This window comes from Pseudophryne corroboree, chromosome 6 (assembly GCF_028390025.1).
Source record: "Pseudophryne corroboree isolate aPseCor3 chromosome 6, aPseCor3.hap2, whole genome shotgun sequence".
Taxonomy (NCBI): Eukaryota; Metazoa; Chordata; class Amphibia; order Anura; family Myobatrachidae; genus Pseudophryne; species Pseudophryne corroboree.
In genome coordinates, this window is record NC_086449.1 from 340,479,238 (window position 1) to 341,055,953 (window position 576,716).

Here is a 576,716-nt window from a genome sequence, read left to right on the forward strand (position 1 = left end):
ATAATCATAATGTTTGATCCGTCTCTTTGTAGATTTAATGAGACATATCCTTCTCCTTAGATTTTGTAACACCTCGGGACTAAAACTGTCTACCCGTGGGAACTTTTCCCCGTCATGCACAGTCATTCTTTCCCATTCATTGAATAAAACCTCTGTGTGTGATCCATCTCGGACCTCCTGGTCTGTATCGCACGTTATAGACCTTGCCGACCTTATGGGCCGGTTTACTAAATCAACCTGAACCAGGGTTGATCGCCCCCTACCTGAACAACTGGCCCCCATCTTTGCAGGTGTTGCTTTCACTACCTCTGACCTTCAAATCAGGGTCTTCAGCGAACCCTTACAAAAACCAAGATGTCCGGGGTAGGCTGACGGTGAAAGTTCAACCGAGTGCTTTTACCCACTTCTCGCCCACGTTGGCCAGTACTGCAATCACTGACTCAGAGCTGCTGTACCCAACCTAGGGCCCCTATAAACCTTTATTTACTGGGGCGTGTGGGAGTAGGTTACCCGTCCCCAGCAAGTATCGGTTGTTAGAGAATTCCCGAGTGACCAGCGAACCTCCCTTAAAATAAAAAAAGTTACACAAATCACGTTAGAATGTACAAATAGCGTTTATGACCCCTCTAGCGTACGCAAATGGTACTGGGTCAAGTTACAAACTAATGCACACAATTACATGCGGTACAATCGTACTGCACATAAGCAACTAATCTTATGTGCGGAACGACCAGCGGAATCGAAAATTGTGGCTGCGAATTCCTTCAGCCGGAGCTTAATGACCTATATGGGTACCGCACCAACCCGCCTGGGGTTGTGCTTCTTGACTCTATCTATAGCGGACTTCCTAGTCTGCTGTACCTAGACCTCCTGGTCTGTCTCTCTGGACCTCCTGGTCCGTGACCTCCTGGTCTGTGTCTACAGTGGACCTCCTAATCTGCTATACTCTAATGCTCTTATTTCAATATTTAACAAGGGATGCCTCCCAAGCCACCACGCGCCGTCACTTTCACGGGTGTACCTCACGAGAACTCGATGATTTCCTGTGGTTCAACCCAAAAATTAGAAACTTATATATATGTATACACACACTTTCACCTCATATACTCTTTACTTTCGTTTCTGCGCAGAAATCCCTTTCATTCAGTATCGCAGGCTAATCCTGAGGAGTTGCAACTAGAGAAGGATCTATTAGCTTAAAATTTTGGACACTGAGATTGATTTGCGCTATTATCGCGTTGCCTCCATATCGCCTACTTAAACAATACTATCGTGTGATTTGTATTATGTGGGCGTACCCAGACGCTCCATTGCGTAATATACGCTCCGTGCGTCGGCCCTTGCGTCGCGTACACTAGTCCCGCCCTTTGTTAGAGACACGTGTACGCAAGCCAGGTATATCCACAGAAATACAACCAACACGTTTATATCAATGTAAATGACCTTTAACTGTAATTATCTACCAAGCACCACACAGATCTTTCCTTGTATCTTTAGGCAAAGCCATGTGCGTGTTTTACAAATTACTCCTTAACGTATTATTTTTACTTTTAACTACCAATAGCAACAAATCTTTCTCAGCACGTTATCAATTATAAATGGCAAACAGGAAAGTGAGATATGTGAAAATACACAAATGAAAATGCAATTCAAAATTAATCTAATAACATACATTGATGTAAGCACGCACATATAGATATTACATATATGTACTAAGCACTATTACATATACGAGACCCTATTCAGTGCTTCTAATTTGCATATGAATGTGCGATTTCTTTCACTGCTGGGAGAGGGGGGAAAAAACAAAACCCAGTTATACAGGTTAATTTGCACTTCAATGGCTATCCTACACCAAGCAGAGAATCCTAGAATAGGGAGGTAAAGAAACAAAAAAAAAAAAAAAAAAACTTTGTTTTATCTGTGTATCGTTCTTAAATCAAATACTCATTCCACTATTAACTTATATCAAACTCTATCTGAACCACTCATGATTGACCATGACATGGACTAAACAAATGCATTAAAAACTCATTAAATAATTTCTTTTTGACAATGGGTGGCTGATTATTTCCTGAGTCAACTGAAAGTCAGCCGCTTAGAAATAAAAAAATTAAAAAAATTGACCTTCCCAAAATGGCCGCTGCTCCCCCCCCTTCCACATCCATGAGGGTTACACAAAATGGAGGACAGACCATGCGGCTCCTTTTGTCACAAAGAAAATCATCATGCCAGCCCCTGAAGTTATTTTTAAGCCTGGGTAAAAACTATCACGCTATGCAGAGCGATTAAAAATACTTTTAAACCTATTTAAACAGACAAGCCATCCAATCTGCGTGTGCAGTTGGCACCAAATAGAAATAAAAACCAGATTTACAAAGACTATAGCTTAATGTTCCTACCTTCTTCGGATTCCACCAGCATCCCTACAAGCCAAAAGAATCAGACGCAGACTCTCATCTGATCAGCACTACAAGATACTACCTTTCCTCCCTTTGCTGATCGATAAAGTCTGCGCATTTTCGCCTGACTGCGGATATGAGATGGACCGGACTTGCCCCCAATTGATAGAGTCAAATATCTACCTTTTAACATTAGCTATATACGAATACCGTGTAGCCGTAGTGGCCGCTAAACCTCGTGCACGTGCTACGCACTTCATACGCTATTTGCGTATGAAGGCCTCACACGTGGTACGCAAGTAACGTACACACACTGCGCTGGGTGTATGGAATACACACTGCGAGCGCACACACAGACAGTACTTTTATAAACTTTAAACACAGAATATGCTTACACTGTAAACCTTAGAATTGTAACACTGTAATGATATACAACTGGTTAACCTGGATATATAAGCAAGCTGTTTGAGTGATTTGAACTACACAGAAACCCTTTGTACTAGCTAGAAACACACAGACACCCTGCTGAGGTTCCAACACCTTTACTAACAATGTCTAGCTGATGTAAAAAGGGGAAAACAGTTAACAGTTCATACACTACAGTCTAACATCAATATCTAAGCAGAATAACTACACATAAATATACAATAGCGTCACAATCTTATACAATAACAGAGAGAGAGAGAGAATATGGCAAATACAAACAGGGAACAAGTTGGTTACAGAGAATAACTTACACACACTGGGGAATATATTACAAAAAGGGAGAGAAGAATAACTTGCGCCTTAGTTGCAGCCCTGGACTAAACTCACAAGAGCACCACTCCTTGATAATCATACATGTACACAAGAAAAATTAGAGTAGTCCACAGGCGCTACTAAATATAGGACAATCCAGATATACAATCTTCCCAAGTATAAACTCTGGTTTGGGGATTGCTCAGCCAATCAAGATTCCTCCTTTATAGATGGGTTCGCACCTCAAAACTGACCTCCACACCATACGGGATGTACATCAAAAGGTTTCTTTATATCACCATTTGCCTCACTTCTTATAATTTCAACTGGTCATCGTCCTAACCCATATAGGAGACACCTCCAATCTGGGCCCTATGTTCCTTGAAAGGTTTCTTTTATTCTGCGTCACCACTTCAAGCTCTGTCGTAATTTCTTATGTCATCCACCATCGACACTAGACAGGATGGGCGCAGACGGGCCAACCCCGAATATATAGTGTGAAAAGGAATTATACGTATATCCAAAAAAAAGGAATTTATTCCAAGCAGCAGTATAAAACGCATAAAAACAGTAGAATACAATAAAAAAAGAGTGAATTAATCCTCTGGTCTACAGTTTGTTCCAGCACATGCCCCTCAAAACATGGAAAAGGAGTAACTTCATCAATTTCCAAATAGGGGAAAAATACAGCAAAAGGAGCAACTTACAGACCTGGGTCTATATCACAAAAAGCAGGTACCAACGCGTTTCGGATCTATCATCCTTCCTCAGGGTATATCCCAGAACAGAACCTATCCAGCCTTTTATACCCACTATCCATTTCCTGGGACAGTAGCAGCCAATCAGGTTCTTTCGGTGTCTAATCCACCTCTATATTATATTTATAACTTTTCCTCTCCACTCACATTATTCTTGATATTAATGTATCACTAAAATAGCCATTATTCATCCCTAAAAACATTTTAAACTTTACAAATCGCATAAATAAAACATAATTGGTAAACACAAATTCCAGCACTGGATTCCTGGAATCTCATAATGTCCATAGAATAGTATTGTATGGTGATGACCCCCAACCGGACCATTTTGCCGTTTATTGTGGAGTTTCACTGTAACATTAGAGTCCATACTTTCCATTTCCCCCGGAAGTGACATCTTCTGGTGTAGCTGGCCAACGTGTCCTATACGGCACATTTCCCCCATTCTTTAGTTCCTAATGTGAAGAAGCCGCGTCGTTGGTCCGTCCGCCCGCGACCGGAAGTGTTTGAGCCGAACTTCCGGTTGATGGAACGCAGGTCTCGGAGGATGTTGAAACGCACGGCCATCTTCAGTATACAGATGCACATTCCGGGGAGATAAACAATAAATACAAAAGATTATTCTCTGCATCGCATCCACTAAACTTGGCCTTATTAAATCCACATTCTTCTAATTTCTGTTATAATCCTAAAACATATACATGTATAAATATAAAAATACATATTCCTAAATATAAAAATTGCTTCTTCACTAGTTCCATTTATTCCCGTCTATTAGCACCACATATTGACCGGATCAGTTTCATGCCATGAAAAAATAAAAAAATGTAAAAAATATATAAAAAAGGTAAAGGATTTACCCTCTATCCCAAGTACTTCTTTCAAATTATAAAAACCACTTCATTTCGAAATCGACATTAAGGCCCTTGGGATCGAGGGTCCGAAGTTCATAAATTGTTCTCATTTCTAGCTTTGCAAGCCGTGTCTCCTCATCACTATTTCTCCAATTAGGGGTAATGGTTTTTATTCCACAAAAGTTTACCAAGTGGTCTATATTACACTTGTGTGTTTTACTGAAATGAAGGGACACGTTGTGGGTCTCCAAACCCTTTCTTTTTTTCCCAAGAATGCTGACTAGAAATAAATCTAGAGGCTTCTACAGGTGTGGGTCTTGCATTATGTGCCGGGCATGTAGGAGTAAAGAAAACAAAATTACCCAGTACAGGTCCACACAAACCAATAAAATTTATAAAATAAGGGACTTCATCACATGCAACACTAAAAACTGTGTTTATTTGCTTGAATGTTCCTGCGGTTCCCAATACGTAGGACGGACAACTCGCATGTTGAAGACCCGTATGGCCGAACACACTCGTAATATAAAAAAGGGTTTGGAGACCCACAACGTGTCCCTTCATTTCAGTAAAACACACAAGTGTAATATAGACCACTTGGTAAACTTTTGTGGAATAAAAACCATTACCCCTAATTGGAGAAATAGTGATGAGGAGACACGGCTTGCAAAGCTAGAAATGAGAACAATTTATGAACTTCGGACCCTCGATCCCAAGGGCCTTAATGTCGATTTCGAAATGAAGTGGTTTTTATAATTTGAAATGAAGTACTTGGGATAGAGGGTAAATCCTTTACCTTTTTTATATATTTTTTACATTTTTTTATTTTTTCATGGCATGAAACTGATCCGGTCAATATGTGGTGCTAATAGACGGGAATAAATGGAACTAGTGAAGAAGCAATTTTTATATTTAGGAATATGTATTTTTATATTTATACATGTATATGTTTTATGATTATAACAGAAATTAGAAGAATGTGGATTTAATAAGGCCAAGTTTAGTGGATGCGATGCAGAGAATAATCTTTTGTATTTATTGTTTATCTCCCCGGAATGTGCATCTGTATACTGAAGATGGCCGTGCGTTTCAACATCCTCCGAGACCTGCGTTCCATCAACCGGAAGTTTGGCTCAAACACTTCCGGTCGCGGGCGGACGGACCAACGACGCGGCTTCTTCACATTAGGAACTAAAGAATGGGGGAAATGTGCCGTATAGGACACGTTGGCCAGCTACACCAGAAGATGTCACTTCCGGGGGAAATGGAAAGGATGGACTCTAATGTTACAGTGAAACTCCACAATAAACGGCAAAATGGTCCGGTCGGGGGTCATCACCATACAATACTATTCTATGGACATTATGAGATTCCAGGAATCCAGTGCTGGAATTTGTGTTTACCAATTATGTTTTATTTATGCGATTTGTAAAGTTTAAAATGTTTTTAGGGATGAATAATGGCTATTTTAGTGATACATTAATATCAAGAATAATGTGAGTGGAGAGGAAAAGTTATAAATATAATATAGAGGTGGATTAGACACCGAAAGAACCTGATTGGCTGCTACTGTCCCAGGAAATGGATAGTGGGTATAAAAGGCTGGATAGGTTCTGTTCTGGGATATACCCTGAGGAAGGATGATAGATCCGAAACGCGTTGGTACCTGCTTTTTGTGATATAGACCCAGGTCTGTAAGTTGTTCCTTTTGCTGTATTTTTCCCCATTTGGAAATTGATGAAGTTACTCCTTTTCCATGTTTTGAGGGGCATGTGCTGGAACAAACTGTAGACCAGAGGATTAATTCCCTCTTTTTTTTATTGTATTCTACTGTTTTTATGTGTTTTATACTGCTGCTTGGAATAAATTCCTTTTTTTTGGATATACGTATAATTCCTTTTCACACTATAAATTACGACAGAGCTTGAAGTGGTGACGCAGAATAAAAGAAACCTTTCAAGGAACATAGGGCCCAGATTGGAGGTGAGTGTCTCCTATATGGGTTAGGACGATGACCAGTTGAAATTATAAGAAGTGAGGCAAATGGTGATATAAAGAAACCTTTTGATGTACATCCCGTATGGTGTGGAGGTCAGTTTTGAGGTGCGAACCCATCTATAAAGGAGGAATCTTGATTGGCTGAGGAATCCCCAAACCAGAGTTTATACTTGGGAAGATTGTATATCTGGATTGTCCTATATTTAGTAGCGCCTGAGGACTACTCTAATTTTTCTTGTGTACACACTGGGGAATGATCGCTGCGTAGCTCTGGTACCAGCTCCGAGTTAGTCAAGATGAAAACCAGGCTGGCTGTCCTTATATACACTGCATACAGTACACTACAAAGGGACCTATAATCTCATTGTTCATTGGACACAGGAATCTGTCTTCATATTACAACAAAAGGTCATAGGTTTGTTTGAACAGGTGGGCTGTGACTATTTCAGACTGCTCAGGTGGGAGGGAAACTCAGGATTTCCAACACATGGACAATGAATAAATGTCCAGAATCTACTAATAGACATAACTATACGCAGGAGCGATTAATCTTTACCTAACCAGCACCGGATTGTTTCTAATAAAATGTTCTTTAGTTAGGTACCAAACACCACTGCTCAAATCCTATCTGACCCTTCGTATCATGCAAAGAGGAATTTCTCTGTCCAGGGACCAGTCACAATAAACAAACTTTCAGTTATTATTAAGGGGAACATTATCTATAAAACATACTATTTGGATTTACTATGTAACAATTGAGTCGCCCGCTAGACGCACACAAACTCTACCGTAAATGCACATACCATGCGCTCGAGCGCATGGCCGAGGAGGCGCCGTCACACATTTGCGAATATGCGCACGCACGGGAGAGAATGTGCACGTGCAGCGGGCAAGCGCATGGGGAATATATGGCAACGTGTAGCATGATATTTTTCCGACTTTGACAAGGCGAGATCCAAAGAGCAACTGCTGAAAAACGTTGCGCTCTTTCTGACAATTCTGCAACAACATGGTTGGCTCCTAAACTTGCCAAAATCACAATTGGTTCCGACTACACGGCTGTCGTTCCTGGGTATGATTCTGGATACAGAATTGCAGAGAGTCTTTCTTCCAGTGGAAAAGGCTCTGGAAATACAGAACATGGTAAAACAGATTCTGAAACCGGCAAGCGTGTCGATTCTTCAATGCACTCGGTTGCTGGGGAAGATGGTGGCGGCCTACAAGGCCATTCATTATGGCAGGTTCCATGCCAGGGTGTTTCAGTGGGACCTGTTGGACAAGTGGTCCGGGTCTCACCTGGATATGCACCGGAAAATAATCCTATCTTCCAGGACCAGGATCTCCCTTCTGTGGTGGCTGCACAGTTCTCACCTTCTGGAGAGACGCAGGTTCGGGATTCAGGATTGGATCCTGGTGACCACGGATGCAAGTCTCTGAGGCTGGGGAGCTGTCACACAGGGAAAAATTTCCAGGGAAAATGGTCAAGCCAGGAAGCTTGTCTGCACATAAACATTCTGGAATAAAAGACCATTTACTACGGCCTTCTGCAAGCGGAACATCATCTTCGCGGTCTGCCCGTCTTGATTCAGTCAGACAACATAACAGCAGTGGCGTACATAAACCGCCAGGGCGGAACAAAGAGCAGAGCGGCGATGGCGGAGGCCACGAAAGTTCTTAGCTGGGCGCTGTCAGCAGTCTTCATTCCAGGAGTGAACAACTGGGAAGCAGACTTCCTCAGCAGACACAATCTCCATCCAGGAGAGTGGGGTCTTCATCAAGAAGTCTTTGCAGAAGTGACAAGTCGTTGGGTAATTCCTCAAATAGACATGATGGCATCTCGCCTCAACAAGAAACTTCAGAGATATTGTTCCAGGTCGAGGGACCCTCAAGCAATAGCGGTGGACGCCCTAGTGACACCGTGGGTGTTTCCGTCGGTCCATGTGTTCCCTCCACTTCCACTCATTCCAAAGGTGATGAGGATCATAAGAAGAACAAGGGTTCAGGCGATACTCATTGTTCCAGACTGGCCAAGGAGGGCCTGGTATCCAGATCTTCAGGAGTTGCTCATAGAAGATCCCTGGTCTCTTCCTCTACGAGAGGACCTGTTACAACAAGGACCGTGCATGTATCAAGACTTACCGCGGCTGCGTATGACGGCATGGCGGTTGAGCGCCAAATCCTAGTCCGAAAGGGTATTCCCAGTGAAGTCATTCCCACACTTCTTCAGGCTAGAAAAGAAGTGACGGCAAAGCATTACCACCGTATTTGGAGAAAATATGTATCTTGGTGTGAATCCAAGAAGGCTCCTACGGAAGATTTTCAGCTGGGGCGTTTGCTCCATTTTTTGCAAGCTGGTGTGGATGCGGGCCTAACGTTAGGCTCCATTAAAGTACAAATTTCGGCCTTATCAATTTTCTTTCAGAAAGAATTGGCCTCCCTTCCAGAAGTTCAGACCTTTGTGAAAGGCGTACTGCACATCCAACCTCCTTTTGTGCCCCCAAGTGGCACCATGGGATCTTAATGTGGTGTTGCAGTTCCTGCAATCTCATTGGTTTACGTAAGGTTGAGTTAAAATTCCTTACTTGGAAAGTAGTCATGTTGTTGGCCTTGGCATCCGCAAGGCGGGTATCTGAATTGGCGGCTTTGTCTCACAAAAGCCCCTATTTAATCTTCCATGCTGATAGAGCGGAGTTGAGGACTCGTCAGCAATTTCTGCCAAAAGTGTTTCATCGTTTCACGTAAACCAGCCTATTGTGGTGCCAGTGGCTACTGGCGCCTTGGCGGAATTGAAGTCTCTTGATGTGGTCAGAGCTTTGAAAATCTATGTCGCCAGAACGGCTCAAATTAGGAAAAGAGAGGCTCTGTGTGTCCTATGGGCTCCCAACAAGATTGGGGCTCCTGCTTCCAAGCAGACTATTGCACACTGGATCTGTAATACGATTCAGCAGGCTCATTCTACGGCAGGATTGCCGTTACTGAAATCGGTGAAGGCCCATTCTACCAGAAAGGTGGGCTCATCCTGGGCGGTTGCTCGAGGGGTCTCGGCATTACAGCTTTGCTGAGCTGCTACTTGGTCGGGATCAAACACCTTTGGGAAGTTTTACAAGTTTGATACCCTGGCTGAGGAGGACCTCTTGTTTGGTCAATCAGTGCTGCAGAGTCATCCGCACTCTCCCGCTCGTTCTAGAGCTTTTGGTATTAACCCCATGGTTCTTGAAGCATCCCCAGCATCCTCTAGGACGTATGAGAAAATAGGATTTTAATACCTACCGGTAAATCCTTTTCTCTTAGTCCGTAGAGGATGCTGGGCGCCCGTACCTGTGCGGACACTATCTGCAGTACTCAGTGTCGGACTGGGGCATGTAGGGCCCACCGGGGAAATGCAGTGGTAGGGGCCTGTGGTAGGCGTGTGGCCAGTCTGCTGAGGGTGTGTGGCCTGCCACTTCATTGGTTTGACTAACTAATGCACTGTAGAAAATACATCATAGTCCAGTATAATGTACCATATGTATAATCCAAGTGCACAGTCTAGAACCTGATCCTTAGAGCAGGAGGTGGGCCCCCAGCCAGTGGGGCCCACCGGTGGTTTCCCCTGTACCCCTGTGGGCCAGTCCAAGCCTGGCAGTACTTGTTTAATAGTTATTGCTTGTGTTACACAAAGGTTGTGTTTCAGTTATGGTCAGCCTGTTGCTGATTTTGTTCATGCCGTTGACTGGAATTCTGTTTAATGCCATGTTGTACGGTGTGTTTGTGGTGTGAGCTGGTATGTATCTCACCTTAGTTTAACAATAAATCCTTTTCCTCGAAATGTCCGTCTCCCTGGGCACAGTTCCTATAACTGGAGTCTGGAGGAGGGGCATAGAGGGATGAGCCAGTTCACACCCATTTAAAGTCTTAAAGTGCCCATGTCTCCTGCGGATTCCGTCTATACCCCATGGTTCTTGAAGCATCCCCAGCATCCTCTACGGACTAAGAGAAAAGGATTTACCGGTAGGTATTACAATCCTATTTACGTCACTACAGGGTCTCTACTCAGGCCTGCCGTTGCTTCGGCATGGGTGAGTAGCGCTATTGAAAAGTGGGCAGATAACTTGTCAACTGAGATAGATACCCTAGACAGGGATAGCGTGCTTTTTACTCTGGGTCATATCAGGGACGCTGCAGCATATTTAAAAGAAGATGTAAGAGATATTGGCCTTTTGGGATCAAGGGCCAATGCCATTGCAGTCTCAGCAAGGAGAGCATTGTGGATTCTTCAGTGGAATGCTGATGCTGACTCTAAGAAGGTGATGGAGTCGTTACCGTTTAACGGTAGTATCCCGTTTGGTGACGGCCTCACTGACCTGGTATCTACGGCTACCGCGGGTAAGTCGTCATTTTTACCTTATGTTCCTGCACAACAGAAGAAAACGCCTCACTATCAGATGCAGTCCTTTCGGCCCAATAAATTCAAAAAAGGACGAGGGTCCTCCTTCCTTGCTGCGAGAGGAAGGGGAAAAAGGTCACAGGCTGTGGCAAGTTCCCAAGGGCAGAAGTCCTCTCCGGCTTCTACCAAATCCACCGCATGACGCTGGGGCTCCTCTGTGGGAGTCCGCACCGGTGGGGGCACGTCTCAGACTTTTCAGTCAGGTCTGGGTGCACTCGGACCTGGATCCTTGGATAGTAGAAATAGTAACCCAAGGATACAGATTAGAGTTTCAAGACGTGTTCCCTCACCGATTTTTCAAATCGGCCTTGCCAGCTTCTCTTATAGGAAGGGAGGTAGTATGCGCTGCGATACTAAAGTTGTGTCAAAATCAAGTAATTGACACGGTACCCCCGTCACAACAGGGGGAAGGCTTTTATTCGAGCCTGTTTGTGGTCCCAAAGCCGGATGGCTCAGTCAGACCAATTCTGAACCTAAAATCCCTCAATTTCTTTCTAAAAAAATTCAAATTCAAGATGGAATCTCTCTGAGCAGTGATCTCCAGTCTGGAGGAGGGGGATTTTATGGTGTCGGTCGACATAAAGGATGCCTACTTACACGTCCCCATATATCCTCCACATCAGGCTTACCTGAGGTTTGCTGTTCAGGATTGTCATTACCAATTTCAGACGTTGCAGTTTGGTCTGTCCACGGCTCCGAGGATTTTCACCAAAGTAATGGCGGAAATGATTGTTCTCCTGCGCAAGCAGGGAATCACAATTATCCCGTACTTGGACAATCTCCTCATAAAGGCGAGATCCAAGGAGCAATTGCTGAAAAATGTTGCCCTTTCACTGACAATTCTGCTACAACATGGTTGGCTCCTAAATTTTCCAAAATCACAGTTGGTTCCGACGACATGGCTGTCGTTCCTGGGTATGATTCTGGATACAGAATTGCAGAGAGTTTTTCTTCCAGTGGTAAAGGCTCTGGAAATACAGAACATGGTAAAACAGATTCTGAAACCAGCAAAGGTGTCAGTTCTTCAATGCACTCGGTTGCTGGGGAAGATGGTGGCGGCTTACGAGGCATACCGTATGGCAGGTTCCATGCCAGGGTGTTTCAGTGGGACCTATTGGACAAGTGGTCCGGGTCTCACCTGGACATGCACCGGAAAATAATCCTATCTTCCAGGACCAGAATCTCCCTTCTGTGGTGGCTGCACAGTTCTCACCTTCTGGAGGGGCGCAGGTTCGGGATTCAGGATTGGATCCTGGTGACCACAGATGCAAGCCTCCGAGGCTGGGGAGCTGTCACACAGGGAAGCCATTTTCAGGGAAAGTGGTCAAGCCAGGAAGCTTGTCTGCACGTAAACATTCTGGAATTAAGGGCCATTTACAACGGCTTTCTGCAAGCAGAACATCTTCAAGGTCTGCCTGTCTTGATTCAGTCAGACAACATAACAACAGTGGCGTACATAAACCGCCAGGGCGGTTCAAGAAGCAGAGCGGCAATGGCAGAGGCCACGAGAATTCTTCGCTGGGCGGAGAAACATGCAAGCACTCAGTCAGCGGTCTTCATTCCAGGAGTGGACAACTGGGAAGCAGACTTCCTCAGCAGACACGATCTCCATCCAGGAGAGTGGGGTCTTCATCAAGAGGTCTTTGCAGAAGTGACAAGTCGTTGGGGAATTCCTCAAAGAGACATGATGGCGTCCCGCCTCAACAAGAAACTTCAGAGATATTGTTCCAGGTCAGGGGACCCTCAAGCGATGGCGGTGGACGCCCTAGTGACACCGTGGGTGTTTCCGTCGGTATATGTGTTCCCTCCACTTCCACTCATTCCAAAGGTGATAAAGATGATAAGAAGAACAAGGGTTCAGGCGATACTCATTGTTCCAGACTGACCAAGGAGGGCCTGGTATCCCGATCTTCAGGAATTACTCATAGAAGATCCCTGGCCTCTTCCTCTACAAGAGTACCTGTTACAACAAGGACCGTGCGTGTATCAAGACTTACCGCGGCTGCGTTTGACGGCATGGTGGTTGAGCGCCAAATCCTAGCCTGGAAGGGTATTCCCAGTGAAGTGATTCCCACACTTCTTCAGGCTAGAAAAGAAGTAACGGCAAAGCATTACCACCGTATTTGGAGGAAATATGTGTCTTGGTGTGAATCCAAGAAGGCTCCTACGGAGGAATTTCAGCTTGGCGTTTGCTCCATTTTTTGCAAGCTGGTGTGGATGCGGGCCTAAAGGTGGTCTCAATTAAAGTACAAATTTCGGCCTTATCAATTTTCTTTCAGAAAGAATTGGCCTCCCTTACAGAAGTTCAGACCTTCGTGAAAGGCGTACTGCACATCCAACCTCCCTTTGTGCACCCAGTGGCGCCATGGGATCTGAATGTGGTGTTGCAGCTCCTGCAATCTCATTGGTTTGAACCTTTGCGTAAGGTTGAGTTAAAATTCCTTACTTGGAAAGTAGTCATGTTGTTGGCCTTGGCTTCCGCAAGGCGGGTATCTGAATTGGCGGCTTTGTCTCACAAAAGCCCCTATTTAATCTTCCATGCTGATAGAGCGGAGTTGAGAACTCGTCAGCAATTTCTGCCAAAAGTGGTTTCATCGTTTCACGTAAACCAGCCTATTGTGGTGCCAGTGGCTACTGACGCTTTGGCGGAATCGAAGTCTCTCGATGTGGTCAGACCTTTGAAAATCTATGTCGCCAGAACGGCTCAAATTAGGAAAACAGAGGCTCTGTTTGTCCTATGGGCTCCCAACAAGATTGGGGCTCCTGCTTCCAAGCAGACTATTGCACGTTGGATCTGTAATACGATTCAGCAGGCTCACTCTACGGCAGGATTGCCGTTACCGAAATCTGTGAAGGCCCATTCTACCAGAAAGGTGGGCTCATCCTGGGCGGCTGCCCGAGGGGTCTCAGCGTTACAACTTTGCCGAGCTGCTACTTGGTCGGGATCAAACACCTTTACGAAGTTTTACAAGTTTGATACCCTGGCTGAGGAGGACCTCTTGTTTGGTCAATCGGTGCTGCAGAGTCATCCGCACTCTCCCGCCCGTTCTAGAGCTTTGGTATAAACCCCATGGTTCTTGAAGCATCCTCTAGGACGTATGAGAAAATAGGATTTTAATACCTACCGGTAAATACTTTTCTCTTAGTCCGCAGAGGATGCTGGGTGCCCGTCCCAGTGCGGGCTGTATCTGCAGTTTGCTTGGTGTTACGCTCATGTTGAGTTAAGTTCAGTCAGTCTGTGACTGATGTTGGTCATGCCGTTGTTTGCGTTGTTGTTGGATGCCATGTTGTACGGCGTGTTTGAGGTGTGAGCTGGTATGTGTCTCACCTTAGTTCAAAAACATTAAATAAATCTTTTTCCTCTAAATGTCTGTCTCCCTGGGCACAGTTCCTATAACTGGAATCTGGAGGAGGGGCATAGAGGGAGGAGCCAGTTCACACCCATTCAAAGTCTTATAGTGTGCCCATGTCTCCTGCGGATCCCGTCTATACCCCATGGTTCTTGAAGCATACCCAGCATCCTCTACGGACTATGAGAAAAGGATTTACCAGTAGGTATTAAAATCCTATTATTTATAAGGCCTCACAAGTGTTTCACAGCGCCGTACGAAGGACAGTACAGGGAGACAAAATTCAGCATTACAGTAAATAAATAACAAAAATAGAGTACAGTTAACAAAGAGCACACAATTCTCAAAACATACAGCTAAGATGTAAGTAGCGAGGGAGTAATCATCGTACTACTTGGGGCTGGATAGATAGAGTTGAGCTTTTACCAGCAGGGCAAAAAGCAGGTAGAGATGGTCACTGAGTAGGAGAGAGCTACGAGTGAAATAGGGAGTATATAGGGAGAGGAGGTTGGAGATGTAGGGAGCAGTGGAATTAGAGATGGCCTTGTATGTGAGGGTGAGGAGTTTGAAGAGGATTCTGTGGGGGAATGGTAGCCAGTGTAGATTTTGTCGAAGGGGAGTGTTAGATATGGAGCGGCGGGAGAGGAAGATAAGCCTAGCTGCAGAGTTGAGGACAGATTGGAGGGGAGCAAGTGAGGAGAACATTGCAGTAGTCGAGTCTTGAGATGACCAGTGTGTGGATGATAAGTTTAGTTGCACTCTGGGAGAGAAATGGTCTGTTGCGAGCAATGTTGCGTAGTTGGAACCAACAGGATTGCGCCAGAGCTTGGATGTGGAATGCAAAGGAGAGGGAGGAGTCGAGAGTGACGCCCAGGCAGAGTAGTTGGAAACGGGGGAGATGATGGTGTTGTCAACAGCGATAGAGATATTGGTAGGGGGTGTTGATCTGGCTGGGGGAAAGATAATGAGTTCAGTTTTGTCCGTGTTGAGCTTCAGAGAGCGCTCAGACATCCAGGAGGAGATGGCGGAGAGGCAGCTGAAAACCTGAGAGAGGACAGATCAGGAGAGAAGAGGTAGAGTTATGTGTCATCAGCATAGAGGTGGTATTGAAGGCCAAAGGAGTTAATGAGCGCACCCAGGGAAGAGGTGTACAGGGAGAACAGAAGGGGGCCTAGGATAGAACCCTGAGGGACACCAACAGGAAGGATGGAAGGGCGTGAGGTAGTGCCGGAGGCAGACACAGAGAAAGAGCGGTTAGTGAGGTAAGAGGTAAACCAGTCAAGGACAGTTCTAGAGAGGCCAACATTTCGGAGTGTGCGGAGTAGGAGAGGATGGTTCACGGTGTCAAAGGTTGCAGAGAGGTCCAGAAGGATGAGCAGAGAAAAGTGGCCCCTGGATTTGGCCAAAAGCAGGTCATTGGGCACCAGGGCAGTCTCGTGGAGTGGAGTGGGCGAAAGCCAGATTGTAGCGGATCAAGGATATGACACTTGTACTGTATTTCTGTGTGCGAATGAGTCTCTGAATCTGTACACGAAGTGCTACAATGTAGCAGCTGCAGCTTTTTTTCAATATTAGTTCTGTTCTGCTACATATACAGACTCATTTACACGCAATATATCATATTGATCAGCACAATCTCCTTGTGTGTCATAGTCGCATTGCATTGTGATTAAAACTCATTTTTGGCAACAACAAAAAAAAAATAGAGAAATGCCCAATGCTAGCAGAGTTGCACGGGACCTGGTGCCAGGCATCTCCCACTGTGTGGCTTTTGAGGACAGGGGTGGATTTGCCATATGGCTTTCCAGGAAGATTCTTGGTAGGCTGGTGTGTCTGAGGTCTGTTTTGTGTGTTGTCATGTGGCCCAACCCCCCACATGATAGGCAGCCCACTGCACTCAGTACACTTCATTGTCTTCATTCATACTGTTTTTCTATCTCTACAGTACAGAAACTCTGCCATACAGTGATGCTGCCATGACTACATGGTATGTTAAATCTCTTGTGCTACCAATGTCCGGCCACTTCTCCAAAATTTTACAGGGCCATTTTTAGTTCCCAATCCGATCCTGGGATGCAGCAAAAGACGCAAGGAAGGCTGCAATTGCATACAATCAGGCCGTATGAGGAGGAATCCCGCCCCCTTCAACAGACCACACCCCCATTAGGGCTGCTTTCATACATTTCCCAAGCTGATTGAGGATGTATGTATGATGGCACATCTGTATGGGCAATTTGTCCACTCTTTAGAAGGTTTGATACTGTACATCTCCTCCCCCATTAGCTTCTGTGATGTCCTCTGCTGATGCTCACTTTTTGGAAGAAAATCCTTGAAGCAATTATTCAACAAATAAATGAGCATTTTCTTTCTGCTGTCAGTATATTTCTGATTGGAGCCACACTCTTTTATTTCTTGTTTGGGTATATCCTACTAATTATGTCTGCCACGGAGTTGAAGAGGAAATTGGAGAATTATTACTGTTCATTTAATTTCCTTTAAATACTCTTTGGCAGACCAATATAATTAGCCATATAGACTATGTTATTTAGGAGCAGCTTAGATGTTTCTCAAAGACACCAGAAGAAGGGGGAGTTCAACTACAGTATTTACCTTCCAGAGTGGTTTCCTTTTCTTAATTCAACTGACTAGGTTGCCCTGGAGAATTTCAAGGAATTGAAGGCTACAGTAGTAATTCTTTCATTCCTGACCCCACAAATGGCAATTACAGTAATCAGTCGCTTATCCAATGTACTCTGTTAACAGCTACAGATACCATTTCTGTAAGAAAGTCAGTTAATAATTTTTCACATCCAAAGGTAAATAATTCTACAGCATGACCAGTGACGGTGACCATTCTTTATATTCAAGAACTATTTCCTGTGCTTATGGTATTCTTTATGCCATTTGCAAGCAATGTCCCTACACAGACCAGGGTATGAAATGTTTTTTAAACTTTGGATATATTGATTAGGTCACCCCTAAGATGCCTTTTCCAAGACAAACAAGCATAATTTTTCTAATGTCATTATAACTTTACTTTTCTTTTTTTAATGAAATTGCCTGTTTCCATACACCCTATGGGGGTCATTCTGAGTTGATCGCTCGCTAGCTTTTTTTTGCAGCGCTGCGGATAGTCGCCGCCTATAGGGGAGTGTATTTTAGCCTTGCAAGTGTGCGATCACACGTGCAGCCAAGCTGTACAAAAAGATTTTGTGCAGTTTCTGAGTAGCTCAGAACTCCGTTCTCAGCCCTTGCGATCTCTTCAGCCTGTCCGCGGCCGGAATTGACGTCAGATACCCGCCCTGCAAACGCTTCAACGCCTGCGTTTTTCAAAACACTCCCAGAAAACGGTCAGTTGACACCCACAAGCGCCCTCTTCCTGTCAATCTCCTTGCGATCGGCTGTGCGAATGGATTCTTCGTAAAATCCATCGCTCAGCAACGATCCGCTTTGTACCCGTACGACGCGCCTGCGCATTGCGGTGCATGCGCAGTTCTGACCTGATCGCAGCGCAGTGAAAAATCCTAGTGTGCGATCGGGTCGGAATGACCCCCTATGTCTCCTATGTCACAAAGGGGATAATTCAGAGTTGATCGCAGCAGCAAATTTGTAAGCAGTTGGGCAAAACCATGTGCACCGCTGGAGGGGGGGGGGGTATAACATGTGCAGAGAGAGTCAGATTTGGGTGGGTTATTTTGTTTCTGTGCAGGGTAAATACTGGCTGCTTTATTTTTACACTGCAATTTAGATTTCAGTTTGAACACACCCCACCCAAATCTAACTCTCTCCGCACATGTTACATCTGTCCCATTTGCACTCCCCCCATACCCAGTGTTTGCTGTGCTGCCGATCACTGCTGAACGGTCAGTACGGTGGGACCCTCCACCCAGCGACTGCAGACAATAGCAGCCACTGGGAAGTGTAAAAATTAACCCCCCCAAAGGCCCCCCCCCCTGTTTACCTGATGGCTGTCCCAGCTTTCAAAATGAAGGGCACGATGGTCGTGATGTTCCTATGTCGGCAACCGATTTTCCGACATTTGAAAGAAACTGATTTTTTCTTCTTCTTTTTTTTTCAAATACAGTATAACATTTTTTTTTAACTAAGATCATTTGAATAGGTTAAATGCACATTCTACAACTAATTCACTCATTAAAAAAAAACATTTTCTGAGCTGTTTTTCAGAAAATAATTTGTCAGTTAAGTGGTTCATAGCAGTTTGGACCAGTATTCCCCACCGTCTCCATGTTCGGGTCAATTTATGTATTTGCATTTTGTTACTTGTGATGTATCTTATGTATATCCATCTCATATTGCGCAGTTTATTTTTTGTTTGTAAATCTTAAATATATATATATATATATATATATATATATATATATATAGAGAGAGATAGATATATATATATATATATATATATATATATATATATATATATAGAAATAGAGGAAAAAAGGCGCCCCAGGGGTTTACAAATACCCTTGTACAAAGACTATTGCTTAACAGGATTTGCAATCAATATTTATACAGGTTTTTAAAACACATCACGGACTGTTCTTTTCATAAACATTTATTAAAACAATTATACAAAAACATGAAGTATATCCATCATTTTACATGTACATTATGATGTAGTTTCTCCTACAGAAATCCATCAATGGGATATGGAGGAAAGAAGGCAACCTTTCTGTTGTATCCTTATTCTTCCTCATTAAATATTCAGAGATAACATCAACAAGAAATACAGTAACCCAACGCGTTTCGTCTAGGAACTAGACTTCATCAGGGTGCGTCTACAAATTATAGAACAACCATTCAATAAAATATATAAATACATGAAAATACATAAAAATACATAAGAAAATATACAAACAATCCGAAAGAACAGTCCGAAAAAACAAAGATGGGCAAGACAAGGAAAAAAACGAAAACATGGACTGAGCAGTTGATAATCTCACATAATTATAAGAGACTTTAAGATGTTATTCATAAATATGGTCCACCGAAAAATATTTTATGTTAGACATACCTTAGATAATAATGTCTATCCAAGAGAGTGATAGGACTAGATCATAAGCCGAATAGGTTCATACGTGGGCTTCCAAACATCAATGAGGCGTGAAATAAGGGCATAAATTCAGCCTAATTGGGAATATAACAAGTTCTTAAAGGGATCTATTATCTAGATTCAATTAAACCGTAGAGGTTGAATAATGTACCACATACCTCGTGAATCTGGTAACTCAGATTACGAAGAGCTCAAAAGGGAAGCATTCATATGAAAAAAGAGGAATCAGCAACTTCATGCACACATGGAGGACCTAATGAGTTAATTATCATTCGTTAGTGTCTCACCTTATCATGGTGAAAGGTATGCATAAAGGGAGGGCCTAGACTCAGATACCACTCATTTCAAGAATCACTGGTATATGAACGCCTTCACATCTGAAATGTGAGGACTAGTCAGTCCATAAAGATATGTTCTAGGAGATTACTATTAATCTTTCCATATGTCATAAACCTTAACCTTAATTTAAAATAAAAATGGGCGTATATTACCTCTAGTCTAATTTTTCTGTCTTTTTAGACTAGAAGTATAAAATTAATTACTTCTATATGAAGCTCATATGCTTATGAATCTGCACCTTATCAATGAAGACTCTATTTTCTATTGTAATTAATCTATTAACATTAAGATTCCACAAGCACAAAATACATTAATCATAACATACCTCAGAAGTCACAATACAGGTGAAAAATGCAGAAATCTATACAGAGTCCTTATGGTATCCTATGGATATGATACCTAGAGGATTTAATTGTATAACAGCAGTAAGGACCTATGTTAACTAAGTCCCAATCTGAGAACACGTGTATAATCACACTAATTAAAACCAATTGACCCAGGGATATATGGAAACAGACAGCAAAAACTCTAAAGAATCCACTACTTAATTACCAACAGGTGGACAATGAAAGGAGGCTGTGCTAGGAGTATAAAATTGCACAGCCCAGCATGAAGGCTTTTTTTTTTTAATAAAGTGTTTTTATTCAGTAAAATGAAGAGTAAGGTACAGACATTGCAGACCAATAGCATATCACATACATCAGTCATATCAGAACTTCATTTATGGTACAATTTAACATCAGTGGATTAACTGCTATGTCTATGAGGGAGTGAGCATACATTTCGATTTTTCGGTCTTTTATGATCCGCAAGATCCGCAACCATTATGTACATCTCCATTCATTTTTTATTAATTTTTGCCCTTAAGCTAACCAAGAAAAGAAACAAATAAACAGAACAAACAGAACTAAAACAAAGAATAGTAAGCACCTAGATAGAAGCGTATGAAGGAGCGATCATCTGATTCAGGAGCACAATAGTCATGTATATGCTTAGGCGAGCACGCAGGGCTCCACTGCCAACCATCTTAAACGAATATCCTTAAGCTGTAAGTCATTTATGTGGTATCACTTCAGTTCACACTGTGATTAAGGGACCAGTTGGGAATGGGGGGAGTTCAGCCATGGAGACCAGACTCTTTCAAATTTGGCTGAAGCGTTTTGCTTCATATATATATATCTTTCTTTGAATATTGTATCGTTAACCAGGGACTTGAGCGCAGATATTAAAGGGCCACCAGGGGCCATCCAGAGCCTCGCAATGCAAACCTTAGCCAAGGCACATACATTGCGAGCATAAAGACCCACCGAAACAGGCATAGAAGTAGAGCCCTCCATCCCCAAAATACAAAATTGCGGGGTAAGCAGTCCGCCAGTCACTCCCGTATTCTCCAGGATTGACCTAACCCCCGACCAGAACATCCGCAACCTCGGGCAGTCCCACACTAGGTGCCAGAATGTACCCACATCCACCCCACACTTAGGGCAGAGGCCAGTCCCACCAGTCCCAAAAGTAGCCAGCCTAGTTGGAGTTATATAAATTCTATGTAGAATGAAAAATTTAATTTGCTGATATCTGAGAGACTTGGTAACTGTAGCAGGATATTCCAGAGCAAGGGTCCAGTCCTCCTCAGTTATTGGACCTATATCCTCCTCCCACTTTCCACGGAGACGTGTCAGAGGGTCCGCATGGAGTTTAGTTAGGAGATATCCATACGCAAGGGAGACCATCTTAGCCCAACCCAATGTAGCCACAAAGGTCTTGATGGGAAATGGGAGGATTCGTGGGGGGGACTCAGCAAATTGGGACTGGAGGGCATGACGAAGTTGAAGGTATCTGAAAAAGTAGGAGTTGGGTAAATCAAACTCATCTTTCAGCTGCTGAAAGGATTTGAATACACTAGGTAGAGTTGGGATATAGAAACCACCGATCTAGGGGCCCATACCTCCCGTCCCTCAAGTGCATGTAGTTCAGGGAGCCAGTCAGAGTACCAAAGGGGGGTATCTGGGTCCAGGTCGTCGTACCCCAAGAGAACTCAGGGCCCGCCATATCTTTAAGGCCGGAAAATAATAGGGGGGAGAAACCGAGCCATGTTCCCACTTAGCAGCACCTGCATAGGAGATAGGTGGGGGAAGTAGCAGCGAATAAACTCACAATGTAAAGAATCAGCGCTAGAATCCTGCGCCCATACACTGATATGAGTCAGCTGAGCAGCGTAGTAATATATCTGAAAATTAGGCAGAGCCAGGCCGCCGTCTGAACGCTGCCTGGTAAGGGTATTTAACTGTATTCTAGGTCCTTTGTTGGTCCATATCAGTGAGGATAAAACGCTATTCAATTTCCTAAAGAATATTGGGAAGATATATACCGGGGACTGGAGAATAATATATAAAAGTTTGGGCAGTATGATCATTTTAATGAGATTGACCCTACCAGAGACCGTCAGTGGAAGCCTACACCAAGTTTTGGATTTGCTGATGACCCACTGCATGGTTGGGTCCAGATTCAGAGGGATATAATCAGAAGGGTCATTAGTTATTTGGATTCCAAGGTATTTAAATTGTGTTGTCCAACATAATGGCAGGGAGATTTTGGGAACAGTAGGAGGGGAGCCTATGACTGGCATAATGTATGATTTAGACCAGTTAATTCTAAGACCCGAATGAGCTCCAAAGCTCTCTATCACACGCAGCAGAATGGGCATTGACTTGGTGTAGTCCTGCAAAAACAACAACATGTCGTCGGCGTAGAGAGCTATTCTATCCTCACGTGAGCCCGTACAGATTCCTGTAATATCTGGGTGCGATCTTACCAAACATGCCAAGGGCTCGATGGCCAAGGCGAACAGCGTGGGGGATAGGGGGCAGCCCTGTCCAGTACCACGGGATAATTGAAAGGATGGGGATACATAGCCATTCACCAAGATCCTGGCACTCGGATGTTGGTACAGTAATTTAGTCCATCTGATAAAGTTGGGCCCGAAGCCCATACGTGCCATCACCTCCCATAAATAAGCCCATTCAATGCTGTCAAAGGCCTTGGCCGCGTCCAGCGAGACCACAGCCGAGTCAGAAGGGGAGTCATGTGGGAGTTGCAAAATGGTATATAGTCTACGTAGGTTAATAGATGTGGACTTCCCTGGCATGAAGCCAGTCTGGTCCGAGTGAACGAGGGAGGTGATTACTGTGTTAAGCCGTACTGCCAATATCTTTGCCAGGACCTTAGCGTCGTTGGGAATCAGGGAGATCGGCCTATAGGAGTCTGGAGACCTAGGGTCCTTACCGGGCTTTGGAATCACTATTATAATTGCCTCTGACATAGAGAGGGGAAGCTAGTTATTGGCAAATATATCTAAGTATAGGGCATGGAGTCTGGGCCCAAAAAAATCAATATGATTCTTGTAGACCTAGGAGGGAATCCCGTCAGACCCCGGAGCCTTGCCACTAGGGGACATGCTAATGGCCGCAGTCACCTCCTCGAGCGTCAAGGGCGCCTCCAGCTGCTCACAGGCCGCAGAGGAAAGTGCGGGCAGCGCAATACCCCCCAGGTAATATGAGAGATCTAGAGTAGAGCACGTCAATTGTGAGCTATATATCTCAGAGTAATAGGATCTGAATAATTGCGCAATGTCTGGCGTGGTGTCAACAAAGGAGCCATCCCCATTAGACATCTGGGTGATCGTAGACCCAGGACGATCATAGTGTATCAGACGAGCCAGGAGTCCCCACGTCCTATCAGCCTGCATATAAATATTAGTAGCTTTAAAAAGGAGGGAGCGTGAGTTTTTATCGGACAGGTGGGCCATCCAAGCCGACTGAGCCACTAGCCAGCGTACCTTCATCGCTGGGGCACCATCCAGCAAATATTGGGACTCTAGTTCCCTGGCGTCGCTTTCAAGGGCCTGTTCTCTCTCCCTTAAGGACATTTTATGAGCCGCTATGCGTCTAATATAGGAACCTCTCAAAAACGCCTTAAATGAATCCCAAACTATCGTACCCGGGGCTGACCCTACATTATCGTTAAAGTACCCCCCCCCACTGAGTCTCCAGGTCACTGCAGTCACCCAGTTGGGTCAGCCAAGAGGGGTGCAGCTTCCAATAAGAGTGCCCCCTCTGACCCCCCACAGCAATGGTCATCAACAGAGGGGAGTGATCAGAGACCCCTCGAGCCTCATAGTGGATGTCAATGATCCCAGGGACAAGGGCAGGGGACACCAGCATCAGGTCAATCCTGGAGAAGGAGCCATGAGTACTGGAAAAACAGGAGAACTGACGGGCCGCAGGGTGACGGAGTCTCCACGGATCCACCCACTGCAAATTATCCAAGAAATCAGCAAACTTGGTAGGGCCACCACCCGCCAGCGCAACATTCGGGGAGTGCCATCGGTCCAAGGATAAATCTAGGATATTATTAAAATCGCCCAGGCATATCACAGGGGTGGTAGGAGATGGAGCAACAAAAGAGGCAGCCTGCTGCAGCACAGCATATGAAAAAGGAGGGGGGACATACACCGCTAAAATATAATAGGGCTGGGAACTCAGTTTACATTCCATAAATACAAATCTTCCATGCGGGTCAGTTTTGATCGATAACAATTCAAATTGCACTGATTTTTTAATCAGAACCGAGACACCCCTAGAAAAGGAAGAATGAGAGGCATGGTAATCCCATCCCACCCAGGCCCGTCGTAAAGACAATAACCTATTTCCCTCCAAGTGGGTCTCACTGAGGCATGCAATATCCGGGTCATATTTTTTAATCATATTTAGAACCAAAGAGCGTTTGATTTTGTTATTCAGACCTCGGACATTCCATGCCAAAAATTTCAGGTTAATCATGACCCCATACAGACTCTATGTGTCTCCCGGATAGACATTTCCCTAAAATATAACTGAGAATCAACATTATTAATACCAGCATCACATGACGTATGTAAGCCCTGCGTTATAAGCCACGGCGTCTGACTCATTAAACATCCTTGCTTCAGAAAAAACTTAGGTAAGAAAAATAACAAACTAAAGAAAGAAAACCAAAACCAGCAACAAAGGGAGCCGCAACCGGCAGCTTCCCAATTATCCCTCCCCTCCCCGTACACCCCCCCGAACACCGGCATACTTTAATCCCAAACCGGCAACCCAAATTTCCAAGTGCTAAGAAGGCCTAGATTCCCAACTAAACCTCTAACCCTTCTCTAATCAACACCACTTGGACGTAAAAGTCTTGAGCCACCAATGCAAAGGAGGGGGGCTCCCCGATCTATGATCGTTCCCTCCGGTAAATCAGGCCCCAGCTTCTGCATCTCAGGAGATCAGTCCGGAGCTAGCTGCCGAGCACCCGGTGCAAATCTGTCCAGCCATTGTGCCGCTTCCCTGGGGGAATTAAAAAACTTGGTCTCCCCATCCGCCACAACTCGGAGCCTTGAAGGGATCAGCATGGAATATGAGATGTTAAGGTCTCGCAGACACCGTTTTATGGGCATAAACTGGGTTCTGTCCTTCTGGACGTCTGCGGCAAAATCCGGGAAGGCCGACACCTAGACTCCATTACGGACCAGCGGGCCCTTCGTACGACCTAGGCGGAGAACTGAGTCCCGGTCCTTATAATGTAGAAATTTGGCGATGAAGGTGCGAGGAGGGGCACCAGGAGGTAGCGGCCGAGATGGTATCCTATGTGCACGCTCCACCGTGAATTGGGCCGTAAAGGACTCAGCGCCATACATCTCCTTAAGCCAAGATTCGAGGAAGTCCTCCGGCTGCGAGCCCTCTTCTCTTTCAGGCAGGCCTACAAATCTTACATTGTTCCTGCGCAGCCGTCCCTCCATATCTAAGAGCTTGGTCTGAAGGGAGGAAACCTGCTGGGTCACCGTGGATACGGATTGCTTCAGGGGGCCACACATATCTTCCAGGTTGGAGACCCGTGTCTCCGCCTCACCCACTCTCTCACGGATACGCTGAACATCTTGTCGGAGTAAGGAGAGGTCGCACTGCACCTTTTCCATCTTATCGGAGAGACGCTGTTCACTGCCAGCTATAGCCTCCAGCACCTGTTGAATAGACGGCGCCTCTGCCACCTCCGGGGAACCGGCCGCAGACACAGAGGGGGAGTTCGAGTGGGTCGGAGAGGCTCCCTGAGAAGGAGCCGATGACACCCTGGGATTGGGTTGCCTGGCATATCTTTCTAGTTTGGCCACGGCCGCACTCTGGCCGCCCTTAACCATATTGTACAGGAGCAGTCACACCTACCCCAGGGCAGGGTTTTCAGAATAGGAGTGTAGTTAGAAGGCGGTAGCAGCAAGGACGTATACAATCAGTGGCGGGAAGCAACCGTGCCCGGTCTTTATGTCAAAATATCAATGGGTAGAAAATACAGACTTGTGTAGAAGCAACAATACGGACAGGAATATTGAAGAGGGAATATCCTGCAGCAGCTCCAGGAGGTAGGGGTAGGATATTGGTGTGTAGTACACTGTAGGATATTAGTGCAGTACAGCAGCGTAGCCAGATCCAATCTATATGCAGCCTCTATGTGGTAGAATGGGAGAGCTGCGCAGCGGGAACATCTGACTGTGCCTCCAACAGTATGTTGAGTTAATATAGGTAATATAGATATTGAGAGGCTGATAATGGGTGAGAGCAACTTACAGTAAGGTCTCAGAGATCAAAAAACAGTTTGCAAGTCACAGGAGAATCCTATCAGGCAGCCCTTCAGATGTGCAGGCATGGGCAGCAGCCTTTATAATCCACTCCTAAAATGGCCGCAGTGTCTCTTCCCCTTCCCCAGGAGTACCTGCTTATCGACCTATCTTCAGGGTCCCAGGTCACAGCCCGAGAGGCAGAGGAGAGGCTCTCTCCCCCCCACAGTCTTCCCGCGGCGTTTGGCATCAGCAGCAGCCCGCCGCTCGAGCTCCGGGTGTCCCGCGGCCGAGGCCACCAAAATCGAGGCCGGGGATCCGGAGGAGTTGTAGGCCGCAGGGCCGGACGGCGGTGATTGCCGCTTCTACGGGACCCGGAGACCACGGAGAGGGACGCCCGTCGATGCCCAGCAGCACAGGGTGGGTGTTTCGGCCGGGCAAAAGCACCAGAGGGAGTCAGGATTGATGTCAGGAGTTTGGTAGCCGGGGAGCTCCCGAGACCTGCTGCCTACTCCTCAGCCGTCGTGGCCACGCCCCCCAGCATGAAGGCTTAAAAATATATATCAGCAATTTAGCAAAGTATGAATACATATTTGTGTAAAAAGAAATCCAGCATCAACTTAAGCTAAATAGAGCCTGGTGTAGAATGTCATAAAGACAAGTTTTCCTTACCTTCCAAATAGTGATCAGCAGTGAGCCAGTGATCATGCAATGAAGCATGGAGGCTAAGTGCATGTTTATATAGGAGGAACTTTGATGACCTCACTTCCTTCAGTGATACTAATTAGTGTTTAAATGACTGTGAATAACTAGTATTATGAAGTAAAAAAGGGATCTTTATAAATCCCCAATAACAATGTTAGTATATAAATATTTTACAGCTAGTGAAAATTACCATAAACCTAAAGTTAAGCCACATATAGTTTGATTAATTGGCTTTCCCATAATGCCCTGTTGTGGCTAGTGTCTATGTGAATTAAATGTGGTTCTGATTGACAGCTAACGGAGCCTATAGAGAAGTGAATGGGAGTGGAGGTGGGACATAAACTTTCCACACTTATTCTAATTGGTGTCCGTCAGGACAGGCCTCCCCAGCAAGGCATCTTCGGTTGCCCATAGCAGCTCCAAACGCGCTGCTCTCAGTCGCGCCGACGCTGGAGCTGAAAGCCCCGTCATCCGGCTCCGCGGGTTGTTAGTCAGACCGGGAAGTCAGGGAGACTGACTGCGTCATGTGACTGTGTCACGTGAACGGAAGACGTTGGGACGGGACGGCTTGCGTTCCGTCTCCATGGTGACCCTTACGTCCTCAGTTCCTTAATAGGAGTTACATTCTGTGAGACACCCACAGATTGTATCAATCGGCAACAGTGATTTATAAGTATATCATACATCCATAAATGCGCTGTTTAGATAGATTCATCAGGAACTATGAGTATTTAACTCATAAAATATAGTTGTACTGTTAGTCTTATTAGATATATATTTATATATAGTTATACAATAAAAAAAAATTCTGATATTTTGAATGATTGTAGTCATAATGGCGTGGTAGAATTTTGTTGAAGCATCATGGACACTGGCGCCGAGAGAGGGAGGGAGAGGGTACAAATTACCTGAGCCCAGGTCTGATGGAGGGGCCCAGTGTTGGCCCAGGTCCTCCTGCCCTTACCTGAAAGCAGCAGCTGCAGCTTTACTTCTCAGCCCAGCACATGCTGCTGTGTGCTGGGCTGCAGTGTGGCCAGGAAAGTGCTTAAAATAAAAAATTTCTGTATTTTTTTTCTAGGGGTGCATGACCATGCCCCCTGTGATTAGGCCATGCCACCTGCAAAGTATCTGGGCATGCCATGCTCCTGTGAACAGGTGCTTCTCATGTGCTATACACGCCCCCAAAGAGGTGTGGCCATGCCCCCTGCATGCTGTGGTCACACCCCCAGGGAGGGCAGGGGCAGGAAGTTGTTGTACCAGGGCCTAGGATTTCTTTTGGCAGCCCTGGTCATGGAATCAAATTGTATCAAAACCTCTTATACTGTACAATGGTTCAGATATAGTAAATTAAATTTTTATGGTTGGGGTTCCATATGAAGCAAGGCCTTTAGGCAAATTCCATTAGGAGCAGTTAAGTGCATGCGGTGTCATGTCTTTTCATTTGAAGAACATTCTACCCAGTCACTGCTGAAATGACCAGCTGTTATTCTATTGCCATTCGGAGTGATTCCTAGAATTGTCCATTCAGTAATATACTGGCTGACAAAGACCGGTGATAGTCTCCCAAGTATGACATGAGGTCTGCATTAAGAACCTGTGTGTTCACTGAACCTGTGTGTTTTCAAAAGGAAATCTGTTTTTTTACGGTCGATCCTACTTGGATAGCATGTAAAAAAAACATTGGTGAAACATCAGAAAAAAAGTACAAAAAATGTTTATCTCCTCTAACAGGATACCGCCCTATGTGTTTTTGGACAAAAACAAGTAATATTTTGGGCACTAAACACAGGCTCTAATTGTATTGCCGAAAGAAAAAAAATCACAATAAAGTCCTGTTTTTAGCAACCAAAAAATTATCAGAGCTAATTGGATTCCATCCTTAGTTGAGATTTGGACTTATGTTTATGGTTTTCATACTGCATGCTAGTCAGCTCCTTTATTGCCCTACTTTTATTAGGGATGATATACCTTAACATTTTCTGTATTTTTATGAATGTATACTCCAGCAATTAGAAGAGTGTGGGGTCTGCCACATACTGAGTTGTATATATATCAGTGAAGCCTTGCACCTATTATAAAATAAGCCTGTCTGCTAAGGTGTATGACACCCTTCAGATGTGGATCCTTTAGAGCTACAACTGTTGAGGGTCTCTACAAGGTCATTATATATTGATATAGCAAAACCTACATACTGTACATCAAAATAGACTGTTGCATAATCTGTATTTTACATCTCCGTGACAATCTATAATCAATAAATCTAAACCCATGAAATTGGTCATGCTCAAATTCCTACACTGTTAACAGAAATTTGGTTTGGTTCCGCACAGGAAAAATGTGGTAATGATGAACATAGATTAATACACAGATTGTAGAAAACTGTTCAGGGAATGACCAACGATACTAAGTTTAAATTTAAAGATTCTTAATGAAGACATCTAAATAATTATTTGAGTTGGTGGTGCTCCCAGAGTCAGTAATGGTTAAGCAAAGAGAAGAAAAAAGAAAGACTCTGTGCTGGGGCACGCTTAGAAATTTGAAATAAGTTTATTAAAACTTAACATTTAATTAATAACGAATAAAAGTAATGAGGAGTTTGATACAAAAAAATTGTTCAAGAACACAAAGTAAACATATATATTGACAGAAATCAGGATAAGCCTGATACAAAATTATGGGCACCTGTGGTGAAAAATATACTGAAAAACATAAAAAATTACAAAAAATTAATATTATTAAGGTGCCTGAGTTAATCAAAATTCAAAATTGGAGTAGAGGTAAATGATATGTACATATAATCACCGCAGTGATAATTGTAGGTAAGCACCTAGTCTAAAACCTCATGAGAATAGATGAGAGGCACAAAGGTTCATAATTGAAATGTCAAATGACTGAGGGTAATCACCTGGTAGAGATTCTGTTTGCTAAAAGGCTAGATCCTTATAGATAACAAAGCATTTAAGATAAAAGTATGATTATTAAAGATACAAAAGAGCATTGATAAATAAGCCTAAAGGCAAAGCCAATTGTAGATAAATAGAAGGTTTGCGGGAAAGTTGGATAAGGAATAGGTAAGTTTCAGAAGTTGCTCTAACACTTCTGCTGTTTGTGATCAGAGGTCACAATCTTACTGCACCTGATATTCCCAAGAGGTCACCCTACTAGGTACTGATCAGGCTTATCAGCGCTTAGCTTCCAAGGTCGGATGAGATTGGGCGTTGCTGCTGAAATATGGCAGTAATAAACACTAGGACACAAATGAGAGAGTGTAATGAGTAGTGAGCAACAAGGTACTTCTGCTGTCCAGTTTCTAGCGCAGATTCTCTGTTGCTGTGAGCATTGCAGAGAGTGGTCTCGCATCTGGATGAGAGGGTACTAAAAATAGAAGTGAGATATGCTCAGAATAGGGAGGAAACCCTGCCTTCTGCTGTCCACTGTCTTATATAGATATATAGCGGACAGTGGATGAGAGAGGTGGGTTAGGCTTACCTATTGAAAAAAAGGGTGGTGGGAAAATTAGAAGAAGGAGAAGAAATGGTAATGTGGTGAGATCACAAATTAACAAAAAATTAAGTAAATTATGAAATAAAACAATCATGAAATCAACGATTAATTGGAAAAAGGAAAGTAAACACAGGCTGCATGGTAAAGGCTTACCAAAATGGGTATAGGACCCTGTTTATGCAGAAAGGATTCTGCAAAAAAATATTACATTTAAAAGGAAATACCAGAAAATGGTTTAGAACAATAATTAAGGATCAAAAATAGCAAACATGGGAAAAAAAAAAAAAAACAATATTGATTATATATCAGTATCAGTTAAATAACTGGAGTCCAAATGGGCACATACAATACCAGGGAGTCCCAAAAGTGATCTGAGCTAGAAAGAGTTCAGCATCACTGAGCACAGACGGACCGTTTCACCAGGGTGGCTTGTTCACTGTGTCAGGGCATAAGGAAAAAGCTGCTGTATTTAAGGCAGAGGAGGGAGGGAACTGGGAGGGCTTAACATCACTAGGGATTCCGATTGGTGGAAGTCCATAGTGACATCACCCTCATTTTAAATAGGGAATTGTGCTGATGAAAAAAAGGGAAACATCAAAGACATCAAAAACAGCAGAAGGCTGGCGAATGTTCTTACACCTGAAAGTGTAAATATAAAGTCATGAGGAGGTGGCTGCCGTATGAATAGTTCATTGAGATGTTCTGTATATCGGGATCCCGCGATCGCGTCAGACCGGAAGTGTCGTTCTTGGCCGGAAGTCATGTGGTCGCGTGCGTTCCGGAGTTTGCGTTTCAACTGGACGTCAGGCCGGAAGTAAAGTCATCCGTTTATGCTATGAGGCTGGAGTTGCTAGGTAACCGTTGTTAGATGGCCGGATATACGGAAAAAAGGTTTTATCACGGCTGGAAGTGTTGCAATGCATTCGTGCACTGTTAGTAGCTCATCTTATTGCCATAGTATGCATTAGTGTGGTGGATCTTCATGGCTTGGGTCACATGGGAAACACTGAAAAAATATAAAAATAATAATAATAATAATAATAATAATAATAATGATAAATAAATAAATAAATGGAAATATTGGATCTCCTAAAAACCGGGAGAGGGGAGAGAGACAAAGTGGTTAGTTAGAGTATTGGTTGCGGATGACACACTTATCGAGTACCACAGTCGATTTGTAAACTCCCCTATGGTATATAACCCATTTCCATAATAGCAAGGAGAGTGGGCTTCCCTGGGTGCGACTTCTAACCATCAGATGACAAAAACTCCAAAAGCTTCCATATGCAGTTCATATATATACATCATATCATGGATGCAGGTAAGTAAAGAGAAATCTGTATGTTTACGATCCCAATAGCCTATGCATAGGACTTAGGTCTCCATTATGAGGGACCCAGCTCCAACAGGATGATACGCACTTTGTTGTTTGTGTAGAATTACCACGTGCCTCACAACATCATTCACAGAGTCAAAAGATTCAATAAGTTTAAAAATTCCTATGCATAATATAATCAATTAAAGATATGGGATTGAAAAATATCATAAATCATTGATTTCAAAACAAATTTCATACCAATCAATATCCCTTATATGAAAGCAGGAAGATGATACAACACATTGATCATGCTTGAATTTTATAACCGTGTGAAGTTTATACATGCTTTGCAACACATCAAAAAGGACTGATTGTCATCCCAGTGTGGAGTTTGTATGTGCTTCAAATCACAAAACTTGTTCAAATGTATCCAGAAGTGAAAGTGTCATCCCAGTGTGGAGTTTGTATATGCTTCAAACCACAAAAATTGAATATGCAGTCACTTACTCTCAAGAGATGATAATAACCCCCTATGGGAGTTAATGCACAATTTTGAATATCCTATATCAATATTATATGTACAGCATAAAAAATAATAATAATTGTCCTCAAATCACAGCTGGAAATAAATGACCTGTATCTTTCTCCATAAAGAATACCCTTTAATTGAAAAAGTGCATCAATAGAGACCACTTCATAGATGAATTTCCTTGATTGGAAATGGAAAGATACCGAGGTATAGGAAGGTGCAGACCTTCTGCTGTCTCAAACATCTGCATATAGCATCGAATGTCAGGATGAGAGGGGTCTGCCTCCTTCACCGCGGTATTGAAATAGGAGAAATAGAGGTACCTACTTCTGCTTTTCCAATGTTGCTGCTCAGAACCCTTTGTTACTACAGCATTGCAGAGTAGCCCGGCTGCTGGAATGAGAGAGTGTGTACATGGAAAGGAAATCACACAGTTATCCAATGGAGATAAAGGAGAGGCTAGTACCAAAGTACTTGAAGGGTTGAACCCTCTGCTTTCCCCATATCTGCTATCAGCATCGAATATTGGGATGAGAGGGGTCCATTCCCTTCACCTTGGTATGAAACAAGACAAGTAGAGGTCTCAATTCTGCTTTTCCAAAATTGCTGCTCTGTTATTATAATAAGTCATGAAGAAAAAACAAAAAAACCCTTGTCGTGTTTGATTTGTGAGATTAGATGTGCGGAGTCCCCAATAGGGAGAGCGGGAGAGGGTTTGTGGTAGGACTGAATAACCTGATGATATAAAAAGTGATTTGTTACATAAATGAATTAAAGTGTGGGAGTGGAAGTGAGAATAATGCTTAAGGTTTGGGAACTGTGTGTAAAGAGAAGAAAGGGTAATATGTGGGTGTGTGTAAGGCCGAGATTTTAAGGAAGTTGAAGGATAATGGTGATACTAGCAGGGTGTGACACATAGGGAAAAGAGGGAGGGAGGTGAGGGAGAGGGATGCAAAGGAAGAGAGAAAGTGATTAAATGTTATGAGAAGGGAAAAGGTGGTGATATGTGTGTTATGCAGTGAGGAGGTGTGTTGAGAATTGGAAAATTATTTAAAGAAAAGCCGTGTAATTTATGTATTCATTCATGCCCTTGGGTGCTAGGCAATCCAATTTGAAAGTCCATTCGGATTCATGTCTCAAAAGCTCTTTCATGAGGTCGCCACCACGAATTCCCAAGCTGATTTTCTCTATTCCAAAAGCTTTCAAATCATTCGGGTTACCCCCATGGTGGTGATGGAAGTGGCATGCGACTGAGGTCAATTTTTTGTGTTTTGAGATATCAGTTGAGGCATTCCTCACAGATCCAACATGTTCTAAAATACGTTGTTTTAGGGCCCTTGTAGTGATGCCCACGTATTTCATGTTGCAACTGCAGTAAATGCAGTACACGACTCCAATGGCATTACAGTTGATAAATTGTTCGATGGTTAGTAGGTTGTTATAACGGTCCCGTATAGTGGACATTTTGGTCATATGGGAACATGCTTTACAATTTCCGCAAGGAAAAGAGCCTTTGAGAGTGGTGATTTTCTTTGGATTCTTGGTATAGTGGCTACTCGTTAGTCTGTCCTTGAGATTTCTGGAACGTCTCCAGCTCATGGATACCTTCTGTCCAATAGTCTTAGAAAGATCCTCATCCAAGTGTAGAATTGACCAATGTTTGTCAATAGATTCTTTAATCAATTTCCACTCCTTACAGAAAGTGCCCACAAATCTTAGAGTATTGTTTTGTGTGGATGAATTCGTACTTTCCTTGTTAGGGAAAATCAAGGTATCCCTCGGTATTTGATTGCAGTGCCATCTAGCTCTTTTGATAGAGCGATGGCTGTAGCCTCGTTCCAGTAGTCTTGAGGTGAGTTCATTGCTCTTCAATCTGAAGGTATTGGGATCTGAGCAGTTCCTTTTAAGGCGCAAAAACTCCCCTTTGGGGATATTGGTGATGGTAGGTGGAAAATGAGAACTGGTTTGATGGAGAAGGCTATTGGTGGCTGTGGTCTTTCGATACAGTTCGGTTTGTATGAGGCCATCCGGAGTTTTGTATATATTGAGATCCAGAAAGGATACTTGATTGGTGCTAATGTGGTATGTAAGCTTGAGATTGATATTGTTGCAGTTTAATGCTGCAATAAAGGATAGTAGTAATTTCTCATCACCTTCCCAGATCAGGATAATGTCGTCTATGTAACGCCACCAAGCTAAGATATGTTGAGTGAATTTGTCATTATCAGGGTGCATGACAATTTCTCTTTCCCACCAGCCTAAATAAAGGTGATGTCACTATGGACTTCCACCAATCGGAATCCCTAGTGATGTTAAGCCCTCCCAGTTCCCTCCCTCCTCTGCCTTAAATACAGCAGCTTTTTCCTTATGCCCTGACACAGTGAACAAGCCACCCTGGTGAAACGGTCCGTCTGTGCTCAGTGATGCTGAACTCTTTCTAGCTCAGATCACTTTTGGGACTCCCTGGTATTGTATGTGCCCATTTGGACTCCAGTTATTTAACTGATACTGATATATAATCAATATTGTTTTTTTCCATGTTTGCTATTTTTGATCCTTAATTATTGTTCTAAACCATTTTCTGGTATTTCCTTTTAAATGTAATATTTTTTTGCAGAATCCTTTCTGCATAAACAGGGTCCTATACCCATTTTGGTAAGCCTTTACCATGCAGCCTGTGTTTACTTTCCTTTTTCCAATTAATCGTTGATTTCATGATTGTTTTATTTCATAATTTACTTAATTTTTTGTTAATTTGTGATCTCACCACATTACCATTTCTTCTCCTTCTTCTAATTTTCCCACCACCCTTTTTTTCAATAGGTAAGCCTAACCCACCTCTCTCATCCACTGTCCGCTATATATCTATATAAGACAGTGGACAGCAGAAGGCAGGGTTTCCTCCCTATTCTGAGCATATCTCACTTCTATTTTTAGTACCCTCTCATCCAGATGCGAGACCACTCTCTGCAATGCTCACAGCAACAGAGAATCTGCGCTAGAAACTGGACAGCAGAAGTACCTTGTTGCTCACTACTCATTACACTCTCTCATTTGTGTCCTAGTGTTTATTACTGCCATATTTCAGCAGCAACGCCCAATCTCATCCGACCTTGGAAGCTAAGCGCTGATAAGCCTGATCAGTACCTAGTAGGGTGACCTCTTGGGAATATCAGGTGCAGTAAGATTGTGACCTCTGATCACAAACAGCAGAAGTGTTAGAGCAACTTCTGAAAATTACCTATTCCTTATCCAACTTTCCCGCAAACCTTCTATTTATCTACAATTGGCTTTGCCTTTAGGCTTATTTATCAATGCTCTTTTGTATCTTTAATAATCATACTTTTATCTTAAATGCTTTGTTATCTATAAGGATCTAGCCTTTTAGCAAACAGAATCTCTACCAGGTGATTACCCTCAGTCATTTGACATTTCAATTATGAACCTTTGTGCCTCTCATCTATTCTCATGAGGTTTTAGACTAGGTGCTTACCTACAATTATCACTGCGGTGATTATATGTACATATCATTTACCTCTACTCCAATTTTGAATTTTGATTAACTCAGGCACCTTAATAATATTAATTTTTTGTAATTTTTTATGTTTTTCAGTATATTTTTCACCACAGGTGCCCATAATTTTGTATCAGGCTTATCCTGATTTCTGTCAATATATATGTTTACTTTGTGTTCTTGAACAATTTTTTTGTATCAAACTCCTCATTACTTTTATTCGTTATTAATTAAATGTTAAGTTTTAATAAACTTATTTCAAATTTCTAAGCGTGCCCCAACACAGAGTCTTTCTTTTTTCTTCTCTTTGCTTAACCATTACTGACTCTGGGAGCACCACCAACTCAAATAATTATTTAGATGTCTTCATTAAGAATCTTTAAATTTAAACTTAGTATCGTTGGTCATTCCCTGAACAGTTTTCTACAATCTGTGTATTAATCTATGTTCATCATTACCACATTTTTCCTGTGCGGAACCAAACCAAATTTCTGTTAACTCTGTAACCCCTGCTGATTAAATCTTCAGTTTCAGGCTCCAGCACGGTTTATATACCAATACTGTTTTCTAATAATTAATGCTATTCTGCTAATAGATTTTTTCTTTTTGATACTTCTGAATGTTCATTAAGCACATTTTTTATTTAACATACACTAACTTTATACGTGATTCATAATTCAGGACACTAGGAACTAGCTGCCAACACTTATCCTAAAATGGCAACATTTAGCTTGAGAAATGAACTGACGAGTAGACATACCATACCTGAAAATCTTGACGATATATTTGACAATATCTCAGAAGCACCATCCGGTAACAAAGGATGGGAATCTGATTTGTACAAATTAAGATCCTGTCTACAAAAAAGACTACGATCATCTTGGGACATAAAAACGATGGAAAGTTATAATAAAAATAAAATTACCCCACGGGGTTTGAGACCCAACATATTTCCCACTTTCCAGTTAATTACTGAAAGTCTGACAGCAGAATGGGAAGGTATACTCCTGAAATGCTCACAAGACCTTATGGCTGTGTTACTGATCAGTACCTAGTAGGGTGACCTCTTGGGAATATCAGGTGCAGTAAGATTGTGACCTCTGATCACAAACAGCAGAAGTGTTAGAGCAACTTCTGAAAATTACCTATTCCTTATCCAACTTTCCCGCAAACCTTCTATTTATCTACAATTGGCTTTGCCTTTAGGCTTATTTATCAATGCTCTTTTGTATCTTTAATAATCATACTTTTATCTTAAATGCTTTGTTATCTATAACAAGATCCTACAATTCAACAGTCCAGACCTAAATGCAAGAATAAGTCGACCTTTTTTCCTCCCGAACACCTCTCAGCTGAAATAAAGATTTTTCAAGAACTTGTCTCCAGAGATCTAGACAAAATATATCTACAATCTAGGAAAAACCCCAATTATGGAGACAATCTTAATACTACAGAACGCAAAACCTTACGGGATATACAATCCTGGACCGACATAATAATCAAACCTTCTGATAAAGGAGGAAATGTAGTACTCTGGCCGAAAGTAATGTATACTACTGAGGCCATGAGACAACTAGGAGATTCACAATGCTATAAACGCATACTTTTTGACCCTACGGACAACTTCAGGATTGCCCTTAACAGGATTTTGGACCGGGCTCACTCTATGGGCACTCTTACCAAAGAAGAGAAGATCTACCTTACTACTGACAAACCTAAAACTCCCACCCTCTACCTATTGCCGAAAATACATAAAAATATCAATGTCCCTCCGGGGCGCCCTATTGTATCTGGGCAAGGGGGCTTACTCGAAAAACCTAGTGTTTTTTTGGATCTACACCTGCGACAACATGTGCTCAATCTTCCCTCATACATAAGGGATACCACCGATGTACTTCAAAAACTACATGACATCAAACTGGACACCCACCACCTTTTGGTTACCCTCGATGTTGAATCTTTATACACTAGCATCAATCACCAGGTGGGCATACAAGCTGTGCAGTACTTCCTCGGTATGGCCGATAACAGCGATTTTCACAATTTTCTGATTGAACTTCTGGAATTTGTACTCACTCGCAACTATTTCACCTTCAATGACCACTTTTTCCTTCAGATCCGGGGCACTGCTATGGGTGCCGCTTGTGCCCCTACTTACGCCAACCTTTATTTAGGCTGGTGGGAAAGAGAAATTGTCATGCACCCTGATAATGACAAATTCACTCAACATATCTTAGCTTGGTGGCGTTACATAGACGACATTATCCTGATCTGGGAAGGTGATGAGAAATTACTACTATCCTTTATTGCAGCATTAAACTGCAACAATATCAATCTCAAGCTTACATACCACATTAGCACCAATCAAGTATCCTTTCTGGATCTCAATATATACAAAACTCCGGATGGCCTCATACAAACCGAACTGTATCGAAAGACCACAGCCACCAATAGCCTTCTCCATCAAACCAGTTCTCATTTTCCACCTACCATCACCAATATCCCCAAAGGGGAGTTTTTGCGCCTTAAAAGGAACTGCTCAGATCCCAATACCTTCAGATTGAAGAGCAATGAACTTACCTCAAGACTACTGGAACGAGGCTACAGCCATCGCTCTATCAAAAGAGCTAGATGGCACTGCAATCAAATACCGAGGGATACCTTGATTTTCCCTAACAAGGAAAGTACGAATTCATCCACACAAAACAATACTCTAAGATTTGTGGGCACTTTCTGTAAGGAGTGGAAATTGATTAAAGAATCTATTGACAAACATTGGTCAATTCTACACTTGGATGAGGATCTTTCTAAGACTATTGGACAGAAGGTATCCATGAGCTGGAGACGTTCCAGAAATCTCAAGGACAGACTAACGAGTAGCCACTATACCAAGAATCCAAAGAAAATCACCACTCTCAAAGGCTCTTTTCCTTGCGGAAATTGTAAAGCATGTTCCCATATGACCAAAATGTCCACTATACGGGACCGTTATAACAACCTACTAACCATCGAACAATTTATCAACTGTAATGCCATTGGAGTCGTGTACTGCATTTACTGCAGTTGCAACATGAAATACGTGGGCATCACTACAAGGGCCCTAAAACAACGTATTTTAGAACATGTTGGATCTGTGAGGAATGCCTCAACTGATATCTCAAAACACAAAAAATTGACCTCAGTCGCACGCCACTTCCATCACCACCATGGGGGTAACCCGAATGATTTGAAAGCTTTTGGACTAGAGAAAATCAGCTTGGGAATTCGTGGTGGCGACCTCATGAAAGAGCTTTTGAGACATGAATCCGAATGGACTTTCAAATTGGATTGCCTAGCACCCAAGGGCATGAATGAATACATAAATTACACGGCTTTTCTTTAAATAATTTTCCAATTCTCAACACACCTCCTCACTGCATAACACACATATCACCACCTTTTCCCTTCTCATAACATTTAATCACTTTCTCTCTTCCTTTGCATCCCTCTCCCTCACCTCCCTCCCTCTTTTCCCTATGTGTCACACCCTGCTAGTATCACCATTATCCTTCAACTTCCTTAAAATCTCGGCCTTACACACACCCACATATTACCCTTTCTTCTCTTTACACACAGTTCCCAAACCTTAAGCATTATTCTCACTTCCACTCCCACACTTTAATTCATTTATGTAACAAATCACTTTTTATATCATCAGGTTATTCAGTCCTACCACAAACCCTCTCCCGCTCTCCCTATTGGGGACTCCGCACATCTAATCTCACAAATCAAACACGACAAGGGTTTTTTTGTTTTTTCTTCATGACTTATTATAATAACAGAGCAGCAATTTTGGAAAAGCAGAATTGAGACCTCTACTTGTCTTGTTTCATACCAAGGTGAAGGGAATGGACCCCTCTCATCCCAATATTCGATGCTGATAGCAGATATGGGGAAAGCAGAGGGTTCAACCCTTCAAGTACTTTGGTACTAGCCTCTCCTTTATCTCCATTGGATAACTGTGTGATTTCCTTTCCATGTACACACTCTCTCATTCCAGCAGCCGGGCTACTCTGCAATGCTGTAGTAACAGAGGGTTCTGAGCAGCAACATTGGAAAAGCAGAAGTAGGTACCTCTATTTCTCCTATTTCAATACCGCGGTGAAGGAGGCAGACCCCTCTCATCCTGACATTCGATGCTATATGCAGATGTTTGAGACAGCAGAAGGTCTGCACCTTCCTATACCTCGGTATCTTTCCATTTCCAATCAAGGAAATTCATCTATGAAGTGGTCTCTATTGATGCACTTTTTCAATTAAAGGGTATTCTTTATGGAGAAAGATACAGGTCATTTATTTCCAGCTGTGATTTGAGGACAATTATTATTATTTTTTATGCTGTACATATAATATTGATATAGGATATTCAAAATCGTGCATTAACTCCCATAGGGGGTTATTATCATCTCTTGAGAGTAAGTGACTGCATATTCAATTTTTGTGGTTTGAAGCATATACAAACTCCACACTGGGATGACACTTTCACTTCTGGATACATTTGAACAAGTTTTGAGATTTGAAGCACATACAAACTCCACACTGGGATGACAATCAGTCCTTTTTGATGTGTTGCAAAGCATGTATAAACTTCACACGGTTATAAAATTCAAGCATGATCAATGTGTTGTATCATCTTCCTGCTTTCATATAAGGGATATTAATTGGTATGAAATTTGTTTTGAAATCAATGATTTATGATATTTTTCAATCCCATATCTTTAATTGATTATATTATGCATAGGAATTTTTAAACTTATTGAATCTTTTGACTCTGTGAATGATGTTGTGAGGCACGTGGTAATTCTACACAAACAACAAAGTGCGTATCATCCTGTTGGAGCTGGGTCCCTCATAATGGAGACCTAAGTCCTATGCATAGGCTATTGGGATCGTAAACATACAGATTTCTCTTTACTTACCTGCATCCATGATATGATGTATATATATGAACTGCATATGGAAGCGTTTGGAGTTTTTGTCATCTGATGGTTAGAAGTCGCACCCAGGGAAGCCCACTCTCCTTGCTATTATGGAAATGGGTTATATACCATAGGGGAGTTTACAAATCGACTGTGGTACTCGATAAGTGTGTCATCCGCAACCAATACTCTAACTAACCACTTTGTCTCTCTCCCCTCTCCCGGTTTTTAGGAGATCCAATATTTCCATTTATTTATTTATTTATCATTATTATTATTATTATTATTATTATTATTATTATTTTTATATTTTTTCAGTGTTTCCTATGTGACCCAAGCCATGAAGATCCACCACACTAATGCATACTATGGCAATAAGATGAGCTACTAACAGTGCACGAATGCATTGCAACACTTCCAGCCGTGATAAAACCTTTTTTCCGTATATCCGGCCATCTAACAACGGTTACCTAGCAACTCCAGCCTCATAGCATAAACGGATGACTTTACTTCCGGCCTGACGTCCAGTTGAAATGCAAACTCCGGAACGCACGCGACCACATGACTTCCGGCCAAGAACGACACTTCCGGTCTGACGCGATCGCGGGATCCCGATATACAGAACATCTCAATGAACTATTCATACGGCAGCCACCTCCTCATGACTTTATATTTACACTTTCAGGTGTAAGAACATTCGCCAGCCTTCTGCTGTTTTTGATGTCTTTGATGTTTCCCTTTTTTTCATCAGCACAATTCCCTATTTAAAATGAGGGTGATGTCACTATGGACTTCCACCAATCGGAATCCCTAGTGATGTTAAGCCCTCCCAGTTCCCTCCCTCCTCTGCCTTAAATACAGCAGCTTTTTCCTTATGTCCTGACACAGTGAACAAGCCACCCTGGTGAAACGGTCCGTCTGTGCTCAGTGATGCTGAACTCTTTCTAGCTCAGATCACTTTTGGGACTCCCTGGTATTGTATGTGCCCATTTGGACTCCAGTTATTTAACTGATACTGATATATAATCAATATTGTTTTTTTCCATGTTTGCTATTTTTGATCCTTAATTATTGTTCTAAACCATTTTCTGGTATTTCCTTTTAAATGTAATATTTTTTTGCAGAATCCTTTCTGCATAAACAGGGTCCTATACCCATTTTGGTAAGCCTTTACCATGCAGCCTGTGTTTACTTTCCTTTTTCCAATTAATCGTTGATTTCATGATTGTTTTATTTCATAATTTACTTAATTTTTTGTTAATTTGTGATCTCACCACATTACCATTTCTTCTCCTTCTTCTAATTTTCCCACCACCCTTTTTTTCAATAGGTAAGCCTAACCCACCTCTCTCATCCACTGTCCGCTATATATCTATATAAGACAGTGGACAGCAGAAGGCAGGGTTTCCTCCCTATTCTGAGCAAATCTCACTTCTATTTTTAGTACCCTCTCATCCAGATGCGAGACCACTCTCTGCAATGCTCACAGCAACAGAGAATCTGCGCTAGAAACTGGACAGCAGAAGTACCTTGTTGCTCACTACTCATTACACTCTCTCATTTGTGTCCTAGTGTTTATTACTGCCATATTTCAGCAGCAACGCCCAATCTCATCCGACCTTGGAAGCTAAGCGCTGATAAGCCTGATCAGTACCTAGTAGGGTGACCTCTTGGGAATATCAGGTGCAGTAAGATTGTGACCTCTGATCACAAACAGCAGAAGTGTTAGAGCAACTTCTGAAACTTACCTATTCCTTATCCAACTTTCCCACAAGCCTTCTATTTATCTACAATTGGCTTTGCCTTTAGGCTTATTTATCAATGCTCTTTTGTATCTTTAATAATCATACTTTTATCTTAAATGCTTTGTTATCTATAAGGATCTAGCCTTTTAGCAAACAGAATCTCTACCAGGTAATTACCCTCAGTCATTTGACATTTCAATTATGAACCTTTGTGCCTCTCATCTATTCTCATGAGGTTTTAGACTAGGTGCTTACCTACAATTATCACTGCGGTGATTATATGTACATATCATTTACCTCTACTCCAATTTTGAATTTTGATTAACTCAGGCACCTTAATAATATAAATTTTTTGTAATTTTTTATGTTTTTCAGTATATTTTTCACCACAGGTGCCCATAATTTTGTATCAGGCTTATCCTGATTTCTGTCAATATATATGTTTACTTTGTGTTCTTGAACAATTTTTTTGTATCAAACTCCTCATTACTTTTATTCGTTATTAATTAAATGTTAAGTTTTAATAAACTTATTTCAAATTTCTAAGCGTGCCCCAACACAGAGTCTTTCTTTTTTCTTCTCTTTGCTCAAATTCCTACACTGTCAAGAAGCCATAGAAATATAGTATTGTTCCAAATAATGTACCTAATATATCATGTCTCAAAAGATAAATATAATTTTTATAGGAATTCCTCAATAGCAGTTGTTTGAAACACGGGGCCATAAAAGCTGCTTTAAAGCTCATTAGAAGATAAACATTCTTTTGTAAAGACTTCACAAGGAAAGGGGGGGGGGTAGGAGCATGGGCAGAAATAGACAGATCAGATGGTTGTGGTTTTTTATCCTTTTTACACCCACAATTCACTTACTGCTTTGTGTGCCCAGTACTAACTGCAGAAATCACTGGGAAAATATTTGCCGCTGCCATATTGCCGTGATTTGCACATGGGTAGTAGAGATGTCCCCAGGAACAAGGTGCAGGTGCCATATTTCCGGAGAGCTGCATATACGCAATAGACTCAAGCAAAACCAAGAATTTACTGCACTGCCGGTTAGGAGGAGGCCTGCACATGGGCCCCTTCCTCTCTTTTACCACCCCTGGACTCAGATGAGTCTTTCTGTAGGTCAATAGAAGTTAGAAACTTGAAGGTTAATGCCACATATAGTAGATTAGTTCAGCCAGATTGCAAAGGTAAGATGTGCTTTGAAGGGCTAAATCAGGGCCGCAACTAGGGGGGAGCTAAGGTGGCATGCACCCCGGGTGCAGGATTTGAGGGGGTGCTGAGGAGTTACAGAGGAGCAGGGTTTAAAAAAAAAAACAGCAGGGCTGTGCTGCTTCAGTGAGACAGTAGGTGGCTCCCGTGCAGTGTCCCTGACCCACCTGTCTGCCCGCAACTGGCTCCGACGCTGGGATCTCTCCAATGCCGGCTACTGTCTTAAACTCTCTTCTTTGCCTTGCAGTGCTGTGACTAGCGTGCGGTGCACCGTGCAAGCTATAGAAGTGAGCTGTTGCTGCTGTGTTTGTCAGCAGGCTATGTTCCCGGCTGCCTGCCCAGCACCAACTGATAACAAGCTGCTGACTACACACCATTGAGAGGACACACTGCCTCAGGCTTTTGCTTGTTAACAGATGCAGTCACCGATGAGTGTGGTATGTGGAAGGTCGACAGTGTATAGCTCGACCACTATTGGTCGACAGTAAGTAGGTCGACAGGGACTCTAGGTCGACAGGTCAAAAGGTTGACAAGTTTTTTTATGTGTTTTTTGTGTAGTTTTCTCTGTACAGTGACCGGGAACCCCAATTAGTGCACCGTATCCCCCCAACTTCGGGCAAGGTTACTATTCCCAATTGTAGTCCGCGTGGATCGTTAAGTATGAAAAAGTAAAAAAAAAAGAAAAAAATTGTGAAAAACTTATGTCGACCTTTTGACCTATCGACCTAGAGACCCTGTTGACCTAGTTACTGTCGACCAATAGTGGTCGAACTAGTTACTGTTGACCTAGAGACCGGATCCCGCCACCGATGTTACAGAAATCAAAGGTTTACTTTGCTAGCTATCCACTTGATAGTGGAAACTAAGGGGTATATTTACTAAAATTTGTATTTGTGTCGATTTGGAGGGAGATTAAAAACAAATGACATCAAATGTGTGAATTTGCAACTTTTTGAATTTTTTACGCCACATTTACTATGCTGTCGTATTCTGCATTTTTGTTTTTTCCGATGTCAATGTCATTCGTAATTTTGGCCAGTGTTTTACGGGAGTGATTAGTAAAACACTGCCGAACTTAACACAATGAATCCCAGCCAGATCTGTGAGATCCGTGCAGGGCTTCATTGTGTACCTTAAAAAAGTGTTTAAAGAGTTAAAATTCACACAAAACAATGTGTGGGGTCCCCCCTCCTAAGCATAAACAGCCTCTGGCTCTTTGAGCCGGTCCTGGTTGTAAAAATATGGGGGGGAAATGATTGGGGATCCCCCATATTTTAACAACCAGCACCGGGCTCTGCGCCTGGTCCTGGTGCAAAAAATATGGGGGACAAAAAGCGTAGGGGTCCCCCGTATTTTTTGAACCAGCACCGGGCTCTACTAGTCAAAGAGATAATGCCACAGCCGGGGGACACTTTTATCTTGGTCCCTGCAGCCCTGGCATTAAATCACTAACTAGTCACCCCTGGCCGGGGTACCCTGGAGGAGTGGGAACTCCTTAAATCAAGGGGTCCCCCCCCCTCCAGCCACCCAAGGGCCAGGGGTGAAGCCCGAGGCTGTCCCCCCCATCCAAGGGCGGCGGATGGGGGGCTGATAGCCATAATGTATAAATAAGAATATTGTTTTTTGTAGCAGTACTACAAGTCCCAGCAAGCCTCTCCCGCAAGCTGGTACTTGGAGAACCACAAGTACCAGCATGCGGTGGAAAAATGGACCCACTGGTACCTGTAGTTCTACTACAAAAAAAATACCCAACAAAAAACAGAACACACACACCATGACAGTAAAACTTTATTACTTACATGCACACCTACATACACACATACCTATGTTCACACGAGGCTCGGTCCACTTCTCCACGTAGAATCCCGGGGTACCTGTAAATAAAATTATACTCACACAATCCAGTGTAGCTCCGTCCTCTTTGTAATCCACGTACTTGGCAAAAAAACAAATCGAAAAATCTGAACCACGCACTGAAAGGGGTCCCATGTTTACACATGGGACCCCTTTCCCCGACTGCCGGGACCCCCCGTGACTCCTGTCAAAGAGGGTCCCTTCAGCCAATTAGGGAGCGCCACGTCATGGCACTCTCCTGATTGGCTGTGCTCTCCTGAGCTGTCAGTCAGGCTGCGCACTGAAGATACAATGTAGCGCATAGGCGCTCCATTGTATCCAATGGTGGGAACTTTGCGGTCAGCGGTTGACCGCGAGTAACCTCAACCACTGACCGCAAAGTTCCCACCATTGGATACAATGTAGCGCCTATGCGCTACTGTGTATCTCTGCCGTGCGCTGCCTGACTGACAGCTCAGGAGCGCACAGCCAATCAGAAGAGTGCCATGACGTGGCGCTCCCTGATTGGCTGAAGGGACCCTCTTTGACAGGAGTCACGGGGGGTCCCGGCAGTCGGGGAAAGGGGTCCCATGTGTAAACATGGGACCCCTTTCAGTGCGTGGTTCGGGTTTTTCGGTTTGTTTTTTTTGCCAAGTACGTGGATTACAAAGAGGACGGAGCTACAGTGGATTGTGTGAGTATAATTTTATTTACAGGTACCCCGGGATTCTACGTGGAGAAGTGGACCGAGCCTCGTGTGAACATAGGTAAGTATGTGTGTATGTAGGTGTGCATGTATGTAATAAAGTTTTACTGTCACGGTGTGTGTGATCTGTTTTTTGTTGGGTATTTTTTTTAGTAGAACTACAGGTACCAGCGGGCTCGTTTTTCCACCGCATGCTGGTACTTGTGGTTCTCCAAGTACCAGCTTGCGGGGGAGGCTTGATGGGACTTGTAGTACTGCTACAAAAACCAATATTCTTTTTTTTACACTATGGCTATCAGCCCCCCATCCGCCGCCCTTGGATGGGGGGGACAGCCTCGGTCTTCACCCCTGGCCCTTGGGTGGCTGGAGGGGGGGACCCCTTGATTTAAGGGGTTCCCACTCCTTCAGGGTACCCCGGCCAGGGGTGACTAGTTAGTGATGTAATACCAGGGCCGCAGGGACCAAGATAAAAGTGTCCCCCGGCTGTGGCATTATCTCTCTGACAAGTGGAGCCCGGTGTTGGTTCAAAAAATACGGGGGACCCCTACGCTTTTTGTCCCCCGTATTTTTTGCACCAGGACCAGGCGCAGAGCCCAGTGCTGGTTGTTAAAATATGGGGGATCCCCAGTGAATTTTTTCCCCGTATTTTTACAACCAGGACCGGCTCAAAGAGCCCGAGACTGGTTATGCTTAGGAGGGGGGGACCCCACACTATTTTTTTCCCTGATTTTTAACTATTTCACACCCCTTCCCACTGATAAACATTCACGGATCTCACTGATCCGTGCATGCCTATCAGAACACGGTAAAAAAAAACAGGTCTATTTTAAAACTGCTTTTTTTTACGATTTGTATTTTTTCACGGCAGTGTTTGGCTATTGCTGGCAGTGTTTCTGAGTTCGAATTTTTAGTAAATTACCGAGTTGTATCAAATAACAGGCGTATTTGACCGATGGTGTATTCATTCGTATTTTTTTTCTTTGCCTTCCAAAAAAATACGAATGCCCTCATCACTGCCGAGATTTGAGTTTAGTAAATTCCCGAGATGACACTTTGAAGAAAAAACACCAAATCGGTCAAAATCGGGAGCTTAGTAAATATACCCCATTGAGCCTGGACAGCCTCCAAATCTCACTGAGTATCACTACAGCAGCTTTGTGATGAATTTAAAGACAGACTTTATTATCGGCACTGTGCTCCCAGTTAGCTGTATCAAATAGAGATGAGCGCCTGAAATTTTTCGGGTTTTGTGTTTTGGTTTTGGGTTCGGTTCCGCGGCCGTGTTTTGGGTTCGAACGCGTTTTGGCAAAACCTCACCGAATTTTTTTTGTCGGATTCGGGTGTGTTTTGGATTCGGGTGTTTTTTTCAAAAAACACTAAAAAACAGCTTAAATCATAGAATTTGGGGGTCATTTTGATCCCAAAGTATTATTAACCTCAAAAACCATAATTTACACTCATTTTCAGTCTATTCTGAATACCTCACACCTCACAATATTATTTTTAGTCCTAAAATTTGCACCGAGGTCGCTGTGTGAGTAAGATAAGCGACCCTAGTGGCCGACACAAACACCGGGCCCATCTAGGAGTGGCACTGCAGTGTCACGCAGGATGTCCCTTCCAAAAAACCCTCCCCAAACAGCACATGACGCAAAGAAAAAAAGAGGCGCAATGAGGTAGCTGTGTGAGTAAGATTAGCGACCCTAGTGGCCGACACAAACACCGGGCCCATCTAGGAGTGGCACTGCAGTGTCACGCAGGATGTCCCTTCCAAAAAACCCTCCCCAATCAGCACATGATGCAAAGAAAAAGAAAAGAAAAAAGAGGTGCAAGATGGAATTGTCCTTGGGCCCTCCCTCCCACCCTTATGTTGTATAAACAAAACAGGACATGCACACTTTAACCAACCCATCATTTCAGTGACAGGGTCTGCCACACGACTGTGACTGATATGACGGGTTGGTTTGGACCCCCCCCAAAAAAGAAGCAATTAATCTCTCCTTGCACAAACTGGCTCTACAGAGGCAAGATGTCCACCTCATCTTCACCCTCCGATATATCACCGTGTACATCCCCCTCCTCACAGATTATCAATTCGTCCCCACTGGAATCCACCATCTCAGCTCCCTGTGTACTTTGTGGAGGCAATTGCTGCTGGTCAATGTCTCCGCGGAGGAATTGATTATAATTCATTTTAATGAACATCATCTTCTCCACATTTTCTGGATGTAACCTCGTACGCCGATTGCTGACAAGGTGAGCGGCGGCACTAAACACTCTTTCGGAGTACACACTTGTGGGAGGGCAACTTAGGTAGAATAAAGCCAGTTTGTGCAAGGGCCTCCAAATTGCCTCTTTTTCCTGCCAGTATAAGTACGGACTGTGTGACGTGCCTACTTGGATGCGGTCACTCATATAATCCTCCACCATTCTATCAATGTTGAGAGAATCATATGCAGTGACAGTAGACGACATGTCCGTAATCGTTGTCAGGTCCTTCAGTCCGGACCAGATGTCAGCATCAGCAGTCGCTCCAGACTGCCCTGCATCACCGCCAGCGGGTGGGCTCGGAATTCTGAGCCTTTTCCTCGCACCCCCAGTTGCGGGAGAATGTGACGGAGGAGATGTTGACAGGTCGCGTTCCGCTTGACTTGACAATTTTGTCACCAGCAGGTCTTTCAACCCCAGCAGACCTGTGTCTGCCGGAAAGAGAGATCCAAGGTAGGCTTTAAATCTAGGATCGAGCACGGTGGCCAAAATGTAGTGCTCTGATTTCAACAGATTGACCACCCGTGAATCCTTGTTAAGCGAATTAAGGGCTGCATCCACAAGTCCCACATGCCTAGCGGAATCGCTCCCTTTTAGCTCCTTCTTCAATGCCTCCAGCTTCTTCTGCAAAAGCCTGATGAGGGGAATGACCTGACTCAGGCTGGCAGTGTCTGAACTGACTTCACGTGTGGCAAGTTCAAAGGGCATCAGAACCTTGCACAACGTTGAAATCATTCTCCACTGCACTTGAGACAGGTGCATTCCACCTACTATATCGTGCTCAATTGTATAGGCTTGAATGGCCTTTTGCTGCTCCTCCAACCTCTGAAGCATATAGAGGGTTGAATTCCACCTCGTTACCACTTCTTGCTTCAGATGATGGCAGGGCAGGTTCAGTAGTTTTTGGTGGTGCTCCAGTCTTCTGTACGTGGTGCCTGTACGCCGAAAGTGTCCCGCAATTTTTCTGGCCACCGACAGCATCTCTTGCACGCCCCTGTCGTTTTTTAAAAAATTCTGCACCACCAAATTCAAGGTATGTGCAAAACATGGGACGTGCTGGAATTTGCCCATATTTAATGCACACACAATATTGCTGGCGTTGTCCGATGCCACAAATCCACAGGAGAGTCCAATTGGGGTAAGCCATTCCGCGATGATCTTCCTCAGTTGCCGTAAGAGGTTTTCAGCTGTGTGCGTATTCTGGAAAGCGGTGATACAAAGCGTAGCCTGCCTAGGAAAGAGTTGGCGTTTGCGAGATGCTGCTACTGGTGCCGCCGCTGCTGTTCTTGCGGCGGGAGTCCATACATCTACCCAGTGGGCTGTCACAGTCATATAGTCCTGACCCTGCCCTGCTCCACTTGTCCACATGTCCGTGGTTAAGTGGACATTGGGTACAACTGCATTTTTTAGGACACTGGTGAGTCTTTTTCTGACGTCCGTGTACATTCTCGGTATCGCCTGCCTAGAGAAGTGGAACCTAGATGGTATTTGGTAACGGGGGCACACTGCCTCAATAAATTGTCTAGTTCCCTGTGAACTAACGGCGGATACCGGACGCACGTCTAACACCAACATAGTTGTCAAGGACTCAGTTATCCGCTTTGCAGTAGGATGACTGCTGTGATATTTCATCTTCCTCGCAAAGGACTGTTGAACAGTCAATTGCTTACTGGAAGTAGTACAAGTGGGCTTACGACTTCCCCTCTGGGATGACCATCGACTCCCAGCGGCAACAACAGCAGCGCCAGCAGCAGTAAGCGTTACACGCAAGGATGCATCGGAGGAATCCCAGGCAGGAGAGGACTCGTCAGAATTGCCAGTGACATGGCCTGCAGGACTATTGGCATTCCTGGGGAAGGAGGAAATTGACACTGAGGGAGTTGGTGGGGTGGTTTGCGTGAGCTTGGTTACAAGAGGAAGGGATTTACTGGTCAGTGGACTGCTTCCGCTGTCACCCAAAGTTTTTGAACTTGTCACTGACTTATTATGAATGCGCTGCAGGTGACGTATAAGGGAGGATGTTCCGAGGTGGTTAACGTCCTTACCCCTACTTATTACAGCTTGACAAAGGGAACACACGGCTTGACACCTGTTGTCCGCATTTCTGGTGAAATACCTCCACACCGAAGAGCTGATTTTTTTTGGTATTTTCACCTGGCATGTCAACGGCCATATTCCTCCCACGGACAACAGGTGTCTCCCCGGGTGCCTGACTTAAACAAACCACCTCACCATCAGAATCCTCCTGGTCAATTTCCTCCCCAGCGCCAGCAACACCCATATCCTCCTCATCCTGGTGTACTTCAACACTGACATCTTCAATCTGACTATCAGGAACTGGACTGCGGGTGCTCCTTCCAGCACTTGCAGGGGGCGTGCAAATGGTGGAAGGCGCATGCTCTTCACGTCCAGTGTTGGGAAGGTCAGGCATCGCAACCGACACAATTGGACTCTCCTTGTGGATTTGGGATTTCGAAGAATGCACAGTTCTTTGCTGTGCTGCTTTTGCCAGCTTGAGTCTTTTCATTTTTCTAGCGAGAGGCTGAGTGCTTCCATCCTCATGTGAAGCTGAACCACTAGCCATGAACATAGGCCAGGGCCTCAGCCGTTCCTTGCCACTCCGTGTGGTAAATGGCATATTGGCAAGTTTACGCTTCTCCTCCGACAATTTTATTTTAGGTTTTGGAGTCCTTTTTTTACTGATATTTGGTGTTTTGGATTTGACATGCTCTGTACTATGACATTGGGCATCGGCCTTGGCAGACGACGTTGCTGGCATTTCATCGTCTCGGCCATGACTAGTGGCAGCAGCTTCAGCACGAGGTGGAAGTGGATCTTGATCTTTCCCTAATTTTGGAACCTCAACATTTTTGTTCTCCATATTTTAATAGGCACAACTAAAAGGCACCTCAGGTAAACAATGGAGATGGATGGATTGGATACTAGTATACAATTATGGACGGGCTGCCGAGTGCCGACACAGAGGTAGCCACAGCCGTGAACTACCGCACTGTACTGTGTCTGCTGCTAATATATAGACTGGTTGATAAAGAGATAGTATACTCGTAACTAGTATGTATGTATAAAGAAAGAAAAAAAAACCACGGTTAGGTGGTATATACAATTATGGACGGGCTGCCGAGTGCCGACACAGAGGTAGCCACAGCCGTGAACTACCGCACTGTACTGTGTCTGCTGCTAATATATAGACTGGTTGATAAAGAGATAGTATACTCGTAACTAGTATGTATGTATAAAGAAAGAAAAAAAAAACCACGGTTAGGTGGTATATACAATTATGGACGGGCTGCCGAGTGCCGACACAGAGGTAGCCACAGCCGTGAACTACCGCACTGTACTGTGTCTGCTGCTAATATATAGACTGGTTGATAAAGAGATAGTATACTCGTAACTAGTATGTATGTATAAAGAAAGAAAAAAAAACCACGGTTAGGTGGTATATACAATTATGGACGGGCTGCCGAGTGCCGACACAGAGGTAGCCACAGCCGTGAACTACCGCACTGTACTGTGTCTGCTGCTAATATATAGACTGGTTGATAAAGAGATAGTATACTAGTAACTAGTATGTATGTATAAAGAAAGAAAAAAAAAACACGGTTAGGTGGTATATACAATTATGGACGGGCTGCCGAGTGCCGACACAGAGGTAGCCACAGCCGTGAACTACCGCACTGTACTGTGTCTGCTGCTAATATAGACTGGTTGATAAAGAGATAGTATACTCGTAACTAGTATGTATGTATAAAGAAAGAAAAAAAAACCACGGTTAGGTGGTATATACAATTATGGACGGGCTGCCGAGTGCCGACACAGAGGTAGCCACAGCCGTGAACTACCGCACTGTACTGTGTCTGCTGCTAATATAGACTGGTTGATAAAGAGATAGTATACTACTAATATTATATATACTGGTGGTCAGGTCACTGGTCACTAGTCACACTGGCAGTGGCACTCCTGCAGCAAAAGTGTGCACTGTTTAATTTTAATATAATATTATGTACTCCTGGCTCCTGCTATAACCTATAACTGGCACTGCAGTAGTGCTCCCCAGTCTCCCCCACAATTATAAGCTGTGTGAGCTGAGCAGTCAGACAGATATATAATATATATAGATGATGCAGCACACTGGCCTGAGCCTGAGCAGTGCACACAGATATGGTATGTGACTGACTGAGTCACTGTGTGTATCGCTTTTTTCAGGCAGAGAACGGATATATTAAATAAACTGCACTGTGTGTCTGGTGGTCACTCACTATATAATATATTATGTACTCCTGGCTCCTGCTATAACCTATAACTGGCACTGCAGTAGTGCTCCCCAGTCTCCCCCACAATTATAAGCTGTGTGAGCTGAGCAGTCAGACAGATATATATAATATTATATATAGATAATAGATGATGCAGCACACTGGCCTGAGCCTGAGCAGTGCACACAGATATGGTATGTGACTGAGTCACTGTGTGCTGTGTATCGCTTTTTTCAGGCAGAGAACGGATTATAAATAAAACTGGTGGTCACTATCAGCAAAACTCTGCACTGTACTGAGTACTCCTAATGCTCCCCAAAATTAGTAAATCAAGTGTCTCTCTAATCTATTCTAAACGGAGAGGACGCCAGCCACGTCCTCTCCCTATCAATCTCAATGCACGTGTGAAAATGGCGGCGACGCGCGGCTCCTTATATAGAATCCGAGTCTCGCGATAGAATCCGAGCCTCGCGAGAATCCGACAGCGTCATGATGACGTTCGGGCGCGCTCGGGTTAACCGAGCAAGGCGGGAAGATCCGAGTCGCTCGGACCCGTGAAAAAAAACATGAAGTTCTGGCGGGTTCGGATTCAGAGAAACCGAACCCGCTCATCTCTAGTATCAAACTCTGCTTTGCCTCCCAGATGGGGGGATTTGGTGTAGCTTCTAGGGGGATGTAGTGTAGTGATGTAGTATACCATTTAGGGTATGTAGTGTAGTAACGTATTGCAGTAAATAGGGGCATGTAGTGCACTGATGTGGTGTAGCATACAAAGGGGATGTAGTATAGTGATGTAGTGCAGTGTATAGGGGCATGTAGTATAGTGATGTAGCTCAGCGTGTAGGGGATATAGTATAGTGATGTAGTGTAGTGGATAGGGGAATGTAGTGCAGTGATGAAGTGTTATGATATAGGGCCTAATTCAGACCTGATTGCAACAGCAAATTTGTTAGCAAATGGGCAAAACCATGGGGGTCATTCCGAGTTGTTCGCTCGTTGCCGATTTTCGCTATATTGCGATTAGTCACTTACTGCGCATGCGCAAGGTTCGCAGAGCGCATGCGCTTAGTTATTTTACACAAAAGTTAGGTATTTTACTCACGGCATAACAAGGGTTTTTCATCGTTCTGGTGATCGTACTGTGATTGACAGGAAGTGGGTGTTTCTGGGCGGAAACTTGCCGTTTTCTGGGCGTGTGCGAAAAAACGCTGGCGTTTCTGGGAAAAACGCGGGAGTGTCTGAAGAAATGGGGGAGTGTCAGGGCGAACGCTGGGTGTGTTTGTGACGTCAAACCAGGAACGAAACTGACTGAACTGATCGCAATGGCTGAGTAAGTCTGGAGCTACTCAGAAACTGCTAAGAAATTTCTATTCGCAATTCTGCGAATCTTTCGTTCGCAATTCTGCTAAGCTAAGATACACTCCCAGAGGGCGGCGGCTTAGCGTGTGCAATGCTGCTAAAAGCAGCTAGCGAGCGAACAACTCGGAATGAGGGCCCATGTGCACTGCAGGTGGACAGATATAACATGTGCAGAGAGACTTAGATTTGGGTGGGTTATTTTGTTTTGTGCAGGGAAAACACTGGCTGCTTTATTTTTACACTACAATTTAGATTTCAGTTTGAACACCCCCCAACCAAATCTAAGTTACTGCCTTGCCCCGGGTGACGAAAATCCTAGTTTCGGCCCTGGCTAAATGATCCCGTCACATATCAATACTGATGTGGAATCCGTGTTATTTTACATAGGAAAAGAAAACGTAAAAACTTTGAATCGTGAAACTTTGTAGAGGCATGGTAATAAGATGACGGAATTGATTCAACCTGCACCTGCCAGTAAGTGCGGCTCTAAGCCGAGAGTTATTGAATTTGGTAAATTACAGGCAACAGATGTAGGGACTGACAGAGCAAGATGTAGCGAGCATGTCAAGATTGAGAATGTTGACACTACAACGTCGATAGTCACAGTGTTGACACCGACGTCCAAAAATTTTACGTTAAAAATGTGGACAGTCAGAATATTGATACAAAAAAATAAGGGTTAGGCAGCACTTAGGGCTAGGCTAAGATAGGAGTGTAAATATTCTGACTGACAACATTCATGTTGACATGTTCACTGACATAATATTGACATTTTGGACATGTCGACATTATGTCAGGGTTGACACTGTGACTGTCAAATGTAAACATTCTGATCATATCGGGCTATGCAAATTATTTCATTTGTGATAGTGAAGAAATCAGTATAACATTAGTGGGCCATGAGGACTAGAGTTGGGAAATAATGACTTACCTACCTAATTTGGAGAGCTTGACTTCTGTGAGTAATATAGACCCAGTACTCCATAATATAAGAGACATATCGTACAATTTAGCATAATCCTGAGATCAAGATACCATAGGCCATTTGTAGAATTGGATACATTTTGAATCAAAATGCACATGACAAATAGGTGCATTCAGGGGCCTAGCCAGAACACTGTGGGCCCTATAGCAACATTTTGAAAGTGCCCCTGCCCCAGTGCTTCTAGAGAGACACCTCTCTGCAGCATTTGTTAATTATATGCCCCATAAAAGTGCCCTACAGTAGTTTATTTTCTGAATCATAGTAGTGCCTTAGATAATGTTATGCCCCATAGTAGTGCCCTTGTTTATTTTATGAACTATAGTAGTGCCCTAGTTCCTTTAATGTTACTAGGTAGGGCTGTCAGTACAAATTATGCCACACAGTACCCCCAATTTACATTATGACATACAGTGAACCCAGTTCATATTATACCATACTATAGTGTCTCCATTTCATAGTATACCATATTACAGAGCCCTCAGTTCATATTATGCAGCATTATAATGTCCTCCAGTTCATTGTATACCATATTACAATGAGCAGGTCCAGGGGCCTATAGATATATTCTAAGCCCCAAGGCAAATGTGTGTAAGGTCCCCTAAGTATCACCCAATGGTGAAAATAGTATATAACACATGTAACTTTGGCAGGGAAGGTGGGCCCCTCTCAGCTCTGGGCCCCATAGCAGCTGCACTCCCTGCACCTATGGTAACTACGCCCTTAGGTGCATTTTGTGCAGCTTTCAGAGCTTTCATAATAGGTGTATAGCTCTGCAAGGTTTGCAACACATCCAACTGTACATAGGGGTCATTCCAAGTTGATCGTTCGCTAGCAGTTTTTAGCAGCCGTGAAAACGCATTGTCACCGCCCACCGGGGAGTGTATTTTCGCTTTGCAGAAGTGCTAACGCCTGTGCAGCAGAGCGGCTCCAAACACATTTTGTGCAAAACAAGACCAGCTCTGGACTTACTGGAGGGTTGTCTTTTGACGTAACACACCTGCCCAGCGTTCACCCAGCCACGCCTGCATTTTCCCCGGCACTCCTGTCTTTTTCCAAACACTCCGTGAAAATGGTCAGTTGACACCCAGAAACGCCCCCTTCCCGTCAATCTTCTTGCGTTGTGCTGTGCGACTTAAAGCTTCGCTAGAACCTGTGCAAAACCACAAAGGTCTTTGTACCCATACGTCGCGTGTGCGCATTGCGGTGCATGCGCAGAAATGCCGATTTTTAGCCTGATCGCTGCGCTGCGAACGACGGCAGCTAGCGATCAACTCGGAATGACCCCCTTAAGCCTATATGTGCCCCATTGTCGTGTGACTAGTGCCATTACATTCATTTGATTATAGGGCCTGATTCAGTGATGGATACAGTGAGCATTGCGCAGCAGCGATGCTCAAAAATTCTAATGCACCAGGAGGCACCTGTAGGAAAAAGACACCTCCTGCATGCAGCGCTTAACCCGAGTGCTGCGAAGATAGACACAGCACTCTGCCTTCTGAGTAAGCCTCAGCTTACTCAGAATGACCAGCAAAACTGTTCAGCTGAGCCAAGGAAGTCTGTGTCCAGTGACTCACAACTACGAGATAGCGGCGGCATGTACCCATTTTGTAGAATGGTCCACGTCGCTGCCCCCAATCTGTGGCTAAGGGGGGACTGCAAGCAATCTCACAAAAGGAAACCAGCACATGCGCCAATCTTTAACAATTGGAGATGCACACAATCCTTCAGGTTTGTGTGCATTTGAATGAGGCCCTTATATCAGATTAATCTACAGTGTTTCCCATAACGAGAGGTTTTCCAAATTCATTCCTTTATCTGTAAAATTTATTTTTATAGTGCTCAAATACCCTCTTACCTCGTTTTATTAATGCAGTCTTTTTATTACTTCATTTATTTCCCATTGTAAAGTGCTATGCAGTATGCTGATATATATAATTAAATGCTAGTAACTACATGTGGGCTTGAGATAGAAGAAAGCTCTAAAAAAGGTGATGAAACTGAATAAATACAAAGAGTGGTCATTCTCTGAGCTCACTAGATAGGTATTGTATAAAGGATACATAGTGGTAAATTTACTAATGTGGGAGTTTTTTTATAGCAACAAATCAGAATCTACTTAACACTTATCTAGCCGATTCTAGACGATAATAGATATAGGGCCATATGCAATTGCGGTCGAATTGCCGCAAATGTCGAAAAACGGGGCATTTTCGACAAAAAAAACCTGTTGAATTGGTTTCGACAATGCAGTACTTTTCGACAAAAAACCTGCCGTTTCAGATTCGACTTTTTGCAATTCGACATTTGCCAAATTCGACATGTCTGCAATGGTAAAAATGCGGCTTTTCGACAAAAGTATATTTAAATGAAGAATGTCGATTCGACAACAGTGCTTTTCGACAGTTATTTCGTCAATTTCATTCCGCCTCATTTTGCTGTCGTGATCTAATAAATTTTTTAAAAAACATGTTTTTTTTTGTGTTTCTTTGATTGCTAATAGCATATCTATTTATATTAGAAGGGATTATCTACTTGGTTTGTCTATTTATGAGCCACAAGTATTATTTAATAGATTTTTTAAAAGAATATTTTTTTGTTTTACTGACTAAAATAATATAGAGAGATCAGTGCATGTATTTCAGTGGGAAGGGGTGGGAATGGGTTAAAATTTCAGAAAAAAACTGCGTGGGGTCCCCCCTCCTAAGCATAACCAGCCTCGGGCTCTTTGAGCCGGTCCTGGTTGTAAAAATACGGGGGGGGGGGGGGGGGGGAAATGACAGGGGATCCCCTGTATTTTAACAACCAGCACCGGGCTCTGCGCCTGGTCCTGGTGCCAAAAATACGGGGGACAAAACACATAGGGGTCCCCCGTATTTTTCACACCAGCACCGGGCTCCACTAGTCAGAGAGATAATGCCACAGCCGGGGGACACTTTTATATAGGTCCCTGCGGCCCTGGCATTAAATCACTAACTAGTCACCCCTGGCCGGGGTACCCTGGAGGAGTGGGAACCCCTTAAATCAAGGGGTCCCCCCCTCCAGCTACCCAAGGGCCAGGGGTGAAGCCCGAAGCTGCCCCCCCCCCATCCAAGGGCGGCGGGTGGGGGGCTGATAGCCATGTGTCAAAAAAAATATTGTTTTTTGTAGCAGAACTACAAGTCCCAGCAAGCCTCCCCTGCAAGCTGGTACTTGGAGAACCACAAGTACCAGCATACGGAGGGAAAACGGGCCCGCTGGTACCTGTAGTCCTACTACAAAAAAAATACCCAAATAAAAACAGTACACACACACCGTGACAGTACAACTTTATTACATACATGCACACTAACATACACACATACTTACCTATGTTGACACGAAGTGTCGGTCCCCTTGTCCACGTAGAATCCACGGGGTACCTGTAAATAAAATGATACTCACAACAATCTGGGGTAGATCGGTCCCCTTCTTTGTTTGTAATCCACGTACTTGGCAAAATAAAAAAACGACAAACACGATCCACGCACTGAAAGGGGTCCCATGTTTACACATGGGACCCCTTTCCCCGACTGCCGGGACCCCCCATGACTGCTGTCAAAGAGGGTCCCTTCAGCCAATCAGGGAGCGCCACGTCGTGGTACTCTCCTGATTGGCTGTGCGCGTCTGAGCTGTCAGGCGGCGCACTCGAGATACAATGTAGCGCATAGGCGCTCTATTGTATCCAATGGTGGGAACTTTGCGGTCAGCGGTTGACCGCGAGGTTATGTGGGATCACCCTCGATTGTTGTGAGCATAATTTTATTTACAGGTACCCCGTGGATTCTACTTGGAGAAGGGGACCAACACTTTGTGTCAACATAGGTAAGTATGTGTGTATGTCGGTGTGCATGTATGTAATAAAGTTGTACTGTCACGGTGTGTACTGTTTTTATTTGGGTATTTTTTGTAGTAGAACTACAGGTACCAGCGGGCCCGTTTCCCCCCCGCATGCTGGTACTTGTGGTTCTCCAAGTACCAGCTTGCGGGAGAGGCTTGCTGGGACTTGTAGTACTGCTACAAAAAAAACATTCTATTTTTTGACACATGGCTATCAGCCCCCCATCCGCCGCCCTTGGATGGGGGGGACAGCCTCGGGCTTCACCCCTGGCACTTGGGTGGCTGGAGGGGGGGGGCTTGATTTAAGGGGTCCCCACTCCTCCAGGGGTGACTAGTTAGTGATTTAATGCCAGGGCCGCAGCGACCTATATAAAAGTGTCCCCCGTCTGTGGCATTATCTCTATGACTAGTGGAGCACGGTGCTGGTGTGAAAAATACGGGGGACCCCCACGTGTTTTGTCCCCCGTATTTTTTGGCACCAGGACCAGGCGCAGAGCCCGGTGCTGGTTGTTAAAATACGGGGGATCCCCTGTCATTTCCCCCCCCCCCCGTATTTTTACAACCAGGACCGGCTCAAAGAGCCCGAGGCTGGTTATGCTTAGGAGGGGGTACCCCACGCATTTTTTTTCAAGATTGTTGAACACTTTTGTGCCGTCCATGAAGTCGAATCCAGGACGCACACTATCGTCAATTGGTCCGTTTTTCGACAGCGGGACTGTCGAATCCGTTTTTTATTGAATATGTCGAATTCGGGTCCCGGCGGGAGGGTTTGTGACTGTCGAATTGTGTTGAATTAAAAAACGGTCGAATTCCAGCCGGAATTCGACCGCAATTGCATTTACCCCATAATCTGATTGGTTGCTATGGGCAACATCACCAGTCCTAATACAAAAAAAAACCCTGAAAGGTTTGTTGGCGCTGTGTATATGTCACACACCAGAGGCGGCGTTCGCCGCGCTTACCCCTGCGTGTCTGCTGGTCGGTGTTGCGGCCTCTGCCTTCGGTGGGCCACGGGCTCCGGCGTCTGGTTGGCGCGGCTACCGGCGGTTCTCCGGGGCATGGGCACTGCCATGACACCCGGCATCACGTGGACGGGGGGCAGGTGACGTCATCAGACTGCTCTGCCAATCCAGCGCTGGCGGGAGATTCAAAGTCAGACGCCAGACAGAGCTTCAGTGCCTGAGTATCGTCTTTCCCTGACGTAGATGCCAGTGCTCCTGTTTCCGCCAAGGATTCCTGCAGTCGTACCCCAGTGCCCTCGGCATTTCCAGCTGCCAGTTCACTGCTCCAGCTTCGGTGTATTCAGCGGTCGGTAACCTTCCTGTGTTCCAGTCATCCGTGCTCCTAGGAATCAGCGTCTCAAGTCTCCGTTCACAAGTTCCATAGTCCAGCAGCGTCTCAAACCCCTGCACTTCAATTCTTCACTTCATCAGCGTCTCAGTCTCCGTTCTCAAGTTCTACAGATCCACAGCGTCAGAAACCCCTGTACTTCAATTCCTCACTTCATCAGCGTCTCAGTCTCCGTTGTCAAGTTCTACAGATCCACAGCGTCAGAAACCCCTGCACTTCAATTCCTCACTTCATCAGCGTCTCAGTCTCCGTTCACAAGTTCTACAGATCCATAGCGTCAAAAACCCCTTGATTTTCAAATCCTCACATCATCAGCGTCTCAGTCTCCGTTCACAAGTTCTACAGATCCACAGCGTCTAAAACCCCTGCACTCCAATCCTTCACATCCTCAGCGTCTCAGTCTCCATTCACAAGTTCTACAAATTCAAAGCGTCTGAAACCCCTGCACTTCAGTTTCTCACATCATCAGCGTCTCTGTCACCATTTACAAGTTCTTCAACCATCTATGTTAATAATCATCATTCATAAGGTCCACAGGTTGTCAGTGACTTTCAACATCACCCACAGTTTCTTCAATTACCAGCATCCCCATTACTGCTCACTTAACCCTCCAGTGGGTCTGGACTTTCCCTTCATTTATTCCGTTGGCATTTGACTTTAAGTTGTTTTCTTTTGCAATAAAGCTCTTTCTTATTTCATCGAACTCCACTGTCAGCGTCCTGTATGAGGAGATCCTATATCAGGCCCTCCCTACTCCAACTCAGTTGTGGTTCCTCTTCCCAACCATCGGAAGAATCCCCGAGTTCACAACACCCCCAGTCTAGGCCAGTGATAGTATATCAGTGTAAGTTGACACCTGTGGACCAGCAGCCACCTAGTGAGGGGGCAGCCAACCTCCTCAAAAAAGCAACCACTAGTATATTAATAATACCAGGCAGGCGCTAAGAACCACAGAGGTAATCTTAATAAAAAACAATAACAACAATAAAAATTAATAAAACAATTAGATCTCAAATGGTGAGCTGAATCGTACAGAGCTACAATAGGTAGGCATAGATACATATATTGCATAAATAAAGGGAATCCCTGGAAGTCCCAAAATACTATAGATGATCAAATCATATAAGCAATCATAGTTACCGCTGGTGATAGTGTAAGGTGGAGACTCTCAGAAATGTTCATTCAGTCTCTAACACCTTAATCCAAGTGAGTAGCCTATAATGAAAGGTGTATAAATCCTTAGGCTAGGCAATCCGGATAATTTCAGTTTGCAGTATGCGCTGTGGGCTGTGCAGGCTGATGTTGTAGAGTTCGTCCTTTTTTTGTAGCCGCTAGTGGAGCGGTATGAGTAGTCACTGAGTGCGGCTTCTGCGAGTCGGGATCTGGCTTCAGGGAATCACTGCACAGAGCCGCTGTTGGCTGTGCGGTGGGCACGTCGGTGCAGGATACCGTTGTGTGTCACAGTTGGCTAGGATGCAATGATATCGCTGGCACAGTGGAAGTGAGAAATGCCGGATGTAAAGGCCGTCAGACTGAATGCAGTAGTAACAACGGCACAGTAATAATAAAGTAAGCTTAATAGAGGCCCTCTTGGAAAAGGGCAGTGGGCCTCTCCTATGCACAATGGTGGTCCCAGGGTTACCTTTCTCCGTGTCCTCAATGCGTTTCTCCGCACACAGGGCGGCTTTGTCAAGAGGCAGAGTATGAGGGTTGAAACACACGCCGGCTTTTGCCGGCCGGGAAAAAGCCATCCGGTATTGTAATTAACAGTGTGATGGGTAGGGTCCTTTGACACTGCACGGCCCTTGCCGGCTGCCGGGTTGCAGCCGGAAATATCCACTGGAAGGTCCGGCTGCCGGGCCATGGCCGTGCCGCTTTTGAAGACAGTGGACCGTGTGTGTGAAGGGGAGCTTTCACACACGTTTTTTTCCCAAGCCGTGTCTGTTGCTGCGCGTGTGCACAGCATCAAACGCGGCTCTAAGCCATTGTGTTTGAAAGACTCTACCGGATGGCAAAAAGCCATCCAGGAGAAACCGGCGCGTGTTTTACAGCCCTGAGTGCTGAGCCTCTCTCATGACCCTTTTACCCTGTTTTTTCAGCAATCATCACAAACAGGTGTGTAGAATGGAATTAGGGCTCAGGGTTGGAGGAATCATTCCTCTTGTGCTCACTCTTATAAAAGCAGTATAAAGAACCCACTATGTAGGCTCATTATTTTCAAGAAATATACATTTGAGAAATATACATTTTAATACACAGTTAAAAATAAAAGTAATTAAGAATCATAATAAAACATGTAATGCGGACAGAACTACCTAAATAGAGGCAAACAGTAACAATGTACTAAATTAGAGAAGTATATCCATTCTCAAAGCACAGGGACAAATGTTAAAGGGGCAATAGAACTAGTGTGGAAAGGATAATTAATTATCATTCCACAAAGGTTCAGATAACATTTCCATAGAAGGGTTCTAATCATATAATAATCTTAAAATATACTACTTTGACATATATATTCCTCATGGAATTTATTTATTTATTTAATGTTTAAGAGAAAATATTTATACATATATATATATATATATATATATATAGTTTGATAGTCAAACAGTGAGGAGTATGGGTTAAAGAGAAATCAACGTAGAAGTACATATAAAAATATGTGACATCCTGCAGACTATCTGTATCTTGAACAACAGCAACACTGTTTATTTTTTCTCTTCAGCAGTCGATACAATTGTTGCAACTTGTGTTTCAATCTATCTATTCTACTCAATTGTTAAGCAACCAAACAAATCCTAATCAATATGACCCAGCATTCTGGGATCCACTTGTGTGAACAGAACACTAGAATGGCATATCCCTAGCAGTATAGGGGTCATGCCATGTTCAATCACATTTGTGAACCCAGAACTATGCTGGTGCTCGAAAGGGTCAGGTTCACAAATGTGAACATGTTAACTTCCCAGGATAGGAGAAATAGGGAAAAAAGGTTTTGTGTAATTGGACCAAATAGAAATAGTATTGAATATGTACCAAAAAACTAACCTAAAGTCAGATAAACTTGAAGGAAGGGTTGGATATATAGGTGGGATGGGAACCATAGTATAGGGCAAACACAGACAAGTAAGGAGCACAGATAAACAAGTATATATAGAGAAACACTAAGCGAATGATAATAATCTTAAATGAAATTTAAATATATTGTCTCATTAAGCCTTTGTGGCTGCAGAGATTGTAGATTTTAGAATCCATGCAGCTTCTGGTCAGCATAATGTTCTAAAACGGTCTCCTCCTCTAGGGGTAACGGCTATACAGTATGTTCCAAACCCGCCAATTCAAGGCAAGATGGATTACCAGCATGAGCTTCCACAAAGTTGCGTGAAACACTATGGTTCATACAGTTGCAAGAAAAATTTCCTGGATTTGTGCATAAATTGGTCATAAAATGTGTTCTGATCCTCATCTAAGTCACAACAATAGAGAAACACAGTCTGCTGAAACTAATACAACACAAACAATTATATGTTTCATGTTTTTTATTGAACACACCATGTAAACATTCACAGTGCAGGGTAGACAAAGTATGTAAACCCTTGGATTTAATAACTGATTGACCCTCCTTTGGCAACAATAACCTCAACCAAACGTTTCCTATAGTTGCATATCAGACCTGCACAACGATCAGGGGGAATTTTGGACCATAAACTGTTTCAGTTCAGCAATATTCTTGGGTTGTCTGGTGTGAATCGCTTTCTTGAGGTCATGCCACAGCATCTCAATCGGGTTGAGGCCACTCCAGAAGGCATATTTTCTTCTGTTGAAGCCATTCTGTTGTTGATCTACTTTTGTGCTTTGGGTCGTTGTCCTGTTGCATCACCCATCTGCTGTTGAGCTTCGGTTGGTGGACAGATGGCCTTAAGTTCTCCTGCAAAATGTCTTGATAAACTTGGGAATTCATTGTTCCGTCGATGATGGCAATCTGTCCAGGCCCTGAGGCAGCAAAGCAGCCCCAAACCATGATGCCTCCTCCACCATACTTCACAGTTGGGATGAGGTTTTGATGTTGGTGTGCTGTGCCTTTTTTTTCTCCACACATAGTGTTGTGTGTTCCTTCCAAACAACTCAACTTTGGTTTCATCTGTCCACAGAATATTTTGCCAGTAGTGCTGTGGAACATTCAGGTGCTCTTTTGCAAACTTCAAATGTGCAGCAATGTTTTTTTGGACAGCAGTGGCTTCCTCCGTGGTATCCTCCCATGAACTCCATTCTTGTTCAGTGTTTTACATATGGTAGATTCGTCAACAGAGATGTTAGCATGGGCCAGAGATTTCTGTAAGTCTTTAGCTGACACTCTAGGATTCTTCTTCACCTCATTGAGCATTCTGCGCTGTGCTCTTGCAGTCATCTTTACAGGACACCCACTCCTGGGGAGGAGTAGCAACAGTGCTGAACTGTCTCCATTTATAGACAATTTGTCTTACCGTGGACTGATGAACATCAAGGCTTTTAGAGATCCTTTTGTAACCCTTTCCAGCTTTATGCAAGTCAATAATTCTTAATCGTAGGTCTTCTGAGAGCTCTTTTCTGCGAGGCATGGTTCACATCAGGCAATGCTTCTTGAGAATTGCAAACTCAAAACTGGTGTGTGTTTTAATAGGGCAGGGCAGCTTTAACCAACAATTCCAATCTCGTCTCATTGATTTGACTCTAGGTTGGCTGACTCCTGACTCAAATTAGCTCTTGGAGAAGTCATTAGCCTAGGGGTTCACATACTTTGTCCACCCTGCACTGTGAATGTTTACATGGTGTGTTCAATAAAAACATGAGAACATATAATTGTTGGGGCGTGGCTTAGCTGGAGAAGAGAGCAGACGTGTTTCTGCAGGCCTCCTCTCTCCAGAGTTCATAATCCTTCCATTTGGGGTGTTCACACCCTGTGTGCACTCTCTGGGGCTCCCCTCCCCCCCCCCCCCCTGTAGGCCTCCTGTTAAGGTCTCCTGCTCTGTGCTGCCACGTCGTCATGGCAACCGGGAGACAAGTGCTAGTGGAGTAACTTGAGCGTAGCTGATACTCCGGTTCGGGTCTTTTGCTGTGCAGTGGTTACAGGCTCGGTGCACGGCAGGGGATCCGGTGCTGGTTTTTGTGCTCACAGTCTGTGAGGTCTGAGTGGGGCGTGGACAGCACCTGCTATATAAACCCTCTTCTCAGGTTAGGCAGATGCTGCTGAATCTTTGTTGGTTAGTCAGTTCCTGAAAGCTAGCTAGTACTGTGTAAACTTTGTATTTGTTTGTTGCTTACTGCAAATAGGCCTTGGGATTTGGTATTACACTCTGCCAATCCAGACCTAGCAGTAAGACTGGAGTCAGTCGTTTAACCTGCTGGGGTTCTTTTGCTACTCTGTGAACCTAGCAGGTTCGCGGCTGTATTCTCAGACTTGCCTGCCAAAATCCTTTCTCACTGTGCAAGATGTTCAGGTGTCAGTTTAGTGGCAGTAAGCTGAACCAGTGCACTGCAAGTGAGGACTAGGATTGTGGAGACTCTCCTTGTGTCTATTATTCCATCTCTGACCAAGGAGTTTACTGCCACACCCGTTGGCAACCCTTTAGGGTTTTGCTGTTGCCCTTAGCAACAGCATTTGCGGGTTCTCTACGTATTAAATCACAACATCTCGCTTCTTTCCATCTGAGCATTCCTAATACTAGGGAGACACCCAGTTTCTTAGCCTTTGGGCTTCTCTGTTCACTTTGTGTTTATTTTGTTACCCTATCACCTTCTATGTATGTAATGTCATATTCCCCAGTCTGTCTGTGAGTTCATTTGTTTTGCATCCCTCTCCGTTCAGACACCAGTACATTCCTGCTGGCACTGGTGTGCATAACATATTCAGCAGCCTAATACTCCTGTTGAAATTTTGTGGGAATATGGAGCATACCCCTCAAAATACTTTGCAACAGGTGGTTGATCAGGTGCAGGTCCTGACTCGACAATTTAATGATTTGTCCATTAAAATGCACACCTCGCAGGCCGCTGGCGGAGCTCCCGCAGCAGCAGTGCCTTCAGGGGTTAAGGAGCCGAAAGTAAATCTCCCGGATCGTTTTTCTGGAGATCGCTCGCAGTTCTTTTGTTTCAAGGAGAGCTGCAAGCTATATTTCCAGCTTAGGCCTCAGTCTTCTGGGTCGGAGATTCAGCGGGTGGGCATAGTGATTTCCTTGCTACAAGGAGACCCACAGGTCTGGGCATATGGGTTGCAGCCTGACTGTCCGTCGCTTAAAAGTGTTGATGCTTTTTTTACGGCACTGGGCATATTGTATGATGACCCTGACAAGACGGCCTCAGCCGAGGCTCAGATTTCGATCCTTAAGCAAGGGCGAAGGCCAGTTGAGGTTTATTGTACGGAGTTTCGGAGGTTGGCCCATGATACCCAGTGGAATGACCCAGCCCTGAGACACCAGTACCGAAGAGGTCTTTCTAACCAGTTAAAAGACCAACTGGTACAATATCCCTTGCCTGATAGCTTGGATCAGCTCATGCAGTTATCCATTCGGGTGGATAGACGGCTGAGAGAGCGCAGGCTTGAAAGGGAGACCGAGGTTTCCTTCTTTCCCAAGGGAACCTCAGACTCTGAGGAATTTTCCGAGGAGCCTATGCAGATTGGGGCTACCCGCCTCTCCTCGCGTGAGAAGACGCGGAGGAGACAGCCGGGGTTATGTTTGTACTGTGGTAATAAAGGTCATGTGGTAGTATCATGCCCAGAAAAGCCGGAAAACTTCAGGGCCTGAGGGTGATGGGAAATATCTTGTCAGGCCAGAAGTCAGAATTTCCCAAGAAGACTTTTATCATTCCGGTGACCTTGAAGATCCTCGGTCAAACTGTCAAGACTGAGGCCTTTGTGGACAGTGGGGCCGACGGGGTTTTTATGGACCGCCAATTCGCCCTGAAACACTCTGTTCCCTTAGTACCCTTGGCATCGGAGATTGAGATTTGTGGGTTAAACGGGGAACCATTATCCCAGGGTAAAATTACCTCTTGCACTAGCCAGATTTCTTTGTTTATTGGAGCCACACACTCTGAAAAATTGTCCTTTTATGTGACTGTCTGTACTTTTGCCCCATTGGTGTTGGGGTTACCCTGGTTAAGGGTCCACAATCCTCAATTTGACTGGGTCTCTGGGGAGATTCTTAGTTGGGGTACTGATTGTTTCAGGAGTTGCTTGAGCCTTCCAGTCAGGCTTTCGCAGCTAAGTTTGCCAGGATTGCCAGGATGTTATGCAGATTTTGCGGACGTGTTCTCCAAAAGAGTTGCAGAGGTACTACCTCCCCATCGCCCCTATGACTGTGCCATTGATTAGTTGCCGAATGCTAAGCTTCCCAAGAGCAGGTTGTACTCCCTGTCACGTCCTGAGACTCAGGCTATGGCAGAGTACATTCAGGAGAACTTGGCTAAGGGATTTATCAGACCTTCACAGTCTCCAGTTGGGTCGGGGTTCTTCTTCGTGGGTAAAAAGGACGGTTCGTTGCGACCCTGCATCGACTTCAGGGAATTGAACCGTATCACGATTAAAAACTCATACCCACTGCCTCTCATTTCGGTCTTGTTTGACCAGCTTCGTACTGCCACCATTTTTTCTAAGATTGACCTACGCGGTGCGTACAATCTAATCCGAATAAGAGAGGGGGATGAATGGAAGACTGCCTTTAATACCCACTCAGGGCATTATGAATATTTGGTGATGCCTTTTGGGCTCTGTAATGCCCCCGGCAGTCTTCCAGGACTTCATAAACGATGTGCTCAGGGAATATTTGGATAGATTCTTAGTTGTATACTTAGATGACATCCTAATCTTCTCCCATTCCCTGGAGGAACATCGGAAGCATGTACGCTTAGTCCTCCAGAAACTCAGAGACCACCGGCTTGGGGCGAAGCTGGAGAAGTGCGAATTTGAAGTTCAGCAAATCGCATGTCTAGGATATATTATCTCCCCAGAAGGTTTCCAAATGGAGGGTTCCAAGGTACAGGCAGTCCTGGATTGGGTGCAGCCCACTAGTTTGATGGCGCTTCAGCGTTTTCTGGGCTTTGCGAATTTTTATAGACGATTTATCGCTGGATTTTCGTCTATAGTGGCGCCCTTGGTGGCACTCACTAAGAAAGGGGTGGATGTTGCTCACTGGTCTTGTGAGGCCAAAGCGGCTTTTGCCCGTCTCAAAAGGGCATTTGTCTCGGCCAAGGTGCTGCGACACCCAGATCCAGAGCGTCCTTTTGTGGTGGAGGTGGATGCCTCTGAGATGGGTATTGGGGCAGTGCTCTCTCAGATGGGGGAGTCTGATAATCGCCTTCATCCCTGTGCTTACTTTTCCCGTAAATTTTCGCCTGCCGAGATGAATTATGACGTGGGTAACCGGGAATTGTTGGCTATTAAGGATGCACTCGAGGAGTGGAGACACTGGCTTGAGGGGGCTAAGTTTGTGGTCTCAATTCTCACCGACCATAAGAATTTGGCATATTTAGAGTCAGCGAAGCGCCTCAATGCCAGGCAGGCACGATGGGCTTTGTTTTTTGCTCGCTTTAATTTTTTGATAACATATCGCCCTGGGTCAAAAAACATCAAGGCTGATGCGCTCTCGCGGAGTTTTGCTCCAATCCAGGAGACCACCGAGGAGCCATTGCCCATTGTGTCCCCATCATGTATTAAAGTGGGCATTACCCAGGACCTCTTGTCATTAGTCCTTAGAGCACAGGAGCAGGCTCCTCCAGACCTTCCGGTAGGTCTTTTGTTTGTGCCTCCTAGGTTAAGACAGCGAGTGTTCCTGGAATTCCATGCCAAGAAGTCGGCAGGTCACCCGGGTATTGCCAGAACTCGGGAGTTGCTATCTAGGGCGGTGTGGTGGCCCTCGGTGGCTAGGGATGTGGATCAGTGGGTTCGGGCATGTAACATCTGTGCCCGAAATAAGACTCCTAGAGGGGTTCCTGTTGGCCCATTACATCCACTCTCTATTTCATCTAAGCCATGGACCCACATTTCAATGGATTTTGTGGTGGACTTGCCCAAATCCTCGGGGATGACAGCCATCTGGGTTGTCGTTGACAGGTTTTCGAAGATGGCGCACTTCGTTCCATTGGTTGGGCTGCCATCGGCCAGACGCCTGTCTGAATTATTTATGCTGCATGTTGTGCGCCTCCACGGGTTGCCACTTGATGTGGTCTCTGACCGCGGATCCTAGTTTGTGGCCAAATTCTGGAGGGCATTTTGTTCCGATCTCCAGATTTCTGTCAGCTTGTCGTCAGGCTACCATCCGCAGTCTAATGGGCAGACTGAAAGGGTGAACCAGTCCTTGGAGCAGTTCCTCAGGTGTTATGTCTCCAAGTGTCAGACTGACTGGGTTGCTCATCTGTCCATGGCGGAGTTTGCCTATAACAACGCGGCTCACTCTGCTACAGGGATCTCTCCCTTCCTTTGTGTGTATGGGCATCATCCTAAGGCCAATTCTTTTGACCCCCAGGACTCCACGCCTGGTGGTTCCTCTGTGGTTTCGGTCCTTAGAGGTATTTGGAGGAAAGTGAAGAAAGCCCTTGTGTCTGTGTCATTAGTGACCAAAAGGGTTTTTGATAAGCGGAAAAGACCCTGCAGCTTCAAATTAGGAGACTTCGTCTGGTTGTCTACCAAAAATTTGAAGTTGAGACAGCCATCTCATAAATTAGGCCCCCGGTTCATCGGTCCTTATAAGATCACTAGGGTTATCAATCCGGTGGCATTTCAGTTAGATCTACCCCGTTCTTTGGGTATCAATAAAACATTTCATTGTTCCCTTTTAAAACGGGTGATTTGTAATCCTTCTTCCAGTGGAAGACCTTCCCCTCTTCTGATACGTGGCCAGAGGGAGTTTGTTGTTGAAAGGATTCTTGACTCCAAGATGGTTCGGGGTCGGCTGTCATTTTTGGTGCACTGGAAGGGGTATGGCCCGGAGGAGCGGTCGTGGGTGCGCAGTTGTGATCTTCATGCCCCCAGGCTGTTACGCTCTTTCTTCTCGCAGTTCCCCGATAAACCCGGTGGTAGGGGTTCTTTGACCCCTCGTCAGAGGGGGGGTACTGTTAGGGTCTCCTGCTCTGTGCTGCCACGTCGTCATGGCAACCGGGAGACAAGTGCTAGCGGAGTAACCTGAGCGTAGCTGATACTCCGGTTCGGGTCTTTTGCTGTGCAGTGGTTACAGGCTCGGTGCACGGCAGGGGATCCGGTGCTGGTTTTTGTGCTCACAGTCTGTGAGGTCTGAGTGGGGCGTGGACAGCACCTGCTATATAAACCCTCTTCTCAGGTTAGGCAGATGCTGCTGAATCTTTGTTGGTTAGTCAGTTCCTGAAAGCTAGCTAGTACTGTGTAAACTTTGTATTTGTTTGTTGCTTACTGCAAATAGGCCTTGGGATTTGGTATTACACTCTACCTATCCAGACCTAGCAGTAAGACTGGAGTCAGTCGTTTAACCTGCTGGGGTTCTTTTGCTACTCTGTGAACCTAGCAGGTTTGCGGCTGTATTCTCAGACTTGCCTGCCAAAATCCTTTCTCACTGTGCAAGATGTTCAGGTGTCAGTTTAGTGGCAGTAAGCTGAACCAGTGCACTGCAAGTGAGGACTAGGATTGTGGAGACTCTCCTTGTGTCTATTATTCCATCTCTGACCAAGGAGTTTACTGCCACACCCGTTGGTAACCCTTTAGGGTTTTGCTGTTGCCCTTAGCAACAGCATTTCGGGTTCTCTACGTATTAAATCACAACATCTCACTTCTTTCCATCTGAGCATTCCTAATACTAGGGAGACACCCAGTTTCTTAGCCTTTGGGCTTCTCTGTTCACTTTGTGTTTATTTTGTTACCCTATCACCTTCTATGTATGTAATGTCATATTCCCCAGTCTGTCTGTGAGTTTATTTGTTTTGCATCCCTCTCCGTTCAGACACCAGTACATTCCTGCTGGCACTGGTGTGCATAACACCTCCTCAGCCCTGCTGTGCCTGCTGCAGAGCCGGGGAGCAGTTTTCACTGCTCTCGCAGGTTGCGGCCTACACTCTCCCGGAAGCCGGGGACTCGCGTACTCCCGGCGCCCGCGATTTGAGCTCCGTGGCGAGGACCCCTCACACGCTGCCCGGACCCTTCATAAGCCTTCCCCTGACCCCCAGGGTGGACTCCCACTGAAGCAGCTGGTCGGGGAGACGCCTGGCAGTGGGGGACAACGATAGACCTGAAGCCCATCTTTGTCCATATCGGAAGTGCTGGATTTGAGGTAGCAGTGTGCCTATACAGTGTGGGGGTCCCTGGACTGGGGCTTCACTGGGACTGGTGGCCCTCTGGTACTGTTCTCCCCCTGTTCTCCCTCTGGGGCCCCGGTAGAGAGATCTGTGCATTTTCTGTTGAGGGGAGAAATAGCATTTTTCTCGGCACTATTATCTTCTACTATAACTGTCCCACCTAGTGGTCCCTGAGTGTGATAGCATACATTTTTTCACACAGTGTGCTGGTTATATAATACATATTGCCCTGCAGACTTCATAGGACCGCAGATATCCCGGCACCTACCGAGACGATCGGCCGCGATGTCCCCATGGTTGAATAACCAAGATATTATGAAGTGACCGCTCTGAGATAACTCTGCCTACACCCGAATGCTCCTATGACATGATATGACAACTTGACTTTTGCGTGGATCCCTCCTCGATTGATATTTCAGAAGCCATTGTGCCTCCCGTTCCTCTACCTTTGTCGTTCAGCGCTGTCATGCCTCCCAAGAAATATAAGGCTGCTAAAACTGTCTCCCAGGTGGCGTTCTTTAAACCTTCTCCTCAGGCCGCTAAAGCAAAGGATGCACGGGGTGGTGCCTCTAAACCTGCTGTCCCGGTGCCCTCGCCATCTAGAGATACGTCCGCCCCTGCCACTGCACACCCCAGCTCCATCGATGACGGTGACTCGCTTACGGTGGGCGCTATGAAACATCTCCTAACACAATTTAAGGATGAAGTTGCGGCAGAATTTAGAGCGACTATGAAGGAATGTCAGAGATCTATTGACGAGATTGGTGGCCGCACCGATCACCTAGAAACGAAAATGGGTGAAGTGGTGTCGTCGCACAACAACCTGATCTCTTCTCATGACCTGCTCCAAAATTAGGTCACGGCGCTCAGGGACAAACTCTCGGATATTGAGGACAGATCGAGACGTAACAACATAAAGCTACGTGGTGTCCCGGAAGCTGTCGCTAATAGCGCTTTAAACGATTTTGCAGTTGACCTCTTCAGCAAACTCCTTCCTTCGTTCCGCTCAGTGGACTTCCTACTTGATCGTATCCATAGGCTCCCTAAAGAAAGGAACGCTCCTGATGGTGTCCCCCGGGATGTCCTTATGAGGTTACACTATTCCACGTGAAGGAGGCGATCTTGAAAGCTGCTAGACCCTCTGATACTGCATCGGAGGCTTTGGGCTCACTTCAGATCTTCGGAGACCTGTCCCCTGCTACTTTAGCGAAACGGCGCTCTCTTTACCCCATCACATCAGTGCTACGTAAAGAGAACAATCTATACAGATGGGGATTTCCTACTAAGTTGCTTATTTCTCGAGAAGGTTCTACTGTTGTCATAACGAACGTCGAGGAGGGTAAAAAGATCCTAGCATCATGGAACTCTGCAAGCTCTTCTACACACACCTCTCCCGAGCGGGGCCTTCAGCGGGACTGGGCCTCTTCGGCTGCAGAACTTTGAGTATTGTTTGATTTACTACACTTGCATTGATTTCATGTTTTTCTGATCGGTTTGTAGTGTCGTATTTCCTACGTTGCACTAGTTCCTTGGCGATTGTTTGATGAGGGTGTCTAGGTGATATCTGAGTGCTATTAGAGTGTTTTTCAGTGATGCCTCCTCTCTGCCGGTTAACTGTTTGCTGCCTGTCTCTGCTGCCCCGACTGCCGCCCGCATTTCTTTGTCGGCTGGGAATTCTACCCGAGTTTCCTTTAATCCCGGTGGCTGTCGGGGGACCAGAGATGGATGGCCGAGGAACTACATTTTGTTTAATTTTGGTTCGGGTGCGGGCAGATTGACCACTACCCCCCCACAGTTTAACTCTGAGTCGCCATGGTTAGGCGTCCAAATGTGCCCCCGCGAGGGGTTATTGTTCTGTTTCTTCTTCCTGTTATCCTTCATCTTTTTTGTCCTTTCTTTCCCTTTTCCTCTCTATTAGTCCGGAAATGTTACACACACTTTCTACTTGCCAGTTGGTTGTCGATAGTTATGCAATCCCCGACAGTTTTACAATATGGTTAACATTGTTTCTATAAATGCAAAGGGTCTTAATTCCCCACATAAGAGGAGATTAGCACTTAATTATTTCCATAAACTTAAAGCTCAAATCATAGCCGTCCAAGAGACTCATTTTTTTATTAAATCAGCCCCTCCAAGGTTTACTAATGGGAGATTCCCCCATTGCTATCTGGCTAACGGGCCAGCAAAGAAGGCGGGGGTGGCAATCTTGATATCTCAGCACTGCGCGTTTTCCCTCACTTCGCAATATTGCGACCCTGAGGGGAGAATTCTAATTCTGGTTGGTACTCTTGAAAATAAAGAGGTGACAATAGTTTCTTGCTATGCTCCTAACACCAAGCAACTAGCATTTTGCAGGAAACTTTGCGCTAAGGTACAACAATTGGCTAAGGGCGCTTTACTCTTAATTGGGGGACTTTAACTTGACCCTGGACCCTTTAGTTGATAACTCTAGCAAGCGGCCCTCGCTCTCCAGTCAGCTCCATAGGAATGCAAAGGGCTTTAGCCAGCTACTGGCGGAATATGATCTTTTAGACCTCTGGCGTGTTAAACATCCAATGGACAGGGATTACACATTCTTCTCCCCGGTGCATGCATCCTATTCTAGAATAGATCTAGCATTAGCAGATAAGTGGACTCTACAGTCCATCCGTTCTCCCCATGTACTGGTCGGATCACTCCCCACTATACATCGAATGGGATATAAATAGTAGAAAGGTTACCCCGGCCCCCTGGCGCTTAGGTAAACTCAGTCTTCTTCAGTAGGAGACCACGCAGGCGATCCAAACCACCTTGGATTATTATCTTTCTGAGAACTCTCCTCAGGAGACATCTATCTTCACATTTTGGTGCGCCCTCAAAGCAGTAACACGAGGGACGGCGATTCAAACAGCGGCTAAGCTTAAAAGGGCATATCGTAAAAAATTTGAACAAGCTGAGCTCACAGTCGCTTCCCTGGAGAGTTCTCACAAGGCACATCCACACGATAAAGCCCTTCTTAAGTCATTGAAAGAAGCAAGGGAGGCGGTAAATGTTTTCTATCTAGCGGAGGTCCAACGCAACCTACATAGACTGAACCAAAAATTTTATGTTTATGGCAACAGGGCTGGTAGACTACTGGCGAGGAAGCTGAGGGGTAAGAAGGCGAAAGAAAAAATCCATATTGTCCACTCAGATAGGTGTAAGAGAGTCTACGATCCTGACGAAATTGCAAATGTCTTTGCATCCTATTACTCTAAATTATACAACTTGAAGGGGGATTCTTCTACTTTTCAACCTACAGGCATAGATGTTCAGAATTTTCTGAGTAATTTTCCTCTCCCCTCGCTGTCGTCGGAGTCTTGTAGCTCGCTCAGTGTGCCTTGGACTTTAGCCGAAGTCGAAAAGGCTATTGACTCCCTTCCAGCGGATAGGGCCCCGGGACCCGATGGTTATCCTTCTGGTTTCTATAAATCCTTTAAGGAGAATTTGACCCCGGTGCTCTTGTCGGTGTTTAATGAAGCCTCAGAGGCTGGCCACTTCCCCAAAGAGATGCTGGAAGCTCAAATCATCACCATTCCCAAACCGGGAAAAAGCCCTACCTCAGTCCAAAATTTTAGACCAATTGCTTTATTAAATACGGATCTAAAAATTTATGCCAAATTAATTGCTAACCGTATCAGTCCCCTTCTCCCTTCCCTTATCAACCCCGATCAAGTGGGATTCGTCTTAAACCGACAGGCCCCGGATAATACGTGTAGGGTGATTAATGTTATTGAACATTCTGCTTGTAGAAGAGAACCCCTCCTAGTTTTGTCTCTGGACGCCGAAAAGGCGTTCGATAGATTAAACTGGGATTTTATGATATTAACTCTGGACAAATTTGGCTTCTCTGGAAGGATCTTAGACTCTATCCTGGCTCTCTATTCCACACCCAGTGCACGGGTCTTTGTTAACGGATGTCTTTCTTCACCCTTCAATATCTCTAATGGCACGCGACAGGGATGTCCGCTATCTCCTCTTATTTTCTCTGACGTCCTAAGTGGATGCTGGGGACTCCGTCAGGACCATGGGGAATAGCGGCTCCGCAGGAGACAGGGCACAAAACTAAAGCTTTAGGATCAGGTGGTGTGTACTGGCTCCTCCCCCTATGACCCTCCTCCAAGCCTCAGTTAGGTTTTTGTGCCCGTCCGAGCAGGGTGCAATCTAGGTGGCTCTCTTAAGGAGCTGCTTAGAAAAAGTTTTTAGGTTTTTTATTTTCAGTGAGTCCTGCTGGCAACAGGCTCACTGCATCGAGGGACTTAGGGGAGAGAAGTTCAACTCACCTGCGTGCAGGATGGATTGGCTTCTTAGGCTACTGGACACCATTAGCTCCAGAGGGAGTCGGAACACAGGTCTCACCCTGGGGTTCGTCCCGGAGCCGCGCCGCCGACCCCCCTTGCAGATGCTGAAGATTGAAGGTCCAGAAACCGGCGGCAGAAGGCTCTTCAGTCTTCTTGAAGGTAGCGCACAGCACTGCAGCTGTGCGCCATTGTTTGTCACACACTTCTCACCAACGGTCACGGAGGGTGCAGGGCGCTGCTGGGGGCGCCCTGGGCAGCAATGTAAATACCTTTTATGGCTAAAAAATACATCACATATAGCCCTTGAGGCTATATGGATGTATTTAACCCCTGACAGATATTACAAACTACGGGAGAAAAGCCCGCCGGAATAGGGGGCGGGGCTTATTCTCCTCAGCACACAGCGCCATTTTCCTGCTCAGCTCCGCTGTGAGGAAGGCTCCCAGGACTCTCCCCTGCACTGCACTACAGAAACAGGGTAAAACAGAGAGGGGGGGCACTTTTTTGGCGATATTTTATATATTTAAGCTGCTATAAGGATACAACACTTATATAAGGTTGTTCCCATATATATTATAGCGCTTGGGTGTGTGCTGGCAAACTCTCCCTCTGTCTCCCCAAAGGGCTAGTGGGGTCCTGTCTTCGATAAGAGCATTCCCTGTGTGTCTGCTGTGTGTCGGTACGTGTGTGTCGACATGTATGAGGACGATGTTGGTGTGGAGGCAGAGCAATTGCCGGTAATGGTGATGTCACCCCCCAGGGAGTCGACACCGGAATGGATGGCTTTGTTTATGGAATTACGTGATAATGTCAGCACATTACAAAAATCAGTTGACGACATGAGACGGCCGGAAAACCAGTTGGTACCTGCCCAGGCGTCTCAGACACCGTCAGGGGCTGTAAAACGCCCTTTACCTCAGTCGGTCGACACAGACCCAGACACGGACACTGAATCTAGTGTCGACGGTGAAGAAACAAACGTATTTTCAAGTAGAGCCACACGTTATATGATCACGGCAATGAAGGAGGCTTTGCATATCTCTGATACTGCAAGTACCACAAAAAGGGGTATTATGTGGGGGGTGAAAAAACTACCTGTAGTTTTTCCTGAATCAGAGGAATTGAATGATGTATGTGATGAAGCGTGGGTTAACCCAGATAGAAAAGTGCTAATTTCAAAAAAGTTATTGGCATTATACCCTTTCCCGCCAGAGGTTAGGGCGCGCTGGGAAACACCCCCTAGGGTGGATAAGGCGCTCACACGCTTATCAAAACAAGTGGCGTTACCGTCTCCTGATACGGCCGCCCTCAAGGATCCAGCTGATAGGAGGCTGGAAACTACCCTAAAGAGTATATACACACATTCTGGTGTTATACTGCGACCAGCCATCGCCTCAGCCTGGATGTGCAGTGCTGGGGTGGTCTGGTCGGATTCCCTGACTGAAAATATTGATACCCTGGATAGGGACAGTATTTTATTGACTATAGAGCAATTAAAGGATGCTTTTCTTTATATGCGAGATGCTCAGAGGGATATTTGCACTCTGGCATCGAGAGTAAGTGCGATGTCCATATCTGCCAGAAGAAGTTTATGGACGCGACAGTGGTCAGGTGATGCGGATTCCAAACGACATATGGAAGTATTGCCGTATAAAGGGGAGGAATTATTTGGCGTAGGTCTATCGGATCTGGTGGCCACGGCAACTGCCGGAAAATCCACCTTTTTACCTCAGACCCCCTCCCAACAGAAAAAGACACCGTCTTTTCAGCCGCAGTCCTTTCGGTCCTATAAGAACAAGAGGGCAAAAGGACAGTCATATCTGCCCCGGGGCAGAGGAAGGGGTAAGAGAGGGCAGCAAGCAGCCCCTGCCCAGGAACAGAAGCCCTCCCAGGGTTCTGCAAAGCCCTCAGCATGACGCTGGGGCTGTACAAGCGGACTCAGGAGCGGTGGGGGGTCGACTCAGGAATTTCAGCGCACAGTGGGCTTGCTCACAGGTGGACCCTTGGATCCTGCAGGTAGTATCTCAGGGTTACAGGTTGGAATTCGAGAAGTCTCCCCCTCGCCGGTTCCTAAAGTCTGCTTTGCCAACGTCTCCCTCAGACAGGGCGACGGTATTGGAAGCCATTCACAAGTAGTTTTCTCAGCAGGTGATAGTCAAGGTACCCCTCCTACAACAGGGAAAGGGGTATTACTCCACGCTATTTGTGGTACCGAAGCCGGACGGCTCGGTAAGACCTATTCTAAATCTGAAATCTTTGAACCTGTACATACAAAAATTCAAGTTCAAGATGGAATCACTCAGAGCAGTGATAGCGAATCTGGAAGAAGGGGACTTTATGGTGTCCCTGGACATAAAGGATGCTTACCTGCATGTCCCAATTTGCCCTTCACATCAAGGGTACCTCAGGTTCGTGGTGCAAAACTGTCATTATCAGTTTCAGACGCTGCCGTTTGGATTGTCCACGGCACCTCGGGTCTTTACCAAGGTAATGGCCGAAATGATGATTCTTCTGCGAAGAAGAGGCGTATTAATTATCCCTTACTTGGACGATCTCCTGATAAGGGCAAGGTCCAGAGAACAGCTGGAGGACGGAGTAGCACTAACCCAAGTAGTGTTGCAACAACACGGGTGGATTCTGAATTTTTCAAAATCTCAGTTGACCCCGACAACACGTCTGCTGTTCCTGGGAATGATTCTGGACACGGTTCAGAAAAAGGTGTTTCTTCCGGAGGAGAAAGCCAAGGAGTTATCCGAACTTGTCAGGAACCTCCTAAAACCAGGAAAAGTGTCTGTGCATCAATGCACAAGAGTCCTGGGAAAGATGGTGGCTTCTTACGAAGCAATTCCATTCGGCAGATTCCACGCACGAACTTTTCAGTGGGATCTGCTGGACAAATGGTCCGGATCGCATCTGCAGATGCATCAGCGGATAACCTTATCGCCACGGACAAGGGTGTCTCTTCTGTGGTGGTTGCAGAGTGCTCATCTGTTAGAGGGCCGCAGATTCGGCATACAGGACTGGGTCCTGGTGACCACGGATGCCAGTCTGAGAGGCTAGGGAGCGGTCACACAGGGAAGAAACTTCCAGGGAGTATGGTCAAGCCTGGAGATGTCTCTTCATATAAATATACTGGAGCTAAGAGCAATTTACAATGCTCTAAGCCTGGCAAAACCCCTGCTTCAGGGTCAGCCGGTGTTGATCCAGTCGGACAACATCACGGCAGTCGCCCACGTAAACAGACAGGGCGGCACAAGAAGCAGGAGAGCAATGGCAGAAGCTGCAAGGATTCTTCGCTGGGCGGAAGATCATGTGATAGCACTGTCAGCAGTGTTCATTCCGGGAGTAGACAACTGGGAAGCAGACTTCCTCAGCAGACACGATCTACACCCGGGAGAGTGCGGACTTCATCCAGAAGTCTTCCACATGATTGTGAACCGTTGGGAAAAACCAAAGGTGGATATGATGGCGTCTCGCCTCAACAAAAAACTGGACAGGTATTGCGCCAGGTCAAGAGACCCTCAGGCAATAGCTGTGGACGCTCTGGTAACACCGTGGGTGTACCAGTCAGTGTATGTGTTTCCTCCTCTGCCTCTCATACCCAAAGTACTGAGAATTATACGGCAAAGGGGAGTAAGAACGATACTCGTGGCTCCGGATTGGCCAAGAAGAACTTGGTACCCGGAACTTCAGGAGATGCTCACGGAAAATCCGTGGCCTCTACCTCTAAGACGGGACCTGATTCAGCAGGGACCGTGTCTATTCCAAGACTTACCGCGGCTGCGTTTGACGGCATGGCGGTTGAACGCCGAATTCTAAAGGAAAAAGGCATTCCAGAAGAGGTCATTCCTACACTGGTTAAAGCCAGGAAGGAGGTGACTGCACAACATTATCACCGCATTTGGAGAAAATATGTTGCGTGGTGTGAGGCCAGGAAGGCCCCCACGGAGGAATTTCAACTGGGTCGATTCCTACATTTCCTGCAAACAGGATTGTCTATGGGCCTCAAATTGGGGTCCATTAAGGTTCAAATTTCGGCCCTGTCGATTTTCTTCCAGAAAGAATTGGCTTCAGTTCCTGAAGTCCAGACTTTTGTAAAAGGAGTACTACATATACAGCCCCCGGTTGTGCCCCCAGTGGCTCCGTGGGACCTGAATGTAGTTTTGGATTTTCTCAAATCCCATTGGTTTGAGCCACTCAAATCGGTGGATTTGAAATATCTTACATGGAAAGTAACCATGCTACTGGCCCTGGCTTCAGCCAGGAGAGTATCAGAATTGGCGGCTTTATCGTATAAGAGCCCATATCTGATTTTCCATTCGGACAGGGCAGAACTGCGGACGCGTCCTCAGTTTCTGCCTAAGGTGGTGTCAGCGTTTCACCTGAACCAGCCTATTGTGGTGCCTGCGGCTACTAGCGATTTGGAAGATTCCAAGTTGCTGGACGTTGTCAGGGCATTGAAAATATACATTTCAAGGACGGCTGGAGTCAGAAAATCTGACTCGCTGTTTATACTGTATGCACCCAACAAGCTGGGTACTCCTGCTTCTAAGCAGACGATTGCTCGTTGGATTTGTAGCACAATTCAACTTGCACATTCTGTGGCAGGCCTGCCACAGCCTAAATCTGTCAAGGCCCATTCCACAAGGAAGGTGGGCTCATCCTGGGCGGCTGCCCGAGGGGTCTCGGCATTACAACTCTGCCGAGCAGCTACGTGGTCGGGGGAGAACACGTTTGTAAAATTCTACAAATTTGATACCCTGGCTAAAGAGGACCTGGAGTTCTCTCATTCGGTGCTGCAGAGTCATCCGCACTCTCCCGCCCGTTTGGGAGCTTTGGTATAATCCCCATGGTCCTGACGGAGTCCCCAGCATCCACTTATGACGTCAGAGAAAATAAGATTTTACTTACCGATAAATCTATTTCTCGTAGTCCGTAGTGGATGCTGGGCGCCCATCCCAAGTGCGGATTGTCTGCAATACTTGTACATAGTTATTGTTACAAAAAAATCGGGTTGTTATTTGTTGTGAGCCGTCTGTTCAGAGGCTCCTACGTTTGTCATACTGTTAACTGGGTTTAGATCACAAGTTATACGGTGTGATTGGTGTGGCTGGTATGAGTCTTACCCGGGATTCAATATCCTTCCTTATTGTGTACGCTCGTCCGGGCACAGTATCCTAACTGAGGCTTGGAGGAGGGTCATAGGGGGAGGAGCCAGTACACACCACCTGATCCTAAAGCTTTAGTTTTGTGCCCTGTCTCCTGCGGAGCCGCTATTCCCCATGGTCCTGACGGAGTCCCCAGCATCCACTACGGACTACGAGAAATAGATTTATCGGTAAGTAAAATCTTATTTTTGCGTTGGCGATAGAACCCTTGGCTGCTTGCATTAGATCCCGGGACTCAATTAGTGGCCCTGTTATAGGGGGCATTTCTCACAAAAAACGCTTGTTTGCGGACAATATTCTGCTATGTCTTTCTGACCCTGAGGCTTCCTTGCCAGTTCTTCATGACGTCCTTCAAAGTTATTCGAATGTTTCTTTTTATAAATTAAATACAAATAAAACTGAAGCCCTCCCACTCAATATATCTCCGACTGTGGTCTCTAGGTTGAAGGATTCGTACAAATATGCCTGGAAGTCCTACTCTTTGAGATATCTAGGGATTAACTTAACCAGAGAAGATAATTTGATTGAGTGTAATTATGCCCCGTTATTAAAAGCGTTTACGGAGCTGACTGCGGAGTGGATGCTACAGGAAGTGTCTTGGTTGGGTAGGATTGCTGCTGCCAAGATGGTCCTATTGCCGAAAATAATGTACCTGTTTCGCGCCATACCAAGGCCCCTTCCCAAACTCTTCTATAATAAATGTAATCAGGTCCTGATCAGATATGTGTGGGGAGGCTCTAGACCGAAAATTGCAAAAAAAATTCTTATTCTGCCCAAACTGTCTGGTGGGGTAGCTTTCCCAGATATAGAAAAGTACCATGCTGCATGTCTGATGAGTCAGTCTAGTGACTGGTTCGACACCTCGAGTCTGAAACCTTGGGTTATCCTGGAAGCTTCTTGCTTGGACGCTGTTTCTCTCCCTGATTTGTTTTGGTTACCACTGTCTGTTGCTCGGAGTAGGGCCGGATCCTGCAAGTCGATTAAAACGACCCTAGATTCATGGCATAAACTAGTGCTCTCTTCGGTAGAGATTAATTTACCTGCCCCCTGCCTGTCGTTATCTGCTCTTATGTCATCGATTCCTAATGTCTCCCTAGAGGAGTGGATTCGGAAGGGGCTTTCCACTGTGGGCGATTTATTTGTAGGAGACGTCTTGATGTCCTTTTCTCAATTACAAGAGAGATTTTGGATTCGGACTCAAGATTTTTTAAAATACCTGCAGGTGAGAAGTTGGTTACACTCATTTACTCACTCACATCTCTACAAACCTTCTCTTCTGGCTCATATTATAAGCCGATTGGAGTCGTCCTCGCATAAATATGGGATTACGTGGTGGTGCCAATTTCAATTGACAAATGGCCCACAGACAAAATTAAAAGCTCAGACTTTATGGGAAAGAGATTTGAATAGGTCCTTTGTTGATGCAGATTGGGACAGTATATTTAGATCTTGTTTTAAAGTCTCCAAATGTGTTAACCACTCCGAAATATTCTACAAGCTTATACAGAGGGCCTACTTCACCCCTGAAAGACAACACAGGATCTGGCCTTCACAATCTAAATCATGTTGGAGGAAATGCGGCTCTACGGGGGATATCTTTCATATCTTCTGGGCATGCCCTCATATACAACCACTATGGAGAGAAGTTTTAAATATGGCTAGCATAGTGTTAGGGCTCAACATCCCCCTGGACCGAGCTCTAGCGCTATTCCATTTATACGTTGATCGCCTCTCCGCAGGTGATCGCTACGTCTTGGGGCATATCTTGATAGCCACTAAAGCTGCTATAGCACAATTGTGGAAATCTGAGAATATTCCTACCTTAGCGTTTATTCAAAATAAGATTCACAAACATTTCATTTTCGAAACAGCGGAGGCTAAATATTCCTCCTCGGCTAACTCTATCCACCTGAAATGGTTAGGATGGTCCGACTATAGGAGTAGAGAAGGTAGGCTAACCGTTTATAGCTCTCCAATTGATGTGTCTGTGCTTTACCCTACCTAGATTGACCTTTACAAGAATGTTGTGTTATCCGGTATTTTCTAAGTTTATTGTATTTTAGTCCTTATTGTTTTTTCTTCTTCCATGTCTTTTCTCAGTGCTTTCTCCTTTTCTTGTATCTGAACGCCTAATGTAGCCAATTGTATATTCATCCGACTGTGCGTTGTTTGTATTTTTATTTTTTTTTGTAAATTCTGTTTATTAGATTTTCAATAAAGAAAAGGTACATACAATCCAGTGAAAGATATCAATATCATAAATGACCAGAGGTGATACCTCAGAAGGTCCCACACAATGAGATAGATCAATCAGACTTTAAACTGTTACATACATTGTGCCATCAGTGTGGTCATTAGAAATGTATACCTTCACATAATTGATATCCAAAATATATCTTGAACCTATAAACAGGGAGGTGGAGGGAAAACAAAACACAGACACAGGTAAGATAGGGAGGGAAGAAATAGGAAGGTACGAGAGAGAGAGAGTAAGCATCCTTAATTGTCAACAAACATAAATGTTATAGCAATCGCTGGGGGGTGGTTTGCGTGGGGGTGAGGGAGATACTTTTATGGAGAGAGTATTCGGTACGGTCAAATAGTGTAAATATGGAGTTTTGGGTTTCTGGGTTAAGAGAGAGTATGAATAAGACCCATTTCTTGTGGAATGTGACCACTCCAGTGATGACATTAGACAAAGCAGATCTCCTGTCGAAATACATGAGTTGCAACATCTTTTGGTGCACTTCAGAGAGCGATGGGGAGGTGCGTTTTATCCAATGTGTCAGAACTATTTTCTTTGCAACTGTAACAATAACTGTCAATAACGGGGTGAAGGCATATCTATTCAGGCCAAGATTCCAGCTCGTAAAGTCCGCCAGTAAGCAGGCTAGGGGGTCAAGATTTGGTACAAATTTGAAAATGCGTTTAATATAGTTAGGGAGTTTGTACCAGAAGCGGCGTGTGCGCGGGCAATCCCACATACAGTGGAGAAAGGAGGCGGTAGCACAGTGGCATTTAATACATTAAGCAGAATTAGTCGGGTTAAAATTAGCATATTGTGCTGGTGAGATGTAAGCCCTGTGGAGTGTTCTAATATGAACCTCCTGTAAATACGATGATTGGAGCGTCTTCAAGGCCTGAATAAAGTGATTGGTCATCTGATCTGGTTGCATGGGATAAATCAGATCTATATCCCAAGACTTTCTGACACCCTCCCATCGCTTCTCTGAGCCATTTGTAGTAAGGAGAGAGTACAATAAACTGATGCGGTATCCTTTCCGTGCGCTATGCATCATCACCGGCCTCAATGGGTCAGTTAGCGGAGAGGAGGTTCGCGAGGAGGTAGACCAGCTAAGAGAAGAAAGGTAATGTCTCATTTGGAGGTACATATAAAAATGGGTGTGTGGAAGCTCATAGGAGACTACTAGATCAGCAAACTGAACAAAATTACCACCCGGGTCAAAGACTTTGGTAGAGTTGGACAGTCCCCTATCCCTCCAGAGCCGGAACAGGGCGTTGGAAATAGAAGGTGGGAAAGCTGGGTTACCCCATAATGGAATAGAAGCGGCATGCAACGGGTTCCTCTTCAACCTTTTGTTTACCCCTCACCATGACAGAAATATGTCTTTAAATAAAATATGTGTCTTTACCTGAGGAGGAAGAAGAGCAGGTGGTGTTAGGAGTAAAGCGGCTGGTGAAAAGGGGTAGAAAAGGGCTTCATCGACACTTATGTCAGTAAATGTAGATTTGTCTGTTAACCAGTCAGTAACATATCGAAACATGATTGAGTGAGAGTAAGAGGGGAGGTCCGGCAACCCCACGCCCCCCGCTTTGCGAGGACCTATAAGTTTAGAAAGGGCAATTTTAGGTTTCTTCCCCGTCCACACAAAAGAACTCATCATCTTCCGCAAAGCCCCCAAGTCATATGTGTTCAATGATACTGGTAGTTTTTGCATCACATAAAAGATTTTAGGGAATATTATACTTTGTATAACAGCAATTCGGCCTAGAAGGGATATCGGGAGGAGTTTCCATCCTAGGAGTAGGGCTGAGATCCTAGCAATGACAGGTGAAAAGTTTAGGGAATAGAGTCGTGGAAGAGTAGATGGTATGTGAATCCCCAGATATTTAATGGAGGTGTTAGACGAGCGAAATGGGAGGGAGGAGAGGAAAGGGGCTAAAGCAGTGTGCGTGGTGCCTAAACAAAGCAGCTCCGATTTAGAAATATTAATGCGGTAACCCGCGATGTTGCCAAAAGAGTGGATCAACTCCAAAACAGCAGGGATAGAGCGTTGGGGGTCAGATATGAATAATAGCATGTCGTCAGCGAATAGTGATACCTTTAATTCCTTGATACCTATTTTTATTCCAGTGAAAGTGGGGGAGGCTCTGAGGGCAATGGCTAGGGGTTCTAGGGCTAGGGCAAATAAGAGAGGTGACAAGGGGCATCCCTGCCTGGTGCCTTTTTTAATTTCGAAAGGGGCTGATAAAAGACCGCTGCAGGAAATTTGGGATTTAGCATTATAATAAAGGCATTTGATCATGGAAATGAAATGAGGGGGGAACCCAAATCCATCCAAGGTAAGGAATAGATGTTGCCAGTCTACATGATCAAATGCCTTCTCGGCATCTAGTGAAAGGAACAAGTTAGAAGTTAGGGGAGAAGCATCAGAAACAGAAACGGCTGAGAGGACCCGACGAATGTTGATTTCGGAGTAGCGCCCAGATATAAAACCCGATTGATCCGGGTGGACCAAAAGGGGCATAAGAGGTTTCAATCTATCTGCTAGTATTTTTGTGAGTAATTTGTAGTCTAAATTTAATAGAGATATAGGGCGGTAAGATTCTGGTAGTGACAGATCCCTGTCTGGCTTAGGCAATAATTTGAGAGTGGCAGAATTAAAATGGGGTGGGGTTCTGAGTGAGGACATCATAGAATTAAGGGCCTTGACGAGAACCGGACCTACATGGGGAAGTAGGACCTTATAAAAGTCCCCACTAAAGCCATCGGGGCCCGGGGCCTTATCAGGCTTAGTATGGCGTATGGCCTTTTCCACTTCAGAGAGAGATATGGGTGCCATGAGCAATTCCGCATCACTAGGGGGGAGTCGGGGAGGGTGGATGGACTCCCAAAATGAAGCATCAGTGTGAGAGCCAGGCGTGGAAGGTGAGGGTGAAGGGAGCGGGTCAGAGTACAGCCGACTATAAAATGCACTAAGGACATCAGCGATCTCTAGATCGGAGGTAGTGAACACGTCAGGGGTCTTGCGGAGAGGATGAATCACAGCGGGTGAACGGGTGCCCTTGAGGAGGTTGGTGAGTAATTTCCCGGTTTTGTTGCCGAACCTATGGAATCGGTAGTTGACCGAGAACATGTGACGGTCACCCATAGATCCCACATATTCTTCAAAGTGCGTTTTGGATTGTAGATAAGATTGTCTATTGTTAGGGGTTGGACAACTTTTATATTGTTGGAAATTAAGGGTAAGAGCTGACTGAAGTGATAAATATTTGGAGGTGTATTGCCGTTTGGAATGTGCCACGAAGGAGATGATGTCACCCCTAAGAACCGTCTTTGCGGTCATCCAAAATAATATCGGATCTGATTCTAAGTGAGATCCATTGAGTTGGACAAAATCCTTCCAGGCCGACTCCAAACGTAAGCAGAAATCAGGAGATTTAGCTAAGTGTGAGGGAAATTTCCATAATCTAGGTGTAGGGGTAGATGAGTCCAAAGTTAAGGTAGCTGACACAACAGCGTGATCCGAGATGACAATTGGTGCGATGGAGGAGTCCATTACAGAGGAGAATAGGGATCGGGAGATGAGGAAGTAATCTATACGTGAGAGGGTAGAGTGTGCGGCCGACATGCATGTATAGTCCCTGTCAGTAGGATGGTGAGCCCGCCAAATGTCAACTAATTGGAGATGGTCTGAGAGTAAGGGAATTCCCAGTTTGGGTAAATGGTGAGTGGAAGTGGGGGTGTTCGATTTATCTAGGAGCAGAGATGATACCAGATTAAAATCCCCACCGATGATAATGGGTATATCTAAGTAAGGGGTAAACAAACCAACCAATTTTTGGAAGAAAGATTTTGAGTATGATGTAGGGGCGTATATGTTCCCAAGAATCAATGGTTTACCTTTCAAAGTCAGGGATACGATAACATAACGGCCGTCCGGGTCTTGGACAGTGCAGGACACGGCATGGGGAATATGCCGCTTGATCAAAATCACTTCCCCCCGGGCTCTGGAGGAATACGGGCTGGAGGCCATCACTGACCAACCCAACATAGCTAGTTTGGTTACTTCCGCGGGAATCAGATGAGTTTCCTGTAAGAAAGCAATGTCTACATTCTGCTTATTAAGATAAAGAAGTACCTTTCTCCTCTTAGCCGTTGAATAGAATCCTCCCACGTTCCACGTCCCTATTTTTACGTCAGACATAGTGTAGTAAGTGAAACAAAAATGCCACTCATCTCTCTGGAAGTACTCGATGTGACGGAAACAAAAAGGGAGAGGAGGGAGAGGAGAGGAGACAAACGCACATAAAACATAAAAACAGTCCTAAGACACCACAGATATGTAGGGGCTATTAGGAGTCATTCTAAGAACGTATAACGTGTAAGGAAAATGCAGAAGACATAATAGACCCTGTGCTTCCGGGGTAAAGAGAACAATATCCTAAAGGGAGAGATAAGTATTAACGATATTCTACAGGCGCATGGGAGAGGGAGGAGCTACTCCTACCCCGCGAACTAGAGAACAATTAACATGAAGTGAATACTACCACCAGCTCGGTAATGCCAAGATATAGTGGGTGCAGCAGCTGCCGGAGCAATAATCATGGTGATAGAAAAACATAAATTGAGCAGTTCAGCAATGAGGTCCATACGGACAATACATTACGGTAACATATAGTGAGAACCAACCAGGATAACATATATGTTAATATGGCAACGTAACATAGCCAGCAAAAAATAACATAGAATAACTGTATGCAAATAAGTGGAGCCATAAACTCTGCAAGAGAGTGACTAGAGAACACTCATCTGTGTTAAGGGCAGTAGAGAGGTTTATGGGAAATAATCAGGGAGGTAGGGACACGGGGTCACTGATGTCAGTTACATTGTCCCGAAGGAGTTCACGTAGATATTCCTCAGCATCTCTAGGAGAGAGGAAATCTTTGTGGGTGGAGCCATCGTAAATCCGTAAACGGGCTGGGTAAAGCAAGCTGAATTTGCGGCCCTCAGTGACTAGCTTCGAACATATCGGAGAGAAAGCCTTACGGGCCCTAGTCAGTTCCACGGAGTAGTCCTGGAAAATGAACAATTTATTTCCCTCCCACTGTAGATCTTTGACACGTCGGGATGCCGACCAAAACGCCATCTTGTGTAGGTAGTTTAGAGATCTAAATAGCGTGACACGCAGCCTCGGTTTCGAAGGAGTCGGGGCAGGGCCCACTCTGTGTGCCCGTTCAATCACTAAGTCACGGCATTCTTGAGTAATTCCCAACAAATCAGGTAGCGTGTTTCTGACAAAATGAGCAATCGCCGGCCCTTTAATGGATTCAGGTAAACCGACGAGACGGATATTATTACGTCTCGAACGATTTTCGATATCGTCTAACTTATTCCATATCTGGTAGTTATCAGATGTTAATTCTTTAACAATGTGACGCATGTCAGCAACTTCATGCAAAGTAGCCCCCAGTTGATTCTCGGCCTGGATCACCCTATGTGTAAGGGCTTTCAATTGGGAGGAGATGTCTGTGACTGCCTGAGAAAGGAGCGGTGCCATGGTGGACCGTATTGCTTCCACCACATCCCCATAGGTAACGGGGGAGTCAGGAGAGCGGCATACCTTATGAGGTGAGTCTGACAGCTCAGCAGCGGTCTTTTTAGAAGCAGGGGCTGCAGAGTCCGTGCCTCGCTCCAGCGCCATATTCCCCTCAGAGTGGCGTTTCTCCTGACGCGGTACGGGCTGTCCCGGCTGAGCTGCAGAGGTCACAAAGCGATCCATCGGGGAGCACCCGGATCGCAGTACTATGCTGGTGGTGTTGGAGGCTGTGAACAGCCGTTAAAAGGTGTTGTTCGCGGGCGGGAAGCAGAGCTCCGGTGTTAGCCTGCTAGCCCATGCGAACCCGGAACCGGAAGCCCTCGTTGTTTGTATTTTGCATATGGTAACCATTCCGGACTTCCCCTGTGTTTCCCTTACCTCTTTTTTCTGTTCCCCATTTCTGTGTGTAAACTCTTCAATAAAAATGTAATGTTTCAAAAAAAAAGAACATATAATTGTTTGTGTGGTGTTAGTTTCAGCAAACTGTGTTTGTCTTTTGTTGTGACTTAGATGAAGATCAGAACACATTTTATGACCAATTTATGCACAAATCCAGGAAATTTCAAATGGTTCACATATTTTTTACTGCAACTGTATAACCATTCAAAATGTTTCTCCTGTGTTCCATGAAGTGCAGCTTCAGAGACCTAGTGGTGCGCCCCACATAATATAATTGACAAGAACAGCGTAACAGATAGATTACAAAATGTGTGCTACAGTTGATAAATGTTTCAATTTTATATTCTACTTTGGAACAAGAAGAAAAAACTTGTTTGGTTTTATTAGCTACATAGGTGCAAGTAGTGCACCTTGTATGATTATGTTTAAAAAATCCCACAACTTTAGGGCCTGTCTGTGATTGTTGGCCTGTCGAATCCCATATTCTCATGTGGTTTCGCAAAGAGGCTAGGTGCCAGAATAGTCTTCAAATTCCTAGCTTAAAAACAATGGTGGGGTTCCTAGGTAAAATAGTACCTAGTACTGTATCAGTGAATAACAGTTTACAATTTTGTTTGATGATATATTACATTTTATTGGCTCTTACATTATATTTGGACTTAAAAGCCAGATTGTAGTCCTTAGTTTTATTGGTCTGTTTATTGTTAGATTTCTTAATTTGTCTGCTTCCTGTTACAGAGAGATCTTGTATCTGTGTAGATTCTAAAATTTGGTTATTGCTTTGTAGTTGCATTATGTCCTAGAAGGTCGTCCTCCTTGGGACGAATATTCAACATGATTTCCCTATCGAGATCTCTAGAATATGAGATTGCTTGGTCTAATACTTTGGCAGGATACTCTCGTTCCCTAAATGAACTAACAAGTTCCTCAGCATGCTCCTCAAATTTGGAATCTAACATGCAATTTGTCTAATACTAAACAGTTGGCTTTTTGGTACTATAGAAATCGACAGATTTTTTTGTATGATGAGATGGTCAGATTCTTCCCCACCACCTCCACCGTGACACACAAAAAATGAATGCGTGAAGGGTTGTGCGTGCAAGTGAAGGACACCCCATAAGTGTTGGTGTTTAAGTATTCAATAAAATCAATGATAGAGGTGTCATCCCCATCCCAAATGAAAAACAGGTCGTCGATATAGCGACCATAGAGGACCAGGTTCACAGAGTATGGGCCGTCCCAGATGAGGGACTGTTCCAAATCGCCCATATAGATATTAGCAGAGCTCGTTACGAACCTGGTCCCCATCACTGTACCGAGGACCTGTAGTGTAGTGACAGTGATAGAACAAAAAGTGATTGTTTGTCAAAATAAATTGAATGGCTGAAGTGATAAAGTTGCACTTCACCTCTGAAGTCATTCCTGCCTTTTTTAATGATGAGTCCACAGCTCTAACACCTTTATCATGCGGAATGTTTGTATAGAGAGTTTGTACACCGCATGTCACAAACCTGTATCCAGGGGTCCATTTGTGGCCATCCACAAGTTTGTTGAACTCAGTAGTATCACGGATATGAGACCTCAGGGATGTAGCGCAAGGTTGTAAAAAGTGATAATCAAAATAGGACAAATTAGATGTAAGGCCCCCTATCCCGGAAATAATAGGTCACCCCTGGGGATCGTTAAGTGTTTTGTGGATTTTAGGAAAGTGATAATATACCGGGGTGATAGGGTGGAGGGGGTAGAGTAAATCAAACTCGTCATGGATAATGGCTCCTTTAGCCTGAGCTGATTCTAGAGGAGCTTTCAATTCTAGTTGATACTTGCAAGATGGATTAACTCCTAATGTTTGGTAGAATGTTTTATCTGATAATTGGCGCTTAGCCTCTTTCACATAATCAGAGGTATCCTGTATCACTACCCCTTCCCACCCTTATCCGCTGGCTTGATGGTAAGGGAGGGGTCATTGGCTAGTTGTTTAAGTGCATTTCATTCTTCAATATTTAAACTGTATAAACAAGGATGTATTTTAGTATCACAAAGCAGCCGAAAATCCTCCAAAGATTTATTATAACATTTTTCAGTAGCACTCGTTTTGTGCTGTAATGGATAAAATTGAGACCTGTTTTTAAACAGAAACTGTGAGACAATGTTAACATCAAAAAGAGGAATTTCTGGCATCGGCTGATTATCTAGATCCGCACTTTCTAGAAGCACTTAATTCAAAATGTTTAGGCCAGACAGATCGTCCTGATCCAATACTGTCTGCATCTCCAATCCCGAAACATTTTTGGTACAGGCAAAGAACCTTTTTCTACATAAATTCCTCACAAACCTATTGAGTTGTACAAATAATTCGGAAAAATTAGGAGCGAAATTCATGCTCTTAGACAAAACTTTAATTTCTAACTGAGTTAAAGGCTTGGAGGATAAATAAAAAATGCTGTTTCTACTGGAAGCGCTGGTTCTTTCTTTCTCTTTCTCTGTCCACCTTGTCTCCTTCTTCTATTTCCCTTGCTCTTTTTGGGGTCCCTGCTAGGAATTCATATCTGTTGTGGTGATGAAAGTGGAGGGATGAACTCGGTGGATCCCCCAATCTCCTGCTCCTGTCTAAAAAAGGTTCCTGATGGGATCTAGATCCTTGAGTGGGATATACATTATTAGTGGAATAATTATTTCCCCGCTGTGTATAGGGGACTTCTTTCCAATTAGGTGATGATGATGATGATGATGATGATGGATTGGTGCTACGGGTCCTTTTATTAATTCTTGCACGATTGGGATACCGTTCAGAAGATCTAGGGGAAGCATAATGATCTCTCTCTGGTCACTTGTCTGGTACTACAGGTATTTTTCTCAACACCCTGTTTGTATCTCAGAGGTGGTTTAGAGATATCACGTTTCTGAGTTCTAGAGTGAAAGTTCCTGACACAATCAGATTGATAGTCACAAAGATCCCTTGCAAATTTATTTTCCTTCCTCTCAATTGTCTCCATCTCATAATCCTCTATCCTGTTAACCGTTAATTCTCTCTCCTTATAATAGGGCTCTTCCTTGTGTTTGCCCAATTTTTCTTGTATAGTCTTAATATCCCTTTCAATTTCTGTAAGTTTAGATTCTCTATACTTAATAAGCAGTTGCATTAATGCAAATGAACATTTATCTAAAACATTCTCCCATTGTGTTTTAAGTTCAGGATTATCCTGAAATTATACGTTTTTAAAGATTCGCGGGCAGCGAGGAATTTTTTGATGTTCTATATATTTGGTGAGAGATTATTTATCCCACCAATGCCTACATTCGGCTTTTAACAATTCCTCCAGTTTGTTAGAATCATAGAAAAAATCATCATGAGGTACAGTACATTACTCTTTAGTTTTAGTTACATTTTCAGGTGCATAGTTTTTCAATACATCATGTCTACGCTGCATTCTATCCACATAACATGTAACATTAATTTTAAAATACACTGCTATACACTGCTGCCCAAACCTATGGCAAAAGGATACAAATACAAAAAAACCTGAAATGTTTGTTGGCGCTGTGTATATCAGTGTAAGTTGACACCTGTGGACCAGCAGCCACCCCGTGAGGGGGCATCCAACCACCTCAGAAAAGCAACCACTAGTATATTAATAATACCAGGCAGGCGCTCAGAACTACAGAGGCAACCTTAATAAAAACACACTTTTAATGTCAGAAAATAACAATAAAAATTAATAAAACAAGTAGATCTCAAATGGTGAGCTGAATCGTATAGCTCTACAATAGTCCCACCTTAGTAAATTTACCCCATAGACTCCTGCAAGGTGTTTAGCTTTTTTTCTGTATTTACAATGTGCCTTTGCATGACTGTTTTTGATGAACACCACAAAAGGGTTATATTTTACTGTTCATACAAGGGGTGTGCAATATGTTTGCAGTGTATAGGCAGAGTAGACACAATCTGATTTTCTGTTTGTGAACTGTAATTTCTGACTAAAGTTCTTGTGAAAAGTCAAGGCTCAGAACCGTATATAAGCAGCACTGCTCACCAAAGAAGTCCGCATGTTCACTTCCTTCAAAAATTTGTTATTGAGTTCAATAACTATTTAAACTAGCGCGGTGGGGTGAACCAAATAGGAATAAAGAAATCTGCTCCTCCAACTCAGAGGTATTGTTTCTTTTTGCAAAGGGAATAGGAAGCATATTCACAGCAACAGAAGATAATTCAGATCAAAAACAAATAAACATAGGCAGAGAGATGAACATAGCTAGGAACAGGAAAAGCACAAACAAAACTTTAAGAGCTATTTGTATAAATGCTAGGAGCTTAGGAAATAAAATCCCAGAACTAATTGCAATTTTGACAAGGGATGATGTAGGTATTGTGGCTATTACAGAGTCATGGTGCAATGGAAATCATGACTGGAACATAGCTGTACCAGGATATACTTTATTTAGGAAGTGTCACAACCTGGTGCCTGATGGTCTCAGCTGCTGTGCTGAGAGGGAAGGCAACAGCAGATGAGGTGGGCATTTGTAGGTCTTCTTCATACACTAACTAACCCCGGATGTTGGCAAAACCTGACCAGAGGTGCGGGGTCTCACCAGTGACCCCTTCCCCAGGAAATATCGGCTTTGCGGCGCCTAGCAAGCAGGTTGCAGCCCCCTGGTCAGGTATCCAGTAGTTAGTAGAAATACAAGAGATGATAATTGATACTGTAGGTACTAGAGAATGCTTAAAGACAATCGATGTTAATTGATGCTGGAGATTACTGATGGCAGTCGGTATTGATGAATACTTGAAGGCAATCAATGTTAATCTATGTTGGAGAGCACTGAAGATAACCGATGGCAGTCGGAACTGAAAAATATTTATAGACAATCGATGTTAATTGATGTTGGAGATCACTGAAGATAACCAATGGCAATCGGCACTGGAGAATACTTGAAGACAATCGCTGGTTTATCAATGCTGAGAAGCACTGGAGATCCTAGTGGGAACACAGTATGGAGCCTGGGAACAGCAATCAGGAGCTTGCAGTCACTAGAGGAAGAAGTTGTTCAGACAACTTCCTGTTCCCAGATTCCTGCTTATATACCCTAAGGTAAATTGCCAGTGGTGGACACAGTCAGCTGGGAGACATCAGGACTCTCACTGGTGGAGAGTCCGGTCAGCTGACAGATCAACATGGCCACCCCCATGCCCGCATACACATGGAACCTGCCACAGAGCACTCCGCAGAAGTCCCACTAAACTCCGGTGGGAGCAGCCAGTGGTGCCACGCGCTGCCACACCTGCCGTATGACCGCACAACTGATCATAGAAAGCCGATACCGGGGTGAGTAATGGCCGATTCCAGGTGGGATCCTGACAGGAAAGAAGGAATGGTAAGAATTAGAGGAGGGATAGCAATGTATATATAAAAAAAAGCATAAATACTACCTTAATACAAAGTAGCATTATACCGACAAAAGCTCCTCCATATAATTTAGTATTTGCCATTTATGGAGGAGATCTCTGCATATTTCTATAATGATGATTTGATGCTTAGGTGTGACCTGCTTCTCCATAGTATCAGAATGCCACAGCATTCCTGAGGCAAATCTATTTTGTGTCAGTGTGTCAGTAGTAAGGTTATGTGCAGAAATCTCCTGAAAAAAATGACCTAAGATATCTGCATATTTAATAACAATTCTGCACTTCAGCTAGACATACACTATACAATTATCTGGCAGATCATCTGCTAGATCTGACTGGTTGGAATGAAAATCTAGTAATGGATGAGAGCAAATGACAATCAACCATTTGCTTCCAAACACTGAAAAACATGAGCAACAATTTTTGTCAGTTTTCCAGTGTTTGGGAGAAAATGGTCGATTGTCATTTGCTCTCATCCATTACCATATATTCATTCCAACTAGCCAGATCTGGCAGTTGATCTGCCAGATAATTGTAGAGTGCATGCCCAGTTTTATATCCAAGTCTGCTTTACCCATACTTGCCAACCTGACCCTCTCCATGAGGTAGAAAATGCTCTGTTCCTGGACTTTCCTGGTAATGTATGATTGCCATCACCTGTGGTGAAACACCTTTCTTATCAATTAACTAGCTCACCACAGGTGATGGCAATCATACATGTCAAAGTCAAAAATATTACATAAAAAGAACATACAAACTACACACATTATAAGTCGCTATAATTGCAAATACGCGCAGCGAGCACAGCAAAATATATGGTAACACACGCATTTACACGGACATGCCACAGAGATGGATTCGACACTTATTTCATGCAGTACATAATTATAATAATATCAAGCGCCAGACATCATGATGATTTAAAATGTTCTATAATGAAGTAATGTCATGTATGTGTATTATTTGAACGAAACCAGATACACCTGTCGTGTTTGGTGTTAAAGTGGGCAGATTAATGTGTAGATTCATTTGGTGCTTGTTATTGAGTTGTAGGACATTGCAACAAATAGTTATGATTAACTGTATAAAAGCTAAAATCACTTTTATTAGAACAATAGATATTCCAAACAGGTAGTGGACAGGAAGCTCAGGCCAGCCCCTTTGGATGTCCCAAAGGCTGAACCTGTTTAAAATATACACAGACTAGTGACTCATCATGAATGAGAGAGTTCCCTCCCCCAGACTAGATAACACAGGAAGCCAGTTGCTGTTTTGTATCAGACGATGATGGAGTGCCTGCATGATTTTACAGACAGAGAGAGAGTGGTATGGAGAGACTTTTATACGAGAAAGATATGGTGATGTATTTGCTGGCCTGTAGCTGTATGTAGCTGTAACTGTATGTAACTGTATGTATTAACTGCTTACTGTAGAAATTGTAATCATGTAATTATGTGTATACTGTACATTGTAATATATTGAATCCATATCCTTTTAATAACAAATATATACATCAATGAGCTTTGGAACTCAGATAATGTGTGGGTGTATTGTTTTCTCTTATGGGATGCAGTGTTTTGCTATGTATAGTGCACATTCATGGCACACGGTAATAAGAGGTGCAGGCATTTACAATATATATTAGAGCGTGCATTTTAAATATTTGTGAGAAAGCAATTTGGCATTCACAGATGGGGGCTCGTCCGGGATATCAGGGTCTTAATGATGCACTGTACATTACAAACGCGTCTGTGATCGACTGACTCCGATGGACGCATCGCGACGCTGATTAATAACATCCACGTGTATTGTTGTGTTATCAGTAAGCCAATGATATGAAAAAATTCAAGGGACAATGCGTTTCTCATAATATTTAAAATGCTAAAATGTATTTTTATTGTTGCAAAACAAAGTTCAAATAAGTCATATTGTGTTTGATTCAGATTGGATTGTTTATCTGTTAAGTAGGTTTAAAGGTACATTTAAAGTTGCTGCATAGCCTTGATAGAGTTTTTTTTTAACTCAGGCCTAAAATAACTTCTGGTGCTTGTATAATGTGTGATTTCTTTGTGACAAAGGAAGCCACATGGTCTGTCATCCATTTTGGACTAACCACATGGCCTGTCCAGCATTTTGTGTAAACCTCATGGATGTGGAAGGGGGAGGAGCAGTGGCCATTTTAGGAAGGTCACTTTCTAAATAGCTGATTTTCAGTCTGCTCAGAGCAATCAGTTTCCTTGGTCACATCAAATACTTTTTTCTTCTTCTCTCCTTCTTTCCCAGGATTTAGTTAACTCTCTGTTTGCTATAAGATAGGCATTGAAATGCTAATTAACTGGTTCAACCACTTTTACAGGCAGGCAAAAGCACATAGCTTTGATATGCAAATAAGAGGTAAGGTGTCTCATAGAAGGCTAGTGAATGATACATATATATAATATTATTATAATTATGTGTATATTTATATCAGTGTATGTTCTGCAAGATAGTTATCCAATCTGAATCATATCATTTAAATGATAGATTATTGCAGTCATTATAGATCTGTGTGAAATAGGATACATTTGTTGCTATATAGGTAAATTTGAAATAACAGTATTTTAAGGAAGTAAGTGTAAAGACACAAACGCAGGTCTGCATAAAAGTTTATACAGAACAAGTTGTGTCTAGTGGGCAATAGTAATTAGTATTGTTCACATTTATAGAGCTGTGTGATATGTTTTATGGCGGACGCAGGGTTTTGTACACGTGTCTCGGACAAAGTACAGGACTGCGCATGCAGCGTAAGAGACACGCACGGTCGCGTGTTTACGCACAGTGCGTAAGAGTGCGGGCGTTAAGTACAAATTACACAATAGTGTCGTTTAGTTCAAAGGTGGGACAGTAGCTATGCTACAATAGCACAAAACTACTCGGTTTCTAAAGCAGATTAGTATAAAACTTTTGTTTAAACTGTATTGCCTCTGGGGATAAAGCTGCCTATCTGAATGAATTAAAATTTTCTGTACAGAAAAACCAAAGTATATATGAGTGAGCGAAAGCGGAGTGAGTGGATTTGAACCCCAGAAATCGGGTCCCATGGTACACCAAGTAAGTGGAGGCTTGGTGGCGTGAGGCGGCTGACTCACGTTAATATAGATTGAAATACGCAAATCGTGAGGAGATTTGCAGAGGAGCGTAATAGGGAATAGTGCATTGTGTAGTATTGAAGTAAAAAGGTTTTTTTGTTATGCTCCGGCTGAAGGGTCGCAGTTTGTACATCGACCCGTGGTTGTACGGCAGATAGGTAACAAATACCTATACGCTGTGCGATTGGACCGCGCGTTTGTGGGTGCGATATATAGCACAACGTGATACCCTTTTTATGAGCTTTTTGCGTAGAATCGCTGTATCATTAGCGCTGTATAGAGCATACGCAAGCGTGATTTGTGTATAAGTGCATAGGGAGTTTTCACTGGTCTCTCTCAGGAAAATCTCCAGCGGCGGATATTTACTGGAAAAGGTAAGTCACTTCTAACACTTCCAGTAAATAGAAACCAATAGGGCCTCACTGGGTACGCGGTGTTCACTATTGGAGTGAGTCGTAGTACTCAGCGGAGAAGGAGCGAGTGAAAGCGCTAGGTGTCTTTCACCGTCTATCTGCGGTGTGCATTGGGGATTGCGTTTATTGGCAAAAAGTCCGTGATGGGATCCAATTGCACAAGCAGTGGGCGTTTGGTAGCTAGGGTTCAGGCTGAAGAAGTGGGATCGAGAAGGTCAGAATTGCGATCGAGAGGGTCAGCAAGGTTTATTATGTGTGAAAAATATGGTTCACACACGGAGGCTTTTTGCAATGAATGGTTACATATGACTGACAAAGATAGGGTACCATTCCCTAAGGTGGGCAGCTTTGAACTAGAGGTACTGCAGAACTTAAGGATAAGAATATGTCTTCTTAAATCCAGAAAACAAAGGGTCAGACATACAAAGTGTTTAAACCTGTGGCAGCAAGAGGGGTTGGTGAGTTTGATCCTAAGGTATTGCAGGTGGTATGTCTAACCAAAGTCATATAAGACAAGAATGGAAATATAAGAACTGTTTGAACTTGTAGCAACAATAAACAAGTAGGAAGGAAAAAAAGAGAATGCAAGTACACCGCCATATGTAAATGTGGAAGCAGTTACGGCCAGCATACAAACTATAGAAAATAATAAAAATATGAAAGATATGACTGTAACCTATATATGTACTAATGAATGTTGAAGTTTTATTTAGGAGGAGAAGGTGACCTGATTGTTTTCAGCCATTTCTCATGCACCCAGAGGAGTATCCAACCGGTAAAAGAAGAGCAGTAGCCTGTGGGGGAAGTGGCTGAGACCAGTGGAACAGGTAAGTATGGTATCATTCGTGTACATATATAGTAAAACAAAAAATAAATAAAAAAAAGAAAGAAAGAAAGTAACGTCAGAAATGGAGAAAAACTTGTCCGCACATTGGCCCTCATTCCGAGTCGTTCGCTCGGTAAATTTCATCGCATCGCAGCGATTTTCCGCTTAGTGCGCATGCGCAATGTCCGCACTGCGACTGCGCCAAGTAAATTTGCTATGAAGATAGGATTTTTACTCACGGCTTTTTCCTCGCTCCGGCGATCGTAGTGTGATTGACAGGAAATGGGTGTTACTGGGCGGAAACACGGCGTTTTATGGGCGTGTGGGAAAAAACGCTACCGTTTCCGGAAAAAACACGGGAGTGGCTGGAGAAACGGAGGAGTGTCTGGGCGAACGCTGGGTGTGTTTGTGACGTCAAACCAGGAACGACAAGCACTGAACTGATCGCAGATGCCGAGTAAGTCTGAAGCTACTCTGAAACTGCTACGAGGTGTGTAATCGCAATATTGCGAATACATCGTTCGCAATTTTAAGAAGCTAAGATTCACTCCCAGTAGGCGGCGGCTTAGCGTGTGCAATACTGCTAAAATCGCCTTGCGAGCGAACAACTCGGAATGAGGGCCATTAGTATTTGCCGGTAGGAAAGCGGACAGAGACAAGGTAACCCCCGGGTATTTCTTTCAGTTACCATATAAGAAGTATTCATTCCTAGTAATGCCCCTAGTCAAGATGAGCTCGGAAATGTTTGTTGGACCATGTACAGACCCTTAATACGGGATGAGAAGGATTGAATTAATACTTTGCATGACCTAGAAGCTTGTTAAACTTTTTTTTTTTTTTTTTTGTCTCTTGCAGTAATAGAAAACTCTCCATCTGGATAAGATCACTGGTAAACACTAATTCGGCAAATGGGAGGTGGCTGTCTCTGTGCAAATGGATGGGCTCAATAAGGCATTGAGTGTCAGGGTGCAGACTTCTTTGCAAAATTGGAAAGGGGTCACAGTAGCTAATCTTAGATAGTGTGCTATTGAACATCACAAGAATAGTGCTAGGCGCAGAGAACAACAGGTGGAGAGGTTGAGGATGGTAAGTATACTGGCACATACAGGAAAGACCCATCAGTCCAAACCACAGATCCCTAATGGTCAATAATATGTTACACTTGTAGGAAGGAAGGGCATTTTGCCAGAGATTGTAGGAGTAGTAGGACACATAGTCAATATAGATCCTCTAGACAGAAAACACAAGACACATTATTAAACACATAGATGGGACCAAAGGACATATAGTAAGGAATCATAAGCCATATAGAAAACACAGATTCGGCTAATGGGAAGAACAAAATAAATGCAACATTACCCTTTGACAAAACTTGCTGGGGTTAAGATGGGGCCTCTAAACTTTTGCTTCCTTTTCCTAGCAGAAATGGCCCCTGATTAACTTAATTTTGTTAGATATGATATACATATTCTGTGCTCCTGCTCAGAAAGTACAAAGTATGTTAGACACCCACGAAGACTAATGTCGCATTCTACTGTTCTAGATGCATGTCCATCACAGGTAGAGGAAATTATCTCACAGATACCGGGTTCCCTATAAACTTAGGATGGACAGGACACTGGATTGATGGCTGGGATAGTCCCAATAACGATATAACAAACACAGAATTTTTTTTAAGGGGAGTAGACCAAGTAGAGAATCACTTCCCCGTAGTGCCCAATCCAGTTGTCAAATTTTTATAAAATCTTCACTTCTACAAACTCATCTGTCACCAACCTCTATTCTTTTTCTCTACAGTTTCCTCTTCATCTTTTGCGTTCACACAGGGTGGTACAATACATGGACCCAAGTACAGTTCAAACTCCACATGCCTAGGTCCTTCAGAGTTCTGCCCAAACCCAGTATATCTCAACAGCACGATAACACCAGTATTACTGCAGTGTGCCTTGTCATGCACAAAGGGTGGAGAATGGGAATACTGGTGAAGGGAAATTTTGTATAGACACTGATATGCCTGTTGGTGAATGGCAAACCTGACATTTTCTTTTTCATTTTCTTCTTTCTCTCCTCTAGAGATGTTTCTTTTTTCTTTTTCTTTTTGAGTTATGCTCATGGTACTCTACATTGCAAACACACGATATTAAATTAAAATGAAAAAATTGTGTTCCCTACAGGAAAAGGCAGTCTGGAGGACAAAGGGGTATGGCCAGGAGTCCTCAGGACTGTGGACAGGTGGACACGGTAAGCCAGTAGCCCCCAGAGCATACCTTCCAAGTCTAGCTGAGGTGGCACACGGTCTGACTCATCTAGGCAAAGAGGGTATGTGCAGGCTGATGAGAGCCTACTGGTGTGCGCCAGGATTCTATTCTCATGCAGGTAAGAGAGCAATGACCTATCTTGCTTGCTTGAGGAAGAATATTGGTAAAGCAATACCAACAGAGCCATCCCATATCCCTCCTGCAGATGGATCTTTTCAGGAAATACAAATCGACTTCGTACAGTTAACACCCTTTAGGAATTATTGTTATGTATTGGTGTGCACTGATGTTTTCTCAAACTGGGTAGAGGCATTTCCTGCCGCCACGGATGCTGCTGTGGTTACCGCAAAGAAAAATTGTGCAGAAATTTGTGTGTAGATAATGGTACCCCTAGAAGTAGGAGCAAAGCTTGAAATTGTACCATTGTGATCATAGATACTGCCACTAGTATTATGTAGCATCGGAACCACTCCCAGATCTTCACTCAACGAATCACCCTCTTCGAAATTTGTTTTGGTTTTGGTATTTGTGTCTTTTTGGGTTGTTTTTGGAAGACAACCTCATGTCATGATTGATCCGCACAATGATCAGAGATGCACCAATCAGGTGACAGTACAGTACTTTATCGACATGAGCCAGCATTTGAGAACTTGACAAAAGAACTTGAAACTGTTGATTGCTGGTATGCCAAATACTAACTATCTTGATTGTGAATCAAGAGACTGCGTGATTGTTCTTACGCTCAGGTTGCCTAATAGACAGGTGGGAAGGACCATACCAAGTTTTGTTGACAGCACTATCCCAGTGAAAGTAGCCGAGAGAGAGACTTGGGTCCACGATTGCAGGAAAGTCAGTAGCCCGGAAGGAACTCGTAAATGGAGTGAGATTGCAAAAGTATCACCAGAGACTCTGTTCCGTGAAGACTGAGAGGCGGCACTGTTGAACACTACCTGAGCGTACTAAAGGATTGCAGAAAGACCAGTCATTGTAATTGATTTGTTATGAACAAGAGTGGTTTTGTTCTATTTCTCTTTTCTCTCTTTCCCGCTGACAAACATTTTTTTTCAGGATATTCTATTTTTGCGAGGTTTTTTTTATGAGGAGTCGAGTGTGGGACTGGAACTGGTTCTGGAGGAAGGAGTGATTTCTTTATAGGATCCCAGGATTAGCCGATCAGTTAGTTAAAGCAAGAGAAAAAAAATCAAAGGTCTAGTAGTTATGGAGTTTGGAGGTAATCAGGAACAATCAGACAATGGCTATTCACACATTGCAGATAAAGAGCTCATTAATATATATGGAAGAAAGGTTTATGAGTGGCTCTCCCCGAACTCCGAAGGTTTATGTTATTTAGGAAGGACACTACTTATAACCCTTGTTCAATTATTAAACAGACCTAGCATACGTTCCAGAAATGGAAACAATGTTCAGAAAATGATAGGAATATGTAGATCATGAAAATTTTATGTCACTTTCACGATTTGTTTGTGTCTTCTTCATCTACCCAGCAGAACCTCAATCGAATACAAACATCAGTGTACAAAGACGTAGGTACATGTATGTGTGAAATGTTCATCGCAAATCAGACATTATAGGCCAAAGCACTGTCCCAGCATACTCTATAGGTTGAATGTTGTACCACACCCAACCAGTGGTCCCGTGACCGCCGAGTGCATATAGAGGATGTCTCGTCCTCCTCCCCGTCTACCCCAAATATAGTCAAATGTCTGATTTGTGAAATGCATACATACTTGTGTCTAGGTCACCGATTATTGTATGAAATATTTTTTTTTCTTATGTTAATAATTGATGGCAGTTATTGTTTACTGCCAAAGGGTGGACTGTCGAAGTAAAAAATATTACATAAAAAGAACATACAAACTACACACATTATGAGTCGCTATACTTGCAAATACGCGCAGCGAGCACAGCAAAATATATGGTAACACACGCATTTACACGGACATGCCACAGAGATGGATTCGACACTTATTTCATGCAGTACATAATTATAATAATATCAAGCGCCAGACATCATGATGATTTAAAATGTTCTATAATGAAGTAATGTCATGTATGTGTATTATTTGAACGAAACCAGATACACCTGTCGTGTTTGGTGTTAAAGCGGGCATATTAATGTGTAGATTCATTTGGTGCTTGTTATTGAGTTGTAGGACATTGCAACAAATAGTTATGATTAAATGTATAAAAGCTAAAATCACTTTATTAGAACAATAGATATTCCAAACAGGTAGTGGACAGAAAGGTCAGGCCAGCCCCTTTGGACGTCCCCAAGGCTGAACCTGTTTAGCATATACACAGACTAGTGACTCATCATGAATGAGAGAGTTCCCTCCCCCAGACTAGATAACACATTGCTGATCACACAGGAAGCCAGTTGCTGTTTTGTATCAGACGATGATGGAGTGCCTGCATGATTTTACAGAGAGAGAGAGAGAGTGATATGGAGAGACTTTTATACGAGAAAGATATGGTGATGTATTTGCTGGCCTGTAACTGTATGTAGCTGTAACTGTATGTATTAACTGCTTACTGTAGAATTGTAATCATGTAATTGTGTGTATACTGTACATTGTAATATATTGAATCCATATCCTTTTAATAACAAATATATACATCAATGAGCTTTGGAACTCAGATAATGTGTGGGTGTATTGTTTTCTCTTATGGGATGCAGTGTTTTGCTATGTATAGTGCACAATCATGGCACATAGTAATAAGAGGTGCAGGCGTTTACAATATATATTAGAGCATGCATTTTAAATATTTGTGAGAAAGCAATTTGGCATTCACATACATTACCAGGAAAGTCCAGGAGCAGAGCATTTTCTCCCTCATGGAGAGGGTCAGGTAGGCAAGTATGGCTTTACCATAACAGCCAAACGCCTCAGAGTCCTGTCCCCGGACCTTTAACTGACGGTGTCCCTCATTTTGGCTATATATTATATGCAAGTGTTCTACTACGCTTGCCACAAATTTGTGGGGGTCCTGACTTTAGCCTCAGTTAATTTATGAATTAATCCTATTTTAGAAACCAATCTGACATATACCTGTGAAGAGCATACCACATCTTATTTTCATCTATCTCTGTCTTTTTATTCTGCCATATGAAGACATTGCGGGCCAAATGTAAAAGTGTGAGAGTTTCAAAAAGTGAGAGATTTGGTAAGGTTTTGCAGTTCTTTTTAAAGTGGCAATCATTTACACAACAAGATCAACCTGGTTTTGCAGTGTAAATGATTGCCACTTAAAAAAAGCTGAAAAACCTTTGCAAATCTCTCACTTTCTGAAACTCTCACTCTATAACATTTGGCACCATGGGGGTCATTCCGAGTAGATCGCACGTAGCAACTTTTTGCTGCTTGTGCGATCAACCTGACGCCACCTATGGGGAAGTGTATTTTAGCATAGCAGGGCTGCGAATGCTTGTGCAGCCCTGCTATGCTAAAAAAGTTTCAAGTAAAACAAGACCAGGGCTGCAGTTACTCACCCAGTGCGACGGATCCAGCGATGAAGGTCCCGATTCTGACGTCAGACATCCGCCCTCCAAACGGCTGGATCGGCCTGCGTTGTTCTCACCAAGCCTGGAAAACGGTGAGTATCCGCCCCAGAACACCTCCCGCAGGTCCGTCTTCTTGCGATCGCCGCTGCAATCACATTTCTCGCTGGTGCATGCGCATTTCCGACCCATTCGCACTGCAGCGAAGAACCGCTGCATGCAAATGGGTCGGAATGACCCCCCATGAGTCTAATTTGGCTTTGTCATAAGCATCAACCGTGAATAGGCAGATCGGGGGCATTTAAATTGAGTAGGACAGTTTTAAAAAAGTAATTATCTTGGGAATCATGTTTCTCCTTAGTAATGATATGTTTAAATGTCTACACTAATACTGAAGAACAGTATAGCTAAATGTGTGCATTTTTTTAAATTAGACAGGTTACTCATACAGTAAACAAACTTGGCTATTACCTTCAGAAATCAGTGCTATGCTCTAAGCCTGTGGCATCCATTCCAACTTGCTAAGATGTATTTTATAGCCAGCTAAGGAATGAAAAACATTTTTGTCAAAGAACTGCAGGCATCAATGTTTCATGGCATTGAAAACAATGATAGGATGTTCTTGGCGAATAGGGCCAGTTTGTGTTCCATACTTGAATAATCGGTTCCAAACCTCTGGATAATAGAAGCAAGGATAATGGGCTGCAGTCCTCTCTGTAATACAAAGACAATGTGTGCATTTGCTAACATCTGGCTGTATGTCAGGACTATTATATAAAGCAGTTATACCTGAGCACACGCATGTAACTGAAATGTGCAAAGTGTCTCAAATAGCTCGTCCCGAGAAACAAGGTCAAATGCCTTTTGGGCATTGAGCAATAAGCCAGGTTGGGGTGAGATTGTCCACATGGGATACGGTCAGGATCCCGACGGTCGGGATCCTGGCAGTTGAAATACCAATGCTGGAATCCTGACACTGCTCTGAATACCGGCGCCGGCATCCTGACTGGGATCACAATCCTAGCGCCAGCATCCCAACACCCGGGATCCGGAACTCGGACTCCATTACATCCCTCCGTAAGACTTGAACTTAATCTACATGATGCAGATGATTCAGAATATTTACATTGTCTGGGATTTGTCATAATTGAACTGAAAACAAAATGTTAAGGTATTACTTATGTAATTTAGTATAATTTTAGAAAATTATTTTATAAAATTTGCCCCTTAGTCTATTAGATCCTTTAAACGGGTTTAGTGTGAAATACCTACAATCAAAATCCCGATGGTCAAAATACCAACAACAATTGACCGACCGTCAAAATTCCAACAAGTTCAAAATACCGACAAGGTCAAAATATCGACATTTAAAATGTTGACAGGTCAAAACGTTGACAAAAGTTTTTCATATATTTGGGGGGGGGGTATGTCGACATGGACACCATATAAGTGTACCGCCTGCACTCGCCATGCTTCGGGCACAGTGCCTCGCTGCGCTCGTCACACTATTATATTCCCCCTCCAGGTCCATGAAGTATGAACAGGTCAGTTTCAATGAAAAAATTCTGAAAAACTCAGGTCAACTTTTTGACTTGTCAACATTTTAAATGGCTGTATCTTGACCTTGTCTGTATTTTAAATGTCAGGATTTTTACCTTGTCGAGATTTTGACCGTCGGTCAATGGTTGTTGCTATTTTGACCATCAGGATTTTGATTGTAGGTAAATTGACCACATCCCCTTTAAACAACTTAACTGACTTAGTATACCATAAGAATAGCAATTGTTATGGTATACTGTACTTGCACTTTAAATACTTTTAAATTATTCTGAACTATTTTGGATATAAATTAGCCCACCCCTAATGGCTGCCCAATGTCAATACGGGATTGCCATTACAAAAAGAAAAAAAACAAAAACATGAAATTAGTTTAATTATTGACATCAATATTTTCTGTATTGCTTGTTTCCGGCACTATTCAGGACACACTGGGGGGCAGGTGCTCTGCAGTGCTTAAATATACCATCGAGGAGCAGCCGTCAGGTATACATTATGACTGGGGGCAGGCTGCATCTACATTTCCCCGGTGTCTGCTCCCCTTTACAGCCACAGGCAGGGCCGGTGCAAGGTTTCTCAGCACACTAGGCAAATAGTCAGCCCCCCGCCCCACCAAATACAGAGCCCTCAGGTAAAATTTAGGGATAGGATATTAGGGTTGTTTTAGCAGTTTGGGTTAAGGCACAGGTTCCCGAACGTGGTCTTCAAGGAACCCCAGCGGTCCAGGTTTTAGGTCTATCCATGGCTCAGCACAGATGGGTAAATCAAATTGACTAGGGTGCTAATTAAGTCACCTGTGGCCAAGTATGGATACATTTAAAACGTGTGTGTGTGTGTGTGTGTGTGTGTGTGTGTATATATTTTATATATATATATATATATATATATATATACACACACAGTGGTCGAAGTGGAAATTTTAAAATGGGGGTATGGAAAAGTGAAGGTTGTAATTATGTGCGCGCTGCTCCGAAAAAGGGTGCGTGGCCACTCCATATGGGGCATGCCTTCAGTCTAGTTTACCACCCCTTATACACATTTTGCACCACAACAGTAGGACCCCTTATAGGACCCCTTATACTTTCTAGTACTGGTGCCCCTTTCACATTATACCACACAGTTTGAGCCAAAAATCACATTATAGCACACGGTATGAGGCGAAATTCACATTATAGCACATGGTATGAGCCAAAATTGACATTATAGCACACGGTATGAGCCGAAATTCACGTTATAGCACGCGGTATGAGCCGAAAATCAAGTTATAGCACACAGAATGAGCCGAAATTCACGTTATACCACATGGAATGAGGCGAAATTCACATTATAGCACACAGTATGAGCCGAAATTCACATTATAGCACACGGTATGAGCCGAAATTCACATTATAGCACACAGAATGAGCCGAAATTCGCGTTATACCACATGGAATGAGGCAAAATTCACATTATAGCACACGGTATGAGCCGAAATTCACATTATAGCACACAGAATGAGCCGAAAATCACACTATAGCACATGGTATGAGCCGAAATTCACACTATAGCACACGGTATGAGCCGAAATTCACATTATAGCACACAGAATGAGCCGAAAATCACACTATAGCACATGGTATGAGCCGAAATTCACACTATAGCACACGGTATGAGCCAAAATTCACATTATACCACACAGCATGAGCCGAAAATCACATTATAGCACATGGTATGAGCCAAAATTAACATTAGAGCACACGGTATGAGCCAAAATTCACATTAGAGCACACGGAATAAGCTGAAATTCACATTATGCCACATGGAATGAGCCAAAATTCACATTATGCCACACACATAGCCACATATCTACACACTCACAGCCACATACAGAATACACACATGCATATATATATTTACACACACAGCCATATTTACACACAAACACACACTGTCCCCACCATGACACTCTCCTCCATCAGTTTCCCTCTGCTCACCAGTTGCCGGGTAGCTGGGGGTATCAGCATACGGGAGCTGAAACCGGGCCTCTGTGTTATGGAGCAGGAGCCGGCCACCCGAGTTGTTATCAGGAGAAAGCCAGAGCTGGGCAGCAGAGCTGTCAGGGGGGCAGGAGTCGGAGCCTTGGCGTAATCATGCTGCATGTGGGAGCCGAACCTTGCAGCCGCACTTGTCAGGGCTCAGGGACAGGTGCCGGGCACTGTACTATTTAAAATCTGTCGCGGACCGGCAGCCAATCAGGAGCTGCTGCTACTGATTGGCTGCCAGTCTGCGGCAGATTTTAAATAGTAGCGCCGATGTCAGCTTGTTGCGGTGGCGGACCATCGGGGGATAGTGCTCGAAGAAGTGCCGGTATACCATACCGTTGTATACCGGTCCACTTCAGGCACTGTAATATATTATATATATATATATATATATATATATGTCTGTAACTATGTCTGCACCTGTTATTTGAATGCTTTGAATACATGTTTATATGCTTTCTAAATTCTGTGGAGGGGGGACAATTAGGGTCAGGCTGCAGGAAAGGTGTGTTAGGGTTTGGGGGGGTGGGGGTTAGGGATCAGGGTTAGCTTACTTAATTAGTAAGTGTCAGGATTTTACAATCAGCCTGGCACTCCGTTTTGGATGTTGATTGGCCCCGGTGCCCTGAGGCGCTCCGGTCTCATCAGGCACACATCACCGCTGCTGCTCTCCTGGATCGCGTGGCCGCACTTACAGGGAGGAGGTAGGGGGTACCCCAGGTGGGTCCCGCCGAAATCGCAATCCGGACGCGGTCCCAGAAGACAGACCGCGTCGCTGGCGTGGACACAGTGGCCGTGCAGGGACCCCACTATATCCACCAGGGCAAGGAGCACAGGTTAGATTTGCTAAAATCCGTTTCTCTCACGTCCTAGAGGATGCTGGGGTCCAATTTAGTACCATGGGGTATAGATGGGTCCTTTCGGAGCCACTGGCACTTTAAGAGTTTAATAGTGTTGGCTGGCCCCTCCCTCTATGCCCCTCCTACCAGACTCAGTTTAGAAAATGTTCCCGGAGGAGCCGGTCACAGCTAGGGAAGCTCCTAGAAGTTTTCTTAGTTTTGTATTTTTTAGAGTTAGGTTACAGGGAGGCTGCTGGCAACATGATGGTCGTGGGACTTAGGGGGGGAGTCGGAACCAACTTCCTAAAGAGGTAATGATTCTCTACTCCGCTGACAGGACACTGAGCTCCTGAGGGTGATGATTTCAAGCCCACAAGGCGACCGCTCACTCCCGCAGCACGGCCGCCATCCCCTAACAGAGCCAGAAAAAAGAAGAGTGGTGAGTACTGCACCGGCGTCCCAGTTAGCGGGTCGCCGGCGGGTATGGAGGCACAAGGGTGGGAGCGCAGCACTGACAGGCTGCGCACCAGGAAGGCTCAGCAACACTCTGTGTAGGCGCTGTGAGGGGCATCCTGAGCCAGCGCAAATCACCCTACACTGGTCACACTGCTAACAGGGTCAAATCCCGCTGTTAGCTCCAGGAAACATTTAGTGTGGGAAGCCATGCGCCATGTCGGGGGGCAGGGCTTCCTCTCAGAGTGGATCCAGCACTCACCAACGCCATTTTCTCCCTGCAAGGATGCTGACAGGGAGCGCTGCCCTCCACATAACTCCATTGCCTCACGGTACCAGGGTGTTATAGACGGGGGGGGGGGGGGGGGGGGGTGATATCAATACTAACTACTCTATTAAGGGTAGTTGGTCAGTGCCAGGCTTCTATCATAATAATTGCCTACAGGGCGCTGTGTGGCTGGTTCCCTATACTCTGTGTCTCTCTGAAGGTACTCTGGGGGAAACTGTGTCTGACATTTTACTGTGTGTGTGTAAGTGTGTATATCCCACATTACCATGTCTAAGGACTCTGTGTCCTGTGCTGCAGTGTGTTTATCTTCTGCTGAGGAGTCTATTCCATGTACTCAGGACTGTAATATACTGTCTCAGCCTTCTGAATCTGAACCCCCATGGGTGGATTCTTTAAGGGGAATGATATCCCAGATTTCTACTAGGATGTCCCATACTGAAAGGGAGATGCAGGTTTTGAAAAAATCTGTGGAGGGCTTAAAGTATTCAGCCCCTACTACTGTGGACCCACCTACATACCCTCAAAAAACGTACACTTGCCCAAATAATGCAAGTTGACACTGTGATACCGACTCTGATACTGGTGATGGGGATATGCAGGGAGGAGATGCATCCCTTGCTAAAGGGGTGCAATTGATGATTGAAACAATTTGGGATGTATTGCAAATTTCTGAGAAAGTGCCTGAGCAAGAAGAAGAATCTTATTTTACAGTAAATAAGAAATCCTCGCTTACCTTCCCTTAATCTCCTTGTTTGAAAAGTCCTGGGAAAACCCAGAGAAAAAATTCCAGATTCCTAAAAGAATTCTCATAGCTTTCCCTTTCCCTGAAGAGGACAGAAAAAAGTGGGAAAACTCCCCTATAGTTGACACTTCTGTATCTAGATTGTCAAAAAAGGTGGTTTTACCAGTCCCCGGTTCAACCGCCTTAAAGGAGCCATCTGACCGCAAGATTAAAACTACGCTCAAATCACTATACACTGCTACAGGCGTGGTATTAAGGCCCACTATTGCTTGTACGTGGATTTCTAAAGCTATAGTAAAGTGGACAGGCAAATTACTTGAGGATTTAGATACTATGGATAGGTGTGACTTTGACTTGTTTTTACGTCACATACAGGATTCTGTAGGTTTCATGGTGGAGGCCATGAAGGACATTGGCCTACTTAATGCAAGGGCTACTTCCATGGCAGTCTCGGCACGCAGAGGACTCTGGCTACGCCAATGGACTGCGGATGTGGAATTCAAGAAAAGTGTGGAGAACCTACCCTTCACAGGTCAGGCCCTGTTTGGGGAAGCTCTGGATGCGTTGTTATCCACGGCAACTGCGGGTAAGTCGGCCTTTCTTCCCTCTGCAGCTGCATCGGTTCGGATGTCTTATCCTACCACCTGCACTGCAGTCCTTTCGGACCGCTAAATTTTAAAAATCTAACCCCCTTCCCACACCACCTTCTTTAGAGGAGGTCGGGGAAAGTCCAGAAAACCTGTCCAACAGGTTCACAGGAACAGAAGCCAGGTTCTGCTTCCTCAAAATCTTCAGTATGATGGTGGACCTCCCAGCCTGGAGATCGGACAGGTGGGAGCGAGACTAAAAGATTTCAGTCACGTCTGGGCGTCATCTTGCCTGGATCACTGGGTGACAGATATTGTTGCCCAGGGGTACAGACTGGAGTTTCAGGAACTCCCACCTCACAGATTCTTCAAATCAGACTTACCAGTTTCGCTGTTAGAAAGTGCTATCCTACAGGAAGCCATTCAAAAATTGGTACGAACAAATGTCATTGTTCCAGTTCCACCTCACCTAATAACCAAGGGTTATTACTCAAACCTGTTTGTGGTAGCGAAACCGGACGGTTCGGTAAGGACTATTTTGAACCTGAAGTCATTGAACCCTTACTTAGTTTTCCAATTCAAGATGGAGTCTCAGAGCGGTGATCTCAGGTCTGGAGGCGGGGGGATTCCTAGTATCCTTGGATATCAAGGATGCATACCTTCACATTCCGATCTGGCCGCCTCATCAGGCCTATTTACGGTTTGTACTACAGGACTGTCACTATCAGTTCCAGACATTACCATTCGGCCTCTCCATAGCACCGAGGGTGTTCACCAAGTCCATGGCAGAGATGATGCTCCTCCTCCGCAAACAGGGAGTGAACATAATTACATATCTGGACCATCTGCATAAAAGCATCTTCCAAGGAAAAGCTGTTGCAGAGTATTGCACTCTCAACTCATCTACTCCGGGATCATGGGTGGATCCTGAACCTTCCAAAGTCACATTTGAAACCGACAAGGAGACTGCCCTTCCTGGTGATAATACGCGACACGGAAGTGCAGAGGGTGTTTTTACCACTGGAGAAAGTGATGGTGATCCAATCAATGGTCCAGGATGTCTTGCAACCAGCCCGGGTATCTGTTCATCAGTGCATTTGCCTTCTGGAGAAGATGTTAGCCTCCTATGAGGCTTTACAGTACGGAAGATTCCATGCAAGGTTCTTCCAGCTGGATCTCCTGGACAAGTGGTTGGGATCACATGTTCACATGCACCAGCGGATACGCCTGTCGCCGAAAGCCAGAATTTCACTCCTCTGGTGGCTGCAAACTTCTCACCGGCTCGGGGGCCGCAGGTTCGGAATTCAGAATTGGATTCTTCTAACCACGGATGCAAGCCTCAGAGGTTGGGAAGCAGTCACCCAGTGGCAAAACTTCCAAAGAAGGTTGTCAAGTCAGGAATATGTCCTTCCAATAAACATTCTGGAACTAAGGGCCATGTACAACGGCCTTCTCCAAGCGGCACATCTTCTGCAAGATCGAGCCATTCAGGTTCAGTCTGACAACGTCACAGCAGTGTCCTACATAAACAGACAGGGCTGCAATGTCAGAGGTAACAAAAATCCTCCTCTGGGTAGAAAGGCACGCGCTGGCGCTGGCGCTGTCGGCGATCTTCATTCCGGGAGTGGACAACTGGGAAGCGGACTTCCTCAGCAGACACGATCTCCATCCAGGAGAATGGGGCCTCCACCCGGAGGTGTTCGCAGAGGTAACAAGCCGATGGGGTGTACCTCAAATAGACATGATGGCCTCTCGCCTCAACAAGAAGCTTCCGAGGTACTGTTCCAGGTCACGAGACCCACAAGCAGTGGCGGTGGACGCCCTGGTGACTCCGTGTGTGTTCCAGTCAGTGTATGTGTTACCTCCACTTCCACTCATCCCAAGGGTTCTCAAACTACTAAAAAGATCAGGAATTCCGGCGATCCTCATTGCTCCAGACTGGCCAAGAAGGGCTTGGTACGCAGATCCGAGACCTCTTCCTCTTCGCGAGGACCTTCTACAACAGGGGCCGTTCGCCTATCAAGACTTACCATGGCTATGTTTGACGGCATGGAGGTTGAAAGCCAGATCTTAGCTCGGAAGGGCATTCCGAACAAGATAATTCCAATTCTGATCCAAGCTAGGAAGCGGGTAACGTCTAAACATTACCATCGGATTTGGAAAAAGTATGTCTCTTGGTGTGAATCCAAGAAGTTTCCTACGGTGGGGTTTTAACTGGGACGTTTTCTCCTCTTTCTGCAAGCAGGTGTGGATGTGTGCCTACGCTTGGGCTCAATCAAAGTCCAGATTTTGGCCTTGTCCATTTTCTTGCAGAAACAATTGGCTGCTATCCCTGAGGTTCAGACTTTCTTGAAAGGAGTTCTGCACATCCAACCACCCTTTGTGCCTCCTACGGCGCCTTGGGATCCTAATGTGGTGCTGCAGTTCCTGCAGTCGGATTTGTTCGAACCTTTACAGGAAGTGGACGTAAAGTTTCTTACTTGGAAGGCGGTCACACTGTTGGCATTGGCATCTGCAAGACGTGTCGGAATTGGAGGCATTGTCGCACAAGAGCCCCTACTTGATTTTCCATGAGGATAGAGCTGAGCTCAGAACGCGTCAGCAATTTCTTCCAAAGGTTGTGTCGGCTTTTCATATCAACCAACCTATTGTGGTGCCAGTGGTTAATGACACCTCAATTAGCTCAAAGTCCTTGGATTTTGTGCGGGCTTTGAAGATATATGTGAAGAGAACTTCTCGTCACAAGAAATCGGACGCTCTATTTGTCCTTTATGAGCCCAACAAGATTGGGTGTCCTGCTTCTAAGCAGACGATTTTTCGCTGGATCAGGCTTACTATTCAGCATGCTTATTCGACGGCAGGATTGCAGAGTCCAAATTCTGTTCAGGTCCACTCTACTCGTAAGGTGGGTTCTTCCTGGGCGGCTGCCTGGGGTGTCTCGGCTTTAAAGCTTTGCCGAGCAGCTACTTGGTCAAGGTCGTACACGTTTTGCTAAGTTCTACATGTTCAATACTTTGGCCTCTGGGGACCTAAAGTTTGGTCAATCTGTTCTGCAGGAACCTCAGCACTCTCCCTCCCGTACTGGGAGCTTTGGTACATCCCCATGGTAATAAATTGGACCCCAGCATCCTCTAGGACATAAGAGAAAATAGGATTTTAATTACCTACCGGTAAATCCTTTTCTCATAGTCCGTAGAGGATGCTGGGCGCCCGCCCAGTGCTTCATATTCCTGCATAGTTACTTGGTTCAGTATTGTTGTTTCAGCCATTGCTGAATTGTTCCAAGTTGGTTAGCTTGGCTTTCCTTTTTGTTCTGTGTGAGCTGGTGTGAATCTCACCACTATCTGTGTATTTCCAGCCCCCCCTCCATGGATGGACATGTTTCTGCTGCAGGGTACACTGGGCTCCACAAGGAATAACATTGGGGTGTAGAGTAGGATCTTGATCCGAGGCACCAACAGGCTCAAATCTTTAGACTGTTCCCAAGATGCACAGCGCGGCCTCCTCTATAACCCCGCCTCCATGCCAGTGAGCTCAGTTTGTAGTTGGTGCCTGCATTAGCAGGTCACTTAACAGGAGGCTGCTTCAGGCAGCCTATTCTTAGCTTAAACTTTAAAGACAGAAGAGGACTATACAAAGGGCTGCAGCAGGCTGTGTCTGATTGACGTCCCTGCTGCAGCTCCATCACCCCCAGCGGTGCTGTATACTCCCGTGCCGCGATTGCCGGGTCACTACAGCGGAGGCGTCGGTTTCTTCCTCTGTCCTCACGTGAGTCACACACACGCCGCCATCTCCCGGATCGCGGGGCTGCTGACAAGGGGGAGGTAAGGGGCTTCTGTGCCGCACTTTGCACCACGATCCCGCTTGGCCGTAGGAGGTGGACCGCGCGCGCGCTGGCGTGGACACAGAGTACTGGGCTGCTTGCTCCACTAGCCACCAGGGTGATTATATATGGGCACAGGTCAGAGGGGACGTTGTACCATTACCCCCCCTCCCGTTTTCTTTACTGCCAGCACGCCCGGTGGGGATGCCAGCATGGGGAGCAGGCTGGACCTTAAGCACCTCCCCCCAGCCCCAGGGCGCCATTTCTACAATGTTCCCGCCCTGGAGCTGCATATCTCTCCCTCACTTCTGACCAGCGGCCATCATAGATTGAGCTGAGCTGTTTCTAGGACTGCTGGGGCAAATCCTCCTCTGTGAAACCGCCTGACTGCCAGTGCTGTGCTTCCTACAGGACACTTGAGTATTCTACCTGTCACTGCGACTGAGTTAGTTAAGAAAGAGTGCATACTGTCAGGGTTGTGTGGTACAAACACCCTGTGATATACATCCAGTGTTTACTGCGTTTGTTATATCTGTTGTTATCACATATAGCCATACTGAGTATTTCTTTGTATTGCTAGTCCAGTGCAGTTTATGGTACATAATTTCTGCATGGTACGTGTGTGACTATATACGTGTGTGTGCATGTAGCTGCTGCGTGGTTGCCTTATTGCAGGGTATTTCACTCAGCGTGCTATTCCTTTATTACTATACCTGTGGGGGCCAAGTGTTTCAGGTTTTCTCTGATAATATAGGTTTGTTTCACAAGATATGCTACTGGAGTATTTTTTACTTGTGAATTATAGTCAACATATGTTCTATTCCTATTCAACCCTCGGTCTGTGCCAGCTTCGGCTGTTTCTCTGAGAGTTCTTATTAGGTATAGTGCTGCTACAAAATAATAAAAATCTTTTTGTACCAGGTTGCCCATTATTGTGCGCATTGTTATGTCTGCTACATGTGGCAACAACGTTGGGCCCTCTCCCACACTGCGTGGTAGTGAGGCCACTGATGGCATGGAGGATAATTTAGCATCTGAGAGTTCAGGTTCAGGGGCTTCCTTGCCCCCCAGTAGGTCGGTAGCTCTCGGGGCAACACAAGATCCACCTTGGGCTACATTTTCCACATTGTTAAACACGCTTGTAACTAAATTGACGCCCCCTGTGGGACCACCTGTGCTGCTATCACAGATTATGGTCCCTGCTGTGAACCCGCCATGGGCGGATCAGCTTTCCACTCAGTTACAGCATTTGAACCGATCCATGTCCAAATCTAAGGATCACTCTCGCCCGCATAAGACTAAGTCATGTTCTAAAAGGGTCATTACCTCCTCCCGATCCGCGGCCTTAACTGACACGGTGCTTATACTGACCCCTCAGACACTGACGCTGATGTTTCAGATGGGGAGGGGAAATCGTCCGTGGATGTCTCGGATTTGATTGAGGCGATACGGCTCATTCTTCAGGTGGCTGATGATTCTGAGCCTGAAACTGTCTCCAAGAAACCTGATAGGTTTAAGCGTAAGAAGGTGGTTAAGCAGGTTCTACCCTACTCTAAACACCTGATTGACATACGTCAGGAATCCTGGGAAAATCCGGGGACAAAGTTTACACTGAATAAGAGACTGTTGGCTCGCTATACTCTCTCTGCGGAGGTGTGTAAAAATTGGGAAACCCCTCCGCCTGTATATTCTCTTGTGGCGCGTATGGTTGTTTCCTCTGCCCTGCCAATAACTACTGTCACCTCTCTGAAGGAACCGACGGATCGTCGGGTGGTGGGCTGTTTAAAAGCGATTTATACCCTGTCTGGGGCTGTTCAAAGGCCAACTTTTGCAGCGACTTGGACTGCTGAAGCTGTTGAGGCATGGGCTCAGGAACTCGAGGCTGAACTGCCTTCTGATGTTTCTGAGCATGCTCGACAATGTCTCTCGTATATTGCCACGGATTCTCTGTACCTTAAGGAGGCGGCCAAAGCTGCTACTGCGTCCATTTTGGCCAGACGTATCCTTTGGTTGAGATCCTTGTCGGTGGATTGGGATTCCAGAAAAACCCTGGATGTACTTCCTTTCAAGGGAGACATTCTCTTTGGAGAAGACCTCAATAAGATTGTGGCTGACCTGGCTACTGCTAAAACAGAATAAATGGAAAGAATGGGAGCGCTGAATGAGTCTATATAGTAAATTTATTGTTATAATGAATAAAACAGTGTTTCAATAAACACATAAACAAAAATGTTCATATATAAAATGACCCTTTAATCAATAGATAAAAAAATCATATAAATATATGATGGTGAATCTGACTGCAATACAACCCCTGAAAAAACATACATATATTAAGTCTTAGTGAACCTGTTTAAAAGGTGCAAAAATGCTTACTGATTTTTCAACCGTGCGTCCACGGAAAAACATGAAATATGAGTGGGAGACTTATAGGAGGTACCTCTAGTGTAAATCACTGTTTGCAAATGAAGACTCACTCTTCTTGAAGCACATATAAGCCGCATGAAGTATTGAAAACGACTCTGTATGGCCAGGCGAACAGTGTCCCAAAGATGGAGATGCAAACACCGGTAATTTGCTGATACCTTAATTTTGAATGGAAAAGGTGTAGAAAACCCAATTGCTCCTATGGTGTGTCATCCGACGGAAGATAACTTCTTCGTTCTGAGAGCTGTACTGAGCCGGGTGTGCAGCGGCTCGATGCAGTATGTGTACAGAGTGTCACGCCGCTGGAAGAATGTCCGTATATTGCGGCTGAGCTCTGATCAATCCACACAACTCAGGAGTGTCGGGGAGAAGTGCCGCAGTCAAATTGGGTCCTTCACTGGGGTGCCTTAATGCGTTTCTCGGCCTGTAGCACTGGCCGTTTCATCAGAAGGAGACATTCTCTTTGGAGAAGACCTCAATAAGATTGTGGCTGACCTGGCTACTGCTAAAACAGCCTGCCTACCTAGTATGGCTCCTTCCGCGCAGAAGGCTAAAAGTACTTTCCCTCGGCCCTTTCGTACTCCAGGTAAAGCAAAAGGTCAGGCGTACCGGAAGCAAGCCCGTACTTCCAGGCCTGTCAAGCCCTGACTAAAGCGGGCTTGGGCCACCCATCAGCCAGCTTCAAAAACTGATAAGCCGGCCGCATCACGGGGCGGGCCTCCCTCTGGGGGATCCCAGGGTGGGGGGCCAACTTCTAGGGTTTACCCTGGAATAGTTGAAGACCACTTCGGATACATGGGTGAGGGAAGTCGTTGCTCGAGGTTACGCCATACCCTTCAGGAATCGCCCCCCTCGTCGATTTTGCCTAACAGATGTGCCTCTGGATATGGCAAAAGCAAACACGTTGCACTCGGTAGTACGTTCCTTCCTGTCCACAGGAGAGGTGGTACAGGTGCCTCTGACGGGCGAGGGGTTCTATTCACCGCTGTTTCTAGTCCCGAAACCGAATGGGTCCTTGCGGCCCATTCTCAATCTGAAATCCTTGAACAAGCATGTGCAAATTTCCAAGTTCCGTATGGAAACGCTGCGCTCTATTGTTCTGGCCATGGAGCCTGGAGACTATATGGTCTCCCTGGACATACAGGATGCCTACCTACATATTCCTATTGTGGTATCTCATCAGCAGTACCTGCTGTTTGCAGTGGGCAACCTTCATTACCAATTTCAGGCGTTACCTTTTGGCTTGACTACGGCTCCGCGAGTCTTCCCCAAGATGATGACGGTCATGACGGCCACGCTACATCATCAAGGGGTCAGGATACTACCATACCTAGATGATTTGTTGATCCTGGCGAGTTCCCCAGAACTTCTCCTGTGTCATCTCAATTTGACAATCCAGTGCATGAAAGCCCACGGATGGCTGATCAACTGGAAGAAATCCTCCCTGGTTCCGGCTCAGTGCATGGTGCACCTGGGAGCATTATTGGACACCCACAACCAGCGGTTGTTCCTGTCTCAGGAGAAAGTCCTGAAGCTTCAGGACAAGATCCGATGCTTATTATCCCGTCCGCAAGTGTCGATTCATTCGGCGATGCAAGTGCTAGGTCTCATGATGTCGGCTTTCGACAAGGTGGAGTATGATCAATTCCATTCTCGCCCTCTGCAGAAGTTGATTCTGTCCAAATGGGACGGCCTGCCTCACCAGATCAGATCTCACATGATCTCCCTATCTCCGGAGGTCCGTCTGTCACTGAGCTGGGGGCTTCAGGACCAACGATTGGGCAGGGGCCGTTCCTTCTGGATATCCAACTGGGTCCTGCTAACGACGGATGCCAGTCTGAGAGGTTGGGGCACAGTGTTGGAACAACACTCTCTCCTGGGTCGGTGGACCGAGGAGGAGTCTCTGCTCCCGATAAACATTCTGGAACTGCGGGCAGTGTTCAATGTGTTGACAATGGCCCAGCATCTGATACAGAACAGACCTGTTCAAGTACAATCGGACAATGCCACCACGGTGGCATACATCAATCATCACGGCGGCACTCGAAGCCGCATGGCAATGAGGGAAGTATCAAGGATTTTTCAGTGGGCAGAAAGCCATCTGCCGGCTATATCAGCAGTGTTCATTCCGACCGTTCTGAACTGGGAAGCGGACTATCTCAGTCGTCAGGACGTGCACACCGGAGAATGGAGCCTTCATCCAGAGGTGTTTCAAATTCTCGTGGACAAGTGGGGCCTCCCAGATGTGGACCTGATGGCGTCTCGACACAATCACAAGGTTTCGGTCTTCCGAGCAAGGATGAGGGATCCTCAAGCAGCGTTCGTGGATGCTCTGTCAATCCCATGGAACTTTCGGCTGCCATATGTGTTCCCTCCGGTGTCGCTACTGCCCAGAGTAATACGGAAGTTCAAGCAAGAAGAAGGAAACCTACTTCTAGTCGCTCCAGCGTGGCCCAGGCGGCACTGGTTCTCCGATCTACAGTACCTCTCGTTGGATCGTTCCCTTCTACTTCCACAATGACCAGACCTCCTTGTTCAAGGCCCTTGTGTTTACCGGGATTTGGCCCGTCTGGCTTTGACGGCATGGCTCTTGAAGCTTCCGTCTTGAGGGCAAAGGGTTTTTCTGAGGCGGTCGTTCAAACTATGTTGAAGGCCCGTAAGCCGGCTTCTGCTCGGATATACCATAGGGTCTGGAATGCTTACTTTACTTGGTGTGCATCTCACAATCATGACATTTTGAAGTTTAGTACGGCCAAACTATTGGCCTTTCTACAACAAGGCCTGGATTTAGGCCTCCGTCTGGCCTCCCTCAAGGTTCACATCTCGGCCTTGTCGGTTTAGTTTCAGAGAAAAATCACTACCCTGCCAGATGTCCACATTCACTCAGGGTGTGCTGAGGATTCAGCCTCCTTAGGTGCCACCTGTGGCCCCTTGGGATCTGTCGGTGGTTTTGGCGGCTTTACAGGAGTCTCCATTTGAGCCTCTTACCTCTGCTGACCTTAAGTGGCTTTCCAATAAGGATGGGGGAGACAGCCTCGGGCTTCATCCTTGGGTGCCTGGAGGGGGGGACCACTTGATTTAAGGGGTCCCCACTCCCTCAGGGAACTCTGGCCAGGGTTGACTAGTTGTGGTGTGTAATGCCACGGCCGCAGGGAGCAGTATAAATGTGTCTCCCTGGCTAGTGGAGCCCGGTGCTGGTTTAAAAAATACGGGGAACCCCTACGTGTTTTGTCCCCCGTATTTTTGGAACCAGGACCAGCCCAAGAGCCTGCTGCTGATTGTTAAAATATGGGGAACCCCTGTGCAATTTTTCACCATTTTTTTTAACAACCAGGACCGGCTCAAAGAGCCCGAGGCTGGTTATGCTTAGGAGGGGAACCCCACTAAAAAATGTTTTAATTTTTAACTATTTCAATAATGTACACAATGAAGCCCTGCGTGGATCCCATTGATCTGGCCGGGCTTCATTGTTTATGTCCGGCAGTGTTTTATTATTCTCTTCCGTAAAACACTGCCGGCAATATGAATTGTCATCGGCATCGGTGAACTCGAATTGAAAAAACACGGTAGTTTAGTAAATTACCTTGGTTTTTTTTCCAGAAAGTTGCAATCTCAAACGGCCGATGTTAGCCGAGATTGATCTCGGCTGACATTGGCAAAAACACGAATCTTAGTAAATATACCCCCCCTACATCAAAGTTCTGGCCAGCGTACACCAACAGGAGGTTCGACCGGGAAGTTTTCTTCCAAATCCATCTAGTGGCAGGCCAAGAACAGGTTCCCTGGGTCAAAGTTCTGCCCAGCTTACACCAACGAGGGGTCTGACTTGGACCTCAACTCCTAGTATGTGAAGTTTTCTTCCATATCCATCCAGTGGAAGGTCCAGATCAGGCTCCCTGGTGCCGTCTTGTGAAGTCCATGCTTCAACGGGTCAGAGCTGTTTTGGTGGCGCGAAGGGGGACCTACACAATATCTAGAAGGTGGTTTAATGTTATGTCTGATGGGTGTCTTCCCTCTACACTGTTCTACCACATTGATATCTTACTGTTCTTTTCTCCACCCTCCAATCTAACAACTGCTATCCCAATACCTACTGAATATTGGGCAGCCGCCAGCTAATGGATGCTGGTCTGTCTCAGTATCAATCAGGCTGTCCTTTATTCAATGGGTTATCCTGAGCGCTTAATGTACTCACAGTTGTTTGGCTGTCCTATCATCTATAACTTGATATACTCTTCTATCTTTTCTTCTAGAGATCAGTGACATAGTTTATGATACTTTAAATCCTGTTTTTTTTTTGTTTGTTTTTAAACAGATGTTTATTTGTTTTTTTCAGTATTTTCAAATACATAACATCAGTCAAAAACAAAAGACATACCAAAAGACATTGTAGACCAAGAAAAATATGATAATCATCCATGTGGTAATGCCGACCATCGGTAAAACAGATCCTTATAATTCAGAACAATAAGTATGATCATCAACATTATACGGCTGTATAGAACACAAACTTGGACATTCCAGATCGAACGTGTCAAAAGCAATACAATCAAAGCATAGCAAGGGGGAGGCAAGCTACAACCCCGACTTTAGAAATTTAGACAAGTTCGCTTGAGACACGCAGAGAAGATAAAGGTACATGTAAAGTTTGCAAGGCCTAATGTGAAGTGTTATGTTAACCAAAAATTTACATTACCTCGCCTTCTCAAACCAACTTCTTAAGTGAGGTCTATCAAGAGGAGGTCAAGAGACAAAAGACAAAACAATGAGAGTAAAAGGGGGGGGGGAGAGAGAGAGAGAGATAGAGCAGGGGAAGGAAGGGGGAAACGGGGGGAGAGGAGATGGGCATCGGAGCCAAGCCAAACAACGCCTAAAACAATCTATATATAAATATAGTGGAGCTAAATTGGATAACTATTAATCAAAGAGTGCAATGATCAAATATCTTCAATATTTGAGAGCGTTCCTCTATTGGACGGGTATTAATGTATGGGTTCCATTTCTTAGTAAAGCATTTAGCCCTCAACTGGACATTGGGGTATAAGGAGTACCTATCGTAATACATCAATTTATTCAGTAGGGAATGTACTTCTGCCATTGAGGGGGCTGACCTAGAGATCCAGGAGTTTAAAATCACTTTTTTAGCAACAGTTACCAAAACTGTAAAGAAGGGGATAAGGTGCCTGTCCCAAACCGCCAGGATCCATGAATCAAAATTGGCAAACAACATTGGGATTGGGTCAAAGGGTATATTTAAGCCAAAATCGTTTTACATGGCCGCAATCCCAAAAGTTGTGAAACAAAGAGGCTGAGGAAGAGTGGCACTTAGGACAAGACCCATTCTCCTCCCGAACAAAGTGGCTTCGCTGCTGCTGAGATATGTATGCCCTGTATAGTGATTTTATGTGTATTTCTTGTAAAGAGGCTGTGTGTAGAATTTTCAATGTTTTGTGGTAGTATTTGAATAATAAGGTTTCTGGTAAACAGGTTGACAAATCTCTTCCCCACACCCGAGCCACCGACCCCCACACCGCCTGTTTAACAGGTGATATCAATTTCTGATATATTAATCTCGTTTTATACTTGTCCTTCAAGAACAAAGTCGCCATCTGGGCAATAAGGTCTGGGGTATCTGGCCGCAACATGATAGGGGGAAGAGATCTGATGTAATGTTGGAGTTGGAGATAAGGAAAGTGATAAATATCCGAAACCCCATACGTTTCTTTCATGTGAGAAAAGGAGATAAGTTTCCCGCCTGGATCAAAAACTTGAGAGGTGCTACGTAACCCCTTCAGTTTAAGTCTGTAAAAAAGTGTTTCTTGCATCCCCGGTAAAAACAAAGGATTGCCCCACAGAGGTACCCATTTTGAATTTTGAGGGGATTCTCCTAATTTTTTGTTAACAGCCCACCAAGCATTGTAAGTGTCTCTGAAAAGTATATTCGAATAAACCGCTGCAGGCAAGTTTGCTTTATTAGTGTGTAAGAGTGCCCCTGGGGCATAAGGAAAAAACAAAGCACAATCTAGGTCATAGGAAGTATATTTGCTTGTTTCAAGTAACCAGTCATAGATATAGCGGAACATTAAGGCCTGGGAGTATTGAAGAATGTCAGGGAAGCCCCAGCCCCCATCCGATTTAGATAATTGGAGTTTTTGTCTAGAAATGCGTGGTTTTTTCTGTCTCCAAATAAAAGACTGGAAAATCGAATACAACTCCCCAATGTCGTGTAGAGTAAGTCTAATAGGCAACATTTGCATAGAGTATGTGAGTTTTGGCAGCAAGATTGTTTTCACTACTTCCAATCTGCCGAGTAGCGATAAAGGGAGGTTGCACCAATTCTCCAGAGTTTTAGCGAAATATGTGATGGTTGGGGAGTAATTGAGTTTATAGAGGAGCGCCAGATCCCTCGGGATTAAGACGCCTAAATATTTGATGTGGGATTGCATAATTTTAATAGAGAATAAAGAGGTACTATTAGAGAATGAGGGAGGGGGGCCTTTAAGCATAAGAAGTTCAGATTTTTCTATGTTAATTTTGTACCCCGAGAAAGAGCTAAATTTCTGAATGATTTTAAAAACTTGGGGGATGGAGGTTTCGGGGTCGGAAAGAAAAAGAAGCATGTCGTCTGCAAAAAGAGATAAACGTAAGTCAAGTGAACCAATAGAAATACCGGAAAACAAAGGAGATTGTCTCAAGGCTATTGCCAGTAGTTCCAGTGCCAAAACAAATAGTAGAGGGGATAAGGGGCATCCCTGTCTGGTGCCTCTCCTGATCGGAAAATGGGATGATAAATTGCCATTACAGATCAACTGGGAAGAAGAACCAGAGTATAAAGTCTGCAGGACAGTTATAAACCGACGTGGGAAGCCAAAGCGAATTAGGGAATCATAAAGATGGTCCCAGTGCACCATGTCAAAAGCCTTTTCGGCATCAAGCGATAAAATGGCTTTCAATACCTCAGACCTGGGGCACTGGGAATCACTCACCACCGCCAGAACCCGTCGAATATTCACTACCGGGTTCCGAGCACGTACAAATCCAGTCTGGTCAGAGTGTATCACACTGGGTAAAATCACCTTAAGTCTGTTGGCCAAAATTTTAGTCAGTATCTTGTAGTCAATATTAAGAAGAGAGATTGGCCTGTAAGAGCCGGGGTTAGAAAGGTCGCGCCCAGTTTTTGGGAGAAGTCTCAGAACAGCTGAATTAAAGTACGTCGGAAGCGAGCCCGACTCCATGATAGTGTTGAAAACAGAGGCCAGAATCGGGGCCACTAGAGGGCTAAGGAGTTTGTAATAATCAGGAGTAAGGCCATCTGGGCCTGGTGCTTTACCCGATGTCAGTCCCGCTATAGCCTCAACCACCTCGATCTCAGATATTGGAGCAATCAAGGAAGCCCCTTGAGAAACATCAATTTGTGGGACAGGGAGCGCCTCCCAAAAGGAGGAAGCATCAACCAGGGGAGGGGGTGGGGATGAATATAGGGAAGTATAAAAGTCTTGCAGTACCTGAGTGGTCTGGTCATTATTGGTAGACAAAGATCCATCTAACGTCCTCAGAGGGTGAATAGAAGACGAGGGGCGTTGACCCTTAAGAAGGTTTGACAGTGTCTTACTGGGCTTATTCCCAAACTTGTAAAACCGATAACCAGTCCGGAAAGAATAATTTGTTTCTAATTCAGTGAGAAGAGCATCAAATATGGTTTTTGCTGATAAATAATCTAATTTTGTAACAGGGGAGGGAGAGGATTTAAAGCTATTGAAAGCGTTTGTTAAAGCAAGTTGTGCAGAGACATAGTCCCGTAGCAAAGCTTTCCTCGATGAGGATGAAAGAGCAATCATAGTACCCCTCACCACTGCTTTTGAGGCCTGCCAAAACAAAGGCGGATTAGTGGATCGCATATCAGCGTTGTGTAAAACATATTCATCCCAGCTATCCCTGACCTTTTGTCTAAAATCAGATGAAGTAGCAAGAGCAGGGGGGCAACGCAAAGAGATAAAATTTCTCTGAAGGGGCTTCAATTGCAGCTCCACCCAAATCACAGCATGGTCTGATAGGGATATAGGTTCAATTTCAGATCGGACTATTTTAGACAGTAAAAAATCCGACAGTAAAATGTAATCTATACGCGACAAAGTGCCTCTCGCAGCCGACAGGCAGGTAAAGTCGCGGTCGGTCGGGTGCATAACCCTCCAAATGTCGAGCAGTTGGAGTTTCTTGGCTAGGGAAGGGACACCAAACTTAGGTGGATTGCCGCCATGCTCTTTCGGAAATTGTTTATCTAAAAATTTTGAGGAAATAACATTCCAATCCCCACAGAGAATAATAGGGGAGCCCGCAAAAGGTGTCAATTTAGTCAGTATTAACCAGAAGACATGTTTGCTGTATACATTAGGGGCGTAGATATTACATAGGGTATAAGGTTGGTCATTATACTTAACGTGACATAGTACCCATCTGCCCTCCACATCTGCAGAGAGAGAAACAACTTCAACAGAAACATTTCTTTTGGACAGAATCACAACCCCTCTGGATTTTTTGGAATATGAAGCGGCTGCGAGTACCCTCCATCCCAAAATATTCAATCTCTGGACATCTGGGGGGAGAAGATGAGATTCTTGTAAAAACACAATATCTAAGTGCAACTTTTGCAGATATAACAGAACCTTTTTCCGTATTTGTGGGGAGTTTATACCTCCCACATTCCAGCTTCCCACTTTAAGGGATGACATCAGCCCAAAGATGGAGAAGCAAATATAATGGCCACAGTGCAGGCATGGCCCCGACACCCATCAGGAAAAGGGAAAGGAGAAGGGACAAAGACAGGACAATAGGACAAACACAAAAAAACACATATAACAAAAAACAAGCATAATTCGCAAACTGACTGTTACGCACACCAGTGCTAACAGGAGTATACCGGTGTATGAACAGAGAGGGAAGCGAAGCAAACGAACTCACAGACAGTATACCATAACATACACAGGAGGTGATGGAATAACTAATAAACACAAAGTGAACGGAGAAGCCCAAAGGCTCAGGAATTGGGTGTCTCCCTAGTGTCAGGAATGCTCAGATGGAATAGAGCGGACAATGAAGCGAGGTGTAGTGATTTAACATGTGGAGCACCTGAAATGATGTTGCTAAGAGCAACAGAAAAAACCCCAAAGGGTTACCAACGGGTGTGGGAATAAACTCCTTGGTCAGAGATAGAAATATAGACACAAGGAGAGTATCCACAATCCTAACCCCCACTTGCAGGGCACAGGTTCAGCTTACTGCCACTAAACTGACACCTGGACGCCCTGCACAGTGAGGGAGGATTAAGCAAGCAGGTCTGAGAGTACAGCCGCAAACCTGCTGGGTTCACAGAATAGCAAAAGAACCCCAGCAGGTCAAACAACTGACTCCAGTCTTACTGCTAGGTCCGGATTGGCAGAATGAAGTACCGAATCCCAAGGCCTATTCGCAGTAAGCAACAAGTAAATACAAAGTCACACAGTACTAGCTAACTCTCTGGAACTGACTAACAAACAAAGATTCAGCAGCATTTGCCTAGCCTGAGAGGATGGTTTATATAGCAGGTGCTGTCCACGCCCCACTCAGACCTCACAGACTGTGAGCACAAAACCAGCGCCGGATTCCCTGCCGTGCATAGAGCCTGTAACCACTACACAGTAAAAACCCGGACCGGAGTATCAGCTGCGCTCAGGTTACTTCGCTAACACTTGCCTCCCGGTTGCCATGGCGACGTGGCAGCACAGAGCAGGAGATCCTAACAGTACCCCCCCCTCTGACGAGGGGTCAAAGAACCCCTACCACCGGGTTTATCAGGGAACTGCGAGAAGAAAGAGCTTATCAGTCTGGGGGCATGAAGATCACAACTGCGCACCCACGAACGCTCCTCCGGGCCATACCCCTTCCAGTGCACCAAAAATGACAGCCGACCCCGAACCATCTTGGAGTCAAAAACCCTTTCAACCACAAACTCCCTCTGACCCTGTATCAGAAGAGGAGAAGGTCTTCCACTGGAAGAAGGATTACTAACCGCCAGTTTTAAAAGGGAACAATGAAATGTTTTATTGATACCCAATGAACGGGGCAGATCTAACTGAAATGCCACCGGATTGATAACCCTGGTGATCTTATAAGGGCCGATGAACCGGGGGCCTAACTTATGAGATGGCTGTCTCAACTTCAAATTCTTGGTGGACAACCAGACGAAGTCTCCTAATTTGAAGCTGCAGGGTCTTCTCCGCTTATCAAAAACCCTTTTGGTCACTAATGACACAGACACAAGGGCTTTCTTCACTTTCCTCCAAATACCCCTAAGGACCGAAACAACAGAGGAACCACCAGGCGTGGAATCCAGGGGGTCAAAAGAATTGGCCTTAGGATGATGCTTATACACACAAAGGGAGAGATCCCTGTAGCAGAGTGAGCCGCGTTGTTATAGGCAAACTCCGCCATGGACAGATGAGCAACCCAGTCAGTATGACACTTGGAGACATAACACCTGAGGAACTGCTCCAAGGACTGGTTCACCCTCTCAGTCTGCCCATTAGACTGTGGATGGTAGCCTGACGACAAGCTCACAGAAATGTGGAGATCAGAACAAAATGCCCTCCAGAATTTGGCCACAAACTGGGATCCACGGTCAGAGACCACATCAAGTGGCAACCCGTGGAGGCGCACAACATGCTGCATAAATAACTCAGACAGGCGTCTGGCCGATGGCAACCCAACCAGTGGAACGAAATGCGCCATCTTCGAAAACCTGTCAACGACAACCCAAATGGCTGTCATCCCCGAGGATTTGGGCAAGTCCACCACAAAATTCATGGAAATGTGGGTCCATGGCTTAGACGGAATAGAGAGTGGATGTAATGGGCCGACAGGAACCCCTCTAGGAGTTTTATTTCGGGCACAAACGTCACATGCCCGAACCCACTGATCCACATCCCTAGCCACCGAGGGCCACCACACCGCCCTAGACAGCAACTCCCGAGTTCTGGCAATACCCGGATGCCCTGCCGACCTCTTGGCATGGAATTCCAGGAACACTCGCTGTCTTAACCTAGGAGGCACAAACAAGAGACCTACCGGAAGGTCTGGAGGAGCCTGCTCCTGTGCTCTAAGGACTAATGACAAGAGGTCCTGGGTAATGCCCACTTTAATACATGATGGGGACACAATGGGCAATGGCTCCTCGGTGGTCTCTTGAACGGGAGCAAAACTCCGTGAGAGCGCATCAGCCTTGATGTTTTTTGACCCAGGGCAATATGTTATAAAAAAATTAAAGCGAGCAAAAAACAAAGCCCATCGTGCCTGCCTGGCATTGAGCCGCTTCGCTGACTCTAAATATGCCAGATTCTTATGGTCGGTGAGAATTGAGACCACAAACTTAGCCCCCTCAAGCCAGTGTCTCCACTCCCCGAGTGCATACTTTATAGCCAACAATTCCCGGTTACCCACATCATAATTCATCTCGGCAGACGAAAATTTACGGGAAAAGTAAGCACAGGGATGAAGGCGATTATCAGACACCCCCATCTGAGAGAGCACTGCCCCAATACCTATCTCAGAGGCATCCACTTCTACCACAAAAGGACGCTCTGGATCTGGGTGTTGCGACGGGCAAAGGCCGCTTTGGCCTCACAAGACCAGTGAGCAACATCCGCCCCTTTCTTAGTGAGTGCCACCAAGGGGGCCACTATAGACGAAAATCCAGCGATAAACCGTCTATAAAAATTCGCAAAGCCCAGAAAACGCTGAAGCGCCTTCAAACTAGTGGGCTGCACCCAATCCAGGACTGCCTGTACCTTAGAACCCTCCATTTGGAAACCTTCTGAGGAAATAATATACTCTAGAAACGCGATTTGCTGGACTTCAAACTCGCACTTCTCCAGCTTCGCCCCAAGCTGGTGGTCTCTGAGTTTCTGGAGGACTAAGCGTACATGCTTCCGATGTTCCTCCAGGGAATGAGAGAAGATTAGGATGTCATCTAGATAAACAACTAAGAATCTATCCAAATATTCCCTGAGCACATCGTTCATGAATTCCTGGAAGACTGCCGGGGCATTAGAGAGCCCAAAAGGCATCACCAAATATTCATAATGCCCTGAGTGGGTATTAAAGGCAGTCTTCCATTCATCCCCCTCTCTTATTCGGATTAGATTGTAAGCACCGCGTAGGTCAATCTTAGAAAAAATGGTGGCAGTACGAAGCTGGTCAAACAAAACCGAAATGAGAGGCAGTGGGTACGAGTTTTTAATCGTAATACGGTTCAATTCCCTGAAGTCGATGCAGGGTCGCAACGAACCGTCCTTTTTACCCACGAAGAAGAACCCCGACCCAACTGGGGACTGTGAGGGTCTGATAAATCCCTTAGCCAAGTTCTCCTGAATGTACTCTGCCATAGCCTGAGTCTCAGTAAGTGACAGGGAGTACAACCTGCTCTTGGGAAGCTTAGCATCCGGCAACAAATCAATGGCACAGTCATAGGGGCGATGGGGAGGTAGTACCTCCGCAACTTTTTTGGAGAACACATCCGCAAAATCTGCATAACATCCTGGCAATCCTGGCAAACTTAGCTGCGAGAGCCTGACTGGAAGGCTCAAGCAACTCCTGAAACAATCACTACCCCAACTAAGAATCTCCCCAGAGACCCAGTCAAATTGAGGGTTATGGGCCCTTAACCAGGGTAACCCCAAAACCAATGGGGCAAAAGAACAGACAGTCACATAAAAAGACAATTTTTCAGAGTTTGTGGCTCCAATAAACAAAGGAATTTGGCTGGTGCAGGAGGTAATTTTACCCTGGGACAATGGTTCCCCGTTTAACCCACAGATCTCAATCTCTGATGCCAAAGGTACTGAGGGAACAGAGTGTTCCAGGGCGAATTGACGGTCCATGAAAACCCCATCGGCCCCACTGTCAACAAAGGCCTCAGTCTTGACAGTTTGACCGAGGATCTCCAAAGTCACCGGAATGAGAAAAGTCTTTTTGGGAAATTCTGACTTCTGGCCTGACAGGATATTTCCCATCACCCTCAGGCCCTGAAGTTTTCCGTTTTTTCTGGGCATGATACTACAACATGACCTTTATTCCCACAGTACAAACACAAACCCTGCTGTCTCCTCCGCGTCTTCTCACGCGAGGAGAGGCGGGTAGCCCCAATCTGCATAGGCTCCTCGGAATATTCCTCAGAGCCTGAGGTTCCCTTGGGAAAAAAGGAAACTGCGGTCTCCCTTTCAAGCCTATGCTCTCTCAGCTGTCTATCCACCCGGATGGATAACTGCATGAGCTGATCTAAGCTATCAGGCGAGGGATATTGTACCAGTTGGTCCTTTATCTGGTCAGAAAGGCCCCTTCGGTACTGGTTTCTCAGGGCTGGGTCATTCCACTGGATATCATGAGCCAACCTCCGAAACTCCGTACTATAAACCTCAGCTGGCCGTCGCCCTTGCTTAAGAACCGTAATCTGAGCCTCGGCTGAAGCCATCTTGTCAGGGTCATCATACAAAATGCCCAGTGCTGTAAAAAAAGCATCAACACTTTTAAGCGATGGACAGTCAGGCTGTAACCCATATGCCCAGACCTGTGGGTCTCCTTGTAGCAAGGAAATCACCATGCCCACCCGCTGAATCTCCAACCCAGAAGACTGGGGCCTAAGCCTGAAATATAGCTTACAGCTCTCCTTGAAACAAAAGAACTGCGAGCGATCTCCAGAAAAAACGATCCGGGAGATTTACTTTCGGCTCCTTAACCCCTGAACTTGCCGCTGCTGCTGCGGGAGCTCCGCTAGCGGCCTGCGGGGTGTTCATTTTAATGGACATCTCATTAAATTGTCGAGTCAGGACCTGCACCTGATCGACCACCTGTTGCAAAGTATTTTGAGGGGTATGCTCCATATTACCACAAAATTTCAACAGGAGTAGGGCTGCTGAATATGTTACGCACACCAGTGCTAACAGGAGTATACCGGTGTATGAACAGAGAGGGAAGCGAAGCAAACGAACTCACAGACAGTATAACATAACATACACAGGAGGTGATGGAATAACTAATAAACACAAAGTGAACGGAGAAGCCCAAAGGCTCAGGAATTGGGTGTCTCCCTAGTGTCAGGAATGCTCAGATGGAATAGAGCGGACAATGAAGCGAGGTGTAGTGATTTAACATGTGGAGCACCTGAAATGATGTTGCTAAGAGCAACAGAAAAAACCCCAAAGGGTTACCAACGGGTGTGGGAATAAACTCCTTGGTCAGAGATAGAAATATAGACACAAGGAGAGTATCCACAATCCTAACCCCCACTTGCAGGGCACAGGTTCAGCTTACTGCCACTAAACTGACACCTGGACGCCCTGCACAGTGAGGGAGGATTAAGCAAGCAGGTCTGAGAGTACAGCCGCAAACCTGCTGGGTTCACAGAATAGCAAAAGAACCCCAGCAGGTCAAACAACTGACTCCAGTCTTACTGCTAGGTCCGGATTGGCAGAATGAAGTACCGAATCCCAAGGCCTATTCACAGTAAACAATAAGTATTTACAAAGTCACACAGTACTAGCTAACTCTCTGGAACTGACTAACAAACAAAGATTCAGCAGCATTTGCCTAGCCTGAGAGGATGGTTTATATAGCAGGTGCTGTCCACGCCCCACTCAGACCTCACAGACTGTGAGCACAAAACCAGCGCCGGATTCCCTGCCGTGCATAGAGCCTGTAACCACTACACAGTAAAAACCCGGACCGGAGTATCAGCTGCGCTCAGGTTACTTCGCTAACACTTGCCTCCCGGTTGCCATGGCGACGTGGCAGCACAGAGCAGGAGATCCTAACAGTACCCCCCCTCTGACGAGGGGTCAAAGAACCCCTACCACCGGGTTTATCAGGGAACTGCGAGAAGAAAGAGCTTATCAGTCTGGGGGCATGAAGATCACAACTGCGCACCCACGACCGCTCCTCCGGGCCATACCCCTTCCAGTGCACCAAAAATGACAGCCGACCCCGAACCATCTTGGAGTCAAGAACCCTTTCAACCACAAACTCCCTCTGACCCCGTATCAGAAGAGGAGAAGGTCTTCCACTGGAAGGATTACTAACCACCAGTTTTAAAAGGGAACAATTAAATGTTTTATTGATACCCAATGAACGGGGCAGATCTAACTGAAATGCCACCGGATTGATAACCCTGGTGATCTTATAAGGGCCGATGAACCGGGGGCCTAACTTATGAGATGGCTGTCTCAACTTCAAATTCTTGGTGGACAACCAGACGAAGTCTCCTAATTTGAAGCTGCAGGGTCTTCTCCGCTTATCAAAAACCCTTTTGGTCACTAATGACACAGACACAAGGGCTTTCTTCACTTTCCTCCAAATACCCCTAAGGACCGAAACAACAGAGGAACCACCAGGCGTGGAATCCAGGGGGTCAAAAGAATTGGCCTTAGGATGATGCTTATACACACAAAGGGAGAGATCCCTGTAGCAGAGTGAGCCGCGTTGTTATAGGCAAACTCCGCCATGGACAGATGAGCAACCCAGTCAGTATGACACTTGGAGACATAACACCTGAGGAACTGCTCCAAGGACTGGTTCACCCTCTCAGTCTGCCCATTAGACTGTGGATGGTAGCCTGACGACAAGCTCACAGAAATGTGGAGATCAGAACAAAATGCCCTCCAGAATTTGGCCACAAACTGGGATCCACGGTCAGAGACCACATCAAGTGGCAACCCGTGGAGGCACACAACATGCTGCATAAATAACTCAGACAGGCGTCTGGCCGATGGCAACCCAACCAGTGGAACGAAATGCGCCATCTTCGAAAACCTGTCAACGACAACCCAAATGGCTGTCATCCCCGAGGATTTGGGCAAGTCCACCACAAAATTCATGGAAATGTGGGTCCATGGCTTAGACGGAATAGAGAGTGGATGTAATGGGCCGACAGGAACCCCTCTAGGAGTTTTATTTCGGGCACAAACGTCACATGCCCGAACCCACTGATCCACATCCCTAGCCACCGAGGGCCACCACACCGCCCTAGACAGCAACTCCCGAGTTCTGGCAATACCCGGATGCCCTGCCGACCTCTTGGCATGGAATTCCAGGAACACTCGCTGTCTTAACCTAGGAGGCACAAACAAGAGACCTACCGGAAGGTCTGGAGGAGCCTGCTCCTGTGCTCTAAGGACTAATGACAAGAGGTCCTGGGTAATGCCCACTTTAATACATGATGGGGACACAATGGGCAATGGCTCCTCGGTGGTCTCTTGAACGGGAGCAAAACTCCGTGAGAGCGCATCAGCCTTGATGTTTTTTGACCCAGGGCAATATGTTATCAAAAAATTAAAGCGAGCAAAAAACAAAGCCCATCGTGCCTGCCTGGCATTGAGCCGCTTCGCTGACTCTAAATATGCCAGATTCTTATGGTCGGTGAGAATTGAGACCACAAACTTAGCCCCCTCAAGCCAGTGTCTCCACTCCCCGAGTGCATACTTTATAGCCAACAATTCCCGGTTACCCACATCATAATTCATCTCGGCAGACGAAAATTTACGGGAAAAGTAAGCACAGGGATGAAGGCGATTATCAGACACCCCCATCTGAGAGAGCACTGCCCCAATACCTATCTCAGAGGCATCCACTTCTACCACAAAAGGACGCTCTGGATCTGGGTGTCGCAGCACCTTGGCCGAGACAAATGCCCTTTTGAGACGGGCAAAGGCCGCTTTGGCCTCACAAGACCAGTGAGCAACATCCGCCCCTTTCTTAGTGAGTGCCACCAAGGGGGCCACTATAGACGAAAATCCAGCGATAAACCGTCTATAAAAATTCGCAAAGCCCAGAAAACGCTGAAGCGCCTTCAAACTAGTGGGCTGCACCCAATCCAGGACTGCCTGTACCTTAGAACCCTCCATTTGGAAACCTTCTGAGGAGATAATATACCCTAGAAATGCGATCTGCTGGACTTCAAACTCGCACTTCTCCAGCTTCGCCCCAAGCTGGTGGTCTCTGAGTTTCTGGAGGACTAAGCGTACATGCTTCCGATGTTCCTCCAGGGAATGAGAGAAGATTAGGATGTCATCTAGATAAACAACTAAGAATCTATCCAAATATTCCCTGAGCACATCGTTCATGAATTCCTGGAAGACTGCCGGGGCATTAGAGAGCCCAAAAGGCATCACCAAATATTCATAATGCCCTGAGTGGGTATTAAAGGCAGTCTTCCATTCATCCCCCTCTCTTATTCGGATTAGATTGTAAGAACCGCGTAGGTCAATCTTAGAAAAAATGGTGGCAGTACGAAGCTGGTCAAACAAAACCGAAATGAGAGGCAGTGGGTACGAGTTTTTAATCGTGATACGGTTCAATTCCCTGAAGTCGATGCAGGGTCGCAACGAACCGTCCTTTTTACCCACGAAGAAGAACCCCGACCCAACTGGGGACTGTGAGGGTCTGATAAATCCCTTAGCCAAGTTCTCCTGAATGTACTCTGCCATAGCCTGAGTCTCAGGACGTGACAGGGAGTACAACCGGCTCTTGGGAAGCTTAGCATCCGGCAACAAATCAATGGCACAGTCATAGGGGCGATGGGGAGGTAGTACCTCCGCAACTTTTTTGGAGAACACATCCGCAAAATCTGCATAACATCCTGGCAATCCTGGCAAACTTAGCTGCGAGAGCCTGACTGGAAGGCTCAAGCAACTCCTGAAACAATCACTACCCCAACTAAGAATCTCCCCAGAGACCCAGTCAAATTGAGGGTTATGGGCCCTTAACCAGGGTAACCCCAAAACCAATGGGGCAAAAGAACAGACAGTCACATAAAAAGACAATTTTTCAGAGTTTGTGGCTCCAATAAACAAAGGAATTTGGCTGGTGCAGGAGGTAATTTTACCCTGGGACAATGGTTCCCCGTTTAACCCACAGATCTCAATCTCTGATGCCAAAGGTACTGAGGGAACAGAGTGTTCCAGGGCGAATTGACGGTCCATGAAAACCCCATCGGCCCCACTGTCAACAAAGGCCTCAGTCTTGACAGTTTGACCGAGGATCTCCAAAGTCACCGGAATGAGAAAAGTCTTTTTGGGAAATTCTGACTTCTGGCCTGACAGGATATTTCCCATCACCCTCAGGCCCTGAAGTTTTCCGGTTTTTCTGGGCATGATACTACATGACCTTTATTCCCACAGTACAAACACAAACCCTGCTGTCTCCTCCGCGTCTTCTCACGCGAGGAGAGGCGGGTAGCCCCAATCTGCATAGGCTCCTCGGAATATTCCTCAGAGCCTGAGGTTCCCTTGGGAAAAAAGGAAACTGCGGTCTCCCTTTCAAGCCTACACTCTCTCAGCTGTCTATCCACCCGGATGGATAACTGCATGAGCTGATCTAAGCTATCAGGCGAGGGATATTGTACCAGTTGGTCCTTTATCTGGTCAGAAAGGCCCCTTCGGTACTGGTTTCTCAGGGCTGGGTCATTCCACTGGGTATCATGAGCCAACCTCCGAAACTCCGTACTATAAACCTCAGCTGGCCGTCGCCCTTGCTTAAGAACCGTAATCTGAGCCTCGGCTGAAGCCATCTTGTCAGGGTCATCATACAAAATGCCCAGTGCCGTAAAAAAAGCATCAACACTTTTAAGCGACGGACAGTCAGGCTGTAACCCATATGCCCAGACCTGTGGGTCTCCTTGTAGCAAGGAAATCACCATGCCCACCCGCTGAATCTCCAACCCAGAAGACTGGGGCCTAAGCCTGAAATATAGCTTACAGCTCTCCTTGAAACAAAAGAACTGCGAGCGATCTCCAGAAAAAACGATCCGGGAGATTTACTTTCGGCTCCTTAACCCCTGAACTTGCCGCTGCTGCTGCGGGAGCTCCGCTAGCGGCCTGCGGGGTGTTCATTTTAATGGACATCTCATTAAATTGTCGAGTCAGGACCTGCACCTGATCGACCACCTGTTGCAAAGTATTTTGAGGGGTATGCTCCATATTACCACAAAATTTCAACAGGAGTAGGGCTGCTGAATATGTTACGCACACCAGTGCTAACAGGAGTATACCGGTGTATGAACACAGGAGGTGATGGAATAACTAATAAACACAAAGTGAACGGAGAAGCCCAAAGGCTCAGGAATTGGGTGTCTCCCTAGTGTCAGGAATGCTCAGATGGAATAGAGCGGACAATGAAGCGAGGTGTAGTGATTTAACATGTGGAGCACCTGAAATGATGTTGCTAAGAGCAACAGAAAACCCCCCAAAGGGTTACCAACGGGTGTGGGAATAAACTCCTTGGTCAGAGATAGAAATATAGACACAAGGAGAGTATCCACAATCCTAACCCCCACTTGCAGGGCACAGGTTCAGCTTACTGCCACTAAACTGACACCTGGACGCCCTGCACAGTGAGGGAGGATTAAGCAAGCAGGTCTGAGAGTACAGCCGCAAACCTGCTGGGTTCACAGAATAGCAAAAGAACCCCAGCAGGTCAAACAACTGACTCCAGTCTTACTGCTAGGTCCGGATTGGCAGAATGAAGTACCGAATCCCAAGGCCTATTCGCAGTAAGCAACAAGTAAATACAAAGTCACACAGTACTAGCTAACTCTCTGGAACTGACTAACAAACAAAGATTCAGCAGCATTTGCCTAGCCTGAGAGGATGGTTTATATAGCAGGTGCTGTCCACGCCCCACTCAGACCTCACAGACTGTGAGCACAAAACCAGCGCCGGATTCCCTGCCGTGCACAGAGCCTGTAACCACTACACAGTAAAAACCCGGACTGGAGTATCAGCTGCGCTCAGGTTACTTCGCTAACACTTGCCTCCCGGTTGCCATGGCGACGTGGCAGCACAGAGCAGGAGATCCTAACACTGACATCCCGGATTGGGAATCCCACCAGAGTATAAGCACATTATTAACAGGAAGAGCAACCGGTAACCACCTGTTAGAAACAGGACATAGCAGCTTGACCACCGCTGGATCCCACACCCGGGAATAAACTATAACCTAATATCTCTCAAAATGAGCGTTAAATAAACAGGAGTAAGTAAGTTTGAATAGAGGGGTATATAGTGCAGCATATAGGTAGGGACAGGAATATATAAGAGAGGAAGGGACAGCGGAAGAGAGTAGATGGAAGTCTGGAACATTCCCCGCCCACTCGTCTCAGTAGTAGGACATCATGAGAACTATATCTCTTGTGTCAATATATAAAGATCCAGAGAGGTGCAATGAGGAAGAGATGTGTAGGGGAGAAGAGGAGAGCACGGAGGCCCTCAAATGCACGTGCAAGCATACATGTATAGTACACTGGTATAGTATACATAGGGCAGCATGGTAGAACATGTTAGAAAATTGGGATCATATATCTGAGGTAGCTTAATAAAAACCTGAAAGAAAACAATTTTAGAACTAAGGCATCAATAACATGAAATAGAGGTCAGCTCCACAGAGATACAGCAAAGCACAACTGCGGGGATTAATGAAGAGGGTGTCTGTAGAGCAGGCCACAGTCACATGTCTTAGGACAAGGAAGCAACCTTCCACATCCAGGTAGAATCAGTCACATCGATCTGAGTCTTCAGGCTGTAGTTGGAGATAGGCTTCGGCGTCACGTACAGACAGAAAGTCCTTGAAAGAGTCGTCTTTGTAGATGCGCAGCCGCGCCGGGTATAGCAGTGCAAATTTCTGATGAATCTGAATCAGCTTAGAGCATAAAGGAGAAAACTCTTTCCTGGCTTTAGTGAGTTCCGCGGAATAGTCTTGAAAAATCAGCAAAGAATGTCCCTCCCAGGACAAGTTGCGGTGTTTGCGAGATGCATGCCATAATATTTCCTTGAGTAAAAAGTTCAATACTTTGAAAATCACAGCTCGGGGTCTGCCGCCATCTTGTGGTCGAAACGGGCCAAGACGGTGAGCCCTCTCAATAACTATGTCTGCACATTCAGATTTAACTTGTAGAAGTGCAGGTAAAGTGTCCCGTACAAACATCAATAAATCTGACCCTTTCACCGTCTCCGGCAGGCCTATAATTCTCAGATTCTGCCTTCTGGCCCTGTTCTCCAGTTCATCTGTTTTATTATGGAGGTTGTGGCAAGCCTTAGTATTCAGACTAACTGCCTTTTTCAGATTGGCTATATCAGCAAAGCATTCCCCTAATCGAAGCTCAGTCACGGAGAGTCTTTGAGAGAATTGAGCCAACTGTTTGTTAATGTCTGCAGTTTGCTCCTTCAACAAGGGGCCGACAGTTTCTTTAATTGCTTGCACAATATCAGAGTACGTGACTGGGGCCACCGGGGTCTGTATCCCCGGCATCACGTGTGGAGGACTGTCACCCTCTGAGGGATAATGAGAGGAAGGGGAAGAGGGAGATTTGCTCCAGGCAGTCTGCGGAGGAGAGCTTGGGGGAGCTAGAAATAATTGCTGGGGCTGTAAGGTAGGAGGCGACTCACCTCCCGGCCGCCGCCGCCATTTTAGGTGCTGTGCGGCTCAGCTCCTTGTCCCTACGGGCTTTGCTGCGCGGCATCAGAGGCCGGAAATAGCGCTCCATACACCGGGGGGAGCCGCTACGGGTGTGTGGGGGTCCAGTGGGCCAACTGTGGAGGCTCAAGAGCCGTTACGAGGGCTCTAAACAGCGGGTGGCAGCGGAGCTCCGTACTCAGCTGCTGCTCGGAACCGGAAGTCTAAATCCTGTTTTTAATATTACATGTCATTTTTATCCAGAACATTTATAAAAACACATATGATAATGCATTATGTTGTACCTATCTTGCTTCGTTTGTTCTACTATTCCATCTATGCAATGAGGATCCCAACTGTTTATCAATCCTGATGCTCGCTGCAAACGCATTAGGATAATTTGTGATGAGCGGTATCCTATTGGCGTTGAGTGACCTATGTTTGCTTAATGGTAGTGCCTGCTCTGCCTATAGTAAGTGATATGTTATATTACACTTACCATGTTAGCAGTGTAAACTTGGATAGAATGTAAATGCAATGCTACATGAAGTGTCAACATGGGGAACAGTTAGTATTTTACAATTATCCTGACATATATTCTAATAGCAAGTCCACCATATCGGAATACACAGTCACGATTACCATTCTCCCTCTTTACAACCACCCATAATATGGTAATTATGCCTGGCATTTATAAAACAAAATAAGATGTTTCGCATTTTTATATTTATATTGATAAGACTGAAAGCAAACTGTATGACTTTCATTCCCTTGTATATTTACATCAGTGTGCATTTATTTAGATGTGTGTGTGCATTTAAAGTCAGGAAGAGGGTGGATAAGGGTGAAACATTTAAATATAGAAAAGTGTTAGAACAAGTCGGTTCACACTCTGAAATAGGAGTATGTTAACTACAGAAGTACAGATAGGAGACATTTTATATGGAAAATGTAGTAAATGCCTAGAATTGGCTTTCATGAAATTTAGGGGCACATTTACTAAGGCTTAAATCATGGATTTCCATATGATTAAGGCAATTTTAAGTATCAGGACTGTTTACAGCAGTCTGTTCAACAAAGTAAGACTGGAGATCACAGTTTCCTTGTTCTCAGCATAACTGCACTTTGTAACATGCTCCAAAATACTAAACTTCTAAGAATGACATTTGCATGTGTAATCTATGGCTTCAGCATCGCCAAAGATGGGTATTCGGATTTCTCTGCAACGTGCTGTACTCTGTGCATGCGCTGACTGAGGGTTCCACATGTGCATTAAAAATACCAGGTTAAAATCGGGAAGTTCATCCTTTTGCCATTGCTATAGCCAAGTGGTGAAAAGAACTTTCAATAGGTTTCAGGCAACACCAGGAGAACCTCATCATATCCGCTGCCCAGAGTGGCATTATAGATAAATTGGGTTCTAAATTCACTAAATATCATGGCTAATAGCAGTGATAAGAGATTACACCTTTTGGGAAATTTTCAAAGTAATAGTATACCCCACAGTTTTCAGAAATAAAACTTGTTACAGTAGTATTACTATAGACTTAAAGCTTAGCTGAGAATTCAGGAACCAAAGATACACTGCTACTGTGAACTTGAAAAAATATTGTTTTATAGATAGATAGATAGATAGATAGATAGATAGATAGATACTGTATATAGTATTTGTGTGTGTGATAAATGTACATATTGCTGTGTATCTGTTAATTTAAAGATATAGACAAATGTAAGTGCAGCAGAATATGCTGGTGCTTTATAAATAATTGTTAGTAAATATAGATGAATATACTCTCGCTGAAAGAGTACATCTGGTACATGTTGTATGAATTGTGCAGAAAAGTATGAAACTAACACTTTTCCTGCTTACTCACATAAACATTTCAGCAAGCCATCTGTTTATGTATACACATTCCTATGTACCTAGGGACACATTATGTATAGGAAACTAATTAACCCATCTTCTTTTCCAGGCATTTAAATTTGACCTCATGCTTGCTGTCAAAGAGGTCATAGCCCTATGACTTGAAAGTGTTAAAGCTCTGTTCATGGGCTCAAAGATATATAGCTTGTGTGTAGTCCACGCTTCTATGGCAACACAATAGATCAGATAGCTTCATGAATATTGCCAGTAGCAGGGGCTGCGTGAGGAATAAGTGATCAGTCTGATGTCAGCAGCCTCTGATGCTGCAGCTTCTCTCAGACTGTTTAGTATGGGCAGCAGCTAGAGTCAAGTAGACAGGGAGGGAGGAAAAGAGGGAGGGAATTCTCTTTTTCTCTTTTTATTATGATTTGTTCTTTTATTCTTCTGGACAGCCCTAGTCCAGTCCCTCCCCTGGCCAGCTGCTGACTGAACTGTTCTGCCTGTCTGTTGCATTTAATACCCTCCTGCAAAGTCTTCATCGTCTCATTTCTTGGGATCTGAGCAGAGACAGGCAACATGGACCACAGGCTCCTCCTGGCACCTCAAGCATTGTCGGGATGCTGCGATTGCTGCTGATTCTTTTGAGCCTCAGACTTCCCAGTCAATGTGTGTCTGAGGGAGCAGGAGGTGCTGACATGCCCCCAGCAGTGGAAGATAGGGGCTGATTCTATAGACTTGAGTGGGGGAGTATCCTGGCAGACAATGGACAGATTGCACCCCTCTATGAGGAAGCGTCTGTACAGTCTCCCTCAGCACATCGGATCAAAAGCATCTATAATGGATGGAGAAGAAGGTGAAGAGAGGGACACCTGGAGAAAGAGCATTAAGCTCAAGCCATTGCCCTCACCTTCTTCACTTAAAATTCTTGACCCGCGAACTGGAGCAAAGGAAGCCCATCTAGTTATGGAAACTGAAGTAAGCAAATCCCAAAGAACCAGTAGCAATGGAGACTGCAGGAGATTTACAGGTAGTCTCTCCTCCATTGCTAGCTGTGGAAGGCACCTTCATGATTCAGACCCCAGCGAAGGACGAAGGCTTATATCAGAGGGGGACCTAAGCCCTACTGATGAGAAGTCCCCTACAATGGATGCACAGGGAGAATCAGGTGTAGGCCATTCCCAAGCTACCCAACCTGTTTCCCAACCTCCGGGCATTGACCAGCAGAGCAGTGCTGTAAAGGTGGAAGGAAGAGAACAGACTTTATCTGGTGGAGATGAGGAGCAGAGTAGTTTCATGCACAGACAGTTTGGGGCACTTCTACAACCTGGGGTGAACAAATTTTCATTACGGATGTTTGGTAGTCAGAAGGCAGTGGAAAGAGAGCAAGATCGGGTGAAATCTGCAGGATTTTGGATTATTCATCCATATAGCGACTTCAGGTAATAAAACAGACCTACAAAGACTGCATATCTAGTCCAACAAGTGTAATTTGTATCATAATTACAACTCTTGGCCTAGGAATTGATCAGTCAGTTTATTGGCTGACATACATTATGACATAGTGCTTTGTTTCATTTAGGATTTTGCATACGGAGATATTTTGAAAGAAATTGCATTGTGATTCACCTTTGAAAAGGGTGATCTCAAGCTTTGTCTCACTGCTTTTTCTCTGTAACCTTGAAGGAGTCACTCTACTTAGACCAAATTAGTAACATTGTAATCTTCTAGGGTGAATGAGCATGCTTTTTATTTAAGAAAAATACATTATGGCAAAAGGTTGAATGATAGTAGCAACATAGTAATGTGCTTTGCTGTATTCATTTCTATGAATTAGAAATCATTTTAGAGAGGCTGGGCCTAGGATTGTAAGAAGGCAGTCTGTTTTCGCAAGCTACAAATCTCCACAGTGAGCCACTATATGAAGTATGACGGTCAGTACACAGTTAAATGTTTATATTCATTGTACATTCTCACAACTTCTCATAAAAAAGTCTTCAAACAGATCTTGCACATCCACACCAGGAAGGGAGGGTATATGGGGGAGTACTTATTCCACACTTTGCCCTTCTTTAGCCTCACTATTAGCAGATAAGGGTTATATTATCTTGGTTAGATTGCTAATAGTGCCAGAAATCTAAGATGAAGCCAACAACAGAGTACAGTATTATTAAGTCTTTTCCTGTTGTATTTATATTCCTGATTTAGCATTATAAATTGTACTATGTATGACTGATTGAAAAAAATTTCAGTAACTGGACTAGGTTGCTAATTTACACTGTGACTAATCTGTGCCCACAAGTGATAATTGTGAGAATAATCAAAAAGAGAGTAGGAATAAAAGTGCAGATTAAAGCAAGTTTTTTTTGTATTTGTTACGGACAATGCAGCAGACATACTCACTAAATACAATGATAAAATGAAATAGATGGCAGTCAGGTTTTTAATTCTAGGGCATAGCTAAACTGTGCTTTGTTCAATAACTCTTTTGCTGTTGTGTAAAAAAATTAAAGTGAATGATCAATAGAGCATTATTGCTGCTTTGCTCCATCAAGTATTACCCTGCATTGTTCCAGTTGGCTGTGTGGAACCTTCCAACCACCATAGGGATGAATGATCCCTTATTACAGTTCAGATTGAGCTGTATTCTATTCCCAGAACTCAAAACGATGTGGCAATGCCTGTGTACATATACCCTTGTAGGCTTTCTCTGTGCTTTCCTTCTCACACTGGGCAACATATTTTTACCACATATTGTATGTTGGTTTTACACTGTTAAACCTCCATTCTATTATAGGAGGCTATTCTTCTACCCCTGTGATAATACCTGCAACATCTACTTGAATGACTGAATGCAATCATTCAAGTTCTTAATTTGTTTTGGTAAATTATATTCCTGTTTAATGTGGCTTGATAATTACCATTTATCTTGGTATTTGGGTAGGATAAGCAAAGGTTGAATCATACTACGATCTGTTTTTTTCAGCTACTAGAGAAGCAACAGTGTCAAAACTGCTGACTTCATATTAGCACAGACAATGAAGTCTCATTCAACAGAACACTGCTAAGTCGTATTAATAAATATAGGTTGCACACATAATATTGTAAGAAAAAAAGCCTACAATTTAGTCGTTTGTGAGAAACCAATAATTATTGGCCTATACATCAGCATTCTTTGAAGCAATTCTACGTTTCGCAGATGATTGTGTATAATCACTGTATGGGGTACACAGATCACTGATTCTGACCAAAACGCGATGAGAATCAGTATATCAGGTTGTCTAGCATTTTGGGTTTCAGTGACAAATCGGGCTTGTATATTCCTAGTGTATGGTAACAATCAGTTGATTTGCAGACCGTTACTTGTGTTTTACTATTAAAATCACCACTTTCACGATTTGCAGATCTGTCTTTGGATGAAAGAGATCTGTGAATCACTGTAACTTATCTGTAATGTACGGGCACATATTGGTGGATTGGTAAATCCTTCAATCGGGGGGGGGGGCAGAATCGGTGAAACTTTTTTGTAATAGCTGAAGTATGGGCCCCATTAAATGAATTATCTTCTTGATTGAATTGAAATCACATTGTGCATCATTATTTGGATGCTATTAATTGTACACATTTTTACTTTGATGTTTCTAACAGAACAATACTTAGAAACTGATATATTTTTCTAAATAAACTACCTATCATGCTGATGTAGTATATTATTATATATTTAGGTTATGTTTAGTCATGACTAGCCTGCTGTGTAAGTATATTATTATTTTAAAAGGCAGAAAACAAGACAAATCCATTCATGGGGTTCCCTTTTTCCGTTTGCAATATTCAACACAGTGTGTATTAAATAACTAATGAATCTTAAATGCTAATTCAGATATTGTTCTTAATATTTTAATATACTTATTGCAGAGTAGTAAATATAAGCTGAGCACCCTTTATTCTTGTTATTAGAGAACCTTATGAGTATAGTATGTTTAGTCATACCGTTAATAAATGATATAACTAGTGTATTTTTGGCGCACAATACAGCAGTTTCAGATGTTAAAACTATCATTATTTATTATTTAAAATGATACAAGACACTGAAAGGAGCAACACAGTTTTAGAAGGGTAACAATCCGAAGACATGAAAACTAGAGCCTACAGTCTGAAGAAAATGTGGAAACAGAATGCAGAATATGGATTGAACAGTGGTATAGTCAAGTATGGACCCATAGTTGTATTGATGTTCCAGATGTCAGGTTTATTCTATGGAACTCTAGCCAACCACATTTTGTCTTCACTTAGAAATATACTGCTTTGAGGGTTTTTCTACTATTTGCTGCAGGTATACTTTCTTTTAATGTAATACAACTACAACGCCTATTTCGGATTGTGATAGGCCCAGTGAAAATATAATCTTCTTGTGCAGCCATCCACGTGTAATAATTAGACCGAAGGTTGACGAGTTGCTACATTTTGGGGGCTCGCATGCAGCACCCTACTCCACAAAGGGCCACACATAATAAAAAACATGATTTTGATTACAAAAGTAAGTCAATATAAACAAAGGGAATGCATTTTATTTTTAAAACATTTCAGCTGCAATTGATGCTTGTTTTCAATGTAAGCCACTAGCATTAAATTATTTTAGTAGAATTTTTATGTCTCATAATTGTCCAGCATTTCCGGGGATGCACAGCAATAGTAGTAGTACCCATTAATATGCCATCAGTAACAGTTGCAGTAATAATGTCCAATAAAAGGATACCATTAATAGCAATAGAACATATTCATTACTATTATAGTAGTAATAGTGCTTAGCAATATACAGTACTAGTAGAAACAGTAATGGCCATTAATAGCCACATTTCTTAGTAGTGACTAGTAAAATCCTAAGAATAGTAGTAGTGCCTTGTAATAGCAGCTCCTGATATGCTAAAAAAGGGCCTCATTCATAGGTGTATGCAAACCCAAATGCATACATCTCCAATCATTAGATATCGGCACATGCTCAGGATCTGTACTGTGCATGCGCAAGTCTCCATCTGTGAGATCGCGTGCAGTTCCCCCTTAGCCGCAGCTTGATTCACATGATGCTGTGTTTGGGGGGCAGAGCTAGTTTAGCGACAGCGTCGTTCTGCAGTATGGTTATGTGCTGACTGAGCCCATGGTCTGCGTCTTTGAACGCAGACTTCCTGGCACCAGCCGAATCTTACACGGATGGCTGAGAGCTGTGACCGTAAATTTTTGAACGATGGCCGCAAAGGTTATTAAATGCTGCGTCTGTGGAAACAGAACTTGGATCGCTTATGCTGACAAGTGGTGTCTGTTTCCTACAGATGCCTCCTGCTGCATTTTCAGCAGCGAAAATCATCCATCTTTGAATGAGGTCCAGAGTTTTTTCTGTTTTGTTTGTTTTTTAAAGAGTTTTTTATTGGATTGTACAATCCAGTGCCGTAACTAGACATTTTAGCACTGTGTGCAAGAAACAGATGCCCCCCCATCATATTCAAAATAATACCAATTCATATTGCGTTGCACAGTAGCGACACTTACATACATTACACCAAGTAGAGCCCCTGTCACACATTACGCCAGGTAGAGCCCATGTCACACATTACACCAGGTAGAGCCCCATGTTACACATTACGGCAGTCAGAGATCCCTTTTACACATTACAGCAGGCAGAGTCCCCTTTTACACAGTACGGCAGGTAGAGTCCCCTTTTACACATTATGGCAGGTAGAGCCCCCTTTTACACATTACGGCAGGTACAGTCCCTTTTTACCCAATACGTCAGGTAGATCTTCCTTTTACATATTACGGCAGGCAGAGCTCCCTTTTAAACATTACGGCAGGTAGAGTTCTCTTTTACACAGTACGGCAGGTAGAGTTCCCTTTTACACATTATGGCAGGCAGAGTCCCCTTTTACACATTATGGCAGGCAGAACTCCCTTTTACACATTACAGCAGGCAGAGTTCCCTTTTACACATTATAGCAGGTAGAGTCCCCTTTTACAGATTACGGCATGCAGAGCTCCCTTTTACACATTACGGCATGCAGAGCTCCCTTTTACACATTATGGCAGGCAGAGTCCCCCTTTTACACATTACGGTGGGTAGAGTCCCCTTTTACACATTACGGCAGGTAGAGTCCCCTTTTACACATTACGGCAGGCAGGGCTCCATTTTACACATTACGGCCGGTAGAGTCCCCTTTTACACATTACAGCAGGCAGAGCTCCCTTTTACACATTACAGCAGGCAGAGTTCCCTTTTACACATTATAGCAGGTAGAGTCCCCTTTTACACATTACGGCATGCAGAGCTCCCTTTTATACATTACGGCAGGCAGAGTCCCCCTTTTACACATTACGGCAGGCAGAGTCCCCCTTTTACACATTACGGCGGGTAGAGTCCCCTTTTACACATTATGGCAGGTAGAGTCCCCTTTTACACATTACAGCAGGCAGGGCTCCCTTTTACACATTACGGCCGGTAGAGTCCCCATTTACACATTATGGCAGACAGAGCTCCCTTTTACACATTACGGCAGGTAGAGTCCCCTTTTACTCATTACGGCAGATATAAGTATTTGGAATAATATCACTTACAAGTGCCTCCAGGAAGAGGACCAGGCAATGGGCTGTAACAATAGGATGCAGCAGCCAGTGGAGGGACTGAGGAAGATGGAGGTTACAGCAGCTGCCAAGTGCCAAGACATACAGCACATGTGCACAACCTGCAATTTGAGGGCAGAGCCAAATACCACAGGGGGCAGGTCTTAAATAGCAGCCTGTGGCTCCGGCTTCTTTACATAAAAAAATGATCAGAAACTCCCCATGTGGACTGGGCAGCTCTGCAGCGGGAGGCAGTGTAAGAGAGCGGGCAACAGCCATCCAGGTGGTGCTGCCAGATGGTGCGCCCACAGTGCAGTTGCGCTGTGTGCAAGGCACCACTGGCACACACCTAGTTATGGCCCTGGTACAGTCACACATAAAATACAAAACAAGAAAGGTGAAGATGGTATATCCATGCGTATGTGTAAACAACAGCAAAAGTTATCAAAACATTAGAACTGACGGGTCTAAAATAGGATGCTAAACAAGAAAGGTAGCAATGGTCAAACAAATGTGTACCACATTTTTAACAATAGGAATAGGCAATAGAGGCAGAGTGGCAATTTGCAGGGTTAGAGGAAGGGAAGAGGGAAGGGAGGGGGGACTGGACCCAGACAGGAAGGGCTATTAAAAAAGGCAGATAATTAACTAAATGGGTTTTAACTGAAAAAAAGGAGGTCCGGGTGTCCCAATTTATTGTAAATGATAAGAATGCATTACAGATAATGCTCAACATGTATTTCATTTTGTTTATGTGCCGAATTCTAGGGAGGACGGCCTGCAGCGAGGGGGCAGATGGTTTCTTCCAATCAGGGGTGTCAACACGTTTTTTGGTTGGGGGGGCAAGAAGAAATCTCAGTTTCGCGCCCCTAACTTATGACCACCTTAGCACACTTGTACCTGTACTGAACTCTATGGAGTAGCTGGGAGTGAGTGTCCCCTTGTACACATTATGCCGGATAGAGCCACTTATACACATTACGACAGGTAGAGCCCATTATACACATTATGCCAGGTAGAGCCACTTATACACATTACTGCAGGTAAAGGCCATTATACACATGATACCAGGAAACCCCTTATACACATTAGGCCAGTTAGAGCTCATTATACACAATATGTCAGGTAACCCCTTATACAGATTATGTCAGGTAGAGCACTTATACACATTACACCAGGTAGATCCTATTATACCAGGTAGCCCCTTATACACATTATGCCAGGTAGAGCCCATTATACACATTATGCCAGGTAGAGCCACTTATACACATTACTCCAGGTAGAGCTCATTATACACATTATACAAGGTAGCTCCTTATACACATTACGCAAGGTAGAGCCCATTATACCAGGTAGCCCCTTATACACATTACGCCAGGTAGAGCTCATTACACATTTGCACACATTTTCCCTGGCAGAGCCACTTAGGCCCAGATTTATCAAGCCTTAGATCTGGGCCCTAGTCAGAATGAGAACTCTGCAGGTTCAGTAAGTGAGGTCTCATTCAGAAACAATGAGAATTTATAGCTATCGAAGCCAGTTCTACAAGGGGCCATAAAGTGCAGCTCCTCTTTGTGTTCTCTGGCACTAAGCAAATACACAATTAGGTTAGAGGAGAAAAGGTTTTTTCACAGTAAGGAGAATACGTGTTGGAATTCCCTGCCTGAGAGAGTAGTAACTGCGGACTCAGTCAAAACCTTTAAGAATGGGTTAGATAAATTCCTATTGGATAACGATATTCAGGGTTATGGTGCGTAGTCACGCATTATAGTTAATATAACTAGTCCTAACATAAAATAACTAGTCCTATAATAGGACTGCACAGGAGACCACAAATAGGTTGAACTCGATGGACAATTGTATTTTTTTAACCTTAGTTACTTTATCATACATAGTATTTGAGGTTGAATAGAGGCAAATTGCCCATCGTGTTCAACCTGTTTTAAGTTGTGATGATTCTACATACTTGCTAAATAATGTTTTATGACTAGTTAGCTACTATAACTCATGTTACCCCCGGATTAACCACGTTGATATTTTAAGTATTATAACCTTGGATAGCTTTTTCATTCAGAAATTTATCCATTCCTTTTTCTCTAACGTCCTAGAGGATGCTGGGGACTCCGTAAGGACCATAGGGATAGACGGGCTCCGCAGTAGACATGGGCACTTTAAGAAAGAATTTAGTTCCTGGTGTGCACTGGCTCCTCCCTCTATGCCCCTCCTCCAGACCTCAGTTTGATACTGTGCCCAGAGGAGCTGGGTGCTTTTCAGTGAGCTCTCCTGAGTTTACTGATAGAAAGTATTTTGTTAGGTTTTTTATTTTCAGGGAGCTCTGCTGGCAACAGACTCCCTGCATCGAGGGACTGAGGGGAGAGAAGCAGCCCTACTCTCTGAAGCTAGGTCCTGCTTCTTAGGCTACTGGACACCATTAGCTCCAGAGGGATTGGTACGCAGGATCTCACCCTCGCCGTCCGTCCCAGAGCCACGCCGCCGTCCCCCTCACAGAGCCGGAAGATAGAAGCCGGGTGAGTATGAGAAGAAAAGAAGACTTCACAGGCGGCAGAAGACTTCATGATCTTCACTAGAGGTAACGCACAGCACTGCAGCTGTGCGCCATTGCTCCACACACCTCACATACTCCGGTCACTGTAAGGGTGCAGGGAGCAGGGGGGGGGCGCCCTGTGCAGCATTTGGGACCTCATGTTGGCAAAAGTACACATATATACAGCTGGGCACTGTATATTTGTATGAGCCCCCGCCAAAATTACTGTATAAGCGGGACAGAAGCCCGCCGTCGAGGGGGCGGGGCTTCTCCCTCAGCACTCACCAGCGCCATTTTTTCTCCACAGCTCCGCTGAGAGGAAGCTCCCCGGACTCTCCCCTGCTGATACACGGTAGAAGAGGGTTGAAAAGAGAGGGGGGGGCACATAATTAGGCGCAAAAACTATACATACAGCAGCTACTGGGTTAACATTAAGTTACTGTGTTATTCCTGGGATATTATAGCGCTGGGGTGTGTGCTGGCATACTATCTCTCTGTCTCTCCAAAGGGCCTTGTGGGGGAACTGTCTTCAGAAAGGACATTCCTTGAGTGTGTGTGTGGTGTGTCGGTACGCTTGTTTCGACATGTCTGATGAGGAAGGCTATGTGGGAGAGGAGCGGGAGCAAATGAATGTGGTGTCTCCGCCGACGGCGCCGACACCTGATTGGATGGATATGTGGAAGGTTTTAAATGATAATGTTAATTCCTTGCATAAAAGATTTGACAAGGCTGATGCATTGGGACAGTCAGGGTCTCAACCCGTGCCTGACCCTCTGTCGCAGGGACCGTCAGGGTCTCATAAGCACCCACTATCCCAAATTATTGACACAGATACCGACATGGATTCTGACTCAAGTGTCGATTACGATGATGCAAAGTTACAGCCAAAATTGGCTAAATCCCTTCGATATATGATTATAGCAATAAAGGATGTTTTGCACATCACAGAGGAAACCCCTGTCCCTGACACGAGGGTGTATATGTATAAGGGAAAGAAGCCTGAGGTAACTTTTCCCCCCTCACACGAACTGAATGAGTTATGTGAAAAAGCTTGGGAATCTCCAGATAAGAAAATGCAGATTTCCAAATGGATTCTTATGGCGTATCCTTTCCCGCCAATGGATAGGCTACGATGGGAATCCTCCCCTAGGGTGGACAAAGCTTTAACACGCTTATCCAAAAAGGTAGCCCTGCCGTCCCAGGATACGGCTACCTTCAAAGATGCTGCTGACCGCAAACAGGAGGTTACCCTGAAGTCCATTTATACACATTCAGGTACCTTACTAAGACCGGCAATTGCGTCGGCCTGGGTGTGTAGTGCTGTAGCGGCATGGACGGATACCTTATCTGAGGAATTGGATACCCTAGATAAGGATACTGTATTATGGACCCTGGGGCATATAAAAGACGCTGTCCTATACATGAGAGATGCTCAAAGAGACATTAGTCTACTGGGTTCTAGAATAAACGCTATGTCGATTTCTGCCAGAAGGGTCCTGTGGACTCAGCAATGGACAGGTGATGCCGACTCAAAAAGGCATATGGAGGTTTTACCTTACAGGGGTGAGGAATTGTTCGGGGAAGGTCTCTCGGACCTGGTCTCCACAGCTACAGCTGGAAAGTCAATTTTTTTGCCTTATGTTCCCTCACAGCCTAAGAGAGCACCGCATTATCAAATGCAGTCCTTTCGTTCACAAAGAAACAAGAAAGTCCGAGGTGCGTCCTTTCTTGCCAGAGATAGGGGCAGAGGAAAGAAGCTGCACAACACAGCTAGTTCGCAGGAACAGAAGTCCTCACCGGCCTCTGCAAAATCCACCGCATGACGCTGGGGCTCCATTGGCGGAGTCGGGCCCGGTGGGGGCACGTCTTCGGAATTTCAGCCACATGTGGGTTCACTCCCAGGTGGATCCTTGGTCAATAGAAATTGTGTCTCAGGGTTACAAGCTGGAATTCGAAGAGGTGCCTCCTCGCGGTATTTCAAATCGGCCCTACCATCTTCCCCCCAAGAGAGGGAAATAGTGTTAAACACAATTGAAAAATTGTATCTTCAGCAGGTGGTGGTCAAGGTTCCCCTCCTTCAACAGGGAAGGGGTTATTATTCGACCATGTTTGTAGTCCCGAAACTGGACGGTTCGGTCAGACCCATATTGAATTTAAAATCTCTGAACCTATACTTGAAAAGGTTCAAGTTCAAGATGGAATCGCTAAGAGCGGTCATCGCAAGCCTGGAAGGGGGGGATTTTATGGTGTCACTGGACATAAAGGATGCGTACCTTCATGTCCCCATTTATCCACCTCATCAGGCGTACCTAAGATTTGCGGTACAGGATTGTCATTACCAATTTCAGACGTTGCCGTTTGGTCTCTCAACGGCCCCGAGGATTTTCACCAAGGTAATGGCGGAAATTATGGTGCTCCTGCGGAAGCAAGGTGTCACAATTATCCGTACTAGGACGATCTCCTCATAAAAGCGAGTTCAAGAGAGCAGTTGCTGAACAGCGTATCTCTTTCACTGAAAGTGTTACAGCAACACGGCTGGATTCTCAATATTCCAAAGTCGCAGTTGGTTCCTACGACTCGTCTACCCTTCTTGGGCATAGAGGATGCTGGGCGCCCGTCCCAAGTGCGGACTTCTTCTGCAATACTTGTATAGAGTTATTGCTTCAATAAGGGTTATGTTCTAGTTGCATCGGTCTTGAACTGATGATATGTTGTTTTCATACTGTTGACTGGGTAGTTATCACAAGTTATACGGTGTGATTGGTGTGGCTGGTATGAATCTTGCCCTTGGATTAACAAAATCCTTTCCTCGTTCTGTCCATCTCCTCTGGGCACAGTTTCTCTAACTGAGGTCTGGAGGAGGGGCATAGAGGGAGGTGCCAGTGCACACCAGGAACTAAATTCTTTCTTAAAGTGCCCATGTCTCCTGCGGAGCCCGTCTATCCCCATGGTCCTTACGGAGTCCCCAGCATCCTCTACGGACTACGAGAAATAGATTTACCGGTAAGTAAAATCTTATTTTTAAATCCAATTATAGAGTCCGCCATTACCACCTTCCCTGGCAGGGAATTCCACATCCTGATTGCCCTAACAGTGAAGAACCCTTTCCTCCGTTGCGTTCGGAACTTTCTCTCCTCCAGTCGCAGCGAGTGCCCACGTGTCCTAAATTGTGTTCTTTTAATAAATAATTCCTCTGATAACTCTTTGTGATGTCCCTTTACATATTTGAAGATATTAATAATATCTCCTCTAAGGCGCCTCTTTTCTAGTGTATACATATTCAGCCTAGTAAGTCTATCCTTATAGTCCAGTCCTTTAATCAATTTAGTAGCTCGCCTTTGAACACTTTCGAGTTCACTGATGTCTTTTTTATACAATGGTGCCCAAAACTGAACACAATATTCCAGGTGCGGACGTACCAATGCCTTATACAGCGGCATGATTACATCCGAGTCCATTGTCTCAATTCCCCTTTTTATGCACGCTAGCACCTTACTTGCCTTCTTTACTGCGTTTTGACATGTGTGTACGGTTATTAAGCCTATTATCAATGAATACCCCCAAATCTTTTTCCAACTCTGTTTCCTAGGCGTTCCCCATTTAATATGTAGGATGCAAGTTTGTTTTTAGTCCCAAAATGCATAACCTTGCATTTGTCTGTATTGAACCTCATTTTCCATTTAGACGCCCAGAGTTCAAGTTTAGATAGATCATTCTGCAAGGACTCCACATCCAATTCTGAACTAATTACCTTACACAGTTTAGTATCATCTGCAAAGATTGACACTGTGCTTTCCAGGCCTATTTCTAGGTCATTGATAAATATGTTGAACAGTAGTGGTCCGAGTACGGACCCTTGTGGTATTCCGCTGACTACTGGGGACCAGGTTGAGGACTTCCCGTTGACCACTACTCGCTGTACCCTGCTATCCAACCAGCTGCTTATCCATGTGCAACTAGTTTTTCCTAGGCCAATCTCCTTTAATTTGATCATCAGTCTCCTGTGAGGAACCGTATCAAAGGCCTTTGCAAAATCTAGGAAGACCACATCCACTGCTTTTCCTTGATCAAGATTATTGCTCACTTCCTCGTAGAAGCTAATTCAGTTAGTCTGACATGACCAGTCCCTCACAAACCCATGCTGGTTCTTGCTAATAATCCTAGCGGACTTTAGATACTCCTGTATGACGTCCCTTAGAATTCCTTCCAATATTTCTCTTACGTCCTAGAGGATGCTGGGGACTCCAAAAGGACCATGGGGTATAGACGGGATCCGCAGGAGACATGGGCACACTATAAGACTTTGAATGGGTGTGAACTGGCTCCTCCCTCTCTGCCCCTCCTCCAGACCTCAGTTAGAGTTAGATTCTGTGCCTAGAGAGACTGGACACACATTAGGGGAGCTTTCCTGAGTTTCTCTGAAAAGACTTTATGTTAGGTTTTTTATTTTCAGGGAGACCTGCTGGCTACAGGCTTCGTGGGAGTGAGGGGAGAGAAGCTGACCTACTTCTTCTGAGTTAAAGGCTCTGCTTCTTAGGCTACTGGACACCATTAGCTCCAGAGGGTTCGATCACTTGGTGCACCTAGCAGCTTGTTCCCAGAGCTGCGCCGTCAACCCCCTCACAGAAGACAGAAGCCGGGTGAGTATATAGAAGAACAGAAGACTTTAGTGATGGCAGAAGACTTCAGTAACGAGGTACCGCGCAGCGGTCGCGCTGCGCGCCATGCTCCCACACATACTTCCAACGGCACTTGCAGGGCGCGGGGGAGGCGCCCTGGGCAGCATGTTACTGAGGTTAAGACTGGCAAAGAGAGATATATTATAAGTGCCCAGGCACTAAATATAAGCCCCCGCCAGTATAAAGATTCAAAATTGAGCGTGACTACAGCGCGCCGAGATGGGGGCGTGGCTTAGCCCTCACAGCTTACCAACGCCATATTTCTCTCTTCACAGACTGCAGAGACGCTGGCCCGGACCTCTATTATAACAGCGCAGATATATTTCTCAGTATTGAGATAGGCTCTGGGGTGTGAGCTGGTAAACTCCCTTTGTGTTTCTCTAACAGGCTTCCCTGTGAGTCTGTCCCCTATAGCCAGTGTGTGCGTGTCGGTACTGTGTGTCGACATGTCTGAGGCTGAGTGCTCCTCCCCGGAGGAAGTTGCTGGGGGCGCAGAGAAGGATTTGGGAATGACTCTGTCGGCACCGCCGACTGCTGATTGGGTGAATATGTTGAGTACATTGAATGCAAATGTGGCGTTATTGTCTAAAAGGCTGGATAAATCTGATTCTCAGACACAAACGTGGAGGAAATCCATGGAGGACGCCTTGTCTCAGGTACAGGCCCCCCCAGGGTCACAAAAGCGTTCCTTTACCCAAATAGCGGATACGGATACCGACACGGACTCTGACTCCAGTGTCGACTATAGTGAGGCCAGTTTACATCCAAATTTGGTTAAGAGTATTCAGTACAAGATTGTGGCTATTAAAGATGTTTTACATATTTCTGAAGTACCTGCTGTTCCTGATACAAGGGTTTGTTTGTATAAGGGAAAGAAGCCTGAGGTGACGTTTCCCCCCTCTCATGAACTGAACGCTCTTTGTGAAAAGGCTTGGGAATCTCCTGATAAAAGGTGACAGGTTCCCAAGAATTTTTATGGCATATCCTTTCCCCTCTGACGACAGGGAAAAGTGGGAGTTATCTCCCAATGTGGGCAAGGCTCTGTCACGGCTGTCCAAGAAGGTGGCGCTTCCGTCTCCTGACACTATTGCCCTCAAGGACCCTGCGGATCGTAAGCAGGAAACGACATTTAAGGCCATTTATGTCACTACGGGTGCACTCCTCAGATCTGCCATGGCGTCGGCATGGGTGAGTAGTGCTATTGCTAAGTGGGCGGATAATTTGGTTTCTGACATGGATACCCTGGATAGGGATAACATTCTTTTGACTCTCGGATATATCAGGGACGCTGCAGCTTACCTAAAGGATGCGGCGAGGGATATTGGCCTCTTGGGATCAAGGGCCAATGCCATGGCAGTGTCGGCCAGGAGAGCGCTGTGGATTCATCAATGGAATGCTGATGCCGACTCCAAGAAAGCTATGGAAGCTCTCCCTTATAAAGGTAGTGTCTTGTTTGGTGACGGCCTCGCTGACCTGGTGTCTACCGCTACAGCGGGTAAGTCATCCTTTCTTCCTTATGTTCCAGCACAACAGAAAAAGGCACCCCATTATCAGATGCAGTCCTTTCGGCCTAATAAATACAAAAAAGGAAGAGGGTCGTCCTTCCTTGCCTCTAAAGGTAGAGGTAGGTTAAAAAGATTGCCTGCAGTGCCAGGCTCCAAGGACCAGAAGTCCTCCCCGGCCTCTGCGAAGTCCACCGCATGACGCTGGGGCTCCCCTACGGGAGTTCGTACCGGTGGGGGCGCGTCTCCGACTCTTCAGTCAGGTCTGCTTTCACTCGGGCCTAGATCCTTGGGTGTTAGACATAGTGTCCCAAGGGTACAAACTGGAATTTCAGGAGATGCCCCCCCCCCCCCCCCCTCCACCACCGATTTTTCAAATCAGCCTTGCCAGTTTCTATCCCAGAAAGGGAAGTAGTGAGTGCAGCGATACAAAAGTTATGTCAACAGAGTGTAATTGTCCCGGTACCCCCGTCTCAATGGGGAGAAGGGTTTTATTCGAGCCTCTTTGTCGTACCAAAGCCGGACAGCTCAGTCAGATCGATCCTGAACCTAAAATCCCTCAATCTGTATTTGAAAACTTTCAAGTTCAAGATGGAATCTCTTCGAGCAGTGATCTCCAGTCTAGAAGGGGGGGATTTTATGGCATCAGTCGACATAAAAGATGCCTACTTACATGTCCCAATATATCCTCCACATCAAGCTTTCCTGAGGTTTGCGGTACAGGATTGTCATTACCAATTTCAGACGTTGCCGTTTGGTCTTTCTACGGCCCCGAGGGTCTTCAACAAAGTTATGGCGGAAATGATGGTACTCCTACGCAAGCAGGGTGGGTGTCACAATTATCCCGTACTTGGACGATCTCCTGATAAAGGCGAGATCAAAGGAGTAGTTGCTAAGAAACGTGGAACTCTCCCTGACGGTTCTGCAACATCATGGTTGGATTCTAAATTTGCCAAAGTCACAGTTGATTCCAACAACTCGGCTGCCTTTCTTGGGCATGATCCTGGACACGGTACTGCAGAGAGTGTTTCTTCCAGCGGAAAAAGCTCTGGAAATCCAATGCATGGTCAGGGAGATCCTGAAACCGGCAAGAGTGTCGATTCCTCATTGCACTCGAGTGCTGGGGCAGATGGTTGAGGCTTACGAAGCCATTCCGTTTGGCAGGTTTCATGCCCGGGTGTTTCAGTGGGACCTGCTGGACAAATGGTCCGGGTCTCACCTGCACATGCACCGGAAAATAAGTCTATCCTCCAGGACCAGAATACCTCTCCTGTGGTGGCTTCAAAGTTCTCACCTCCTAGAGGGACGCAGGTTCGGGTTACAGGATTGGGTCCTGCTGACCACCGATGCAAGTCTCCGAGGCTGGGGAGCAGTCACGCAAGGAAGAAGTTTCCAGGGAAAATGGTCAAGCCAGGAAACTTGTCTCCACATAAACGTTCTGGAATTAAGGGCCATTTACAACGGCCTTCGGCAAGCGGAACTCTTTCTTTGAGGTCTACCTGTCCTGATTCAGTCGGACAACGTAACAGCGGTGGCGTACGTAAACCGCCAGGGCGGAACAAAGAGCAGAGCGGCAATGGCGGAAGCCACAAGAATCCTCCGCTGGGCGGAAAAGCACATGAGCGCTCTGTCAGCAGTCTTCCTTCCGGGCGTGGACAACTGGGAAGCATATTTCCTCAGCAGGCACGATCTCCATCCAGGAGAGTGTGGTCTTCATCAAGAGGTCTTTGCAGAAGTGACAAAGCATTGGGATATTCCTCAAATAGACATGATGGCGTCTCGCCTCAACAAGAAGCTTCCGAGGTATTGTTCCAGGTCAAGGGACCCTCAAGCCAGTGCAGTGGACGCCCTGGTAACTCCGTGGGTGTTTCAGTCGGTATATGTGTTCCCTCCACTTCATCTTATTCCAAAAGTGTTGAGGATCGTAAGACGAACAAGGGTTCCGGCAGTACTCGCAGTTCCAGATTGGCCACGGAGGGCCTGGTATCCGGATCTTCGGGAATTGCTCATAGAAGATCCTTGGCCTCTTCCTCTCAGAGAGGATCTGTTACTGCAGGGGCCATGCGTATTTCAACACTTACCGCAGCTGCGTTTGACGGCGTGGAGGTTGAACGCCAAATCCTAGCTCAAAAGGGTATTCCCGGGGAAGTCATCCCCACTCTCCTTAAGGCTAGAAAGGAGGTCACAGCGAAGCATTATCATCATATTTGGAGAAAATATGTGTCGTGGTGTGAAGCCAAGAAAGCTCCTACGGAGGAGTTTCAGCTGGGTCGTTTCCTCCATTTTTTGCAGGCAGGTGTGGATGCAGGCCTAAAATTGGGTTCCATTAAAGTGCAGATTTTGGCTTTATCTATTTTCTTTCAGAAAGAACTGTCCGCCCTTCCAGAGGTTCAGACTTTTGTGAAGGGAGTGCTGCACATCCATCCTCCGTTTGTGCCACCCGTGGCTCCGTGGGATCTTGACGTGGTGTTGCAATTTCTTTTGTCTCACTGGTTTGAACCTTTGCGAAAGGTTGAGTTGAAATTTCTCACTTGGAAAGTGGTCATGCTTTTGGCCTTGGCGTCCCCAAGACGGGTGTCGGAGTTGGCGGCTTTGTCTTACAAGAGCCCCTATTTGATTTTCCATGAGGATAGAGCGGAATTGAGAACTCGTCAACAATTTCTGCCGAAGGTGGTTTCTTCGTTTCACATAAACCAACCCATTGTGGTGCCTGTGGCTACGGGTGCCTTGGCTGTGTCAAAATCTCTCGATGTTGTTAGAGCTTTGAACGGCTCAAATTAGGAAATCAGAGGCTCTGTTTGTCGTATATGCTCCCAACAAAATTGGGGCTCCTGCTTCCAAGCAGACTATTGCACGCTGGATCTGTACTACGATTCGGCATGCTCATTCTACGGCTGGATTGCCGTTACCGAAGTCAGTGAAAGCTCATTCTACCAGAAAGGTGGGCTCATCTTGGGCGGCTGCCCGAGGAGTCTCGACGCTTTAACTTACCGAGCAGCTACGTGGTCGGGTTCAAACACTTTTGCTAAGTTCTACAAGTTTGATACCCTTGCTGATGAGGACCTCATGTTTGCTCAATCGGTGCTGCAGAGTCGTCCGCACTCTCCCGCCCGGTTCATGAGCTTTGGTATAGACCCCATGGTCCTTTTGGAGTCCCCAGCATCCTCTAGGACGTAAGAGAAAATAGGATTTTAATACCTACCGGTAAATCCTTTTCTCCTAGTCCGTAGAGGATGCTGGGTGCCCATCCCAGTGCGGACTGTTACTTGCAGTTGTATTGATAGTTGTTGTTTTCGATAACACGAAGGTTGTGTATCGGTTATATTCAGCTTGTTGCTGTCGTTAGTTCATACTGTTATCTGGTATTCCTGGTAATCCAGTTGTACGGTGTGTTGTGGTGTGAGCTGGTATGTATCTCGCCCTTAGTTGTACAAAAATCCTTTTCCTCGAAATGTCCGTCTCCCTGGGCACAGTTCCTATAACTAAAGTCTGGAGGAGGGGCATAGAGGGAGGAGCCAGTTTACACCCATTCAAAGTCTTATAGTGTGCCCATGTCTCCTGCGGATCCCGTCTATACCCCATGGTCCTTTTGGAGTCCCCAGTATCCTCTACGGACTACGAGAAAAGGATTTACCGATAGGTATTAAAATCCTATTTTTCCCCACTATAGATGTTAAACTAACTGGTCTGTAGTTTCCCGGAAGATTTTTGAATCCCTTTTTAAATAATGGCACTACCTCAGCTATACGCCAATCCTTCGGTACCATGCCTGATCTAATTGAACTATTGAAAATCAAGTATAGGGGTCATGCAAGCTGTGAACTAAGCTCCATCAGAACCCAAGGGTGAAGTCCATCAGGGCCAGGTAATTTATTAATCTTAATTTTGCTTAGTCTCTCCCGGACTACTTCTTCGCTTAAACAAGTATCTAACCATGAATCATTACTGTCACAATTGTTATGCTCTATTCCCACCATCAGTTCTTCACTGGTGAATACTGATGAAAAGAATTTGTTCAGTATTTCCGCTTTTATTTCGTCATCATTTATCAATTCTCCTAATTCATCTTTTAATGGACCTATATTTTCCTTTTTTAACCTTTTGCCGTTTATGTATTTAAAAAACTTTTTAGGATTGGTTTTACTCTCTATAGCGATTTGCTTTTCATTTTCCATTTTAGCTGCTCTTATTGCTTTTTTGCATTTCTTATTACACTCCTTGTAATACTTGAAAGACTCCTCCTTCCCATTAGATTTAAATGCTTTGAAAGCCCGCTTTTTTTTTATCCATTTCTGCCTTAACCTTCTTGTTAAGCCACATCGGTTTGAGTTTAATACTCCTGCGTTTACTGCCCATGGGAATAAAGTTATGAATATTGCTATCCAGCAACCCTTTTAAAACATCCCACATTTCCGAAGTGTTCTTGTTATTAAACAGAAACTCCCACTCTATGTCGTTAAGTGCACATCTAAGCATACTGAAATTAGCCTTCCTAAAGTTAAAAGTTTTGGTCGAACCCCTGTAGCTATGTTTCCTGAAACTGATGTCGAATGTGATCATATAGTGATCACTGTTACCCAAAGTCTCCCCAACTTTAGTGTTTGATATAATGTCCACATTTCTAGTAATTACTAGATCCAGGGTAGTTTTACCCCTAGTTGGGTCCTCGACTAATTGAGACAAGTAGTGTTCCCTAATCATATTTAAGAACCTGCTGCCCCTCGCATTAGCACATGAATCATTACTCCAGTTTATATCCGGGTAATTAAAATCCCCAATGAGAAGGATGTCCCCCAATCAAGCAGCCGTTTTGATTTGCTGCAATACTATGTTACAGTAAACAGGTTCAAAAGCCAAGTGTCATGTTTACTAACAGTGGGATGAGTGAGTCTGCTACCTGCCCTGCCCTCACTGTCACCTGCCCCTCTGTCACCTGCAGTGAGGGATATTGGGACACACATAGTGGGGCCAGGTGAGTGATATGGGGACACACATACTGGGGGCCCGGTGAGGGATATGGAGGTACACATACAGGGGGGAGGGATACGGGGACACACATAGTGGGGCCGGGTGAGGGATATGGGGACACACATAGTGGGGGGTGGGTGAGGAATATGGGGACAAACATAGTGGGGGTTGGTGAGGGATATGGGGACACACAGTGGGGCCCAGGTGAGGGATATGGGGACACATAAGGGGGTGGGGTGAGGAATATGGGGACACACATACTGGGGGGTGGGTGAAGGATATGGGGACCCACACAATGGGGCCAGGTGAGGAATATGGGGACGCACACAGTGGGGCCGGGTGAGGGATATGGGGACGCACACAGTGGGGCCGGGTGAGGGATATGGGGATGCACACAGTGGGGCCGGGTGAGGGATATGAGGATGCACACAGTGGTGGGTGGGTGATGGATATGTGGATGCACACAGTGGTGGGTGGGTGAGGGATATGGGCACACACACAGTGGGGCCAGGTGAGGGATATGGGTGGACACATAGTGGTGGGTGGGTGAGGGATATGGGGATACACACAGTGGGCCCAGGTGAGGGATATGGGGACACACATACTTGGGGGTGCTTGAGAGATATGGGGACACACACAGGGGGGTGAGGGATATGGGGACACACATACTGGGGGGTGGTTGAAGGTTATGGGGACGCACACAATGGGGCCAGGTGAGGGATATGGGGACACACACAGTGGGGCCGGGTGAGGGATATGGGGATCACACAGTGGGGCCGGGTGAGGGATATGGGGATGCACACAGTGGGGCCGGGTGAGGGATATGAGGATGCACACAGTGGTGGGTGGGTGATGGATATGTGGATGCACACAGTGGGGCCGGGTGAGGGATATGAGGATGCACACAGTGGTGGGTGGGTGATGGATATGTGGATGCACACAGTGGTGGGTGGGTGAGGGATATGGGCACACACACAGTGGGGCCAGGTGAGGGATATGGGTGGACACATAGTGGTGGGTGGGTGAGGGATATGGGGATACACACAGTGGGCCCAGGTGAGGGATATGGGGACACACATACTTGGGGGTGCTTGAGAGATATGGGGACACACACAGGGGGGTGAGGGATATGGGGACACACATACTGGGGGGTGGTTGAAGGTTATGGGGACGCACACAATGGGGCCAGGTGAGGGATATGGGGACACACACAGTGGGGCCGGGTGAGGGATATGGGGATCACACAGTGGGGCCGGGTGAGGGATATGGGGATGCACACAGTGGTGGGTGGGTAAGGGATATGGGGACGCACACAGTGGGGCCAGGTGAGGGATATGGGGATGCACACAGTGGTGGGTGGGTGAGGGATATGGGGACGCACACAATGGGGCCAGGAGAGGGATAATAAGATTTTACTTACCGATAAATCTATTTCTCGTAGTCCGTAGTGGATGCTGGGGACTCCGTCAGGACCATGGGGATTAGCGGCTCCGCAGGAGACAGGGCACAAAAATAAAGCTTTAGGATCAGGTGGTGTGCACTGGCTCCTCCCCCTATGACCCTCCTCCAAGCCTCAGTTAGGATACTGTGCCCGGACAAGCGTACACAATAAGGAAGGATTTTGAATCCCGGGTAAGACTCATACCAGCCACACCAATCACACCGTACAACTTGTGATCTGAACCCAGTTAACAGTATGACAACGTAGGAGCCTCTGAACAGACGGCTTACAACAATAACAACCCGATTTTTTTGTAACAATAACTATGTACAAGTATTGCAGACAATCCACACTTGGGATGGGCGCCCAGCATCCACTACGGACTACGAGAAATAGATTTATCGGTAAGTAAAATCTTATTTTCTCTAACGTCCTAGTGGATGCTGGGGACTCCGTCAGGACCATGGGGATTATACCAAAGCTCCCAAACGGGCGGGAGAGTGCGGATGACTCTGCAGCACCGAATGAGAGAACTCCAGGTCCTCTTTAGCCAGGGTATCAAATTTGTAGAATTTTACAAACGTGTTCTCCCCCCGACCACGTAGTTGCTCGGCAGAGTTGTAATGCCGAGACCCCTCGGGCAGCCGCCCAGGATGAGCCCACCTTCCTTGTGGAATGGGCATTTACATATTTTGGCTGTGGCAGGCCTGCCACATAATGTGCAAGCTGAATTGTACTACACATCCAACTAGCAATCGTCTGCTTAGAAGCAAGAGCACCCAGTTTGTTGGGTGCATACAGGATAACAGCAAGTCAGTTTTCCTGACTCCAGCCGTCCTGGAAACCGATATTTTCAGGGCCCTGACAACATCTAGCAACTTGGAGTCCTCCAAGTCCCTAGTAGCCGCAGGTACCACAATAAGCTGGTTCAGGTGAAACGCTGACACCACCTTAGGGAGAAACTGGGGACGAGTCCGCAGCTCTGCCCTGTCCGAATGGACAATCAGATATGGGCTTTTGTGAGACAAAGCCGCCAATTCTGACACTCGCCTGGCCGAGGCCAGGGCCAACATCATGGTCACTTTCCATGTGAGATATTTCAAATCCACAGATTTGAGCGGTTTAAACCAATGTGATTTGAGGAATCCCAGCACTACGTTGAGATCCCACAGTGCCACTGGAGGCACAAAAGGGGGTTGTATATGCAGTACTCCCTTGACAAACTTCTGGACTTCAGGAACTGAAGCCAATTCTTTCTGGAAGAAAATCGACAGGGCCGAAATTTGAACCTTAATGGACCCCAATCTGAGGTCCATAGACACTCCTGTTTGCAGGAAATGCAGGAATCGACCGAGTTGAAATTTCTTCGTGGAGCCTTCCTGGCCTCACACCACGCAACATATTTTCGCCACATGTGGTGATAATGTTGTGCGGTCGCGTCCTTCCTGGCTTTGACCATGGTAGGAAAGACCTCTTCCGGAATGCCTTTTTCCCTTAGGATCCGGCGTTCAACCGCCATGCTGTCAAACGCAGCCGCGGTAAGTCTTGGAACAGACATGGTACGTGCTGAAGCAAGTCCCTTCTTAGCGGCAGAGGTCATGAGTCCTCTGTGAGTATCTCTTGAAGTTCCGGGTACCAAGTCCTTCTTGGCCAATCCGGAGCCACGAGTATAGTTCTTACTCCTCTACGTCTTATAATTCTCAATACCTTGGGTATGAGAAGCAGAGGAGGAACACATACACCGACTGGTACGCCCACGGTGTTACCAGAACGTCCACAGCTATTGCCTGAAAGTCTCTTGACCTGGCGCAATACCTGTCCAGTTTTTTGTTCAGGCTGGACGCCATCATGTACACCTTTGGTCTTTCCCAACGGTTCACAATCATGTGGAAAACTTCCCGATGAAGTCCCCACTCTCCCGGGTGGAGGTCGTGCCTGCTGAGGAAGTCTGCTTCCCAGTTGTCCACTCCCGGAATGAACACTGCTGACAGTGCTATCACATGATTTTCCGCCCAGCGAAAAATCCTTGCAGTTTTTGCCATTGCCCTCCTGCTTCTTGTGCCGCCCTGTCTGTTTACGTGGGCGACTGCCGTGATGTTGTCCCACTGGATCAATACCGGCTGACCTTGAAGCAGAGGTCTTGCTAAGCTTAGAGCATCATAAATTGCCCTTAGCTCCAGTATATTTATGTGGAGAAAAGTCTCCAGACTTGATCACACTCCCTGGAAATTTTTTTCCTTGTGTGACTGCTCCCCAGCCTCTCAGGCTGGCCTCCGTGGTCACCAGCATCCAATCCTGAATGCCGAATCTGCGGCCCTCTAGAAGATGAGCACTCTGTAACCACCACAGGAGAGACACCCTTGTCCTTGGAGATAGGGTTATCCGCCGATGCATCTGAAGATGCGATCCGGACCATTTGTCCAGCAGATACCACTGAAAAGTTCTTGCGTGGAATCTGCCGAATGGAATCGCTTCGTAATAAGCCACCATTTTTCCCAGGACTCTTGTGCAATGATGCACTGACACTTTTCCTGGTTTTAGGAGGTTCCTGACTAGCTCGGATAACTCCCTGGCTTTCTCCTCCGGGAGAAACACCTTTTTCTGGACTGTGTCCAGAATCATCCCTAGGAACAGCAGACGTGTCGTCGGAAACAACTGCGGTTTTGGAATATTTAGAATCCACCCGTGCTGTCGTAGAACTACTTGAGATAGTGCTACTCCGACCTCCAACTGTTCTCTGGACCTTGCTCTTATCAGGAGGTCGTCCATTTTCTTCGAAGAAGAATCATCCTTTCGGGCATTACCTTGGTAAAGACCCGGAGTGCCGTGGACAATCCAAACGGCAGCGTCTGAAACTGATAGTGACAGTTCTGTACCACGAACCTGAGATACCCTTGGTGAGAAGGGCAAATTGGGACATGGAGGTAAGCATCCCTGATGTCCCGGGACACCATATAGTCCCCTTCTTCCTGGTTCGCTATCACTGCTCTAAGTGACTCAATCTTGATTTGAACCTTTGTAAGTGTTCAAATATTTCAGATTTAGAATAGGTCTCACCGAGCCTTCTGGTTTCAGTACCACAATATAGTGTGGAATAATACCCCTTTCCTTGTTGTAGGAGGGGTACTTTGATTATCACCTGCTGGGAACACAGCTTGTGAATTGTTTCCAATACTGGCTCCCTGTCGGAGGGAGACGTTGGTAAAGCAGACTTCAGGAACCTGCGAGGGGAAACGTCTCGACTTTCCAATCTGTACCCCTGGGATACTACTTGTAGGATCCAGGGGTCCTGTACGGCTCCAGCGTCATGCTGAGAACTTGGCAGAAGCGGTGGAAGGCTTCTGTTCCTGGGAATGGGCTGCCTGCTGCAGTCTTCTTCCCTTTCCTCTATCCCTGGGCAGATATGCTTATGGGGACGAAAGGACTGAGGCTGAAAAGACGGTGTCTTTTTCTGTATAATTGTGACTTAGGGTAAAAACGGTGGATTTCCCAGCAGTTGCCGTGGCCACCAGGTCCGATGGACCGACCCCAAATAACTCCTCCCCTTTATACGGCAATACATCTTTGTGCCGTTTGGAATCTGCATCACCTGACCACTGTCGTGTCCATAAACATCTTTTGGCAGATATGGACATCGCACTTACTCTTGATGCCAGAGTGCAAATATCCCTCTGTGCATCTCGCATATATAGAAATGCATTCTTTAAATGCTCTATAGTAAATAAAATACTGTCCCTGTCAAGGGTATCAATATTTTCAGTCAGGGAATCCGACCAAGCCACCCCCGCGCTGCACATCCAGGCTGAGGCGATCGCTGGTCGCAGTATAACACCAGTATGTGTGTATATACTTTTTAGGATATTTTCCAGCCTCCTATCAGCTGGCTCCTTGAGGGCGGCCGTATCTGGAGACGGTACCGCCACTTGTTTTGATAAGCGTGTGAGCGCCTTATCCACCCTAAGGGGTGTTTCCCAACGCGCCCTAACTTCTGGCGGGAAAGGGTATACCGCCAATAATTTTCTATCGGGGGAACCCCGCGCCTCATCACACACTTCATTTAATTTATCTGATTCAGGAAAAACTATAGGTAGTTTTTCCACACCCCACATAATACCCTTTTTTGTGGTACTTGTAGTATCAGAAATATGTAACACCTCCTTCATTGCCCTTAACAAGTAACGTGTGGCCCTAAAGGAAAATACGTTTGTTTCTTCACCGTCGACACTGGAGTCAGTGTCCGTGTCTGTGTCGACCGACTGAGGTAAAATGGGCATTATAACGTCCCTGACGGTGTTTTAGACGCCTGGACAGATACTAATATGTTTGCCGGCCGTCTCATGTCGTCAATCGACTTGCAGCGTGTTGACATTATCACGTAATTCCTTAAATAAGCCATCTATTCCGGTGTCGACTCCCTAGAGAGTGACATCACCATTACAGGCAATTTGCTCCGCCTCCCAACATCGTCCTCATACATGTCGACACACACGTACCGACACACAGCACACACACAGGGAATGCTCTGATAGAGGACAGGACCCACTAGCCCTTTGGGGAGACAGAGGGAGAGTTTGCCAGCACACACCAAAAACGCTATAATTATACAGGGACAACCTTTATATAAGTGCTTTTCCCTTATAGCATTTTAATATATGTAGTCATATCGCCAAATCAGTGCCCCCCCCCTCTCTGTTTTAACCCTGTTTCTGTAGTGCAGTGCAGGGGAGAGCCTGGGAGCCTTCCCACCAGCATTTCTGTGAGGGAAAATGGCGCTGTGTGCTGAGGAGAATAGGCCCCGCCCCCTTTTCGGCGGGCTTCTTCTCCCGTTTTTCTGAGACCTGGCAGGGGTTAAATACATCCATATAGCCCCCAAGGGCTATATGTGATGTATTTTTAGCCATAAAAAAGGTATTATACATTGCTGCCCAGGGCGCCCCCCCAGCGCCCTGCACCCTCCGTGACCGCTGTGTGAAGTGTGCTGACAACAATGGCGCACAGCTGCAGTGCTGTGCGCTACCTCAGGAAGACTGAAAAGTCTTCTGCCGCCTGCATCTGGACCTCTTCCATCTTCGGCATCTGCAAGGGGGGTCGGCGGCGCGGCTCCGGGACGAACCCCAGGGTGAGACCTGTGTTCCGACTCCCTCTGGAGCTAATGGTGTCCAGTAGCCTAAGAAGCCAATCCATCCTGCACGCAGGTGAGTTCACTTCTCTCCCCTAAGTCCCTCGATGCAGTGAGCCTGTTGCCAGCAGGACTCACTGAAAATAAAAAACCTAAAAACTTTTTCTAAGCAGCTCTTTAGGAGAGCCACCTAGATTGCACCCTGCTCGGACGGGCACAAAAACCTAACTGAGGCTTGGAGGAGGGTCATAGGGGGAGGAGCCAGTGCACACCACCTGATCCTAAAGCTTTATTTTTGTGCCCTGTCTCCTGCGGAGCCGCTAATCCCCATGGTCCTGACGGAGTCCCCAGCATCCACTAGGACGTTAGAGAAATGGGGATGCACACAATGGTGGGTGGGTGAGGGATATGGGCACACACATAGTGGGGCCGGGTGAGGGATATGGGGACACACAGTGGGGCCCAGGTGATGTATATGGGGACACACATACTGGGGGGTGGGTGAGGGATATGGGGACACATAGTGGGGGGGGGTGAGGGATATGGGGACACACAGTGAGGGATATGGGGACACACATACAGGGGGGTGGGTGAGGGATATGGGGACACACATACTGGGGGTTGGGTGAAGGATATGGGGACGCACACAATGGGTCCAGGTGAGGGATATGGGGACGCACACAGTGGTGCCCGGTGAGGGGCATGGGGACACACATACTGGGGTGGTGGTGCGGGATATGGGGACACATATAGTGGGGCCTGGTGAGGGACATGGGCACACACAGTGGGGCCAGGGGAGGGATATTGGCACACACAGTGGGGGCCAGGTGAGGGATATGAGGACACACATACAGGGGGGTGGGTGAGGGACATTGGGACACACATACAGGGGGGTGGATGAAGGAGAAGGGGACACACAGTGGGGCCTGGTGAGGGACATGGGGACACACATACTGGTGGGGGGTGAGGAATATGGGGACACATATAGTGGGGCCTGGTGAGGGATATGGGGACAAATACAGGGGGGTGGGTGAGGGACATGGAGACACACATAGAGGGGCCTGGTGAGGGACATGGGGACACACATACTGGGGGGGTGGGTGAGGGATATGGGGACACAGTGGGGCCTGGTGAGGGATATGGGGACACACATACTGGGGGGGGGGGGGGGGGGTGAGGGATATGGGGACACAGTGGGGCCTGGTGAGGGATATGGGGACACACATACACAGGCTTTAGCTACAGTAATAATAGATGCTGGGGTAGAGCAGCATTGCTCACCTCAGATTGTGACTTAGCTGCACCCAGTGGAGGAGGAGCTCAGGCAACACACAGGACGCAGCAGATCAGAGCTGCAGATCCTGAATAAAAGTACTTCCATCGGCTACATCATAATTTTTTCTGTTGACCTGCAGCGTTGAGGAGGAAGAAAGAGAGGGGAGAGGCACAGTGTACACTGCTAGAGCCCGCCCTCACTCTCTGACAGCACTCGCGGCTCCCCGTTCCGCCCCCAGGACCACATGTACTTGCTGGTGATCACTGATCACTATGTGGTGATCAGTGGTACGTCCTCCCCTTCCTGTGTGCGCAGCGGCACCCTCCCGGTTCCCATATGGCAGAACGCTGCGGCTAAGCACATTCTGGGGCCGGCTCTGGCGCTGCCCGCACTATTTATTAGCAACACACAGCATGCACAGGCAGAGGAGGTTGTATGGCGCCTCTCTCATATTTGGGGGGAGCGAGCTGCCCCCGTGCCCCCCCCCCCCCCCCCCCCCCCCCATTCTGACGCCCCTGCTTCCAATATACAGTAATTTGACACGTAGCTGCTGATAATGTATGGCGGATCAGATTTGATGGGGACGAGAGACCCCAGGGATCTCAGATAGAATCTTTGGGAGAAAAAGGGACAGTGGACCCAATAAGGGAAGATATCAAATTTCCTACCAAAATGGACGCAGATTGGGACATTGCGACCAGATGTGAAGAAATGTCCCCTCCGCCACACAATTCCTTCAATAGCAAGAGGGTGAGGTAGAGTCAATTTTGTGGCTTCAGGTGGGAACGTGTATACCACCTATAAAGCAATTTGTATGCGTTTTTCTTACTCTGGGCACAAACAGAACTAGAGGCTGTCCGGTCATAGGGCCTAATTCAGATCTGTTCGCTCGCTAGCTATTTTTTGCAGCACTGCGAACAGATAGACGCTGCCTATAGGGGAGTGTATTTTAGCTTTGTAAGTGTGCAAACGCATGTGCAGTCGCCCTGTACATAAACAGCTTGTGCAGTTTCTGAGTAGCTCTGACCTTACTCAGCCGCTGCGATCACTTCAGCCTATTCAAGCCCGGAATTGACGTCAGACACCTGCCCTGCAAACGCATTGACACACCTGCGTTTTTCCAACCACTCCCAGAAAACGGTCAGTTGCCACCCACAAACACCCTCTTCCTGTCATTCTCCTTGGGAACGGCTGTTCGAATAGTTTCTTCGCTAGAACCAGTGCACAACAACGATCTGCTTTGTAACCGTACCGCGCGCCTGCGCATTGTGGTGCATATGCATGCGCAGTAGTTACCTGATCGCTGCGCAGAGAAAAACACTAGCAAGCAAACAGATCTGAATTAGGCCCATAAATATCCTCCCAATCATCATTGTCTATGCTCCTCCCATATCCGAGGCGCAGTGTTGTAGACCTGCAACTTGTATCAAATAGTGTCTTATTATGGACCCCATTCAGCATGAGTCATAGTTTCTGCAATCTTAGCAGAAACTGCGACACAAAAAAAAAATCTCAGCTGGGGGCCGCCCAACGCAGGGCAAGGCTGCCCAGAATGAGAAGGTCCGCCCTGGTATGCAATTGCAATCTAATTGTGACCGCAGTGCAATTAGATTGCATTAAACTATGGTAGACCCCTGCCAGCGCAGCCTAGCTGTGATGGCAGGTGCACGTGACATCGCGCAGCTGACCAGAAAACGTTGCTGACCTTCCTCAGTTTTGCCCGTCCCGCAACTCCGCATCGCTGCCCTGCGAATACCACTGCCTGTCAACAAGGCAGAGGCATTCGCATGAATGCAATTACATTGGCTCGGCCGCGCACGCTGAGTACGGGACCTATAGGACCTCATTAAGGTTGCATCGCGATGCAACTGCATTTTCCCATCCCAGGAGCAAAATACAACCTGAATGAGGTCCTATACTGTATGTCTTATATCAAGTCGCGGCCATCCATTCTAATTACTTAATTGGCATTTCTATTTGAACTACAGCTTGAAATACAGTATGATGACCATCTGATTTTCAAAGAGGAAAATTAACTGATGTTACTTCATTTGTTTATATTGCATTTTATATGGTAAATGCTACTTTTGCATTTATTAATAACTGAACACAATATTCTCTGTGGTGTAATTCCACTTCATTAGATTATTATTTTGTGTACAAATAGGGTAATGTGATTGTAGTATTTATTACTAATACTGCCTGGCTATCTATGCTATCTGTAATTATACACCCTTGTACGTCTGGTACAAATACATGAGAAGTGTCCAATTCAACATGCACATTTAAATATGTTTTATATGTGTGTCTTTAACTACATACGTTTGGAGCGCAAATGTGTCCACTTAAATAACTGAGGGACTCAATCAAAGTAAAAAAAATATTAAATAAAAAAAGCTGTTAAGCTTCTTTTTGTGGTGGTAATAATAATAATATACACAGAATGACTATTATACAAAATATGCAGAAAAACAGAAATAGACCTGCTGCTCACTGCTATTGCCATACTCATATAATCATTGTGTTGTGCCTCCCCCCCCACACACACACTTACCACAGCAGCACTTTACCACGGTCATGTCTCTCTGTCCACCTGGAGTGGGAGCCATTAGAACATTTTTATTTATACTCTTGTGAGCTGCATTAATGGCGAATGTATAAATGGGAAATCAATTCCAACCAGGGAGCTTTCATCAGGGGTGTAACTTGACATTTCTGGGTCCAGTAGTAAGATGTATACCCTTTTAGTAACCCAATATACTGACAAAAGGGTAAACCTTTGTGACAGGATGGTGTGGGTCCTGTATCAATTGCAACCCATTCCAGAATATGTTAGGCAAGATAATAAATAAATGTCAAACAAATGGTCCAAATCTACAATAGTTGCGACCATATTGCTTGTATAGAAACAATACATATTTTTGACACAGTTGAATGTATCTTTGTGGTGCACCCACCCTATATGTGTATCCTTGGTTTCATTCTTCTCATCATCAGCAGCACACACTTGCACCAGCCTGACCTTGATATCATTTCCCTGACATCCTGAGTAACCTGAGACATGTATTTACACAATGCGCTTCCTGCGATAAGCATATTATCACACAGTTGCTGCATACAGAGAAGTAATGGCTGTGTGATATGCGTCCATGTCTGAATCAGGCCAAAAATTATGCATCTACTATAAATGCAATTTTAGTCAGAAAGCTTTAAAGTATTAACGTACTTTTACTACTTACTACTTGCAATAAAACTTTTGCTAAAATATGATATGGGATTGATACAGAATTGCATGCATGTGTGTTTTTCAAACAGATCTTTTGCATTTTTTAATTCCATGTGCTGCACAGCTAAGCACATACATCAACATCGATTTAGAGTCACATGGAACTTGTTTGCATCTCCACTTGTGGCTGGGCGGGTGTAACTGAGTAGCAACAGGGCTTTCACTAGCGTGGGACTGAGGCATGAAGGGCCCACCAGGGGAATACAGTGTTAGGGGCACATGTTTAGAAGCTTGGCTAACTATTAGTGCATGGTCATGGCCCCTTGATAAATATATATTGTAAATAATGCTAGCGCATGCATGATAATGTACCAGATTAATAACAGCAATGCACTGTAGAAAGTACACCATAGTTCTGTGCAGTATAAGGTAACATATGTATAATGTAAAATTCAAGTCAAATCAAATTTAGTCAAATCACCATGCATAGGAGACCACAAATAGGTTGAACTCGATGGACAATTGTCTTTTTTCAACCTCAGATACTGTGTTACTATGTTACTAATCTGTGGGACAAAATTTGTGGGCCAAGATGAGTTGGGTATGCATACAGAGAATATGGGTATGTGATTGTGCACACTAGAAGCAGCAGATAAGAACTGTATTATAGGTAAGTCACCTTGCCTACATAAAGGACATAAATGTAACTAAAAGCTTAACACAGTCCTAATTATGCTAACTAAAAATAAAGTAAATAGACAAAGTCCATCAATTAAAAGGATAAAAGTCACTATTTCATATTTCTAGTCAACAAACGGTACGTGGGATCATAAATGAAAAAAATAGCGTAGTACGTCCTGGGGGTGAATATATAGTACACCTCTGGTGCATATCGTAGAGTTCACTCCTAAAGGTTTATTTTGATAAGAATTATCATCATCAGTATAGCTCATACTGACTTTTATCCTTTATTTGATGGACTTTGTCTTTTTTCTTTACTTTTAGCTAGCACAATTAGGTGTATAACGTGCTGTACCTGGCGTATTGTGTACAACATGATTTACCTGGTGTAATATGTATACCGTACTCTACCTGGCGTAATGTGCATAACGTGCTCTACCTGGCGTAATGTGTGTAGCGTGCTCTACCTGGCGTAATGTGTGTAGCGTGCTCTACCTGGCGTAATGTGTATAACATGCTCTACCTGGTGTAATGTGTATAACATGCTCTACCTAGCATAATGTGCATAATGTGCTCTACCTGGTGTAATGTGTATAATGTGCTCTACCTGTTGTAATGTGTATAACATGCTCTACCTGGCGTAATGTGTATAACATGCTCTACTAATTGTATATCCTACTAATTGGATGCAATTTGATGCAATCTACTGATGTGAACCCTCAATTTTTATATTTTAAAAAAAACTTTAAAGGGACAGGCAGCTGAATCCCATGACCTGCTCTTGTCACATATCCATTGGGAAATGATAACACAACGCTCTCCAATCCTGTAACTCATTGACACAAAGTTTTTTTTGTTTGTTTTTTTACAATGGCAACTCTCATCTTTATTTTTTAAAAGCTATTACAGGTTGAGTCTCCCTTATCCAAAATGCTTGGGACCAGAGGTATTTTGGATATGGGATTTTTCCGTATTTTGGAATAATTGCATACCATAATGAGATATCATGATGATGGGACCTAAATCTAAGCACAGAATGCATTTTTGTTACATATACACCTTATACACACAGCCTGAAGGTAATTTTAGCCAATATTTTTTTATAACTTTGTGCATTAAACAAAGTGTGTCTACATTCACACAATTCATTTATGTTTCATATACACCTTATACACACAGCCTGAAGGTCATTTAATACAATATTTTTAATAACTTTGTGTATTAAACAAAGTTTGTGTACATTGAGCCATCAAAAAACAAAGGTTTCACTATCTCACTCTCACTCAAAAAAGTCCGTATTTCGGAATATTCCGTATTTCGGAATATTTGGATATGGGATACTCAACCTGTACCTCCAGAACTACTAGGGTTAAACTTAGCCAGCAGAACTATATATTTAACCTGCTGCGGCATAGCTGATGAGGCATAGGAGCGCTGGGAGGAGACTGGCACTGGCAATCACTAGCACAGGAAGAGACAGTGGGTGGGATGTACCAACCATATGTGGTACATCACGCCACTTACCAGTGTTACTAATCACGTATGTATTAACATACGTGATTAGAAACACAAAGTGCAGCTCTTCCTCTGGTCCCTGGACTTCTGATTTTATGACCCGGGACTCTGTCTGGTCTTGCATAGAGTGACGTGGTGGCTGTGGGAGATGCTGGGAGGGATCCGATCGGATCCTTCTGACAGCACTGATGCAGAAAGAAACCCATAGGCTTCTATAGGGTAATGCCAGCTATAGCTGGTGTTACCCTCAGCATCGGAAACCTGGCGTCCGGGTCTTAGCACATACAGGAAATGCTGTAAAACCCCGAAAAAGGGTTTTTACTGAATCTTCCATTAGTACATCCCACCCAATAAATGAGGAAACTAAACTGTTTTGATTTACCCAAGAATCTTCACGTTTAGAAACTTTCATCCCTATACTCAAGCAGGCATGTCCAAACTGCGGCCCTCCAGCTGTTGTGAAACTACATAGCCCAGCATGCCCTGACACAGTTTTGCTGTCAGAGAATGCAGTACGGACGGTGTAATGGTTAGCATTACTGCCTCACAGAAATAAGGTCATGGGTTCGATTCCCACCATGGCCCTAACTGCGTGGAGTTTGTATATACACCCCGTAATTGCATGTGTTTCCTCCGGGTACTCCGGTTTCCTCCCACATTCCAAAAATATACTGGTAGGTTAATTGACTCCGAACAAAATTAACCCTAACATGAATGTGTGTGCGTGTACGTGTGGTAGGGAATATAGATTGTAAGCTCCACTGGGGCAGGGACTAATGTGAATGGGCAAATATTCTCTATAAAGCGCTGCGGAATATGTGTGCGCTATATAAGTAACTGGTAATAAATAAATAATAAATAAAGCTGTGTCAGGGCATGCTTGGATGTGTAGTTTCAAAACAGCTGGAGGGCCGCAGTTTGGACATGCCTGCCTGTAATTATATCTCACACAGAATGCTTCTGTAAGCCCTATCCTAATGCTTGGCAGCCAGGTGTGCTGGCAGAAGCAGGAAACCTCAGCTCCTCCACCTACCAGAGACAGAATTTAATACATAACATGAACCTGCTCTGCTGGTATGCTGCTCTTTGTACTATAGTTTTCACCTGCCACTGCAGGACACACCCCTGAGTGGCAACAGACACGCCCATAGCTGGAGCTAGACATGGGTTGAACATGACACGCCTCCTCAGTGGCACGCTTCGCACGGCGCATTCTGCTAACACCTGCAATCTCCCTGAAACTAGTTTTCAAAAGTAGGCAAGTATGCTTCACTTTCGCATCTTCCTGACCCTTGGCCAGCATTCCTCTGTGCCCAGATCATACAGCCCACCAAGAGCATCTGCAATCGGGCTGGACCAATATGCAATAGATAGCACTTATCCTTGTGTATCAATGCCTATTTCACTATAGATAGTAAACTTGTGAGCCAGGGCCTTCCTACCTCTATGTCTGTCTGTTATTACATAGTTTTGTCTATTACTGTTGTTCCCAATTGTAAAGCACAACAGAATATGCTGGTACTATATACTTAACTGTGAATAAATTACCAGCACTGGCTGATTGAGCCTAGTGCCAGCTTGTGAAAAATAGGGGGAACCCCATTCTGTTTTGCCATCCTGTTTTTTGCTACCGGACTAGGCTAAGAGGCAGAGGCGTAACTTTGAGAGGCAACAGAGTCATCAACCGCCGGGCTCCTGCCAGAGGCGTGCGCAGCTTATTTTATTAGGGTGTGCACCGCCAGAGGGGCTTTTCTAGCACTATTTTACATTCTCTCAGTAAAATCACATGGCTTAATCTAATTTATCCCTCGTTCCTAATAGTACATGTAGATTTAATACACCTCAGAGAAATAAAATTAATAAAATGAAGCATAATGGCGATACCACTGGCCATTACTCCACTATGGCATAACCCTGAGCCCCAGCTGCCACTGCACCCTGTCGCTGCTTACACTTCCCCAACCTATCCCTGACCCAGTGGCAGAACTAGAGATTGGTGGGCCTAGGTGCATATGCATTTTCTTGCACCCCCAGAACTTACACCCTGATTTTGAGTGGGACACTCTGAAAAGTATGTGAGATTTAGGGGGGCGAACATTATGTCACACAGTATGAGCTGAAATTCACATTATGCCACACAATATGAGCCAAAATTCACATTATGCCGCACAGTATGAGATGAAATTGACATTATACCACAAGGCATGAGCCGAAATTCACAATATGGCACACAGTATGAGCCGTAATTCACAATATGCCACATGGTATGAGCCGAAATTCACATTACGCCACAAGGTATGAGCCGAAATTCACAATATGCCACACGGTATGAGCCGAAATTCACATTATGCCACAAGGCAGGAGCCGAAATTCACATTATGCCACACGGTATGAGCCGAAATTCACATTACGCCACAAGGCATGAGCCGAAATTCAGAATATGCCACAAGGTATGTGCCGAAATTCACATTATGTCACACGGTATGAGCAGAAATTGATATTCTGGTTTTCATATTCAGAGGATGACACTGGGGTGAGGCAGAGGGTGACAGCCATGAGGGTGACACTGGGGTGATGCAGTCAGAGAAAAGCAGAGGGTGACATGTAGTGGGATACAGAGGGTGATACTGGGGTTACACAGTGGGTGACAGGCAAATGGTAACACTGGGGACATGTAGTGGGTGACAGGCAGAGAGAGTGCCAGCCATGAGGGTAGCACTGGGGTGAGGCAGTGGGAGAAAGGCAAAGGGTGACACCAGGCCCGGCGACAGGGGGGGTCAAAGGGGACACCCGTCCTGGGCCCCGTGATTGTGAGGGGCCCCAAGGTCCAGCGGTGGCAGCATATCATAATAAATGTACATAATTCTATAACTCGCGGCACCGCACCAGCCGCGTGCGGCCCGCTGTGTGGTTGAGTTGTTGTATTTTTTGCGGCAGCACCCCCCCATCCCCCCAAGCCGTGTGGTCACCCCCTCAGTGCACAGCCCCAGCCAGGTCAGCTGTCAGCCTGAGCCAGCCAGTCCCCAGCCGTGCTGTATGCTGTGCAGTGCACTGACGTTGCACCAGTCACACACGATGACGCCCATCCGGACCGCCCCTCCTCTTCGAGTCCTCACCGCACGCCTCCCTGTCTCTGCTGTGTGAGCTGTAAGGAGCCGGAGCGCAAAGCAGGAGTGGCCCAGGACAGTACTGCGGGATTCTGAGCCTGGTCAATTAGCGGCGCCGGCGGCTGTGTGTTGCTGCTGGTGAGGCTCTCCAACTCCAGAATGTTTAGGGATTTGGGTTTGGTTTGGGGCTTTGGGATTGGTTTGGGTTGGGCTGCGGGCAGGCAGGCACATTATGCATGCAGCATTCTGCACATATAGATGCATCTGCATGCATGCATGTCAGATGAGATCAGAGCAGAATGTCTGTGTGGTGGTGACTGGTCTTTCAGGCTCATCTGCTGCTCAGCACAGACAGTACAAAATGCCTGGCCATTGTGTGTCTGGGAATCTTAATTTTGGAAAGAGATGATCCCAATATATCAGTATTGTATTAGGCAGGCGGGGTTGGGATCGGGTGACCGGCGGTCGGGATCCTGGTGGTCAGCATACTGACGCCGGGATACCCACAAGTGGGAATATGGCTGGGCCCCCTGCCGGCATTCTGGCGTCCGGGATCCCGGCGTCGGTATGCTGACCACCAGGATCCCGGCTGCCGGGATCATAACTACATCCCAGGGAGGTGCATGTGACGGTCGTGGGGAAGAACATAGTGCAGACAATGTTTTTAGGGCCGGGTAGGGGGGCCCGCAGAGATATTACTGTACCGGGCCCCAAGATTTCTGTTGCCGGCCCTGGGTGACACTGAGTATACTTAGTAGATGACAGGCAGATGGTGACACTGGGGACATGTAGTGGGGACAGGCAGAGAGGGTGACACTGGGGTGAGGCAATGGGAGATAGACAGAGGGGCATACTATAGACAAGTAGTGGGTGACATGCATAGGGAGACACTAGTGATATGTACTGGGTGACATGGAGGAAGGTTGGGGGTGCAGCAGATGGGCATTTGGAGCTGTGAGGGGAGAGTGGAGCATGTGTGGGCAGCAGGTGGGACTGTATTGAGAACGCTCCTAATGAAAAAGCTGAGAGAAGACCAGGTACCCTGGCCATACCACATCCGTTAATGTGGTGCACTGACAGACACGGGGAAGAGCCAGCATGAAGCAGAGACTGGGACAAACCTTGGCTGCGGGCGGCTACTCTCTCAAGTACCACCAGCTGGCTCATCTCCGCCGACACCTTGCCCTGCAGATGCTCTGAGTCCTGGCCCCTCAGCAGCTCTTTTAGTGTGCACTCTGCTCCATCCATCACCCCCGCGGGTCCCGCAGCCACGGCATCCTGTAAACAGAATCTGTCAAACAAGTCACGTCACACAAGCGCAGGGGCCGCTGGGGGGAGTACAGACGGCACCTGCGGAGTAGAAACTTGCCCGCTTCTCCACGATTCTTAGTGGACCCTCTTCACCGTGACTGTGGAGCTGGTATATGTAATAGGCTAACACTGAGGGGTACCGGACATTAGGGTATGCCTGTGCAATATCCCCCGTGCGCACGCCTATGCATAGAACACATACATATACATACACATAGAACATATACATATAAACACACATATGGGTTTGGTATGCATGACAGCTGGATGGGATGCCGGCAGTCAAAATACCAACGCCAGCATCCAGAGGAATGAAATCCTGACAGGGGTGATTTAACTAATCTAACCCCTGTCCCCTACCCCCCTAAGCCTAACTCTCCCTTCCCGCAGCCTAACCCTAACCTCCCCTCTTAGTGCCTAACCCTAACCTCCACCCGGTGGTGCCTTACCCTAACCCCCCCCTGTCCGCAGCCTAACCCTATCCCCTACAGTGTTGGCTAAATCTACCCCCCCCCCCCTCCCTCCCCCCTTCTCCGGCAGTAGTCAAAGCTCTGTGGCTATACTTACAATGGCCAGGATCCTAACACATACACAGACATAGTACACACACTGTACATATACACACAAATACAAAACATACATATACACATATATAGAACACATACACATGCAGTACATATAAACAAACACACACAGAACACATACATATGCACATATATAGACACTACAAACCCACTGACACCTGGAGGATGGAGCCTGGCGGTAGCTGCAGGAACCAGGAACAGATCAGTGCTGGGGGTCGTGCATGGCACTTTTCATCATTAAGCACCGCCCCCTAGTGGCTTATGCCGCGTTTTGCGGGTCGGTGGGGGCGGAGCCAATATGACACCATTCAAAGAGAAACATGTCATAATGGCTCCGCCACTCAGCACCGACCCGCAAATCGCGGCATATAGCCGCGAGAGGGCAGGGCTTCAATCGCCAGGACAGGTACCCACTAGAAAAAAAATAAAAATTTGTCCACGGTGGGGGGAACTGTCAGGTCCTTCCATTGCCCAACGTTTAGGTGAGCTAGCTCTGGCATGCCCCTAGGCGTTTGCCTATAGATAGGGCCAGCTCTGACTGCCCGCTGCGTTCTCCGCTGCCACCTGTCAAATGTCAGGGTTGCCGGACATTAGGGGGTGCCTGTGCGCACCAGGCACCCCCCGTGCGCACGCCTATGGCTCCTGCTCTTAAGGGGGGCACCTCTCCTCCCATTCTGTGACACCTTTGAATTAAGTTAATTGATTGCTGCCGCTATCTTTTCAGTGGCTGATTTCCTCACTGGTCCTTGCACCTTACAAATCACATCCTTTTTATTATACTATAGATACACATTTTACAAGTGTCAAACCCAGTATTAGAAACCATGATCTATTACACTGGAAGCAGACACCTTACTGATGAAGCAGTTTGCTCCTGTATAGGAAAGATGAGAATTCTAACTATATGAAGTTACTTCTCTGACAATTACATGTAACTTCATATACCTGTAGTTAGAATTCTCATGCTTCCTGTACACTAGCAAATAGCTCCATCAGTAAAGAGTCTGCTGTCCGTGTAACACAGGGGTGAGGAACCTTTTTTCTACCAAGGGCCATTTGGATATTTATAAAATCCTTCGGGGGCCATACAAAAATTATAAACTTAAAAATTAGCCTGCCCCCAGTCAGTAGTTATGCCCCCAGTCACTTGTTATGCCCGATTAGATTTGCCTCCAGTCAGTTGTTTTGGCCCATTAGATATGCCCCGTCAGTTGTTATGCCCCATTAAATATGCCCCCTGTAGTTATGCCCCATTAGATATGCCCCCTGTAGTTATGCCCCATTAAATATGCCCCCTAGTAGCGCCGCTTACACACACGCATTAAAAGAAAAAAAAAACACATTGCTCACCAGCCCTGCTCCTGCTTCCGAACCGCTGTCCTCCCTCTCCTCGGAACTATGGGAGAGATGTCATGACGTCTCTCCCATAGCACCGCACAGCCACACATGTACACTGCCTGAGCCAGAAGCTGGAGCTCAGGAGTGAGCTCCTGCGTCTGGCTGCTGCTGAGGAGCCGGAGCGCCCGCTGGTGTTAAAATCTCAGCGGGCGCTCGGCATCTCCTCTCGTTTAGGCGAGCCTGGCCGGGCCGGATCAAGTGGCTTCGAGGGCCTTATACGGCCCTCGGGCCTGAGGTTCCCCACCCCTGGTGTAACAGGTCAATGGTTCTAATCCTGGGTATGACTGCTAAGCAGTGGTGCAAGTAGAAATATTTTCTTAGTGGTACTGAGTGTCGAAAAATGGCCATGATCATATGTTGTGAGGGGGCGTGACCACATGCCACTAGTGGTAGTGGCTACATGACACTAGCGGCACAGCCGCTTTTCTTTGCTCTCTGGAGGCAAGGCTAGAAATATATAGATAAATAATAAAAAGAGCGCTAAACACCTGCTATGTCTATAAATTAATTATATAAACAAAGAAAGATAATTATAATATTTTTTACATTATATAAAATTTATTACACATAAAAAGTAAAATATTATAATCTTTCATAACTTTTGCATTCATCATGGGTTCACATATAAATGAAAACTAGATATTGTAATCTTATCAATTTTCATATATATCACGGATTCACATTGATGGGAACACTCAAAGCGCTAGATGGTACCTGTAAATAGCTATTGGGACAGTCCTTGGTCTCACCTCCCCAGCAGCAGGGTTTCAGATGTAAAGCTCCGGGAGACGCAGTGCCCGGCTGCGGCTGCGCGCCGCTGGATGTATCTCTGCCGGAGTCGCGTATTCCCGGAGTGGTAGCAGCTTCACGTACTGACCTCAGAGCTTCCAGTTAGAAGGGTGAGAAGACAGCTCTCCGCTGTGGCTGCACGCCGCTCAGCTTCTCCTCATTAATACTTTTAAGGGAGCTTCTCCCCAAGATATAGGTTGGAGATTTTTGCCAAAACGGTTTCATCTGATGAAACCGTTCAATTGATACAACGGAGAAACGCGTTAAGGACCTATTCCATACTCCATCTGGGAACACCAACGTTTGGGACTATAGAACTGGTATCTTGGCAAAAATCTCCAACCTATATCTTGGTGAGAAGCTCCCTTAAAAGTATTAATGAGGAGAAGCTGAGCGGCGTGCAGCCACAGCGGAGAGCTGTCTTCTCACCCTTCTAACTGGAAGCTCTGAGGTCAGTACGTGAAGCTGCTACCACTCCGGGAATACGCGACTCCGGCAGAGATACATCCAGCGGCGCGCAGCCGCAGCCGGGCACTGCGTCTCCCGGAGCTTTACATCTGAAACCCTGCTGCTGGGGAGGTGAGCAACAATATTTCACGATATCCCCTCAATTAAATTCTGGGACATTGAACTACCTCATGAGCCATAATTGACTGATTCTACTAATCAAAAATTCAGTACTGGAATCAGACCCTGGAATTAACGATAGAAAATTACCAACTATGGTTATGTGATACAAAACAAAATTTGTTACTAGGAGTGGCAACATATGTACTTTATTTGGGTTGGAGACCAAGGACTGTCCCAATAGCTATTTACAGGTACCATCTAGCGCTTTGAGTGTTCCCATCAATGTGAATCCGTGATATATATGAAAATTGATAAGATTACAATATCTAGTTTTCATTTATATGTGAACCCATGATGAATGCAAAAGTTATGAAAGATTATAATATTTTACTTTTTATGTGTAATAAATTTTATATAATGTAAAAAATATTATAATTATCTTTCTTTGTTTATATAATTAATTTATAGACATAGCAGGTGTTTAGCGCTCTTTTTATTATTTATTTGTGATTGTTGTATGGTATACTTCTAGCCGTAAGTGGGAGCAGCTTGTTTTTTAATAAGTGGCAATCGATAAAAAATTAGCTCCTTTTCCTTAATTGTGATTAGGGCAATATTTAATTGAACTAGTATATTGGTGCGCCCGAGATATTGTCTGCACACAGACGCCTAGGGAGTGACATTTAGTTGACCTCCCGATATGTCAGTGTGCATACAAGGATTTTTTACTGTAGAAATATATAGTGATACCCCCAGTATAATAGAAATATATAGTGATACCTCCAGTATAATAAATATATCCAGTAATGCCCCCAATTTAAAAACAATATACTGTAGTAGTGCCCCTGGTATAATAGAAATATATAGTATTGCCCTCACAATAATAGAAATATATAGTAAGTGTCCACATTACAATAGAAATATATAGTAGTGTCCAGTGCTTAAAGTGGTCCTAGAGAGGTGGTGCAACTCACCCCCCTCCCCACGGCGCCCATGAAATAAAGGTATTGCGCGCGCCTACGGCGCGCGCAGCAAAAAGGGGGTGTGGTCTCAAAAAGAAAGGGGCGTGGTCACACAATAGTAATAATGCCCACAGTAGTAGTACCCAAGTGGAAATTTTGAAGTGGGGGTATGGAAAAGTGAAGGGTGCAATTATGTGCGCGCCGAAGGCGCGCGCACTCCTGACAAGGGGGCGTGGCCACGCAAAAGGGGGCGTGCCCTTCAGTGTAGTTTACCACACCATATACCCCTTATACACATTATGCACCACAATAGTAGGACCCCTTTCACATTATAGCTCACAGTATGAGCCGAAATTCACATTTATACCACACAGTATGAGCCACATTCATATTACACCACACAGTATGAGCCAAATTCACATTACACCACACAGTATGAGCCAAATTCACATTACACCACACGGTATGAGCCGAAATTCACATTACACCACACAGTATCAGCCGAAATTCACATTACACCACACAGTATGAGCCGAAATTCACATTATAGCACACGGTATGAGCCGAAATTCACATTATAGCACACAGAATGAGCCAAAATTCACATTATAGCACAGAGAATGAGCCGAAATTCACATTATAGAGTGACAGAGTGACAGGGAGAGTGACAGCAGGGACATGGAAAGTGACAGCAGGGACATGGAAAGTGACAGCAGGGGAATACAGTAGGGACTAGGGAGAGAGAAAGGCAGCAGGTAAGATTACCTGTTTAGCAGCGGCGGTGGTCTGCGGTGCTGTGGATGAGTAGGCTGTGGTAGGCGTGACGTGGAGGAGGCTGTGGGCCTCGGAGATAGTGCGGAGGAGGAGGCTGTGGGTGCGCAGAGGTCCGAGGGCGGGGCGGCAGAAGAGGCTGAGGGCGGCTGCAGTGGATCTGGAACCAGGCTGGCTTTATTCCTGCCGCCGCATCGAGCTCCTGTGACCACGGCGCTAATATTTCAAAACTGCTGCGGACCGGCAGCCAATCAGCGACAGATTTGAACTAGTAGTGCCGCGGTCACAGAAGCTCGATGCAGCGGCAGGGATAATAAAGCCGGCCTGGTCCCAGATCCGCTGCAGCTGGGAGTCTGGAACCTGGGCTTCCAGTGCGGCGGCGATGGTAGGGGCGGAGCGATGGAGGGCGGACCGGGAACGCAGCTTCTTTGTCGGCCCATACAGTAATGCCCCCAGCAGTAGCATCCCTTATACAATGCCCACAGTAGTAGTGCCCCTTATGCAATGCCCCCAACAGTAGTGCCCCTTATGAAGTGCCCCCTTTACAATGCCCTCATTAGCTGTGCACCCCATCAGTAATGCCCTTAATGGTAATGCCCCTGTGTAGTATTGCCCCTAGTCGTTTAGCCCCAGTAGTCACGCCCATACTGGTAATGCCCCTGCAGTTATGACCCCAGCAATTTACTCCCCCCCCCCTCTAGTTTAGCCTCTGAGTGGTAATGCCCCCAGTAGTTTTGCCCTCATGTAGTTTGCCCCATGTAGTTTAGCCCCCAGTGGTAATGCCCCCTGCAGTTGTGCCCCCAGTTGTTTAGCCCCTGTAGTTTAGCCCCCATGTAGTTTGCCAAAGTTAGTAATGTCCCCAGTAGTTTGCCCCCTTGTAGTTATACCCCCAGTAGTTTAGCTCCTGTGATAAAGCTAAATTATTTATCTTATTTAAAACCCTTTACGAGGTCTAAGAACGCTGTACGCTATTGACGTATGGAGTACCGTAAGGGTACGCACGTTGCGTAACAATCGCTTAGCCGTAGTCGAGACGCTCAAGCGTCACGTTTGCTCACGGCCAAGAGATCACAGGCAGGCACGCTATTGGCTGCCGACTAACGTAATGATTCGCTATAGCGATGCGAACGCTCGGGACCACGAGGAGATCACCAGCGGCGCAGACGCTCACAATGTTAAACCTTTGTAACTATACCATAAAACAATGTATTATGCAGTAAACCTTGGTGCAGAGATAGAGTGTAGATGCAACACAATGTACCCTTATTAACTTAAAAGCTGTTCGAGCGTCTCCGACGCTCTGAGAATACTTAACACTATAAGAAATACACAAATACCGTGCTTAGGGTCTAACGCCTAATATGAATGTTATACTTGAGAAAAGAATAATACAATTACAAGTCATACACTACAATATAACATAGACTAACTAACCAGATAACTACTCAGTAAATACAATACAATACAATTACGTTTTAAGGGAAATTGAGAGAAAAAAGAGCAGAGAGAGAGAGATATGGCCCATAATAACAAGAAAGACAATATGATTGCGGAGAAAACTTACGCACAAAGGGAACGATCGCATGCGCCTCTGGACATCCAGCTCCCGATTATCAGCAATGAGAACCGTTGAAGAGTGAGAGCTGGATGTGATCGGCTTGTCTATTTATGCCCCACACACAATACAATTCAATGGTCCCTACATTCTTATTGTTCATTGGACACAGGAATTCCTCTTCGCATTATAACAAAAGGTCATAGGTTGATTCATACAGGTGGGCTGTGACAATTTCCAACTGCTCAGGTGGGTGGGAAACTAAGTTTCCCGCCGCATGGATAAGTAAGTGCAAATAATAGTAAATGGACATAAACTTCTTATGTCCATAACTATTCGCACGAGCGATTAATCTGCTTCAAACCAACACCGGAATATTGCTAATTAAATACTCTTCCGATGGATACTAAACACCACTGTATTACTCCTGTCTGACCCTTCGTATCAAACAATGAGGGATCTCTTTGTCCAGGAACATGCTACATTAACTAAACTTTCAGAATCTATCAAAGGGACCATAATCTACAAAATACATTATATAGTTAAAATATGTAACGATTGAGTCGCACGCTACGATCACATAAACTCTACCGTAAATGCGCATATCGTGCGCCTGCGGGTGCACGCGACTGCGAGTATGCGCACGCACGGGAGAGTGTACGCATGCGCAGTGCGGACATGTATGAGGTGCAAATATGGCAGTGTGCATCGTGATATTTTTCTGACTTTGACAGTCCACCCTTTGGCAGTCAACAATAACTGCCACTTCCTAAAACATTTCAAAAAGAGAAAAATATATGTCAAGTGTAAATACATTTCTATGGTCGGGTAAGGGAGGAGAGGAGAAGGTAGGAAAAGGGTATGACCTATTGAGATAGCAGAAGCATGTGTGTATGAATCCGTGTTTGGGGGTCATGTATCATCGTGCCGTACGTGTTTTAAATCAAGCTTCGAGGTATTGCGAAGTATACATTTGAATTCCTTCTTATCCCGTGGTATGGGTCTGTGGATGGGCTGTCAAACTTTACCGAGCTCTTTTCGGCTGTGGTTGTAACAAAATGGGGGAGCACATTTTAGTTGATGATACATGAATGGGGGAATATGTGATTGCTGATATCTGTGCCTGTATTCCCTATCGACTATGTGTGTAATTACCTGAAGGTTGTAGAGATGAAGATAAGACATAATTACGGTAAATGCAGTGGTATTCTATGTCAGGTTAATGAACATTCGTCGATTGAGGTCTTGTTCGATGTCTGTTGAATGCAGTCTTCTTTGTGCTTTTGCCAAAAGGCGTGGGCAAAAAGCTTTGTCAATGTCCATAGACTTACAAAAAGTGTTGGGCTAGCGTAATTTTAAAATTTCTAGGGAAACTGGGGGTCTATGGCAAAGTTCATCAAATCTCTGTGTATAAGGTTGTCAAAACTTCTTCTTTAATCCATCCGTTGTCTGTATACAGGATCATCAAATTCCTCGTCAAAAGTGGGTCTTTTTACCTTGGAGAAACCGGAAAAACAGGTGAAAGAAACGGACCGTACAATCGCATTTTCATCACATCATTGTTTCTACAGTTGGGTCATAAATCAAATCCATTGGAATTACAATTTCCTCACTCCTTAGACTCATTACCCTGGTACTACGTTTGCACTTCATTAAAGCCTGACCGCATCTAAATATCAAGCCAATCGTAATGACAACACCTAAGATACATAGGAGAAACTTCCCTACATCCATTATGACTCCTTGAGCCCATTCTCCTAAACCGGAGAACCAATTTCGCGGGTTCAACCATGACACCCAACTAGTCAGCTCATTACTCACAGTAGCAAGGGTGAGATTGTGTCTCCTGCGAAATTCCCACTTCAATTGGAGAATATCGTCCATCTTTTGGTCTATGACCTCGACCGGGTCCTCGGTACTATTTGTAATATATGTGCAACATTTCACGCCGTACTGCGTTGCCAGTGTGACACAATATCCACCTGTTACTGCTGTGAGATAATTGAGAACCATTCTATGCTGAACTAGTTCTGTTTTATAAGCTTGAAGTTCTCTTCCAGTATACCTAAACGTGTCATCATACATTTCTGTGATATTATCTAACAAATTTGCAAGCGCAGAGATGTATCTATAGTTCAGCACTCCTCTAGCGGTGCGAGTGATATCTAACGCGATTAGGAATTGAATCCCGGTGGATTCACTGATCAGGTCAGAGGCCGGATGCTCTGTTCTCTCTATCAGGTGCCGCTTAACGATGTGCTCGTAATGAGTATGAGTATAAGGAGCTTGGGCACCACGGTGAATATCTTTCATTTTGGCATGTGATACAGTCATTACTTCAGGCAGTACTTTTCCAATATAACACAATCCTTCAGAGTTTGGGGCAAGCCACTTATACGCCTTCCTCCCGCATATGAAATATGCATCATCGGGGAGAACATATGGGACGGAGTAAGACATAACCATATTACACATCTTCCATGTGAAATCTCCTAACCCTAATTCTCCCATCTGTCTAGTACACGTATCAGTTTGTACGATATGTGCACAGTATCCTGGTGATACCTCTCCAACTCTCGTAATCCTACTTCCTAGGGTATACCTATATCGGAAAGATTTTTCTCTACTGGCTATGTGGCGTATAAGCTCTGTATCTGTAGGCATTCTATCTGCCCTATAGGAAAAGGTCATGGTTTGGTTACTCCATGACACTTCCCAATTTCCCGGCTTTCGGGGGTTGGTGATGTTAAAACATATTAGGGATCTATCCACATGGTATTGGTGGAGCTTCAAACTAGGAGGACTGGAGATATTAAACCTCCTGTCCACCGGTCTCCCACCCTTTAGCTCAAGTACCTCCCCTATCGTTAAAGGAAATGGTACTAGTCCTGATTTGCTGTGACCTTGAGTTACTTGAGAGCATACCCAACAATCTGTTTGATTTAACACACTACCCACTAAGGAGTGATAGTCACTCAATGGATGCCGGTCCATATGGATATTAAAACTGGATTGGCATTTCTTAATGCACCCATCCTCCACTACATTGTCACAGAGCCTACAGATACAGTTTTCTTCAGCTAACAATCCTTCACAATTCCTTCTATGGTCTATGTTATCGGATCGTTTTCTGATACTCGCCTTTACTTGTTGGTTAAGTTGTTCTTGGAAAACTACGCCTCCATCTTTGTCATCAGAACCCATTCCAGAACCTTTCTCGACCTCCATGGTACTCTCGCCGGAACAGACTGCTCTGGTCAACATCATGGTCAACAGGAAAATCCGGATCACAGTCTCTTGGGGCAAGTCCATCTTATAGGAGGAAACGAAGAAGAATGAGAAGGGGGAAAAATAATTTGAGGGAGAGGGGATGGGAAGTGGAGAAAAACAATAAAAGGGAACAGGGAATCGACAACTGCTTTTGATCTTGTGGTTCTCGATGCTCAGGTGCCGCCTCAGTCCTCCTGGAACAGACACTCCAGTGATACAACTTCCTCTACCGTCTGTTCCTTATCACGGGACCTCTCTGGATCAGCAACCTTCTTACAGTGGGACGAATGAACCCAAGTCTCTCTCTCGGCAACCTTCAATGCTGTAGTGCTAGTCAATAAGACTTGGTATGGTCCTTCCCATCTGTCAATAAGGCAACCTGAGCGTAGAAAATTCTGTATCATTACATAATCCCCAGGTTCAATGTCATGACAATTACTATCTGGCAAATCAGGAATCACTAACTTCAGATTGTCATTTTGATTCCTTAGCTGTTTACTCATATTAACCAGGTACTTTACAGTCACTTTATTGTTACACTTCAAATCATCCTGAGGGTTAATCATAACATGCGGTTGTCGACCAAACAAGATTTCAAAGGGGGACAGATTAAGAGGGGACCTGGGAGTGGTTCTGATGCTGTACAGTACAATGGGTAAAGCTTCTGGCCATGTCAATCCTGTTTCTGCCATAACTTTGCTCACTTTATTTTTAATAGTGCTGTTCACTCTTTCCACCTTCGCACTCGCCTGTGGACGGTATGGAGTGTGCAGCTTGCTATCAATTCCCATCAACTTACACATTCCTTGAAAGACATCACCTGTAAAATGGGTACCCCTATCACTTTCGATAATTCTAGGGATACCATATCTACATACAAATTCCTGCACAATTTTCTTAGCAGTAAACATAGCGGTGTTTGTGGCCGCAGGAAATGCTTCGACCCAATTTGAGAATACATCTATACAAACAAGTACATATTTCAAATTTCGACAAGGGGTAATTGAATAAAGTCAATCTGTATTACCTGAAAAGGGCCGCCTGTAGGTGGGATATGAGATGGTTCTGTTGGTATTGCCTTTCCGATATTCTTTCTCAGACAGGTAAGGCATGACATTGCTCTCTTACTTGCATGAGACGGGCGCACCAATATGCTCTTACCAACTTGCACATTCCCTCCTTGCCCAGATGAGTCAGCCCGTGAGCTGCCTCAGCTAAACACGGAAGATATGCTCTGGGGGCCACCGGTTTACCTTGTCCATCCGTCCAGAGTCCTGAGGACTCCTGGCCATATCCCTTTGCCTTCCAGACTGCCTTTTCCTGTGTGGAACACAAATTTTGCATCTCACACAACTTCTGTGTGTTGATGGTATTAAATACCATCAGTTGTGTGGTGTCTGTCTGTCTGGGGGTACCAGCTGCTAACTTAGCTGCTTCGTCTGCTCGGCTGTTACCAAGTGACACTGGGTCCTGGCTATATGTGTGTGCTTTACACTTGATAACAGCCACTCTGTCGGGTTCCTGTATCGCTGTTAGAAGCCTTTTGATGTGAGCTGCATGCGCTACCGGTGTACCAGCTGCCGTCATGAAGTTTCTGAGGCGCCATAGGGCTCCGAAATCATGGACTACCCCGAATGCGTATCTAGAGTCGGTGTAGATATTGGCTGATTTGCCCTTAGCCAATTCACATGCTCTGGTTAGGGCGACCAGTTCAGCAACCTGGGCTGAGTGAGGTGGGCCTAGCGGTTCCGCTTCTATGGTGCCTTGGTCGTCTACGACTGCGTATCCAGTACACAAGTCTCCCGAGTCTGACTGTCTGTGACAACTACCGTCCGTGTAGAAAGTAAAATCTACATCTTCCAGTGGGTTGTCACTGATATCAGGCCTTGCGGTAAAATTTTGGGTCAAATATTCCATACAATCATGTGTGTCCTCCTTTGTATTAAATCCTCCTTCCCCACCACTCTCATCCCCCACCCTTTGTGCCTGTCCAGGCACACCTGGGAGGTATGTTGCAGGATTTAATGCACTGCATCTCCTTATGGTGATGTTTACGGGGGCCATTAGTGCCAATTCCCATCTTGTAAACCGCGCTGATGAGACGTGCCTGGTTTGGGCAGAGTTTAGCAAGGCTGACACTGCATGTGGTGTATGAATTGTGAGGTTGTGACCTAGCACTGCATCTTCGCTTTTTGTTACTAGCAATGCTATCGCAGCAACGCTTCGCAAGCATGTGGGGAGGGATCGCGCTACCGTATCTAGCTGAGCGCTATAGTATGCTACCGGCCTGCTGGCATCACCGTGCTTTTGGGTTAGGACGCCTGCCGCGCAACCAGCACTTTCTGTTCCGTACAGCTCAAAGGGTTTCCCATAGTCTGGCATACCTAATGCTGGTGCCTGCGTTAGGCACTGTTTAAGTCTCTCAAATGCCATCTCGGACTCGTCTGTGTGCGAAATCCGATCAGGCTTGTTTGAGGAAACCATCTCCTGCAAAGGTAATGCTAGAATGGAAAATCCTGGGATCCAGTTACGGCAATACCCACACATTCCTAAAAACGTTCTGATCTGTTGCTGGGTTTGTGGCAGAGTCATGTCTCTAATTGCTTGAATTCTATCAGCGGTCAGGTGTCTCAGTCCTTGTGTTAGACAGTGTCCCAAATACTTTACCTTAGTTTGGCATAATTGCAACTTGTCTTTGGAAACCTTGTGTCCAGTGTCTGAAAGATGAAACAGGAGCTGTTTCGTATCCTTCAGGGATGCTTCCAATGAATCAGAACACAGTAGTAGATCATCCACGTACTGTATTAATACTGATCCACTCTCTGGTTGGAAAGACTGTAAACAATCATGCAAAGCCTGGGAAAATATACTTGGACTGTCTATGAAACCTTGTGGTAATCGAGTCCATGTGTATTGGACTCCTCTGTATGTAAATGCAAACAAATATTGGCTGTCATGGTGCAGAGGTACCGAAAAGAAAGCAGAGCAGAGGTCAATAACAGTGAAAAATTTCGCAGTGGGAGGGATTTGCATAAGGATGACAGCTGGATTTGGCACTACGGGGAACTGACTCTCGACTATTTTGTTAATCCCCCTTAGATCCTGCACTAGCCTGTAACCCCTCCCCCCACTCTTTTTAACAGGGAAGATGGGACTGTTGGCAGTGCTGGACGTTCTTACCAGAATGCCCTGTTGTAGCAAGCGCTCTATTACTGGGTAAACTCCTAACTCCACCTCTGGCTTCAGAGGGTACTGTGGGATTTTTGGAGCTATCCTACCATCTTTTACTTGCACAACTACTGGAGCTACGTTTGCCATCAATCCAGTGTCTTGTCCGTCTTTAGTCCACAGTGACTCTGGTATCTGGGATGTCATTTCTTCTACTTGGGATGGAGTCCTATTTGTCATAATGGTATGTGACATTAATTTTGATGGGGAGTCTAACATGTCTCGCACTTCCTGAGCGTGATTCTCAGGTATGTCCAAGAATACACCTTCAGGAGTACAATAAATGACGCACCCCATTTTACACAATAAGTCTCTTCCCAGGAGATTAGTCGGTGCCGATGCAGCCAGCAAAAAGGAATGCTTGGTATGTAAGGGCCCTACTGTAATCTCGGCTGGTTTGCTAACAGGGTAGTGCTGGACTACTCCCGTTACTCCCATGGCTGGAATTGTCTTACCAGTGGTTCTCATGCCCACTGTCGAATTTATCACTGATTTGGCCGCACCTGTATCTACAAGGAAGTTTAATGATTTACCAGCTACATTGATTGCAATTTCAGGTTCACTTCCAAGACTTGCAATCAATTTTACTGGCTGCAGATTACAGGTATGGCCACACCCCTATTGGGTATGGTGACCTCCCTGAATCCCGCTGGCAGCAACTACTTGTGAAGGGGTTAAATGGGAACTACCAGAGGCTTGCCAGTCTCTGTTCGGGGGATATCTTTTTGTTTCCCCTGCATGTGGCTCATAACTCCGTTTCTGCGGACCCTGCTCCCAATGTCGTGTGTCGTGTCGTTGTCTAGGGGGTTGATATGAGTTTTGTGAATTTTTCACTCTACAGTCTCGTGCCATGTGTCCCTGTCTATGACAAGAAAAACAAGTTACCACATTTGACTTACCCACAGGGTTTGGTGATTTATACAAAGGCTGCCTTGTGGTCAGGGCCTGTATACTTACGGCCATTAATTTATCACCTTGTGATTCCCTGTGTCTGGTGATATTCCGGTCGTGATCAATAGCAGCCTCTCTCAAAGTAGCCACCGACAGACCTCGCCAACATGGTTGCGTGGTCTGTACCCTTGTCTTTAATGTCTCTTTTAAACCATCCATTAGTACAGATACTGCTACTTCTCGATGGTTTATGTTTGTTTTAATGTCCTCTATACCTGTATATTTTGCCATTTCTAATAATGCCCTGTGAAAATATTCTGCAGCAGTTTCTGACTCTTTTTGCTTAATGTAGAAAATCTTGTTCCATTTAACTACCGCTGGGAAATACTACTTTAACTGTAAATTTATTCTTTTTACATTGTCTTTGTTGTACACATCTGTAAGAGGTACATCCTGATCCAATCCACAGTCAGCTAAAAATTGAGCTGCGTCGACATTGGAGGGTAAACATGCCCTCAGCAATATCTGCCAGTCTTTGTTATTGGGCTCTAAAGTGTTACCTAGGTCTCTGATGTATTTTTGGCTAGCAACTAAGTCTTTCCTAGGGTCAGGGAATTCAGACACTATGGTTCTTAATTCCATTCGGGAAAATGGGCTGTACATGGCAATGTTCCTAACAGGAGTGATTCCTGTGGTGTCAGTTTTCCCATTTGGCACTGCTATTACCCTAACAGGATTAAGTCTACTAACATCATTCTGTGTAGGTTCTACAGCCTGTGGTGAAATGGTTTCAGCATAGTGTATGGTGCCGTACTTACCTGTTGATACGACCTCACCTATCCCTCCGCTAGGGGCTTTTGTTACTAATCTAGTGGGTGGAGCCGTGCCTACTGTTGTCTCTGCTATGGTGGCTGCTAGAGAGAGCGCTGATATTGTTGCCGATTCGTCTTCTTGATCACACTCCTGGGGAAAGTTCAAAACAGGGTACAACTTGCACGGGTTAATACTTGCATTAGTTAACTTATTAACATTTACACAGTTGCTAAGTGTTTGTTTGTTACACCCTAATGCGTCATTCTCCGCAACCAATTTCTCTCCTGATATGTATGGTGGCGGCGGGGCCGTGGCTATCAATTTCTTGATAGGATTAGATCCCGCCGCCAGAGCCAATCCTCTCTGTATTTCACCCTCCTGTTGCCATAACTGCAAATAATCATAATGTTGGATTCGTCTCTTTGTTGATTTAATGAGACATATCCTCCTCCTTAAATTTTGCAACACTTCTGGGCTAAAGCTACCTACTCTTGGGAATTTCTCCCCGTCATGTACTGTCATTCTCTCCCATTCATCACATAAAACCTCTGTATGTAAACCATATTTTTCACACATTACATACCTTGCCGACCCGACTGGTCGGTTCACTGAATCAACCCGAACCGAGGTTGATCGCCCCCTTCCTGAACAATTAGCCCCCATAACTTGCAGGCGTTGCTTTCACCACCTCTGACCTTCAATCAGGGTCTTCAGCGAACCCTTACAAAAACCAAAATGTTCATGATAGGCTGACGGTGGCGGTTTACCGAGTACCCCACTCACTCGCCCACGCCGACCAATACGACCTACACACTGCCTTAGCGCTGGCGTACTCGACCCAGGGCCCCTATGAACCTCTATTTACTGGAACATGCGAGGGATATCCGCAGAACACTTACTCTTTCCAGTAACTATTGGTTGTTGGACAATTCCTGAGTGACCAGCGAACTTCCCTTCAGAAAATAAAAAATTACACAAATCACGTCAGAATGTACAAATAGTTTTATGACCGGGTTCGTACACAAATGGTACTGGTCAGACTAACTAATGCACACAATTACGTGCGGTACAATCGTTCAGCACATAAGCAACTAATCTTATGTGCTGAGCGACCAGTGGAATCGAAAATTTCGGCTGCGAATTCCTTCAGCCAGAGCTTTATTGGCCTATATGGGTTTTGCACCAACCCCCTGGGTTGTGCCCTTTTTCTCTTATTTATAGCAGACTTCTTTGTCTGCTGTACCTGGACCTCCTGGTCTGTAGTATGACCTCCTGGTCTACTATACTCTACTGCTCAAATTTTATATTTAACCAGGGATGCCTCCCTCGCCACCATGTACGACACTTACATGCATGTACCTCTGCGAGAACTCGACTTCTTGTGGTTCAACCTGAAAATTGTATAAACTTATATATACAAAACACTCACTCACCACATGTACACTTTTGTTTCTATTTCTATTTCTGCGCAGAAATTTTCTTTAGACCAGATGTGTTGTGAATTTGGAGAAGGATCTGTTAATCTAAATTTCGGACACTAAAATAGACTTGCGCTACTTACCACGTTGCCACCTTTTCGCCTGTTAAACTAACACTAGCGTGTGATTTGAGTTACGTGGGCGTACCCGGACGCTCCGTTGCGTAATATACGCTGCGAGCGTCGGCCTTTGAGTTGCGTACGCGAGTCTCATTCTTTGTTAGAGACACGTGTACGCAAAGCAAATATCCACCGCAACACAACTAACACGTTTATCAATGTAGATGATCCTCGATCGTCTACCGCGCACCACACCTATCTCTCCTTATACCTTAGGTAGAGTTGCGTGTGGGCTTTACACTTTATCCCTTAATATATTACTTTTACACTTTAACTATGAAATAGCGACAAATCTCTCTTAGCACGTTTTATCAATTATAAAATGGCAAACAGGAGAGTGATATGAAAATACACGAATGAAAAAGAAATGCAGATATGTGCGTGTGTACGCAAGACAGAAATAAACAGTTTTAAAAGACACTAGCATTTTGTTCTTACCTCCGGTTCCGGATTCCTTCAGCACCCTTTACTAAGCGAAGCAGACGCTTATCCAAACAGCACTACGAGGAATATGACCTCCCGCCCTTTGCTGCTGGATAATGTCTGCTGAAATTACCTAGCAGAGATATGTGAAGGACCGACGAGCCGCCAATTGATAAAGCTAAATTATTTATCTTATTTAAAACCCTTTACGAGGTCTAAGAACGCTGTACGCTATTGACGTATGGAGTACCGTAAGGGTACGCACGTTGCGTAACAATCGCTTAGCCGTAGTCGAGACGCTCAAGCGTCACGTTTGCTCACGGCCAAGAGATCACAGGCAGGCACGCTATTGGCTGCCGACTAACGTAATGATTCGCTATAGCGATGCGAACGCTCGGGACCACGAGGAGATCACCAGCGGCGCAGACGCTCACAATGTTAAACCTTTGTAACTATACCATAAAACAATGTATTATGCAGTAAACCTTGGTGCAGAGATAGAGTGTAGATGCAACACAATGTACCCTTATTAACTTAAAAGCTGTTCGAGCGTCTCCGACGCTCTGAGAATACTTAACACTATAAGAAATACACAAATACCGTGCTTAGGGTCTAACGCCTAATATGAATGTTATACTTGAGAAAAGAATAATACAATTACAAGTCATACACTACAATATAACATAGACTAACTAACCAGATAACTACTCAGTAAATACAATACAATACAATTACGTTTTAAGGGAAATTGAGAGAAAAAGGAGCAGAGAGAGAGAGAGAGATATGGCCCATAATAACAAGAAAGACAATATGATTGCGGAGAAAACTTACGCACAAAGGGAACGATCGCATGCGCCTCTGGACATCCAGCTCCCGATTATCAGCAATGAGAACCGTTGAAGAGTGAGAGCTGGATGTGATCGGCTTGTCTATTTATGCCCCACACACAATACAATTCAATGGTCCCTACATTCTTATTGTTCATTGGACACAGGAATTCCTCTTCGCATTATAACAAAAGGTCATAGGTTGATTCATACAGGTGGGCTGTGACAATTTCCAACTGCTCAGGTGGGTGGGAAACTAGGTTTCCCGCCGCATGGATAAGTAAGTGCAAATAATAGTAAATGGACATAAACTTCTTATGTCCATAACTATTCGCACGAGCGATTAATCTGCTTCAAACCAACACCGGAATATTGCTAATTAAATACTCTTCCGATGGATACTAAACACCACTGTATTACTCCTGTCTGACCCTTCGTATCAAACAATGAGGGATCTCTTTGTCCAGGAACATGCTACATTAACTAAACTTTCAGAATCTATCAAAGGGACCATAATCTACAAAATACATTATATAGTTAAAATATGTAACGATTGAGTCGCACGCTACGATCACATAAACTCTACCGTAAATGCGCATATCGTGCGCCTGCGGGTGCACGCGACTGCGAGTATGCGCACGCACGGGAGAGTGTACGCATGCGCAGTGCGGACATGTATGAGGTGCAAATATGGCAGTGTGCATCGTGATATTTTTCTGACTTTGACACCTGTAATTATGCCCCCTTGTAGTTTAGCCCCCAGTAGTAATGCTGCCAGTAGTTTGCCCCTTTGTAGCTTGCCCCCTTGTAGTAATGCCCCCAGTAGTTTGCCCCCAGTAGTTTTCCCCAGCAGTAAAGCCCCCCAGTAGTTTGCCCCCAGTACTAGAGCCCCCCAGTAGTTTGCCCCTCTGTAGTATGCCCCAGTAGTAAAGGCCCCCAGTAGTTTGCCCCCAGTACTAGAGCCCCCCAGTAGTTTGCCCCCAGTACTAGAGCCCCCCAGTAGTTTGCCCCCAGTACTAGAGCCCCCCAGTAGTTTGCCCCTCTGTAGTTTGCCCCAGTAGTTTGCCCCCAGTACTAGAGCCCCCCAGTAGTTTGCCCCAGCAGTAAAGCCCCCCAGTAGTTTGCCCCCAGTACTAGAGCCCCCGGTAGTTTGCCCCTCTGTAGTTTGCCCCAGTAGTAAAGGCCCCCAGTAGAAACGCCTGTGGTACACATATAGGAGGGAGGGACGGGGGGGGAGGGAAAGAACTATACTTACCTAGCCCCGCTCCCGCCGCAGTTCTCTCTCGCCGCCCGCTCCTCTGCACTATGAGAGAGACGTCATGACGTCTCTCCCATAGCGCGCACTGACAGAGCCGGAAGCCGGAGCTCAGTACTGAGCTCCTTGCCTCCGGCTGCCGCTGCGGAGAGGGAGACGGGCGCCCGCTGGTAACGCGATCTCAGCGGGCGCCCGGCATCTCCCTGCAGCGCCGCCCGGGACATCGGGTTAGGTGAGCCGGGGGAGGCGGAACTGCGTTCCGTCTCCTGGTGGAACTGACGGAACGCAGTTCCGGCCCGTTCCGGCTCACTTTAACCCCTGGTAGTGTCCATATTATATTCGAAAATGAATTACCCCACACAGTGAAGCCAGAGACATTCCCAGCAGCCCAGGCTGAAGAACAAAAGTCGTTCAGTGTGTCACACGAGCCGAATGAATGGAAACAGCTGCACTGCTTCTCCCTGCAAGGGATGCTGCAGGAAAGTGCAATCAGGCTCCTCTCTTCACGCCAGCCACAGTCGCCAGAGGAGGAAGTGTGATGTGACGTCATGACGTCACTGTGGTGCTCCCAGTAACCCTGACAAAGTACCATTGTCTTGTTGCTTTGTGGCACATTATAAATGTGGTAATGGCGGTCACGGTTGCAAAGTGTGTGGCAGGTGGTACTGCGTACCTGCTCCCAAATTCTTAAGGGTACTCCGTACCCGAGCGTACCCAGTGGCAAACGCAAGATTTCTAGAAGGGGGTTTCCAGATGCATTCCACAATTGCCCACTCTGCTGAACATTGGCGCAAGTGCAGGAGCCTTGGTGCCTTGTAACGATCCTGGATATTAAAGTAAACATTGGTCTTTTTATACACTGGATACTGTATGGAATACAGTATTACTATTTAACACAATATAAATGTTCTATAGTATAGGCTGTATCAAACATAGTCAAATAATAAATAAAAACACAAACATACAGTAATAGAATGAGTACTGCACTTTCTAAGCACACATTCTCCCACCTCATGGTACAGCTCCTGTCTATTCTTCCTGGTAGCTACTCTCTGGTCCAGTGCATTGATTGAGGACTCAGATCCACACACACTGTAAACTTTGTAGAAGAAGCTGCTATCACTGGGCATAAGCAGTATCTCTGCTCTGTCCCATAAACTGCATGTTGTGGTGACAGTAATCGTATTATATACCGTTGCTGATTTGAGCCACTAGCCAAGAGGAGGGGGGGGGGGTTTCCAGGCAGCTAGAAACCCCCCCTGTGTTTGCCTATGGTACCCGCATACTTGCACCACTGCTGCTAAGAAATGTGTGATTTAAAATAAAAGACAATTAAATGAACATTTTTTTTTCAGAACACTCCATACACACAGACACAAACGCGCGCGCACATATATTCATGCATATATTTATCTTAATATAGGGGGGGGCACCAATATTTATCTTGCCTCCGGGCAACTGGGACGAACTTACGCCACTGCTAAGAGGCCTAGAGCTAGCTATGAGTTTGGGGCGGGGGGTCCATGCCTTTTTTAAATTTATTTTTTTACATTTTAGCCATGTTTTCCTTGAAAGCCTGCAAGGATCCTGTTGCTCTGTGCAGTTTTCTTCAATCTCGCCTGCCAGTAAGTCTTTTATATAGACAGGTTTAGCCGCAGTTTTGTGGCAGAAACTAAAACTGGCACTTAGTAAAGCCAGGGTTTCTATAGTTGTAATGTAAGTAACATAGGGCCTAATTCAGACTTGATCGCAGCAGCAAAATTGTTCTCTAATGGGCAAAACCATGTGCACTGCAGGTGGGGCAGATAAAACATGTGGAGAAAGAGTTAGATTTGGGTGGGTTATTTTGTTTCTGTGCATTGTAAATACTGGCTGCTTTATTTTTACACTGCAATTTAGATTTCAGTTTGAACACACCCCACCCCCCAGTCCGGTGGATCAAACCCCGTTGCCTGCATAGATATTTACCTACACGCATGGCATAGTGGAAGGCTTCCCAAGCCCTCCCTGTGCCACATAAGCACAGTGACTCGGCACTTCATCCGTGCCACATAATGTTACGGCGCGTGATGTCAAAGAGGTGCCGCCCCGTCACTGCCGCGCCCAGAAGGCTAGCATCCCGGCAGCCGGCAGTGTCATACTGCAGACTCCACTGCACAGCCCTGAGCCAAGCCATTTGCAACACTGTCAGGCAGCAGATCCATGGCAGCAGCAGCGTGTCTGATCCTGACTGAGGTGAGGTCACTGACATGCTGCCTGGCTGCTGCTTATAGGGTAGCGTCTAGTTTCCCTTCTTGGAGAGGACCTTTCCCATAAGCCCCTGGGTCCATGTCATAAACTATTTGGAATAGTAACCTGTGGCGAGTGAAGTGAGACACTGAGGCCGAAGCGTGGCGAGCGAAGCGAGCCCGCAAGGGTCCAATGGTGCATAGAAAAAACAAAATAACCTCAAATGAATGAAGAACCGAGAAAACATTTAGGTGCTGTAAGGGCGGAAGTTATCTACTGCCCTCTCGTGCTGTCACTTCCTGGTCCTGATCACAAAGGGAACATAGACACATCCCTGCTGATAGACAGTGATATGGTATGCAGTGCAGTCTATGGCACTATTTAATAACGCTATATATAATATGTTATATATGAGTCTAAATAATAAGATTTTACTTACCGATAAATCTATTTCTCGTAGTCCGTAGTGGATGCTGGGACTCCGTCAGGACCATAGGGATTAGCGGCTCCGCAGGAGACAGGGCACAAAAATAAAAGCTTTAGGACTAGGTGGTGTGCACTGGCTCCTCCCCCTATGACCCTCCTCCAAGCCTCAGTTAGGATACTGTGCCCGGACGAGCGTACACAATAAGGAAGGATTTTGAATCCCGGGTAAGACTCATACCAGCCACACCAATCACACCGTACAACCTGTGATCTGAACCCAGTTAACAGTATGACAAACGTAGGAGCCTCTGAACAGACGGCTCACAACAATAACAACCCGATTTTGTTGTAACAATAACTATGTACAAGTATTGCAGACAATCCGCACTTGGGATGGGCGCCCAGCATCCACTACGGACTACGAGAAATAGATTTATCGGTAAGTAAAATCTTATTTTCTCTGACGTCCTAGTGGATGCTGGGACTCCGTCAGGACCATGGGGATTATACCAAAGCTCCCAAACGGGCGGGAGAGTGCGGATGACTCTGCAGCACCGAATGAGAGAACTCCAGGTCCTCTTTAGCCAGGGTATCAAATTTGTAGAATTTTACAAACGTGTTCTCCCCCGACCACGTAGCTGCTCGGCAGAATTGTAATGCCGAGACCCCTCGGGCAGCCGCCCAAGATGAGCCCACCTTCCTTGTGGAATGGGCCTTGATAGATTTAGGCTGTGGCAGGCCTGCCACAGAATGTGCAAGTTGAATTGTGCTACAAATCCAACAAGCAATCGTCTGCTTAGAAGCAGGAGCACCCAGCTTGTTGGGTGCATACAGTATAAACAGCGAGTCAGATTTTCTGACTCCAGCCGTCCTTGAAATATATATTTTCAATGCTCTGACAACGTCCAGCAACTTGGAATCCTCCAAATCGCTAGTAGCCGCAGGCACCACAATAGGCTGGTTCAGGTGAAACGCTGAAACCACCTTAGGCAGAAACTGAGGACGCGTCCGCAGTTCTGCCCTGTCCGAATGGAAAATCAGATATGGGCTTTTATACGATAAAGCCGCCAATTCTGACACTCTCCTGGCTGAAGCCAGGGCCAGTAGCATGGTTACTTTCCATGTAAGATATTTCAAATCCACCGATTTGAGTGGCTCAAACCAATGGGATTTGAGAAAATCCAAAACTACATTAAGATCCCACGGAGCCACTGGGGGCACAACCGGGGGCTGTATATGTAGTACTCCTTTTACAAAAGTCTGGACTTCAGGAACTGAAGCCAATTCTTTCTGGAAGAAAATCGACAGGGCCGAAATTTGAACCTTAATGGACCCTAATTTGAGGCCCATAGACAATCCTGTTTGCAGGAAATGTAGGAATCGACCCAGTTGAAATTCCTCCGTCGGGGCCTTCCTGGCCTCACACCACGCAACATATTTTCTCCAAATGCGGTGATAATGTTGTGCAGTCACCTCCTTCCTGGCTTTTACCAGGGTAGGGATGACCTCTTCCGGAATGCCTTTTTCCCTTAGAATTCGGCGTTCAACCGCCATGCCATCAAACGCAGCCGCGGTAAGTCTTGGAATAGACACGGTCCCTGCTGAAGCAGGTCCCGTCTTAGAGGTAGAGGCCACGGATCTTCCGTGAGCATCTCCTGAAGTTCCGGGTACCAAGTTCTTCTTGGCCAATCCGGAGCCACGAGTATCGTTCTTACTCCCCTTTGCCGTATAATTCTCAGTACTTTTGGTATGAGAGGCAGAGGAGGAAACACATACACTGACTGGAACACCCACGGTGTTACCAGAGCGTCCACAGCTATTGCCTGAGGGTCTCTTGACCTGGCGCAATACCTGTCCAGTTTTTTGTTGAGGCGGGACGCCATCATATCCACCTTTGGTTTTTCCCAACGGTTCACAATCATGTGGAAGACTTCTGGATGAAGTCCCCACTCTCCCGGGTGTAGATCGTGTCTGCTGAGGAAGTCCGCTTCCCAGTTGTCCACTCCCGGAATGAACACTGCTGACAGTGCTATCACATGATCTTCCGCCCAGCGAAGAATCCTTGCAGCTTCTGCCATTGCCCTCCTGCTTCTTGTGCCGCCCTGTCTGTTTACGTGGGCGACTGCCGTGATGTTGTCCGACTGGATCAACACCGGCTGACCCTGAAGCAGGGGTTTTGCCAGGCTTAGAGCATTGTAAATCGCTCTTAGCTCCAGTATATTTATGTGAAGAGACATCTCCAGGCTTGACCACACTCCCTGGAAGTTTCTTCCCTGTGTGACCGCTCCCCAGCCTCTCAGACTGGCATCCGTGGTCACCAGGACCCAGTCCTGTATGCCGAATCTGCGGCCCTCTAACAGATGAGCACTCTGCAACCACCACAGAAGAGACACCCTTGTCCGTGGAGACAAAGTTATCCGCTGATGCATCTGCAGATGCGATCCGGACCATTTGTCCAGCAGATCCCACTGAAAAGTTTGTGCGTGGAATCTGCCGAATGGAATCGCTTCGTAAGAAGCCACCATTTTTCCCAGGACTCTTGTGCATTGATGCACAGACACTTTTCCTGGTTTTAGGAGGTTCCTGACAAGTTCGGATAACTCCCTGGCTTTCTCCTCCGGAAGAAACACCTTTTTCTGAACCGTGTCCAGAATCATTCCCAGGAACAGCAGACGTGTCGTCGGGGTCAATTGAGATTTTGGAAAATTCAGAATCCACCCGTGCTGTTGCAGCACTACTTGGGTTAGTGCTACTACGTCCTCCAGCTGTTCTCTGGACCTTGCCCTTATCAGGAGATCGTCCAAGTAAGGGATAATTAATACGCCTTTTCTTCGCAGAAGAAACATCATTTCGACCATTACCTTGGTAAAGACCCGAGGTGCCGTGGACAATCCAAACGGCAGCGTCTGAAACTGATAATGACAGTTTTGCACCACGAACCTGAGGTACCCTTGATGTGAAGGGCAAATTGGGACATGCAGGTAAGCATCCTTGATGTCCAGGGACACCATAAAGTCCCCTTCTTCCAGATTCGCTATCACTGCTCTGAGTGACTCCATCTTGAACTTGAATTTTTGTATGTACAGGTTCAAAGATTTCAGATTTAGAATAGGTCTTACCGAGCCGTCCGGCTTCGGTACCACAAATAGTGTGGAATAATACCCCTTTCCCTGTTGTAGGAGGGGTACCTTGACTATCACCTGCTGAGAATACAGCTTGTGAATGGCTTCCAATACCGTCGCCCTGTCTGAGGGAGACGTTGGCAGAGCAGACTTTAGGAACCGGCGAGGGGGAGACTTCTCGAATTCCAACCTGTAACCCTAAGATACTACCTGCAGGATCCAGGGGTCCACCTGTGAGTGAGCCCACTGTGCGCTGAAATTCTTGAGTCGACCCCCCACCGCCCCTGAGTCCGCTTGTAAAGCCCCAACGTCATGCTGAGGGCTTTGCAGAAGCCGGCTTCTGCTCCTGGGAGGGAGCTGCTTGGTGCACTCTCTTACCCTTTCCTTTGCCTCGGGGCAGATATAACTGTCCTTTTGCCCGCTTGTTCTTATAGGAACGAAAGGACTGCGGCTGAAAAGACGGTGTCTTTTTCTGTTGGGAGGGGACCTGAGGTAAAAAGGTGAATTTCCCGGCTGTTGCCGTGGCCACCAAATCCGATAGACCGACCCCAAATAATTCCTCCCCTTTATACGGCAATACTTCCATATGCCGTTTGGAATCCGCATCACCTGACCACTGTCGCGTCCATAAACTTCTTCTGGCAGATATGGACATCGCACTTACTCTCGATGCCAGAGTGCAAATATCCCTCTGAGCATCTCGCATATAAAGAAAAGCATCCTTTAATTGCTCTATAGTCAATAAAATACTGTCCCTATCCAGGGTATCAATATTTTCAGTCAGGGAATCCGACCAAACCACCCCAGCACTGCACATCCATGCTGAGGCGATGGCTGGTCGCAGTATAACACCAGTATGAGTGTATATACTTTTCAGGGTAGTTTCCAGCCTCCTATCAGCTGGATCCTTGAGGGCGGCCGTTTCAGGAGACGGTAACGCCACTTGTTTTGATAAGCGTGTGAGTGCCTTATCCACCCTAGGGGGTGTTTCCCAGCGCGCCCTAACCTCTGGCGGGAAAGGATATAATGCCAATAACTTCTTTGAAATTAGCAGTTTTCTATCGGGGTTAACCCACGCTTCATCACACACTTCATTCAATTCCTCTGATTCAGGAAAAACTACAGGTAGTTTTTTCAGACCCCACATAATACCCCTTTTTGTGGTACTTGCAGTATCAGAGATATGCAAAGCCTCCTTCATTGCCGTGATCATATAACGTGTGGCCCTACTGGAAAATACGTTTGTTTCTTCACCGTCGACACTAGATTCGGTGTCCGTGTCTGGGTCTGTGTCGACCGACTGAGGTAAAGGGCGTTTTACAGCCCCTGACGGTGTCTGAGACGCCTGGACAGGTACTAACTGGTTTGCCGGCCGTCTCATGTCGTCAACTGATTTTTGTAACGTGCTGACATTATCACGTAATTCCATAAACAAAGCCATCCATTCCGGTGTCGACTCCCTAGGGGGTGACATCACCATTACCGGCAATTGCTCCGCCTCCACACCAACATCGTCCTCATACATGTCGACACACACGTACCGACACACAGCAGACACACAGGGAATGCTCTTATCGAAGACAGGACCCCACTAGCCCTTTGGGGAGACAGAGGGAGAGTTTGCCAGCACACACCCAAGCGCTATAAATATATAGGAACAACCCTACAGAAGTGTTGTTTCCTTTATAGCAGCTTAATATATCAATATCGCCAAAAAAGTGCCCCCCCTCTCTGTTTTTTTACCCTGTTTCTGTAGTGCAGTGCAGGGGAGAGTCCTGGGAGCCTTCCTCGCAGCGGAGCTGTGCAGGAAAATGGCGCTGTGTGCTGAGGAGATAGGCCCCGCCCCCTATTTCGGCGAGCTCTTCTCCCGGTGTTTGTGAGACCTGGCAGGGGTTAAATACATCCATATAGCCCCAGGGGCTATATGTGATGTATTTTTAGCCAGAACAAGGTATTATCATTGCTGCCCAGGGCGCCCCCCCCCCAGCGCCCTGCACCCTCAGTGACCGCTGGTGTGAAGTGTGCTGACAACAATGGCGCACAGCTGCAGTGCTGTGCGCTACCTCATGAAGACTGAAAAGTCTTCTGCCGCCGGTTTCTGGACCTCTTCACTTTTTCGGCATCTGCAAGGGGGTCGGCGGCGCGGCTCCGGGACCGGACTCCATGGCTGGGCCTGTGTTCGATCCCTCTGGAGCTAATGGTGTCCAGTAGCCTAAGAAGCCAATCCATCCTGCACGCAGGTGAGTTCACTTCTTCTCCCCTAAGTCCCTCGTTGCAGTGAGCCTGTTGCCAGCAGGACTCACTGAAAATAAAAAACCTAATAACTTTTTCTAAGCAGCTCTTTAGGAGAGCCACCTAGATTGCACCCTGCTCGGACGGGCACAAAAACCTAACTGGGGCTTGGAGGAGGGTCATAGGGGGAGGAGCCAGTGCACACCACCTAGTCCTAAAGCTTTTATTTTTGTGCCCTGTCTCCTGCGGAGCCGCTAATCCCTATGGTCCTGACGGAGTCCCAGCATCCACTAGGACGTCAGAGAAATAATATATATAAATATATGCATATACATATTTATAAACAGAGGTTAAAGTGAGCCGGAACGGGGCGGAACTGCGTTCCGTCAGTTCCAATTGGACGTTCCGCCTCTTCCGGCTCACCTAACCAAGAATGAGAGCCTGGAGCCGCATGGGGATGCCGGGCGCCCGCTGAGGTTGTGTTACCAGCGGGCGCCGGCCCCTTCCCCTCAGCGGCAGCCAGAGCTCAGGAGTGAGCTCCGGCTTCCGGCTGTGTGCGGCGCAGTGGGAGAGACATCATGATGTCTCTCCCATAGTTCCGATGAGCGGGCGCCAGGCGGAGGGCAGCACTGGTCCAGAAGGAGAAGCAGGGCTGGTGAGTATTGTGTGTGTTTGTTTTTTTGTGTGTGTGTGAAGTGGTGCTAATAGGGGGCATCTGTACTGAGGGCAGCTCTACTATGGGGCATCTGTACTGGGGGTAGCTCTACTTGGGGACATCTGTACTGGGGGCAGCTCTACTAGGGGGCAGCTGTACTGGGGGCAGCTCTACTAGGGGGCATCTGTACTGGGGGCAGCTCATCTGGAGGCATCTGTACTGGCAGTGGGGCATCTCTACAGGGGGCATCTGTACTGGGGGCATAACTACAGGGGGCATTTGTACTGGAGGCATAACTACAGGGGGCAGCTCTACTGGTGGCATCTGTACTGGGCATAGCTACAAAAGGCATCTGTACTTGGGGCATAACTACAGGGGGCATCTGTCCTGGTGGCATCTCTACAAAGGGCATAACTACAGGGGCATCTGTTCTGGGGGCAGCTCTACAGTGGGCATCTGTACTGGGGCAGCTCTACATGGGGCATCTCTGCTGGGGGCATCTCTACGAGGGCATAACTACTGGGGTCAATACTACACGGGGCATTACCACTGGGGGCCATATGTACAGTGGGCATTGCATAAGGGGCACTACTACTGCGGGCATTGTATAAGGGGTGCTACTGCTGTGGTCATTATGTGTATTTGGGGTGCTACTACTGTGGGCTTTGTGTATAAGGGGCACTAATGTGTATCATAACATAAGATTGTGCTACTGTGCACCGTAACTTGAATTGGGGATACTATTGGATGACCACGCCCCTTTCTTATTTGACACCACGCCCCTTTTTTGCGTGCAGTACCCAGAACCCCCCCCCCCCCTCACCCCTGATGGACCAAATTCTTTTTTCGAAAACACCCTTGTCAGCGGCCAGATCCTCACCCGCTGACGTCAGGAAGCGGCGGTATCATCGTGTGGCCAGGATCGCGTGGTCAGAGTCAAACACAGGAGCAGCAGATGTGGCGGTGTCACTGTAGTGAGGGCCCGCAGCTGGCGCTATCATGTGCTCGGCGATGCGATAGGCACCCAGTAACCGCTATACTTATTGCCTGCAGGAGCGACATATGCCTGGTGCTGTACGTCACCTCCGCATTCCTGTGCTTCTCTTCCGCGCGGTCTTCGTGACTTCCCCCTGCTGACATGCATGAGGTGCCCTTCTTCCTGCTGTATGCATCCTGTTTTGCCTCATGTGAAGTGATTTTACTTTTGTGTGCCATCCTGTGCTAGTATAGTATAGTGTTGTCACCGAAGTGTTTTTAAAGTGCTGTAGATTAGTTTTGTTAATCTTTATCCAATGTATAATGCATTTAAATATCATTAATTATTAAACTCTTTTGTTTTTACTTATTGAACAGCAGCATCAAGTTATACATATGTGTCTGCCATAAAACACATAGCAAAATATATATATATATATATATATATATATATATTGGATGAACCGGCACTCCTAAGTGGACTTGTAGTGCTCCGGTGCCCTCCAACAGAATATGGACTAGAAATGGAAGAGTGCTGCCTTCTTCCATTTCCAGCATATATATATATATATATATATATATATATATATAGCAGACAGATGGGCGGCACTCAGAAATAATATCAGGCGACAAGCAGGGTAAGGCAACGTTTCAAAGTGTTTACTTCTTCGTCCTGATGAAGAAGTAAACACTTCAAAACGTTGCCTTACCCTGCTTGTCGCCTGATATTATTTCTGAGTGCCGCCCATCTGTCTGCTATTTTGGACCTTAAGCTATTGAGGTATCTAGGAGGGCACCAGGCAAGTAATCGTTGTCATTATGGAGTGCTGCCACAATTGCTATTTATATATATATATATATATATATATATATATATACACACTGTACTATACATCAGATATATATAGCTGGCTATAAATGAATGAATACAGTATGTATATATCTGATGTGAATATATATATATTGTCAAAGTCGAAAAATATTGTAATGCATACATCATGTACTAACCACACACACAACCCCGCTGCGCATGCACTTGTTCCGCCGTGCGTGCACATATCCGCAATATGCGTATGATCGCTCCCGCGATCCTGCGCGTGGTATGGGTATTTACGGCGGAGTTTGTGAGCGCATAGAGGGTTATCAGAACATTACATATTTAACCCAAATAGTGCACATTGTACACACAGCCCCCCTGCACCACATCAGCAAGTATCAACAGTTTAAATGATTCCAGGACTAAGGGATTCGCCTTTGCATGATAGGAAGGGACAGACTAAGGTTATAAGGTGATGTCTAGTATCCAGCTGTAGGGTATTTTAAGGGTAACATTCCGGTGTTGGTTAGAGGAAGATCGCATGTTCCTGCGTATAGTTATGTGCAGAAGTAGAATATAGATATAAACTGTATTTACTGTATATTATGTATGCGGCGGGAATCCAGAGGAGACCACCCACAAGAGCAGTTGGAAAAGACATCGCCCACCTTTTCAAATCAACCTATGACCTCTCCTGTAATGTAAAGATGCATCTCTGTGTCCAATGAACAAAGGGATTACAGTAACCATTGTATTGTTTATGGAAGTTGTGTATAAAAAGCCTGTTGCTGCCTGGCCGGTCAGAAGACTCTGAACGCTATCTACCTGATGAGCGGAGAACTGGTCCAGGTTGCGCAAGCGAATATTCTCACGTATGTACATTGACTGTAGCCATTATTCTGTTGTAGATTTATCTTGTTAGCCTTGTAGTGTATCATTTGTATTGTTATCCCCTTTCAAATAATCCACTGTGGTGTTAGAACCCAGCGGTTAACTACATATCGGTGTTGTGTCCTCATTTCCCTGCTAAGGTTTAAAGTGTATTTTACTGTATAAGGTTTAAGAGTGTATTGATAAGGTGTGTACACACTGCGGGTACTTTATATCGTCAGCGATGCGTAAGGTTTAAGGTATAACATCACTGCATTATTACTAAGGTTTAAAGTTTATCAAAAGTGTGTGCGCACGCTGTGTGTACTTTGTACCCCAGCGCGGCGTGTGTACGCTAAGTCCGTACAACGTACGGAACTCTGTACGCAAATAGCGTACAAAGTGCGTAGCGTGTATCTTAAGTATAGCGGCCGCAGCGGCTCCATGGTAAGAGTGTGTTTAAAGGTATAGCTCTGTGTTTTAAGGTAATATCGACATTATCAATATATATATATATATATATATATATATATAATATGTGTGTGTATGTACACTGCTCAAAAAAATAAAGGGAACACTAAAATAACACATCCTAGATCTGAATGAATGGAATATTCTTATTAAATACTTTGTTCTTTACATAGTTGAATGTGCTGACAACAAAATCACACAAAAATTATCAATGGAAATCAAATTTATTAACCCATGGAGGTCTGGATTTGGAGTCACCCTCAAAATTAAAGTGGAAAAACACACTACAGGCTGATCCAACTTTGATGTAATGTCCTTAAAACAAGTCAAAATGAGGCTCATTAGTGTGTGTGGCCTCCACGTGCCTGTATGACCTCCCTACAACGCCTGGGCATGCTCCTGATGAGGTGGCGGATGGTCTCCTGAGGGATCTCCTCCCAGACCTGGACTAAAGCATCCGCCAACTCCTGGACAGTCTGTGGTGCAACGTGGCATTGGTGGATGGAGCGAGACATGATGTCCCAGATGTGCTCAATTGGATTCAGGTCTGGGGAACGGGCGGGCCAGTCCATAGCATCAATGCCTTCATCTTGCAGGAGCTGCTGACAGACTCCACCCACATGAGGTCTAGCATTGTCTTGCATTAGGAGGAACCCAGGGCCAACCGCACCAGCATATGGTCTCACAAGGGGTCTGAGGATCTCATCTCGGTACCTAATGGCAGTCATGCTACCTCTGGCGAGCACATGGAGGGCTGTGCGGCCCCCCAAAGAAATGCCACCCCACACCATTACTGACCCACTGCCAAACCGGTCATGCTGGAGGATGTTGCAGGCAGCAGAACGTTCTCCTTGGCTTCTCCAGACTCTGTCACGTCTGTCACATGTGCTCAGTGAGAACCTGCTTTCATCTGTGAAGAGCACAGGGCGCCAGTGGCGAATTTGCCAATCTTGATGTTCTCTGGCAAATGCCAAACGTCCTGCACGGTGTTGGGCTGTAAGCACAACCCCCACCTGTGGACGTCGGGCCCTCATACCACCACCCTCATGGAGTTTGTTTCTGATCGTTTGAGTAGACACATGCACCTTTGTGGCTTGCTGGAGGTCATTTTGCAGGGCTCTGGCAGTGCTCCTCCTGTTCCTCCTTGCACAAAGGCGGAGTTAGCGGTCCTGCTGCTGGGGTTGCCCTCCTACGGACTCCTCCACGTCTCCTGATGTACTGGCCTGTCTCCTGGTAACGCCTCCATGCTCTGGACACTACACTGACAGACACAGCAAACCATCTTGCCACAGCTCGCATTGATGTGCCATCTTGGATGAGCTGCACTACCTGAGCCACTTGTGTGGGTTGCAGGGAGGTCATACAGGCACGTGGAGGCCACACACACTAATGAGCCTCATTTTTACTTGTTTTAAGGACATTACATCAAAGTTGGATCAGCCTGTAGTATGTTTTTCCACTTTAATTTTGAGGGTGACTCCAAATCCAGACCTCCATGGGTTAATAAATTTGATTTCCATTGATAATTTTTGTGTGATTTTGTTGTCAGCACATTCAACTATGTAAAGAACAAAGTATTTAATAAGAATATTTCATTCATTCAGATCTAAGATGTGTTATTTTAGTGTTCCCTTTATTTTTTGAGCAGTGTATATATATATATATATATATATATCATTGTACATATACAGCAAACAGTTGGCGGCACTCACGGATATAAAACAGGTCAGGAGACCAGTTATTTCAACGTTTCGTTTCGATTTTAGCCACAAATCGTCATCAGGAATGTTTTTGTGGATGTGTGACTAAATGGATTTGTGACTAAATTGAAACGTTGAAATAACCTGTTTCCTCACCTGTTTTATGTCCATGAGTTCCGCCAACTGCTTGCTGTATAATCAGTTGATGTGGAGGGCACCCGGCGAATACTATTATAAGGAGAACGAATTGACAGAATAGGAGAGGAGTGGGTTAAACCTCAGCTAGTCTGGGGGGCAGGACGGTAAGGCATTATGGGAGTTTATTGTTAGCCAATAGGAGTGAACGTTGGGGGTAGGTGAAAAGGGTTTTTAAGCCTGGTAAAGGGGCTGGGTCAGCTTTTTCTGCTGTAATCGTGGTAGGGGTGAGTGCTCTTCACCCCCTTTTCTCCTGTGTTCGTGCTGCTTGCCCCTTATTGCTTTTACTCACTTGCATGGCCTGGGTGCATTTTATATTGTGCCCACCTTGTGTCCCCCTTTCTGTTGCCCATTACCTCCTGGTTATTTCGTGCTGGCCGCAAAGTCCCATCCCCGCCGCTCTGCTGGTGCTCCTGCACGTTATGCTGCTGCTGCCCCCTCTCCGTCTCGGGCCCCGGGCCTGAGCGCAGGCGCTCACGGCCGGGGCTCAGTTTCCTGGCGCCGCTGCGGGTGCGTCCGCTCCCACGCTGGCTGTGCCGCGGGCGCCGGAGGATTCTCCCGGCGCAGCGGCGGCTGGTGTGGGACGGGGTGCTGGGCGGCGGAGGACGAGATCGGGCGGTCGGAGGGGGAGCCAGCGGGGGTGCCCGCCGGCTGGAATCCCTCTCCGGCTGCGGCGGCTCGGGGACGCGCGCACGCGCGGTCCCCGTGCCCTCCACCGCTGAGAGTCGCTCCGGGGTACCCAGATGATGTTGGGGGTTTTGTTTAGGCTTGCGGCCAGTGGCTCATCCACTGGCCGCCCCTTCCAGGCAGCTCCTGTTTCGCGTGCGCGCGCATGCGGCTGGCGCTCGTGCTTCCTGGGAGCTCTCCCCGCTCCAGCGGGCGGGGCTCCTCGGATTCTTCTGTCATCACAGTGCGGGGCCAGAGAGGGGAGGTGCGATCTGGGAACGGTGGCCATCCGGTTCCCCAGGTGGGCAGGGCCATTGGGGGCCGGGACAGTGAGGGGGCGGCTGGCGCATCGCAGGAGATTGCGGGTCTGCGGAGGCCGTCTGGCGCTGGTCCCAGTCGGGGCCGACCGGGACGGCGCGGCAGCGACGAAAGGGCCGTCCCTGCTGCGGACCCGGGGAGCGCGGGGGACCGTTGGGGCTGCGGCTCCGGATCCCTCTGCTGTTGCGGCAGCAATATCGGTGATGACGGCGGCTTTTGCGCCGTTTTTGACGGCTTTGTCCCCGGGTGGCGTTTCTGTGGCTCCCGCTTCGGTCGACGCGGCCGTTCTCCCTGGTGCTTCTGGCCCCGCCATGGCGCAGTTTCTTCAGGCGTGTCGCGCTATGGGCTCCGCCGATGCGTTGCTGGGTGGCGCTGCCCTGTCGCCCGCAGGGGCGTCTGCTTTCATCCCCGCCGGGGGGCTTCAGCACCCGTGGCGGCTTTCCCTTCTTTTTCAGATTCGGATGCGGGTGACGATCGGGAAGAGGAGCCGGTCGTGGCGGACGTTTCGCCTTCAGGAAGCGGGCCAACCGGTGTGTGGGACACCGATACAGTTACTGTGTCTCGTGGGTCTTCCTCTTCCGGCAGTAGGTCCAGTAGGTCTTCTTCCTATTCTTCCTTGTTGCAGTCGGCAGCTAGTAGCTCCACGAAGGCTAAAAAGAGGACTTGCAAGTACGTGCGGCATGAGGCGCGGCACCGGGATAAGCGGTCTAGGAAGAGCGGTAGTAGTTCCCGTAGGGAAAGGAGGCGGCGTAATTTACCGGGTGTAGTTCGCTGCGATTACACAGCGTTGTTGCGGGGGTTGCGTGAGAGTTGCAGGAAGAAGATTAGGCGAGGGGAATACGTCGACCTTTTCACATTGACGGTAGCCCTTGCGAAGGGCGGTATTGGCGCGGAGGCCTTTCGCTCGTACGACAATTGGTAGGCGGGTTTCTGCGTGTTCGTGGCATGCTACTTGGAGGATCGCCCTGATGAGCACATCAACGTCATCAGGTACATTCACCTCGTGCATGACATGCAGCGTCAGTCTAAGGACAATACGTGGCTGCATTATGATAAGCAGTTCCGTCAGAAGCATGATTGCCTGCACATCATTGACTTCAGGTGCAAAGATGTGGAGGTATGGCTTCGGGTCACACGGGCGCAGGATATGAAAATGGTGGCAAAAGGGGGGTCCGTGGCTCAGACCGCGGTGGCAAATCAGTCCTGGCCCGCCTTTGAGGCTGCGCCGCGCCGCCCTTGGAGCGCGGCCCGTTCTGCGCAGCAGGCGCCGGTGAAGGGAAGTGCTTCGTGTTCAACAATTCCACGTGCCCCCTCGGTCAACGGTGTCGTTTTCGACACCTTTGCTTGCGATGTAATGGATCACACCCGGCTTCCAATTGCTTTCGCGCGTGGCGGCCGGGAGCTAAGGCAGCCGGGGGCGTGGCCGGAAAACCGACTGGGGAGGTTGCCGCTAGTTAGGGCGCCGTCCCCGGTTCATTTGGGGGCCATGCGCAAATGGTTGGGGTGGTACCCAAACAGAGACAACGCTAAATTTCTGCATGATGGTTTTGCATCAGGTTTTTGTTTGCCGGTGGAGGGGGAAGTTTTAGTTCGGGCCGCCAGGAACCTGCAGTCTGCTCAGGATTTCCCCGACATGCTTCGGGAAAAGGTCGAGCAGGAGGTTCGCCTGGGGAGAATGGCGGGCCCCTTTGCGCTGCCGCCTGTCGAGGATTTGATTATTTCCCCGGTGGGGGTCGTGCCCAAAAAGGCCCTGGGTAAGTTCCGGCTCATTCAGCATTTGTCTTATCCATCGGGGTCCTCGGTTAACGATGCAATTCCACCGGAGTGTTGTTCGGTGGTTTATCAATCTTTCGAGGATGCCCTGGGCATGGTACGGGGCTGCGGCCCTGAGGCCCTCATGGCTAAGCTTGATGTTGAATCGGCCTTTCGCTTGTTCCCTTTGCACCCGGAGTCGTTTTGATTCATGGGTTTCCGCGTCGGGGAGGAATACTTTGTAGACAAGTGTCTGCCTATGGGGTGTTCCGTTTCGTGTGCCTTTTTCGAAAAGTTCAGCACCTTTTTACATTGGTGTGTGGAGTTTTCTTGCGGAGGTAGCGGGATCGCGCATTACCTTGACGACTTTTTGTGTATGGGGCCCGCGCATTTTCCTCGCTGTGGTTTCCTGTTGTTTTCGCTGCGTGCCTTGTTGGGGCATTTTGGCGTTCCTGTGGCCGAGGACAAGACGGAGGGGCCTCTCTCCTGTTTGTCCTTTTTGGGTATCGAGATCGATACTGTCGCAGGGGCTTGCTGGCTGCCTCGGGACAAGGTTGCGAGGCTTCAGGAGTCCATAGCGCGGTGCTTGGAGCGGCGTAAGGTGACATTACGGGAGGCTCAATCCCTCCTCGGGCTGTTGAACTTTGCCTGTCGGGTGATTCCCATGGGCAGGGTTTTTTGTTGGAAGTTGGAGCGGTTCACGGCTGGGGTGTCCAGGTCGCACCATTTTGTCCGTTTCTCGGCTGAGATTAGGAGAGACCTCGCTGTGTGGGTTTCGTTTGTGGCGGACTTCAATGGTGTGCTGATCTGGATGACCCCGCTCGTTGACAATTTCGACCTGCAGTTGTTCATGGACGCGGCGGGCTCGTCGGGGTTCGGTTGTTATCTCGACGGGGCTTGGTGCGCGGCTTCGTGGCCCGAGTCTTGGTCGCAGGAGGGGCTGACCAGCGACCTGTTGTTGCTGGAGCTCTTTCCCATCATGGTGGCCTTGGAGGTTTGGGGGGAGCGTCTTCGCGATCGCAGTATTATTTTTCACTGCGATAATTTAGGGGTCGTGCACGCGGTTAACAACCAAAGGGCTAAGGCCCTGCGGGTCCTCCGGGTGTTGTCGCGACTCGTGCTGACTTGTACTTGTATGTAATATTCTGTTTCGGGCCCAGCACTTCCCCGGGGCTGATAATGGGATTGCCGATGCATTGTCCAGGGAGCAGTGGGATAGGTTCCGTTTATTGGCCCCGGAGGCTGATTCAGCGGGTTTGCCCTGCCCTTCTTATGTTTGGCAGGTCATCATGGCGGATTGGAAGGGCTAGCTGAGCTATCTTTGGCTCCATCCACTCTCACGGGATACCATCAGGCCTGGAAGGAATGGGAATCCTTTTCCCATGACCAAGGGCCTAGAGGTAAGAGGGGTCAGGGATTGTTTCTGGACTTCGTTTGGCAACTCTTCGTGACGGGTAGATCGAGAGCCGTGGTGTCTCGATACCTCGCTGGAATATCCTTTTATTCAAAGTTGAAGGGTGTTCCGGATTTTACGAAGAGTTTCCTGCTGACGAAGGCGCTTAAAGGTTGGGCGCGCTCTGCGCCGGTGCCTCCTGATAGTCGGCGCCCTATCGATGCGTCCCTGCTTTCTTCCCTCATGGGGGCGGTGGCGGCGGTGGCGGACTCCCATTTTTAAACGCTTTTATTTCAGTTGGCTTTTTCCAAGGCTTTCCATTGAGCGTTTAGGGTCTCTGAGTTGGTTGCGGCTTCTAAAAAGTCGGATGCCATTATGCGGTGCGCGGATGTTGTCGTGGGTGTGGGGTCTGTGCTGTGCAGGCTGCGCCGCTCCAAAACTGATCAGATGGGTAGAGGTCATTGGATCACTTTGGCACCTTCAGGTAATGGGGCCTGTTGTCCGGTGGCATTGGCTAATCGGTATGCGGAGGTCAGGCCCTTGTTAGAAGGGTCTTGGCTTCTGCACTATGATGGGTTGCCATTGACGAAATACCAATTTACTTGGATGATGCAGCGCTGCCTGCCCAGTTTGGGCCTCTCCCCTCGGGATTTTGGTTCGCATTCATTTAGAATTGGGACCGCCACTTCCGCAGCAGCTACAGGGCGCGCAGTGGACAAAATTAAGGCTTTGGGCCGCTGGAAGTCGGCGGCTTATAAGCGTTACATTCGGCCCGTTGTTGCATGAGCAAGTTGTTTGTTCTACTAACATTTTGTTCGTTTACTGTTTCTACGTTTCGATTCAGTTTGTTCGTTTGTATTGTTTGTCTCCCCTGTCCCCCCTACTTGGATGGCTAGCTACTCGCCACTGCTGGCAGTGGGGGTCTGGAGTGCTTTGCGATTTTTTGCCTGAACTGACGAACTGATTTGGCTTAATTCATTCAATTCGGCTAATTGACATCTAATTACAAATTTCTCAGCAGGTTTTTACGTTTCACCTCCAGCCGAGTTATTCTGTGTGACCCCATACCCCCCCTCCACTCCCTATCAACCCCCCCCCCCCCTTATTCCCCTTTTTCTTATTTTAAGTTTTCCTTCCTTTTCTTTTTGTTGCTTCGATTGGCCTGAAGCTTGTCCGAGAGGAAATTCATAGTCCTCTATTCAATTTTTCTTTTTGGCAGATCCTCGTTCTAGTAGTTGGTTCCTGTTCTGGTCTGGGGTTTTTGCTTTCCTTTGTATATTCACGATTGTTTGTCTGTTTTTTTCCCTTATAGGTTAGCGAGAGGATGAGTTTAGTGTTTGGGTGATTGGCCACTCCTATGCTTTTTGGGCAGCCGAGTTGGTGGCTTCGGAGGGTGCTCCTGGCTTTGTTGGGTCGGATAACGTGAGGTGGATAGGAGTTAGGGGGATGTTGTGGCAGGATCTGAAGGTTACCCTTTTGGAGCAGGTTAAGCGTTTTGGGCTGCCCAGATTGTTGGTGATACACTTAGGTGGCAACGACCTGGGTAAGAGGAAGACAGTGAATCTTAGATTGGCTATTGCTCATGACTTACAGGTGATTGCGGGTGCTTGGCCGGGCTGTAGACTTGTCTGGTCCTGTATAGTGCCGCGGTTGTGTTGGCGTGGAATTGCGGACTGTAGGGCGATCGATGCCTCTCGGCGGAAGGTCAATTCCGCAGTTGCTAAGTTTGTGGTGGCTCTTGGCGGTTCTTCTACTTGTTTAGACCGGATGGGGTTCATTTGACTAGGCAGGGACTAGGTATTTTCCTTGAGGATCTGTTTTCGGTGGTTGGTTCTTTGGGTTAGGGGTATGGTTGCGGAGCGTAGTGGCTGTTGGGCAGCACTTCGCTGTTGGCGGGAAAGAACGGCAAGTTAACTTTTGTTGTATTAAAGGAGTTGATTGGAGGCCGTTTGGTGGTTGGTTTTTTAGGTGCACTCTCCTTCGTTGACTGGTATTACATCTGCTGGACCACCTTCACGGGGGCAGCCTCATCACCTTCACGGGTGGGTAGTCAAGATGGTGGTTGAGCGGATACCTATTGTTTGTTGGAAGGTTTACGTCAGTTTTTTATAAGATAGGTTCATGTTCATGGGATAGTGTTGTTTTAGCCGTTCTTTCTGGCCACCATACTTTAGTTTAATTATTCATCAGTTAATGGTTCATTTAAATAAATAGCTAACATTTTCTGCCAAATTCAAGTCTCCGTGTCTTTATTTATTATAGTTAAGTGTTAAGATGTTATGGTTTAAGTTTACGGACAATCCTCAGACTATATGAGGTTTAAGAAGCTGTGAGTGCCAAATCCTGCTTTGTATCTATCATGATATATATATATATATATATATATATATATATATGTAGATCAAAAAATGAGGCGGCACTCAGAGATTTGTTGAAAAGCAAACAGGTGTGTATTCAAATCATCACATCACATCAACGTTTCGGGGAACAAATCCCCTTCATCAGGATCATCAGGATGAACAAACAGTGCAGAAAGTGAAATATATAGACAGACTCACCCAAGGAGACTTCCCATACCTCCCAACTGTCCTGATTTTCGCGGGACAGTCCCGTTTTTTGGGGACTGTCCCGCTGTCCCACCCGCGGGCCACAGTGTCCCGCGGTGGGGGGGTCAGTTGGGAGGCTCTGGCAATCCCTGCTCTGCTTAGCAGAGCAGCAATGAATAGACGCTGTGCGCATGCGCACAGCGTCTATTCAGTGGAGTCAGAGGGAGAGGGAGCATGAGGGAGAGGGAGCATGCCAGCGGCTCACAGAGCGCTGGGCATGCCCTCTCAGTGACAAAAACGGGGGCGTGGCTCGCGATCACGAGTCCTCCACAAAGCCACGCCCCTTTTCATACGCCACACCCCCTTTTTGTGTCCCGCTACACAGAAAGTCAAAGTTGGGAGGTATGGACTTCCCACTGCACATCACCGCAGTCCCAGCATACCTGGCTCCGCCTCCCTCACTTCCGGGTATGTCACTTCCTGCGGAAGTGACAAAACGGGTCCCTGGCTGGTAACCACGGTGATGCTGTAAACAAAACAGAGGATCATCAATGGGACCAATAATCAGCACTCCGTGACAGAAATTTCCAAGACATTATGTTTTACTCTATATTATAATTCATCAAAAAAGCTTATTTAGAGTAAGACCCACTCTGGGGATAGAAAGTGCATCTAGTGCTTTTGGAAGCCACCTGGCTTAACATTAAAGGTGCATAGAGTAAACATCAGGTAAAATGTATAAAGTGGCTCTGTGTAAAGTGTATTAAAAGCGCTGATTCATATATAAACAGAACACCCCCCCCCCTGAAAATCCTGCGTTTGCCCCTGTGTGTGTGCGCATGAATGTGTGTGTGTGAGACCCCGATGTGTATGTGACACCCCCACACCCCCCAGCAGAGTCAGTCACTTGGAGAACTACTTCTCTTAGCAGCCCTTGCGCCTCCCAGCAGCCCCTGGAAACTACCAGCGCTCCCTCCCCAGACCACCAGTGACCCCAGGAGAGATGAGTTTCATTTTTTAAATGTATTTTTACTGGGAGCGGGGTTTTCAGTGCTGAAAACACCGCAACTATTTTTTACAAATTGGATACTGCATGTATCGAGAACGCTTATACCCGCGGTAATCCAAAACTGGGAGCGAGGAAAGCAAGGTTTTTTAACTCGCTAAATCTCGCTCCCAATTGAATCACCCCCATAGATCAACGTTTCAGGGCTGACTTGCCCCTTTGTCAAGATGAAAACTATGCTGGTCACACCCCTTGCAGCGGCACAAATTACGCCCTTCATAAATTTCAGATTCAGGCCCATGAGGACCTTAATCTGGCACTGGTGATCCCGTACGCAGCTAATGTGTGAGAATACGCTAATGCTGCAGCCAGGGCCGGCAACAAAAATCTTGGGGCCCGGTACAGTAATATCTCTGCGGGCCCCCCTACCCGGCCCTAAAAACATTGTCTGCACTATGTTCTTCCCCACGACCGTCACATGCACCTCCCTGGGATGTAGTTATGATCCCGGCAGCCGGGATCCTGGTGGTCAGCAGACCGACGCCGGGATCCCGGACGCCAGAATGCCGGCAGGGGGCCCAGCCATATTCCCACTTGTGGGTATCCCGGCGTCAGTATGCTGACCACCGGGATCCCGACCGCCGGTCACCCGATCCCAACCCCGCCTGCCTAATACAATACTGATATATTGGGATCATCTCTTTCCAAAATTAAGATTCCCAGACACACAATGGCCAGGCATTTTGTACTGTCTGTGCTGAGCAGCAGATGAGCCTGAAAGACCAGTCACCACCACACAGACATTCTGCTCTGATCTCATCTGACATGCATGCATGCAGATGCATCTATATGTGCAGAATGCTGCATGCATAATGTGCCTGCCTGCCCGCAGCCCAACCCAAACCAATCCCAAAGCCCCAAACCAAACCCAAATCCCTAAACATTCTGGAGTTGGAGAGCCTCACCAGCAGCAACACACAGCCGCCGGCGCCGCTAATTGACCAGGCTCAGAATCCCGCAGTACTGTCCTGGGCCACTCCTGCTTTGCGCTCCGGCTCCTTACAGCTCACACAGCAGAGACAGGGAGGCGTGCGGTGAGGACTCGAAGAGGAGGGGCGGTCCGGATGGGCGTCATCGTGTGTGACTGGTGCAACGTCAGTGCACTGCACAGCATACAGCACGGCTGGGGACTGGCTGGCTCAGGCTGACAGCTGACCTGGCTGGGGCTGTGCACTGAGGGGGTGACCACACGGCTTGGGGGGATGGGGGGGTGCTGCCGCAAAAAATACAACAACTCAACCACACAGCGGGCCGCACGCGGCTGGTGCGGTGCCGCGAGTTATAGAATTATGTACATTTATTATGATATGCTGCCACCGCTGGACCTTGGGGCCCCTCACAATCACGGGGCCCAGGACGGGTGTCCCCTTTGACCCCCCCTGTCGCCGGGCCTGGCTGCAGCAGCCTGGTATTATATAGAGACGCCCACCGCTGCATTTGCTAATGTCGGTATATTGTATACACACAGCTGTGTTCGTAGAGCCTTCCATAATCGACCATATAAGTAACCCTATGGTCACACAGAATGGCCATGGAACTGAGGCGCTGGTGCCATGTTTTCGGTTTATGATATTGCACATGTTGGCTGAGACACCCCCCAAAAATGTTTGCGACACACCCGTGTTTTTGCCGCCACTCCCAGTTACCTCTCCCAAATGGTCTCTGTCAATCACTTTGCGAATAAATCCTCCCTGTGAGTGGCCATGCTGAGGTACCTTGGTGCATGTGCAGTGAATCCATGACGCATGCACAGCCGCTCCATAGTAACTCAGCTCTGTAAGTATTGGCATACAGTACATCTGAATCAGGCCCTCAGTCCAGAGTGCGTGTGAGCCCACAGCTCTTTATGGGTCTGTGCAGGTGCTTTCCATTGCCCATGGTGTCTAGCTGCCCCAACTGTCCTGGCATAATCTTCCGCTGAGCCCCAAAAGTAAGCCCAGACCCAGTTATTTTGTGTCCCCCATAAAAGTTATTGACACCGCTGAGTTTTTTTATATTCACATCTATTCATCATCATGTGCTGTAGTACTGTACTTTAATCACTTGCCTGGCAAGTGGTTAAAGCGACCACACCAGGCTAGGCTTTCCCTGAAGTGGTCACATCTGATGCAACCTGTCAGAAAGCTCACTCTGTGGCTGCAGGAACAGAAGCCTCCTGCAATTGCCACTCTCAGAGGGACCTCCGGTCCCCTGCTTCCTGGTTCACCCCCCCCCTCCCCCCCGCTGTGCTGCTGATCACTGCTGATCGGTCAGCCCGGCAGCACCCCCCTACCCAACAGCTGCAGACATTCCCTGTGTGGAGCTCCGGAGGCTGCAGAGAAACTTAAGTCGTGATGGTCGCAATGTTTTGTTCCATCCATCGATGTTTGTACCAATGTTTAAAAATTATTTTATTTTTAAAGAAAATTGTATTGGACATACAGATGGAGTCACGCTCATTGAGCGTGGCTGCATCGCAGATGGTGGCGCGCCTGCACCTCGGCCCACCGCCGACTGTACAGAGACAATCTTATTCAAAGTGAATGGGGCGCTGGCGCGTCTATGACGCACGCACGTCTCATTCGTGCCCGTCGGTCTGCCTTGCCGGGCGTGCCTAGTCACAGATGGAGCCACGATTAGCGTGGCTCCATCTGTACTATAAATACTGTTCTTAACCTAATTCAATAATTAAAAACACAATAATTTCTAAGCAGTTTTTATTTTTTATTTTTAAATATTAGTTAAGTGGCCTTACAAGATCATTTAGTTTGTGATGTACAGTACTTGGATGCGCTTAAATGTCCCTGGAAAATATTTTAAAATGTAGCCACCTACAGTATGCTTTTAGATCACTTGGATCTTGCATAAATCTTGGACCTTTCTCTTATGAATACATAAATGCTACATACACACCACTGGTAGAGCATTATAGTGTTATTGATCAATAGAGATTATAAAATATTATTTTCAAGTCTGGAAGGCGAAAAATGGCTGTAAAAGTATAGGGTAAGGCCTAGTCTCCACCACCTTAAAGAACATGGAAATAAACTATTTTTGTGGGAACAAAAATGCTGTGCTCCCTGCTAGAAAACCGGCCTGAACGTCTTGATAAAAGAGCCTACTTCGTCATTAAAGGCTCTACTTATCATGACCTGAAAAAGCCCTAACTACAGTGAAACAGATGTTGTTGTCTGAATTATGGCTTTTTAGAGCTTCTTGCAATGTATGACTCATTGGTAACTCAAATTTACCAAGGATTTACTCTTAATAGCAAGGTGAGGAGTGATGTGGGAGACATATTTTGCTGTATTACTACAATTAAGCATTTTTTTGCTTTGTAAAATACATGTTATTTACTTTGTGTTCCATGCTTCCTGTCTCTGCACATGTGTCACCTGGGAAAGGTGACCCAAACTGGCACTATGGGGCAGATGTATTAACCTGGAGAAGGCATAAGGAAGTGATAAACCAGTGAAAAATGCAAGGTGACAAATGCACAAGCCAATCAGCTCCAATATGTAAATTAACAGTTAGGAGCTGATTGGCTGGTGTGTTGATCACCTTGCATGTATCACTGGTTTATCACTTCCTTATTCCTTCTCAAGGTTAATACATCTGCCCCTATGAATGGTAAGTTTCTACTTACAGCTGCCATTCAATGTATCACTAGTTGACTAAGAATTTCTCAGCAGCCAGGTGATTTCCTTTGTATGGAAAAAACACGGAGGGCATTAACATATGACAGTAGTGTCATAAACCTCCTGGCTAAGTGTGCTCACACTCCATGCAGAAACGTATCGGGTTAAGTTTTTTGTTGGGAAGAGTTAAAGCAAGTAGTTGGTACATTATGATTGGGTAGGTTTAGATAGGTGGTCATTGGTGCGTTTAACTTGGGATTTTGAAACTAAGGCTGCCTCTTTTCTTCTGGACGTTACCCTCCCGACCCTCCCCCGTTTTTGTTTTTTCCATGTTATGTGTCAGCTGGGTTGTTTGTGGTGGCCGGTCTCAGAATGACTCCTGTTTAATGGTTTTTGCAGTGTTTTTTTTTTTTTTATGTTACCCTGGTAGTCAGCTCAGTCATGGAGGAGGTTAGGCGTGGATAGCAGCGTCGGAAAAGGGGCACTATCTGTCCAGGTGGGTCCTTTCCTTCTCTGTGGCTGGGCTGTCGCCTCAAGTCTATACCGATGTGGGCAGATGGCCTCATCGGTTAGGTGATGTTCCCGTAAGGGCTGGGCGTTTGCCCCTGCCTTTGCTAGTCGTATAGGCAAGGATGGTAGCAGTTGGCTCATCCTTGCCTTGTTGGGCAGTTGGCACTGTTGTGAATTTACTGTTCGCGTTTACACTTAAGCTAGGACTCTCTTTTTCTGCCATCGAACTTTAGTTTAACATTAGATTAAATAAAGCTATTTTAATCCTTTCAATAAAAAGCTGACCCCTTTTCACCGCCAATCGCAGTTGTCTGTGTCTCTATTTTAGATAAGTTGGTGTAAATCGGCTGTGGAGAGTTTAAAGATTTTCTGTTGCTGTGATGAATGGCAACAGAATATCCTTTTTTTGTGTCGTTTTTTTAAATAAGCTCCTATGTCATTTAAATAATCTCGTCCCTCAGAGCAAAAATTTGGGTTTCTCATGTAGGTCATAAGTAGGTGTTTTCATGTCAGTTGGCTCATCTGCCCAAAACTTTCACTGTGCAACTTAGTTGATCGGATTGTTTAAACTATTGGCACTGTTCACTTATAAACAGTTTTTCCTCTCTTTCCTGTACTCCGTTTGCACTGCTATAACTATGTGGATATATTGTTGTTTTTTTTCATTCCCTAGGAGGTCTAGGAGGGAGGGAGTTAAAGATGTCATAAAGGCCTCTTTACTGAGCATGTGCTGGAGGACAAGCTAGGGAAAGCTACACACAGCTGTCACAGCTCAGTGTTCTCCTGCAGATTAAATACTTTGTGATAGGAATAAGACCAGAAGTCATGTCCACTCACACATGCCATTAGTGAACATATGTGTACTATTAAACTGCTATTCTATGCGGCAAGCAGGCCTGAAATATTCATAGACACTAAAGGTCATTGAGAAACTGCAAAAGTGCAAGCACTTAACGCAAATGCTTTTTTGTCACCCCTGAGATCCAAGAGATCAGATTTCATCCCTTTATTTACAGTGGGATGCACTTTACATCTTTAAGTTGCATTACATTCAAGAAAGTGCATTTCTATATACACTTTGACCTATGTAAAAGAAAGTCTTAAAATAAACCAAAATGACACATGTAACAACGACAGTTCAGGTGTCTACAAAGATGAAGCTAGGCTTTCTGTCACTCAAGGCATAGACTCCACTTGGCATGCTCCCCTAGTAAACAGTAGTCACTCTTGATTTGCTTGAATACAGATGTCGACATTGTAAAGACTGAAGTTTTAGCACCATTGTATTCACATGACAGCGTCAGCTGCATTCTGTGATTATTATATGGTGGTCACAACTACTCTACACTTTAAATGGAATATGCATGCTCCACTGTCTCAAGACTCAAAATGAAGTATATCTACCTATAACATACCTAACAACTGTCCCTAAATTGGGTGTCCCTCCCGCGGCTCACAGTGTCCCACGGGCGGGGGGGCAGATTGGGAGAGCCAGTGATCACTGCTGCTCTGCTCTGCAAAGCAGCCGGTAATCACTGAATAGATTCTGTGCACATGCGCATCTATCAGTGCGGGGAGGGTTAGCGGGGGGCTGCCCAGCTGCTTCGGGAGCACTGGGTACGCCCCCAAAATGATGAAAATGGGAGTTGCCATGCCCCTCCATCTGAGACCCGGCCCACTCCTCCCGAGGCCACACACCCATTTTGGTCAGGGGCGCGACTCTGACACGGCAGAACCCGATTTCTCATGTCTAAAAGTTGGGAGATATGATATACTACATTACCTCACACCATACTCGCCAACGTCTTGTGTCTTGTGTAGAGAAGATGCAGCTGGCCCCTTCGAGGGTGGGGCAAAATGCTGCTATTTGCTTATCCACAGGGAGGGGACTAGCTAAAATTACACAATTCACATCATTTAGCCCCACCCCCTCCATATGGCACCGTGATTCCCGAAATTATCTTCCCATCCTGTCCACATCACTAGGAAGCAGGCAGGATGCAGAAGATCCGCCAACTTTTACAGTGGTGCAGAGGATTACCCAAAAATTCGGGAGGCTCTTGCAAACTCCAGGAGAGAAAGCATGTACAGATGTGTCCTCACACATCTTTGTATTATTTACAGCCATAGCGTGGCGTTTCCGCGATGTGAATGCATCTGGGGAAAGCGCACAGCGCGCTTCGATCACACGCAGAACGGGGCTATATAACTACAGGTAGCATGAGCTTATCCTCCCGCTACCCGTCCCCATAGTGTATATAGATGGCAGCGGGAGCCTCTTACTCCTGCTGCCATCGCACTGCTCCCATGAGTATTATACATTCGAGGGAACGTACACACGCACCCCTGAATGCCATGGTATGGCTCTTTCTTTGCTGCAAAATCATCTTGAAATTTAGATGCTTAGGGGTATATTTACTATAGATTGATTATGACTGATTTTGTGTTTTGGACCAATTAAATTAGTTTATTTAGCAATCGCATACAGTATTTACTTAAGGCAAAATCAGTTAAAAAATCAACTTGTTCCCTCATAATGTCAGTGCAAATCGGAGATTTACTAACCATCAGCTTGAAACAAAAAAAACAAGTACATTATGATGTCTATAATAAGTAGAGATCAGAGGTTCGTTTTGACTGAAAACAGAACATTGGTTTCCAAGTGGAACCAAGTCCCAGCTCAATTTCGGATCTAAAAACCGTATCTTGCCTATATTGGATTACATGTAAGATTGGAGATATGCCATTTACACTTGACTGGATAAGAATATTATTGATGGGCCTGATTAATTGACAGGCACCATGCCAGTGTTTTTCGCAATTGAGTGAATTACCAATAAACTGCGCATGCATATGCTTTGCACAACAAATGCACCAAAGTCTAACAGAAATGCTGTTCACAGCGCTTACCTTCACGCGCAGTGATTGACAGTCAGGCATCATTTGGGAGCATTGATGAAGTGGTGGCAAACATGCAGGTATGTCACAACCGTTTTTGGGTCATGTCGCTGGCTGCATCTGCGAATCTACACAAGCAGCGTGGCTCCAGAGTTGAGGCTGCCATGCTGCCTGGCTATTGACTTACTCAAGCAGCCGATTATCGAAGGATCTGTTTGTGCGTTACAATTGTGTATGCAGTTGCTATGTCTTTGTGATGGCTTTGGTGGGCGTCTCTGTTTTTCAGGGCAGCTGGATTTTTAGCATAATTCCGCACTTTCTCGGTGTGCACAATCACAGCTGTGATAGCCATAATGTCCGTTCATTAATGAATTATTAACACTGTAGGAACAAAAACAGGTTAAAATTACAGGATCTTAGCTGTTTTATAATTTTTTAAAGAAATCCAGTTAAAAAACCAAAACACTTGAGGGTCTGCGCACATCTCTAATACAAAGGGACCCAACCATGGAGTTCACTGTGGCTGTAGGAATTATGGGCCTCATTCAAAGATGGGACACAGTTAAATATGCTAATGCAGCAGTCTAAGGGAAAAATACACCTCCAGACAGCATTGCAGATCCGAGTGCTGCATCCTAAAATGAAATATCATCATCTGTGAGACCATCGACCATCTGTTTTTTGGTCGATTTTGGTTTGATACTTTTTTATTACTATTCATTTTTTAATGATTTTTTTTATTTTTGGTCGATTATTTAGGTCTATTTGCAGTCAATTTTGAATGGAACTGACAAAAATTACAGACTTTACACTACTTAAAATTGGCCAACATCAACGTAAGTTTAAAATTCTAATTTAAAATCGACTGCTAGTAAATATGCAGTTTACATGTTGAACTATTCCTTTTAATGTTTATTGCAATGAGCCATTAACCACTGGTTCAGGAGAAGTTATGCGATTCTGACTATGGAATAAACATTAAAATTAAGAAAACAAGAAGCCCTCATTCCGCTTGACTGATTATTCGCATCAAATTTACATAGTGGGTTTGTAAGTGATTTGTCTCATGTGATTAGATTGAAGAGACTGAGAGTCGCTTGTGTAGCCTAAACCTTAACCTTGATTTGGTGCAAGTGACAGAATAGAGAATAAAAGGGAATAAAGCATGTGTTCTTACAACCTGAGAGCAGCATTGTTACCTTAAATGCAGATTTAGAGGTCTATTTATCATCATTCGCATGATAATGATGCAGATGACAGGTGATAAACTCGACCAATCTCGCACTGCGATAATTGAGTACATCGCATGGATGTATCAATTATTGCATGCAGGGACAGAGCTTACATTCAAGCTCTGTCCCTGTGATGCCTCGTCACAGCATCATCGGGGTATTTTTCGTAAAAAATACCCCGATGGCCTGCTGCGCATGCTCCGCCGTCGAGTCCCCCCGTCGCGACTAGCCCTGTGCCAGATAAAGCATACTCACCTGTCCAGGGAGCCGGTGTCCACTGCTCCGGTGAGCTCTGCTGGGCGCCGAGTCCTTCTTCTGCACTGTGACCTCCGGTGCTGTAAAGTGCTTCCGCTTTGCAGCGTCACTTTACTGCACTGGGGTCACAGCGTAGCATATCGGGAACCGACCGCCCGGCAGCGCTCACCGGAGCAGCTGACACCAGCTCCCTGGACAGGTGAGTATGGTTTTTTTGGGTTTTTTTACCTTTTTTTTCTTTATTTTATAAGTGATCAGCTTGTGTGTCCATCACACTGCCATGTTCCCGCTCAGCTTTCTCTGCCAGAGAGCTGGGCAAAAGGGTGCACATCGCAGTGCTGCCCTGTGATCTCGCTAGCCTGAGCTGGCGAGATTATCACGGGGCACACTGTGGTATTAAAAAAAAAATTGGGGGGGAAATTTGCCCACATCGCATTTCCCATTATAAGTATGGGGAATGCGATGTGGCTTACTAAAAATTTACAATTAAAGGGTTTGGAGCAGTTTTTCATGACAACTGCTCCAAATGCCCTTTAATACATTCAGGTGATACTAAAATAATGTGAAAAGGGTGTGAAAACACCCTTTTTCACATTATTTTAGTAAAAATAATGTTAATAAATAGGCCCCTTTGTATTTAAATGATTAAGTTACACTGAATGCTGACCTTTATTTTTTTATTGAAAAGAGCAAGCGCTCCAGCTGGCGCTATACTCAGACATATAGGATTCAGAGGTGGACCTAATGCCAATTATTGCGCATTTCAGAGATTGTATGTTACAGCACATGTGCATAAACTCCAGAACACCCCTACAGTGCATGCATTCCCCCTACTGTCCGCAGAGATCACTGTTGCTGGCAATAGAACTGCTGCCACAAAACCATGGACGTTCTTGGGTGGGAGTCTTAGCACTGAGAGCGCTAACAGCAGCGGTGACGGCTACAGGAGAGGAGGGGGCCCACAAACGGAGTCTGCACACGGTTCCCCTCCTCTCTAGAAACGCCTCTGGTTAGAGAATATGGCTGTATTCCAAAGCACAGATTCACAGCCACAGAGGCCATGTTTATAGGGATTTCAGAAGACACTTCCTACATGAGTCTTAGATGGTGCATGCAATGATACGTCAATAGTGGAATGTTCAGAACTAGCAGTGGAGTTGCATTGTCTACGTGCATTGAAAGTGGCCATCTCAGGGCATGCACAGTTTGGTTCATGCTAGTACATAAGGGGAAGGCTGCATATCGTTTGCATATTGTCGCCACAGCATTGCAGCCACACATACATTATCATCCACCCCTGAATCAGACCATTGTGGTAAACTGCCTGAATTTCAACTTATATATGGACACAGAGTAACTTGCATTGAATTGTTCCAGTTCCAGAAATGTATAATTTCAACAATGCTACAAGTCAGTTACACATGAATGTTACGGGTGAGTGCTTTACATTTAGCGAAGGATAGCAAACTGCATATGTACAAGTGTGTACTGACCAAGCTGTTGTGAGGTCACTGCAGCCTTAGGTATTCATTGGAGTGATTCCATACTCTGTGCAGACCCAGGAGTAACTATGCATAAAATGCGATGAAGGGATTTTTCTTTAGCTTTAGTAATGCAGTATTTTGTTGAGAAATAAAAGGATTTGAATACAGATATTAACATTGTAAAGACTGAAATATTTGTAGAAACCTCATTTTTAGTACTGTTACATGACAGTGCCTGCTGCATTTATTCTGTAATTACCATACGGTGGTCACAACTACTCTGTACATACATAATGTACAGTATTTGACACTTTTTACATTTCTGACACTTCATTTTCTTTCATCATGGAATTAAAATGGATTTGTTTATGAATTGTTACCACTTATCACAATGTGGCATATTCATCAAAGAAAAAATACCTAAGAACATCGAAAATGGGTGTTTGTGCTGGCGACAGGGGTTTCTGCTAGTAATAGATTGTCATCAGTTGTTACCCAGGTAACACCAAATAAGGAAATTAAAGACTTTTAATAAGAAATAGTAAAACACATTGGCGTCACTATTGGTTGTCACAACAGATAAGTATATAACATAGCAGAGAAAATAATAATCAAACCAAACCAAATCCTCCATGGGCTGTCCACATCCCTCTAAATCAATTTATAAGCAGTAGGAAGATAAAAGGAAAACCACCTTTTTTTGGTAATATGCTTACTCTTAAATGAATGTATAGAGGCTCTTAATAACAATGTAACACCCCAGGGTTGGTGGGTATGTCTTAGTGGTTGAGAGAGGTATCACAGGTGCCTATGTGATGGCCCTTTCCCCTGAAATGTTTCTCCGCTTACCGTGTCCTGTAGTACCCTGTTCAGAAAGGTAGGATAGATTAATATGAAACAGGAGTGAGTCAGCAATTCTTTTTTATTGAGCTGCAATGAACTCTGGATTGAAGGTGATGATTGGTTTAGTGGAGTTAAATTTGAATAGTAACAAAAAGAATAATTGGGCATCAAAGATGAACAAAGAGAAGACAATTGGCTACAGTTCACACAACAAAGGAGCATTCAATATGCAAAAGACAATTGAGTTGAATCACAGAAGAATGGCAAAATATTTGAATCACAGATTAACACGCAATATATGAGCCAAAGGGTACATCTGGGCATTATACACAGGTACAGCAGTATAAACTCCTGGAAATTTGGTGCGCTTTGATCAGAGATGTGCGGAAAAGTTAGCCAGGTGAGGCACTGCCTCACCTGCCATAGACTTTGTACTCCACAGTTTTGGCTATAGCAATGATTAGAATAATACAAAAAAGATATTTGAAACATATTCTTTGTATTTTTCATATACTTTATACAGTCAAACCTCTGGCACAAACGTTAGAATGACAGGAAAGGCTCTGCCTCACCCCACCGCACGTCACTGACTCACTCAGACCCTTAAAGCGGTGGATTTCACTTGCTAGACCAGTTTTTGATGGTTCTTCACTGTTACAAGATGGACCGCAGCGTCGGCGCCTCTCACCAGGCCTGGCAATGTCAGACGATAATCGCTCAATTGTATAAACAATTGTGTACATCTCTGAATCAGGCCATATTTTCTGTGACTTTTGAGGACAAATGGTTGTACTAGAGTTTATATAAGTGTATCGTAACAGATGAGGTGTATAGTAATGTAATAATTATTGCTGCTTTCATTGGTATTTAAGAATCATCTATTTTTATTTTACATTAGAAAGTATTTAATAGTCAGTGATAAGTGGGTGTCGATCAGTGGTGAAAACATCCAAACGAAGTTTGTGAAAAGGATAAGTGTAAAAAATGGCAAAAGATGCTAATATATTATATGTCCACACTATGGGCCAGATTCTGAGGAAAAGGCTGGTAGCCTCGGGCTTATACGCCAAAGGCTATTCAAATACAGATTCTTTTCCTTGCTTGGTAAAACTGCGGCTAAAATGCATTAACCCATAGGTTCCGGGATAAGTATGTGTTAACGAGTTTGCGGCACCCATGATAAGAACACTTAAGGTGTCCATACACCTAAAGATTTATCTTCCAATCAGGCTGGTTGAAACAAAAATCTGGTAATGGATGGGAGCACCAGCCATGTCATTTGCTCCCATCCATTACCAGATTTTCGTTCCAACCAGCCAGATTGGAAGATAAATCTTTAGGTGTTTGGGCAATATGACCATGGATTTCTGTTCGAGTCTCCCTCAGCTTAAACAAGAATAAGAGGAGCTTGCGGGTTGTAAATGAATACCCCAGCCAACCAATTAGCCCGCAGTTAATAACAACAGCTAATTGAATCTGGCCCTATATAATTTGTTGATTTACATAAATTCAATTATGGGTGGAGATATATGACAGTCTGGCCGATTTGAATTACTTAATTTCTTCATACATTTACAGTGACAAATAATGTCTCACAAGACACACAAGGCATAAAATGAATTAATTACTGAGTAAACAACTACAATGACATCCACTCCAGTATCCATTGGTCACCAGGCTTTTATAGACACCCCCTGACGAAGTCCCGTGACGAAACGCGTTGGGCGTGGCCAGCAGGACTTGTGACGTGGATCCAGTGTCCGGAGTGCCGGCGTGTGAGGTCCGTTTTGGAGTCCGTGCGGCTGAAAGATCACAGCCAGGCCAGGCGACAGGGGGGGGTCAAAGGGGACACCCGTCCCGGGCCCCGTCATTGTGAGGGGCCCCAAGGTCCAGCGGTGGCAGCATATCATAGTAAATGTACATAATTCTATAACTCGCGGCACCGCACCAGCCGCGTGCGGCCCGCTGTGTGGTTGAGTTGTTGTTTTTTGCGGCAGCACCCCCCCATCCCCCCAAGTCTTGTGGTCACCCCCTCAGTGCACAGCCCCAGCCAGGTCAGCTGTCAGCCTGAGCCAGCCAGTCCCCGGCGGTGCTGTATGCTGTGCAGTGCACTGACGTTGCACCAGTCACACACGATGACGCCCGTCCGGACCGCCCCTCCTCTTCCAGTCCTCACCGCATGCCTCCCTGTCTCTGCTGTGTGAGCTGTAAGGAGCCGGAGCGCCAAGCAGGAGTGGCCCAGGACAGTACTGCGGGATTCTGAGCCTGGTCAATTAGCGGCGCCGGCGGCTGTGTGTTGCTGCTGGTAAGGCTCTCCAACTCCAGAATGTTTAGGGATTTGGGTTTGGTTTGGGGCTTTGGGATTGGTTTGGGTTGGGCTGCGGGCAGGCAGGCACATTATGCATGCAGCATTCTGCACATATAGATGCATCTGCATGCATGCATGTCAGATGAGATCAGAGCAGAATGTCTGTGTGGTGGTGACTGGTCTTTCAGGCTCATCTGCTGCTCAGCACAGACAGTACAAAATGCCTGCCCATTGTGTGTCTGGGAATCTTAATTTTGGAAAGAGATGATCCCAATATATCAGTATTGTATTAGGCAGGCGGGGTTGGTATTGGGTGACCGGCGGTCGGGATCCCGGTGGTCAGCATACTGACGCCGGGATACCCACAAGTGGGAATATGGCTGGGCCCCCTGCCGGCATTCTGGCGTCCGGGATCCCGGCGTCGGTATGCTGACCACCAGGATCCCGGCTGCCGGGATCATAACTACATCCCAGGGAGGTGCATGTGACGGTCGTGGGGAAGAACATAGTGCAGACAATGTTTTTAGGGCCGGGTGGGGGGGCCCGCAGAGATATTACTGTACCGGGCCCCAAGATTTCTGTTGCCAGCCCTGATCACAGCGGCTGTTGGTATCCAGGGAGCAACGGTGTTCATCGGTGTGGGCTATCCGGAGGCTCCACTGACTGTCGACATTGCGCTGGTTACCCTTTACTTTGAATGTATGTGAGTGAATATTTTGTCAGTAAATTACTTGTGATTTTACACTCACCACTGCGCCCTCCATTGTTTTCTTTTCTACATGTGCTGAGGAGTACGGGTTTACTCTTAAAGGAGGATTGCTGCAACAATACATTCGGACTGATATATATTTCAAGACTTTATTGTTGGAATGCGCGACTATACTTTGTCTACAGTGGCGGATCCAGGGGGGGAGGGCACTCGGGCCCGTGCCCCCCCTGTCATTTGCGGCCTCCGTGTGTCCCATCCCCCCCCGCCCCCCGCAGGGAGATGACGGGCGCCCGCTGAGATTGTGTTACCAGCGGGCGCCCGTCTCCCTGCACAGCGGCAGCCGGAGGCAGAAGCTCAGTACTGAGCTCCGGCTTCCGGCGCTGTCACTGTGCAGCGTGCGCTATGGGAGAGACGTCAGTCATGACGTCTCTCTCATAGTGCTTACTGAGGAGCGGATGCCCAGGGAGGAGGAGGACTGCAGCGGCGCGGGAACGGGGCTCGGTAAGTATGTTTTTTTTCTTAATGCAGCGGGGGCATTACTACTGGGGGGGCATCAACAAGGGGCATTACTACTGGGGGGGGGCATTACTACTGGGGGCATTATATCTGGGGGCATCAGTACTGGGGGGGTCATCTATTGGGGGCAGCTACTGGGGGACATTTTCACTGGGGGCCATCTACTGGGGGCATTATTACTGGGAGGCACCTACTGGGGGCATTATTATTGGGGGGACCTAATGAGGGACATTTTTACTGGGGGCTATCTACTGTGGGCATTATTACTGGGGGCATTACTACTGGGGGGTCATCTATTGGGGGCAGCTACTGGGGGACATTTTTACTGGGCGCTATCTACTGGGGGCATTATTACTGGGGGGCATCTACTGGGGCATTACTACTGGGGGATCATCTATTAGGGGCAGCTACTGGGGGCATTATTACTGGGGGGCAGCTACTGGGGGTATTACTACTGGGGGGTCATCTATTGGGGCAATGTCCTAGGGGGCATTACTACTGGAGGACATCATTACTGGGAGGCATCTACTGGGGGCAAACTACTGGGGGACATTATTACTGGGGGCCAACTACAAAGGTGCTAACTACTGGGGGCATACTACAGGAGGGCATTACTACTGGCGGCTTAACTACAGGGGCATTACTACTTGGGGGCTAAACTACAGGGGGGCCAAACTACTGGGGGCATAACTACAGGGGCCAAACTACTGGGGGATAACTACAGGGGCCAAACTACTGGGGGCATTACTACTGGAGGCTAAACTATAAGGGGTGCATAACTACAGGGGCTAAACTACAGGGGGGCATTACTACTGCTGGCTAAACTAGTGGGGGCATTACCACTGGGAGGCTAAACTAAAGGGGGGGTAAACTACTGGGGTCATAACTGCAGGGGCATTACCACTGGGGGCATAATGACTGGGGGCATTACTACAGGCAACATTACTACTGGGGGCAATATGGGCATTGCATAAGGAGCACCACTACTATGGGGTCTATATAAGGGGCACTACCAGTACAGTGGACATTGCATAATGAGCGCTACAACTGTGGGCATTGTATAAGACATGCACCGAAGCCGCACGCAAATGTACTTGCCCCTTCCATCGTGCCCCCCCTATCATTTTCTTCTGGATCCGCCCCTGTTTGTCTATATATATATATATATATATATATATATATATATATATATATATGTATGTATGTATATAATAAACTGCATTCACTGTATAATAAATCATCTCCTAACACTAATATGCCACTGTTTGCTCATGTCTTTATGCTTATCCGTGTACTCTTTTAATTGATGATTGAGTAAAATTAGGTATTTATTTGTTTCATGAAAGGAAACCTCGTGTTTTAGCATCTATCTATCTATCTATCTATCTATCTATCTATCTATCTATCTATCTATCTATCTATCTATCTATCTATCTTTTTTTTTGTAAGTACTGTTTATTGAAAATTTTTACCAAAGTACAATAGACAATGTACAGGAGGATGGGGGAAGGGGAAGACAGAAGGAAAAATGGGAGGGAAGGGAGAGGGAATGGGGTACAGCAATGCAAACATATGATGTCAAATAAGCAAGTATATAAAAAAACCGTATGTCAACGGAGGGGGGCAGTTGTAGTACGCCAGCCATGGGGACCAAATATCAGTAAAGGTGACTGCATTGCTCTCGATCACACTAGAGAGGAACTCCATATGGTAAGTATCCCAGACAGCAGCAATCACAGCCGCAATGGATGGAATTGTGTGCGATTTCCAGTGGAAAGCGATTTTACATCTCAGTGCGGTCGCGATGTGCCAGATGAGCTTTTGTGAAGATTTCGGTGTCCCGAGAATGGGTCTCGGGGAAAAGGAAGAAGGACGGGGAAGAGGGCATGTTCACTCCAGTGATTCGTAAAATCAATCTCCGAATGACCTTCCAGAGTGATGCTATCCTGGGACAATCCCAAAATATATGGAGCAGGGTACCCTCCGATCCGCAGCCCCTCCAACATCTATCCGATGCGGAAGGGAATATTCTACTCAGTCGCGTCGGAACCAAGTACCAACGGACATATAGTTTAAACAAATTCTCTCTATGTCTAATAGAGGTCGCAGAGGAAACCAGGTTCTGTTTAATCTGTTCCCAGGTGTCTGTCTCTATGTGATCCTGTAAGTCAGCTTCCCAAGCTATTTGATGAGGGGCCAATGTGGGTAGGTTATGAGTAAGCATGAGGCGGTATATCGATGACAGTAGGCCCTTAGAGGGAGAACGAAGGAAGCATAATGATTCCAGAGGGGATCGGGACAAAGAGCTGTGTGATTGGAGAAATGCTATGTGAAAGCTACGTAATTGCAGGTATTGGAAGAAGCATTGCGGAGGGAGTCCATATCGATTCTGTAAATCTGAGAAGGCTGGAAAAGAGCGTGACAGTGCAATATCGTTGATAAACAGAAGATCGTGAGCCGACCAGTGCTGGAAGGCATGTGGGGTCCGTCCTTCGGCGAACAGCGGGTTGTCCCAAAGGGGAGCAAGACCGGGAGGGGAGGACAATAGAGCAAAGATCTTAGTGAGCCTATCCCATAGTGAGACGGTGAAAGTTATAGATGGGAAATTAGTATATTCAGGGGGTCTGTGAGATCGAGGGATCCATAGAAGGGTGGAGATGGAGCGCACACGAACAAGTTCGGATTCCAGTTGAACCCATCTACGAGAAGATATGTGCGAGTGCCAGAGAACGGCCTGTGATAGATGGGCCGCATAATAATACAATTTAATGTTGGGCACTCCAAGTCCACCCTCCCTGGCCCTGTTATAGAGCGTCTTGAATCTAACCCGAGGCCTTTTGCCTGACCATAGAAAGTGTGAGAATTTCTTCTGCAAGTCTAAGAACACTTGTGAGGGGATCCGCACCGGGAGCGCCTGAAAGAGATACAAGAGACGAGGTCTATCTATCTATCTATCTATCTATCTATCTATCTATCTATCTATCTATCTATCTATCTATCTATCATCTGTCTATCTATCTTGTTTATGGGGTTTTAAACCCCTTTGGGCCAGTCCAACCCTGACGGGATGTGTGGTATATCTTAAACACATGCCATTGTCTGCCAAGGCACACTAGGACGTAATATAATAAAAAAAAGTTGCTCCACAGTGTATTGTTAGTTTTCAAATAGCAGATGGTGTCTCTCTATAACTGTACTGCACCTGCATTTAATAGCCATTTTCAATTGACGTGTGGACTGTGGACCCTCCCCCCCAAAAAAAGTGTTCTGCCACAGAGTTACAATCAACAGTATAGCCATACCTCCCAACTGTCCCGATTTTCGCGGGACAGTCCAGTTTTTTGGGGACTGTCCCACTGTCCCACCCGCGGGCCGCAGTGTCCCGCGGTGGGGGGGGGCAGTTGGGAGGATCTGTCTGTCGCTGCCCTGCTTAGCAGAGCAGCGGTGAATAGACGCAGTGCGCATGCGCACAGCGTCTATTCACTGAAGTCAGAGGGAGAGGGGGCATGCCAGCGGCTCACAGAGCGCTGGGTATGCCCCCTCAGTGACGAAAAAGGGGCGTGGCTCGCGATCGCGGGTCCTCCGTGAAACCACGCCCCTTTTACTCAGGTCACGCCCCTTTTTCGGGAGAGGACGCGGATTCGCCGCGCGTGTGTCCCTCTTTGGAAGGGGACAAAGTTGGGAGGTATGGTATATCTACTTGTGAATAGTATACAACAATACAATGTAACAACTTCTGTATTCTAGTATGACACATACTTACTATCAGATGCGACCAAACAAGGATTTTCTGATTGCATGGTTTGCGTCTATGTCCTTGGCAGTGTGACCAATTTGCCAAGCTGTACAAAACCACAAACAACACTGTTACACATACAGTATATCACTGAAATGTGAGGCTTACAGATATACACCAGCAGAAAAAAGAGATGCTTTCACTGTTGCACGATAAGCGTAATTCAGACCTGGTCGCAAGCAGGCGTTTTTTGCACTGCTGCGACCAGGTAACCGCCGCCTACAGAAGGAGGGGGTAATCACTGTGCAGGGGTGTGAACGGATGTGCAGAGAGCTGCACAAACAAAAGTTTGTGCAGTCTCTGCACAGCCCAGGATTTACTCAGCCGCTGCAACGATGTGGACCGATGCTCATGTCAGAGACCCTCCTTCCAAACGGCTGGGCACGCCTGCGTTCTCCCGGACGCTCCGTAAAAACGGTCAGTTTCCACCCACAAACGGCCTCTTCCTGTCAATCTTTTTGCAATCGCCTGTGCGATCGCATTCTTCGTAAAATCCGTTGCTGTCTAGCGATGCCCGTCATCAGCGGCCGACGCGCCTACGCATTGCGGTGCATACGCATGCGCAGTTCAGACCCGATCGCACCACTGCGAAAAAATCTAGCGTGCGATCGGGTCTGAATGACCCCCAATGTGCGTCCACACAGTAATACACAGTAATGTATATAATGTGCCTCTTGAAAAAGCTGCAATTTGCAGAGAAACGCATTGAGGATACGGCTATATCACCAGTTGCCGCTCTTATGCACCACTCTGTCTGCTAGCTATCATGGATAGCTCCTATTGATTTGCCACCCTGCTCCGGGACCATTTACACAGCACCTATTATCTTGCAAGGGGTTAACCCACCAGCTATATTGCTCCTTACAGAAACAGAGCATTAGCTGGTTCTGCTCCCATCAGATTCCTAGCTGGGAGTCACATGCTCTGTATGTTATTCCCTGCATAACATGCTCAGCGTCATATCCAGCACCTAGGGCATTGGTGAGTGCTGGTCGCACTTGAGACTGGTGGAACTTTTGTGACGAGAGTCTCCGCAGCAACTTCAACTTTTTTACATATATTGGAGCCCTTTTAACTTTGGCATATTGCTTATTATAGCTCACAGTGGCTATCATTCTATGACATATAAGAACGGCATATAAGGTGTGGACTTTAACCCAATGAGGCTTTTTTTTTTTTCTATATGCACAGCAGCATTACTGATACTTATATGTGATTGTCACTTGTTATTTTTTGTTTTGTGTATGTGACTATTATTTTATGCTATTGGTATTAAACTTTTTTTTATATTATTCTTACCATGTCTATGATGCATTGGTAGCGCTCCCATTTCAATTTTTTTACATTTCGAATTATGTGGAGGTATAGCACTCCTCCATTTGGTTGTGCAGCAGCTAATACATGACCATTTGCCGCACTTATTATTTTATATTGTTTTTAAGTGTACTGCAGGTGGGGCAGATTTAAAATATGCAGGGAGATTTTGATGTGAGAGAGGTGTCTCCATACTCAAATCTAAATTGCAGTGTAAAAAGAAAGCAGTCCATTATTTGCGGGCTACATGCAAAAGCAGACAGTATTTATCCTGAATGCAAAACGGATACATTTTTGAGCGGCGGACGCTTTTCGGGTTTTGTGTTTTGGTTTTGGATCTGGATCTCCACTCGTGTTTTGGATCTGAATTGGTTTGGCAAAACCACCCTTTCGGGTTTTGGTTTTGGATGTTTTTTGAAACAACATAAAAACAGCTAAAGTCACAGAAATTGGGGGTAATTTTGATCCTACGGTATTATTAACCTCAATAACATTCATTTCCACTCATTTCCAGTCTTTTCTGAACACCTCACACCTCACAATATTGTTTTTAGGCCAAAAGGTTGCACCGAGGTCGCTGGATGACTAAGGGGGACATTTACTAAGCAGTGCTAAGAGCGGAGAAGTGAGCCAGTGGAGAAGTTGCCCATGGCAATCAATCAGCACTGAAGTAACATCTATAATTTGCATACTATAAAATTATATAGAGCTGCTGAATGGTTGATGGGGCCACTTCTCCACTGGCTGACTTCTCCGCTCTTATCACTGCTTAGTAAATGTCCCCCTAAGCTAAGCGACAGAAGTGGGCAGCACAAATATCTGGCCCATCCAGGAGTGGCACTGCAGTGGCAGATAGGATGGCAGTTTTAAAAACTAGGCTCCAAAGACCACGCAAAGAAAAAAAAGAGGTGCAAGATGGAATTGTCCTTGGGCCCTCCCACCCACCCTTATGTTGTATAAACAGGACATGCACACTTTAACAAACCAATTATTTCAGCGACAGGGTCTGCCACATGACTGTGGCTGAAATGATTGGTTTGTTTGGGCCCCCACAAAAAAGAAGCAATTTCCCCACCGAAAAAGAAGCAATTAATCTCTCCTTGCACAAACTGGCTCTACAGAGGCAAGATGTCGTCCTCATCCTCCAATTCCTCACCCCTTTTAGTGTGTACATCCTCATCTTCACAGAGTATTAATTCGTCCCCACTGGAATCGACCATCACATGTCCCTGTGTACTCTCTGGAGGCAATTGCTGGTAAAGGTCTTCCTGGAGGAATTTATAGTTCATTTTGATGAACATAAAATGAAGGAGGAGCTGTTGATGGGTCACGTTCCGCTTGAGTTGACAATTTTTTCACCAGCAGATCTTTGCACCTCAGAGAAAAGTGGGGGTGTTATAGGTGCACCATCTCTAGCATTACTTATATCATACAGCTTAGCACATAATAGTGGAGTTTGGTTATGTATTGATCAATGCATGTAGCAGCAGCCCCACGGCAAGGGACTCCACTCTGCTGCAGTACCTAACACTATAGTGGTTCAAACCTAGGGCACGGTACCCCCCCAAACCACCACAGTCAAGCAACCCCAGGGCATCACAGGGAATGATTATGTGTAGTGAGAAGGATTAAGGAATAAGTGAGAAAAAAAGTGTTATGGGGTGAATTAATATAAGTGAAAAAGGTGTAACTTGTATAATAAACAAACAGTGAAAGTGCCAAATTAAATTTAAGGCTGCGATGCCCTGTTGTCACCTAGCCACGGCAGTCCAGAAGGCTCCGCACCCCAGGAGCCACCCCATTGCTGACTTATAGTACAGAATGATTGGACTTACCTAGAATTGGGCCATACAAGTGAAGTCATGCTCGGTACCCTAGTTAAAATAAATGAGGGTCAAGTGTGGGCGGGTGCAAGTCCAAGAATGAAGGTGTCTCACTCCTTCAGGTATGTCTATATAAAACACTTTTAGTTTGCTAGGGAGAGGCCTTAGACTGCACACCTATAGCTGCCAGTAAGGTGAGGTGCTACCTACTGAGACTTGTAGTTCTACAGAGAAAAGGTGGGGTGTTGTAGGTGCACTATCTCTAGTATTACTGATATCATATAGTTTAGCATATAATAAATAATGGAGTTTGGTTATGTATTGATCAATGCATGTAGCTGCAGCCCCACGGCAAGGGACTCCACTCTGCTGCAGTACCTAACACTATAGGGGTTCAAACCTAGGGCACGGGACCCACCAAACCACCAAAGCCAAGCGACTCCAGGGCATCACAGGGAACGATAATGTGTAGTGAGAAGGATTAAGGAATAGGTGAGAAAAAAAGTGTTATGGGGTGAATTAATATAAGTGAAAAAGGTGTGACATGTATAATAAACAGTGAAAGTGCCAAACTAAATGTAATGCTGCGATGCCCTGTTGTCTTTGCACCTCTGCAGACTTGTGTCCGCCAGAAAGAGAGATACAACATAGGCTTTAAACCTAGGATTGAGCACGGTGGCCAAAATTTAGTGCTCTGATTTCAACAGATTGACCACCCTTGAATCCTGGCAAAGCAAATGAAGGGCTCCATCCACAAGTCCCACATACTTAGCGGAATCGCTCCATCTTAGCTCTTTCTTCAACTTCTATAGCTTCTTCTGCAAAAGCCTGATGAGGGGAATGACCTGACTCAAGCTGGCAGTGTCTGAACTGACTTCACGTGTGGCAAGTTTGAAGGGTTGGAGAACCTTGCACAACACGGAAATCATTCTCCACTGCGCTTGAGTCAGGTGCATTCCCCCTCCTTTGCCTATATCATAGGTGGATGTATAGCAGGGCTGGCCAAACCGGTCCTCGAGATCTACCAACAGTTCATGTTTTCCAGGCCTCCTGGAGATCTGTAGAATTGTCAGTTAGGAATGAATGCAGCACATCTTAATTAGTAATGACTACACCTGAGCACCAGCTAGGTGTTCTGGAAAATGTGAACTGTTGGTAGATCTCGAGGACTGGTTTGGCCAGCCCTGATGTATAGGCTTGAATGGCCTTTTGCTGTTCCTCCATCCTCTGAAGCATATAGAGTGTTGCATTCCACCTCATTACCACTTCTTGCTTCAGGTGTTGGCAGGGCAGGTTCAGGAGTGTTTGATGGTGCTCCAGTCTTCGGCACGCAGGTGCTGAATGTTGAAAGTGGCCCACAATTTTTCGGGCCACTGACAACATCTCCTGCACGCCCGTCATTTTTCAAAAAATTCTGCACCACCAAATTAATTGTATGTGCAAAACATGGGATGTGTTGGAATTTGCTCAGATGTAATGTACGCACAATATTGGTGGCATTGTCAGATATCACATCATTGTCAGCAGTGTGCCTCTTATGGAAACTGGTGATACACAGCGTAGCCTGCCTAGGAACGAGTTGGCGTTTGTGAGATGCTGCTACTGATGCCGCTGCTGTTGTTGCTGCGGGAGGCAATACATCTACCCAATGGACTGTCACAGTCATGTAGTCCTTAGTTTGCCCTGCTCCACTTGTCCACATGTCTGTGGTTAAGTGGACAGTGGGTACAACCGCATTTTTCAGGACACTGAGGACACTTTTCTTAATGTACCTGAACAGTCCAGGAATCGCTTACCTAGTGAAGTGGAATCTAGACGGGATTTGGTACCTGGGACACAGTACGTCCATCAACTGTCTAAATCCCACTGCACTAACGGCTGATACCGGACGCACGTTTGACACTAGCAAATTGTTATGGCCTCAGTAATCCGCTTTGCAACAGGGTGACTGCTGTCATATTTCATCTTAATCGCAAAGGACTGTTGGACAGTCAATTGCTTAGTTGAAGTAGTACAAGTGGTCTTCCGACTTCCTCTCTGGGATGACGATCGACTCCCAGCAGCAGCGGCAGCAGCAGTAGGCGTACCACTGAAGGATCCTCCAGAGGAATCCTGGTTAGTAGAGGACTCGTCAGTCATGCCAGTGACATGGCCTGAAAGACTACTCATGTTCCTGACTGAGGAGAAAATTGACGTTGAGGGAGTTGGTGGTGTGGCTTGCAGGAGCACGGGTACAACAGGAAGGGATTTAGGTGTCAGTGGACTGCTTAAGCTCTTACCCAAAGTTTCTGAACTTGACAATAAATTCTGATGAATGCGTTGCAGGTGACTTATAAGGGAGAATGTTCCTAGGTGGTTGACGTCCTTACCCCTACTTATTATGGATTGACAAAGGCAACACACAGCTTGACACCTGTTGTCCGGATTTGTGGAGAAATATTTCCACACCGAAGAGGTGGCTTTTATGGTATTTTGCTCAGGCATGACAATGGGCTTTTTCATCCAATGGACAACAACTGTCTCCACTGGTGCCTTATTCAAACAAACCACATCACCATCAGAATCCTCATTGTCAACTTCCTCCTCAGCGCCAGCTACACCAATATCCTCCTCATCCTGGTGTACTTCTACAGTGACATCCTCAATCTCAGTATCAGCAACTGGACTGGTGGTGCTCCTCCCATCACTTGCGGGGGGCGTGCAAATGGTGGTAGGAGCCTCCTCTTTCCATACAGTCTTGGGAAGGTCAGGCCTAGACATTGCAAACGCGGACACACTTGGACTCTCCTTGGGGATTTGTGCTATCTCTGAATGCACAGTTGTTTTTTTACTGTGCTTTAATCAGCTTAATTTTTTACATTTTTCTAGAGGGAGGAGGGCTTCCATCCTCATGAGAATCTGAATCACCAGTCATGAACATAGGCCAAGGCCTTAGCCTTTCCTTGCCACTTCGTGTCGTGAATGGCATATTGCCAATTTTACGTTTCTCAACAGATAATTTCTTTTTTTCCGATTATTAATTTTTGCTTCTTGGATTTTACATGCCCTCTATGACATTGGGCATTGGCCTTAGTAGATGACGTTGATGGAATTGCATCATCAATGTCATGACTGGTGGCAGCAGCAGCTTCAGCACTAGTACTAGGAACTGGAAGTGGTTCCTGTTCTTCCACTATTTTGTCCTCCAAATTTTTGTTCTCCATTTCACAGGACAGCACCCCTATATTATTAGAGCACACAGAACAGTGGCCCTTTATTTTCAAAGTACCCCTGCATTTTTACAGCATACAGGACCAGTGTACTTTTAGTTTAACAGCAGCTCCCCTGTATTTTTACAGCATACAGGACCAGTATACTTTTATTTTAACAGCAGCGCCCCTGTATTTTTACAGCATACAGGACCAGTGTACTTTTATTATAACAGCAGCATCCCTGTATTTTTACAGAATACTGGACCAGTGTATTTTTATTATAACAGCAGCACCCCTGTATTTTTACAGCATATAGGACCAGTGTATTTTTATTTTAACAGCAGCACCCCTGTATTTTTACAGAATACAGGACCAGTGTACTTTTATTTTAACAGCAGCCCTGTATTTTTACAGCATACAGGACCAGTGTACTTTTATTTTAACAGCACACAGGGCCAGTGTACATTTATTTTAACAGCAGTGCCCCTGTATTTTTACAGCATACAGGACCAGTGTACTTTTATTATAACAGGAGCACCCCTGTATTTTTACAGTATACAGGACCAGCGTACTTTTATTTTAACAGCAGCACCCCTGTATTTTTACAGCATACAGGACTAGTGTACATTTATTTTAACAGAAGTACCCTGTATTTTTACAGCATACAGGACCAATGTACTTTTATTTTAACAGCAGCACCCCTGTATTTTTACAGCATACAAGACAGGGCCAGTGTACATTTATTTTCACTGCACCCATGAATTTTTACAGCCAGCACCCCTGTATTTTCACTGGATAGAGTAGGACAGTGCCCCTGCCCCCTGTACAACACAGTGACAGCCAGGACAGCAACACCCATGTACAGCTGCAGCACCCCTAGCAGCACATGAAACACTAGTGACAGCCAGGACAACACCCCTAACAGCACAGGGACACCACAGTGACATGAACAGCACCCCTACAGAGCACACACTGACCCCACCTGACGTCACCACCCACAGAGAGAGACAGAGGTCTGTCTCCCTCACTCTCCAAGTCCGGAGTGGAAATGGCGGTGAGGTGACACGTGGCTTTTTATATGGAGTCCAAAACCCACAAGAAGCGGACAGCGGGATGATGCGTTTTGCCTCATTCTAGTTTCCGAGTCTGGCGGGAAGTCCCGAGCCGGCTCGGATTCTGGATCAGAACGTGATGCTTGGGGAGGGAAGGGGGGGTTCGGTTCTCTTAGAACCGAACCCGCTCATCTCTACTTTTTCATCACTTGTGTTGCAGCATGGTTTGACTCGGTGCACAGTAACTTGTTTTTTTGTTTGTTTTACTCTCCCCTCAGAATCAGGCCCACAGTATCTTACTGATATGTGGGGACTTACAGATATGCGACGATGCCATTGTGCAGCCAGTGACATGGTAATAGTGTAATGTACTGTATGTTATAAATTAATTTAACAGCCACCACCAGAGTCACATACGGTACTGAGTATGCAACAAGTTCACAAAGGTTGCACAATTAGACCCAAGTCCATGTATGCCTGGCACCTTGGTGGCATTGACAGCATGTGATTTGCATCATAGTATACAGTATGCTACAAACATGGCAGTGAGATCAGTGCGTTTTTCCAAGAGAGAGCTCAAAATTTAGTGAAATGGAGAAAGTCGGCCCTGATAAACTTTGGATAGAATATATCGGGCCTACCATTAAACCTAAGAGGTGATACAGTGCAAATATAGACGTAAGCACATAATCAGCAGGTATGGGTCTTAAAAGTAATATTAGAAAAAACAGCACATATGCTTCATAAAATAATCCAATATGATTATGAGGTCTGCCTAATACGATTACAGTACATCATGTGTTCAAACCATCCCAGCTGAGAAGCCGGAAAATTCATCTTGACGGATGACAACTAACAGCTTCTCAGTCTAACAATCACATGTCAGTGTGAAAACCGGATAATAATGTACTGCTCATTCCCTTGGGAATAGCACTAGACCAACTGCCATTTACTATTGCTAATTCTACTTAGCATTGTCCCCTCTGCATTCAAGCATGTCCTTGTCTCCCCATTCTTAAGGAAACCTACCCTTGAACACTTTCCTACTACAACCCCATCTCTCTCCTCCCCTTTGCCTTTAAATTCATTGAGCACATTGTTTAAAACAGACCTACAACTGTTCTTTCCTCACACTCACTGTTTGGCCCATTTCAGTTCGACTGCTATCCTCTACACTCCACTGGAACTTACCTCATGAATGTTATTGTGCTACATCTTGCCAGCAAGGGCACTCCAGCACGGCCAGGCGTGGCCGCACCGTTGTGCATCTTTTGCCGCCCCATTCACTATAAATGGTGCGCGTGGCTACATCTGTAATCTGAGCGCCGGCTTGGGTTTTCCTGCCTTGCTCAGATTCCAAAATGAGGCAAAACATCATCTATCCAATGTCAGATTCGGGCACTATTACACAGAACACTCAAGACAGAGAGCACATCCACTAGACTGCCAGGGCATTATAGCAATATAAACTGGTGCACTGCAGACAGTCCAGAGTGCCTCCTAAGGGCAGTATTACTTTTTATTAATGCCATTATTGATGAATTCTCTATTGGTGCACAATCAGTCACACTGGTGCTTTAACTAGCCAAAGTGCTGACAGAGCTCCTAATTCAGGGGCAGCATTAACCCTTGGTGCACACTTGTGTTCTTTTTTGTCACTGCCTACAGTGCAGCATTAACCCTTTATTGGTTCTCACTGGTGCATGCCACCATTACTATAGTAAGCGCAGTGATTCCCCGCAGTGTGTAAAAAAAAAAAGGGGAAAAAACACTTGTGTTTTCAGAGCAAGGCCACAACACTGTATTATAAGTGCAGTGATTCATGGCAGTGTGTAAAAAAATATAACAGAAACTAAAGTATTGAAAAAAATAAAAACGTGTGTGTTCAGGGACAGGCCGTGCTACTGCGTTTTTAATATGAGCGTAGTGATTCACAGCAGTGTGTAACAAAATAAATATTAAAATGAAAAACAAAAATTGTGTGTGTTCAGGACCAGGCCCCACTGCATTCATACAGTACATATAAACACTGTGTCTACTCAATGTGAGTTGTCATTTGTGAAAAAATAAAAAATATTTTTTTTTACAACTTGTGAGTTCAATAAAGCTCAATAGGTTATGTGCAGCACAGCGTTTATACATATGAACACTATGACTCCGCAGCATGAATTGTCATTTGTGAAAAAGTTTTTTTTTTTAAATTCTTTTTTTTTGTACAACTTGTGTGCGGTACCCCACAGCATTTATTCACATTAATAATATTGCGGTGACTCCCCGCATTCACATAAATATAACAACTGTGACTCCACAGGTGGTACCCCACTGCGTTCACATAATATAAACACTGTCAGTCTATAGTATGACTTGTTATTTGCAATTTAAAGTTCAAATAAATAGTTAATTTTGTGTGCTGTACCCCACTGCATATGTTCATATAAATATAAGTATTATGACTCTGCAGGTTATGCCCCTCTGTGTTCACATTATATAAGCACTGACTCCATAGGCCATACTCCACTGTAAATATAATTGCCAACATGCCATTTTACACATGCAGTGAAAAGGCTCAGGTTTTGTTCTTTATTTATCAGTGGTGGTTCTGCAACTGCCAGTGAGGCATCTTCTGCTTCACATGAAAAGGAAAGCCAGAAAATCAGTGCTGAAAAAACCCACTAGGGCAGTAGCACAAACTTTATGTTCAGAGACGTTACAAACCCCTGAGGAGAGTCTAAATATGTCCATGAGTGCTGTGTATGAACTCGTCCTTTTTGATACTGTACTCGTAGAGAAGCCTCCTTCCACCATTTCTGCATCCTCTGGGGATGAGTAGCAGAAGAATAGCTGGTGACATAGAAATTGAAGATACCACTGTGGAAGTGTAACAGGATGAGGGAGATATTTGTGTAGCAGACGCCAGCAAAATTGAGGATGTTGATGATGAGGATGTTGTTTGTGTAAGTCAGGCACCAGTGGAAGCAGTTCTTGCCCTTAATAAGAAGACCATTGTTATTCCTGGGTATAAGACCAAAAAATACACCTCTTATGTGTGGAAATATTTTTACCCAAATCCTGACAACAATAGCCCCCTGCAGCATTTGTAAAGCCATATTAAGTAGAGGTAGAGACCTTAACCATCTAAAAACCTCCTCCCTGTTACATCATTTGCAGTTCATGGTAAGTTTTTGGCCAAATCAGAAACTTATTATAATAAAATAAAAACAAGCAAGCAGTCCAGTATCGGCTACCTCCCTTCTTTCAGCTAGATCACAGCACCTGCAATCTACACCACTAACACCTTCATCATCAATATCCTCACTAATGATCGGAGGTAGTGCTGAATCCAATTTGGTAAGGCTAGGTGACTCTTTCCCTATCCAGGATTCCTCAGAAGGATCCATGAGCTCTAGGCCTGCTGATTCTGCTGGGAGTGGATCTTCATCCCAGAAGTCGACCAAAAAGACTACTAATTTTAAACAACAATTGACTGCTAAACAATCCTTTGCAAAAGGAAGCAAATATGACAGCTATCACGAGTCGCACAGCGGATCACTGATGTCATGACGGCTATGCTAGTATTAGATCTGCGTCCAATATCCGCCATTAATGCAGTGGGTTTTAGACAGTTTATTGAGGTCCTGTATCCCTGCTAACAAATTTGATCTCAGTTCTATTTTAGTAGAAAAGCAATTCCTTACCTGTCCCAGAATGTTATACAAAACCTGATTATTGGCATACAAAATGCCATTGTACCCACTGTTCACTTAATCACAGATATGTGGACAAGCAGAACTGGCCACACTAAAGATTACATGACTGACAGCCCAATATGTGGGTGAATCGCCAGCAGCAGTAGCGGATCTTGCCATGGGCAATCAGGACTTTTGCCCGGGGTGCCACCTTCTGGAGGGTGCCGGCGCCATCCGGAGGGCGCCGCACCATGGCAAGATCCGCTGCTGCTGTGCCCCCCGCTGCCCGCTGTGAAGGGAACTAGACGCGTAGCGTCTAGTTTCCCTTCGTGGAGAGGACCTTTGCTGTGCGGTGCGCGGTGACGTCATCGCGCACCGCACATCATTTCAGCGGCGCTACTACTGTACAGGGGGCGTAACTGACCACGCCCCCTGTATGAAGCCACGACCCTATTGCCCGCCCGGGGCACAAAAAGCCCCAGAACCGGCCCTGAGCAGCAGCATCTAACAATGCCAGATCATTCAGAGGCAGGCTACACTCTTTATCATAGGTTTCACTAAGAGGCATACAGCTGACAACATGTTACTCTGATTGGACTTTCCTCAGGATTTGTGATAATGCCACAAAACATTGTGACAGCATTGCAGCTGCATGAATTCCAAAACGTCTCATGTTTTGCTCACACAATCAACTTGGTGAGTTTTTTTTAAAGAAATGACAAGGGCTTGCAGGACATGCTGTCTGTGGCCCAAGAAAATGTGGTACATTTTTGTCATTCAGCAACAGCATGTAGGAGTTCAATTTGCCCTGCCACCAACTGAAGCAAGATGTGATAACAAGGTGTAATTTCACCCTTCATGTCCTTCAGCGGATGAAGGAATGGCAACAAGCCATCCAAAGCTACATAAAAAGCATGACATTGGGAAAAGATGAGGACTGTACCTTAGTCCAGTGCAGTGGAGAATACAATCCGTGTTTTGCAAGGTGCTGAAACCATTTGAAGTAGTTACCTGTGAAATGAATTCCGATCAGCTAGTTTGAGTCAGGCAATTCCCTTAATTAGACTTTTGGAAAAGCAGTTCAAGAAATTGAAGAAGATGAAACGAAGCGATTCCGCTAAGTATGTTGGACGTTTAGATCAAGTCATTTATTCACTTTGCCAGGATCCAAGGGTTGTCAACATCTTGAAATCAGATCACTACATTTTGGCAACTGTGCTTGATCCTAGGTTTAAGTCGTATGTCGTGTCTTTCTTTCCCACTGACCCAGATCTTAAAAGTTGTAAAAAGAGCTCCTGGTAAACAGGAGTGGTACATGACACAACAACGTCTACTCCTTAGGTTTCTCCAGCAACTGCTGCTGCAAGGAAAAAACTGAGCTTTCCTAAGAGACCCAGTGGTGATGTAGATGAGTCAACAGAACATTTTGACATCTGGTCGGGTCTAAAAGAATTGGCCAAAATTAGTGACAACACCATAACGCCATCTGATACGGTCAACATCCAAAGAATGGTAGAGGATTATTTTAATGACAACGTGCAAATAGGCATGTCACAGAGTCCCTTTGACTGTTGGAAGGAAAAAACACTTTGGAGGAACAAACTCACCTCTCCGCACACACTATACTACCGTTGTTACCCTGCACCAGTGACGTGCGGTGAGGTCATTGGCTGGGGAGGCACTGAGATTTTATATATATATATATATATATATATATATATATATAATCTCATATATATATATATATATATATATGTACATACATACAGTGGTCGAAGTGAACATTTTGAAGTGGGGGTATGGAAAAGTGAAGGTTGCAATTATGCGCGCGCCTCCGGAAAAGGGGGGTGGCCACTCAAACAGGGGCGTGGCCTTCAGTGTAGTAGGACCCCTTATACTATCTAGTACTGGTGCCCCTTTCACCTTATACCACACAGTATGAGCCAAAATTCACATTACAGCATACGGTATGAGCCGAAATTCACATTACAACACACGGTATGAGCCGAAATTCACATTACAGCACACGGTATGAGCCGAAATTCACATTACAGCACACGGTATGAGGCAAAATTCATATTTTACCACACGGTATGAGCCGAAATTCACATTACAGCACACGGTATGAGCCGAAATTCACATTACAGCACATGGTATGAGCTGAAATTCACATTACAGCACACAGTATGAGCCGAAATTCATATTTTACCACACGGTATGAGCCGAAATTCACATTACAGCACACGGTATGCGCCAAAATTCTCATTACAGCACACGGTATGAGACAAAATTCATATTTTACCACACGGTATGAGCCGAAATTCACATTACAGCACACGGTATGAGCCGAAATTCACGTCACAGCACACAGTATGAGCAGATATTCATATTTTACCAAATTCACATTACAGCACATGGTATGAGACGAAATTCACATTACAGCACACAGTAGGAGCCAAAATTCACATTATAGCACACGGTATGAGCCGAAATTCACATTATTGCACACGGTATGAGCCGAAATACAGGGACAGAGAGAGAGAGTGACAGCAGGGACTGAGAGAGTGACAGCAGGGACAGAGAGAGTGACAGCAGGGACAGAGAGAGTGACAGCAGGGACATCGGGAAGCAGGGGAACATTACCTGATATGTGCAGCGGAGGTGCAGAAGGGACTGTGGTTGTCGGTGGCGGATGAGCCCACGGTCTGTGTGGGATGCAGCGGTACTAAGCTGTCCTTCGTTGCTGCGGCGTTGATGTCCCTCTGACCACCGCCAGTTGTGGTCTGCGGTGGTCAGCTTTCAGTGGCGGTGCGGCAGTGAGCGCTGGTCAGCGGTGGGCGGCAGGCGTCTTTGATATAAATATATAATTTTTATACATTTATTTTTCCCCGTACCTGCAGTCCAAGTGATCTAGGGGTGAGCTGCAGTCCAACTGATCTGGCCCAGATCACTTGTACTGCAGCTCACCCCCAGATCACTTGGACTGCAGCTCACCCCCAGTCCCGGAGGAAGCAGATGCTGCCGGTGATGCTGAGGACAAGGAAGGACAGCGCTGCCCGGCGTTGCCGTGCGGTCCACAGCTCTGGCGTTCCCGTTGTCTCCGGAGCTGCCGCTGCTGTAGGCAGCTCCGTTGGGTCCCACCGCCGCTTCACCCTGCCGCGCTCCTGTAGTGGCAGCTCCACTGTAGCGCTGGGTCCCACCGCCGCTTCACCTCAATGCCTATGGGTGATTGGACCAGCGGATCCAGTACTGGATCCGCTGTCCAATCACATCTGCCTCGCTGACAGGGGCGAGTATCCCCAGTCAACGAGGCACTTGCATAAGTGTCGCTTACCCTGCAGTTTTTTAATGGGCTTTTACATCCCAGTGCTTGGTTAACGGAAGTGCCTCCCAAAGTGATTAAAAGTATTAAAATGCTTAGCATAATATAAAGAAATTACTTATTACACAGAATATGTGTCATAAGTATCTTCTTTATATTATTTTAATCATTAATGGTAGGGGAGGCACTGCTTCCCCTGACTACACTACACGTCCCTGCCCTGTACCCCCCCCCCTGCAAACCCTACACTACATTACTGCTACTACCAAGCACCCCTCTCCTCACACACACTACACCATACCGCCATTGCTCTCATCTTTCTTCATTACATCTTTTATTGTACATGTGTGAGATAAACCTCACCTGCACTACTCCTCTTTACTTTTGTGGGTAGAAGAACTTTACTTTGTTATCAGACTGGAGAGGTGCCTGGGCTCCCTGCGGCTGCTGCCGGCTGCTGTGCCTGTCACACCGCTTGACAGCAGCGCCAGCAGCTTGAAGCTTCCCACTAACCCCCTGCAGGGTCCATCCGTGTCCTGGCCAGAAAGGGGGTGGGGCTAGATGGTGCTGTGGGGTGGAGCTATATGATGCCGAGGGACGGAGCTACATGGGACCAGGCTGCAGGAGGAGGACATAAACTGCTCAGATCCAGCCACAGCCAGATGGTATGTTGAAGGAGATTGAGTGAGAAAGTGTGTGTGTGTGTGTGTGTGTGTGTGTGTGTGTGTGTGTGTGTACTGTATGTGTAGATACAGTATGTGTGTGTGTGTGTGTGTGTGTGTGTGTGTGTGTGTGTGTGTGTACTGTATGTGTAGATACAGTATGTGTGTGTGTGTGTGTGTATCTGTCTGTGTGTGGGGGGTCATAATTTGTAAAAAAAATGGCACTTCTGAGGGCATTATATATAACCGGTGCTACTACAGGGGCTATTATGCGTATAACCGGCGCTACTACAGGGGCTATTATGCGTATAACCGGCGCCACTACTGGACCCATTGGGGGTCATTCTGACCCGTTCGCACGCAGCAGTTCTTCACTACTTTACGAACGGATCGGAACTGCGGCTGCACGGCGCCCGCATTGCGTGCGTGCGTTGTTTGCCAAGCGACGGCAGTTGCCGGGCAACGACGCCAGGACCGAAGAAAGTGACCCCAGGCCCGATCGCAAGAAGATTGACAGTGGGAAGGAGGATTGGGGCGTCTACTCACCCTTTCCCGGGCGTGGTAAGACGAACGCAGGCGTATCCAGGTGTTTGGAGGGCGGATGTCTGACATCACAGCCGGGACCTTCATCGCTAGATCCGTCGCACTGGGTAACTAGCTGCAGGGCTGGTCTTGTTTTGCAGGAAACTTTTTTAGCATAGCAGGGCTGCACAAGCGATCGCAGCCCTGCTATGCTAAAATACACTCCCCCATAGGCGGAGTCAACTTGATCGTACGAGCTGCAAAAAGTTGCTACGTGCTATCAACTTGGAATGACCCCCGCAGTGTGTATAAACAGCACTACTATGTGCAGGGTAATATGAATAAGATTGTGCTACTGTGTTGCGTAATTTGAAATGGGGGTACTATTGTGTGGTCACGCCCCTTCCTTATGAGACTACACCCCTTTTTTGCAGCACACTATCCCTTTGTAAAATATGGGAGGGCGCAAATTTATAGTTTGCAGAACACCCTAGCACCGGCCTTGGACATGGGGGATAACAGAAGGGACCTTCTCTCATGGCTCCTTACCATGGGTAAACTAACTCACTGGCTCCTGCAGATCAAAGATAAAACATAAAAGCAGACAACACAAATTAGGATACATTTTAGGTTAGTATCGGTTTAATGCAGAAATTGTGACTTTTGTACTTCATATAATATATCTCTTTCCAACACTGTTATTATCATTATCAAAGCAGATTTTGTAAAACGCATTACACAGTGTCACAGTGTGAAATAATAAGGTTTATTAGGAATGACACACCAGAATTAATGAATGTACTGTTCCTATAGTGGGATGGCAGTATCAATCATACAGGATAATTATGTAGTATAAAGACTATGTAAATTGATTAAAACTATACTGAGGAAAGGCAGACCACCTTGAAGAAATATACAGTAGTGTGTGGTTTAAATGTTATTATACATAGGGGGAGATTCAAATGTTTGAAAAGTCAGTTGGGAGTCTATTTTTTCCTATCTAATAGACAGGAAAAAAACAGATACCCAACCGACTTTTCACACATTTGAATCTCCCCCATAATGTTAAATATGGTGAAAAATAAATGATAGAGAGATAGATAGCTATTGTCATGCCACTAGGGTTTTGTTGATTCGGGATCCCTTGGGCTACCTCTATTTGCTGGAGTGTAACCAAAGCAAGACCGCCTAACTATATTATTTCTCATGTAACCTACAGGAGGTAGCAGAGACTGATGTAGGAAGATATAAGGCTGGCACTGAGTTTAGGTGCAGGTTATCAAGATAAATGTAGTAGTATAATGACAAATCTGGAACAGACTACAGTATTGCACTGGAGCCGGCTGCTGGGCGCACAACTGAAATATGGTGTTGCACATATTGGAACTGGATATTATAGCACAATAGATGAAGGAAGCAGAAACTTGAGAACGATGTCCCGGAAACACAGTTGAGGCAGGCTGCTGGAGATACTGAAACGTTGCTGTAGCATAATACGTAGAAACAGGTTGCTGGAATATATCAGTACTGAATGTTATAAAACAATAATGAGCAGGTAACTGGAACAAGAGCAGAATGCTGTTAAGCAAATACTGAAACTCGTGACTGTAACAGAATACAAGACTGCAAACCATGGTGCCATGCAGAACCTTGTGAGTGGCACCGCCACTCACTCACAGCACCCTGCAGTCAAAATCACTAATGCAGTGCCACCCATAGCATCATTTGGTCGCTCCAAGCATGCACACTATGGGGTCTATTTACTAAGCCTTGGATGGAGATAAAGTCGACGGAGGTAAAGCACCAGCCAATAAGGTTTTAACTGCCATGCCACAGGCTGTGTTTGAAAATGACATTTAGGAGCTGATTGGCTGGTACTTTATCTCCAGCGACTTTATCTCCATCCAAAGCTTAGTAAATATACCCCTTAGCTCTTGCAGCCCCCAAAGCATCCTTTGGAGTCAGGATGCTCCAGGCAATGCTGTAAATCCTGTCCACACCCCCTCGGTATGATGTCATGACATCATGCACTCAGGGGTTGGCTGACACAGGGCGCTGTAAAGTCCTGTTATGGCTCTGGTCTTCCCTGACAAACAATCATCTGTGATTTTGAGCATTTTAGAACTATCAGTCACAGCTGCATATGACCAGCAACTTTGATAAACCATACCTTCGTAAATTTAACCCTTGAAACCTTTTCAATAAATGTTTGCACACTTGTCATTGTCTTCTATAACAAAACTATTTGTATCTGTAATATTGTTATGTTGCTGATAGTTGTTAACCTTTGGCATTTCCTTAGGGAGTAAGCAGCTAATTGTAATCAGTCTTAGGGGGAATTCAATTTGCCACGATAAAGCGTTAACACATGTTAACTTCACAGACATATTGCCAGTTAATTCCGCTATCACCTCGGGCACGCTTCCATTTAATGCGCAATTCAATTATAAAACAGTGAAATCGTCATTCACTCGATAATTCTTGCTGTTTTTACTGGCGTTAAGTCTAAGGGAAAATGGGGAAATCTGCCTGCACCCCCCAAAACAGGCATAGAAATCTATTATTGGCCATAAAAATAAAGTATTTTGGGTTCTTAAAATATGGCAAATGGTTCCTATATGCATTAGTCTAAACCAGTGAAAAATAATAGAAAGCAAGTGTTTTTCTGCAAAATAAGCACTCTAATTAAATTAGGGGTGCATAAAAATTGCACTGTGGCGTCACACGCAGCCGCTGCGGTCCGAGCAGCGACGAGTAGCTCCCTGCACTGGTGGGGAGCTACTCTTCCAGTACAAAAGCATCGTCGCTGTGCAATGCTTTTGTACTGGTGCGACGGGGCAGGGACTGACATGCGGGGCGGACTATCCCTGTGCTGGGCGTCCCCCCGCATGTCTGGGAAGCTGATCGTAGATGTGCTAAACTTAGCACATCTACGATCAATTCTGAATCACCCCCCTTTTCCGTTCATATAGCACCCCCATTTACCTGTCCCATATCTAAGTTGAAACTCTTTCTGCACTTTGCATTTTTTCACCACAAAAGTGACATGTTATTATTGGCCAAATTAAGCTAATTAAAACATTCAAAGTTCCTAACTAGTCATTAAGCATTAAGGGGCTTGTCCCAAGTCCCAACATTTTCATCTTAAAATAGGGATTTTTTTCCAATTTTGCCCTGCTTCGGAGGTGGTGCAAAGAAATCTCTGTTAAAAAACCTATGGAGAATTATCGAGCTTAAACTGACACAGCTAACTTAATGGGGTAATTTTCACGAGTCGCGATAAAAGCTTGTTTTACACGTGAAAACAAATTATCTTGGCTAATTTAATTCCTCTCTTAATATGCTGTTCATTTCCTAAATGTGTATGGTCAGAGCACCTGCAGGCAATGAGATAAGAGATTTCACAACAGTTGCAGATAATGTTGCTCTTTTTGGAGGGAGTATTAACACTTAAGGGCCCTACACATTGGCCGATCCGCCGCCGAGCTGCCCGACGGCAGATACGGCCGACGGGCGACCCGGCGGCGAGGGGGGCAGTGACGGGGGGAGTGAAGTTTCTTCACGTCACCCGGCTCCGTAGCAGTGCAGGCAAATATGGGCGAGATCGTCCATATTGCATACCTCCCAACATGACCCTCTCCAGGAGGGACACAATGCTCTGCTTCTGGATATTTTCTCAATATATGATTATCTGCACCTGTGTTGAACAGGTAAATGGATGAGAAAGGTGTTTCAGCACAGGTGCTGGTAATCATAAATTAAGAGAAAAGTCCAGGAGCAGAGCATTCTGTCCCTCCTGGAAAGGGTCATGTTGGGAGGTATGCATATTGGCCTGCATGCACAGCCGACGGGGCACCAGCGATGAACGAGCGTGGGGCCGCACATCGTTCATCGCTGGTGCCTCCACACTCAAAGATATGAACGGTATCTCGTTCATAGCTTTGAGTGATGTCGGCCAGTGTGTAGGACCTATTATGGGATTGTGTAAGGCCGGGTACATATCAGAACAATGTGTATCCCAGCCGATACGATGCCCTGATGGAAGGATATATATCGGGCAGCCGTACACACTGCATGAACCGGTGTACGACAATGCAATATATCCTTCTATAATGCATCCAGCTGTATGCCATCGTCAGCTGGATTGTTCCATCTGATGTGCAGCACAGCAGATGGTTTGACCCCGCTGACGAGCAAGGGAGCGTGCAATTCGGGGCACACACTAGATAACATGAATGATATATCTGCGTCGGAACGGTGTATCATATATATAACGCAACATGTGTAAGCTTGCGAGCAGGGCCTTCCTACCTCTAAACTGTTTGTTATTACCCAGTTTTGTTTTATCATTGTTGTTTCCAATTGTAAAGCGCAACGTAATTTGCTGCGCTATATAAGAAACGTAATAAATAAATAATGTGTACCTGGGGTAAGGATAGGGCTGTATGTGATTGTTACAGTGTCATTAATGGGGGTGTACAATGGAGGAAAGCTGTAAGACACATCAGGTTACATATATTAGCCTGCGAGTTGCAGGCAGCTGCTTTGTGTCAGTGATTTAGCCGCTAGTTTTGCTTTGAAAATAAAATTAATTTAGATGCATCATCGCTCGGACAGTGATAAAACGGAGAAAGAAAAAGTGCCAGCCAATCACATACCTCCCAACATGACTCTCTCCTGGAGAGGGTCATGTTGGGAGGTATGCAATCAGGTCCTAACTGCCATGGCACAGGCTGTGTTTTAAAATGGCAGTAAGGAGCTGATTGGCTGGTACTTTTTCTCTCTGCATTTTATCACTTTTCAAGCGATGATGCATCTGGCCCCTAGTGTCTAAATTGCTGATATGTTGCAGCAGGGCCAAATTAACAATAGAGCGGATGGAGCTGCAGCTCTAGGCCTCCACATAAAAATAGACCCATCATCATGACAGTATGATAATAACAAGCCACCTAGCTGGATACATAATACATATTCAAATTGTATTTCTAGTTTTCTCACAAAAGTCTCTAATTTTTCTATTTTTATGTGTTTTGCGAGACAGCGGGTCTGATGTTGTCGGGGTGTACACACCCACATGGCATTGACCCAGGGGTGGACAAGCAGGGCATTCATCCGATGCGCTGTGGCGTAAAGGCACGGCTGCAGCCACCGTGCCCAGCAGCCACCTGCTCTCCCCCGTTATCAGTGCCATCAACAACTACAGCACAGCTGGTCCCTCCCCCAATGTCCCAGAAGGCCAGTGGGTATTACATCGCCACGCAAGCGTAGCGCATAGCATTCTGGGATCCACCTCGCTGGGAAACACAGACCTCACAGGGAGCTGCTGTAAACAAGAAATGTTTTTTTTACTGTTACTGCAGCTTGCCAGTGGCTGTCCGACTGAGGCAAAAGGAAATGTTCACCCTGGGTGCCACAAGGTCTAGAACTGGCCCTGCAGTGACCACACCCACACGACACTGGTCCCTACTCCTCACCTCCTTAGTACAGACTCTGTGTTGCAGCTACCTGCATCTTATAGTCTTATTACATATATCATACCTCCCAACATGACCCTCTCCAGGGACACAATGCTCTGCTTCTGGACTTTTCTCTTAATGTATGATTGTCTGCACCTGTGTTAATGGATAAGAAAGGTGTTGCAACACAGGTGATGACAATCATAAATTAAGAGGGAAGTCCAGAAGCAGAGCATTCTGTCCCTCCTGGAGAGGGTCGTGTTGGCAGGTATGCATATATCCCAGTGAGTTAAGGGCCCTACACATTTGGCGATCCGCTGCCGAGCTGCCCGATGGCAGATACGGCCGACGGGTGACCCAGCGGCGCGGGGGTGGCAGTGACGGGGGGAGTAAAGATTCTTCACTCCCCCCCGTCACCCGGCTCCATAGAAGTGCAGGCGAATATGGACGAGATCGTCCATATTGGCCTGCATGCACAGCCGTCTGGGCACCAGCAATGAACGAGCGCGGGGCCGCGCATCGTTCATCGCTGGTGCCTCCACACTGCACGATATGAACGTTATCTCGTTCATTAATGAACGAGATTGTTCAAATCTTGCAGTCAAATCGCCCAGTGTGTAGGGCCTATAAGACAATGGAAAGAGCGGAGTTCCCCAGCAGCACAGAATGTTATATGATGCACCTGTCAAACTAGTGTAGAGGTGCCAAATGCCAGATTATGTAACAGAGAAAAATCAGTCTTTCCCTCACATTCCGCTTATATATACATGTGTGAGACAAGTTGTTGCAGCAGATTCTGTCATTACACTGTGTGAAATGCCAACATGTCTTCAGTAAGTATTTTGCAGCCTTTACTACTTCTGTATAGTTTCAGGGTGGTACATGGAGGCACAGAAATAATAACAAAATGCCAACCCTTTACATTCTAAAAACTGTTATGAAAACCTAGCAACATCAGTGACCTAGAATGTAGCTGCTGAAATGACACGTAATTTGTAGAACTATGGCTGCCAGAGTTTACCGCCACTTGTAATAGTATAAGTATCAGTATGCCTTGGCGTCCAAGCCTATGGATTCTTGTATTATGACATAATAAAGTATTTAAAAGAAACACATACAAACTATAGATGAAGGAGAGTGTGCTACTTGCAGAGCCGTGATACGAATGACAGGCCTTTCTATATGTATCCAATCAAAGCAGCTCTGCTCTGATTGATTGATTGATGGATTGATGGATTGATTGATTGATTGATTGATTGATTGATTGATTGATTGATGAGTGAGAAAATTGCTCTGATTGACTACCTGTGTGTAGATATAGGGGTTTAAAAAGAACATAATCACATCAGTAGGAATTATTGACACATTTTATGCATGAATGTTTGAAATTACCTTTTAAAATGAGGTATTACTTACTATTTAATACAGTATTTATTATTGCTATCTTTATGTACAGTTCCACTTTGAATGTAGGTCTGTAGTAAACCAGTAATTGTGCACGACTTTATCATCTTGCATTTTTTTTTCTAACAATGTTTTTTTATATACTGTATATATATTTCCAGATAGCAGATAACATTACTAGCATGTACACTGTTATAGCGCATATAAAATAAAATAAATAACAATTTTAAAACATAAAAACAATCATTTTTTAAATATTATTAGTGAGGTTTTCACGGTGGGGGCTGAATTTGAAAAATTATTTTTAATTACAAGAAAAAAAGAGAGACAAGGAAAGAGACAGATGTAGTCTAGAAGCAAAGATTCACGTGCAACATAGCAGGCTCTGCGTGCACATTTCCTGTGTGTCCTGGGTGCAGAAAGTGAAACCTCTGCCTCTGGCTGATAAGATTATGCATTGTAAGGCTATTTTTGGTTGTGTTACTGATTCTGTGCTGTGCTGCATCCTTGTCAGATCACCGCAGAGGATAAGAAACCATTTTAAGGAACTATTAACATTTATTGAAGGGGCTATGGTAGCTTAATGAAAAATATTTATTTGCGATAGACAGTACCAAATTTAGTATCTGGTTTGGCAGAATATTATTGGGTTTTAGCAAGACAGCCTTTTACACTAGTCCTATAGATTCAGCAATCATGGTTTCCATGTAATATTGGTGCAGTTATCACAGTCAGGAGATCCAATTATGTGTAAGATTTTCTACTCTAGGTCACTCCTGTTTTATTTTAATATGCAGACTACTACGGTCTGAATTCAGTGTGCTATTTTGCAAAATTATTTTTTTTTAAACAAAATTTTGTTTTCTCACAAATCCTATATTATACATTCAGGTGCACATGTTCATACTGCTACTACTATTACTATTACTACTCCTACTACTTTAGATCAAACTTGCCTACCTGACCCTCTCCATGAGGGAGAAAATGCTCTGTTCCTGGACTTTCCTGGTAATGTATGATTGCCATCACCTGTGGTGAGCTAGTTAATTGATAAGAAAGGCGTTTCACCACAGGTGATGGCAATCATACATTACCAGGAAAGTCCAGGAACAGAGTATTTTCTCCCTCATGGAGAGCGTCAGGTAGGCAAGTATGCTTTAGATACACTAAATGTGAAAAATAAGGTGGCCTCCACATCCGAACATCACATTCATATGTAATTGTTGAACTTCTCAATCCATAACTGCTATATGGGCCTAGGGGGTTATTCAGATCTGATCGCAGCAGCAAATTTGTTAGCTAATGGGCAAAACCATATGCACTGCATACTTGCCTACCTGACCCTCTCCATGAGGGAGAAAATGCTCTGTTCCTGGACTTTCCTGGTAATGTATGATTGCCATCACCTGTGGTGAGCTAGGTAATTGATAAGAAAGGTGTTTCACCACAGGTGATGGCAATCACACATTACCAGGAGAGTCCAGGAACAGAGCATTTTCTCCCTCATGGAGAGGGTCAGGTAGGCAACTATGATGTAGTGCAGGGGGGCCCGCAGATATAACATGTGCAGGGAGAGTAAGATTTGGGTGGGGTGTGTTCAAACTGAAATCTAAATTGCAGTGTAAAATAAAGCAGCCAGTATTTATCCTGCACAGAAACAATATACAGTGGGGCAAAAAAGTATTTGGACAGCCACCGATTGTGCAAGTTGAGCCACTTAAAAAGATGAGAGAGGTCTGTAATTTCCATCATAGGTACACTTCAACTGTGAGAGACAGAAGACAGAATCTGAAAAAAAAAAACCTAGGAAATCACATTACATGATTTTTAAACAATTTATTTGTATATTCTTGCGGAAAATAAATATTTGGACAATCAAAAAATGTAACTCAATACTTTAATATAACCTCGGTTGGCAATTACAGAGGTCAAACGTTTCCTGTAGTTCTTGACCAGGTTTGCACACACTGTAGCAGGTATTTTGGCCCACTCTTCCATGCAGATCTTCTCTAGATCTGTCATGTTTTGGCCCGCTGTCGCCTGACAACACGGACTTTCAACTCCCTCCCAGATTTTCTATTGGGTTGAGGTCTGAAGACTGGGTAGGCCATGCCAGGACCTTGAAATGCTTCTTACGGAGCCACTCCTTAGTTGCCCGGGTGGTGTGTTTGGGGTCATTGTCATGCTGGAAGACCCAGCCACGTTCCATCTTCAATGCTCTTACTGAGGGAAGGACGTTTTTGCCCAAAATCTCACAATACATGCTGTTCTGCAAAGGGGACAGGACGACTGATCCGTATTAAGGAGAGGATGAATGGGGCATTCATCCTCTCCTTAATACGGATCAGTCGTCCTGTCCCCTTTGCAGAAAAGCAGCCCCAAAACATGATGTTTCCACCCCCATGCTTCACAATGGGTATGGTGTTCTTGGGATGCCATTCATCATTCTTCTCCCTCCAAACACGGCGAGTGGAGTTTATACCAAAAAGTTTGATTTTGCTCTCATCTGACCAAATTACATTCTCCCAATCCTCCTCTGGATCATCCAGATGGTCACTGGCAAACTTTAGAAGGGGCCTGGACATGTGCTGGCTTAAGCAAGGGGACCTTTTGGGCGCTGCAGGAATTCAATCCATGACGACGTAGTGTGTCACTAATGGTAACCTTTGTGACTGTGGTCCCAGCTCTCTTGAGGTCATTGACCAGGTCCCCCAGTGTAGTTCTGGGCTGATTCCTCACCATTCTGTAGATCATTGATACCCCACGAGGTGAGATCTTGCATGGAGACCCCAGAATGAGAGAGATTGTAAGTGATCTTGTATTTTTTAAATTTTTTAATAATTGCGCCAACAGTTGATCTCTTCTCACCAAGCTGCTTGCCTATTGTCGAGTAGCTCATCCCAGCCTTGTGCAGCTCTACAATTTTGCCCCTGGTGTCCTTAGACAGCTACAGTATCTGGTCTTGGCCATGGTGGAGAGGTAGCAGTCTGACTGTTTGAGGGTGTGGGCAGGTGTCTTTTATACAGATAACCAGTTCAAACAGGCGCCATTAATACAGGTAATGAGTGGAGGAACGTAGAGCATCTTAAAGAAGAAGTAACAGGTCTGTGAGAGCCAGAAATCTTGCTGCTTGGTAGGTGTCCAAATATTTATTTTCCACAAGAATATACATGTAAATTGTTTAAAAATGTGATTTCCTGGGTTTTGTTTTTGTTTGTTTTTTCAGATTCCGTCTCTCACAGTTGAAGTGTACCTATGATGAAAATTACAGACCTCTCTCATCTTTTTAAGTGGGTCAACTTGCACAGTCAGTGGCTGTCCAAATACTTTTTTGCCCCACTGAATAACCCACCCAAATCTAACTCTCTCTGCACGTTACATCTGCCCCACCTGCAGTGCAACAAGGTTTTCCCCAATAGTGTGCTTTTTTGCTTTGCTAGCAAACCTGAATAACCCCCATTGTATTGCTAACACTTCCCAAGAGTCCCGGTGTGGAGACTTAATAGATACAATGCAGCATCTCCTATATAATAGCCCAGATCTGTTACTCTGTGACTGTGTGGATAACGCTGGGCGTGGCTAGGAGCTCTCATTGGGTTAGCGGCAGGTCTATCACACCCAGTCCACAGCTGATTGGGTGAGAAATGCCCTCCCACACAGGTTACATCCTATGGGAGGCTCTTCCTTTTGGCTGCTGTGTGTTCCCAGAGCAGGATTAACAATGGGGCTGATGGAGCTGCAGCTCCAGGCCCACACCCCAAAACAGGCCCACTGCATCTGCAGCAACATACCCTCCAACAATTTACACATAAAAATCGGTACAAATTCAAAATGGGGGCGTGGCCACGGGTAAAGGGACATGACCACGCCGATTTTCCTATACTTTCAATGGAAGTTTAGAGAGCCAGAAATCGGTATAGACCATAAAAAAAGGTACTGTACCTGCCAAAAAGGTACAGTTGGAGGGTATGAAGTTAGTTGCTGTAGATAGCAAGTCGCTGTAGATAGGGAAAAAAAATCGTTTTATGGCAGCATCCTATGTCCTGCTGCCAGTCCGCCTACCCCCTCCTGCATCAACAATCACCACTCCCTAGCCGCGGTGCAGGTGGAACAAAAGCTGCTGTGTCCACCGGCATAGCCCTCCCTGCGCCACATACTCTCTGAGCCCCGTAGCCTCCTCTGCTCATGTTGTCACAGAAGTGCCTCCCCACCACAGCCGAGCACAGATCCCAAGAGGCCCTGGCTCCGCAAAACACAGCATCTAGCCTACCAGCCTGGAAGCCCCGAGATGGCTAATGTAACGGATAGAGTGGGTGATATCGCGGAGGGTAATGTCTGGACACTGAATCAATGTAAAAGGGGACAGTGCTACGCAGTGCAGTGGGAGTGCAGTGTCACTGACACTGCACAGCACTCTCACCTTTTACATTGATTCAGCAAGTCACTCAGTTCTGCCACCCAGTCACTATTGTTAGCACCGGTGTCCCAATGCGCCCCATTACAGGGAAGTAGACGCACTCAATAAACTACAGCTCCCAGCAGCCCTTAGCGCAGGAGCATTCTGGCGCTAAGGTCTGCTGGGAGCTGTAGTTTATTGAGTGCATCTTCTTCCCTGTAATGCGGCGCGTTGGGACACCAGCACTAACAATAGTGACTGGCTGGCAGAACTGACTGATGCAGAACTGACTGACGCGTTAGAAGCATTACCCGCCCATCCCCCACTTGCAGTACCTCCGGGCCCCATCCGCGGCACCCCCACACACCCCCTCCACCACCCGCGGTGGGTCCAGACCCCCTCCCCCACCCGCAGCACCCCTGCACCCGCCCCACCCGCGTAACCACCGCACCCGCCCCTCCTCCACCCGCGGCACCCCGCAACCGCTCCTCCCCCACCCAAGGTGGCTCCGGACCCCCTCGCCCATGCACCCGCCCTCTTCCACCCACGGCACCACCGCACCTGACCCTCCCCCACCCGCGGCACCCCCCCAACCGCCCCTCCCCCACCCATGGCACCCCTGGTCCCATCCGCGTCTCCCCCGCACCCGCCACTCCCCCAACCACAGCACCTACTAAGTGATTAATCAGGCCCTGCGTGCGTTGTACAGTAATGCTGCATTGTACAGTACAGTATCTATGTAGTCTCTACACCAGAAGTGGCGCAGACAGTGGGGGAGCGGATACTAATTCCCCGGTCCCAGGCTACTGGAGGGGTCTGGGGTCCCTTCCCCACCCTCCCTCCTACTGAGTATACCTATACTTTAGGACAGTGCTTTCTTCCTAGTGATATCTTCGGGAAGATGGCTCGCGCACATTGAAAGCAAAGAATCTGGCACTGTGCCAGGGTTTTTGCTCTCTAGTACACACGTGCCATCTTCCCAAATATCAAAGGTATGCAACAGGGTAGACACACCAGGTGGGGTAAAACAAATGACTGAGGATCTAGGTAGACTAGAGGAATGGTCAAGAGTGTGGTAATTACAGTTTAATGCCAAAAAAATGCAAAATCATATACTTGGGTCTCAAAAATCCAAAGGCTAAATATAGTATTAATGGCACTATACTGGAAACTACTGAGGAGGAAAGGGATCTAGGAGTCACTATTTCAGATGACTTAAAGGCAGGTAAGCAATGTAACAAAGCAATGAGGAAGGCTAGTCAGATGCTTGGCTGCATTGGGATAGGAATCAGCAGCAGAAAGAAAGAAGTAATAATGCCAGTGTATAGGTCATTGGTACGGCCTCATCTAGAATACTGTGTTCAATTCTGGAGGCCATATCTTCAAAAGGATATTAATACATTAGAAACTGTACAAAGAAGGGCAACTAAAATGGTGCATGGCCTACATCACAAAACATACCCAGAAAGACTAAAAATCTCAATATGTATAGTTTGGAACAGAGAAGGGAAAGGGAGAACATGATAGAAACTTTCAAATATATCAAGGGTTTTAACAAAGTCCAGGAGGGAAACATTTTCCAAATGAAGAGAAGCAACAGGACACGAGGACATGCACTGAGACTGGAGGGGGGGAGGTTCAGGGGAAATTTGCGGAAAAATTACTTCACAGAAAGGGTAGTGGACAAGTGGAATAGCCTCCCATCAGAGGTGGTAGAAAACTGCATCTCAAAAATAGCAGTTTTTCAGAAATGATATTTTTATTAAAAAGGCATGATGAATACTGAAAAAATTGTAAAATGAGAGGGTGAGAATTGAAAACTAAAATTCTAATTACACAATTGTTTCATGATAAATATATGACCCATAGTCACCGAAAAACATGGGATATATGGTCAGATTATCGAGAGTTCCCACACACTGCAGGATATTGGGAGACTGAGGCAGATATCCTCTGTCTTGGCTGACTGATCTGATAATCGAAGAAGCGCGTGTTTCTCAGTTTATTGACAAACCATCAAAATAATCGTTTATGCACACTATACAATAAAACAGGGTGTGCATCTGATGAGATCATTAGTAAATTGGACCAAAGATTGTCTAGTGTGTACCTAGCTTAACTTCCAGGGTGTGACTTCAGAAGTTCCCCACACAGATTGTTGTGTGCTCTATAAAGGTTTGACAAGTAAAATTGTCCATCGAGTTCAACCTATTTGTGGTCTCCTTTAGGCCAAAAGGTTGCACCGAGGTCGCTGGATGACTAAGCTATGCGACACAAGTGTGCGGCACAAACACCTGGCCCATCTAGGAGTGGCACTGCAGTGGCAGACAGGATGGCAGTTTAAAAAAAATAGGCCCCAAAGGGCACATCATGCAAAGAAAAAAAAGAGGTGCAAGATGGAATTGTCCTTGGGACCTTCCCCCCACCCTTATGTTGTTTAAACAGGACATGCACAGTTTAATAAACCCATCATTTCAGCGACAGGTAGTCCCCATGGAAAAAGCTTGCCAAGTTCTCTGAATCATAGCTAGCTGCAAACATACCACCTCCTTCTTTGACGACTTTTCACATTATGAGAAGAGGCAAGAGGAAGAGGACAGTGTCACGAAGGTGATTAAAAATTAGAGAGGCACACACAATCAGGAACAACACACAGGCTTTCACCTCCACTCCCATATTGGTGTGGAAAGGAAAGGACTTCAACTGTAGATGTGTAACAACAAACTCAGGATGACACTTGCAGGATCAGTGTAATACAGGTCTTTACTCAGCATGAGCCAGACACCAAGTGGAAGTAATAGGAGACAAACAGGAAGTGAGTCACCTCGGCATGACATCATCTCCCATGATGCACAGCATGCATTTACATCCCCCCTTTCAAACTGGAAGGATGCAGATCATACATGAAATGAATACAACAATGTGACAATGTTAGACATGAACAAAAGAAAAGACATTATACAATAAAGTCTTGGAACTTTGGGTTGGGTTTGGACACACGGCCCGATCTGGTAATGGTACACTGGGAACCCATGGGCATGTCCACTGTGGCACCAGGGGGCTCTATTACTTCAGAAGTAGTCTCTGAGGAAGGACTGTCCATGCAATGCTAATCATCACTGACATTGGTTGCAGCTGTGGTAGAAACTGATGAGTCAGGCTGTGTAGTGCTTTCTTCAGGTACACGTAACAGTTGGCGGCAGTTGCGTTCATAGAGGGCATTATCAGACTGTACCAATTAGCTATCACCTCTGTGCTCATCAAATCTCTGAAATAGATATATACAATCTAACAAATGGATATGGAATATGCAAAAAATATATATAAAAATGTAGAGTATATAAATGTGAAAAGTCTATGGTCCAAAGTCTTTGAAACAGTTCTGGTACATCTTCTTTTCTAAATGGTTTTCTTAATGGAAGGTAACGGGAAATGATGGAATGCATACCGTACTCACATAACAATGTGACATCCTCACGTAAAGGTATCTTTGGTATCCGAGTTCTGTAATCCTTGGGAGTTTCTTCTCTAGACAAAAGATGGTATACTCTTCTCCTCAGAGATGGAAAAAAAGAGGAAGAGGGGGGACAGGAGGACTATGTATGGATGTGAGTATGGTACACACGTTATCAGTTTAAGAGAACAAGATGAGTAAGAGTCTGACCGTGTAAATCCGCATTCGTGATTCGTGAACACCAGCGCCAACAGTTCTTTCTCAATTTGTGCATACCTGGTTTCAGTGTCAGTGAGGGCCCTGTAAGCAAAAGCCACCGGTCTGCGGTGTTGGAGGCACACGGCCCCAAGATCACCCTGTGAAGCGTCGGCAGAGAGGACTACCGGATCACGCACGTTGAAGTATTGCAGGACCGGTGGATTGGTTAGCATGGTCTTTAATCGATCAACAGCAGCTGTGTGTGTGTCCAGCCAGCACCATTCTGAGTCCCGGTGGAGTAGCTGCCGCAAAGGTGCCGTGGTTTCACTGTATTGTGGAACAAATTTAGACAGGTGGTTGGTCATCCCCAGGAAATGTTGCACTGCCTGTTGGTCGGCTGGAAGCGGCATTTGCTTGATGGCAGTGAATTTATTCGGGTCCGGTTTGATGCCTTGACTGGTGAGCACTTGGTCCACGTACGCCACTTCGGTGACTCTAAACTTGCATTTGTCTGGGTTGAGCTTGAGGTTCAAAGCACGGGCCCGTTCAAGTACCTGGTGCAGCCGCTGGTCGTGTTCTTCCTTGGTGCGGCCCCATACCAAGAGGTCATCGACGATGATTTCACAGGGATAGCCTGCAAACAGTTGCTCCATGCAGCGCTGGAAGACCTCACTGCCCGTTGTGATTCCATAGGGCATGCGAAGGAAGACATACCGCCCTATTGGGGTCATGAATGTGGTGAGCAGGGACGAAGCTCCATCCAAAGGGATTTGCCAGAATCTGCACTTTGCATCCAGGGTACTGAAAACTGTGGCACATGGTATGTCAGCAATCACATGCTCGATGGTGCAGAGAGGGTGATATGGACGCAGCAGTGCTTTGTTCAAGTGTACTGGATCAATACAAAGACGTACAGTCCCATCTGTTTTTGATGCGCCCACTATGGCGGACACCCACTGTGTTGCTTCCTCTATGGGGGCAACGACACCCAATTGAGTCATTCTGTGGATCTCTTTAATGATTTTGTCTTTCATTGCGACAGGAACCCTCCGGGGGGCACAGACCGTAGGTACAATAGAGTAATCCAGACTCATATGGTACACAACAGGGAGCATGCCAAGTGAACTGCAATCAAATAAATCCTGAAAGTCTTTTATTTCCGAGACGGTCATCTGTATTGCGTGTACCTCAGGCCCCAATTTGAGAAGGCCTAGCAATGGTTTGACCTTTTGATCCACAATGTGAAATAGCAAATCAGCACGGGTAAACTTTAGCTTTGTGGTACCCAGTGTGGTGATGATCTGGCCATCATAAGCTATCAAGTTGATCTTGTCTTGTGGGTTTATCTGTGCAGTTGGATCTATTTCACGTAGTTGATTGTATGATATGACATTGCACTTCGCTCCTGAGTCTATTTTGACTATGGCCACCTTGTTCGTATGCTTTGTTCTCAGTTTGATAAATATTTCGCCCTTCTCATCCAAGTGGTCTACACTATCACAAACTGTCATGCAAACTGATTCACATCCTGGCTCCATTTCAACCAGGGACGTGCAGTCAGGGGAGGCAGGGGAGGCAGTGCCTCCCCTGTCATTAATGAGTAAAATAATACAAAGAAGATACTTATGACACATAAGTATCTTCTTTATTATTTTACCTATCATTAATGTGTGAAAATCAGTTTGGGAGGCACCGATCGTGGTGCCTCCCGTAGTGATTGGGAAAGGTATGGGGAGCGGGGGGCGGGCGCGGGCGGGGCCTAGCAATGGGCAGGAAAAGCCCATTGAAATAACATGGGACAGCGGCACCATTAGTGGTGCCGCTTTCCTACAGGGACGTGCTTTCAACCTATGAAAGCACGTCCCTGTGAGTGAAGCCACAGTGATTGGCCAGCGGATCCATCACTGGATCCGCTGTCAATCACTGTGTGGGCATCGGTACCAGCGGAGGTGCGGGCGGCGGAGGTGCGGGATGCGGCGGGCCGGGCGGCGGAGGTGCGGGCGGCGGAGAGGCGGACGGCGGTAGCGGCGGCGGGACGCGGCATTCAGGCCCCTTGTGCAGAGTTTGGCAGCAGAAGCGGTACCCATTTCAAAAATGGCGCCTCAGCGTCATTTTTGAAATTCAAGATGGCCGCTGCGAGCCAATCATGGCTCGTCGCGTCATCGCCCCACCCCCTCCCGCTGACATATAAGTCAGCGCGAGGCAGCGGCTGTCAGTCCGACGGCGGAGGAGGAGCGAAGAAGAGCTCCTGAAGACTGAAGACGCCGTGGAAGTCCTGGATGGACGACGGCTATGCAAAAGAGCTTAGCAGCCGCCGCCCACCAGGTGAAGATGCTGGAAGTCCTGGGAAGGCGGCGGCCATGCAAAAGAGCTTAAAGGCCGCCGCCTCCCAGGTGAAGACGTCGTGGAAGTCCTGGATGGGCGGCGGCTATGCAAAAGAGCTTAGCAGCAGCCGCCCACCAGGTGAAGACGCCGGAGCAAGACCCCAGAAGCCCTGGGGAGGTGGCGCCCCCCCAGGTGAAGACGCCAGAAGCCCTGGGAAGGCGGCGGCCATGCAAAAGAGCTTAAAGGCCGCCGCCCCCAGGTGAAGACCCAGTTTAATAAAGGATTTTTTAAAGAATGTGTCGTGGTTTTTTTTTCAATATTTTCTTTACAGGTGGACTACAGGTGCCAGCTGGCCCTTTATGTCTGGGCATGCTGGCACTTGTGGTTCTCCAAGTGCCAGCATGCTGGGGCAGGCTTGCTGGGACCTGTAGGCCACTTGTAAAGAACAATATTACTATTCTTTGCAGGTGGACTACAGGTGCCAGCGGGCCCTTTATGTCCGGGCATGCTGGCACTTGTGGTTCTCCAAGTGCCAGCATGCTGGGGCAGGCTTGCTGGGATCTGTAGGCCACCTGTAAAGAACAGAACATACAATGAACCCCGCACCCACCGCCACCAGGGGTGCGGGGCATAGCACTGGGCTATCAGCCCAGTGCTGGTTGTTGCTCGGGAGGGGGGACCCCATTTAGATTTTTTGGGGGCCCCACTTTCTGAGGAATTCCAGCCCTGGGCTGACTGGTTTGGGGGGTGTTTAATGGCATGGCAGGGGGACCCCACACTGAGTGTCTCCCCTGCTATGGCATTATCCCCCCTGGCTGGTTCTGCCTGGTGCTGGTTTTAGTGGTGTGGGGGGACTGCACTTTGTTTTTTTTCGGGGGGGGGGGGGGGTGTTTAGCTGCAGTGCCTCCCCAAGCCCTGACCTCACCGCACGTCACTGATTTCAACCTTGTTGATCCGCCAGGGTGAGCGGCTACAGCGCGACTCAGACTGTCGCTTTATGGAAGTTTGATCTTTGGAGCAGCAGCACCTTGCAAAATTATTCCATTTGCCACATGCATTACATCGTTAATCATATGCGGGGCAGCATTGTTTGTCAGGAGGGTGCTGTGCCATGCAGTTCCCACATGTGGAGGATTGGCGCGGAATGGCCGCCATGACACACACCTCAGCGTCCTTTCTTAGTTCCCTTGTGCCCTTTTCAGACTGCTCGTTTAACATACAGATATTTATGGCAGTTTCTAATGTGAGGCCCTTCTCCCGAAGCAGCGGTGCACGTACCTAGTCTCTGCGTATGCTGCATACGATTCTGTCACGGATGAGCTCCTCTGTGAGGATACCAAAATTGCACTTCTTTGCCAGCAGCTTTAGCATGGAGACGTAGGACTGTATAGTGTCATCAACCTTTTGGTTTGTGTTGTTGAAAACATTCCTGTCCATAATTACATTCTTTACTGGCATGCAGATCTCTTCAAACTTTGCAGTTGGGATGTCAGGATCCTCTGTCTTCTCCGTCAACGTATACAAAAGCCTCTGATTTGTCCACAGCATCGGTGCCTGCGAGGTTCAGCAGCGTGTATGGCTGGACTTTTTTTTATTTGTCTGGAGTGTACGTGCCATTCCCTTTTAAACCTCAGCCAGTTGTCAGCCACGTTTTCATCAAATATCAGCGGATCTATTCTCCTCAGACCTTGTGCCATGGCATCCCAGTTCTGACACCATGTAGATGTGTAACAACAAACTCAGGACGACACTTGCAGCATCAGTGTAATACAGGTCTTTACCCAGCATGAGCCAGACACCAAATGGAAAGTCATAGGAGACAAACAAGAAGTGAGTCACCTCGGCATGACATCTCCCATGATGCACAGCATGCATTTACATCAACCAAGCAAATATATAATTACCACATTACTGGACAAACTGGAAAACTAGAGGCCAAAACCCCCGAATTAGTACTCCCTTCTCCATTTTCATGGATTAAGATAATCTCGGACTTAATTCTGGGATGCAAATAAATTGGTGTATACCACAGGATCAAGGGCCCTCATTCTGAGTTGATCGCAGCAGCAAGAAAGTTAGCAATTGGGCAAAACCATGTGCACTGCAGGAGGGGTAGATATAACATGTGTAGAGAGAGTTAGATTTGGGTGGGGTGTGTTCAATCTGCAATCTAATTTGCAGTGTAAAAATAAAGCAGCCAGTATTTACCCTGCACAGAAACAAAATAACCCACCCAAATCTAACTCTCTCTGCACATGATATATCTGCTTCCCCTGCAGTGCACATGGTTTTGCCCAATTGCTAACTTTCTTGCTGCTGCGATCAACTCAGAATGAGGGCCAAGGTTGGATATTTTCCCCTCCACGGAGTCTAGAGTCTTATTTTGTGAAAATCTCGTGGGGTTAGGGGGGGGGGGGACGGGTGTTCCATTTTTTTTACTGCATTTTTATTTACATATTTTGTGGCAGATGCCTTATTTTTGTTTTTCACAGCTTCCAGTTACACACATGTGAGCATACCTGTGTATCCCAGTTATACGCATGTGAGCATACCTGTGTGCCTTGTTTCTTTTTTTCAGATTTAATTTTTTTCGACAGCTTTTACTGGCGAGTTTAGCAATAGGCCATGATTGTTCTTGTAGTTCCACCTCTAAATTTACCTTTTTTACAAAAAGAATACTGTATGCTAAAAATATCTCCATTTATCTAAATTATACTTATGTATATTGAATTAGTCTAAAAATGTACTACTATTTTCTATATGTTGTTTGCTTAAAATGTATATAATATATATATAAAAATTCTCTCATAAATTATATATGTGTGTGTGTGTGTGTGTGTGTGTGTGTGTGTGTGTGTGTGTTTGTGTGTGTGTATATATATATATATATATATATATATATGTTTAGTTTGTGAGACTCTTAATACTTCTGTTGAAAGTAGAGATGTGCGGCGGACACTTTTCGGGTTTTCTGATTTGGTTTTGGATCTGGATCTCCGTTCGTTTATTGGATCTGGATTGGTTTTGCCCCCACAGCAGCCCCGGATGGGGCAAGTTGAGTTCGGGTGGGTTCGGTACAGTACTAAGCAGGACTGTGCAGTGAATTTTTGTTGAGTCCCTGCCCTAGTGGAGCTTACCACTCTACAGTTGAAAATCATTTCATACTATAAGTAGGACTGGGGGAGGAAGCAATGCTAACCTCTGTGCCCACAGCATGCCTCAGCCTGGCAAGCCAGACATCTTCCTGGCTGTAAACCACCATGAGACTCCATACTGGGCCTTATTCAGAAACTGTTTGTGCCTCACAGGAGCTCCTGGCCCATCTAGTGCTGCGGTGCAATGGAAAGCTGATGCAATGCAAGAACACTGAAACTCTGTTCTTATAACACCGCAAGGTCTTGTGATAACCCTACGGAGCCCTTAGGAAAAGAACCCTGCACAACAAATTCGCATCTTGTATATAAATAATCCCAAAATGTGGAACATTAATAATAAATCAAAATTAAGGTTGACTAATTGGAGCCATTCATTTGAGTGAGTACCCAACATTAAATAATTGAGAAGAACCTCTCTGTAATGCTCCGGCTGAAAATCTCTCTTTTACCTCTCCGGCAGTTGTGCTGGATTATGATTCTGTCTCTTCTGAGATTGACTTTTGCCACAAATGTGGTCTCATTGGAAAACACTTCGCCAAAATTGCAATTTCCATTTCCACCTTTGCGGCTATGTTTTCATAAATCTGTGTGAGATGTTGAAACTTGTTTCATATCTGCTCTAGGCTTTAATTTAAACCTAGGATCAAGTACAGCATCACCTCTGAAATTATACGGAGCACCCCTGGACTTATAGAGCATAGGCAGCACCCCTGGAGAATTAGACAGCACAGCAGACAGGCAACAGCACCCCTGGACTTAAACGGCAGTGGGGAAGCACCCCTGGACTGATAGGGCAGGGGGGCAGCACCCTGTATAGGGCAGCACCCCTGGAATGATGTGGCAAACAAAGAAAAGACGTGCAAGATGGACTTGTCTTTGGGCCTTCCCACCCACCCTTATGTTGTATAAACAGGACATGCACATTTTAACAAACCAATAATTTCAGCGACTGGGTCTGCCACCCGACTGTGGCTGAAATGATTGCTTTGTTTGGGCCCCCACCCCTTCAGTGTTTACATCCTTATCCTCAGAGAAATAATATTAAAAGTCACAAACCACATAATTTAGGTGTCAGTGGACTGCTTACGCTATTACCCAAGGTTTTTGAACTTGACAATGACTTATGATGAACTGGCTGCAGGTGGTTCCTAGGTGGTTAACGTCCTTAACCCTACTTATTATGGATTGACAAAGGCAACACATGGTTTGTCACCTGTTGTCCGGATTTGTGGAGAAATAATTCCACACCGAAGAGGTGGCTTTTTTGGTATTTTGCCCAGGCATGACAATGGGCTTTTTCATCCCATGGCCAACAACTGTCTCCTCTGGTACCTTATTCAAACAAACCACATCACCATCAGAATCCTCATTGTCAACTTCCTCCTCAGCGCCAGCTACACCAATATCCTCCTCATCCTGGTGTACTTCTACAGTGACATCCTCAATCTCAATATCAGCAGCTGGACTGGCGGTGCTCCTCCCAGCACTTGCAAAGGGCGTGCAAATGTGATAGGAGCCTCCTCTTCCCATACAGTGTTGTGAAGATCAGGCCTAGACATCGCAGCTGCGGACAGTGCCAGCACCACTGTATTTTCACAACACCCCTGTAGTTTCACATCATACAAGACAAGGCCAGTGTACTTTTATTTTCACTGCACCCCTGTATTTTACAGCATACAGGGCTAGTGTACTTTTATTTTAACAGCAGCACCTCTGTATTTTTACAGCATACAGGACCAGTGTACTTTTATTTTAACAGCAGCACCCCTCTGTTTTTACAGCATACAGGACCAGTGTACTTTTATTTTTAACAGCAGCACCCCCTGTATTTTTACAGCATACAGGACCAGTGTACTTTTATTTTAACAACAGCACCCCTGTATTTTCACAGCATACAGGACCAGTGTATATTTATTTTGACTGCACCCCAGAATTTTTACAGCATACAAGACAGGGCCAGTGTACATTTATTTTCACTGCACCCCAGATTTTTTACAGCATAGAAGACAGGGCCAGTGTACATTTATTTTCACTGCACCCCAAAATTTTTACAGCATAGAAGACAGGGCCATTGTACTGTACTTTTATTTTCACTGCACCTCAGCATTTTTACAGCATACAAGACAGGGCCAGTGTACATTTATTTTCACTGCACCCCTGAATTTTTACAGCCAGCACCGCTGTATTTTCACTGCATACAGGAGGACAGTGCCCCTGCCCCTTGTACAACACAGTGACAGCCAGGACAGCAACACCCATGTACAGCTGCAGCACCCCTAACAGCACATGAAACACCAGGGACAGCCAGGACAGCACCCCTTACAGCACGGGGACACCACAGTGACAGGAACAGCACCCCTACAGAGCACACACTAACCCCACCCAATGCCACCACCCACAGAAAGAGAAAGAGGTCTATGTCCCTCACTCTCCAAGTCCTGAGTGAAAATGGCTGCGATGCATGGCTGTTTATATGGAATCCAAAACCCGCAAGAATACAACAGCGGGTTGATGATGTTTTGCTTCGTTGTGGGATGCGAGTCTGGCGGGAACTCCCGAGCCGGACTCGGATTCTGGCTCGGAACATGATTTTCGGAAGGGCTCTGTTTTTTGAGAACCGAACCCGCTCATCTCTAGTTGAAAGTAAACAGCACACACTACTAAAGGCCAGTGGAATTTCCTCTTAGTAACATGTTTATAACAGTCATTAGAATAACCAATCGAACTTTCTTTGTAAAAGTTCCCTCCCCTTTCAGTTTTCTAATAAGTGTCCCCATAGTAAACTACAGTAGCTATTCGTTACTGCTGTAGGTCTGGTATATGCTGAATCCCACCAAGGAACTCTCTGTGCATGTCCGGCTCTGAAACAGAGCATGCCCACTTCATTTAATTTTTTCGAAATGCGATAAAATGACTGAAAAGTAGATTGCAATAATTATGATCACAATTTTGGGCTTTTATCACAATAACATTTTCTAAAAATAAATAAAAGATACATACTTCGAAAAAAAAAATCGAAAAAATACACGATAAGTGACGAAAAAAATGTTGAAACATCACATTTTTGATACATCAGCCCCAATGTCACAGTCTGTGTTTTTATATTAGATTTCTTTGTTTTTAAGGCCTTTGGTCCTTTAATACATTTATGCAGGTTACTACTTGACTATTATAGAACACCCCCTGTCCAATCTGGTCCCTATACTGGACTTGTACACTCCCCTCTCCACAGAGCTGTCCAAGAGGTAGAAGAGAGCCTGGAGTACAGTGTGCTGTACCTCTCTGCTGTTCTTTCTTGCTGGGTGGTGCAGCTTGGCAGTGAAAATTGTAATGGAGGCTCCAGTTGGGGCAAGTAATACCCCTTTCACACTGCCAGCAATAACCGAGGTTATTGCACTTGAACATGCATAGACCTGGGTTGCGGTGCAGTCTGAAAGGGGCCAGTTGAAAAAATCCGGGTCGAGCAATCCGGTATTTCCCCCCGGGTAGCGAACAGGGTTGGACATCGGATCAACCTGGCTTGCAGTGTCGTGTGAACCGGTAAGCTGGGTCGATGCATCTCGGCACCCGTTCACTGCATAGGAAGAGATGGCACCTGGAGATAATATTATCTCTAAGCGCTGCCTCGGTACGCTTTGGCAGTGATGTCACCAACCTGGCAATAAGCTGGGACAAGCTGCCAGTCTGAAATGGTCTCAGCCAGGTTATACCCGGGAAGGGCCCCTTGTACAATATCCCGGGCGCGACCCAGCAATGCAGTCTGAAAAAGGGGTATAATATGGAATATCAATATCACCAGATAAATACTTAGTAGTAGATATGATATGATCAATTTATCCATCAATGTAGCCACTATTTACAAATTGGAAAGAGAAAAAGTACCAACCAATCAGCATCTAACTATCAGTTTACAGGCTGTGTTTGAAAAATTGCAGGAGCTGGTTGGCTGGTACTTTTTCTCTCTCCAGTTTATTGCTTTCTTTGATACATCTCCCCATATTTTTTAAATGTTCTTTTCAACTTGAGACAGAGAGTTTTTTTCTGCCGTATAAGAGAAGTTTTTTTTACGTTTTACTGATACCTAAAAGAAAACTTGTATTTTGCAAGCTGAACATTTAAAAACAAACAAACATGGATATACCTGGCATACAGTGGTGTAACTACCGAAAGTGCAAGAGGTACAGCTGTTAGGGTGCCCTAGCTGCTTCCATGGCTTACTGCTCCCACTTTACCCAGTCATGAGCTGCCTCCAAGGCCCGCCGCTCCCTCCTTCTTCCCCGCAAGAACGGCAGCACCGCCGATAGCACCCCCTTCCCTGCAGGCTGCAGCCACACGGAGGTTATAGAGGGGACCATACCTGGCCAGTTCCAAGTCCCGGCTGCCGGTGCCATGATTCACAGCTATTTAGGGGGCGGTGCCATGCAGTGCCTGCCCTCCTGGGAGACCTCTGCTGTCATCAGGGCAGGTAATGTATCTCCTCGCCTCCCCTCCACCTCCCCTCTCTCCCTGAAACGCTCTCTTGCTCCTCTCTCTCTCCCTGATACTGTCCCTCTTTCTCTCTCTCTCTGACACTCTCTCCCTCTCTTTCCTTGACACTCTCCCTCCCTACCTCCCTGACACTGTGTCTCTCTTTCTCTCTCACTCTCTCCCTGATACTGCCCCCACCTCTCTCTCTCTCCCTGAGACTGTCTCTACCTCTCTCTGATACTCCCACCACCCTCTGTCTGTGACACTGCCTGTCTCTTCCTGACACTGTCTCTATCTCTCTCTGTTTCTGACACTGTCTCTCCCACTAATACTGTCTCTCCCTCTCTGACACTGTATCTCCCTCTCTCTCCCTAATAGTATCTCTCTCTCCCTGACACTGTCTTTCTCCCCGACACTATCGCCGTCTCTCTCTCCTTGACACTGTCTCTCTCTCCTTCCCTAACTCTTCCTCTCCCTCTTTCTCTCCTTGACACTCTCACTTTCTTTTGCTCCCTTCTCTTTCTCTCTCCCTCCCTCCTTGACACTCTCTCACTCTCGCTCCCCTCCCTCTTTCTCTTCCTCCTCCCCTCTCTTTCTCCATGATTACCTCTCTCGTCCCCTCTCATCTCTCTCTCGTCCCTGTTTATCTTTCTCTTATTCCATCTTTTTCCATGAAATCGTCTCTATTTCTTTCCCAGACCCCCCCCCCCCTCTCTCTCTCTCTCTCTCTTTCATGTTCCTCTCTTTCTTTCTTTCTTTCTTTCTTTCTTTCTTTCTTTCTTTCTTTCTTTCTTTCTTTCTTTCTTTCTTTCTCTCGCTCTCTCTCTCTTCATGACACCCCCTGTGTCTCTCTCTCATTCTTCTCACTCTGGACAGGATTTATAACAAGAAATATGCTGTAAAAGCCCTGTTTTCTGTGTTTTTACCGCATTTTCAAATGTACCAAACCCTGGCCGCATGCTTATCGTCAGCTTTTTATGGTGATACCCTATAGAAGCCTATGGGCTTCTTACCGCATCCCGTTGCATCCCGCTGCCACGCTCCACTCACGCCAACCGCCCTCATCTGCATGCTGTCAACCTCCCGGCATGCTCTCCGATACCCAGAACTTTTCCTCCCCCGCAACCCAGCCAGTTGTTCTTCCGGCTGCAGGGAGGAGGAGGAGCCGGGGACTGACAGCAGACGTCACCTCCTGGGGCTGGGAGGTGACGGAGGCCCCTGCACACCGTCTTCTCCGGACCACCATGTATCGTAGGGGGCCTCTGTCATCGCATTGTGATACTAATCGCATCTGTTAGTGCATATGCGATTAGTATCGCTGCTATGTCTGGTGATAGGCGGCGATATATATTATGTATATTAGTACATCCCACCCTCTCTCTCTCTCTCCTGCTCCCAGAAAGGACATTGTAGTGACATTGGGTTGGGGGGGGGGGGGCGCTTTCAATATCTTGCTGTGGGGCCCACAAAGTTCTAGTTATGCTCCTGCTGGCATATATGGTGCTGATGAAGAGCTATACTCATTTCAAGGTGTCTATGACTCAGCATATGGCTGGACATACCCTAAAAAATGTTGTTGTTTTTTGCAGAAATTGCACCAATTTTGCCTTCACTCTGTATCGTGTCTATACTGTAGTCTGCATCTGTGTATCTGTTATAGAAAACTAGATTGTAAACTCCATTACGGAAGGAACTGTTGTGAATGATTAAATATTTGTACTATGAATATGTACTACCATAAATATGCAATAACATTCTTTATAGGGATGATTGTGGTACAGTATCTTTTGGAACATTATGTTATGGTAAGGTCATATTAATGTACAATGTAGGTCACTTATATCTGAGGATTACTGGAGAATCCTTTGGGACTTTAATGACCAGGCCTGGGCTGGCAGATAGAATTACATTGAGATACTCTGTCAAAGAGTATCACATTTACCTCTTTAAATTATGAAGAGGCTGCACTGTCATGGAAAGGGGGGGAGCTTGTGACTTTCCATAGTAAGACAGTATGCTAATTAGCTTAATGTATGATTTCTAATACAGTTGTTTAATCTGTTTTGGAACACTGCTGTTTTCTTAATTACTGACCAAATGTGTGTTTTCATCAATCTGTGGCAGAGAATCAGATTGAAAACTCCACTGAGACTGATGTATATGAATAATCATTAACTGAATGGAAAGTGCAGTGTAGTATGTAGCAAGGGCGGATTTAGGGGTCAGTGCGCCCCTAGGCAAACCAGTATTAGCTACCTCTGCTATCCAGTTTGATTATTTTCATTGTTTGACTATAAGCCCTCATTTTGGCGATTGGTAGTTTAGTATAATTTAACCTAATAATAAAACAAGCCATGAGTTACGAGTATGACATTTCATTTATTTTTGAATTATGTATACATATATTTATTAAGTAGGACAGCTTATGGGGCAGTCTCCCCATGTCCTTATCATTTAAAGTTTACCCAAGATGGTGTATAGTACATTAGAGTGGAAATATTTTGTAGTTACTGGTAATTTTGGACTGAGAGTATTGAAACATGATCCCAATTGCCACCCCGCAAGAAGTGCTGCCCCTAAGCATGTGCCTCATGTGCCTAATGGGAAATTAGCTACTGGTATGTAGGTACAGGGAAGGCATGTCTGAATATTATGACATATGGAAGGTGTGTCTGCATATTATGACGGGATGGTATCAGGATCCTGGTGTGTGGGATAACGGCAGTCAGAAGCAGGGCCGTAACTACGTGTGTGCCAAGTGGGCTTGGCACACAGCGCAGGTGCCCTAAGGGCGCACGGCCAGCGGCATATAATGAGTCAAATTGACTCATTACATGCCGCCTCTGAAGTCTGCGCCGTGCGCCGCCGCCGCACTGAGGAGGAGAGCAGCGCTGGATAGCGGAGAAGGAGGAGGAGGGACGGGGACTGGAACCGCAGCAGCGCTATTTCATTGGTAGTAAGCGCCGCTGCAGTATCCCCCTCTCCTTCCGTATTGGCTGCCCGGCGCTGCTGTGGATGCTGGGATGCGGTTCCTCCATCCCAGCATCCACAGCAGCGCCGGGCAGCCAATACGGAAGGAGAGGGGGATGCTGCAGCGGCGCTTACTACCAATGAAATAGCGCTGCTGCGGCTCCAGTCCCCCTCCCTCCTCCTCCTTCTCACCTGCCTGCACCGAGGGAGCTGCACGAGGAGCCTGTCAGCGGGGATATGGTAAGTATGTCTCTCTCTCTCTCTCTCTCTCTCTCTCTCTCTCTCTCTCTCTCTCTCTCTCAGGGGGACACCGTCTGCCATAATGTGTAAAAAGGGGGCCTGGCTGCCGCAATGTGTAAAAAGGGGACCTGGCTGCCGCAATGTGTAAAAAGGGGGCCTGGCTGCCGCAATGTGTAAAAAGGGGGCCTGGCTGCCGCAATGTGTAAAAAGGGGGCCTGCCTGCCGCAATGTGTAAAAAGGGGGACTGGCTGCCGCAATGTGTAAAAAGGGGGACTGGCTGCCGCAATGTGTAAAAAGGGGGACTGGCTGCCGCAATGTGTAAATAGGGGGACTGGCTGCCGCAATGTGTAAAAAGGGGGACTGGCTGCCGCAATGTGTAAAAAGGGGGACTGGCTGCCGCAATGTGTAAAAAGGGGGACTGGCTGCCGCAATGTGTAAAAAGGGGGACTGGCTGCCACAATGTGTAAAAAGGGGGACTGGCTGCCGCAATGTGTAAAAAGGGGGACTGGCTGCCGCAATGTGTTAAAAGGGAGACTGTCTGCTGTAATGTGTACAAAGGGGGACGCTGTCTGCTGTAATGTATAAAAGGGGCTCTACCTGGTGTAGTGGCGCTACTGTGCAGCGTAATTTGAATAATGTAGACTACTGTGCACCGTAGTATGAATTGCTATTATTTTGTGGCCACGCCCCTTCCCCATGAAGCCACGCCCCTATATATTTTTTGCGCGCCTACGGCGCGCACTGCCCCTATCTTACATGGGGGGGCGCCAATGTCGTTTCTTGCACACAGCGCTAAAATGCCTAGTTATGGCACTGGTCAGAAGACCCACAGCGGCATCCCGACAGGCAGAATCGCGACACTTACTAGGCAGGGCTGTCATCAGAAATTGTGGAGCCCAGGACTGTCAAAATAGGCAGCCCCACCCCCTTAAAAATAAAATAATATATATTTTGTGCCATATAGAAAGAGTGTCTGTATATTAGGGCATATGGATGGAGTATCTATTTATTGTGCCATATAGGAAAATATGTGAAAATTTGTGAAAATAGAAGGTGTGAGTATTGTGACAAATGGAAGGAGTGTCTGTATATTATGAAATATGGCGGATGTCTCTGTATATTACAATGTATGGAAGCAGTGTCTTTGCATATTAACACATATGAAAGGTCATACTTACCGACTTTTAAAGTCACCTTTCCGGGAGAAGACCGGAGAGGAGACGAAGCTGGTACCTTCAGACTTAGTGACTGACAGTCTAGCCCTGCCCCCAAAAGGCCATGAATTGTGGGTCCGCGAGGAGGGGTGGTGCTTAATAATGCATCGTCATTAAACCCCGCCCCCTCTATACATGCACTGAGCTTCTCTGTGGAATCTCCTCATTCTGCCCACTTCACTAGGAAGCAGACGGGATGCAGGAGAACTGCCCACTCTTCCGTGGGGCCGGGGGACTGCCCGAAAAATCGGGAGTCTCCCGGTACTTGCGGGAGAGTAGGTAAGTATGTGAAAGGTGTGTCTGAATATTATGACATATGGAAAGCAGTGCCTGTGTATTATGACATATGAAAGTAGTATTTCTAATGACATATGGAAGTCTGTATATTATGACATGTGGAAGGAGTGTCTGAGTATTATGACATGTGGAAGGAATGTCTGATTATTATGACAAATGGCGGCCTAGGTGGCCAGTGGTTCTCAAACTCGGTCCTCAGTCAAGGTTGGCTCTACACCTTGCGGCGCCCAGTGCAAAGGTTTCCACTAGCGCCCCCCCCCCCCCGCGCTGCAAAACAGAGGCGTGGCTTCATAGGGGAGGGTCGAGAGTAGTTGTGCCCCCCTGTAGATTTGCCCCCAGTAGTTGTGCCCCCAGCAGCTATACCCCCAGTTAATTTGCGCCCAGTAGCTGTTCCCCTGTAGCAGTGCCCCCTGTAGTTGTTCCCCATGTAGTAGTGCCCCTAGTAGCTGTGCCCCCAGTTTATTTGCCCCCTGTAGCTGTGCCCCCCAATAGTTGTGCCCCCCTGTAGATTTGCCCCCAGTAGTTGTGCCCCCAGCAGCTGTGCCCCCAGTAGCTGTTTCCCCTGTAGCAGTGCCCCCTGTAGTTGTGCCCCTGTAGTAGTGCCCCCAGTAGCTGTGCCCCCAGTTGATTTGCCCCCTGTAGATTCACCCCCAGTAGTTGTGCCCCCAGTAGCTGTTTCCCCTGTAGCAGTGCCCCTGTAGTTGTTCCCCTAGTAGTTGTGCCCCCTGTAGCTGTGCCCCTTGTAGCAGTGCCCCTATAGTAGTGCCCCCTGTAGTAGTGCCCCCAGTTGATTTGCCCCCAGTATGTGCCCCTTTTAGCAGTGCCTCCAGTATGTGCCCCCAGTAGTTGTGCCCCCTGTAGATGTGCCCCCAGTATGTGCCCCCTGTAGCCGCTTTGAAACCTAAAAGAAAAATCACAATACTTACCAGCCTCGCTCCTGCTTCCGGACCGATGCTTCTGCTGCTGCTACTGTCTCCGGGAGCCAGCTCCTCTCTATGGGCCAGATGTACTAAGCCTGAAAAGTGATAAATATCACAGTGATAAAGTACCAGCCAATCGGCTCCTAACTGTCATTTTTCAAACACAGCATGTAACATGGCAATTAGGAGCCGATTGGCTGGTGCTTTATCACAGTGTTATTTATCACTTTTCAGGCTTAGTACATTTCCCCCTATGGGAGAGACGTCATGACGTCTCTCCCATAGCAGCGCCGCACTGACACTAGAGGTCAATATTGACCTCTAGCCAGAGTCAGCGACGCCGGCTGCAGCGGGCGCACACAGTGCTCGCTGCAGCCGGGGGCCGGGAGCCAGGGAGCGGGGAGGGAGGATAATAGTAGTGGCTCTTGCCGCGGCGGCGCCCTCAGGGGCCCGTGGCAAGAGCCGCTACTGTCCTCAGTACCCCACACATTTCATATTTTCCAGGTCACCCAGCAGGTACCACCAACTGTCACATTTTAAAAATCTACAGGTGACCTGGAAAACATGAACAACAATATGTGAGGTCCTGAGGACCAAGTTTGAGAACCTGTAACCTAGGCAGATTGTTGCAAGCAAAACACAGTTTATTCTGTAGGTGGTAATACAGAGTGGAGGTACAAACATCAGACAGATGCGATGCTTTGCAGGTACAGCATACACAGGTGACAGAAGCACAGATCCTAGTCACCAATACAGTTGAAAATCTATGGAAACAGCCCTAATGGGGGTGCGGTCTCATGAGAGGGTGGGGTGGTGGATCTGCAACATTTTGTAGAAGAGGCCCGACATGGGCAGCACAAGAGGTATAACATACTTTGTAGCCATGGCAGCATCACTGGATGGCAGAGTTACTGTACTGCAGAGATGGAATTACACCCCTAAATGTGAAACACCCCCTGGCGCAGTGTCATTCCCTTCACTGTGGTACGATTTTAGGCCCTCATTCCGAGTTGTTCGCTCGCTAGCTGCTTTTAGCAGCATTGCACACGCTAAGCCGCCGCCCTCTGGGAGTGTATCTTAGCTTAGCAGAATTGCGAACGAAAGATTCGCAAAATTGCGAATAGGAATTTCTTAGCAGTTTCTGAGTAGCTCGACACTTACTCTGCCACTGCGATCAGTTCAGTCAGTTTCATTCCTGGTTTGACGTCACAAACACACCCAGCGTTTGCCCAGGCACTCCCCCGTTTCTCCAGCCACTCCCGCGTTTTTCCCAGAAACGGCAGCGTTTTTTCACACACACCCATAAAACGGCCAGTTTCCGCCCAGAAACACCCACTTCCGGTCAATCACACTCCGATCACCAGAACGAAGAAAAATCCTCGTAATGCCTTGAGTAAAATACCTAACTGTTGAGTAAAATAACTAAGCGCATGCGCTCTGCGAACATTGCGCATGCGCAGTAAGTGACTAATCGCAATATAGAGAAAATCGGCAACGAGCGAACAACTCGGAATGAGGGCCTTAGTTAACCATATCATGGAGAGAGAGTTCATTATGGCTGGTAAGTTTTCTTATTTCAATTTTATTACCCCTGATATTGAGATATTATGTGCTAATTTAATCAAACACCTATATTTCATTGCTTTATTTGTAAATGAATGAAAGCCTGTCCATAGTATTGTTTTCATTCAGTGAACACTGATAGTTTCAAGAGCCCTAATATGAAGTACTAGATCACAAATCAAAATTATTTCCCTCTATTAGCAAAATAGAGCACTTCAACTAATTAATAACATCTTGTACCTGTGTTGGCTTTTATGGTTTAGGCTCTATGTCTATCATTTTCATGGAGTTGCCCTATTGTATTGTGAATACTGATCGTTCATGCAGTATAATATATTGTATTATGGACTGTAATGAATAAACCATAGTCCCGGGAATACAGTATAATGTAACATTATTGTGATCATTTCTATATATACAACATAAGACACCCTACCACGGTTAAAAAATTAAAATAAAATAAAAAGGACTAAGGGGTCTATGTATTAACATTATTTTTTGCTAAAATAATGTGAAAAAGGGTTTCACATTATTTAAGTATCACTCCAATGTATTAAAGAGCATTTGGAGCAATTTTCATGAAAAACTGCTCAAAACCCTTTAATTGTAATTTTTTTTAGTAACCCACATCGCATTCCCCATACTTATGATGGGAAATGCGATGTGACCGAATTTGCTAAAAAAAAACAATATAAAAAAAAACTGTGCAGTGTGCCCTGTGATAATTTCGTCAGCTCAGGCTGGTGAGATCACGGGGCAACACTGCAATAAGGAGCCATTTGCCCACCTTTCTCTGCCCCTGGCAGAGAAAGCTGTGCGGGGACCAGGCTCCAGAGATCAGCTCTGTGTGTCCGATGGACACACAAGCTGATCACAGTGTAAAAACTAAAACAAAAAAGTAAAAAAAAAGCAAACATACTTACCAGTCCAGGGATCCGGTGTCCGCTGCTCCTATGTGGGCTGCCGGGCACCTGGTCCTCCACATGCTGCGCTGTGACCCCCGGTGCAGTAAAGCGACACTGGGGTGCTCTTTTGCGGCGTGAGGGTAGTATTGACGGGGGAGGGGACCCGGCGGTGGTGGTAGCACCGGACGGTGGCACATGCGCAACAGGACATCTGGGTATTTTTTTACGAAAAATACCCTGATGATGCTGCAGAGAGGCATCGCAGGGACAGAGCTTTATCGCAAGCTCTGTCCCTGCATGCGATAATTGATACATCCATGCGATGTACTCAATTATTGCAGTGCAAGTTTGGCTGAGTTTATCACCTGTTATCTACATCATCAGATATGGATGGTGATAAATAGACCCCTAAGTATTCTTTCTTTCTTTCTTTCTTTCTTTCTTTCTTTCTTTCTTTCTTTCTTTCTTTCTTTCTTTCTTTCTTTCTTTCTTTCTTTCTTTCCAACTGCAACTGGAAACTCCCCCCTGCATTACTGGTTAATATGCTGTACACTGTTAACATAATATATAGATGCTGTATTACGGAGGTAGTCAATGAAAACAGATAGGTATGGGTTTAAAGATTCGTCAGCCACCCCTTTAGTTATATTTATATGATTTTATGTTGTGACAGCACCTTTTAATCTTTCTGTGTTATGTTTCTATACATTTTTTGTCTAATGTGTCAGGCAAAAAGAGAAATGTACTGAATATAAACTGACCCTTTCACTACATGTCTAGATGACCAGAAAAATTAGAAAATCTGTAGTACGTGTGCTAATAAATGTATATTGCGATGCAAGCTCAGATGATGGACCAAAAGATTGAGTTGCCTATATAAAATCATTTGTGTGTGTTCGAGTCATGTACTGGTCTGCAAAAACGATGTTATTCTTGAGGATCACTGCATCCAGGTGAATGACCTACTTACTGTGTCTCTATTCTTCTATAGCTGTCATATACCGTGCGTGCGTGTATATTACACATACACACTTGGACCAGTACAGACTTTCGTAGAGAGAGACTCATTTAAGTAGTAAGTGGACAATAGCAAATTTAGGTGATGGGGCTTATGGATGGATAGATAGATAGATAGATAGATAGATAGATAGATAGATAGATAGATAGATAGATAGATAGATAGATAGATAGATAGAAAGAAATTTACTAAGGTCCCAATTAGATTCGAGTTTGCATGTTCATACGAAAATGCAACTCGGAAATTTACTAAACACAAATCACGGCAGTGTTGGCCAATTCGTATTGAGATACACCGCTGTCTACACAAATACGAATCAATAGACCATCGGTCAAACACGGTTGTTTGTTCACATACACCTCATAAAACATAGGAATTTACAAAGAGTTCGTATTCTCTATCACTGCCGTCAATAGTCAAACACTGCCGCAAAAGCATGGAATTCGTACAGAATTAGAACTTTCAAATAAACCTGCTTTTGGCTGGTTTGTTTGGAGAATCATGCATGGATCAGTGAGATCTGTGCATGCTTCTCTGTGTAAAAGTGAGTGAAATAGTTAAAACTTAAAACTAAAATTGCATGGGGTCCCCCTCCTAAGCACAACCACCGCTGGGCTCCTTGAGCCGGTCCTGGTTGCAAAAATACAGGGAACCCCCATGTCTTTTGTCACCTGTATTTTTGGAACCAGGACTGGTCCAAGAGCCCGGTGCTGGTTGCTTAAATACAGGGGAGCCCTAGACAATTTTTCTCCCGTATTTTTGTAACCAGGACCGGCTCAAAGAGAAGGGACTGGTTATGCTTAGGAGGGGGACCCCACGCAATTGTTTTTTAAGTTTTAACTATTTAAATATTGTACACAATGAAGCCCTACACGGATCTCACTGATCCGGCCGGGCTTCATTGTGTGATGTCCGACAGTGTTTTACTAATCTCTCCCGGACAATATGAAGGACATCGACATTGGTGTGTTCAATTTGAAAAAACACGGTAGTTTAGTAAATTACCGTGTTTTTTCCAAAAAAAGTTGCATTCTGAGCGGCCAATGTCAGCCGAGATTGATCTCGGCTGAAATCGACTTAAACACGAACGATAGTAAATTTACCTCATAGATAGATACTTCTTTCCCATACTTACTCATCACACACTTCATGGCAAAGACAAATACTCCTGAAAATCAATGAATAATAATATCACAACATTATCTACAACCAAGGGGCTGATTCAATTATTAGTTGCCTCGGCTGCCACTAGATGTCGACCAACGAAGTAATTCAATTGTTGCTCTGTTTGGGGATGCATGCAGCCGGGGGGACACATTTCAGCTTGCAGCCTCCTGAGGTGCAAAAACTACATGCGTTGTTAGCAGGCCCGGCGCTACCTGCTCAGCAAGGTCTGCAAAGCATGGAGGCACTCTGCGACCTTGCTGATGTGATCTGCTGCTGCCGGCTGGCTGTCACGCTGACAGGCAGCAGCGGGGCCGGCAGAATGAACACCGGCTCCCCCCTCTCTACCTCCTTTCTGATGGAGCCGCACTATCTTGCCTGCTGCTGCCAGCGCCTGCCACACTTATCACAGGCAGCAGCGGCACCAGCAGCTTGAAGAGTGGTGCATGCGCCGCCAGCACCAGTGAAACCAGGAAGACCACACTAGCACAGTTCCACCTCCGAGTTCCGTCCCGACTCGAGCTCCTCCTCCCATGTGGGTATACTGCAAAAATCTGGTAAGTGACAGTCGGGGAGATTTAGAGTAGAGCATTTGTTTATTCTAATATAGCTATTTTTTAGGCCCCTGCCATCACCCTCCCTATAACTCCCCGTCAATGCCCCTACCCTCATCCTCCCTGTAGCTCCCCCTCCCTAACTCCCCACTCAGCGTCCATGCTCTCACCATCCCTGTAACTCCCCCCTTAGTGCCATTGCCCTCACCCTTCATGTAGGTCCCCCCTTAGCGTCCCAGCCCTCACCCTCCCTGTAACTCCTTCCTCAGCGTCCCAGCCCTCCAACTCCCCCCTCAGCATTCCTACCCTCATCCTCCCTGTAACTTTCCCCTCAGCACCCTTACCCTCACCCTCCCTGTAACTCCACCCTCAGTGCCCCTCCCATCACCCTCCATATAGCTCCCCCCTCAGTGTGCCCTCACCCTCCGTGTAACTCCCCCTTCAGTGTGCCCTCACCCTCCCTATAACTCCCCCCTCAGCGTCCATGCCCTCACCCTCCCTGTACTTCCCCCTCAGTGCCCCTCACCCTCCATGTAGCTCTCCCCTCAGTGTGCCCACACTCTCCCTGTAACTCCCTCCTCAGTGCCCCTCCCATCACCCTCAATGTAACTCCCCCCCTCAGTGTGCCCTCACCCTCCCGGTAACTTCCCCCTCAGAGCCTCAGCCTTTACCCTCCCTCTAACTCCTCCTCAGAATCCCTACCCTCATCCTCCCTGTAACGCCCCTCTCAGTGCCCTTGCCCTCACCCTCAGTGTAGCTCCCTCCTCACTGTGCCCTCAACCTCCCTGTAACTCCCCCCTCAGCGTCCATACCCTCACCCTCCCTCTAAATCCTCCATCAGCATCCCTGCCCTCACCCTCCCTGTAACTGCACCCTCAGTGCCTCTGCCCTCACCCTCCCTGTAACTCCCCCCTCAGCTTCCCTGCCCTCACCCTCCCTGTAACTCTCAAAGTAGTGGGAGTAAGAAGAGAGAAGAGGGGATAGAAAATAGGTGGGGAAAGTGGTTGCCAAACGAGGAGGAAACAGTGAGAAGAAATAGCCTCAGACAATGCTGGGGATAATAGCTTAAAAAATAAACTCAGGCAATGCTGGGCATAAGTATATAAGTGACACTTATACGTCATGTTATATGAATCACGAGGACTACGTGCAGTGTAATGTGAATAAGAGACCACACCCCTCTTGTGGTGCACGCTGTACCTTTATGAGTTAAGGGAGGGAGGGCACAATTTAATAGTTTGCAGGAGGGTGCCGAACACCCTTGCACCAGCCCTGGTTGGAAGCTCAAACTGGAGTTTGAGCACCCTAACCCAGACTTTAGATGGGTTTAGCTGCTTTGCACGGCAAAACCCAGTACTAATGGGTGTGCACTCGGTGTATGTGGCCCAATGGGGTGGGGGAGGGGCAATTGAGTAGCTTTGGTAGGTCCCCATTACTTTTGGGAGCACAAAAAACAATTGAATAGTCCACCTAAAAAATGTGTACCAGTTTAGAAGAAAGAAGAAAGGTGTACAAGAATGCAAAGACCACATACTGTACAGAAAGAAAAAAAAAATAGGTTGTCACAGTGGGGGGCGTGGTGCAGCATATGTGAGTCGTACACGGGGCTGTGACGACATGATCACATCATTATTGCCTTGCCCCCACTGTACAATGCTGAGATTGCCACGGGTGTGGCTACAACGACACAATTCAGCAACAATCGCGTCAACGGCCACCCCATATCACCCACTTTACTTGGGAAGGGAAGAACATGGGCAGCTTCAGGAGACTTTAATACTCTTTTAGGTAGCCTGGAGTGCCACCTGAGATTCAGGAGCCTTTCAGATGTACTGGGAAAGTAGGCAAGACTGGTATACACTACAGTTCAATTTGTAGCAGACAATCACACCTCAGAATGTTTTTTGACTGTGTGAGGAAGCCAGAGCTACCAGAAGACACACACGTGAATACAGGGAGAACATGCATTGGCACATTCAATTAGCCGCAGTGTTTGTTGGTTAATTAATTTGCTGCACAAGGAAAGACTATTCAATGAAATATTCTTTTCCTTGTGTCTAAAATCGGTATTACCATATGGAAACTCACTGATTCCACGTACACTGTGGAATCAATGGCTTTTCCCTTGTGGGTGAATCCATGGTAATTGAACTGTGCTGCCCCTGTAATTATACGCAGAGTAATCCCCATGGCTAATTGAACATGCCTGACAAACTCCATACAGGTAGTGCAATTCAGTGGCATAACTACAGAGGGTGCAGGGGGTGCAGCTGTTATGAGGCCCGAGCTACTTTCAGGGCCCGCTACTCCCCCTGCACCTGGTCATGAGCTGCCGCCAATGCCCACAGTGAGAACGCCAGTGCCATGGAATGCACCTCTTCACCTGCAGACTGCAGCCACATGAAGGATGTAGAGGGGGGTGTGGGGGCCCTACCTGGCCAGCTCCAAGTCCCGGCTGCCTGTGCAGCGATTCGCTGTTATTTAGGGGCAGGGCCTAATTCTGTGCAGTGCCCGCTCAATCAGAGACCTCTGTTGTCATCAGGACAGGTAATGTATCTTCTGCTCATCCCCCCCCCCCCCCCCAATCTCTCTCCCCCCCTCTCTCTCTCCCCCCTCCCTGAAACTCTCACTTGCTACTCTCTTCCTCACACATCCTGACACACTCTCACTCTCTGACACTGTTTCTCCCTGATACTGTCCCTCTCCCTCCCTCCCTGACACACTGTCTCTCTCTCTCCCTGACACTGTACCTATCTCTAACACTGGGGTAAATTTACTAAAGTGGGAGATTTTTAGAACTGGTGATGTTGCCCATAGCAACCAATTAGATTATATCTATTATCTGCTAGAAGCAGCTAGATAAATGGTAAGTAGAATCTGATTGGTTGCCATGGGCAACATCACCAGTTCTAAAAATCTTCCCACCTTAGTAAATTTACCCCACTGTCTCTACCTCTCTGACACTCTCTCTCTCTCTCTCTCTCTCTCTCTCTACCCTGTCTCTTTTTTCTTATTCCATCCTTTTCCATTAAACCATCTCTCTCTTTTTCCCTGACCCCCTCTCTACCCCTCTCTTTCTTGCTCCTCTCTATTTCTCTCTCTCTCCCCCTGACACCCCCTGTATCTCTCTCTCACTCCCCTCACTCTTTCTCTCTCCTGTTCTCATAACGGGCTAGGTAGTGACAATGGCGGGGGGAAGGGGGGATTTCAAGATCTTGCTATGGGGCCCACAAAGTTGTAGTTATGCCCCTGGTGTAATTATAAGAATATACGGACCCATCACTGTAAGGCACTGTAAACAGTTGTTGTCAGGTTGTGTTGAAAGGCAGCGCAGGCTCAGTGGCAAACCTTGTGGCTATACTGGATAGAGGAAGAGACCTTACTGCCACTGCTATAATGCTAATTTTGGCAATGTTTTGGCTTAGTAAAGGCCCATACACACTGGGCGATTTTGAGCTGAAAGCAGCTCACTTTTGGTGTTTTGAGCAGCTTTCAGCTAAAAACCGCCCAGTGTGACTGTGTATGCCCTGGTGATGAGTGCTGATGCGTGCTCCTGCTTCATCGCCGGCAGTAGATGAACAGCGGCGTGAACGGCTTCACATAACGTCCTGCTATGGAAAGCCGTTCACCCCTGCTGACATCGCTGGGCAGGGGGGAAAAGCACTCGGGTGTATGCACTGAGCGATTTTCAGCCCAGCAATGTCAGCCACCATCCTTTAGAGTGACAAATATGCTTCACTTGCTGATGTTTCATAAGGATTTGTTGCTAATGTATAAATCATATGAAAGGCATTAAATAAGGGCAATTGTGGATGAAGCACCCAAACCAATAAAATGCAATATGAAACAAGTAAGCCAAGCTGAATTTGTACACTGCAGATAGGAATCATGGGTGTAAGCAGCAGGGTCAATGTACTGTGTATAGTCCATCAATAACTTCATAGAGTGCAATATTAAGTGGTGTAAAGAAAACATGTTGTGGGCTTGTAAACATCTGAGCGTCTTATTGTAAGATGAGTCATCCTTCAAGCTGCTCTCAGCAAGCAGGCATACCCTTATATGTTACTCTTTAAACGAAGCTTGTCAGCAAAAGTTGCATTTCAGAGTTCTGGTGAATCTATTATAGCGCTTTAGGTCCACAGTTCACACTATACAAATGTATTTATCAAGTTCTTTACCATGGGAAGTAAGATATAAATGTGACATCGTCACCAGATGCCATGGCTACTCCCTCACATGGCTAAGTGGAACCTGTGATAATACTGCTAATTGGATCACAGATAGCATAAGTGGAGCAATATACACAAGTTCTTATATTTAAACCCAGGGAACTAATACCAAAAATGAAAAGTATATTGTATGGAACACCAGCTTCCTACCTTGCTTTTGGGAAGCGGGTAGCTATTCTTTGGCCGGCGCCATCTTACCAGTGATATTTGGGAAGGTTGCACATGTGCACTAGAGAGCAAAAACTCTGGCACAGTGCGGGATATCACTAGGAAGAAAGCACTCGCCCCTCCTAAAGTATAGGTATACTCAGGAGGGGGAAGGGTGGGAATGGGAACCCAGGCCCCTCCAGCAACCCAGTGGGGAATTAGTATCCGCTCCCCCACTGTCTGCACCACTTCTGGTGTAGAGACTACATAGATACTGTACTGTACAATGCAGCATTACTAAGAATACAGTAAACACAAAGTGTTAACTACCCAGCAGTGGCGTATCTATAATGGGTCCAGAGGGGGCCCACACCACACACACTGCACCCATTTCTTCTATACTTACCTTTCTAGGGTCCGTGCATCTGCCCCCTCCTCTCCTTTCCCATAGCCGGCAGCAATGCTATTAGCGCTCTGTCTGAGCACTAGAGACTCTGGCACAGGGCCAGAGTCTACAGCGCATGCGCAGGACTCTGAAAAAATGGCCACCGCACTATTTTTTTTTAGACTTGCACATGTGCTGTAGACTCTGGCACTGTGCCACATTCTCTAGTGCTCAGAGCACTAACAGCGCTGCTGCCGGCTACGGGACAGGAGAGGAGGGGGCCCACACACTGAGACTGCACCAGGATACCCTCCTCTCTAGATACACCCCTGCTACCCAGATCTTTGGCATAGTTTTCTTTTGGAGTCACTTTCCTTACCTTTATCACTCTGTGTTTGCTGTATTCTTGGTAATGCTGCATTGTATCTATTTAGTTTCCACACCGGGACTCTTGGGAAGTGTTAGCATTACAATGGGGGTTATTCAGGTTTGCTAGCAAACCAAAAAAGCATGCTATTGGGGAAAACCATGTTGCACTGCAGGTGGGGCAGATGTAACATGTGCAGAAAGAGTTAGATTTGGGTGGGTTATATTGTTTCTGTGCAGGGTAAATACTGGCTGCTTTATTTTTACACTGCAATTTAGATTTCAGTTTGAACCCACCCCACCCAAATCTAAATCTCTCTGCACATGTTACATCTGCCCCACCTGCAGTGCAGCATGATTTTGCCCATTATTGTGCTTTTTTGGTTTGATAACACACCTGAATAAGGCCCCATGGGGGTAATTCAGACCTGATCGTAGCAACAAATTTGTTAGCAGTTGGGCAAAACCATGTGCACTGCAGGGGGGGCAGATATAACATATGCAGGGATTATGAGCCTTGGTCAAGACCTCCTGTGCACAATGAATGATCTAAGCCTTACACAAGTGATTCAGTCTGCCACACATAGAAGTGTTCACGCTCTTGATCTTATCTTTCAGATTGGACTAGAAGTCTCTGACCTAAAAATAAACCCAGTCACTTGGTCAGACCACCACTCAATTTGGTTCAAATCTGCAACCCCTCAAATTAGATCTTTGCCCACAGAGTAGACCAGGCATCGTCCAAGGAGGGGCATGACTCCCTAGGCTCCTTGCAGCAAATCTGCATCTGTCTGTGATATTGGGTGCCGGTGAAGATCCCTGTTTCCTAGTCCATTACTATAATAGGGATGTAATGGCAGCAACTGATAGTATCACCCAATGCCATATACGACCATGCAAATCACACCATCAAGCGGGGGCGTAGACTTGAAAGATGATGGAGGAAGACTATCCTGGTAGAGGATAAGATAAAACTAATAAAGCATTATGAAGAATATCAATCCACAATAACCCGTAAGAAATCAGTGTTCCTGTCACAATATCACACCAGCAAACAATAGGCCAGGTCAGCTTTTCCGTACAGTGGAGATGCTTTGCAAGCCAGCATGCCTGCAGCCCGATGAAATCTTCTCCGAGGCAAGATGCAATGAATTTGCAAAGTTCTTAGCAGATAAAGTGTCCAACATCCTGGCTGGAATCTCCACAGTGCCATCAAAGGAGTGCCAAACTACCAAGCCTGCCAATGTAAGCCTCCTGTTATCCTGGACAGGCTTTGACCCAATGGATGTAAAAGATATTGTTGAAATTGCAAAAATGTTGCCTCCCACTACCTGTGTTCTGGACCTGGCCTCAGTCAAGCTCCTAATAGGGTGTATGGACATAATTAGCCCTGTATTTGCAGAAATACGTTCAGTGATCTCTGCAGACGGGAATTTTTCCTGAACACTTAAAGGTTAACCCTTCTGGATCTCTCTGCAGCACTTGATACCATGGACCATGGGAAGTATACAACTCGGCCAATGTAATGAAGTCCAATATTGCAAGTCACACACAAAACAGCTCTGAAACTCTCAAATAATTTAGAGGTGTTTTTTTTACTGAGTTTGTTAGAAATCAATTATAAGTACACTTTATAAGCACATGTGCAATAAATAATATACAGTATGTGCACATGTGCAATAAATAATATAATTACTAAGTTGCACAAGCAGTTCCAGCTGAATCCAATGATATGTGGCATGCCTATATTTTGTGTGTAATGTCCAAATACTCCACGTACTGTACTTGTTTTTATTTTTTTAACACACAAATGCGTCATAGACGCAAATGAATGTACTAAGTCACACAAGCAGATTCAACTGAATCCAATTATATGCGGCATGGCTATATTCTGTGTGTATTTGTGACTGTATTTAATTATGTTACAGTGTTTGGCTGGAATACACTGTAACATAACATTTTGTGTGCAAATACAGTTGCTGTTACACACAGAATATAGGCATACTGCATATAATTTTAAACAACAGGAGCTGCTTGTGCGTCCTATTCGCATTGTTTTGCTTCTAAAATGAAGCGCTGCAAATATGACGTGCAAGCAGCTCCTGCTGTTTAAAATGATATTCAGCATGCCTATATTCTGTGTTCTGCGCTGGCAGTTGTTAAAGTTGGCCCTACACGGCCTGCTTTTTGAGCCGCCAGATCCCTCTGCAGTGCCACAAACATCTGGGTTTGCCTGCATATACTCCTGGGTTGCCTGCAGTTGATCCCGGACCAACTCAGGGGCTAATTCAGACCTGATTGTAGATGTGCTAAATTTAGCACATCTACGATCAGCTTCCCTGACATGCTAGTCCGCCCCGCATGTCAGGCCCTGCCCCGCCACACAAGTACAAAAGCATCGCAAAGCGGCAATGCTTTTGTACTTGAATAGTACAGTAGTTCCCTGCCAGCGCAGCTCCTGTGCTCTGGCAGGAGCTACTCGTTGCTGCCCAGGTCGGAGCAGCTGCGTGTGACTTCATGCAGCCTCCGCCCCCCCCCCCCCAATGGTCCGGGCACGCCTGCGTTGTTGGACCGCGCCCCCTAAACGGCAGCAAAGCACCGCCGGCCCGCCTTCTCCTGCCCAGCGACCGCCTCTGCCTGTCAATCAGGCAGAGGCGATCTCAGGACTGAGACAGCTGTCGGCTGTCTGGCATGCGCTGACGCACTGCGGCGCCTTCGCATACGCAGTTCAGACCTGATCGCTGCTGTGCAAAAATGGGGGGTGGCAGCGGTGCTGGGAACACATGAGAAGGTCCTGCAAAGGAATCAAAAAGATGACATAAATACACTTGTAATGGGGACTAAAAACAACATACACTAATCTGAAACACTTACCAATGTATGTACTTAAAAAACCATACTAGCTGACTGAATTGAATTAAATTTGCAATGTATACATGTATTGTGAAATCTCTTTTTTAGGGGCCCTTTTATAACAAAAACATTACTTCGCATATCAGTTTAAGGTAGAACACAGTCTCTTAAGCCCTGATGTGGTTGTGTCTACCAGTGATCGTGCTGAGTCCAAAAAAAAGTGGGTCCCAGGGACCCCTCACTATTAAAAATTGGGGTCCTACCTGTCCTTTTCTGGGTCCCATCGGAATGAAGGTTTTTATTAATCTTATTATAAAAATATAAACACAGACTTGATTTGGACACTACAAAGTGTTGAAAGGGGGAGGATGGGGTGATGCTGCTGCTGGGCTGTGTAGCATACAGGACACTGCACCAGAGTTGTAACTAGACATTTTGGCACCCTAAGGCAGAAAGCGAACTGGTGCTCCCCTTCGTACATGCCAAAGCATGGACAGTGCGCGCCGAAGGCGTACATCAAAAATTTATGGCCGTTACTTTGTGGGGAAGGGGCGTGGCCAAATAATAGTGGTAATTCACATTACACCACACAGTAGTGCAGCTTGTACACATTGTACCAGGTAGAACCTCCTATACACACTGCGCCAGGTAGAGCACGTTATACAAATTGCGCCAGGTAGAGCACTTATACACATTGCGCCAGGCAGAGCACCTTATACACATTGCGCCAGGCAGAGCACCTTATACACTTTGCGTAAGGCAGGGCACCTTATACACTTTGCGTAAGGCAGGGCACCTTATACACTTTGCACCAGGCAGAGCACGTTATACTCTTTATGCCAGGTATAGCACGTTATACTCTTTGTGCCATGCAGAGCACATTATAGACTTTGCGCCAGGCAGAGCACGTTATACACTTTGCGTCAGACAGAGCACATTATATACTTTGCGCCAAGCAGAGCATACTATACACATTGCGCAAGGCAGAGCACCTTATACACTTTGCACCAGGCAGAGCACCTTATACACTTTGCGCCAGGTAGAGCACGTACTACTCTTTGCACCAGGCAGAGCACGTTATACACTTTGCGCCAGGCAGAGCACGTTATATACTTTGTGCCAGGCAGAACACGTTATACACTTTGCGCCAGGCAGAGCACGTACTACTCTTTGCACCAGGCAGAGCACGTTATACACTTTGCGCCAGGCAGAGCACGTTATACACTTATGCCAGGCAGAACACGTTATACACTTTGCGCCAGGCAGAGCACGTTACACACATTGCACCAGGTAGAGCACCTTATACACTTTGCGCCAGGTAGAGCACGTACTACTCTTTGCACCAGGCAGAGCACGTTATACACTTTGCGCCAGGCAGAGCACGTTATACACTTATGCCAGGCAGAACACGTTATACACTTTGCGCCAGGCAGAGCACGTTATACACTTTGCACCAGGCAGAACACCTTATACACTTTGCACCAGGTAGAGCACATACTACTCTTTGCACCAGGCAGAGCACGTTATACACTTTGCGCCAGGCAGAGCACGTTATACACTTATGCCAGGCAGAACACGTTATACACTTTGCGCCAGGCAGAGCACGTTACACACATTGCACCAGGTATTGCACTGAGACACACTGCACCAGGTATTGCACTGAGACACATTGCACCAGGTAGAGCACTGAGACACATTGCACCAGGTAGAGCACTGAGACACATTGCGCCAGGTAGAGCACTGAGACACATTGCAGTATCCTCCTCAGACCTCAGTCCCATCCCCCCAGACAGCGTCACGGGAACCCCCTACAGCAAGCCCATCCACCACCCCACACACAGCCTGCTGCAGCCCGGGCACACATGCCGCTGGGGGGGGACACTATGCAGATGCGGAGCGCACTCACCGTTGTAGAGGAGGACGCTGTGCCGGGTGAGCGGGGCCAGTCTCTTGGTGGTGGCGGCGGAGATAGGGTCAGCGAGCAGCGGGGAGGAGGTGGAGCAGTGCCGGGTGAGCGGGGGCCAGTCTGCCAGCGCTGCAGCACAGATTCACATTGCTGGCGGCGGAGCCCAGCTCAGATCAGCGTGCCGGACTGGCGGGAGACACCGCAGGCTGTGATTGGCTGCTCCTCCCCGCTGCACGTTGACCCTGTCTCCGCCGCCGCTGCAGGAGGTGATTGGCTGAGGAAACAGCCAGTCACCTCCTGTGTCCTCTGACTGGCTAGCGCGATGCCGCACACAGATCCAGATGAGCGCCTTCTGTGGGACCCACTCATCTTCTAAACGTGAGCCCCAGGTCGCTGTCTCTGGGTAAAATACGCGCCATAGCGCGTTTTTGCGATCACTGGTCTACCTTGACTAATGTTATGGTTGAAGGCCTTAATATGCCACTATTGTATTTTAAAGAAGGGTAAGTGTGTATCCACTTTCCTTACATATTGACTGCATCCTGGTTCGACCTCCACATGCAGGGCCGGCGCTTCCACTAGGCAGCTTTAGGCAGCTGCCTATGGGCGGCGGGACCTGAAGGGCGGCCCACTGAGGCTGTCTTGGTGAATAATGAAGGATGTCTCTGAAAGAGAGACATACTTCTTCTAGATCAGCGGTCGGCAGGCAGCGTGTGAATCAATCAGCGCCAGGAGGAGAGGACACACTCGCAGAGCTGACAAGCAGGCGCCAGGGAGATAGGAGGACAGCGCGTCACCCGGACTTCCTGTTTCCCTGCTGGCGTCATAGTAACATAGTAACATAGTAAAATAGTATCTAAGGTTGAAAAAAGACAATTGTCCATCGAGTTCAACCTATTTGTGGTCTCCTATGCACAATTATTTTGTATAAAATTTTAACTGAAGTTGATGACTGCCGTTACGTTTTACCCCTCTTTTTTATAATAACCATAGTGCGTGACTATGCCCCGTAACCCTGGATATCCTTATCCATTAGGAATTTATCTAACCCATTCTCAAAGGTGTTGACTGAGTCGGCTATTACAACTCCCTCAGGCAGGGAATTCCAAACATGTATCGTCCTTACCGTAAAAAAGCCTTTACGCCGTATTGTGCAGAATCTCCTCTCCTCTAACCTGAGCGAGTGTCCACGAGTTCTCTGTGTTGATCTAACCAAAAACAGGTCCTGCGCAAGATCTGTATATTGTCCCCTTATATATTTGTAAATGTTGATCATGTCCCCTCTTAATCTCCTCTTTTCCAGTGTAAACATGCCTAGTCTTGCAAGCCTTTCCTCGTATTCCAGCGTCTCCATACCCTTAATTAGTTTGGTCGCCCGCCTTTGAACCTCTTCTAGCTCCAGGATATCCTTTTTGTAGTAAGGATATGATACAGGCGCAGAAAATGTGCCCGGCCCGCGCTGTCAGCTCATGAGTTTTTGCCGGCGTCTCCTGCCAGATAAACATGATTGCCAAACAGCAACTGACTGGAGCCGCCTCCACAGCACCAAATAGTCGCCAGGCAGAAGTGGAGAACCTGAGGTAAGGAGAGAATCTCCCCTCAGCATATACAACATTGAACCGCCGGCGCAGTGCGGGATCCTGTGTCCCCCGCCCCTGCTCCCTTCCTCTCTGATGTCCTCAGAGCCTGTGTCCCTCCTATCCCCCTCTCCACCCTCATGTCCCCAGATACTGTGTCAGCTTCTCTCTCATGTATACATGTTCGGTGTCACCTCCCCCATTTCCCCAGGTCCAGTGTCCCACCTCCCCCTGTCTTGTGCCTATGTCCTGTGTCACCCTCTCCCACTCATGTTCCCAGATACTGTGTCACCCCTTCCCAATCATGTGTCCAGGGCTTGTGTCAACACCCCATATACTGTGTCAACCCCCCACCCATTGCCCTGTCCCTCCTCCCGCTCTCTCTACCCTCATGTTCCAAGGTCCTGTATCTCTCCATCCCCTCCTGCCCCCGCCGTGTTCCAATGTCGCCCCCCATGTGCCCATGTCCTGTGTCACAGCTTCACCGGGCTCCTCCATCCTGCAGGTGGGACAGAAGGCTGAAGTTTTTCCTAGGATGCTGAGAAACCTTGCACCGTCCTGTCTACATGGCTTTCTTCCGGGACGCAGGAGTCCTGTACGCCTGTTCACCCAGCAGGCGTGGGTACATGGCATGGACCAGAGTGCAGTTCTCCTCAAATGAATACCTCACACTGCGCACCTCCTTCTCCCCCTCAGTGTCCTCCACAGCAGTCTCCTGCACCTCCTCCTCCTCTCCTGCCTCTATGTCAGACACAGGCTGCTGTTGGAACATGACATCCTCCTCTACTAGCCTCTTCCTCCTCTTTCTACCCACTTGCATGGATGCCATGCCTACTCAGAAAATGCCAACCACTACTTCCTTTCTCACCCTTAAACCACCTGCTCTTCTCTAAAACACCGACAACCTTTCAAATGACAAAATGGAGGGTTTGTGATGCTTTAATCATGCAACTTTTGCGAGCTAATGGGTGCCTCTCTCACACTGGACTTTCTACACTAAAAACGCATTTCAGTAAATCAGAAAATGATGCACATACATTTAAGACGCATTTGGGTTGGTCCGTAAATATCACACATTTTCTAGTCTAAATACCTAATACGGATCTGAGACGCTGAAGATGGGAAATAGACGCACGCCATTACATTGCCCGAGTTCTGGGAAATAGACGCACCTTTGTAATGTCCAATGTGGTGCGTTCATTTTCCAGGTGGCATTATTGGCTCCCATTACATCCCAGTCCAGATATCAGCCACAATCAAATCCTTATTCTTTCATCTGAGGAACATAGCCAGAATCAAACACTTAATTCACTCTGAAGATATGGCAAAAGTCATACATACATTTGTACCATCTCGATTAAACTACTGCAACGCCCTCTACCTTGGTCTCTCAACAAAAGAATTACACCACTTACAGTTAGTACAAAATGCAGCTGCCAGGCTAATAACCAACCAGCCCTGTTCCAGCAACATAATAAGTTAACAACCATTCTCTACTCCCTCCACTGGCTGGTGGTAAAATTGCAAATTGTTTTCAAGATTGGCTTGCTGACTTTCAAAGCACTACATGACCAGGGCCCAAGGTACCTGAAGCAGCTTCTGATTCCATACCGCTCCACTTGATTACTGCGATCTATAGATGAAGGACTATTAGCAGTATCTATGAATCTTCCGTAATTCAAATGGGGGGTCGAGGTTTTAGCCATGTACCTCCAACTATATGGAACTCGTTTCCCTGTACAGTTCGAGAGGCCCCCACTTTAGAATCCTTCAAAAATGAACTAAGGCCTTTCTTGTTTACTCAAGCATTTCCATAATTGTCCCTTTAATATCTCCAGGCTCTCCGGATTTTATGAAAAGCTTTTCTGTTCATTGTTTCTGTACTGCATTTAGTTAATTCTGTTTAGTGCCTTGAGTCCTATTGGAGAAAGAGAGCTATATAAATAAATAATAATAATAATAATAATAATAATATTATTATTATTATTATTATTATTATTTTCTCTGACGTCCTAGTGGATGCTGGGAACTCCGTAAGGACCATGGGGAATAGCGGGCTCCGAAGGAGGCTGGGCACTCTAGAAAGATCTTAGACTACCTGGTGTGCACTGGCCCCTCCCACTATGACCCTCCTCCAAGCCTCTGTTAGATTTCGTGCCCGGCCGAGGTTGGATGCACACTAGGGGCTCTCCTGAGCTCTTAGAAAGTTATAGTCTTAGAATTTGTTATTTTCAGTGAGACCTGCTGGCAACAGGCTCACTGCAGCGAGGGACTAAGGGGAGAAGAAGCGAACTCGCCTGCTTGCAGCCGGATTGGGCTTCTTAGGCTACTGGACACCATTAGCTCCAGAGGGATCGACCGCAGGCCCAGCCTTGATGTTCGGTCCCGGAGCCGCGCCGCCGTCCCCCTTACAGAGCCAGAAGCAAGAAGATGGTCTGGAAAATCGGCGGCATGAAGACATCCTGTCTTCACCAAGGTAGCGCACAGCACTGCAGCTGTGCGCCATTGCTCCTCATACACACTTCACACTCCGGTCACTGAGGGTGCAGGGCGCTGGGGGGGGGGCGCCCTGAGGCAGCAATAAAAACACCTTGGCTGGCTAAAATACCTCAATATATAGCCCCTGGGGCTATATATGAGGTAAATACCCCTGCCAGAATCCCATAAAAAGCGGGAGAATACGCCACGAAAAAGGGGCGGAGCCTATCTCCTCAGCACACTGGCGCCATTTTTCCCTCACAGCTCCGCTGGAAGGAAGCTCCCTGGCTCTTCCCTGCAATTCTACAGTACAGTAAGAGGGAAAAGAGAGGGGGGGCATTAAAATTGGCACTGTATACAGTATATTATATTTGAAAAGCAGCTATTAGGGACATAACTCAGTTAGTCCCTGTATATATATATAGCGCTCTGGTGTGTGCTGGCATACTCTTACTCTGTCCCCCCAAAGGGCTTTTGTGGGTCCTGTCCTCTGTTTGAGCATTCCCTGTGTGTGTGGAGTGTGTCGGTACGGCTGTGTCGACATGTTTGAGGAGGATAATGATGTGGAGGGGGAGCAGATGCCTTTAGCAGGGATGTCACCCCCTGGGGGTCAGACACCTGAGTGGATGGTATTATGGCAGGAAATGAGTGCACGTATAGACTCCTTACATAAAAAATTTGACGACATGCCGACTGTGGGACAGCCGAGTCTTCAGCTCGTGCCTGTCCAGGTGTCTCAAAAGTCATCAGGGGCTCTGAAACGCCCGCTATCTCAGGTGGCACAAGTAGATGTCGACACGGATACTGACACCAGTGTCGACGACGATGAGTCAAATTTAATGCCCGTTAAGGCCATTCACTGCATGATTGAGGCAATGAAAGAGGTGTTAAATATTTCTGATTTACATCCAGGTACCACAAAAAAGGGTATTATGTTTGGGGAGAAAAAACTACCTGTAGTTTTTCCCCCGTCAGATGAATTAAATGAAGTGTGTGAAGAAGCGTGGGCTTCCCCTGATAAGAAATTGGTAATTCCTAAGAAGCTACTAATGGCGTTCCCTTTCCCGCCAGAGGATAGGTTACGTTGGGAAACACCCCCGAGGGTGGATAAAGCGCTCACACGTTTGTCTAAAAAGGTGGCACTACCGTCCCAGGATACGGCCGCCCTTAAGGAACCTGCTGATAGAAAGCAGGAGGCGATCCTGAAGTCTGTATATACACACTCAGGCATTATACTCAGACCAGCTATTGCGTCAGCATGGATGTGCAGTGCTGCCGCTGCGTGGTCAGATAAACTGTCAGAAAATATTGACACGTTAGACAGAGACACGATCCTGCTAACAATTGACCATATCAAAGACTCAGTCTTATACATGAGAGATGCACAGAGGGAAATCTGCCGGCTGGCATCTAAAGTAAGTGCATTATCCATCTCTGCTAGGAGATGCTTATGGACTCGCCAGTGGACTGGAGATGCAGATTCCAAAAGGCACATGGAAGTTTTGCCTTATAAGGGGCAGGAATTATTTGGGGATGGTCTCTCCGACCTAGTTTCCACAGCAACGTCTGGGAAGTCAGCATTTTTACCCCATGTCCCCTCACAGCCTAAGAATGCGCCATTTTATCAGGTTCAGTCCTTTCGGTCCCAGAAAAACAAGCGGGGAAAAGGAGGGTCTTTTCTGTCAAGAGGCAGAGGCAGGGGAAAAAGGCTGCAGCAAACAGCAGGTTCCCAGGAACAAAAGTCCTCCCCCGCTTCCTCTTCCAAGTCCGCCGCATGACGGTGGGGCTCCACAGGCGGAGCCAGGTACGGTGGGGGCCCGCCTCAGGAATTTCAGCGATCAGTGGGCTCGCTCACAGGTGGATCCCTGGATCCTTCAAATAGTATCTCAGGGATACAGGCTGGAATTCGAGGCGACTCCACCCCGCCGTTTCCTAAAATCCGCCTTGCCGATTGCTCCCTCAGACAGGGAGGCGGTGCTAGCAGCGATTCACAAGCTGTATTCCCAGCAGGTGATAGTCAAGGTACCCCTACTTCAACAAGGCCGGGGTTACTATTCCACACTATTTGTGGTGCCGAAACCGGACGGTTCGGTGAGACCCATTTTAAATTTGAAATCCTTGAACATAAAAAAATTCAAGTTCAAGATGGAATCGCTCAGGGCGGTTATTGCAAGCCTGGACGAGGGGGATTACATGCATGTCCCCATTTACAATTCTCACCAGGAGTACCTCAGATTTGTGGTACAGGATTGCCATTACCAATTCCAGACGCTGCCGTTTGGACTCTCCACGGCACCGAGGGTATTTACCAAGGTTATGGCGGAAATGATGATACTCCTTCGAAAAAAGGGAGTTTTAATTATCCCATACTTGGACGATCTCCTAATAAAGGCACGATCCAAGGAACAGTTGTTAGTGGGAGTAGCACTATCTCAGGAAGTGCTGAGCCAGCACGGCTGGATTCTGAATATCCCAAAGTCACAGCTGGTCCCCACGACACGTCTAATGTTCCTGGGAATGATTCTGGACACGGCCCAGAAAAAAGTGTTTCTCCCGGAGGAGAAAGCCAGGGAGTTGTCTTCTCTAGTCAGAGACCTCCTAAAACCAAAACAGGTATCGGTGCATCACTGCACGCGGGTCCTGGGAAAGATGGTAGCTTCTTACGAAGCAATTCCATTCGGCAGGTTCCATGCCAGAATTTTTCAGTGGGACCTGTTGGACAAGTGGTCCGGATCGCATCTTCAGATGCATCGTTTAATAACCCTGTCTCCACGAACCAGGGTGTCTCTTCTGTGGTGGCTGCACAGTGCTCATCTTCTGGAGGGCCGCAGATTCGGCATACAGGACTGGGTCCTGGTGACCACGGATGCCAGCCTACGAGGCTGGGGGGCAGTCACAAAGGGAAGAAATTTCCAAGGACTATGGTCAAGTCAGGAGACTGCCCTTCACATAAATATTCTGGAACTAAGGGCCATTTACAATGCCCTAAGTCAAGCAAAATCCCTGCTCCTACACCAGCCGGTGCTGATCCAGTCAGACAACATCACGGCAGTCGCCCATGTGAATCGACAGGGCGGCACAAGAAGCAGGACGGCGATGGCAGAAGCCACAAAAATTCTCCAATGGGCGGAGAATCATGTACTAGCACTGTCAGCAGTGTTCATCCCGGGAGTGGACAACTGGGAAGCAGACTTTCTCAGCAGGCACGACCTCCACCCGGGAGAGTGGGGACTTCATCCAGAAGTCTTCCAAATGATTGTAAATCAATGGGGTCGTCCACAGGTGGACATGATGGCGTCCCGCCTAAACAAAAAACTAGAGAAGTATTGCGCCAGGTCAAGAGACCCTCAGGCGATAGCTGTGGACGCTCTAGTGACACCGTGGGTGTACCGGTCAGTTTATGTGTTCCCTCCTCTACCTCTCATACCAAAGGTATTGAGAATAATAAGAAAGCGAGGAGTAAACACAATTCTCGTGGTTCCAGATTGGCCGAGAAGAGCGTGGTACCCGGAACTTCAAGAGATGATCTCAGAGGACCCGTGGTCTCTGCCGCTCAGACAGGACCTGCTGCAGCAGGGCCCCTGTCTGTTCCAAGACTTACCGCGGCTGCGTTTGACGGCATGGCGGTTGAACGCCGGATCCTGAGGGAAAAGGGCATTCCGGAGGAAGTCATTCCTACGCTTATTAAAGTCAGGAAAGAGGTCACAGCAACTCATTATCACCGCATATGGCGGAGGTATGTTGCATGGTGTGAGGCCGAAAAGGCCCCAACGGAGGAATTTCAACTAGGTCGATTTCTGCATTTCCTGCAAGCAGGAGTGAATATGGGCCTAAAACTGGGCTCCATTAAGGTACAGATCTCGGCTCTGTCAATTTTCTTTCAAAAAGAACTAGCTTCAGTACCTGAAGTTCAGACATTTGTTAAAGGAGTGCTGCATATTCAGCCCCCGTTTGTGCCCCCCGTGGCACCTTGGGATCTCAACGTGGTGTTGAGTTTCTTAAAATCACATTGGTTTGAACCACTAAAAACCGTGGATCTGAAATATCTCACGTGGAAGGTGGTTATGTTATTGGCCTTGGCTTCTGCCAGGCGAGTATCAGAATTGGCGGCTTTGTCTTGTAAAAGCCCTTATTTGATTTTCCATATGGATAGGGCAGAATTGAGGACTCGTCCCCAGTTTCTCCCAAAGGTGGTGTCAGCGTTTCACCTGAACCAGCCTATTGTGGTGCCTGCGGCTACTAGGGACTTGGAGGACTCCAAGTTGCTAGACGTTGTCAGGGCACTGAAAATATATGTTTCCAGAACGGCTAGAGTCAGAAAATCTGACTCGCTGTTTATCCTGTATGCACCCAACAAGCTGGGTGCTCCTGCTTCTAAGCAGACTATTGCTCGTTGGATTTGTAGTACAATTCAGGCCTGCCACAGCCAAAATCTGTCAATGCCCATTCCACAAGGAAGGTGGGCTCATCTTGGGCGGCTGCCCGAGGGGTCTCGGCTTTACAACTTTGCCGAGCTGCTACTTGGTCAGGTGCAAACACGTTTGCAAAATTCTATAAATTTGATACCCTGGCTGAGGAGGACCTGGAGTTCTCTCATTCGGTGCTGCAGAGTCATCCGCACTCTCCCGCCCGTTTGGGAGCTTTGGTATAATCCCCATGGTCCTTACGGAGTTCCCAGCATCCACTAGGACGTCAGAGAAAATAAGAATTTACTCACCGGTAATTCTATTTCTCGTAGTCCGTAGTGGATGCTGGGCGCCCATCCCAAGTGCGGTTTATCTGCAATACTTGTACATAGTTATTGTTAACTAAATCGGGTTATTGTTGAGCCATCTGTTGAGAGGCTCTATTGTTTCATACTGTTAACTGTGTTTCATATCACGAGTTGTACGGTGTGATTGGTGTGGCTGGTATGAGTCTTACCCGGGATTCAAAATCCTTCCTTATTGTGTACGCTCGTCCGGGCACAGTACCTAACTGAGGCTTGGAGGAGGGTCATAGTGGGAGGGGCCAGTGCACACCAGGTAGTCTAAGATCTTTCTAGAGTGCCCAGCCTCCTTCGGAGCCCGCTATTCCCCATGGTCCTTACGGAGTTCCCAGCATCCACTACGGACTACGAGAAATAGAATTACCGGTGAGTAAATTCTTATTATTATCTGCCACATTTATAGATAGATTTAATGCACTATAATTTGAAAAAAACAAGAAGAAAAAGACAACCTTATTTAGGATATTTCAATGTATTGAATTTTGCCTATGACTTCTGTAATTTTATTTTGATTATTTATACTGTAACTAAAATGAATGGTGTACCATTACTTAATTTATATAGCTTGAATAAAACATATGATTTACTTGAAGTTGAAGAGTGGAAAAGTTTTATGAAGTTTTAATCCTGCCACCTACAGTTTAGGCTGTAACTAGGGGTAGGCAAGCGGTGCCAATGCCCGGGGCGGCACCATTGCTAAACCCGGGGGCGCCTGCATTTGGTTTTCAGGGTGGCTAGAATGGCACCCCTCCCTCAGCCTACAAAACCAATGTATATGATCTGGGCATTAAGCTACACACTTGCAGAACTGCATGAAAAGTCCTGGGGATGATCCAGATGACCACCTACTTCCTTATTAAGGCAGTTCCACTCCTTCATTGTGACATGTCATCATCACATGGTCGGAACAGGGCGGTCAATCACCCTGCTATAGCCCTGCCTACAGTAGATGTAAAAAGTCTACACACCATTGACAGGCAGGGACAGACTGGAGTTGTTTCAGTGCGCACACGGGAAAGGTGAGTGTCCGCATGACATGGGAGTGGACTGTGAGTGACAGGGCATGGTTTTGCGGCATGCCTCATTTAAGCATACCGACTGAGCAAAGTTGCTCAGTCAGGTCTTCAGATGGCCAATCAAGCCCTGTTGAAAGATTAGATATTTAAAGCCTGATATCAAGCTATATCACGTATTTCCTCACTTTTAATGTGGCCTAGCAAACAACAAAATGTTAGTGAAAAACAAATATACAAGTTTTAGAAAAAAGAAATGCAATAAAAAAAACTACTATACTATGGTTGCATAAGTCTTTTCATCCTTTTATAATGGGACAGTAGCTGTATTCAGAGTAAATCAGTCACATTCAAAATTATGTACAAAGGCAATTGTCATATATATCTCCTAGTAATGGAGAACGAATGAAGTGGGGTAGAGAGAAGGGAGGAAAAGAGTGAGAGAGAGATGGGAGAAAATGGGTGAGAGAGAGATTGGAGGAAAAGAGGGAGATAGAAATGACAGGAAGAGGGAGAGAAATGGGAGGAAAGGGGGGATTAGAGGAAGAGGGGGAGATGAAGAGAAATGAGAGTGACAGCTCAAAGGAAGAGAGAGCCCAGAGTAGAGAGAGCAGGGAGGAAGAGAGGAGAAAAAGAGGTGAAGGTGAGGAGAGACAGGTGACATGAATAGAGGGAGAGAAACAGGAGGAAGAGAAAGGGATAGAGAGAAGGAAGGAAGAGGGTTAGAAATGGATGGGATTAAAACTTGGAGAGAAGACTGGAAGGAAGAGGGCTAGAGACAGATGGGAGAAAAGTCAAAATAGTTAAGATACAAGCCTCAGAAAAGGAAGATCCTGGGCGGTAACTAGGTATGTGCGGCGTGTGCACTGCACATAGCACTGCAGGGTAGGGGACGATGTTGGCAGCACTTGTCAATTATCTGTTTTAATTACTTTCACTTGCAGCTTCCCCCCTTTTTGAAGCCCAGCATCTCCTGACCGCCCATGCCTAATACCCCCGCCCCTTCTGTCACTAATACCTATACAGTATTCATGGACTTGATTTGATAGCTTTGTTGTTCAGTTGCACTGTCCTTTATTACATTTCGGGATGCTGATGTGCCCGGGCTTCGAACCCGTTGCCTCTGGCATTGCAGTCAGACAATCTATTCATTGAGCTATCTGCCCTTGCATAGAAAGCTAGAGAATTCTAGTAGTATATTGAAATGTGTTATTTAATGAGGAGTATTGTGACTGAATGGCATCAAGCTGTCGTGCATGAATGTGTTATAAAGAAGATTTGTGTCCAAATCCATGTATACAGTGTATATGTGAAGGAGCAAAATAGCATGGGCTTTCTCTGGGATCAATTTTGTCATGTCCCTATTGGAAAAATAGGGATGGGGGGGGGGGGGCGCCAAGTCTCTTTCTGGCACAGCCAGGGCACCAAAAAGTCTAGTAACGGCTCTGGGAAGATCAAAATCTAAGAATTGCAGTCAGGGCCCAAACCATAATCCCAATGAAGACCTACGGAGTGGCTTAATGCTGCGAGGGAGCATGGTCTAATTTGTGCAAAGTGTCTGCCCTATTAGCAACCTGCATCAAGCGTAATTATGTATGTACTAGTTTTCAGCCCGTCAAAATGACGAAACAACATAACCGCTTGTGCGCGAAACACTTGAATTCCGTAAACAGAGGTGAAGAGCAGCGTTACGCTTTTATTAAATAATATACTGTTTTGCTGTGCATGTATGTAGTATTGTGTGTGTGCATGTTATATAATGTATAAATAAAATGAGAAAACTGTAGCACTCTCAGGACAGTCAACTTAAAGATGACACTGGTGACACACAGCTGGTTATTCCATACGTCATCTACATTTCAGCAGTGGTGTGCGGTGAGGTCAGTGGCTGGTGAGGCACTACAACCACAATGTCCGCCGAATCCTGCCGATGACCCCTAGCCAATGCCCGCTACTGCCTCTGAGCCGATGCCCGCTGCCACCACCAATGGCTTACAAACTCGCCCACCATCAACTGACCCAGCCCTCTAATTTGCATCTCAGTCCGATGCCGCCAATGCCCGCTGCCTGCCTGCTCATCATACTTGTGATATATTGTGCATTTTTATAGAAAAAAAAATAAAAATTAGTGTTTGGGAGTGGGAGGAGGACATGAATGCAATTTTGTTGTCCAGGGCTTCCTCTAACTTAATGGAGAAGGGTCTGAATGGGTTAAAAAAAAATGCATGAGGTCCCCCCTCCTAAATATAACCAGCCTCTGGCTCTTTGAGCCGGTACTGGTTGTTTAAATACTGGGGGAAAAATTGGACAGTGGTTCCCCGTATTTAGACACCAGCACCGGGCTCTTAGTCCGGTCCTGGTTCCAAAAATACGGGGGACAAAAGATGTAGGGGTCCCCCGTATTTTTAAAACCAGCACTGGGCTCCACTAGCCAGAGAGATAATGCCACAGCCGGGGGACACTTTTATGTAGGTCCCTACGGCTGTGGCATTACCCCCCCAACTAGTCACCTCTGGCCGGGGTTCCATGGATGAGTGGGGACCCCTTAAATAAAGCCCCCCCCCTCCAGGCACCCAAGGGCCTGGGGTGAAGCCCGAGGCTGTCCCCAGCACCCCTGGGCGGTGGGTGCCAGGCTGATAGCCATGTGTGTAAAATAAGAATATTGTTTTTTTGTTGTGGAACTACAAGGCCCAGCAAGCCTCCCCCCGCTTGCTGGTACTTGGAGAACCTCAAGTATCAGCATGCGGGGAAATAACAGTCTCGCTGGTACCTGTAGTTCTACAACAACAAAAAATACCCAAATAAAAACACAACACACACCGTGAAAGTAAAATTTTATTAAAACACACTTACACACTCACACATACTTACCTACATCCCACGCCGGTCACGTCCACTTGTCCAGTAGAATCCAATATTGGTACCTGTAAAAATGAGAGACAGATGACTTACCTACATCCCACGCCGATCACGTCCACTTGTCCAGTAGAATCCAATAGGGTAGGGGTACCTGTAAAAATGAACATTACACATACACATCCACAGGAGGGGGAAAGGAGAGAGAGAGACGAACTAACCTGCTGCTGGAGCCGGCGGAGGAGGACGGGGGAGAGCCGCACGTACTGCAGGCCCACCGCTGCTGGCTGTCAGGTGAGCAGCAGGACGGAGCCGGCGGAGGAGGACGGGGGGAGAGCCGCACACTCCGCAGGGCCACGGCAGCTGCCTGCGAGATCAGTGGGAGCCGGCGGAGGAGGACGGGGGAGAGCCGCACACACTGCAGTCCCTCCAACGCCAATCACCGCCGGTATTATGTGTCATAAGTATCTTCTTTTTATTATTTTAATAATTAATCACAGGGGAGGCACTGCCTCCCCTGACTGCACGTCCCTGCGATTCAGTTTAATTTCAACTTTTGTCAGGACATATTTCTCTATCTATCTATCTATCTATCTATCTATCTATCTATCTATCTATCTATCTATCTATCTATCTAGCTGTCTTTCTGTCTGTCTGTCTGTCTGTCTGTCTGTCTGTCTGTCTGTGTTTAATAAATACACACACATTAATAAATACTGTATATACAAAATCACCACAGAAAAGTCTTACTTTGAGTCTTGGTTTGAATCATGCTTAGATGATGGAAGCAAGGGCCTATTACCTTTGCCTGATTTCCTTGCCAGACCTGTTTCTGCCTTCAGTGAACAGAGGAATACATGTTTCACTGATCTCCTGTTATCTCTTCCACTCCATAGGAAGAAAAGGCCTGCCAGCTTTTTGTTCCTTACTGTCAAAACAGAGAGGACACAAATGTCTGGCTTGTGTCCTGTTTCTCATCTGTCTTCTATACATTGCAGCTTCTTATGAAACTTGTTAGCCAATCATCCCTATGTACCCATCATTTTCTATGTTTAGCAAAACAGAATAAGTAGTATAAAGGCAGACTCAAAATATCTTACCACATTGGCAGTCATGCTTTGGAAATCACTGATTGTAAATAGTTTATTTTTATGTAAAAATGAAAATGTCAACAGTTCTTTCGTATACAATAATATAATATGCATATAATTCTGAAGAACAAAGGACTCTATTCAGCAAGCAAATTCAAATCATATGGAAATGAGCATTTCCACATAATTTAAGTGTCCTTGCTATTTAGCAGATGGTTAACAGAGAAGATAACACAATTATCTTCTCCATAAATACCCCACTCTTACAGTATGTATCACACTCTCTACAGCACAGCACTTTACCGTTTTCTGCTATGCAGGTATCAAGAAAACATTATAGAAAATGTGTAAAAGCTTACTTTATATAACGCCATCTCAGAATGGCGTTATGTGAAGGAAAATGACCTATTTCAGATGAAAACTACAGGGACCGAGGGATCTTGTCCAGTCAGTCCCTGCTGAAATCCCACCCCTCAGTCGGTAATTACACTGCCAGTGTTCCTGGCAATCCATTCTATATATATATATATATATGTATATATATATATATATAGAGAGAGAGAGAGAGAGAGAGAGAGAGAGAGAGAGAGAGAGAGAGAGAGAGGTTTCAGTATGTACACTATATATATAGCCCTTCCCAACGGTTCTCTGACTTGTATTCATGCTGCTCCCTCGCCACATGCTCCTCCATGGAAACGCCACTTGTGATGAGACAGAGGGGCATCTGGGGGGAAGGGGGGCAATATGTTCGATACATGTATAATTAGAGATGTGCACCGGAAATTTTTCGGGTTTTGTGTTTTGGTTTCGGGTTCGGTTCCGTGGCCGTGTTTTGGGTTCGAACGCGTTTTGGCAAAACCTCACCGAACTTTTTTTGTCGGATTCGGGTGTGTTTTGGATTCGGGTGTTTTTTTAAAAAAACCCTAAAAAACTGCTTAAATCATAGAATTTGGGGGTCATTTTGATCCCAAAGTATTATTAACCTCAATAGCCATAATTTCCACTCATTTTCAGTCTATTCTGAACACCTCACACCTCACAATATTATTTTTAGTCCTAAACTTTGCACCGAGGTTGCTGGATGACTAAGCTCAGCGACCCAAGTGGCCGACACAAACACCTGGCCCATCTAGGAGTGGCACTGCAGTGTCACGCAGGATGGCCCTTCCAAAAAACACTCCCCAAACAGCACATGACGCAAAAAAAAAAAGAGGCGCAATGAGGTAGCTGTGTGACTAAGCTCAGCGACCCAAGTGGCCGACACAAACACCTGGCCCATCTAGGAGTGGCACTGCAGTGTCACGCAGGATGGCCCTTCCAAAAAACACTCCCCAAACAGCACATGACGCAAAGAAAAAAAAGAGGCGCAATGAGGTAGCTGTGTGAGTAAGCTAAGCGACCCTAGTGGCCGACACAAACACCTGGCCCATCTAGGAGTGGCACTGCAGTGTCAGGCCGGATGGCCCTTCCAAAAAATACTCCCCAAACAGCACATGACGCAAAGAAGAAAAAAAGAGGCGCAATGAGGTAGCTGTGTGACTAAGATAAGTGACCCTAGTGGCCGACACAAACACCTGGCCCATCTAGGAGTGGCACTGCAGTGTCACGCAGGATGGCCCTTCCAAAAAATACTCCCCAAACAGCACATGACGCAAAGAAGAAAAAAAAGAGGCGCAATGAGGTAGCTGTGTGACTAAGATAAGCGACCCTAGTGGCCGACACAAACACCTGGCCCATCTAGGAGTGGCACTGCAGTGTCACGCAGGATGGCCCTTCCAAAAAACACTCCCAAAACAGCACATGACGCAAAGAAAAATGAAAGAAAAAAGAGGTGCAAGATGGAATTGTCCTTGGGCCCTCCCACCCACCCTTATGTTGTATAAACAGGACATGCACACTTTAACCAACCCATCATTTCAGTGACAGGGTCTGCCACACGACTGTGACTGAAATGACGGGTTGGTTTGGACCCCCACCAAAAAAGAAGCAATTAATCTCTCCTTGCACAAACTGGCTCTACAGAGGCAAGATGTCCACCTCATCATCATCCTCCGATTCATCACCGTGTACATCCCCCTCCTCACAGATTATCAATTCGTCCCCACTGGAATCCACCATCACAGCTCCCTGTGTACTTTGTGGAGGCAATTGCTGCTGGTGAATGTCTCCATGGAGGAATTGATTATAATTCATTTTAATGAACATCATCTTCTCCACATTTTCTGGAAGTAACCTCGTACGCCGATTGCTGACAAGGTGAGCGGCAGCACTAAACACTCTTTCGGAGTACACACTTGTGGGAGGGCAACTTAGGTAGAATAAAGCCAGTTTGTGCAAGGGCCTCCAAATTGCCTCTTTTTCCTGCCAGTATACGTACGGACTGTCTGACGTGCCTACTTGGATGCGGTCACTCATATAATCCTCCACCATTCTTTCAATGGTGAGAGAATCATATGCAGTGACAGTAGACGACATGTCCGTAATCGTTGGCAGGTCCTTCAGTCTGGACCAGATGTCAGCATCAGCAGTCGCTCCAGACTGCCCTGCATCACCGCCAGTGGGTGGGCTCGGAATTCTGAGCCTTTTCCTCGCACCCCCAGTTGCGGGAGAATGTGAAGGAGGAGATGTTGACAGGTCGCGTTCCGCTTGACTTGACAATTTTCTCACCAGCAGTTCTTTGAACCCCTGCAGACTTGTGTCTGCTGGAAAGAGAGATACAACGTAGGTTTTAAATCTAGGATCGAGCACGGTGGCCAAAATGTAGTGCTCTGATTTCAACAGATTGACCACCCGTGAATCCTTGTTAAGCAAATTAAGGCTCCATCCACAAGTCCCACATGCCTAGCGGAATCGCTCAGTGTTAGCTCCTCCTTCAATGTCTCCAGCTTCTTCTGCAAAAGCCTGATGAGGGGAATGACCTGACTCAGGCTGGCAGTGTCTGAACTGACTTCACGTGTGGCAAGTTCAAAAGGTTGCAGAACCTTGCACAACGTTGAAATCATTCTCCACTGCGCTTGAGACAGGTGCATTCCACCTCCTATATCGTGGTCAGTTGTATAGGCTTGAATGGCCATTTGCTGCTCCTCCAACCTCTGAAGCATATAGAGGGTTCAATTCCACCGCGTTACCACTTCTTGCTTCAGATGATGGCAGGGCAGGTTCAGGCGTTTTTGGTGTTGCTCCAGTCTTCTGTACGTGGTGCCTGTACGCCGAAAGTGTCCCGCAATTCTTCTGGCCACCGACAGCATCTCTTGCACGCCTCTGTCGTTTTTTAAATAATTCTGCACCACCAAATTCAAGGTATGTGCAAAACATGGGACGTGCTGGAATTTGCCCAGATTTAATGCACACACAATATTGCTGGCGTTGTCCGATGCCACAAATCCACAGGAGAGTCCAATTGGGGTAAGCCATTCTGCGATGATCTTCCTCAGTTGCCGTAAGAGGTTTTCAGCTGTGTGCGTATTCTGGAAAGCGGTGATACAAAGCGTAGCCTGCCTAGGAAAGAGTTGGCGTTCGCGAGATGCTGCTACTGGTGCCGCCGCTGCTGTTCTTGCGGCGGGAGTCAATACATCTACCCAGTGGGCTGTCACAGTCATATAGTCCTGAGTCTGCCCTGCTCCACTTGTCCACATGTCCGTGGTTAAGTGGACATTGGGTACAACTGCATTTTTTAGGACACTGGTGAGTCTTTTTCTGAGGTCTGTGTACATTTTCGGTATCGCCTGCCTAGAGAAATGGAACCTAGATGGTATTTGGTACCGGGGACACAGTACCTCAAACAAGTCTATAGTTGGCTCTGCAGTAATGATGGATACCGGAACCACGTTTCTCACCGCCCAGGATGCCAAGGCCTCAGTTATCCGCTTTGCAGCAGGATGACTGCTGTGATATTTCATCTTCCTCGCAAAGGACTGTTGGACAGTCAATTGCTTGGTGGAAGTAGTAAAAGTGGTCTTACGACTTCCCCTCTGGGATGACCATCGACTCCCAGCAGCAACAACAGCAGCGCCAGCAGCAGTAGGCGTTACACTCAAGGATGCATCGGAGGAATCCCAGGCAGGAGAGGACTCGTCAGAATTGCCAGTGACATGGCCTGCAGGACTATTGGCATTCCTGGGGAAGGAGGAAATTGACACTGAGGGAGTTGGTGGGGTGGTTTGCGTGAGCTTGGTTACAAGAGGAAGGGATTTACTGGTCAGTGGACTGCTTCCGCTGTCGCCCAAAGTTTTTGAACTTGTCACTGACTTATGATGAATGCGCTGCAGGTGACGTATAAGGGAGGATGTTCCGAGGTGGTTAACGTCCTTACCCCTACTTATTACAGCTTGACAAAGGCAACACACGGCTTGACACCTGTTGTCCGCATTTCTGTTGAAATACTTCCACACCGAAGAGCTGATTTTTTTGGTATTTTCACCAGGCATGTCAATGGCCATATTCCTCCCACGGACAACAGGTGTCTCCCCGGGTGCCTGACTTAAACAAACCACCTCACCATCAGAATCCTCCTTGTCAATTTCCTCCCCAGCGCCAGCAACACCCATATCCTCCTCATTCTGGTGTACTTCAACACTGACATCTTCAATCTGACTATCAGGAACTGGACTGCGGGTGCTCCTTCCAGCACTTGCAGGGGGCGTGCAAATGGTGGAAGGCGCATGCTCTTCACGTCCAGTGTTGGGAAGGTCAGGCATCGCAACCGACACAATTGGACTCTCCTTGTGGATTTGTGATTTCGAAGAACGCACAGTTCTTTGCTGTGCTTTTGCCAGCTTAAGTCTTTTCATTTTTCTAGCGAGAGGCTGAGTGCTTCCATCCTCATGTGAAGCTGAACCACTAGCCATGAACATAGGCTAGGGCCTCAGCCGTTCCTTGCCACTCCGTGTGGTAAATGGCATATTGGCAAGTTTACGCTTCTCCTCCGACGATTTTATTTTAGATTTTTGAGTCCTTTTTTTACTGATATTTTGTGTTTTGGATTTTACATGCTCTGTACTATGACATTGGGCATCGGCCTTGGCAGACGACGTTGATGGAATTTCATCGTCTCGGCCATGACTAGTGGCAGCAGCTTCAGCACGAGGTGGAAGTGGATCTTGATCTTTCCCTATTTTTGGAACCTCAACATTTTTGTTCTCCATATTTTAATAGGCACAACTAAAAGGCACCTCAGGTAAACAATGGAGATGGATGGATACTAGTATACTTATGGATGACGAGTGACTGACGACACAGAGGTAGCTACAGCCGTGGACTACTGTACTGCGTCTGCTAGTATAGAGATGATAATGATATAAAAAATATATATATATCACTACTGCAGGTATATATAATATAATGACGGACCTGCTGGACACTGTCAGCAGACTCCTAAACTACTAGCATGAAGAAGATAGAAAAAAAAAACCCACCACAGGTAGGTATACAATTATGGACGAGCACTGACGACACAGAGGTAGCTACAGCCGTGGACTACCGTACTGCGTCTGCTAGTATAGAGATGATAATGATATAAAATATATATATATATATATCACTACTGCAGGTATATATAATATAATGACGGACCTGCTGGACACTGTCAGCAGACTCCTAAACTACTAGTATGAAGAAGATAGAAAAAAAAACCCCACCACAGGTAGGTATACAATTATGGACGAGCACTGACGACACAGAGGTAGCTACAGCCGTGGACTACCGTACTGCGTCTGCTAGTATAGAGATGATAATGATATAAAAAATATATATATATCACTACTGCAGGTATATATAATATAATGACGGACCTGCTGGACACTGTCAGCAGACTCCTAAACTACTAGTATGAAGAAGATAGAAAAAAAAAACCCACCACAGGTAGGTATACAATTATGGACGAGCACTGACGACACAGAGGTAGCCACAGCCGTGGACTACTGTACTGCGTCTGCTAATATAGAGATGATAAAGATGATAGAGATGAACAAAAAATATATAACACTACTGCAGGTAAATATTTATATAATATAATGAATGACGGACCTGCTGGACACTGTCAGCAGAATGCGTTTATAGAATAAAAAAAAAAACACCACAGGAGTGTTTAACTTTTTCAGGCAGACAATATACTGGTGGTCACTGGTCAGTCACACTGGCAACAAAAGTGTGCACTGTACTCCTGCTATAACTGCACCCCAGTCTCCCCCACAATTCAGCTGTGTGAGCAGTGAGCACTCAGCACAGTCAGATATACATAGATGATATTATCATGCAGCACACTGAGGCTGAGCACAGATATGGTATGTGACTGTGTATCGTTTTTTTTTCAGGCAGAGAACGGATTATATTAAATAATAAATAAAACTGGTGGTGGTCACTAGTAACTATCAGCAAAACTCTGCACTCTGAGTACTCCTAATGCTCCCCAAAATTACTAAGTTAGTAGTAAATCAACTCAAGTGTCTCTATCTATTCTAACGGAGAGGACGCCAGCCACGTCCTCTCCCTATCAATCTCAATGCACGTGTGAAAATGGCGGCGACGCGCGGCCCCTTATATAGAATCCGAGTCTCGCGATAGAATACGAGCCTCGCGAAAATCCGACAGCGGGATGATGACGTTCGGGCGCGCTCGGGTTAACCGAGCAAGGCGGGAAGATCCGAGTCTGCCTCGGACCCGTGTAAAAAGGCTGAAGTTCGGGGGGGTTCGGATTCCGAGGAACCGAACCCGCTCATCTCTAGTATATATATATATATATATATATATATCCAATGTATGATTGCACTCACATCTTCCAGTTATGCATATGCTGGGGTGTCCACCCGGATACCAAGGCATCCAAATGTAGAGAAAAGATTCAGAGGGGGCACTCTCCAGACTTTTTGTATTTTAACAACTGTTCATTTATTGAAGATTATACTTTACATGATCAGCAATTCCTCAAGCGCTTTCGGCCCAAAGCAAGGGCCTTCCTCAGGAGGTACTGTACATAAATCACCAAATCCACCAACCGTGAACAACGAATCCAAACATCCAGTAGCAACACTGGTCCTGCCTGACTGGCCCTAAATACCCCAATCACTTGAAAATAGCGCCAAAACTGAGTGTGATGTCATCAAAACGAGACACGCAACTAAATCCACAATATATTACCCAATGAAAGAGCAACAACAGTGTAAACTCACCCCCATCACTAGACACAGGAGATTAAGCTTATGTCCGCTGAGCCTGGAGCATTGAGAGACGCCACCACAGCATATCGTGCACCGCCGGGTCCCGGGATCGACCACTTCCGGTCCGTGGAACGCACCTGTCACACGGCCGGAAGTGTCCATCCGGAACGCAAACAGGAAGTCAAAAACCTGTTTAGCCGGACGCTCTCGAGCCACATTAGAATAGGGTATATTGTCAACCCACTTAAAATAATCTAGAGTTTATTCATCTTGTATTAAACCATATTATAGCGTCTATTAGTGATAAAGTGCATATAACATGCACCCGCGGGGTACTAGAGCCAGGCAGAGCAGTATAGAGGATTCCCATAACAAAAAACACACAACATATCAATGGCAGCAAAAATACATTTTGGCCAGATCCCCAAGGCACAGCAATAAAACAGATACCACTATTATTGATTATTACATACCACCCATTACTGGGGTGATCATCCACAATATAAAGCTCAATTCTATATGTTATACTGTACCCAGGGAATCAGGCCAAATATGCATTATTAATGTTAAACAGTTTTTTTTATATTTATATATATCTATATATAATATAATGCAGTGCCCCTATTATAGAGGCATCCATTATAATAATAATACTGTGCATAATACCACTAAAAAATGCATAAAGGATGCGTAAAAAAAGTACATTAAAAAACGTGCATCGGGCAAATGCAAGAACTATATGTAGAGTCTAGCGTAGAAATATGTTAAGCGGGTTTGACTCGTTCAGGCCATTAGGTGTTACGGAACCTAATCTGTGTATCCATCTTGCTTCTAATTTTCTCAGAAGGAGTGAGCGATCTCCTCCTCTAGTAGGGATGGGGACCCAATCAATGATTCTGCACTTTAAAGATGCCACTTGATGTCCTTCCTTCAGGAAATGTTGGGCCACCGGTTTGTCGGTACTGCCTGTTTGCAGCGCTTGATGAATTGAGCTGCGGTGGTTGGCCATTCGCTCTCTGAATGAACAGGTGGTCATTCCCACATATGGCAGTCCACATGGGCATAATAGCATATAGACGACGTGGTCCATCCGACAGTGTAGTCGGTAACGGATGGTGATTGGTTTTCCACTCAGTGGATGTGGAAACTTATCTCCGATCAGCATTGAGCGGCATGTCACACAGCCCAAGCATTTGACACAGCCTTTTCTTGTTTTATGCAACCAATTCTTTGCCGAGCCATCCGTCTGTCTCGTAGGGTGCATCAACAGTTGTTTCAAATTTCGGCCACGTCTAAACGCTAGCATGGGTGGATGTTCCAATGATTTCTTGAATTTCGGATCTGAATTCAAGATGGGCCAGTGTTTCCTTAGTGATGTTCTAATGGCTGGCGACTTGGAATCAAATTGTGTGACATATATCATCCGCTGTTCTTTAGTCGGTTTGACTTCACCAATTCGTGATCGTGCTCTTTCCAGGCATTTGCTGATGGTGTCTTTGCTGTACCCCCTCTGAGTAAACCGAGCCTTCATCTCTACAATCTGCTCTTCAGCAATCATTGGGTTCGTGTTGTTTCTCAGGACACGCATAAATTGTGATATTGGAAGGCTTGATCTCAAAGCTGGCGGGTGATTACTTGTGGCGTGCAGAATCGTGTTACGGTCCGTCTCTTTTCTGAATAGCGTGGTCTCCAGTTTAGTTCCGGCCCGAAATATAGTCAAGTCCAAAAAATTAACAGATTTCTTGTCTGAATGTCCCGTAAAGCGCACAGTGGAGTCCAGGTTATTCAGGTACTCCAACATCTCATTAAACTCCAGTTCAGTACCGTCCCATAGCAAAAAAACATCGTCTATGAACCGCCTATAATAAACAATCTTATTGCTATATTTAGGCATAATGTTTATCGTTTCATACTCATGCATAAATATACCTGCATAAATAGGCGCCACATTCGAACCCATGGCTGTCCCTGAGCATTGCATATAGTACTCTCCTTGGTACATAAAGTGATTGTTAGTTAGAATCATCTCTAAAAATGCCAGAATACAGTCAATAGGAATGGTACAGAAATCAGTAGATACAAGTAGGTTCCTTACTGCCTCTAGGCCTAGCCTATGGGGAATGATCGTATATAGTGACGATACATCTAGTGTTGCAAGCAACACATCCTCTTTAATGTCCCCCAGGTCCAAAATCCTGTCTAAAAAATCACCGGTATCTCTAAGATAGCTTGGTATATGTGGTATTAATTCTTGGAGAAAGCCATCCATAAATATGGCTAAAGGTTGTAAGAGGGACCCCCTGGCAGAGATGATGGGTCTGCCAGGTGGGTTGACCAAAGACTTATGGACCTTGGGAAGTGTATAAAGCATGGGGCAGATCGGAAAGTCTACCTTTAAATAGGTCGCCATTTGTTCAGTCAGCCAGCCCATGCTGACTGATCTGTCAATTAATGTATCAACCTTTCTTTTCACCAAAGGCATAGGATTGTGCATACATTTAGAATAAGTTTCAGGATCCGCAAGTTGGCGCCTGACCTCAGAATCATAGCTATCAAGGTTCTGAATCACCACGGCACCGCCTTTATCAGCGGGCCGGATTATAATTTTATCGTTGTTCCTTAAAGATCTTAGAGCTGTACGTTGGTCAGGTGTCAAATTTGGGAATCCCTTAGAAGTATCATTTCTAAAGTCATTTTCGGTCATCCTTAGAAAGGTCCGTATACTTGGGCTGGACGAGGGGGGGTCAAACAAACTGGGTTTTTTAAGTATTTTGGGGTCAATCACATCCACACCCTCCTTCATAGTTTTGTCCCCAAAGAACTCGCGTAATCTCAACTTCCGCCCAAATTTGTAATGATCAACCGCTAGGTTGAAATCATCGTGTCTGGAGGTGGGTACAAAAGATAGACCTAATGACAAGAGTGAAATCTCCCCTTTCGTCAGGACGTGATCAGATAGATTGAAAATACTATTCAATCCTTCTTTCTCCTCGCTCTTCTTTTTAAAGCTGCCTCTTCTTGGGTGGGGTCTTCTTGGTCTACTGGGTCTCTTGAGGGAGGTGGACGTGTACCCCTCCCTAAAAAACCACTCGGCGGACGAGCCCCTCTAGCTTCAGAGTCTGAAGCTGACTGTGATGTGGAGGAATCACTATTCTGTTGAGATCTATTATGGTAGGGCCTGTTTTGTCTAAAACGTCTGGTCACCCCTGTACCACCTGTTAGCCACCTGTAGACTTGATGGGTAGTATAGTCCTGAGTGACAGTTTGCAATTTTTTCCTTTTAAAGGTCACCAACTGGTCCTTGAAAGTGTCCAATTGTGATTGCAATTTATCACACCAGGTTTCCGTTTTATCTGCCTTCAGGGTTTGTAGGTATTTTTTCTCAAAAGCCTCAATCTCCTCCCTAATTTTGACCAATTCTATCCCCACTTCTTCGATAACCAAGAGGATTAAATCGAGCGAGCATTTATTTAAAACGCCACACCATTTGCTACAGAAAGCTGCATTAGTTCTACCGATGGTGGGAGTATTGCTCACTCGAAATCCACGTGGTATGCGTTTTGTTCGGTGGTATTCAGATAGGAATTGGCCGTGGAGTGTTAATTCCACCTCTCTACGTTTTAAACGTAGTACCTTATGAAAGAGATCTATTGGTTTTTCTGCTGGTAGGCTGGTGAACTCAAAGTGATGGAAATATACTTTCTCAGCATCATCGTCAGTTAGTGATACCAACTGATTTTCTGCCGCAAACAACAACCCTTCATCAAAACCCACCGTGCCAGATTGGGACATTTCATGCAATGGTCATTCAGCTCCAGCGAAGCAGAATAGCACTGTTCAAATTATCATGAAACAAAACACTACAATCACATAAGGTACATAGAAAGAGCCAATGGGACGGTACTAGCCCTATTATGCCCGATGCACAAAGCTCAAAAAAAACAATTTAAAATTGTATAAATATAGGTATTCAAAGGGAATACCAACTGCATAGAACCAGCAGTCACTGTGTCCAGATGTCCAGAAACTCTAATTATCCAGGATATAGTTTCAGGTGTAATAGAGGATGGGTGACTAATCAGGAGACGGTTCTTATTCTAAAAAAACCATTTCCTTAAATATATCCAATGTATGATTGCACTCACATCTTCCAGTTATGCATATGCTGGGGTGTCCACCCGGATACCAAGGCATCCAAATGTAGAGAAAAGATTCAGAGGGGGCACTCTCCAGACTTTTTGTATTTTAACAACTGTTCATTTATTGAAGATTATACTTTACATGATCAGCAATTCCTCAAGCGCTTTCGGCCCAAAGCAAGGGCCTTCCTCAGGAGGTACTGTACATAAATCACCAAATCCACCAACCGTGAACAACGAATCCAAACATCCAGTAGCAACACTGGTCCTGCCTGACTGGCCCTAAATACCCCAATCACTTGAAAATAGCGCCAAAACTGAGTGTGATGTCATCAAAACGAGACACGCAACTAAATCCACAATATATTACCCAATGAAAGAGCAACAACAGTGTAAACTCACCCCCATCACTAGACACAGGAGATTAAGCTTATGTCCGCTGAGCCTGGAGCATTGAGAGACGCCACCACAGCATATCGTGCACCGCCGGGTCCCGGGATCGACCACTTCCGGTCCGTGGAACGCACCTGTCACACGGCCGGAAGTGTCCATCCGGAACGCAAACAGGAAGTCAAAAACCTGTTTAGCCGGACGCTCTCGAGCCACATTAGAATAGGGTATATTGTCAACCCACTTAAAATAATCTAGAGTTTATTCATCTTGTATTAAACCATATTATAGCGTCTATTAGTGATAAAGTGCATATAACATGCACCCGCGGGGTACTAGAGCCAGGCAGAGCAGTATAGAGGATTCCCATAACAAAAAACACACAACATATCAATGGCAGCAAAAATACATTTTGGCCAGATCCCCAAGGCACAGCAATAAAACCCACCTGGCAGACCCATCATCTCTGCCAGGGGGTCCCTCTTACAACCTTTAGCCATATTTATGGATGGCTTTCTCCAAGAATTAATACCACATATACCAAGCTATCTTAGAGATACCGGTGATTTTTTAGACAGGATTTTGGACCTGGGGGACATTAAAGAGGATGTGTTGCTTGCAACACTAGATGTATCGTCACTATATACGATCATTCCCCATAGGCTAGGCCTAGAGGCAGTAAGGAACCTACTTGTATCTACTGATTTCTGTACCATTCCTATTGACTGTATTCTGGCATTTTTAGAGATGATTCTAACTAACAATCACTTTATGTACCAAGGAGAGTACTATATGCAATGCTCAGGGACAGCCATGGGTTCGAATGTGGCGCCTATTTATGCAGGTATATTTATGCATGAGTATGAAACGATAAACATTATGCCTAAATATAGCAATAAGATTGTTTATTATAGGCGGTTCATAGACGATGTTTTTTTGCTATGGGACGGTACTGAACTGGAGTTTAATGAGATGTTGGAGTACCTGAATAACCTGGACTCCACTGTGCGCTTTACGGGACATTCAGACAAGAAATCTGTTAATTTTTTGGACTTGACTATATTTCGGGCCGGAACTAAACTGGAGACCACGCTATTCAGAAAAGAGACGGACCGTAACACGATTCTGCACGCCACAAGTAATCACCCGCCAGCTTTGAGATCAAGCCTTCCAATATCACAATTTATGCGTGTCCTGAGAAACAACACGAACCCAATGATTGCTGAAGAGCAGATTGTAGAGATGAAGGCTCGGTTTACTCAGAGGGGGTACAGCAAAGACACCATCAGCAAATGCCTGGAAAGAGCACGATCACGAATTGGTGAAGTCAAACCGACTAAAGAACAGCGGATGATATATGTCACACAATTTGATTCCAAGTCGCCAGCCATTAGAACATCACTAAGGAAACACTGGCCCATCTTGAATTCAGATCCGAAATTCAAGAAATCATTGGAACATCCACCCATGCTAGCGTTTAGACGTGGCCGAAATTTGAAACAACTGTTGATGCACCCTACGAGACAGACGGATGGCTCGGCAAAGAATTGGTTGCATAAAACAAGAAAAGGCTGTGTCAAATGCTTGGGCTGTGTGACATGCCGCTCAATGCTGATCGGAGATAAGTTTCCACATCCACTGAGTGGAAAACCAATCACCATCCGTTACCGACTACACTGTCGGATGGACCACGTCGTCTATATGCTATTATGCCCATGTGGACTGCCATATGTGGGAATGACCACCTGTTCATTCAGAGAGCGAATGGCCAACCACCGCAGCTCAATTCATCAAGCGCTGCAAACAGGCAGTACCGACAAACCGGTGGCCCAACATTTCCTGAAGGAAGGACATCAAGTGGCATCTTTAAAGTGCAGAATCATTGATTGGGTCCCCATCCCTACTAGAGGAGGAGATCGCTCACTCCTTCTGAGAAAATTAGAAGCAAGATGGATACACAGATTAGGTTCCGTAACACCTAATGGCCTGAACGAGTCAAACCCGCTTAACATATTTCTACGCTAGACTCTACATATAGTTCTTGCATTTGCCCGATGCACGTTTTTTAATGTACTTTTTTTACGCATCCTTTATGCATTTTTTAGTGGTATTATGCACAGTATTATTATTATAATGGATGCCTCTATAATAGGGGCACTGCATTATATTATATATAGATATATATAAATATAAAAAAAACTGTTTAACATTAATAATGCATATTTGGCCTGATTCCCTGGGTACAGTATAACATATAGAATTGAGCTTTATATTGTGGATGATCACCCCAGTAATGGGTGGTATGTAATAATCAATAATAGTGGTATCTGTTTTATTGCTGTGCCTTGGGGATCTGGCCAAAATGTATTTTTGCTGCCATTGATATGTTGTGTGTTTTTTGTTATGGGAATCCTCTATACTGCTCTGCCTGGCTCTAGTACCCCGCGGGTGCATGTTATATGCACTTTATCACTAATAGACGCTATAATATGGTTTAATACAAGATGAATAAACTCTAGATTATTTTAAGTGGGTTGACAATATACCCTATTCTAATGTGGCTCGAGAGCGTCCGGCTAAACAGGTTTTTGACTTCCTGTTTGCGTTCCGGATGGACACTTCCGGCCGTGTGACAGGTGCGTTCCACGGACCGGAAGTGGTCGATCCCGGGACCCGGCGGTGCACGATATGCTGTGGTGGCGTCTCTCAATGCTCCAGGCTCAGCGGACATAAGCTTAATCTCCTGTGTCTAGTGATGGGGGTGAGTTTACACTGTTGTTGCTCTTTCATTGGGTAATATATTGTGGATTTAGTTGCGTGTCTCGTTTTGATGACATCACACTCAGTTTTGGCGCTATTTTCAAGTGATTGGGGTATTTAGGGCCAGTCAGGCAGGACCAGTGTTGCTACTGGATGTTTGGATTCGTTGTTCACGGTTGGTGGATTTGGTGATTTATGTACAGTACCTCCTGAGGAAGGCCCTTGCTTTGGGCCGAAAGCGCTTGAGGAATTGCTGATCATGTAAAGTATAATCTTCAATAAATGAACAGTTGTTAAAATACAAAAAGTCTGGAGAGTGCCCCCTCTGAATCTTTTCTCTATATATATATATATATATATATATATATTGCGACACGTTGGTGCCTTTAATTACCTGTTTCTACACCTTGAAAATGGAGTTTACACATACTTTCGGTTATGATGACGACTTCCGGTTCCAGAGCTAGTTAATCCCGTGCCCGAGAGCTGTTAAACTGTCCAGCATGCTGGTCTACACATTGGCCCTCATTCCGAGTTGATCGGTCGCAAGGCGAATTTAGCAGAGTTACACACGCTTAGTCTACGCCTACTGGGAGTGTATCTTAGCATCTTAAAAGTGCGAACGAAGTTTACGCAATATTGCGAACAAAAAAAACTTAGCAGTTTTAGAGTAGCTCCAGACTTACTCTGCCTGTGCGATCAGTTCAGTGCTTGTCGTTCCTGGTTTGACGTCACAAACACTCCCAGCGTTCGCCCAGACACTCCCCCGTTTCTCCGGCCACTCCTGCGTTTTTTCCGGAAACTGTAGCGTTTTCAGCCACACGCCCATAAAACGCCGTGTTTCCGCCCAGTAACACCCATTTCCTGTCAATCACACTACGTTCGCCGGTGCGAACAAAAAGCCGTGAGTAAAAATCCTTTCTTCATAGCAGAATTACTTAGCGCAGTCGCAGTGCGAACATTGCGCATGCGCTCTAAGCTGATTTTCACTGCGATGCGAAAAAAAAGAACGAGCGAACGACTCGGAATGAGGGCCATAATTAGTAGCCTTTGCAGGTATGAACCTACTATCATTGCTATAGTATTACTTTGCATATATCTTTTTGCATTCTGGGTCTGTATAGCTTTGTTGTTGCCGACCTATAGCCCCTAATGTGTTTTTTACAGTATCTTTTATATTATTTACTTTAGCCTAATTGGCGCTATAACTAAAGATACATTTACATTGAATTTGGTAACTACTGCTGTGTAGTGCAATACATAACATTGCACATACCATGATTGCTTATAGTTCTGACATCTGACATGCTATATGTTCTATGTGATATGTAGGTGTCTATGCATGATGTATTTTGTGTCTATTCTTTGGCTTCTTCTCATATATTATGTATATTCTCTCCAATATGTTATATGATACATATTGTTTGTTTCGGGGGCCTGTCAGGCATGAACATGGTAGTGACATTTTGTTATCTTCTATTGTTTTACAGTATCATATTTGTGTATTTGTGCCTTGACAATGATTTCAATGTGAATCGAAATGTTGGCTGTATGACTGCAAAAATTCAGCATGCAATATTCAATAAATTTGATGAATCCTTATGCCTATTAATCTGGAGAGTGCCTTCTTCCCGAGTCAGTTGGGATACTGTACAAAGTGTTTATGGATAATACCAGTTTAGTATGTTTCCTGAAGGATCACCTCAACATTGACCTTTGGATGAGTGCCAAACTACTCCTTGCTATATATATATATATATATGACAAGAATTACTCTCCCACTGCGCTATTTCAAATAAAACACTAAAATTAATTAATTATATGGCTGCCTGTATCCTCTAAGTTCCCTGTTAGGAGGAACTAAATGTGTGAAAATATGAAACGAAATAGAGGAGATGGCGCCAAGGGAGTTATATCAACGCCCTACCTAAAAACGGACCCTTACAGTACTCTCCGGATAAATTACGTCAGATAACAAATACTAACATAAAAATGTATTAAAACAACATATAAACCCGACACAAATGTTCATAAGTATACAGAGTTGATACATTTACATTTGTCGCACAATTTGAACAATCAGTTTGTAGTGATGAGGAAAAAGCGTAGATATATCACTACGATTTCCTCCTTCTCCTTATTGTAGATTCGGAGGTAACATCAGATAATAGATAGATAAATAACCCAACGCGTTTCGTCTTGTTCCAAGACTTCATCAGGGGTAAAATCTCTTCATTTCAGAACATATTGTCAGCACATAAAAGGTCATTCAAAGATGTATGAACAACGTTTCAATATTTCAATGGGACTTGATTGATACAGCGAGGACCATACCTCATATATCATCAGCTTGAGTCTGACATTCAGATATTCGAATATGGGGAAGATTCATATGTGTATAGAATCTAACTGGTTCGCAAGCATAAGGAACCTCGTCGGTCAGCAGCTTGAACCTGACACTCAGAGACTCAGGAGTGAAGGCAATTCAAATGGGTATAATGTCTAACCAATTTAGAACACGTGGTAGACCCTCCAGTGGTGCAGTGCTGACAGCCAAGTCTCTGTATAATCATATATATATATATATATATACAGATGGAGCCACGCTAGTTGTGGCTCTGTCTGTGCATGGGCGTGCTCGCCCAGGTGCGCCTAGCAACTACAGGCATCTCCGTCCGGGCATGCACGCACTCCCATGCACGCACTCTCAGTTCGGGCGGAGACACTCAACCATCCCGAGAATGGGAGAGCGTCTCTGTGCACTCCCGGCATGACTAGGCGGATGGATTGCCTAGTCATGCCAGGAGTGCACGCCTGCGATGGAGCCACCTCAGCCGCTTATATATATATATATATTTATACACTGTGAGGAGATAGGGATGTGCAGAGCAGACAGTCTCTTCGGACAACTTGTTGCTAATCTTAAATGGTGTCCCAACCAATCAGCTACCAACTGTCAAATTTCAAACAAATGACATTTGTAAGCTGATTGTTGGAGCATCATGTAAGATGAATAACAAGAATAACACTCGTCGTTAAATCTGCCCCTGTCACCTGTGCTTAAGCATAGATTTCCTTAAAACCTAGACTATTAGGGTACCTTGAGGATCAAGTTTAGGAGCCACTAATAATATATATATTTTGGCTGTGATCTAATAGCATGATTACAGTGTACTGATCACTTGTGTGTTTGTTTCTTTGGTTGGTTGTTTCTTAATGTTTTTAGTTTTTGTTATTTTAAAGCCTGTTTGTGAACTAGTTTTTTAAAGCAACTTAATTTGTGACGTGAAAGGTTTCTGAAATGATTATTAGATTTGTTTTATTTTATTTTAAATAGTGTTTTTGTTGCATTTGATAGCCTAATAAGCACATTATAACCCTTTTCCACTGCTGCTACAACCCAGGTTGCAGCTCAGTGGAAAAGGGTTAATCCGGGTCCAGTGACCCCGGAATCCAACAAGGCTAACTTGTAGGGTTGGTCCTATGAATGGCCCGGATAAAGGGGCAGTGTAAATGGACATCAAACCTGGCGCCCATTCAGGGCCGGTTATGGGGCTCTGTGCGCCCCGGGCGGCAATAGGGGCGTGGCTTCGTACAGGGGGCGTGGTCATTTACGCCCCCTGTACAGACTGAAATGATGTGCGGTGCGAGATGATGTCATCGCGCACCGCACAGCAAAGGTCCTCTCCACGAAGGGAAACTAGACGCGTAGCGTCTAGTTCCCTTCATGGAGAGGACCTTTGCTGTGCGGTGCGCGATGATGTCATCGCGCACCGCACAGTAAAGGACCTCTCCACGAAGGGAAATCAGACGCGTACCCGTCTAGTTTTCCTTCACAGCGGCCAGCGGCAGCGGGCAGCAGGGGCACAGCAGCAGCGATCGTGCCCTGGTGCGGCGCCCTCCGGATGGCGCCCTACCCCCTCCGGAAGGCGGCGCCCCGGGCAAAAGTCCTGCTTGCCCGTGGCAAGATCCGCTACTGCGCCCATTTACAGTATGGGGAGGACCCCAACCCGGCTTCTTCCTGCAGCGATGACACTATCAGGGGGCAGGGCGAGTATCATCAAGGGGTGGAGCCAGGGTCTCACTGCAGCTGAGACTCCGGATGGCTGCTGCACACATGTGCAGTGTTAACAGCTCCCACCCGGGAATAATTCAGGTTCCAAAGAGGTATTAGTATTGCTAAGGGGAGAAAGCAAATTAAAGAAGGTATTTCTGGTGCGGGGCGGCGATTTATCCTGTGAATTGTTTATTGAAAAGAGGATGGGAGAGTGCTGTGAGATGATTATTGAATTGGGGGTGTGAGTGCTGTGAGATGATTAATGAATGGGGCATGCTAAGAGGTGATTATTGAAGGGGGTGGGAGGAGTACTGTGAGGCGAGTATTGAATGAGGAGAGTGCATTGAGGGGGATTGCTGTAATCAGACCTGCTCCACAGGCTTTCATCCTTTCACCCATCACAACTGCCCCGCATATGCTTACCCTGTCAACCACCACATCTGCCCCGCAGACTCTCGCCCTGTCACCCACCACATCTGCCCCGAAGACTCTCACCCTGCCACCCACCACACCTTTCATGCAGACTCCCTTATCCTGTCACCCACCACACCTGTCCCCATGGACTCTCTCACCCTGCCACCCACCACACCTGTCCCTGCAGACTCTTTCACCCTGTCACCCACCACATATGCCCCGCAGACTTATGCCCTGTCACCCACCACATCTGCCCAACAGACTCTCACCATGTCACCCTTCATATCTGCCCCAAAAACTCTTACCCTGTTACCCACCACACCATTCCTGCAGACACTCTCACCATGTTACCCACCACACCTGTCCCTGCAGACTCTCTCATCCTGTCACCCACCACACCTGTCCTTGCAGACTCTATCAGCCTGTTACCCATCACATCTGCCCCACCTTTCTCCCTTACCCGATCACGTTTTATCTCTATCTTGGTCAGTGTGTGTGTGTGTGTGTGTGTGTGTGTGTGTGTGTGTTGGGAAGGGGGGGGGGAGGGGTCTGCATAGGCCAGTGTGTGTGTGTGTGTGTGTGTGTGTGTGTGTGTGTGTGTGTGTGTGTGTGTGTGTGTGTGTGTGTGTGTGTTTTTTCCCGTGGGCACCAATATGTTTGATTTTTTTTTCCTGCCTGGTCTCCCAGCATTATAATGTGGGCGTGGCAAATTGGTATGGCATTCCCTGTGAGGCCACGCCCTCATGAGGCCACACCCACTTTCCCATGAGCAACCCTCACACCTTCCACTACTGTTGTGCCCCCCCTGGATCCACCCCTGATGTGTGGTGTGTGTGTGTATTTATATATATATATATATATATATATATGTGTGGTGTTTGTATATATGTGTGGTATGTTTATAGGGGATGTTGAAAATGTTTACTCAATGGGTTAATGAGTGTTAGGTATCGGGGAGTTAATAGGTGCTAAGTGAGTGTATTAATGGAGATTTACAGGAGCTGAAGGGTGGAATGATAACTAATCTGGGAGAGGTGGGTAGATGTGGATGCTGGGTGGGGGGGGGGGAGTGGATTGATATTGAATTGGGGAGAGATGGGATAATGGATTGACTATGGGGAAAATTGGTTAATGGATTTTTGAGGGGTATGGTTATTGGGAGGCAGACGTTAATGGTTGTTAAAGGGGATGGGTTGCTTATTTTGTCAGTCCGGGCCCCACATTTTCTGATAGCATCCCTCGATTCAGGTAAGGCTTCACTTTTCATGTTAACTTTCAAACTTGAAATAGTTACAACATTTTTAAAAGAAATGTAAAAAAAATCAGCTTATTTTACTATTAGTAAAATGTTGAGTCTTGTGCTACTATCTTAGCAAGGATAGAAAGATAACAAAATAAAATAAAATAAGAAAAATAGCAAAACTGATCATATATATATATATTATATATATATATTATTTTTTTATTATTTTTTTATTGAATTTCATCCTGGGAGTACAGAGATGTGCTCAATGGGGGTAATTCAGAGTTGATCGCAGCAGCAAATTTGTTAGCAGCTGGACAAAACCATGGGAGTCATTCAGACCTGATCGCACGCTGCAGTTTTTGCAGCCGTGCGATCAGGTCTGAACAGCGCATGCGCTTCACTGGCCGGAGTTAGCTGGCGCCGGGCAGCAACAAAAACAACGAAGAAAGCATTCGCAGCGGTAAACGCAAGAAGATTGACAGGAAGAGGCCATCCGGGGGTGTCAACTCACCGTTTTCTGGGAGTGTCGAGGAAAACGCAGGCGTGCCCGGCCGTTTCCAGGGAGGGATCCTGACGTCCGATCCAGCAAGGATCATCAGAGCGGGTGAGTAAGTCATGAGCTGTGCAGAGACTGCACATTTTGTTTGTGCAGCTCTCTACACAAGCGTTTGCAGCCCTGCACAGCGAATCCCCCCTCCCCTGTGAGAGGCGATTACCTGGTTGCAGCAGTGCAAAAAAAAAGCCTGTGTGTGACCAGATCTGAATTAGGCCCCTTGTGCACTGCAGGGGGGGCAGATATAACATTTGCAGAGAGAGTTAGATTTGGGTGGGTTATTTTGTTTCTGTGCAGGGTAAATACTGGCTGCTTTATTTTTACACTGCAATTTAGATTTCAGTTTGAACACACCCTACCTAAATCTTAAGGGGGGTACTCACGGAGCGATAATCTAAGCAATCTGACTAGATTGCTTAGATTTTAAGCATGATCGATCCTTGTGTACACCCCACAGCGATAGTGATGCGCAGCCCCGCGCATCGCTATCGCTGGTGCTAGATTGGCCTTTCATGCAGGCCAATCTAGCAGGTCGCTCATTTCACCCGCTGGGTGAAATGAGCGCCCCCCCGTCTCCCCCCGCACGCTCAGCACACATCGCGCTGTGCTGAGCAGTGGGAGAGATGTGTGCTGAGCGGTTCGCTCAGCACACATCTCTCCCACATCAGCCCGTGAATATGGGCCTTAACTCCCTCTGCACAAGTTATATCTGCCCCCCTGCAGTACACATGGTTTTGCCCAACTGCTAACAAATTTGATGCTGCGATCAACTCAGAATTAGGCCCAATGTGCGGTGGCGAGGTTTGTCTTTATAACAGCATCACTGGTTGGAATGAAAGTAACTTTCCTGAACAATGCTTGGAGCTGGTGTAAGTAAAGCTGGAAGGCCGGACCAGATTGGCTTCTTGCAGTGGCCTCTGCCACTGTGGAACACTCTGTGCACATCTCCCTGAGTGTTTGCTGTGTGACAGCTGGGGCGGGCACAGGGAGCTCCACAGTAGCCGATGTCACTGCAGGAAGTCAGTGTCCTGCCTGGACTGAGTGCAGCAGCTGCGGGTCAGGAGAAGACTGTGACACAGAGCCGGCCCTAACCAATATGATGACCTAGGCAAGATTTTGGCTGGTGCCCCCTAGCACCACCACTAGTTCCGCCTCTGACCCTGCACCCCTTTCCCAGCACCATCACCCCCACCCATAGCAGTCCTTTTTTTTGTTTTCCTACCCCCTGTAATTTAAATAATAACAGTGAGCACATTCGGCGCACAGCCCAAAAAGGAATGTGTTTTTGCTGGCAAGGGGCATGGCCGCACAATAGTACCCCCAATTGAAATTATGCCTCACAGTAGTGCTACTTTATTCACAATTTATCATACGATAGTGTTCCTTATTCACATTACATCACACAGTAGTGCCAATTTACCTTATATACGTTACTTCTCACATTAGTGCCCCTCATTCACATAAAATCATACTGAATTGCTCCTTATTCACATTACACCACACCATATTGCTCTTTATTCTCATTACATCACATCATATTGCTTCTTATTCACATTACACCACACCATATTGCTCCTTAATTACATTACACCACACCATATTGCTCTTTATTCACAGATTGCAGAGTAGTGCCCTTTCTATGCGTTACGCCACACAGTAGAGCACCTAATACACATAATGCCACACATTGGTAATGCATTTATACACATAATACCACACAGTAATGCCCCTTACACATATGACACACATTATTAATGTCCTTATAAACATAATGCGCCTTACACATTATACCAACCCTTATTAATGCCCTTATACACTTAATTTCCCTTATATATATGTCGCACATTGTTAATGGCCAAATACACGACACACATAATGTCCCTTACACATATGCCGCACATTATTAGTGCCCTTAAACACATAATGACACACATAGTGCCCCTTACACATATGTTACACATTATTAATGTCCTTATACAAATAATGACACATATAGTTCCTGGCGTGAGTCAACTGGCAGCTCTGCTAACGTCAGGTGCCTATTTTTTATGAAAATGCATCTTATTTGCATTACTATGTGGCTAGGATGCACAAGCAGCTTCTGCTGATTAAAATGATATGCAGCATGCCTATATACTGTGTACGACTGTGGCTGTATCTGCATACGAAATGCTACACACAGAATATAGGCATGCCACATATCATTTTAATCAGCAGAAGCTGCTTGTGCCCCTAGGCATACCAGATGCCCTAGGCAATTGCCTAGTTTGCCTATGCCTAAGGCCGGCTCTGGACATCTCTCTATATTGTTTGCTGTGTGACAGATGTCACAGGGTCACGCACAGAGAGCTCCACACAGGCCCAGGTCACTCCAGAGAGTCGGTCTGGCGTTTCGGACTCTGGGCTGTTCTAGCTTTTACCCAATCTCCTGTTTTAAGAATTTTTGAAATGTAATAAGAAAAAAAACAGTATTTAAAAAGGACAGTAAATCTAAAACATAGGTGTTTTTTTTTTTTTTTTATAAAACATTGATGGACAGCAGGGAAACCAGTTAGCCATTTACGCAGCCTATATCAATACGGGTTAATAAGTTAACTATAAATAAGGGATAATAATATTTAGTTATATGCAAGTGGTCTTTCCTAGACGGGTGAGTTAAACAATTACACATCATTGACATGCATTCATATTTCTATCAGGGGTCTTCACTCCGCATGGTCCCTTGCATGCAGAGGTCTTTCTTTGTTGTGTGAGCTGAACAGTTGAGAGGGAGCAGCAGATGGGCGTTGTCATGTAAAGCCCTTAGGAGTTTCAACTATGACATACTGTAGGGGTTTATTCAGTTATGATTGTAGATTTTGCAAAAAAGCAGAATCTGCAGTCCATTTTTTCGCATGCTGGGGGCAGCCCATCGTAGGGCAAGGAAACCAAGCATGCATAATGGCCTGACTAGCGGCTGCGACCGCAGCTGGGCACACCGTAATTTTTTAGATCGGAGCGGCTGCGTGTGACCCCAAAAATGTGCCTGACCCACCCCTGTCTTCCCTGCGCTGCTCCCGCACCACTCTGTTAAAGCTGAATAACATACAGGACAGAAAAGCTATACCTTTTACACTAAAACTAGAGATGAGCGGGTTCGGTTCCTCGGGATCCGAAACCCCCCCGAACTTCACCCATTTTACATGGTTCCGAGGTGGACTCGAATCTTCCCGCCTTGCTCGGTTAACCCGAACGCGCCCGAACGTCATCATCCCGCTGTCGGATTCTCGCGAGATTCGTATTCTATATAAGGAGCCGCGCGTCGCCGCCATTTTCACTCGTGCATTGGAGATGATAGGACGTGTGAAGCGTTCTCTCAGTATTGTTCAGTGTGAAGCAAATATCTGTGCTCAGTATGCTGCAAATATCTGTGCTCAGTGTGCTTGCAAATATCTGTGCTCAGTGTGCTGAAAATATCTACGTTCTCTGCCTGAAAAATGCTCCATATCTGTGCTCAGTGTGCTGCAAATATCTGTGCTCAGTGTGCTTTATTGCGGGGACTGGGGACCACCAGTATTATATAGTAGGAGGACAGTGCAGAGTTTTGCTGACCAGTGACCACCAGTATTATACGTTCTCTGCCTGAAAAACGCTCCATATCTGTGCTGCATTGTAATATATAGTAGGAGGACAGTGCAGAATTTTGCTGACCAGTGACCTCCAGTATTATATCAGTATGGTACAGTAGTCCACTGCTCTACCTACCTCTGTGTCATCAAGTATACTATTCATCCATACCTGTGGTGCATTTTAGTTGTTGTGCGCAGTAGTAGGAGGACAGTGCATAATTTTGCTGACCACCAGTATATAATATATAGCAGTACGGTACAGTAGGCCACTGCTCTACCTGCCTCTGTGTCGTCAAGTATACTATCTATCCATACCTGTGGTGCATTTTAGTTGTTGTGCGCCGTAGTAGGAGGACAGTGCAGAATTTTGCTGACCACCAGTATATAATATATAGCAGTATGGTACAGTAGGCCACTGCTCTACCTACCTCTGTGTCATCAAGTATACTATCCATCCATACCTGTGGTGCATTTTAGTTTTGCGCAGTATATATAGTAGGAGGACAGTGCATAATTTTGCTGACCACCAGTATATAATATATAGCAGTACGGTACAGTAGTCCACTGCTCTACCTACCTCTGTGTCGTCAAGTATACTATCCATCCATACCTGTGGTGCATTTTAGTTGTTGTGCGCAGTAGTAGGAGGACAGTGCATAATTTTGCTGACCACCTGTATATAATATATAGCAGTACGGTACAGTAGGCCACTGCTCTACCTACCTCTGTGTCGTCAAGTATACTATCCATCCATACCTGTGGTGCATTTTAGTTTTGCACAGTATATATAGTAGTAGGACAGTGCATAATTTTGCTGACAACCAGTATATAATATATAGCACTACGGTACAGTAGTCCACTGCTCTACCTCTGTGTCGTCAAGTATACTACAAAAGTTCAGTAAAATGACCCAAAAATCAAAATTAAAAGCGTCTGAGGAGAAGCGTAAACTTGCCAATATGCCATTTACGACACGGAGTGGCAAGGAACGGCTGAGGCCCTGGCCTATGTTCATGGCTAGTGGTTCAGATTCACATGAGGATGGAAGCACTCATCCTCTCACTAGAAAACTGCAGTGCCACTCCTAGATGGGCCAGGTGTTTGTGTCGGCCACTTGGGTCGCTTAGCTTAGTCACACAGCTACCTCATTGCACCTCTTTTTTTCTTTGCATCATGTGCTGTTTGGGGACTATTTTTTAAATCTGCCATCCTGTCTGACACTGCAGTGCCACTCCTAGATGGGCCAGGTGTTTGTGTCGGCCACTTGGGTTGCTTAGCTTAGTCACACAGCTACCTCATTGCACCTCTTTTTTTCTTTGCATCATGTGCTGTTTGGGGACTATTTTTTAAATCTGCCATCCTGTCTGACACTGCAGTGCCACTCCTAGATGGGCCAGGTGTTTGTGTCGGCCACTTGGGTCGCTTAGCTTAGTCACACAGCTACCTCATTGCACCTCTTTTTTTCTTTGCATCATGTGCTGTTTGGGGACTATTTTTTAAATCTGCCATCCTGTCTGACACTGCAGTGCCACTCCTAGATGGGCCAGGTGTTTGTGTCGGCCACTTGGGTTGCTTAGCTTAGTCACACAGCTACCTCATTGCACCTCTTTTTTCTCTTTGCATCATGTGCTGTTTTGGGACTATTTTTTAAATCTGCCATCCTGTCTGACACTGCAGTGCCACTCCTAGATGGGCCAGGTGTTTGTGTCGGCCACTTGGGTCGCTTAGCTTAGTCACACAGCGACCTTGGTGCAACTCTTTTTTTCTTTGCATCATGTGCTGTTTGGGGACTATTTTTTAAATCTGCCATCCTGTCTGACACTGCAGTGCTACTCCTAGATGGGCCAGGTGTTTGTGTCGGCCACTTGGGTCGCTTAGTTTAGTCACACAGCTACCTCATTACACCTCTTTTTTTCTTTGCATCATGTGCTGTTTGGGGACTATTTTTTAAATCTGCCATCCTGTCTGACACTGCAGTGCCACTCCTAGATGGGCCATGTGTTTGTGCCGGCCACTTGGGTCGCTTAGCTTAGTCATCCATCGACCTCGGTGCAAATTTTAGGACTAAAAATAATATTGTAAGGTGTGAGGTATTCAGAATAGAGTGAAAATGAGTGTAAATTATGGTTATTGAGGTTAATAATACTATGGGATAAAAATGACCCCCAAATTCTATGATTTCAGCTGTTTTTGAGGGTTTTTTTGTAAAAAAAAACACCCAAATCCGAAACACACCCGAATCCGACAAAAAAATTTCAGGGAGGTTTTGCCAAAACGCGTCGAATCCAAAACACGGCCGCGGAATCGAATCCAAAACACAAAACCCGAAAAATGTCCGGTGCACATCACTAACTAAAACCCTAGCCGCTGCGGCTGTTGGATGTAATCCTTAACCTACTTTTTACCCAGTTAGCGTACACAGGCCCGTACCGTATACGCACTTTGCGTACACATGCCGCGACGGACGTACAAAGTACACACTTTGCGTACACACACACCGACATGCTGTAAGCACCATGCAGCTACACGTGAGGCTGAAATACACCTTAAACCTAAGCAGGAAAGGGACACAACACCAATTGTATTTAAATAAGTTGGGATCCGACCCACCAACAGTTGTTTACTAGCAGGGGGTTACAATAGTAATACAGTTCACAATAAGAGATACAGGCTACAATCAATGATACATACGTTTGTTCGCAAGCGCCACCTGGTCCCGGTCCTCGGTCAATCAAGATAGATGACTTTCAGAGAATGTGTGACCGGCCAGGCAGCTTGGTTTTTTATACATTTGTCCAGTTCATGATACAATAGAAACTGGAATCTCTTCACCCATAGGTCAAAGAGCCGGTCATTTACAGTACAGGAGGGATCATAGGTCGGTTTGAATAGGTGGGCGATGCCTGGTCCAGGTGCACTTGCAGATGGTCTCCACTGGGTTCCCGCCGAATATCAAAGTACAGTAAATACAGTGTAATATTAATATTCTGTTCCTACGCATATCTATGCGCAGGAGCATGCTATCTTCTGCAAACTGCTACCGGAATATTGCTCTTAATATACTGTACAGCTGGATACCAAACACCACCTCCTAGCTTAATTCTGTCCCCTCATATCCTGTAAAGGTGAATTCCTTTGTTATTGTACCTTTCAAGCAAGTGTAACTCGCTGGTGTGGTGCATGTAGGCTATGTGTAAATCGTGCACTATGTGGATTAAATATGAAATGTGTCTTTGTGGCTTTTCCATGCGAATACAAATGCTACCGTAATTACTCATACCACGCGCTAATACGCACCACCGCATGAGCGGTTATACGCAACTTGCGAGTATGTGCACGCACGGCACAATAAGTATGCGCACGGAGGCCATCTGTGTGGTGTTTGTACTTGGTGCGTATGACAATAATATTTTCAACTTCGACAGTCCACCCTTTGGCAGTCATCAATAACTGCCACACTTAACTAATAAACTGAAAAAATTACCTATACAATATATACAAAGTTTGGATGATCGGTGGAGAGTTGTAAGTAGGAAATGTATAGCCTAGTGGGATAGTAAAAAGCATGTATGTATGAATCAATGTCTGAGGGGCATGTATCATCGTGCCGTATATGTTCTAAGCAAGCTTCGAGGTATTGCGAAGTATACATTAAATCCTTCTTATCCCGTATTAAGGGTCTGTACTTGGGCAAACAAACACTACCGAGCTCCTTTCAGGCAAGGGCTTTTGACCCTCACCTTTTTGACTTCTAATACCAACAAATGGGGAGCACATTTATCTGATGATACATGGAGGGGGAAACATATGTGAGTGCTTCTATATGTGGATAACACCTGTCAATTATGTGTACCATTAACGGAGGGTTGCAGTGATGAAGGTAAGACACATATATAAAAATACATTCACATAACATTGGGTATGGATGACGTCTTTTCCAGTTGGATGTTTCTGGGTAAAGGGGGGAAACAGAGAGAAATGGTGAAAGAAACAGGCCATGAAATTAATTTGCAATCCTTATCATAACACTGTCTCTAAGGATGGATAATAAATCAAATCTGCTGCTGTAACAACGCCCTCACTCCTTAGATTAATCAAATTTGTGCTGTGCTTGCGTCGCGTCAAGATTCGAACACACCTGAATATCAGACCAATAATTATGACGACACCTAGGATACAAAGGAGAAACTTTCCCACACTCATTCTGTGCCCACTCTCCTAACCCTGAGAACCGCTTGCGTGGGTTCAACCATGAGACCCAGCCGGTCAGTTCATTACCCACGGCCGTCAAGATAAGGTTGTGCTTCCTCCTGAACTCCCACTTCAACTGCAGGATCTCATCCATCTTTTGATCGATGATCTCCGTGGGGTCGTCAGTGCTATTCGTAATATACGTACAGCACTTCACGCCATATTGAGTTGCCAGGGTAACACAGTACCCACCTGTCACAGCCGTAATGTAATTAAGGACCATTCTGTTCTGGATCAATTCCTTCTTGTCGGCTTGTAAGTCCCTTCCTGTATACCTGAAGGTGTCATCATACATTTCAGTGATATTATCTATCAAATTCGCAAGAGCATGGATGTACTTATAATTTAAAGTTCCTCTGGCAGTACGGGTGATATCTAATGTGAGTAGGAACTGAATCCCGGTGGATTCATGGATCAAATCACAGGCTGCGTGCTCTGCCCTATCTATAAGGTGTCTCTTGATGATGTGTTCATAATGGGTATGAGTATAAGGAGTCTGAGCGTTGCGGTGAACGTCTTTCATTTTGTCGTGGGTTATGGTCATGACCTCTGGTAGTACTCTCCCAATATAACACAACCCCTCAAAGCTCAGAGTAAGCCACTTGTACGCTTTCCTCCCACATATGAAATAGGCATCATCTGGGAGAACATAAGGGACAAAATGTAACAACACCATATTGCAAATTTTCCATGTAAAGAAACCAATCCCTAGCTCTCTCATTTGCTCAGTACAAGTATCAGGCTGGATGATATGGGCACAATACCCCTGCGATACCTTTCCAACCCACATGGTTTTGATCCCACGTGTATACTGGTACCGAAAATACTTTCCACTGTTGGCTATCTTGCGTACAAGTTCAGAGTCGATAGGAATCCTATCAGCTCTGTGTGAAAAGGTCATTGTCTGGTTATTCCAAGTCACTTCCCAATTTCCTGGTTTTCGGAAATTGGAAACATTAAAACACAACAGGGACCTATCTACGTTTTACTGGTGGAGCTTCAATAGGGGGCCTAGATATATTGAATTTCTTGTCCACCAGTCTCCAACCCCATAATTCGAGTACCTCATCTATCGTTAAGGGTATGGTACTAATCCTGACTTACTCTGTCCTTGAGGTACCTGTGAGCACACCCAGCATTCTGTTTGGTTTAAGACCTTACCCACTAATGAGTGGTAATCACTCAACGGATGTCGGCCCATGTCGGCATTAATATTGGACTGACATCTTTGGATGCACCCATCTTCGACTATGTTCTTGCAATGCCTACAAACACAATATTCATCAGACAATAACCCTTCACATTGCCTCCGAGCTCCGTAACTACCAGAGCGCTTACTGATACCAGCCTTTACTAGAGTGATGTGCTGCTCCTGAGATCCTACAAATCCGTACTCGCCATCAGAACCCATTCCAGATCCTTGCTCGACGTCTCTGGGACCCTCACAAAAATATATTGTCCTGCTCAAAAACAGAGTTACCAGATAAACCAGAAACGCAGTCTCTTGAGGTAGATCCATTTCATTAAGGAGCAAAGAGAGAAATAAGAAAGGAAACAAACTAAAAGAAAATGCAGTGGGGGTGAGGTGAAAAAAGAAAAATGGTACGACAACCGACTTTGATTTTGTTGTTCTCCGCGCTCAGGTGCCGTCTCAACAGTCCTGCCTCTCAGCTTTCCCGATACAAACACTCTAGTGATACGAGGTTCACTTCAGCTTGCTCTTTATCACAAGTTTTCTCCGGGTCAGCAACCTTCTTGCAGTGGGACGAGTGGACCCAAGTCTCTCTCTCTGCGACCTTTAGTGCTGTCGTGCTGGTCAACAAAACTTGATACGGTCCTTCCCACCTGTCTATGAGGCAACCTGAGCGTAATAAAATTTGAATCATCACATAATCCCCAGGCTCAATGTCATGACAATTACTGTTCGGTAGGTCAGGAATCACCAGCTTTAGATTTCTTTGTTGATTTCTCAGCTGCTGGCTCATCCTAACCAAGTATTGCACAGTTATTTCGTTATTGCACTTCAAATCATCCTGGGGGTCTATCATTACATGGGGTTGTCGACCAAAAAGAACTTCAAAGGATGATAAGTTAAGCGGTGACCTGGGAGTGGTTCTGATGCTGTACAACACTAGTGGCAAAGCTTCCGGCCACAACAATCCAGTCTCGGCCATTACTTTGCTCAATTTATTCTTAATAGTGCTGTTCATTCTCTCCACCTTCGCACTCGCCTGTGGCCGGTACGGAGTATGCAGCTTGCTGTTAATACCCATCAGTTTGCACATGACCTGAAAGACTTCACCTGTAAAATGGGTACCCCTATCACTTTCAATCAGGGATACCATATCTGCACACAAATTCCTGCACAATTTTCTTTGCAGTGAATACAGCAGTATTTGTGGCAGCGGGGAATGCTTCTACCCAGTTGGAAAACACATCAGTACATACTAACACATATTTCAAATTCCTACAGGGTGGTAACTGTATGAAGTCGATTTGTATTACCTGAAAGGGTCCGTCTGTAGGAGGGATATGGGATGGCTCTGTTGGTATTGCCTTACCAATATTCTTCCTCAAGCAAGTAAGACATGTCATTGCTTTCTTACCTGCATGAGAAGAGAACCCTGGTGCACTCCAGTAGGCTCTTACCAGCTTGCACATACCTTCCTTGCCCAGATGAGTCAGACCGTGTGCCGCCTCAGCTAGGCTTGGGAGATATGCTCTGGGGGCCACTGGCTTACCGTGTCCATCTGTCCAAAGTCCTGAGGACTCCTGACCATATCCCTTCGCATTCCAGACTGCCTTTTCCTGTAGGGAACACAAATTTTGCATTTCAATTAACTGTTGTGTGTTTGTTGTGTGGAGTAAAACCATCTCTAGAAAAGAGAAAAGATGGGAATAATAAGAAATAAATAAAAAGAAAATGTCAGGTTTGCGTTCACCATCAGGTCGTCACACCATCATGCATATCAGTGTGTGTACACATTTTCCCTTTCACCAGTATTCTCATTCTCCACCCTTTGTGCATGACCAGGCACACTGCAGTAATACTGGTGTCATTGTGCTATTGAGATATACTGGGTTTGGGCAGAACTCTGAAGGACCAATTAGGCATGTGGTGTTTGAACTGTAATCGGGTCCATGTATTGCACCCTCCTGTAGGTGAACGTAGAAGATGGAGAGGAAACTGTGAAGAAAAATCACATAGACGTTGGTAACAGATAAGTTTGTAGAGGTAAAGAAGATTTTATAAAATTTTACAACTGGATTGGGCACTACGGGGAATGACTCTCTACTTGGTTTACTCCCCTTAAAAAAAAATCTATGTGTGTTGTATCTCTACTGGGACTATCCCAGCCATCAATCCAGTGTCCTGTCCACCCTACGTTCATAGGGAACCCGGTATCTGTGAGATAATTCCCTCTACCTTTTATGGACGTGAATCTAGAACAGTGAAATGCAACATTAGTCTTCGTGGGTGTCTACCATACTTTGTACTTCCTGAGCGGGAGCACATTATATGTATATCATATTTAACAAAGTTTCTGTTACGTTAATCAGGGGCCATTTCTGATAGGGAAAAGTTTAGAATCATAGAGGCCCCGTCTTAACCTCAGCAAGTTTTGTCAAAGGGTAACGTTGCATTTATTTCGTTCTTCCCATTAGCCGAATTTGTGTTTTCTATATGGCTTGTGATTCCTTACTATATGTCCCTTGGTCCCGTCTATGTGTTTAATAATGTGGCTCGTGTTTTCTGTCTAGGGGGTCTATATTGACTATGTGTCCTACTACGCCTACAATCTCTGGCAAAATGCCCTTCCTTCCTACAATAGAAACATGTTATTGACCATTTCTTACCATCAGAGGTCTGTGGTTTAGGCTGATGGGACTTCCCTGTAAGAGCCTGTATACTTACAGTCCTCAACTTCTCCTCCTGTTGTTCTCTGCGTATAGCGATATTCTTGTGATGTTCAATAACGCACTCTCTAAGATTATCTACTGTGATCCCTCTCCAATTAGGCAAAGCTGTTTGCACCCTGACCCTCAGTGCCTTATTGAGCCCGTCCATTAGCACAGAGACAGCCACCTCCCTGTAATTTGCATCGTTCCCTATATCCGATACCCCAGTGTATCTAGCCATTATTTGTAAGGCTCTATGGAAATATTCAGATGCCATTTCATTTTCTCTGTTTTATGGAGAAAATTTTGCTCCACTAAACAGCAGTGGGGAAATACAATCCTAGTTGTATGTTAATTCGTTCCACGTTCTCCTGGTTGTGTTCGTCAGTCATAGGACCGTCCGACTCTAATTTACAATCCGTAATAAATTTTTAGGTGTCATTATTAGGGGGTAGGCACACTTTCAAAAGTATCTGCCAATCTTTGTTTGCAGGTTCATGGGCATTACCCAGATCCTTGATATACTTCTGACATCTGGCTAAATGCTTCCAGGGATCGGGGAATTCCGAAATGATTGACCGCAGTTCTGATCTGGTCCACGGGCAATACATTTGCAGTATTCCTGGTGATGGTTACTCTCTGACTATCGGTTCTCCCATTGGGAGTTACTATTTCCAAGACAGGATGTAACCCAACCATTCCATTCCTAATTTGCTTACTGTGAGGTGTTATTGTCTCTGTGTAATGTACAGTCTCACACTTACTGGTAGCTGTGATCTCACCAGTCCTTTCAGTGGGAGACACTGTTACTGCTCTTATTGGTTGGGCCGGGCCCACCTGAGTTTCCTGTAAGGTGACTGCCTGAATGAGAGCTGAGATTAGGCTGGATCCTTCATCTTCCTGTGACCTATAACCTTTTAAAGCCTAATATTTATCTTACTTAAAACCCTCTAAAAGGTTAAAGAACACAGTACGCTATTGGCGTATGGAATACCGTAAGAGTACGCACGTTGCGTATCAAACGCTTAGCCGTGGTCGAGACGCACGAGCGGCACGTTACGCTCACGGCTAAGAGCGTACAGGTAAGCACGCTATAGGCTGCTAGCTAGCGTAATGACACGCTATCAGCGTAGCGGACGCTCGAGACCACGAGGAGATCACAAGCGGCGCTGACGCTCACAGAGTTAAACCTTTATAACTATACCATACACAATATACTTATACTGTAAACCCTTGTTTAGTGATAAGGTGTAAATGCAACACAGTGTAACCTTGTTAGTTTAAAAGCTGTATGAGCGTATGTGACGCTCCGAGACCACTCTAGCAATATAATAATCAATCAAATACCGGTCTAAGGTTCTAACGCCTTTAGTGAGAGAATGAACGTTCAAAAAGTATAATACAGTACAAGTTATACACTACCAAAATAACATGGAATATCTAACCAAGTAACTACACATAAAATACAATAAAGACACAAGTACTTTTAAGGGGAAGGAGAGAGATAGAGTGAGAGAGATAGAGTGAGAGAGAGTGAGAGAGAATGGCTTATAATAACAATAAAGACAATATGATTGCAGAGAAACTTACGCATAAAGGGAAACAATCGCATGCGCCTTCTGGATATCCAGCTCCCGATTATCAGTGATGAGAACCGTTGAAGAGAATAGAGAGCTGGCCCAGATCGGCTTGTCCTTTTATACACTACACACAATACAGTACAATGGTCCCTATATTCTTATTGTTCATTGGACACAGGAATTCGTCTTCGCATTATAACAAAAGGTCATAGGTTGATTCATACAGGTGGGCTGTGACTATTCCTAACTGCTCAGGTGGGTGGGAAACTAGGTTTCCCGCCGCATGGGTAATAAAGTGCAAATACAGTAAATGTTCATAAACTTCTTATGTCCATAACTATTCGCACGAGCGATTAATCCGCTTCAAACCAACACCGGAATATTGCTAATTAAATACTCTTCCGATGGATACTAAACATCACTGTATAACCCCTGTCTGACCCTTCGTATCAAACAAAGAGGGATCTCTTTGTCTATGAACATGCTACATTAACTAAACTTTCAGATTCTATCAAAGGGACCATAATCTACAAAATACATTATATGGTTAAAATATGTAACGATTGAGTCGCCCGCTAGACGCACATAAACTCTACCGTAAATGCGCATACCGTGCGCCCGCGAGTGCACGTGACAGCGAGTATACGCACGCACGGAAGGGCTCATGCACGCGCAGCGGGGACACGCATGAGGTGCAAATATGGCAGTGTGCATCATGATATTTTTCTGACTTTCACAAACCTTGGAGAGAATTCAAAACAGGATACAACTTGCAAGGGTTAGGGTTAACACATTGATTTTGCATTTTACTATCATTTACAGATATATCATTGGTTGTAGCCATTTTCTCCCCTTCGACCTGGTTCGGTAATGGTGTGCTCATACTCACATTCCTGCCAGGTTTGGAACTTGCTGTGCGAGTCAGTTCCCTTTGTACCTCCCCCTCTTGCTGCCACAGATTTAAACAGTCGTTATGTCTGATCCTTTGTTTTCTAGATTTGATCAGACATATTCTAATCCTTATGTTCTGCAATACCTCTGATTCAAAGCTGCCCACCCTCCGTGTGTGGACCATATTTCTCACACATAATAAACCTCGCTGACCCTCTGGGCCGCACCTCTTCTGCCTGAACCCTGGCTACTGAACGTCTCTTACTTGAGCAACTGGCTCCCATTGTGGGTCCTTTCCCACAAACACCACCAAAATACACAATGCAAGCAGACGATGAAAGTTCTCCGAGCGCTCTTCACCCGCTCTCGCCCACGTTGGCCAGTACAACGATACACTGTCGATAGTGGATCGCAATGTACCCAACCTAGGACTCATATAAGACCTTACATCACGGCAATTTCTTTTCGGTGGAGGCTCTGTTGGAATATTTTCCTGAGAGAGGCAGCGAATAATTCCTTTTTGGCATCTTCCATTGGAATTTTTGTAGGGTGAAAAACAGAAAACTTCAATAACTATTGCTCACCCTTTCCAGTGGAAGCCCACCAGGGATATTTCCTGTAAAGCGAAAAAACCCTTGTTTACACAATCACGTTTACATGTGCTCCCCACAGCGCATATGACACAATAATATCACGTTGTGCTGTGTAGAACACACGGACGTGCAGTTCAAGCGCACAGCATATAGATACTTATCTATCCACCCTACGATCGCTGTCACCTGAAACACCTAGTTCACTTGGAACACCTAGTTCACTTTGAACACCTAGTTCACTTGGAACACACAGTTCACTTTGAACACCTAGTTCACTTTCACATAAGGTTGCGAACCCTACGCCACTGAGCCTCTACTAACCCAGTGTTTCCTACGGGATCCCGAATTCTCCTCGGGGTTCAATACATCCACTCCTGCTTTCACTCACTCAAATACACAGTGTTTTTCTTTTCTGTACAGAAAATATCACTCCCTCTGACCGGCTACTTTATCCCAGAGGTAGTACAGTTTAAACAAAATATTATACTAATCTGCTTTTGAAATCGGATAGTTATGTGCTATTGTATTAAATGTATACTATCCCGCCTTCAATTGAACAACTATCGTGTGGTTTTACTTTGCGCCCGCAATCCTACACAACCTTGCGTAAACACGCAACCGAGCGTGCCTTTACGCCTCGTGTGGACTCCTGTATTTTGTCCGTACCACGTGTACAAACGTGCGTCCGCAACTCAATAAACCACACAATCTCTATAAATGTGAGCAATACAAACTACTATCGCTCCCTAACACAACACACAGTTGTTTCCGTATAAACCTAAGCGACCAGGCCGGAGCTGCTTTTTGTGTTTTACGATTACACCCTTAACACACTATTTCAAATATATTCTATATAGCAAACAAATGTATCCGATTTCACACAGATCTATAATGACTGCAATAAGCTATGGCAAAAATATGGCAGCAATATGTGAGAGAGTATACAAAGTATTGGTACGCTTTGTGTATGCTTTTGGCACCCAAAATTTTACACACAGATTTTAAATAGCTTTTTTCCTGTTTCCTCCGGGTTCTATCAGCACCTCTGTAGACTAGACAAAGCAGACTTGATCTAATAAGCACAAAAGAGGGTTTTAAAATACCCAAGCAACCAGGAAAAGGTTTTACTTAAAGATGTGTCTCCACCCTTTGCTGATAGATCAAAGTCTGCTATGGTCTGCAAGTCTATGCATGTGTGAAAAACCGGACTGAGCTCCCAATAGATAAAGCTGATTAACTTACAGGACAGAAAAAGCAATACCTTTAACTTATATTTGTGAAGGCCGCTGCGACCGCTAAGCGTGTGTGTGTAACCCCTAACAGATGTGTACACGTTGCGTAAGCACGCCGTCACGCTGTAAGCACAGAGTAGCTACACGTGCGGCTGAAATACACCTTAAACCTTAGCAGGAAAGGGACACGACACCAATTGTATTTAAATAAGTTGGGATCCGACCCACCAACAGTTACTTACTAGCAGGGGGTTACAATAGTAATACAGTTCCCAATAAGAGATACAGGCTACAATCAATGATACATAGAATAGAAACTGTACAGGAGGGGTCATTGGTCGGTTTGAATAGGTGGGCGATGCCTGGTCCAGGTGCACTTGCAGATGGTCTCCACTGGGTTCCCGCCGAATATCAAAGTACAGCAAATACAGTGTAATATTAATATTCTGTTCCTGCGCATATCTATGCGCAGGAGCGGGCTATCTTCTGCAAACTGCTACCGGAATATTGCTCTTTATATACTGTACAGCTGGATACCAAACACCACCTCCTAACCTAATTCTGTCCCCTCATATCCTGTAAAGGTGAATTCCTTTGTTATTGTACCTTTCAAGCAAGTGTAACTCGCTGGTGTGGTGCATGTAGGCTATGTGTAAATCGTGCACTATGTGGATTAAATATGAAATGTGTCTTTGTGGCTTTTCCATGCGAATACAAATGCTACCGTAATTACTCATACCACGCGCTAATACGCACTACCGCGTGAGCGGTTATACGCATCTTGCGATTATGTGCACGCACGGCAGAATAAGTATGCGCACGGAGGCCATCTGTGTGGTGTTTGTACTTGGTGCATATGACAATAATATTTTCGACTTCGACAACTCCATCGCCGCCCCCTGCCCGCCCCACGAACACTTCTGCCTGCCAATCAGGCAGAGGCATTTGCACCCACTGCGTCCCGAATGCATCAGGCGGCTGCACATGCGCAGGACGGTACCCATTCATGCGCGCTGCCGCCATCGCCAGGGGTTATTAGCGATGCAACCTGAATAACCCCCATATAGCGGTTTGCCACCTTTACCTGCAGCAATACAATACCATAACCAGAAACATTGAACTGTGTGTATCGTTGATTCTTAAGTCTCAGGAGTTCACAATAGACACATGCTAATACAACACATACTGTATACACCTTTCTTTGTTCTGAGAAAGGCGTTCCACTAGCACATGCTTGCCTGCTCTAACAGAGCTAGTGAGACTTCTAAATGGGAATACGGTAAACATATTACCAATGCAGCATATGATCTAGGATGCATTGATGACAGTATGGAGCTATCCACTGTGCTGAAATGATCACACAGACTGTCCTCTGCCCTGGGGCATTATAGATAAAGGGAGCAATGATTCATTTAATAAAGTTAATCGTTTGTAGATAACAATAGCAAAGCACAATTACTGTAAATCCGTGATAGGAAATGTCTACAGTGCCTGCACATTTTCAATATGGTGTAATGGAGCTAGTGGACAATGGTCTAATGCAAAATGATACATTTATACTGTACATATTATTCAGCTGAAATGTCTCCTAAACACAAAGCACCGCTCCAGACCTCTTTAATTCCTCATCCACGGCTCCCACCTAGCCTACTTCATATTTCCATCAACAACAGCTCCGTCTTCCCTCGGCAACCCCAGTGACTGGAGGTGCTGCACTTTAACCCATGCTTACCTACTGTATGCTACAGTTATATTGCCATCCAGTAATTTATTTGATAAAACAGGTTTCATACATAATGATAACTGTTTCATATTTGCCTTTGTGTTATCTTTGAATGCTGAGGAGAATCACTTTCATATACAGAAAAATAACATTTGGCAGCAGAAAAGAAATTACAGGTCCACCTAGTCTGTCCTTTTTTTGGGGGGGGGGGTTTCTTGGTGAGGCGTTTTTGCAAGGTCAGTGTTTTCCCTGTTTTATCTTTGCATAAGGAGGGAATTTACTAAGGGGTGTTTGTAAACTGCATGATTTATTAAAGACCAAGCTGCACATTTTTAAACCGCCATGTCTAGAATGCACATCTCCATTTTTATACATGGAAGCAGGCTCGGCGCTACCCGCTCATCAAGGTCTGAAAACAGGGAGGTGCAAGTCGGAGAGGCGCTCTCCCTGCTCTGCGACCTTGCTGATGTGCGCTGTTGCTGCCGGCTGCCAGCGCCTGTCACATCATGAAGAGCGGCTCCCCCCTCCCTGCCTCCTTACGGACGGTGCCGCACTGTCCTGCCACTATCCTGCCTGTTCCTGCCAGCTGCCGCTGTCAGTGCCTGTCACACTTATCACAGACAGCAGCGGCACTGGCATCATGAATAGCGGCTCCCCCCTCCCTGCCTCCTTACTGACGATACAGTGCAGCACTGTCCTGCCTGTCACACTTGGGAGAATGAAGAGCGGTGCCCACATAAATGTGATTAATATGCGCCGCCCACCTAGTGAAACCAGCAGTGGCGTAAGTTCGTCACAGTCGCCCGGAGGCAAGTTCATACCAGTTGCTCCCCCCCCCTTATATTTAGATAAATATATGTATGTATGTGTGCATATATGTATGTGTGTGTCTGTGCATGGAGTGTTCTGATTTTTTTTTTAATATACTGTATATATACATTTCATTGTCTTTTATTTTAAATCACACATTTCTTAGCAGTCATACCCAGGATTAGAACCCACTGACAGCAGACACTTTACTGATGGAGCTATTTGCTCCAGTACAGGAAGCATGAAAATTGTAACTATATGAAGTTATGTGTAATTGTCAGAGAAGTAACTTCATATAGTGAAAAGATGGCTGCAGCCATCAATTAACTTACTTCAATGGTGTCACAGAATGGGAGGAGAGGTGCCCCCTTCAGAGCAGGAGCCCGGCGGCAGATGACTCCGTTGCCTCCCAGAGTTCTGCCTCTGGAAACCAGGTAGACCACACTATCAGCTCCGAGTCCTGTCCCGAGTTCCGCCTCCCCTGTGGACTGCTTGGCATGCAATCACTGATAGAGACACAAGTGTGAGAGACTGCTGCCTCTTCCTGAAAAGTGAGAAGGCACTGTTAAGCGCCGAGGGTCCGCCCGTCAGTGCGGCCCGGCGCCTAGCAACTAGGGACGCCGCAGGCAGACAGCCGCCGGCTCCCTAGCAACGCTAGACGCCGGGCGCACGGAGCCGCTCAGACCCTAGCAACGGGGACGCCACGGTCAGACCGCGTTCCCCGTTGCTGGGTCTTAATTAATCAGTGCTTGTGTATTCTGGCCGTGCAGCATGCAGCTGCACGGCATCATTATGTGATTACCCTGTCTGGATCATGATTGGAGGGCTCCCAAATTTAAGCACTCTCAGGACTTCTCACAGACGCCGGTGATAGCTTCCTGTTTGCTGTGTCAGTTACAGAGAGTTTCCAGTCCTGCTCAACCCGGTTGTTCCTGTCCTCAGTGATCCAGTACTCGGAATTTGTCATCTATTCCTGGAGTCCGACCGAGCACCTTTAACATCCTGTGGTGTTCGTGAGTCGCGGCGTAGCCGTGTGTTGCGGCTTGACCGCTTACTATTTATTATTTAGTTTATTGTGTTCTGGAGCTTTTGCGGAGGATTCCGCTCCCACAATCCACTCTGGTATCCAGCGGTGCTGGATAGGAGTAACGGATCAGTGGATCTTTGGTTGTCCTTTTCCCTGGCGGTTTGTCCGCACATACTTTTGGTTTAAGTTAGATAGCTTGTAACCCCTGGCCTGGTTGCTTAGTCAGAGGGCCCCTTGTTATCACCCTGTCTCGGATTTCCCTTTGTCTCCCATTAAGACCTGAGGGGGCATCGGGGTTGGGCAGACATAATCCGCCCTTCGAACGCGGCTGCCATGGGCTCAAGCAACCATAGTCTCGCAGGGGATTTCTGATAACACGGGCGAGACAACGGAGTTAGGGCGCCAGGGGTTACTAGGCTTTCCTGCTCCCGTACCAGCATATCTTTCCAGTACTCAGACCTCTGCCATAAAGATCTCCTCTGGTCTGGAGTACGGGAATCATAACATTATCACCGGCCAGACTAAAATTTAAAATTAAACAGGAGTTAATTTTTTCCATTATTCTGTTGGGAGATTTGTCAGCCTCATGAATCCCTCCGGTGTTGGGCCAAATCCTGGCCAGCTTTTAGTTAGCCAGATTCAAGAGCTTACTCAGATGGTTCAAGATCTGTCCCTTCGGGTGAGGTCACAGGAAGATCTGTTACGGACTTCCCCGAGGGTCATTCCTGAACCAAAAATGCATCTGCCTGACCGTTTTTCTGGGGATAGAAAGCAGTTTTTTAATTTTAAAGAGTCTTGTAAACTGTATTTTTGTTTAAGACCAGTCTCCTCAGGTACGGAATCTCAGCGGGTAGGAATTATTATTTCTTTGCTACAGGGGGATCCTCAGACCTGGGCTTTTGGCTTAAAGACAGACGATCCGGCTTTATTGTCTGTAGACGCCTTTCTGGGGTCTTTAGGGCTATTGTATGACGACCCTGATAGAGAGGCATCCGCCGAGAGTCAGTTGCGTGCTCTCAGACAGGGTAGGAATCCCGCAGAGATTTATTGTACGGAGTTTCGCCGTTGGTCGAACGACTGTGGATGGAATGACCCAGCCCTGCGCAGTCAGTTTCGCCTCGGCTTATCCGAGTCTATAAAGGACAGTCTCCTTCAGTATCCCGCTCCTGAGACTCTCGATAAACTCATGGAGCTCTCTATTAAGATTGATCGTCGTCTCAGAGAGCGGAGGGCTGAAAAAGGAGCATCTGTCGGGTCTTCTCCTTGTGTTTTTTCCATTCCTGTGGACATAGAGGAGCCCATGCAGATAGGCCTCTCCAAACTATCTCCTGAAGAAAGAACCAGAAGGCAAAATTCTGGTCTTTGTTTATACTGTGGGGGTAAGGGACATTTTGCCCGTAGTTGTCCGAACAAGTCGGGAAACGCCTCGACCAAGTGAGTTGTGAGGGGGTTCACTTTGGTCTGCAGCTTATCTCCTCAAATAATTCACTGTTGGTTCCAGCTAAAGTTTCCTTTGGCAGCCTCTGTTCCTCGGTCTCGGCTTTTGTGGACAGTGGAGCTGCAGGGAACTTTATGGATTTAACATGGGCTAAGGCCTTAGGTATTCCTCAGTTAGCCTTGGGTAGGTGTATCACCATGCATGGTTTAGATGGGAGTCCCTTGTCCAATGGGGTTATTTCTCTCTGTACACCTCCTGTTCTACTTTCGGTAGGAGCTCTGCATTCTGAAAAGATTGAGTTTTTCCTTACCCATTGCCCAGCAGTTCCTGTGGTTCTGGGTCACCCTTGGCTGGCCTTTCATAATCCCATCATTGATTGGCAGTCGGGGGAGATCTTACAATGGGGTACCATCTGTAATAAGGAATGTATTACGCTTCCCATTAGAATAGCTGCTGTCATTCCCGCACCCATTCCTGTGGAATACCAGGATTTTGTTGATGTATTTTCCAAGGGCAATGCGGATATTCTGCCTCCCCATAGGCCTTATGATTGTGCTATCGAGTTAATTCCTGGTGCCACTTTGCCTAAGGGAAGGTTATATGCATTGTCCGGACCTGAAACTGTGGCCATGAATGAGTATGTTAAAGAAAGCCTAGGGAAAGGATTTATCAGGCCATCTAAATCCCCTTTAAGTGCAGGCTTCTTCTTCATGGAGAAGAAGGATGGATCACTCAGACCTTGCATTGACTTTAGAGCCTTGAATAAAATCTCAGTAAAGAATACTTACCCTTTGCCGCTGATTTCTGTCCTCTTTGATCAGCTACGTTCGGCTGTGATTTTTTCTAAGATTGACCTGAGAGGAGCATATAACCTTATCAGAATCAAGTCAGGGGATGAGTGGAAAACGGCATTCAGTACTCAATCAGGCCACTATGAGTATCTGGTTATGCCATTCGGCCTGTCCAACGCTCCGGCAGTTTTCCAGGTTCTCATTAACGATGTGCTCCGTGAATTTCTTGGAAGATTCGTTGTAGTCTACTTAGACGATATTTTGATATATTCTGACTCTATTGAACAACATGTTACCCAGGTGCGTCAGGTTCTAAAAAAATTACGTGAAAATCACCTTTATGCCAAGCTGGAGAAGTGTGAATTTCATGTCACGGAGGTATCCTTTTTAGGGTACATTATTTCCCCTCGGGGATTCTGTATGGAACCAAAGAAGCTCCAAGCCATCCTTAGTTGGGCGCAACCCACCAATTTAAAAGCAATTCAGCGCTTTTTAGGGTTTGCGAATTACTATAGAAGATTTATTCACTCTTTCTCTGACCTAGTTGCTCCCATTGTGGCACTGACTAAAAAGGGAGCAGATCCTACCAACTGGTCACGTGAAGCGGAGTTATCTTTTCAGGCCTTGAAACAAGCCTTTGTCTCAGCCCCGGTCCTCAGACATCCCAACCCAGAATTGCCTTTCATTGTTGAGGTTGATGCCTCGGAGGTTGGAGTAGGGGCTATCCTATCTCAGAAGGATCCGGATTCCCTGGAATTACATCCTTGTGCCTTTATGTCCAGGAAATTCTCATCTGCTGAATCCAACTACGATGTTGGTAACCGGGAATTACTGGCTATTAAATGGGCTTTCGAGGAGTGGAGGCATTGGCTTGAAGGAGCCACTCATACCATTTCAGTTTTGACTGATCACAAAAATCTTCAATACATTGAATCAGCTAAACGGCTGAATGCCCGGCAAGCTCGGTGGGCTTTATTTTTTACTCGTTTCAAGTTCATTATCACCTTCAGGCCAGGTTCCAAGAATACCAAGGCAGATGCCCTGTCACGCAGTTTTCTTCCAGTTCAAGACAACAGTCCTGTTACTCCCATACTTCCGTCTTCAGTCATTCGGGCAGGTCTCACACAAGATTTATTTACCCAGTTAAAGCAGCTTCAACATCAAGCTCCTGGAAATACTCCTGCTGGTCGTCTTTATGTTCCCGAGTTTTTGAGAGCAACGGTTTTGACGGAGTTTCATGATAGCAAGGTTGCCGGGCATCCGGGGATCGCTAAAACTTTTGAATTAGTTTCCCGCTCGGTATGGTGGCCTGGTCTTTCCAAAGACACTAAGGAGTTTGTTTTTTCTTGTCAGGTCTGTGCACAGCATAAGGTTCCCCGTTCCTTGCCTATCGGTCAACTTATGCCCTTGAATGTTCCTCTTAGGCCATGGTCTCATATTTCCATGGATTTTGTGGTGGACCTCCCTCTGTCAGCCGGATGCCGAGTCATATGGGTGGTAGTGGACCGTTTTAGCAAAATGGCCCATTTCATTGCTCTTCCCCGATTGCCATCTGCCCAGGGATTGGCAGTCTTGTTCCTCCGCCATGTTTTCAGACTCCATGGGTTACCCACTGATATTGTTTCTGATCGGGGTCCACAATTCATTGCACAATTTTGGAAGTCTTTTTGTGCCTCATTAAAGATGAAATTATCTTTAACGTCTGGCTACCATCCCCAATCCAACGGGCAGACTGAGCGAGTTAATCAATCATTGAAACAATATTTGCGTTTGTACTCGGCCAAACTCCAAAATGACTGGTCTGAGTTTCTTCCGTTTGCCGAGTTTGCTTACAACAATGCCTGTCATTCCTCCACCAATGTATCTCCATTTTTTACAGTTTTTGGTTTTCACCCCAGAGCTAATTCCTTTTTTCAACATTCCTCTGTCTCCTCACTGACCTTGACCTCTCATCTCAAACTCATTTGGAGAAAAGTGCACCTGGCTCTCAGAAAAGCGGCATTTCGGGAGAAAAAATTTTCTGACAGGCTCCGGCGGCCGTGCACTTTTAAAGTTGGAGATAGGGTATGGTTGTCGACTCGCAACATTAAACTTCGACAAACCTCAGCCAGATTGGGTCCTAAATTTATTGGACCATTTCATATTATCAAAAAAGTCAATCCAGTGGCTTTCCGGTTACGTTTACCAAAAACTTTACGGATCGGAAATACCTTCCATTGCTCCTTGTTAAAACCATATGTTTCGTCCAGTAGATTTCCTCGCAAGATCTCTCAGGGGAAATCACCAATAGATGTACAGGGTCAGCAGGAGTTCTTAGTGGAGAAGGTTCTCGATTCCAAGTTGTCCCGGGGTCGGCTTTATTTTTTGGTACATTGGAGAGGTTATGGTCCAGAAGAAAGGTCTTGGGTCCTGGATGAGGATCTCGATGCCCCAAGGCTCAAAAGGGCATTTTTTCGAGAATTTCCTCAGAAACCTGGCCTTAGGGGTTCCTTGACCCCTCCTCAAGGGGGGGGTACTGTTAGGCGCCGAGGGTCCGCCCGTCAGTGCGGCCCGGCGCCTAGCAACTAGGGACGCCGCAGGCAGACAGCCGCCGGCTCCCTAGCAACGCTAGACGCCGGGCGCACGGAGCCGCTCAGACCCTAGCAACGGGGACGCCACGGTCAGACCGCGTTCCCCGTTGCTGGGTCTTAATTAATCAGTGCTTGTGTATTCTGGCCGTGCAGCATGCAGCTGCACGGCATCATTATGTGATTACCCTGTCTGGATCATGATTGGAGGGCTCCCAAATTTAAGCACTCTCAGGACTTCTCACAGACGCCGGTGATAGCTTCCTGTTTGCTGTGTCAGTTACAGAGAGTTTCCAGTCCTGCTCAACCCGGTTGTTCCTGTCCTCAGTGATCCAGTACTCGGAATTTGTCATCTATTCCTGGAGTCCGACCGAGCACCTTTAACATCCTGTGGTGTTCGTGAGTCGCGGCGTAGCCGTGTGTTGCGGCTTGACCGCTTACTATTTATTATTTAGTTTATTGTGTTCTGGAGCTTTTGCGGAGGATTCCGCTCCCACAAATCCACTCTGGTATCCAGCGGTGCTGGATAGGAGTAACGGATCAGTGGATCTTTGGTTGTCCTTTTCCCTGGCGGTTTGTCCGCACATACTTTTGGTTTAAGTTAGATAGCTTGTAACCCCTGGCCTGGTTGCTTAGTCAGAGGGCCCCTTGTTATCACCCTGTCTCGGATTTCCCTTTGTCTCCCATTAAGACCTGAGGGGGCATCGGGGTTGGGCAGACATAATCCGCCCTTCGAACGCGGCTGCCATGGGCTCAAGCAACCATAGTCTCGCAGGGGATTTCTGATAACACGGGCGAGACAACGGAGTTAGGGCGCCAGGGGTTACTAGGCTTTCCTGCTCCCGTACCAGCATATCTTTCCAGTACTCAGACCTCTGCCATAAAGATCTCCTCTGGTCTGGAGTACGGGAATCATAACAGGCACTGCATTTATCTGGTAAGCGACGGTTGGGGGGGATTTAGAGCATTTTTGTTTATTCTAATAAAGCTATTTTTTTAGGCCCCTGCCCTCATCCTCCCCGCAACTCCCCCCTCAGTACCCCTGCCCTCACCCTCCCTGTTACACCCCCTCAGTGCCCCTCACGCTCCCTCTAACTCCCTGTCAACATCCTTACCCTCTCCCCTCCCCTCCCTTTAACACCCCGTCAGCATCCATGCCTGCACCTTCCCTCTAACACCCTGTCAGCGCCATGCCTGCACCCTCCCTCTAACACCCCATCAGCGTCCATGCCCGCACCCTCCCTGTAGCTCACCTTCAGCGTCCCTGCCCTCACTTTCCCTCTAACTTCCCCTCAGCATCCCTTCCCACACCCTCCCTGTAACTCCCCCTCAGCGTCCCTGCCCTCACCCTCCCTGTAGCCCCCCCCTCAGTACCCCTGCCCACACCCTCCCTGTAATCACCTCCTTAGTGCCCCTTCCATCACCCTCCTTGTAACTCCTCCCTCAGTACCCTTTCCCTCACCCTCCCTGTAACTCCTCCCTCAGTACACATGCTCTTATCCTCCCTGTGACTCTCCACAAAGTGCCCTTTATGCTCCCTCTAACTCCCTGTCAGCGTCCCTACTTTCACCCTCCCTCTAACACCCAGACAGCATCTATGCCCTCACTCTCCCTCTAACACCTCATCAGCGTTCATGCCCGCACCCTCCCTGTAACTACCTCTCAGCATCCCTACACTCACTTTCCCTCTAACTCCCCGTCAGCATCCCTGCCTTTACCCTCCCTGTAACTCCCCCTTAGCGTCCCTGCCCACACCCTCCCTGTAACTCTCAAAGTAGTGGGAGTAAGAAAGGGAAAGAGGGGAGGGAAATAGATGGGGAAAGGGAGTGCCAAGAGAGAGGAGGAAAAAGAGAGAAGAAAAAATATCCTCAGGCAGTGATGGGGATAATAGCTTAAAAAAAATAAAAATAAACCCAGGCAATGCTGAACATAAGTATAAGGGACACTACTATGTTGTGTATTATGAATAATGGGGACTACGTGCAGTGTAATGTGAATAAGATAGTACTACAGTGTGGAGTAATTTGAATTGGAGGTACTATTGTGAGGTGCTTTTGTGTGTCCACACCCCTTTCTTGTGAGACCACACCCCTCTTTTGTGACGCACACTGACCCTTTATGAGTTAAGGGAGGAAGGGCGCAATTTTATAGTTTGCAGTAGGGTGTTGAACACCCTCGCACCAACCCTGCGTGGAAGGTATAGAAATCATAGGGACTATATAGCAAGCAAATTGTAATTTAAATCATGCAGAAATGAATGTTTATGCTCTCCATTAGAAGTTAGCCCTGTGTATTTTACTGTACCCTCCATCAATAGGTATAGGTCTATCCTGTCCCCCATGCAAACAATCAAGCCCTTTCTCTTGGCAGAACATTAAACCAGGAGTGATTATCTACTGGCATGATTAAGAAATTGATACTGATATCCAAATTAAAGTGCTACATTATCAGAACCAAATATTTTCACCTCACTTTGTTCATCTATTTTACATCCTGAACACCTCAAAAAGAATTTTTGGATCATTATAGACTATATGCTACCCCCTTAGAGGGTCCATTGGAGGTGCTCATCTCATTCTCATTTTTACTGAGTAACTTTATCCTTGTAAATTTCTGTGTATAACCTTACTGTCTTTTGTCTTTTTAATAATTGATTATAAGGTAATTTTTAAATCTTTTTCATTACTTTATTCAGTGTGCCCCAACAAAGAGTCTTTCCTCTTTTTTCTTTAGAAATTAATGTTTCCCAGCTATGTAGGAAAGGGGTAATGGAGAAGATAATGCAATTATCTTCTCCGTTGATGCCCAATTCCAACAATTTTGCATTGTTGTTGCTCTCTACAATGCTGCAAGTATTAAAATGTTAGGAAAATCCTTTAAAATGTACTTTATATAATGCCATCTGAAAATGACGTTATATTAGGAAAATCCTTAACTCTTCAGAAAACTGCAGTGACAAACTCTTCACAGTCAGGAAAATTGCTGCTAATTCAGGCAGTCTCCCTGACATTGCCCTAGTACCTTTTCTGAACCATAATAGTGCCCTAGTTAATATTATCACCCATAGTATTGCCCTAGTTTACTTTAAGAACCATAGTAGTTCCCTAGTTTGCATGATATCATACTGTAGGGCTGCCAGTACACATTATGCCACACAGTATCACCAATTCACATTATGACATAGGGGCACATGTATTAGCATTATTTTTTACTAAAATCGCAAAACTACAATTCCTTCCACTTTCATCTGGGGGGCCGTCCAGCACAGGTCAATGCCACCACGCATGTCTGGTCCTTCCCACCCTGCTAAAATGTGAGCTAGCGAAGCGCTCACATTTTTAGGGTAGTCCCCTGCCTTCATAGCCTAGCTGCAAAGGTAGTCTCTGAACCAACATGTTTTGGGTCACATAGGCTGCATGTAACGTCATGCAGCCGACACGGCCCATCCCGCAAATGGTCCGTACAATGGAGGTGTGCCCCCAACTCTGCGTTGACACCCAAAAAGTGCCGTCGGCACTTAAACTGCAATCACTTGCGCATTGCTGCAGCGGCGCATGCCAGAAGCACAAAAATAGCCTATTAGCGATTTCCGCACTTCAGCGATCTAAGCTGAATTGGGCCCTTAGTGTCATAATACTTGCATTTTTAATGACAGCATATTTTGTAGACAGAAGTCACATGTTACTAAAGAATGACCAGACTATGGGTGTCATTCCGAGTTGTTCGCTCGCTAGCTGCTTTTAGCAGCATTACACACGCTAGGCCGCCGCCCTCTGGGAGTGTATCTTAGCTTAGCAGAATTGCGAACGAAAGATTAGAAGAACTGCTAATAAATAATTATTTGCAGTTTCTGAGTAGCTCCAGACCTACTCACAGATTGCGATCAGCTCAGCTCAGTCCGTTTAGTTCCTGGTTTGACCTCACAAACACGCCCTGCGGTCGGCCAGTCACTCCCCCGTTTCTCCAGACACTCCTGCATTTTTCCCTGACACGCCTGCGTTTTTTAACACACTCCCGGAAAACGCTCAGTTACCTCCCAGAAACGCCCCTTTCCTGTCAATCATTTACTGATCAGCAGAGCGACTGAAAAGCGCTGCAGAATCCACAGAAAATCTGCTAAGTTTTTAGTTAAAGAACTAAGCGCATGCGCCCTGCGTGCCTTGCGCATGCGCAGTTTGCAACAAATCGCAGCATAGCGAAAATCGGCAACGAGCGAACAACTCGGAATGACCCCATATAACGGAAATGTTCAATTGTCTTAAATTGCATGTTTTGGAGCAGCAAAATGTAGGATATTAATATGAATATATGAACTTTCCTGTTGAAAATTATGATTTCCAACTTTTTTGTCTACAATATCTTATGATGTTTCACACTGTTTCATCGGATTACAACATCCCAATCTGATATTGGGCTCAATTGTGTATTCCCTTGTGAGAAGTCAAAGTAGATGATATTTGCTCAGCTATCATTTATTTTTGATTTTTTTTTTCTGATATCAGGCCTTATTTTAAAATACATTTTATTTCTTGTTCAATGTGTGATATTCTGTGCCAAGGGGCATTGTGAAAACTAGGTCATTCCATTTAATCTAGTTTATCAAACACAATTTCATTTTATAAAACCAGCTTTCCAGTATGACTTCGTCAGAACAGTAGCGGGTGCCTGCATTGTAATGGAAAAGCTGAGTGATTCCTCAGGTCCAGTTAAAAAAAAAAATCCATTGTCTGTCCATTCATATCAATTTAAGGGGCCCATATATCAACGAGTGATAAAACTCATTGTGAATGATAATATTCATTGCTAATGATAAATAGTGCTCCAGCCAATCAGCTACCAGCTGTTATTTTTCAAACATATGGCAGTTAGGAGCTGAACACATGACAGTTCGGAGCTGATTGGCTAGGGCACCATTTATCATACACAACGAGTTTTATCATTCACAACAAGGGGGAGATTCAAATGTTTGAAAAAACGGTTTGGTGTCTGGTTTTTCCTGTCTATTAGATAGGAAAAAACAGACTCCCAACTGACTTTTCAAACATTTGAATCTCCCCCCAAGTATTATCTCTCATTGATAAATATAAGAAAATGAAAAAAATTAGAAAAAGGATTTGTTAAGCATACAGTATATATATATATATATATATATATATTTTTTTTTTATATATATATATATATATATATATATATATATATATATATATATAACAAATCCTTTTTCTAATTTTTGTATTGATCACTGCTAGTCTCATGCAGCTCCCAATTAGCAGTCTGGAATACTAGATACAACTTGGAAATCAGATGGAGAGCCCAATTGCAATTGAAATAGTAAATACTTTAATATACAAATATTATATTTATTACACATAAGAATAAAAACACAACATAAAAAATGTCCACAGGGATAAATAGCGTAAATATGTCACACCGATGTAGCTTGCAGTCCACTTGAACTAGGAGCTCATGTATGTTACTATAAAATGGTGAAATATTGCTAACATAAAGGTAGCTTGTCAAACCTTAGATCAGTGGTTCTCAAACTTTTTTGAGTCACGGCACCCTAGAGTATCACAATTTTTTTCACGGCCAAAAGTTTCTTACTGAGAAACTTTGTAAGAAATATTACATGAAGTAAATTGTGTTTATATGTCATCCTTAGGTTCAGTTATGTGGGGGTGGACAATATTTGCTTCAAACTCGGAAAGAGGGCCTATATGTGTAACTGTCAGAGAAGTATCTTCATATAGTTAAAATTCTCATATTTCCTATACAGGAGCAAACAGCTTCATCAGTAAGGTGTGTGCTTCCAGTGTAATAGGTTGTGGTTTCTAATCCTGGGTGTTACACTTGTAAAATGTGTATATTCAGCACAATAAAGAGGGTGTGATTTGTAAGGTGCAGGGACCAGTGAGGAAGTCGGCCACTGAAAAGACAGTGTCAGCTATCAATTAACTTAATTCAATAGTGTCACAGAATGGGAGGAGAGGTGCCCCCCTTCAGAGCAGGAGCCCGGCGGCAGATGACACCATTGCCTCCCAGAGTTCTGCCTCTGGTACCCACCAGTGACGTGCGGTGAGGTAAATGACTGGGGAGGTACTGGCTAACAAAACTGGATTTTCACCAACATACAGCTTCGGGTGAGTAGGGGGTGTTCTCCCTCTCCCCATCCCCCAACCCTCCCTGCCCGTAGCCTAACCCTAAGCTCCCCCATAATGCCTAACCCTAACATTCTTGCGGCATTGCCTAAACCTAACCCTTTACTCCCCGCTGCCTAACCCTCCCCATGGGTGCCAAATCCCCCCTCCCTGCAGCCTAACACATCCATAGGCAGCAGCTGAGGGCTGGAAAACAAAAGGCAGGAGCAGACAGTGACACGCAGCCTGCTCGTGCCGTAGCTCTGACCCTGACAGCAGCAGCCTGACCCTACTGTACGTGGCTATAGCAGCCATGTGCAGGGAACCAGAGCCCCCTCTCACCGCCCACCCCCTATAACAGTGCTACACCAGCTATAGATATGTGGAATTGTAAACCATGATGGCCTTACCTCACCATCTGTACCACCGTGACCAGCACCTGGAGAGGGAGAGAGAGATCCGCACTCTGCACTAGCAGTGACAGCAGGAAATAGTCACTGCTCAGTGCTGGAGCCGCTGACCAATCAAATCTGCCACACTGACAGGGGCATGCTCTGAGGTGGGATGCAGGCATGCCCCTGTCACTGAGGCAGATCTGCTGGTGCCTCTGTGTTTTTTCAATAGGGTTTTCCTGCCCTTTGTTTGGCCCCGCCCCCAGCCTCAGGCACTTTACTATTGTTGGTGTGAGGCAGCACTCTCAGCTGTCTCCCACTCGCATTTGGCTGTGTTTCCACAGCAAATATCATTAGCAAAATGCAAAGAAGATAATTATGATACAGAATGCTTCTTTGTATTACTTCAATCATTATGACAGGGGAGGCACTGCCTCCCCTGACTGCATGTCCCTGGTACCCACAAAGCCAAGTGTCCAGCCAGCGCTATGCTCGACCTCCCCCACCACACATCAATGCTCACCACAGCTTGAATCAGTCCCGCCACCTTATATGCTGAGCTCAATCTCCATTGCAGCTTGCATTCATCATTAGTGAGAGCTGTGGATCCATCCCTTGTAAGGGGGAGGGAGAACATGGCCCTCGCTGGGATATAGGCATTGTGTGCGGTCCGATGTTCAGTGCTCTCTCCCTGACTCCGGTCTCGCTGGGTGCAAATGCTGTAGTCCTTAACGTGTTTCTCCATTGTTAGTTATGAATGGTTTCCTAAGAAGGTAGGTGTCATATCACTTATTGATACTCTTGTGTCTTATTCATTATCGATCTTTTCAACTTCTGCTGTTGTTTCTCTATGTCATATCTAGTGTCTACATTCCTAGGTAAATCGATATTCTTACAATATTTGCTGCTGATATTCATTGTGTTATAAAGCTGCCATTTTGTCACCCTCTCCTACAGCAATGGTTAATAAATGTACTGTGGTGGTTTTAGCAGCAAACCTTGTGTGTTCCATGTTCACTGAGTATTAGGGTAGTGACATACTGGGGAAGAAGAATCAATCTCTGGTGGACGGAAGACCTGTTCCCTACCTCATGGCCAATCAAGATTCAGGTGTCTGACAGAAATCAATAGAAAGGTGAGGGAAGCATTACATCAACAACGCTACTACACAACACTAGAGCCTAGACGTGTATGAAAGTGTGTTTCATATGTACTGTGCACTACACTGTGTTACTACAGATATCCTGTGTAACAGGAGTGTTTATTTGGGATGCAATTTGCTGGCTGTCAGGATCCTGGAGGTCAGGACACCGACGCCGGAATCCCGACAGCTAACAATACTGACAGATGGAATCCTGGCGCGTAGGGACTATTCTCACTCGTGGGTGTCCATGACACCCATAGAGTGAGAATAGAACCTGTGGTTAGCGTAGCGAGCCACCGAGCCCGCAAGGGGACTCTTACTACTCGCCCCGCTGCCGGTATTCTAGTGGGTGGGATTCTGCTGTCGGGATCTTGATAGCCGGCATCCCACCCGCCGGGAAATAGTATGTATTGTATTGTTTGGTTTTATCCTTTTTCTTCAGAGATAAATATAATAAAGAAGAATAATCTATTGGAAAATCCTTTGTAGCTTCATACCTGTTGGTTCTAACTAATTTTAATTTTAGGTGTTGTGTTTTGTGTAAGGGACTGAATATGAGCAGGGAATCTAAGGAAAGAGTTGAGGAAGACACTCAGGTAGTGGGCATAGGGAACAGGAAATGTTAACTGTAAGGTACTGGAGATGTTGGAAGGGCTAGCAAGGGGAAAGATAATGTGCAGAGATCTGAAAATGATAAGTTTGGGGGAGCATTGGAACATCCAGGTGGAGATAGATAGTTGGATACATGGGATGGGACTGAAGGAGCGAGGTCAGTGGATGAAAGGTACAGTATATCTGGGTGCCATCAGTGAAGAGGTCGTAATAGAGCCTAAAGAAGTATATGACTTCGTCAAGAGAGGGGGTGTAGACAGAGAAGAGCAACAGAGAACAGAGCATTATTCCCCCCCCCCCCAAAAAAAAAAAACTGTTCAGGTTTTGGCGGGCAGTCTGACCTTTTCGGGTCTGTTCTTCCATCCACCTGTCGGCCAACGTGTTTTGGGACGGGGGGTGTTTGGGGGAGGGCAGCGGGTGAATAGATGCTGTACACATGCGCTCCCATATGTTGGGAGGTACATTTGAGGGACAATAATAGAGCGAGGAAGAGATGGTGAGCAAGAGTCAGTAGTAGAAATGCTGAGGGAGCAAATAGAGAGGTAGGAAGCAAAAACTGCATTATTTTATTTGAACTGTTGTATTGTTTGGTTTAATGTTTGACTAACATGTCCAAGCATGCCATAACAGTCACTGCAGTTATTAATATCCTTTATGTATGAAGCACAGACATATTATGCAGCGCTGTATATTTAGGGGATAATGATATAAACAGAATTACAATGACATAAAACAGAAGAAGATGGCCCTGCCCAAATGAGCTTAAAGCCCAAGAGGTATGCGGACTAAGTGATATACAGTATAAGGTAGAGGTATATTAATTAATTGTAGCTGCTGGTGGGAAAGTTGGTTTGGCTACTATAAGCTAAAAGCATCATTCTCCAATATTAAAACCACTGGAATTTCTCTGCACCTTTTGGTGGTATGGTAGATTAATGAGACACAGTGGAAGGTGGAAACAAAAATCATCATCTAGTCTATATAGACTAGTAACAAGTAACACTGCCAGCAACCATGACTAGCCTTAACAATTTTTTATATATATATATATATATATATATATATATATATATATATAAAAACTAGAAATCCCTGCACTCTCACACAGCTCAGCCAGCAACTGGGGTGCCAATCAAGATCCAACCCACTCTGAGGTGGGACCCATAGTACAATACAGAATTCTCCACAATAGTGAACAGGATAGCACTCTCCAGAATTCAAATCCAACCAGTCAAAAAAAGATAATATATTTAATGAAAAAGTCAATCTCACAGTTCCAGAGCGAATTCCGACGTTTCGGTCCACACCAGGACCTTTGTCAAGGAGTATACAACGTGGTCAAATAAGCAGCATAACATCTCAGATAAATGATGCAGGATACTGGAACTAGAGATGCTGCCTCACCGGCCCCTGTTAAATACCATATCTATCTATCTATCTATCTATCTATCTATCTATCTATCTATCTATATGCAAGTAACTACAGACCAGTAAGCCTTACATCAGTAGTAGGGAAAGTAATGGAAAAACTATTAAAAGAAAGAGTTGTGGAATATCTTAAATCAAACCACTTACAGGATCCAAAACACATGGATTTACTGGTGGGAGATCATGCCAAACAAATCCTTTTTACTTTTTTGACTCTGTGATGAAAATAATAGATCAAGGGAGAGCTGTAGATGTAGCATATCTAGACTTTAGTAAGGCATTTGACACTGTCCCACATCGCAGACTGCTAAATAAACTTGAAAGCGTGGGGGTGGATTATAAAACAGTTAAATGTATAAGAACCTGGTTGCAGGATAGGAAACAGACAGTTGTAGTTAATCGAGTGCAATCTATCGAGGGAAATGTTACCAGTGGAGTACCCCAGGGATCTGTACTTGGTCCAGTTCTCTTTAATATCTTTGTTGGTGACATTGCAGATGGCATTGAAGGGAAGGTATGCCTTTTTGCAGATGATACAAAGATGTGCAACAGGGTAGACACACCGGGAGGGGTAAAACAAATGATTGATGACCTAGGTAGGCTTGAGAAATGGTCAAGAACGTGGCAACTACAGTTTAATGCTAAAAAATGCAAAATCATGCACTTGGGTCTCAAAAACCCAGAGGCTAAATATAGTATCAAGGGTACTATAATGGAAACTACTGAGGAGGAAAAGGATTTAGGAGTCACTATTTCAAGTGACTTGAAGGCAGGAAAGCAATGCAACAAAGCAATGAGAAAGCAAGTCAGATGCTTGGTTGCATAGGGAGAGGAATCAGTAGCAGGAAAAAAGAAGTGATAATACCACTGTATAGGTCATTGGTGCGGTCCCATCTGGAATACTGTGTCCAGTTCTGGAGACCATATCTCCAGAAGGATATAAATACATTAGAGAGTGTACAAAGAAGGGCAACTAAAATGGTGCATGGCCTACATCACAAAACTTACCCGGAAAGGCTAAAAGATCTTAACATGTATAGTTTGGAAGGGAGAAGGGAAAGGGGGGTCGTGATAGAAACTTTCAAATATATCAAGGGTCTTAACAAAGTTCAGGAGGGAAACATTCTTCAAAGGAAGAGAAGTATTAGAACTCGAGGACATACACTGAGACTGGAGGGGGGGGAGGTTCAGGGGAAATTTAAGGAAAAATTACTTCACAGAAAGGGTAGTGGATAAGCGGAATAGCCTCCCATCAGAGGTGGTAGAGGCTAATACTGTAGAGCAATTTAAACATGCTTGGGATAGGCATATGAATATCCTTACAAAGAATTAAGGTTCAAAAAGGGTTGAGATTGCCTAAAGGATAAAAAAAAGGGGCAGACTAGATGGGCCAAGTGGTTCTTATCTGCCGTCAAATTCTATGTTTCTATGTTTTTATATATATATAGATAGATAGATAGATAGATAGATAGATAGATAGATAGATAGATAGTCAAAACATCAAACAAACAGCGGCACTCGGAAATATAGTAGAAAAGATCAACTATGTGGGGGGGGTTTTCAAAAAAGTTTTTATTGCGAGAAAATTCTGGAAAATGTACAACCATAGAAGAGAGTTATACAATATGGTTGATAAACATAAATGCATACAAAAGCATTATTACAGATAATGAGTAAGAGAGATAATGGTGTACATCCAGATAGTTACGTAATAGGAAAATAACAAATCAATATACTTCTCATTTTTCAAAATATACGAAGCTAAACAGTATAGGTAGCTGAGATAAAGAAAAAGAAAAGGGGGGGATCATGGGGATGAGGAATAAATAAAGAAAAGATAATACAAAATAAACTTAATGGAAATTGTCATAGGTTGCAGTAGGTACTAGATTCGATTTTTAACGTGGTGAACTTTAAGAAATGAAATAATATAATCCAGTCAAATCTAGATAATCACATATTATAGAAGTTGTAAGAATATTAGGAAAGTCAATGTTAGGAAAGCAGTCTTAAGCTTAGTATGGAAGGGGAACAATAACAACAAATAAAATAATAATACAGAACAAGCCTATAATCATGTGTGATACAGATTACAAATAATGTAATAAGCTAGGAGATAACCGTAATAAACAGATATTTTGGTAGAGTTTGAGGAGACATAAATTGTAGTGTAAATGTGTCCAGCATGGAGTCGAGTAACTGTCCTGTGTGACAATCAATCATCTAATGATAAACTAACAAAATTTAGCATCACCCCATACCTCTTCTAGGAAAGATAAAGAAGCCATTTAAGTAAAGAACGGGATTGCTTGCAGCCATTTTGGGAGCAACTAATCCATCGTTAGTAAGTAAACTATTATAGCCCTGGGTAACCCATAAAAATCTAAAACCAGATCGCCACTTGGGGAGCTCCAAGAAGACCCCAGCAACAGGAAGCATGTATTCAGGGCCAGAGATGGAAACTGGAGGAAGAATAAAATCATCCGTAGACAAATTGGGCAGTTTAGAGTTCCCTACTTCCCCAGGCACATCGAAGACTCCAAGGGTAGAACAGACATTATGATCACCGAGATCCATGGGTGGAGAGACATGTGTCTGAGGATGAGATTGAACAAAATTTTTCGATACAAGCAAGGCACTATTCCCATCTAGATTCTGCTGGGAGTTGGGAACGAGTGGTGTGATAGAGCTTACTCGTGATAATACTTCTTGGACGGAATCCCAAATAACATCCAACTTGTTATAGAACTGAGATGTTAAACATGTTAGTTGTGACATGTCAGAAATGGGAAATGTGGCCAAGGCATCCACAGCTAAACAGGGGTACAGACAACTGAATACGGACTACAACACCAAAATATGTACAGTAGCAATCATCAATAATAGCATTACATACCAATAATATGTGCAAGAAGTCACTCCTAAGAACATATACATTGTATTACCTAGAAATGTACAGTTATGCTATTACGATATAAGAGAGTGCAGTGTCTCAAAACTTATATGTAGATATAGCAGGTGTAGCAAACAATGTAATAGTACACAGATCCCAATTTGCAATAGTGAGAATATCTCAAAAAGGACAACTGTATAATTTGTAAGATACCACTTAAAGAGGATGAGGGATGTGTCCAGAGTTTAGCATGTGTACCAGTACCGCAATACAGCAGGAGGGAGACAGTTCAGCACTGCAGCAGGATAATACCAGAACAGGTCCAGAGGTGAGAGCGGGACAGAGCCGGCTGCAGACACCAGGTAATGATACCTGTCCAAAGCGCGTGGTATGCCAGGCAATCCTCAGAGGCACAAGTGTGTAATGTGGCGTTAGGCAGATCGAAGCACCGCACCTGGACCATCCTGTATCAACAGCGGACCAAGGTGCATTCCGTCCCCGCTGTTTTAGTTAAAGCACGTGGCAGACCCCGCTTATCTTTAGGACCACAGACTTGTAAGGCAGCACTGAGCAGATCTGAATACTGCACCTGGTTCCCCAAGCCTCCTGATATCAGCGGGCGAAGGTGCGTCTTGGCTCCGTGAGCAAATTATTAATGCTGGGTCACTGCCACTCAGGTGAGACTCCCGATCTTTCCAGCCACACAGCGCCGGCAGGAATTAGTCAGCAGGGTGAACCATCCCAGTCAGCACAGCCCGGGCCCGAGAATCAGAGCACGGCTCCAGCGGTAGCGCGCCGCACACTAGCTAGGTCCCGGTAGCCGCTCCCGCCGTCATGAATCCGCCTCACCAGTGTGCAGGAGAGCCAGCCAAGTCTGTGGTAAGGTCCTGTTGGTATGTAGGCACCGTCAGAGCAGTGGAAGAGCCTGAGATCACGCCATCTAGCATGGCGATCATAGACGCCTCATAGCAAAGGATGAAATCCGGGGAATAAAAAGTGCTCCTCTCAGTTTAGACAGCTTGTCCAATTCCCAGTACCTCCAGGAGTAATCTTATCTGAGATTGTTCCAAAAATAATCATTTTGGAGGCTGGATGGAAGTGGATTGTAGATATCGAGAGGGAGCTGTTGTAAGAAGCGGCCATGCACGATGCTCCGCCCCTGGAAGTCCATCAACTATGTGTTTAGTCTATCACTTCAACCAATCCAATGTTTTGGGACCCAACAGTCCCTTTCTCAAGGTGATACAGTCACACTGTATCACTTTGACAAAGGGATCACTGGGTCCCGAAACGTTGGATTGATTGAGTGATGGATTAAGCACACAGTTGATTTTTCTACTATATTTCCGAGTGCCGCTGCTTGTTTGATGTTTTGACTACAAATTCTACCTGATGCCACTGGAATTAGTATACCTGCAGTAAGGGTGAGTGCCGATTCAATCTGCTATTTATATATATGAAACCTCATTGCTTGTTTTGTTCTTGAGATGGCTTTCGCTTTTGTGCTGCATGGGCTCTGTTGTGGCCATCTGCCTGCTTAAAGTAGCTGCATGCAGTGTCGGACTGGGGCATGAAGGGCCTACCGGGGGAATGTAGCGATAGAGGCCCATACTTAAGGGTGTGGTCAGCCTACAAAGGGGGTGTGGTCAGCCCCCATGGAGGCTTGAAATACACAACAGTCTAGTGCAGTGTAATGCAACATATCTACCATGTATAATACAAGTGCACAGTCTGGAACTTGATCCCCAGAGGAAGGAGTGGGCCCTCAGGCAGTGGGGCCTACCGGTGATTTCCCTGGTACCCCTGTGGGCCAGTCCGACCCTGGCTGCATGCCCAGAATACCATCTAAGGGGGAGATGTACTAAGCAGTGAAAAGAGTGAAGAAGTGAGCCAGTGGAGAAGTTGCCCATGGCAACCAATCAGATGCTCTGTATAATTTTATAGTATGCAAATTATAAATGTTATGTCAATGCTGATTAGTTGCCATGTGCAACTTCTCCACTGGCTCACTTCTCCACTCTTTTCACTGCTTAGTACAACTTCCCCTAAGGTAGTGTTTTACATCATGCTAACTGCTGGACACAGAGCCAGGTTGCTTGATCTACATGTTTGCCATCAAGTAGTCTGTGGAGGTCACCAAAGGAGGAACAGAAAGGTCAACGACAATGACATCTAGAATTATTGGGTCTATAAGATCAATTTAAATAGTATTTCAGTAAAGGTACAGCTTATACTTTATAGCATAGGGCCAGTAGGACCAGGGTCTGATTAAGAGTTTCTGCTACCCTTGGATAAGAGGCTCATAATGAATTGCTCTTGACAGGCGCTCATTACATTAGGTGTCGAAATGAACAATTGAATTCGCCCCTAATGAATCTATACAGGTGATATTATCTTAGCTAGATGTACAGGGCAGGGCACTGAGGAGAATAGGGAGGAGTCACCAGTGCGCATGGACAATTACACTGGCTTTTGTTGTATGCCAGCGCCAAAAGTATGGGCAGCAGGTGGGCTTTGGTGAGAGATAATGGGCCTCATTCTGAGTCAGACGCAATGCCGGGTTTGAGCGATCTGTTCGTACAGAGTCAGATTTTGTAGCAGTGAAAAGAATAGAGAAGTGAGCCAGTGGAGAAGTTGCCCATGGCAACCAATCAGCTTTGAGCTAACATTTATCAAGTGCATTCTATAAAATTATACATTGCAGCTGATTGGTTGCCATTGGCTACTTCTCCACTGGCTCACTTCACCACTCTTTTCACTGCTTCAGACATCTCCTCTTTAAGTCATGAATTAATGTGCTACTTTGAGTATAGAAAGTTCCTATGCCCACTCTAACATGACAACAGATAGCAGTTTCACTTCATAGAGTAAACCCCTGTCATATCTAGTCTAATCTGCAACTAACAGAAGTGCCTTGTCACATGTTTTTGTTTTCTCCTAGTTTATATGCAAATTGATTTGATTTTCTGTTTGGAGACTGAGAAGATAAATGTGCTGTAATCCTAGCAAAACACTGGTGTATCCAGGCTTTGATCTTATTTTTGAACGGATACTCATGATTTGAGCCATATTGTAAAGATGTGGAATTTTTGCTATGTAACTGGCCATGAGAAATTAAAAATTTCTATAGGATTTAATGAGACTTTTTTTTCTTGCAGCCCCAGAGCAAGAACCTCTTGGACACCCCCCTAATGATCAATTAGTCAATAAGACATCTTCAATTAGCTTATTTGGGCCAATAATTACATGTGATATATGGTGTAATATTCTGCAGAATAATGGGTTAAAAAGGGTTGGGATCGATATGCCAGTGGTCGGGATTCCAGCGGTCAGTATACCAACTGTAGCATTCTGATGTTGAGAATCCCATCTGGGGAAGGTACAGTAAGAATACTTACCTTCCCCCAATGACCCCCTAACTGTAAACCTCCCTTTCAGCAGCCTAAACCTAACCCTCCCCCCTCGCAGCCTAACCCTAACCGTTGGTCCCAAAACTCAACCCTCATTTCCTGCAACCTAACCCTAACCCTTCCTCCCTTTTCCAGCCTAACCCTAACCCTCCCCGGGGGTGCATAAAGCTAACACCCCCCCCCCCCCCCCCCCCGCAGCCTAATCCTTACCCTCAAACATATGAATCATAAAGAGAAAATAGGTAAAAACCTGCACTGCTAAATTGGGGTCTCAACCACAATTGTAAATTGTTAGATTCAGTTATGTATAAGTCTTATTTTAGAAAACTTCAGTTTTGAGGAACCTTTTGCAGTCCACTTAAATAGTCCCCCTCTGTCACAGACTTCAGTTTCTACAATCTCTGTCCCCTTCTGGGAACCTCACAAACAGAAGAGAGAACACAAACCACTTCTCATGGTATAGATTAGTAGATTCTATTAGGTGAACAAGAGTAAATCTATGCAATCTAAGGCCCCTCCCCATATGTACCTGCAATCTTGCATGATCCAGGACGAAGGAAATTTGTCCCAACCATCAGCAAGATTGCCGGTCAGCCTGTTGTGTACACGGTCTTAAGATGTGATAAATTAGGTGACCTGGAACAGCTGCATATTATTTTTTTATCCTTTTTTCTACAAAATATATGTTCAGAACATTATATAAGTTGGGTCACATTATTTAAAAATAACAAACTAAACAATGTTGCATCTATTTTTGTTACGTGAATCAACTTAAATAAGCATAAACCTTTTTTGTGTTGTAACATATACCATATATCACTGAACACATACTAACTAGTACTTCTATAATTGAAAAAATATTTTCCAAATAAATATCATTTTTGTTTTTCTAGAATGAAGTAACCTACAGTATGTTTCTAAGAATTAATTAAGAATAATAGCCCTGAGGTCATTACTTACCGTAATGACTAGTCTCTGAGATATATGTGAGATAATATGTTTAATTACTGTACATTATATTGATACTACAAGTCAATGACAAGATCTGTGACCATGTGATGTCCCAAGGCCACAGCTTAGTGCCTTCAAATACAGTAGGTTACAAAAATTCAAGGTGACTTGTGATAACCCTGCAATGTGCTTTGTTCTGTGCTCCGAATTACCAGATTATTTTAGTATCTAACATTCTTTAGATAGCCATGTTTTGGTGGCTAATGTAAATATAAACCACAAACCAGAGCCAGAAAATCCATTAGGCATTGTAGGCTGCCATCTAGGGTATAGTGTCAGTGAGGGACTCATATTAACCTAATTTGTTTTTAAAAGAAGGGGAGAATAGGGCCCAAGTCATTATCTTGCCTAGGGTAGTTACATTCTGAGTTCCTGATAAGCTTGCAATGTAGCGGAATAATATACTGCAGCATCTTGAGGTATAGTTATGCTTGTTTATGCCCCATATAGTATGGCCATTGTACAGCCTATAGGTCTCCATACTTAGGGACTGATTCTACCCTGGACACAGTCCAAATTCATTTGCAATTGACCGATGTCTTTCGGACTGCGCAGGTGCTGGAGCCACAGTACGCATGTCTCACTATGTTTGCAGTGCTACAATTGAGAGGCTGCAGGCATTTTGGGGGAGTGATAGAGAAAATGGGGGAGTGCCGGCCCCCGATGTTAATTTGATGATGCATCTTTGGACACATTCAGTGGTTCAGAGATGCCGGCAGTGGGTGTATTTTTACAAAGATGCAGTGGCAACAACAGTTGTGCCCACCTTTGATTAAGGCCCTTACTCAGCAGTGTTATATGATGGTACACAACTTTCTTGTGTACATGGGCTGGACGTAACGAAGTCCAAGCTGGCTGTAGGTGCGGGTTCCCGGCCGAACTCGGACGTTTATTTAAAACACCAGTCATGCACAAGTCAAAACCATGGCTTGATTGCCCCCTTTAAAAAACATCCGTGTTCGCCCAGGAACTCGCACCTCCAGCCAACTCGGACTTCATTGCATCCAGCCCAATATGTCTGTATGCAAATATATGGAATACATGTGTTTTTATACACAAATAGAAATGTTCCATGGTTGTTTGAATGATGATAAATGTAGGATGTTTCTGTAGTATAAGTTAAAAGCAGGCAGTAGACTTCACAACGTTATTCTCACACTAACCCTGATTTCTCTATCGTCCTAGTGGATGCTGGGGTTCCTGAAAGGACCATGGGGAATAGCGGCTCCGCAGGAGACAGGGCACAAAAAGTAAAGCTTTAGTATCAGGTGGTGTGCACTGGCTCCTCCCCCTATGACCCTCCTCCAAGCCAGTTAGATTTTTGTGCCCGGCCGAGAAGGGTGCAATCTAGGTGGCTCTCCTAAAGAGCTGCTTAGAAAAGTTTAGCTTAGGTTTTTTATTTTACAGTGAGTCCTGCTGGCAACAGGATCACTGCAACGAGGGACTTAGGGGAGAAGAAGTGAACTCACCTGCGTGCAGGATGGATTGGCTTCTTGGCTACTGGACATCAGCTCCAGAGGGACGATCACAGGTACAGCCTGGATGGTCACCGGAGCCTTGCCGCCGGCCCCCTTGCAGATGCTGAAGTAAGAAGAGGTCCAGAATCGGCGGCAGAAGACTCCTCAGTCTTCTAAAGGTAGCGCACAGCACTGCAGCTGTGCGCCATTTTCCTCTCAGCACACTTCACACGGCAGTCACTGAGGGTGCAGGGCGCTGGGAGGGGGGCGCCCTGGGAGGCAAATGAAAACCTATTTTGGCTAAAAATACCTCACATATAGCCTCCGGAGGCTATATGGAGATATTTAACCCCTGCCAGAATCCATTAAAAGCGGGAGACAAGGCCGCCGAAAAAGGGGCGGGGCCTATCTCCTCAGCACACAGCGCCATTTTCCCTCACAGAAAGGCTGGAGGGAAGGCTCCCAGGCTCTCCCCTGCACTGCACTACAGAAACAGGGTTAAAACAGAGAGGGGGGGCACTAATTTGGCGTTAGAAATATATAAAACAGATGCTATAAGGGAAAACACTTATATAAGGTTGTCCCTATATAATTATAGCGTTTTTGGTGTGTGCTGGCAAACTCTCCCTCTGTCTCTCCAAAGGGCTAGTGGGTCCTGTCCTCTATCAGAGCATTCCCTGTGTGTGTGCTGTGTGTCGGTACGTGTGTGTCGACATGTATGAGGACGATGTTGGTGAGGAGGCGGAGCAATTGCCTGTAATGGTGATGTCACTCTCTAGGGAGTCGACACCGGAATGGATGGCTTATTTAGGGAATTACGTGATAATGTCAACACGCTGCAAGGTCGGTTGACGACATGAGACGGCCGACAAACAATTAGTACCGGTCCAGACGTCTCAAAAACACCGTCAGGGGTTTTAAAACGCCCGTTTACTTTAGTCGGTCGACACAGACACAGACAGGGACACTGAATCCAGTGTCGACGGTGAATAAACAAACGTATTCCTTATTAGGGCCACACGTTAAAGGCAATGAAGGAGGTGTTACATATTTCTGATACTACAAGTACCACAAAAGAGGGTATTATGTGGGATGTGAAAAAACTACAGTAGTTTTTCCTGAATCAGATAAATTAAATAAAGTGTGTGATGATGCGTGGGTTCCCCCCGATAGAAAATTATGGGCGGTATACCCTTTCCCGCCAGAAGTTAGGGCGCGTTGGGAAACACCCCTTAGGGTGGATAAGGCGCTCACACACTTATCAAAACAAGTGGCGGTACCGTCTATAGATAGGGCCGTCCTCAAGGACCAGCTGACAGGAGGCTGGAAAATATCATAAAAAGTATATACACACATACTGGTGTTATACTGCGACCAGCGATCGCCTCAGCCTGGATGTGCAGAGCTGGGGTGGCTTGGTCGGATTCCCTGACTAAAAATATTGATACCCTTGACAGGGACAGTATTTTATTGACTATAGAGCATTTAAAGGATGCATTTCTATATATGCGAGATGCACAGAGGGATATTTGCACTCTGGCATCAAGAGTAAATGCGATGTCCATATCTGCCAGAAGATGTTATGGACACGACAGTGGTCAGGTGATGCAGATTCCAAACGGCAAAAAGGTGTATTGCCGTATAAAGGAAGAGGAGTTTTTTGGGGTCGGTCCATCGGACCTGGTGGCCACGGCAACTGCTGGAAAATCCACCGTTTTTACCCTAAGTCACATCTCTGCAGAAAAAGACACCGTCTTTTCAACCTCAGTCTTTTCGTCCCTATAAGATCATATCTGCCCAGGGATAGAGGAAAGGGAAGAAGACTGCAGCAGGCAGCCCATTCCCAGGAACAGAAGCGCTCCACCGCTTCTGACAAGTTCTCAGCATGGCGCTGAGACCGTACAGGACCCCTGGATCCTACAAGTAGTATCCCAGGGGTACAGATTGGAATGTAGAGACGTTTCCTCTTCGCAGGCTCCTGAAGTCTGCTTTACCAAGGTCTCCCTCCGACAAGGAGGCAGTATGGGAAAAAATTCACAAGCTGTATTCCCAGCAGGTGATAATTAAATTACCCCTCCTACTACAAGGAAAAGGGGTATTATTCCACACTATATTGTGGTACTGAAGCCAGAAGGCTAGGTGAGACTTATTCTAAAAAAAAAAAATTTTTGAACACTTGCAAAGGTTCAAATCAAGATGAAGTCACTCAGAGCAGTGATAACGAACCAGGAAGAAGGGGACTATATAGTGTCCGGGGACATCAGGGATGCTTACCTCTATGTCCCAAATTTGCCCTTCTCACTAAGGGTACCTCAGGTTCGTGGTGCAGAACTGTCACTATCAGTTTTAGACGCTGCCGTTTGGATTGTCCACGGCACCCCGGGTCTTTACCAAGGTAATGGCCGAAATGATGATTCTTCTTCGAAGAAAAGGCGTCTTAATTATCCCTTACTTGGACGATCTCCTGATAAGGGCATAGTCCAGGGAACAGTTGGAGGTCGGAGTAGCACTATCTCGGATACTGCTACAACAGCACGGGTGGATTCTAAATATTCCAAAATCGCAGCTGATCCCGACGACACGTCTGCTGTGCCTAGGGATGATTCTGGACACAGTCCAGAAAAAGGTGTTTCTCCCGGAAGAGAAAGCCAGGGAGTTATCCGAGCTAGTCAGGAACCTCCTAAAAACAGTGCATCATTGCACAAGGGTCCTGGTAAAAATGGTGGCTTCCTACGAAGCAATTCCATTCGGCAGATTTCACGCAAGAACTTTTCAGTGGGATCTGCTGGAAAAATGGTCCGGATCGCATCTTCAGATGCATCAGCGGATAACCCTATATCCAAGGACAAGGGTGTCTCTCCTGTGGTGGTTATAGAGTGCCCATCTTCTAGAGGGCCGCAGATTTGGCATTCAGGATTGGATGCTGGTGACCACGGAGCCCAGCCCGAGAGGCTGGGGAGCAGTCACACAAGGAAAAAATTTCCAGGGAGTGTGATCAAGTCTGGAGACTTTTCTCCACATAAATATACTGGAGCTAAGGGTAAAATTATAATACTCTAAGCTTAGCAAGACCTCTGCTTCAAGGTCAGCCGGTATTGATCCAGTGGGAAAAACATCACGGCAGTCGCCCACGTAAACTGACAGGGCGACACAAGAAGCAGGAGGGCAATGGCAAAAACTGCAAGGACTGTTCGCTGGGCGGAAAATCATGTGATAGCACTGTCAGCAGTGTTTCATCCCGGGAATGGAATCTGGGAAGCAGACTTCCTCAGCAGGCACGACCTCCACCCGGGAGAGTGGAAACTTCATCGGGAAGTTTTTTCCACATGATTGTAAACCGTTGGGAAATACCAAAGGTGGACATGATGGCGTCCCGTCTGAACAAAAAACGGGACAGGTATTGCGCCAGGTCAAGAGACCCTCAGGCAATAGCTGTGGACGTTCTGGTAACACCGTGGGTGTACCAGTCGGTGTATGTGTTCCCTCCTCTGCTTCTCATACCTAAGGTGCTGAGAATTATAAGACGTAGAGGAGTAAGAACTATACTCATGGCTCCGGATTGGCCAAGAAGGACTTGGTACCCGGAACTTCAAGAGATGCTTACAGAGGTTTTATGGCCTCTGCCGCTAAGAAGGGACTTGCTTCAGCAAGTACCATGTCTGTTCCAAGACTTACCGCAGCTGCGTTTGTCGGCATGGCGGTGGAACGCCGGATCCTAAGGGAAAAAGGCATTCCGGAAGAGGTCATTCCTACCCTGGTCAAAGCCAGAAAGGAGGTGACCGCACAACATTATCACCACATGTGGTGAAAATATGTTGCGTGGTGTGAGGCCAGGAAGGCCCCACAAAGAAATTTCAACTCGGTCGTTTCCTGCATTTCCTGAAAACAGGAGTGTCTATGGGCCTCAAATTGGGGTCCATTAAGGTTCAAATTTCGGCCCTGTCGATTTTCTTCCAGAAAGAATTGGCTTCAGTTCCTGAAGTCCAGAATTTTGTCAAGGGAGTATTGCATATACAACCCCCTTTTGTGCCTCCAGTGGCACTGTGGGATCTCAACGTAGTTCTGGGATTCCTCAAATCACATTGGTTTAAAACCAGTCAAATCTGTGGATTTGAAGCATCTCACATGAAAAGTGACCATGATCTTGGCCCTGGCCTGGACCAGGCGAGTGTCAAATTGGTGGTTTTTTCTCAAAAAAGCCCATATCTGTTTGTCCATTCGGACAGGGCAGAGCTGCGGACTCGTCCCCAGTTCTCTCCCTAAGGTGGTGTCAGTGTTTCACCTGAACCAGCTTATTGTGGTGCCTTGCACCTACTAGGGACTTGGAGGACTCCAAGTTGCTAGATGTTGTCAGGGCCCTGAAAATATGTTCCAGGACGGCTGGAGTCAGGAAAACTGACTTGCTGTTATCCTGTATGCACCCAACAAACTGGGTGCTTTTGCTTCTAAGCAGACTATTGCTAGTTGGATGTGTAATACAATTCAGCTTGCACATTCTGTGGCAGGCCTGCCACAGCCAAAATATGTAAATGCCCATTCCACAAGGAAGGTGGGCTCATCTTGGGCGGCTGCCCGAGGGGTCTCGGCTTTTACAACTTTGCCGAGCGGTTATTTAGTCAGGGGCAAACACGTTTGTAAAATCCTACAAATTTGATACCCTGGCTAAGGAGGACCTGGAGTTCTCTCATTCGGTGCTGCAGAGTCATCCGCACTCTCCCGCCCGTTTGGGAGCTTTGGTATTATCCCCATGGTCCTTTCAGGAACCCCAGCATCCACTAGGACGATAGAGAAAATAAGAATTTACTTACCGATAATTCTATTTCTCGGAGTCCGTAGTGGATGCTGGGCGCCCATCCCAAGTGCGGATTATCTGCAATACTTGTACATAGTTACAAAAATCGGGTTATTATTGTTGTGAGCCATCTTTTCAGAGGCTCCGCTGTTATCATACTGTTAACTGGGTTCAGATCACAGGTTGTACAGTGTGATTGGTGTGGCTGGTATGAGTCTTACCCGGGATTCAAAATCCTTCCTTATTATGTACGCTCGTCCGGGCACAGTATCTAACTGGCTTGGAGGAGGGTCATAGGGGGAGGAGCCAGTGCACACCACCTGATACTAAAGCTTTACTTTTTGTGCCCTGTCTCCTGCGGAGCCGCTATTCCCCATGGTCCTTTCAGGAACCCCAGCATCCACTACGGACTCCGAGAAATAGAATTATCGGTAAGTAAATTCTTATTTTCTCTGTAGAAGTAAGTTTGGGTTGGAAGTAATATTGGTGGTCATTCCTAGTTGTTCGCTCGCTAGCTGCTTTTAGCAGCATTGCACACGCTAGGCCACCGCCTTCTGGGAGTGTATGTTAGCTTTGCAGAATTGCGAACGAAAGATTAGCAGAATTGTTACTAAATAATTCCTTGCAGTTTCTGAGTAGCTCCAGACCTACTCCTAGACTGCGATCACCTCAGTCCGTTTAGTTCCTGTTTTTGTTTTTTTAATATTAAATTTTTATTGAGTTTTCATACAGATTACATGTACCTGTATATTTAGATCGGTAAACAAAATCTGGATGGGGGTAAGGAGACATATACACAACAGAACTAATAAAGACATGGGGTGGGGGAAAGTACGTATCAGGGATATCGTAATACAACAGTGGTATCATAGTATAGTGAAAAACAAGAGGTCTACATCACTTAGCTAATTAATGCCCGGTATGGACCGGGGAGCGAAGCACGGAAAGGTCTGGAATGTCAACTGGAGCACTGGAAGCGCCCATCTGGCCCGAATGGCCCGAACCCCTCCTGTAAAGGGACCATTTAATCCATTTCTTGCTAATAGAGGTATTTCCTGGAGAATACTTGCCCTCTGCTGTTTCAAAAACATAGTGTTGATGAACTCTATTTTCTATCATTGAAATATTGGGGATGACCGCCGATTTCCATTTAGAGGCAATGGCGGCTTTAGAGGCTATGAGGATATGGCCTAAAAGGTATCTATCACCGCTAGACATCTCCTTCTCATAATAATGGAAGAGTGCCAAGAGGGGGTCAGGCACAAGGACCACTCCCAATACGTGGGAAATGAACAGGAACACCTCCCTCCAGAGCGCCTGGATTGCCGGACACAACCAAAATATATGTAGAATATCTCCCACCATCCCACAATTTCTCCAGCAACTAGCGGAGACATCAGGCCAAATTTTGTGCAGACGATCTGGCGTTAGATATAACCTATGAACCAATTTGTAATACATTTCACAATGATTTACACATTTAGAAATTCTAAAACAGGATTTAAAGATATCTTTCCAGACATCTTCAGTGAAGACCGCAGGGAGGTCTTTTTCCCATTTAGTCTGTGCAGGGAAGACCCATGATGGGACTCGGTCACAAGATGCTGGTACCATCGGGATATGCCTCCCCTGTTGCCGCTGGGTACTAGGAGTGACATCAGTATTTTAGGGAGATCAGTATGTGGGACTCGACTTGGAGAACAGCTTTGAAGCCAATGCCGCACTTGTAGATATTTATGAAAATCCTGTTTGGGAACCTGAAACTGTTCTTGGAGTAGGGAGAAGGGGACTAAAGCGCCGTCTCGGAGGACATCTTTTAGAGTGGTGAGACCTAAGGCCCGCCAGTGGTATAGTTGCATATTTGGTATCAATAGGGCTATAGCGTGGAGGGACAACTGGGGGGAGGGCAGAGCACCAGGAGGGAGAGACCTAATTACTTCTTTCCATGCCATAAGGGTTGCGTGTACTGCGGGGCATTCAGCAACTCTAGCTGGAACTGAGTTGGTGGGCAACCATAACAAATCCGATAGTGTGAAGGGGGATATCGCGTCCCGTTCCAGGGATACCCATGGTTTAAAATTGCCCTGAGTGAACCAATCTCTAGCCTGGCTGAGTAAACAAGCGATATGGTATCTCTCTAAATCTGGATACGCGACTCCCCCGGCACATTTAGGCGCAGTTAATGTGGATTTCGCTATTTTTAGTTCCTGGTTTGACGTCACAAACACGCCCTGCGTTCGGCCAGCCACTCCCCCGTTTCTCCAGCCACTCCTGCGTTTTTACCTGGCACGCCTGTGTTTTTTAGCATACTCCCTGAAAACTGCCAGTTTCCGCCCAGAAACACCCACTTCCTGTCAATCACACTACGATCACTCGAGTGATAAAAAAACGTTGCTCGAGCTTGTGTAAATCTACTAAGTTTTGTGTGAAAGTACTTAGCGCATGCGCGCTGCGTACCATGCGCATTTTCCACCTAATCTCTACGTTGCGAAAAACGTCAACGAGCGAACAACTCGGAATGACCACCATTGGAGTTCAGGTGTATTCTCAGTAAGTTTTGCACTGGAATCTGGGTGTTGCTGGGGAATCCGGGTGTTGCTGCATGCTAGAAGGTTGTTTTCAGGTCAGTACAGGATGGTGTTTGGAGGCTTTGGTACCTACAGGAGGATGTGCTAACTCCTAACAGCAGAGCTTTATAGATCTCATATAGTATTACTGCTTAGCTAGAGCGTGTAATCCGGAGCAGGCTGGATGGAGAACAGTAGAAGGCCAATTCAGCCTAGGAGGTGAGCAGCTGGTACCGGAGAGCAAACAGATGGGGTTGGGGAGAGAGATGAGAGAGCAGTATTAATATAGAGAAAGCAGACATGACATGAATGAGTGTATGGTTAAGTTGTAATCAGTCTGGACTTTGGAATGAGATGAAACATGGTTTGGATTGGAGAAGAGGAGGCTTAAGATTGCAAAGTGTACTTGTTTGTAAAGAAGTGGTATGTGAGACTGGGGGCCTGATTCAGAGGTGGACACTAAGTTTTCCAGAGTGCTGCAGCGCTAATATACACATGCTAGTTTCAGTCTTCTACTTAAGTACTAGAGTGTGCTGGACAGTGCAGGCCCTGAGATGCTCACTTTCATTGCCTGTGGACAGTGCAACTTCCTGTGTCCCATCAACACTAGTACCAGCCTGCAGGTGCAGTGTCTCCTTCTGAAATTTCTCTAAACATGGCCTCTGTGGCTGTGAACCAGAGTTTTGGACTGCAGCCGCATGCACTGACACACCCATGACACCGCCTTTTTTTTACTCTCACTTCAGGCCACCTCCCAGTCACCACCAAGGAATGCCTATGGTTTTGCGCTGTCAGTTCTAATGCCTGTGAATCTACCCAACAGTGGAGTGTCTGAGTATAGTCAGGGCAAGGCATGTGCCCTAGGGGTATTCATGACATTTCGCACATGTGTGGTAGCAAATAGTTAATCAACTGTTCATTGGCATTGTGTCCACCTCAAATCAGGCCCTGGGTTTGGTGATTTGGTGTAATTCTGTATGGAATAGTGCATGTCCATGGAAGGAGTATGCTATGATTTCTTCTGCTTTTGCGTTATGATTTTAAGAGTATTTAAGTTAACCAATGAGGCAGTGACGTATCTATAATGGGTGCAGGGTGTGCAGCGCGCAAAGATCCTTGGGTTTAGCACACCTAGCACCTATGTCTTCAATACCTGCCTCTCCGGAGTCACACGTCAGCTGAGGCAGCGCTGTACAATTACTGGAAAAATGATGCAGCTACCATTTTCATAACATTTTACGCATGCACAGTAGGTAAAATCGCTGGGAAAATGTCCGCTGCCACATTTCTTATGCACCAGTGTCTACTAGTGCTCATGAATGCTCTGCTGGCTAGTGAGGAGGGGGCTCAGACGGAGGCTGCACAAAGGGCCCCCTCTCTTAATATGCCCCCGCAAGGAGGATCAGTCAATAGTCTGTTTATGCTTTATCATACACATAGAGCTACAAACCATTCCATCCAAATATTATCCTTGTTTACATGTAAACCACTTCTCTCTCTTGTCTTTGTTCACACACATGAATGTGATGTCTGAATAATCAAATCATTAAAAGGATGACCAAATTATGAACAATATGACAATTATGCATATTGTCTGACTGTAAATGACCAGTCACCAGACACTACATACACAAAACTATAACCGTGAATAACACACTGATTTTTCAAAGCTGATCTTTCCATTGATTTTGAGAAACCGTTATAATTATATTTAATCACGTTACCTACAGAGCAGTACCATTCCACCCCACCTTTGTCACTGGTTCTTTGCCTGGATGTATCCTGGAGAGGGCCTGTCTTACACTTTTTTCTTTAATCCATCAGGGCCGTAACTAGGGGGGGGGGGGGGGGGATTTGAGGGGGGCACCGAGAAGTTACAGAGGAACAGGGTTTTTTTGTTTTGTTTTTTACTGGCAGTGCTGTGCTGCTCCAGTGAGGCAGCAGACAGCACCCTTGGCTATGTCTCTGACCCACCTGTCTACCCACAGCTGGCTCCAATGCTGTATGGGTGAGCTCCAGTACCTGGGATCTCTCCTATGCCGGCTACTGTCTTAAACTCTCTTCTTTGCCATGCAGTGCTGCGTGCGGTGCACTGTACAAGCTATAGAAGCGCACTGTGCTCTCAGTTAGCAGTATCAAGTTCCGCTTTGCCTCCCAGATGGGGGGATTTGGTGTAGCTTATAGGGGGATGTAGTGTAGTGATGTAGTGTACCATATAGGGTATGTAGTGTAGTAATGAATTGCAGTATATAGGGGCATGTAGTGCACTGATGTGGTGTAGCATATAAGGGGATGTAGTGTAGTGATGATGGGTGTGATTCCGAGTTGTTCGCTCACTAGCTGCTTTTAGCAGCATTGCACACGCTAGGCCGCCGCCCTCTGGGAGTGTATCTTAGCTTAGCAGAAGTGCGAACTAAAGATTAGCAGAATTGCGAATAGAAAATTCTTAGCAGTTTCTGAGTAGCTCCAAACTTACTCAGCCATTGCGACCAGCTCAGTCCTTTTCATTCCTGGTTTGACGTCACAAACACACCCAGCGTTTGCCCAACCACTCCCCCGTTTCTCCAGCCACTCCTGCGTTTTGCAACTCGAACGCCTGCGTTTTTCCGCACACTCCCATAAAACGGCCAGTTTCCGCCCAGAAACACCCACTTCCTGTCAATCACACTACGATCAGCACAGCAATGAAAAAGCTTTGTTATTCCGTGAGTAAAATACCTAACTTTTATGTAAAATAACTAAGCGCATGCGCTCTGCGAACCTTGCGCATGTGCAGTAAGCGACTAATTGCAGTATAGAGAAAATCGGCAACGAGCGAACAACTCGGAATGACCCCCGTAGTGTAGTTGATAGGGGAATGTAGTGCAGTGACGAAGTGTTAAGATATAGTTCAATGTCTGGGGACACACAGTAGAGCATGTAGATGAACACGCTGGCGGGGCATGTGATGCATACTGTAGGGCATTTGAGGCACATAGGGGAATATTGTATCCCCTTTTTTAAAAATTACTGGTAATCTGACATTTTAGTCTGACAGAGTTTGTTTTACTGTTGTTTTTTTGCCTTGCCATGGGTGACGAAAATCCTAGTTTCGGCCCTGAATCCAAAAAGCATCTATTTTTATTGAGAACTGTATTCTCCAGCCTCACCTTTTTTGTACTTTATTTTAGTTTGTGCTCTGTTTGGATGCATTTGTTTTTCTTTGTTTTTTATTGCAATTTGGACAATGAAAATATTTTGGTTTAAAATAAAATCACTTATATCACTTACTGGTAAACTGGCATACTTGAAGCAACTGGCAGAATCCAGGCCCTTTATGTTGTTTTACTAATCTTCCTATTTTGTGTATTATTATTTTATTTGCCTCAGCATATGGCTGGTGAGGATGAAGTTATGTTTGTGGCTAAACTATGACAAACCATCGATTATTTACACCATTAACCCATTTATTTTTGCTTATAACTCACTTCCCTACTTTTGCTCATAATACAGATGTGTCCTTTAACATCTATTCTTTTTTTGCACCATATAGAGTTGCGCCATATAGAGGAATATGCATTTTGCCACCATGGCGCAATTTGAGGATACGTGTATGTGGACTCATCTGTACAACATTCACACATGTAGGAAACTACACAGAACTCTACGTTAATACAAAAGATGTTACTAAATATACCAGACAAATACTGAATTAGTGTTGATGGTCTCAGTTTATGTACCAGCTCCATACAGGTAGCTGCGGCAATGCTGACCTTGTCCCCCGGTGATTCATTTGACATTACTCTCAGCCTTCCATCCCAATGTCCTTCACTTCATTTCCCAGTTTTATTTGTCTTTTTGAGAAAACTGAAAGTGAAGGACACCCCAGCAAAGGAACACACAGGACAATCCTCTGTCTCCTTCTCCTTTATACCACAGCTCTTATATACCATGTCATTTTACTTGGAAATGTAAATTAGGTGTGTAAATAGCTGTGTTTATGACACATTTTACAGTATTCTTTATAACAGTTTTATGTTTCCCCTATGTGCAATATTATAATACAAACAAAGGTTAACTTCAAAATGTATATACATTTACAGTACAGTATTTAATTTACAGGTTTTACTGGGACCTCACGATGTTACTGCTGATGGTGGGAAATCTTATTATTATTCCAGTGGGCATCACTTTCTTTAAGGAGGAGAACACCCCGGCTTGGATTGTCTTCAATGTTGTGTCTGACACCTTTTTCCTTGTGGATTTGGTGCTGAACTTTCGCACTGGGATTGTAGTTGAAGACAATACAGAAATTATCCTGGAGCCTCAACGTATCAAGATTCGCTATCTAAAGAGCTGGTTCCTCGTAGACTTTGTATCCTCTATACCTGTGGACTACATTTTTCTTATTGTAGAAACACGTATTGACTCAGAAGTTTATAAGACCGCAAGGGCCTTAAGAATTGTCCGCTTCACTAAAGTACTCAGTTTGCTGCGACTCCTGAGACTTTCCAGGCTCATCCGCTATATTCACCAGTGGGAGGAGGTAGGGTTATGTATCACTGATTACACAGTCATATGTGGCTTGGAAATCAGCTTTGGAGACTTATACCTTGAATGATATAGTTATGCTGTATGTAAAACAAAAGCTTTAATTTATGGAGATTGCACTATACGGCTACTTGTTTTTTTTTTTTTTTATGCTATTGTCATAATATGTTTATTTCCATACTTTCCATTTCTGCTTCCATACGACCACAAAGCATCATAACTATATTATTGTCTAATTGTTCATGTTTCTCATCTGACTGCTGCTACAGTCACTCATATAGTAGTGTGGCCTCATATTGTTAAATGTGATATTTTTCCCTGCAGATTTTTCACATGACATATGACCTGGCAAGTGCTGTGGTACGCATTGTAAATCTCATTGGAATGATGTTACTGCTGTGTCATTGGGACGGCTGCCTGCAGTTTTTGGTGCCCATGTTGCAAGATTTTCCTGATAAATGCTGGGTATCATTGAACCGTATGCAGGTGAGTTTAATATGTATAGGACTTGATAGGAATTTATTTTTTTATTTTATTGAATATAGGTATCTCCATTTCCACCCAAAAAAATCAATGTATATTTTGACTTGACATAAATGGATGACCACAAGGACCGAAGAGAACATGACACAAGGGGTAGGTAAGTATGGACTTTTTTTATTACAGTGATCGGGGATTCTACTGGACAAGTGGACGCGAGCAGCACCAGGGACAAGGTGAGTATGTAGTAAAGTTATACTGTCACAGTATGTGTTTTTTTTTTTTTTATATATTTCTTTTACAGGAGGACTACAGGTGCCAGTGGGCCCTTAATGCCGCACATGCTGACACTTGTGGTTCCCCAAGTGTCAGCATGTGGTGGAGGCTTGCTGGGACCTGTAATCCCCCTGTAAATGGTAATATTATACAAATTTTTCACAAATTATCTATCAACTCAGCACCCACCACCTAGGGGTGCAGGGGCTAGTCCTGGCTTTGGGTGACCTGGAAAGGGGGTGGCCTTTATTGGGGGCATCCCCACTTCCCCAGGAATCCCCAGCCTGGTGTGACTAGGTAAGGGAATGAATGCATTGGCCATGGGACCCCGTCAGGTGCATCCCCTGGCTGTGGCATTACCTCCCTACTAGTGGAGCTCTGTGCTGATTCTAAAAATATGGGTGACCCCTACTCGTTTTGTTCCCCGTATTTTGATAACCAGGGCTGTCTCAAAGAGCCCCGGGCTGGTTACGCTTTTTTTTTTTTTTTGGGGGGGGGGGGGGCACACTGTTGTTTTTTTAACAATATTTTAACTTTTAAACACAGAAGCACACATGGATCTCACTGATCTGTGTGCATGCTCTGTACAGCTCACATGAAGCAGGTCTATTATTTTGCACATTTTTTTTTTTTGAAGTTAGGATTTTTATTGAGAGTGATCAACAACCATCGCCATGTTATACACATACAGGTACAGGTCAAAATTACGAACTAGCAAACAAAAAAACTTGCATATACAGCAGCAGAGAGTTGAAACTATCAAATATAAGAAAAATGAGATACATAGTTCCATAAAAGTATAGAGTACAACAGCATATAACCTGTGTAAATTCACATAAGTGGGTGATCAATCTCATTTTGTTTTTCAATTAAAGTATATAGTCTATACCAAAACCGAGACAGAAATTGGTAAAAATAAAAAGGAGAAGGGAAGAAAAAGAAAAAAAGTGTAAGAATAGGAAGAGGGAGTTGAGAAAGTTACAGAGGAGGAATCGGGAGATTGGTTGTGAGCCTCAGCAAGGGTTCTAGCAGAGTCCGGGTAAGAGTAAAGAGCGCGCAAGGTACCACGGGGACCAAATGTTATGGAATTGGGCTACCGTATTATTCCGCAGACTAGTAATATATTCCATATTAGCAATATAATTAATCTTAGTCACAAGTGATAATTTGGAGGGTGGTTTTTGGTCCTTCCAACATTTAGCAATCAGAGATTTAGCCGCCATGCAGAATTGCATAATAAGCTTATCTTGTATTTTAGGTAGTGTCGGTGTGGGGGCATGAAGTAAAGCAATTTCAGGAGAGAGATCAACGTCATGCCCGCAAGACTGAGTTATGAGCACACCAACTGCATCCCAGAAGGGGAGAATAGAGGGACAGGTCCACCATATGTGGAAAAAGGTGCCCTCCTCTCCACAAAGTCTCCAGCATTGATTCGAGGTCGTGGGGAAAATGGAGTGGAGTCTGGAGGGAACTAAATACCATCGGGTATAAACTTTATAACATGTCTCCTTAAGTGCCACGCTAAGGGAAGCCCTAGCAGTGCGCAGTCTAATTTCGTCCCATTGATCGTCTTCTAAAGGATGAGAGAGGTCTGATTCCCAGGCTAATTCATGGGGTTCACGAGGAGGAGGTTCTGGAGCTAAAATAGAGTTATAAATTGTCGAAATATTCCCCTTACTGCCAATTGAAAACAGACACATACGTTCAAAGGAGGTGGGCGGTCTCAAAATAGTAGTTTTAAGTTGCGATTTAAGAAAGCTAAGAATTTGGATATAATTGCACATTTTTTTTATTATTTCTGTGTAAGTTTACAACTCGCACCCTATTACATCCGGTGAGTTGTATGATTTCCATGGGAAAACATCAGGATGCGAGTGTGAGTTTGCATGTTCTCGCAGCCTATTGCATGTGTAAGTTGTAGACAATTTGCCTTTATAGATTCCATCACCAATATTCTTACAAGGTTTTCAGACAAAAAAAAACCCCAGTATATCCAGTTTATACAAATGGACTTACAAAATGTATTTGTGGCTACAACTGATCTGGCCCAATTAAAAATAGTCTATAGTTCCTGCAGTTGTTTTTACTGAAAGATGTGGAGACTTTTTTTTTTGTTACCCATCACAGTTTAACATTGCTAAGGAAAGACTGAGGTGATAAGGATAACTGCAAAGGCAAAAAAAGGTTTAATCACTTATGGTCTAGACCAGTATTTCCCAAACTGTGTGCCTAGGCACCCTGGGGTGCCTCAGGACATTAGCAGGGGTGCCTTGGATTGGTGGTCCAGGACCAATTCAAGCTATTTCTGGTCAAAGTAATAGACAAAACCAGTGCTTGTGGCTGCCAATTATAAAATATGAGGACAAACAGAAGCAAATATTGTCCCACACCACACTAAAGAAACTAAGGATGATACATAAAGTTACTTATTGTTTTCTCAAATTCTCAATAAGAAGCTTTTGGCCTAGGGGTGCCGTGAAAAAAATATTTTACTCTGGGGCGCCATGATTCAAAAAAGTTTGGAAACCACTGGTCTAGACAAAGAAAAGAACATTCTTATCACCCCAATCTTCCACATGTTTAACTATGATCAGAATCCCGACCGCTGGTATTACATACCGGACCCGTAACAATGCTTTCTGTGTTATCAATTTATTTTAACTTTTATTATACTTTTTATATCTATGTTACAGTACGTACACTTACAATGGTCACAATATTTTACAGTTGCAAAAGTCCCATAGTATTATACTACCACAACAATAGCCCAATCACAAAGTCCCCTTATTATTATAATCCCCTTTATGAGAGATTCAGGAGTATATGTAATAGGGTGCAATCACTGCGATTAAGCCTGTAGATATCAAGCTATAATTAGTCAAAAAGCTTTTTTAATTATTGTTGCATTAGAACTACAGGCTTACTAGTAGCTAAGATTGCGCCAGTTTATGGAAATTCCACCCTATTACAAAGACCCCATTGTTCTCCTCTAGAACAAATTTGCGGGCCCTCCGTCTGGCTTTTTTTTACATGCCATGCTGGTACTATCCCGCTCCAGGGATCTGATAGCCCAAATCAGAGTAGCGCTGTAGGCATAGGAACAGGAATAGAGATCCCTCACCTGTCTATAAGAGGCAGGACATGGTTTGGATGGCGGGAACAATGCAGAGAGGGTAGATGGAGACAGGGACAAATACAGGATAATCAAAGTGGGGTTTCCAAGGACAAAGCAAAATAAAAATAGTATCTATCTTTACACACTTTATATTATATATATATATATATATATATACATTCAAAGGAAAGATGTGGACTCTGCGCACATTCACTTATATTTGATAAATGAATTAAATCCACATTTGTGGCCACAATATGTATACAGTATTACACCTGATACACTGATCACTAAAAGGCCACTTTAAATTTCCTGGACTGCGGCTCCCCTCGTTCTATGTCCCCGGAACTCCTCGGGTGGATGGATCTAGCAGAAAGATATGAAGAGGGGGCGCTTCATAGTGTAAAACCGTTTTAATCAAATAAAACTCTCAGACATAAACAGCACCTTGAGACATCAAGACTCGTACCGCATATAAACCAGTGTGGGCTGGTTACTACATGATACAATCAGTATTCCTCCCGGCAATTACTCGAACCTCGTCTCGTGGCTCCCTGGACTCCTACCTCCCGCGTCTGGCCACCAACAGCGGTGACCGAGGGTCGGATTACTGGACCACTTGCTTCGGGACAGAGATAGCTGGAGGGGGATGACGTCAGAACAGCTCCGCCCTAACGCGTTTCGTCACAGACTTCGTCAGAGGGCGGTGCCCTTCCGACGTAACAGCTAGACATTTATTTGCTCTCTTGGCACATGATTAACTACATAGCTTAATGAATACAAAGGGACAAGTCAATACACATACTCAGCTACAGGTGTTACCCATCTAAATAGCCCGAGCAGCCATACTATATTATATAGTGATTTCCGAGCCTCCTCTTAAATAATGCCTATATGCATGCTATTACTTAATACCCTACTTATAGTGATTACATGCCATATGTATATAATGATCTGTCCCGTTGTTTACATAATACATACATACAACTAGAGGGGGGGGGAAGAAAAAAACACATTTATACATAAAGCTACACATTTACTAAATTTGTTTAAAAAAATATTTTTTAAAAAGATTTATTATATTCTGTTTTTGCTCACCTTGACAAAGGGGCGGTTGTGCCCCGAAACGTTGGTATGCAGTTCGTTTTGATTTATTAAAGCACAAGATGTTTTTCAAAGCCTGACGCCGTTATCAGTCTCTGAGTGCCGCTGAATGGAATTGGTACATTGATATATATATATATATATATATATATATATACACACACACAAACACACATGCACGTTGGGCTGGAATACATGTGATACATGACCGACCGCAGTATCCTGACACTGAACATCCCAACATCGGAGGGGGAAGCATTTCAGTACGGGCAGTACGGATGGCGTAATGGTTAGCATTACTGCCTCACAGCACTGAGGTCCTGGGTTCAATTCCCACCATGGCCCTAACTGTGTGGAGTTTGTATATTCTCCCCATACTTGCGTGGGTTTCATCTGGCTACTCCAGTTTCCGGTTAATTGGGTACCAACAATATTAACCCTAGTGTGAATGTGTGTGTGTGTACATGTGATAGGGAATATAGATTGTAAGCTCCACTGGGGCAGGGACTGATGTGAATGGGCAAATATTCTCTGTAAAGCGCTGCAGAATATGTGTGCGCTATATAAATAACTGGTAATAAATAATAATAATAATATTTTGACCCCTTCCCCTAACCTAACCCATGGGGGGTGGCAACTAGGGCTAAACCTCCCCCCTATTGCCTAAACCTAACACCCCCCAGAGGTGCCTAACCCTAATGCTCCCCCGGGCCCTTACTCAGAACCTTGATCCTCACCTTCAGAATGTCGGCTGTCGGTGATCCGGCGACGGTCTCCTGAGTGGTGTTGGCTAAACACAGCCCGTCTGGCTACCCTGAACACATTGGAAAGCTTCCGTGAAGCAGCCCATAGAGGGAGGGGGTTCAGAAACCCAGAGTGCAAAGAGAAGCGTCCTTGCCTTTTGGGGTGCACGGGCTCTAGGTACTCAGAAACCTTCACTGCTTGCACTACTGGGTGAAGAGTGCAGATATAACCTGTGTCGAGGTGTACGTTGCTGGACACAATTATATCTTTGTCCAGCCAGAATGTTGACAATATCTGCAAGAGTCTTTCAAAATTATATCTACGTCCAGCCGGATTACACTGCCTCAACCCAGCTACTTATTAATGCCATCCATCTGGAAATTTTTCTGGGAGAATACTGTACCCCTCTGACTTTTCCACTGCTTCAGGTGATGTACAATATTAGTGATGCAAAGTAATGTGCACGTAATATGTCCATCCATAGTAATGTAGCAGCTATAAGTCATCACCCCCTTTAGCATTTCTCAGATTTTCTGTAACTACTTCATGGAAGCAAAATGGATTTGTTTGGAAATTCTTACCAGTGATCAACACAAAATATTCTGTAATTGTAATTAAGCTTTCTTTTAACTACAAATAAAAGCAGACAATGGTTGATTGCATAAGTATTACATTGATTGCATAAGTATACACATTGCTATGATACATCTAAATAAACCGTGCAGCAATCAGTTCTCTTCAGAGGTCATATAAATGATTGGAGTCGACCTCAACCCAAGTGTTTCAATTGATTTAAAAATAAATACACTTGTATGTGAGATGTTCCACTTGTATGTGAGAAGTTAGTGCATCTCCAAATAACAGCATCATAAAGCTCAAAGAACATAGAAAAAAGTGAAATTTGAAAAAGTGTAATTGGGAGAGATATAAGAAGAGTTTCAAACTTTTACTATACCGCTAGCACTGTGTAGATAAATGGAAATATTAGGAAAACTACCAAGAGGACAATGGCTGTTCTGATAGAATTATAGAAGTCACATGAAATACCAAGTGCAGGGAGATTCTGTGGTCAGACAAAACTTTATGACAGTCCCAACCCTATGAATACAGGAACTGGGATGCTGCCCTGCAGAGAAGAAAATAATTTGCAACCTAAGGACAAAACCTAGAAGAAAACTTGCTGCAGTCCGCAAGAAACATATGGCTGGAAATATGATTTATATTCTTGCAAGACAATGAATAATACCTTATAGTCCAATTTTACTTATATACAGAAAAAAATATATATCCTGGAGTGGCCCAGTTAAAGCCAGACCTTAATTTCATCCCAAATTTGTGGAATGATTTGAAAATTCACCAATGGGCCCCATCCAAGCAGAATAAACTTGAGCATTATATCAAAGATGGATGGGTGAAAATGGCATTGTCTAGATGTATAAAGCTGATAGAGAAAGGCTAACCAAAAATAGTCTAACAAGTTTAATTGCAGCTAAAGGTGCTTCTAGCATGTAATAAAATCATGTAGGTTAATACATAAATAATAAATTATTGTCTGATTTTATTTGTAATGAAATAAAACATCTTCAGGCATTTAAGATGTTACATCACAGAGTATTTTAGCTACAGAGGCGGAACTGCGGGAGTCATTGAGTCAGCTCCCACTGGGCTCCTGCTCTGAAGGAGGCACCTCTCCTCTACTGTGTGCCGTTCCGGGTGTGCTGACCTCTCTAGGTATTTACTAATCTCTATTTAGGTATTTGCTGCTATAGTGGCAACACCATTCAATTTAGTTAATTGATAACATCTGCTATCTCTTCCTAGTCCCTGCACCTTAGAAGTCACCAGTGGCATAAGTTTATCCCAATTTCCCGGAGGCAAGAAAAATATTGGTGCCCCCCCCCCCCCCCCCTATATATCATCCGTGACCCAATAAGATGCCGTTTTGAGATCCGAGTAACACAGAGTAAAACCGAACCCGCTCATTTCTAATTCTAACTATATGAAGCTACTACAAAACCGTTGCAACTAGGCAGATCTATGTAATGGTCCAACCACACACTACATAGATCTGCTCAGTCACTCACAATGCTGATTATTTCTCTGACAATTAATTTGCAAGTGTCATATCCAGGATTAGGACCCACAACCTATTACACTGGAAGCATGCACCTTACTGATGGAGGTATCTGCTGTTCCATAGGAAGTATGAGAATTCTAACTACAGTATATGAAGTTACGTGTAATTGTCAGAGAAATAACTTCATATAGTTAGAATTCTCATGTTTCCTTTATAGGGGCTAATAGCTTCATCAGTAAGGTGTCTGCTTCCAGTGTATCTATAATAAAGAGGGTGTGATTGGTAAGGTGCAGTGATTAGTGGGGAAGTCGGCTACGGCTGCTGTCAATTAACTTAATTGATTAATGTCGCTGAACACACAGAACAGGAGGTGCCCCCTTCAAAGCAGGAGCCCGGCGGCAGATTACTCCGTTGCCTCCCAGAGTTCTGCCTCTGGAAGTCACACCCTCTTTATTACAGACATACATTTTGCAAGTGTCATACCCAGAATTATAACACATAACGTATTACACTGGAAGCAGACACCTTACTGATGGAGCTATTTGCTCCTGCATAGGAAGCATGAGAATTCTAGCTGGGATACAATCAATTTACTGGCTATCGGGAGACCGACACCGGAATTCCGACAGACGGTGATATACTCACAGCCAGAATCCCGACCACCACCAGCTATTCCCACTCAGTTGTTGGGTCCATGCCACCAACCGAGTGGGAATAGAACCTGTGGCAAGCGAAGTGAGCCCATTGCGTTGCAAGAGCAGCGAGCACACAAGGGGACTCGTTGCCTCGCCGCCGGGATTCCAGCAGACAAGATGACGCTGTCGTTATAGCGACAGTGGGCATCCCATCTGCCGGGATATCATATGTATCTATTTTAGCTGTATAAAGTTACATATAATTGTCAGAGAAATAATCAGCATTGTGACTGATCAGATCTATGTAGTGTGTGGCTACAGGGGATTGGATGTGTGGCTGCACACTACATAAATCTGCCTAATTGCAATGGTTTTGAGCTGACATAAGTTGCTTTATATAGTTAGAATCTACAGGCTTGCAATGCAGGAGTACATATCTCCATCAGTAAGGTATCTGCCTTCAGTGTGACAGGTCATGGGTTCTATATATCTATATATATATATATATATATATAATAATTATTATTATTATTTTTTCCAGAACACTCCACACACACAGACTCCCTCAACCATGACAGTATCGCACCGGCAACAGTGCAGCCTCAGTGAGCCCTCAGTGATGCAGAGCACTGTGCAGATAAGACAGTGTACGGCTGTATGACCTCTATGATTTCCGCCTATGCGTCACCATAGGCCATGGCCACAGCTGTGTCTGAGCCACCTGGAAGAGCACAGCACTGTCCAGGCCCAAAGTTAGGACTGTCTGTGCTACTGGTCTTGTTAAGCAGCAGCTGCGCTGGCCCACATCTATCAACTCTGGTGGCCAGTGGCAGCAGGGATTGGAGCACCCCGTGTGATTGCATGGTTTTCCCGCCCCTAGAAAGGGCACTGGCCACTACTTCTAACTCTACAGGTTTTCTGTATAACTAGATACGTCTAAATGATGCCGGGTTCTTAGTCCCTGCCTGGGCCAATTGTGAGTTGGTGGTTCTCATTATTAAATTGCATTGATGTATTGCACTGATATCTGTTGATATATTCTTTCATTATTGTGACTACAATAAAAAATATAAAAAGGAAAAAGCCCAATTCACACCTTTGGGTCCCATTGTAGGTAGACTTCCCAGCATTCTTATCAGCCAAAACAAATTGTTTTACAAACTACTAATCTTTTTTACTGACTTTTGTTTTTGTTTTTTTCAGGCCATGAAAAACAGTAATATTGTATGAACTTTTATTTAAGTTTATGGTATTAATATTGGTTGTTGTTTTATTTTATTTTTTCTGTAACCTATTCTGATCATTTTGATTGTTCAGTACTACAGTACTTACCCATTAAGGGGGGTACTCACGGAGCAATCGTTGCTTAAAGTCTAAGCAATCTGACTAGATTGCTTAGATTTTAAGCAGCGATCACTCCGTGTGTACCCCTCACAGCGATAGCGATGCGCGGGGCTATCGCTGGTGCTAGATTGGCCTGCATGCAGGCCAATCTAGCAGGTCACTCACTTCCCCCGCTGGGTGAAGTGAGTTCGCTCAGCACACATCTCTCCCTAGATCTGCCCGTGAGTACGGGCCTTTACTGTACATGACATGTGATGTGTAATAGGGTTGTAATTCTTATTCTCCTTATCATTGGCTATATGTCATTTTTGCTTTTGTAAAAATAAATCCGCCTGTATTTACCCAGCACAGAAACAATATAACCCACCCAAATCTAACGCTCTATGCAAATGTTATATCTGCCACACCTGCAGTGCACATGGTTTTGCCCATCTACTAACAAATTTGCTGCTACGATCAGGTCTGAATTAGGCCCATAGTCTGTTCAGATTATGGGCCTGATTTACAGTTGGACGCAATGTCAATGTTTGCACAGTCAAGCGATTATTTGGTACTGGTCAAGCGTAATTCAGACCTGATCGCTAGGGTGTGGTTTTTGCATCCCTTTGTTCAGGTTGTCACCGCCTACAGGGGGAGGGTATGGTGTGTGTGATCACATTTGTAGCAGAGCTGCACAAACATGAGTTTGTGCAGTCCCTGCACATCCCAGGATTTACTCAGCTGCTGCAATTATCGGGGCCGGAGCTGACGTCAGAAACCCTCCCTCCAAACGCCTGGTCTCCCCTGCGTTTTCCCGGACACTCCTCTAAAATGGTCAGTTGCCACCCACAAATGGCCTCTTATTGTCAGTCACCTTGCAATCGCCTGTGCGATCACTTTTTGTGCACCATCCCGTCGCTATGCACCAATGCCCGGTGCAGTTGTCCGACGCGTCGGCGCATTGCGGTGCATACGCATGCACAGTACAGACCTGATCGCCCACTGTGCGAAAACGCACAGCAGCGATCAGGTCTGAATTACCCCCAAAGTCCTGAAACCCCCTATGGTGCATGCATACCCCTGAGTGTACACAGAGACAGCTGTTGTGTTAGAACTTAGAAGTGACTGGCTTCAGAACTGTGTTTGTTTCTGGGTGGTGACCTGAAGTGAACACAAAAAAGGCCTTCTCATGGGCTTGTTTTGGGAGTGTAATGGCATGTCAGTGAACGCAGCTCACACATGCCCAGCCACAGATGCCATGTTTAAAGGTACTGAAAGAGATGCAGTGTATGGCATAGACTGAAGCAAGTGTCGATAGTGCATGCGATAGTGCGCCGATGGTGGAGTGTACAGAACCCTCTGCGGAGTTGCACTGCCCATGGGCATTGAAAGATGGCATTTCAGGGTTTGCAGAGTTGGTGCATGCAACTACACAAGGGAAATGCTGAAACTAGAATTTGCTTTTTTGCACCGTTGCGAGTCGTATGCATTAGCATCCACCTCTGAATCTGGCCCTTTGTGGATTGGCCCCATCCTGCTAAAGGACACAGAGCGTTTTTAGGGACATTTGCTCCAGCTGTTAAAGGGCACTGAAATGACTTCTACGTTTGATCATGCTTGAGGTGATCTGCTATAAATGCAAGTTAAAAGCATTGTAATGAATAACATTTTTCTTAAATTAGCTGATGTTGTGCAAGCTTTGCAGACAATGAGCAGATTGTGTTCTGTTTAGCTTGTGATGTTACAGCGGAAAAACACAATATATTTATCTTCTTTTTGTTGCAGAATGCCTCTTGGGGAAAGCAATATTCATATGCCCTTTTCAAAGCCATGAGCCACATGCTGTGCATCGGGTATGGACAGCAGGCACCAGTGAGCATGTCGGATGTCTGGCTTACCATGCTCAGCATGATTGTAGGTGCCACTTGCTATGCCATGTTCATCGGCCACGCTACTGCACTCATCCAATCGCTAGATTCATCACGGCGCCAATATCAAGAAAAGGTAAATGGGTTATCCTGAGTCACATTATGCCCAACCTCTGTCCTTGTCACATATTCCTTATCCACTCTCCCCTTGCCACATATGCTTCCACCCACTTTCCTACCTCTTGTGAAACTTAAATTAATTATCACATATCATATGTAACAATGAAGGAGAAGACTTCAGGTACATGTGACAAATGGAGAACCTTAGAGGAGGTCACATGTGATCTATGCCTCTCCCTGCCTTCTTCCCTTGTTACATATGCTCCACCACTCTCTCTCTCTTCTTGTGAAATGTGCCCAGCCCCCACAACTCACTAAACACAAATCTCTACCTGCTAAGTAGTACAGCGGAGGTGGACTATCCCACAGCAACTCCCACCATCATTGTCGCATGTGGGAAGGAACTCTGTGCAGAGCGCTGGTGACTCTACTGGTGTTGTCACCAGCACACTTCCTAATCTGTCCACATCATGAAGGAGCTGTGTCAGCATTACTATCTGAAGCATGCGCCCACAGCTGTATCATGACATAAAGACCACCAACATTCATACTTTATGCCAGCTCCCACATTATATTAATAATTTCCATTAGTTCCACTCTGCGTACGTAGTCTCCAGCAGCAGCCAAATTACATTAATACCTTAATAACATCACTTCAATACCATCCCAGATTACATTGATACCCCCTATTGCGTCACAACTGAATATGTGTGACATGCCAGTGATCAGAGGCTAATCAAAACCAAGCCAACTGGTTTGCTTAAAAACTATTGAAAAATATATCCCACATTCATTGTTAGTCACAAAGCCCTGGCCCAAATAAGAGTTAGTTCCAGAGCTGATACTCTTGGGAAGTCTTCAATTACTCCCTTAATCTGAGACAATGTAATCCAATCAATTCCCTGCATATATTTAGCATTATAAAGTTCAATGCTAATAAGTTAAATATTTAAGAAAACAAAAACATAACATTATGTAATAGTATATATATGACATACAGTTATGTTTATCGAATAAAAATAATCAATGCAAAACAGTTCCTTAAAATAAAAATAGTGATAAATGTAATACTTTATTTATTAGTTGGAAAACTTCTGCCCAGATGTACCAATCTGAATTTTAAAGGATATTCAGAAAATGTTGGATCCAGCTATAGCTAATATAATTCCTCCCTTTAGTATGGTAGTTACATCATCTATGATGACTGTATCTAACAATTACAGTACATCCTTCTGTGATCTTCCTTTAGATTGCAACGGCGCCATTTTGAATGCTGGGAAAAATGACGTTTTAATAGAGCATGTTTCTGACATCATTACCACATTTAATCTACCATTGTGAAAAGATACATGCACTTGGAATCTAAACCCACTGCTTGGGTAATGACCTACTGGTTGAGGCAGTTTTTAGTGTACAGTACCTGATACTTTTTCAACACACCCACTTGTACACATACATATTGGTCTCAATGTATTAATTCATAATCAGTGGAGTACAATAGGGTTTCAATATTGGTATTGGTATGCCTTCATAAATCACATACTACCACCTAAAGACTGCTAAAAAGTATTACACTCTGATTGCAATCAAGAGCTTATTATTCTTCCCTAACAGTAACATGATTCTATAATTTAATAGCAATCCAGCAATTGTAATAAAAGCTTGTTAAGCACTAATGTATTTTATATCTAATTTTTGTAATGAAAACATTTTTTATTTTTGCTGTATCCAAGTATACTTGATATTAATTTTGGAGTCAATGGTTCTATTTAAGGCATATATTAGAAAGTAATTATTTTTAGCTGTATTTAATAGGCTAGCATATGCAAATAATACTTTACCATGATCATTTTGATTGTCACTGTCACACATAAAAAAAAGTAATTGACTATTTCCTCTACGTATAGAAATTCCAAATATCTAAAAAGTGTTTTTTACCGAAGGCCTGATGCAATAATAGGTTTCACCATCAGAGCTTGCATTTTAATTCCAAAGTTCTTCTTTTTGCCTCTATACTATACAACATTTGCACACATGTACAAAGCATGAGCTCTTGGGTTTGGAAGGAGGGAGATAACCACGTTCACCTTGTAAGGCATACACAAATGTTTGCATAGTTGCAAGGGAAGCAGTTAATACAGTAGATGTCATTTTTACTCATTTGATCTTTTGATCATCCAGTGGCTGATTTTACCTATGGGCTGCAGGGCTGCAGCCCCCCTGTAAAATCCGCCACTTTAGCTCATGTCAGTAAGCCAGATGCAGCCTGTGACTGCACTGTCTACACTGTGACTGGTAGTGACTTCCTATTGGAAGTCCTACCTGTCAGTCACCCGCAGGACAGGCAATCCCATTGGGAGGTGTTTTCTCCCACTGGGATGACCAGACCAGGCTGCGATTAGTAGAAAGCTGGCCTGCTGGGGTAAGCCACTCCCTGCTTTTCGGGCAGACCTAACCAGCTACTATGGACTGCAGCTGATGCAGTCCATAGAAGCTGGGGTTTTGCCCATGGCAGTCCTACCGCTGCTGGTGCACATGCGCTGGTTCCTGTTAGCTACATTATGCTGGTGCTGGGATCCGGCCAGCGGTGGGAACCAGGCTAAGGGAGCAAGCAGCATGACCAGAAGCAGCTATCCTCCTCCTCCCAGGAAGGATCCTTTGCTGATCATCACTCTTTTGTTGTACTTTGTTTCTCACCTCCATGAATTAGGGAAGGTGTATGGGTCACTTTTCTGACATTTCATACAGTAGATGACCTACTGGTAGACCACAATTATGTATACTGTACTCTGACACTAATGGAGTGGCGTGGAGGCTGAATCTGTGCCTCATCTGCATATCACAGTCACTTATTCAGTACATTTCCTGCCAATCCAAATGCAAAATTTTACCCAAAATAACGACGTTATAGTACTAAAGAGATCATGATGGGAAAATGAGTGACTTCCTGGGCATATGGATGAGTGACTTCCTGGGCATATGGATAGATCCAGAGCCTGCCATTCAGTTAAGTGAGCATCTGTCAATTACTGCTCTGCATACACCTATGTTATAACAGGGTTGTTCAATTTCCTTCACAAAGTAGATTCATCTTATAATGACATTGAACAGATAACGTCAGTGAAACCTTCTCCAAGTATCAAAGCTTCAAATTAACACATTTCCAAATTGGCATTCTCTGATCTTGCTTTCATCAGCAACTACCTAAAATAAATATAAGCAACTAATTGGAATGTAGAATGCATGCTGTGCATATATCTTTGCATACTTGGAAATCTCATTGATCGATTCTTAGTTCTGTTTTCAGAGTAGAATCAAATGTAGTAACTTATATCCCTTTTCCCAATTATATTTAGTACAAGCAGGTGGAACAGTATATGTCCTTTCACAAGCTCCCGGCTGATATGCGTCAACGGATTCATGATTATTATGAACATCGCTACCAAGGAAAGATGTTTGATGAAGAGAGTATTCTTGGGGAGTTGAGTGAGCCTCTGAGGGAGGTGAGACCATAATATTTTTCACACCATTACTGTTCAGCATATCTTCAATCATTGGTGTAATGTCATAACATAACAAGTGGCAGAGAGCTATGTCAAGTTAGTAGTTAGTACAACAATGTAAAACACTGGGGGAGGGAGGAGGGCTATCCAAAATATTGTATGTGATTGAATTGAGTGGGAGGCAAGAAGCAAGATGAAGAAAGGAAGGATAGCTCATTTAAATTACATTCATTTTCTGTACAGAGTTTGTGAATATTATGTATGTCAGCATATAAGAAGAGAGAGATAATCCTATGGGATTCGGTCCTTAGGTTGACAGTTTCTAGGTCGACTACTATTGGTCGACAGCAAGTAGGTCGACATGGTTTCCAGGTCGACGTGACAAAAGGGCGACATGAGTTTTTCAAATTTTTTTGAACTTTTTCATACTTTACGATCCACGTGGACTACAATTGGGAACGGTAACCGAGCCATGCGAGGGGACACTGTGCACTAATTGGGGTTCCCCGTCACTCTACAAAGAAAACAACACCAAAAAAAATGTAAAAAACTCATGTCGACCTTTTTTCATGTCAGCCTAGTACATGTTGACCTAGAGTCCCTGTCGACCTAGAAACCATGATGACCTACTTACTGTCGACCTAGACACTATCGACCTAAGTCTATTCTATCTAACATACCACACCCAATCCTATGATGTTGTCAGTAAATACAGAGAAAGATAAGTACGGGCATGGGGGGTAATTTAAACCTGATCGCTGCGATCGGATAGTCGCCGCTTACAGGAGGAGTGTATTTTAGCTGTGCAAGTGTGCGATTGTATATGTAGCAGAGCTGCACAAACTGATTTTGTGCAGTCTTTGCGCAGCCCAGGACTTACTCAGCCACTGCGATCACATCAGCCTGTTCAGGACCGGAATTGATGTCAGATAACCTCCCTGCAAACGCTTGGACACACCTGCGTTTTTTCAGACACTCCCTGAAAACGGTCACTTGACACCCACAAACACCCCCTTCCTGTCAATCTCCTTGCGATCGCCCATGTGAATGGATCCTTCGCACAAATCCATCAATGACCGGCAATCCGCTTTGCAGCCGTGCGACACGCCTGTGCAGTTTGGGTCTGATCACCGCTGTGCGAAAACGCCCAGCAGCGATCAGGTCTGAATTACCCCCATGGATCATTAGGTCGACCCTAATTCGGTCGACAGAGAAGACTCTAAGCACTATGTGGAAACCCTAGCGCTGTACCAGAGTCTAGTGCACATGCAAAGGTCTCTGGGGAAATGGCTTAGTGGCCATTTTCCCAGTGATTTTCCTACTGCGCATGCACAAAATACTGGGAAAATGGCTTCCACTGCGGGACTACGGATGGGTAAGTATTCAAGAAATGGGTGCAGGGTGTGTGGTGTGGACCCCTGGACACAGGGGCCTGTGTGCACCGCACACACTGTATCCATTATAGATGTGCCACTGGGTTTAATTCTGGAGTCTGTTCTGGCCATTCCAAAGTTTCAACTACCATATTATTATTATTATTATTATTATTATTATCCTTTATTTATATGGCGCCACAAGGGTTCCGCAGCGCCCAATTACAGAGTACATAAACAAATAATCAAACAGGAAAACAGCAACTTACAGTTGACGACAATATAGGACAAGTACAGGGTAAATAAACATAGTTACATCAGCAGATGACACTGGAATAAGTATCAGGTGGCAGAAGACTGATGGAATTGGTGCAGTTGAAGATTATTAAAGTAAGAAAGGATAAGCACATGAGGGAAGAGGGCCCTGCTCGTGAGAGCTTACATTCTAAAGGGGAGGGGTAGACAGACAGGGGTGAGACAGATGGGGTACATAGAGAGCGTGGAACAGAGGTTTAGGATAAGATTTGGCTGGGTTTGGTGAAGAAGTGGGTCTTGAGAGCCCGTTTGAAGTTTTGTAGAGAGGTGGAGAGTCTGAGGGGGAGAGGAAAGGAATTCCAAAGAAGTGGTGCAGCACGTGAAAAATCTTGGAGGTAGGAGTGGGAGGAAGTAATCCGTAGGCAGGAGAGTCGGCGAGCATTAGCAGAGCGAAGAGGACGGGTGGGAGTGTAAAGCGAGATAAGATCAGAGATGTAAATGGGAGAGGAGTGGGTGAGGGCTTTGTAAGCAAGTGTGAGAAGCTTGAAATGGATTCTGAAAGGGAAGGGGAGCCAGTGAAGGTCTAGTAAGAGAGGAGAGGTGGACGTAGTGCGTTTGGTGAGGAAAATGAGCCGGGCAGCAGCATTGAGGATAGATTGGAGTGGAGAGAGGTATTTGTCAGGAATGCCAGTCAGGAGGAGATTACAGCAGTCCAGTCTGGAGATGACCAGTGAGTGGATAAGAGTCTTAGTAGCATCCTGGGTCAGAAAGGGTCTGATCCTGGAAATATTTTTTAGATGAAAACGGCAGGTTTGTGAGAGGTGCTGAATGTGTGGTTTGAAGGAGAGGGAGAAGTCAAGGATTACTCCAAGACAGCGCACTTGGGGGGTAGAGGAGATAGTAGTGCCATCAATAGATAATGAGATTGTAGGAGGTGAGTTTATGCGGGAGGGAGGGAAGATAATCAGCTCGGTCTTAGACATGATAAGTTTAAAAAAGCGCTGGGACATCCAGGAAGAGATAGCAGAGAGACAGTTGGAGATACGAGTGAGGAGAGTAGGGGAGAGGTCTGGAGAGGAAATATAGATTTGAGTGTCATCAGCATAGAGATGATATTGGAAACCAAAAGAACTAATGAGCTTACCTAGTGAGGACGTATAGAGAGAGAAGAGAAGAGGACCAAGGACAGAACCTTGGGGTACCCCTACAGTTAGTGGAAGTGAGGGGGAGGTGGAGTCATGAGAGGAGACAGAGAATGAACGGTCAGAAAGGTAGGACGACAACCAAGAGAGGGCAGTGTCACGCAGACCAATGGAGTGAAGGATTTGCAGTAGGAGAGGATGGTCCACAGTGTCAAAAGCAGCAGAGAGATCAAGTAGAATAAGTAGAGAGTAGTGTCCCTTAGATTTAGCAGCATGGAGGTCATTGCATACTTTTGTAAGGGCAGTTTCAGTGGAGTGGAGAGGACGGAAGCCAGACTGGAATGGGTCAAGCAGTGAGTGTGATGAAAGAAAGGAAGTAAGGCGGTTGTAGACAATACGCTCAAGGAGTTTGGAGGCAAAAGGGAGGAGAGAGATGGGTCGGTAGTTGGAGAGTGTGTTTGGATCAAGGGTAGGTTTTTTAAGAATAGGAGAGATGAGTACGTGCTTGAAGGCAGAGGGGACAGTGCGTGATGAGAGGGAGAGATTGAGAAGGTGGGAAAGATGGGAACAAGCAGAAGAAGAGAGGTAGCAGAGGAGGCGGGAGGGGATAGGGTCAAGTGGGGAGGTGGTGAGGGGACAGGAACGAATGAGGGCCATGACTTCCTCTACAGATGCATGGGAGAAAGATGACAGAGTTGGTGCGAGGGATGGGGAGGGTTGGTAAGGGATGGGAGAAGGCTGGTTACTGATGATCTGGTGTGATGTGATGTCCTGACGTATGGAGTCAATTTTGGATGTGAAGTAAGTGGCAAAGTCAAGAGCAGAGAGTGAGGAAGGGAGACGAGGTGGAGGTGGGCAGAGGAGTGAGTTGAGAGTGGCAAAGAGGCGCCGGGGGTTGGAAGACTGGGAGGAGATGAGGTTCTTGAAGTATGACTGTTTAGCAAGAGAAAGGGCAGCACTGAAGGATGAGAGCATAAGTTTGAAATGGAGGAAGTCTGCCTTAGAGCGTGATTTCCTCCAGTGTCGCTCAGCAGTACGTGAGCATTTTTGCAGATATCTGGTGCATTTGGTGTGCCAGGGTTGAGGTGTTAATTTGCGAGGGTGAATAGTGGTTGGTGGAGCAACAGAGTCAAGAGCAGAAGTAAGGGAAGCATTGTAAGTGGAAGTGGCTTGTTCAGGGCATGAGAGAGAATAGGAGAGAGAAGTGAGTCAAACAGGGAGGAAAGGAATGTGGTGTCAATAGCTTCAATGTTACGCTTAGTGATGGTCGCCTTAGGAGGTAGAGATGGGGAAGTCGAGAGAGATAGGTTAAAGGAGAGCAGGTGGTGGTCAGAGAGGGGAAGGTTGTTATGATATAGGGGCTAATTTAGACCTGATTGCTGCTGTGCGTTTTCACACAGCAGGTGATCAGGTCTGAACTGCGCATGCGCCGCAGTGCGCATGTACATGCAGAGATGCGATAGGCATCTCAGCCCAGCGATCATCTCTGCCTGATTGACAGGCAGAGGTGTTCACTGGGCGGGAGGGGGCAGGCCGTCGGCGTCCGGCCTCTGTTTTGGGGGCGCGGTCCAGGCAACGCAGGCATGCCCGGACCGTGCGGGGGGCGGGCCGCAGTGGCTGCGTGACGTCACACGCAGCAGCTGCGACCTTGGATGTGGCAAAAAGTCGCCTACCAGTGCAGCAATGCTGCGCAGGTAGGGACTTATTTGCCAGGTGCAATAGCATCGCCGCCGTGCAACGCTATCGCCCCCGTGCGGCAGGGGGAGGGCCAGACATGCGGTGTGGACTAGCCCTATGAAGGGCGTCCCCCCGCATGTCAGGGTGGCTGATCGTAGCCGTGCAAAACTTTGCACGGCTACGATGAGGTCTGACTTAGCCCCATATTGTGGAAGAATGTTTTCGGTCATTATCTTGCTATAGTTTGGACCCTTGACCAGAGGGTATTGCATGGCACTGCAAAATGCTGTGGTAGACCATTTGGTTCAGAGTGTCTCTGTGCAAGTCGCTGACTTGTAAAAGCTGCCTCTTCCCAGAGTGTTTAAGTTCACATTATAAAACAGCAATGCTTTAATAGCAAAACTTTGAATTTTGTGGTATTAAAACCAATGCCCGTTTAAATTTTGGGCTTAAAAGCAGCAGGAAGCAGCACATTTTTAAGATGATTAACCAACTATTTTAAATTTCGACTGGTCGTTCCGTAAGACCTTCTTTGAGTTTTCTCTAATCTACTTGAGCAAGCAAGCCTCTTTTTTATTGGTACAGAACAGCTGAAAGTTATGAACTTGGTCCATGAGAAAGCTTTTTTTTTTTTATAACTCTGAAATTTACATTGTTTTTATTTTATTTTTCTTACTTAAAAAAATGTTTAAGTTAAAAAAAATTGTTTAACAGTGCTGCAAGTAGTTTGATAACAGCTGATTAGCACCTACAGTACCTACCAAAAGAAAATGTATTTTAAGAAATATATGAATAGTTCACAATAAATAGTTCAATCGATCTCTGTTTCATGCTTTTAATGAATGGTTCAGCTTGTCTAACATCATGGTATTTTCCTTCGGCAGGAGATCATCAATTTCAACTGCCGCAAGCTGGTAGCCTCTATGCCGCTTTTTGCCAATGCTGACCCCAACTTTGTGACATCAATGCTTACAAAGCTACGATTTGAAGTCTTTCAACCTGGTGATTATCTCATCAGAGAAGGAACAGTTGGAAAGAAGATGTTCTTCATACAGCATGGTGTTGTCAGTATCTTGAGCAAGGGCAGCAAAGAAACCAAACTCGCTGATGGATCCTACTTTGGAGGTAATTCATTTTTCCTTCAAATGTCTGTCGTATTTAGTATACATAGATTAGATGTGACTACTATGACATTTTTATCTCCATATGTATTTCATACTAATAACTGAACACTATTCAATAATATTTAATGTTACAAATTGTCAGTGATTATTGAGTAAAACAGGTGACAGCAACTTTTTACATAAACAAGTATATATACTAAAGAGATTGTTAAACAATTAAGTAAACAATCAAAGTGACTGGCCCTGTCACATGCAGCCCTGTCATCACTGACATATCATGCATGTCCTGATATAGTCAGTGCTGCTGGCCCACCCCTAGGAGTGCTAGTGGTGTGTTACTGCCACAGTGTTTGTTCCCAGAGTGTAAGTTATTTGTGTAGCAAGTTTGTTGTAAATTGCTGCAGGCATTCCAGAGTTATGCTGTCTGCTGAAATACTCAGTGATGCTGCCTCACCCCTAGGGGTGTCTCTCTCCCCCCCCTCCGGTGTTTGTTCACAGATTGTAAGGCAGATGTGTACCAATTTTTTACTACATTGCTACAGCAATTCCGGAGTTACGCTGTCTCCTGATACACTCTGTGCTGCTCCCTAGGGGTGCTAGGCATTTCATATTGTTTTAGTTGCCTCTGCCGTGTTTTAATACGCTCGTATGTAAAATTTCCCGATCTTCGCTTGTAAACTGCGGATTTGTATAGAAAGACAGAAGGACAAATTTTCATTTTTATATATTAGAATATAACTCTCTCTCATATCACTGCAGGTTTACAAATCTACCCATTTTACAAAGGCCTACTTACCTCATTGTCTATTAATAACCAGTTTTGTTTTATTATTGTGTTATATAGCTAGTGCTATATAAATGAATGGGAATATTATTAATAATATTTCTTAATGAACATTATATGCTGCTATTTCCTTGTCTGCACAGCACAGCCAGGGATTACATCTAAAGGCTGTTATAAATAATTGGAAAGACAGCGCCCCCAGGGATCAGTAACATACAATGTGCAACATTTATAAAAGCTGTTGACTGTTAAAGTACAGAGAGAATTCAGCCTTCATCTAGGACTACAGGAGCAGTTTTTGTCAGACAAATCATATAAGTCATTTCTTGGTGTACAGATGTCATTTTGGTCTTCTGTTACCTATTTCTAATGTACAGAACATGAGACACAATGCACATCACATTCATTTCAATCAACATGATTTATCACAAGCAACATAAAGTGGTAGAGCTGTCATACAACAGTCAAAAGACTGTCACATTAGCTGCGAGCCCTCCTGGAGAACATAGTTTAGTTCATACAATCTGTCACATGGTGTTAGGACAATAGAATTATCTTATACAGTTTCAGCGTTGTGTGTGTGTGTGTGTGTGTGTGTGTGTGTGTGTGTGTGTGTGTGTGTGTGTATATATATATATGTATATATATATGCAACTTTTTATAATGCAGGAAAGCAGGTTTTAATTGTAACAACTGATATTTTTTTATTACACCCCTCCTAGAAATATGCCTGCTGACACGAGGTCGACGAACTGCGAGCGTGAGAGCTGACACGTACTGTCGACTGTACTCATTAAGTGTAGACCATTTCAATGAGGTTCTGGAAGAGTACCCAATGATGAGGCGGGCATTCGAGAGTGTGGCACTAGACCGCTTGGATCGGATTGGTGAGTAAAAGCATCATATCGACGCCTCTGTTTATACAAACAATTAGCCACCAAATACTCAGGAAACCCATTTTATTGTTTTTGTGCATTTTTTTTTTACCCTCCTTTCTTGTGTGGGTAGTGACTCATTCATCTGTTGTCCCTCTTATCATACATTCAGCTTTTACTCTTTCAAAAAGTTACTAGGTCCCGTATTGTTAGGATCTAAAAAACTAAAATTAGTTTTTTTCAATCCATGTTATAGGATTTTACAGGTTTTAAAAATGTCAGTGTAGGAATTTATATGTTGTATACATATAAAACAAAACTGTGCAACATAGCATTAAGAACCTCATTCAGTATCGTAGCAAAATCTGCTACTGCTTGTGATCACATGCTGGGGGCCACCCAGCACAGGGCAAGGCCGCTCAGCATGCTATATGGCAGCAAGCGATACGATTGCAAATCAATTGCATTCACTTTGCAGAACCTGAGATAAGGGTTGATCCCCTGCATGCATATGCAGTCAGTCCGGTGCCATTTTCCTGTTTACAGTGGCCGTGTGTGATGTCACGTGGCCACCATGAAAAGGCCCAGACCCGCCTCCATTCCATAAGCCACACCCCACAATGCCACGTTGCCTCCCCTCCAACACCCGCCACTGTCAATCAAAGTGTGATTGCATCCTTCAGGTATGTGATCACACTGTGAATGATCATGCATGTGCTGTGGTGCGGCGGATGCGCATGCACAGAAGTCCAAAAATCACTCGATTGTGATTTTCAAATTTCTGCGTCCGGTATTGAATAGTGCCCTATATTTGAAACACTGTCCTTTATTACAGATGTAACTTCCTTGCAGCAGATGCGCTTTGTTGCGGGAAGCTGTGATTCATTTGCAGCTTTCCCATAGAAGTGACTGGAACGCGGGTCCTACCAGTCACGCTGAGTATGCTACGCAGCAAGGCTGTAGCAGGACACATCTGTATATATGAATTACATATGCAAACTACTCATTGCACACATTTCCACAGTAAATTTATATATTTCAACTTAAGTAACAGAATTAGGGCTTTTTAGGTACTAACACCCAGATTAGGTCATTTTAGGTCCTGTAGAAATGAAGTATGTTATTTCTTTGTACATAAAATATAAAAGGAAACTGAAATTTTGAGTGTAATGGGAAAGTATTAGAATCGGTTTGAAGTTGAACCTAAGAATCCTGGGCTTAGTTATTACTGCACAATTAGCACACTATAGAAATGCTGGAAACAGCCTTTGAGTTGAGTGTATGTGCATAATTCATTATTACCACATTTTACTGGTTAACACTGTCAGACAAGCCATCCATATGACAAAATGTATGTAAGATAAGACCAACCTACTGTGCTTCAACCTCACATTTATCAATTTCTTTGACCACTATAGCTTTCAGTTTTCCATTCTACTTTTCAATCATAAACATCTTACAGTTTATTTACTAAGCATTGGTTTTGCAATCCATGTACAGTAATTAAATGCCAAGCTGGGGGATCCTGCCATGCTGACCGATCAGCAATGATCGTCAGCACGGCAGACACATGGGGAGGGTGCAGTGAGGCAGAGGGACCTTCCGGTCCCTCTGACAGCAGCAGCGGAGGGAAGTTTCCCTGCAGCTGCTAACACTGTTTATCTGACTGGTCGCATCTGATGCGACCAGATGTGACCAGTCAGATAGAGCACTTCCAGGCATGGTCGCATCTGATGCGACCATGCCAGGCAAGTGGTTAACTGGGAAGTCCAGCTAGACAGCATTTTGTCCCTCCTGGAATGGGACATGTTGGCAGGTATGCACAATTTAATATACATCTCCCACCTTCCATCGGGGCCCCCCTGTCTTAAGTGCCTCGGGCACCCCCAAGTCTTAATCCGGTCCTGTTTGGACACTGGTGTAACATCAGTGTTTTTAGTATTACAACTAGAGAAACCCCATATTTACTACATCTCTGCAGCAGATCTTCTTATGCCACTAGCAGTAAAATCCTCTTAATTAACCAAGAGCAGTTTTAAATAATATTTTTAAATGATTTGGTAGGGTTTAAAATTTGACCAGAATGTATTTGAATTATACTCTTACATTTATCTACATATTCAGCAACATTCCATACAAAGAACTTTAATTTGCTGCTATTCAGTATTTATCCACATGAATGGGCACACCTTACTGCATGACTTTTCATTATGAGAACAATAGATCGATATCACCCAACGGGGAAATTATCATTAGAATTGGTAGAAGGTTTGCTTGGCTTCATCAAGCAATAATATGTATAGAAAATATATTTGAGAGTTGTTAATGTCATTATTTTATGCAGTAAGAGGATGTATAATAATAGCTTTAGACATGAGAAATCCTAGAATAAGGACCCAACGGTCATCTTTTTATTTTATTTTTTTATGTAATCTATACTGATGTTCATTTAATGAAGGATGTTGCTACAACAGTAAATATACAGCAAATTTTTTTAAATGGTCAACATGGTATACACATGAAGAAAAGGGTGGCAAAGGAGTAAAAGGCATAGAAAAGGTAGGTGATGGAGTGAGGTGACGGGCAATGTTTGGTACCAGATGCACAAGCCTTTAAGTCACCAATGAAGGTGGGTCCCAATAAATCTGATCAGTGTTGTATTGTGAAGTGAGGTATGATAGCCCAGGGACACACAAGATGCTGCAGCCATCACTCACTCTTTCAGCACTGTGTGAAAAAAAATCTGAAAATGGGCTCACGTTATGGAGGTAAATCCCCTTCTGTAACCAAATCTTAATCTGTTAATGTCTATCTCTCTGGACAAGGATTACCAATGCCTTACTTTGCAAGGTCCACAGAATGCTCTGCAATGCATTTTAATTGGGGCCAAGTCCAGATGTCACAAAATCATGTACTGAGACCCCTATTGTGCCACCAATCTGCCATTCACACCCCTTCCCCCCTCACATGCACAAAACCTGGCGGCACCATGAGGTCATCAAACCACTAGGAAAATTCCTAATGAACCCTATGGCCAATCCGCCTCTGATTGCCACCCTATGTATAGGATAGTGTGAAATTAATATAGATATACAGTCCACTGTAGGCTGCTTTATGGAGTCAGAAGTTGATCTCTAGATGGAGAAAGTTTGTCATGAAAGTGTCATCAGATTCTTTGTATTACAGCCACTGGAGCCAGGTGACCACAACCCCTGACTCCAATGGTGTTTACAGGATAGAATACAGTCTTCCATGTTCATTTAAAAGTGGAACCTATTAAACCATTCTCTGATAGAGGGAGGGGAAGAGGATCTCCAGTTAGTAGCAAAACCGCCTTTATGATGTTATGTTTTATTTATATGGCACCAAAAGGGTTCATAGCACTTTATACGTAACAACATACAGCAAAATTGCATAGCACATGGGTGATCGAATGTATAGGTTGTGTAAACATTATACACCATTGCAAGTTACTGATTGTGTTTGGAAGGTCTTCATCCCAGGCCTCTGTATAGCTTGATAGTCCCAACAATTTATGCTCCTCTAAAATCTTGTAGAAAATGTAAATCTTATGTTTCTGATTCCATTACAGTATATTTTCCAATTTAGGGACTTTATATAGAGTAAATAAACATCATGTATTTTAACCAATAACTATTACAGTTAGTATGGCTGTATTAATTTGAACTCTAGTGGATACCTTAATATAATAAAATGTGTGTTTTACTCTCTACAAATTTGTATAGGATATTCAGAATAACAAAAATCATTTTTTTTCCAAATTTTACTGCAGGCTCTTGTTTAACTTTTTAATAGACAAACACCAAGACCAGGGGGTAAATTTAGTGCAGTTTCCTGGTGGGATCACATCCAGAGACTTACTAAGCTCAAACCCACCACAAAACCATTGAGAAACAACTGTTCAGGATACAGTAGAACAACTGAAATACCACATATTTTTTTTCCCAATAGAAAAATGAGGTGATTGTAACATGCAAGGTAGCTCAAAAAGCATGCTGTTTGAGTTGTCCGGTCATTCAGATGGAGAGACCCCACAATATACTGTAATGAGGGCAGGGTAACCATTATGTAACTACTAAGTATGCAGGTACAGTGGCGGATTGGCCATAGGGTTGAAGGGGAAGATCCCCGGTAGGCAGATGGGTAAGCCGGGGCTGTTTTGTTTGTTGACATGTGAGAGGTGGTGCTGCTGCCATAGTTACACGGTATACCTCTGCTGCTGCCCATGTGAGGCCACTTCTACAAATTTTCCAGGGCCACTTTCAGTTCCCAGTCTGCCCCTGCCCAACTTTGAAAGAAAGTGCAATGGAGTATGCTAGTACTAAATAAATGTTAATGAATAAATTAATATATAGATGTTAGAGCCAAGAATTATAAAAACCCCTCGGTGTCACTGGGCATTTCAAACAGCAGTGGAAATTTAAAACAAATTGTAATACCAAAAACTATATTATACATCTAATTTTTTTGCCCCTGTGGGGTCCAATTTGTTTTATTGTTTTCTGTGGGAGCCAATGTGTGTATCTTTTCCTGTGTGCTTTATTTTTTGTTCTTGTGCAATATTTTCATCTGCGTTTGCATCTGAGTTGCACCGTGCATGCATGCACCGCGATGGTGTTCATACAGATTTGCAGTACAGAGTCAGACACATGCACCAAGAAGTGTTAGAAATGGATTGGTCATCCCTTTGTGGTTACAGAGGGTTGACTAATCAGACGCAGATGTAACATAGTATGGGCGTATTGGTGGTTGCATAAAGAGACACTGAATTGCTCACATTGGAGGCCATACTCAGACGGTTGCTCTGCTCCTAGCATGGAGCTGGTGAAAGTTTCATTGGTGCGACCGATGGTGGCGTCTAAAGATGCAAAAGCATGATTGCAGCGTCTGTGAACACTAAAGGTGGGTTCCTCAGTCCTTACATATTTGGATACACAGATGTACACTAGGGAAGGACATTGTAGCAGCATTAGCGTAAAGTCACAGATGCAACTACAGCAAAAGATACAAGGAAAGCCGCAACTGCATCTAACTCAGAATTAGACCCTCTGAGGAGGAATCCCTTCCCCTCAAGAGATCCCACCCCCACAACAGACCCCGACCCATTAGGGCTGCTTACATAAATTTCCTGAGCTGATTTTCCACCACAATCCGCCCCTTGGCAGGTAACACTGATAATTCTCTTATGCTGCAAAGACCAATTTATTAATTGGTGAAACAGACACTTAAATCTGGTTTTGAATAACCCTTTACTAATTAATAGGGCATATTTAGATTGCTGGAAATTTGGCAACAGACATTTTTTAGGGATGGATGGGCCTCCTGTCCTGTCTGTATATAGCCGAGTGGTTCCCACACTTTTTGTAATCATGGAACCCTAGAGTATCAGATTTTTTTTTCACAGCGCCCTTAGGCCAAATGTTTGTTATTAAGAAATTCAGAAAAAATATATTAAATTAAGTAAAATGTATTTATATGTCACCCTTACAGCCAGTTATGGGGTGAGGGACAGGATTCTATTTGTCCACATATTGTATGTTTGGAAGCCACAAGCACTGATTTTGTACTGTATATTACATTGACCATAAATAATTTGACTTGGTCCTGGACCACCAACCCAGGGTATCACGGCACAAAGTTTGGGAAGCACTGACATAGCCAATTATACAATACATATCAATGCACAGTTATAATGTCCAGTATCAGTGTTTTTAAGGTGCTTGTTTTATATATATATATATATATATATATATATATATTTATTAAAGAACACTCACTTTTCAAAAAAAGCAACATAGAACCAGCGCTCACGTTTTGCAGTTTTATTGCACTGCAGAATCACATATAGTCTATGGTACAGGTCAGTGGCAGCAACCCACCCGACAGCCGTTTCAACCAAATACCAGTTGGTTTTCTTCAGGGGTAAAATCTTTTTACCCTTGAAGAAAAACCAACTGGGATTTGGTTGAAAACTGCTATTTACAGACACAACCCTTACAGTTTATTATATGTATACATTGCAACAATATGCTTGCACTTTGGTAAGTGCCTCTTCTCTACTATCTGCAACTGCATTGCAACCCAATAGCTCCTTCTGGATTTATATTAGAGGTAAGCTACACTATTACTTGGGTCTTGGCTAGTGATACATCCTGCAGCTGTAATAGATTGTCTCTGCTATACTCTCCTATTGCAGGTTATACATTCTGTTTACTCTTGCTATGTTAAGCATTCTTTTGGGCCCTACACATTGGCCGATCCGCCGCCGAGCTGCCCGACGGCAGATACGGCCGACGGGCGACTCGGCGGCAGAGGGGCAGTGACGGGGGGAGTGAAGTTTCTTCACTCCCCCGTCACCCGGCTGCATTGAAGTGCAGGCAAATATGGACGAGATCGTCCATATTGGCCTGCATGTACAGCCGACGGGGGACCAGCGATGAACGAGCGCGGGGCCACGCATCGTTCAGCGCTGATGCCTCCACACTCAAAGATATTAACGTTATCTCTTTCATTTATGAACGAGAGCGTTCATATCTTTGACTGATGTTGGCCAGTGTGTAGGGCCTATTTGCCACAATTATACTGATTCACTCATTACGCTGCAACTCTCAGCTGTTCTTCTATGATCAGAGGATTGATTCTGCATGCTATATTAACCTCCCTTTCTGTCCAATGCTTGCGTTTACTGACACAGTAATATAGATTCCCTGCCCCTACTACTGGACATGACAGGGGACCAAATGAATTCATCCACTTATGGGGAAAGTGGCCACCGGTAACTTTGTATCTGAACACTACGTGTATTTCTATTCCTCAACAAGATCCACTGTGAACCTTATATCTATCTGTCTCTTCTCAGTTCTCACACACTATAAACGGGCAATTATAAGAAGAAGACACCTATAGAAGGCTAGCAATACCATGTCTGACACACCTTAGAATCTGGATCCACATCAATTCTGGATTCAAGCTTGTGCACTGTGAGCAACCTTCCTCAGCCCTCCGCTCCCACTCATCCACATCTGAATCTGCAATGGCCAGTCCTGTAACTCGGTTCTTCATTGGAACTTCATGACATTGCTGAGATGCTGCAGCTTGTTGATCCTTGCCAACCAAACAGGACTTACTAATTAAAAAAGATTTTGAATACTGGAAACCAAATTGCGGGAGACAATCCACGCGGAGGTGACATTTTAACAATAATCTTTAATGAGATCCTGAAGCAAGACCTTAGGCTACAGCAGTAGAGAATTAGGGTTAGGGTATGGGTAGGAAAAGCTAGGGTTATGCCCTAGTGGGAGGGTTAGGCACTAGTGGGAGGGTTGGGGTTAGGCTGCAGGAGGGGAGGTTAGGGTTAAGCATTAGGAGGAGGTTAGGGGTTAGCGATACCGCAGGAACAATCAGAGTCACCGTCAGCTGACTGCCGGACACAGATGATACAGCAGGAGCCATCAGACCCACAGAATCAGGTAAATCACCGCTAAAGCACCAAGAACGTTTTGCCAACATTATAATCATGTTGGCGTTTCATCAGTGTCGACATTACATGGTCAATGTTGACATGCCAAGCATGTTGACATTACGACCTAGTCATCATAATAAATGTCGACAAAACATACCAAACCCATTAGCTATAGATTTTCACTCTAATATGCTGTATTTTACATTTAATCTGTGTTGTGTATTTTATGCTCTTACTCAAAAGTTCATGAGGCTGATTCTGAGCGCAGATGCAAATGAGAGTTTGTGTATACAGCGCATGCACAGATGGGAATTTATGCATTTTTGTATATGTCTGTCCTTTCTGAGACAGACAGAACTTGGCTGCATCTATATTTCCCTGAAATTGGGAGTTTCAGGGCAGGACTGCGACAGTGCAATTGCACGGAACACCTTTGTTTTGTGAAAGTGCCATTTAAAGCGCTGTGCACATAGTGCATTTCTGAGAGCTAGTCTACAATATTATGTGACTGACTACCATAGCAATCACAGTCACATGGCTCATAGGACCTCATTTAGAGATGGACTCAATGCCAATGTTTGTACAGTTGATACATTTTTACTTTTGTGCATGTGCGATCATTTTAAAAAAACCTTACCGGGGATGTGATTGTGTACCAATGAGTGAACACAGAGGTAGCTGTTGAAAATGGAGTCACTTGTAGTAGAGCCAGTGCCACACAACCATGGGCATTCCTGGGCATTGAGTGGGAGGTGGCCTGAAGTGTTTGCACAAAAAAAAAAAATCTCATGAGTGGGAGTGTTATGGACATGTTGGTAAACGTGGGTGGGTCCACAAACATAGAATCATAGCCACAGAAGCCATGTTTAGAGGAATTTGAGAAGGAAACACTGAGCAAGCTGTTGCAAGTGTGGATAATGCAATCTATGATGTGCTGATGGTGGAGTTTCCAGAACCACCAATACAGTTGCACTGTCCACGGACGATGAAAGTGGGCGCCTCAGTGCTTATAGTTGCCGTTTCATGCTGGTGCACAAGAGGAAGGCTAACATTTTTTGCTCCCACTTTTCCGGCATTTGGTTTTCACTGTGACATCCCCCTACCCTCCCCCCCACATCTGCCCACCTGCCACATGCTAGGAGATGTAAGGTTTTGTCTGTGTCTGGCAGTCATACTTGTTTTACTCAAAGAAAGATTATGAAAAGGAGATAAGGATTTGTACAACAAAAATAAGACAACTGCATAAATAGTACTTCATTTGCTATTTAAAGAAAAAAAATTGAAGGGTTTCAAGTTCAAAAAATCTTATGCAACTCTCAATTTCAGTGATATACTGTAGCTGATAGATTTAAAGTGACAGTTCGTTTTAAGACAAAACCAATCTGATTTTACCTTAAAACTAACTGCCGCTTTAACGCTAGCAGTTATATTGCCAAAATCACACTGGGTGCCGCAAATCGCAGGCTACTATATTTGAGCGAATATCTCCTCCATTACCACCCAATTATGGGGGGTAATTCCAAGTTGATCGCAGCAGGAATTTAGTTAGCAATTGGGCAAAACCATGTACCCTGCAGGAGAGGCAGATATAACATTTGCAGAGAGAGTTAGATTTGGGTGGGTTATTTTATTTCTGTGCAGGGTAAATACTGGCTGCTTTATTTTTACACTGCAAATTAGATTGCAGATTGAATACACCCCACCCAAATCTAACTCTCTCTGCACATGTTAAATCTTCCTCCCCTGCAGTGCACATGGTTTTGCCCAATTGCTAACTAAATTCCTGCTGCGATCAACTTGGAATTACCCCCTATATGTGTACCATCCAGTAAGATGTCTATGATCTGTATTATACCCCTGTTGTATGAGTTTGTATACTTTGATTTTCAGCCTTATTTTTTTAACCTCTGATGTTTTACTGGATTCTTCATTTTAATTGTCAGTTCCGTTTACCATATTGTTGGCTATAGGTACACAGAAGCAATATATTACAGTTGTGCTCTGACAATACAAATGCTAAGGCACCTACTGTTTCTGCAGACTCTTCCACATCTATCAAACCCTGCAGCCGGCGGTGGTCATTGCAGGGACTTTCATGTGAATGCTTATGATCTCGTATTTGCCAAGGACAGTGTCTGCCCTCCAATGCTATTGATTTCACAGGACGGAAATATATATATATAAAAAAAAAACGCAGGAAAAATGCTTTATTTATTAGAATAACACTTTTTTTTTTACTCTTTCATTTAGATTACATTTTTTTTAGTGGAAATTATAACTGGAAGCCTGACACTGGGATTCTAGGTGTAGATTCACATACTGTATGTTCTAGTGTAGAACATACAGTATGTGTAACAACTAATACATTATTTGTACAGTTTGGGCATCCTAACTTACATATATTGCAGACAGTGCACTTATAAAAAGCTGTCAGATATACTAAGTCTTCTGGAGTTTGGCCCCGGCATCTAACGATATCTGAAGATGGTGTTAGCCGATTGAAGCCTATGGGATAAATTTAGTAAAGATTACTGGGAGAGTGTTCCTCCAGAACCCTCCCCAGCAATGGCAGCCATAGTAGACTGCACAGAAGTCCTGATGAAGGAGTGAAGAGACTATTGATGCAGTCACTGCACTCTGAGCACATGTCAGGGACAGGCTCCTTTCAGTGTCCCTGTCCCTGCGGGTATATATTGACAAATTTCAGTAGTATTCCATTTTTTTTTGTCTAAAACCAGATAATTGATAAATATCCCCAGATACTCAGTGAAGACAAGACAGTCAGTGATAAACTAAAGTGTGAAATCTCTCAACTCGGCTGGGTCATTCTAGCTGGATCTGGGAAGGAGAGACTAGCAACAGAATGCCCTTGCGATGCGGCTGGTGTCATAACATACTGCTGGACGCTGGGGACCATGGGTATGTTACCAGACCGCGCAAGAGATTCTCCCACCCTCCAATGAAGTGACAGCCCCACCAACCTCCCTCCCCACAAAGCAGGGACATTTTTGGGATGCTGAAGCACAGAGCCCAAATCCCGGAAAATCTGGGCTGTATTGCATCATTATGCAACCAGTCCTATTATAATAAAAGAAATAGTTCTATGTTACCCCAAGCACTCCGACATTAAAGTAAATTAATAAGTTTAATGCTGTAGCTATATAGGGGATATAGGTTTATTTATTAAATAATATTATTATATTGTTTCGCCATAGTCCTCCAAACAGTTTAAATATAAAATAATCAGTATTCACATTTAGTAAAAAGCCTATTCTCTTGAAACTCAACCCAGCGTTAAATGAATAGTACTCAATTTCTCTAACTTTGGCCCTTCTTTAACTGGCTGCAAGGGTCTATAGGGCAATTCCATGAAAATATGGACATAGGCCCTCATTCCGAGTTGTTCGCTCGCTAGCTGCTTTTAGCAGCTTTGCACACGCTAAGCCGCCGCCCTCTGGGAGTGAATCTTAGCTTAGCAGAATTGCGAACGAAAGATTCGCATAATTGCGAATAGAAATTTCTTTGCAGTTTCTGAGTAGCTCGGGACTTACTCTGCCACTGCGATCAGTTCAGTCAGTTTCGTTCCTGGTTTGACGTCACAAACACACCCAGCGTTCGCCCAGACACTCCCCCATTTCTCCAGCCACTCCCGCGTTTTTCCCAGAAACTGCAGCGTTTTTCCGCACACACCCATAAAACGGCCAGTTTCCGCCCAGAAACACCCACTTCCTGTCAATCACAGTACGATCACCAGAACGATGAAAATTCCTTGTTATGCCGTGAGTAAAATACCTAACTTTTTAGCAAATTTACTTGGCGCAGACGCACTGCGAACATTGCGCATGCGCAGTAAGCGACTAATCGCAATATAGAGAAAATCGGCAACGAGCGAACAATTCGGAATGAGGGCCATAGGGTGAAACTTTACTGTTTTTTTGGGTGCACAAACGTATTGGGAGCCTATCAGCGGAATTCAATTGCCTCCCTACCCTGGGTGCAAGTGCCATCTGTACACACCCAGAAGAGATGGGTTTAGCCAGTGCCGTAACTAGACATTTTAGCGCTGTGTGCAAGAAACAGTATCGGTGCCCCCCCATAGGGGCGTGGCTTCATAGGGAAGGGGTGTGGCTACAAAATTCTGCCAATTCATATATTACGCTGCACAGTAGTCTCCATTATTCAAATTACACCGAACAGTAGCACCACTTAAACACCCATTGGCTTCACATGAAAAATAACAAAATAACCTCCAGTGGGTGATGAGTGACGGTGCCATCGGCGGTGACTGTGATGTCCCACAGGCAGTAGGGGGTGTTCTATCTTTACGACCACATCCTCCAATGGGGAGAAGGGGAGTACAGGACTGTTTGGGAAGAGGGTTAGTGAGATGGGGGCGGGAGGGAGAAAACATCCCAGCAAGTTGTACTGCATTTGCTGATTATGTCAAATTAATATCATGATTGAATAGTCTAGGTATGATTCGTGGAACTACACATCCCAGCAAGTTGTACTGCATTTGCTGATTATGTCAAATGAATATCATGATTGAATAGTCTAGGTATGATTCGTGGAACTACACATCCCAGCAAGTTGTACTGCATTTGCTGATTATGTCAAATGAATATCATGATTGAATAATCTAGGTATATTGAAAAAGCGAGTTTTTTTTTGTTTGTTTGTTTTTCTCTTTGTAAAGATATAGTTGGCTGCCTTATTGGTATGTAATGTCTGTTTTTCTAAGCTAATTTATGGCCTTAGCTTAAAGGGGGGGTTGTATTGGGTGGCGTTTGCAATCATTGCATTCACATGGATATTGTTCCTATTTGAAGTCTAGTATACGGCTGGATAGCCATCGGCTGGTCGTGCTTCCATAGAAGTGCTGACATAAAAGTGTTATTATAAAAATAGCGTTATACCTGCGTTAAACCGAAGGAAAACAGAAGGGAAACATCAACACACCAACACTACCACAAAAGGACTGCTTTAATGCCTCAAAAGTAGGTAATTCATCTTATGCATATTATCTGTTTTTAAAAACCTATGAAAAGGCATCCCCAATCTGCTCACTACAGTTCTCTCTTAGGCAAACTTATGTATGCTTCTTGATGTAATGATTTCTTGTAAATGTCATTGCATGTGTGGGGAAGTTGCTCGGTGAAACATTTTATTATTGCATACTGACTGGTGTTTACCTCCTTTGAACATTTACCATTGTGGTCAGGTGTACTATATCTTTATATTTAGTAAGGTGTAGTCATGGTGTAAAGGACAGAGTATGATTACCGATTAGTAAAAGAAAACAAATACTGAGCAACATCCCCAAACAGGTAATTTCAACTTTAAACTTGTCATTTATTTTGTACGCTCTGGACATGGCTACTAATAACAAATGCACAGACAAAATTCTTAAAGCTATGTGTGCAAATACTAGGAGCTTAGGAGACAAAATTCCAGAGCTAATTGCAATAATGACAAGGGATAACCTGGATTTTGTGGCAATTACAGAGTCTTGGTGCAATGAGAATCATGACTGGGACTTAGCTATACCAGGATACAATTTATTTAGGAAAGATAGAATAGGAAGAATAGGAGGAGGGGTAGCAATGTATGTGAAAAAAGCATAAATGCTACTTTAATACAAAATATTGAAGCCAAAACTGAGGCCCTTTGGGTCACCATAGAAACTGGGAAGAAGGACATTATTCGCATTGGGGTGATATATAGACCACCAGTCCAGGGGCAGGATTTGGACAGGAACCTATTGTTGGACATCTCTAAAATGGCTTTTAAGGGAGAAGTCATAATCACGGGAGACTTTAATTTACCTGATGTAAATTGGGAGGGGTCTTTTGCAAGTTCAGCTACAAGTGGCAAATTTTTACATTCCTTACAGGGAGCATCTCTCAAGCAATTGGTGAGGGAGCCCACTCGCAAAGACTCAATATTAGATCTAATTCTTACAAATGGTGATAGGATATCTGATATATATGTGGGTGAGCACCTGGGATCCAGTGATCATCAAGCAGTATGGTTTAGTATAAAGACAGGATCCAACTCCTGTCACACAAAAACAAAGGTGTTGGATTTTAGAAATGCTGACTTTGCAAAAATGGGGAGATGTTTAAGTGATTCATTGGCAGACTGGAGGAACTTGGAAGGAGTGCAGGAGAGGTGGAAAAAACTGAAAAGTGCAATGCTAAGTGCAACAGACCTTTGTATCAAAATGGTTAGGAAAAGCACCAGGAAAAGGAAGCCAGTGTGGTTCACAAAAGAAGTATCAACTAGTGTGAAAGCAAAAAAGATGACTTTTAGGAAATACAAACAGACTCAAAATAATAACGACAAAGAGGTGTATCTGGATAGACGGAAGGATGCTAAGAAAGTAATCAGACGTGCAAAGGCAGAAGCTGAGGAGAAAATGGCCCAGTCAGTAGATAAAGGGGGCAAAACTTTTTTTAAGTATATAAGTGAAAGGAGAAAATCAAATGGAGGAATAATAAGACTTAAGACAGAGAGTGGGCATTTGGTGGAGGGAGACAAGTCAATAGCAGATCACCTAAATAATTATTTTTGCTCAGTATTTACTACAGAAGAAGGGATGGGGCCACAGTTAAGTTGCAAGGACATTCAAAAAAATAAGGTAGATGAAAATACATTTACAGAGGAGAAGGTCCTAACAGAACTTTCAAAACTAAAAGTGGATAAATCAATGGGACCAGATGGGATACACCCAAGGATACTCAAAGAGCTAAAAGATGTGCTGGTTACACCTTTAACAGAATTATTTAACCAGTCACTAAATACAGGTGCTATTCCAGAGGACTGGAAAAGAGCAAATGTAGTTCCACTGCACAAAAGTGGAAGCAAGGAAGAAGCAAGTAACTACAGACCAGTAAGCCTTACATCAGTAGTAGGGAAAGTAATGGAAAAACTATTAAAAGAAAGAGTAGTGGAATATCTTAAATCAAACAACTTACAGGATCCAAAACAGCATGGATTTACTGGTGGGAGATCATGCCAAACAAATCTTATTGACTTTTTTGACTCTGTGATGAAAATAATAGATCAAGGGGGAGCTGTAGATGTAGCATATCTAGACTTTAGTAAGGCATTTGACACTGTCCCACATCGCAGACTGCTAAATAAACTTGAAAGCCTGGGGGTGGATTATAAATCAGTTAAATGGATAAGAACCTGGTTGCAGGATAGGAAACAGACAGTCGTAGTTAATGGAGTGCAATCTGTGGAGGGAAATGTTACCAGTGGAGTACCCCAGGGATCTGTACTTGGTCCAGTTCTCTTTAATATCTTTGTTGGTGACATTGCAGATGGTATTGAAGGGAAGATATGCCTTTTTGCAGATGATACAAAGATATGCAACAGGGTAGACACACCGGGAGGGGTCAAACAAATGATTAATGACCTAGGTAGGCTTGAGAAATGGTCAAGAACGTGGCAACTACAGTTTAATGCTAAAAAATGCAAAATCATGCACTTGGGTCTCAAAAACCCAAAGGCTAAGTATAGTATCAAGGGTACTATAATGGAAACTACTGAGGAGGAAAGAGATTTAGGAGTCACTATTTCAAGTGACTTGAAGGCAGGAAAGCAATGCAACAAAGCAATGAGAAAGGCAAGTCAGATGCTTGGTTGCATAGGGAGAGGAATCAGTAGCAGGAAAAAAGAAGTGATAATGCCACTGTATAGGTCATTGGTACGGCCCCATCTGGAATACTGTGTCCAGTTCTGGAGACCTATCTCCAGAAGGATATAAATACATTAGAGAGTGTACAAAGAAGGGCAACTAAAATGGTGCATGGCCTACATCACAAAACTTACCCGGAAAGGCTAAAAGATCTTAACATGTATAGTTTGGAGGAGAGAAGGGAAAGGGGGGACATGATAGAAACTTTCAAATATATCAAGGGTCTTAACAAAGTTCAGGAGGGAAACATTCCTCAAAGGAAAAGAAGTATTAGAACTCGAGGGCATACATTGAGACTGGAGGGGGGGGAGGTTCAAGGGGAAATTTAAGGAAAAATTACTTCACAGAAAGGGTAGTGGATAAGTGGAATAGCCTCCCATCAGAGGTGGTAGAGGCTAAGACTGTAGGGCAATTTAAACATGCTTGGGACAGGCATATGAATATCCTTACAAAGAATTAAGGTTAAAAAAGGGTTGAGATTGCCTAAAGGATAAAATAAAAAAGGGGCAGACTAGATGGGCCAAGTGGTTCTTATCTGCCGTCAAATTCTATGTTTCTATGTAACTAAACTGGAGAAGAGCGGTTATTAGGTTGAATGAGAGGGGGGGGGGGGCGGTCACTGTGACTGGATCTCAGGGGTGCTAGGTGAGGGGGCAGTGAGATGGGGAAGTGGGATGGTTGGGGAGGGAAGGGGAAAGACTCTGAGCTGGCAGGGTGGGAGACACTGGGACATAGGGGTGTCAGTAATATGGTAGGGGACAATGGGCTGGAAAAGAGAGAGGCAATGGGATGAGTGGGGAGGGGCAATGAGGTGGGGGTGGGCTCGGGTAGAAGGAACATTGGTATGGGGGGAATGGATAACTGACCTGTAGACAGCCTGCTTGCCCACTCCACCATAGCGCATACTGGCCCCACAGTTCATGCCAATGATAAGTTTTACTGTATATCCAGTATAGTATAATTGAAGAATAAGTAGCAGTGTTGTACATACGGTCACCTGTGGAGATGTTGCTGGGCACTGACGCTTAATGACAGCCTGTCCCCAGCTCTCCTTCCCAGGTGACAACAACTCACTTTTTTTAGCTTTCCTCTCTAATTCTCTTCTACACCAGCTTCCCTGAGTTGAGCTCCCCCACCTTGCTCCAGGTGCTGCTGCTGCCGGCCAGGGCTCTGTGCGTGCAGGCGCAACTCAGTCAGATTCCGTCAGCCTCAGTGTGTGTGTGTGTGTGTGTGTGTGAGACACTGCACCGCACTACGCTCATCTGCCTCCAATACATTGATCCACCAGCTCTCTCCTGTCTCCTCTATTTTCGGCACGGCCATTGGTCCAAGCGAGGAGGGGGACATGGATGCTATCGGCGTGGCTGTCTGGCGCGGCTGTCCAGGATGGTGGCGGTAGAATCCAGTCAGAGGAGAGAGCTGATGAAGCAATGTATTGGAGGCAGACGAGCGTAGTGCAGGGCAGTGTCTCATACACACATACAGGCCCTTAGAATCCAATGGAAGAGACAGGTCACGTGGGGGGGGGGGGCTGCGGGAATCACTAAAGGAGTCAGAGGCAGAGGTGTCTCTGGGGTTCAGCACTGCAGCACGGCCGGCGGGAGGCAATGAGAGTGGGCGGCAGACAGCGGCCGTGCAGGTGGTGCTGCCAGATGGTGCGCCCACAGTGCTGTTGCGCTGTGTGCAATGCCCCTCTGGCACACACCTAGTTACGGCTGTGGGTTTAGCTTTGCAAAACAGCTAAACCCATTTGAAGTACTGCTTTGGGCGCCCAGACTCCAGACTTGTTTCACATTTCAGGTCGCACCTCAGGAAACTGCAAGCTGAAATGTGTCGTCGTCCCCCTTCTTCATGGCTATTCACGCCTGAATGGAGCAACAATGAAATTGCTCCATTTGCCGCCAACTAGTGGCAGCCATGAGGAGCAACATTCGCTCATTTCAGCTTGCCAGCACAGGGGGCTGTGAGACGAAATGCAGGCGCGGGCAGCTGTTCGTGCCCAAACGGAGCAACAATTGTATTGCACAGTTGTACACCATCTTGTGGCTGCTGGCGCCTAAAACAATTGAATTCCACCCATAGAGCCTCAAATATAAAAGTTAACACCGGTACTGTATAAGATGTTGCCGTTATTAAGCAGTTGAAGTGCTCTATTTTTCCAATAGAGGAAAATAATTTTGATTTGTGATCTAGTACTTCATATTACAGCTCTTTAAACTATCAGTGTTGGTTGGCTATCATTCAATTGCATATAAAAAAAATGAAAATATGTGTTTGATTAAATTATCACATAATGGCCGGGATGTAATGGGAGCTGATAATACCCCCAAGGAAATTAATGCATCACATCGGACATTACAAATGTGCATCTATTTACCGGAACTCAGGCAATGTAATGGCATGCATAAATTTCCCGTCTTCAGCGTCTCTGATCCGAGGTGTCACGATATTTAGACTAGAAGATGCTTGATATTTACGGACCAACCAAAATGTGTCTTTTAGTATAGGAGGACCACATTGTTGAGAAAATCACCTATTGTCCCCCAAAAGTCCCATGATTAAAGCAGCATACACCCTAAATAATCCCCAGTCCTCCAGGAAGCATAAGCAGTTTATGCTAATTTAAATGCTATGCAGCATTACTTTATTCAGTCTGTAATTGCGACTGTATCTAATTATGTTACAGTGTATGGCTGGAATACACTTTTAAAATGATATGCCGCATGCCTATATTCTGTGTGTAATAGCAACTGTATCTGCATACAAAAGGTTGTACTACAATGTATTCCAGCCATATTCTGTAACATCATTAGATAGTCACAATTACACACTGAATATAGCCATGCCGCCAGGGCAAGGTTTCTTGGCTCCCTAGGCAAAACTTCAGCCTACTCTCCCCCTCTTCCCCTTACACACACAGCTATACCCTCTTTTCAGCCCCTCGGTTGAATCGGTGGTTGTGGTGTCTTAGAAGTTCCATAGACACCATCTGCATTAACTGCAGCAAGGGTACCTCTCAGAGACATCCTTCATTTTGTGACAGCCAGACTTAGGGGAACTCCCCAGGATCCCCGCACCCTATGCAACTATGTAAAGATGCCTAAAGGTGGGATCAGCCCTGGTCTCTATGGATACATCTCTTTGACTATGGTGTCAGGAGTCAGTGCTATCCCTGTGCAGACATCTCTATGACTGTGGTGCAAGAATCAGTGCTGTCCCTGTACATACATCTCTATGACTATGTGGCAGAGACCACTGCTGTCACTGTGCATAACTCTTTATGACTATGATAGCATGGATTATTGTGTTCCTGTGCATTTTATAGCGGAGTCATGCTGCTGTTAGTGACTGGCACACTACTACAGATCTCCTTAAGATAATGGACCACTATGATCCACAGGTGAAACTAAAACTTTGTGGGCCCCATTGCAAAATCTTGAGAGTTCCCCCCTTCCCCCCCATCGTTGTCTTTACAATGCCCCTTAGGAGAGAGAGAGAGAGAGGGGAGTGAGAGACAAAGAGGGTATCAGGGGGAGAGAAGGAGAGAGAGGAGCGAGAGAGAGGGTGTCAGGGAGAAGGGGTTGAGAGGGGATAGAGAGAGATGGCATCAGAGAGACAGAGAGAAAGGGGGAAGTGCGAGCGGGAGTGAGAGAGAAAGTGTCAGGGGGGGAGGGAGAGAGAAATAGGGAAGAGAGTGAGTTTCAGAAAGAGGTAGAGACAGGGAGTCAGTGAGAGAGACAGTGTCAGGGAGAGAGAGAGGAAGAGAGACGGTGTCAGGGAGAGAGAGAGAGTGTCGAGGAAAGAGAGATAGTGTCAGGGAGAGAGAGACAGTGTCAGAGAGTCAGGAAGAAAGTGAGGGTGAGAGGGACAGTGTTAGAAAGAGAGGCACAAGAGAGGGTGTTAGAGAGAGAAAGAGAGAGAGAGAGAGGGGGGGAGAGAGCAGGAGAGACACTACTTTACTACATCACAGGACGGGGGGGAGCATAGACGGACAGACGGGCATAGACGAACAGACAGAGCACCATATGGGGCATGGATGGGCAGATGGGGGCATAGACAGACGGACGGAGAGGCATAGATGGACAGACGAATGGATGGACAGAGCACCATATGGGGGCATAGATGGATAGATGGATGGGGTGCGTAGACGGACAGACAGAGCACCATATGGGTCATAGACGGACGGACGGACGGAGCACTATATAGGGGCATAGATGGAAAAATAGACAGGGTGGGCATAGACGGACAGAGTAACACATGGGAGCATAGATGGATAGATGAACAGACGGACGGGGGGCTGGCATAGATGGATGGTGGGGGGGAGCATAGATGGACACAGTACTATATGGGGGCATAGATGGATAGATGGACGTGGGGGCATAGATAAAGAACCATATGGGGGCATAGATGGATGATAGGCCGGGCATAGACAGACGGGGGAGGGGGGGGGGTTATAGGTAGATGGACAGATGGAAGTGGGGTGGCATAGACAGAACACCAGAGCATAGACGGACAGACAGATGGGACGGATGGTAGGGGAGGGGGGCTCATCGTCAGTGATTCTGTGTGGCACTGTCCAAACACAATCTGTCTGTCAGCTATGCAGCGCTGTTGCTACTGCAGATATTGTATGCTTCTGGGTTCCCTCAAGTGGCGCCAGTCACACATTGAGGTTAGCTCTGCGCCCTGCCTCCCACCCTCCCTTCCAGGAAGTAAACTGCCGGGTCCCAAACCCGGTGCGTGGCAGTACTAATTAAAAAAAAAAAAATCCCCAAAAGGGTGCAGTGGGATCAGGGCCAGATTAAGTCTTTAGGGGCCTGGGGCACTTAAGATAGGGGGGCCTCTCCCTCACGTCACCACCGCTCCCCTGACTGTGCCCACTGTGCCACCTCCCCATTTGCAGGAGATTTTATATATATATATATATATATATATATATATCCACAAAGATTCAGTGTTGCGCACCAGGATCTAATAGTATCCAGAGTTAATGTCCAATTAAGTGCAGCTTCAAAATCCTCTCCGTGCCAAGGAGTGTTTGTACAAACTGTTAAGAAAGTGGAGAGCGCACTCATGAGTGTATAAAAAGTAACAACTTTACTTATAACATATGCTCACATACATTGAGGTTAAAATTCATCGGCAATAATATTGCATTAGACTTAGCCACTCCGATATTCAAGTCCGCGGCTCGTCTCTGCACCGGCTCTGTTTCCGGAGGATGACGTCACAACGTCCACGTCAAGATTAGCCACGCCCAACGCGTTTCGTACTGAAGGTACTTCGTCAGGGGGTGTTAAGATAGGGGGGCCTCTCCCTCACGTCACCACCGCACCCCTGACTGTGCCCACTGTGCCACCTCCCCATTTGCAGGAGATTTTATATATATATATATATATATATATATATAAAACCTGTTCCATGTGTCTGGCACTCGCAAATGGTGACAGGGTTGGTAGACCCAATAGATGCAAATAGATGACAGGTTGCACTCAGCAGACTTGTTAATAGTTTACAAAAACGATTTTGGGCTTGTGTCCATCATTGGGCACAATATAATGCCTGACAATGGGCGCTAACCCGAATATAGGAATATAGGACGTTTTTTAAACTATTAACAAGTCAATAGACTGCAACCTGTCACCTCTCTGTATGTATGTATGTATGTATGTATATATGTGTGTGTGTGTGTGCGTGTGTGTGTGCGTGTGTGTGTGTGTGTGTGTGTCTCTTTCCCCCTCCCAGCAACTCATCACATCCACCCCTTATATATTTAATGACACCCCGCATCCATTATATATAATCCCCACCTCTTCAATATTCAATGATCACACCTCATCCCCATCTTGTAAATATTAGTTAACTGCGCTCAATTCCACTTTAGAAAATATATTTAACGGCCGGCCCGCCCGCCGCCCGCCCCCCCCCCCCCCCAACCACCAAGCACACACACAACTTTATACACTGACCTCTGCTCAGGCATCGTCCAGCAAACCTCCTGCTCCCCCTGACAGATGCACAGCGCCGGCGTCTTCTAGTAGTCACAGGCGCTGCAGGAGAAGTAGGGAGCACGCAGGCCGCGTCCCGCTGCGGGTACAGATATACTGTAGGTGCAGCAGGGCAAGCAGACGATCCAACTGTTCGCTAAGCTCCGCCGTCAGCAGCAGCTTCTGCTGCTGCGCTGTTGCTGGGAGGCTGCTGCTGATGTTGAAGCATGAAGAGAAGTTGAACCGTCACTGTACAGCAGCTCCGGCCGGGGGACCCCATTAGAGACTGGGGCCCGGGGTACTTCCACCCCCCCCATCTTAATATGGCTCTGAGTGGGATTGCTTGCTGTCTGGGCACCATAGCAGTTGTATCCCCTGCACCCTCTCTAGTTTTGCCACTCTCTAGTTAAATTAGAAGCATGGGCAGCCAAATGGAGAATGCGCTTCAACACAGACAAGTGTAAGGTAATGCACTGTGGTAACAAGAACAAAAATTACACCTACCTACTAAATGGGGTAAAATTAGGGGATTCTGTACTGGAAAAGGACTTAGGTGTCCTCATAGATAGCAAACTAAGCAGTAGTACCCAAAGTAGGACTGCAGCAAAGAAGGCTAATAAGATATTAGCATGCATAAAACGGGGTATTGATGCTAGGGATGAGAGTATTATACTCCCGTTATATAAATCACTAGTGAGGCCACACCTTGAATACTGTGTACAATTCTGGGCACCGTACTACAAAAAGGATATCCTGGAGCTAGAAAAGGTACAGAGGAGGGTGACCAAACTAATTAAGAGCATGGAGACGCTGGAATACAAGGAAAGGCTTGAAAGACTAGGCATGTTTACATTGGAAAAGCGGAGACTAAGAGGGAATATGATCAACATCTACAAATATATAAGGGGACAATACACAGAGCTTGTGCGGGACCTGTTTTTGGTTAGATCAACACAGAGGACTCGTGGACACTCGCTCAGGTTAGAGGAGAGGAGATTCCGCCCAATACGGCGTAAAGGCTTTTTCACGGTAAGGACAATACGTGTTTGGAATTCCCTGCCCGAGGGAGTTGTAATGGTGGAATCTGTCAACACCTTTAAGAATGGGTTAGATAAATTCCTAATGGATAAGGATATCCAGGGCTATGGTGCATAGTCATGCATTATAGTTACTATAAATAGGGATAAAATGCAACGGCTGACAGCAGCATCAGTCAGAAATTTTAGTCAAATCATCATGCATAGGAGACCACAAATAGGTTGAACTCGATGGACAATTGTCTTTTTTCAACCTCAGATACTATGTTACTGCATATCCATGCCGCACAGTGCTGCAGACTTTTATCACCTTTAGGGAGGGGGTGCCACCACCTGGTTCTTCCTGATACTAGAGCCCTAAGTCAACTGTGATTACTCAGGTATTATACGCTGATGAGCCATACCTGAGTCTTCTCTGAAATCCATTCCCCTATGGAGGTGTTCACTGGATGGTGTTCTCCTGGTCAGAGGCGTCACCTGGACCTGGTAACATCTGGAGCACACCCTATTATCCCCCTTGTGCCGCCTGCGGGTGGAAAGGGGGCATGGCCTAAGTTAAAGGGGCGTGGTCTCGTTTACACTACTCATTACATCCCTCCCTCCAGCAGCCTGCAGCAGCCCAGCGTCCCCGGAGATTGGGCATCTCCTGTCACCACTTCCCCTGCTCCTCTTCTGCTGGTACTGGGTTGCACGCAGGGCTCTACTGTCAGACGCATGGCTCTCTGCTGCCACTGCGCTGCTGTACTGCTTCCACAACCTCACACTGCCCCCTTGTGCCCAACACCCCACAGGACAGCCAGCAGCACAACTGATGGGTGTCAGCACTGCCGGTGGTGAGGGTGACAAACAGCGGCGGCTGCGGCCGCTGCAAGAGCAGCTTAGGAAAACATAATAAAACAGATTCAGTGGGAGCGTGCCGCCCTCAAGTGGCCGGCGCCCATAGGCAGCTGCCTAAAGCTGCCTAATGGTGGCGCCGGCCCTGCATGCCGCATATCATTTAAATCAGCATAAGCTGCTTGTGTGACTTAGTACATTCATTTGCGTCTATGATGTATTTCTGTGTTTTTCATTAGTTTTTTTTAAAAAGCAAGTACAGTACGTAGAGTATTTGGAAATTATACACAGAATATAGGCATGTCACATATCATTGGATTCAGCTGGAACTGCTTGTGCGACTTAGTACATTTATATGACTCTTAGGCTAGGATCACACATAGCGGACAAGCGGGTCCACAAACAACGGGCATTTTGATGTTATCAGCTCCTATTACCTCCCGACCAATATCTCAATATCAGATTTATAAATAATGGAAATAAGGCAATTAAACAGACATAAATAATTATCTCTCCATTATATGGTTAAATTGAAATACACATCAGTAAAGTTGATTCCATTACCAAAACAAAGTTTGATTATTCCGATTTTGAGATATTATCAGTTATATAAAGTTTTACCATGCTCATTACCCACTTGGTGATTCCATTACCACAGCATGATGATTCCGTTACTTTATTAAACAATGTGCCCAGGTTAGACAAATTGTCACACTTTTACCAAATTGCAATGAAATTGAAAATCTAGAGTTAATTCTGGAAGCTGAATTTAACAATTTGATGTGCACACAGTAGCGGATCTTGCCACGGGCAAGCAGGACTTTTGCCCGGGGCGCTGGCGCCATCCGGAATGCGCTGCACCGTGGCAAGATCCGCCACTGCTGCACTGTGTCCCCCGTCCGCTTCCGCTGCCGTCCCCGTGCGCCTCCTGTGAAGGGAACTAGACGCTATGCGTCTAGTTTCACTTCGTGGAGAGTAACTTTGCTGAGCGGTGCGCGATGACGTCATCGCGCACCGCACAGCAAAGGTCCTCTCCACGAAGGGAACTAGACGCATAGCGTCTAGTTTCCCTTCGTGGAGAGGACCTTTTGCTGTGCGGTGCGCGATGACGTCATCGCGCACCGCTCAGCATTCAAGCGACGCTAGCAATGTACAGGAGGCGTAACTGACCACGCCCCCTGTATTAGGACACACCCCTTTTCCTGCCCGGGGCGCAGAGCGCCCTTGAACCGGCCCTGTGTGCACACACATAGTAACATGTCTTTTGAATGGTGATTCCGTTACAGACTTTGAAAGTAGGCCGATGTATCAAGGACAACTTACATAAGATAGCACTTAAGCTATTTTCATAGAATTTATATGGGATTTATTGTGGGCTGTTGGGTTATGATGATTTGTTCACATTAGTGGTGGCAGTTGTAGAATGAATAAAGTTTATCACTGTAAAAAATAAGATTTTACTTACCGATAAATCTATTTCTCGGAGTCCGTAGTGGATGCTGGGGTTCCTGAAAGGACCATGAGGAATAGCGGCTCCGCAGGAGACAGGGCACAAAAAGTAAAGCTTTTCCAGATCAGGTGGTGTGCACTGGCTCCTCCCCCTATGACCCTCCTCCAGACTCCAGTTAGGTACTGTGCCCGGACGAGCGTACACAATAAGGGAGGATTTTGAATCCCGGGTAAGACTCATACCAGCCACACCAATCACACCGTACAACCTGTGATCTAAACCCAGTTAACAGTATGATAACAGCGGAGCCTCTGAAAGATGGCTTCCTTCAACAATAACCCGAATTAGTTAACAATAACTATGTACAATTTATGCAGATAATCCGCACTTGGGATGGGCGCCCAGCATCCACTACGGACTCCGAGAAATAGATTTATCGGTAAGTAAAATCTTATTTTCTCTATCGTCCTAGTGGATGCTGGGGTTCCTGAAAGGACCATGGGGATTATACCAAAGCTCCCAAACGGGCGGGAGAGTGCGGATGACTCTGCAGCACCGAATGAGAGAACTCCAGGTCCTCCTTAGCCAGAGTATCAAATTTGTAAAATTTTACAAACGTGTTCTCCCCTGACCACGTAGCTGCTCGGCAAAGTTGTAATGCCGAGACCCCTCGGGCAGCCGCCCAAGATGAGCCCACCTTCCTTGTGGAGTGGGCCTTTACAGATTTAGGCTGTGGCAGGCCTGCCACAGAATGTGCAAGTTGGATTGTGCTACAGATCCAACGAGCAATCGTCTGCTTAGACGCAGGAGCACCCATCTTGTTGGGTGCATACAATATAAACAACGAGTCAGATTTTCTGACTCCAGCTGTCCTTGCAATATATATTTTTAATGCTCTGACAACGTCCAGTAACTTGGAGTCCTCCAAGTCACTTGTAGCCGCAGGCACTACAATAGGCTGGTTCAAATGAAATGCTGACACCACCTTAGGGAGAAAATGCGGACGAGTCCGCAGTTCTGCCCTGTCCGAATGGAAAATCAGATATGGGCTTTTGTAAGATAAAGCTGCCAATTCTGATACTCTCCTGGCAGAAGCCAGGGCTAGAAGCATGGTCACTTTCCAAGTGAGATATTTCAAATCCACCTTTTTTAGTGGTTCAAACCAATGAGATTTTAGAAAGTCCAAAACCACATTGAGATCCCACGGTGCCACTGGAGGCACCACAGGAGGCTGTATATGCAGCACTCCCTTAACAAAGGTCTGGACTTCAGGGACTGAAGCCAATTCTTTTTGAAAGAAAATCGACAGGGCCGAAATTTGAACCTTAATAGATCCCAATTTGAGACCCATAGACAATCCTGATTGCAGGAAATGTAGGAATCGACCCAGTTGAAATTCCTCCATCGGAGCACTCCGATCTTCGCACCACGCAACATATTTTCGCCAAATTCGGTGATAATGTTGCACGGTTACTTCCTTCCTTGCTTTAATCAAAGTAGGAATGACTTCTTCCGGCATGCCTTTTTCCTTTAGGATCCGGCGTTCAACCGCCATGCCGTCAAACGCAGCCGCGGTAAGTCTTGAAACAGACAGGGACCCTGCTGAAGCAAGTCCCTCCTTAGAGGTAGAGGCCACGGATCTTCCGTGATCATCTCTTGAAGTTCCGGGTACCAAGTCCTTCTTGGCCAATCCGGAACCACTAGTATCGTTCTTACGCCTCTTTGCCGTATAATTCTCAATACTTTTGGTATGAGAGGCAGAGGAGGAAACACATACACCGACTGGTACACCCAAGGCGTTACCAGCGCGTCCACAGCTATTGCCTGCGGATCTCTTGACCTGGCGCAATACCTGTCCAGTTTTTTGTTGAGGCGAGACGCCATCATGTCCACCATTGGTCTTTCCCAACGGGTTACCAGCATGTGGAAGACTTCTGGATGAAGTCCCCACTCTCCCGGGTGAAGATCGTGTCTGCTGAGGAAGTCTGCTTCCCAGTTGTCCACTCCCGGGATGAACACTGCTGACAGTGCTATCACATGATTCTCTGCCCAGCGAAGAATCCTTGCAGCTTCTGCCATTGCACTCCTGCTTCTTGTGCCGCCCTGTCTGTTCACATGGGCGACTGCCGTGATGTTGTCCGACTGGATCAACACCGGTTTTCCCTGAAGCAGAGGTTCTGCCTGGCTTAGAGCATTGTATATTGCTCTTAGTTCCAGAATGTTTATGTGAAGAGACGTTTCCAGACTCGTCCATACTCCCTGGAAGTTTCTTCCTTGTGTGACTGCTCCCCAGCCTCTCAGGCTGGCGTCCGTGGTCACCAGGATCCAATCCTGTATGCCGAATCTGCGGCCCTCCAATAGATGAGGACTCTGCAACCACCACAGAAGAGACACCCTTGTCCTTGGAGACAGGGTTATCCGTAGGTGCATCTGAAGATGCGACCCTGACCATTTGTCCAACAGATCCCTTTGGAAAATTCTTGCGTGGAATCTGCCGAATGGAATTGCTTCGTAAGAAGCCACCATTTTTCCCAGGACTCTTGTGCATTGATGTACAGACACCTTTCCTGGTTTTAGGAGGTTCCTGACAAGCTCGGATAACTCCTTGGCTTTTTCCTCCGGGAGAAAAACCTTTTTCTGAACCGTGTCCAGAATCATCCCTAGGAACAGCAGCCGAGTTGTCGGCATTACCTGGGATTTTGGAATATTCAGAATCCACCCGTGCTGTTTTAGCACTTCTTGAGACAGTGCTAATCCCATCTCTAGCTGTTCTCTGGACCTTGCCCTTATTAGGAGATCGTCCAAGTATGGGATAATTAATATGCCTTTTCTTCGAAGAAGAATCATCATCTCGGCCATTACCTTTGTAAAGATCCGAGGTGCCGTGGACAATCCGAACGGCAGCGTCTGAAACTGATAGTGACAGTTTTGTACAACGAACCTGAGGTACCCCTGGTGTGAGGGGTAAATTGGAACGTGGAGATACGCATCCTTGATGTCCAAGGATACCATAAAGTCCCCCTCTTCCAGGTTCGCTATCACTGCTCTGAGTGACTCCATCTTGAACTTGAACTTCTTTATGTACAGGTTCAAGGACTTCAGATTTAGAATAGGCCTTACCGAGCCATCCGGCTTCGGTACCACAAAAAGAGTGGAATAATACCCCTTCCCTTGTTGTAGAAGAGGTACCTTGACTATCACCTGCTGAGAGTACAGCTTGTGAATGGCTTCCAAAACCGTCTCCCTTTCGGAGGGGGACGTTGGTAAAGCAGACTTCAGGAAACGGCGAGGTGGATCTGTCTCTAATTCCAACCTGTACCCTTGAGATATTATCTGCAGGATCCAGGGATCTACCTGCGAGTGAGCCCACTGCGCGCTGTAATTTTTGAGACGACCGCCCACCGTCCCCGAGTCCGCTTGAGAAGCCCCAGCGTCATGCTGAGGCTTTTGTAGAAGCCGGGGAGGGCTTCTGTTCCTGGGAAGGAGCTGCGTGTTGCTGTCTCTTCCCTCGACCTCTGCCTCGTGGCAGATATGAATAGCCCTTTGCTCTCTTATTTTTAAAGGAACGAAAGGGCTGCGGTTGAAAAGTCGGTGCCTTTTTATGTTGGGGAGTGACTTGAGGTAGAAAGGTGGATTTCCCGGCTGTAGCCGTGGCCACCAAATCTGATAGACCGACTCCAAATAACTCCTCCCCTTTATACGGCAAAACTTCCATATGCCGTTTTGAATCCGCATCGCCTGTCCACTGTCGCGTCCATAAAGCTCTTCTGGCCGAAATGGACATAGCACTTACCCGTGATGCCAGTGTGCAGATATCCCTCTGTGCATCACGCATATAAAGAAATGCATCCTTTATTTGTTCTAACGACAGTAAAATATTGTCCCTGTCCAGGGTATCAATATTTTCAATCAGGGACTCTGACCAAACTACCCCAGCACTGCACATCCAGGCAGTCGCTACAGCTGGTCGTAGTATAACACCTGCATGTGTGTATATACTTTTTTGGATATTTTCCATCCTCCTATCTGATGGATCTTTAAGTGCGGCCGTCTCAGGAGAGGGTAACGCCACTTGTTTAGATAAGCGTGTTAGCGCCTTGTCCACCCTAGGAGGTGTTTCCCAGCGCTCCCTAACCTCTGGCGGGAAAGGGTATAATGCCAATAATTTCTTTGAAATTATCAGCTTTTTATCAGGGGCAACCCACGCTTCATTACACACGTCATTTAATTCTTCTGATTCAGGAAAAACTATAGGTAGTTTTTTCACACCCCACATAATACCCTGTTTAGTGGTACCTGTAGTATCAGCTAAATGTAACGCCTCCTTCATTGCCAAAATCATATAACGTGTGGCCCTACTGGAAAATACGGTTGATTCGTCACCGTCACCACTGGAGTCAGTGCCTGTGTCTGGGTCTGTGTCGACCGACTGAGGCAAAGGGCGTTTCACAGCCCCTGACGGTGTTTGAGTCGCCTGGACAGGCACTAATTGATTGTCCGGCCGCCTCATGTCGTCAAACGACTGCTTTAGCGTGTTGACACTATCCCGTAGTTCCATAAATAAAGGCATCCATTCTGGTGTCGACTCCCTAGGGGGTGACATCCTCATATTTGGCAATTGCTCCGCCTCCACACCAATATCGTCCTCATACATGTCGACACACACGTACCGACACACAGCAGACACACAGGGAATGCTCCTAACGAAGACAGGACCCACTAGCCCTTTGGGGAGACAGAGGGAGAGTTTGCCAGCACACACCAAAAGCGCTATATATATATCAGGGATAGCCTTATAATAAGTGCTCCCTTATAGCTGCTTTGTTATATCAAAATATCGCCATAAATTTGCCCCCCCCCCCTCTCTGTTTTACCCTGTTTCTGTAGTGCAGTGCAGGGGAGAGACTTGGGAGCCGTCCTGACCAGCGGAGCTGTGAGAGGAAATGGCGCCGTGTGCTGAGGAGATAGGCCCCGCCCCTTTTCCGGCGGGCTCGTCTCCCGCTATTTAGTGAATCCAGGCAGGGGTTAAATATCTCCATATAGCCTCTGGGGGCTATATGTGAGGTATTTTTAGCCTTTATATAGGTTACATTTGCCTCCCAGGGCGCCCCCCCCCAGCGCCCTGCACCCTCAGTGACTGCGTGTGAAGTGTGCTGAGAGGAAAATGGCGCACAGCTGCAGTGCTGTGCGCTACCTTTAGAAGACTGCAGGAGTCTTCAGCCGCCGATTCTGGACCTCTTCTGACTTCAGCATCTGCAAGGGGGCCGGCGGCGCGGCTCCGGTGACCATCCAGGCTGTACCTGTGATCGTCCCTCTGGAGCTGATGTCCAGTAGCCAAGAAGCCAATCCATCCTGCACGCAGGTGAGTTGACTCCTTCTCCCCTCAGTCCCTCGCTGCAGTGATCCTGTTGCCAGCAGGAATCACTGTAAAATAAAAAACCTAGCTAAACTTTTTCTAAGCAGCTCTTTAGGAGAGCCACCTAGATTGCACCCTTCTCGGACGGGCACAAAAATCTAACTGGAGTCTGGAGGAGGGTCATAGGGGGAGGAGCCAGTGCACACCACCTGATCTGGAAAAGCTTTACTTTTTGTGCCCTGTCTCCTGCGGAGCCGCTATTCCCCATGGTCCTTTCAGGAACCCCAGCATCCACTAGGACGATAGAGAAAGGTGATTCCGTTACCTGTGGAATTTCCCTATATAGCTGGGGGAATGCATACAGTGGCATGCCGGTGATGGAGAATTCACTGAAGTGTAACAGGCCTCCCCTCCCATCCAGCCCAGGCTCCAGTTACAGTGTATGCTATTTACCACTGATCTAGTTATCTCTGCCACCCTTGATCTGCTTGCTGACACCTGAGCTCAAATTATGACCCCTCCTCTCATATAGTGCCCTCCCTCTTACTTTCTATTCTGATACACTGTGTGTGGGTGGTCTTCAGTTTGCAGGCTGTCGGGGCACCGGCGCACAGTATACCGGTGCCGGAATCCCAACAGCCGGCATACCGACACCGTTTCTTCCTCTTGGGGGTCCACGACGTGGCGAGGGGCCCGTTTGCGCTCGCCACGCTGTCGATATGCCGGTGGTCGGTATTCCAGCGCTGGTATGCTGTGCGCCGGGACACCGATAGCCGGCATACCGTACTACACCCACTGTGTGCAGCTGCTGCTACCTCCTCTCTAACCATGCTGCAGGCACTGACTGTACAGTGCAGTGTAGCCCTGCCGCTTGCTTGGACTCTACCCTCCCTGTCAGTTTCAGTTTCTACAATCACAGTGAGTGCTGTAAGTAAAGGCTGGGGTGTGGTCCAAAGATCTTGCACCCTGTGCCTCTCCCATTCCCCCTTAATGGGGCTCTGATTCAGAGCCTTAACTGATGTTAAGATAATATGCAGTTGCAGAGACATACAGTAATAGGTACCACATTTACCTGTGCATAGTCTGCAATAAGTCTGATATGCAGTCTGACAATTTAATTTACTGACGCGTGTGCTATATTTTTCTTAAGCAGTGAAACAATTCCTCAAGCTAGGTTCCTTGTTCTGTACTGATCCTCTCCTATCCAGTCTATCTGTTCTCTTTAGTATGTAAGTTCTTAGGGGCAGATCCTTCTTTAGTTTTGACCTACCTCTGGCACCGTCCAGTGCTCTGCTCATTTGTTTTCTATTTCCCTACAGTGACTCTGAGACTCTGACACAGTTTACTCATGTATACATTGGGACAGGGCTAGTGCTGAACTTATACATCCCGCGTCTCCACATGGCATGCCCCTCCTATCATCCAATCCTACCCTTGTCCATGTTACTAGTCCTACCCAGTCTGTGACGTTGTAATAATGTCTTGTACTCATGCTATGCACTTACACCATGCCCTGTTGCTCTGTTATTTTACAGTTGTTTATCCCCATGTACGGCTCTGCAAACATTTTGGAGTGCCATTTTAATGAAAGATAATAGTAATAATAATCCCTATTAATAATATTCTGAAGGATGCATTAAAAGTGCACAGGAGAGGAGTTTGCAGTGAGATACTGTAGATGACATTATCAAATATAATCCCTATCATTTGGGAGCTTTCACATACAAATTTCAAAGTGCATCTTAAATCTATGGAACATTGCCCTTCTCTGAACTCAGATTCAGTTAATTAAGTTATAAGTTGAAGAAGGCCACAAATATTAAGGAGTAACTGTGATTTCCATGTTTTAAAAAAGCAACAATACACAGGTTTATATTACGTGATACTAACTGGAAAAAAAAGTAGTTTGTAAATGATTTGAAAATTATATATAAACTAAAATATTTTTTTGCTTTGTTTTAGGTAAAAAGAACTCTCTGCTCCTACACAAGGTACAGCACGACCTCCGTACTGGGGTGCTAAACTTCCAGGAAAATGAGATAATACAGCAGATTGTTCAACATGATCGTGAGATGGCCCAGGGACCCCGATGCACACATCCTGAGGAAGATTCTGTACCGACTCCTCCAACTCCTGTAATATGGACACCACTGATCCAGGCACCTTTACAGGCGGCAGCTGCCACAACATCAGTTGCTATCCCCTTAACTCACCATCGACTGCCAGCCAACATTTTCCGTCCTCCACATTCAGCATTAGGTATAACAGCACGTGGGTTCCAACAGCTGCAGAGACAGCCTTTTGCCTCAAACTTAGTAGGAGCAGAGGCGCCGTTATTGCAGCAGTCGTCTTTTCATGTACACCAGCTGGCACGGTTTTCTGCAGCAGCCTGTGTGAGTCCCAGGCTACCATCTACTGTGCCCTGTTTTGACAAGGTTGCTACTCAACAACTGCCCCCAACCCGCTCTACTCCAGCTGCTTTTGTGACATCACAATGGTGTCCAAAAGCAACACTATCATCTAGTCAACCTAGACTATCACAATCTGACCAGCAACTCCCACCTCCCTCTTCCGGACAATATCAAGGCCTAAACACCCATTCACCGGGGCAGCCTTCATCTGGAGTTTCAGAGCCACTATGGGTGTTACCACCTCCATTACAGAGATCAGACTCTCCTGGAAGTTCACCCTTGGCGCTGAGTCCAGGCCCAGTTCGAACCACTCAGGTGTGTGGTTCTTCGCGATCTCTCCTCCTTCCTCATACATCTCGTATTTCCTCCAACCCCAGCAGCTGCACTGCTCTACCCCTTAGCCGACTTAGGCAAGATGGTCGGCCCATTTCAGTGTCTCAGCCTTCCTTGCCTCAGCCTGCACCAAGCTCACCCCACTTTCCTCAGCAGTTTACCCCAGACTTTACCTTACTTCCCAGAGGAGGAAGCCCAGATTTGACAGGCCAAACCACTCCGTCACAGAAAGAGTTTGTATTTGGAACAACTGGTGCTGGTGGAGAGGACCTGCCATACTACTCAAAACTCCCTTGTAACTTATGACCTTGTTCATTGCTAAAGATCTGCATAAGGACATGCATCCATTGAGACATTTTTCAGAATACTTGCGGAGGTTACATAGTTTAAAAAATTAAAAAGGTAAAGGATGTATCTATTCTGCCATTAGTTTATATGACAAAGGCCAATAAGCTAGGTGGAGTTTGGACGCCACCGTTTAACATGTATGGTGAAATAAATGCACATGGATAGACAGGGCCGTCTTAACAGCAGTGTAGGCCCCTGGGCAAAGCAGTGCACTGAGGACCCTACAGATCCTCCAGCGGTATGGGTAAGGGGTGCTATCAGTGGCAGCTTTGATATCCCGTTGGCAGTAGGGGGTGTTCTATCCTCCACTCAGCATGTAGGACCTGGAGCAGTAATTTCTGCTAATTATTCCTTTACTACACAGATGGTGGGAGATGGAGTTGGAGGGAGAACACTAAACTGTAGAAGAGGCATTGGGATGAATGAAGGGGCCCCGGTACATGACTTCCAGGGTGGTAATACGCAGGGGAGTAGTGGATAGTGGAGTGGGCTTTATATTCATAATTTTCTGGTGGGAGGGCAGCTTGTTTGACTGCAGATATCTCCAGTTCCTGGAAATAGATTTCTTAGCTTTAAATGGGATAAAAAAAAAAATTAGAGTCCCAACTTTCAGGAGGTACTGGGGGCTTGGGGATCAGAGTTCAGGAGCCAGAGCAATCAACCAACGAAAATCTAAAACTGCATACCAGGCGTGTAGAGCTGGAGCGGGGGAAGGGCAAGTCAGACAGAACCCTAGATACTGTATTTGTACTCGGAAGAGCAATTAACAGGCTTTGATGATGACCAATACTTCGAAGTTGGATTTCTCCGGTTCCCCAGGGCCGATTAAAAAAAAAAAGGTACCCTGTAAAAAGGGGACCCTCAGCTATCAGCCAATGGCCCTTACACTGCTGTGGCCCTTGGGCAACTGCCCATTGAGCCCATACGAAAAGACGGCCCTGTAAGATAGATAACCGATAGGAAGTCAATATAACTTTAGAAATTAGTCTACTCAGGTCTTTGCAGCGCTGATAGGATACAGTAGTTTAACATGAGCCTACCATAAATAAGAATTTACTTACCGATAATTCTATTTCTCATGGGCCCTCATTCCGAGTTGATCGGTCGCAAGGCGAATTTAGCAGAGTTACACACGCTAAGCCGCCGCCTACTGGGAGTGAATCTTAGCTTCTTAAAATTGCGACCGATGTATTCGCAATATTGCGATTACTAACTACTTAGCAGTTTCAGAGTAGCTCCAGACTTACTCTGCCTGTGCGATCAGTTCAGTGCTTGTCGTTCCTGGTTGACGTCACAAACACACCCAGCGTTCGCCCAGGCACTCCCACCGTTTCTCCGGCCACTCCTGCGTTTTTTCCGGAAACGGTAGCGTTTTCAGCCACACGCCCCTGAAACGCCGTGTTTCCGCCCAGTAACACCCATTTCCTGTCAATCACATTACGATCGCCGGAGCGAAGAAAAAGCCGTGAGTAAAAATACTTTCTTCATAGTAAAGTTACTTGGCGCAGTCGCAGTGCGAACTTTGCGCATGCGTACTAAGCGGATTTTCACTGCGATGCGATGAAAAAGAACGAGCGAACAACTCGGAATGAGGGCCATAGTCCGTAGTGGATGCTGGGAACTCCGTAAGGACCATGGGGAATAGCGGCTCCGCAGGAGACAGGGCACAAAAAAGTAAAAGCTTTAGACTAGCTGGTGTGCACTGGCTCCTCCCCCTATGACCCTCCTCCAAGCCTCAGTTAAGATACTGTGCCCGGACGAGCGTACATAATAAGGAAGGATCTTGAATCCCGGGTAAGACTCATACCAGCCACACCAATCACACCGTACAACTCGTGATCTGAACCCAGTTAACAGTATGATAACCGTAGGAGCCTCTGAAAAGATGGCTTCCAACAATAAACAACCCGATTTGTTTGTAACAATAACTATATACAAGTATTGCAGACAATCCGCACTTGGGATGGGCGCCCAGCATCCACTACGGACTATGAGAAATAGAATTATCGGTAAGTAAATTCTTATTTTCTCTGACGTCCTAGTGGATGCTGGGAACTCCGTAAGGACCATGGGGATTATACCAAAGCTCCCAAACGGGCGGGAGAGTGCGGATGACTCTGCAGCACCGAATGAGAGAACTCCAGGTCCTCCTCAGCCAGGGTATCAAATTTGTAGAATTTAGCAAACGTGTTTGCCCCTGACCAAGTAGCTGCTCGGCAAAGTTGTAAAGCCGAGACCCCTCGGGCAGCCGCCCAAGATGAGCCCACCTTCCTTGTGGAATGGGCTTTAACAGATTTTGGCTGTGGCAGGCCTGCCACAGAATGTGCAAGTTGAATTGTACTACAAATCCAACGAGCAATCGTCTGCTTAGAAGCAGAAGCACCCAGCTTGTTGGGTGCATACAGGATAAACAGCGAGTCAGATTTTCTGACTCCAGCCGTCCTGGAAACATATATTTTCAGGGCCCTGACTACGTCCAGCAACTTGGAGTCCTCCAAGTCCCTAGTAGCCACAGGTACCACAATAGGTTGATTCATGTGAAACGCTGAAACCACCTTAGGGAGAAATTGAGGACGAGTCCTCAATTCCGCCCTATCCGAATGAAATATCAGGTAAGGGCTTTTATAGGATAAAGCCGCCAATTCTGATACGCGCCTGGCTGAAGCCAGGGCCAACAGCATTACCACTTTCCATGTGAGATATTTCAAATCCACTGTGGCAAGTGGTTCAAACCAATGTGATTTTAGGAACCCTAAAACTACATTGAGATCCCAAGGTGCCACTGGAGGCACAAAAGGAGGCTGTATATGCAGTACCCCTTTGACAAACGTCTGAACTTCAGGCACTGAAGCCAGTTCTTTCTGGAAGAAGATCGACAGGGCCGAAATTTGAACCTTAATGGATCCTAATTTTAGGCCCATAGACAATCCTGCTTGCAGGAAATGTAGGAAACGACCCAGTTGAAATTCCTCCGTAGGGGCCTTCTTGGCCTCACACCACGCAACATATTTTCGCCAAATGCGATGATAATGTTTTGCAGTTACATCCTTCCTGGCCTTGATCAGGGTAGGGATGACTTCATCTGGAATGCCTTTTTCCTTCAGGATCCGGCGTTCAACCGCCATGCCGTCAAACGCAGCCGCGGTAAGTCTTGGAACAGACAAGGTCCCTGCTGGAGCAGGTCCTTCCTTAGAGGTAGAGGCCACGGGTCCTCCGTGAGCATCTCTTGCAGCTCCGGGTACCAAGTTCTTCTTGGCCAATCCGGAGCCACGAGTATCGTTCTTACTCCTCTCCTTCTTATGATTCTCAGTACTTTTGGTATGAGAGGAAGAGGAGGGAACACATATACCGACTGGAACACCCACGGAGTTACCAGAGCGTCCACCGCTATTGCCTGAGGGTCCCTTGACCTGGCGCAATATCTGTCCAGTTTCTTGTTGAGACGGGACGCCATCATGTCCACCTTTGGTTTTTCCCAACGGTTTACAATCACTTGGAAGACTTCTGGATGAAGTCCCCACTCCCCCGGGTGGAGGTCGTGTCTGCTGAGGAAGTCTGCTTCCCAGTTGTCCACTCCCGGAATGAACACTGCTGACAGTGCTATCACATGATTTTCCGCCCAGCGGAGAATCCTTGCAGCTTCTGCCATTGCCCTCCTGCTTCTTGTGCCGCCCTGTCTGTTTACGTGGGCGACCGCCGTGATGTTGTCCGACTGGATCAATACCGGTTGACCCTGAAGCAGAGGCCTTGCTTGACTTAGGGCATTGTAAATGGCCCTTAGCTCTAGGATATTTATGTGAAGAGACGTTTCCATGCTTGACCACAAGCCCTGGAAATTTCTTCCCTGTGTGACTGCTCCCCAGCCTCTCAGGCTGGCATCCGTGGTTACCAGCATCCAATCCTGAATGCCGAATCTGCGGCCCTCTAGAAGATGAGCCTTCTGTAACCACCACAGGAGAGATACCCTTGTCCTTGGAGATAGGGTTATCCGCTGATGCATCTGAAGATGCGATCCGGACCATTTGCCCAGCAGATCCCACTGAAAAGTTCTTGCATGGAATCTTCCGAATGGAATCGCTTCGTAAGAAGCCACCATTTTTCCCAGGACTCTCGTGCACTGATGCACTGACACTTGTCCTGGTTTTAGGAGGTTCCTGACTAGCTCGGATAACTCCCTGGCCTTCTCCTCCGGGAGAAAGACCTTTTTCTGGACTGTGTACAGAATCATCCCTAGGAACAGTAGACGTGTTGTTGGAATCAGCTGTGATTTTGGGATATTTAGAATCCACCCGTGCTGACGTAGCACTACCTGAGATAGTGCTACTCCGACCTCTAACTGTTCCCTGGACCTTGCCCTTATCAGGAGATCGTCCAAGTAAGGGATAATTAATACGCCTTTTCTTCGAAGAAGAATCATCATTTCGGCCATTACCTTGGTAAAGACCCGTGGTGCCGTGGACAATCCAAACGGCAGCGTCTGAAACTGATAATGACAGTTTTGTATCACAAACCTGAGGTACCTTTGGTGAGAAGGGTAGATTGGGACATGGAGATAAGCATCCTTGATGTCTAGAGATACCATATAGTCCCCTTCTTCCAGGTTCGCTATCACTGCTCTGAGTGACTCCATCTTGAATTTGAACCTTTTTATGTAAGTGTTCAAAGATTTTAGATTTAAAATTGGTCTCACCGAGCCGTCCGGCTTCGGTACCACAAACAGCGTGGAATAATACCCCTTTCCCTGTTGTAGGAGGGGTACCTTGATTATCACCTGCTGGGAATACAGCTTGTGAATAGCTTCCAATACTGCCTCCCTGTCGGAGGGAGACGTTGGTAGAGCAGACTTCAGGAACCGGCGAGGGGGAGACGTCTCGAATTCCAATTTGTACCCCTGTGATACTACCTGCAGGATCCAGGGGTCCACTTGCGAGTGAGCCCACTGCGCACTGAAATTCTTGAGACGGCCCCCCACCGTGCCCGAGTCTGCTTGCAGAGCCCCAGCGTCATGCTGAGGACTTGGCAGAAGCGGGGGAGGGCTTCTGCTCCTGGGAAGAGGCTGCATGGTGCAGTCTTTTTCCCCTTCCTCTGCCCCGGGGCAGGAACGAGCGGCCTTTTTCCCTCTTGCCCTTATAGGGACGAAAGGACTGGGTTTGAAAAGACGGTGTCTTTTTCTGCTGAGAGGTGACCTGGGGTAAAAAGGTGGATTTTCCAGCCGTTGCTGTGGCCACCAGGTCCGATAGACCGACCCCAAATAACTCCTCCCCTTTATACGGCAATACTTCCATATGTCGTTTGGAATCCGCATCACCTGACCACTGTCGCGTCCATAACGTTCTTCTGGCAGAAATGGACATCGCACTTACTCTAGATGCCAGGGTGCAAATATCCCTCTGTTCATCTCGCATATATAGTAATGCATCCTTCAAATGCTCTATAGTTAATAATATACTGTCCCTATCCAGGGTATCAATATTTTCAGTCAGGGAATCCGACCAAGCCACTCCAGCGCTGCACATCCAGGCTGAGGCGATCGCTGGTCGCAGTATAACACCGGTATGTGTGTATATACCTTTTAAGATATTTTCCAGCCTTCTTTCAGCTGGTTCCTTGAGAGCGGCCGTATCAGGAGACGGTAACGCCACTTGTTTTGATAAGCGTGTGAGCGCCTTATCTATCCTAGGGGGTGTTTCCCAACGTGCCCTAACCTCTGGCGGGAAAGGGTATAGTGCCAATAATTTATTAGAAATCAGCAGTTTTTTATCGGGGGAAACCCACGCTTTATCACACCCCTCATTTAATTCATCTGACTCAGGAAAAACCACTGGTAGTTTTTTCACACCCCACATAATACCCTTTTTTGTGGTACTTGTAGTGTCAGAAATGTTCAATGCCTCCTTCATTGCCGTGATCATGTAACGTGTGGCCCTACTGGACATTACGTTTGTCTCGTCACCGTCGACACTGGATTCAGTATCCGTGTCAGGGTCTGTGTCGACCATCTGAGGTAACGGGCGTTTTAGCGCCCCTGACGGTGTCTGAGACGCCTGAACAGGCACTAATTGATTTGTCGGCTGTCTCATGTCGTCAACAGTTTTTTGCAAAGTGCTGACATTGTCACGTAATTCTTTAATTACCACCATCCAGTCAGGTGTCGACTCCCTAGGGGGTGACATCACTAACACAGGCAATTGCTCTGCTTCCACATCATTTTCCTCCTCATACATGTCGACACAATCGTACCGACACCCAGCACACACACAGGGAATGCTCTGATAGAGGACAGGACCCCACTAGCCCTTTGGGGAGACAGAGGGAGAGTTTGCCAGCACACACCAGAGCGCTATATATATACAGGGATAACCTTATATAAGTGTTACTCCCTGTTATAGCTGCTGTATTTATATATTAGCTGCCAATAGTGCCCCCCTCTCTGTTTTACCCTGTTTCTGTAGTGCAGGACTGCAGGAGAGAGTCAGGGAGCCGTCCTTCCAGCGGAGCTGTGAAAGAAAATGGCGCTTGTGTGCTGAGGAGAAAGGCTCCGCCCCCTTCACGGCGGCCTTTTCTCCCGCTTTTTTCAGGAAACTGGCAGGGGATAAATGCATCCATATAGCCCAGGAGCTATATGTGATGCATTTTTTTTTTTTGCCATATAAGGTTTACATATCGTTTTTTATTGCGTCTCAGGGCGCTCCCCCCCAGCGCCCTGCACCCTCAGTGACCGGAGTGTGAAGTGTGCTGAGAGCAATGGCGCACAGCTGCAGTGCTGTGCGCTACCTTATTTGAAGACAGGAACGTCTTCTGCCGCCGCTTTCTCCGGACCTCTTCGCTCTTCTGGCTCTGTAAGGGGGTCGGCGGCGCGGCTCCGGGACCCATCCAGGCTGAACCTGTGATCGTCCCTCTGGAGCTAATGTCCAGTAGCCAAGAAGCCCAATCCACTCTGCAGTCAGGTGAGTTCGCTTCTTCTCCCCTTAGTCCCACGATGCAGTGAGCCTGTTGCCAGCAGGACTCACTGAAAATAAAAAACCTATTTAAACTTTTACTTCTAAGCAGCTCAGGAGAGCCACTTAGCTTGCACCCTTCTCGTTCGGGCACAAAAATCTTAACTGAGGCTTGGAGGAGGGTCATAGGGGGAGGAGCCAGTGCACACCAGCTAGTCTAAAGCTTTTACTTTTTTGTGCCCAGTCTCCTGCGGAGCCGCTATTCCCCATGGTCCTTACGGAGTTCCCAGCATCCACTAGGACGTCAGAGAAATATAAATTATCTTTCCTATCCTGCAAAAGAAAAAGAAAGACTAAGAAGTGCTATTTCTATTTAAGTTACCCTATGCTTCTCTAACAGACATCGCATGCCTCTAATAATTCCACTAGTTACTGGTTCTCACCTTTCAGGCAAAGAACAATGAGACCATTCATCTCATAGCTTTGCAGATCTCTTAGCAATGAATAAGGATAAAAGGCAGTGAAAGGTGTATTGGCTGACAGTAGACGTTCCTGACGCATAGTGTCCTCTTCTATTAGGGCAGGAATTAACTGTCCCCTTGCAATAAGGCACCAGCATTGTCTGGACTCCACTGTATAACAAGTGTTCTGCTTCTCCTTAAATTATTATTATGTGCTAAAAACACTTGGTTAAAGTCTCTCAGATGCAGAAAAGATTGTCATTGTCAGGGGCACAGGCAATTTATTACTTAGAAATAAGGAGTTAATAATGGTTTTGTCACTTGCGTTTGAAAGCACATGATATATTAGGATACACCTTTCATTGCACCCAGAATGTGTGTGTGTGTGTATGGTTAACTAGAGGGACATTAAGGCAAGTACCCTACTGCTTGCCTGCATAAGCAATATTATGTAACGTTTATTGTCCTTGTGCCTTCACTTCCCTGATGGAGTCAATAGAACAGGTATGACCCAAAGGGGCCCCAAACTGTCTACTACCAAGAGGCGTCTGTGACATGGGGCATGCCATAACTGCAGCCTCATGCCGATTTCTAAATCTGTGCTTTCCTTGTTGCAATAAGGCACTGCCTTGGCAGGGGTCGTGCAATGCAGACACTCGTATTGGAGAGTGCCTTATTGCTGCTGAATTACAGATCAGCGGTGTGATATCCAGCCAGCATTTTGCTTTATTCCTGTGTGTACAGGCGCGTGGACTTTTACTGAGAGGTGCTCCTAAATCAGGGAGCAAGCCGAATGAACTAGATTTGCCATGCTGGAGCCATTACTTTCTGTTACATTAAAATGGAATTGAGAAGAGTTCAGTCTTACGCACTCCTTTTCTGCCAGAGGTGCGAGGCATACTCTCATTTGTATATTATATTTGTATACTGGACCCATGAACTCATAGATGCTTTGGACAGCACTTAGGAATCTGTGCTCACTACAGCACATGTAAATTGTGGGGCAGGAGTATTAACTCTCCAATTATTCACTCATCTTCAGTGCTCATCTCTTTGCAAACACCCTATCTACTTCCTTTCAGTATTCCACCATGTACGATATCGTTCACCACATTTTCCACTCATGAAGCTTCTGTCTTAATCTTGTGTGCTCTTCTTTCACCATTCTGCAACATATTCGCAAATACCTCTCTTGTCTACCTTCTCTCCATTTCTATAAACCCAATCTTGAAATACCCTTTTGTTGTCACTAACGTTCTCCCTTGGTTTATCAAACCTCCACTGATGATGTTTTTCACCCAGCACTAATCTCTAATGCCATCACTTCAGCTCATCAACCCAAATATAAGAAAATGCAGTACAATAAGCCAGCATATTTTACTATAGTAGTACTTAGCCAATCACCTAACATAACAAAGCTCAAAATTCATCATCAAGAAGTTATAAGAAGAAATAACTTAAAGAAACAATATACTGTAGGTCTATTCCTGTTTGTAGCAATAAGTATTCCAGTATAAATGTGACGAATGGAACTCCTTGATTCCAAGTGTAATTAACCACCACTTAAAAACCACTGCTGATCAATTAGTTGCATACTCTTTTGGCAGTAAAAGGTTTGAAAGGGGTCGAAGTTTAAAATAAATAAAATAGAATAAACATTTATGTTAGAAATTACTACCAGGACTTATAGACAGCAGGTAGCTCTTTACAAAGAAAAATAAATTTTATTTATATACATATATATATATATATATATATATCCACGTACATAAAACCCTTCACTTCTTGTGTATCTGCCAACATCCTGTTTTAAAAAGATTTCTTTTTTTTTGTACAAAAAAATTAAATAAAATAAATAAAAACTTTAAAGAAAAATATTTAATATATATATCTATACACAATTTCAGGATTTCAATAAATTTTCATAAATAAAATGTGTGGAAATGTTTTCATTTGTGGAGAAATGGGCAGGCAGATGCACCTTTGTAAAAGATTACTGTTCAGCTACCATGAACTTGCTGCTATATCTCATGGTTGTTAGATGTCCCCAGGAAGGTTAAGGTGGGTACACACTTAGCGATATAGTAAACGATATCGCTCATTTTCACACTCCTGAGCGATATTGTTTACCATAACGCCCAGTGTGTATGCAGCTGACGATGGCAGATGCACGGCCCCGCCGGTCGTTAACGACCCTCGGTGTCGGCCATACATGCAGCTCAATTTGGACTCATCGTCCAAAGCTGCATGTAAAGCCAGGCCGCGGCATGACGTCACTGTGCGATATCACACAGTGTGTACGCCCACTGTCGGGAAGCCCAGGCTGGGAGGGAACACACTAAGCGATGTTGCTCATGGAGCACATCACCTAGTGTGTACCCATTACGGTCAGTTGACTTCTGATAACCTGAATAGTTATTATTTATTGCACACATATTCTGCAGCTATCTACAGAGAATATTCGGCCATTCACATAAGTCCCTGCTCCAGTGGAGCTTACAATCAATATTCCCTACCCACACATGCTCACAATGGCTAGTTTTTTGTTGGTAGTCAATTAACCTACCAGTATATTTATGGAGTGTATATATATATATATATATATATATATATATACATATACAATGTATACTGTGCTGGCGATGATCTGAAACATAGATCAATTGTATTTGGAATATATAACTGGAGAATGAATGATCAGATTATATAAGATTCAAAAAACCAAATGATTACTAACAAAATAATAAAATACTACAATTACACTAACTGAATGCAATACAGATAGATTCTTCATATAATGATATCACAATAATACACTGCTAATAGGTGACTGAAACAAGAACATTTGCTTTTCTGCACTGATAAAGAAATTGAATGGTCTCTTCAAAGTCAGCAATATATAGCGGAAGATACTAAAACAGGGTCAATCCTGGAGACATGCCATGCGGAACAATGTTGACACATAATAGGTTTGCGGTTAGTAGGCAGGTGACATGGAACTAAAATGCAATTCATAAACAGCACAGTTCTAAAGGCCCATATACACTTGCCGATAAAATGAGCGACGTCGCTCATTTTAATCGGCAAGTGTGCATGCCGCCAGCAACGACCGATGCGCGGCCCCACGGGTCGGCAACGATCATCACTGTCGGCAGTGCATGCATGCAGGATCTGGACTGTCGTCCAGAACCTGCATGCACGGCTGGTGGAGGCAATGACGTCACTGAGCGATATGAGCGGTCATATTGCTCAGTGTGTACAGTTGGCCGCCGACCGGCCGGCCCGGGAGGGGAAACATTAGACGACGTCGCTCATAGAGCAACATCGTCTAATGTGTACGGACCTTTAGTAAAAACTAATTTGAATTTAAAATCCAGTGTAAATTGTATATATTTATTTTTTGTTGGTTGTACTTACTTTTCAGATACAGGAAAGTATCTGTTTACACTAGCAACAGGTACCTATTGGGCCTCCTACACTAGAATATATTATATCAGAGGTTCCCAAACGTGGTCCTCAAGACACCCCAACGGTGCTGGTTTTAAATGTATCCATGCTTGGCCACAGGTGATTTAATTAGCACCTCAGTCAATTTGATTTAACCATCTGTGCTATACTTAAAACCTGGACTGTTGGGGTGCCTTGAGGACCGCGTTTGGGAACCTCTGTATTATATCATATTTATTTCCAATGATATATATATATTTTTTTTCTACTCAGTAGAAGCTAAGGGATTGTTCACCTTCATATAATAGGATTTTAATACCTACCGGTAAATCCTTTTCTCCATAAGGGATATTGGGGAGACTTAGTACGATGGGTATAGGCGGGGTCCAAAGGAGCCAGTAGACTTTAAATTTTCTTCACTAGGTGCGCTGGCTCCTCCCCTCTATGCCTCCTCCCATAGGCAGTTATAGGTAAAAAAAAAAAAACGTGCCCGAAGGAGAAAGGGTATATATGACAGAAGGAACATGATACCATAAAGGGTGGTGAGATTTACACACAAGCACACCACTAACATACAACAACCAGCAACGGCTGGTAACAACAACAACAACAGCAACAGCTGAACAGGTAACAAAAGAACAAGAACCTGCAGAAAAGTCCACGCACTGAGGCGGGCGCCCAATATCCCTTATGGACTACGAGAAAATAAGATTTTTACTTACCGGTAAATCTATTTCTCGTAGTCCGTAGTGGATGCTGGGGACTCCGTAAGGACCATGGGGAATAGACGGGCTCCGCAGGAGACATGGGCACTTTAAGAAAGAATTTAGATTCTGGTGTGCTCTGGCTCCTCCCTCTATGCCCCTCCTCCAGACCTCAGTTAGAGAAACTGTGCCCGGAAGAGCTGACAGTACAAGGAAAGGATTTTGGTAATCCAGGGCAAGATACATACCAGCCACACCAATCACACCGTATAACTTGTGATAAACTTACCCAGTCAACAGTATGAACAACAACAGAGCATTAGTTCAACCCTGATGCAACTATAACATAACCCTTATTGCAGCAATAACTATATACAAGTATTGCAGAGGAAGTCCGCACTTGGGACGGGCGCCCAGCATCCACTACGGACTATGAGAAATAGATTTACCGGTAAGTAAAATCTTATTTTCTCTAACGTCCTAGTGGATGCTGATGACTCCGTAAGGACCATGGGGATTATACCAAAGCTCCCAAACGGGCGGGAGAGTGCGGATGACTCTGCAGCACCGATTGAGCAAACACAAGGTCCTCCTCAGCCAGGGTATCAAACTTATAGAACTTTACAAAAGTGTTTGAACCTGACCAAGTAGCCGCTCGGCACAGCTGTAATGCCGAGACCTCTCGGGCCGCCGCCCAAGAAAAGCCCACCTTCCTAGTGGAATGGGCCTTAACTGATTTTGGCAGCGGCAATCCAGCTGCAGAATGAGCCTGCTGAATCGTGTTACAGATCCAGCGAGCAATAGTTTGCTTTGAAGCAGGAGCACCAAGCTTGTTGGAAGCATACAGGATAAACAAAGACTCTGTTTTCCTGACCCTAGCCGTTCTGGCTACATAAACCTTCAAAGCCCTGACCACATCAAGCAACTCGGAATCCTCCAAGTCAGTAGTAGCCACAGGCACCACAATAGGTTGGTTTATATGAAAAGATGAAACCCCTTTCGGCAGGAATTGTGGACGGGTCCTCAATTCTGCTCTATCCGCATGGAAAACCAGATAGGGGCTTTTATGTGACAAAGCCGCCAATTCTGACACACGCCTAGCCGAAGCCAAGGCTAGTAGCATGATGAGATATTTAAATTCCACCGTTTTTAGTGGTTCAAACCAGTGGGATTTCAGGAAACTCAACACCACATTAAGATCCCAAGGTGCCACTGGAGGCACAAAAGGGGGCTGAATATGCAGCACTCCCTTTACAAACGCCTGAACTTCAGGTAGAGAGGTCAACTCCTTTTGAAAGAAAATGGATAGGACCGAAATTTGGACCTTCATGGAACCCAAGTTTAGGCCCAAATTCACTCCTGACTGTAGGAAGTGAAGGAAACGGCCCAGCTGGAATTCCTCCGTAGGGGCATTCCTGGCCTCATACTAAGCAACATATTTTCGCCATATACGGTGATAATGTTGAGCTGTCACCTCTTTCCTAGCCTTTATCAGCGTAGGAATGACCTCATCTGGAATGCCTTTCTCTGCTAGGATCCGGCGTTCAACCGCCATGCCATCAAACGCAGCCGCGGTAAGTCTTGGAACAGACAGGGCCCCTGTTGCAACAAGTCCTGTCTTAGGGAAAAAGGCCACGGGTCCTCTGTGAGCATTTCTTGCAGATCTGGATACCAAGTCCTTCGTGGCCAATCCGGAACAATGAGTATTGTTCTCACTCCTCTTTTCCTTATGATTCTCAGCACCTTGGGTATGAGAGGAAGAGGAGGAAATACAGAGACCGACTGGAACACCCACGGTATCACCAGGGCGTCTACAGCTATCGCCTGAGGGTCTCTTGACCTGGCGCAATACCTCTGTAATTTTTTGTTGAGGCGGGATGCCAACATGTCCCCTTGTGGCAGTTACCACCGACTCGCAATCCGTGCGAAGACTTCCTGATGAAGTCCCCACTCTCCCGGGTGGAGGTCGTGTCTGCTGAGGAAGTCTGTTTCCCAGTTGTCCACTCCCGGGATGAACACTGCTGACAGTGCGCTTACGTGATTTTCCGCCCAGCGAAGAATTCTGGTGGCTTCTGCCATCGCTACCCTGCTCCTTGTGCCGCCTTGTCGGTTTACATGAGCCACTGCGGTTATGGTGTCTGACTGAATCAGAACCGGTCGGTCGCGAAGCAGGGTCTCCGCTTGACGTAGGGCGTTGTATACGGCCCTTAGTTCCAGGATGTTGATGTGAAGGCAAGTCTCCTGACTTGCATCCGTGGTCACCAGGACCGAGTCCTGAATGCCGAATCTGCGTCCCTCGAGAAGGTGAGCACTCTGCAGCCACCACAGGAGAAACACCCTGGCCCTGGGGGATAGGGTGATTTACCGATGCATCTGAAGATGTGATCCGGACCACTTGTCCAGTAATTCCCATTGAAAGGTCCTCGCTCTAGAATCATGCCTAGGAAAGGCAGACGAGCCGTAGGAACCAACTGCGACTTTGGAATATTTAGAATCCAGCCGTGTTGCCGTAACACTTCCAGAGAAAGTGCTACGCTGATCAGCAACTGCTCTCTTGATCCCGCTTTTATGAGGAGATCGTCCAAGTATGGGATAATTGCGACCCCTTGCTTCCGCAGGAGTACCATCAATTCCGCCATTACCTTGGTAAATATTCTCGGTGCCGTGGAGAGACCAAACGGCAACGTCTGAAATTGGTAATGACAATCCTGTACCACAAATCCGAGGTACGCCTAATGAGGTGGATAAATGGGGACATGAAGGTATGCATCCTTTATGTCCAGAGACACCATAAAATCCCCCCTTTCCAGGCTTGCGACGACCGCTCTCAGCGATTCCATCTTCAACTTGAACCTTTTCAGGTATATGTTCAGGGATTTTAAATTCAATATGGGTCTGACCGAACCGTCCGGTTTCGGGACTACAACATGGTTGAATAATAACCCCCTCCTTGTTGAAGGAGGGGAACCTTGACCACCACCTGTTGAAGATACAATTTGTGAATTGCAGTTAACACTACTCCCTCTTGTGGGGGGAAGCCGGCAGGGCCGTCGGTGAGGGGGCATCTCCTCGAAGTCCAGCTTGTATCCCTGAGGCACAATATCTATTGCCCAGGGATCCAACAGGGAGTGAACCCACTTGTGGCTGAAATTTCGAAGACGTGCCCCCACCGGGCCTAGCTCCGCCTGTGGAGCCCCAGCGACATGCGGTGGATTTTGTAGAGGCCGGGGAGGACTTCTGTTCCTGGGAGCTAGCTGTGTTGTGCAGCTTCTTTCCTCTGCCCCTGCCTCTGGCAAGAAAGGACGCACCTCGGACTTTCTTGTTTCTTTGTGATCGAAAGGATGCATTTGATAATGTCGTGCTTTCCTAGGCTGTGCGGGAATATAAGGCAAAAGATCAGAATTACCAGCCATAGCTGTGGAGACCAGGTCCGAGATCCCTTCTCCACACAATCCTCAGCCTTGTAAGGTAAACCTTCCATATGCCTCTTAAGTCGGCATCCCCTGTCCATTGCATGTTCCACAGAACACGTCAAGCAGAAATCGACATAGCGTTGACTCTAGAACCCAGTAGACTAATGTCTCTTTGGGCATGTTTTATATATATATATATATATATATATATCTATCTAAGACAGCATCTTTAATATATATATATCTATATACACATATATATATATACATACTAGGGTCTCAATCTCTGCTGATAAGGTATCTGTCCACGCTGCTACAGCGCTATAAACTCATGCCGACACAATCGCCTTTCTGAGTAGTGTACCAGAATGTGCATGCTATCTGCAGGATCCCTGAGGATAGCTGTTAAGTCAGCGCTACCTTTTGGGCAAACGTTAAACCCTAGGGGAAGATTCCCATCGTATCCTGGCCCTAGTAGGGAAAGGATACTCCCTGAGAATTCTTTGTGGGAAACTGCAGTCTCTTGTCTGGAGATTCCAGCTCTTTTTCATCATGAGAGGAGGGAAATTTACCTCAGCTTTCTTCCCCTTAAACATGTGTACCATACTTACCTACTCTCCCGGAAGCTGCGGGAGGCTCACGTTTTTTGGGGTAGCCCCCCGCACCCCTGGAAGAGTGGGCAGGTCTCCCGCATCCTGCTCGCATTTTAGTGATGCAAACAGGATGGAGGGTCCGTCGGGTGGAGAAGGGGTTAAAATGACGCAAATCGCGTCATTTTAGCCTCGCCCCCTTCCCGCGGACCCGCGAATCGCGGCATTTCCCGATGCGGGGGCGGGGCTTAGTGATGTCACAGTCCAGCCCCGCCCCCCGAAGACACCTGCTGCGTCTCCTCTGCGGGCTTCTCCCGGAGAGGAGACTTACAATGTAGGTAAGTATGATGTGTATCCTTGTGTCAAAGACAGATGAGTCATCAGTGATATGCAAAACATTTTTTATTACAATAATCATATATTGAATACTTTCCTGCCATTTTGGCTGTAACTTTGCATTATCGTAGTCGACACTGGAGTCAGACTCCGTGTCGATATCAGTGTCTATTATTTTGGATAGTGAGCATTGAGAGACTCTGAAGGTCTCTGCGACATAGGGACAGACATGGGTAGATTCGCTGTCTGTTCTCTAATCTTTTGTGCAATAAATTTATCTTAGCACTTAATTACACATATCCAAACAGGTGTCTGCGTTGTCGACGGAGACACCACTCACACACACATTTGCTCCATCTCCTCCTTAGGGGAGCCTTTTACCTCAGACATGTCGACACACACGTACCGACACTCCACACACTCAGGGAATGCTCATCTGAAGACAATTCCCCCACGAGGCCCTTTGGAGAGACAGAGAGAGAGTATGCCAGCACACACCCCAGCGCTATAAACCCAGGAATAACACAGTAACTTAATGTTAACCCAGTAGCTGCTGTTTATATTGATTTTTGCGCCTAATTATGTGCCCCCCTCTCTTTTTACCCTCTTCTACCGTGTATCTGCAGGGGAGAGGCTGAGGAGCTTCCTCTCAGCGGTGCTGTGGAGAAAAAACATGGCGCTGGTGAGTGCTGAGGAAGAAGCCCCGCCCCCTCGACGGCGGGCTTCTGTCCCGCTTAAATATACATTTTCTTGGCGGGTGCTCATACATATATACAGTGCCCAACTGTATATATGTGTACTTTTGCCAAAAGAGGTCCATATGCTGCCCAGGGCACCCCCCCCCCCCTGCGCCCTTACAGTGACCGGAGTATGTGAGGAGTGTATGGAGCAATGGCGCACAGCTGCAGTGCTGTGCGTTACCTCAGTGAAGAACGGAGTCTTCTGCCGCCGATTTCGAAGTCTTCTTGCTTCTCATACTCACCCGGCTTCTGTCTTCCGGCTCTGCGAGGGGGACGGCGGCACGGCTCTGGGATCGGACGACGAGGGTGAGATCCTGTGTACGATCCCTCTGGAGCTAATGGTGTCCAGTAGCCTAAGAAGCAGGACCTAGCTTCAGAGAGTAGGGCTGCTTCTCTCCCCTCTGTCCCACGATGCAGGGAGTCTGTTGCCAGCAGAGCTCCCTGAAAATAAAAAACCTAACAAAATACTTTCTTACAGCAAGCTCAGGAGAGCTCACTGAACAGCACCCAGCTCGTCGGGCACAGATTCAAACTGAGGTCTGGAGGAGGGACATAGAGGGAGGAGCCAGAGCACACCAGAATCTAAATTCTTTCTTAAAGTGCCCATGTCTCCTGCGGAGCCTGTCTATTCCCCATGGTCCTTACGGAGTCCCCAGCATCCACTAGGACGTTAGAGAAAAGGATTTACCGGTAGGTATTAAAATCCTATTTTCTGCAGTGGGGTACACTGGTATTACACAGAAAATAACATCGGGGTGTAGAGTTGGATCTTGATCAGAGGCACCAACAGGCTAAAGCTTTGACTGTTCCCAGGATGCACTACACCGCCTCCTCTATAGCCCCGCCTCCAGGCACTGGAGCTCAGTTTCTAAGTTGGTGCCTGCAGTGCAGGAGCTAACATGTGAGCCTGCGCTAGGCAGCCCTAATAAGAGCTTTTTAAGAAGAAAGAAGACTTCCAGGGCCGTAGCACAGGCACTAGATGCTGTGTATGTCATGCTGACATTCTGTGCTGCGGCTCCATCACCTCCCCCAGCGGCGCTGCATACTCCCATGCCCGGGTTGCCGGGTACTCGCAGCGGAGGCGCTCCGGTCATCGGGCACACATCACCGCTGCTGCTCTCCTTGATCGCGTGGCCGCACTTGAGGGAGGAGGTAAGAGGGTCCCCCAGGTGGGACCTGCCGAAATCGCGATCCGGTCGTGGTCCCAGGAGACGGGCCGTGCCGCTGCCGTGGACCCTGTGGCCGCGCAGGGACCCCACTATATCCACCAGGGCAGGGAGCACAGGTCGGATTTACTAAAATATGTTTATTATAGGCTCCATAGTACCCGGTGGTGAAGTCCAGCAGAGGGCATAAGGCGCTGACCTGTAGCCCCTCCCCCAGCTCCAGGAGCCATCTACAGCAGGTGTTCCCGCCCTGGAGCTGCATCTCTCTCTCTCCCTCACTCCCTGTCAGCGTTTGGGCGCCATTTCACAGAGCTGCGCTGATCCTGGGACTGCTGGGCACTGTCTCCTCTGTAAAGCCACCTGCCTCATCAGCGCTGTGCATTTACAGGACACTTACTGTAAGTATTCTGCATGTCGTTTAGACAGCGTTAATTAAGAACAAGTGCACTGCTATATGAATATTTAGTACAAGTATTCTGGGATATACATCCAGTGTTTACTGTGCATTGTTATATCTGTATACATACATTTCTATATGTAATATTACTAGTAAAGTGCAGTTTTATTTTTTATATGTAATCATTTCTGCATTGTACCTGTGACTGTGTGCCTATAGCTGCTGTGTAGATTCTATTCTGTGTATCACACATATTGCTATCACTATATTCTGTGCCCTGGGGGTCTAAGTGCGTCAGGGTCTCATATACCATATAGTATTCCACAGGATACACTGTTTTGTATTTTTCACTGTGTTTCAGTCACCTCATACCACTTAAATACTCTTTTTGTGCTCTGCAATTGCAGTCACATATCTTAGGGGGCTTATGTAAGGTATTGTGTTTGTCTGGCTATATTGTACCAAAACGCCCTAAGGCTACATTCACAATGTCACATTCACAATGTCTGCTGCACAGCGCGGGAAATCCACAGACGCTCCTGCATCATGCAGTGCTGGCGCCACGGATTTACCCGAGGAAATTATTTCTGCGTAGGGTTCAGGTACTGGGTGTTCTGCACCCCCTAGTCAGCCCGCAGCACCTGTGGCAGATCCACCTTGGGCTGCATTTTCAAATATGCTGACTACGCTTGTAACAAGACTTACGCCCTTGCGGGACCTCCTGTGCCATTACAGCCACATATTGTCCCTGTAGTTAATCCACCATGGGCGGATACTCTGTCAACCCAGTTACAGCAATTAAATCAGTCCTTGGTTAAACAAAAACCTAACCCTCGCCCTACTGGAACCAAAGGGTCATCTAAGCAGGCCATTTCTTCCTCACAATCCACTATTTCGGACGATTCTTCTGATTCGGATGGGGAATATACTGATCCATCAGATGCTGATACCGCTGCTTCTGATGAAAATTCTACAACACAGGTTTATGTTGCTGACCTCATGGAGGCTATCAAACTAATTCTTCAGATTGATGATGAGATTGACCCTCCTGATATGTCTAAGAAACCTGATAAGTTCAAACGTCAGAAGGTTACTAAATTAGTCTCACCACATTCTGACCATTTAATTGATATACGTCAGGAATCCTGGTCTTCTCCAGGAAATAAATTTTCTCTGTCTAAAAAGAAGCTAGCTCGTTATCCTATCTCTGCGGAGTTGAGTAACATGTGAGAAACCTCGCCACCAGTGGACTCACATGTAGCCCGTCTTGTGGTGTCATCTACTCTGCATGTCACCTCTTTGAAGGAACCGATGGATAAGCGTGTGGAGGGTTGCTTGAAGTCTATTTACACTCTTACAGGTGCTATACATAGACCCACTATGGCAGCATCATGGGCTGAAAAAGGCATTGAAGCATGGGTTCAAGCAATTGAGGAAGAGCTACCTCTGAATTTTTCTGACACTGCCAGACAATATCTGTCCTATATTACCACAGCCTCCCACTATATTCAGGAGGCGGCCTCTGATGCCAAGGCATCTACTACGTCTATCCTGGCTCGCCAGATTCTGTGGTTACGGTCCTGGTCGGTGGAACTGGACTCTAAGACGACCTTGGAGGTACTCCCTTTTAAGGTAGATATACTATTTGGAGATGATCTGAACAAGATTGTGACCGACTTGGCGTCAGCCAAGACTGCATTTCTCCCAAGTACTAATCCTTCGGTTCCGAACGCTAAGAGTACTACTTTTCATTCCTTTCGACCTCCAGGTAAAGCAAAGGATAGCGTACCTGAGACAGGCTCGCACTTCCAAGTCCTCTAAGCCCAAACCTAAACGTTCTTGGGCCACCCGTCAGCCTGCTTCCAAACCGGACAAGCCTGCTGCATGACGGGGCAGGCCTCCCCCTGGGAGACCGACTTCTGCAGTTCGCCCAGGTATGGGTAAAGACCACTTTGGACACCTGGGTGCAGGAAGTGGTCTCTCACGGGTACGCGATCTCTTTCAAGAGACGACACCCTCACCAGTTTTGCTCAACGGTTATCCCTTCGGATCCGTTAAAAGCACAAACTCTACATTTGGTTGTCCAATCCCTCCTGGATACAGGAGTGATAGTGCCGGTGCCTCTGTCTCAGAGAGGCAGGGGATACTATTCAACGCTGTTTCTAGTTCCGAAGCTGAATGATCCTCCCGGCCAATACTCAACGTCAAATCTTTTAACAAATTTGTGAGGGTGTCCAAATTACGTATGGAAACTCTGTGCTCTATTGTACTGACTTTGGAACCAAGTATATCTCTGGATATACAGGATGCTTACCTACACATACCTATTGCCATGTCGCATCAGCAATATCTATGGTTTGCTATTGGCAACCTTCATTATCAGTTCCAAGCCTTGCCTTTCGGACTGACCACGGCTCCTCGGATCTTCACCAAGGTCATGGTGGTCATGACGGCCCTTCTCCGTCATCAGGATATCAGAATCCTGCCATATCTGGACGACTTGTTGATCCTGGCAAACTCCCCAGAGGTTCTCCTCCGTCATCTGGAACTGACGGTCCAATTCCTACAAGCCCACGGGTGGCTCATCAACTGGAAGAAATCCTCACTGGTCCCTGCTCAGAGCATGGTGCACCTGGGGGCATTACTGGACACACACTACCAACGTTTGTTCTCGTCTCCAGAGAAGTTCCTAAAACTTCAGGACAGAATCAGATACTTCCTCTCTCGCCAAAGAGTGTCGATACACTCGGCGATGCAAGTACTAGGCCTCATGGTGTCGGCTTTCAACATGGTAGAGTACTCAATTTCATTCCCGCCCTCTGCAGAGGTTAATCCTTTCCAAACGGGATGGCCAGCCTCACCGGATCAGGTCTCAAATGATCTCCTTCACTCCGGAGGTTCGTCTGTCACGGAGTTGGTGGCTGCAGGACCAACAATTGAGCAGGGGTCGTCCGTTCTGGATCTCCAACTGGGTCCTCCTAACGATGGATGCCAGTCTGCGGGGTTGGGGCGCGGTGTTGGAGCAACACTCTCTCCAGGGTCGGTGGACCAAGGAGGAATCTCTCCGTCTGATAAACATTCTGGAATTGCGGGCAGTGTTCAATGCATTGACACTGGCCCTGCCTTTCGTATAGAAAAGGCCTGTTCAAGTACAATCAGACAACGCCACCTCGGTGGCGTACATAAATCATCAAGGTGGCACTTGAAGCCGCATGGCAATGATGGAAGTGTCAAAAAAATGTTCGATGGGCCATCTGCCAGCAATATCAGCAGTGTTCATTCCAGGGCTCCTCAACTGGGAAGCAGACTTCCTCAGTCATCAGGACGTACACGCCGGGGAGTCGAGTTTTCATCCGGAGGTCTTCCAACTCCTTGTGGACAAGTGGGGTCTACCAGATGTAGACCTAATGGCGTCTTGACACAATCACAAGGTTCCAGTCTTCAGAGCAAGGACAAGGGATCCTCAAGCAGCGTTCTTGGACGCACTGGCTATTTCATGGAACTTTTGGCTGCCATACGTGTTCCCTTCAGTGTCACTCCTGCCCAGGGTACTACAGAAGTTCAAGCAAGAAGGAGGAATACTGCTCTAATCACTCCAGCATGGCCCAGACGGCATTGGTTCTCAGACCTGCAGGGTCTCTCGATCGAGCGTCCTCTTCTACTTCCTCAACGGCCAGACCTCCTCGTTCAGGGACCTTGTGTTTACCAGGACCTGGCAAGACCGGCTTTGACGGAGTGGCTCTTGAAGCTTCACTCCTGAGGGCCAAAGGATTTTCTGAGGCGGTTATTCAAACTATGTTGAAGGCCCACAAACCGACTTCTGTACGGATTTATTATAGGGTCTGGAATTCTTACTTCACCTGGTGTGCTGCTAAGAATTATGATGCATACAAGTTTTGTACTTCCAGACTTCTGGCTTTTTTGCAAAAAGGCCTGGATTTAGGACTTTGCCTGGCCTCCCTCAAGGTTTACATTTCTGCCTTGTTGGTGTGGTTTCAGCGAAAAATTGTATCTATTCCTGATGTTCATACATTCACTCAGGGCGTGCTACGGATTCAGACTCCCTATGTCCCTCCTTTGGCTCCATGGGATCTGTCTGTTGTCCTTAATGCCCTTCAAGAGTCTCCGTTTGAACCTCTTGAGTCTGTGGACCTTAAATGCCTTACGCATACAGTAAGGTCATTTTTCTGCTATTGCCTCTGCTAGGAGGGTGTCTGACGTTTTGTCCTGTCGTCCACCCTTTCTGATTTTTCACCGTGACCAGGCACTTCTTAGAACTCGTCCTGGTTATCTACCTATGGTGGTGCCATTTTTCCACCTTAACCAAGAGATTGTGGTTCCTGCCTTTATCTCTCCTGGTTTGTCCTCCAAAAAGCGGTCTTTGGATGTGGTACGGGCACTCCATACATATGTAGAAAAGACTGTCTCTATCAGGAGATCAGATTCTCTTTTTGTACTTTTTGGTTTTCACAAATGTGGCTGGCCTGCGAATAAGCATACCGTGGCCAGATGGATTAGAATGGTGATTGCACAAGCTTATGTGCAGACTGGACTCCCAGCTCCTGCTGCTTTCAAGGCCCAGTCTACTCGGTCTGTTAGACCTTCTTGGGCAGCCCGCCGTGGCACGTCCGCTGAACAATTGTGCAAGGCGGCTACAGGGTCCTCATTTAACAAGTTCATCAGGTTCTATGCCTTTGATACTTGTGTCTCCCAGGATGCTTCCTTTGGACGCTGGGTTCTTGTGCCCGCTACAGTGCGTCCCCTCCCATAAGGAACTGCTTTAGGACATCCCTGATGTTATTCCCTGTGGAATACCAGTGTACCATGCCGCAGAAAAGGAGATTTATGGTAAGACTTACCATTGTTAAATCTCTTTCTGCGAGGTACACTGGTTTCCACAGGGCGCCGACCTTGACACACTTAGCTTCTTTGGGTTTGTATGGCATTAGCCGCTAGTCCCTTCTCCTATCGTGAGAATGTGGGTCTATGTGACTAACATCTACCGTCTCTCTTACCTGCTACTGCATTAAAGTGGTTAACAAAACTGAGCTCCAGTGCCTGGAGGCGGGGCTATAGAGGAGGCGGTGCAATGCATCCTGGGAACAGTCAAAGCATTAGCCTGTTGGTGCCTCTGATCAAGATCCAACTCTACACCCCGATGTTATTCCCTGTGGAAACCAGTGTACCTCGCACAAAGAGATTTAACAATGGTAAATCTCCTTTTTCTCTAGCATCCATAAGGGATATTGGGGGAAACTAGTACGCTGGGGACGTCCCAAAGCTTCCAGAATGGGTGGGAACATGCGAAGACTGCTGCAGCACCACCTGCCCAAACTGGGTATCCTCTTTGGCCAGGGTATCAAATTTGTAGAACTTCACAAAAGTTTTCTTCCCCGACCAGGTAGCAGCTTGGCATAGTTGTAAGGCCGAGACTCCACGGGCAGCCGCCTGGGAAGAGCCCACTGATCTAGTAGAGTGGGCCTTTAGAGACTTAGGAATAGGTAAGGCTGCCGACACATAGGCCTGTTGGATAGTAAGTCTAATCCAATGAGCAACGGACTGCTTTGAATCAGGGCAAATTCTTCTGCGCATCATAGAGCATAAACAAGGAATCCATCTTTCTGACCTGAGCTGTACGCTTCACATATATCTTCAAGGCCCGCACAGCACCCAATGCCTCCGGAGGAGCAGAAGCGTCAGAACTGGACGGAATCACAATAGGTTGATTCAGATGAAACGTGGAGACAATCTTCGGCAGGAACTGCTGTCTCTTCCGGAGCTCCGCTCTATCCTCGTAAAAGACCAAGTATGGACTTTTACACGATAAGGCCCCCAATTCTGCAACACGTCGAGCAGAAGCCAGGGCCAGTAATATCTCTGTCTTCCATGTGAGGTACTTGTCTTCTACCGTCATCAGAGGTTCAAACCAGAAGGACTGTAGAAATTTCAACACTACATCCAAATCCCAGGGTGCCGTATGGCGTCACAAAGGGAAAGGGAGGTTGTATGTGGAGTACCCCTTGAAAGAAGGTCTGAACTTCTGGCAACCCTGCCAATTTCTTCTGAAATACAATGGAGAGAGCTGAAATCTGGACCTTAATGGAACCCAGATGTAAGCCCTTATCCACACCAGCCTGCAGGAAATGTAGGAAACGTCCCAAGTGAAACTCCGCAAGCGGAAACGTGCATTCCTCACACCAAGAGACATATCTCCTCCAGATATGATGATAGTGTTTTGACGTCACAGGTTTCCTGGCCTGGACCATGGTTGCAATAACTTTTTTGGAAAGGCCCTTGTGAGCTAGGATGTTCCGCTCAACCTCCATGCCGTCAAAAGAAGTAGCCGTAAGTCCAGGTAGACAAACGGTACTTGTTGAAGAAGATAGCTTCTTAGTGGTAGAGGCCAATGGTCTTCAACAGACATGACCAGAAGATCCGCGTACCACTCCCTCCGAGGCCAGTCCGGGGCAATCAGAATTACCTGGACACCTTGATTCCGGATTCGCTTTAGTACTTTAGAGCAATGGGATCGCAGGAAACAGGTAGACCAGCCGGTACTGTCAAGGCGGCGCCAGTGCATCCACTGCCCTTGTCTGAGGGTCCCTGGTCTGCAAGCAATACCAGGGAAGTTTCTTGTTGAGACGAGAAGCCATCATGTCTATTTGTGGGCAACCCCACCTGTCAATGATCTGCTTGAAGACCAGATGGTGGATTCCTCACTCCCTAGGGTGGAGATCGTGACGACTCAGGAAGTCTGCCTCCCAGTTGTCCACACCCGGAATGAAGATTGCTGACATGGCTCTTGCGTTCCTTTCCGCCCAGAGGAGTATCTTTGGCACCTCATGCATGCAGGCTCTGCTTTTCATCCCTCCTTGTCGATTGATATACGCCACCGCCGTGGCGTTGTCTGACTGTACCTGGATTGCGTGATCTTTGAGCAGAAGGAGACGCTTGAAGCAGAGCAATGTAGATCGGCCAAAGTTCCAGAATGTTGATTGGAAGGAGGCTTTCGTGGGATGACCTCCTGCCCTGCAACTGTGCCCCTTGGGTGACAGCTCTCCATCCTCGCAGACTCACATCCGTCGTGTGGAGGGTCCAATTCTGGATTCCAAAACTCCGACCCTCCAGGGGATTGGAGGACTGAAGCCACCACAAGAGGGAAATCCTGGCCTGAGGTGACAGCCGAATTATCTGCTGCATCTGGAGATGTGATCCGGACCACTTGCTCAGGAGATCCAATTGAAATGTTCTGGCATGGAACCTCCCATATTGGATAACCTCGTATGAGGCGACCATCTTCACCAACAATCTGATGCAAAGGTGGATGGAAACTTGAGCAGGTCGGCGCACCATGTGGACCATCTCCTGAAGTGTTCTCGCCTTGTCCTCTGGTAGAAACACCTTCTGTGTCACAGTATCCAGCAACATCCCCAGGAACAGGAGCCTCTGAGTTGGCTCCAGGTGGGACTTCTGTAAGTTGAGGATCCACCAATGGTCGGACAGAAGACGGATGGTGCGGTTGGTATGGAGCAACAAAAGTTCCCTGGATCTTGATTTTATCAGGAGATCGTCTAGATAAGGCACCACATTTATCCCTTGGATCCGTAGTTGAAGCATCAGCTCCGCCATCACCTTCGTGAATACCCTCGGTGCAGGGTAGTGCCTGGAACTGGAAGTGATCGTCCAGCAGGGCAAACCGCAGGCACCCCTGATGAGGAGACCAAATCAGAATGTGGAGATAGGCATCATTGATATCAAAGGAGACCATAAATTCTTGGTCTTCCAGGCCCGCAATTACTGCACGCAGGGAATCCATCTTGAACTTGAACACCTTTAAATAAGGATTTAAGGCTTTCAGATTCAGAATGTGTCTGACCGAACCATCTGGCTTGAGTAAAATCCCTTGCCGCATTGCGGTAGAGATACTGGAACAATGACATGGGATTGGACCAATTTTTGGATAGCCTGTTGCAACGTAACTTGCATATCCTCCAAAGCTGGTAAGCTTGATTTGAAAAATCCCACCTTGAGATCCCCATGGGGTGGGTTGGCACCTTCATGCTGAGGCTTTAGTGGAAGCAGTACTGGTGGACTGTTCCTGAGGACCGGTACTTGCAGGTTTCCTGGACTTACCTCTGTTACCTCTATCTGCATTGGAGGCACCTCTGGCCTTTGATCGAAATCTGCGAGGCCGAAAAGGACTGGACAGACGGTCCCGGATAGGAACGTCTCACCGGTGGGGCCCCAGAGGGGAGAAACGTGGATTTCCAGACAGTAACCTTGGAAATCCAGGCATCCAGCTCAACCCCAAAAAGCCATTCGCCAGAAAAGGGGAAGGACTCAACATTATGTTTGGATTCTGCGTCTGCAATCCACTGACGCAACCACAAGGCCCTGCTCGCCGACACCGCCATGGGTGACTTCCGAGCAATGATGTTCCCCATCTCCTTGAGGGAATCACAGAGGACACGAGTAGTGTCCTGAATGTGTTTTAGGCGGGTAACCATGGTAACTAAGGGCATATCCCCCGAGAGGCCCCTCTGAATTTGCATGGCCCAAGAATGAATGGCATGGGTCATCCAGCAACCCGCAATGACCGGTCTTTGGGAAAGGCCGGCTGCAGTGTATATAGATTTGAGGGTAGTTTCTATTTTTCTATCCCCAGGATCCTTCATGGTAAAGGAGTCTGAGGCATGCAGCACCACCTTTTTAGACAGGCGAGAGACAGAGACATCCATCCCAGTGGGTTCCTCCCAAAATGTATACCTTGAGGAGCAAATGGGAAAGTGCGCAAAAACTTTTTGTTTGGACACTTGAAATTTTTTGTCTGGATTCTTCCAGGCCTGTTTGAATAAGCCATCTAACTCTGGAGAGTCAGGGAAAGTGAAATTGGGCTTGTTTTGTACAAAGAAAAAGGACTGCTGTGAAGAAGCATCATCTATTCTAGAGGGAGCTGCAACACACCCCTTATAGCCAAAATAAGGGGTCCAATACCCTGAGTAGAATCGGTATCCCAACTAATCATCATCTGTATCAGAAAGCAGAGTAGGTAAACCACGCTTCTGGGGACCTGCATGAGAGAAGGGGGGCTGCGCATCAGCCCTAGCAGCTAAATCTGCAACAGCTTGTTGCAGTAGCTGAGTTTTCTGCACATTAGCAGTAAGCTGGGATCACATATCTGACATCATAGTTTTAAGAGACCCTAACCCAGAGGTTCTCAAACTCGGTCCTCGGGGGCACACACAGTGCATGTTTTGCAGGTCTCCTCACAGAATCGCAAGTGAAATAATTAGCTCCACCTGTGGACCTTTTAAAATGTGTCAGTGAGTAATTAATACACCTGTGCACCTGCTGGGTTACCTGCAAAACATGCACTGTGTGGGCTCCCGAGGACCGAGTTTGAGAACCTCTGCCCTAACCAGTGGGGCTCTCTGTACACTCTCCCCAAACCTCTTCACTAATTTGTGAAGATTGACTACATTGCTCACAGGAAACATTAGACAATGGAGAGAATCTGGTCTGACAGACACTGCACAGCTTGTGCTTACCCATATTCACATTAAGAACAAACACATACACTTACACACAGACAGTTATAATGCAAGCCTGCTTTTCCTACTGTATGTGAGAGGAGATACACAGAGAGGGAGAAATACCAGCACACCCAGAGCTGCACAGCCCCTGTGAGACTGTCAGCTCTGTATCGCAACAATACTAATAAATGCAGTCCTGAATAGGCTCAGAATAGTGTACAATAGCGGCTCTCCCCTTTAGCTACACCCTGTTTCCAGCGTGTCTGTGAGGCAGGAAGCGCTGAGTGTGTGCTGCTGTTGGCTTCTGTAAGCAGAGGAAGGCACCAAACGCCGCTAGTCCCGCTCTGAGGAAGTTCCGCCCCCTCCAATGGCGCCGGAGCTATACACAATATTTATACTGGCAAAGTCTCCCCTAAGCTTAAAACCTCACACAAGTGCTTGGTTAAGCATGTGTGAGCCAGTGTAGTCACGGGGGATCCTAGCGGGACCACCCGTGATCAGCTGCACTTTGAACCGGGGTCCTCCCTAGTGGGGCTCCTGGTGTGTACTCACCACCGATGTCACCTTCAGGCAGCGTTAGGGGTGTGCTGCGGCAGCCAAGGTGTAGTGCCCCGCTGAACAAACAGCCCCTCAGGACAGTGGTCCTGCAGCGGGGAAGCAGCTCTGCACCTCACAAGGCCGATGAACGTCCTCCCCTAACTCCCATGGTGCAGGTATGCTGTTGCCCAGACAGCATACCGAAAAAAATAAAAGATTGAAATTAAATTGAAGAAAACTCTCTGGGGCTGCAGAGATGTGCATCCTCTCCTCAGGGCACTTTTTTTCTAAACTGCCTGTGGGAGGGGGCATAGAGGGGAGGAGCCAGCACACCCAGTGAAGAAAATGTAAAGTGCACTGGCTCCTTTGGACCCCCGTCTATACCCCATCGTACTAGTTTACCCAATAACCCTTATGGATGCTAGAGAAAACTACTTTACTGGATGGATGGATGGATATGAACTTCTACTAGTTTATTTTCAGTGGTCTGGGACACATAGAAGAAAACTATAAAAGAATACTGTAAATAGTAATCAGTAAATTCTAACAGGAGGGTACGTACAATCCAATACTTTGAAGTTATCTAAAGGTTGCAACCCACCTTTAAGGTGGCTACACTGATCTCAGAGAGGTAAGTTGCTGACAGACATTTATTAGAGGCTGCATTATTAAAAATGTGCATACTCTGCAAAATTATGTTACAAGGGTATTTTTTGGGGCAGAGTGCATCAGAGCTAGATTAAGGCTCTGGAATGCCCGGGGCACTAAAGAGCAGAGGGACCCCCATGGACTAAAATAAAAGTTTATTTGCGCCAGACAAGGGGACACAGAATGTCATATACACAGGGGTAGGGGGGAACAGGGTGACACACACACAAAGGCAGCGGGCACACAGTGTCAAACACGGGGGGGGGGGGCACTGGGCGACACACACAGAGGTGCAGGGGGTGCAAAGTGTATCAAACATAGGGGCAGGGGACACAATGCACCACACATGGGGGAGTACAGAATGTTATACGCACAGGAGTAGGGGGGCACAGGGTGACACACACACTCACAAAGGCAGCGGGCATAGGGGGCCACACAATAACGTGAGGGGGGATAGATGGTGCCACACACACATAAGACAGGGGGGTAGAGGGGCCACACATTGGGGGTTGGGGGGAAGGAGGGCGCACGGTTTCATATACACACAGGGGTCCACACACCAGGGTGAGGGAGGAAGAGGGGGCCATAAGGTGGGGGTACATGGGGCCACTCACAGGGGGGTGGGAAGCAGGCAGGCAGGCACAGGGCTCTCTGGTCACTCACCACTCCAGCGAGGGAGGCACGTGGACCCAGGCACAGGCTGAAGAGGCCGGCGGCAGGAGGATCAGAGTGCCAGCGCCAATGCAGCATCATGGCACTGCACGATAGTGTGAGGCCGGAGGGTGGTATTCATGTGACCGCCGGTCAGCTGACCGACAGTCACATGACCTCCTCCGTGAGCCCGACGGCTCACTATCCCGACCAACAGGGACTATTTCCACTCGTGGGTGTCCACGACACCCATAGAGTGGGAATAGAACCCGTGGCGACCGCAGGTCGCCACCGAGCCCGCAAGGGGCTTGCTGCACTCGCCCCTCCCCGCCGGGATCCCGGCGTCGGTAAGGTGACCGGCGGTCAGGAGACCGCCGGTCACCAGTACTACACCCAGGCCGGAATACAGGACACTCCTGGAACTGTGCCCATAACTGCTTCACCCCCCCCCCCCCCCCACACACACACACACAGGGCAGCGGCTGGAGGAGGGAGAGGGAGGGTGCCGGGGCCGCTGGGGCGTTTGTACCTGCCAGTATGCTGACCAGATCCCTATTATAATCACTTACCTTTTCCTACCTCTCCCACTTGATTCCCTGGGGACCTTTCTTCCAAGATGTTGCTGCTGCTGTTGTCACCCCTTAAGCTTTTGTTCTCTCCAGGATCCAGGTTTTTAGCCACTCCTGTGTCACTATTACAATAGCCCAGTAGTCATCTCACCACTGGTCATGTAAGGGATGAGATAGGAGAGGGGGAGGGGTCAATGGGTGCTGTTGTAAAGTCTGCTCTGTTCTACCTCTGTCAGGAAGGAGGGGAGGAGCTTGTTGGACATGTGATCTTCTGCTGCTGTGGCACGGAGAAAGCCTCTACAGCCCAGCAAAGAAGGAGAGGGCCCCTGAGGTACAGAGCTGCTGTGTACCCTACAGCAAGAGCTGCTCCACTCTTTATCATACAATATACTGGACCAGATGCAGCATTGGACAGCCTGTGCTGTATAATCACAAAATACATGCTGCAAAGTTTGAGTTTTAGCCATGTGTGCCCTGCCTCCTCCCCCCCCCCCCCCCCACCGCGGGTGCCCCCCCCCCCCATCATATCCAAAAGTGCACCCACGGGTGGGGGGGGGGGCAGAGCACACATAGTTAAAACTCAATCCTTGCACTGCAGCATGTGTTTTGTGATTATACAGCACAGGCTGTCCGATGCTGCATCTGATCCAGTATATTGTATTATAAAGAGGGCCCCCGACCCCCGGACATCCCCCCCCCCGTTGGGCAGCGCCCCTGGCGAGTGCCATCCTCGCCAAACAATAGATACGCCCCTGCCGGCCAGTATCAAATTTGACAAAACATTTACAAAACAATTTTTAAGACATTTCTAATAAGAAATCTATATAAGAATTATTATAGATCTTAAACTCTTGTGGGATATATCTCTGAAGACAACCACCAATCTTACTTTCCTATAAGTGGGTTAGTTCAGCATGCAAATCTTTCCTTATTTGAAGCACTTTCCTTAGATATTTATTAAATATGAGTTTGAAAGCACATCGGCCATGCAATTTAGCAAATGAGTCCAGCACGGACTTGGATCATTAGTAGATGTTAGTGTGGATTAGATCAGCATGTCTAGTTTTAGTAAGCAGTTCATTCCAGACAATTAATATCCTTATAAGTCATATGCATTCACTTATATGCACATAGGTAGTAAAGCCCACTTAGAACTCCAGCAAGCAGTTCATTCCAGAGAGTAAATGGCTTTATACACGGTAAGCATTCACTCATACGCACATATGCCATGCAGCACAGTTAAAACTCCAGCAGGCACTTGGGTACAGTCAGCAGTGCACTCATAAATTGGTACCTCTCCCCGTTGTTGAGATAATTAAAGCTGTCTCCGGGATCACGCTGCTGGAAGGTGTTCAATAACTTGCCCCTTAGCACTGGGGTGTCTTGACTGAAGATCTACAAAAGTGACACAAGAGATGAAAAATTGCCAAGAATATGTTTTGCTTCATAAAGTGTAAGTGTGACAAATATAGCATATAGCAAATATACACTGCTCAAAAAAATAAAGGGAACACTTAAACAACACATCCTAGATCTGAATGAATGAAATATTCTTATTAAATACTTTGTTCTTTACATAGTTGAATGTGCCGACAACAAAATCACACAAAAATTACCAATGGAAATCAAATTTATTAACCCATGGAGGTCTGGATTTGGAGTCACACTCAAAATTAAAGTGGAAAAACACACTACAGGCTGATCCAACTTTGATGTAATGTCCTTAAAACAAGTCAAAATGAGGCTCAGTAGTGTGTGTGGCCTCCACGTGCCTGTATTGAACACCTTCCAGCAGCGCGATACCCTAAGTCCCTACAACGCCTGGGCATGCTCCTGATGAGGTGGCGGATGGTCTCCTGAGGGATCTCCTCCCAGATCTGGACTAAAGCATCCGCCAACTCCTGGACAGTCTGTGTTACAACGTGGCGTTGGTGGATGGAGCGAGACATGATGTCCCAGATGTGCTCAATTGGATTCAGGTCTGGGGAACGGGCGGGCCAGTCCATAGCACCAATGCCTTCGTCTTGCAGGAACTGCTGACACACTCCAGCCACATGAGGTCTAGCATTGTCTTGCATTAGGAGGAACCCAGGGCCAACCGCACCAGCATATAGTCTCACAAGGGGTCTGAGGATCTCATCTCGGTACCTAATGGCAGTCAGGCTACCTCTGGCGAGCACATGGAGGGCTGTGCGGCCCCCCAAAGAAATGCCACCCCACACCATTACTGACCCACTGCCAAACCGGTCATGCTGGAGGATTTTGCAGGCAGCAGAACGTTCTCCTTGGCGTCTCCAGACTCTGTCACGTCTGTCACATGTGCTCAGTGAGAACCTGCTTTCATCTGTGAAGAGCACAGGGAGCCAGTGGCGAATTTGTCAATCTTGGTGTTCTCTGGCAAATGCCAAACGTCCTGCACGGTGTTGGGCTGTAAGCACAATCCCCACCTGTGGACGTCGGGCCCTCATACCACCCTCATGGAGTCTGTTTCTGATCGTTTGAGTAGACACATGCACATTTGTGGCTTGCTGGAGGTCATTTTGCAGGGCTCTGGCAGTGCTCCTCCTGTTCCTCCTTGCACAAAGGCGGAGGTAGCGGTCTTGCTGCTGGGTTGTTGCCCTCCTACACGTCTCCTGGTAGTGCCTCCATGCTCTGGACACTACGCTGACAGACACAGCAAACCTTCTTGCCACAGCTCGCATTGATGTGCCATCCTGGATGAGCTGCACTACCTGAGCCACTTGTGTGGGTTGTAGACTCCGTCTCATGCTACCACTAGAGTGAAAGCACCGCCAGCTTTCAAAAGTGACCAAAACATCAGCCAGATAAGCATAGGAGCTGAGAAGTGGTCTGTGGTCACCATCTGCAGAACAACTCCTTTATTGGGGGTGTCTTGCTAATTGCCTATAATTTCCACCTGTTGTCTATTCCATTTGCACAACAGCATGTGAAATTGATTGTCAATCAGTGTTGCTTCCTAAGTGAACAGTTTGATTTCACAGAAGTGTGATTGACTTGGAGTTACATTGTGTTGTTTAAGTGTTCCCTTTATTTTTTTGAGCAGTGTATTTGACTATTACAACAAGGGATATTGAACATATGCAGAACAAAAATACATTTGTACAGGTCTGTCCTCAAACTATGGGTTCAGTCGCACCAAACAGGTTCTCTTGATGGACCAGGTCCCACTCTGAGCTTTTTTTTCCACTCAAAACGTGCATTTTAATTGCATAAATAAAACAACTGGAAGCAACACAACTACTTTGATAAATTGCAGTGATCAATTTGATGTGCAACATTTGTGCATCTGTGTGCGAATGAGTCTGAATAATACCCCTTTTCCACTGTGTAGCACGGGTCGCAGCCGTGTCGCCTGACACGGCTGCGACCCATGCTACAGCCCCCTTTCACACAGCGCTCACAACCCGGCATATTGCCAGGTTGGTGACGCGGCAGGGGCGGCGCTGGGAGATCACCGATCTCCCAGCGCCGCCCTCCCATACATTGTGAACGGGAGCCGTGTCGCCTCGACACGGCTCTCGTTCACACTAGACAGCTTACCGGGTTGAACACATGTTCAACCCGGCAAGCTACCCGGGTAGGATTCCCGGATCACTTGATCCGGGAATTTGCAGGGGGACCCTTTTCCACTAGGGAAAAACACGGGTAAACACGGGTAAATGCGCGCCCCCGCGTTTCGTATCATACCTTTGAAAAAGTCACGTGGTACGTGACGAAACGCATCAGGACCCTGCCTCTTCACACACCTTGCTCAGGTGTTCCATCAGGTGTAACTTTAACTGATCCAGTTGGATCTCCACTTGACTGCCCAGCCGTCACGAGCTATTGCCGGACAACACGCTATTCTCACCAGGCGGCTTCTCATCTCCTCTCCGCTGCACAGTGGATGCGGGCATCGCAGGACTCACAGCCGGGGACGCCTGGCTCATGACCAGCCCACTGGAGAGGTAACATCATTTGCTCACCCTACCTGGCAGTCATAAGCACTTTGCAATTTGGAACTGCACTTGCTGCAATATATCTATCTCTATCTCGACTATAATTGGCAGTCTGTGGAATACGGATTTTACAACTATCCCATCCATTATAATCTCTAATTGGTATTTGACATAGGAGACATTTCTATACCCTGGGACTTACAAGGTGTGACCCCCATGTTTTATTGGTGCCTTATATTTTTTTTTTTTGATTGTTAATTTTATGATGCAATTTTAATAAATGTAATATATCTTTCACGTCGGCTCTCTCTCTCTCTCCATAACTCCTGACATACAGCGCAGCGGGTTTTTTTTTTGTTTTGTTTTTTAGAAACCGTGGTCTACCTGCTCTGGCCTGGAGGGAAAATAGGATTTTGGTACTTACCAGGTAAATCCTTTTCTTTGAATCCATAGGGGGCACTGGAGTACTCTTGGGATATGGACGGGCTTCCGTAGGAACAGCACTGAATATTTAAATTTAGAACACTCCACCCCTCCATATCCCCGAGTACCTCTCAGTGTTTTTTACTGAGCCGAACAGGAACTATAGAGAGGTTTGGAGTATTACATATAACATAACGGACAATAACGAAGTTGACACATAACGTTACTGACAACTAAACAGTTGACACCCTAACCAGCACTTGTAATTTGAACCAGTCGGTGAAAGTGTGTTACCATAAGATCCTCAGAACTCACCACAACTAGGTAAAACTGCTCTGGGTGGGCGTCCAGTGCCCCCTATGGATTCAAAGAAAAGGATTTACCTGGTAAGTACCAAAATCCTATTTTCTTTATCATCCACTAGGGGTCACTGGAGTACTCTTGGGACGTACCAAAGCTTCCCCCGTGGGCGGGAGAGCTGTTTGGCACTTGTAACACTAGGCGGCCAAAGCTAGATGCTGATGCCGCAAACGTATCAAACTTGTAAAAGCGCACAAACGTGTGCACTGAAGACCATGTAGCCGCACGGCAAAGCTGCGTCGTAGAAGCTCCCCGACCAGCTGCCCATGAAGTTCCCACAGAACGTGTGGAATGAGCGGTTACTGACGTAGGCGGTTGTAACCTAGCATGAAGGTAAGCCTGACGTATGGTCAGTTTTATCCATCTGGATAAGGTTTGTTTAGACGCTGGCCAACCCATCTTGGCAGCATCATAGAGAACAAAACGTATCCGTCTTACGAACTGAAGACGTTCGGGATACATAAACGCGTAATGCGCGTACCACATCCAGAGTTCCAGAATGTGCTGTCAACACAGGAACTACTATTGGTTGATTGATGTGAAAAGATGACACTACCTTTGGTAAGAAAGCGGGATTCGTCCGAAGTTCCGCTCTGTCATCATGAAACACCAAATACGGTGACTTGCATGACAAGGCACCCAAATCCGAAACACGCCTTGCCGAAGCTAAGGCTAGAAGAAAAATTGTTTTCCAAGTGAGAAACTTTATATCCACTTGCTGTAAGGGTTCAAAATATGAAGACTGTAAGAACTCTAAAACCAGATTCAAGTCCCATGGCGCTGTAGGTGGAATGAATGGAGGCTGTACTCTGAGGACACCTTGGAGAAAAGTGCGTATAGACGGCAATAGAGCCAATCGTCTTTGAAAGTAAATTGACAAAGCAGATACCTGCACCTTTAGTGTAGATAAACGCAGTCCTCCATCTAACCCTGTTTGTAGAAACAACAAAAGGCGGGATAACTTGAAAGATGATGTCGGAAACTTCCGAGCTTCACACCAACCTATATAGGCACGCCATATTCTGTAATAATGAGCTGCCGTAACCGGCTTCCTAGCTCGTAACATGGTTGGTATAACCGAATCTGGAATGCCCTCTCTTATTAAGAGGGCGGTCTCAACAGCCACCCCGTCAAACGCAGCCGCGCTAAATCAGGGTAAAGGAACGGACCCTGTTGTAACAGGTCTGGACGCAGTGGGAGCGGCCAAGGATCGTCTGCGAGTAGTCCTCGGAGATCCGAGAACCAAGCTCTCCGAGGCCAATGAGGCGCCACTAGTATGACTGTGACAGACTCTCTTTTGATCCGTTTTAGCACCAGAGGGAGCAACGGAAACGGTGGAAACAGATACACAAGACTGTACGGCCATGCGACAGTGAGAGCATCCACCGCCACTGCCTTTGGATCTCTTGTTCTGGACATACATTTATAGACAGCAATTTCTCGTGATCCGCCCAGAGACCCTGGAGCTGACAATTTAGAATTACCGCTCCCCAACCTCTGAGACTGGCGTCCGTAGTTAGAATTATCCAATTCCAGCCTCCGAACCGTCTTCCTGCGGTTAAATTGTGTTCCTTGAGCCACCAGAGCAGAGATACTCTTGCCCTTGGCGACAACCTCACCCTGTGGTGAATCTGCAGATGCGAGCCCGACCACTGGGCGAGCACATTCAGTTGAAATGGACGCGAGTGAAATCTTCCGAACTGAAGCGCTTCGAAAGCTGCCACCATTGTGCCTAAGAGGCGAATGCACAAGTGTACCGACACTGTGCGCGGCTTGAGCACTAATTGTACTAGATGGCGTAGACTTTGTACTTTCTGCTGTGGTAGGTAAATTCTTTGATTGACCGTATCGAGAATCATACCTAGGAATTGAAGGCGTTGAGACGGAATTAGATGTGATTTCTTGAAGTTGACAATCCAACCGTGGTGAACCAGTACATCGTATGTTAGCAGCGCATGTTGGAGAAGTATCTGTTGAGACGGAGCTTTGATGAGCAGATCGTCTAAATACGGAACTATTGTCACTCCCAGGGATCTGAGATGAGCTATCATCACAGACATCACTTTGGTGAATACCCGAGGCGCTGATGACAGGCCAAACGGTAGAGCCTGAAACTGGTAATGTTTCTGGCGTATTGCAAACCGTAAGAATTTCTGATGAGGCTGCCAAATTGGAATGTGTAAGTACGCATCTTTGAGATCTAGCGCAATCATAAATTCCTTTGGCTCTAAACCCGCAATCACCGAACGCAGAGACTCCATTTTGAATCTGTAGTAAATTACGTACTGATTGAGACCTTTTAAGTTCAATATTGGTCTGACTGAGCCATCCGGCTTCGGTACCACAAACAGACTTGAATAATAACCCTGACCCTGTTGGTGTACAGGGACCGGAATCAAAACTGCCGAATCCAGTAGGGACTGAATGGCAATTTGCAGAACCGTCCTCTTGTCGTCCGACAGAGGCAATCCTGTCTTGAAAAACCGCAGAGGCGGAAGACAGTCGAACTCTATTTTGTAACCTTTTAACACTAAATTGCGGATCCACCCATCCGCGGATGTGTGGAACCACGCCAAATGGAACGTCTGAAGGCGTGCTCCCACAATCGGAGAACCGAGATGGGCTGGTAGCCCGTCATGCCACTGGCTTGTCAGTAACCTTAGCGTCCTGGCAAGTTGTGTTGGTTTGTTGAAAACCACGTCCTCGACCACGTCTAGCAGGCGTGGCTGTTCCTCTGCCACATCCTCGAAAGGGCTGAGGTCTAAAAGATTTGAACGAAGGTCCAGCGTACCTTCTTCTTGCTACCGGTGGAGGCAATGGTAAGAAAACAGACTTACCTCCCGTAGCCTCAGCAATCCATGCGTCCAATTCAGGACCAAACAACTTCTTGCCATCGTAAGGCAACGCCTCTATCCCTCGTTTGACCTCTGCCTCCGCATGATAAGCACGCAGCCAGAGTGCTCTTCGTGCCGTTACTAGCGACGATGAAATACGAGAAGTGAGCTGACAGACGTCAGTAGACGCTGTGCAGAGATACTCTACAGCCTCACTCATTTGATTTACAAGAAGTATCAGGTTTTCGTCATGTAAAGCAGATTTGAGTTCTGTAAGCCATATTATGAGTGCCTTAGTGACCCAAATGCCAACCAATCCAGGTCTCAGCATCACACCTGCTGCTACATACATGTATTTTAGCATAGTTTCTATCTTGCGATCTGAAGGGTCTTTAAGTGTAGTAGCTGCTGGCACTGGTATGGTTAATTTCTTGGTAAGCTTTGACACTGAAGAATCAACTATTGGTGGATTCTCCCATGTACATGTTACCGAGTCTGGAAACGGGTAACTAGACTTAAATCTGCGAGGTATAGAAAACCGTTTATCTGGATTCTGTCGTGTTTCTACTAACATCTGATTAAGGGATTCCGACACAGGAAAACTTATTGGAGATTTTTGTCGTTTAGTAAATACGACCTGATCATTTGTGAGAGGCTCCTCAGTTTCAGTAAACTTCAGAGACTGACGTACCGCTCTGATGAGATCATCAATGCCGGAACTGTTAAAATCCTCGCCATCTGACTCCACTTCGCCCTCCTCACCCTCATCTTGTTCCGTGAGGTCTGGCATGGAATCGTCAGAATGCAACATAGCAGACACTGGAAAATCATAAGACATATGAAATTTATCCCGTTTACCCAAAATGGATTTGGACCTTACGCAAGGCTGAGACGCCTCCGGTAGTTCTGGCGGTCTCACCCTAGACTCAGATCTTGCCGTTTCCCGCTCCTGACGAGCGGCGGTCAATTCGGATTGTAACCTATCTAGTACATTTACTAACATACCCCACGGAGGGTCCGGTGAGGACATTGGTTGTAAAACTGGAGCAGAAATGGTATTCTGAACCGAATTCACAAAACATACTGTACATGTGGTAGATGCATCCGGTAACACACTGTTACAGACTTTGCAATTATGCTTTTTAGTTTTTGCTGGTGCCTTACTCATTATGGCGACAGACAATACAATACACAAAAAACAGACACTTGCACGACTCAGTAAAATAGCAGTAAGGTGTCTCTGTATATATATCTGGCCAAGTGCAGTACACGTGGCCAGTACTATGAAATGTGATCCCAAATTCCCACTAACACCCCTGCGCCTCCGGTGGAGTAGAAATGTAGTACTGGAACTTTCTGGAATCACAGCAGGAAGACACAGGAAGCATGGTTAAAATGGCCCCCATGCTTATACATATAATCACAGTGTAGTTTCATACTGATATTATTAACAGCCTCCCTGCCAGTATAAACATCATTATATAGCTATATAAATGTGTGCTATACTACCAACAGCCTGTTGCTGCTGTCCTTTCCCCCCCCCCTCGCATCTGCTCCATAGCGTGCAGTGCGGGCCGGGCAGCGGGCACCCCGGGACCTGGAAGACTGGGAGCGCATGTCAGCGCTATGAGACACGGGCAGCAGCGGATCAAGCGGCGGCCGGAGGTGCGGGAGAAGCGGCGGGCGGACCCGTTGAGAGACGCGGGTATTGTAAGAAGCACCGGAGCAGCGGGAGAAGCGGCGGCCGGACCCGACTTCAGAGACGCGGGAGCAGTGTAGGACAGCGGGCGGCTATGTTACCCGGCGGCCGGAGCAACTGCGGCGGGCGGCAGTCAGCCGAAAGACACCAGCGCCTTCCCCACACCTCGGGGCGGAAGCTGACCGCCCCGTTCTCCCCACTCACATACCTGCAATTGTGCTTCTGTGATGAGGCTCCGACGGGGCTTCTTAGTAAGCGCCGGCCAGCCTGTGTGTGTGTGTGGCTGGCTGTGAGGGAGCTCTTTCAGAGAGGCCCGACACGCCCCTGCTGCTATCAGCAGCTGCACTATCCCTGACCCTGCCTTTTGGAAGGGGGAAAGGGATGTATAAAAATAGAGAAAAATAAAAATAAAAATATTCAAAGTAATTGTGACCTGAGCCACAGAGCTGTTACTACTTCGAGCACAGAAAAAACACTGAGAGGTACTCGGGGATATGGAGGGGTGGAGTGTTCTAAATTTAAATATTCAGTGCTGTTCCTACGGAAGCCCGTCCATATCCCAAGAGTACTCCAGTGACCCCTAGTGGATGATAAAGAAATTAGAATGGAATAGAGAACATTAAACGCGTGACCGGTCTTGTTACCTTACTAATTGAACCATCCTCGTATATTACCTGGCTTCACAACTGGTCAAGTTGGTTTTCAGTCAAGCTCCCCGCCATAAACGGTTCTGGGTAGATCTTGGTTTTTACTCTCCATATGTACTCTTCAGGCTTACTCCCAAAGACAGACCCTTACCTGTACTTCACCCCCATTTTGAAATTTTCCCTTGGTCTCTTAGATTTTTGTTAACAGGCATTTTCCCTAGTTCAAAATGCTACCAGAATGAGTCCCCTCTGGAACAATCCAGACAACTCCAGGTTTTATTCATAAGTCGTTCGAGTGGTGGACTTCATGTAATAATAAATTCCTCTTGGATGTTGCCAAGCTCCACAGCTTCCAAATGACAATGGACTTCAGAAACGGTTCAAACTGCCCTTCTGACATTTCTAGGCTTCCACAGACTCTTTTCGTTCAGTGTTCTGTCCCTCCATGCTAGAATCTCTGAGTTTTCACTTGGCCATCTCTCAAGGTCTTGCCTCAACACTGTACTATTCCCTACAAAAATATTCCCAACCACTCAAAAAACAGTAAGAGGTAGAGATTAAAAGCTTTTATTTCTATGGTAACTTGTTTGGACACACCGCCATGCAATTTTTCCAAACATCTCTGACTGTTGTTGGAGGTACTGTCTCAAGGCAGGCACAATATCCCATGTGGTTCTGACCCAATATTACCTTTTTTTGGCGTAAAGTTCATAATCTCATCTTCCGTGTAACAGGATTCCATATGCCTGCTTTCCTTATTCATTGCTTCCTTGTATACTTCCTAATGTCAATGGGTCATACCCTTCACATCTATTGTGCCTTAATAGCAGCCAACTGGAAGAGTAAGCCCTCCCATCTATTTCCACTTTTATCAAAACCACAGTTTGGAATTCAGAACTAGTATAATACGCAGCAAATAATAAGATTTTACTCACCTGTAAATCTATTTCTCGTAGTCCGTAGTGGATGCTGGGAACTCCGTAAGGACCATGGGGAATAGACGGGCTCCGCAGGAGACTGGGCACTCTAAAAGAAAGATTAGGTACTATCTGGTGTGCACTGGCTCCTCCCACTATGACCCTCCTCCAGACCTCAGTTAGGATACTGTGCCTGGAAGAGCTGACACAATAAGGAAGGATTTTGAATCCCGGGTAAGACTCATACCAGCCACACCAATCACACCGTATAACTCGTGATACTATACCCAGTTAACAGTATGAAATATAACTGAGCCTCTCAACAGATGGCTCAACAATAACCCTTAGTTAGGCAATAACTACATAAAAGTATTGCAGACAATCCGCACTTGGGATGGGCGCCCAGCATCCACTACGGACTACGAGAAATAGATTTACCGGTGAGTAAAATCTTATTTTCTCTGACGTCCTAGTGGATGCTGGGAACTCCGTAAGGACCATGGGGATTATACCAAAGCTCCCAAACGGGCGGGAGAGTGCGGATGACTCTGCAGCACCGAATGAGAGAACTCAAGGTCCTCCTCAGCCAGGGTATCAAATTTGTAGAATTTAGCAAACGTGTTTGCCCCTGACCAAGTTGCAGCTCGGCAAAGTTGTAAAGCCGAGACCACTCGGGCAGCCGCCCAAGATGAGCCCACTTTCCTCGTGGAATGGGCTTTTACTGATTTAGGATGCGGCAATCCAGCCGCAGAATGCTCCAGCTGAATTGTGCTACAAATTCAGCGAGCAATAGTCTGCTTAGAAGCAGGAGCACCTATTTTGTTGGGTGCCTACAGGATAAAAAGCGAGTCAGTTTTTTTTTTTAATTTTTTTAAGGCCCTGACTACGTCCAGTAACTTGGAATCTTCCAAGTCCCTAGTAGCCGCAGGCACTACAATAGGTTGGTTCAAGTGAAAAGCTGATACCACCTTAGGGAGAAACTGGGGACGAGTCCTCAATTCTGCCCTATCCATATGGAAAATCAAATAAGGGCTTTTACATGACAAAGCCGCCAATTCTGACACACGCCTGGCCGAAGCCAAGGCCAATAACATGACCACTTTCCACGTGAGATATTTCAAATCCACAGTTTTAAGTGGCTCAAACCAATGTGATTTTAAGAAACTCAACACCACGTTGAGATCCCAAGGTGCCACAGGAGGCACAAAAGGGGGCTGAATATGTAGCACTCCCTTTACAAATGTCTGAACTCCAGGCAGTGAAGCCAGTTCTTTCTGGAAGAAAAATCGACAGAGCCGAAATCTGGACCTTAATGGAACCCAAGTTTAGGCCCATAGTCACTCCTGACTGTAGGAAGTGCAGAAAACGACCCAGCTGAAATTCCCCTGTTGGGGCCTTCCTGGCCTCACACCACGCAACATATTCTCGCCAAATACGGTGATAATGGTTTGCGGTTACTTCTTTCCTGGCTTTTATCAGCGTAGGAATGACTTCCTCCGGAATGCCCTTTTCCTTTAGAATCCGGAATTCAACCGCCATGCCGTCAAACGCAGCCGCGGTAAGTCTTGGAACAGGCCATGGGTCCTCTGATATCATTTCTTGAAGTTCTGGGTACCAAGCTCTTCTTGGCCCATCCGGAACCACGAGTATCGTTCTTACTCCTCGTTTTCTTATTATTCTCAGTACCTTTGGTATGAGAGGCAGAGGAGGGAATACATAAACCGACTGGTACACCCACGGTGTCACTAGAGCGTCCACAGCTATTGCCTGAGGGTCCCTTGACCTGGCGCAATATCTAGTTTTTTGTTTAGGCGGGACGCCATCATGTCCACCTGTGGCCTTTCCCAACGGTTTACCAACAGTTGGAAGACTTCTGGATGAAGTCCCCACTCTCCCGGGTGTAGGTCGTGTCTGCTGAGGAAGTATGCTTCCCAGTTGTCCACTCCCGGAATGAACACTGCTGACAGTGCTAAGACGTGATTTTCCGCCCATCGGAGAATCCTTGTGGCTTCTGCCATCGCCATCCTGCTTCTTGTGCCGCCCTGTCGGTTTACATGGGCGACTACCGTGATGTTGTCTGATTGGATCAGAACCGGCTGGTTTTGAAGCAGAGGCCTTGCCAGACTTAGGGCATTGTAAATGGCCCTCAGTTCCAGAATATTTATGTGTAGGGACGACTCCTGACTTGACCATAGTCCTTGGAAGTTTCTTCCCTGTGTGACTGCCCCCCAGCCTCGAAGGCTGGCATCCGTGGTTACCAGGACCCAGTCCTGTATGCCGAATCTGCGGCCCTCTTGAAGATGAGCACTCTGCAGCCACCACAGTAGAGATACCCTGGTCCTTGGAGACAGGGTTATCAGCCGATGCATCTGAAGATGCGATCCCGACCACTTGTCCAAGAGGTCCCACTGAAAGGTTCTTGCATGGAACCTGCCGAATGGAATTTTGCTTCGTAAGAAGCTACCATTTTTCCCAGGACTCGTGTGCAGTGATGCACCGATACCTGTTTTGGTTTCAGGAGGTCTCTGACTAGAGATGACAGCTCCTTGGCTTTCTCCTGCGGGAGAAACACTTTTTTCTGTTCTGTGTCCAGAACCATCCCCAGGAACAGTAGGCGTGTGGTAGGAACCAGCTGTGACTTTGGAATGTATAGAATCCATCCGTGCTGTTGTAGCACTTCCCGAGATAGTGCTACTCCGACCAACAACTGCTCCTTGGACCTCGCCTTTATAAGGAGATCGTCCAAGTACGGGATAATTAAAACTCCCTTTTTTCGAAGGAGTATCATTATTTCTGCCATTACCTTGGTAAAGACCCTCGGTGCCGTGGACAGTCCAAACGGCAGTGTTTGGAATTGGTAATGGCAATCCTGTACCACAAATCTGAGGTACTCCTGGTGAGGATGGTAAATGGGGACATGTAGGTAAGCATCCTTGATGTCCAGGGATACCATGTAATCCCCCTCCTCCAGGCTTGCAATAACCGCCCTGAGCGATTCCATCTTGAACTTGAATTTTTTTATGTATGTGTTCAAGGATTTCAAATTTAAAATGGGTCTCACCGAACCGTCCGGTTTCGGTACCAACAAACAGTGTGGAATAGTAACCCCGTCCTTGTTGAAGTAGGAGCACCTTGACTATCACCTGCTGGGAATACAGCTTGTGAATTGCCTCTAGCACAGCCTCCCTGCCTGAGGGAGTTGTCGGCAAGGCAGATTTGAGGAAACGGCGGGGGGGAGACGCCTCGAATTCCAGCTTGTACCCCTGAGATACTACTTGAAGGATCCAGGGATCCACCTGTGAGCGAGCCCACTGATCGCTGAAATTTTTGAGGCGGCCCCCCACCGTACCTGGCTACGCCTGTGGAGCCCCCGCGTCATGCGGTGGACTCAGAGGAAGCGGGGGAAGAATTTTGATTCTGGGAACTGGCTGACTGGTGCAGCTTTTTCCCTCTTCCCTCGTCTCTGTGCAGAAAGGAAGCGCCTTTGACCAGCTTGCTTTTCTGAAGCCGAAAGGACTGTACCTGATAATACAGTGCTTTCTTAGGCTGTGAGGAAACCTGAGGTAAAAAATTTTCTTCCCAGCTGTTGCTGTGGATACGAGGTCCCAGAGACCATCCCCAAACAATTCCTCACCCTTATAAGGCTCTATGTGCCTTTTAAAGTCAGCATCACCTGTCCAGTGTCGGGTCTCTAATACCCTCCTGACAGAATGGACATTGCATTAATTCTGGATGCCAGCCGGCAAAATATCCCTCTGTGCATCCCTCATATATAAGACGACGTCTTATGTTCGCAAAATAGTATCCCTGTTTGACAGGGTTACAGACCACGCTGCAGCAGCACTATCTGCAGGTCTCAGTCTAGTACCTGAGTGTGTAAATACAGACTTCAGGATAGCCTCCTGCTTTTTATCAGCAGGTACCTTCAAAGTGGCCGTATCCTAAGACGGCAGTGCCACCTTTTTTGACAAACGTGTGAGCGCCTTATCCACCCTAGGGGATATCTCCCAGCGTAAATTATCCTCTGGCGGGAAAGGGTACGCCATCAGTAACTTTTTAGAAATTACCAGTTTCTTATCGGGGGAACCCACGCTTTTTCACACTTCATTCACTCATTTGATGGGGGAACAAAACACTGCCTGCTTTTTCTCCCCAAACATAAAACCCTTTTTTAGTGGTACTTGGGTTAATGTCAGAAATGTGTAACACATTTTTTATTGCCGGGATCATGTAACGGATGTTCCTAGTGGATTGTGTATATGTCTCAACCTCGTCGACACTGGAGTCAGACTCCGTGTCGACATCTGTGTCTGCCATCTGAGGGAGCGGGCGTTTTTGAGCCCCTGATGGCCTTTGAGACGCCTGGGCAGGCGCGGGCTGAGAAGCCGGCTGTCCCATAGCTGTTACGTCATCCAGCCTTTTATGTAAGGAGTTGACACTGTCGGTTTATACCTTCCACCTATCCATCCACTCTGGTGTCGGCCCCACAGGGGGCGACATCACATTTATCGGCATCTGCTCTGCCATCATATAAGCCTCATCAAACGTGTCGACACAGCCGTACCGACACACCGCACACACACGGAATGCTCTGACTGAGGACAGGACCCCACACAGCCCTTTGGGGAGACAGAGAGAGAGTATGCCAGCACACACCAGAGCGCTATATAATTTAGGGATTAACACTATATTGAGTGAATTTTTCCCAATAGCTGCTTGTATATACAATATTGCGCCTAAATTTAGTGCCCCCCTTCTCTTTTTAACCCTTTGAGCCTGCAAACTACAGGGGAGAGCCTGGGGAGCTGTCTTCCAGCTGCACTGTGAAGAGAAAATGGCGCCAGTGTGCTGAGATAGCTCCGCCCCTTTTTCGCGGACTTTTCTCCCGCTTTTTTATGGATTCTGGCAGGGGTATTTATCACATATATAGCCTCTGGGGCTATATATTGTGATATATTTGCCATCCAAGGTGTTTTTATTGCTGCTCAGGGCGCCCCCCCCCAGCGCCCTGCACCCTCAGTGACCGGAGTGTGAAGTGTGCATGAGGAGCAATGGCGCACAGCTGCAGTGCTGTGCGCTACCTTGGTGAAGACTGATGTCTTCTGCCACCGATTTTCCGGACCTCTTCTTGCTTCTGGCTCTGTAAGGGGGACGGCTGCGCGGCTCCGGGAACGAACACCAAGGCCAGTTCCATGCGGTCGATCCCTCTGGAGCTAATGGTGTCCAGTAGCCTAAGAAGCCCAAGCTAGCTGCAAGCAGGTAGGTTCGCTTCTTCTCCCCTTAGTCCCTCGATGCAGTGAGCCTGTTGCCAGCAGGTCTCACTGTAAAATAAAAAACCTAAAATAAACTTTCTTTCTAGGAGCTCAGGAGAGCCCCTAGTGTGCATCCAGCTCGGCCGGGCACAGAAATCTAACTGAGGTCTGGAGGAGGGTTATAGTGGGAGGAGCCAGTGCACACCAGATAGTACCTAATCTTTCTTTTAGAGTGCCCAGTCTCCTGCGGAGCCCGTCTATTCCCAATGGTCCTTACGGAGTTCCCAGCATCCACTAGGACGTCAGAGAAATAAGATTTTTTTAGTATCTGGTTCCCTTGTATCCCATTTTGCTTCAACTCTGTCAGGCTCGCCCCTTACGCCCCAATACCATCTTCCCCTTTTTTCTTTGAAATTATTTTTTTTTTGCCAACCATACAGTACCGTACATATTTTAAGAGAATGGTTTTCCAAGCGAGTTGTAAGCGGCATGCATATATTTATTATCTACATAAAACCTTTATATTTATCCACATTGAACTTCATTAGCCATGTTGCAGCACCATCTCTGAATGTATGTAAGCCCTTCTGTAAGGCTAAGATCCCTTTTATGGACTATTACACCACATCATACCCTAATAATATACTCCAAAACACTCAAAAAATGGTAGGCTAACTAAATTGACCACCACTTCTAACTGTGCTCCATATAGAGAATGAACCATCACGGACCACTACTTTTAACTTTGGTCCATAGAATGAACCATTGGAAAAATGTTTTCCTTTTGCGTTTTTACCTTCGGTCTTACCCACTAACAATCAATAATACAAAAATGTGAAAGCACTTAAAATTACTATTGGAGTATTTTTTTCCCTTCGATTTGTTAATAAAGTCACCACTTTGTGTATACATGTAAAAGGGATCTGCCTGCCAACTGCCATAACTACAAACCCCCACCCACTGCAATGTCCTCATTCGTTATCAGAACAATTTTCTAAGCCCACTCTTTCACCTAGTTTAGACTCCTTAGACATCTCAAAAATGTCCTCACCTGGAACAGCAGACACTTCCATTTAGATTCAACTCCTCCTTATCATAAAGATTATGCCAGATGTGAAGAGATTCATGTGAAGAGCATATTGCTGTTTTCCTTGATAACTAGGAAGAAACTTTAATATATCTTATGCTCTTACGAGCACATACCGTTTACCTGTATCTTGATACATAAAGGCAGTAAGTTGGTATAAGTGTTCAGTTACAGAGAATATTATGTTAATAATTAGTTCACTTCAATTTATTAACCTTGAAGAAAAAACACAGAATGGACTAAACCAGTGGTTCTCAAACTTTCTTTAATCACGGAGCCCTAGAGCATCAGTACTTTTTTAATTGGCACCCCTAGTTCAAAAGTTTCTTATTGAGAAATTAAGCAAAAAATTGTTACATTAAGGAAATTGTGCTTAACGGTCATCCTTAGGTTCTGTCATGTGGTAGTGTACAGGGTGGCACTTCCGTTTGTCCACATAATATATGATTGGCAGCCACCAGCCCTGGATTTGCTTATGACACTGACCAAAAAGAATTAGATTTTATCCTGGATCCGCAACCCGTGGTACCTCTGCAGTGATCCTTGGCACCCGCGTTTGGGAACCACTGAACTAAACACAATAATGCTGGCAGCTTTATTTAAAAAAAAGAACAGCAACAGCCTATAGTTGTACCTACTGTTGATAAATCTTCATTCTCTGCCACTTCAGTTTTTCTTGTGTGTTTTATGTAATGTTGTGACTGCTCTGCACATACATTATACTAATATAGAAAGGAATCATAGACAAGTCCAAGTTACATCTGGTATAAAAATAATTTCCGTGTACATGTCTTACTGTTCACCAAGAAGTATTTGGCAAAATAAAATGTACGTGCCTCAGCAAGCACTTTGTAATTAAGGTTGCCGTGGACATTATGTAGCGTGCATATGAACCAACAGACGCTACTAAAGAATTTGGTTCAACACTGGGTCACATAAGGCTTGTACAGAGGCAAAACATGTGATAAAAAACCATTTCTATATAGAGGGAGGCAATTTGCCTTTACAGATAATTACAAGGTTATCAGATAATAAATATATATGAGAGACTGGGTCTTTAATCCTGTGTGAAAGGTAAAGCACAGAGGCAATTCATACGCAAATACACAAGAGTGACCTGTAAAAACTGGACATGGCAGAATGTTTAGAATTCATCAAGATGTGAATTAAAAATTTAGCAATTTAAATCATTTTGCAGTTGTAATGATTCAGAGTGTCAGTGTAAAAATATTGGTTCTGACACAGAAAATAGACATTAAAAAGATAGTCATTAGGTCGACAGTAAAATGGCGACAGGGTCAAAAGGTCGACAAAATGTGTGCTGTGTGTCTTTAAACATTTTTTACCCCAATTTTTTAAAGTGCATTCGCTCGCCACGCTTTGGCCGCGGTGGCTTGCACCACTCACCACAAGGTTACTAATGGTGAGAGTTTGTGACATGGATAGTCAATTTTATGAAATGCGTCCCCTCGCGGGGTCACTACGCTCGCCACGCTTCGGGCATGGTGGCTAGCTCCACTCACCACAAGGTTAATGAGGGTAATAGTTTGTGACATGGACAGTAAATGCAGCAAAAGTTGTAAAAATTTAAAAAATCCTTAAAAAAATGTGTTGACCTTTTGACCCCGTCGACCTAACGCCTGTCTACCATTAGTGGTCGACCTATTGACTGTAGACCTTTTTAGTGTAGATCTATAGACCGGATACCAACAATATTACACAGACATAATATATATACGAAAGTGGCAGACGCCACCTCTCCAACAATAGTATGTGTACTCACCCGTGAGTGTGGTGTCAAGAATCTGATCATAGCAGGAGGACTTTGTAATAATGTACCCATTCACTGCAGAGGTTTTGCTCATCCCAGTGTGGAGGCTATTTTTTCACATTTGTGCTTGTCGCATTTCTACATTAAGGTCACAAATGTATTTCTGCAAAATCCACACTAATTATACTTGTTATTTTCAGAAGTCATTGCAGTACCAGAAAATTCCATTAGACTAAAAAAAAAAAAATAGGCAAAAAAAGTATTTTTATTACTTAAATTGAAATTTCTAAAAGCAAATGTGATTCTTTTTAGAAGCACCACAAAGAATAATTTGTGGTTTTTGCTTTGGCATTGAGGCTTTCATAACACAATCTGTGCTTGGAGAAAAACAAAAAAAATTTTGGGCAATTTTCATTAACCTACAGTGCGTAGGAATAATATGGTCGCACAACAAGGCAAGAAAACGGAGTGCATTAAATGAGGGGACACCTTTTTTATTTGCAAGATGGGGTAGATCTTTTTGCTGTTGTGATCCCCAAACTACTTCTACTGAGGGTGCACATAATTTTAAAAAGGGGCCTCCCCTCTTTCAAATGTGTGTGCCTCCATGTCTGCAGATATCATTATGGGGCCGGTTACCTTCCAGCCCACATACAAAAATAGCCAGGTTGGGAATATCTTCCCCATCCCTGTACTCTGTAGTGCAAGGTATTTTCCTTGTGATCACCAGGCAACACATTTTATGGGGGGCACATACTTTAAAAGTAGGGACTCCATCCAATTCAAGTAATGGGCTCCTTCTACCGTGTATTGTTGGGGAGGTAGAAGGCAATAAAGTTCTTACCAAAGTGCCTTTGTCAACACATCTGAGTCTCCCTAGCTGATGCACACATCCCCCACCGTTTGTCAGGACCAGTGTGTGTGTGTGTGTTATATATATATATATCATCCAGAATGTATTCACAGCGCTTCAATTTTTCCACATTTTGTTATGTTACAGCCTTATTCAAAGATGTAATAAATTCTTTTTTCCCCCTCAAAATTCTACACACAATACCCCATAATGACGACGTGAAAAAAGTTTGAGATTTTTGCAAATTTAATAAAATAAAAAACTAAGAAATCACATGTACATAAGTATTCACAGCCTTTGCCATGAAGCTCAAAATTGAGCTCAGGTGCATCCTATTTCCACTGATCATCCTTTAGATGTTCCTACAGCTTAACTGGAGTCCGCCTGTGGTAAAGTCAGTTGATTGGACATGGTTTGGAAAGGCACACACCTGTCTATATAAGGGCCCACACTTGACAGTGCATGTCTGGGCACAAACCAAGCATGACGTCAAAGGAATTGTCTATAGACCTCCGAGACAGGATTGTCTCAAGGCACAAATCTGGGGAAGGGTACAGAAAAATATCTGCTGCTTTGAAGGTCTTAATGAGCACAGTGGCCTCCATTATCCATAAATGGAAGAAGTTCAGAACCACCAGGACTCTTCCTAGAGCTGGCCAGCCATCTAAACTGAGCGATTGGGGGAGAAGGGCCCTAGTCAAGGAGGTGACCAAGAACCCGATAGTCACTCTGTCAGAGCTACAGTATTCCTGTGGAGAGAGGAGAACCTACCAGAAGGACAACCATCTCTGCAGCAATCCACCAATCAGGCCTGTATGGTAGAGTGGCCAGACGGAAGCCACTCCTTAGTAAAAAGCACATGGCAGCACGCCTGGAGTTTGCCAAAATGCACCCGAAGGACTCTCAGACCATGAGAAACCAAATTCTCTGGTCTGATGAGACAAAGATTGAACTCTTTGGCGTGAATGCCGCCAGGCATCATGTTTGGAGGAAACCAGGCACCGCTCATCACCAGGCCAATACCATTCCTACAGTGAAGCATGGTAGTGGCTGCATCATGCTGTGGGGATGTTTTTAAACATCAGGAACTGGGAGACTAGTCAGGATAGAGGGAAATATGAATGCAGCAATGTATAGAGCCATCCTGGATGAAAACCTGCTCCAGAGTGCTCTTGACCTCAGACTGGGGCGATGGTTCATCTTTCAGCAGGACAACGATCCTAAGCACACAGCCAAGATATCAAAGGAGTGGCTTCAGGATGTCCTTGAGTGACCCAGCCAGAGACCAGACTTGAATCCGATTGAACATCTCTGGAGAAAACGGAAAATGGCTGTGCACCGACGCTTCCTATTCAACCTGATGGAGCTTGAGATGTGCTGTCAAAGAGGAATGGGCGAGGTGTGCCAAGCTTGTGGCATCGTATTCAAAAAGACTTGAGGCTGTAATTGCTGTTAAAGGTGCATCAACAAAGTATTGAGCAAAGGCTGTGAATACTTATGTACATGTGATTTCTTAGTTTATTTTTTAACAAATTTGTGTGTGTAATTTTCAGGGAAAAAATTTATTTATTCCATTTTGGAATACGGCTGTAACATAACAAAATGTGGAAAAAGTGAAGCGCTGCGAATACTTTCCGGATGCACTATAATAAATAAATAAATAAATATATATATATATATGCAGAAAAAACAAATGAGGGGCGCGGAGTATAAGTAAAGTGCTTCAACAGTTACTTTAATTGTAGTACATAGATACATACATATCAGTTTCGTATAAACGGCTCAGTCAGTCCCCCTCTGTGTCTCCGGATCACATCCGATAAGGAGACCTTCCGCCGGCAATTCACCGCTCACCGCTCTCCGGTAAATGCGTATAAATTCAGGACAGCATACAGGACGTCAGCACGTCCACTCAGTCGTTGTCACGCCAACGCGTTTCAACCATCAAGGTCTTCGTCAGGGGGTGTGGCTACTGAAGATCTAATCCCGTATTTATACACACGATACTAATTAACCGTTAATCATACATAGGACGGATATAAAACAATTTACACTATGAAGTTTAAAAATTCAAATAATACATAGTATATCATTACAAAGTTTTGCACAAATTAATACATTGTGTTTTAAAACAAAAAACAACACTTTCTTGAACTATATATTTAAATACAATAAAAACGTATTAAGCCATTAATTAGGCACAGGTGGCATATATTACAATTAGACACAATAACCCCTACATACAGGGGGAAAGAATGAATTTAATACATTTGTTTAAAAAGAAAAAAAATATATATATATTTTTCCACAGTGACACGGATCATAAAAAATAGTAAATATATTCCTAAAAGAGAAATAGATAAAGGGAGACACAAACGAACAAAAGTGAGACACAGATATGAAAAACATACGTTATATAAACAATAATATATAAAATATATTTTATAAAGATATCAAGAATATCGCAAAGAATTAATATAGAGACAGATCACTAATAAGCAGAGCAAAGGATCCAATGGATCGACATCAATGCCCTCCAAAGTAAACCATCCCCATACCAATCTAATGCAAAAAGGGTATGATATCATATGTTTCATTTAAACCATCTGGACTCAGTGTTTTTAGCGTATGTATCCAATATGTCTCTCTCTTACTCAATTTCTTTAAAATATCACCCCCTCTAGGATCTGGAATAATATGTTCAATAGCTTTAAAACTAAAATTATTACGCAATAACCCTCCATTACAAGAAACAAAATGTTTAGGAACCGAATGATTAACCAATTTATTAGTTATACTCCTCATGTGTTCTAGTATTCTTATTTTAAGTTGGCGTTTAGTCTTCCCAACATACCTAGCCCCACATTGGCACTCAAGCAGGTATATAACGAACGTGGTTTGACAATTTATTAACCCCTTAATATCCCAATATTTAGTCTGATCCCTATTCCAAACTTTTTTCCTCTCTTTGCGAACGAATGGGCAAACTTTACAGTGATTACACGGGAAACATCCGTTAGTATTTTTCAACCATAATTCATCTTTAATATCGGGAAGGTTACTCGGAGCCAAAATATTTTTGAGGGTTTTTGCTCGTTTAAAAATAACTTGTGGTTTATTTGGAAGAGCCCCTTTAAGGATTGGGTCAAGTTCTAAAACGTCCCAATGTTTATTAAGAATTTCTTTTATTTGTCTACTTTGAATATTAAAACCAGTGACGAATGGAATAAATGGTTTATCATTCTTATTCTTCTCCTTATACATTAACAAATCACTCCTTACTAATTTATCTGCTTTCACTTTACATTTGTTAATTACTTTCAGAGGATATTTCTTCTCCTTAAAACGCTCCACATACAATTCTGCTTGCTTTTCATACATTGCCGTATCCGTACAATTTCTTTTTATCCGCAAGAATTGGGAATAATAAGAATTTACTTACCGATAATTCTATTTCTCGGAGTCCGTAGTGGATGCTGGGGTTCCTGAAAGGACCATGGAGAATAGCGGCTCCGCAGGAGACAGGGCACAAAAAGTAAAGCTTTAGGATCAGGTGGTGTGCACTGGCTCCTCCCCCTATGACCCTCCTCCAAGCCTCAGTTAGGATACTGTGCCCGGACGAGCGTACACAATAAGGAAGGATTTTGAATCCCGGGTAAGACTCATACCAGCCACACCAATCACACTGTACAACCTGTGATCTGAACCCAGTTAACAGTATGATAACAGCGGAGCCTCTGAAAAGATGGCTCACAACAATAATAACCCGATTTTTGTAACTATGTACAAGTATTGCAGATAATCCGCACTTGGGATGGGCGCCCAGCATCCACTACGGACTCCGAGAAATAGAATTATCGGTAAGTAAATTCTTATTTTCTCTATCGTCCTAGTGGATGCTGGGGTTCCTGAAAGGACCATGGGGATTATACCAAAGCTCCCAAACGGGCGGGAGAGTGCGGATGACTCTGCAGCACCGAATGAGAGAACTCCAGGTCCTCCTCAGCCAGGGTATCAAATTTGTAGAATTTAGCAAACGTGTTTGCCCCTGACCAAGTAGCTGCTCGGCAAAGTTGTAAAGCCGAGACCCCTCGGGCAGCCGCCCAAGATGAGCCCACTTTCCTTGTGGAATGGGCTTTTACTGATTTTGGCTGTGGCAATCCTGCCACAGAATGTGCAAGCTGAATTGTACTACAAATCCAACGAGCAATCGTCTGCTTAGAAGCAGGAGCACCCAGCTTGTTGGGTGCATACAGGATAAACAGCGAGTCAGATTTTCTGACTCCAGCCGTCCTGGAAACATATATTTTCAAGGCCCTGACAACGTCAAGCAACTTAGAGTCCTCTAAGTCCCTGGTAGCCGCAGGTACCACAATAGGTTGGTTCATGTGAAATGCAGAAACCACCTTAGGTAGAAATTGAGGACGAGTCCTCAATTCCGCCCTGTCAGAATGAAAAATTAAGTAAGGGCTTTTATATGATAAAGCCGCCAATTCTGACACACGCCTGGCTGAAGCCAAGGCTAACAGCATCGACACCTTCCATGTGAGATATTTTAAGTCCACAGTGGAAAGTGGTTCAAACCAATGTGACTTTAGAAAACTCAACACCACATTGAGATCCCAAGGTGCCACTGGAGGCACAAAAGGAGGCTGTATGTGCAGGACCCCTTTTACAAATGTCTGAACTTCAGGTACTGAAGCCAGTTCTTTCTGGAAGAAAATCGACAGGGCCGAAATTTGAACCTTAATGGACCCTAATTTTAGGCCCATAGACAGTCCTGTTTGCAGGAAATGAAGGAAACGACCCAGTTGAAATTCCTCTGTAGGGGCCTTCTTGGCCTCACACCACGCAACATATTTACGCCAAATGCGGTGATAATGTTTTGCGGTTACGTCCTTCCTGGCTTTGACCAGAGTAGGGATGACTTCTTCTGGAATGCCTTTTTCCCTCAGGATCCGGCGTTCAACCGCCATGCCGTCAAACGCAGCCGCGGTAAGTCTTGGAACAGACAAGGCTCCTGCAGTAGCAGGTCCTTTTTTAGAGGTAGAGGCCACGGTTCGTCCGTGAGCATCTCTTGAAGTTCCGGGTACCAAGTCCGTCTTGGTCAATCCGGAACCACGAGTATAGTTCTTACTCCTCTCCTTCTTATGATTCTCAGTACTTTTGGTATGAGAGGCAGAGGAGGGAACACATACACTGACTGGTACACCCACGGCGTTACCAGAGCGTCCACTGCTATTGCCTGAGGGTCCCTTGACCTGGCGCAATATCTGTCCAGTTTTTTGTTGAGGCGGGACGCCATCATGTCCACCTTTGGTTTTTCCCAACGGTTTACAATCAGGTGGAAGACTTCTGGGTGAAGTCCCCACTCTCCCGGGTGAAGGTCGTGTCTGCTGAGGAAGTCTGCTTCCCAGTTGTCCACTCCCGGAATGAATACTGCTGACAGTGCTATCACATGATTTTCCGCCCAGCGAAGAATCCTTGCAGCTTCTGCCATTGCCCTCCTGCTTCTCGTGCCGCCCTGTCTGTTTACGTGGGCGACTGACGTGATGTTGTCCGATTGGATCAACACCGCCTGACCCTGAAGCAGAGGTTTTGCTTGACTTAGGGCATTGTAAATGGCCCTTAGTTCCAGAATGTTTATATGAAGAGACGTTTCCAGGCTTGACCACAGGCCCTGGAAATTCCTTCCCTGTGTGACTGCTCCCCAGCCTCTCAGGCTGACATCCGTGGTTACCAGGATCCAATCCTGAATGCCAAATCTGCGGCCCTCTAGTAGATGAGCACTCTGCAGCCACCACAGGAGAGACACCCTTGTCCTTGGCGACAGGGTTATCCGCTGATGCATCTGCAGATGCGATCCGGACCATTTGTCCAGTAGATCCCACTGAAATGTTCTTGCATGGAATCTTCCGAATGGAATCGCTTCGTAAGAAGCCACCATTTTCCCCAGGACCCTCGTGCACTGATGCACTGAGACCTGTCCTGGTTTTAGGAGGTTCCTGACTAGCTCGGATAACTCCCTGGCCTTCTCCTCCGGGAGAAACACCTTCTTCTGGACTGTGTCCAGAATCATTCCTAGGAACAGTAGACGTGTCGTTGGAATCAGCTGCGATTTTGGAATATTTAGAATCCACCCGTGCTAACGTAACACTACCTGAGATAGTGCTACTCCGACTTCTAACTGTTCCCTGGATCTTGCCCTTATCAGGAGATCGTCCAAGTAAGGGATAATTAAAATGTCTTTTCTTCTTAGAAGAATCATCATTTCGGCCATTACCTTGGTAAAGACCCGAGGTGCCGTGGACAATCCAAACGGCAGCGTCTGAAACTGATAATGACAGTTTTGTACTACAAACCTGAGGTACCCTTGGTGAGAAGGGTATATCGGGACATGGAGATAAGCATCCTTGATGTCCAGAGACACCATATAGTCCCCTTCTTCCAGGTTTGCTATCACTGCTCTGAGTGACTCCATCTTGAATTTGAACCTTTTTATGTAAGTGTTCAAGGATTTCAGATTTAAAATTGGTCTCACCGAGCCGTCCGGCTTCGGTACCACAAACAGCGTGGAATAATACCCCTTTCCTTGTTGCAGGAGGGGTACCTTGATTATCACCTGCTGGGAATACAGCTTGTGAATGGCTGCCAAAACTGCCTCCCTGTCGGAGGGAGACTTTGGTAAAGCAGACTTCAGGAAACGACGAGGGGGAAACGCCTCGAATTCCAGTTTGTACCCCTGCGATACTACCTGTAGAATCCAGGGATCCACTTGCGAGTGAGCCCACTGCGCGTTGAAATTCTTGAGACGGGCCCCCACCATATCTGAGTCTGCTTGTAAAGCCCCAGCGTCATGCTGAAGACTTGGCAGAAGCAGGGGAGGGCTTCTGCTCCTGTGAAGCGGCTGCATGGTGCAGTCTTTTTCCTCTTCCTCTGCCCCGGGGCAGAAAAGAGTGGCCTTTTGCTCGCTTGTACTTATGGGAACGAAAGGACTGAGTTTGAAAAGACGGTGTCTTTTTCTGCTGATGTGGAGTGACCTGGGGTAAAAAGGTGGATTTTCCAGCCGTTGCCGTGGCCACCAGGTCCGATAGACCAGCCCCAAATAACTCCTCCCCTTTATACGGCAATACTTCCATGTGCCGTTTGGAATCCGCATCCCCTGACCACTGTCGCGTCCATAACGCTCTTCTGGCAGAGATGGACATAGCACTTATTCTTGATGCCAGGGTGCAAATATCCCTCTGTGCATCACGCATATATAGTAGTGCATCCTTTAAATGTTCTATAGTTAACAAAATATTGTCCCTATCCAGGGTATCAATATTCTCGGTCAGGGAATCCGACCATGCGACTCCAGCACTGCACATCCAGGCTGAGGCGATTGCTGGTCGCAGTATAACACCAGTATGTGTGTATATACTTTTTAGGATATTTTCCAGCCTTCTATCAGCTGGTTCTTTGAGGGTAGCCGTATCAGGAGACGGTAACGCTACTTGTTTTGATAAACGTGTGAGCGCCTTATCTACCCTAGGGGGTGTTTCCCAACGCGCCCTAACCTCTGGCGGGAAAGGATATAATGCTAATAATTTTTTAGAAATTAGCTGTTTTTTATCGGGGGAAACCCACGCTTTTTCACACACCTCATTTATTTCCTCTGACTCAGGAAAAAATATTGGTAGTTTTTTCTCTCCCCACATAATACCCTTCTTTGTGGTACTTGTAGTGTCAGAAAGGTTCAATGCCTCTTTCATTGCCGTGATCATGTAACGTGTGGCCCTACTGGACATTACGTTTGTCTCGTCACCGTCGACACTAGACTCAGTATCTGTGTCAGGGTCTGTGTCGACCCACTGAGGTAACGGGCGTTTTAGCGCCCCTGACGGTGTCTGAGACGCCTGGACAGGCACTAATTGATTTGCCGGCTGTCTCATGTCGTCAACAGTTTTCTGCAAATTGCTGACATTATCACTTAATTGTTTAAATACAATCATCCAGTCAGGTGTCGACTCCCTAGGGGGTGACATCACCAACACAGGCAACTGCTCCGCCTCCACATAATTTTCCTCCTCATACATGTCGACACACGCGTACCGACACACAGCACACCCACCGGGAATGCTCTGATAGAGGACAGGACCCCACTTAGCCCTTTGGAGAGACAGAGGGAGAGTCTGCCAGCACACACCCAGCGCTATATATATATATATACAGGGATAACCTTATATAAGTGTTATTCCCTTATAGCTGCTGTTATTATCGTTATTTGCTGCCAAAAATGCCCCCCCTTCTCTTTTTTACCCTGATTCTGAAGCAGGACTGCAGGGGAGAGTCAGGGAGCCGTCCTTCCAGCGGAGCTGTGAGGGAAAATGGCGCTTGTGTGCTGAGGAGATAGGCTCCGCCCCTTCACGACGTCCTTATCTCCCGCTTTTCTGTGTAAAATGGCAGGGGATTAAAATACATCCATATAGCCCAGGAGCTATATGTGATGTATTCTGTTTTGCCACCTAAGGTATTCCGTTATATTGCGTCTCAGGGCGCTCCCCCCCCAGCGCCCTGCACCCTCAGTGACCGGAGTGTGAAGTGTGCTGAGAGCAATGGCGCACAGCTGCGGTGCTGTGCGCTACCTTAGTCTGAAGACAGGATGTCTTCTGCCGCCGATTTCACCGGACCTCTTCGTCTCTTCTGGCTCTGTAAGGGGGACGGCGGCGCGGCTCCGGTGACCCATCCAGGCTGAACCTGTGATCGTCCCTCTGGAGCTAGTGTCCAGTAGCCTAAGAAACCCGATCCACTCTGCACTCAGGTGAGTCCGTTTCTTCTCCCCTTAGTCCCACGATGCAGTGAGCCTGTTGCCAGCAGGACTCACTGAAAATAAAAAAAACCTAACTAAACTTTTATTCTAAGCAGCTCAGGAGAGCCACCTAGATTGCACCCTTCTCGGCCGGGCACAAAAATCTAACTGAGGCTTGGAGGAGGGTCATGGGGGGAGGAGCCAGTGCACACCACCTGATCCTAAAGCTTTACTTTTTGTGCCCTGTCTCCTGCGGAGCCGCTATTCCCCATGGTCCTTTCAGGAACCCCAGCATCCACTAGGACGATAGAGAAAAGGGATATTAGAAACCCAATTTTTCAGGTGGCAGCTGTTAAAATGAATGTAATTATTACTATCAACCTTTTTAATGTAAGTGTATGTATTAATGTTATCCCCTGGAGTCCATTCACTAGTATCTAGCACCAAATCTAAATATTCAATTTTCTTGCTTTGAAAGTTGGAGGTAAATTTAAGATTATATTGGTTAACATTAATGTATTGCATGAAAGAATTAAAATCATCCTGAGTTCCCTTCCAAACGACCAATATGTCATCTATAAATCTATTATATTGAACAATCTTTTCCAGAAAAGGGTTATCCTTATAAATAACTTCAGACTCCCACTTGCCCAAATACAAGTTGGCGAAGCTCGGCGCATATGGAGTACCCATCGCACAGCCACGTTGTTGGTTGTAGAACTGACCCTCAAATAAAAAATAGTTATTTTTTAAAACATAATCAATACAGGATAAAATAAATTCTCTCATAGTCTCTCCCATCTCATTGTCGCCTCTTAGAAAGTAATCAATGGCTTCTACACCCTCTTTATGTGGTATTCTGGTGTACAGTGATTCCACATCCACTGTACACCAGCTATACCCTGGATCCCAATCCAGTTTACTTAAAATATCTAATATATGTGTAGAGTCCTTTACAAATGACTTCAAGGTAGGTACATATTTCTTAATAAAAATATCAACATATTGAGACATTTTCGCTGTTGCCGAGTCTATACCAGCTATTATAGGACGTCCTGGTGGTTTATCAAGACGTTCTTAGTGATGTAACCACTTATGAAAAACTCCCCACTGATCCCAGTGAAAGGGTTGTAGAAGGAATTTGCGCTCTTTTAGAAGAAGGTTTTAAGAAAGAATGTATTACGCGAGATGAGATAAAATTTGTATTGAATCAACATCCAAAAATAGCCATATTTTATTGGCTGCCGAAAATACATAAACGTCTTGATAAACCACCAGGACGTCCTATAATAGCTGGTATAGACTCGGCAACAGCGAAAATGTCTCAATATGTTGATATTTTTATTAAGAAATATGTACCTACCTTGAAGTCATTTGTAAAGGACTCTACACATATATTAGATATTTTAAGTAAACTGGATTGGGATCCAGGGTATAGCTGGTGTACAGTGGATGTGGAATCACTGTACACCAGCATACCACATAAAGAGGGTGTAGAAGCCATTGATTACTTTCTAAGAGGCGACAATGAGATGGGAGAGACTATGAGAGAATTTATTTTATCCTGTATTGATTATGTTTTAAAAAATAACTATTTTTTATTTGGGGTCAGTTCTACAACCAACAACGTGGCTGTGCGATGGGTAATCCATATGCGCCGAGCTTCGCCAACTTGTATTTGGGCAAGTGGGAGTCTGAAGTTATTTATAAGGATAACCCTTTTCTGGAAAAGATTGTTCAATATAATAGATTTATAGATGACATATTGGTCGTTTGGAAGGGAACTCAGGATGATTTTAATTCTTTCATGCAACACATTAATGTTAACCAATATAATCTTAAATTTACCTCCAACTTTCAAAGCAAGAAAATTGAATATTTAGATTTGGTGCTAGATACTAGTGAATGGACTCCAGGGGATAACATTAATACATACACTTACATTAAAAAGGTTGATAGTAATAATTACATTCATTTTAACAGCTGCCACCTGAAAAATTGGGTTTCTAATATCCCTTATTCCCAATTCTTGCGGATAAAAAGAAATTGTACGGATACGGCAATGTATGAAAAACAAGCAGAATTGTATGTGGAGCGTTTTAAGGAGAAGAAATATCCTCTGAAAGTAATTAACAAATGTAAAGTGAAAGCAGATAAATTAGTAAGGAGTGATTTGTTAATGTATAAGGAGAAGAATAAGAATGATAAACCATTTATTCCATTCGTCACTGGTTTTAATATTCAAAGTAGACAAATAAAAGAAATTCTTAATAAACATTGGGACGTTTTAGAACTTGACCCAATCCTTAAAGGGGCTCTTCCAAATAAACCACAAGTTATTTTTAAACGAGCAAAAACCCTCAAAAATATTTTGGCTCCGAGTAACCTTCCCGATATTAAAGATGAATTATGGTTGAAAAATACTAACGGATGTTTCCCGTGTAATCACTGTAAAGTTTGCCCATTCGTTAGCAAAGAGAGGAAAAAAGTTTGGAATAGGGATCAGACTAAATATTGGGATATTAAGGGGTTAATAAATTGTCAAACCACGTTCGTTATATACCTGCTTGAGTGCCAATGTGGGGCTAGGTATGTTGGGAAGACTAAACGCCAACTTAAAATAAGAATACTAGAACACATGAGGAGTATAACTAATAAATTGGTTAATCATTCGGTTCCTAAACATTTTGTTTCTTGTAATGGAGGGTTATTGTGTAATAATTTTAGTTTTAAAGCTATTGAACATATTATTCCAGATCCTAGAGGGGGTGATATTTTAAAGAAATTGAGTAAGAGAGAGACATATTGGATACATACGCTAAAAACACTGAGTCCAGATGGTTTAAATGAAACATATGATATCATACCCTTTTTGCATTAGATTGGTATGGGGATGGTTTACTTTGGAGGGCATTGATGTCGATCCATTGGATCCTTTGCTCTGCTTATTAGTGATCTGTCTCTATATTAATTCTTTGCGATATTCTTGATATCTTTATAAAATATATTTTATATATTATTGTTTATATAACGTATGTTTTTCATATCTGTGTCTCACTTTTGTTCGTTTGTGTCTCCCTTTATCTATTTCTCTTTTAGGAATATATTTACTATTTTTTATGATCCGTGTAGCTGTGGAAAAATATATATATATATTTTTTCTTTTTAAACAAATGTATTAAATTCATTCTTTCCCCCTGTATGTAGGGGTTATTGTGTCTAATTGTAATATATGCCACCTGTGCCTAATTAATGGCTTAATACGTTTTTATTGTATTTAAATATATAGTTCAAGAAAGTGTTGTTTTTCGTTTTAAAACACAATGTATTAATTTGTGCAAAACTTTGTAATGATATACTATGTATTATTTGAATTTTTAAACTTCATAGTGTAAATTGTTTTATATCCGTCCTATGTATGATTAACGGTTAATTAGTATCGTGTGTATAAATACGGGATTAGATCTTCAGTAGCAACACCCCCTGACGAAGACCTTGATGGTTGAAACGCGTTGGCGTGACAACGACTGAGTGGACGTGCTGACGTCCTGTATGCTGTCCTGAATTTATACGCATTTACCGGAGAGCGGTGAGCGGTGAATTGCCGGCGGGAGGTCTCCTTATCGGATGTGATCCGGAGACACCGAGGGGGACTGACTGAGCCGTTTATACGAAACTGATATGTATGTATCTATGTACTACAATTAAAGTAACTGTTGAAGCACTTTACTTATACTCCGCGCCCCTCATTTGTTTTTCTGCATGTAATCCATTGAGCCCGTGGTACGGCTCACATCTTGAGGAGGCTGCAGAGGATTTGTTGTGTCCAGTGAGGATTTCTTCAGGAGCATCTAATTAACTCTGATACAGACTTGGACTGGGTGGATCAGCGCATATACTTTTTATCTATATATATATATATATATATATATATATATATATATATAGAGAGAGAGAGAGAGAGAGAGAGAGAGAGATGTTACGAGTGGTGCCTGTTCTCCACAGTCTTACAATATATGCGGAGAATGAGCCCCACTCATCCACCGCAAGGATGTTAATTGGGCTATTAAAAATTTGGTACAGCAAAGCTCCAACATCCAACAGTAAAGAAACCTATGTTCATCCCTTCATGGCTATAGCTGTTCTGCAGTCCAGTAGCCAAACACATTTACAGTGCCTTGCTAAAGTATTCACCTCCTTGGCTTTTTACCTATTTTTTACATTACAACCTGTAACTTATTTTTTTTTTTACTCTGAGTTTATGTGATGGATCTGCATAAAATAGTCTAAGTTAGTGAAGTAAAATGAGAAAATTTTATATAAAGAAGAATTTTTTTAAATAAAAATTAGAAAATTGGCACGTGCGTATGTATTCACTCCCTTTGCTATGAAGCCCCTCAAAAGTTCTGGTGCAACCAATTACCTTCAGAAGTCACAATTAGTGAAATGAAGTCCACCTGTGTGCAATCTAAGTGTCACATGATTTGTCAGTACAAACACACCTTTTCTAAAAGGCCCCAGATGCTGCAACACCACTAAGCAAGAGGCATCACACCATGAAGACCAAGGAGCTCTCCAAACAAGTCAGGGACAAAGTTGTTGAGAAGTAAAAGTCAGGGTTGGGTTATAAAAAAATATCCAAATCTTTGATGATTCCCCTGAGCACCATCAAATCCATCATATTTAAATGGAAAGAACATGGTACCACAACAAACCTGCCAAAAGAGGGCTGGCCACCAAAACTCACAGACCGGGTAAGAAGGGCATTAATCAGAGAGGTAGCACAGAGACCAAAAGTAACCCTGAAGGAGCTGCAGGGTTCCACAGCAGAGACTGGTGTATCTGTGCATGTGACCACAATAAACCGTACACTCCATAGAGCTGGGCTTTATGGAAGAGTGGCCAGAAAAAAGCCATTACTTAGTGTTAAAAATAAGAAGGCACGTTTTGAGTTTGCCAAAAGACACGTGGATGACTCCCCAAATGTATGGAGGAAGGTGCTCTGGTCAAATGAGACCAAAACTGAACTTTTCGGCCACCAAGGAAAACGCTATGTCTGGCGCAAACCCAACACATCCCATCACCCCAAGAACACCATGCCCACAGTGAAACATGGTGGTGGCAGCATCATGCTGTGGGGATGTTTTATCAGCAGCAGGGACTGATGGATGGTGCTAAATACAGGAATATTCTTGAGCAAAACCTGTTCCAGTCTGCCTGTGATTTGAGACTGGGATGGAGGTTCACCTTCCAGCAGGACAATGATCCGAAGCATACTGCTAAAACAATACTCAACTGGTTTAATGGGAAACATTTAAATGTGTTGGAATGGCCTAGTCAAAGCCCACTTGAAGATTGCTGTTCAGAAGCGGAAACGTGAACATGAAGGAGCTGGAGCAGATTTGCATTGAGGAATGGGCAAAAATCCCAGTGGCAAGTTGTGGCAAGCTCAGAGACTTATCAAAAGCGACTTGTAGCTGTAATTGCCGCAAAAGGTGGCTCTACAAAGTACTGACTTTAGGGAGGTGAATAGTTATGCACGCTGAAGTTTTCTGTTATTTTGTCCTATTTGTTGTTTGCTTCACAATAAAATAAAAAAATATCATCTTCACAAAGTTGTAGGCATGTTCTGTGAATGAAATGATGCAAACTATCAAACAATCCATTTTAATTCCAGGTTGTGAGGCAACAAAATATGAAAAAGGCAAAGGGGAGTGAATACTTTAGCAAGGCACTGTATGTCATAGGTGACTTTCTTTCAGTAGCCCATTAACAGATATATTTTTGTAATTTAGGGGTAATTTGATTAAAAAAAAGAATATTTAATAAAAAAATAAAAAAAATTGTCCCTAATCCTCCTAGTTTATTACCACCAACTACCAGTTTTCTATAGCATTAGGACACCAGATTTGTGTCCTTTGGCCCCTAAATCTTATGCGGTCATAGGGTGGTATTCAATTCTTTTCACCCCCTTCCACACCCGTTCTGTTTCTGCTGAGGGGCTTGGTATAATAATTTCAGCTCGCTATCCCTGGGGTAGGACAATGACCTGAAGCAGCTAAACCTGAGTACTGTGGGCGCGATATGCGCAATAACGGGGATCATAGTAGAAAGCAGATTGGGCGTGATATATCATTTGAATACCACACTATGTGAGAAAAACCTACAATCACTAATTAATAGGTCTTACCCAGGGATGAAAAACTGCATCCCCGGGACCAAAATTTGGGGAAGTGCCTGGTAATGCAGCTGTAGCGTCCAAGCCCCCATTCAGCTCTCTTCTGAGAATGTGTATGTCCAACATATACACAGAGAAGCCCTGACTAAGGCTACTTTGTTTGGGAGCAGAAAGGGGGCCTCAAGGGGAAATCATGGCATTACTGGGCCTGGAAGCAGCTAAAATGCTTGCCATTGTGAGAGGTCAGCCACTGGTCCTGCCTATTTTCAACATTATTAGATCTAATGCTAGCTAAATCTAGTAATATATACTTGGGCCAGTCAGTCTGTGAGTAAATAGTTCCCAGTCACACAATACAGACAGCCATTTACAATTAAAAACAGCCTTCATTCTATTTTTTCCAGCAAAGAATGAACCTAGTTTGCAGCATCAGAGGAAAATGGAGAACAATGATGGTGCAGGCATTAGGGCTTTACAGAGTTGCTCCAGCAGCAGTGGGGTTAGCAGGAGAGATATAGAATTGTAAGTGTGGAAATGTAATATTATACTATACACACATATATATATATATATATATATATATTTAAATAATATTTATTAAAGATTTGACAAAACATTTCTTTTGTCTTTAGAATTGTGTAACAGTAGCTGGTAAGAGCTCTCTGTTTTTTTCACAGAACAGCATTGTAGATGTATCTGATTTTATTAGCCTATGGTAGTGAGTACAGTGGGAGTGACATTACCTATTATATTATATTGCCAGAATCCACTTCATTTACAATGATTGACAAATCTGATCAATACGAGTGTAATAAAGTTTAGGACTCTTAGCAAAGTAACAACCAAATGTAAGCTACAAATATTTAGTGCTAGACTGCAAGGCAATTCCAGTAATCACATTACAAAATGGATCATTGCCACTCGCAGTATGAGAGTTCTGTATCAGAGAACAGTCCACTATTGCGAAGGATAGCCTAGAAACAGTGATACCCTAAACGTAGCGGTACATGCTAAGTGCAGCGCCAGGGAGTATGTATCAAGCAAAACTGAGCAAATGTCTTGAATGTTTCCTACATAAGCATCACTTTGAAATGACTACATAGTTTTTATTCCATACAACCTCCACCCCAAGACTTTGAGGTTTTGTACAAGATTTTCATTTTTATATCTGCGAGTATAGCCATGTTATGATACAGCAGGCCTTACTTATATCAAGGAACATAAATCATGTTTCCATCACAATATGGAAAGGGCAGCATAAAGCAGCATAGAAAAGGCTTGAGAAAGAATTTGATTGAATAAAAAAGTGTATTGAAATCCAATACCAAATAATAATCATGATATTATAAAAAAAAAGTCACGATAAAAAGATACATTCTAAACACTACAGAGAAAGCAATAAAAAAAACAATGCATTTTCTGTACAGAAAAGACTGGGTGTGGTGGAGAATAGGACAATATACAGGAGGAAGTGTGGGTGGGGATGGTGGAGTCCATTTACAAGTACAAGGAAGTCACACGAGATGGAAGAAAGTCTGACATGTGAAAGTGCTGAAGATCAGCTTTGTTAAAAGGCGGCTGCCATTTTCGCCTCTCCATGAAGCCACCAATTATCATGTACAACACAGGGCTTCTCCGTGGCAGCTAATAAGGGAACCGTTTTGTCTCGTCCGCTCACGTAGCATTATATTATGTACTGTACAGATCCTGGGCCTCCCAACTAGATGCAGCAGCTGACTACAATTTCCCTCTTTATTTTGAGAGCATTATTAATGGACGGAGACGTTGAAGGACCATCTGGCCAAACTTTGGGAGTGGTGGGGAAGTAACACTGTTTGAAGTCTCACAGAGGCTGGAGGGGGAGTTGCTGCCACCTGATGTGCTTCGCAGCCTGAAAACACTGCACAGAAAGCAACCATCCTTTTGTTGTCCTGCTGGCCACAAGGTGAGGCATAACACTGAGCCACAGCAACAGGGTGAAGATCCATCAGGGTAAAAAATGAAAACAATGGCAATACACAATATTCCTCCATGGATTACATAAAATTCCTCTTCTGTTTCAATATAAACCCCCCAAAAATATTATAAATCAGAGGAAATTATAAGGTACAGAAAACCAGGCCCCAGCCCTTGATGGTTGCCTCAGCATACACAGTCTGGGCTCCAAACTTGCTTCTTGTCTGTATATTATGGGTGTGGTGCAAAGACCCTTGGGGGGCTGTATTGCCCCTGTGCACACAGTGTCAAGTCCGCCTCTGGTATGGGTATGTGTTCTATCATGCTGTGGTTATGGCATTCAGATCCTTCATCAGGCCTTCAAGGTGAGCCATCTCCTTGCTTAGCTCATCTGGTTCATAGCTCTGTAAAAAAAATAAAAAAGATGTCACTGGACAGCAGAATAGCTTCGGACACAAATCACTACAATATATGCTGGCATCACAACTAGTAGGCATGGGGAATAAGTTAGATAATGCTGTACTTGCCAACTTTTGGGAACTCTTTTCTGGAAGTTTAGGGAGGGTAGGTCCAAGTGGCAAATGCAGGGGATATAGCAATGCATATTATCATGGTCCCTCCTCCCAGGAAGAATGTGATTTATTTGATCATGCCTTGTGGGGTGGGGCCATTATCCCACACATTACATTACTGTATCTCCTGAGAGAAAGCTCTCGGCTATTCCGTGGTAGTAGGCAAGTATGGACCATGTGTATGCTATATATATATATATATATATATATATATATATATATATATATATATATATATATATATCAGCAATCAGGCGGCACTCACGGCGGAACAAAAGAAACAGACGCCTTGCAGAGCTGTCAGCTCTGCAAGGCGTCTGTTTCTTTTGTTCCGCCGTGAGTGCCGCCTGATTGCTGTTATACATTTGGAAAGGGCTCCGTCCTGTTTCCTTCTGGAGGGCACCGGCAGTATTAGTCATTTCAGTTGTTAACGGAGTGCCGCCTGACATGCTGGATTTTATATATATATATATATATATATATATATATATATATATATATATATATATATATAATCTTAGCAATGTATACTGTACTGTAGAGGTTCTAGAGGATTCTACACTTTGTAAACTGAACACTCATTGCCATGACCAAATGCACGCTAATATAAACTGTTAAAAAAAAGTAAATTGCTAATGAAGGTTGGATACAATGCTTTACTTTAAACGACATATTCCTATCTGTACAGCCATGCTTTCTTTACACACATTTGCAGAGAACAGCAGAAAGAAAAGTGAGTAGCCCACACATACAGTATGTAAACTACACATACTTCAGTGATATCTCAATGCTTGTTGGCATCATTATAATAAAAAAAAACACCACATACAAAAAAAAAAAAAAGAAGATAGATAAGGAATCAATTGAATTCCGGGTGCACTAATTCCCTGCTGATTTTTCACACAAAACCAAATTTTATTGTAATCTTTATTGAAAGGTAGGTATCAATATCCGTATAGTATCAATTGCTTAAAGTGGCTAAATTTAATCTATACCCTGTATAAGGGCTCATTCAGAGCGAAGTATAAAAGTTAGAGAAAAGAATAATGTGAAACGAAAAAACACAAAATAAAGTAAAATAAAGAATTGATAAAAACAATACTATATATTGTCTTTATTCATCCTAATATATTGCAGCTTTTCTATAAATTATACAGAGTCCTTGTGTTACTACAGTATATTGAGTGCACATTTATGCAGTCTTATAAATGCAGTTGTAATTACTATTGCTTTATATAATTATTGTTTCTATTAGACGCAAAGATATTATTCCTGCATCCTCTATTTAGAAGGGCGTCTCATTTGCAACATGAAAGAAATACAAGTGTGATCAACCATGTACGTCACACTGGCCAGTGTGTATTTGATACATACAGCGCACCCGGAAAGTATTCACAGCGCTTCACTTTTTTCACATTTTGTTATGTTACAGCCTTATTCCAAAATGGAATAAATTCACTTTTTCCCTCAAAATTCTACATACAATACCCCATAATGACAATGCGAAGAAAAGTATTTTTTTTGTGATTTTTGCAAATTTATTAAAAAATTAAAAAAAACTAAGAAATCACATGTACATAAGTATTCACAGCCTTTGCCATGAAGCTCAAAATTGAGCTCAGGTGCATCCTGTTTCTGCCCAAAGATAGATGTGCCAAGCTTGTGGCATCATATTCAAAAATACTTGAGGCTGTAATTGCTGCCAAAGGTGCATCAACAAAGTATTGAGGAAAGGCTGTGAATACTTATGTAAATGTGATTTCTTAAGTTTTTTTAATTAAAAAAAAAATAGCAAAAATGTCAAACACTTTGTTCACGTTGTCATTATGGGGTATTGTGTGTAGCATTCTGAGGGAAAACTGAATTTATTCCAGTTTGGACTAAGGCTGTTAAATAACAAAATGTGGAAAAAGTGAAGTGCTGTGAATACTTTCCGGATGCACTGTAAATTCAATATTTGCTATTACCTTCAAATGGTTATATCTATTTGTATCAATATATAATGTCTCATTGTATATAATGCATTAACTTAGAAATTTACTTGGCCTTGATTGTAATCTGCACTGCTCACTTAATAATAATAATTTATACACTATAATTACGGGAGGCAGTCATGAGACCACCTGTCGGGATCCCAGCGGTCACAATGCCGTCACCAGAATCCCGACAGGCGGTGAAATACTTTTTACCGGCGCCACAGGTTTTTCTCCCTCTGTGGGTGTCCACAACACCCATAGAGGTAGAATATAACCTGTGGTGAGTGCAGTGAGCCACCGTGTCTGCAGCGTGGTGAAAGCCCGCAAGAGGCTTTCTAGTGCTCGCCTCGCTTCCGGCATAATGGTGGCTGGAATCCCGCTTTTGTGATCATGGCAGCCGGGATCCCGGCCGCTGGTAAAAAGTATGTATTTCATAATTACTATAGCCTTGAGAAAGCTTACATACAGCGAAATGTGCATAGGCATCGCTGTATATTGTCAGTGAATCATGCTGTTATATTGTTCATATACTGAGTTCAACGTGCAAGAGACACCTATGACCACTTATTTATTAATGTGCTACGAGCAAAGATACAATATTTGATCTAGTGTGTGAAGGACTATGCATAGGAAATAATCTGTTTAATTAGGAATGCAGGGCAAACACAAATGTGATTAATAATGGGGACGTTTATATATAAATGTGAAAGTCCTCACCCACGGACTGACTCATCACTAGTTCTCTTACTTCCTGACATGTTAGGAAGCTGAAATGTAACATAGGTATTCTTCAGGTGGGACACAGGAAAACTACGTAATTACAATTTTAATAAACATCCCCTAAGGGGATGAAAAGGGGGTTGACATAATGGTGTCATCACCGATGCATGGCTTGCGTTGCATGAACGATAACATCCAAAAGGACAATCAGATCCAAATTTGGATTGCGCCTGCAGTAGGTAGAATTGAATAAACTACAAAAATGGTCTTGTCACTTTTTACCATATCTGCTACGGGTGGTCCTCGAGTCTTGAGGAAGTCCCAAGGCATTGTGGGACGAAACGCGTTGACGCTATTGGACATCCAGCAGTGCATTGATCCACCGGGATAAACCGAACTGGCTCTTGAAAGTATTCAAAGGGATTCTACAGCCGCGCTATTACAGCAAGTACCTCCCTATTGCCATTCCACCTGCTTGCTAAATTGTCTGCCGATCACAATCACGCTGCAGCACATTGACAAGCAGGCTAGCTGGGGGCTGCATCCACGAACACTCGGAGCCCATCACCCGGGGCGGTGACGGCCTCACCACCGGGAGAAGGAAGACGGCACTTAACCTCAGCAATAATAAATCTGTCAGTCCTTTGGCTCCCGTGCATCTACGGACACCCGTTACAGCACACCCGGGGCGGTGACAGCTTCACCACCGGGAAAGGAAGGACGATTCTAGTCACAACTGTGACAGCCACAGGCGGTAACTATTAAACTTGAAATTTACTCTGAACTAATCACTACAGCCGGGACGCCGGCACTTAAAGCCTTCTGTTAAGCCCGTGTGGATCTTGCAAAGGATCATAATCTGATACACATTGTCTTTATAAGGACACGTGGTATTTACTTAAATACAATATAGCAGGTTCATTTGAGCTGTTACTACGTTTACATATTTATAGTTCCTGGAATGCTTCTTAAGTAATAAATGACTGATGCTTGCATAGAAATTTTTTTTATATATATGTTTTATTTTTGATGGTGGAGTATTTGGCTTAAAATAAAAAGTATTTTATTGTTTATAAACAGTCTCCCAACCTCATTTCTGACAACTTCACAGCCTCTTCATTTCTGAATTTTACCTTTACTTTATTATATTATTTTTATTTTTAACAGCGCGATGTTTCCTAGATCCATATCGCTCCTCGGGTAACGCCAAGAGCCATGGATTAATATTTACTTACATTAAAACGTCTCAAATTTCCATCTCTACAGATTAATCAAATTTATAACACTCATTTATATTTACAAGTGTCAAAATCAGAAACTCCTGTGCGAAGAACGAGTAGAACGCCTAGTTAAAGGATATAATCAATATATTCCTTATATATTGTGACTGCTGAGACATTGTAGCAATGGTTGGAATATCCACAAAGCCTGTTCTATTATGTAGTTTAATTAAATTGGTAGGTACTGTACATCCTATTAATGTTGTGGTATCTTATTATTATCCTTTATTTATATGGCGCCACAAGGGTTCCGCAGCGCCCAATTACAGAGTACATATGCACATAATCAAAACAGGAAAACAGTGACTTACAGTTGAAGACAATATAGGACAAGTACAGGGCAACTAAGCATAACTACACCAGTAAACATAGAGAGGAGTTCCAGGTGGCCAAAAAACTGCGGGATCTGGGCAGTTGAGGATTATTAAAGTAAGAAAAGTATAAGCACATGAGGGAAGAGGGCCCTACTCGTGAGAGCTTACATTCTAAGGGGAGGGGTAGACAGACAGGGGTGACACAGATGGGGTACATAGAGAGCATGGAACAGAGGGTTAGGTTGAGATTTGGCTAGGTTTGGTAAAGAAATGGGTCTTAAGAGCCTGTTTGAAGTTTTGTAGAGAGGTGGAGAGTCTGAGGGGGAGAGGTAAAGAATTCCAGAGAAAGGGAGCAGCACGTGAAAAATCTTGGAGATAGGAGTGGTAGGAAGTAATCAGAAGACAGGAGAGTCGGCGTGCATTAGCAGAGCGAAGAGGACGGATGGGAGAGTAAAGGGAGATAAGGTCAGAGATGTAGATGGGAGAGGAGTGGGTGAGAGCTTTGTAAGTGAGTGTGAGAAGTTTGAATTGGATTCTGAAAGGGAAGGGTAGCCAGTGGAGGGCCTGTAGGAGAGGGTAGGTAGACGTAGTGCGTTTGGTGAGGAAGATGAGCCGGGCAGCAGTATTGAGGATAGATTGGAGTGGAGAGAGGTAATTGTCAGGGAGGCCAGTTAGGAGGAGATTACAGTAGTCCAGTCTGGAAATAATCAGTGAGTGAATAATGATCTTAGTGGCATCCTGGGTGAGAAAAGGTCTGATTCTAGAAATGTTTTTGAGATGAAAATGACAGGTTTGTGAGAGGTGCTGAATGTGTGGTTTGAAGGAGAGGGAGGAGTCAAGGATTACGCCAAGACAGCGTACTTGTTGGCTAGGGGAGATAGTCGTGCCATCAATGGATAATGAGATTGTGGGAGGTGAGGCTGTGCGGGAGGGTGGGAAGATGATCAGCTCAGTCTTAGACATGTTGAGTTTAAGAAAGCGCTGAGATATCCAGGAAGAGATAGCAGAAAGACAGTTTGAGGTCCGAGTGAGGAGAGCTGTGGAGAGATCAGGGGAGGAGAGGTAGATTTGAGTGTCATCAGCATAGAGGTGGTATTAGAAGTTAAAAGAACTAATGAGTTCACCTAAAGAGGACGTATAGAGAGAGAAAAGGAGAGGACCAAGAACAGAGCCTTGGGGGACACCAACAGTTAGTGGAAGTGGGGGGGAGGTAGCATCATGAGAGGAGACAGAGAAGGAACGATCAGAGAGGTAGGACAGCCAGGAGAGGGCAGTATCACGCAGACCAAGAGAGTGAAGGATTTGCAGAAGGAGAGGGTGGTCCACAGTGTCAAAAGCAGCAGAGAGGTCAAGAAGAATAAGCTGAGAGTAGTGGCCCTTAGATTTGGCTGCATGGAGGTCATTGCAGACTTTTGTGAGGGCAGTTTCAGTGGAGTGGAGAGGACGGAAACCAGACTGGAATGGGTCAAGCAGTGAGTGAGAGGAAAGAAAGGCAGTGAGGCGATTATAGACAATATGCTCAAGAAGTTTGGAGGCAAAGGGGAGGAGAGAGATGGGTCGATAGTTGGAGAGAGTGTTAGGATCAAGGGTAGGTTTTTTAAGAATAGGGGAGACAAGAGCATGCTTGAAGGCAGAGGGGACAGTGCCTGATGAAAGGGAGAGATTGAGAAGGTGGGCAAGATGGGAACAGGCAGAAGGAGAGAGGTAGCGGAGGAGGTGGGAGGGGATAGGGTCGAGCGGGGAGGTTGTGGGGGGGGGAGGAACGGATGAGGGCCATGACTTCCTCGCCAGATACATGGGAGAAAGATGTCAGAGTTGGTAAGAGGGAAGGGGAGGGGTGGCAAGGGATGGGTGGTGGCTGGTTGCTGGTCTGGTGGGATGTGATATCCTGACGTATGGAGTCAATCTTGGATGTGAAATAAATGGCAAAGTCAAGAGCAGACTACGTTGTATATATTATTACCCTGTTGCCTATAATCAAGGGACACAGGGCTTATCCACTATAATTAAATAGAAAACTCGTATTAAAGAACACATATTATAATACAACCTGAACTCGCTTGCGAATCAATATCCATTAAGCAACAACATACTTGAGCAGTGCAGATTGCAATCTAGTCCAAGCACATTTCTAAATGAATGCACTATAAACACTGAGATGTTGTATTTTGATACAAATAGATGTATCCATTTGAAGATAAACTCAATATTTGCCATTATATATCAAATACACACTTTCCAGTGTGAAGTACATGAATGATCACACTTGTATCCCTTTCATGTTGCAAATAAGACACCCTTCTAAGTAGGATGCAGGAATAATATCTTTGCGTTTAATAGTAACAATAATTACATAAATCAACAGTAACTACAACTGTATTTATATGAGTGAATAAAGGTGCACTAAACACAGTAACACAAGGACTCTGTATAATTTATAGAACAGCAGCAATATATTAGGAAGAATAAAGACAATATACAGCAATGTTTTTATCAATTCTTTATTTCACTTTATTTTTTTCGCATTATTCTTTTCTCTATTTACTTTTATACTTCACTCAATGAGCCCTTATACATGGTATAACTTAAATTCAGCCACTTGCAATTGATACTATATGGATATTGATACCTACCTTTTAATAAAGGTAAATAAACCAATAAAATGTGGTTTCATGTGAAAGATCAGTAGGGAATTAGTGCATCCGGATTTAAACGGATTAATTTTCTCTCTTTTTTTGTATATGGCATTATAATTAGAATCAGTGGGTAGCACTGGTAATAACGTATAGCGATATATAGCTTTCTGTACAGTTATTAGTATTTGATCTTTTATAGTATTCCCTTGTAACCTAAGACTTCCTTTATGTGGGAATTATCCTAGCTTGAAATAAAAAACTATACAACTCTATATAACACTATAATACTAATGGTGTTGTGAAGGATGTTTAACTAGGTTATAAAATGCCCTAATTTCTGCCCAATGGGTGTACTGATGGAATATGTTATAAACTGTATGTATATTTGTAGAATACATGAACAAACAAAAGGAGAAAAAAAAAAGCTTATGGAGTGCTGGAAAGATATTATAGAAGCATTCAAATCCCCATAGAGCTCAGTAAAACAAAAAAAAAAACAAAAATTTACTGATCCCACATAAGCCATGTGACTTTGAATATATATCGCACTTAAAACAGATCATCATTTCACTACAGTTTACACCATCTCCAAATAACAATTATTATTCAAAGCACAGGTGTATTAAGTCAGCATTATTACTACATAGGGGTGTATTCAATACCTGTCGGAAACTGCTGTCTTGTCGGAAAGACGGCAGTTTCCGCCAGGCTTAGGTCGGAAGGGGTGCAGACCTATTCAATGCTGGGCCATTTTTTCCGACAAGTCGGGAATTCCCGACTTGTCGGAAACCACGTGGATTGTCAGATTAGCCGCCGATCCACGTGTTTCGCGGCGAAATCCGACCGGTTCTGGCCCAGGTTCCGACAATGTCAATCCGCCTTTTTTTAAAGTCGGATTGACATTGTCAGAACCGGGAAGATGAGACGGGGTAGTTGCCTGTGTGGGGCCGGGGGCACCCCCCTTTCCCCCGATCGCTCACCGACTTTTGAAGGCAGCTTGCGGAGACTGATGCTGGCCTAGAGAGAGGGAGGCAGAGGCGTCAGTGTTGCACCCCGTGGCGCCCTGCATTACGGTGATCAGTGCTGGTGCGGGGGTGGAGAGGGCACAGGGAATGAACAGAGCGCCGGGGGGGATGGGGATCACGTATTTACCTGCCACGGGCACGATGTTCTGTCTCGCTGTGGTCCGCTCCCTCCTGGCGATCCGCGAGCTCTGCTGCATCTCTTCCGCCTGTTCCCCAATGTCCCCATCCGTGCTCGGCATCCGGGTTACCTGCGATGCCTCAGTCTGTGGGAGCTTCTGGAGATGTCCTCTTTGCGCGCTTCTTGGCGAGTAGCGCCCCTCTCGCTCACGGAAGCGGCCAAATCCGACAGTTGGATTTGGCCGTTCATTGAATACTGACCTGTCGGATCCTTTCAGTCGGAAAGGATCCGGCAGGTATTGAATATACCCCATACTGTATAACAACTGACTCACAAAAAAAGAAATAAAATGGAACACTTGATTTCAGTAGAACTAAGGTTATCCTAAGGAATATTTACGAAAATATGATTCTGCGCTAATACTTAATGAAACAGATAGTTGTTCTCTAGTACTTATACCACTCAGCGAGCTCCGGGTAGGTACAATGTATAACAAAAGGTAAAATGTCTGTCCAATACAGCATGCAAGAATCCGAAAGGTGAAAAGAAATAAAATATATATAACTCTTCTGTACAAAATACAAAAGGATTACCGTAGTCTTACTGAAATAAACTATTCCAATTGTGTTGCTGTTTCTGGATACAGTGTTTATCCAAAACGCCAACTGTTATACGCGGGAATAATGCTGATTTCTACACCTCTGCTTTGAATAATAACAATTGCTTAGTTAAAGAGATTGTTTAAACTGTAGCGAGATAATTAGTTTTAAGTGCAATATATGTGTTCAAAGTCATGTAACTTACTTATCTTTTTATATGTGATTAATATATTTTTTTTATTACTGCCATCAATGGCGGTTTGAATATTTCTACAATATCCTATTTTGTGCCCAGCGGTACATGGGGGTCATTCAGACCTGTTCGCACGCAGCAGTTCTTCGCTGCCGTGCGAACGGGTCGGAAATGTGCATGCGCGGCAGACGCATTGCGCACGCGCGTCGTCGCCGGGCAACTACGCCGCCAGCGACAAATGTGATCGAAGCGGCGATCGCAAGAAGATGGACAGGCAGGAGGCGTTCCGGGGCGGATACTCACCGTTTTCCAGACTTGGCGAGTCCAACGCAGGCGTGTCGAGACGTTTGGAGGGCGGATGTCTGACGTTAGGACCGGGACCTTCATCGCTGGAACCGTCGCACAGGGTAAGTAACTCTTACCCTGGTCTTGTTTTGCAGGAAACTTTTTTAGCATAGCAGGGCTGCACAAGCGTTCACAGCCCTGCTATGCTAAAATACACTCCTCTGTAGGCGGAGATTAGTTAATCGCACCAGCAGCAAAAAGTTGCTTGGTGCGATCAACTCGGAATGAGGGCCCATATCCTTTGGTTTTCTGTTTTGGATACTTTGAAGGAGGCTGTCCTGTTTCCATTGGTAACAGCCGTACACTTCATTGTTAACATTCTGCGGTTTTGCAATCTGTATCTCCTTTTACATTTACACAAATAAATGGCAATGAATATATTAGATATGGTACCCTCATTATGGACTGAATGCAACGTTAAATCCATGTATAGAAATGGCTGCATCTGTATAAGAGGCAACAGAAGGACAATAGATACATACACAGTCTGAGCCCTCAAGCATCCTGCTGGTCTCTAGTGGTTCAGGGGCACTAGGCACAGTCACCGGGAGCGGAGGACGTACTCTACCCAGGGTACCAAGAGATGCAGTTTTTACTGATAATGCGGCAGCAGCTGAAAAAAAAAAAAAGCAATACTCATGAAGCCTTTGACAGAGAAGGGAAAAGAACACCGGATATTGAATGTATCTAATAGAGTGTACCTTGCTGTGCCAAAAGGGGTGAACTGGGCAGCGGCTCATAGGTTGTGCCAGGAGTTGGTGCTGGAACAGCTGGTACTGCAAAGCTCTTTAGGGGATGCGATGGTCTGATATGGGCAGTAGGTATACCGGGACCAGAATCTTCATCCATAGAACCAGGTAAAAAAGTGCCTCCAGGGGGATCTGGATCCTCAGGACCAGTCTGAGAAGAGGTTGATGCAGCTACTACAGTGTCACAGCTGTTGGTGTGACGGACTGACTCTAAAAGTAAGAAAATCATTGCACATCATAACAAGAGTGATCTTATAGCGGTGCTATTAATTATGGGGGAGGGGAGATGTTTCATTCGGCTTTTATGACCGTAAACACTCAATGGACCTCTCTAGCCCCAATAACGGGAAAATAATCATTTAACACCATTCTGAGAGAAGGTCTCTTAACACAATGTGCTTGGAATGACAAATACTCTGTCTTTCTACTGCTGCCCTTCAGGAATGTAGACCAGACGGGCTACACGTGGAGAGACACAACACTGCCATATTAAGCGATTTGTATACTAGTTGGGGTGAGTAGCATGCTGGTTATGTTACAGGCGGCAGCCTCTCCTGGAAAAACAAATGACTGGAAAAAAAGAATAGGATTAGCCCCCTGTGAATTTGAATCCAGCGATTCTTTAGTTTATAATCTAGGTTTAGTGCCAAATGACACATTTTATCCTCAGCAGTGAGCGCAGGCCCTGATCCCAATGCAGTGACTCCACTGCTAATCCCAACAGTGCGACTCTCACCTGCAGCCTGAGGAGTGCCACCCAGCACGTGCAGCATGAACCCAGGTACAGAGCGAAAATGAGAGTTATCGATGGAATGGATGGGATGAGCACTGACAACCGCTGAAACAGAGACAGAAGGATGAATACTGGGGAAGGGAAGTAATGTGGAGAGTCAGCAACAAGATGACAGAAAATACTGTGGTGTTATGATGTTTTATTGATGACAGTATAATACTGTACTTCAGGAATAGATTAAACAGGCGGGGGGACGGATGCCCTGGGACTAATGGAAGTTACATTGTTACAGTAAAAGAATATGAGCAAAATGGAAATGGTGAAATTATTTCAACACTAAAAAATTGTAGATCCATCTAATAAACGAAGCATCTTTAACAACTTCTTACTAAAGAGCAAACGATCGTAAACCACCTCCCCACTCCAGGCAATTAATCCCTGGATTAAACACTTTGAAGAATAAACCACACAGCTGCAGGTGGCTGCTAGTCTTACTAAATACAGATTCCTTCCTGGCCATGTTATGTCACCTTTCCAAAACACTTACGCTGTGGAGGTTGAGAGTCAAAAGGCATCATTATTTTTGGTCTCATCCCCCTACGTCCAGCAAGTGAGGACACAGAATCTTCCGATTCCAGACCTAAAAAGAAAGATGGGTCAAGTAAATGCCAGAAAATACATATGCACCCATCTATTTGTTTCAGTAGCATCAACTACTATTTCCACACTCTGGCAAGTATATACAACGTAGGCTAAGGGTTGACAAATACACTTGGCTCACTGACAAAGGGCACTCATAGGTTTGCAGCAGTGCAATCAGATGATCTGCTCAGCGCAATGTGCCCAGTCAGCCTCCACGCTCCTGAGACGCACACCAACAGTGCCCTTAGGTTTAGTGAAAGGAGGTGTACAAACACCCCACCAAAGCTCTATTTATTACCATTTTATAACCAATCTTCTCAATGCTCAGCATTTTTTTAATTCTATTATACATTCTAGTAAACTAATATTAATTTCAGAACTTTCTTTTTAGAGTAACGTTTCCCAAAGAGGTGAAATAAACCAGTCAGCATGTGTTACATGGCTGGTAATGCCAACCACTGTAAATCTTGTGCTATTCAAGTGTGACCACTATTGTGTAGTAAGTGAGCGACTTGCTCATTTGGATCCCCAAGAATTCTACTGACAACACTGAGAGGAGCTTGGCGCTCAGCGAGTGGACATTGGTTGGGACAGTGACATGGCGAGCACCGTCTTGGCCACAGTTAGTTGTGGGTGTGCCCTTGTACAATTAGAAGTGGCTGAAGATAGATCATATACAGTACCAGTCGAAAGTTTGGACACACTTTCTCATTCAAATGAATGAGAAAGGGTGGCCAAACTTTTGACTGGTACTGTATATTATGGTAACAAATACTATCATTTCTTCACAAACAAAAGTTGCAAAGCATTAATTATGTTGGTAGTTAGTAATACACGGAGCCTTAACTTTACAGTGGATATGAAAAAGGAACACTGTGTTTGTGCATATGGAAATATCTGCTTAGGACCTTCCCAGTGGAACAACATCTGAATGATTTGACACATGTAGAATGCTTCTATAGGATGCACATTGAGAATAAAGCAAATAATAATAATTGGTGTATGTCATAAGCCACTCAGCTTTACCAAACATACTGATATTTAATTACAGGTAACTGTGGTCCATCTCATGGGTACATTTCTCCATCCAGACTTAAATGAGGACACCAAAACTAATGGTACTGGCAAAGAAAGCCAATCTATATCTATTTTAAAAGACAACTAACTTTCGCAAGTGACTGAAGAAGCAACTAGAGGGTTATGGGCCCTACACACTTGGCGATACGGCCGACGGGCGACCCGGCGGCGGTGGGGTGACGGAAGGAGTGAAGTTTCTTCACTCTCCCCATCACCCGGCTCCATAGCAGTGCATGCTAATATGGCGGACATTGTCCATATTGGCCTGCATGCATAAGCAACACGGCACCAACGATTAACGAGCGTGTGGCCGTGCATCGTTAATCGTTGGTGCCTACACACTGCATGATATGAACAAGTTCTCGTTCATTAATGAACGAGAACTTCCATATCGTGCAATGAGATTTGTAAGTGTGAAGGGCCCATTAGTGCTGCTGGACTTGGGACTATATAATAGGAAATACATCTAATATAAAGATGAGCGGAAAAGTGGCAACATATAACTTGGGTTTCAATAAAGTATTTTGTAAAGTAATTTATGGTAGTGGATAGTAAAGATTCAGAGGGTGAGAGGTTACTTATGATGATTTTTTTTATTTGACTAGAGGGAGGTAACTAGGGGTTTAATGTACAAAGATGGAATTATCTGATGTTGGGGGTAATTAATAATGCAGATTATTTAATGATCATTGTAAAGTAGTTACCTATATTGATTACACTGAATGGGAGCATTACAATGATGCTCAAATAGTTAATAAACCTTCCTCAAAAACTAACATTGAAGGTCTGATATTTTTGCATTATATGGCAGTCCCTCGATACTCTATGTACAGTACTGTATGATGGGTCACAGTGATGTTCTCTGCATCATATAAGTCATTTAGGTAGGAATAGACATCAAGTAGAGTCTTTGCCTAGCTTCACCCCTGGTGTCCTGGTACTGTATATATAAATGTAAAAAAATATCATGTTTGCTTTTACTTCACTTTCTTGAAAATCGAATAAAACAGGTTTTTGCCCATTTAAAGTAGATTTTATTTGCCATGTAAGGAAGAGGAAACAGACTAATGGTATTTTACGAAAATTTTAATGCCTCTGAAAAACAAGGCAATCTGTGTGGTTACTGCATAAAAAAACTACTTACACTGATGTTGTATTATGACCAGTTCATAAAGGGAAGAATTCAAATGTAATTTGTGAGGGCAGCCCGCAGATGGTGCCCAACAGAGCTATTCATTTGTAGCTCCAATCTGGGGGCAACCGGTTGCTGGTGCTGACATTTCAGCTCGCACCCCCACCCCAGGGAAATGTGTGGAAAGTTACCTGTTTGGGTACCCAAGTGGCACTTTTCAGGACTGCTCCCATTCGTTTAGTCAGGGTTAGCTGCTTTACGCACCTAAAGCGGATACTTATGGGGGCGATCAGCGCAATAATGAGGGTCAAATCAATATTGACCGTTTGGCACAGCACAGGGTATTAAAAAAAAACCACCTCATCGGCAACAAGGTTTGCTAGAAGATATATGGGAGTGATTGACCCGTGGAATTAAACAAACTGCATTTCTGGGATCAGGGAAGAAAAAAAGTGCACTGCATAGCAAGGCTAAATTGCCAGCTGAAACAGGGCTTCTGTGTTTTTCTCCTTTTGGACCAATGCAATAAAAATTTATGAAAAGTGGAAATTGATGGACCAGGTTTTTTTTTTCTTCTTCTGTGTTACCAAAATATTCAACTCACCTCGGTATGAGTTACTGTGCTGGTGAATGCTGCCTTCTGTGGTGCTGTCTCCAGGGGTTAAGTCCTGGGGTGAGCGTGGCAGCGTGGGGTCTGTAAGCATTGGGTTAGTCTCCGGGGACTTATCCACAGGTTTCAACTCCAGTCTCTCATGATGTATCCAGAGGTCAGGAGGCTTCACATCTTTGGAGTTGCCTTTGTACTTATGGGACCCATTTACAGACTTACATGCAGCTCTTTTCCTTTTGGACAACATGTAGAAAAATGTGAGACATTTGAAATGCAAAAGAAGGTCTGAAAGATACATAATAAAGATGGGAAAGACAACTGAGGAATCACAAATCTTGAGTTATATAGGCATAGTAAGTGTACAGTGGTTAAGCTGACAGGAACAGCAGGCAGTCAACAAAAAAATATGTAGGTAGGATCAGTATAGGAAAGGCATTGTTATTTGTGAGGAAAGACAAAGGGCATAGTTGCACTAAACAATAAAGGACTGAGAAAAACTTGAATAGAAGCAACTCATTTTTGATGTGACATTGGATAATGTATTTGTATATATTTCAGGCTGTGTAGGCTACACAGAACATAGCTTACTGGCTACTTACTTTTTATGGTGGGAGCTGGAGCGGCGAGAGCAGATGGCTGCAATGACCACAGCCACTAAGACCGTTATCACACCAAGGGACACTATGATTGTAAGCAGCATGTTCTGATCCAGGGAGGTGGGGCTTCCATGAGGACTGTTACTGCCTGCAAAGGGTCACAAGTAGAAGGAATAGATCTCCTATTAATAAGGCATAGTCGGTTGTATCTGATCTATTACTGGCTTATTTGGCACTGAAGGAAAATAAGCAAATGTGTGCACACTGAGATCATTACCTCCAAGTGGTGGGCCGCCATTGGATCCCATATCTGATGATCGGCCTTTTCCTGATACACCTGATGCTGGAAGAAAGATTTCTATTACACAAAGATAACAGTCCTAAAATGAAGAAGTGTTCAAATGCATTCAATGTACAACAGTTAAATAAAAACACAAAAACAAAACACTGAAACATCAACCATCCGATATTATAAATAATTGAAAAGTGACCGCACACCCAATCCCTGCAGCTATGAAGACACTCAACACCTGGCATAATAAATCTGTAATTGCTTTAGGGAACATCCCTTAAGCGCTTGTTCTCACAATGTATATATTCAAATAAGTGCAAACAAATAAACATAAAAGTGTATTATATGATATTAATCGAGTCCACCCTTAGGGATCATAAAAAATAAATAAAAGAGAAAGGTGTCATTAATATTTCCACAAAGAGGACTTGGAGGATTTAATTGGAAAAAAAGACATATACAGTATGATATGCTTCATTTACAGTTGTTTCACGTAAGAGTACAGTATATATACGGATTGGTTTTTGGATATTCTGCAGTATTTTCTTTCCTCTTTGTGGAAAAATTGGCGAGACATTTCATTTATTCTGTATAATCACTGTGGGAGGCCTATAGTAAGATAATATTACACTATGTTTTATTTTGTATGCACTTACTGAATACTGTACATACTGTATATTGTGAGAACACAGTGCATAAGAAAGGCTCCATAGAGATATTACACATCAACCATCCAATGTACCACCCAGGTTCAGAAACCTATACTCCACTATTCTCTCTCTCTTGAAATTACTAACACACAGAAAATGTTTACCTTGGTTGTTAGGCATGTAGGGTGTAGACTCTGCCATGGGGCGGCATAACAAAAAAAGAGTTTGATTTGTCAGTAAGAGACCATTATAGGAAAAGTTGAGAAAATTTAAAAGGACAATGGAAACAGAAATGTATATAGGGGGTGACAAAATTATACAGCATACAATTTGGACAATTTAAGAGCAGAATATTATGATACAGTAAATAGGAGCAGACAACGATATAATAGGTTCTGCATTGCAGCATACCTCCTCACTAGGCACAAAGCTGAGCTCTAATTTTAGTAGCATCCATTGATAGAAAATTCTAAAGCATTTTAATTATTGTACCCTTTAAATATTACATTACAATTTGGTTAAACGCTTATGTTGTTGACAAAGGCATTTACAGTACAGGTTGAGTATCCCATATCCAAATATTTCAAAATACAGAATATTCCGAAATATGGAATTTTTTGAGTGAGAGTGAGATAGTGAAACCTTTGTTTCCTGATGGCTCAATGTACACAAACTTACACAAAGTTATTAAAAATATTGTATTAAATGACCTTCAGGCTGTGTGTATAAGGTATATATGAAACATAAATGAATTGTGTGAATGTAGACACACTTTGTTTAATGCACAAAGTTATTAAAAGTATTGGCTATAATTACCTTCAGGCTGTGTGTATAAGGTGTATATGAAAGATAATGCATTCTGTGCTTAGACTTGGGTCCCATCGCCATGATATCTCATTATGGTATGCAATTATTCCAAAATACGTAAAAATCCGATATCCAAAATACCTCTGGTCCCAAGCATTTTGGATATGGGAAACTCAACTTGTATTACTTCACTGAATTTTTTTTTGTGTGTGCCCATTTTCACATGAAAATAAGAATTTACTTACCGATAATTCTATTTCTCGTAGTCCGTAGTGGATGCTGGGAACTCCGTAAGGACCATGGGGAATAGCGGCTCCGCAGGAGACTGGGCACAAAAGTAAAGCTTTAGGACTACCTGGTGTGCACTGGCTCCTCCCCCTATGACCCTCCTCCAAGCCTCAGTTAGGATACTGTGCCCGGACGAGCGTACACAATAAGGAAGGATTTATGAATCCCGGGTAAGACTCATACCAGCCACACCAATCACACCGTACAACTTGTGATCTGAACCCAGTTAACAGCATGATAACAGAGGAGCCTCTGGATAGATGGCTCACAACAATAACCTGATTTAGTTAACAATAACTATGTACAAGTATTGCAGACAATCCGCACTTGGGATGGGCGCCCAGCATCCACTACGGACTACGAGAAATAGAATTATCGGTAAGTAAATTCTTATTTTCTCTGACGTCCTAGTGGATGCTGGGAACTCCGTAAGGACCATGGGGATTATACCAAAGCTCCCAAACGGGCGGGAGAGTGCGGATGACTCTGCAGCACCGAATGAGAGAACTCCAGGTCCTCCTCAGCCAGGGTATCAAATTTGTAGAATTTAGCAAACGTGTTTTCCCCTGACCAAGTAGCTGCTCGGCAAAGTTGTAAAGCCGAGACCCCTCGGGCAGCCGCCCAAGATGAGCCCACCTTCCTTGTGGAATGGGCTTTTACAGATTTTGGCTGTGGCAGGCCTGCCACAGAATGTGCAAGCTGAATTGTATTACAAATCCAACGAGCAATAGTCTGCTTAGAAGCAGGAGCACCCAGCTTGTTGGGTGCATACAGGATAAACAGCGAGTCAGATTTTCTGACTCCAGCCGTCCTGGAAACATATATTTTCAAGGCCCTGACTACGACCAACAACTTGGAGTCCTCCAAGTCACTAGTAGCCGCAGGTACCACAATAGGTTGGTTCAGATGAAACACTGAAACCACCTTAGGGAGAAAATGAGGACGAGTCCTCAATTCCGCCCTGTCTGAATGGAAGATCAGATAAGGGCTTTTACAGGATAAAGCCCGCCAATTCTGACACGCGCCTGGCCGAGGCCAGGGCCAACAACATGACCACTTTCCATGTGAGATATTTTAACTCCACAGATTCAAGTGGTTCAAACCAATGTGACTTTAGGAACCCCAAAACTACATTGAGATCCCAAGGTGCCACTGGAGGCACAAAAGGAGGCTGTATATGCAGTACCCCTTTTACAAACGTCTGAACTTCAGGAACTGAAGCTAGTTCTTTCTGGAAGAAAATTGACAGGGCCGAAATTTGAACCTTAATGGACCCGAATTTTAGGCCCATAGACACTCCTGTTTACAGGAAATGCAGGAATCGACCTAGTTGAAATTCCTCCATCGGGGCCTTAATGGCCTCGCACCACGCAACATATTTTCGCCAAATGCGGTGATAATGCTTTGCGGTTACATCCTTCCTGGCTTGATCAGGGTAGGAATGATTTCATCCGGAATGCCTTTTTCCTTCAGGATCCGGCGTTCAACCGCCCTGCCGTCAAACGCAGCCGCGGTAAGTCTTGGAATAGACGGGGTCCTTGCTGGAGCAGGTCCCTTCTTAGAGGTAGAGGCCACAGGTCCTCCGTGAGCATCTCTTGAAGTTCCGGGTACCAAGTCCTTCTTGGCCAATCCGGAGCCACGAGTATAGTTCTTACTCCCCTCCGTCTTATAATTCTCAGTACTTTTAGTATGAGAGGAAGAGGAGGGAACACATACACTGACTGGTACACCCACGGTGTTACCAGAGCGTCCACAGCTATTGCCTGAGGGTCCCTTGACCTGGCGCAATACCTGTCCAATTTTTTGTTTAGGCGGGACGCCATCATGTCCACCTTTGGTTTTTCCCAACGGTTTACAATCATGTGGAAGACTTCTGGGTGAAGTCTCCACTCTCCCGGGTGGAGGTCGTGCCTGCTGAGGAAGTCTGCTTCCCAGTTGTCCACTCCCGGAATGAACACTGCTGACAATGCTATCACATGATTTTCCGCCCAGCGAAAAATCCTTGCTTCTGCCATTGCCCTCCTGCTTCTTGTGCCGCCCTGTCTGTTTACGTGGGCGACTGCCGTGATGTTGTCCGACTGGATCAGCACCTGCTGACCTTGAAGCAGAGGTCTTGCTTGGCTTAGGGCATTGTAAATGGCCCTTAGCTCCAAAATATTTATGTGAAGTGATGTCTCCAGGCTTGACCACAAGCCCTGGAAATTTCTTCCCTGTGTGACTGCTCCCCAGCCTCGCAGGCTGGCATCCGTGGTCACCAGGACCCAGTCCTGAATGCCGAATCTGCGGCCCTCTAGAAGATGAGCACTCTGCAACCACCACAGGAGAGACATCCTTGTCTTTGGTGACAGGGTTAACCGCTGATGCATCTGAAGATGCGATCCGGACCATTTGTCCAGCAGGTCCCACTGGAAAGTTCTTGCGTGGAATCTGCCGAATGGAATTGCTTCGTAGGAAGCCACCATTTTTCCCAGGACCCTTGTGCAGTGATGCACTGACACTTGGCCTGGTTTAAGGAGGTTTCTGACTAGTTCGGATAACTCCCTGGCTTTCTCCTCCGGGAGAAACACCTTATTCTGGACTGTGTCCAGGATCATCCCTAGGAATAGAAGACGTGTCGTCGGGATCAGCTGCGATTTTGGAATATTGAGAATCCAACCGTGCTGCCGCAACACTACTTGAGATAGTGCTACCCCGACTACCAACTGTTCCCTGGATCTTGCCCTTATCAGGAGATCGTCCAAGTAAGGGATAACTAAAACTCCCTTCCTTCGAAGGAGTATCATCATTTCGGCCATTACTTTGGTAAAGACCCGGGGTGCCGTGGACAAACCAAACGGCAGCATCTGAAACTGATAGTGACAGTTATGTACCACAAACCTGAGGTACCCTTGGTGAGAAGGGTATATTGGGACATGGAGATAAGCATCCTTGATGTCCAGAGACACCATATAATCCCCTTCTTCCAGGTTCGCAATCACCGCTCTGAGTAACTCCATCTTGAATTTGAACCTTTGTATGTAAGTGTTCAAGGATTTCAGATTTAAAATAAGTCTCACCGAGCCGTCCGGCTTCGGTACCACAAACAGCATGGAATAATACCCCTTTCCCTGTTGTAGGAGGGGTACCTTGATTATCACCTGCTGGGAATACAGCTTGTGAATGGCTTCTGCTGCAGCCTTTTTCCTCTCCCTCTGCCACGGGGCAGAAATGAGGAGTCTTTTGCCCGCTTGCCCTTATGGGGCCTAAAGGACTGCACCTGATAATACGGCGTCTTCTTATGTTGAGAGGCTACCTGGGGTAAAAATGTGGATTTCCCAGCTGTTGCCGTGGCCACCAGGGCTGTTAGACCTACCCCAAATAACTCCTCCCTTTTATAAGGCGATACTTCCATATGCCTTTTGGAATCAGCATCACCTGACCACTGTCTTGTCCATAACCCTCTTCTGGCAGAAATGGACAGCGCACTTACTCTTGATGCCAGTCGGCAAATATCCCTCTGTGCATCACGCATATATAGAAATGCGTCTTTTAAATGCTCTATAGTCAGTAATATACTGTCCCTATCTAGGGTATCAATATTGTCAGTCAGGGAATCCGACCAAGCCACCCCAGCACTGCACATCCAGGCTGAGGCGATTGCTGGTCGCAGTATCACACCCGTGTGAGTGTATATACATTTTTAGGATATTTTCCTGCTTTCTGTCAGCAGGTTCCTTAAGGGCGGCCGTATCCGGGGACGGTAGTGCCACCTGTTTAGACAAGCGTGTGAGCGCTTTATCCACCCTAGGGGGTGTTTCCCAACGTGCCCTATCCTCTGGCGGGAAGGGGTATGATGCTAATAACTTTTTAGGAATTATCAGTTTTTATCGGGGGAAACCCACGCATCATCACACACTTCATTTAATTCCTCAGATGCAGGAAAAACTACAGGCAGTTTTTTCTCACCCAACATAATACCCTTTTTAGTGGTACTGGTATTATCAGAAATATGTAAAACATTTTCCATAGCCTCAATCATGTAACGTGTGGCCCTACTGGAAGTCACATTCGTCTCTTAATCGTCGACACTGGAGTCAGTATCCGTGTCAGCGTCTGTATCTGCCATCTGAGGTAACGGGCGTTTTAGAGCCCCTGATGGCTTTTGAGACACCTGGACAGGCACAGGCTGAGTAGCCGGCTGTCTCATGTCATCAATCTTTTGTAAAGAGCTGACACTGTCACGTAATTCCTTCCATAAGCTCAGCCACTCAGGTGTCGACTCCCTAGGCGGTGACATCTCCATTACAGGCAATTGCTCCGCCTCCACACCATTTTCCTCCTCATACATGTCGACACAATCGTACCGACACACAGCACACACACAGGGAATGCTCTGATAGAGGACAGGACCCCACTAGCCCTTTGGGGAGACAGAAGGAGAGTATGCCAGCACACACCAGAGCGCTATATATATATACAGGGATAACCTTATAGAAGTGTTTTTCCCCTTATAGCTGCTGTTTTATTAATACTGCGCCTAATTAGTGCCCCCCTCTCTTTTTTAACCCCTTTCTGTAGTGTAGTAACTGCAGGGGAGAGCCAGGGAGCTTCCCTCCAACGGAGCTGTGAGAGAAAATGGCGCCAGTGTGCTGAGATAGGCTCTGCCCCTTTTTCGCGGACTTTTCTCCCGCATTTTTATGGATTCTGGCAGGGGTTAAAATACATCCATATAGCCCTGGGGGTTATATGTGATGTATGTTTGCCAGCCAAGGTGTTTTTATTGCTGCTCAGGGCGCCCCCCCCCAGCGCCCTGCACCCTCAGTGACTGCAGTGTGAGGTGTGTATGAGGAGCAATGGCGCACAGCTGCAGTGCTGTGCGCTACCTTGGTGAAGACTGATGTCTTCTGCCGCCGATTTTCCGGACCTCTTCTTGCTTCTGGCTCTGTAAGGGGGCCGGCGGCGCGGCTCTGGGACCGGACTCGGAGGCTGGGCCTGTGTTCGGTCCCTCTGGAGCTAATGGTGTCCAGTAGCCAAGAAGCCCAAGCTGGCTGCAAGCAGGTTCGCTTCTTCTCCCCTTAGTCCCTCGATGCAGTGAGCCTGTTGCCAGCAGGTCTCACTGAAAATAAAAAACCTAAAACTAAACTTTCACTAAGAAGCTCAGGAGAGCCCCTAGTGTGCACCCTTCTCGGCCGGGCACAAAAGTCTAACTGAGGCTTGGAGGAGGGTCATAGGGGGAGGAGCCAGTGCACACCAGGTAGTCCTAAAGCTTTACTTTTGTGCCCAGTCTCCTGCGGAGCCGCTATTCCCCATGGTCCTTACGGAGTTCCCAGCATCCACTAGGACGTCACAGAAATGTAGGTAAAAAGTGTACATTATAGGTCAGGTACAGTAAGTATACTAAAAGAGGGAGACCCAAACGGAACACCATAAAAAGAAAATGCCATAGCTATGGAATTGGGAGTTCATTGGAACTGCTCACCTTTTGGAGTACGAAAGAGAACAGCCTCTGACATGGGCCCCATCCCTTTAGAGTTGCGTGCCTGGATCTTGAAGTAGTATGGAGTATCCAGCGTCAACTCTTGTATTTGGTGGGTCAGACGGTTCCCAACAACTGGCTCTATTACCCAATCATGGAGCTCTGCCTGAACATCCGTACTGTAATATATAATGTATCCTACAGGATAGAAAACACATATTAGATGTCGGGCTGCAGTACATGGATAGAACACAATGGTTATGGATGACAGAGTGCCTGTGTATTTGTTCAACCTGGCTATCGATCACCACCTCACCTGTAATTTTGCCATTGGCTTCAGATGGAGGTTGCCAGTTTACAATTATGGTACGTGGTTTTCCTTCTTTGCTTACTACAGTCACATCCTTTGGGGGCGAGGAAGGCACTAGAAGGAACATAAGAAGAAGGAATCATTACTATCCTCTAGAGTGGACAAAATCAAAAGGAACACCACAGATTTATGATATACCTGACTCAAAGGTAGTGCCATGAGCGGTCATGCTCCATGTACTTGACCGCCGACCTTTAGTAACCATAACAGAAAACTCGTATAGGGTGTTTGGTTTCAGACCAGTAACCAGATAACTCAGTGTGGTGCTGTTGGCCATCTATAAGAGACAATGGAGCATTCACAAGCATTACTTAGCACTAAAGAAACAGTTTGTACCAAAAAGACTATCCTACCATGAGGGGCATCAGTAGACATTGTGGCACACTATTGTACGAGTCCAAATGTACATGAAGCAGGTTATGGGGCACATCTATTAAGCGGAAAAAATCCTCAGAAAACAGCAGTTAATGTTCTTCCTTAAGATGCATTAACCACTTAACTGACAATCTTTTTCCCCAAAAACCGCTCAGAAATTGTTTTTTTTTTTTTAGTGAATTAGGTGAAGAACATGAATTTAACCCTATCCCAAATGATTTTAGTTAAAAAAAATAAAAAATATTTTTAAATATTTTTTTCAATCATCAGAACATCGGTCGGGAACATCGTGATATCGTGACCATCGCCTTCTTTAGTTTTTAGAGCCAGGAGAGGCGATGATTTACACTTACCAGTGGCTGCTACTGTCTGCAGCCGCTGGGGGATCCTGCCATGCTGACCGATTGGTAATGATCGGCAGCACGGCAACACTGGGGGCTGGGTGCTGGAAGGCAGAGGGACCTCCAGGTCCCTCCGAGAGCAGCAGCAGAGGGAAGTTTCCCTTCCCTGCCGCTACTAACACTGTGTATCTGACTGGTCGCATCCTGTGCGACCACGTCAGATAAGACACTTGCTGGCATGGTTGCATCTGATGCGATCATGCCAGGCAAGTGGTTAAGATGGTCCAGTAGCAGAAATTAGGGCAGATATACTAAGCCTTGGAGAGTGATAAAGTGGAGAGAGATAAACTACCAATCAATCAGCTCTTAACTGTCATTTTTTCAACATAGCCTGTAAAAATAAGAATTTACTTACCGATAATTCTATTTCTCGTAGTCCGTAGTGGATGCTGGGGACTCCGTAAGGACCATGGGGAATAGCGGCTCCGCAGGAGACTGGGCACATCTAAAGAAAGCTTTAGGACTATCTGGTGTGCACTGGCTCCTCCCCCTATGACCCTCATCCAAGCCTCAGTTAGGATACTGTGCCCGGACGAGCGTACACAATAAGGAAGGATTATGAATCCCGGGTAAGACTCATACCAGCCACACCAATCACACCGTACAACTTGTGATCTGAACCCAGTTAACAGCATGATAACAGAGGAGCCTCTAGAAAAGATGGCTCACTACAGCAATAACCCGATTTTTTGGTAACAATAACTATGTACCAGTATTGCAGACAATCCGCACTTGGGATGGGCGCCCAGCATCCACTACGGACTACGAGAAATAGAATTATCGGTAAGTAAATTCTTATTTTCTCTAACGTCCTAAGTGGATGCTGGGGACTCCGTAAGGACCATGGGGATTATACCAAAGCTCCCAAACGGGCGGGAGAGTGCGGATGACTCTGCAGCACCAAATGAGAGAACTCCAGGTCCTCCTCAGCCAGGGTATCAATTTTGTAGAATTTTACAAACGTATTTGCTCCTGACCAAGTAGCTGCTCGGCAAAGTTGTAAAGCCGAGACCCCCTCGGGCAGCCGCCCAAGATGAGCCCACCTTCCTTGTGGAGTGGGCATTTACAGATTTTTGGCTGTGGCAGGCCTGCCACAGAATGTGCAAGCTGAATTGTACTACAAATCCAACGAGCAATAGTCTGCTTAGAAGCAGGAGCACCCAGCTTGTTGGGTGCATACAGGATAAACAGCGAGTCAGTTTTCCTGACTCCAGCCGTCCTGGAAACATATATTTTCAGGGCCCTGACAACGTCTAGTAACTTGGAGTCCTCCAAGTCCCTAGTAGCCGCAGGCACCACAATAGGTTGGTTCAGGTGAAACGCTAAAACCACCTTAGGGAGAAACTGAGGACGAGTCCTCAATTCCGCCCTGTCCGAATGGAAAATCAGATAAGGGCTTTTACAGGATAAAGCCGCCAATTCTGACACGCGCCTGGCCCAGGCCAGGGCCAACAGCATGACCACTTTCCATGTGAGATATTTTAACTCCACAGATTTAAGTGGTTCAAACCAATGTGACTTTTGGAACCCAAAAAACTACATTGAGATCCCAAAGTGCCACTGGAGGCACAAAAGGAGGCTGTATATGCAGTACCCCTTTTACAAACGTCTGAACTTCAGGGACTGAAGCTAGTTCTTTTTGGAAGAAAATTGACAGGGCCGAAATTTGAACCTTAATGGACCCCAATTTCAGGCCCATAGACACTCCTGTTTGCAGGAAATGTAGGAATCGACCCAGTTGAATTTCCTCCGTCGGGCCTTACTGGCCTCGCACCACGCAACATATTTTCGCCAAATGCGGTGATAATGTTTTGCGGTTACATCCTTCCTGGCTTTGATCAGGATAGGGATGACTTCATCCGGAATGCCTTTTTTCCTTCAGGATCCGGCGTTCAACCGCCATGCCGTCAAACGCAGCCGCGGTAAGTCTTGGAACAGACAGGGTCCTTGCTGGAGCAGGTCCCTTCTTAGAGGTAGAGGCTACGGATCCTCCGTGAGCATCTCTTGAAGTTCCGGTTACCAAGTCCTTCTTGGCCAATCCGGAGCCACGAATATAGTGCTTACTCCTCTCCATCTTATCAATCTCAGTACCTTGGGTATGAGAGGCAGAGGAGGGAACACATACACTGACTGGTACACCCACGGTGTTACCAGAGCGTCTACAGCTATTGCCTGAGGGTCCCTTGACCTGGCGCAATACCTGTCGAGTTTTTCCCAACGGTTTATAATCATGTGGAAGACTTCTGGGTGAAGTCCCCACTCTCCCGGGTGGAGGTCGTGCTGAGGAAGTCTGCTTCCCAGTTGTCCACTCCCGGAATGAATACTGCTGACAGTGCTATCACATGATTTTCCGCCCAGCGAAGAATCCTTGCAGCTTCTGCCATTGCCCTCCTGCTTCTTGTGCCACCCTGTCTGTTTACGTGGGTGACTGCCGTGATGTTGTCCGACTGGATCAACACCGGCTGACCTTGAAGCAGAGGTCTTGCTAAGCTTAGAGCATTGTAAATGGCCCTTAGCTTCAGGATATTTATGTGAAGTGATGTCTCCAGGCTTGACCATAAGCCCTGGATATTCCTTCCCTGTGTGACTGCTCCCCAGCCTCGCAGGCTGGCATCCGTGGTCACCAGGACCCAGTCCTGAATGCCGAATCTGCGGCCCTCTAGAAGATGAGCACTCTGCAACCACCACAGGAGGGACACCCTTGTCCTTGGTGACAGGGTTATCCGCTGATGCATCTGAAGATGCGACCCGGACCATTTGTCCAGCAGGTCCCACTGGAAAGTTCTTGCGTGGAATCTGCCGAATGGGATTGCTTCGTAGGAAGCCACCATTTTACCCAGAACCCTTGTGCATTGATGAACTGAGACTTGGCTCGGTTTTAGGAGGTTCCTGACTAGCTCGGATAACTCCCTGGCTTTCTCCTCCGGGAGAAACACCTTTTTCTGGACTGTGTCCAGGATCATCCCTAGGAACAGAAGACAAGTCGTCGGAACCAGCTGCGATTTTGGAATATTGAGAATCCAATCGTGCTGCCGCAACACTACCTGAGATAGTGCTACACCGACCTCCAACTGTTCCCTGGATCTTACCCTTATCAGGGAATCGTCCAAGTAAGGGATAACTAAAATTCCCTTCCTTCGAAGGAATATCATCATTTCGGCCATTACCTTGGTAAAGACCCGGGGTGCCATCCATACGGCAGCGTCTGAACTGATAGTGACAGTTCTGTACCATAAACCTGAGGTACCCTTGATGAGAAGGGTAAATTTTGACATGAAGGTAAGCATCCTTGATGTCCCGAGACATCATGTAGTCCCCTTCTTCCAGGTTCGCAATCACTGCTCTGAGTGACTCAATCTTGAATTTGAACCTCTGTATGTAAGTGTTCAAAGATTTTAGATTTAGAATCGGTCTCACCGAGCCGTCCGGCTTCGGTACCACAACAGTGTGGAATAATACCCCGTTCCCTGTTGCAGGAGGGGTACCTTGATTATCACCTGCTGGGAATACAGCTTGTGAATGGCTTCCAAAACTGTCTCCCTGTCAGAAGGAGACATCGGTAAAGCCGACTTTAGGAAACGGCGAGGGGGAGACGTCTCGAATTCTAATTTGTACCCCTGAGATATCACCTGAAGGATCCAGGGGTCTACTTGCGAGTGAGCCCACTGCGCGCTGAAATTCATTGAGACGGGCCCCCCACCGTGCCTGATTCTGCTTGTAAAGCCCCAGCGTCATACTGAGGGCTTGGCAGAGGCGGGAGAGGGTTTCTGTTCCTGGGAACTGGCTGATTTCTGCAGCCTTTTTCCTCTCCCTCTGTCACGGGGCAGACATGAGGAACCTTTTGCCCGCTTGTCCACGAAAAGACTGCGCCTGATAATACGGCGTCTTCTCATGTTGAGAGGCGACCTGGGGTACAAACGTGGATTTCCCAGCTGTTGCCGTGGCCACCAGGTCTGAAAGACCGACCCCAAATAACTCCTCCCTTTAATAAGGCAATACTTCCAAATGCCGTTTGGAATACGCATCACCTGACCACTGACGTGTCCATAACCTTCTACTGGTAGAAATGGACAACGCACTTAGACTTGATGCCAGTCGGCAAATATTCCGCTGTGCATCACGCATATATAGAAATGCCTCTTTTAAATGCTCTATAGGCAAAAATATACTGTCCCTATCTAGGGTATCAATATTTTTAGTCAGGGAATCCGACCACGCCAACCCAGCACTGCACATCCAGGCTGAGGCGATTGCTGGTCGCAGTATAACACCAGTATCTGTGTAAATACATTTTAGGATACCCTCCTGCTTTCTATCAGCAGGATCCTTAAGGGCGACCATCTCAGGAGAGGGTAGAGCCCTTACAAGCGTGTGAGCGCTTTATCCACCCTAGGGGGTGTTTCCCAACGCACCCTAACCTCTGGCGGGAAAGGATATAATGCCAATAACATTTTAGAAATTATCAGTTGTTATCGGGGGAAAACCACGCATCATCACACACCTCATTTAATTTCTCAGATTCAGGAAAACTACAGGTAGTTTTTCCTCACCGAACATAATACCCCTTTTTGGTGGTACTCGTATTATCAGAAATGTGTAAAACATTTTTCATTGCCTCAATCATGTAACGTGTGGCCCTACTGGAAGTCACATTTGTCTCTTCACCGTCGACACTGGAGTCAGTATCCGTGTCGGCGTCTATATCTGCCATCTGAGGTAACGGGCGCTTTAGAGCCCCTGACGGCCTATGAGACGTCTGGACAGGCCCAAGCTGAGTAGCCGGCTGTCTCATGTCAACCACTGTCTTTTATACAGAGCTGACACTGTCACGTAATTCCTTCCAACAGTTCATCCACTCAGGTGTCGACCCCCTAGGGGGTGACATCACTATTACAGGCAATCTGCTCCGTCTCCACATCATTTTTCTCCTCATACATGTCGACACAAACGTACCGACATACAGCACACACACAGGGAATGCTCTGATAGAGGACAGGACCCCACTAGCCCTTTGGGGAGACAGAGGGAGAGTTTGCCAGCACACACCAGAGCGCTATATATATACAGGGATAACCTTATATAAGTGTTTTTCCCCTTATAGCTGCTGTATCTTTAATACTGCACGTAATTAGTGCCCCCCCTCTCTTTTTTAACCCTTTCTGTAGTGTAGTGACTGCAGGGGAGAGACAGGGAGCTTCCCTCCAACGGAGCTGTGAGGGAAAATGGCGCCAGTGTGCTGAGGAGATAGGCTCCGCCCCCTTATCGGCGGCCTTATCTCCCGTTTTTCTATGTATTCTGGCAGGGGTTAAATGCATCCATATAGCCCAGGAGCTATATGTGATGCATTTTTTGCCATCCAAGGTGTTTTTTATTGCGTCTCAGGGCGCCCCTCCCCAGCGCCCTGCACCCTCAGTGACCGGAGTGTGAAGTGTGCTGAGAGCAATGTCGCACAGCTGCAGTGCTGTGCGCTACCTTGTTGAAGACAGGACGTCTTCTGCCGCCGATTTTCCGGACCTCTTCTGCCTTCTGGCTCTGTAAGGGGGCCGGCGGCGCGGCTCTGGGACCCATCCAGGCTGGGCCTGTGATCGTCCCTCTGGAGCTAATGTCCAGTAGCCTAAGAAGCCCAATCCATACTGCACGCAGGCGAGTTCGCTTCTTCTCCCCTTAGTCCCTCGATGCAGTGAGCCTGTTGCCAGCAGGTCTCACTGAAAATAAAAAACCTAAACTAAAACTTTCACTAAGAAGCTCAGGAGAGCCCCTAGTGTGCACCCTTCTCGTTCGGGCACAAAGATCTAACTGAGGCTTGGAGGAGGGTCATAGGGGGAGGAGCCAGTGCACACCAGATAGTCCTAAAGCTTTCTTTAGATGTGCCCAGTCTCCTGCGGAGCCGCTATTCCCCATGGTCCTTACGGAGTCCCCAGCATCCACTTAGGACGTTAGAGAAATGGCAATTAGGAACTGATTTTTTGGTACTTTATTTCTCTTCACTTTATCACTTTCCAAGGCTTAGTACAAATCCCCCATTGAACGCTATATTGACAAATACAGTCCCGCTATGCTGTAAGTTAATGGGGACTTGCTTATGATAGCCTATTGGCTACAATTTTGCTCTCTTTTTCAGAGAGGCATTCTCCGGATGGCTGCAAATGCGCAGTAACACTTTCAGATTCAGAAATAAAGTGATCACTTAAGTTATCAGTTGACTTTTTGGTCTTCTTGGGGATGCTCCTACCGGAGCAGCGTTCTTGTATGACTTTCTTTGTGTATTGCCCAGATAATTAATTCCTTAATGCCGTGATATGCTAGTGATCAGTCCACAGCTGTTGTCAATCGGGAGCTACGTTATAAACAAATCACAGACTTTCTTTTGGCTACTATATCAGCCACAGCTTGATCACGATAAGGTGCTTCATTAAGCAAATGGTGTCCTCTTCTACTGCAACATACACACCACAGAACTACATTTCCCTGAATGTATTCAATCACCCCATATTTAGGCGTACTTCCAGCCACAGTGGCGTGTATATTTCCCACAGCATCTCACCTTGTACTTTGTGTTGGCAGGAATGTTGGTCTTCCATCTGGCTGTATAGTATCGGGCATCTGTGATCTTCTGGTTCTTCGGAAGGGAGTTGTCAGCCCAGGTCAGGCGCACAGTGTCACTGCCTAGGATGGCGGCTTGGACCCCCACAGGGGGCAACATAGGGCTAGGCTCTGGAACTGGGGTGTATGAGGCGTGAACAACATAAACATCAACCTCAGAAGTGTCTATATAACAGGTTGCAAAATCAAATGGAGTAACCACACAAATGATAAAGATATAAAAAGAAGGAAAAAAAAAAAAAGATAGCCAATGACAAAACATTGGGTGGGGGTGAATGAGGTAAGTGCAGAATGTAGGGATAATGGAGTACAGATATGCAAGAGAAGGCAGGGCATAAACACATTGAAAATGACCACCATCATGTACATGGCAAATATGAAATAAAACCAAGGGAAAATGTAAAGAAAAATTCAGAGCAGGAATAGAGGAGAAAGAGAAAGAGAGAGGAGATTGTTAGTGTCTGACAACAAATCACATAATATAATGTCACACTGAACGACAAAGCACATACTGTAACAGATGGTTTCAGTTCAATAGATCTGCAATCAATAGGTCAACACTAAATGATCAACAGTGAAAAGGTCGACATGGCCATTAGGTCGACCTATGAAAGGTTGACACTGGAAAAGGTAAACAGGTACAAAAGGTCAACATGGAAAATGGTCAACACAACATTTCTGCTTTTGTTTGGCGTCGTTTTCGCCATCTCAGCACGTGGACCCCCAATTAGTGCACCGATGTGCTCACCAAGCTTTGTGCAAGGTGCCTCAATCAGCTAACTCTGTATGAAAAAAGTAGAAAAAAACCAAACAAAAAAACCCCTCATGTCGACTATTGGCACGTCAAACATAAGCACCTTTCATAGGTCAACCTAATGCATGTCGACCATTTGGTGTCGACCTACTGACTTGTCTCACTAGACACTGCAGATCTGTAGGCCGTATACCATAACAGATACAGCCTCACTATCCAAATTCACCCAGTTTACAACATGCTGGGAGATTACCTGTGTGCTGACGGGTCACGGCACTCTCGTATAAAGGAATACCCTCCCCCATATTGTTGAAGGCTTTCAGCGAGATGACATAGTGTGAGCTGGGTTCTGTAAAGAAAGCACTAGAATAAGTCATACAAGTAGAAGGCAACTTCTATATAAAATAATAATTTGAATCATTTCGAAAGGTAATATATGCAGATTTAAAATAAGCAAGGCAAATAGGGTGAGAATGTATTCACTGTAGGACAGAGTAAGGCAGTGATCACTTATATAACACATGATCCATGGATCATGCTGTCTTCCACTACAGCATCACCAGATAGAGATCATTAATTAATGTTTGTTGCAATACGCTGGAATACAGGTGGGGTATATTTTGTGGACATTCCTAAACCCCCCCATCCCATTAGAACCTACCCCTAACCTCCCCTCTCATAAACTAACCCTAAACCCTCCCGCTGCCGGTCCGTGCAGAATGTCGGCGTTTCACATGTCAACATTCTGTACATGCCAACATCCTAACGGTTGACATTGTGAGAAGTCAACTTTCTGACTACATCCCCGGGAATGCATATGTATTATTACAGAAGTAACAGTAACATCTTTCATCACATCACACATTTTTCCTTTTTTCAAAAAACCAAACACATGTGCATTACGGTGACTACATCCACATGACCTCAATAGAATCATGGCAAATATAATTTATGTGATTATGTGGATATCAATCCATAAACATTGTAGAACAACTCTCTATTCATTACACAAACAGAAGGATTCTGTATATTGGAAATATGATTCATTAGGAGTTCTTTATTCCATCGGATTTCTCATGTTAGCATACAAAGACCTTAGTTCAATCTTTGCTGTATGTGCGTGTGTCACAGATACTTTTCTTTTGATTAAATAATTTTGCAGAGATTTAAATACACAAAGTGTGTTCCAATCACCCAGCATAATACCTTCAACAAAGTGTGTTCCAATCACCCAGCATAATACCTTCAACAAAGTGTGTTCCAATCACCCAGCATAATACCTTCAACAAAGTGTGTTCCAATCACGCAGCATAATACCTTCAACAAAGTGTGGAAGGTGCAAACCAGAAGTATTCTGAATCAGTTATCCTCTGCCCTGTAAGGTCTCAAAACGCCAGTGAATATGCTGTGAAATTATGTTTCCAAGCAGAAATATGTCTGATTTGGGAGGAGTCTGATCTCGTCACACAGAAATTGGGCATTACAAAGTGATTCTAGTTAGAGTTTGTGCCATCTGTGACTCTAAGCTGCTTGTGAGCACTCCCAGAGCATTGAGGGGCATAGCTACTCTTCTTGTTAGAACAAATAAGGACGTGGAGGAAACAATACATTTTCTGGGGCCTCAAGATTCACCATATATTTCTGGATGTTAAGCATATCTGATTCATGTCATGGTATTGGTAAGCAATGACGGCCATAACATACATATAGTAATATATACATTTTGGAAGCCTCAATACTTCCTTATGAAAACTGTTGGAAAAGTATTCCAGGATTTTAGTTCATGTTTGACACATTTTTCTTTGTAGGGTTTATGTGCGAGATCAAATCTACCAAACTACCTTTCTCCCATTGAAAGTCAAAGTTTCAATAGGATTAGGAAGGGATACATTTACAGGTGCGTACTTAGGGGGTCATTCCGAGTTGTTCGCTCGGTAAATTTTTTCGCATCGCAGCGATTTTCCGCTTAGTGCGTATGCGCAATGTCCGCAGTGCGACTGCGCCAAGTAAATTTGCTATGCAGTTAGGTTTTTTACTCACGGTTTTTTCTTCGTTCTGGTGATCGTAATGTGATTGACAGGAAGTGGGAAACTGGCCGTTTTATGGGTGTGTGCGAAAAAACGCGGGAGTGGCTGGAGAAACGGAGGAGTGTCTGGGCGAACGCTGGGTGTGTTTATGACGTCAAACCAGGTACGACAAGCACTGAACTGATCGCAGATGCCGAGTAAGTCTCGAGCTACTCAGAAACTGCACAGAGATGTCTTTTCGCTATATTGCGAATCTTTCGTTCGCAATTTTAAGAAGCTAAGATTCACTCCCAGTAGGCGGCGGCTTAGCGTGTGTAAAGCTGCTAAAAGCAGCTTGCGAGCGAACAACTCGGAATGAGGGCCTTAGTACAGAGGAGTATACATTTACAGGTGCGTACATGGTACAGAGGAGTATACATTTACAGGTGCGTACTTAGTACAGGGGAGTATACATTTACAGGTGCTTACTTAGTACAGAGGAGTATACATTTACAGGTGCGTACTTGGGACCTTATTCAGCGTGGATCGCTACCGAGACAGAAAAAGCAATTTTCTCAATCCTGCTTTTGCTAAAAATCGCATGTGAAGAGCCGCCCAGAAAGTAAAACGTCCGCCGCAAATCGTAAGACGTCCACCGCAATCGCAAAATTGCATGCCATCACAAAAACGGCAATGCATATGCAGAAATCGAGCAACATCAACAGAAGCGGATGACCCCGGGCTGTTCAGAATAATGAGAATGTAGTTGCACTGGGCGACATGTTTTCAATCGCAGGAATCGCATCAGATGTCAAGTACATTCCCCCAAAACAACCATGACACGCCTGCATTTCCCCAATCACTCCCCACAAACGTCATGTGTACATCCACTGCCTGTCAATCAAACTGCGAACGCATCCCGGCAAGATGTGATCGCATATGATTTGCAGATTGTGGGTATCACACGCACAATGCGTTCGCAGTGCATGCGCAGTCATCCGATAATCATCTGTTTGCGATTTTGCAATTATTGCGACTGAAGCTGAATAAGGCCCTTAGTACCAGGGAGGATACATTTACAGGTGTGCACCAGGGAGGATACATTTACAGGTGTGCACCAGGGAGGATACATTTACAGGTGTGCACCAGGGAGGATACATTTACAGGTGTGCACCAGGGAGGATACATTTACAGGTGTGCACTAGGGAGGATACATTTACAGGTGTGCACCAGGGAGGATACATTTACAGGTGTGCACTAGGGAGGATACATTTTTACAGGTGTGCACTAGGGAGGATACATTTACAGGTGTGCACCAGGGAGGATACATTTACAGGTGTGCACCAGGGAGGATACATTTACAGGTGTGCACTAGGGAGGATACATTTACAGGTGTGCACCAGGGAGGATACATTTACAGGTGTGCACCAGGGAGGATACATTTACAGGTGTGCACCAGGGAGGATACATTTACAGGTGTGCACCAGGGAGGATACATTTACAGGTGTGCACTAGGGAGGATACATTTACAAGTTTGCACTAGGGAGGATACATTTACAGGTGTGCACCAGGGAGGATACATTTACAGGTGTGCACTAGGGAGAATACATTTACAAGTTTGCACTAGGGAGGATACATTTACAGGTGTGCACCAGGGAGGATACATTTACAGGTGTGCACTAGGGAGGATACATTTACAAGTTTGCACTAGGGAGGATACATTTATAGGTGTGTACTGAGTACTAAGGAGGATACATTTACTTATGTGTACCGATCACTAGGGAGGATACATTTACAGGTGTGTACCGAGGAGGATACATTTACTGGTGTGTACTAAGGAGGTTACATTTACAGGTGTGTACCAAGTACTAGGGAGGATACATTTACAGGTGTGTACCGAGCACTAGGTGGATACATTTACAAGTGTGTACTGAGTACTAGGGAGGATACATTTACAGGTGTGTACTGAGCACTAGGGAGGATACATTTACAGGTGTGTACTGAGCACTAGGTGGATACATTTACAAGTGTGTACTGAGTACTAGGGAGGATACATATACAGGTGTGTACAGAGTACTAGGGAGGATACATTTACAGGTGTGTACCGAGCACTAGGTGGATACATTTACAAGTGTGTACTGAGTACTAGGGAGGATACATATACAGGTGTGTACAGAGTACTAGGGAGGATACATTTACAGGTGTGTACCGAGCACTAGGTGGATACATTTACAAGTGTGTATGGAGTACTAGGGAGGATACATATACAGGTGTGTACAGAGTACTAGGGAGGATACATTTACAGGTGTGTACCGAGCACTAGGTGGATACATTTACAAGTGTGTATGGAGTACTAGGGAGGATACATATACAGGTGTGTACAGAGTACTAGGGAGGATACATTTACAGGTGTGTACCGAGCACTAGGTGGATACATTTACAAGTGTGTACTGAGTACTAGGGAGGATACATATACAGGTGTGTACAGAGTACTAGGGAGGATACATTTACAGGTGTGTACCGAGCACTAGGTGGATACATTTACAAGTGTGTATGGAGTACTAGGGAGGATACATATACAGGTGTGTACAGAGTACTAGGGAGGATACATTTACAGGTGTGTACTGAGCACTAGGGAGGATACATTTACAGATGTGTACTAAGTGGTAGGAAGGATACATTTACAGGTGCGTACTTAGTACCGGGGATGCAATAATGACAAGCTACATGTATTGCTATTTTATTGTACATGTTGAATGCGAAGAGGAGGGGAGGATACAGCTTAGTTTACTTGGCCAAATTACAAACGTGGTTGATGGTAAGTACCAGTGGTGATGAAGACAAAAGTCAATGTAATATAGAAGAGACACATTTATGCTGAGCCATAGCTCCAATCAAGAACTTTCTCTGCATAAAGAGAAGGAATCACCATGAAATCCTTGTCTTCATGAGCCAGTTGAATAATATGAAGGATTCTGCAGATAATATCTGTTGTAAATTGGGAATGTGGGAAATCTGATTGCTCAGAATATATACGAGAATCAAAGACCTCATTTATTCTTAATGCCAAGGCCCTTGCAAACATTTTTAGATCTATATTAAGGAGATGGCTCTGTAATTGCAGCAAACTGTTGCACCTTTGCTTAGAAATTACAGTAATATTACTCTCAGCATAGCCAGAGATACACATAACATTATTCTGAAGTAGGCAATTAAGCAGAGAGAATAGATGAGGGAGTAATAAGAATCTAAACTGTTTCTTGTAAAGTATAGGAAAGCTATCAGGGCCGGCACTTTGGATGATTACAAAAAAGAATACATGATTAGTCTCCTCTATGGTGACAGCCATCACTAGAAAATCTTTAAGCACTGGAGACCAATGTTAGAGAAGTTGTATTAGTAGTTGATGCAGCAGAATATTTAGTGATGGTCACAGCACTATACATAGACATACAATGTAGGACACAAAGGATTCTTCTAGTTTAAGTAGCCACTGTCCAGCTGGGTATCCGTTCACATGGTCGACCATGTTATGGTCGACATTCATTAGGTCGACCACTATTGGTCGACATTGACATGGTCGACATGGACACGTGGTCGACACGTGAAAGGTCGACATATGAAAAGGTCGACATGAGTTTTTTAACTTTTTTTTCTTTTGGGGAACTCTTCCATACTTTACGATCCACATGGACTACGATTGGAACGGTAAAGTGTGCCGAGCGAAGCGGTAGCGGAGCGAAGGCACCATGCCCGAAGCATGGCGAGCGAAGAGAGCCATGCGAGGGGACGCGGTGCACTAATTTGGGTTCCCAGTCACTTTACGCAAAAAACGACACCAAAAAAAGTTAAAAACTCATGTCGACCTTTTCATATGTCGACCTTTCATGTGTCGACCATGTGTCCATGTCGACCATGTCAATGTCGACCAATAGTGGTCGACCTAATGACTGTCAACCATAACATGGTCGACCATTCATACCGGAACCGTCCAGCTGGACCTCAAATAAGTGATAGAAGAAACCTATTTGTTACCAGTTATTTATATACCATACAGATATTCCACAGCGCTTTTACAGAGAATATTTGGCCGTTCACATCAGTCCCTGCCCCAGTGAGTTTACGTTCTGTAACATTCATGCTAGGGTTAATTTTGTTGGGAACTACCAGTATATTTTTGGACTGTGGGAGGAAACCGGAGTGCCCGGAGGAAACCCACACAAGCACGGGGAGAATATACAAACTCCACACACAGCCATGGTGGGAACTGAACCCATGACTTCAGTGCTGTGAGGCAGTAATGCTAACCATTACACCGTGATGCCCAAAAAGAAGCCTCTTGCTTGGGAGATTAATTTGCAGAAACTATATATGCTCTATCCAGTGAATATTAGGTCTAAATGATCTCTGCAGTGAGGTTCTGAAATAGTAATATCTAAATTAGTTTTGTGTCAGTTTTCTTGGGTGCTGATTTTTGTCAGAACTTGATCTTCATGCAGCAACTGTTATTTTCAGGGTCACCCCTATTTTTATGAAGTAGCCTTGGTCACCGGTTTGTGTGAAGCCTGATCGCCAGCAGGGAGATCTCCTTGTTAAAACAGAGATCAAAACATTGCAGGTGTGATTTTCTCTTTTATTGCTAGATGAGAGGAACTTGAAGGTGTCTGGAAGAGACAATTTTACAACAGCCACCTTTATTATACCACCTACAGATGTGTCCTCATACATCCAGGCTCAACACGCCATGCAGCACAAGATGCCTGGCGTGAGTGAACCGCCCGGTCCTGTGCAACTCTTAACGTTGGGCGTCTTTTTTTGTTGAAATTGCATCTTAGCTGCAACACAATGCGACTAGGACGCACAAGGGGACTGTGCTGATTATTTTGATATATACAATACCGGTATATTGTGCGTGACTAAGTCTGTATATTGAGCACAACAGAACCTGTATTGGGGAAAAAGCTGCAGCTGCTACATTGTAGCACTTCATACACAGGTTCAGGGACTAAGGGGGGGTAATAGGTTGTGAGAATAAGGAAGTGAGAGATTTTGAGAGAGTTCTCCTGTTTTTTTTTTTTTTTCTCGCCAGTTACTGTACATACCAAATCAACCTGGTTTTGCCATGTAAAAGATTGCCACTTTAAAAAAAAAACACAAGAACGCTCACAAAATCTCTCACATCCTTATTGTCACACCCTATTACATTCCCCCCCCCCCCCCCCCCCCCCCAAGTCACACACAGATATACAAGTGTCATATCAAATTTATCAGCACAGTCTCCTCATGGGTCCTAGTTGCACTGCACTGCGTCTAAGACACATTTACAGGGGAAAAAAACCATGAGAAGATTCTCATGCGACCTGGTGTGCCAAGAGCGGCTGTTTGGCGCACCTGCAGGAAAGATGTATGGTGACATATCTGTACCAGACCATGTATTTGGCTTCTTATTTTTTTACCTTTTATTTTAAATAAAGTTAAATAGTGCAAAACAATAACAGAGGTACTTCATGGTCTATAGAATTAAAGAAATGTCCGTGTAAATGCATGGAATAGTGAATACATTAGATTTGACTTGTAGTCATCATCAACATACACTATAGATTTGTGCATAAGAAGGGTCAGAGGAAAGTAAAAGGAAGATTAAGGAGGTGAAAGGGGGGGGGGGGGGTTATTTCAGGACATCCGTTTATGTGGAAAGTGTTACTTAAATTCATTAAGTCATTCTAATTTTTTGATTAAGGATATTAGGGGGATTTTTACCCTGTCCTGAAATGCTACAATTAAAGGGATCTGACCTGTTGAGGAGATGCTATGAGACTTTTTTCCCCCTTGCATTCAACATATTTAAACTGCTGACAAAGATGGAGGGTCTATGTGTTTACAGGGGGTGGCAATGATGGACCTGGCTGCTGCCAGTATATGCAATGTTTGGTGTCATTTTGAAAAGCATAGAGGAGAAACACATGGACCTTTAACAAAAAAGTAATCAATTTGTCTTGATGTCTAGGGAATGAGAACAGAAAGTGCAGTCCTTTGCAGAATGATTAAAGAGGCTGCACACATCAATGAGGCCAAAGCGTCAGCTCAGAGTGTTTCATAAAATAGGAGCATAAAGGAAACAGCAGGCCTTTGAGTAGAGGATTTATTCAGCAAGGGGTTCAGGTATAGGTTAAAGTCACTGGTCGTTTGGAGGAAGGGATAGTTGTTAAAACCTGTTAAAATTCTATTTTTGCTGATTGAATAGGCCTGACACCAAATCAGAATATTTCTGCACAATAAAGGGTCAATCCTATTCCTCGTGAAGTGTGCGAAGTGCCGTGGCCATGGCGTGTAAATGGCGGCAGCAGCTGCAAACAAAAATCTGTGAGTCGGCAGTACTGTAAGTGTGACATAGCTCCTCATTGCGGTGAACAGGATTAACCCCCAATATTCCATGGGCAAGGACAGATTTAGTCAAGAGTATATTTAGGTCTAAACAGTAACACTGTCAAAGTAAAATAGATAAGATAAAGAGTGAAATTTTTCATAGTCATCATCGGTAGCGATTAACTAAGGTAATGCAAAAGGATAAAGAGAAGTCAAGATTTGTAATGCTATAAACAGCATTGGATAAAAGCAGTGCAACGGGTAACTGGTTTGCTTGCAGATATCCAGGAGCAGTGTGTGCGTGAGAAAATAATCCATATTTGTTGATAGGTCATGGAAGAAAACATATATAAGTCCCAAAAGGTCTAACTTGCCTCAAGTAGATTTAGAATATATTAATGTAGTCAAACTTCGTTTTTGTATCAACACCCAGGTCCTATACCAGTCTGGAGTCACAGAAAGCAACTTCATCTAATGGAATTATCTCCGTTAGATGGACTTGCTCTCTGTGACTCCAAACTGGTATTTAAAAAGAACATTGAACTCAGCATATTTTGATGAAAAATGTAATTTCATTAAATTTTCACTTAATAGTTAAACAGGTGCTTGCAAAGGGGTTGCAACTCTTTGTGGTGCGAGGGTCATCAAAGCCAGGTCTGGGAAGTAGCCAATCATCTTGTACCCAGCAGCTATCTGTGCTTAGAACCGACAACATTTTATTCATGCAGTAGTTCTGAATATGTAAAAAGCCCACGTCATGTTAAGTCTACATCCATACATGGACAGGTGTGGAATATATTTTTTTGACATTCATTATAGTAATAGGTTTGTAATGTCAACATTTATCAGACGAGACTGATGTAATGTAGTCATTGGGCTCGATTAAACTGAATAGCGCTTCAAAGGAGGTCCCGGAGCAATTCAATTCAGCGCGATGTGATGCCCGACTAAAGGATTTCTTCTTGCACCCCTCCTGAAGTACAAGCAGAAAGCCGACAAAACTACTGTAGCAAAGCTGTCTTTCTGCCCTTATCGAAAACAGCATCGCGCCAGGCACTTAAGTCGGAGAACGCTGGTTCTCATGACTAAACACAATGTTTAAAATGCGTTAACCAGCATTCTCCAACATAACAGAGCATTGAATTGAATAGCTTCGAGACCTCCTTTTGCCGCTATTCAATTCGCCCTAATGGAAATGTCAATGTTATGAAAATGATGATATTTTGGAGGTGTCATCATTAATGATGCTGTGATTGTAACTATGTCGACATAATCACTGTTGACCACCTGCTGTTTACACTGTGAAAGTCTACATTTATCAGTGACTTAGGACTACAAACCACCTGGGTTTTTGTTTAAGTTCCCTAAAGTCTCTCTCAAATTCCCAGACTTTATACCACTGGTTTTTTTTTTCTAGCTCAGTTTACAGCGTCTTTCTGTAGTATAATGCAACACTTCCATCAACTGTTACTTTCTCTTTAGGTAGCTGATACTTACAAGTCTAGTGTAATCTTACAAGTCTAGTATAATATTCATTTCTAATACTATTCTGATGTACAATACTACATTAAAGAGTCTGTCCTGGTTTAGCTTGTTTGTGCTCCCTGCTTGGTGTCAGGGTTTGAAAGTGGAGTCACAGGCGAATGTACAAGATTAGGAGATAATATATAATGCCTTCACATATGCTGGTAGAACAGTTAAGGTTATGCAGGACACAGTTATACAGTGAAGAGTGACTGAATCCAATGGGAGTTTGGCAGGTCGTCACACTGAAACTGGTGAGAACTTGGCTGGCACACTGGGGTTGCTCAGGTGAGGACCTGGCTGTACATCGGACTGGAATCGCTCTCGGACCCCCGTAGCACCGCTGAGAAGACCAGACAGCGTCTGGACAGGAGAGCATTGGGATCTGATTCTGGGGTCTCTTGTCCCAGCCATGACTGGTTCGATTGTATTTTAGCCTACGTTACTGATGCTCACTCGTAAGTGCGTGCATATGCTGCACTTATGGGAGCCCCGCGATCACAGATTATGGGCCATCTTTCAGTGCATTTATTGCTGAGTTCTAACGGTGGAAACGGATTATTACACCTGCAGGATATGTGGAGGAGTCACTAGTTGCCATTGATTTCAGATAAGCCTTTGAGATATTATTTATTGTAAGCAGAACTATTTTCTTTATCTCTTACATTAATAATACCTACTACACTATGGGGTCAATTCAATTAGGAGCGAGTCTTGTCCTGTAAATCATTCTCATCGCAATTCTAAACCCACAATGCATGTTTCAAACAATATTTTGGTGAGGAGGTAAGGAAAACCTTTACTGTAAGGTAAAAATGACAAGACATAGTGCAGACCCATTGTTGCAACGCTCCCAATGAATAATAATGCACTTGGAGGGACTTAAGTAGTTTCATTTGGCCAATAAAGAATTGTCATCTTTCAGGTGATTCTCTCTAAAAAGCTCAAAAATGAGTTAAATGATGTGGGACAGGTACAGGAGTCACAAGTGTTTTTCCAACAGTTTTCAAGCGTCTATAACAATACTGATAATCCACTTCACATATACCATGTTGTACCCCAAACTACTGTAAATACTTTCACTTGCTGAAAAAAACAAAACTTGCTGGCTATCATTTGTCCACCAAAACAAAAAACAAACAAACAGTAAAAAGAAGCAGTTGACACCTTTTAAAAAAACCTCCAATACAGTACTAATGGCTAATAACAGCCTTCTATACGGGATGCCGTTAATTTGCCGGCTGTCTGGATCCTAGCGGACAGGATACAGATGCCGGAATCCTCACAGCTGGCAATGCCGACATCCAGAATCCCGGAGCTCAGGGTCTATTCACACTTACACTAGCACCTGTAGCTAGCGCAGCATGGCGAGTGCAGAGAGCACGCAAGGAGACTCTTTGTGCTTGCCCCGCTGCCGGCATACTGGCGGCCGGAATGCCGTTGTCTGTATACTGACGGCCAGCATCCCGGCCGCCGGGAAATCATACTGAACTTTTCTATGCTGTCCTGCTTTAACGTCTGTCACTTTTTGGGGGGTCCTGGATGATTTTCCATTTTTTCAAGGATGCTTTTTGTAGACCAATCATTCAACATTGTAGAGAATCCCGCAAATCACCCTAATTGAATTTCTTGAGTGCATGCATTGCTGCAATGTATGCAAGTACACTGTTGCAAGTTCACATCTAATTTACTTCACTCCTTTAAGAACATTATATATATATATATATATATATATATATATATATATATATATATATATATATATATAAAATCACACAATTATGGCTAAGGCAGAAAAATAAAAAATGAGCAAGGGGCTTTAAAAAGAAATAAATACTGTATTTCCACACATAATAGTAAAAATGCATGCCTAGAGTACAATAAGTGACCATTTAATGTAATGGTTCCTTCATGCATATACCATCCAAAAAATAGATGTGTATAATGTGTACAGGAAATGTTTTTAGCAAATTGCAGAGTACAATACTTATATATATGTCCACATGATGGCACTGTTGTGACACAATGAATGCATCAAAGGCTGAGCTCAGTAAATAACACTGTAAGTGCATTACTGACATTAGGGTCATTCCAGACAAACTGAAATATATGCTGTCTAATCTATTGCATGGAAGACACAAACAGGGATGAAATGAATGTCTTAATCTGACTCTCTTTACCCAAGTTTTCTATGGTATAGTAACGCTGCTTATGGTCCACACGGACCGTCTGTGCATGAGGGCTCCCAAGACCATAGCCAATTGCATATCCGCGGACGACCACTTGGTGCTGATTTTCAGGGGGTGTCCAGCTCACCACAATACTTGTAACTAGTGGACGCACATGTAGAGAACTTGGCATGTCTGGGACACGGGACTCTATGGAAGAGAGAGAATAAAACGACTATATGTTAATAGAAACATAAATCAAGAAGAGACACATTAATAAATACCAGACATAAGCATAACAGAATCAAAATGGACCATGAAAAGTACAAATAGGAATAAAGCAAGACTGTTAACAGTGAATTCAAGAAATGGATTAAGTTGAGAGGGGTAAACACATTATCAGGAAACAGATACACAGAACCATGGAGTGAGCTCTTCCCAGTTTACATTTGTTTGCTCGTTTCTGTGCGGACATGTCAGGGTAACAGCAGTCACAGTATGGCATGTGACCACACTGTTGGACACTGCTAAGAACACTATCAGTTCCAATATACTGTAGGCCAGTGGTAGCCAACCCTGGTCCTCGAGAGCTACCAACAGTTCACCTTTTCCAGCTCACGTAGCAGGTGCACATGTGCAGTTATTACTAACTGTCACGTTTTAAAAGAGGAGACCTGGAAAACGTGCACTGTTGGTAGCTCTGGAGGATCAGGGTTAGCTACCCCTGCTGTAGGCTATAGTCAATAGAAAAAATAACTTTGCACAATGTGGCTAATTCAGACCTGATCGCTGCTGTGCGTTTTCGCTCAGCGTGCGATCAGGTCTGAACTGTGCAGGCACCGCAGTGCGCCGGCGCATGCCAGAGATGCGATCGGCATCTCAGCCCAGCGATCGCCTCTGCCTGACTGACAGGCAGAGGCTTTCGCTGGGTGAGAGGGGGCGGGCCGTTGGGCCGCTGTTTTAGGGGCGCGGTCCGGGCACGCCTCATGCGGGGGCTGCCAGGGAGCTACTTGCCAGGTACAAAAGCATTGCCGCTGTGCAATGCTTTTGTACCTGTGCGGGGGAAGGGGGGACCAGAGCCAGACATGCTGGGCGTACTAGCCCTGTGCTGGGCGTCCCCCCGCATGTCTGTGAAAGTGATCATAGATGTGCTCAATTTAGCACATCTACGATCAATTCTGAATTACCCCCCATGAGAACATGTTAAAAGTCAATCACCACACCAAAAAATATTTACGTTGCAGGAAATCCTTTGCTGAGTGTTTCCCCACTCCAGTCCATTTCCAGGTCTACTCAGAATCACAAGTGGAATAATAAGTACCAACTGTGGATCTTTTAAAACAGGGATGGGGTACCTTCGGCCCTCCAGCTGTTGTTGAAATACACATCCCAGCATGCCCTGCAACGGTTTTAGCATGGCCAAATAGCAAAACTGTAGCAAGGCATGCTGGTATGTGTAGTTCAACAATAGCTGGAGGGCCAATTCCCCACCACTGTTTTAAAATGTGTCAGTCAGTAACGAACACACCTGTGCTCCAGCAAGGAGATGTGAAAAACATGCACCATTAGGCTTCCCCAGTACTGAAGTTGGAAAACACTTCCTTTGCTAATAATCAGCGGCAGCTGCTGTCCTTGGTCTGCAGTGCCAACAAAAGTCTGTAGGGGGGAGCTGGCCAACAATATGAACATACATGTGAAGTTGTATGTAACATATATGTGCTAGCTTCATTCCTCTGGGATGAGCAGCTGCCCCACGCATGGAAGACAGGAATACACTGCTCAGCCTGTATATCTTCAATAAGCCTGCCCCCAGACTCCCATTGGCTGGTTTCACAGGAGGATAGACAGGCTGAGCAGTGTATGCCTGTCTTTCGTGCGTGTGGCGGCTGCTGATCCCCGGGGAGGGAAGCCAGCACATATGTTACATACAACTTCACATATACGTGCATATGTGCTGCACAAACAGGGATATCCCTTTAACTTGGACTGTTGGGGGTGCCTTGAGGAACGCATTTGGGAACCACTAGCTTAGCTACTAGAATTCATAGACTGCATGTGAATAACTATTAGAGCACAATAAAACACACACAAGAATATGGTTTTGTTAACTGCATGCTTCCATTAAAAAGAAAGTTAAAATCTCCCCAAGCAATCTCACCATCTAGATCATTTTCAAAGGTCTCTGCAGCAACCCATTCAGTAGCTGGTCCACTACCATTAACAGTCATGGCAACAACCCGAAAACTGTATTCTGTATCCCGCTCCAGTGCTGGAGGGAAATGGATGACAGTGTTAGAGACATCACACGGCGACAGGGACGGCAGATAGAAGTGACCTTACTCACCAGTAACAAGCTGTGATAGCTGGGTGTCTACAATAATCTCATTTGTTTCAGTCTTCCTTGCAGTCTTACGGTAACGTAGTTTATACCCAACAATCTGTCCATTCTGAGTACCTAAAGGCGGGGGTTGCCACTGAACCAGGATGCTCTATTAAACATAAAAGGAAACATTTTAGAAATGCAGCAGGGGCTGCTAAATGTACTCACAAATCATGTGAAGTACCATAAAACACAGAACTGTAATGTAATAGTTACCTGTGAGCTGCGCACTTCTAGGGTCAGGTTCTGAGGCGCAGCACTAGGCACTGGAAATGAAGAAAATGAGGAGAAGTTAGTGGCGGAGGCAGAGACAAGCAAAGGAAGGAAAGAGTAGGATGAATCATAAGAAGAGGAGGCCACATACCATCCGATAAGGTCCTGATAATAACATCCTGTGTTGATACACCAGACCCATGTTTATTAAACGCCACCACTCGAAATGTATATTCTGTATATTTCTTCAGTCCGTTCACAGTATATGTAAGCCCGCCCACATCAATGTCCTGCAGGGTGAAAGAGGAAGGATAAAGCACCACATAGATCAACAAAGTCATTAGCTTTCAAGCTCTCTAGGAGTGGGGGCCTGTCAGCAATGCATTATACTAGACTCAACAATTTTATCATTGTCAAAATCACTGTTGTCACTTGATATAGAAAAGTTACGTACAGTAAATAGAATAACATAGAAAAGTGCTAATGATACAGTCTTTTCTCTTCATAAGTGCAATAAAAGGAGGCCACTTCACTGAATGTATGACTTTTTGTAAAGGTTCGCAAACTATAACTGTGCGCAAAGAAATTTCCATTTTATGGCAAAAAAAGGAGAAACCAGGATATTAACTGTTGGTGTTGTCACTGAGACACACAGAAGCAGGTACCATCAGCCTCAGTTCTGGAAAACCGTAAAGCAGACAACATGCCCTGGAACTAACAGGCTGAGGAGTAGGTAATGGTGCTGGGGTCTGCTTACCTGCTCATTTCCAGCTCCTCTGTCCATATAATAAAGTTTGTAGTTCTGGATTTCCCCATTACCAGAGAGAGGGGTTTCCCAGCTGACACTTACAGAAGTAGGAGAAATGGAGGTAGCCCTGAGATTTGGTGCTGGGCCAGGGACTTGAACTGTAAAAAAACAAAAAACTGATTTAATTGCTGTATTGCTCTATTTAAACCTCACTGCAGGATATTAAGTCTTGCTTGCGTAGGACAATGCCTATAGTTATTTAAATGTGCAGAGTATTACAAAATATCAAGAAAAGTAGTTGGTTACACTGAATTATTATTTTCACCATCCAGTTTCTTACCCTCAGGTTGAGTCTCCACCTTCAGAGGTGGTGAACTTTCACCAGCCCCGTGGCTGTTCTGTGCCACAACACGAAAGTAATACACAGTTTCTGGCAATAGGTTCTGGATGGTGACCTGCAATTCTCCTGGGCGACTGGTGTTCTCCACACGCTCCCTGCAATTTATAGATGGTAACAAACAGCTTACATAACCTTGATCACTGGGCAGATCAGAAATCTAAGCTCTATAAGGAGGAGAAGTTGCATTGTAAAAAAGTTAAGATCACAGTTAATATTAACACTAAGCCAGAAGAGTGATCTGATACAGTATAGTGTACACTACATGAATGCATTTATTTATGTTACTTTGTATAATTGATGTCAGCTGTAACAAGCAGTAGAGCAGTCTTAAAAATCAGTAAAACTAAGAAACTATGCCTGTTCATAAATGCAATTCAACATCTGGTAGTAAACGTGGGAAAGGCTCCCAAGAGGTGCCTTAATGCACAATGAAGACCCCAAATTGTCTCGTAATCCCTAAGAATTAGGTGGTGCACAGAACATCTCTGACAAAGTATCTGGCCCTAGAAGAACAACCAGGTAAGGGATGCAGGTAATCTGCTGGCTGTCGGGATTCCGGTGGTCAGGATACTGACGCCGGAATCCCAACAACCAACAATGCCAACAGTTGGAATCCCTGCGCACAGTTGCTATTCCCACTCGTGGGTGTCCACAACACCCAGAGAGTGGGAATAGAACCTGTGGTGAGCACATAGAGTCCTTAAGGGGACTCTTTGCGCTCATCCCGCTGCTGGCATCCTGGTGGGTGGGATGCCGCTGTCGGGATACTGACCGCAGGCATCCCATCCGCCGGGAATACATATGCATTCCCAAGGTAATACCCCTATCAGACCGAAGCCCCGACTCTGACCTGGGATACTGAACATGGGTCAGAGCCAGGGCTTCACATTACTTACACCGCCTGGATGGTACCAGGTCGTCTCCATTAGTAAAGGACGCTTGGAGATGACATCTCCAAGAGCCCTGAGCCCACCAATCAGGAGCTTTTAGGGCATGACCAGGGTCTGCCTTTCAGACTGTAGTCGATCTGGGTCGGACCCAGGAACACCTCGGGTCAACCCTTTCACGCCGGGTTACTCCAGAAATAACCCGGATCATAGGCTTGGTGTGAGAAGGGGTACAAGATGTTCAAAATCGCAATAATGTGTCAATCTTATGGATTGTTGCTCTGTGTTTTTTTGCATATGAAAAAACAATAAAAATTATAGAATTTAAAAAAATAAATAAATAAAAATCGCAAAACTGCCATTCCAACCTCCAGGTAAAGACCAGAGAAAAACCCTGTAACTCTGTCAACAAATGTCCCCTAAAACAATATTTGCAAAAACTCCCACCAAAATCTATCTATACTATGCATTCAAACAAATGTAATCGGACATATTGCAGGTCTGAAAATAGAACTGTATATCAAGACAGCAGAGGGGCACAGGGTGCACAGCCTAATCAGGGGGCACAGATGGAGACCACATTCTTTCTTTATGGAATTTATTGTACACAAATCCTGTTATGCATAGGCACACTGAGGACCTGCATAACAAAGGCAGGAGGTTGGGCATTACAGTGAAAGGGCTACCAATGAGTCTAAAGAAAAAGGCTACCAAATAACCCATACCAAACCCTTCAGTATAATCCTCCGCAGACCTGAAGACAGCGCAATAGATTTTGACAATGGTAATTTATAATGCAGTATCATATGCTGTCTCCAAGACATCATGGGGTATATTCAATTGCGGTCGAATTGCCGAAATTGTCGAAAAAAAAGTCATTTTCGACACAAAAAACCTGTCGAATTTGATTCGACAATTCAAAACAGTACTTTTCAATAAAAAACCTGCCGTTTCATTTTCGACTTTTTGCAATTCGACATTTTTTCAATTCGACATGTCTGCAATGTTAAAATGCGGCTTTTCGACAAAAGTATATTCAATTGAAGAATATCGATTCGACAACAGTGCTTTTCGACAGTCATTTCGTCAATTTCATTCTGCCTCATTTTTCTGTCGTGATCTAATAACATTTTTTAAAAACATGTATTTTTTGGTGGTTTTTTTTATTGCTAATAGCATATTTATTTATATTAGAAGGGATTATCTACTTGGTTTGTCTACTTAGGAGCCACAAGTATTATTTAATCGATTTTTTAAAAGAATATTATTTTTTTTTACGAACTACAATAATATGGAGAGATCAGTGCATCTTTTTCAGTTGGAAGGGGTGTTGAAAGTGTTAAAATTCCTGAAAAAAAATGCGTGGGGTCCCCCCTTCCTAAGCATAACCAGCCTTGGGCTCTTTGAGCCAGTCCTGGTTGTAAAAATACGGGGGAGAAATTGACAGGGGTTCCCCCATATTTTAACAACCAGCACCGGGCTCTGCACCTGGTCCTGGTGCAAAAAATACGGGGGACAAAATCCCCAACTAGTCACCCCTGGCCGGGGTACCCTGGAGTAGTGGGGACCACTTAAATCAAGGGGTCCCCCCCTCCAGCCACCCAAGGGCCAGGGGTGAAGCCCGAGGCTGTCCCCCATCCAAGGGCGGCGGATGGGGGGCTGATAGCCTTTTGTGACAAAAAAAGAATATTGTTTTTTGTAGCAGAACTACAAGTCCCAGCAAGCCTCCCCCGCAAGCTGGTACTTGGAGAACCACAAGTACCAGCATGCGGGGGGGAAACGTGCCTGCTGGTACCTGTAGTTTACTACAAAAAAAATACCCAAATAAAAACAATACACACACAAACTGTGATAGTACAACTTTATTACATACATGCACACCAACATACATACATACTTACCTATGTTGACACGAAGAGTCGGTCCTCTTCTCCAGTAGAATCCAGGGGTACCTGTAAATAAAATTATACTCACAACAATCCAGTGCAGATCGGTCCTCTTCTTTGTAATCCACGTACTTGGCAAAATAAAAAAAACAAAAAACACGACCCACGCACTGAAAGGGGTCCCATGTTTACACATGGGACCCCTTTCCCGGCTGGCGGGACCCCCCGTGACTGCTGTCAAAGAGGGTCCCTTCAGGCAATCAGGGAGCACCATGTCATGGCACTCTCCTGATTGGCTGTGCGCACCTGAACTGTCAGTCAGGCGGCGCACTCAAGATACAATGTAGCGCATAGGCGCTCCATTGTATCCAATGGTGGGAACTTTGCGGTCAGTGGTAGACCACAAGAGTGACCCCACATAACCTCGCGGTCTACCGCTGACCGCAAAGTTCCCACCATTGGATATAATGGAGCGCCTATGCGCTACATTGTATCTCGAGTGCACCGCCTGACTGACAGTTCAGGCGCGCACAGCCAATCAGGAGAGTGCCATGACATGGCGCTCCCTGATTGGCTGAAGGGACCCTCTTTGACAGCAATCACGGGGGGTCCCGCCACCTTTCAGTGCGTGGTTTGTGTTTTTCGTTTTTTTTATTTTGTCAAGTACGTGAATTACAAACAGAAGAGGACCGATCTACACTGGATTGTTGAGAGTATAATTTTATTTACAGGTACCCCGTGGATTCTACGTGGAGTAGGGGACCGACTGCTTCGTGTCAACATAGGTAAGTATATGTGTATGTAGGTGTGCATGTATGTAATAAAGTTATACTGTCACGGTGTGTGCGTTGTGTTTTTTTGGGGTATTTTTTTTGTAGTAGAACTACAGGTACCAGCGGGCCCGTTTCCCCCCCGCATGCTGGTACTTTTGGTTCTCCAAGTACCAGCTTGCGGGTGAGGCTTGCTGGGACTTATTGTTTTTTGCAGCAGAACCACATTCTTTTTTTTGTCACAAAAGGCTATCAGCCCCCCATCCCTTGGATGGGGAGGGGGGGACAGCCTCGGGCTTCACCCCTGGCCCTTGGGTGGCTGGAGGGGGGGACCCCTTGATTTAAGGGGTCCCCACTCCTCCAGGGTACCCCGGCCAGGGGAGACTAGTTGGGAATTTAATGCCACAGCCGCAGGGATCGGTATAAAAGTGTCCCCCGGCTGTGGCATTATCTCTCTGACTAGTGGAGCCCGGTGCTGGTGGAAAAAATACGGGGGACCCCTACGTCTTTTGTCCCCCGTATTTTTTGCACCAGGACCAGGTGCAGAGCCCAGTGCCGGTTGTTAAAATAATATGGGGGAACCCCTGTCAATTTCCCCCCCCGTATTTTTACAACCAGGACTGGCTCAAAGAGCCCGAGGCTGGTTATGCTTAGGAGGGGGGGGACCCCACGCATTTTTTTTCAGGATTTATTGAACACTTTTGTGCCGTCCATGAAGTTGAATCCAGGCCGCCCACTATTCATCAATTGGTCCGTTTTTCGACAGCGGGACTGTCGAATCCGTTATTTATTGAATATGTCGAATTCGGGTCCCGGCGGGAGGGTTTCGCCTGTCGAATTGTGTCGAAACCAAAACGGTCGAATTCCAGCTGGAATTTGACCGCAATTGTATATACCCCATAGTCAACATGTAAAAAGACCTTTAATCATTTACAGTTCGATGTGATACATAGCTTAGATAAGTAGCAATTCAGGTATACTTACCCTTCCGGCGATGCAATCCGGTATCCAGCAGTAAATTCTTCTCCAGCGGTCCTCTCTGCACTTGCGCCGGCATCTGAGGTGCCAGGAGGCTGTAGTAGCTGCTGGGTGGTCAGGAAGCGGAGCAAGCGTAGGGTGCTGGACAGAGAGCAGGGAAGCACTGAGCTTCCCTGCAGTAAAAACACCGCAGTTCAGATTACGCTATTCAGAGAAAGTGAATCTGAACTCCCTGGAGAAGCGGAAAGCTGAGCTTTTTGTTTCTTCATGAATCGCACTCACCATACTAAAATATGGTGATGTGATTCAGCCATGGAGTGGGGGTGCCACTGGAGAAGTCTGGCTTCATGAATAGCCCAAAGTAGAGAAAAGCCTTGTTTTCCGCCGAAGATCATTGCTGGAACCATCAACAATGGCACTACATAGTATATGAGCGCTTTAAAACGGTTCTAAAACTCAGGCTCACGGAAAGAATAACTCAAAATGGGATTCAAGTAAACTCATAAAAGGTTTAGCTACAGATGTGCCTTCATACAGATGTAGCCACACGCATCCATGATTCAATGCGTACGCATCACGGCACTGATGGCACTAGTGAGTGAATGAGATGCGCGTGTGTTTACTCACACGCACGCCACAATATACAATAGGTGACAGACAGGGTGCGACTAGCTGCAGCCCGGCAAATAATGCAGTATGGCCCAATGCGTATACCCGTGCATACACATCTTGCCAACAATGACAGTGCCTACATCTGTACATCATTGCTGCAGTCACCCCAGGTCCTGTGACTCTCTGCTAGCGTCAAGTGTCTTTTTGTCAAAAATGCAGCTAGGATGCACCAGGAGACTGGGCTGATTTAGATAATATGTGACATTTGTATATCTGTGTATGATTGAGTCTACAATGTAGCAGCCACATTTTTTTCCATTACAAGTTCTGTTCCATATACACACAATATACAAGTGTCATATACCAAATTAATCAGCACAGTCTCATTGTGCATCCTAGTCGCATTGCGAATAAGAACATACTTTCTACAAAAAAAAGAAAAAGAAAAAAGGACACCTGACGCTAGCACAGGACCTGGGACCCACTTAAGCAGGGAACTTAAGCTGCGTGGTGTATGGGGAAAGGCACAGCTCTTAAATGCTACTGATCTGGAAACTAACAAACATTTTATTATACAACCCCACCTCTAGTATAACTTAAAAAAAATATATATATTAATATCATGGAGAAGTCAGAGAGTTTCGGGCATGCAAATGTTTCACATACATATATCAAGTATGCCTAAGCCCTTGGTGAAGTAAGCACAAAGCAGCGTTCCAGTCAGTAAGATGACAAGACTCACCTGTTCATTCCCTCTTTGCTGTAATAGACTTGGTAAGTGAGATTTTCTCCATGAGCATCAGCAGGCACACGCCATGTCAGCTTGATGAAGCGCGTTGACACCAAAGAGGCCACGACATCCCGCGGAGAAGAAGGAATAGGGCCTCCTGGTGTGGCAGCTACATGGTGAGCAGTGGCACGGGTCAGTGAGGGGTCAGGAGAGGTTGGGACGGTAACACCTTGACGAAGGCAAGTGGAAGGGGGATGGGGGGAAGAGGAGGACAAGCACAGGCACACACGACACGAAAAGCGAAAAACAAGAACAGAAAATAAACAAAACAAACAATGCACAGCCTCCATGCAGACATGGGCCACCTGCCAGCGAGTAGGACACCACTAGCAATAAGGAGGTCAAGAGGCAACTCTTTAGGGCTGTGAAAACAGACATATCGGACCTTGACCCCTCATCACCTTCATAAGGTGGACCTCTGGCTGGCTGTGCTGCCCACTTACATGCAAAAAAACAAACTGTTTGACAAAGGGACCAACACCGCACAGCCACACTGCAGGTCCCCTGGCTTTCAAATGGTCAATTTACTTAATATAGTACACCTGAAAAATAGTACAGTCCTCCATTGTCCATTGTATAATTAACAGCCAGTGTACTGTAAAAAACATTAAATCTAGGATGTATAAAACACTGCTTCCATGTGCAATTATAATAAACTCTCTTTGTTTTAAAGAGAAACATTTGGAAAGTCTGTATGAGGAATGTAGAACAAGGAGGACTGTATCATGGGAAGTCACATAACATTACATGCATAACTATGAACTTATATGTGGAAATGGAATTTGATATGTAATGACTGTATTCTTAGGGCTAAAATAAGTTTTGTATATAGGGTATTGATAAGTTACAGCTTCATAGCCACGACTATTGACAATTCAATTATCTTTATACTTTGGAGTAAAATCTGTAAAATCTGATTTAGTTAAATTTAATAAAGGATTACACCCTCTATCCCACAGTCATGGGCTCTTTCCATGACACAGAAAGCAGCAGGCTACATGACGCACAGAGAGGAGGATGCTGTGCAGGGGGCTGTGGAAGCCAGGATCAGGAAGAGACTAGGTGGGGAACATCAGAGTGAGGCGTGGGTCACTGGAGCAATACTCTGCAGGTGGGGCTATCAGGGAAAGGCTATGTCATCATTCCAACTAACAAAAAGGTCACTGACACAATGGCATAATGGAGCCAATGTGCATAATAACAATAAAAGAGGTCACCAGCACAGCCTGGATTATTAGTTATGTGGTAGGGTGAGGAGGATGCAATCATCATCTACATAATTTGTACTGGGAAGGACTGCTTAAATGGAAACTCTGGAGGGGTAGGGTGGGGTGGGTGTGTTATGTTTACAAGCCACACTTACCAGGTTCTAATATAATGAGCTGAGCTGCTGCCTGCACATTTCCCACCTCATTCTCAGCAATGCACTGATAAAATCCCTCGTCTGAGTACACCAGACCAAGAACTTGAAGATCATGATCCTCCTGAAGAACAGAGTAGAGTTGTTTAGTTGTACCCCATCTGCTCTAATCTCCATATCCAGGCAAACACTGCGCTCTCTTTCTTCCAACTCCTAATCAATAGGCTATGGCTGACACCACATACTTTACCATCTCCTAATTCTCATCAGTTTCACGTCTAAAGCCACTGCAGACTAGCAATGTCCGGAGGAATTTATAAACACAGTGCAAAGAACAATGATGTGCTGTAACCCATAGCAACTAGTTTCCATTAGTTTGATTCTGCTATGGACATTAGATTGTTCTAACGTAATTAATGAACTTAAATAGCTCTACATTCAAAACACAATCCTTCACTGACTCGAGTTGTCCTCATCTATAATACACAATCAAACACAATCTTTTTCATATCTAAAATGTGTATATAATAATTACTTGACATCTAGCTTTGTGCTTTTAGTTTGAATTTTCTCAATAACTACATAAAATGTACATCAGGTACAACACTTTCCTGGCTGCATACCAACTAATGCTTCCAGGTGTCTATATGTAGATGGTCTATGTGTGGGAGTTATGCTGCAAGCCCACACTACACCTTAACACCACCACTGTTCACTTACCACTATTTTGAAGTAGTCACTAGGGATGACCATGTCACCATTCTTCACCCATTTTACAGTTGGAGTGGGTTTTCCACTCACCTCACACTCAAACACAATGTCCATAGATTCGTGAGCATGAGTGTTGGATGGCTTGACATGAAACACAGGAGGCACTGCAGAAAGGCAGACAATTTACTGTATGTACATGTTTTGATTAACTACTAGAAATAGTGCTATAGAATGGTGAGCATAATTTATCATTAGTGGCATAGCTGAATCGTATGCTATGCATCTTAGTTTCCGATCTAGGGCCCCAAAAGTCACTGAGGAGCCTACATTACCCAATCTAATGGTTTTTTTTTTTTTTTAACAACTAAAGGGCCAGATATATTAACCAGGAGAAGTGACAAAGCACTGATAAGTACAAGGTGATAACGCACCAGCCAATCATTACAGATTTGAAAAATGACAGGAGCTGACTGGCTGGTGCGTTATCACCTTGCATTTATCACTGCTTTATCACTTCTCCAGGCTTAATACAGCTGCCCCAAACTGTGGAAAGGTGTCCAAATTATTCTCATCTAGGGTCTCATGAGGTCTTACCCCAGCTCCAATTAGTGGGCCACAAAACGAAGGTCTCTACTCCATAAAAGGTACAGACTATAAGGCTGTTCTGCACATGTACTGTACCTAGTTTCTTTATAAGGGGTTAAACTTTGCTGAATGTAAATGAGTGAAAGAATGCAATACACAGACATCATTAATGCACAGGAAGAGTAAGGCTATACAGTTACACGCCACCCTGCCTGATGTGGGAGATATAATGAAACACAGGTGTAGCCGCAAACCATAGGGGACATCCTGAGGATGCCTCACTAACAAAACCTCTGTGTGAGAGGGAAGGGAGCGACCTCATTTATTTCCAATTGCCCCTCTTATCACCTGGAAGGAAATGGGACAGGCCCCGCGGGAGGGCAGCATTACATCCCTGTCCACACAATGGGATGATAAATTTGCCACCCAGTCATGGGCAGAATTAACCCATTCTGTTCCATAGTCATACATTTCTGCCATTTTGCATAGTTTATTGTATTCCTATATACTATGTATTACTTGGCTCATGTTTAATGCACACAAAAAGGAAACATAGGTTGATTCAAAACCAATATAAAAAAAAACCCCTAAATTTTTACATAACAAAATATTACAGATGACAAGTGTTAAAGTAAACTATGTGTAATGCGGATACGAGTAATATTTTTAAAGAAACTGTCACATATGGACAATCTGCATATGGTACAATAATACTAGCTGTATAAATCATAACAGTTTTATACAGGTGTGTGATGAAACACTGCTAAGATTTCAAAGTGAATTAAATAATATAACCAAAAATAAATAAAAAAATAAATAAATAAACATATACAGTAGTATCACCTATCTCCCTCAGTAGTGGGTACAGCCATTTACCAGGTCACCAATACAGAGAGGCAGAGACATGGCACAGCTTAAAACATTCTCTGTAGGGCGCTGTACAATATGTTGGTCCTAATTAATTGGAGAATAATAATATTATTAATAAAAATAGGTTTAATTTTATTACCAATACCTTGTATAAGGATCTCAGCCTGTGCATGAATAGTCTGGTTTCCATTGTCTGCTGTACATGTATAGATCCCAGCATCCTCCTCTGTCACATTGCTGATCTGCAAGCTGCCTCTTGCCAACAATGCCAATCTGTCTGAGCTGTAAAGGGTAGGTGCAGTCAATGGAAGCGTAAAGTCGAATCATCCAAATATGCATAGCACTTAACAATGTCAGTTACATTATAGACGTGATCTCAGTAATATTGATCTTCCTACATTACTGGAATCCAGGCAAGAATGGAACTCTGTGTCGCAGAATCTCTCACTCTCTCTACAGGGTGCTAGTGTTATCTTGGCAGACACAATTCCATACATGCTACACTGGAGAACAAACAAGACAAAACGGTCTCTCAAAATGAGAACAACCACTAGAGATGTTCAATAACATGTGACATGATGGGACAACAAAGCATATGAGTATTTAATCAAAACAGGTCAATACCCAAGCACCTGCAAGTAGGCATGGAAGAGATATGCGTATCCATTACATTTTATTTTTTTTGTTCATCAGGGTGACAAGAGCAAGAAGTTGCTTAAACAGACCACAAAATATGTTCATATGTCCCTCTTACGTACGTGCAGTACTTCCAGTACAACCAATTACACAATTGCAGTCAATGCTGACCAGTATCAATGATACTTACAGGCTAATATAAGCAGAAAGCCAACTTGATGCCACATTAGTAAGATTTGTGTAACTTGCCGTACTCAGACACTGCATTCAACATGTACTAACTTGCATTGCAACAAGACAATGGAGCAACCTGTAGTGCGCCAATTTGGAGTAATTGGAAAAAATCTGTCATCGTTACAGTACAAGATGATAGATCATGTTTCAATAGCAATACCAGGGGGGTGATGGAGCAGGTCATCTTTAGGCTTGAATTGCACTGCATGTTATATTAATAGAAAAGACACCCCATGTATTATATTCCAGGCCTAAACAAGTTGGCAAGCAGCAGCTTGAAAATAAAGTCCACAGGAAGGAACCATTCCATCACCTATTCAAGGGCAAAATACAAAATCCTTGTGTGGTGAGTCAAAGATTACAATTTTTTTTTTATTGAATCAATAGTTTTTATTGAAAAGATAAACATTTTTATGGGCTACAGAACGAAGAAAAAAGGGGGGGTGATACATCAATACAATGTAAGGGTAGGTATGGTAGGGATATAGAAGAATGAGGAAGGGGGGGGGGAGATTAGGGGTCCAGACTAGAATTGGAGGAGTGTTACATCGGAGCCTTGTATACATAATACATCAGAAAAGTTGAGACATAGAAAAACTGTACATTGCAGTAAGGTAATAGTGGCCTAATCCTGTTGGACAGAAGTTATAGGTACGCTTTAGAAGATGGTATTGGGGGGAAACCTAGTAGGGGTCGACTCTTAACAGGGAGGGGAAGGTGTAACTGCCTAGATAATGGGGGGTGTAATGATAGGTGTTATGATATAGTTCAGACATTGTCGGGTTGCTCGGATGGGCTAAGTGGGGGTGAGGTGGATTTATGAAGATATTGAGACCCTTCATTCGAGGAAATAAAGGTTTGCCACGCGAGCCAGCGCGTTTTGAGGGAAGAGTAGTTGAGAGAGGAGGAAGCTGATTCCGTCTCCATATGGAAATGGTGGTTTATCTTATGTATAACTCTTAGCAGGGTAGGGGGTGTGGATTGTTTCCACATTTGGGCTAGGTTTGCTCGAGCGGCTATCAGGATGTGGCCCAGGATATATCTGGCAGATGGCGATATTGAAGCGGGGACGACTTGTAGTAATGCTAGAGTTGGGTCTGGAGCTAGGTGGGTGGACAGAACTTTGTTTATTAGCTCAAATACATCTAACCAGTATTTAGTGATCTTTGGGCACGTCCAGAATATGTGGAAGATATGTCCTACCGAGCCGCATAGTCTCCAGCATTTATTACTGTGAGAGGGCCAGAATTTGTGAATTCGGTCTGGGGTTTGGTATATTCTGTTCACTAGTTTTATATGCATTTCAGTGTGGTTTAGGCACTGGGACATAGAGTGCGAGGTTAAAAAAAACTTGACGCCAGTCGTTTGGGGATAGGGTTTTTCCCAGGTCCTGTTCCCATTTCTTTTGGGCGTTTGATTTGGAAGGGGAGGTAGGGGTTATCCGAAGTTTATACCAGTATGTGATGTCGCCTTTGGAATCCGGTAAGGAGAGACGGGAAAAGAGAGTATGTGAGGATGTGTGGAGCGTTGCGTAGGTAGGAGGGATCGTCTTCCACCAGTGTGCTACTTGCATATAGTGGAAGAGTTCTGTAGCTGGAAGTGAGTATTGTGACTGGAGAGTAGAAAAAGGTTTTAGAGAAAGTCCATCGAGGAGGTCTCCTAGGGATAACACTCCTGCGCGTCTCCATTTGGATAGATTGAGATGTGGTATCATCGATGCTAATGTGGTGGTGGATATCTGGGAAATGGGCGATGTTAGGGAGGTCGATAGGGAGTCCCAGGTTTGTAGAGCAGCTTGCGTGGAGGGAAGGAGGGACGTTTGAGTAGGTCGGAGCGACTTTGGGATACGGAAAAGGTCAGCTAGGGGGATTGGGTTTGATCGAATTTGCTCCATCTCCATCCAACCAGTGTGCAATCGGGTTGAGAAATAGTATTTAATGGGGGCTAGGAGGGAGGCTTCTTGGTATAGAAGAATATTAGGTATATTAAGACCACCAAACGCTCTTGGCAAGGTCATTCTTGAAAGAGCCATTGAGGGTGGTTTTGCAGACCAGATATACTTAGACATGATAGAGGAACAGGTTTGGATGGCTTTCTTTGGGAAGGGGTATGGTATAGTGCGGAAGAGATACATTAGTTTAGGAAGTAGGGACATTTTAAATGCCGCCATTCGTCCTAGCCAAGAGACCTCATAGGATGACCAGGCTTTCGTAAGTGCTTCTAATGCCTTTATCAAGGGGGTTAAGTTGGCAGAGAAGGCGTCTGTAGTGGAGGTAGGAATGTTGATACCCAGGTATTTAATTGTATGAATTCGCCAGTTATATGGAAAGGAAGCTTGGAGTGCTGGGGTGGAGTGAGATAAATTGAAGGGAAGGGCGTCTGTTTTAGTAGTGTTTAGTTTATAGTAAGAAGCGAGGCTGTAGGCATCTAGGACAGAGTGTAAGACTGGAAGCGTTGTAGTGGGGTTAGAGATAAAGAGGAGGACATCGTCTGCGAAGAGGCTCAGTTTATGGAGGGATGAACCGAACTGAATCCCCGGAATGTTGGGATTGTCTCTTATTTTAGCTGCCAGGGGTTCAATTGATAGGACGAAGATCAGGGGGGATAAGGGACAGCCTTGCCTGGTGCCATTTGTAATAGGGAAAGGGTCGGATAGGAAGCCTCCACTGAACACCCGGGCCGTGGGGGAGCTGTATAACGCTAAGATAGAGGATAGGATACGATCCCTAAATCCGAATCTAAGGAGAGTTTGGCGCATGTATGTCCAGTTTAATCTGTCAAAAGCCTTCTCTGCGTCTAATGAAAGCAAGAGAAGGCCCTGGTCTCCAGATAGGGAGTCTATCAGGTTGAAGACCCGACGTGTGTTGTCAGACGCTTGTCTCCCAGGGACGAAGCCAGTCTGGTCCGGGTGTATCAGTGAGGGGAGGAATTTGTTAATGCGTGTTGCAATCATTTTGGCATATAGTTTGATGTCGCAGTTTAGTAGCGCTATTGGTCGGTAGTTGTGTACATGGGCGGGGTCTTTGCCGGGCTTAGGAATAGTAACAATACGCGCTTCTAAGAGTTCTGGGGGAAGGGAGCCTCGATCTGAGAATGTATTGTATAGCTAGGTCAGGAGGGGAGAAAGGACGTCATGGAAAGTAGTATAGAAGTCAGAGACAAAGCCGTCTGGGCCGGGGGCTTTATTCCTGGGTGTGGATTTAATAGTTGTAGAGATTTCATCCGCCGACCAAGGGGCATTCAGAGAGGAGAGCTGGTCCTGTGTAAGAGTAGGGAGGGAAAGGTCATCTAGGAAGGACGAAATAGACGGGGGGGAGGGTTGTGGGGTGGAAGGGTCATTTGCTAAGTTATATAATTTGGCGTAATAGCTTGCGAATTGGTTCGTTATATCTTTGGGGTTCAAGATCTTTTGTTTAGTGGGAGAATAAATACATTTAATTCTATTTCTGGCTTGTTGAACGCGAAGTTTGCGCGCAAGCATTTTGCCAGCTTTATTTCCTAGCAGGTAAAATTTGTGGCGCATTCTATTCAAGGCCGCTTGGGTGCGTGCGAGGAGCAGCTTTTGTAGTTGACCTCGGACATTAGAGATCTCAGTTTTAAGTGTTTTGGAGGGATGAGCCCTATTCTTAGTTTCAAGGTCTAACAGGTCATCCTCCAGAGTCTTCTGCTTTTGAAGGGCTTGTTTTTTGAGAGTGGCGCCGGCCTGAATGGCGGCTCCACGGGTAACGGCTTTAAAAGCACACCAGTGATTGATAGGAGAGGTATCTTGGGGGGAATTAGTGGTTAAATAGGAGTCAATAGAGTCAGAGATTATTTTTTTAGACAAAGGGTTATTTAGTAGGTAGGGATAAAGGCGCCATTGTCGGGGAGGGTTGTAGGTGCCCTGAAGGTTCCATTTCCAGAGAACTGGGGCGTGGTCCGACCATGTGATTGGTAAGATATCTACGTTATTAGTTCTCTGGAGAGACCATTTATCACATAAAATCAGGTCTATTCTGGAATAGGAGTTATGGACAAGGGAGTGAAATGTGTATTCTCGACCTGAGGGGAATTGTGTCCTCCAGACATCGTATAGATCGAATTCTGCAAGCAGGTTGCGGAAGGCTAGGGAGGGGCCAGAGATAGTGGTTGGAACAGGCTGGGGGAATTGGCGGGACTTGTCCAATTTAGGGTCCAAAACAAGGTTAAAGTCACCCAAAACTACCAGAGATCCCTTTAGTGCATTCCGTATAGTGAGGAATAATTTTCGCAAAAAGGGGACCTGGTTAGAGTTAGGTGCGTATAGGGATACCAGGGTAACCGGTTTGTCATTGAGGAGGCCAGTGATAATATATCGGCCATTTTTGTCTGAAAGTTGAGAGTGTAGGGAAAAGGAGACATTTTTGTTAAAAAGGATGGCTACTCCGTTTCTTTTGGATGGGCCATTAGCATAGTACCCCACTGGGAAATGGCTATCTTTAAAGAGGGGGGGATTAACAGAAGAGAAATGGGTTTCTTGTAACGCTACGACATCAGCTTTTTTGCTGGTGGAAGAAGGAGAGGGCCAGCCTACGTTTGTTGGGAGAGTTCAGTCCCTTGACATTGAGAGATATAAGGTTCAACATTGGAAACCTATATTAGGCATGAGAAAGAGGGGTCTATGGAGATCTATTGGAGCGTATCTGCTCCGAGTGCTAATAGGCAATGGTAGCCAGGGATATGGATCGAGTCTGGAGCTCGAGGAGGGGGGGAGCATGCGGGAGATGCATGGATCGGGTTTAAAACAGGAGAGGAGGAGGTAAACAACGAAAAGAAAAGGTCCGGTATATTGGACCTGCATGACTACTGCAGGGGAAGGGGAAAAAATTTGGGGGAATGCAGTAGTGCAGAAAAAGGTGAAGGCGGGCTGGATTAACCAGCGCCGCCACTCCAAAACAACTTCTGAGAAAGTAACCTGAGGGCGTGAGCATCTATTGTGGGCTTCTCTAATTAGGAAACATGTGCACCCTAGGGCAAAAGCAGGTAATTAGTAGGTGTCAGTAAATAACCGGGCAAAGTGTCGCCCCTTAAAATATAACAACAGTTGAACAACATGTGAGGGAGTAACCCTGTAACTTGTAGACCTAGAAAACAAACTTATATTAAGGCATAACATGGCATTTGTAGAAAGGAGCATAAAAAGGATATTATCAACTCCCCACATTAGGGGGGAGGAGGTCTACAGCCTCCGTGAATCGGAGGTTTTGGTGCATGGATTCCGAAAAGACCCAGCTCGGCAGTCCAGTGATTCAGGTGTTCGTCCAATCATGGCTGACGTTGGCGGCACGCGACGATGTAGACGGCTTCGAGATGGAAATGTCCCAGTCCATCAATTTCACACCTGCATCTAGGGAGGAAATTATGTAGGTCGAGTCATCATACGAGACTATCAGTTTAACTGGGAATCCCCAGCGGTAGTGGATGTCGTGGGATCTCAAAGCAAGGGTGATAGGGGTAAAAGCACGTCTCTTTGCTATGGTAGCGGCAGAGAAATCTTGGAATATCTGAAGTCCCCCCAGAGTGTCTGAATTTTTGGATTCTCTAGCGGCCCTCATAATGCGTTCCTTAACTGGGAAGAAATGGACTCGAAGGAGGGTGTCTTTAGGAAGGTCGGATGAGACGGTTCGGGGTCTGGGGAGGCGGTGAATGCGGTCAATCAGGAGTTCCGAGGCATCCGCCTTTGGGAGGAGTTTCTTGAATAAGACAGTGGCGTAGGCTTCCAGTTCAGAGTTGGTAACTGAGTCTGGGATGCCTCGAATTTTGATGTTGTTCCGCCTTGATCTGTCCTCCATATCTGCCAATTTGGATTTGAATTGATCCAGATCTTGTTGTTGGCGATCGTGAGATGAGAGTAGGTCGTTGTGGGAGGTGACCAATTCCTCCATCTTGCGTTCCAATTGATCCGTCCTGTCTCCCAGAGCTACTAGCTCAGTTTTGACCTCACGAATGGCAGAGGTCAGATCTTTAGAGAGTTCAGATTTGAAGGCGGAAAGTATCTGGCAGAGGGATCTCACGGTTAGGGGGGCATCCGACTCGCAATCTACTCCCGATACTGAGAGAGCTGTGGACAGGACACTAGATCCCAAGGGTCCAGTGTGGCGGAGGGGGAAGGAGCATTTTGTAGCGGGGAGATTTGAAGGGAATTTCGCGAGGGGTAGGCGACTTTCGGGGGAATTGTCTCCTTTTTTTTTGTAGGAGCCATTTCTCGTCAGTAGCAGCGCACCTAGAGTTCTCGGAGAGACGTGCTTCAGGGGAGGGTCCAATCAGCTGGTAATAGTGAAACAGGGGTGCTCAGTCACATTGATGGATATTACGTGTTATTTAGACAAGCATGAGTGGCGGCAGACAGGTTAGAAAGCGCTCACATTGTGGAGGTCACTGAGGTCATAGAGCCGGAGGGTGTGAATGCAGGACCAGATCTGAGCTGGGCGGGATGACAGTCAGGCCTGATAATCCAGAGGAGTAAGGGATCTGGTTTTGTCCCGAGGGTGGTGCGGCAGGGGTACTGGGAGTGCTTCTGGCCTCCGATCTCGTGGGGTCTGGGGTGGTCTGTGTGTTGGGTGCGGGGTATGGTGTTCGCCGCACGCAGCCACTAAAGCTATTCCGCCGACTTTTCTCTGGAGTAGGTGCTGGCTTCAGGGGTTAGTGGGTTCAGCCCCCCTGATGTTGGGGTATGGGGGAAAGCTGAAATGGTGGCTATGACACCTTGCAGAGTGAGACGATTAGAGGGAGAGATGGGTAGGACAGCTGGAGGAAGTCCTCTTTTCGTGGGTGTCGCCCGCCGGCTGACACTCCGCCAGGTTGCTGCGGCTGCTGTATCGCCCGGGTTCTCTCCGGGCTTCTGGACGTGCAGGTCCAGGTGTGGCTGTTTGGCTGGAGAGGTCAGGGGTGCCCGGGAGGTGGGGACGGGGTCAGGTATGGAGGATCACGCGGCGGGTTGCCGAACGACTCAGTGTCCCCTCGGTGTGCGGGTCTCCGGGGCCAGGTCACCCTGGACGAGCAGGAGGCGAGGCGGGAGGCAAGTAGGGTCAGCAAGGTATGAGCCGGCTGTGTAGTGTCGTGCGGCGCCTCTTACCTCCGGTCCGCAAGATGGCCGCCGGCAGCAGACGGGCGCGGCAGGCAGGCACCCGCGGAGAGTTCAGTGTCGGCTGGGGGGTTGAGCAGCGGTCCCGCTGAAGGTCTGGCCGGTGCCCTGATCAGAGGTGGTGTAGATCGATGGCGGGCCTGGGTGTGGAGGCACGAATTCCCGTGCTACTTCTGGGCCGTCACGCGAGTCTGGAGCTCGGAGTCTGGCAGGCTCCAAACTTGAGGCCCCGGTTCTAATCTGCGGAGTAGGCCGCGGGCAGAAAAGAGTCACAGCGGCCTCCAAATTGAGCCCCCTTGACCAGCATATATTCAGCAGCTGTAGGATAGGTGTTTTGGGGAGTTCAGGAGAGGATTCACCTTGATAAAAGGGTTTATATGCCCGCTATTGCAGGAGCTCAGGAAAAGTTAGACCTCTCTCTGCAGTGTCTAGGTCACGCCCCCTATTTTTTTTTTATTTATTTTTTTTTTTTTTTATTAACCCTGTGACACCAACTGTCAACATGGAGGAAAAAGTGTGATGTCTGGGGTTCTGTTGCTGGATTCAGAGTCGGCAACTTGTACCAACTTACTTGCACACTGAACCAAAAGGGTTGCCACACTATTTGCAACATCCTCTGGTCAAGGTAAAGAACAGGACATTAGACATCAAGTTATAGAATGGCCAGCATAGTCTCCAGACTTAAACTCCCTAGAGCTGGTTTGGGTTGAGTCGAACAGAAGGGTGAAGGCAAATTAACCTATAAGTGCAGCACATTTATGGGAGCTAACAGTAATGGGAAGAACATCCTGAACAATATTTGATTTGCATTGTAGAAGGAATGCCACAATTGTGTTCAGTGGTTATATTCGCAAAAGGTCACTGCTTTGAAGAGTCAGAAATTTAGATTATATTTTGTTAGACAAAATATTTTGTATTTCTTTTTTTAGCTCCAATTGTTTATTTGAAAAGCCCACTAATGGGTAAAGCCATGTTGCAACATAATTTTGGTCAAATAGCATGCTCTTATGATTTACTAACAAACCCGAAGAAGGCCCAATGTATGTAGATTTTGCTATACTGTAGGCTTACACTCCATGCAGACTAACTGTAATAGAAAAAGCATATACTTTATAAGGATAAAAATGTTCACACTGATGAAGGCTTTGAAACGGCTGGTTAGAGATCATCATTGCTGAAGGGTACAAACTTTTTTAGGCTTAAAGCTGTGGTGAGCTGATAAAGGCCACTCAAATGATCACCTAGACTACTATTAAAGCAAGTAGCATATCTAAGGATTACAGGGGCCGATTCAGACCTGGTCGCTGTGCTGCTAATTTTGTTGTCCTGTGATCACATAGTCGCCGCCCAGGGGAGAGTAAATTCGCCCCATGCAAGTGTGCGCATGTGCACGTTGTGCGAAAATGTCCCTCAGTCAGCTGACCGTTTGCAGCTCACTTACCATCGAATGCTTTTCCAGTGTGTGCAGTCTGTGTGCAGTCCAGGACTTACTCCTACAGTGCGAAAAGAAAAGGCTGATCGGGGCCGGAGCGGACGTCACACACCCTTCCAGAAAACACTTGGGAACACCTGCGTTTTTCCCGACACCCCCAGAAAATGGTCAGCTACCACCCACAAACGGCCTCTTCATGTCAA

General features: G+C 45.4%; 2 protein-coding genes, 1 long non-coding RNA gene and 3 pseudogenes across 14 annotated transcripts in view; 3 read left to right on the forward strand and 3 right to left on the reverse strand.

Annotated features, from left to right (window-relative positions):
• Nucleotides 1–30,393: 30,393 nt before the first annotated feature.
• Nucleotides 30,394–30,512, reverse strand: LOC134937089 (5S ribosomal RNA; annotated as a pseudogene).
• Nucleotides 30,513–35,689: 5,177 nt separating this feature from the next.
• LOC134937101 (5S ribosomal RNA) lies at nucleotides 35,690–35,808 on the forward strand (annotated as a pseudogene).
• Nucleotides 35,809–42,668: 6,860 nt separating this feature from the next.
• LOC134937113 (5S ribosomal RNA) lies at nucleotides 42,669–42,787 on the forward strand (annotated as a pseudogene).
• Nucleotides 42,788–141,715: 98,928 nt separating this feature from the next.
• HCN4 (hyperpolarization activated cyclic nucleotide gated potassium channel 4) lies at nucleotides 141,716–445,062 on the forward strand. Its single transcript, XM_063926470.1, has 8 exons — nucleotides 141,716–142,758; nucleotides 387,839–388,262; nucleotides 388,592–388,753; nucleotides 399,807–400,025; nucleotides 403,366–403,512; nucleotides 408,844–409,084; nucleotides 410,590–410,754; nucleotides 442,557–445,062. The coding sequence occupies exons 1-8, from the start codon at nucleotides 142,082–142,084 to the stop codon at nucleotides 443,642–443,644; spliced, it is 3,123 nt and encodes a 1,040-aa protein (XP_063782540.1). The 5' UTR covers nucleotides 141,716–142,081; the 3' UTR covers nucleotides 443,645–445,062.
• Nucleotides 408,815–443,028, reverse strand: LOC134932237 (uncharacterized). Its single transcript, XR_010179285.1, has 3 exons — nucleotides 442,808–443,028; nucleotides 417,698–417,867; nucleotides 408,815–409,108 (listed from the first exon to the last, which is right to left on the reverse strand). It is a non-coding gene; the product is annotated as an uncharacterized LOC134932237 (long non-coding RNA).
• A 64,814-nt stretch (nucleotides 445,063–509,876) lies between the features above and the next one.
• NEO1 (neogenin 1) overlaps nucleotides 509,877–576,716 on the reverse strand; it is a 243,252-nt gene continuing 176,412 nt past the window's right edge. Inside the window, exons 5-29 of one of the 12 annotated variants that reach the window (XM_063926472.1) lie at nucleotides 567,255–567,391; nucleotides 565,664–565,818; nucleotides 564,947–565,067; nucleotides 563,536–563,752; nucleotides 557,601–557,755; nucleotides 557,270–557,418; nucleotides 556,664–556,802; nucleotides 556,516–556,565; nucleotides 556,264–556,408; nucleotides 556,078–556,188; nucleotides 553,932–554,129; nucleotides 542,109–542,204; nucleotides 541,043–541,266; nucleotides 533,861–533,999; nucleotides 533,669–533,776; nucleotides 533,356–533,550; nucleotides 526,967–526,996; nucleotides 526,138–526,197; nucleotides 525,864–526,008; nucleotides 525,259–525,497; nucleotides 522,351–522,443; nucleotides 521,807–521,908; nucleotides 521,023–521,280; nucleotides 520,804–520,934; nucleotides 509,877–510,947 (exon numbers count right to left, since the gene is read on the reverse strand). In XM_063926472.1, the coding sequence (XP_063782542.1) occupies nucleotides 510,864–510,947; nucleotides 520,804–520,934; nucleotides 521,023–521,280; nucleotides 521,807–521,908; nucleotides 522,351–522,443; nucleotides 525,259–525,497; nucleotides 525,864–526,008; nucleotides 526,138–526,197; nucleotides 526,967–526,996; nucleotides 533,356–533,550; nucleotides 533,669–533,776; nucleotides 533,861–533,999; nucleotides 541,043–541,266; nucleotides 542,109–542,204; nucleotides 553,932–554,129; nucleotides 556,078–556,188; nucleotides 556,264–556,408; nucleotides 556,516–556,565; nucleotides 556,664–556,802; nucleotides 557,270–557,418; nucleotides 557,601–557,755; nucleotides 563,536–563,752; nucleotides 564,947–565,067; nucleotides 565,664–565,818; nucleotides 567,255–567,391 (3,481 nt within the window). In that variant the 3' untranslated portion in view covers nucleotides 509,877–510,863. Of the gene's footprint in view, nucleotides 510,948–520,803; nucleotides 520,935–521,022; nucleotides 521,281–521,806; nucleotides 521,909–522,350; nucleotides 522,444–525,258; nucleotides 525,498–525,863; nucleotides 526,009–526,137; nucleotides 526,204–526,966; nucleotides 526,997–533,355; nucleotides 533,551–533,668; nucleotides 533,777–533,860; nucleotides 534,000–541,042; nucleotides 541,267–542,108; nucleotides 542,205–553,931; nucleotides 554,130–556,077; nucleotides 556,189–556,263; nucleotides 556,409–556,515; nucleotides 556,566–556,663; nucleotides 556,803–557,269; nucleotides 557,419–557,600; nucleotides 557,756–563,535; nucleotides 563,753–564,946; nucleotides 565,068–565,663; nucleotides 565,819–567,254; nucleotides 567,392–576,716 lie in introns of all 12 variants that reach the window. The other 11 variants (XM_063926471.1, XM_063926480.1, XM_063926476.1 and 8 more) reach the window with 11 other exon arrangements.

What these genes read in the sequence shown, in the direction of transcription:
- HCN4 (XM_063926470.1), top strand. Translation starts at nt 142,082, where the DNA reads ATGGACAGATTGCACCCCTCTATGAGGAAGCGTCTGTACAGTCTCCCT. An exon ending in CATCCATATAGCGACTTCAG is followed by an intron (nt 142,759 to 387,838) that starts GTAATAAAACAG and finishes TTTAATTTACAG; the next exon opens with GTTTTACTGGGACCTCACGA. An exon ending in ATATTCACCAGTGGGAGGAG is followed by an intron (nt 388,263 to 388,591) that starts GTAGGGTTATGT and finishes TTTTCCCTGCAG; the next exon opens with ATTTTTCACATGACATATGA.